This window comes from Pelobates fuscus, chromosome 7 (assembly GCF_036172605.1).
Source record: "Pelobates fuscus isolate aPelFus1 chromosome 7, aPelFus1.pri, whole genome shotgun sequence".
NCBI classification, from domain to species: Eukaryota; Metazoa; Chordata; class Amphibia; order Anura; family Pelobatidae; genus Pelobates; species Pelobates fuscus.
This window is the reverse complement of record NC_086323.1, coordinates 153,849,964-154,313,865: the sequence shown is the minus strand read 5'-3', so window position 1 is coordinate 154,313,865 and position 463,902 is coordinate 153,849,964. Positions and strand designations below refer to the sequence as shown.

The window sequence follows — 463,902 nt, the reverse complement described above, 5'->3', positions numbered from 1 at the left end:
CACACACACACACACACATACACTAACAAATGTGAGGAAGGTTGAACTTGATGGACACATGTCTCTTTTCAGCCTATGTAACTTACAGACAAGCAGACAGTCTTACAGACAGTCTCACACTGCTACAGACAGTCTCTCACACACACACACACATACAGTTAACTATAGTCACGCACACATACACACAGTTACATACAGTCACTACACACAGTTACAGGCAGTCTCTCACACACATACAGTTACATACAGTCACACATAATGTTACAGGCAGACATTCACTCACTCACATACATACATACATACATACATACATACATACATACACACTTGCCTCTATCCATTATAGGCTGGTGTGAGGAGGGAAGGCACTGCAGTTACTGGTACCTAGTAGTTGGGGAAGCAGGGGCTCCTTCCTGCTTCCCACTTAGGATACGGGCAGCCTCCATACAGCATTAAGCTCCACCCCACTGCGCATGAAGTTCTGCCCCTGCTGCTTCTTTCGTTTTTTTTATAGTCCCGGGTGGAGAATAATTAAATTCTCCACCCAGGTTGGTGGACCTGTAATGTAGGGGTGCTCTATGCACACCCTCACTCTTGTCAACTGGGGCATGTGCAAGCTATGTCGGCAGCATGGCGCTCTCTGCTGGCATGGCGCCTGTAGCGGAGAGGTAGTTTAATCCACGGTATCTCCGCTGGTTAACAGGAACAGCATAAAATAATCCAGGTAAATAAATACAGCATACAGTAATCCCGGTAGCGTTGTAAGAATCCTTCCTTCCCAAGAGCTAGACGACACATAGGCTGGGAGTCAACTGAACTTTTAATCACAGGTCACAGTATTTATGGGATTCCCCATGCAAATGGTTTCCCTACTGACATTACAGGGGTTGTACAGTAGGGGACTACATGGGGAACTTAACAACCTGGACATTTCTCCCATCATGCACTGCTGTACGAGAGGGATACTCCCACTAGAATATACAGTTAAGTGGATTATCCCTCCGTGCAGCAGAACCAATATTTCACATGAAAATGCATAACTTACATTGTTCACTTTTATTTAAACGAATGGACGTTCGGTAGCTGGGGTCTGAGCGCACATTTCATGAAAGTACCGCTCAGATCCCAGCATAACCAACCGAACGCCGCACGAAATACACATTATTTTCAAGTTACATTCAAAGTACCGATTGACATTAGGGGAACAAACTACCGAAGGACCGGGGCTCCTGAACGGCTTGGAAGTCCAGCGGTATTCGTGCCTTTAAGTAGCCGATTTTAGTTCCAGGCGCTCGACGACCAAATACCGCTGGGCTAACAAAGGATCCAAGATGGCCGACCGCCGCACGGTCGGTAGCCGAACGGCGGCCACCCTGAATCTCTCTAATTACCGATGGCAGCAATGTTGCAATAATTAATGGGAGCCACACGACCTCCTGTGTGTGGTCTCCCATTCGGTAGTTTGTTCGTTTCCCCAACAGTGTTGAAATTCACCGTTCGTGAAACTACTGTATGAATGCTGGTGGCTTCATGCCGCCAGCATACGAATGCTCTTGTTCGGTATAAATACAGCAATAGGTATATGCTTGGTTCTTCATGCTTAAAATGACAGCAATACATTAATAACAATTACAGTTTTAAGTGGCTAGTTTTGCCACAGCGCCCTGTGCTGCTGCACAGCTTGCACACCCATAAGGTTGGCCCTGTTTACAGTACCCACTCACTTTGAGTAAGAAGTGACCTGTCCCTCAGAATGAGGGGCAAAAAGCGGTTTCAGTGCCCTGTCAGCTTCTCCCAACTGCGTCTGCGGAGGTAACAGGCAACAAAAGACTTGGTCCGGCAGGGCAAAACCAGTTCAGTAAAAGGCATTTGGAAAAAAAGTGAGAGTAGGTGTAATTAAATTTTACTTGAATTTTTTTAAGGTGGATGATGGGATGGCCACCCACACCACTACCATCAACTCCACGTTTTCTAAAATACTTTTTTTTTTCTCTACAGAGTAAAACATTACTACACTGTAAAACATTACTATATCGTTGAATCAAATTGGATGTAAGTGGCACAGACTGTAGCAGTTCCACAAGAGAAAGTTTTATATAATTTTTATTTTACCATACGATGAGGTGTATGACTTTCCTGTACAACCTGCCTCTGCCAACTACAGAACTATTATCACCACCTCCTGCTCTGCCTAAAGGGTGGTGGTGGTGGTGGTGGTGGTAGTAGTAGTAGTGGAAGAGGTTGACCTAGTGGTAGTTTGTGAAAACTGTGCAAAATGAGACTTGCTGCCTGCCCCAGTACTTTCTTGTTCTGCTTCCTTGCCACATAATTTGTACTTTGCAAGTCAGCCACTTAGTGATTCCAAACGTTGCTTTGTTGGCACCTTACCTTCAATCCTTTGCCTTGCATCTGCTAAAGTTGCAGGTGAATTTGCATTGGTGGCAGTGGAAGGTGTCACAACCCTAGTCTGTACACTTGCACTTAGTTGATTAACGCTGATGGAAAGCATGGAATGCTGGTACTGTTGATTTGATGTTGATTAGGGTGGTGGTGGTGGTGGTGGTGGTAGTTGTGGTGCTGGTGATTGTAACATTGACAGTGAGTGAGCAACCTGTGTTAGTGGTAGCAGGTGCAGCTGGTGTTTTAACGGTTTTCCGTTTCATGAAAAAATACATATACACACCTTTGCTGGTTTATGATCCGAGATGAATCTTAGGCACTAGCAGGGATATCTTCCTCTTTAAGAATCCTAAACATCACTAGATTTAATATCCATAATTACCCCGTGTCGCCTTAGACAACAGCCCCTCCGTTACCATGATGAATTGTGAAAGTGCTATACCAACTGATCCAAATTTTAGCACGGATGCACTCGAATTAACCCTGGATCTGGAAATTTAAGTGAAAAGACAGGACTTCTTCCAATTTTCATGGCTGTGTCTCATTAAATAGCATAACTGAATTATTACGGACTGAATATATCCTTTCTTTGTCAGCCGACATCATTGTTCAGATTGAGAACATAGGGACAGCTGGACTTAAAGCCAATGAACCAAGGACATGCTTATCCCTTTGAAATTTAAATAATATTTCCATATTAATAGCTCCTTCCCTGTCTTTGGAGTTTGCCAAATCATTTGATCTAGAACATATTGCTATTATCCTTTATTTCCCTCAAGTATAATAGATGTTTATGTAAATCAGAGCGCACAGAACAGGCCGATAAGATTACAGTTATATATGAAATGTATGCTTCCAGCTGGCATTTTTGGATAATCCCTCGGTAGTCCTAAAAATTAAATAAATCAAATTATTAAAGCTCTGTTAGTCTGATGGCTCTAGACATGGATCATGAACTATTCTGCGATGGAATGTACCATCAGAGGCCATTTCTTTGTTTATCCTGCTGTGTACATAAGCCATTGAGGAGGGCTTTTCAGTTACGTGACATGCCAAAAAACGAAGGATGAGCTGTCAGCAATCTAGATATTTTAAAACAAATTTGTGTATTCTAACAAGAGGGATATTAATCATAATTCTTAATAAAAACATGATTATGTGCTAACAATTTAAAGATTACAAAAATTATTCAAAGGAAAAACTTTATTTTTTTTAAACTTTAAAGGGACATTTCAAACACCCTAATGTATTGTAGTCTTCTGGCACGGATTCTGTAGTTTTCTCTTTTAAATTCCTCTGACATTTTCTTTATTTTGTTCTAAGCCTCAAGCACTTAACTCCACCCCATTACCCAGTGAAGTCATTTTAGGAAGCAAAGCATCCAAGTTCTTGTAAGGTGTGATTACACACTGTGATTAGGATGCATAATCTATACATGTGGATGGGCCAAGTCCACTCTGTCTGCAGAGCAACCATCAGAAGGTGTGTGAAACTGAACAATAACATCCCATATCGATGTTATGGAGTCTACATTTCTGGTTAAGCTTAGTCCTTTACTTCCACTGTTATACCTCTAACATTTCAAATGGGCAAAGAGGGACAATTTAAAATTTTGAGGAGTGTGGGTGTGGTCAGCGGCGGGTATGTTATCAGAAATTCTAGGCGACTTTCTAATAACAATGAATGAACTTAAAATGTAATTTAGAACATGAACATTAGTGTGAATATTATTGCTGTGGCGCTCTGTTATACACCCACACACCAACAATATATTGCTCTAAGAAAAGAGAAGTCCTACACAGAGTGATTTGGGCTCAAAATAGGGACTGCCCCTCCTAAATAGGGATGAACAGGAGGCCCACTAGCCATTATTCTACATATGACTCTGGTGCCTTTCATCTGTCTTGGTAACTTGGTAGCATGATCTGGCTTCATGGTCTATATTATTCCAAGTCTTTCAGGAAGCCCAGTTCTTGTCATAATTGAGGAAAATGCCATCATTTAATAAGGATTCAGCATCTCCTTTCATCCATTTCTCTTTGAAAGAACATTCCTCCACAGCACAACTGGTGCAATTATGGGCTGTTTAGAGTGAGTGTTACTGGCCTGGTTGCTTATTCTTGCTCTGCATTAGACATGTGCAATTAGTTTCGTTCCGAATGTTAATTCGGACGAATTTCGTGCAATTCGGATACTTCATTTTGCTGTCAGAGCACTCTGATGGGTTGGTTTAAGCCACCCAACCAGAGTGCTCTGAGCCTAATTGCAAGGCGGGGCAAGGCTTCTAAAGCCTTCTGCCGAGCTCAGTCTGCGCGGTGCCCTCCACGGGTGAAGATTACTTTTTCAGTGTGAGGGTTTTTATTTTTTTTTCTGATTTTTTTATTTTTTTTTGCGCAGTTTTTTTTTTCTTCAAAGTGTGACGGGTATTGTTTTTTATTTGGCTTTTTTGGGGGCTGAAAAAAGAAGATTTTAGAAAAAAGAAGACATCAAATGGTAAGTTGTATTTCTTTCTTTTTTTTTTTACAGGTACTTAGTTATTGTTGCCCCCTCACTATTTATAGGGTGAGGGGGTAGGTAGGGGTTGATTAATTTTTTTTTGGGAGGGGGTGAATAGGGGTTTGGGGACCCCTAGTCACCGAGGGGGGGAACAATAGGTTCCTCCCTTATTGGTATTTAGGGCCCCTACCCGCCGCTCAGGGGTGGGGGCCAGGGGGAGGACAATAGGTCTCCCCCTGCCTTATTCTTATTTAGGGCCCCCACCCGCCGCTCAGGGGTGGGAGCCGGGGGGAGGACAATAGGTCTCCCCCCCCTCCTATTCTAATATAGGGTCCCCCCTGCTGCTCAAGGCACGGGTGGGGGCTCGGGGGGGGGGGGGACACTTAAGGTTGCTCACTGTTTACTAGACATGTCCCTACTCGCAGTATAGCGAGTAGGGGCAGAATTTACTTAATATTAGTACATTTTACTGAAATACCAATTTAGGTTTTTCAGCCTTTTGGTAGATAGCTCCTGAATACTGTGGGAATTAGGGAGTTATCTACTAAGCGGCTGCAAGAGAACATCCGCAGTCCTGACCAGAGCCGAAGTGCCAAATACTGAACCAAACCAAATATTTTGCCCATGCACATCCATACATGATGTTATGAGGGTCTGGGGAACACCGACTGGGAAAATAATATACAGGTGATATTTGATATTGTGTCTGGATCTCAAATGAGCATATGCTAGTTTGCTCGATCCACTCCTCTTATCCGAACTGTAACATTTAAACAACTCAAAAATAGGATAAAAAGTTCCTTATGCTGTATTTTTCACTTTAAGCCTTGAGAAGTGGTGAGATGAGAGAACTGAGAGATTTTTTTTATATATTTATATTGTTGTTTTTGCTAACTCTAACATTTCTTCTCAAGCACAGTTAAAGCAGCACTACCACCCAAAAAAATATTTATGTGTATTTCCTAAGGATAAACTCATCAAAATTCCAGTGTAGTCAGAATATATCATAAGACAAGGTAAGGACTATGTTGTCTTATGGTAAATCCCCATATCAATGGAGACTCCAGTGATCTTGCAGGGTCCGCCATAAACTTTGGTGTTGTGCTCTTGTGCATGGATGAGAGTACAAGTACTGATGTGACTTCTGGCAGATGAAGTGCTAGGAGCTGAAGAAAAGATGGTTGCACCCACGGTACACAATTTCAAGTAAGTATAACGTCTACTGCATCCCTGAGCCGTCGCACCCCAAGAGGCGATGTCATCAACAAAGGTCTTTGTAAAATAAGAGCTGCTTTAAGTAACAAAAATTAACTTCACATAGTCTGTCAAATACCATGCATTTGAGCAGAGGGAAGAAAGGAGTAACCTACAATGACACTGAAGCAGCTGTAGCAATGTACCAGACCTCAAAATAAGAATGTCAAAACCCTGAAGGAAATAAGCCAATTTAAGTATAACAAATGGTGATGAACTGTGACCTTGAGCATCAGGTTAAAAGCACAGGGTTAGCCTCTGTAATTATTACTCATGGTTAATGATTTCATATGTGTACTTAAATTGTCGCTCCAGAGCCCTAAAGCACTTGAATTTTAGGAAAAGTGCAGGTTTCAATAGAAATTGCCACTTTTATAAAGTACTTTTTACACACTCCAGGCTGTGAATCAGAAAAACTGGTTCTGTTACTTCCTGATTTAGCTTAGTGTAGCTAAACTCATGACCGGTGTATTGTCACCATATGGGCATTCGGAACCTTAGACAAACCCCCCACATACCTTTCCCAATAAAACACAGACACTCTGGTGTATGGGTGAAATTGTCCACAGCTTTATTAAATAGTAACTTTTGGTCATTGCCCTATGCCCCGCCTTCACTTCCGTATCCTTCCGTTAGGTATAAAAGGCAATGACCCCACTATAAATAACATGGATAACATTATACCAACATAAACATCACTTAAAGTGCCAACAATTTATTAAAAATTAAACATGGTAGGGGTATACCTGGATACTCCTACCCCACCAGGTTTTGAGCCACTGACCGGACTCGAAACATACTAATAACAATTTACATAACCTTCCTAATGCGGAGCCTATTTCCTCTCCTTCAGCTCCCTATCCCACCATGAGCTCAGACCTTGAACCCTTAAGCCGTCTGAGCTCCCCCACCCCGAAGAAACAGCACTTTTTGCAGCCCTTCCTGCCAACCCAGGTTCAGGAGGTCCCATCCCACTGCAAAGATGTGAACTCCATCGGAGTGATAGTAACTGGACAGCCCTGCCTCCAACTCCCGATCTCTCCCTACCATGCCCCCACTTTCCCAACAAAGCTAGCCATCCGGCTATTTACCTTCCCACGGCAGCGATCAATAGCCAATGGGTCGCGCCACTCCCGCCTGGTCACCATCTCGGACCACTATTACCCCTGGAAGCATATCCCTCAATCTATTCACGTCCTGCTTCATCCATTTTACCAGCTGATGCTGCGGTATCAGGCCCAAATCGTTCCCCCCCTGCGTGTAGAACTAGAAAAAGCGTCCTACCTCCCCAGCCACCATGCGAAACACAACACTGCATACATCCCCCCAACAAAATCCCCTATAATCAAACCATCGCAGTGCTAACTGGTCCTTCGGAAAGCCCATCTGCTGCCCCTGAACTCAAGCTGTGGCTCTCCTCTCCACCCTCCATCGGATCGGAGAATTGGTAAGCGCTAACCGTGTGGCTGGGGGGGCTATGCAGGTGGATGGGGTCCGAGTGCGGAAAGGGAGGCTCATGGTTCACCTGGCCTGGTCCAAGACCGATGTCCAGGCCATGGGTAATGATGTGACACTGGGTTCCCTGCCGGACTCGGCATTATGCCCCGTGACCGCGGTGTCGCGGTACATGGCTTGGAGGCCCGGGGTCGGGGGGGCTCCCTGTCTCGCTTCCAGTTTGCCAATGTTTTTCTGTTGGGACTGGCAAAGTCGGGGTTACAAGCTAACCAATTTAGGACTCATTCCTTCTGCATGGGGGCGGCTACAGAAACCACGTGGTTGGGCTTGGGGAAGGCTGTGGTCAAGCGGATTGGGAGGTGGGAATGGGTCAGCTTTCACTCATACGTGCACTTAAGTATGTTGGATTGAGATGGGGTGGGGGGAATTCAGCCGCCCCTACCACCACCCAACGCCCCCCCACCCCCTGCTGAGTCAACCGGGGAGTCTGCCCGATGCCGATATAGACCAGAGGAAGAATGACTCCGAGACCTGCAGTGAAAAGGAGAAGTCCTGGGAAGGGTGTACCGTTCCCGCTCAACCCTCCCGTCCCACTCCTGGTAGCGCCTCCCTGACACCAAGGCCTCCATATCTTCTCCCCCTGGGGCTACGGCTCCTGCCATCCCCCCTAGGAGAACCGACTCCGCCGAACTACCGGATGTAGACCGGTGCTGCCGTGCCGAAGCGGAGGAGGGACTGCCACTCCTCTGCCCCCTATGGGACGCAGCTGTGTAGGACGTATCGCGTGACTGGTGCCTCCTGTGGCACCAAGACCTGGGGGGTGGACCCGTACCCACCAAAGTACGACACATGGGGTTGTAGCGTTACTTACCTTATCCGGGGGGCGGCCGCGGTCCTCTCTTCAAGCCGCGCGCGGTCCTGCGGCTGCACGAGCCGCGCGCGGCTCATCCGACTCTCCTAACAGGAAGACGGGCAGTGACCGCGAGATGCGGTCACGTGTCCCGCCTGCAGCTAAGAGCGCGCCGCGAGTCTCGGGCGCGCTCTTAAAGAGACAGTGGGAGCCTAAATTGCAAAAAGGCTCCCATTGGCTCCTGTCATGCCAATCACCCCATACACTTACCTTTTGGGGGTGTGGAAGTGACAGGAGCCAATCACATTAGTTTGTAGGCTACTTATACTTACCCTTTTCCCTTAGTTCCTTGCCCTATCGTGGTTTCTGCTACTGTTCCCTTTAGTGCTTGTTGTGTTCAGTTGTGTTCCTCCGTATTTGACCTTGGCTTTGTATTCTGACTTCGTTTCCGCTTTATCCTTGTCTGTTCTGTTTGCCGGCTTGCTGATCGTTCCTGACTCTGTACTTCTCCTATTACGTCGAGTCCGGCCACTCTAAGGTCCGGTAGACTTATCTCTCCTCTGTGCTGTCTTCTGTTTGGCTGGATCCTGCGTGTAGGGGTATATTCTCGTTACAGGGGTCTACTTGCTCGCCTACTTGGCCCATCACTCCCCCGCCTGAGGCGCAGTCTGACCAACCCACCTGCCCCCTACCCTGGCCCGTTGCCCGCCTACCCTCTGACCCCCTGCCCGCCTGGTGGTGGTCCCCCCTGCGGGCACCCTGACCCGAACCTCCAGCCATGAATTGTAATTTGAATGTTAATTTGAACTGTGGGGCACAAGAACTTGACTATAAAACATCTTTAAGCCAACTATGTTTTCACTAAGCTTAGTGAATAACTAACATTAACGAGTCGGATTAAACGCACTCTGCACTCGAGGTATGATCTGTTTAAATGACCCCACTCTGGGCCCTAAATGGTAAAACGTTTCACATGGGCATACAAATGGTACACATGGCAATTAAAATCAGAAAATATGTAAAACATTTTTAGATATACTGGAAATTAGTACACCAATACGATTAAGCACGTTGATTAATAAAATAAAGAAATGTTAATCTATCAAAGCGGCTTGAGAAAATATATGTTTAAAAAGATACAAAAATATCAAAATCTGCTTATATAAAAGAAATACAGCCTTAAAATTCAAAATGCAAGTATGAATATTGGCGCACACACAAGCTATCTACCAAATGTGAAAACTATTATTTAGCTTTTCTGGCAACTAAAAGTAACATACTACAGAGTTTACTATATTCAGTGCAATATCTAAAGGAAGTACTGGCTAAAAAATTCAATGCAAAACTAGAAAAGTTGTAAAAAACTGTATTAAGTCGGTTGTTTTCTTTTTATCTGGTGAATAAAATGTTTCTACATTATATCACACAGCTATTTGTCGTCTTCAAAAAATTCTTCTTGTGGTTTTGTCTTTCTGTACTTTCAGGATTCATGTTTGCACGTTTTTTTTAAGAATTGCCATGAATCTATTTTTGAAGTTGTTCCCCTCCTCTTGACACGATCAATGACCTGAGAGTCTCCGTAAGCAGGGTTGACCTGTTAGTCCCATTTTCTATTCAAGTTGCACATGATGTCCCGGCTAGGTTTCTAGGGACCAATGTTGGAGCCTCGGCGTTGCCCCAATATGGAGGGAGCGTGGAGTTTGTTGGAGGCTTCGATGTGAGTAGCGAGTCCGGGGGGAGACCCAGTTGCCCCAAGATTCCCTCTGCCTCCTGCATGTTGCGTACGGTATGCCTGGCGTACGCATGGCGACTTCTCGCTTCAGTAGTTAGGACACGCCCCCCTAGCCCGCCAGCTTTTACCATACAAGCTGGTGGAGTCTGTGGCGTTCCAAAAATTTTTAGCTATTGGGACACCGCAGTGGAAGGTACCCGGACGAAATTTCTTTTCACAAAAGGCAATCCCCAACCTGTACTCGATTGTGCAAAAGGAAGTAATGGCATGTCTGGCACACAGTGTGGGGGCAAGGGTCCATCTGACCACTAATACCTGGTCTGCAAAGCATGGTCAGGGCAGGTATATCACCTACACTGCGCATTGGGTAAACCTGCTGACGGCTGCCAAGCGTGGAATGCGTGGCTCTGCAGAGGAGTTGGTGACACCGCCATGACTTGCAGGCAGGCCTGCTGCCACCTCCTCTACTCCTCCTACTCCATCCTCTTCCATAACCTCCTCGGCTAAGTCCTCTTCTGCTGCTGCGTCTTGCTCCACATCAACGGCACACCCCCAGCTCCCCAGGTACTATTCCACATCCCGGATACGGCCGTGTCACGCCGTCTTGGGTTTGACTTGCTTGAAAGCAGAGAGTCACACCGGACAAGCACGCCTGTCCGCCCTGAACGCACAGGTGGAAAAGTGGATGACTCCGCAGCAACTGGATATCGGCAAAGTGGTTTGTGACAACGGAAGAAATTTGTTGGCGGCATTGAAGTTGGGCAAGTTGACACATGTGCCGTGCATGGCACATGTGTGTAATCTGATCGTACAACGCTTTGTGCATAAGTACACAGGCTTACAGGACGTCCTGAAGCAGGCCAGGAAGGTGTGTGGCCATTTCAGGCGTTCCTACATGGCCATGGTGCACTTTGCAGATGCGAAACAACATGCCAGTGAGGCATTTGATTTGCGACAGCCCGACACATTGGAATTCAACACTCCTAATGTTCAACCACCTGCTCCAACAAGAAAAAGCCGTTAATGAATATTTGTATGACCGGGGTGCTAGGACAGCCTCTGGGGAGCTGGGCATTTTTTTGCCACATTACTGGATGCTCATGCGCAATGCCTGTAGGCTCATGCGTCCTTTTGAGGAGGTGACAAACCTAGTCAGTCGCAACGAAGGCACCATCAGCGACATCATACCATTTGTTTTCTTCCTGGAGCGTGCCCTGCGAAGAGTGCTGGATCAGGCCGTAGATGAGCGTGAAGAGGAAGAGTTGTGGTCACCATCACCACCAGAAACAGCCTTATCAGCATCACTAATAACAAACACACGGACACCCGTGAACAAATGTGAAAATATGTAAAAACACAGAAAACTTAACTTATAGGCACACGACTTCCCAAGGTTATCTCCCAGCTGATAACCATATAACAAGGTATGTATGATAGATAGGATATTTTGGGATTCTGTAAGTGTACCTATAATAGAGGACAAAACATAGTGCAAATATTGCTTTAAAATTAAAATGAAGCTTCCAATGATTAGAGTGCACTCACATATTCCAGGACAAATAAAGCGTGTTATAGGTGCCTCCCCTTGGTTGAAAAAAAAGGGGGGTATGTTCCTTTAAAAGCTCCCTCCTCGAGTGATAGCCAATGGGGTATCCGGGTCAGCTAGGAGATTCACAGACAGCAGACCAAACGGAGTACTTAAATGGCAATTTATTCACTTGTAGAAAGGTATATGATAAAAATCATAAAAGCAAATTAAGATAACGATGCTGGTCCTACGCGTTTCGTCCTTGTGCAAAAGGACTTCCTCAGGGACCTCTTTCAATGATCAGTAATCAGACAGGTACATAAAATCACAGCAGCATCCTAAACATACTAACAATGAAACATCTTATATAGGGCTAGTCCCTTAGAGTCATTGGTGGAATAGTGGGTGTCTTCAAATCCTGCAGTTCTAATTCGTCAAGGTATTCTCCTTCAGGTGTATTCACTTTGCCGAGATGAAGAAAGCCGGGTCCGTTTCCCTTGTCGGCTACTTCCGCATTCGTCATCTGTGACGCGTGCGTCACGTGTGTCATCACGTGATCCTCATGCGTTCCATGCTCGGACCAAAAAAATGGCTGTGCGTTCCACAGCATAGAAAGCAGCCTAAGGGAGAGTTTTTCTTATACCAGATATTTATATATACGTAACTGCAAGATAGAAGACTGTTAGAAACCATCTTTTCATCTAAAATATATAAAAAGGGTAATGATGTGTCCTCTATATAAATAAAAAAACGAATAATAAAAAGTCAGTTTTAAGACATAATGATAAATGAATGAAAGACACAACTTCCTATCTAAGTTGGTCATTCATAGTGAGTATTTGTGACTTTGCTGAAAAAACATAATGAAATATAATAATGATGATAATAATAGATGATGATTAAGAGATACTCATACTCATAACCATATTTTAACAAACCATTAAAGTGACATAAAAAACATATCAATTGCAAAATCATTTTGTGTAAAGTGACATGAATATTTATTTATATATTCAATTACAAATCCATATTGTATTAAAGTGACATAGCTAATACCATATTTTATTAAGTAACATGACTGATTGAACACTTGATATTTGTTCAATCCTAAACGGTGACAAAATTTTAGTTATAACCCTCCTTGACCTCTAAATCAGTGTTTCTATTAATGAGTATTTAATTTTTAAAATGTGATATATGGTGTGTTTTTCCCAGGCATAACAACTTCACAATTCATTAATTCAAAAAACAGACAATATCCATATCCACGTTTAAACCCCTTGGTGTAAGGGAACGTAATCTATGGATCCAATAAGATTCTCTCTGGGCCAACCTCTTTTCTTTATTGCCCCCTCTCCAATGTGGTTGTATCTGTTCAATCCCTATACAACGTAATCCCTTTAAACTAAATAAAGGACAACCATTGCAATGGAGGGGAACTGAATGTGTGTCCAGTTTCTTCTTTATATTATTTATATGTTCCAGAAATCTTATTTTCAAACATCTTTTTGTGCGGCCAATGTATTGGCTACCGCATGGGCACTGAAGGAGATACACCACACAGGTCGAGCGGCAGCCAATCTCTGATTTAATAGAAAACTGTTCCCCTGTCACAAAGCTACTAAATTTTGTTACCTTCTCCGTATTCACTTGTGAACAGGCTTTACAGCTTTTGCAACCCCTAAAGCCTTTTAGCCCTTTTATGTTATTTTTGAAACCATTTTTTAGAGCATAGCTAGGGGCCAATAGGTTTTTAAGGTTCTGTTTCTTTCTATAAATGATTTTTGGCCTTTTAGATAGATGCTCCCCCAGGATGGGATCCTCCAACAAAATTGGCCAATATTTATGTAGACTCCTTTTGATTTTTGGATGGTCTACATTATATTGAGTAAAAAAAGCCTGTTTCAAACAGGCTATTTTTACTCAATATAATGTAGACCATCCAAAAATCAAAAGGAGTCTACATAAATATTGGCCAATTTTGTTGGAGGATCCCATCCTGGGGGAGCATCTATCTAAAAGGCCAAAAATCATTTATAGAAAGAAACAGAACCTTAAAAACCTATTGGCCCCTAGCTATGCTCTAAAAAATGGTTTCAAAAATAACATAAAAGGGCTAAAAGGCTTTAGGGGTTGCAAAAGCTGTAAAGCCTGTTCACAAGTGAATACGGAGAAGGTAACAAAATTTAGTAGCTTTGTGACAGGGGAACAGTTTTCTATTAAATCAGAGATTGGCTGCCGCTCGACCTGTGTGGTGTATCTCCTTCAGTGCCCATGCGGTAGCCAATACATTGGCCGCACAAAAAGATGTTTGAAAATAAGATTTCTGGAACATATAAATAATATAAAGAAGAAACTGGACACACATTCAGTTCCCCTCCATTGCAATGGTTGTCCTTTATTTAGTTTAAAGGGATTACGTTGTATAGGGATTGAACAGATACAACCACATTGGAGAGGGGGCAATAAAGAAAAGAGGTTGGCCCAGAGAGAATCTTATTGGATCCATAGATTACGTTCCCTTACACCAAGGGGTTTAAACGTGGATATGGATATTGTCTGTTTTTTGAATTAATGAATTGTGAAGTTGTTATGCCTGGGAAAAACACACCATATATCACATTTTAAAAATTAAATACTCATTAATAGAAACACTGATTTAGAGGTCAAGGAGGGTTATAACTAAAATTTTGTCACCGTTTAGGATTGAACAAATATCAAGTGTTCAATCAGTCATGTTACTTAATAAAATATGGTATTAGCTATGTCACTTTAATACAATATGGATTTGTAATTGAATATATAAATAAATATTCATGTCACTTTACACAAAATGATTTTGCAATTGATATGTTTTTTATGTCACTTTAATGGTTTGTTAAAATATGGTTATGAGTATGAGTATCTCTTAATCATCATCTATTATTATCATCATTATTATATTTCATTATGTTTTTTCAGCAAAGTCACAAATACTCACTATGAATGACCAACTTAGATAGGAAGTTGTGTCTTTCATTCATTTATCATTATGTCTTAAAACTGACTTTTTATTATTCGTTTTTTTATTTATATAGAGGACACATCATTACCCTTTTTATATATTTTAGATGAAAAGATGGTTTCTAACAGTCTTCTATCTTGCAGTTACGTATATATAAATATCTGGTATAAGAAAAACTCTCCCTTAGGCTGCTTTCTATGCTGTGGAACGCACAGCCATTTTTTTGGTCCGAGCATGGAACGCATGAGGATCACGTGATGACACACGTGACGCACGCGTCACAGATGACGAATGCGGAAGTAGCCGACAAGGGAAACGGACCTGGCTTTCTTCATCTCAGCAAAGTGAATACACCTGAAGGAGAATACCTTGACGAATTAGAACTGCAGGATTTGAAGACACCCACTATTCCACCAATGACTCTAAGGGACTAGCCCTATATAAGATGTTTCATTGTTAGTATGTTTAGGATGCTGCTGTGATTTTATGTACCTGTCTGATTACTGATCATTGAAAGAGGTCCCTGAGGAAGTCCTTTTGCACAAGGACGAAACGCGTAGGACCAGCATCGTTATCTTAATTTGCTTTTATGATTTTTATCATATACCTTTCTACAAGTGAATAAATTGCCATTTAAGTACTCCGTTTGGTCTGCTGTCTGTGAATCTCCTAGCTGACCCGGATACCCCATTGGCTATCACTCGAGGAGGGAGCTTTTAAAGGAACATACCCCCCTTTTTTTTCCACCAAGGGGAGGCACCTATAACACGCTTTATTTGTCCTGGAATATGTGAGTGCACTCTAATCATTGGAAGCTTCATTTTAATTTGAAAGCAATATTTGCACTATGTTTTGTCCTCTATTATAGGTACACTTACAGAATCCCAAAATATCCTATCTATCATACTTATCAGCATCACTTGCTGGACCTGCGGCAACGCTGGAAGAGGATTGTGAGGAAGAGGAGTCAGAGGAGGAATGTGGCTTTGAGGAGGAGGAGGAAGACCAACCACAACAGGCATCCCAGGGTGCTTGTTGTCACCTATCTGGTACCCGTGGTGTTGTACGTGGCTGGGGGGAAGAACATACCTTCATTGAGATCACTGAGGAGGAGGAACGGGAAATGAGTAGCTCGGCATCCAACCTTGTGCAAATGGGGTCTTTCATGCTGTCGTGCCTGTTGAGGGACCCTTGTATAAAAAGGCTGAAGGAGAATGACCTGTACTGGGTGTCCACGCTACTAGACCCCCGGTATAAGCAGAAAGTGGCGGAAATGTTACTGAATTACAACAAGTCAGAAAGGATGCAGCATTTGCAAAATATATTAAAAAGTATGCTTTACACAGCATATAAGGGTGATGTCACAGCACAACGGGAATCTAACAGGGGAAGAGGTGGCAAGGACAGGACGCTTTAAAGACGTGTTGTTGATGGAGGACATGCAGAGCTTTTTAAGTCCTACGCATCGCCACAGCCCTTCGGGATCCACCCTCAGAGAACGACTCGACCGACAGGTAGCAGACTACCTCGCCTTAACTGCAGATATCGACACTCTGAGGAGCGATGAACCCCTTGACTACTGGGTGTGCAGGCTTGACCTGTGGCCTGAGCTATCCCAATTTGCAATAGAACTTCTGGCCTGCCCCGCTTCAAGTGTCCTGTCAGAAAGGACCTTCAGTGCAGCAGGAGGTATTGTCACTGAGAAGAGACGTCGCCTAGGTCAAAAAAGTCTAGATTACCTCACCTTTATTAAGATGAATGAGGGATGGATCCCGAAGGGACTGACACTGGGCGATACATTCGGCTGAAAAAGGCCTGAGATGAGCTGCCTTGGGCTAAAAATGGTCCACACGCTGCTGTATTTTAGCTCTGAATGCCGGTTGACTTGCGTGACTTATCCGCCACCAACTAGGGTTCAAGCCGCAATGTTTTAGGGCACTTTCTGCCTGGGAAACAAACATCAATTTTTATGGCGGCTGCAACAATACCTAATTTTTCAGGCATGTGTACATGCCTAATTTTTCGGCCCTCTGGTGCTGCACTGTGGCTTCAAAAACCAAACCAAAAAAAGGCACATAACAGGGATTAAACTGATAGGGGTGGTGTGTTAAGTAGTACTAATCCTATCTGGTGGCACATTAGATTGCACGTGCAGTGCCCCAAATTTGAAGTAGGAGGACCGACCAAGCATATTTTTCTATCTCTCGGTTCCTAAAATCGATGCCATATACACGTCCCCTGATAGGGCGCCAGCTCGTTATTCTCTTGGGCGCCAGCTCGTTATTCTCTTTTTCACTTCACTAGGGACACTTTACTGCACTATGGGCACTTAGACCCACTCTTTGTCTTGCACACTGTTATTCCTAGCCAACATCTGTGATGGGAAATCAGGCTGTCATCTAAACGTTTAGATTGAGCTTTAGCTTAGAAGACCCTTGAAGGTGTTTAAAGAAATTAGGGCTAGTTTAGAGGATTCTTCTTAGACCTCTCTGAGTCTTTATAGCCCTTCTACCTATCCAGCATTTCTGGAAACTAGCTAAGAGAAAGGGTGGCTGTGTGTCTGTGATACATTTAACTTTATATCACCTTATTGACACTTTATCATTCCGGTCTCCATACTCTCTGCCTATACCCATCTATTTAGAGGGAATTTCCTTGCCCCTGCCAATATTATATAATAGGTAATAGTATTACCATTATTACACAATTAGGTCTCTGAGGACAGGTGTCAATCCATATCTGCCAAGTGACCCTATGTAGGAGGAACAGTCCCTATTCTGCTCTGTGTCAGTGTGTATCAGGGATCCTTGGGACAGGTGTCAATCCATATCTGCCAAGTGACCCTATGTAGGGGGAACAGTCTCTATTCTGCTCTGTGTCAGTGTGTATCAGGGATCCTTAGGACAGGTGTGAATCCATATCTGCCAAGTGAACCTATGTAGGGGGAACAGTCTCTATTCTGCTCTGTGTCAGTGTGTATCAGGGATCCTTAGGACAGGTGTGAATCCATATCTGCCAAGTGAACCTATGTAGGGGGAACAGTCTCTATTCTGCTCTGTGTCAGTGTGTATCATGATCTCTGAGGACAGGTGTGAATCCATATCTGCCAAGTGAACCTATGTAGGGGGAACAGTCTCTATTCTGCTCTGTGTCAGTGTGTATCATGATCTCTGAGGACAGGTGTCAATCCGTAACTGCCAAGTGACCCTATGTAGGGGGAGCAGTCTCTATTCTGCTCTGTGTCAGTGTGTATCATGATCTCTGAGGACAGGTGTCAATCCATATCTGCCAAGTGACCCTATGTAGGGGGAACAGTCCCTATTCTGCTCTGTCAGTGTGTATCAGGGATCCTTAGGATAGGTGTCAATCCATATGTCAAGGTGTCAATATGTCATGTCAGGTGTCAATCCATATCCATTGTGATTTAGGAATGTTGGGTGATTTCTGCCCTTTATGGATTAAAACCAGACTCTGCATCAACTGTGTAATTTTCCATGGGAGTTTTGCCATGGATCCCCCTCCGGCATGCCACAGTCCAGGTGTTAGTCCCCTTGAAACAACTTTCCATCACTTTTGTGGCCAGAAACAGTCCCTGAGGGTTTTAGAATTTGCCTGCCCATTGAAGTCAATGGCGGTTCGCCCGGTTCGCCGGTTCGCGAACATTTGCGGAAGTTCCCGTTCGCGAACTGAAAAATTTGTGTTCGCGACATCACTATTTAGGAGTTAAATCACTTTGTTTCTGTTCATGCAGCCCTAGCCACACCTCCCCTGGCTATGATTGACCGAGGTTGCATGAAAAAAAAACTGGTTTCACTTTCAAACAGATGTAATTTACCTTAAATAATTGTATCTCAATCTCTAAATTGAACCTTAATCACATCCAGGAGGCTCTTGCAGGGTCTAGCAAGCTATTAACATAGCAGGGGATAAGAAAATCTTAATTAAACAGAACTTGCAATAAAGAAAGCCTAAATAGGGCTCTCTTTACAGGAAATGTTTATGGAGGGCTGTGCAAGTCACATGCAGGGAGGTGTGACTAGGGTTCATAAACAAAGGGATTTAACTCCTAAATGGCAGAGGATTGAGCAGTGAGGCTGCAGGGGCATGTTCTATACACCAAAACTGCTTTATTAACCCCTTAAGGACACGTGACATGTCATGATTCCCTTTTATTCAAGAAGTTTGGTCCTTAAGGGGTTAAGCTAAAGTTGTTCAGGTGACTATAGTGTCCCTTTAGTGTATCAGCTCTCTTAGTCCTCACTTATCAGAAATGGGCTTTTATTATAGATGTGGCCAGATTCTTAACAGCAGTTCTAAAGATAAAACCTCCAATCAAATCCATTGCTCCACCTTGGAATCTACCCTTGGTTCTAAAAGCTGTCCAATCAGCGCTTTTCGAACCTTTTGGAAGCTATTTCTCCTCATATGATGACCATTAAAATAGCCTTACTAATGGCTTTAGCATCAGGAAGACGAGTCTCTGAGCTTAATGCCTTATCTGTTGAGGAGCCTATTACCATCTTTCACAATGACAGAGTGGTGGAGTCTGGACAATCCCAGAGTTCTGTCTAAAGGTTGCTGCTTCGTTCCATATCATTGAGAAGAGTGTCCTTCCATCGTTGAAATCATGGGATGAAGATAGCCAAGAGGAAGGGGAACTTTCTCACATCGACGTTGAGATGCCTTAGGATTTAAATAGAAAGATCTGCACCGTGGCATTCTTCTGTTTGTGATTCCGATTTGGGCAAGGAAAGGGTTTCTAGCCTCCAAAGAAGCTTTTGGCAGATGGATAGTTCCGACTATCATTCAAGCTTCCAACTCTTTGGGAGTTCCAGCTCCTGAGGGTCTAAAGGCTCACTCAAGTAGAGCCCTCTCTTCTTTCTGGGCTGCAGCAGACTAGGTCTCTCTAGAACTCATATGTAGAGCCACTACATGGTCTTCTTCTAATACATTTATCAGACGTTACCACTTGGACGTTAGAGCGGGTCAATTTGGTAAAAGTGTTCTTTCGGCATGTAATTGATTGCTTAAGTATGTACTTGTCACTTTCACTGTTTTTTTTTTCTTGATTTGCATTAATACACACAGCATTGAATTATGAGTTTGTGTTGCATTATTCCCTCCCTAATAGTATGCTTGGGTATTACCTATTGTTGTGCTGTCATGTATATGGCCAGGAAAAAGGAAAATGTATTCATATTTACAGTAATTTTCTTTTCCTGGTCATAGGCCATGGCAGCACAAAGGATGGGCCTGGGATATTGCTGGAAAACAAGACTGAGTGTAGGAAGGGGGAGGGGATATATATACCTTATGTTTTATTTAAGTTCCTGTCTAATTAGGGATAGGGAGGAGCTACCCATTGTTGTGTGGCCATGGCCTATGACCAGGACAAGAAAATTACTGTAAGTATGAATAAATTTTCCTTTATTGCATAACAAACAAAATACGGATTCCATAAAAGAAAAGACAGCTCAATAGTTTGAAGATAATAACAATGAAGTGACTTTTCCTGTTAGAAGGTGTGCATATAAAAGCGTAATCAGAGGACACCAGACTTGCTTAATCTATATTTAGTTTTACATTTATTTATGTAAAAAAAAAAAATATATATATTTTTTTGATAATTCGTCTGAAAAGATACATGAAACTGAGAAGGCCAATAATTAAAAATTGATAAATGAAGCCAAAAGGAAACTGTAAATCTTGAGAAGTTGCTAGTTCTTTAAGGGGATGGTATTGATGGATGGTGATCAATAAACAGATTCCCTCAAAAATGTATAATTGGAAAAATTGGATCAAGCAATTAACGTGATAATTATTTTGACATTCTTTTTTTGGAACTCAGTCTCTCTCTCTCTTTCTCTCTTTCTCTCTGTCTCTCTGTCTCTCTGTCTCTCTGTCTCTCTGTCTCTCTGTCTCTCTGTCTCTGTCTCTCTGTCTCTGTCTCTCTGTCTCTGTCTCTGTCTCTCTCTCTCTCTCTCTCTCTCTCTGTCTCTGTCTCTGTCTCTGTCTCTGTGTCTCTCTCTCTCTCTGTCTCTGTCTCTGTCTCTCTCTCTCTCTCTCTGTCTCTCTCTCTCTCTCTGTCTCTGTCTCTGTCTCTCTGTCTCTGTCTCTCTCTCTCTCTGTCTCTCTCTCTCTCTCTCTCTCTCTCTCTCTCTTCTCCCCCCCCCCCCCCGGATAAATTAATCAACTAAAGTCTTAAAGTTTATGACATATTTTGCAACACAAGGTTTTGTATATGTCTAACAAAGTTAAATGTAATTAAGAAAGATAATAATTCATAAATAAACTAAAAAATTATTGGATGGATTGCCTGCCTCTAGTGAATCCAGTTTGTTAGAGGTGTAGGATAGAGTGCAGGCACTGTTGGAGTCTATTAGTCAATATTTTAGTATGAAGTTTAAAGTCCTTATTTAGTAATGTGATAGTAAAGCCTATAGGAGGTCAGGGTATTTTTCTGGTTTTGGAATTAACATTGTTTTAGAGTCCATAAGAGGTGTGACTGGGGTGTGTGTGCGTGTAGGGGGGCATTAAGAATATCTCTTTTCTCGTTGGTTAATCTTTGTGGATTTGTTCCCCGTATATGCTCCATTCATTTTATCGGGTAATCTGGTTGCGAGGCAAAAATAGGTATAAAAGGCTCTATATATCTTCATTGGGTCTGTGGTATGTGTCCCATCAGTTTTAGTGATATGAGTTATGCAGTGCAAACCTGGTTTCGGAGGGGCTAAATGCATTATAAGTGTTTCCATCTTTACCCCAGCATAAAACATATTTTGTGCAGGGAACAGTTTTGTGATTGTGGAGCTTTCTCCATGTGGTGTTAGGCCTTGTGTCTGTAATGGAGTGAATGCTTGGCCTAACTTCAGTCCAGTACTTATTTCGTTGGTGACTCTTGGATCTGTTCATTGCCCTTGACCAGCTACTCAGGAGCATGTGGAGAGACGGTTTTGGGCTTCTCCTTTCTCCTCTCCAAGCTGCCATAATGACATCTGGGCACTAAGCCTGAACCTCTGGGTGACCTCTCATCCCTCCAGTGTTGCTGTTAGGACCTGGGTGTGTTGAAATCCATTGGGTGCTGACTGTGAGGGTTTAGGAACGTGTGCTAAGGCCGCTACGAAGATGGTTTTACGTGGAGTTTCCTTGCCTGCGTCTGCTCCCATTGGCTCTTACTGAGAAGTCCTGTTTTTGTTGTTGCTTTTTTTTTTCCCCCCAGTTTTACATACTGGGTTTTTTATGATGATGATGTAATGCAAGAACTTGTTTAGGACATCTCGGGGGCGGAGCCTGACTGCCGAGGAGAACGGTCGCATGTGCCTGTAGCTCCGTGCTTCACCCTCCAAACGACGGTAAAGGTCCCCGAGACTACATGGGACGAAAAACTAAGAAACCGATGCCGGGCAAGCCCACCCCAGGGCTAACAATAGGAGACATGTGGCGGCAAGCAGGCTACGCAAACGGGCCCAACATGGCGGCTCTCCATGGCGGCTGCTCCGACTTTTCGGATGAACTGTCGGAGGAAGCAGAGGACGAACACTTACCTGCTCCTGCCCCAAAGCAAACGCCTAAACGCAGCAAACAAGGCACAGACTCTGAGCTGGTCACCACGGCGATCCTCAAATCTCTATTGGCTGACCTGCAGAAAAATATCCTGGCGGATGTCACGGCGCTTCGAAACGACCTTCAGGGTCTGACAGGCCGCATCGGCACACTGGAGGGGTCTACACAGGCCCATGCACAGGACATTGCCACGCTACAACAGGCAGTGCACAACCTCCAATTACAGGCCCAGAAGCTGGAAAACCGCTCCGCGGCACAAGAGGACTCCAGACGGAGACACAACCTGAAAATCAGAGGGGTCTCCGAGGCAGTACTGGAGGCCGAGCTACCGCATGTCGTGACACGCTTGCTTACAACCATCCTGCCGACCAGGCAAGCCACAGAGATCAAGCCTGCAGACCTCTTTCGGGTCCCCAAGCCCGCAAAAGCACCAGCCACAGCATCCAGGGACGTCATACTTGCGTTCCGAAATGGACGAGAAAAAGCTGCAGTACTCACGGCCCTGCGAGGAAAAACACCTCTTCAATTTGAATCCATGGAGCTGACATTTTTTGCCGACCTATCCTACGGCACCTTAGCCTGGCGTCGGTCGCTCCGGCCCCTAACCACTCTACTTCAACGGCATAAGATCGGGTACCGATGGCGACTCCCCCGAGCTCTCCTAATCCAACAAGGGGCAGAGACGCACCAACTCCACGACATCCAGGAGGCCGCAGCCCTACTACAGACCCTGGGCCTACCGCAGGACTCACTTGAACAGGGGGGACCCCCTACCCCCATTTCTACCGCCTGTAGATGGGACCCAGCGAGGATTACGCCATTCTTCCCCACAGGCGCAACACCGGACTCATATGCTACGGTTACCACCTAAAGGCTGCAGACACCCCTAGCGGCTTGCTGGAGGGCCCCAGGACGCCTCATTTCGTAGGGACACTAGAGACCTATAACAGGACTCACCCACAGATGGACAGTTCAGTCACCCTACAACAGGGAACACGGCCAACCACACACCCACGCCCGGACCATCACAAGGGCATAGGTTGATAACACCAGGACAACTCTCCGCAGCTCTGCGATTCACACTGCAAGCCCTCGCATACCAGAGAACTCGGACTAACCCCTGCTGAACTCACTCACCTGTTTTCCAAGTATTGGTTTAAATAGAACTTTCGATACTACCTTTCTCCTCATTATATTATTTTACTAAACTATTTAAGACCTGCCTTCCCTATGGAGCATCTAGGAGGTCCCTGGACCTAAAGAGGTTTAAAATGTTTATTCTTGTGCAAAGCCTTATTAACACATGTGCATACTAGCAATACACCACACTAGGATACGAACCTGCAAGCGATACACTATGCCTACACATATATACCCACCGATGCAACACTGTTAATCTGCCTAGCACGTCCTTTGAATGTTAAATTAGCTTAGAATATTGAAACACTAACGCTCACCCCTTTAACCTGGAAGGAGTTATAATGTAAATTGTAAAATGTCCTGCTCTAGATGTTAATGGCCTACCAGCTACTTACTAGAATGTTAAACGTTTACCACACACAAGTGGAAGTTACCAGGTTAGCTTATTGAAACTCACTAATTTGGGCTACGTGAGCCCCTGTATAAAACGTATGTTCCGTTTAGCTTGTTTGTTGGTTGCAATTTCGGCTGTAACGCGGCACATGCGCTCCTCCCACACTTAATTGAACAGGCTTCTGGGCCCACACCCCATGCCTGCTGCTTGGCTGCGACACCCATGGCCGTACTAGGCATACTGTCTGCAACACTTATGGGACTTAACTAATACGGTGAAACAGCATACATACCACAGCATAATTTATGATGTGCATATCACCCTTATACTCACCTGGTTGTATGTACCAACTCATGTTTTCTCTCTTCGTTTATACTTTTGATTTTTTTATTTTTATTTTTTTTAACTTAGCCATGCTAGTTTCAGTTACCTAAGCCTTGGCAGGGCAGTAAGAGTATAAGTGGCTAGCCAAATCCTTAAGGATCAATGCCAGACATGTAAGCCATTTTACATAATTGAGTCTCAGGTCTTCATTATCCACGCTGTTATTAATAGGTTTTAAGCTTCAGTCTATACCATGCGTACATCTAGCGTATTCTATGTTTTTTTTTTTTTTTTTGTTTTGTTTTGTTTCTTAATAAGCTCAGCACGAGACTTGCATATCTCACAATAAGCAACAGTGAGCTTATATATGATAAATAGTAATATGCATACACATTAAGCTAATGCGTTCACACTACTATTGTCTCAAACTTCAGTTTAACACGAACGTAAATGGCTTGATTTATTTATTTATTTTTATTTATTATTTTCATTTTCCTTTTTTTATTTTATACTTCACAATTGCTAAGCGACAATTATACTTAAAAATGCGCAGTTAATCGACTATATACATCCTATAACTAGATTTGTTTTATGCATGTCTAACCTAACGTGTTTTATCACAGAAACGATGTTTAAGAGCTTGCTATCTTCATATAATATAAAAATGTGCCGTCTTCACTGCCACACTGTGAAATGTTATGGAAATGCTTGTAGAAGCTGTTGTGGCTCTACACGCTTGTTGTCAATCTATGCACAAGAAAAATAAAGAATTAAAAAAAAAAAAAAAAAGAACTTGTTTAGATTTACTTTGTGTATATCTTATCTGGTCTAAATGACAATATTACCAGTCAAGATTCACGTGAGAATGTTAAGCTTTTGACTTTAAATAGGTAAACACAATATATTTCTTTTCAATGCCTCAAAATTTCTGTTTAGATAATTTTCCTATAAATCCTATGCTGTGAAATAAGCTAAAATAAAAAAGCATGTACTGTGAGAAACTCCCTTTTATCTAGACATATAGATTTGTTTTTGGGTGAACTGTACCCAAACTGAAATTCCAATTCCTAAGCTGCCGCATGCCAAACTCTCTAGGGAACTCATTCATGCATTGCCCAAACATGCTTATTTCAGTTCTTCAAAGTATGCTTTGGAATCAAAAAAAGAGAGATGGAAGAGGTATTTTTTTAATTTTATTTATTTTTTACTATTTGTGGGCTGGTCTACTGTGCAGTTATGAGGTACCAAAGATGATTGATAGTTAAGGGACAGCCCGTAAATAAATCAAGTGACTACTAACCAATAAAGAAAGGGGGAAAAGCAACAATAAAACAATCGATACTTCCAGGCAGGATTCTTCCAGACACTACGAGTGCAGCTACTGAGGGAGACAGATCAGCAGTGATATTGTGTGTTTTGCCCTTGTTGTGCCTAAGATGGAATAAAAAAATTTAACTTTCACAGTTGATTAATATTCCCACAAATAGTGGAACTTAACTTTGAAAGATGTAGCTTCCCAGGTGGTTATTCCCAATATACCACCCTCTTAAACTGCAAAATAGTCGAAATATTTGGGATTCAGCTAAACATCTATAAAAAGGATACAAATAAACCATATAGTGAAGCACAGCACAGCTGTAATGTGCGCTATAAAGTTACACTCACAGGATGTAGCAATTTGGGGTGCCTCCCCTGATGTAGGCTGGGGGGGGGCTAACACCTTCTTTATCTCCTTCAATCTGGACCAAGTTCCTCAGATGTTAAATCACTGAATGTTATTCACTTGATTCCAAAATATTCTTTAAAGAAACAAAAATTGCTTTGCATATATCAATATTAAAATTATTCGTCCACTAGTGTGGATTTCGTCAGGGTATATAATAGATAACAAGACAAACAACCCCTTTGGGTACAAAGCAGCTAACTAAACAATTCACTACTCCCCTTAAATATGACTAATCCCCTTGAACATGACTAGTTCCTCTCAGTCATTGGTGCTCCAATGGGTGTAGATCCTTCCTTTCACCTTATTGGATAGTGACCCTCTATTTCAGGTCCTTCTGCACAGTTGACCAAGATGTCCAGAATATCCACAATATCCAGCAACTCCTGTTATTTGCCATTTGCATTCCAGCGTCATTTTAGATGCGTTCCACCACTCGCGGTAACGTGATAGCACGTGTCTTTACTACCTACGTTCCAGCGCTATATTTTTATTTGTTTTTCTTTTGCAAACATTAACAGTGCCTTTCCCAGAAATGGCAATCTTTTACATTGTCCAAAATCACGCAATTCCCAAACATTTGATAAGCCACCGCTGGCCTACTCTGGCTCTGCATCATTGGAAATGTAGTGGACAAACAATTGTGCCAGAATTGGCTATCCCTAACTTAGAATGTGTGAATTATATACAATTTAAACCGAAACTAAGTATATGTTCACTTTTCTCTGGGGATGACCACTTTCAGACCCGCTAATCTCTTTCTGAAAATTGAATTACTGCACTGGCAGGATTGCGTTTAGACTTGTTTTATAGATGTTCTGGCTTGGAATTCAACTTGAATGACATAAGTGTGTCTCTTTTTTTTGCTGATGTTGCAGCCAAAACCAGAAGCTAGAACAGGGATGGAAAGATTTATGCTCTTTCTGAAGCAATGGTTTTACTGAGAAATGTGTGGAGATTTGTGATGTGCTAGCTATACAATGCTACAATTAAAACAAAGGCAGATGTTCTTCGAATTTCCAGATGGCAATTTGCAGGCCACACCCATGATCTTTACTGCCCACTCAGCAGGTTGGAGAGTTTGTGGAAGACCATAAAATGAGATATTGTTATTTACAGCTGCTCATGCTCCATAATCCTGAATTGTACTTCAGGAATGACTGCTCATAATATTTATTTTCGTAATGTATCAGGTCGTTTACTAATTAACCCCTTCAGTACCAGGCAGATATTAGCATAAAATTTATTTGAAGCATGGAATGCATAGCTAGAATGTAAACCTATCATAACACTGTCATTGTGTGTATCTACTGCTTTGCAGTCAAGTGCAACAATTATTATTTTGTACATTTACACCATTTTTATTTTTCACTTATTCAGTCAGCCTTTTTTTTAAAGATATTTGGTAAATGAAAAGCTTTATACAATATTGAGTTTCCTTTATCTTGCAACATTTCACACATGATCTGAAATGTTAGTATAAAAGCAAAAATGCACGTTTTCTCCCATACAGTAGATGTAACATTGATAAATAAAAATGGTCAAATACTTCGCTTATAGGTATTTGTAAGGACCTGGAGGCATTACTAGCTGTACAGTTTACAAAAAAAAGCAACAGAATGTAAAAATGTGTGTATTTGAGCATAATGCACGCACGCTGTAAATACAGTTAAATAATTTATTTCTAAATTAAAGGTATTTTGAAATTACAATAGCAATATTTTTCAATCTCTGGAATGCACATGTAATGTTGACAGTGAAATGGTAGTGTCCAATCACTCCACCCCGTCCCTGACTGTTGGAATGATAAGACCCACTGAACCTTCCTGCACTATTTGAAAGCAGGGGGTGAGCCTACATTTTCATCAACTTCACTTTCATGGGTTCTGACAGATTATCATACCTCCTACAGGCTGGTATTTGAATCTAGAGTATACATAGTTTGTGTCTATATTGTATATTAAAGGGGCACTATAGATATCAACATATATTTAGTTTAATGAAGCAGTTTAAATGTATATCTCATGCCCCATGCAGGCTGCTCAATTCTCTGCCGTTTAGCAGTTAAATCACTTTTGTTTCTGTCCATGCAGCCCTAGCCACACCTCCCCTCTAGGTGGGGATCATTCCGCCCAAGCGTGAAAGTTGGAGCTTCACCTAAGCTCCCAAAAAGTGTGAGTAGATTATTCTTATTATTCTTTTTAAACTGCATTTTACATACTATACTATCCATTTTTTTCTTTTTATCATTTACATACCTCCAAGGACATATCAGGCACTACACCACCCTTCTGTTTTTCCTTTTAAAGAAAAACCTAAGTATTTACAGATTAATAGTTTTCTATGGAGACACATTTTATTTAAAAGTATTATCGGACCTGATTTGAGGGGAACTTAGTCAAGATGTCTTGAAGCGTTGGTTTTTCTCCTCAATATCCAGATATGATTTTGGATCTATGATAATATTAACCTTTTCCTTTAATGGCAAGGCAGACAAGAATTTATATTTAAACAGATAAGATGAGATGAACTAACTTTCAGTTCCAGGGTACCTTATAGGATTTCCTAAAAGGAAATCACAAACCAATGCATATTGATGTAAATTCAGCTGCCATTTTAAAAGAAACAAAAAAGAGAAGACCACAGGGACTCCAAATTAAAGCCGTATGCAGATTTATTGGGAAAAAATGCAACGCCAAGCAACGTTTCGACCAACAGAGGTCTTTTTCAAGCTTGAAAAATACCTCTGTTGGTCGAAACGTTGCTTGACGTTGCATTTTTTTCCCAATAAATCTGCATACGGCTTTTATTTGGAGTGCCTGTGGTCTTCTCTTTTTTTGTATAAATTAAAGCCGTATGCAGATTTATTGGGGAAAAAATGCAACGCCAAGCAACGTTTCGACCAACAGAGGTCTTTTTCAAGCTTGAAAAAGACCTCTGTTGGTCGAAACGTTGCTTGGCGTTGCATTTTTTCCCAATAAATCTGCATATGGCTTTAATTTGGAGTGCCTGTGGTCTTCTCTTTTTTGTATATTATCCTGGGATTGCTGGTCCTGATCCGGAGCACCCTTAGCTGTTGGGATTGAGTGCGGTTCCCACTATCCACTCTGCCATTTTAAAAGAAGGCCTGGGAGGGCAATAGTAACAGTCTAATACTACATCAGTTAACACCAACATACTATACTGCTAAATGTATAAGACATATTATAAATGCATTGTTGTAAGTGAAACCAAATAAAACTATTCACTTTGACAGAAAAATAACTATTTTAAATAATATTCCTCAATTTCCCCCATTGTTTCTGTAATATTACAGACTTTTCCTCCAACAAAATGTTTACTACATCTGCCATTATAGTGTCCGTGCATAGTTAACTGAAAATGTTTGCATTGTAAAAACTTTCTTTTGTAGCTTTTCAGCGGAAATGAGAAATGCCTCTGACTTCTAAATCTAAATAAATGTTGACGAGTCTCCAATAAGGATTGACTTTATATTTAATCCAAAGAAAATCATTTTACAGACCAGTTCCAAGTCATTAAATCTTCTGAATGGGAGAACATTAGGAGAAGAAGAAAGCCCATAAATATTTTTTCTTTTCTTTTTTTTTTCTTCAGCCCCTTCCAAGGGCCACAAACAGTTCAAAAAGTCTTTTCTTTCTAAACTCCGATGTCTGGGGCTGCCTGCTAGGGAACACATAATCAGAGCGGAGATTTATAATGAGTGTCCTGCTCCTTCAATGTCTGTCACTGGAGACCAGATTTAATTGTAGAATTTTTCAAACTGATGTAACCAGGTCACACTCATCCATGCAATGGAAAAAAATGTTCAAAACATCAGACCTCGCAATCGCAATATAACAACATATAAGTAAGTTGCTATCTCTGGTTTCCTGGCATCTCGCTGTATGCAGAAAAAAGGTCTTGTGAAACTCAGCAAAATTTATTTGACTGAAGTAAGAACCACTGCTGATACAAGTCATCACTAAACCCAATCGAATAAAAATACCGTAACATTTATAAACAACTCATTCTGCATAGAATTCCGTGAATGTTTACAATGATGAAAGTAACATAATAGATTGTACGCCTTCTCCTCTTGTCTCTGTTCTATCCCGAATGTTAATTACTTGTTGGCAAATATCCCCATATTATAACTGTAAAGCACTGCTGAATATGTTGGCTATATATAAACAATAGTAATAAAAATTTTATTTGAAAAGGCAATAAACCCTCATCACAAATAAATTTGCAGATGGAGTATGAGCAATCCATAGGAACCAAATGTGTGTGTGTGTGTGTGTGTGTCTCTAGCCTGTCTAATGATGGACATTTGGTTCCTATGGATTGCTCATACTCCATCTGCAGATTGTGTGCCCCCATATAAAAAAAGTTATTTGTGATGAGGGTTTATTTCCTTTTCAAATAAAAACATTATTATTATTTATAAAAACTCACACAATCACATTCTCTCTCTCGACCACAGCTGGGTATCCCTTTAAGGGACAATCTAAGAACCAAAACCTCTACATCTTATTGTAGTGGCATGTCCCTGCAGTCATTTAACTGTAAATATTGCCGTTTCTCAGTCAGTGTTAGAAAAAAGCACTTGAGGTATTTTCTCATGAAGAAGCACTCATTGTCTTCTAAGTTGGGAGCCAGCCAGACTGGCTGTCAGTCAGCCTGGAGTGCTTGATGCCAGGCTAAAATTACCATTCAGTGGGGTAGACCACTCCCTTTGCGGGTGGGTCGTCCATTGTGGGCATTGCCAGTGTCGCAAATTACTCCACTGGTGACACCCTCTCAGGGCCTGCTTAGCCATCCCTACCTTATACCTTCCAATGTTGCGAAGTATGAGATTAGGATGAGTGGGTGGCATACCTCCCAGTGTTGTGGCCCCAACCTCTGGGCCAACAGTGGGGTAATAAGGGAGGAACCAAAGACAGGTTCCCACTTGTTCAATTATGTTAATGCTCCATTGGCCAGGAGATGGAATATCATCAATTTTAACTGTTAGAGGACCTCACAAAGATCACAATTTTGACATGGCAGTCCCTGTTTTGGGTTCCTGTCCTGCCATTTCAATGTTGTTGCTTGTTTTCCTGCATCTGTGGACACTAGGAACTATCACAATTGAATGAATAATTTAGACACACTTGTGATGTACGGTGAGAACTGGGACCATGCAGAGAGAACTTCAAAACTATAAGGTCTTCTGTGTTTAGGACTGTGAAGAAAAGAGAACTTTCATTTGTGACTTTGTAAGGCCATTCGTTACTTTTATGTTTTGTTAGTTTGGTAGACGAAACTACCGAACACCGACCAATCCCAGGCTCATTATCTACAAAGGAAACTGTCGAATGAGCGCTCTCTCTGGGTGGCCGTCGTTCGTATAACCGAACGCCACGTGGAAGAGAAAACGGCGGCCATCTTGTTTGCACGAAAGGAGGCAGCGGGACTTGGTCATCGAGTATCTGGAACTAAAATCGGACACTCGACTTTCCGAGCACCGCTAAAAACATACGAACGCTTGCTTCCTTTTCACGAACAGCTGGGAGAGTGCCGTTCAGTAGTTCAGTTCCCACGAACAAGGGGAACAATCGCTCCCATGAGCCAGGGGGCTCCATTCGTGTTTTCATTTGTTTATTTGACTTTATCGAAATAGAATGACCGCACAGACGGGAACTCATGGAACTATTTTGGGCAGGAGCCTCGTGTGCAGTCGGTGAAATGAGATTTCCATACAATTCAAAAACCCCTGAACCTATCTGGGTGATTTTTGAATATGTTGGTCACCCAGATCAGGGTTATCAGGGGATATGTCATTTATGGGGATACCATGTGTTTTAGTGTACGTTCCAACTTTTGGGGAAAATATGTTTAATCTGCCTGGAGATAATTGGGTTATCCATTAGCTTACCTAATTATCTGTCATGCCTTAACTATGGTATCCTCTTACTTCCTGGTTCCACGGAGCTTAGCCACACCCCTTTATGACACGGTCTCCCTATTTAATCCGACCGCACCAGCTGATCGACGCTGGATTATTGAACTACGTTCCGTACTCACGAACCGGCTACAACATCGTTGTGAAAGCCCTCTGTTACCGGACCGGACTAGAAGACTTCAAGTTCCCTTCACCTCTCCTCTTCCACGACTAAAGCTGAACACTCTCCTTCCAGGATTACCGCCTCTGAGGAGATCTCGGGAACCAGTGTTCTATGTGCCGGAAGCTAAGTAAAACCTCTGTGATAAGCGTTGCATTTCAAAGCTATTATTTCCTGTCTTCAAAGTCCTTCGATAAAACAAAACCGTTACAGCTAACTTCAACTCATACTTTATCTCAGTTAGCTGCATCTGTATCGCTTCAGTTAAAGTCTATGGAACAGCTATTGTAACTTCTTATCACCTAATTCATTAATACTACTAAGAGACTCTTTCTGATTCAGTGTCTGCTAATTACTACCGTTTACTCCTTAAAGCTACAGTGCCTGTAATTGTGGACTTCAGTTACCGTTTACTACTTAAAGCTACAGTGCCTGTAATTGTGGACTTCAGTTATCGTTTACTACTTAAAGCTACAGTGCCTGTAATTGTGGACTTCAGTTATCGTTTACTACTTAAAGCTACAGTGCCTGTAATTGTGGACTTCAGTTATCGTTTACTACTTAAAGCTACAGTGCCTGTAATTGTGGACTTCAGTTATCGTTTATTAATTAAAGCTACAGTACCTGTAATTGGACTTAAAGTCAATACCTTTTACTTTTGATAATAAATATTCAAACTATAAGAAATCTGCAGTTGTGTTCCTTCATAACAAATGTTTAGACGTGACAGAATAATCCAGCCATTGTAATGGATCCAGCAGATTTCGATTCTACGATAACTACGCTGAATCAAAGAGTTGATACACTAGCCCAAGGTGTGCAAGACCTGCAAGTTACTAACGAAAGAATTCTCACTTATGTCAGAGATCTACAAACTCATACTCCTCATACTGTTCTGCACTCACTTAGCGATCCTGCTGTATGTAACCCTGAAAAATTCTATGGTGATCGTTCCAAATATAAGGAGTTTTTTTATTCCTGCAAATTATTGATTGCTTTAAAACCGAGATCTTATCCCACAGAAAGATCTAAGGTTTATTCAGTTATCTCATTTCTGAGAGGTGAACCTATGTCCTGGGCCCATTCCTTTTTGGACAATGATGACCCCATCTTAGATTCACTGGAGGAATTCCTTAAAGCCATGTCTCTTCTCTATGAAGATCCATACAAACAAAATACTGCTGAATTAACAATTAGAACCTTGCTACAAAACCATAGACCCGTTGAAGATTATATTGCTGAATTTAAAAGATGGGCAGCAGAAACGCAATGGAATGACATCGCATTGCGCAACCAGTTTCGAATCGGCTTATCTGACGCTGTTAAAGATGAACTATCCAGAATAGAACTCCCTACTACTTTGAATGCTCTGATTCATCTATCGATCAGCATTGACAGAAGGCTGAGAGAAAGAAAGACCGAAAAGGCTCTCTCAACTTCAACTGGGAAAAAATCATTTCATCCTCCAAAGCCTCCTGACAACCCATCTGAACCAATCGATACCTATGGAAATAGGGATATTAAGAAGTCCCCTCACTCCTGAAGAGAAAAATCAAAGACTTATATTAAACCTCTGCATGTATTGTGCCTCTCAAGTTCATTTAGTCTCTGATTGTCCTTTATTGAAACGGTTAAAAAGGCAGTAGGCAGTCTCATGCCTCTTCCATCCTAAGTGTACTTCCCTCTACAGCAAATACTCAAATGTCCCCTATCGTTCTTGTATTACAGTGGGACAATAAAAGAATTATAACCAAGGCTGTTATCGATTCCGGTGCAAATGGAGTATTCATCGACTCAGCCTTTGTAACAAAGAATAAAATTCCTTGTGTTCGTAAAAGAACTTCTGTGCCTGTTAAAGTGATTGACGGGTCCCTCATTTCATCGGGACCAATACTTCATGAATCCATCCCTCTAAAAGTAACCATCAATCATACTCATATTGAAAGTCTTATATTTGATGTTATCTCATCACCATTTTTTCCTATTATATTAGGGATCAACTGGTTAAGGAACCACAACCCTCAAATCTCATGGTTTCCCTTCTCTTTTGCCTTTAATTCCGATTATTGCAAGAAAACATGCTTGCAACGTATTCCAATTCTTCAGTCTACTAAAGAACCAGCTAAAACCTCATGTTGTTCTGACACCGAACTGGAGTTTCCTCCTCCTACAGTCATTGGAATCTTATCTTCTCTTATTGACGACATTAAAGGTCTCAGTGAAGATGCTCTTGAACTTCCTAAATCAATGAAATTATCCAAGAAAAACAGTCTCTACTATTTTAAAGACCGGATTTATGTACCTCCCTCTTTCAGAATTAAAGTACTTGAATTTATTCATGATTCTCCTCTGGCAGGTCATCCAGGTATGAAAAAGACCCTTGAATTGTCTAAGAGATACTATTGGTGGCCTCGTCAAGATCGAACTATTGAATCTTATGTCAAATCTTGTTCTATATGCCAAGGATCCAAACATGTCCATCATCGACCATTCGGTCAATTATTGAATTTACCGATTCCTGAACGGCCTTGGCAATCCATTTCTATGGACTTCTTGGTGGAACAACCTCCTCCCTCTTATAAAATCGGTGATCTTGTCTGGCTTTCCTCAAAGAACATCTCTACAAACCGTCCATCAAAGAAGTTAAGTTCCCTTTTTCTTGGTCCTTTTCCAATACTATCGGTTATCAACCGTAATGTTGTTAAATTGAAACTTCCACCTACTTTGAAGCTACATCCTGTTTTTCATGTGTCCTTACTAAAGCCTCATCATCCTGACCCTTTCCAAAGAAATGTCACTACTTCTCCTGATCCCATATTGGTCCAGGGCGAAGAAGAATACGAAATTCAAAGTATACTGGATTCAAGGATCCATCGTGGCTCTTTACAATACCTCATCAGATGGAAAGGATATGGAATTGATGAAGATACTTGGGAAAACTCCTCTGTCGTTCATGCTGACAAATTGATTTCCAATTTCCACAAGCGTTACCCTTCTAAACCAAGTCAATAGCACCCAGAGGTTGCTCATTAAGGAGGGGGTACTGTCATGCCTTAACTATGGTATCCTCTTACTTCCTGGTTCCACGGAGCTTAGCCACACCCCTTTATGACACGGTCTCCCTATTTAATCAGACCGCACCAGCTGATCGACGCTGGATTATTGAACTACGTTCCGTACTCACGAACCGGCTACAACATCGTTGTGAAAGCCCTCTGTTACCGGACCGGACTAGAAGACTTCAAGTTCCCTTCACCTCTCCTCTTCCACGACTAAAGCTGAACACTCTCCTTCCAGGATAACCGCCTCTGAGGAGATCTCGGGAACCAGTGTTCTATGTGCCGGAAGCTAAGTAAAACCTCTGTGATAAGCGTTGCATTTCAAAGCTGTTATTTCCTGTCTTCAAAGTCCTTCGATAAAACAAAACCGTTACAGCTAACTTCAACTCATACTTTATCTCAGTTAGCTGCATCTGTATCGCTTCAGTTAAAGTCTATGGAACAGCTATTGTAACTTCTTATCACCTAATTCATTAATACTACTAAGAGACTCTTTCTGATTCAGTGTCTGCTAATTACTACCGTTTACTCCTTAAAGCTACAGTGCCTGTAATTGTGGACTTCAGTTACCGTTTACTACTTAAAGCTACAGTGCCTGTAATTGTGGACTTCAGTTATCGTTTACTACTTAAAGCTACAGTGCCTGTAATTGTGGACTTCAGTTATCGTTTACTACTTAAAGCTACAGTGCCTGTAATTGTGGACTTCAGTTATCGTTTACTACTTAAAGCTACAGTGCCTGTAATTGTGGACTTCAGTTATCGTTTATTAATTAAAGCTACAGTACCTGTAATTGGACTTAAAGTCAATACCTTTTACTTTTGATAATAAATATTCAAACTATAAGAAATCTGCAGTTGTGTTCCTTCATAACAAATGTTTAGACGTGACATTATCTCACAGGCAGAGAGGAGGGGATTGTATGTTTGCAGTGGGAGTGTTTCACTTTGTCAATGTAATGCTATTGGTTGTAACTTTTGTGTCCTGGTGCCCCACAAGGTCCTGTTGTGAGGTCCCTTTGCATGGGGACTTGCATAAAAGCCAGTGTGGCATCAATAAACCATTATTCCTGTTGTACCCTTCATGAAGTCTAGGCTCATGTTTGGGTAACTACCTACTGGCTGGGGAGAAACTTCTTGGAAGCTGCATTCATCTGGAACTATTCGTACTTACACCTGAACTGCAGCTATAATCACTAAGGCTCAGCAGTTTGGGAGGAATAGGCGAACAAGGTACCATAACTACCAGCATTCGTAAGAACTGGTGGCAAGAAGCGGGACCGAATGGGACTCCCAAGGACAACTGGTGAATGGCCCAGCAGTATGAGAAACTAAAAAGGACTACGCTGAAAAAGAAATACAGATTTGCACTTTTCGGACTTTTAAAAAGCAATAAAATACATACATCTACTTTGCTTAAATGAAGACTGTAACAAAACTGTTGCTTTATTTGCATGCCTTATGTAATGCTTTGAAGATAAAAAAAAAAAGGACTACACTGAAAGATTTGCTGGAAGCCCGAGGTCAGGTGGCAAGCAACAGAAAGAGAGCTACCCTCATAGCAGAAATGATGGAGGGCGACCAAACCAGCAACGTGGTGAATGTCAGCCAGGAGGAGGCAGAGTTCCAGCAGAACCATGTGGAGGTTGAATTTGTTCAGACCAAACCCCACAATGGAGATGGTGGCGCATGTCCTGGCTCAGGTAGGCGCAGTGCACAGCAGGCAAGCCTGAGCCAGGGAGACACAGCATCCTTGTCGGGATTTACAAATGTAGGGCAGCGGAGAAAAATTAATTACGCTGCATTTAAAACTTTTTCAGACAGAGAGATGGAGATTGATGCTTATCTACAGGACTTTGAGCGACAGTATGCTTTAGAGGGACTGGAGCAGGAACAGTGGGCCGTGATATTAAGCAGCAAACTCACTGGCCGTGCAGCAGAGGCATACCGAGCAGTTCGTGACGCAGCCTTCCATGACTACGCCAGGGTAAAGGACATTCTGCTAGCACGGTATTCTGTGACTCCAGAAACCTATCAGAAAAAGTTTCGGGCTCTAAAGAAAGGGAACCGAGACTCTTACATGGAATAGGCGTTTAGGATGTACTGGGCAGCCCAAGAGGCGGCAAGGTTGGCGGACGAATATCATGAGGGAAGGAAAGTGGAATCAAGTGGAGGTCGGAATACTGTAAAAACCTTTGCTCCAACACCAGGCCCTGTGACCGCCCCCAGGTCTAACCCTTTCACACCAGCACCACTTCCGAACAACAACCCACGTGCACCGAATGTGTGTTATCAGTGCAACCAGCCGGGGCATTATAAAATGCGTTGCACACAGCGGATCAGAGGGAACTGGGAATGACCAGCACCACCACCACCGAGGGCCACAGTGCACTACTACCACCATGAGGCACCAGAAGCACCAGAAGCACCGACCACCAACGCTGAACAGTGGGCCATGCTACATGAAGTTAATCCAGCGCAAGTAGAAGGAGGCAATCGGGAGCACCACAGGCAGTGGGTTACCGTAGATGGTAAGGATACCAAAGCACTAAGGGACTCAGGAGCCACTCTCACCCTGGTTCACCCGCACACAGTATACGCCAGGGCCCACACCAACAGGACCGTGGCAGTTCGAGTAGCAGGAGGTGCCATCCACAAGCTACCCACAGCTCGGGTACACCTCAGCTGGGACACCGGCGCTAAACAGCTGGAAGTAGGCATTCTGTCCGGCCTACCAGCTAAAGTTTTGTTGGGGAACAATTTGTGGTGTCTTACTTCACAGCTGACCAACCCGGAACCAGTTGGAGCATAGCCCGTGACCACCAGGGCTCAAGCCCGTAGAGAAGAACCGGCACACTCCGAGGAACCACAGGTAGGAAACTCTAACCCCTCACCGTCCCCTGACCCTATCCCATTCTGGTGCACCCCACAAGGTTTTGGGCAAGCCCAGCAGACCGATCCCATGTTGGCAGGATATAGGATAGCCGAAGGATCCCCTAGAGAGGGTAATTCTCAGGAGAGTTTTTGTTGGGAGAAGGAGCTGTTATACAGAGTCACCGGGGAAGTGGAGAGTGGGGCAGCCCAAATCATAAAGAAACTGTTATTTGTACCCCTTAAGCTCAGCCATGATATCCCGTTAGCAGGACACCTGGGTGTGAAGAACACTAAGGATCGCCTCACCCAGACGTTCTTTTGGCCGGGTATATCCAAAGATCTACAAACCTACTGTAGGACATGTGATACATGTCAACACATAGGAAAGAGGGTTGACCACCCTAAGGCTAAGCTACGCTCCTTACCCATAATAGAGGAGCCCTTCTACGGGATAGCAGTAGATCTGATAGGACCACTCACCAAGCCCAGTTTTTCAGGAAAGAGCTATATCCTCATGGTAGTGGACTATGCCACTAGATACCCAGAGGCTGTAGCGCTTTCTAATATTGAGGCAGAAACCGTAGCTGAGGCCTTAGTTAAAAAATGTTCCAGGGTAGGGTTCCCCAAGGAGATCCTGTTTGATCAGGGAACGCAGTTCACCGCAACTGTAACCCAACAGTTGTGGCAGAGCTGTGGTGTCAAGCCCCTGTTCAGCTCGCCTCTCCACCCCCAGACCAACGGTCTCTGTGAACGATTTAATGGCAAATGCTCACGGCGTTCAGAGCCTGTGGACACTGGGAACGGTTTCTCCCTCACCTCCTGTTTACTTACTGAGAAGTGCCCCAGGCATCAGTTCGGGGACCCCTGGACCTCATACGGGAGCACTGGGAGGGCAATACAGGAGAGGAGTGAACCCCTATCGTATCCTACGTACTGGAGTTCCACGACCGCTTACAGGCCCTGACCGACTCAGTTCGGGAAAACCAACAAGCGGCTTAGAAACGACAGAAACAGTGGTACGATAAGGGGGCATGAGATAGGATACTTGAGGTAGGGCAAAAGGTACTGGCCCTTCGACCCTCTAAAAAGAATAAACTAAAGGCGGCTTGGCAATGTTCTTTAAGGTGGTGGAGCGGATTAGCGACACCACCTACATGGTAACAAAATGTTCAGATGAGCGGATCAGACAGGCCTTTCATGTGAACATGTTAAAACCGTATTTTGAACGTCCCAAGGACGTGGCGGCTATCTGCGCCCAGTCGGCAGAGAATAGTGAAGGACTTCCCCTACCCAACCTACTGGCTGCTAACCCAGGTACAATAGAGCAGGTCGGACTAGGGGAAAAATTAGACCCCACAAAGCAATTGGACGCCAAACAGCTGCTCCAGGAATACAGAGAGTTATTCTCCTCTCTACCCGGGTACACCTCAGCTGCAGTCCACCGGGTAGAGACTCAAGGAGAAACCCTGTTGCGCCAACAACCCTACCGTATTCCTGAGGCAGTACGGTCCAACATGTAGAAAGAAATCCAGGAGATGTTGGAATTGGGGGTCATTGAAGCTTCACACCGGTAGTACTAGTACCGAAGCGAGACGGCACGGCACCCTTCTGTATTGACTACCGGAAACTGAACGACCGGACTATAACTGATGCCTACCCCATGCCACGGATCGATGAGTTACTTGATCGCATGGCAAGTTGGCACTTCTGAACTACCCTAGACCTGTGCAAGGGGTATTGGAAATCCCTCTGGACGCGGCCACCATTCCCAAGTCTGCATTCGTCACCCCATTCGGGTTATACCAATTCTGGGTCATGCCCTTTGGGATGAAGAATGCCCTTGCCAGGTTTCAATGGATGGCGGACCGACTTCTAGATGGAATGCAGGACTTCGCATGTGCCTACCTAGATGATATTGCTGTCTATAGTGGCACTTGGGAAGCCCACCTGACACGGTATTTGGGAAGATACAGGAGGCAGGCCTCGCGCTAAAGCCCGAGAAGTACCATGTAGGGATGGCAGAGGTACAATACCTGTGGCACAGAGTAGGCTCAGGAAAGCAGAGGCCAGAGCCAGCCAAGGTCAAAGCCATAGCCAAGTGGCCTCAACCCCGCACCAAAACCCAGGTATTAGCGTTTCTGGGCACCGCAGGGTACTACAGAAAATTTGTCCTTGAGTACAGCGCCCTGGCCAAACCCCTTACTGACTTAACTAAGAAGTCATTGCCCAAACAGGTAGCGTGGTCCCCGTAGTGTGCAATAGCTTTCCAGAGACTTAAAGCGTCCCTGAGCGAGGCACTGGTATTGGCAGGCCCAGACCCTACTAAAAAAAATTCTCGTCCATACAGATGCCTCAATGTTTGGGTTGGGAGCCGTGCTAAGCCAAGTGGGGGACGATGGAATAAAGCACCCGGTGGCATACCTCAGCCGCAAACTACTTCCCAGAGAAGTCAGCTATGCCACCGTGGAGAAGGAATGCCTGACGCTAGTATGAGCCTTACAGAAGCTCCAACCTTTCTTTATGGTCATGCTTTCACCTTACTAACTGACCACAACCCCCTCATTTGGCTCAACCAAGTCTCTGGAGACAAATCTCGTTTGCTCCGCTGGAGCCTGGCCTTACAACCCTCTAATTTCACACTACAATATTGCCCAGGCAAGCAAAATAGTAATGCGGATGGCCTTTCACGCCAAACGGAACTGGAGTTATAAATATCTTACCCGGACATCCCCAAGCCGATCCGACCGGGTCTAAGGGGTTATGCCGACCCATGGAACTAAGGGGGAGTAATGTGAGGAAAAGAGAACTTTTCATTTGTTACATTGTTAAGCCATTCGTTGCTTTTATGTTTTGTTAGTTCGGTAGATGAAACTACCGAACACCGACCACCCCCCTGGCTCATTATCTACAAAGGAAACGGTCGATTGATCTTGTTTTCACGAAAGGAGGCAGCGGGACTTGGTCGTCGAGTGTCTGGAACTAAAATCTGACACTCGACTTCCCAAACACCTTTAAAAACCAAATGAACGCTTGCTTCCTTTTCACAAACAGCTGGGAGAGCGCCATTCTGTAGTTTAGTCCCCACGAACAAGGGCAACAATCGCTCCTATGAGCCATGGGGCTCCATTCGTGTTTTCATTAGTTTATTTGACTTTATCGAAATGAGACTTCCATACAATTCGAAAACCCCTGAACCGATCTGAGCGATTTTTTAATATGTTGGTCACCCAAATCAGGGCTATCAGGAGATATGTCATTTATGGGGATACCATGTGTTTTAGGGTATGTTCCAACTTTTGGGGAAACCTTTTTTCTGCCTAGAGATAATTGGGTTATCAATTAGCGTACCTAATTATCTCACAGGCAGAGAGGACGGGATTGTATGTTTGCAGTGGGAGTGTTTCACTTTGCCAATGTAATGTAATGTAAAAGTTGTAACTTTTGTGTCCTGGTGCCCCACAAGGTCCAGGTGGGAGGTCCCCTTGCATGGGGACTTGCATAAAAACCAGTGTGGCATCAATAAACCCTTATTCCTGTTGTACCCTTCATGAAGTCTAGGCTCATGTTTGGGTAACTATCTACTGGCTGGGGAGAAACTTCTTGGAAGCTGCATTCGTCTGAAACTATTCGTACCTACACCTGAACTGCAGCTATAATCATGAAGGCTCAGCAGTTTGGGAGGAATAGGCGAACAAGGTACCATAACTACCAGCGTTCGTAACAAGGACTGTCTGTCAGCCTGGTGTGTCACTTTGACATTCCCCTTCAGTGGGTGGACCTTCCCACTTTTCCTGATGGGCCTGCCCATAACTGGCTATGACAGTGACACAAATTGCCACCCCAGTACTGTTTCCATGCCTCTAAATTAAGTATGTGCTAGTACTGACACTAGGCAAATATTTCAGATTGTTTCAGATCCATGGCCTGATTTTAAAAATATCTGGAATTTGCAGTGAAGATCACTGTGATGGTTTATTTTAGTAATTCTGACTGGGGGCATTCCAACTTTTGTAAATAAACTCTGTTTTGTCAATTATTACTTTTTTTTTAATTGTACATTTTGTAATATTTGAAGAGCTAATTGCCATCAATAGAAAACAAAACTGACTGCTGAATGAGTGTTTGACACTTCGACAGTGAATTTTAGTTAACTGTAAAACAAATGGCAAAATTCAGGCCACCGGAGTTGGAAAGTTATTTATCACATCTGAATCTTGCAGTTTGGCTTTCAGTTCGTCTCAGCTCACTGTTTAGTGCATAAACACATTGTTGCAATAGTACTGGAGTACCAATGAAAATAAAAAAGGAAAACTGCATATCGGGGAAGAAGGGAAAGATGGAGTTTACATCCAGCAATTCTGAAACTCAATATTGAATTATACATTGCCTATGTATCACTTCAATTAAAGGACCACTATAGGGTCAGGAACACAAACATGTATTTTTGACCCTACAGTGTTAAAACATTATCTAGCCACCCTGGCTTCCTCTTGTCGCATAAAATAGTACAATCTTTCTGTACTGTAATTTATTCCACTCTGGAAAGAATTGGATTGTCTGAGACTGTCAAGGAGGCAGATCAGGGGAAGAGCAGCACATGCCAAACACAGCTCTGGCCAATCAGCATCTCCTCATAGAGAAATGCAATCAATGCATTTCTATGAGGAAAGTTCAGTGTCTCCATGCAGAGGGTGGAGACACTGAATGTCAGTCACACTGTGCAGCACTGCCCCAGAAAGCACCTCTAGTAGGTATCTAAGGCGTGGCCAGTGGAGTTATACCTAGGCTGTAATATAAACACTGCTTTTTCTCTAAAAAAAGACAGTGTTTACAGCAAAATGCCTGCAGAGACTATAGTGTCCCTTTAATCTATTAAACCAGTGACATTAATCTATCTGGTGACTATAGTGTTCCTTTAATCTCTGGTGACTATAGTGTCCCTTTAATCTATCAAACCGACTCTACATTGTAAATGGTCTTATAACTTTTTTATTTTATTTTTGATTATTAAATTTTTTTATTTTTAACCCCTTAACGACGCAGGACGGTTCAGGACCTTCATCGGCATTTTTGCGTTGCCGACCGACGAAGGTCCTGAACCGTCCTAAATTTAAGCGGTACTTACCCGATCGCCGTCATTCCCCCGGCGGCGATCGGCGGTGCTCCCGTTGTGGGGAGACTGCCTGCAGCCCAGACAGTCTCCCCATGGCGGATTAGGACCCCTGTGGCCATGTGATCGCCCAACAGGGCGACCACATGGTCACAATAGGTGTCCATGTGTCTGCCTGCAGGGGGACTGTCTGTGCTGACAGGCAGTCTCCCTGCAAGTGTAAAATCATAAAAAAAAATAAAGTTAAAGTGAATAAAAAAAAATTATTACTATATATGTGTGTATATATATATATATATATATATATATATATATGATATATAGACATATATTATACCTATATAATATACGTCTATATATCATATATATAATGTCATACTAAGTGTATTTTTATATTAATATGTACATATATTAATATAAAAATACACTTAGAATTAAATTACACACGTATATATATAAAATATATATAATAACTATATATATTGTATATATATATTATAAAATACAAATAAGTAATTTAAATTAAATTAAACATGTAAAAATAATAAAAATTATATATCTATACGGAATTTTATTCGAACTGTATTTTGATATTAATATATATATATATTTATATCAAAATACACTTAGAATGAAATTGTATATATCTATGTATATATAAATAAATAAAAAGAATACGAACTATTCATATGTCCATATACAAAATTACATAAATAATTATATAAATATACACGTAGACTTCAAATATATAACTATGCATATATATTTAAATTCTACGTGCGTATTTATGTAATATTTTTACATAATTAAGTTATTTTATTGATTGCAATTTAAGGGACCTGCCTGCCAACCCAGGCCGAAAGTCCAGAGAATTTAATTTGCTGTCACTGTATTTTACCCTGTAACGTTCTACGACACCCTAAAACCTGTACATGGGGGGTACTGTTTTACTCGGGAGACTTTGCTGAACACAAATATTAGTGATTCAAAACAGTAAAACATATCACAGCGATGATATTGTCAGTGAAAGTGACTTTTTTGCATTTTTCACACACAAACAGCACTTTTACTGATGATATAATTGTTGTGATACATTTTCCAGTTTTGAAACACTAATATTTGTGTTCAGCAAAGTCTCCTGAGTATAAAAGTACCCCCCATGTACAGGTTTTATAGCGTTTTTGAAAGTTACAGGGTCAAATATATGGGTCAAATATTTTTACATTGAAAATGGCCAGGTTGGTTACGTTGCCTTTGAGAGCGTATGGTAGCCCATGAATGAGAATTACCCCCATGATGGCATACCATTTGCAAAAGAAGACAACCCAAGGTATTGCAAATGGGGTATGTCCAGTCTTTTTTAGTAACCACTTAGTCACAAACACTAGCCAAAATTAGCGTTCAATTTAGTTTTTTACTTTTTTCACACACAAACAAATATGAACGCTAACTTTGGCCAGTGTTTGCGACTAAGTGGCTACTAAAAAAGTCTGGACATACCCCATATTGAATACCCTGGGTTGTCTACTTTAAAAAAATATGTACATGTGGGGTGTTATTCAGCGATTTATGACAGATAATAGTGTTACAATGTCACTATTGATACATTTTAAAAATGTATGTTTTGAAACCGCAATATCCTACTTGTACTTATAGCCCTATAACATGCAAAAAAATAGCAAAAAGCATGTAAACACTGGGTATTTTTAAACTCAGGACAAAATTTTGAATCTATTTAGCATTTTTTTTCATTCGCTTTTGTAGATGAGTAAAAGATTTTTCACATAAAAGTCAAAAAACATGTATTTTTTTCAATTTTTCATCATATTTTTTCATTTTTTAAAAATTAAATTACATGAGATTATATAAATAATGGTATGTAAAGAAAGCCCCTTTTGTCCTGAAAAAAACAATATATAATTTGTATGGGAACAGTAAATGAGAGAGCGGAAAATTACAGCTAAACACAAACACCACAAAAGTGTAAAAAGATGCCTGGTCGCAAATGTACAACATCGCAAAAACAGTCCGGTCCTTAAGGGGTTAATAAAGAGTTTATAAAGTGTCAGCCCTGTAACCGGTGACGTGTAAAATTGCACACCACAAACCACATAAATTGGATAATAAGTTCCCCTCCCCAGCACAACCTTATCCCTAAGGGTAATTACTCACAACCTTTTATCATCCTTCAAAACATTTCAAACAGTGATGGGTTTTAACCCCCTTCATGCGGAGTGACATTCCCAGGCAGTCACTCCAAGACAAGTGACTATCTCATAACATAGATTTTATAGATTGCAGCAGTTAAAGTGTATCTGTGTGTTTTATTGTGTGTATATGGGTCATTGTTTGTAGATCAGCATCATCTGCATTGTGTGTGTGCATGTGTATCAGTGTGTGTATTTGTGCATGATTATCTGTGTGCATCTGCATGTGCAACTGTGCACGTATATATATACGTATATATATACACACACGCACACATGCACATACACCACATACACACACTGATACAAAACAGATATAGATATACACACATGTACACACACTGGCACACATGCACATATACACATGCAGATACAAAAATACACATGCGCAGATATACTAACATACATGCGCACAGATACATATGCACGTACATGCACATACACAAACACTGACATACATGCACATGCACACGGATTCTCACCCTGACACATGCTTAGATATACACTGTGTGTGTGCTTCTGTGGCAATCTATGGTTTGTGACAGTGCCTGTGTGTACCATTTTGTAGCAATAAGCATCATGTTGTGGTGGAATCTCGGTAAAAATAAATTTAGTAGGCCGAGATTACCACGTGGCATGTGTACGTGCATATGCTGACGTATCGATCAGTTAGTTGCACGTGGCAAGATACGATCAGTAGTGTACGGAGCATGTGCGAGAATACAGGATGTAGTATTCCCCTCCTCCATTGTGCTGGACAGGCCATGCGGTCAAGCAGGAAGTTAATTCTTATTTGTATTGATTGGTCAAGAGAATGTGCGGGTGGAGCTTAATATGGGAGGAGTTATATGCCTATATAAGGAGCCTGCACTATTGTCCGGGGCTCAGAACTTGCTGTATTTTGGTGACATTAGTCCCTCTGAGTCCCGATCGGTGAACCGAATAAAGAATCTCTTCCTTCCTGAAGAAACCTGTGTCCATCTCTCTGTGCTTGGCTTCCGTCAGTTTCTCCGGTATCATTTGGTGCATTGGCCGGGAAGCTCATCGTTCAACGGTAGCTGAGAAGCCGAGGCGTGAGACGGTCTATCTTTGCCCACGTTCTCTACGGCTGCACCCCTGAACTTCTGCGTGGACCTCCCTTCGTCTCGGCTCCACTGGTCTGTTGTCCAGGAGATCATCGGCCTCTACGTAGTAAGTGCTGGGGTGTCCCCGTCGATGAGTGTGAACTCAGGTTCAGGAACGAGGAGGTAAGACGACCGCTGTTTTAGACGGCGGACCCACTAGGGGTATACCGATTGTGCGGTAGGCCCATAAGGGGTTAAATCTGTGTATGGAATCTGCCCCCTCTGTCGGAGGGAAGGAGCGAAGGTGCACCGCTCAATCGAACGCTCTTTAGTAAGACTGTTTGATTTGGTTTGGAGTCAAGCGGGGTTCTGTGTAAATAGCCCTAGCCTGACACCGGTGTCTTGTCTAGACTAGCGTTCTAGGGTGTACAATTTGTTCGCTAGGTCGGAGGGACCGGGAGACTAAGCAGACTCTGATGTACATTATCGTTTGCTAGATCTCAACCTATCTTGGCTAAGTGGGAAGGCGTGTAAATTTGGAATCCACTAGACTATTGATAGAGTAGAAAGACTAAAAGGGTTCTGTTGTAAATTCCGCCCTCTAGTTCGCTATATGTGGTGCTTGGGCAGTGTGGCTAACCAAAACGGATGTAGATAGTTTTAGGTAGTCCATCAAGGTACTGGCCAATAGTTTAGTTGGGATTGTATATGTGTTAAAGATTGTTAGTAAAGTGTATATCTTGTTAGATAGCGCGAGCTCAGCCGTCTAGCGAGAGTGTTAATAGTGTGTTGCTGTATTATAGTGCACGGTACCATAACCCTGTATATTTACTGACATTGTAAATAAGTACTAATCATTGTCGTCTAATGCATGTCTAACACCATAACCACTAATAATTGTATTGTGACCTTAAATTGTACTTTGACCTATGCTAACCGTACTGTAACTACTATTCGTAAAAGACGATGTTACTGGGGTGTGTTATAGACGGGTAATTCATATATAGAGAGAATTATAGCGTGGGTGACTGTATAGTTTCGCCAAAGGGCATTATATCGATTACTTAGTGACTGGTGTAACAGCTGTGTGTGTACGGGAATTCCCTGAGTGATTATCGTGTTATTGTGTACGCTTCTCTTGGTAACTGTACCACGTGGTGCTGTGCCGGAAGAAACGGGTGTGACTGTTGAATAGAGCGTGTGTATAGTATTCGTTGTCAACGACGCTCCATTGCTAAGTATGGGCGCGTCGGAGTCAACGATTTTGGATCCCTTAGGTTGTATGGTGAAGAATTTTAAAAAGGGATTTACGAAATGTGATTTTGGGGTTAAAATGTCTTCTGTACGTTTGGTCACTTTGTGCACTAGGGAGTGGCCTACTTTGGTCGCGGCATGGCCGCCACGTGGCAGTTTGGATCCAAATTTGGTACAGCGTGTACACGTGGCTGTATCAGGTAGGCCTGAACTTTACGGACAGTTTCCATACATAGATTGTTGGAGGCAGGCCGTAAACGACTCGCCAAGATGGATTCGGATATGCCACGAGGAGCAATGTCGCCTCATGGTGGCCAGGACATGGTGGCCAGGACTTGTTTGTCCACTAGGACCATGGTTAAGCCCATTTTGGACACGCCCCCTGAGTCCGAGAGGGAAGTGATACAAGTACAGGAAGTTCCACACCCACTCGTCCGTTGTCCCCATCTACTTCTTCCTCCAGCTCAGAATCCATCCCACCCGTTACTAAACCTCCCCTTCCGGTACCAACCCCCGTTAAACCCATATATCCTGATTTGGCGCCAACTCAAGCTTCCGGTCAGGCTTCTTCTAGCCCGGCTCGGAATATTCTATTTACCGACCTTCCCTAAAATCAAGCTTCTACATCCTCATGTCTTACTACCCCCCGACCGGAACCTCTAACCGACGCCCCTCTACGTAGCCCTATACTAACCCGACAACTGACCGGTACCCAACGACCCAAACATTATCAGATGCCTCTTCGTTTGAATCCTAGGTCAGCCTATCTTGATACCACAGGTCAAATGGTGTATGCTGACCCAGTCTTCGTATATGTCCCGTTCACGACTACCGATCTCTTGAATTGGAAGACCCACAATTCCTCGTATACTGAGAAACCACAAGCCATGACCGACCTGTTCACCTCGATAGTTCAGACGCATAATCCGACCTGGGCTGATTGCCAGCAATTATTAATGACATTATTTAACAATGAGGAGAGGACTAGGATTAACCAAGCGGCCATTAAAGCACTGGAGGAAGAAGCCCGTACTTTAAATCAAGCCAATCCAGCAGCATGGGCCGCAACTCATTATCCTAATACCGATCCCGAATGGGACGTTAATGGCGCAGATATGCGTCACCTAAAAGCCTATAGAGATGCTATAATTGCTGGCATGAAAGCCGGAGGGAAGAAAGCCATAAATATGTCGAAGACAGTTGAGGTGATTCAGAAAAGTGATGAAGCGCCCAGTGTCTTTTATGACCGATTATTGGAGGCATACCGCTTGTATACCCCCTTTAATCCGGAAGACGCTGATAATTCCCGAATGGTAAACTCTGCCTTTGTCAGCCAAGCTTACGGAGATATTAAGCGCAAGCTACAGAAGTTAGAAGGGTTTGCAGGAATGTCCATCACCCAACTAATGGAGGTAGCAAATAAGGTGTACATGAATAGGGAATAAGAAAGAGGAAGAGCGCAAGATGCGTAAAAAGGCGGATATGCTAGCGGTAGCGATCGCAGGCGTAGATAGACGGGGCCCAGATAGAGGCGATAGTAGGTGGAATAGGGAGCCCTTGAGTAGGAATCAGTGCGCGTATTGCAGAGAAGAAGGGCATTGGAGAAGCGAGTGTCCGAAAAGAGAGCAGTACGAGAGAGACCCACCCAGGGCAGGTTATGGAAACTTTAGAGGCAGAGCGAGAGGTAGAGGAGGTCCCGGAGGGAGTAATGGTAACAGAGGAAGTGTAAGAGAAGACAGGTACTATCCCGCAGCGCAAAGGTCCCGCGATAGAGAAGGTAGGGACTTTGTAGGATTGGCTGACACGGTCATGGAGGACTATTGATACCGACCAGGCTCCATCCCCCTTGGTCGAGCGGAGCCTATGGTCGATGTATCAATAGGGGGAAAAAGGAGTGCATTCATGATCGACACTGGTGCTGAACATTCGGTGGTGACTAACCTAGTTGCTCCTCCATCTGGAAGAACTATTACCGTAATAGGAGCAACTGGAAGGAGTGCTGCAAAACCGGTTCTTAAAAGTCGACTCTGTACATTGGGAGGCCACGTAGTAAAACATCAATTCCTTTACATGCCTGAATGTCCAGTCCAATTGCTGGGACGTGATTTGCTATCCAAATTACAAGCGCAGATTACGTTCCTACCAAACGGAACAACATCCTTCAAGTTTAATGGACCTTCAGGTATTATGACATTATCCATACCAAAGGAAGAAGAGTGGCGACTTTATACAGCGTTGACTAGCCAAAACCCTAGGAGTGATGAATCCTTATTCAACATACCAGGAGTTTGGGCAGAGAACAACCCACCAGGACTGGCCCGCAATATTCCACCTATTAAAATCGAACTAAAACTTGGGGTTTATCCAGTGAGCCTACGGCAATATCACATCCCGCAGAAGGCTAAGAAGAACATTCAATCTTATCTGGATAAGTTCATACGGTATGGTATCCTAAAATTCTGTACTTCCCCCTGGAACACCCCATTGCTGCCTGTTCAAAAGCCCGGTACAGATGAGTATCGCCCTGTGCAGGACTTGAGAGCAGTCAATGATGCGGTTGTTAGTATACATCCAGTTGTGCCCAATCCGTATAACCTGCTTGCTTTAATTCCGGGCGGGGCTACCTATTTTACAGTCTTAGACCTCAAAGATGCCTTCTTTTGCCTCCGAATTGCCGCAGAAAGCCAATGTATCTTCGCTTTCCAATGGGAAAATGCTGTAACGGGCTCAAAACGCCAGATGACTTGGACAAGACTGCCCCAAGGGTTTAAAAATTCACCTACCCTGTTCGGTTCAGCTCTAAGTCAAGATCTACTGGATTTCGAGTCAATCCCAGGAGAGTGTGTATTGTTACAATATGTAGATGACTTGTTGATAGCCGCAGTCACAAGGGAAATATGTCAGCAAGCCACGCACGATCTACTACACATTCTCTGGAAGGCAGGATACAAGGTGTCTAGGAAGAAGGCTCCGTTGTGTCTGCCAACTGTCAAATATCTGGGATTCCATATCTCTGAAGGTCAAAGGATAATGGGGCCAGAGAGAAAAGAAGCTGTGTGCCAAATACCAACACCCAAGAATAGAAGACAAGTGCGAGAGTTCTTGGGGGCAGCAGGCTTCTGTAGGATATGGATTCCCAGTTACGCGATATTGGCAAAACCTCTGTATGCAGCTATCAAGGGTACAGAACACGATCCCTTCCTATGGACCCCAGAACAGCAAAAGGCATTTGAAGATGTGAAGAAGGCTTTGATGAGTGCCCCAGCATTAGGTCTGCCTGATCACACACGACCATTCTACCTGTATGTACACGAGCAAAGAAGAATGGCTGTGGGAGTATTGACACAGTACTTGGGATCATGGCAAAGACCCGTTGCCTACATGTCTAGGCAATTGGATGCAGTGGCCAGCGGACTTCCACCTTGTCTTAGAGCCGTAGCTGCAGCCGCCCTGCTGGTAGCTGAAGCCGATAAACTCACTCTGGGTCAAGAACTTTATGTATGAGTCCCACATGCAGTACAGACGTTGTTGGATTACAAAGGAAATCATTGGTTTAGTAATAGCCGTATGACTAAGTATCAAGCAATGTTGTGTGAAAACCCAAGAGTGCATTTAGAGACTGTAAATACCTTAAATCCAGCTACCCTTTTTCCACAACCTACTGAAAGTCAACATGATTGTTTGGAAGTGATGGATGAAGTATTCTCAAGTAGACCAGATCTTCGTGATTTTCCCATCCAGAACCCCGACGTTCAATATTACACAGACGGCAGTAGTTATGTGAAAGAAGGGATCCGCTATGCAGGATATGCAGTAACAACAATAGACAAGGTGATAGAAGCTCGGCCACTGGCAAAAGGAACATCAGCCCAGAAAGCAGAATTGATAGCACTGACACAAGCGTTACAATTGGCTGAAGGTTTAAGAGTGAACATCTACACGGACTCCAAGTATGCGTTTTTAACCACTCATGCCCACGGAGCTTTGTATAAAGAGGACTATTGAATTCAGAGGGCAAAGAAATCAAGTACGCAGCTGAAATCCTACAACTATTGGAAGCAGTATGGGAACCGAAAGAAGTCGGAATTATACATTGTCGAGCGCATCTGAGAGGAGATGGTGATGTAACCAAAGGAAACCGGATGGCAGATAATGCAGCTAAGCGTGCCGCTGAATCAGGAAGACAGGAATATGTGGAACATATAGCTGCTCTTATACCAACCCCACTGTCTCAATGGACTCCAGTTTATACAGCTCAAGAAGAGGAGTGGTTAAAGACTGAACCTGGAAAGTATTTGGAGAACAAATGGTATCAGTTAGAAGATGGGAGAATAGTTATTCCAGCATCACTAGCGGTAGAAATTGTCCAAAACTATCACAACGGGACACATTCTGGGAGAGACAGTACAGAAGAATCTCTCAGAAAACATTTCTACATACCTAGATTGTCCAACTTAACTCAAGCCATTGTACGAAGATGTGTGACGTGTGCTAAAAATAATGCAAGGCAAGGACCAGTAAAGCCACCAGGAGTCCAGTTTATACAGTAATGCCTAAATCTGGTGGACATCGCTACCTACTAGTAGTTGTGTGCACCTATTCAGGCTGGGTAGAAGCATGTCCTACTCGTACAGAGAAAGCAGGAGAAGTTGTGAGATTCCTGCTACGAGAAATAATACCCCGATATGGACTACCCTGCTCTATAGGATCGGACAATGGTCCAGCTTTTGTTCATCAAAAAAAATTTTGTTCATTTTGGCCATCTTAAATTACCGAACAGCGGTGTTTTGCCGTCGAGTGTCTGGAACTAAAATCGGACACTTGACTAGGCAAACACCGCTGAGACCTCCATACTTCCAGAAATTCGTATGGAAACTACCGAATGACCCGCCGTTCGGTAGAAAGAACCCCACAAACAAGGGAATTCATTCAAACCCTCTCCAGGCTCTATAACACAGGCAATTCGTCTGTTTTCATTCCCTTGTTTGTGACCGACCGCAGGGCCAAAATGCATGGAACTGTTTTCGGATACTTTACCCATGCGGTCGGTCAAATCTTTGGAACCTCATATCTCCCGAACTGTTCATCCGAATGACTTGAATTTTGGATATGTTTCCCCCCTGAATGAGGGCTATCCAGCAATGCTGGATTTAAAGGTGTACCCCCTGTTTTTGGGGTACATCCAGGAATTGGGGAAAAGTGTGTACTGTATAATTGGGTTAAGTGGTAATCTAAGGGGAGGAAATGTGTGGGAGGTACATCCATGTGATTGGTCAATATCATCCTCCCCCTGGGAGTGTCCTGTATGTACCTGTTTGTGAATAAAAGCCAGGCTGGATGAGCCAGTCCAGAGTTCCTGTTTTAACCTCAAAGTGATGTCGTCTCATTATTGGGGGAAGGATTTATTGTATGCTGTTCCAATTTGACTGCTAGGAGTACAAGCCTATTCGTATGGTTCCTATTCAATGGTCTACAGCATTCATACGCTTGGGAGAATTTAAAGGTTTCTCGGATTCGGTGATTATGGTGTCTGCCAGAGTGCTTGGAGTCCTCAGGAAGCACTAGGAGCATCCATTAATGGAGGTACCAAGTCGGGGTGCCAGGTGATCCGTTACAGTCCTTATGTTGTTCTTTTGTCTACCCCTACAGCGATAAAATTGGCAGAAGTGACTCCGTGGATACATCACTCCAGGGTTAAACCAGCAGCAGTCGATTCTTGGCAAGTTACAGCAGATCCAGAGAATCCCTGCAAGATCCGGTTAAAGCGCACGACTCAGTCGGAGTGACGAGGAACCTTGTGGATTACAAATTTTATTGTTTCAGAGATTGGTAAGTGAGTGAGACGGCCATAATAAAGCCTGTCCGCTCACCGACGTGTAGTTTAAAAGTCAGGAAAAGTCTCGAAGGGACCCCTGTGAAGACGAGCAGAACTCCATTCCCTGCAGCCCTTACATCCTGGAAGCTGAGGTGCCATCGCACGGACGAAGACTGAGGATGCCGACGAAAGATGTGCTTATGATAATGTTTATTTATATGTATTTTTATATTCAGGAAGGTAGAGGTACCGACACTCCTAGCTGTGAGGTATGCATTAAGACTACAAGAACAGGTAACCATATTTCCCAGACCCTAATTTGGCATTCGCAATATGAATGTAAAGGAGATGTATCTAGGTGTAGATATCTAAATGTAGAGTATAGTGTATGCCATCTAGGGGTAGGAGAACCTAGGTGCTTCAATCCAGAGTATCAACCCCGTACAATTTGGTTGACTCTCAGGAATGGAGATCCTCAGGGGACCCTAATAAACAAAACGATGTTAGAATCCGTACATTCTTCGGGTGTTCTGCTATTTGATGCATGTAAGGCGATATCAAGTGGTAGAAAGCCGTGGAATGTATGTGGGGATCTTAGATGGGAGAGAACGTATGGGTCTAATGATAAATATATTTGTCCCAGTAGTAAAAATAAGTATGTGAGTCCTAGATGCCCAAATAGAGAATACAACTTTTGCCCATATTGGTCTTGTGTGGGGTGGGCAACTTGGGGACAGACAGCAGACAAAGACATGATTGTGACTAAGTTGCCTACCAATCCATACTTTAAGTCTATGGAATGCAATCCAGTCCATATTCTTATAAATAACCCTGACCAATTATTAGATAGATATGGTAATTTATTTGGGTTTCAAATATACGGGACGGGTTTAGACCCTGGGATAGTATTGTTTATAGGGATAGAGACCGATACGGTAACCTCCCAAACTCATCAGGTATACCATTCCTTTTATGAAGAGATGAGTATAGATAATAAGATCCCCCATAATGCTAAAAACCTGTTCATTGATTTAGCTGAAAGTATTGCCGGTAGTCTTAATGTTACCAACTGCTATGTGTGTGGAGGTACTAACATGGGAGACCAATGGCCTTGGGTAGCAAAGGAGGTAATGTCCGGTTCTGAGGCAGTTGAACAATTAATATCTTCACAAGCCGATTATCAGATGAGTGTTAGAGGTAAATCTGAGTGGAGATTAAAGACCTCCATCATAGGTTATGTTTGCATAGCAAGGAAAGGAATGATGTATAATACTTCTGTAAGAGAATTAACTTGTCTAGGGCAAAAAGCTTATGATGATGATACAAAGAATACAACTTGGTGGTCGGCTTCAAATGTCTCAGAACCATCTAACCCGTTTGCAAGATATGCCAATTTAAAGGACGTATGGTTTGATTTATCCATCACATCTAGTTGGAGAGCCCCAGCAAATTTGTACTGGATCTGTCGTAAGAAAGCCTATTCGGAGTTGCCACAGGACTGGGAAGGCAACTCAAACCATCCTTCTTCTTGTTACCTATTGAAACAGGTGAGACTTTGGGTGTTAAAGTGTATGATGTGAATCATAGGAAGAAAAGGGGACCCATAGAGATAGGCGCCTGGGTAGATAATGAATGGCCTCCCCAGCGTATTATAGAGTATTATGGGCCAGCCACATGGGCAGAGGATGGTACCTTTGGATATAGAACCCCAATTTATATGCTCAACCGTATTATAAGATTACAGGCAGTGGTTGAGATTATTACTAATGAGACCTCACAAGCGCTCAATCTTCTAGCGAAGCATAATATCAGGATGAGGACAGCAGTATACCAAAATAGATTAGCCTTGGATTACCTATTGGCAGTAGAGGGAGGTGTATGTGGGAAGTTTAACCTGAGCAATTGCTGTCTTCAAATAGATGACGAAGGGCAAGCAATAGCTGAGCTTACTAGCCATATGGTTAAACTAGCGCATGTGCCTACTCAGGTATGGAAAGGGTATAATCCAAGCAGTTGGTTTGGTAGCTGGTATGAGCAGTTTGGAGGGCTTAAGGCATTGGTAGTCCTACTGATTTTAATGTTGTGTCTGCTCCTGCCATGTCTTATCCCCTTAGTAGTTAGGTCTGTGCAAAGCCTGATAGAAATTAGAAAATATAGCAGAAAGGAAGGCTGCAGCACAGATAATGGCCATATATAAATATAAGGCTCTAGATCAGGGAGAACCAATGCAGGAAGAGGAGTGTTAAGGGATTCACATCATAGGAAAAGTCTGGTCTGGTTCATGGTAACCTGAAGTGTATGCAAACCAAGGTTAAGTGATGCCTCAAGTAATTGTGAAATATCAAGAGGCATCAAAGGGGGGAATGTGGTGGAATCTCGGTAAAAATAAATTTAGTAGGCCGAGATTACCACGTGGCATGTGTACGTGCATATGCTGACGTATCGATCAGTTAGTTGCACGTGGCAAGATATGATCAGTAGTGTACGGAGCATGTGCGAGAATACAGGATGTAGTATTCCCCTCCTCCATTGTGCTGGACAGGCCATGCGGTCAAGCAGGAAGTTAATTCTTATTTGTATTGATTGGTCAAGAGAATGTGCGGGTGGAGCTTAATATGGGAGGAGTTATATGTCTATATAAGGAGCCTGCACTATTGTCCGGGGCTCAGAACTTGCTGTATTTTGGTGACATTAGTCCCTCTGAGTCCCGATCGGTGAACCGAATAAAGAATCTCTTCCTTCCTGAAGAAACCTGTGTCCATCTCTCTGTGCTTGGCTTCCGTCACTTTCTCCGGTATCAATGTAACAATTTTTTGCCCTGTGATTCTCTCCGATAGTCTGCTCTCCATCCTCACTCCAAATTCACAATGATCTGGAGATTTTTAGTGTTCACTGAATTACGAATGTTCAAAAATTCAATCCAAATGAAAAAACTGAAGCAAAAATAGCTGATATGGAACTATTATGTTTCCTTTTGGGCTGAAAGAGCTTACTTCATTCACTGAAGCTAAATGTAGTAAAGCCCACAAACCACCCCCCTTTTTATTTATTTATTTATTTTTGTTTGTTTTTAATTCAAGTTGACATGTCAGTAAAGTTTCCTTGATTAATTCTTTAAAATTGCTTCATGGATAATCTACAATTTTTCACCCAATACATGTCAGTCTATTTCACTATTTTAAAGAAATACCTCATTTTTTTTGGCACTCATCCACAAATAATAAAATTCAGGCAAATGAACTTAGAAGAGCATTTTATGGATGTAATCATTCTCAATAAAACGTTTTGAGTATTTTCCTTCAGCAGCATTTTCCTCCGGCAGGATCCTGTTTCCAAGTAGGTGGTTGCTTAACTGAGTATCTCCGAAAAAATATTCAATAATACAATAATCCAACATATATGTATGTCTTTGGGCCTACTTTTTTTTCTGGCTTACGTCATCTTATTGCTGTGTATTAACTCTCTCCAGCTCTCCATCCTGATTGAAGTGTATGTTCTAGCTTTCTCTGGAAAACTATAGGAGTGCTAGTGCTATTTATAACTCTTTAGGGGGCAAGCAGCATGTGGCTTGGTCCTTTGACATGTAAATACTTAAACATAGTGGCTCAGCGATCATACTGTGGATTTGGAATATTTGGCAAACAAGCTTCTACAGACTACGCCATTCATCGTGTCCATGTTCTGGAAAGTTTGCCTCTTTTTCAGCATCATTTCTGGGTATCATCAGCCACCCTGGAGCAAGAGGTTGACTAACGTAAATCTTGTGCAAATTTTCATGCGCAGTGTGTCATTGTTTGGCTGAAAGCGGTCAGCTGACTCTCTGTCAGTGAATGGCAACTGGATTGGCTTCCAGCTTCAGCAACATTACACATGCCAAAGAGCGTCACACAGTAGGATAGGGACCTCTGAACCTGATGGGGATGCATCTTAGTGGATGAACCATTGTTAAATGTGCCACATTCCAGGGCCAGGATACTCCTGGCATCATACCACCTTTTTGTAGTGGTTATGGTACCATCTGTTCCCTGGCAATCTTTTGGAATAAGTAGTCAACTCATTTTATGATGGTTGGCTTAGCTCAGTGGGAGGAACTTTCAACTGCAAAGAAGGTGGCACAACCCAGATAACTTTTGTATTTTGTCCCACAAATATCACAACAGTTTTCAACTGTTCTTACAAAGTTACATATTAATTTTAATTAATATAATTCTATCAAGTTCTACCTTTAAAACGCACTCCTGTGTTACTGATCCAAAAGAAAGCGGGAAAAAAAACAATTGAAAATATTTCTATTTCTATTTTTTTTGTAAGTCTTTCTTTATTCACATTCCAGCAGCAAGACGTACAATACAGTAGTAGTATTAGAGTTGCAAAGACAAGGATAAACAAGTATCACATTGTAGCGTGCGTTCATATGTCAATATATATAGGTGTGTGTGTGTGTGTGTATGTATATATGTGTATATATGTGTGTATATGTGTGTGTGTGTGTGTGTATATATATATATATATAGGAAACATGGGGGGATGGTTGCACTCACCTAAACATGCTTAAATGGGGTGCTGCTGGGGGCCATATTATACAATAAACAATACACAAGATCCATATATATACCATAAACGTAAAGCTAACCAAAAACTCGGCAACCTATCCCTACAGAGGACAAAGGATGTTACCATACTCATAGAACAAATGGGGGCAAGATGTGATGCCTCTATATCAATATGGTTTTTAAGTAAGCGCATTCAATAGATGCAGAGGCCAAGACCTCCATTGTATAATTGTTACCACTAAGGAGGTAGGTGTGTGGAGAGTAGGGGGAATGAAAGGACAGAGGAGAAGTCTCCTGATATTCAACTAGTAACAGGCATAAGCTCTCCTAGAGCACATCATGTAAAAGGTATTTTAAAAACATAAACCAAAAGAGATTAAAAGTGAGAAACCTTAACAAAACAACTGTCGCCAGCACAAATTGTCGAACATTTTCACGGTTCCATGTTACTGGTTTCGCTGGTAGCGAAATGGTGAGACATCTCGGTGTTAGGGGCAGGTAGCCATAGTTTCTGCAGTGTGACTGTGATCTCGGTAACTTCCACCACTTTCAATGTGCCAGAGTCCCGGCTAATTAACAGGCATCGTGGCGTGCCCCATCTGTACTGCACCTTGTAAAGAGTGAGCGCCTTAGTCAAGGGTCTCAAAGTAGTTTTTGATAGTTCAAGGAAGAAAGTGAGTGTCCTTTAAAATGGAGTGGTGATTTATTACGAATCACCGCCATGAAAGTCATTCTGTCTTGGCTTTGTTGGAAGTGGACTATAATGTCCCTGCTTGAACCAGGATCGCTCGTTGTTGACTTAGGAATTTGGTACCAGCCATCTAGTAGCCTCCTGAACAGGTGAGGGACCTCTGAAGCCTCTATAGAGTCGGGTAGGCCGCACAGCTTTACATTCTTCCAGCGACTCCTATCCTTCATGCTTACCAAGCGCTCTTGTAGGGTTTGCAGCTTCTGTTCCAAGGTTGATATGAGTTTTCATGTGCATTTGCATTAAGCTCTATGTTGTATGGAACCCTGCCAATCTCTTCTCTGAACTGGCTGATATCAGCCACAATGTTGGGGCGTAGCTCATCTAGGAGGCCGCTCAGTATCCCCTCAGTCACCAGAGGGTTCTCTGCAGTATTGGGAGGTGAGGTACCAGATCTTCCCACCGCCTGCCTTGCTGTCTCTTTCCCTTCTGCCAGGGATTCCTCACTCGATGACTGTGAGGGCCCATACAAAGGTGACACCATCTCAGATCTCTTGACAGCCTGTGATCTCCACAGCTGTTCAATATCTATGGTGGTAGGCCTATCTGCTTTGTATTTGTATTTCTTACTCCTGCACCCCATAACTGGAGGTAGGTAATAGCAGTAGTCAAGTGTAGGAAATATTTTATATTAATAGTAGCCTTTTGTATAGAACTGTACCAAATGCAAAATCTAAGTATATCACATCCACATGGACACCATGATCCATATTTCTACTAACGTCTTCATAGAACCCAACCGAGTTAGTTTAGCATGGTCTATTGTTCATAAAAAAGTTGATTTTTACACATGCTACTGTTATTCAAAATGAATTATTTATTATTATCCCATAGAAGCCCTTTAAATAATATTCCATAGATGTCAAGCTCCCAGGTCTGTAGTTTTTCAGGTATTCATTAGTGATGTCACGAACATAAAATTTTCGGTTCGCGAACGGCGAACGCGAACTTCCGCAAATGTTCGCGAACGGGAGAACCGGGCTTAGGGCTTAGACTTAGGCAGGCGAATTTTAAAACCCACAGGGACTCTTTCTGGCCACAATAGTGATGGAAAGTTGTTTCAAGGGGACTAACACCTGGACTGTGGCATGCCGGATGGGGATCCATGGCAAAACTCCCATGGAAATTGTTATACAGGGGAATATTCAGTAAATAAGGATAAGGGGGGGGGCTACTGTCCTCCCCCCAGGCACCCACCCCTGCGCGGTGGGTGGGGGCCATATATCACAATGGGGGGGGGCTACTGTCCTCCCGCCCGCCCCCACCCGTGAGCGGTGGGTGGGGGCCATAAAAATAATGAGGGGGGTGACCTACTGTATGATGTTGTATCGATCAGGTAGTGTAAGGGTTACGCCTGCTTCACAGTGACAGACCAAACTCCCCGTTTAACGCACCGCAAACAACCGCAAACAATCCATTTGCACAACCGCAAACTCCCCATTTGCACAAAGTTGGATACCAAGCTAGCCATGTCCCGTTCCTTGTCCTCACTGATGTCATTGAAGGTCTCTTCCTCCACCCAGCCACGTACAACACCAAGGGTCCACGAAAGGTGACAACAAGCCCCCTGGGACGCCTGCTGTGTTTGGTCTTCCACCTCCTTAAAGCCACCTTCCTCCTCTGACTCCTCTTCTTCAGACTCCTCTCTCTGCGTTGCCTCTCTCTGCGTTATTATAAGGTGTGTTAAGTAGTACTATTCTTATCAGTTTAATCCCTGTTACGAGTAGAGGACTATTTCCTTGTTTCGCCAAACCCCTTCAAAGATGGAAAATGTGGTATGAGTGGAAGAAACGAGGAAATGTGGTCAGGTGGTGGTGCCAGCCCCACCGAGGGCTTGTACCCAGATATGCTAATAAACTGAAAAAAGAAAAAATCTCCCAAGAAGGAGATCTAAAACCGGCATAGGAAAAGGTTAGACAACTAAAGTGAAGCGGCTGTGGTGCTAGTGTTGGTGGTGGCGGCAGGCGGGTGAGTGGTATCTTGAGAGGTGCCCAAAGCTAAGCTGGAGGAGAATGGTGCGTCAAGGTTCCGAGCGGAAGCTGTAGAAGATTGGGTGTCCTGTGTTAGCCAGTCAACTATGTCCTCAGAACTTTTCAAGTTCAGGGTACGTGGCCTCTGAAAACTGGGCCTTATTCTAGGGCAAAAGGGAATCACAGCACCACGACCACGATGGCCCCTGTGGGGTGGCCTGCCTCTGCCTGACATTTTTTTTTGGGGATTAGTGGTACTATGCGTGCAAGCTACTGTGAGACCAGATATGAGTGGCACTGTGCAGTGGCAGAGGTTGGCAGAGTACATGATGTAGGCCTGACACACCTGCTTGAAGACAACTACCTGCTATTCAATCTATAACAGTGTAAAAAAAAAATTGGGTTTTAAATGCATGCTATTGTGACACCAGATATGAGTGGCAATGTGCACTGGCAGAGGTTGGCAGAGTACACGCTGTAGGCCTGACACCCACTTGAAGACAACTAACTGCTATTAAATCTATGACAGTGAAAAAAGTTTTTGGGTTTTTAAATGCACGCTATTGTGACACCAGACCAGATATGATTGGCACTGTGCACTGGCAGAGGTTGGCAGAGTACATGCTGTAGGCCTGACACCCGCTTGCAGACAACTAACTGCTATTCAATCTATGACAGTGAAAAAAGTTTTGGGGTTTTTAAATGCACGCTATTGTGACACCAGATATGAGTGGCACTGTGCACTGGCAGAGGTTGGCAGAGTACACACTGTAGGCCTGACACACAGACGCTTGAAGACAACTAACTGCTATTCAATCTATTATAGTGAAAAAAAAGTTTTGTTTTTAAATGCAAGCTATTGTGACACCAGATATGAGTGGTGGCACTGGGCAAGTGGGCACAGTATCCACTGTGAGCCTGACACAGAAGCTGGCAAGCAGGCAACTGCAATTAGATTACACAGGAAAAAAAAGCAGACTGATGCCCTAAAAAAGGCTTTTTGGGGTGCTGTCCTTACAGCAGAGATCAGATGAGTCCTTCAGGACTGTAGTGGACACTCAATACACTAGCCTAGCTATCCATTTCCCTATCAAAAGAGCAGCAGCTACACTTTCCCTCCTCCTTCTAAGAATGCAGCTTTAGAATGAATCTAAAATGGATGCTGTACAGGAGGTGGGAGGGTCTGGAAGGGAGGGTCTGCTGCTGATTGGCTGGAATGTGTCTGCTGACTGTGAGGCACAGGGTCAAAGTTTACTCAATGATTTACTCAAAGTTTACTCAACGAATAGGGGGCGGATCGAACCGCGCATATGTTAGCCCGCCGTGGCGAACGCGAACACGCTATGTTCGCCAGGAACTATTCGCCAGCGAACCGTTCGGTACATCACTATTATTCATTAACAGGTATTGAACCCTTTTTTAAACGTAGGCACCACAGCTGCTTTTTTGTTCAATGCTCTGGTAAAAAACGGAGAGATTACAGTCCCTATAATCACACTACTACAGCCTCTATCCACCACAAACTACCCCCTATACATTCCATATTCACTACAGTCTCTAACCCTCCACACGTACACTAAATTCCCTATCCCCCAACACAGCTCCAATCTCCACAACACATAACAAGCCCCTGCTTACACACACTACAGCCACCACAACCCTACAAGCAGCCAATTATGTAGTTAACTGGGGCTGTGATGGATACGGGGCTGTGATGGATACGGGGCTGAGGATAAGTTTGAAAGAAGATCAGGAAATGGGTTAGGGATCAGGGTATGTCTGACCATGTATTTGTTTGGCTGTGAGTGTGTGTGTCTGACCATGCGTGAATCTCTGAGAATGTCTGTCTGACAGTGTGTAGCTCTGTGTGTGTATCAGTATATGTGTGTCTGGCTGTGTATATCCGGTAGAATGTAAGCTCATTTGAGCAGAGTATTGTAAAGCACTACGGAATCTGTTGGCGCTATATAAATGGCGATAATAATAATAGTAATAATAATAGAGTGTTTCTGGGAGGGGCAGGCATTAGGTCCAATGGTGCGCTATCTGATTCTGCACAACCAACTAATACCATCAGTACCTCCTCCACTATTTACCACCATAAGGCAAGGCAGGGAGACGTGGATGCTAGTGCATGGGTACGCAAACCTTCGGCACTCTAGATGTTGCGTACTACATAACCCTTGATTCTTTGCCAGCATTATGGCTGTGAGAACACTATGGGAGATGTAGTCCATAACAGAGGCGGCTCTCTAATTAGGCGGTTTAGGCGGCCGCCTAAGGCCTCGCGCTGGCTGGGGCCTCGCGACCGCCTAAACCGCCTGTGGGCAGACTGTCAGGTCCTCGGTCAGTGACCGGAGTGACGGGAGGGGGCCCGGCGGCTTGCCCGGTATGCCGCCGTGTGCGAGGCCCCTCCTGGCTGCCCGGCCAGCCACCGCAGACACTGGTCTGCAGCTCCGCAGTGAGCAGAGCTGCAGACCATGTGACTCGCGAGAACCGGCCAATCAGAGCGTTGCCGCGGGTTACCACGGCAACGCTCTGACATCTCGCGAGATTACATGGTCTGCAGCTCTGTGGAGCTGCAGACCGGGAGCAGTGGCCACCGGACCACCAGGGAGCCCACTGGACCACCAGGGAGTAAAGGTAGGCTATATCTAACCCCCCTCAGCCTCACCTCCCCCACCACCCTCAGCATCACCACCCCCCACCACCCTCAGCATCACCACCCTCACCACCACCACCCTCAGCATCATCACCACCCCCACTACCCTCAGCATCAACCCCCACCACCCTCAGCCTCACCACCCTCAGCCTCACCACCCCCACCACCCTCAGCATCACCCCCCCCCACACCTCCCTCAGCCTCACCACCCCCACCACCCTCAGCATCACCACCCTCACCCTCACCACCCTCCACACCACTCTCAGCCTCACCACCCCCACCACCCTCAGCATCGCCACCCTCAGCCTCACCACCCCCCACTACCCTCAGCATCAACCCCCACCACCCTCAGCCTCACCACCCCCACCACCCTCAGCCTCACCACCCCCCACTACCCTCAGCATCAACCCCCCACCACCCTCAGCCTCACCACCCCCACTACCCTCAGCATCAACCCCCACCACCCTCAGCCTCACAACCCCCACACCACCCTCAGCCTCACCACCCCCCACACCACCCTCAGCATCAACCCCCACCACCCTCAGCATCAACCCCCACCACCCTCAGCCTCACCCCCCACATCCCTCAGCCTCACCCCCCACATCCCTCAGCCTCACCCCCCACCACCCTCAGCCTCACCATCCCCCATCACCCTCAGCCTCACCATCCCCCACCACCCTCAGCATCAACCCCCACATCCCTCAGCCTCACCCCCCACATCCTTCAGCCTCACCCCCCACCACCCTCAGCCTCACCATCCCCCACCACCCTCAGCACCAACCCCCACCACCCTCAGCCTCACCACAACCCTCAGCCTCACCACCCCCCACTACCCTCAGCATCAACCCTCAGCATCACCACCCTCACCACCCTCCACACCACTCTCAGCCTCACCACCCCCACCACCCTCAGCATCGCCACCCTCAGCCTCACCACCCCCCACTACCCTCAGCATCAACCCCCACCACCCTCAGCCTCACCACCCCTACCACCCTCAGCCTCACCACCCCCCACTACCCTCAGCATCAACCCCCACCACCCTCAGCCTCACCACCCCCACTACCCTCAGCATCAACCCCCACCACCCTCAGCCTCACAACCCCCACACCACCCTCAGCCTCACCACCCCCCACACCACCCTCAGCATCAACCCCCACCACCCTCAGCATCAACCCCCACCACCCTCAGCATCAACCCCCACCACCCTCAGCCTCACCCCCCACATCCCTCAGCCTCACCCCCCACATCCCTCAGCCTCACCCCCCACCACCCTCAGCCTCACCATCCCCCACCACCCTCAGCATCAACCCCCACATCCCTCAGCCTCACCCCCCACATCCTTCAGCCTCACCCCCACCACCCTCAGCCTCACCATCCCCCACCACCCTCAGCATCAACCCCCACCACCCTCAGCCTCACCACAACCCTCAGCCTCACCACCCCCCACTACCCTCAGCATCAACCCTCAGCCTCACCACCCCCCCACCACCCTCAGCCTCACCACCCCCCCACCACCCTCAGCCTCACCAACCCCCACCACCCTCAGCCTCACCCCCCACCACCCTCAGCATCAACCCCCACCACCCTCAGCATCAACCCCCACCACCCTCAGCCTCACCCCCCACATCCCTCAGCCTCACCCCCCACCACCCTCAGCCTCACCCCCACCACCCTCAGCCTCACCCCCCACCACCCTCAGCCTCACCATCCCCCACCACCCTCAGCATCAACCCCCACCACCCTCAGCCTCACCACAACCCTCAGCCTCACCACCCCCCACTACCCTCAGCATCAACCCTCAGCCTCACCACCCCCCCACCACCCTCAGCCTCACCAACCCCCACCACCCTCAGCCTCACCACCCTCAGCATCAACCCCCACCCCCATCAGCCTCACCACCCCCCACCACCCTCAGCTCACCCCCCCACTACCCTCAGCATCAACCCCCACCACCCTCAGCCTCACCACCCTCCCACCACCCTCAGCCTCACCATCCCTCACCACCCTCAGCATCACCCCCCCTCAGCATCACCCCCCTCAGCATCACTCCCCCCACCATCAACCACCCCTCACCATCAACCCCCTCACATCAACCCCCTCACATCAACCCCCTCACATCAACCCCCTCACATCAACCCCCCTCACATCAACCCCCCTCACATCAACCCCCCTCACATCAACCCCCCTTCTCACATCAACCCCCCTTCTCACATCACCCCCCTTCTCACATCACCCCCCCTTCTCACATCACCCCCCCTTCTCACATCACCCCCTTCTCACATCACCCCCCCTTCTCACATCACCCCCCCTTCTCACATTAACCCCCTCACTCTTACATTACCATCACCCCCCACACCATCACATCCCTGTCACCATCACCCCCTCTCACCATCACCCACCTCTCACCATCACCCACCTCTCCTTCTAACCATCACCCCCCCCATACACACAACACACTTCCAGCAGCTACCCCATACACATAGGGTCTCAGACAAAAACGCAAACATGCTCACAGAAACATACATTCACACACAAGGATACTCTGTCAGACACACTCTCAGGAACATACACAGGTAAACTGTGCATCAATGTGTATATGTGACACTTTTTTGTTAGTGGGGCCTCATGTTTGAGTTTCGCCTAAGGCCTCATAAAGTCTAGAGCCGCCTCTGGTCCATAACATCTAGAATGCCAAAAGGTTGCCTACCCCTGGCCTAGTGCCACTAAGTGACCGGGACAGGCAGGCTCCCAGTTCCATCATCCCATTATCCAACTATTGAACATTTTGTTGGATTCCATGCCAGGTGCATGTCAAAACACAAGGCTAGCTGACCTCACTCGTCTGAGTGCCAAGCTGATTGCTGTAGGGGAAGCTTCCTTTTCCATGATTTAAGGGGACCTCTGCAGTATGTATTTCACTCACCATTCACTTTTAGCAGGGAGATAGTTGCATCACTGTACCGTTCCTGTGGGCTACTACTGGAGAAGCTGACTAAGGCTGTAGGTCATTTTTTGCACTTATCCTCAGATTTATGGAATGTCCTAGTGGCCAAGCATGCCGCCCTCAGTGACTCGATATGGTGGAGGCAGTGGAGGAGCTCAAACCTTAGCAGCATGTCAGGCTGGGAGTTGATCTGGAGTTTATTTTTTATTTGATTGATTTTCTCATGTGGGATTACCATATATAAGGATACTATATTGGAGTTATCTACTAAACTACTGAAAGATCAAAAAGAAAAAAAAGCTGTTTAGCTAACCTTAATTTTATATGTAGCAATTCCATATAAGGATACCAAATTATCATTTTTTTTATAGAAGAAAGCAGCCCTCCAACCATGTACAGATATAGAACATGGCACTCATGCGGAAAACGGTTGCTGACCCCTGCTGTAGAGTACTTTTTTTTTTTTTGCCACAAGTCATTGACACTTAATGTGAGCAAGTGTGGTGAAAATGTCTGCTCACCCATTTCAATAGGTGTCAATGAGTTATACCAGTGGTTCCAAAACTTTTTAGGTTCAAGGCACCCTTAAAATTTCAGTCTTTTCCAAGGCACCCCAAGTCAAAATGTCTATGTTGCATATCTGTACAGCGCTGCGGCATTTACTGGTGCTATAGTGTAATGTACAGTGTTGGTTTTTGAAGGGGTGCTCGTATATAGCTATTGTGTTTTAATACAGGGGTGGGCTTGTATGTAATGTTTGATTGCAAGGGTGTGCCTGAATGTAATGTTCACTTTTAAATGTGGATGTACATTTGTGTGACGTATTTGTGTTTAAGTGAAGGCGTGTGTTTGTGTTTATTTTTTTTTTGTTTGAATGCAGATGCATATAAATACACCGACACATACACACAAATTCATATAGACACTGACACATATACACCATGACACAGATACACAAACTGACATAAAAACACACACCCTGACACACAGATGCATACACAATGTGTGCTCAGACTGATATATATATATATACACACACACTCATACACACACCCATACATGCGCACACACACACACACAAACTCATACACAAACTCACACTCATACACACACTCACACACACACTCACACACATACAAGTGATTTATTTTTAGTATCTCTAGCCACCCTCTTGTGCTTAACTTATGTGCCACAGTTTACTTATGTACACACTTATGTACTTATGTACACACAGTTTGGGAACCGCTGAGTTATACCAGTCAGGGAGTGGGAAAGAGTGAATGAACTCTTACCTTTTAGTATTAGAACCAATTGATCAGATTAAAAATGAGTGAAACTGGGGGTTTCTATGCCAGATGAATCGATTCGTCATCAACAAATTGATTTGTTTAAGGAAGAGAGCAACGAATGTCTAGTTAGCATTCTAGAGCATAACTCTCAACACTGGATGCAGGTGGGTAGACCATTCCAGGGTATTGTTACACATGCAACTTGTGTTGGGGGTGATGCAGCTTTTGTAACGGTCAATGCCAATAATGGTGGGACTACATACAAAAAGGAGGGGCGTGTCCGCTTAGCGTTCAAATGTACAAATGAAAAATAATTGTGTACCTTTTACATAATTTGAAAGTTCATTTGTGAGTGAAAAGTAAGCTCTACACAACTTTTACTTGCTTACTTGGGTTCCACTGTGTTGACCATCTTTCTCCACTATTTCCAGCAGATCTGCAGTATCTCTTTTTACGCTAAGCCTAGTGGTGTTCAGAAGAGCTAATGGAAGTTGCTAAGCAGGAGCTCGCAGCTCTTTGTTGGAAGTATTGAAGGCAGGGAGCTGCACACGGTGAACTCCAGGTAAGAAGTCAAACTGTTGTAAAATGTGCTGTAGTGGTTATGGTATCTGGAGTGTTCCTTGAAGTCGTTGGACTGTAGTTGACACCAAGAATCTGCCCGTTCAACCTCTACCAATTTATCCTGATTTTGCCAGTAAAATCTGAGAATTACCCATTCATAAACAGATCATAGGTCAAGTCATACAGTGATTCTTTACTTTCCCCCCAAGAACCAAACAATTTCCCTTTAATCCCAAGATCCTCCGAATCATCCAATTTACCCTGAGAATTTTCCAGTTCAGCATGTGATTAACGGAAAAAACTTCAGAATCCAGTCAAGCACTGCAAATGTACACAAACTTTTTGTATTTCTTTTTATTAAATCTGGCAGCTAATGCACTAAACAAAAAAAAAAACAACAAAAAACTGGTTAGAATATGTGAAGCAGACGTCTTGAGGTTTGGGGATATTGGTATTTAATAAATGGGGAACTATGTTTTGCCAGTACAGTTTTCTGGTGGTCCAGACACCGGGTTACATATTTATAAGGCACACTGTAGATGGAAATGACATGCACTAATTCAGACTCCACCTGCTTGTGATCCACTATAATAATTATCCCAGCATGAATTGCCAGCATAATTGTGAGGCCTTCTCATCTCCGACACTTGGGTAATCACAAGGGAACATTATTGTGGATACTGCCAATCATCATTAAAATGTAAACCTGATACTAATTTGCTATTTGTAATTTAGATGACAGTCACACTTTAAATAGAAACACAGCCAAACTATGTTTATAGCACTCGCAACTAATTAATTGATAGAGCGTAATCTGTTATACTGGATAAGAAGAAGGGTTTGAAAACAATAAGAAGACAATTAGATGGCATTGTTGCCCCTCTGACTACCCTCCAGGGGCTGCATGAGAGAGTCAGTAACAGCTGTTTTTGCTTTGTTTTTCTGTGTTTTTTTTTTTTCTAGCTCGCTGTTTGGAATCTGTCAAGAACTGTGACTTGTTGTTAATCAAACTAGGTCTTCCAGATTCTTGCATTGGTGAAAAGCAATTTACAAGACAAAACTCATAAAAAATATTAAAGGGTCGCTGACCCTGGGTTATTTTTCTAATAATAGTGTAAACTGTTTTGCAATAGTTTGCCCTCTTACCTGGTTCTGCTGGGGACCTAGGTTACTCTCTTGTCGACTATTACATGCATCCAAATTCTGCAGAGCCGCAAATCGGTGAATGGCAATATTCACAGAATTGACATTTGCTAGCCTAGAACTCTTGTTCTGGGCTGGGTAACAATGCTCCCAATGCTGTTGAAGGTTGCTATGGGTTATAGTGAATGTTGTGGGAAGATCATGGCTGATAGAGGCTGTTTTGTGTTGGGGGCTGTTCTGTGATATAAAAAAGTGGGTGTGGGAGGAATACTAATCACTGGTGGCCCAATGAGTGCATCTTCTGGTCTGCACCTTCGTTGTACGATAGATCACTTGTATTGCTCCATCTAGTGGAGAAATTCCATGGTAATCAATGGCAACGGTCACCAGAGCAACACATGTTTAAACTGCAAACCCCCTGCCTTCCCCCCTAGTATGAGAATGGGCTATTTGGGCTATCTTTGATCACCCCACTGGCCATACTGCCCCAAGGCCACGGCCTGACTCGCTTTATAGGAAATCCGCTCCCTGCTTGTGCGAAAGTTCTCCATAACATTTACAATGATTAGCCACAACATTATTCATTAGTGAAACAGGTGAAGTGAACAACATTGATTATATTGTTCAAATGGCACCTGTCAAGGGGTGAGATATATTGGGCAGCAAGTGAATGAATTTCATGTGTTTGAAGCAGGAAACATTAAAAAGATCTGAGTGACTTTGACAAGGGCCAAATAGTGATGGCTAGACGACTGGACCAGAGCATCTCCAAAACAGGTGTGAGGTGTTTCTAGTACGCAGGATTAGTACCTATCAAAAGTGCTGCAAATAAGTACAACTGGTAAATCGACATTTGGGTCATGGGCGCCCAAGGCTCATTGATAAACATGGGGAGTGAAGCCTGTTTGGTCCGAACTCACAGAAGAGCTACTGTAGCTCAAATTGCTAAAAAAAAATAAAAAATTAATGTTGGCCGTAATTGAAAGGTGTCAGAACACACAGTGATGCCAGTTTGCAACGTATGGGACTCCGTAGCCACAGACCGGTCAGAATGCACATGATGACCCCTGTCCACTGCTGTACGTTTTAGAACTGTACCATGGAGCATTAGAAGATGCAGAGGCGGCTCTAGACTTTATGAGGCCTTAGGCGAAACGTAAACATGAGGCCCCACTAACAAAAAAGTGTCACATATACACATTGATGCACTGTCTACCTGTGTATGTGCCTGAGAGTGTGTCTGACAGAGAGTATCATTGTGTGTGTGAATGTATGTCTCTGTGAGCATGTTTGCGTTTTTGTCTGAGACCCTGTGTATGGGGTAGCTGCTTGAAGTGTGTTGTGTGTATGGGGGGGGGTGATGGTGAGAGGCGGGTGATGGTGAAAGGGGGGTGATGGTGAGAGGGAGCGGGGGGATGATGGTGAGAGGGAGCGGGGGGATGATGGTGAGAGGGAGCGGGGGGTGTGATGGTGAGAGGGAGCGGGGGGTGTGATGGTGAGAGGGAGCGGGGGGTGTGATGGTGAGAGGGAGCGGGGGGTGTGATGGTGAGAGGGAGCGGGGGGTGTGATGGTGAGAGGGAGCGGGGGGTGTGATGGTGAGAGGGAGCGGGGGGTGTGATGGTGAGAGGGAGCGGGGGGTGTGATGGTGAGAGGGAGCGGGGGGTGTGATGGTGAGAGGGAGCGGGGGGTGTGATGGTGAGAGGGAGCGGGGGGTTGATGGTGAGAGGGAGCGGGGGGTTGATGGTGAGAGGGAGCGGGGGGTGATGGTAATGTGACAGGGAGCGGGGGGTGATGGTAATGTGAGAGTGAGGGGGGGTAATGTAAAAGTGAGGGGGTAATGTAAGAGTGAAGGGGGGTAATGTGAGAGTGAAGGGGGGTAATGTGAGAGTGAGGGGGGTAATGTGAGAGTGAGGGGGGTAATGTGAGAGTGAGGGGGGTAATGTGAGAGTGAGGGGGGTAATGTGAGAGTGAGGGGGTAATGTGAGAGTGAGGGGGGTAATGTGAGAGTGAGGGGGTAATGTGAGAGTGAGAGGGGGTAATGTGAGAGTGAGGGGGCATAATGTGTGAGTGAGGGGGCATAATGCGAGAGTGAGGGGGCATAATGCGAGAGTGAGGGGGCTAATGTGAGAGTGGGGGGGCTAATGTGAGAGTGGGGGGGGCTAATGAGAGAGTGAGGGGGTAATGTGAGAGTGAGGGGGTAATGTGAGAGTGAGGGGGGTAATGTGAGAGTGAGGGGGGTAATGTGAGAGTGAGGGGGGTAATGTGAGAGTGAGGGGGGTAATGTGAGAGTGAGGGGGGTAATGTGAGAGTGAGGGGGTAATGTGAGAGTGAGAGGGGGTAATGTGAGAGTGAGAGGGGGTAATGTGAGAGTGAAAGGGGGTAATGTGAGAGTGAGAGGGGGTAATGTGAGAAGGAGGGGGTGATGGTGAGTGGGGTGAGGCTGAGGGTGGTGACGGAGGGTTATGCTGAGGGTGGTGGGGGTGAGGCTGAGGGTGGTGAGGGGGGTGATGCTGAGGGTGGTGGGGGGAGTGATGCTGAGGGTGGTGGTGATGAGGAGGGTGGTGGGGGATGGTGGTGATGATGAGGGTGGTGGGGGATGGTGGTGAGGCTGAGGGTGGTGGGGGATGAAGCCGAGGGTGGTGGGGGGTGAGGCTGAGGGTGGTGGGGGGTAAAGCTGAGGGTAGTGGGGGGTAAAGCTGAGGGTGGTGGGGGGTGATGGTGGTAGGGGGTGAGGCTGAGGGTGGTGATGGTTGTGGGGGGTGAGGCTGAGGGTGGTGGGGGGTGATGGTGAGGGTGGGGAGGGGTGATGCTGAGGGTGCTGGGGGGTGATGGTGAGAGTGGTGGGGGTGATGGTGAGGGTGGGGAGGGGTGATGGTGGGGGGTGAGGCTGAGGGTGGTGGGGGGTGATGGTGGTGGGGGGTGAGGGTGGTGTGTGATGGTGGTGGGGGTGAGGCTGTGGGTGGTGGGGGGTGATGGTGAGAGGGGTGGGGGGTGATGGTGAGAGTGGTGAGGCTGAGGGTGGGGGGGTGAGGCTGAGGGTGGTGGGGGTGAGGCTGAGGGTGGTGGGGGGTGATGGTGGTGGGGGTGAGGCTGAGGGTGGTGGGGATGATGGTGAGAGTGGTGGGGGGTGATGGTGGGGGGGTGAGGCTGAGGGTGGTGGGGGTGAGGCTGAGGGTGGTGGGGGTGATGGTGGTGGGGGGTGAGGCTGAAGGTGGTGGGGGGTGATGGTGAGGGTGGGGAGGGGTGATGGTGGTGGGGGGTGAGGCTGAGGGTGCTGGGGGGTGATGGTGAGAGTGGTGGGGGGTGATGGTGAGGGTGGGGAGGGGTGATGGTGAGGGTGGGGAGGGGTGATGGTGGGGGGTGAGGCTGAGGATGGTGGGGGTGAGGCTGAGGGTGGTGGGGGTGAGGCTGAGGGTGGTGGGGGTGATGGTGAGAGTGGTGGGGGGGTGAGGCTGAGGGTGGGTGAAGCTGAGGGTGGTGATGGTGGTGGGGGGTGAGGCTGAGGGTGGTGGGGGGTGATGCTGTGGGTGAGGCTGATTGTGGTGGGGGTGATGGGGAGGGAGAACCTACCTTTCCCTGGTGGTCCAGTGGGTTCCCTGGTGGTCCGGTGGCCACTGCTTCCGGTCTGCAGCTCCGCATAGCTGCAGACCATGTAATCTCGCGAGATTTCAGAGCGTTGCCGCGGTAACTCTGATTGGCCAATTCTCGCGAGTCACATGGTCTGCAGCTCTGCACACTGCGGAGCTGCAGACCAGTGTCTGCGATGGTGGCCGGGCAGCCAGGAGGGGCCTCGCACCCGGCGGCATACCGGGCAAGCCGCCGGGCCCCCTCCTGGTGTCAGGTCCTCGGTCAGTGACCGAGGACCTGACACACTCTGCTCACAGGTGGTTTAGGCGGCCGCGAGGCCCCCGCCAGCGCGAGGCCTTAGGCGGCCGCCTAAACCGCCTAATTAGAGAGCCGCCTCTGAGAAGATGTTGCATCATGTTTTCTTTTAGATCAGATGAAAGGAAGGGTGCGTGTGGGTTGCTTGCCTAAGGAAGAGATGGCAGCAGGATGCTCTGCACTGAGTGAGGTTGGACTCCACATCATCCCAGAGAAGCGTCACACTCTTTTGTTGGATTTCCTTCTAGGGCCATGCCAAAAATGCAGGCTAATCTGATTGCCTAGATTTATAACCTGTTTGTGTAGAAGTCGCCTAAGATGTTTTCCTTGATGGGGCAGGTGAAATTTGCACTTTATTGGCCATTGGAGTGATACTAATTGCTTGCTAGGCCCTGCAGGAGCCTCCTCTATGTAATTAAAGTTAAATTTACAGAGCAAGAGATAGAAGCTTCTAAAGTTAGTTAACATCTTATTGAAAGTTAAACCATGTTGTTTTCATGTAGACTGTGTCAGTCACAGCCAGGGGACGTGTGTCTAGGGATCCATAAACAGAAACAAAATGGATTTAACTCCTAAATGGCAGAGTATTGAGTAGTGATACTTCAGAGGCATGGGCTATACACCAAAACTTAATTATGTGAAAGTTGTTTTGGGGACTATAGTGTCCTTTTAAATATTGCTGCTGTTATGAAACATGTCGGCTTCTCCATTAGTTCTCAACACAAAGTGTGCACATGGTTAAAGCATTAAGATACTGATAGACCCCAAGTATGTCAGCTACTCCTGATTCACTGCTGGACTGGGAAATGGGGTTGTAGTGTATTTGTGGATATTATACATTATGTGTAGAGGGCATAGGGAATATAGTGTGTGCAGGGATAGGAGCTATAGTATGTCTGGGGTGGATAAAGGCCTTCACTGTGGGTTAGTGGGGGTGGTAAGAGTCTGCACAGTAGATGGTTAATTAAATTATTAAAACATAATATAAATAATATATTTAAGTCCCTTCTCCCTTTGGCTTACCTGGGCCAAAGAGGGGAGAACAATGATACTGGTCCTCAGGAGAACGTATCAGAGTGTTGGTGGTAATCCGTGGCAATGCTCTGATCACTTCTAGGAGGAAAGGCTGGCTGGAGAGGGAGATCCTTGATCTCCCTGCTGACTTCGCAATTCCCTCTTGCAATCTCACTGGTCGGCCTGGCCCATTGCTATCGCGGCCCACCACTCTGGGCCTGCATGTGATGTTAGAGACACAATGATATACCAGGAGACAGAAGATCAAGTAGTTTATAAATGTCTCTAGAACTACTTCTATTATATACACATAAATATTTTTTCTTACGTGACTTTAAAAGTTTGGTAATTTTAAGATTTTTTTTTTTTTGGTCACCGTTCAGTGGAGTGCTTCTTCTGTTGTATTCAACTCCAACATGCAAGTGACTTTGATATAAGTACTTGATATCTGTTATCCAGAATACATTTGTTATTCTTTGATACTTCCCTTTGAGGCTTGGAGAAGAACTGTGATGCAATTAATTTTGGTGCTCCTTCAACCATGTGACACGCTGACTTGCGTTGACATTTGTATTATATTGTTTTATAACTTCATGCTTTTGAAAATGAATTAATTCTCTGTTACATTCAAACAATGTATCATTCCTTGTGATGTGTTTTGCAATTACAAAATCTACAAAAACAGAAAAAAGACATGAAGTACTGTTACTTGCCTCCTGAAAGGTTTACTAGAAAGTAGAAATAAAAATACAGAAAGCAGACCTTGTGTCAATGTATTTTGGCAGATTGCAACTGTCAGGGTATTTTATTGTACAAATTAAGGAACAACATACAATTTTTTTATTTTTTTTTAACCAGGCTACTTAAAATACCCTATCTCGGCAATCAAATATAGGGATTCAGTTACACCATATGGCCATATTGTGCCATATAAGACATATTGCAGTCAGCATTTTTGTCTCCCATGTTAAAATTAGTATAGAACCCACCAATTATGGGGTACTGTGTTGAGTGGTGGTGAGTTTAACACTATATGGCCATATGGTGGAACTGTATCCCATATTGGTTCGCTAAGAGAGGTGATTTTAAGTAGACTTCTAAAATTAAAAACTGTATTTTTGTGGGCGTGTGCAGTGGTGTATCCTGGTTTTGTGCTGCCCTAGGCATGACAAAACTCAGGCCCACCCTCCCCACGCTTCCCCTCTGCCCTGCCTTCTAAATACACACACACACACACACACACATTCACTGACAGACACGCATACACTAGCTAGCAGACATACTCACTAACAGACGCATACAGTCACTAGCAGACACACACATTCACTAACAGACACACACATAGTGACACACACTCACTAACAAACAGACACACACACACACACACACACTAGCAGGCACACACTCACTCACACACTCACTAACAGACACACGCACACACACACACACATTAACACACACACACATTAACACACTCACTTTTTTATTTTTAAATTCAATCCCCCCAGCCTCATTTGGGAATGCCTTACCTTTGGGAATGCTGGGGGGGAGGAAGGGCTTCTCCCTTTCCCTGGGGCCCAGTGGGCCTGCTGGGCGGGCGGGCGGTGCTGGCGAGGGAGCACTGATTAGTGAGCTCTCTGCTCAGCTCCCTCATTTGTCTCCCTCGACGTCTTATTCCAGCTCCCGGCATCACTCTGCGGCGCGCGCACAAGGGAGCTGAGCAGAGAGCACACTAATCAGTGCTCCCTTGCCAGCGCTGCCCGCCCGCCCGACCGGATTTTTTGTTGGCCGCCAGGCTAACAAGACATTTGCCTAAGCATTTGGGGGCGACTTTTTTGCCGCCCCCTGGAAAATGCCTTGTTTGCCTCGGGGCTAATTCGTCCCTGGGTGTGTGCTGTTTCTTAATCTGTATTTTGTATATGGAAGCAGTTTAAGCAGTTAGGATTTCAGTTAGCATGTTAATATCCCATGTTAAAATTAGTGTAGGACCCACCAATATTGGGGTACTGTGGCATAGTGGTGGGCTTAACACAATATGGCTATATGGTTTAACTGAATACACCTATTTGTTTGCTAAGATAGGTGATTTTAAGTAGACTTGTAAAATGTAAATCTATTTTTGTGTATGCGCATTGTTCCTGATTCGGTAATTTGTATTTTATTTCAGTCTTTATGGCAGGACTGCCACTGAGAAATCCATGTTCTGAGTGTGCCACCAATTCCCCTTTATCAGGTTTATTGATTGAGTGAATTTTCAGGGATTAAAAGCGAATTTAAAATTTTAAGCCAAAATGAAAACAAATTCTCCAAGCTAGCTATATTATACCTTTAGTAAATGCCTCTGCATGTGAATTACTATTTGGAGCTTTTATGTTCTTATCATCTGTTTATCTCATTTTTGCTTCCAACACCAAATCACTATAGAATTTTTCTCATATAGCAAAAATACATTTAGAATTGCGTGTTAAATGCACATACCTCAGCATATCTTTGGAAGTAGAGCAAAAAATTTTTATTTGTTCCACTAGCCAAATAAGTATATTAACATCTAATCTTTTTTTTTTTTTTTTTTTAGATCAATGTGGTTTGCATTAGTTTTAAATATTTATGTAAGTGGGTCTTTTATAAATCAGCGGAGGCATCTGATCATGATTTGATGTCTCGGTAACCTTTTGAACTTTCACAGTTTTTGGGAAGTATAGACCTGATCAACGTGTCCTTCCCATGACACACATTGTTGATGAGTACATTCATTCCTGCAACTGCAGTGAAGATTTCCTCAGAACTTATTCCAACCTTATAATTAATCTTGCCTTTTGTCTAGGGCGTTTTTTTATTTTTATATATATATATATATATATATATATATATATATATATATTTTTTTTTTAACACACAACAATGAGTTCTTGTGGAAAATATTTGAATGATCAGTGAAATTAGAAGTCTTGTAATCATATCTTCTCCATTTCTTTTGATGTTTTTGATATACGGTTGAGATTAGTTTTAGATTATGACAGATATTAGGCCTCCAGGTTTTTTTTAAGGGAAAAGAAGAGTAAAATAACCTGGAAATTAAAACATTGCTTACATTTTTTTAAATTTAACTTTAAATCTACTATCACTATTACTAATCCAACTCAACAGGTGAGTGATCGTAGGTTGATTGGTGATTAGCCGTACCCCATCTTTGTGCCCTGTTTCGAGAAAAGAAAGAGGTTTCTTGTGAGCTTCCAAAAGCCAGATGTTTTGTCAGGAATGTTATTTGGAAACTTAATCCAGAGCCAAAACACCATGAAGCATAAACTGGTGCAGCGAGCACTAAATCTGGATTTCCAAGTAATAGAAAAAGTGATATTGTGATAAGCCAAGTTTCAGCCAATGAATTCTTTGTTTATGATGTTTCCATATTCCAGGAAGATAATGCTCCACAGAGGCTGCATATTGTGATGACTTCTGAATCACCACTATCCAGTCTAGAACTATGGCATCATTCAAACAAGGCTTTAAAAGCTATTCTGAAATCAAGAGTGGCCTATCATTTACGTATTGCAAGATATTTTCATTATTGTATCCCTCGAGCATTTTATTCACCATTTAGAACACCTGGAAGTGTGTCTGTACACACACATTTTTATTTAATTTCTAAAACTGGAATTTGACATTTGCTAGGCCTAACGTTAGGGCATTTTACTGGCTCACAATTTGCAATAACCCCCTAAATATACACTGTTTTCAAAAGTGAACAACCCAGAATTCCTTGCATGGTATTTATTTTGAGCCCTAACAAGAGATCGTTTTTTTACTCCAGATTCTGTCGAATGTGCTTCACCACAACCACATTGCATTTTCTTAATATAGCCATATTGTGTTAAGCCCACCACTTTTCTTACTGCACATTTTATGAATCTGAAGTGCTATTAGTGTAAAAAAAAAAAAAATAAAATAAAAACCAACCCCTGTTTATTATGGTCCCTGTGGCGAAAGTAACCTCGCCATTTTTACTTGGAGGGGTCTGCTTGTCGGCCTCCTGCCCACAGACTATGCCCAGCAGGGAAACCTGTAAAACACTGCCCAACTTGACCGACTGTTGGCTGGTTTTCAGTGGTTGTAATATGCCATGTATCCGATTAAGAGACTAGGTTAAGTCTTGGTGAGATACTGTTTAGTTTTAAGGATGACCAAGGCCCAGTATTGAAATGTTGCATTGTCCCCTTTTTGTGTTCCATATCTAAGCCATATGTGAGAGTCTTGAGTTATGTTCCCAATATTCTACAGGTACCATAATTACCTCTGTGTGGTGCCATGGAGCGTATATAACATAAGCGATGTCAGCAAAGTCTATACCTTCAAATGATACCTACGCCACACAAAATTTTTATAAGTTCACCACCCTTAAAACAGTACATAATTAACACAATTACTGTTGGTCAATATTAAGGTTAATGAATATGCTTTAATATTTAAATCTGAACAGCAAATGATGTTGAACACCTTTCAGATACAAGATATGCAGTTCAAGGCATTTTAAAGCAAAACGCATGTATTTAGTACAACATTATACAATCTACTCCCAATGAGATTTCCAACGTAGTTTCTTCTGAGAGATTGTAGCAGCATTGAACCGTTCCTTCACTCTTACAGCAAATGAAAGCAGATAAAAATACCTCTAGTCACAGATGCATATAACAATTCACAATCTGATGCGGAGAGAACACAACTGCGCCATTTGCATTTTTTTTTTAATCTTTACAGTTACTAGAAAGTTTAACATTGTAACAATACTGTACATAAATGAAATAAAATCCTAAAATAGTCTGGTTTTGGTTACAGCATTGGTGCTGTTATTTTGGTACAGCTCTTTGTACAGAATGGTGATACAAGGGCAAAATGATGAGTCCAAAGATCTCTTTAAATTAGGGGATATAAGCATAGATAAGGCCCCAACTATAAGATCCTTAACTCTATCATTTAAAATCTGTCAGCCTTCCCCAGTGGATGTGGAGATAATTTTAAACTGATATGTGACTTTAAATACAAAGGTCAATATTTTTGATGAGGTGGGTCTATAGCAAGATCAGGCAAGATCAGGTAGCCACATAGTCTTCAATTTCCACATTCTATTAACATATTATTAAGTACAACTTGGGGTGAGGAACTAATGTTTTGTTATACGGCTTTATACAAAATGTATAGACATGGCTAACCATATGCATATTGCAACGATTTGCTGTAGCCTTGCCTTGCTCAGAAGTACCTTCATTTGATTAATGAAACATTCAGCACCTGGATTCTTATGTTAATAAGCTATACATAGCAAATTAATCTTGGTTAATCCTGACGTTAGGCTGCTGGGAGGGCAAAAAAAAAAAAGAGTGGTTTTCAACTAACCTACGGGTATTCCAAATAAACCGTCCTGAGTTAAAACATTAAATTTAATTTTAGAATATTCTATAGCTAAATAAACGTCTGAACATACTTTGGTAAAAATTTGTTTATACGCGTCTGGGATTTCTCAAGGCTCACACTGCCAGAAATCACGTTATTATTTTTTTTTTTTTACATGACTATACATATAGATTTGTGTGTGTATATATATATCTTATACATTTTGTAAGGTGCTAGACTCCATAAATCACACCTGCCAAGCAAAACTCTCTGGATGGTATATAGTGGTTAGTGTTAACATTTTCAATTTGCAATATTGCTTAACTGTTTAAAATAAAACTAGCCACACATCCCTAGTGTATAAATTACACATTACAGAAATAAACATCAGTTTGCAATTAAAACCAACCAGACACTTATGAGCTAGGCATGCAGGTTCATCATAGCTAGAGTCCTAAAACATAGAAACTCATTTGGTATTACAAAATACAAAAATAGTTTATCGGAACTTTCATTTACATTTAATTTACAATAAGAGCCTAAATAACTTAAAATCATTACCATAGTCTGAGAACTAAAATACTTGGAAAGAAGAGCGTGTAATAGAGGGTAATTAAAAAGAAAAAAAGAAAAGGGGGATAAGCGAGCAGCATATATTGTATGTGTATGGCATACATTCAAAACTAGAACGCATATTTGTATTTAGACAGAAGCATGGCAGTTTTGTTTGTTTTGTTGTTTTTTGTTGTGTTTTGGCGGACTGAACTACGCAAGTTTTTAAAGTGAAGTGTGCAAAAAATATAATAAAATACAATATTCACTATATCAACAATTATGACTATCAAATATAGCTCATAATTCATACTCAGGATGTCAAATTACATACGGGAGTTACAGAAGGGGCTTATGCTATCTTTAATATATGTTTTGTTATAAAACATTTGTGTTCAAAATGTAGACCAGTGCAAGTCTATGGGTTATTGATTTACATTCTAGAACTGTAGTTATGAAGGAAACTACTATGAAATTATGCAATTCTTGCTCTTTCGTCTTTTTCTGCTATGTAATTGTCCACGACCACCCAAAGTGGAAGACTTTGGTATGCCTCCTGAACACTGACCGTACTGATGGATAAGGTCCTCACTAGTAACATATCTCATTCGGGTAGGTTGAGGAATTGGTTCTCCCAAGAAATATCCTTCATTGTCTGATTCAGAAGAAGAGGAACATGTTGAACACCAGTCATATTCATTCATATACTGCCCGTATCTTTCACAGAGATGGTTTTGTAAAGCAAGATCAGATGCAGTTCTTTGATAGCGGTTGTACATCTCTCTTCTGGCAACCTGATCCACTGAATCCCTTGCTCCTCTTTGTTGCATGAATCGTTCATAGTCTTCTCTAGTACGTATCAGTGGGTGCTCTAATTTACTGCACTGATCAGTGGCCAAGTGGAGGGCGTTGTCTGACCGGGAACGCCTTGACCTCCTCGGACGATGGTGGCGATAATGTTGATCATTCTCACGTGCCTGTGTTCGCCTTCTGGTCCTCTCACTCATTGGTGTCATTTTCACATTAGGCTGGCCAGGCATTTCATTCATGGACATACCTGCATCAAAAGTAAATCCCTGACGAAGTCTAGCATGGGGTGGAAGGTCCCTGTATTTGCTTGAGTTACCAAGATCACTAAGATTTTGTCCCATGTCTTGATACTGTTGTGCAGAGAGCAGACTGCGGACTGATTCAACACTACGAAACTGAGATGAAGAATTTAATGTTCCCATGGTACTGAGTTTTTCAGAAATGTTCATTCCAGAATCTTTGCTCAGATCTGGCATAGAAAATCGGGATAGATGCTCCTGCCGCTTTGGACCTCCATCTGCAGAAGCACCTTTTAAAATAAGACAGACAAAATGTATTAAAATAAACAGAAAACACACAAAAAAAACTTTATTAAAGTAATTTAAAATACTTTATATTATTAAGTATTATTTAGGTGATTATACATTATTGATATCTATTAGAAAACTGGATTTTAGCTAAAAAGGTTATTCCAACCTCAACGATCACTTCTGCTTCTAGAAGTGGTCCTGGAGGAAGCTAACTTTATGTGCAGCATTTTTGTACCGGCAACTAGTTGCACCTCTGACACACACAACTTGCAACAGTGTTATGGACTGCCTAATGTTCTGTGCAAAAAACGGACATAATCAACTTCTTCACTTGCAGGCAGCACCTGTGGCCCTCTAATGATAGACCTTTCTCTCTCTCTCCCACCCTCCCCAATGCCACCTCACTACATTCTAATCTATTTTTCCTGTATACTTTACTTGCCTTACCAAGTTCACCCCACCGGTCCTCCCCACCACTTTTGTGGCAGATGATTGGCACATTCGCAAAACTCTCCACACATTTGCTGCTGATCCATCAATGCTTCTGAGAAACATTTGTTTGGACCGCAACCATGAAGATGATGTTGCGGTTTGACAATAGAGTAAACAATCTGTCAGAATAGCTTTGCACTGGATTCCAAAAAATGGGGGACTTAAATATATCAAATATGGACCTAAAAATATATCGAATCTGACTATTGGGACTTGGGAAACTATGTGTAGTAATAATTTTAAGGTTTAATTTAATCAAACTATGAACTAAGCAATCATTCACACTAATGTTGTGGACCAATTGTTCAAAATGGTGTGGGGAAGGAAACCACTTGAGGATATGTTTAAAAATAAATAAAAAAAGTCAAAATATGAGGAACAGAGCAGAGGTCCTCTGATCTCTGCTTCGACTAGAAAGCAGATTCACCCTTAGGCAGATTCAAAGGTGAACCATCACTTCTTTCCCTGGATTTTAACATTCTATTTATGTATCCCTGCACGTAGCAAATATGTTTTTATGAGGAATGAAAATTAAGTGTAGAAACCAATGCCTCTTTTCTACTGCAACTGGGTGCCTACATCTTAGCTCCCTGTTAGTCATTGTTATAAGCAAAAGTACCAAAATGCTAAATCCCCCCCCCCCCAAACCCTTTGGAGACCATATCAGATGTTTCTAGAAAATCCTTAAGACACAAGCAAGGTGTATAACAAATTGTACCTCATTCAGGACCAATGACATGCTAGACTATCAATAATAATAAATAAATATATATATATATTTTTTTTAAACTTGCCTAACCTTGGCAAAAGTTCGTATTGAGGTGAAATGACAAATATTCCAATAATTTTGTCTTCATGTCTTAATAAAGGCAGAACATTCCCCGGTGTATCCCTTGCTGTAGGCAAAACTCTATAACATTTGCCTTTTGGTACCTGCATGGATCTGCCACAATTTCAGCCAAGTTGCACTTCTCAAATTTTTAATAACTGACTTTGTGACTAAACCCATGGAATTCATTAAAACGAAAGCAGTTGAAAACTTACACTTAGGTTGACAGACACCTTTCAGGACATGTTCCTCTACTTGTTACAGGAATAATCACGTATCCATCCTCTCAACAACGAGAAAGCCACATGGCACGGATTGCACAAACACGCACACTAACAAAACTTAATTGAATGACAATAGATGCATTGGATTCAGGACTCTTTCTTTTCCTGCACAATGGATGTTTGTAAAATATTTAATCCTATAAAATCCTGATAATAGCAGGTGGTCGACATTTATGAAGTGCTCAGATGTGGTTATAAAATGAGATAGTCATAGACAAGCTTTCCTCATGATGAATGGAATATTCAGTATACACTATGGCAAGATGAATAGGAGCTACTGGAGCTGACATTCAGGCCCACACATTGCAATCCCAATGTCAGTGGGGTGTTTACTCAATACTGACTTTCAATAATGCCCACGTTTCAAAAGAAAGTTTAAAAAGGTAGCTACGTAAGGGTAACTAATAGCACATTATCACACTTGACATAAACTGGTTTACATTTACTCATTAAATCTGGCATTGCTGAGAACTGACAGAATTAAAGAATTTAGTGGGAAAAATATAACTCATATGGTATATAGACGATAGGATATTTTGCACTAAAAGACTGCCTGACTGCCAAGCTGTGCAGACGTGTGCTGCGTGAGCTCCTGCACTGGGCACATTATTATCTTTATTTACTGCAGTCAGACAGACTTTCTACACAAAACCGACTAGATCGTAAAGGGGAATCTTCGGCACACCGATCAAGACCAAATTTGGCGATATCCTGATTGCCTGACTTACCCCTCTCCGGCCTAAGTGCACGGACGGCAGGGGAGAGACGGCCACTCTCTGACGCTGAAACAGACTAGCTCACTATGACATCTCTGCTTCCTCCCCCCCCTTGGACCAGCGGGGGTTATCCTGGTCCCTAATGGGGCACTGCTGAAGTCCTCCTGAAGCCTCCTACAAACCTGCTGGCACCTCGGGGTGGCGAGGCCTACTCTTTACAAAATGGCTACCTCGCTGAGACCTACAGCCACAGCGGTCGACTCAAACCCGCCAACATACGTGGATAACTTCCTATAAGCTTTTGACAACATATGTCAGCAATTCTGGGACAAGCACTATACTCATAAAAATACCTCTGCTCCTCCAGTCCATGCTGAGATCCCTTTGGATGCACCCGATCAGCCGTCCTCTCATACCCCCAAAGAATTACAAAAAAAAAAAACAACCTCTAATGTCACCCAGACAACTGGGTCTGGGTGTAGTGGTCCTGTCATTTTAACCCAGAAATTAAAAAACATTACCGTTTTGAACAAACAGCAATGTTTACACTAAATGGTTAAAAACACGTCTAGTGGCTGTTAGAGGCGCTTGATAAAGGTTCTTTTAGGACCCAAAACGTTGCTACTCTCCATCCATTAGCTGCTTGGAACCTAGATCTGTGCGCAGTCTTTATTTTTTGTAATTACCTTTTGGAGTTTTGTCACATCCTCACTGGAGGCACGGTCATAATTTTTAACCTGTGCCTACCCGGCTTTTCCTTTGCAGGACTGAGTTTAACTCAATTCTGGACAATCAAATGCTAGCAGCATTTGAGTGGAGGAGATCAGTGTTTGGCCACACATCTATCTCGTCCACTAGTGCTTCTTTGTCAATAGCATTCGATTGGATGAGATTGCGCAAGAAATCAGCAGGCAGCTGGAGCAGAGGAGTTTCAGAGCTGGAAATTAGGTAAGTAATCATTATTTAATGTAAATTATCAGCAAAGAGAGGTATATAGTGGTCACAATGATAGAAGCGAACATATAGTCCCCCAAAAACGTATTTTTGAGACTATAGGTTCCCTTTAAAAAAAATTTTTTACAAAAAATCAACCAACTAAATGTACTAAAACATTTCATGTAAACAAAGAGCTAGAAAACTCACAGGTCAGATATGGTTTATGATAACGTGTTTGACTGCATCTAATAAAATGGTTTCCATATGCGAGAGTCTGTAGCCTCCCATAATCAGCCAACCATGTGACATTTTAATGGTTGACAGCTCAGTAGGAGCTGATAAATGGAAATCATTAAGAGCAATGGTAACTTATTATTCTTTACCCTTTGATAAAACCATTCAAAAGGAATGAGTTATGTCTTAATACTTGTGCTATTATATCCCTGTCTTCCATAACATTATCACTGCAGAGATCACATTACCCAATTTAATCACACATCCGCTCTAATGGGGTATATAAGGCACAGACATTATTTCGAGGTGATTGAGGGAAAAAAAAAAGTTAAGCCTTAAGAAAAACCAAGAAAGGTCTTTGTGTGACATTTGACAGCACCCTTTCTCTTGACCCTTCTGCTTGTTTAATATATTTAATTATTTTTCACAACTTTTAAAATGTGTGTGGGTTGTCCTGAAGAACAACTCTGGAGCAATATTCTAATTGTGGAGCAATTACCATGGAAACAGATGCATGTTTTTCATAGGCTGATGGATTAATACAAAATTAGCACCTATTAGGCTCCCCTACGTCTCCCATTTACGCTATTATTAAGACAAGATCGAAGCTGCCACTGGTACGGGTTCCTTGCAGGTCCTGATGACCGATCACAAGACCCATCTCGTGGCTGTGATAGAGGCTAGCACAGGAGATCTCTGCTCCCTCTTTAACAGACCAGTGGGGTTATAAAGTTGGGCTACATCCCAAACAGCTGATCATTTTAAATGTTGTTGTGAGCTGACGTCCAGTATAATTTTTGTAAAACAACATACTGTCAGTCAAAAAATAATAATCTTATGTTCAAGATTTATATTTTTTTTTTTTCTCCAGGTTTGTTAGGGATATAAGTTGACTGTAAAATACCCTGAAAAAATAGATCTTCCTAAAACACACATTCAGATCAGATACATTTTAAACAAGAAACACATTAATTAATTTCTCTACCAAACGGAAAAAAGGAAACAATCATTTGTAGGCATGTATTTAAATGATGAAGAATCATAATTGAAAATACTGTATGTTATGTATCTGCGATTTGTTCTTGGTAGTTGTCATGCAAGGAATATAACAAAACCTTAAAATATATATTTTTTAAAAGTGTCCAGATTGTTCAGTCCATCTAATCATTCTGTTCCATGTTAAGAACAGTCCTTTCAGCAACCATAGACCCTCTGGCATGCTTTTGTATTATTACTATTATTTATAAAGCACCAACAAATTCTGCAGTGCTGTATACATAGGCGTGCGCAGCCTATTGTATGAGGGTGTGTACCCTAAAGCACAAACACACATGCCTCGTGTATATATATATATATATATATATATATATATATATATATATACACATACACATACACACACATATACTGCTGTGTGTGTGTGTGTGTAGCCTGCAGGGCTAGAGTTCACTCTCGCGAGAGGAACCCGGCGGAGCTGCTGGCAAGAGCTCCCCGGGTCCTCTCCTGCCTCCCTCCCTGCTTGTGGGTCTGTGTGGAGGCAGGCTTAGAGCAGAGCCGGCTCTCGGATAGCGCGTGCCCTGCATGAGCTGACAGGGGAGATCCTGAGATCTCCCCTGCCGGTCTCAATACATATGCGTACCGCGGGGATTAGGGTGTGCCCAGGCACACCCGGCACACCCCATGCGCACGACTATGGCTGTATAACAGTTGGACCAACAAACATGTATTTGAAACAAGACAAGTTGTGCCGAGGGTCCTGCACAAACGAGTCTACATTCTAGAGGAGCTCTGAATGTTTGGCAAATATAAATGCATAACCATGGCAGGCCTTAGGACTCTTGCTGCCTGTGTGAAACCTAGGAATTATGCTTTCCTACAGATGCTAATTTTACTAATTTTTGATGCAGCATATATTTATTGCAGCTCGCTTTACTGGTTGTGGTGCACTGGCACCCAGCATTGTAAGGAGTCGAACCAATATCAGATTGTATTACTTCTTACCTGGGGTCTGCTTGGTGCCTCTCCCCACCTCCACTACCATGAGCAAAGCTCATGAGAGCTAATTGAGGGATGTGTGTGAGGAGGGAGGAGAATTATAGCTCCATAACCACTATAACAAGCTGAAGTGGTTATGGTGCTAGGAATATTCCTTTAATACGATACTTGTCATTACTCCCATTTATCTTTTTGATGAGCATAATTTTGAGTGTAACTCAAGCTAGTAACGTTTGCTGTAGACCAGATGTTTTAGAACTACAACTCCCATGATGCTTTACATGCCTTTGAAATGCCTTTGGAATGGCAATGCATCGTGGAAGCTGTAGTTTTATAACATCTGGGGATATACCTTTTGGGCACCCCTTCTGTAGACACTAGGCAAATAGTGTAATTCCAAATCTTGCAACTGAAAATTACAAAAATAATTGCAGTATGTCCAGTTCCTCTGTGTTGGCCTACTGATAAATCCTTTGTCAATTCTCCAGAAATTACAATTTATTGAAGTATGACTGTACATAGTAGCGTTTTATTATTTCTAAGTTCATCAATTATATATTTGATTGGCATATAAACTAATGCTTATTTGGTTATAATTATAAGCATCATTCCAAGGGCTGCACAGTCATAGTTGGTTGAATATGACGAGTTTAATAATTGTTTGAAAAGATCATTAATCATCTGTGTCTCAATATTAACAGATGCCTTCTGGGACCCACAAGGAGCAATCAGACCATTAAACAGAGTCATTTTACATTACCCTGTTTTACAACACAGAGATTTTGTTCTGTCTCTGCATTATGAAATCTACACATTTACTGAAACTGAAGGATGCAGATGTCGCAAATTCGACAATTTTCTTTTTAATTAAGCGTCTTAAAATCTCTTGTGTTCTACTATGACTCCCATTAATAATAAAAACAAAAACACAGATTCTATAATTGGCAACAACATTTACAATAGGCAATATGTCCCTATATTCTCGACCACAAATCATACATTGGATTTTATAGGTAAAATAGAACTGTCATTTCTCTAAAAATGTTACCATTGAATAAAATACCAAACATTACCGATATCTTAACAGTTTCTTTTCCTTTTTGTGATGCTCTGTTTCCCTTTGGTTTTATATTAAATATTTAGAAAATGCAAATGCTACTCTGCTAGTAAAACAAAGCATACATAATATATCCTTGCTAGAAATACATCTAAAGATTATTTATAGGTGGTATATGGTCCCGGCTAGACTCCATAAAATATCCCCAATATATCCAAAAGAATGTTGGAGATGTAGAAGAGAAGAGGGTACCATGTTTCATATATGGTGGGCTTGTACGGGTCTGAATAATATCAAGATTCAAATGTTAGGTCTAATGAAAAGTATTTTTAAGGAGGTTGATGTAATTAGTCCCGAAATGTTTTTGTTTAACATGGATTATAAATCAATTGATAAACAACAAAAATATATTATGACACACATATTCCTTGCAATAAAAATCAATATTGCTAGAGCATGGAAATCATTTAATCCACCACTTTGGCAAGAAATAATGGAACAGATAAGGTTCCAATATAAGATGGAATTCAATTCGATATACAATTCCTCAACTAGAAACCTAAGAGAACTTTGGTTACCCTGGACTTCCAAGTTTCCTATATAATAACGAATTGTTAGCTTAAGGCCCGACCCACACTGAGTCACACTCATATATGTGCTAATTTTTATTTCCATATATAAATATATATGTATATTTTTATTTATTTATTATTTTTTTTTATCTTTTTTCTTGTCTCTGTGAAATTTATGTAAGGCTATAGATGATTAATATGGCTAATATGATATTGATCTAATGTAAAATAGATAAGGTTCTAATATAAGATGCAATCTTATACATAATTTCCTATTTGAGAAATTTGTGGTCTACTGGACTTTCAGATGTCTTATATAATAGTGAATTGTTAGACTGGGAATTGGACATGCACCGATTCTCATAATTGCAACTTAATGTGTTGTTTTTTGTTTTTTTCCTCTTCTTCTTTTTCTTTGGATTGTGATATATAGTTAATGCTATAGATAATCAATATGAATGTATATTAATGTTGTATTATGGAAATTTTGTATAACTATTGTGAATACGATATACATATATTAAGAAAATGTATAAATAAAATAAATATAAAAAAAAAAATATTTAGAAAATGGCATCATAATCCAGGTCAGTCAAGGCAAAATACCTACATCCGGGGGGCGGGGCCGGACCGCCAAGCTGGACGGTCGCACATAAGTGCAGCTCCTGCTATATACCCACAAATAAGCTTACAAATATGACGAACGACCTATCTAATGACCGGCTGCAATGGTCTTCAGACCGACTAAGTTACCGGATTCTGGGAGAGGCTGGCTCCGGGAGCTACAGTCCCCAGGAGGTGAGGCCCGCGACAAACAAGTTTGGCCTACGCCGGCGGTGAGAGGGGCAGACGGCCGCTGCCCCACTATCCTGCCTAAAGGTACCAAACCGGCGATCAAGCCTCGAGTGATCCCGGCTCTGTTTCCCCCCTATGGACCGGCGGGGGTGATCCCGGTCCTCACCCAGAGGCTACACATCTAGGGCCCAAAGGCACCACCATCCTGCTCGTAGGCCTGAACACGACATCCAAGATGGCGGATGGCATGCACGCTGGGGCCGGAGGGGGGGAATGCGCCCTCACGGGGAGTACAGCAACAAAATGGGTCTTTGGACAACGGCCCAGGGCGCCAGAAGATCTCCAGCTCCCCGCACTAAACACCACAACCCCACAAGCGACTATTTACCAGCCCACTACTCTAACCTGGCCTCAGGCGAGCAGCAGAAGAGGCATGGCCCGAGCCACGAGGGCAGCGAAACCGGCCCACTCTGCACACGACCCTCCACCACCGGAGACTGCCAACCTCGCAACAGACCAAGGGACTCCCACAGCAAGGCCGACCACATCTGCAACCCTCACATACCGTTTGATCACCGGCGACGATAACAGCGATCTCATCCAGCTGCCACCTATACCACACGGTGCCCAAACACCCGTCCTAACAGGCGCTCACCTCGGGAAGTACAGAAGAGGTACCCATGGCCAGCCGGAGAAGCTGGCCAAAAGACCCCAACGAGAAACACGGCAACACTCCCAGGGGGGCACTGCCCGGACCCCAGCACCAGCGGACACTCGTTCCCGGCTACACGGGCCCGCCAAGCCGCAAAGCCCTGGAATGCAAACCAACCCTAGAACTCTAATCCAGCCAGGGTGATATAATAATCGAACAAACACCATTTAACACTAGCATGTCTAAATCTTGAGTTCTGTAGCACAGCATACCGTTAAACTTACTTACTAACAGCCTTAGAAAGCATCTAGGCTAATTGTGCAACCCTATTCTTTCATATATGCTTAACTTAGACCTGGTTTATAGATTGCTTTATAATATGTTCTACTCAGTCGAACAATGCATGTTTTTCATGTTGTCTAATTGAGCCTGTACTTGCAGCTCACTAATCAGTTTAAGCGACCATTTCATCACCAAGTCAACTATTAGAACAATCTTACATGTACACTCTCTGCACAAACCATGCTTTCCTCCTTTGTCTCTCCTCTACCTATTTCTCCATGACATGTGCATTATGCTTACATGTTCCAAACTACATGTGAACCTAAACTACTGTACCAGAGATTGTATTAATATTACAAAATTGTGCCTATGTAACGAATGCCATGACATGTAACACCACTGTTTACTTATTCTACCGGATGCCGCTGTTGTGGCGCATACCGGATATTTGTTTATTCCGTGCACACCCAAAATAAAGAATTAAAAAAAAAAATACCTACATCCAAAATAAAGAGAATTTGGGTATAAGAATCCAAGATTTGTTTAAAAGCTGTGACATTTTTTAAAAAATGCAACCACTCCATCTCCATCATTTATTGCAGTACTGTAAAGAAAATGTCCTTCAGATATTGTTGGAATAACCCTTTTGAAATGTGCACACAACCGATAGACTGCAAAAGGAAGTCTGGTAAAGGACAATCATTTCTTATTGGGCACGCCGCTGTGCACATCTATTGCTCCATTAAGTAATTGACTTCATTATATTATATTGAAGAGATCGGTGGAGTACTGCACATGCACACACAGTGAACATAATGTGCATGGGTCTTAAATAAAACACTGAGATGAATAGGGGAAGCACTACACATGCTGGTGGTAAAACGTCTTCATAAGCAGTGATATCTTAGATAACTGGTATAGCATGGACTGCATTAAAACTGACCGTAGGTCATACATCTTATTATACCACATTTATAAATGGGATATTCTTACCTCTGGCTTCCCGTTTAATTTAGGACTAGATTGTCGTACTTACCTACATAGCTCTCCATAACCTTGCCCCTGCTTACAGCGCGAACATCATTAGCACATACGCTACAACCTGGCCTCTGCAAACGACCTGTCTATCTCTTTCCCGCACTTGTACCCCTTAAGTCCTCATGCTTTATACATTTTCTCTGCCGTCTCCTATCTACTGTGCCCCCTCTTCCCAAACACCGCTTCCATCCTTCAGGTACATACAGATGTCTTGATTCCATCACTTCCCTTTGTGTATTTGCCCCTCATCTCTTTAGATTGTAAGCTCGTTTGGGCACGGCTGTCTTCACCCACTGTTCCTGTATGTCAGTCATATATACTTTGCTAGAATTAAATGTTTGTCATGTTGGCGCTATATAAATAAATATAATTTTACATGCTGGTGTTTCAGACACCAAACATGTTCATGAGCAGTGATATTTTAGCACTGACTGCTAACCCTTAACCTGCAGTCATTCATCTTACTCTAATAAATGTATTTTAATGAGATATTCTCTACAGTCTACATTTTCAAATGATACACAACCCGTCACCAAAAACATTGGGGACAACTACATTGCCTTTATGTATTTCTTATATTGGAATGGACACAAAAATGTTGCAATATTCATACCAATGCAATCAAACAATATCTTCTGGAACAGTTGGCAGTTACTTGAATAGAAATCCGCATATGGCAGAAAACACACGGCTCAAAAAACTTAAATCCAGGACACGGAGACTTCTTTTCTTTCCATATTAAATCTTCCAGCAATTGATTTTAATCCAAAAAATGTTTTGGCAATGTTTCGAAAACGCCAGGCGCTATCTGATTTCAGTCCAATACTGAGATAAATTATTTCTGATGCATACAATATGCAAGCGCTTTCCAAAGCAAACTGTTTTAGAAGCAAGTTTGTTACAAAAAGTTGTGATTTTAACTAATAAAGCTTTTCGCCTTTCGACGAACAGCCAAGAAATAAGGCTGTCAACACATCAAAGAACTACTAATCACTGGAAAGTAGGGCTCATAGTGAACATTAGTCAATGCCATACATTTCTCTAAGTACTGGAGATTACTATATATATATTTTTCTTATCATGGTTGTCATTGTAACAGTCTTAGCATTTCCCACCAAAAATCTGTACAATTGTCTACCCTGGTTTATCTCGTTATCTTATCTTTCAAACTGATAATAATGATGAGATAGCCAAAAGAAGATAGTTCTTTAACTGTAGAATTGGGTGAAAGATTTATAAATTATCTGCCAGGAACAAAACCTAAGTAAATAAGCTCAGAATAATCATTCTGTCTACTAAAATACAAATAATATAGTTAGGTTTGATACAAAGCATTACAGCTAGCATGAATAATAATAATAATTTATTTTCAAGACACAATATTTAAATATTGGCTTGGTAGTTAAAAATATAAAGTTAATGACGTGTTAAAAAAAAAATATGGTTCTACCTTAGTACCTTAAAGATATACACGGTTATGAATTTATAAAAAGCATTTTTTACAAAATTGTGATGAAGAAAAAAAATCTTTAGACATCGGGAAATCCGGACCCTGGACCTCTTTCTATGCCTGTCCTTAAAAAAAAAAAAAAATCTATATACCGTATATACTCGAGTATAAGCCGACCCGAATATAAGCCGAGGCCCCTAATTTTACCCCCAAAAACTGGGAAAACTTATTGACTCGAGTATAAGACTAGGGTGGGAAATGCAGCAGCTACTGGTAAATTTCTAAATAAAATTAGATCATAAAAAAATTACCGTATATTAATAGAATATTTATTTACAGTGTGTGTATATAATGAATGCAGTGTGTGCGTATGAGTGCAGTGTGTGCGCATGAATGCAGTGTGTGTGCGTAGGAGTGCAGTGCGTGCGTATGAGTGCAGTGCGTGCGTAGGAGTGCAGTGCGTGCGTAGGAGTGCAGTGCGTGCGTAGGAGTGCAGTGCGTGCGTAGGAGTGTGTATGAATGCAGTGTGAGTGTGTGTGATGCAGTGTGTGTTTGTGTATGTGTTGGGGTTGGGCATTTTGATTATTGTTATTTTATTATTTTAATCTTTTTTTTGTTATATTATTTATTTATTTTATTAATTATTATTTTTATTTTTTTTGTTAGATTATTTTTTTTAATTATAATTTTTTTATTTTATTATTATAATATATTTTTTTTGTCCCCCCTCCCTGCTTGCTACATGGCAGGGAGGGGGGCTCTCCTTCCCTGGTGGTCCAGTGGCATTGGTAGTTCAGTTGGGGGGGAGAGGGGGGCTGGCAGAGCTGTAACTTACCTTTCCTGCAGCTCCTGTCAGCTCTCTCCTCCTCCGCGCCGTCCGGTCAGCTCTTCTGTCAGCTCCCACTGTAAGTCTTACACTGGGAGCTGACCGAGGTGCTGAACGGACAGCGCGGAGGAGGAGGGAGCTGACAGGAGCTGCAGGAAAGGTAAGTAATGCTCTCTGCAGCCCCCACAGCCCCTGTCTGTATTATGGCAATGCAAATTGCCATAATACAGACTATTGACTCGAGTATAAGCCGAGTTGGGGTTTTTCAGCACAAAAAATGTGCTGAAAAACTCGGCTTATACTCGAGTATATACGGTACATGGAATTACTGGAAATATCAGGTGCACTTCATCATGGACATAAAATGATCTAAGGTAGCATGAATGGAATCAAGTAATAATGATCTTGACTAATTCATGCTCCTGGGTGCATTCAGAGCATGTGTGCTATCTGGACATTTGCCATGGAAATGATGGGCCAACTCAACTTTTCATAAAATTCATTAATGGCAAATGGGGAAGCTCATCTGTACATCATATCCAAATGAAGGATGTCCTTCTGTGCACCCACGGTGATGACATCTCAAGGCTTAGATCATTCTAGACCTAAACTTTTTCTTTCTAATTTTTTTTAAGATTTTTTTTAAATTAAATAAAATATAAAAATCTAGATACAGCAAACTCAGCTGGGGAGTAGAGGATCAAATCTCAGTAATGTCAAGGAATAGAATAAAACTGTGAACAAACGAATAGAAGAACAAAACAAAACTAAATTCCTTGGAAAACAACTTTCATCAACTATTAAAGACACATTGAAAACAATAATTATGGCGGGATGGGAAAAAAGATAAGGCTAGAAGGGAGAGCAGCAAAGATTTCAGGGTCTGAGGGACCAGGGACATAGCCCATAAGAGACGAATTGCCAAATATATCTGCGTAATATTGTTTTACTGATAAAATCAGTTTAATAATTCAAATTCACTTCAAGCAACAAATCCAATCACGTAATGTAGCAATCAAGGTTTGGATTAAATTTGATTATCTATACTTACTAATATGGTATGGTATATTACCTGTTTTATTCTTAATTACGGTTGCGGCAGATCTGTTTGAATGTTTTTAGAATAATACTTTGCGTGGTGAATTGTGCTTTGCAATATTAAAATATAAAGTAATGGTGTCAAAATCTAACATCTGTTGGACTATGACCCTTTTGAGTGAACTGGACATTTGCCAAACATTTACTCATTGAGTTTCTAAGCACAATATCGTACAACATTATTATTAGCAGCTCTCTATGGGTATGGGTGTCATAGAAATGCCAATTCAGCATTGTAAACAGAGTTATGTACATACTTAGTAACTTAAATACAAATACCTGAGAAGCTTCAAGCTCAGTTTTCAACTTCTAAACACCGAAGCAGTTAAACATTTTGACAAGTACAATCTGTGAGGTCCACTTTTTCTCTTGGTTACAAAACACAAAAATTTGCGTTGTTCCAGGCATTATTTATTAGGTGAAAAGCCTGAAGTTAATTGAAACAGTGGCCTCCCAAATTGCAAACTACTACAGTTCACTGAAACCTAAACGCAATACTTACAAATTTCCAGTTTACCCAGCTTGCCAATTCTTTCCAATATGTGTGTTTGGAAAATAAATGCTAAGCAAGACAATGGATATGAGGGAACCCAAAAATAATTATTACATTTTATTGGTGCACAATATTGTCTAGGGAAAGGATGGTGTGTTTAAGAGAATTTAAAGTACTTGTGTGCTTGGCTTCAATTCTGACCACGGCAGTCACAGTAAAGGTCACTAGTAATAGTATTCTAAGTGGTTCAAGTGTATTTTTATTTTTCAATTATTTTTGCATAAAATGGCACATCTATTATAATGGGTTACCAATTATATTAAGGCCTGTATATATGTATGTCTACATATATATTCCTGATGAAAGATTTGTGAAAATCTGAAACAACAATATTTTTGTAATAAAAGACAAGTTTAACCTTTGGAAAAATTCGAGAGTGTTATATGTTCCACTACTATGTAATTGTTTTTCCAGATTAAGTACCAGGTATAACTTTTATGTGAGTGCATTTTTTTTCTGATATAATCCATTTCTCCTGTGTCCCAGAAATGCAAGATTAAAAAATAACACTCTAAAAGAGTCCTATCTATGATAATAAATGGCGTCAAATAGAGCATAGCACTACAAAATATTACCTGATCTTTTTAGGAAAATCTTAATCTTTACTTTAAGTTCCACAGTCACCCAACATTTAGTTTGTGGAGAAAATCCTAACAATGTGCTATAATCCTACTAGAGCTACATTTGTCAAATTTGTTATCAAGTATAAAAACAAAAAGGGAGGAATTCCGCACTCCTATCAAGAATACTGGTGCAGCCAGACCTGGTGTTGGCTACCCCAAACATAATAGTTGAATAAAGTTGTTGTCCAGGCACTCAAGGATCAGTTTAAATAGCAGATTTATTTGGAAAAGTGAAACGTTCCGATCGCTGGGAGAACTTTCTCAAGCTTGAAAAAGATCTCCCAGAGATTGAAACGTTGCATTTAAAAAAAAAAAAAAAAAATCTATTTAAACTGATCCTTGAGTGCCTGGACCACTACTTTATTCAAATTTGTTATCAAGGACAGACAGACAAGGTTTTATTGATTTAACCCGAACTGGATTATCCCCAAATCTTGTGGGTCGTTTTTGGTTCTTGATGACTGGTTTGAAAAGTATTGTACTAGAGCAATCATGGTCTATAATAGATTTCTCCACCAGAGACACATGGTATTCTGTTCAGATGCATACCACTTGAACATGCTCATTTGGAAAACCTAGCCACAAAATACTGCAAAGGTCATGTGTAGAAAAGCAGCTTATGTGAAGTACCATTTATGTGGCTGGAAGAACATCATGTAAGATGTAGTCTTCACAATAAGGTTTTTTTTTGTTTGTTTTTTTAAATTGAGATTTATTACTTAATAACTCCGAGAAAGTTCTTAATCTGACAGAGCAGTCCTGTTTATCCCAGGCACCCAGTCGTCTAAGAATTCCTCAAACATTACAAAGAGGGCATGTCCTTAAACTTTTGCGATGGGAGTTTGTCGACACAGGATTGCATCAGCAGCAGTCTGCACTTATAGAGCCCTTGTTGGCTGCTAGATAGGGCTGCCTTTTTGGGGGTCATCCATCGGTCTCCCAGAGTTAATACATTATACCAAATCTTGCAGACATGAGTTAAGCTAATATCTCTAACATTGTGCATATTTCTGTGAGGTTACAGCATCTGACTCATGTGTTCCCTGAGCCACAACAAAGTAAATAACTCACTGGCGATATCACCATAGTTTGAGAGACACGTCTACAGATGCATTACTAGTATCGGTGCTCATTGCCTTACCTTAAGTACCATCAAAGGATTTAGCCAAATTCTGCATTAGATTTTTGTCAGACGCTGAAAAGGGCCACATGAATGCAGAAAAACAGTCCAGGATGTTTGGGATGTTTATTTTCCCTTAAATAGTTCTTTCTCTTGAGTCCTGGCAATCCACTGCAAAAGTCTATAAATCTGCTGTACAGCATGTCTATGCACACAAAGTCAGATTCAGGAATTTTACACGAGAGCATGAAGCTGTATCAGATACCCGATTTCTATTCCAAGACAGTCATAGTTCATTCTAACACAAATCAGTAAAAGGCCTGGTTCAAACTATACACACACAGGTCTTACAATTTCAATGACATTCTGTTCTAAACATTTCTCGGACTGGCACTTGGAAAACATTCTTTGTTACTGACACACAACAGGGAGAAGAACAGCTGGCTTCTAAAACTGGCTTTACTGATTACAAAATATTATCGATTCCAGAATGAGGGGAAAAAATACTGCATCGCAGTCGTAGCAAAAAACCTTGAATATATATTTAATGAAAATCTGTTATTGGCACAAAGTCACGTAAAGGCCACTTCAGATTCTTCTCAAGCAAATACCAATCACAGATTGTATTGAAAATATTGTATCTAATCCTTTGTGATTATTTTATTTAAAAGAAATCTCATCCAATTTATGGAAAGATTTATATATACTTTAACCAAGACACATTGTTTGCAAGCTAAACTTCTGGTAAGGATGGAAGGATTAATGTTTAACATTCGTGCAATAGCACACGGCATGTTTTGCCCAATTTGTTTTTGTCCATCCTTCCTAACGGAACTACGTCAGATAAGCACCTCATTCACCGACTGATGTCTCCAAAAGAGGCCACCCAACCAAGTAACACTACTGAATGCTGGGCCAATATAGGTTTGGTGAAACGCACAACACTTCTGTTCTACTAATAGTTTGCCGAGTTTGACATTTAAAATGAATTGACTGGATATTCCATTTCTACTCCTCAATCCAATATAGTTTTCACCTAAAAAAAAATGGTTCAGAGGAAGAAACAAAATGGCCTCTTAAAACCACCCATTCTATTCTAATTTTGACATTTGTGTTTGACCATTCTCAAACCTATTAAAGGGAAACGCCAGTGCCAGAAAAACAATCAGTTTTTCTGGCACTGGAGGGTCCCTCTCCCTCCCACACACCAATCCACGGTTACTGAAGGGGTGAAAACCCCTTCAGTGACTTACCTGAGTCAGCGGCAATGTCCCTCGCCGCTGTCTCCGCCTCCGCGACGCTCCTCCTTGTGATTGCGTCGGCCGGTGGGCGAAACTGATCTCGCCCACCGGCCGAGGAGACCTAATGCGCATGCGCGGAAATGCCGCGCATGCGCATTACGTCTCCCCATAGGAAAGCATTGAAAAATCATTTCAATGCTTTCCTATGGGGTTTTGAGCGACGCTGGAGGTCCTCACACAGCGTGAGGACGTCCAGCGACGCTCTAGCACAGGTTTCCTGTGCTAGAACCCAGGAAGTGACCTCTAGTGGCTGTCTAGTAGACAGCCACTAGAGGTGGAGTTAACCCTGCAATGTAATTATTGCAGTTTATGAAAAACTGCAATAATTACACTTGCAGGGTTAAGGGTAGTGGGAGTTGGCACCCAGACCACTCCAATGAGCAGAAGTGGTCTGGGTGCCTGGAGTGTCCCTTTAAAAGCAAACAGCATAGTAATGGATACTATGGCACTTTTCTTTAATTCATAGATGTAGTCATTTTATATCTTGTACAAAATCATATTATGCTGAAACATATCATTTTGTATAAGTGGTCATGTCAGCTAGAAAACCTGAGAAGCAAATTATATTTCATATAATATTGTTACAAAAGTAAATGTCACTTGGATACACTCCAACAGGCCAAAAAGGCTTTGTTTGAGTTTAGGGGTTTAGCTAGGGAAGAGAATGAGTAAGGGCATTTTTTTTTTTAAATCTCTGGTCACCCCTTTGTATGTTTGTTTGAAAAGTGCCAAACGTTTCTCTCATCTCATGCTTGTGTGGCATACTCTTGTGAAGCCCAGTTATTGTTGTACTCCAAGAGAATATTGTGGATATTTTTCAGGTGTTTTTTCATGTCATTTATGTATCTATAGTAATTGATCTATTTTTACATTTTTAGTTTATAAATATTTGCTATCTGTATTATTGCCATACCAACCAAACTTTGAGAATTATGAATGTAAAACTGGAAGGGGTTGTGGAAAGGGGGCATGTCAGTCATATATACGTCTAAGGTCTGCCAACTTGTACTGCTGTGTGATGTGTATAAGTTTGCCTTCACGTGTGCACAACTCAGAAGTGCTCGTGCAGGGGTACACAAATTATATTCAATTCAAGAAATTTGATGTTTCGATTAAAAAAATACCATGCAGCAATATCCAGATTTTTAATTATGGTATGGCGCTTTGATAACAGATCTACAAGCATCTAAAAACCTATACAGATATACATGAGAAATGTAAAATTCGATTTTGGAGCATATATATTAAGCATCACATTAAACAGGGGTGCCCAAAAGACCTACAACCGTCATAAACTTGCCATTCTAAAGACTGGCAAAGCATAATGGGAGTTGTAGTTCAACAACCAGGGGTGTATTTGCCGCCCCCAAACGCCCAGGGCAAATGCCTTGTTAGCCTTGCGGCTAACAGACATCCTGGGCTGGTGGCTGCTGGGCTGGTTGCTGGGCGGGCGGCTGGCGAGGGAGCACTTCCTCTGAGCTGTCTGCTCAGCTCCCTCGCGCGCCGCAGAGTGAGGCTGGGAGCCGGAATATGACGTCATATTCCGGCTCCGCCTCCCAGCCTCACTCTGCGGCGCGCGAGGGAGCTGAGCAGACAGCTCAGAGGAAGTGCTCCCTCGCCAGCCGCCCGCCCGCCCAGCATGCAGCCCAGCAGCCCGACCGGCAGCCCCACTAGACCCCAGGGAGAGGGAGAACCCCCCCAGCATTCCCAAAGGTAAGGAGGCTGGGGGGGGTAAATAAAAAAAAATGAGTTAATGTGAGTGAGTGTGTCTGTTAGTGTGTGTGAGTGTGTCTGTTAGTGTGTGTGAGTGTGTCTGTTAGTGTGTGTGTGTGTGTGTGTCTGTTAGTGTGTGTGAGTGTGTCTGTTAGTGAGTGTGAGAGTGTGTGTGAGTGTGTCTGTTAGTGAGTGTGAGAGTGTGTGTGAGTGTGTCTGTTAGTGTGTGTATGTCAGTGTGTGTGAGTGTGTCTGTTAGTGAGTGTGTGAGTGTGTCTGTTAGCAGCTAACAGACACACTCACACACTCACTAACAGACACACTCACACTCACTAACAGACACACTCACACACAGACACACTCATACACTCACACACACACACTGACAGATACGCATCCATTAGCTAACAGTTAGCTAATGGATGCGTATCTGTCAGTGTGTGTGTATTTAGAAGGCGGGGGAAGGGTTGGGTGGGGGTGGCGGGGGGGGGGGGGGGTGAGGGGGCGCCTGAGTTTTGTCCTGCCTAGGGCAGCACAAAACCAGGATACACCCCTGTCAACAACTAAGGATCTACATTTTGGGCACCCCGAAATATAAAATTGTTTGTTGTGCTGAAAATGTACATGACGAGTTAAAATCTGTTTCTTCCTCTAAACAACGCCTGATTGCAAAAAGAAGTGTAAAACAGTGAACATCCACAGGAACATATTTGGCACGTCTCTCTCTGAAAAAGAGAAGGACCTTTAAACCTTTTGTATGCCTGAGTGTAGCAGATGTGCAGCTATAACATGAGCCAGTCCTTTGACTCCAAGTTTACTTTTATTGTCTCTTCAGAAAAAGATTTACAGCGGAGGCATGTCAGGCCAGCACTTTATTTAAGTTAAAAATGCTAAATTAATTAATTCTACAGAATGTAATATACTATAAAAGATGCAGTTGATCTTTAATATTTTTTCCCATAGAGTCAAATATAAACTTGGCAATCGGTTGTTTTTTAGTGCCGCAATTACTGCATTTTTGTGTGCTTCTGTCTGGAAGACCATATTACATTTGAAAGTAAATCTGCTTTCTCATCCTTTTTCTGATATAGTTCTAATATGAGACGAGTGCTATAATTGTTTAAAACTAGAGAACACATTGACCCTGACATAAGAGCATTACATTAGAAAATAAATACCTGACTTGCTGGATTTCTCATGGTAAAATGAGTAATTTGTTCCAGCAAATGGTAAATGGTAATTTGTTCCAGCAAATCTGCTGGCAGATTTCAAAATGCAGGAGGGGACTGGGCACTAAGAGGGCACTAGGGGCTACCAAAGCACTTCTTGTATGGTCTTCTGGAAGGGGAAGGCTGTCCAGCATCCCCTTCATGGGTGGTCACACCTCCTTTGGCAAGTAGACCTACCCGATTTGCTGAGCATGCCTGCATCTTTTGGCAGGTGGACCCATGCACTTTACCTCTAGCAAGCCCCCTGGACCTCTGCTCTCTCCTTGTCCCAGGGGGAGGACATGGAATGTTGGCATTTCAAATCTGCATTTCCATTAGGGAATGAGCCAGATTCTAACTATAAATATATTTTTCAAACACAAAACAAATCCTAAAAAGTATTAAGAACGGTCAGCAACTCATCGTCCACGATCATGACATATCCTTGGTGGGGCTTGTACACATTTGTACATTCTTTGCTGCTACAGAACTGAACCATATATATGAAAAAAATAAATACATGTCTGTTCAAACAATGTTTAGGAATATACTTTTCAACACATTGCGTATCTTACCTGTGGCGTTGGAAAGGGCAAGAGATTCCATTGATCCTCTGGGCGTTTGTTCTGTTGGGGTAAGACCTTCTGGGAATTTAAGTGCATTAATTGGATGCCTTGTTCGACACTGCTGGGAACTCATCCCTTTCGCATCCTTAAATTTTGGAACTCTGAGACTTGACTGTGCCTCGTTGAAACTATGACTGGATACATCACTAAAGCTTTCCTGCTGTCTTAACCTTCCTTGGTAGTAATCCTCTCTGTTGTCCTGAGAGAAACTCTCACTGTGCCCCATCATTGACAGGCTTCTTTTCTGGTTGCTGAAATGCTTTGCCCACATATCTGGTTGGGCACCAGCCCCCTGTCCACTGTTATAAGACGTTCTTATATTACACTGGCTAAGAAGCTGCAGTGGGCTTTGTGATTGGCTTCTTTCTATTTTATTACCATAGTGATACAGTTCATCCCTGCTTCTCCATAACTGATCTCTATTTAGGCTTGGGTTCTGGCTCGATACACTCAGTAAATCCATCTGTAAGGAGAGTGGATCTACATCTGTGGAGAGTCTATTGGCTGCTGCATGCATCTTCATGCTGCTGTCTTCTAACTTAGGTTTATTCTTTCCAATCTTGGCACTTCGTCTGGATTCCTTTGCCCTAGCATTTTGAAATGCTGAATCTGAAGAGTCTGAGCCATTTGGATCTTCACCCACACTGCATGCTCTGGAACAAAATATCTGTCCTTGCTTGGGCAGGAAAGGACGTCCAAGTAGAGATTTTTTACAGTGCGCGCAGCAAAAACAATTTTCTGTCGCATGCCAATGTTGGCCATCATAAGTCATCTGACCTTGGTCAATACCTGAGTGAGAAAGAGAACAAATGAAGGTTGTATTATTGTTATTGTTGTTTAAAACATCTCCACTGCTTCTAAAAAAAATAGTATTTATATTTATTAAGAACAAATGTTAGGTCAAAAGCACAAATGGGATTCATTATTTAAAAATGGAAGAATAAGAAGCTTGCTAAGCTATATTATGTAACCAATAAATTACATTAAATGGACACTCCAGGCCCCTAAAGCTCTTTATATGTAAAGAGTGTGTCCTCTTATTTTACAAAAAGTGAAAATGTAAATAGAAATTAGTACTTGTATAAATTGATGTTGTTACACCCCCCCTAGATGTCAATCACACAACCTGTCCTGTTACTTCCTGTTTTTTTAGCTCAGTGTAGTTAAACTCAATTGCTTAGAACACCTGTATTGCCAAGATTTCTCATTGAGCTGTATTTGGAAATCTGGGATTGAACAGCCACAGAAAGTCTGGACTGAGTTTGAAGGGGAGCGTTTCCAAAGGCTCCAGAAAAGTGATCTGCAACTTTGCAAGTAAATATACCCCCAATGAAAAAAATATATTAAAAAAGCAATTAAATGCATACATATTATCATTGCGGGTGTATCCAAACAGTGATTTCGATTTATTTTGAATTTGGGCATTGTAGCGTCCCTTTAAGAAAATAACCAGCATATGTATAGATAACCTATACTTGTTTGCAAATTTGTATTGTAGCATGTGCATTGGGGAACATTGGAATGAGCATTCACCAGACTCTCCCTTTGCATTTGTATTATGATTTTTATTTATTTGTTTAAAGGGGACCACTTCCTAGGATTTTTACATTTATGTTTCGAAACTATACAAATATTAAAATGTCTTGGAAAGAAAGAAAGAAAAAAAAAACTAAAAAAAATGATGTAGAAATCCATAGCGTTATCCTGGAACTGAGCACCTTCGTCTTGGCTCCCTGTCAATCAATGTTATAATCTTTGTCCTTCCTACCTGGCAGTCAAATAGAGAGATAAAGGAGCAGAAACATGTTTATCTCCTCTCTCAGATGCACTATGTGCCCTGGCTGTGCCTCGACTGAACTAGATTGTAATATTAACGGCTAATTCTTTAATCTCCATGAAAAAAAGTTATACGCAATTATTCAATTGTGTAATTTCCAGATAAATTACATTATCCCTTTAAATATATTTAATTACACTCTAATCTTGTGAGAAATAAATTTTTTGGTCCTGAAAAACTGACATAAAATTGGTAAAAAAAAAAAAAAGTCTGAACTCCGATCAGACTTTATTTAATGTAGATTCTTCCTTAGGGCTGGTAACCACATGCCAAGGAGATAGCTTGAAACAGTATACTTGCTCATAAACTAACAAGGGCTAGGATGTATAACAAACTTCTAAATAAATACACAGATGGGGAAGTGTTTTTCAAACGGAAAAGTCAACAGAAGCTCATACTGTGAAAATGACGGACGGTGACACCCAAAAATGTGAGAGATTATTGTTTACAGGGAGAGGGCTGAGATCAAAGAGAGTTTATAGTATTGCAGGGATCACGTGAAACTCAGGCTGGGTGGCCCAAATGATTCCCATTTGCCCTGTGTATCTTTCAATATCCCTCCAAGGACAATACAAAAGTATACACGTTCAAAGGCTTCTTAATGGCTTGTTTATTCAGTGTATCCTGAAACTGTGTCTTCAGTCGGATGTGTGTTCTGATCCTGATTTCATTTCTACCACAATAAATTACATTGTCAAGAGTTTCTGTGAGATTCGATGTTACTGATCGGCATAGTACAATGTAGTTTTTGTGGAAAATTTAACAATTACGATGTATTTGTCAAAACGCATTTTTATGGAGTAATTTGTAAGCAGGCATTTTAAAAAAAAAATAGATGCCTGATTGAAAGACATCCAAGCAAAAAGGTCACCCAGGAACCTTAGAGAATGCTTGGTAACGTCCCTGGGAAGAAGCTAGTTTCTGAGAAAGTCCATAATTTTCCAGGGTCTACCAGAAGAGGACCCCAAGCTCATTGTGTTTTACAGGGGTATGATCCAGACCTTGGTAATAAGACCTATCATAGTTTATGTTTTAAGAGAGGACAATTTTAGATTAAGACTGTGCTTATGGATGGGAACATGGTTTGTTTGTCTGTTGTAGCAATTTTGAGTGTCCCGAGACTTTTAGATCAGATGTTTGCAGCTGGGAGCAAGCACTGCAAACTGCTCTTTAACTAAAGATCGGGTGTGAGCAGGGTTAAATCCCTGCTCACACCACTAACCCTAGGTATCAATCGATACCTTGGCCTCCTGTAAGGCAGCTGGTGACATTTTTAGTGGTCCCAGACTGCCCAATGAGCTCTGCGCAGCACTGGAAATCAGCACTGACTGTGTTCTTATGTAGATTTCTGCCCTTTAACACCATTCATAAAACCACAGCGGAGCCATGGTGCTCAGCCGCAGCTTTTGTGGGGTGCAGGCTTCTGAGACTCTGGCAGGTTCTCATAGCTGATATTGACCCTTGCTGGGCTTTCCCAGTACAGATCTCTGTATATTGGAGACAAGGCTCATTCAGAATTATACCAAGTGTAATTCTGAAAACGGCCAGTTAAATCCCCTTTCTATGCAGCCTTCAGCCACACCTTTACTGGCTTTACACAGTCTCCCTACACACCTTATTGCACAGTGTGTTTAATTTTATCTCCCACTGTTAATAGCATGTTTAAGTCTGCAACAGCCTCAAGTATATGATTAAACTTCAATTGACTTCTAAGTCAAACACACTGTGATGTAAAAATGAAATCCTTTTTTTTTGTGGAGGCTGTGTAAGTTACAGTCAAGGAAGGTGTGTTTACAGCTGCATAAACAAGATGACAATTCCTAAACAGCAGAGTTTATATAAACAACAAACAATTTAACAGTGAACATCGGGATGGCACCAGTATTCCAGCCTTCAAAACTATTTAAAAAGGATAAAAAAGAAATGTAATGTTGGTTTGTTATGACTGAATTATTCAGTCATTGGTCCTTCGGGGGTTAAACATTGTAAAACGATCAATTTCAGCCTACTAATCATAAACTGTGACCAACTCCACAATACACAATACATTATTTGGATGCTGTATTACAGTGAGATTTTACAAAGACCTTGTGCATTAGGCCTAGTAATTAGGTGTCAAATCTGGAAAACGCTAGAGCAGATCAAGAAAGTCCCCAGGGCTGCAGACTCTAGTGGATAAATGGCATATTATACAGTGAACTTCAAATTAATACTGGCAATACATTTAGAAAATTATCATCCAGAAGTTAACAGCAGATCATAACTAGGATTGTTTGCCTAAATGACTGTGATTTCTTTTTTTGTTTAACATATTATGCCAAATTTTCTGTGCTACCCATTATCGTGTGTATATACACCTGATTATATATATATATATTTCTCAATCATACATGGATAGAAACAAAAATTGTTGGGACTTTATAAATAATAATACATGGACTGTTTCTTAATGTTTCAATTCGAGTGGGTAGAAGACCCCAAATGTCTTATATCCTGCGCAATCTTACACAGACAACAGGTACACCAATAAATCAAGCACACAAGGTTTTGGCGTGACACATTATTTCAAGAAAAGGGGGCTTGGGGCACTAAGAAAAAAAATATTGCTTTCAATATTCAATGGACCTCATCATGAGTCAAGCCAACGTTTATGGACCTCATCATCGCCCCACCATCAGCGTAGATTTATACAGTATATATATATATTTTCATACCCATTTAAAATACACTGTTGCCTTAGCAACTAGCACATCACAATTTATTTATAGACTCTCTGAGCTGTGAAGAGCTATCTCAATGCTAATGTATTCAGTAAAACAAATGCTATCCTCTGGCAACAAGGTAGCTGTGGAGTAAGTATGGATGATAAAGGAAATAAAAATTACCCTAGCACCTAACAAATCTTAAATTTCATGTTTACAAGCCCCTTTGTTCACAAGATACTGGTGGGACGTTGTGTTGCTGTTTTAGAATGTATTTTGGCACAGACTGAGATAAGTAAAAGGCATTGTAATTTATGCTGTAAGTCATTTTCTTGGCCACAGAGTCACAGGATCTGCATTGTCTCTGACTCGGGCAGCTTTCCAGCTAATTGCTGGCCACTGGGACATTTTCTCATTCTCTAAAAATACATTTGTGTGATTCCACTTTAGTTCACGGACTCTACATCAATTTTATGGCTTCTGTAAGATTCTGCTTATGAAAGGTTAATGGAAAGTTTGGTCTTAAAATAAAATAAGGAGACCTAAAGGGTTTTTATATAAATCACACAATCCGGTCTTGTTTACCAATTGATTTTTTGCCTTTTTTTTTATGTCTTCGATTAAAATTGATGCCCAAACAAATAGACTAAAGTTGGGTGAAACGCTGAATTACTTCATAGAAAAAAACTGAAGTAAGTCTTTATTTTAAAATTTAAAGCCTCTAGATCAAAGGTATGTATGAAAACATGTCCCCTAGATATTGTTAGTCTGCCACTCTTTTCTCCCAGCCTCAAGCCAGCAGCGGATTATAGCAGCTGCGGTCCAAAAACATTTCAAGGAGCAAAGCAAACAACCCTGTTCTTTCACTATCAGATAAGATTTTGCAAGCATCCACAATAATATTAAAAAAACAAAACATGGAGAAATTTTTTTACCAATATGTTGAGCGCATGTGTCACAATATTCAGCGTACAGAGATTCAAAGCAATTGCAGCAGTATGGTCGGCCTTCCTTCATAATGTACCGTTGGCCACCCAGAACAGTTTCACACTCAAAGCAGCAAAAATGTTTCATATGCCAGTGTCTCCCCTCCGCTTCAGTGCATTCATCTGCAAAGATAATCTAAACGTGGAGAGGCAGAATTAACAACAACATATGGTTTGTTCTGAAAAAATTATCAGCATTTCCACACACTAAAACAAAGCCATGTTTTGCATTTAATAAAAAAAAAAATAATACAAAAAACAATGCATGCAACAAAAACTGTAATGAAGAACACCGGTCCCCAAGAGAAGAGAATGTTGGCTGTTTAATGTTCTGAGAATGTTATTAGTTAGGACTTCCATCCTTTCGAGGTGCACAAAGGTTTAAATAAATAATAATGGCTGAATACACCAAACTAAAGGCAACAATTATGAAAAGTTAAAAATAGAACAGCACATTTTAGGGCAAAAAAAAAAGTTAAAACTGGAACAGGTCCTCAATTTGTTTTTTGTGTTTTTGTGTTTTATTTTTTTTTCTTCTCTGCTATTTCAACATAAAATTTAGCAATTTCTTTGGCAATTCTCCCCAATTTATTAATTTCAGAGTATTTTACATAGTGTTGTCAAGAATTCAAAGTGACTTTCTAATTTTAGGACACAATTTCCAAATTGCTAAAGAGTTTCCAAGTTTGCTTTCAAGTTTGGATTTTTATTTTACATAAAATTTGTTACGCATTTTGAATCCCCAAAAAGCCACACTTCGGTGAATAATTCTGTTAGTGTTTTTCATGCAAGTATATACAATAAGCAATAAGCGTTAGTTAATGCAATTAAATTACAAGCCTGAAAAAAACAGGACTTCTGTGCTACATATATTACTCATTTATAGGATGCCAATGCTAATATGATTTATATATATATTTACACACATTTTAAATATTTTTTACTTTTTTTGCAAATTATACTGATGACTGAAATCTCCTGCATATACTTATTACCAACAGATTACATTATTTTTGGGTGACTTTAAATAGTCGGCATAGTATATTTTCCTTCCTTATTAGTACTCATCACTGTATGTGCTACCTTAAGAATTAATGTCTTATAATATGTTCCTGTATTGTCTTGCTATGCTTCTTTAAAAAAAAAAAAAAAAATTGGATTAATTTCCCAACTCAACACAATACAATTAATTCATCTTTAATGATCGTCTGCATTTCCAGTCTTCGAAAACAATGATTCAATTATCTAAAATTCATGTATCCCTCTAAATTTTCTGTTGGCTTCCCAGCTTAAAAATCTTCTGTGCTTAGATATATAACACCACAGGTCCCAAGTGTTTAAGATTAAACATGAGAAAAATGTATTCAATTTACACATTGCCTATACCATACCCTTCTTCTATCCTATCATGGAATATTTGCTTGGTGTGACTTTTTCTTGTTAGTTCTGTATATATAGGTGAGATATGGCCACGGCCATTTCTCAACAGGACATATATCAACCCAGAGAGCTTCCAGAATATTTGTGTTAACTGCAATCTCTGGGATTTCTCATAGCATGGCTGGGTTTCAACAACCAGGTCACCAATTATTAAACCTTCTTTTTTTTTTTTGCTGACTGTATAGGGAATGTGAGAATTTAGTTTATTGTTTGTAGTTTTAAAAATACCACGGCAATTATTTTTGTCAGGGTGGCTTTACTTTGCTCTGCAAGGCATGCTGATACTTCAGTCTACAAAGCCCTACATGATTTCGCCTAAATAACAGTGAAAAGTGACATACGTTTCCATCACTGTTAAATTAAACTAACATACATATACACACATATAATGGTGATCCATGTATTAATAATACTATGAGAAGTTCTAAAAGGTAGTTCCTAATTTAGACTGGCTAATCAGTCTCCAGAACATCGAAATGCTATTATTATTATCCCTTAATGCACACTTGACAATTATGGATCTTTTTATAGGACATGATTGTTATAGCTCGGGAGATGGTTAGCAATATTTTAATCTCCGATATATATCCTATATAGTTATACAAAGTCTGGTCTTCCTGATATCAGTAGCAACTGGTGCAACTACCACTAAGCTCAGGCAAATTGTGACTTGTATTTCGCTGAGCTGTACGAGGGCCTCTATTGTACCTATCAAACTGTGCATTTGAACATGTATTAATGGGCGGATCATATGTTGGTGTGTTTAGTAGCCTTTGGGCTAAAATTAGCCCTAGTTGGTGTGCCATGGAGTCCTACTCACTGCCTGTGAAGATCACGTTTAGAAGATTATGGTAACATTGGTTGCATGGTTGATGTAGATTGCACAGGCAGCTGGGTAAAGTATCCTGCAGCCCACATGCTCTGAATTGGCAGATGCAGATTGGCAGATGCTGTAAGAGTCATTGGGGGCACAGCTATTTGTGCTGCTGCCCTGTTCGTTCCGAAAGGTCACATTGCAGAAGATGAGTAACTTTAAAACCGGGCTAGCAGTGTTAGGGACAAAATGCTTAGCCCTGTATGTATAGTATAGCAAGAGTAAATACTGAAGTATTTAACGGGTCCCCATGGCTCAGTTTATGAATGTTTCCAGAACCCACAATGGCTCTACTTACCCAAATACTTGTTTTGTTTGTATGTATCTTTCTGTATTAAATAATACATGCTTTTTAATCTTGTCTTCCTTAGGAGTTGGAATGCCTACTCCTTGTGCAGTCTTGTATTTGATTATATCTGCCAGGCACGCTAGGATAGAATGTGTCATTTAAACAAATCCAGTTTTCTACTATATATGGCAACATTATCTGTTGGTTGATTGTGGTTTTGGTATGATGACTCTATAATCACCTGTTGGACACTGGCTCTATGTTGCAAAATGTATTATGTTTATATCATCATCTTCCTTCATATCTATTCAGTGCACTGTCCAAAGCAATGGCGGATCCAGAGCCTGATCTCGAGAGGGGCACTTTTTAAAGAAATAATCCAGGCACAATAACCACTACAGCTCAGTGTAGTAGTTATGGTGCCAGTAGTGCCAGGATCCCATCCCAAAGTAAGTAGTCAAGCAGTGACTAGCAGTGTGTGAATGGGGGGGGGGGGGGGGGGGGCAGTGTGTGTATGGGGGGAAGGAGGGTAAGCAGGCTTTTTAATATTATTTTTTTTAAATTAAATAAATATATTTATGTCCCCCCTCCCTTCTTATCTTTATTGAGGAGGAGGGGGGACATTTCTCCATCCCTGGTGGTCCCAGTGGTGGTGAGGTGAACTCTTGCCAGAAGCTCCAGGGCTAGAGTTCACTCTCGCGAGATTTGGAGCATTGCCATGGTAACTGCCGCAATGCTCCGTGCTCGCGAGAGTAGGACCCGGAGGAGCTGCAGGCTGAGTTCCCGGGTACTCTCTCCCTCCCTCCCCTGCCGGCTGCCAGCAATGATCTCTGATCTTCCTCCCGGGTCCGTGAAGGCACTTGGACAATTGTCCCGTTCCCCCCACCCCGGATCCGCCACGGCAAAGTGCTGTTAAAGGGACACTGTAGGCACCCAGACCACTTCATCTAATTAAAGTAGTCTGGGTGCTGTGACCCTTTAGCACTGTACATTGCAGCACTAAGTCTGCCCTCTATGTCTAACAGACAGCCACTAGAGGGCTTCCGGAATCCAAATCCGGAATTAAATAATGTTTTCCTATGGGGAGGTCTAATGCGCTCATGGCCATTGCCGCTCATGCACATTAGGTCTTCCCCACCAGGTGACGTCAGCAAGAGAGGAGGGTGGGCGGAGCCTGACTCAGCACCGAGGAACATCGGTGCTGGATTCAGGTAAGTGGCTGAAGGGGCCCGAGAGAGGGGGGGGGACCTAATAACTTAATACTGCTTTGTTTTCGGTAGGGGGCCCCGGGGGAGGGGGGACCTAATAACCCTAAATGGCGTTGTTTTCCTGGCACTATGGCATCCCTTTAACAAGACACAAATCACAGAAAATATATATTTTGTCTGCAGGGTGGTAAGGTATTAAATAGGTCCCAAGTGTGAAACATACAGGGTTTTTATTGCAAAACAGCATGTGGTATCTTTGTACTCATCACCAAGTAGCTATTTTTCAGCAACATCAAAAATTGACACCATGTTGGTTTGTTGAAAACACAGAATTATCACATTATCCGCGCTGTTCACAAAAGTGTGAATTTTCAGTGATTCAAAGTGAGCTGCAAATTTTAGGCCAGAAAAAAAAGTCTCCAAGTCTGTTATTATGGAATTTTCGACAATTCACACATTATTGAATTACCTTGTGAGTGCCCATATAGGCCAAAAGGTGGTTTAGTGAATCAAATGCAATAGAAAGTTTAATTTATGTTTGCACTTTACCTTTAATTGGAAATTGCTGCCATCTCAAAAACAAAATAAACAAAAATACAACAAACCCACCAATCTACTATTAGCCTAGAAAGATCGCACATAATACATACTAATGATATTCCTTACAGCAGTCATTCAAAAGACCTGTTTTGCTTTGTTCTTGCGACCTTGTTGTGACCTTCAATGCAGTCTTATAGTTGTCACAATACCTGATTAAGTGGACCATTAAGACTACAATCCATATTTAAATACATGAGGATGCCGCAGAGCATTTTCACTCTGTTTCTAGCTATGAAAATCCCCCGAGTGCAGCAGAGAGATGAATTGAGCAGCGTGATTCCTTTCTGCCGCAGGGAACTGGATTTAGTGCGATTAGGCTAATCTGTTCTTACCTCGTCACATGCTGAACATCGAGGTTTCAAGCACTCGGCGTGGTGTCTGCCACAGTAAATCTTTCCATCTTGGTAGAAGTAAATAAGATCAACTAGCAGCTCATTGCAAATGGTGCATACAAAGCACTGGGGATGCCAGCAGATGCCATGTCCTGCTCGCGATGCAAATACTGCAATGTCCCCTCCGTTGATCTGACCACCACACTATTGTTTAAAAATATGGAACATTTAGTTAGAGAAATAGAAAACATACATGCACCACAATATTAATCTTCTTCATTCTGACATTAAATGAACATTTGAGACAAAAATGTGAATGGGGTATTTTTTGTTAACTACCTATTTATCTGCACTAACAGGTCACAAAGGTGGACTCACAGGGGAACAACATTTAAAGATTGAGACTGTAGGCTGTACATTCTTTTATTTACCCAAACCAAACACAAACTTAGAGGAGTTCCTCTGGAGAAACTTGGCAATTAGCCCACCCCCTTACACCAAATCATGTGTGTGTGTCGTGGGTTAGAAGGAAATACATAAACTGGTAAGGGCCAGGTAAAAGGCTCCTATCTCTTCTCCCACTCCTTGGATCAGCGGTAGGCACCCTTCTGCACTCCAGATATTGTGGACTACATTTACCCTGATGTTTTGACAGCATTATGGCTGTAAGAGAATTATGGGTGATGTAGTTCATAACATCTGGAATTACAAAAGTAGTCTAATCCTCCTTAGATGGTGATGTGGCTAATAAAAGAGATGAGATTTATTGACACAACCACCACAGATCTCATGTTGAGCCTGCAGTGGCACCCTCAAAATTTTAATTATTGTAAATGTCCAAGCCAAGTTTCATCTGACAATTATAAACTTGGGAGTTAATGTAAAGGCGAGGAATGGTTAATGAATACAATGCCATACACATCTGGCTGACCTGGGTTCAGCTGGCATTTGTAGAACGTTCAAACATTTTATAAAATAAATATACTTCTATTTGTCAAAGAAAAATATCCAAATGGTAACAACCTGCATTTTCTAGTTTGGCCTCCAAACAAAGCATGGCTAGCTTTGGGTTTATAAATGTTCGATTTGCTCAGCACAAGCACAAAAATTGTAAAAATGCTTGTAATGCAAGAGGAGGAAAATGGGATATGGTGCTAAATGAAAAAACGAAAAAAAATCTAATTCCGTAGTGCAAGTGCTAGAGAAAGAGCAGGCATGAGTCAGTCAATTTTAATGGCAAACAAAATACTGTTGCTTAGAGACCTTCGCATGTTTTAGGAGATACATGACTGGTTCTCTTAACTCAGGGAGCCAATCAGTCTTCTCCAATTCAAAACAATTTAAATAATTATGAAAAATAAATTGTGGATTAAAGTCCCCCAAAAAAAGAGTAGAAAGGCTGTTTAAGGGCCCAGGTTGCAACAAACAATCTTAAAACGAAATAAATGTAAAAAAACACACTTTTTTTTTTAATACCTACCAAATACTTACCATCTTGATTAAATAACTTCTTACTTCTATATTCAAAAAAAATGGCAAATAAAATAAGAAAACATCACATCCTTCCAAATAGCGTCAGATAAAGATCCAATTCACCAAAAACTAGATTCAATTTGTTTTTGTAAAAACAGTGACACAAAACAATTTCATGTAGGTCCAGCGAGGGCTCCATGCAGACTGATCATTGAAGGTAGGATAACCCTTTCTAAAAGGCCTTCTCGTGCTTTAAATGTTCAGTAAGAGGACTGTGATTGTTTGGGTTGGGTATAATGCATAGCAGTTCACATTATTTTTACATTGGCTGTAAGGTGGAAAAATTATATTTATATATAATCTCCACCTTACAGCCAATGTGGTCAAGTAAGAGATGAAATCACTCTCCAAGTCTCTTCTGGTTTCTTTGGGGATCTCAAAAAACAACTTTTTTTTTTAATGTAGAGCCAATTGGATCTCTTACAGACATAGCATATACTGTTTATTTTACTTTCACTTTTAGAGCCACAGTGGAGAACAATTAGCTGAATTTGGTTAAAAACAACCAGCGTTGAGGTTCTTGTTCTCTACACAGAACCATTTTACAAACTGGTGTCACAGCAAAGTAAATCAAGCTGAATAGGTTTCTTTTACAAATGCATGTGCTTTAAAAAAAAAAAAAAATGAAAGAATAAAAGAAGTTCTGCCTGTCGGCTTCCAACAGACAAATGATCCCAGCTTTAAGTATGTCTTTTCACAGCTGTGTCTAGACAGTGCTGGTTTATGGGGTTTAATGCATTATATTAGATGTACTAATGGAATCTGCACTTGTGTCCAGAACAAATTGTCCAAGATTTGAATTAATTCCTGGAAATCTTAACAATGAAAAATGGATCAAAACTGTCTTTTAAACCTTACCTGCTCACAAATTGCTCCCGTCATTGTCACCGGAAAAGGTCTGACATTTCCTCGTCCCAAATTTTCTCTCTTTCGCTGGTTGCTAAAGAGTTTTAGCTCTCTCTTTTCCTCTTCATCTAATGAATTACAATACCGAACCTAAAAAAAAAAAAAAAAATACAAATTAGGCAATACATGCACTCTTTCTATTTGCTGATATTTTATAGAGACATTTATTGCCTCTACTCTCCAGGCTTATTCGGTGACTAATTCAAACACTTACTGTTGCAGTAAGTCTCAACTATTCTTTCTGCTAATAAAACAAATACATGTATGGAATTCTTCATAAAATTGAGGGGGCCTGCAATGGGTTCCCCTTGAAGAAAAAAGTAGGCACCCCAAGATCCTCTTGTAACCACCAAGCTACAAGCACCCATGGGTCAAGGAGCTATTGCATTCCCCTTTAGATTTTTACCAAACTGTCTCATAAAAACTCTCTTGGCACCCAAAGCCACCTGTACCACAGATGGTATGTCACAATGAATATGTTCAATAAATTTAAAAAAATGTAATGAACATGAATGGTTTTCTCACACGATGATAAGCTCTGAAATATAGCACATGAGAGTAAATGCCCATTCTGTCACCAAATGATCCAAAGTTGTCAATTGATGCATGCTCACGCAGTACAAATATATTAGATGGTTACATTCTTATTATGGTATCTAAGGCAGAGAGGGTAAGTTCTTGGTTCAACAAAACTTGGAGTGTTCCCTTCAATATGGTTGCAGCACATATTTCACCAGAGGTAGTGTAAAAATGCTTTAAGAAATTCTACATTGCTCTTGGCATCTCTTTATTTGTTAAAAATTCCCATGTCTTAAAGGTTACATTACATATGAGTCAAGGTTGTTTTTAAATCAAACGTTGTTTTGTTAAATGGACACTTTAAAATGAACTATTCTAATGACTGGATAAGGATACTGGCAAATCTTGGTCTGGCTCGGGCCGTAGTGACAAAAGATTATAAACAGTATTTAGCTATTAATCTTTGGTTAAGCTAATTTTGTCTAATAGGCTATTATCACTTGTAATTGAAAAGCAATATACCATAAAAGTTAATGGGAGAACCACTATTTTCAGAGTTTAACTCTAGAATTCAGTCCTAAGAGAATTGAATACGCTTCATTCATTGGGGAGAGCATGTTTTTATTACATTTGCAGGATGTTGGCGGTAATTAAAGGAGACACACATTTTGAAAGAACTTGCATTGAACAAAAATTCCATAAATATGCAGATTCCCAAATGGATATTTTCTTAAGGGAGAAATTTTAGACCATAGTAACCAAGCATAAAGCATAGTTGACTTCAAGAATTTTTCCAATTCAGGTATTTTGGCCTTAAATTGGAAATGCACTTTTAATTCTCACTTTAGTACATATACCAGTCAGTGTCTCAATGCAGTTTATAGGTACGAGTAGCAGTTAATCAAATTGAATGAGAATTGAGTAGATTTTCAGTGTCTGAGGATAAATGGGCAGGTTCTCAGAGTGGATGAGCTAGGGGAGAATGAATGGTCTTCTTGTGATTGTACAGGTTCTCGAAGTGAGAGAATCAACATATTATTTGGTTGCCCTGGCAGACTTCCAGGCCATTGTTCCCTATGTGAATGATTTTGGAAATTATATTTTAAAAGAAAACGTGTTGCATTTTCAATTCCTGAATCTCGTAATGCCCATTCCAGCTCTCTGTTGTACATCATGGTTAATTATTTTGAGATTACCTTAAATCGACTATCTGGAGTTTTGTTTGCATGTAGTTGAGGCTAATGGACTCTTGTCTGCGAATTAAATAAACCGACAGCTGTAGGTCAATTACTGTACATTCTAAAACCGACAACGTAATTGTAGAGGAAGCGCGTAAGAATTATTAAAGGACCATATGATTTGTTGGCTTTGAATATTAAAGTAACGGCACTAATAAACTCCTTTTACACATTTTTTTTAATTTATTCTCTCATTACAGGTACGACACGGCTCTCTGCCTAAAATACTAAAGATACTACATTAAAAGCCTAGCATCGGAATGCTGGAATATTAAACAGTTCATAGACACTGTGCTAAATATTGAATTATTAACAAGCCGTTGAATTGCTGCAGAGTACGTTCTTCCAACAGGTGGTCAAATGAACATTAACAGTAAAGATGCAAGCTGCCTTCAACTCTCAAAACACTATGTGCAAAATATTCACCAAATAAGAAGCACATCCAACGTGTTTACTCAGACTGGGGAACAAGTGATAGGCTGAGGCCACCAGCTGATCATCAGCACTTTTCTTATTGAAGCCTAGGACCATCAGTGAAGGAGCTGGGTAGAGCAGGCAGATGTCTTCTCAAGTTTGAATTTAAACCATTCTTAAAAATTGATTCATCTCTAAATGTAAGACGGCACCTGGAACCTTCACTGAGAAGTTGTTATGCCTCAAGTTTCCCTTTTAAGGTATCAAGACCCTACCATTCAATATCAAGACAGCCATTTTTTTTAAAAAAAATGTTTAATTATGGAGAAAAATACAGTTTTGTTTTGTTTTTCTTACACAACATGCTAACACTAGCCACCGTGGTCTGTCTGCACAATTTTCTCGATGTGGTGTGATTGGCAGAGCTGCAGAGCTGTGACCTCACAATGCCCCACCCACATGATCTGCCATATGAGCCAACGCTAGTGCTGCACACAGGGTCCTTTCTCTGTTTAATTTAAAAAAGCCTGCAGGGACAGGCTATAGACATCAAAACCACTACATTAAGCTATAGTGGTTCTGGTGACTATAGTGTCCCTTTAATGTGAGGTAAATTAGAGATTAGTGCCACTAATAATATACTGGATTGCCTATTTACCACAAGAGGATGATGATGGGCTCAGGTTGCAGTTTGGCTCCACTGGTCTGGTGTTAAAACAGGCTCTCTGGAGTCAGTGCTCACAAATATCAACGAACAGGAACCAGTTCCATTTTTTTGGGCCCCCCTATAGGGCCTGACCGTGAATATGCCTACAAGGCCTGCTGAAGAGCTCTCGCATGAGAAAAAGGCCCCATATTTGTTCTGCGCAGTGCAAACAAATGTAATAACATATTTGTGCTGTGTTTGCTTTTAATTTGTCTCTGGTGTCCAGAGGACAAAAGGGCCAAGAAAGTGTGTGTGTAGAGTGAGCTGTGGTGTGGTATTGTGTAAAAAAGTCAATTTCATTCATGTTTGCGGTCGAATATGTGAGGCTACGGGCTGTAGAGAGTGCATGTATAGGGGGCATAGTGTGTGTAGGGGATGTAGAGAGTGTGTGCGAGAAAAGGTGACGTAGTGTGTGTAGGGGGTGTAGAGAATGTAGTATGTGTTTGCTTACAAGGAATGTAGTGTGTTCATAGAAGATCCAGAGTTTGTATGTCAGGAATGTAGTGTGTGCATAGGGGATTCAGAGTGTATAAAGGGATCTAGTGTGTGTGTAAATTAGATGATTCAGAGTTGGGTAAGGAATCTAGCGTGTATCTGGAGCATAATGTGTGTAGTGGTGCAGTATGAGGGGTGATGTAGTTTATATATATATATATATGTGTTTGGAAGTATTGTATATGTGAGGGGTGCAGTGTGTATGTGTGAAGGGTGCAGCATGTGTGTGTGTAAGAGGGGTGCAGTGTGTGTGAGGGTGTACTGTGATCCTCAGAATTAGCATAGTAGTGATTATAGCCCTTATCCCTTTACACTAGTTGAGACTTAGTGAGGGTCAAATAAGCACTGATTTATTACCACAATACACACATATTGTTACCCTCCAGAAGGGGAGCAACTTAACACAATTTAATTATTTTCCGGGTCTACCAAATCTGCGCTGTTAACAGTTAAGGAGATGAATTCAGGCTAATGACATTTCCTCCTCTTTATACAAGGGTTCCAGGAAATTCAAGCCCCCAAAACTCCCTACACCAATGCAGTACCTTCACACCCTATACAATCCCAGGGTAGCTTGCTGAGTAGTCATGGCCCTCCTCTTATCCAGTACAGAGTACCATACAGTTTTTCATTGCTCCTGGTCAAATTTGAGGCACCCTAGGAGTCTGATGGAGTATAATGCTCTCCCCCCCCACTAAATGGTATTGACAGATGTCTCCTAAGGGCGCTGTGATTGGTTGCTGGTGGATCGAGCGGTTCGCGGTGGGAGGGGGGACCATGCTGCCAACACTGGTGGTCCTAGTGGTGAGTAAACTCTAGCCTGCAGGGCACTCTTGCGAGATCGGAGTGTTGCCGTGGTAACCGCGGCAACGCTCAGACCTTGCGAGAGGAACCCGGTAAGAGCTCCCCCGGGTCCTCTCTACCTCCCTCCCCAGCCAGTGGTCGTATGACTGTGCCTGTGGGCTGGTGAGGGAGATCTTTTGTTCCGGGCTGGTTACGTGTTGTAGAAGATGCAATAGGTGTTTGTTCGTATGGAATGTAGTGTATAGGGATACCAGTTTGTGTGTGTGTGTATAGGGGATGCATTGTGTGTTTCTGTGTGTGTGTGTGTAAGGGATGCATTGTGTGAATCTGTTTGTATGTGTAAGGGATGCAAGGTGTGTGTTTTTGTGTATATATATATATATATATATATATGTAATGTAATGGAGTGTGTGTGTGTCTGTAATGGGTGCATTGTGTTTCTCTGTGTGTGTAAGAGAAGCAGTGTGTGTGCAAGAGCTGCATTTTGTGTATGCATTGTGTATATGTAAGGGATGCATTGTGTGTTTCTGTGTGTGTAAGGGAAGCATGGTGTGTTTCTGTGTGAGTGTAGAATGCATTGTATGTTTTGGTGTGTCAGTGTGTGAGACCCTTAATGATCTCTTTCACTCCCCCCCATCCCCATTGTGGTCTCATCTCCTCTTCTCCCCCTGTCCCTTAGAGGTCTCCCCTCCTATCCCTTAGTGCTCTCCCCTCCTATCCCTTAGTGCTCTCCCCTGACCCCCCCCTGTCCAATAGTGCGGTCACATGCCCCCTGTCCCTTAGTGCACTCCCCTGCCCCCTATCCCTTAATGCTCTTCCCTGACCCCAGACCCAAAGTGCTCTTCCTCCCCCTTGTCCCATAGTCCTCTTCCTCCCCCCACCCATCTTTCCCATGGTGTTCTCTCCTCTTTCCTCCTCCTCCTCCCCCCAGTGTCCCTTAGTGCCATCCCTGCTCCCCAGTGTGCCTCCTACCTCTTTGTACCTCTCTCAGTGAGCACTTCCTATCAGTCCGGCCGGGTACAGGAAACAGATGGTCCTGTACCGCGGTCCGCGTTGCCCGCCCACGCTACACTGAGTGACTGGCAGGAGGAAGCACTGTGCGCTTCCCTGCCGGGTCACTCAAATCTTGCGCCCTCGGGCCGGTTCGCCCTAGGCGACTGCCTAAGCCGCCTATAGGACGCGCCAGCCCTGTGTGCAAGTCTTTGTCTTGATATTTGGTAGTCAGAATTAAGAATTACAGCTGCCTGATTGATAGCTCTGTGTTGCTGGTTAAAGCTGCAGCAATTTTAGTTATTCATTTGTAATTGAATCACTGTGGTTGTATCTAAGACACTCTCGGAGAGTAAGTGCAGGGTACTTTCTGTACCATCAACTTGTGATTGTTCTAGGATTACCTTTTTGATACAGACCTTTCGTTGTCATTTAGATCACTGAATAAAGGTAGATTTAAAATGAAGCACAGTAAGACAAAAAATAATGGGAAACACTAAGCATATGGCTTCAATAATATCCTATATATTTCAACTCAAAAATAAATTAACTTGTAGAAACGTTTTTCATTTTGAGGCTCAGTTGGAGATAATTTTATAAATAAAATGATCATATTTTATATTTTACTCGATCTGCTTTCTATAAATCTCAGCCAAGGTTTTGCAGGAGACTACATCAAATATTTATTCAGGTTTGTGGAATAAGTCCAATTTTTCAATATGCTCATCCAAAAACACACCGATCCAATTGTTATTTTCCATTATTATTTTCATCTTTGCCAGCGACGACTAAAAATGCATCAGCGTTGATGCTGGGGGAACTTAGAAAAGATGATTGAATTTTGCGAACGCAAACGTATGATCTGCTTTTCTTATAATACTTGTACTAAAATATTCACAGACGCATCGTAGGGATTTATGCTACTGTAACTATCCCACTGGAATTGTAACGTTATCTGCCACCAAGAGTTTGTGTTGACAGCGTCAAAGAGTTCTTACAATCATACAACACACTTTTTTTCTTCAAGCTATTTAAAAGGATATTGCAAGTGCTTTGGATATATGGATTTATTAAATTGAATTGACATATGTTGGCAACTTGCAACACTTAGATGTTGTAATCCCCAGTAAAAAAAAAAAAAAAAACCTTAACTGGTCTATTAAACTTGCTTATATTTATTGCCTTAAACTATACATTTTCTGCTTGTGATTTTTAATGTGTTTGATTACCTGCATTCTTGAGTTTTAATAATACCTTTGACTATACTGGACTCTGTGAATGCTTAAAAAAGAAAAACAAATCTTTACAAATCTGATAAATGGGGAGGTGACTACAAGTGACTTTCTAACTTAAAATGTATTATTATTAAAATATCCAGATATTAAAAAAACATGGGGAGGTGCCCTTTAGCCATAAATTTTTGTGTAACATTAATAGAAACGTCTCCTTAGAATGTTGGTTCTACAGTAATGTAAGGCGATAAACAAGCAGATAAACATAAAATATTATTTTAATAAAAATAAGAACAACACATGTTGTCAGTGGTCTAAAATCTGAAGCCACACACAGGCACCATTAAGGTTATGTACAAATAGGAATACCACTTCAAAGAACGGTCAGCAGAGCATTCCATTGGCTTTCATGGGGTCTGTGCCATTTTTAGAACGTTGACGATAAACACGTGCAATTTATAAATAACCCTAGTGTATATCATTTTCACCTTAAAGCCATACACGGAATTTCTTTTGCATTCAAGAGGTTAGATTACAACATGTTCCATAAACAAACAGATTCAATCTACAGAAAGAATAAACATTTCTAACATTCCATTTGGTCTTATTTGTGCACCTGTACGGTATCTATATAAAGTGTAACAAAACACTTGCAACCATTTTTTTTTTCTGTTGCACAATACAACATAGCACCATAGTACACCACTCCGCCAAGGGACAGAAATATGGAACAAAGTTTGTGGGTTTTTTTGTTTTGTTTTAAATCTGTTTTCAATTAAATTCTTACACTATAGTTGGATCGCTTTTCTAATTTAGTGAACAAGTTATTTTTTTAATTGGCAGTAATTTTCTACAGAACAGAATAGACTAGGGAACAATAAATCAAATAATGTAAATAAGCCTATGCGGCTACAGCAGTCACTCAGATCTGTCAATGTATGTCCTGCTGTTTGCAGTTTGAGTTTTGTACACATCTTACAAACCTCTAAGCTGCGGGATTTAGGGTATGTGTAGTTTCTTGAAAATCAAGAAAAAGGAGGTGGTGCTAATGCAGAAGTGCTTTTTGCATTTTGTCTGCATCTGACCATGCAGAGAAAAAAAAACCTCCACATCATTTCTGGGTGATACGTGCATTTTTTCATCCTAGATTTTAGAGTGTCCCTTTAAGTGTTATAATAATTGTGGTAAATTAAGAATACATCAGTAGTACATTGTACAATGTAATGGAACATTCTAATGTAGCAATATAAACGTGTCTTAATGCTAAAGTTTTACAACTATTTACCTTACTCGGCCCTGTTAATTAACCGAATTAAAGCATTTTGCTTACTTTATTGCCCCTCCTCAGTTGGCTGAAATACTGATGGTCATCAATATTGATGGTCTAGCCTTCCCAGCGGGAGGCAAGAGCCCATGTGTGACAATTGCTGCACTGCACCCATCAGCATCTCCTCCTAGAGATGGACTGACTCAATGCATCTCTATGGGGAGTGTTCAGCATGCAACATCTCAACCAGGAAGTCCCTCTAGTGACTGTGTGAGTGACAGACACTAGAGCTGACATTAGGCAGCATTGTATACACTGCCTTATCTCAGAAAAGTCAGTGTTTACACTGCTGAGCCTGCAAGGACAGGCTAGGTGCCAAATAATCCCTACATTAAGTTGCAGTGGTTCTAGTGCCATGAGCATTTCTTTAGGATGAGTGACAATAGCACCTTCTCAAAGAACAGATTAGACCCTGCTGGAATAGAACTTGTGGCAATGAGGCTTGACCACACATTACACTTAGCATGTTAAACACAGGCATTCTCTTATCATATCAGATGTATAATTAAATATCTGAGCATGCAGACCAGGGTTCCCAAAAGGTAGAGCTCACAGTATTCAAGATCTCTAATGTCCATGATGCTTTGCCAATGTAAAGACTGGCAACGCATAAAAGGGGCCATTAAATTCCACAATATCTGGAGATCTATCTTTTGGAAACCCTAGATGTAGACACTTACTTCATTGTCATGTGGAGGCAGTTGGTGTAGAAGTTGTTTTATTCTGGATTTTTCTCCAGGACTATTTACATAAGGGACTTTGTCATCAGGTAGACAGCTGTAGTACTGGTGAACCTAATGGTAGAAATACAAAACATACATTAAAATTCAACAAACAAAAAACCAAACAAACAAAAAAGACTTTTCCAGCAAGGCAGAGATCCAAAAAAAAAAAAAAATATAAAACAATAAATAAATTGCAAACCACTGAAAGGCTGTTTTCCCCTTAAAGCAGCCATTAAAACGGCTAATATATATATAGAAATATAAATATATATCACACAATAATTCTATTACAAATTTAAAAAAATGGAGAATAATTTAACATTTGATAACTCAAGTTTAAAAACCAATAACAATAAAACAAACCGTATTGTTATTCAATTTGTATCCAAGATTGCCACGAAAGGGGAGATTTATACAAGTGTTGCTAAGAGAAAGCTCTAAAATGAACAATCACCATGGATTCATCAGGAACATTCCAACGGTGTTTTATAGAAACCAGACCCACTTTCTTCTTATCCCTCTCAAATGGTTAAATATAAACTCAGGGTAAAACTGTGATCAAGGAAATACGTGATATAGAAAGTTATGAAATCTTTCATGAGCTCATAATCTCCCCCAAAAATATTCAGAAGTTTTTGATGTGTTTTCTTTCAATTTAAAGAAATTGTCAGCACCTGCCCTAGCAACAGCTGTTCTCATTAAACTTGGCAATGAAACTGTTGTCTATGTCTCCACCCACACTACATATCCAGAGAGCTCTCTGTAACAATTTGAACATATTTCATCACTTATCAACTGTGTTCAAAGGCTTGTTTGTAGTTTATTAAAAGTGGTTACATGAGAATTTACTTTAGCTGCTGATACATAGACTCTATCCCCTTCAACTACTTTAAACTCTGAGTCAATGTGTCTTTTGACATTGTCAAAATCCCAAAATGTATTCACTTTGATGTCTAACAGTGTATATTGAAAGGCTATCCTTACGTGGACCGTTTTGGAGAAGCATTGGCTCATATGTATGAAGAGCAATTGTGGGACATTTAGTTATCAATCAATATGAACGTTTGCAATAACAGTGGGGCATGAATTTATGTTAAAATATTCAGCATTACTTTTCAGTGTGAAGAGAAAATAATTGCTTGAAAACCTAAAGTGCCAGTAATCCTATCTTGTATTAAATGGCTTTTGTATGAAATCGCTCAATCTTACAAGACCAAATTTGTAAGCAGGGGTCAATGGATTAGCTTTTTTTTGCATTTTACTACTCAGCATGGGCACTCTGACCGTTCTGCAGCTATACACCCCATACACAGCAACCCACGATGCACTGTGTGTTCTGACACCATTCTATAATAGCCAGCATAAGGTTTTTTTTAGCAATTTGAGCTACAGTAGCTGCTATGTGTTATCGGGCCACACGGGTTACCCTTTGCTCCCCACGTGCATCAATAGGCCTTGGGTGCCTATGACCCTGATGCCAGTTCACCAGTTGTCCTTCCTTGTACAGCTTTTGCGGTGTACTAACCCCTTCATATCGAACACCCCACAAGACTTGCCGATTTGGAGATGCTCTGACCCAGTAGTCTAGCCATCACTATTTGGCCCTTGTCAAAGTCACTCGGCTATTTTCGCGTGCCCATTTTTCCTGCATCCAACTCTTGAAATTTAAGAACTGACTGTTTACTCGCTGCTTAATTTATCCCACCCATTGACAGGTGCCATTGTAACATTATCGTGTACTGTATATATTTTGAAGTACATGGATAGGCGCAATCCCCCTCCATTCGGTTCACAGATCAATTGAGACAAATTAACCAACAAAGGGAAAAAGAGGAGCAAGAAATTTATACATATCGGAATTCTGAATCACAAATCAAAACGAACGTGCTTGTCTATTGCATGGTTCATGATTCAGCTTGGAGTTCAAGAATTCCTACAATCACCCGATCTACCCAAATTTGGACACATTGCAATTTGTAATCCAAATGAAATCTCCGAGTCTAATTAATAAATGTGGTGGAATAGTGCTTTCCCAAAGCACCTGAACTATACATAAAAGGACCAAGGGAAGCCCAGTCCTCTTAAAAAAACATAGCTTTGTACTGCATAGTGAGCAAATTATTACAATATTTAGGTTTTTATTTTTTTGCATAGCATTTCATTTAACAGCTGCATCCACATGTAGAATTATTGTAGCATGGCTTCCTCAAATAGGATTTAAACAAATTAAAAGATAACAAATATCTGAGGAAATTGGAATTTAACAACTCTGTCTTTAAAGAGCTATCTGTATACTCAAAGAGAATTTAAAACCCAGAGTGCTTTTTAATGCTCTAGGCTATTTTTACATTATTTTTTTTATCTCTAGTCCTTTGAAGGCAGGTAGAAAGTGTAGGCCAGCTATATCAATATCATCTTCAAGTGCAGCGAACTGACGAGAGTCCCTGGGGCCCACTTGCAGATCAGTTTAAATAGGACATTGCAGCAGGGAAACATTGCAACAATGTAAAGTCTAAGAGAACCCACTGGAATATAAATTGTTACAGTACGACATTGTGTTCACGTTTAGACTGCTCCTCTCAATATTTAATCTAACTGATGTTTTCCTTACGTCAGAATGAGGCACCAGTACTTTTATCCCACATGTTTCCCAGTCATTTCTGCTCTTTTTCTGTCATAAAACCTGAAAGTGTTCTTTCACGTCCCACATTTATATTTACATATCCTTGAAATGATATGCATTTGTGAAGTTAAAACATTAAATGAAACGTAGAAATTCACACATCTTTACCCTGCATCTTAGCTCCTTGTTGATCATTGTTAAAGCAGGAAGACCGCAAATGAAAACCTTAATTGCACATAATCAACTGCTTCCCAAACACTAGACTACCACAAACTCTACACACCCAATAGTCAGCCACACTCCCCCCTGCCCCAGGGCCGGCTTAAGAGCCCATTGGGCCTGGTGCTGACAATTATGATGGGCCTAATTACAGAATCTTATTGACAGAAAAAACCATTATACCTCCTAATCATCATGTATCTGGTGGAGATGGTGCTGGAGGGAAACTCACATACCCTATGCTAATCTCTCGCTTTCACCTTTCAAGTAAATCCATACCCCCTAACAGCAGTGTCTGGTGAAGCAAGATTTCGGTGGACGAGGTAAAAGGGTGGGCCACTAATGTGAATGACATAACCAGACCTGCCCAAAAGGGACAAACATGGGCAAAAAGGGGGCGCGTGTCTGCACAAAGAATTAGTTGGTCAGCCTGGCGTGAAGCACCCTGAGCTTGGTATAAAAGTGTTTAATGATGCATTTGCTCTATGCTTTCTAAGGACTGTCCCCTAGCACTCGCTAGTCTACACCTCTCCTAACCTTCTTACTAGCAGGCAGAAGCTCCTGTCTGGGACAGAGAACAAATGTATGTAGTGAGTGTAGAAGAAAAGGAACATGTCACAGTGTTAGAGAGAATGAAGCAGCAAAGCATTTGCATAGTGCGCAAAGTCAGCTTTAACTTAACTAATTTCATTGTCTGTCAGTCCACACCAGTTTTGTTCCCCTATATCTCTCTTAAGTTTCCATACTTAAAGAAGAGCATGTGAAGAGTAGTAAAACAAAAAACACAAAAAGATTTTTACCTTTCCCTAATCACTTCCTGTGACGAAAGGGACCTCGCTACTAGGTTTAGAAGACTGTTCTGGCCCTTTAATTGGAATGGTCTGCTTAGTCCCTCCTCAATCTCTATATCAGTCCTTGCTAAACTTAAACCCCATGGCGATTTGACTGTGTTCGTGGGATCTGAGCGCTGTTCGGATATATTGAGCGCTCAGATCTCAGATGAATGTGGGGGTTCTGTTCAGTATGATAGGAATTATGTATTTTTGCTGTTGTTGTGAATAGAGAAATTTTCTGTATGGTGGAGATAATTGGCTTACCACACCCAAGCCATGCTTGCAGTCGGTCAAATAGGACTTCCATCTAACTTTTGAACCACTGGACCAATTTGTATGATTTGGACATATGTTTGTATTTGGAGTATGCGGATTCTGAAAATGTATACTTTTAAAGTTATGAATATTGTGTAAACCTGTGTATTTTCCTGCCTGTGATAATTACGTTAGCCCATTGTGTTCAGTAATTATATCACAGGCAGTGTTTTACTATATATATTATGTGTTCGATTGGTTGTTCTTCAAAACCCTGTGGGCGGTACTAGGTGTGTAAAATGTGCATAAAAGCAGAGTGTTTCATTAAAACTTCAGTTCTACTTCACCCTCAATTTGGAGTGTCGTCTCTTATTGGGGGGAATCTGCTACAAGGGATTGCTATGCTAGTCATACTCTCTTGCTATATACCTACTAAGCTCTTGTAAGAGCTTGTTTCTGTCTTGCTCTATGAAGGAGTCTACAGTGGGTATGGTGTCGGCTGGAGTGCTTGGAGCCCTCAGGAAGCACTAAGAGCATCCTTCAATGAAGGTACCCAGTCGAGGTGCCAGGTGATCCATTACACTTACTCTTTTTCTCTCTCTCAGGATCTGTTCTGCATTTCTTCCTGTCTGCTCTAGTTTTCTTTAAAACATAAGATAAACTAGGGACTATGTGTCTTATGGAGGTTTCTTACCCCTGACCATCTATGACCAGTGGAGGAGCAAAGTGCACTCCATTTTCTGTGGTCAGAGAAATTCTCACCTTTCCTCCGTGTTCTCGCAATGCCTCTTTTCCATATTCCCAAACGTCAGGAAAATTACTGAATTCGCCCTAACAGAATGAGAGCAGTTCGTCCATTCATGCTAGGACGAAATTCTGGACTTTAAGGTCGGTTCGAAATTTCATTCGAATGAATGACATTCCGATCCATGCTGCGGCTGGATCTTGCAGCTGCTTAGTAGATAGCTCCCTAATTCCCACGGTATTAGGGAGCTATCTACCAAAAGGCTGAATGACCAAGATTGATCTTTCAGCCAACTTTACTAATACTAAGTAAAGATTACTCAGCATTAGTAATTAATCTGCCCCTACTTGTTATATTGCAAGTAGGGGCATGTCTAGTAAACAGCCTGTGGCTGCTCACTGTTGTAAAAAAATAAATAAAAAATAAAATAACACACCCCACCCCAATAAATGGTCCCATAGTGGGGCATCTGTTATCTAGCTATGGGGGCTATTCAACTAAACAGGGACATAGGGTCCCCTTTGGCCCACACCCATGAGCGACAGGTGGGGGCTCTAAATGAAAATGTGGGGTGTCCTCCCCCACGGCCCCCACCCCTGAGCGGGTGGGGGCCGGGAAGGACTTAAATAGGTCCCCCTCCCCATTTTCAACTAGGGCCCCAACTAGGGCCCGGGATTTTAATCTCTCTAACGCTAATATGGGGGTCATATTGACCCCCATAGAGTAAGGGAGGACATGGGGGGCATAGGAAGTGGCGAGGAGCACAACTCCCTGCCGTTTCTATTTTAAATTTTTACAAGGAGGGAGTTGCCTGCTGGTATAAATCAATGGGCCTATTCCATAGGCATGGGCCTGGAGCTTCAGCTCCCTTAGCCCCTATGTTAATCCAGCCCTGACCCACCATATTCAACTTTTAGCCTCCTACACACACTCACAATCCCCCATCAAACACACACAACACTCAGAAAAACAGCAGGGCTCTAGAAAAGCTATGTATGAGGACCTCCAGCGTCACCGGAATCCCCATAGGAAAATATTGAATAATGCTTTCCTATGGGGAAATCCTAAAGAGAGTACGGCCATTGAAGCACATGCGCATTAGGTCTCCCCCATCGGCTGACGTTGGCGGGGAGGAGCGTGGGTGGAGCCTGATCCAGTGCCGAGGGACATCGGCGCTGGATTCAGGTTAGTGCTTGTAGGGGTTTTAATCCCTTCAGCGCCACGGGAGGTGGGGCCATCAGGGAGGATTCTATAGTACCAGGAAAATGGCTTTGTTTTCCTGGCACTGTAGAATCCCTTTAATCTGCCTCTGCATTTGAAAGGTGTGTCCTGGCTGTGCCTGAACTCATTTATATGGTTATTTAATTTACTAAACCTTTAATATAAATTGAAAATAAAATGGAACAATCAATGAAAAAGGCTAACACAAATAAAAGGTGATATTCAATGTATTATTCAGATGTGTGATTGCCAGAGGAGCAATTGTTTCCCTTAAAACATGTAACCCTTTACACAAGATGGAACTCCAAGCGTCATAAACATTACTGCTTATTGTAGTGGTACTATAAAGCTTTGGAAACAGTATTGTTTTCAATTAATATGACAAATAATACAAAAAATACAACCCTCCACCCCTACCACCGCTACATGATTACTTGCCAGTTAAAGTGTTAATCTAACCCTCTTTTTTTTCAAGTATTTTAAATTCCCCATTTGACGTCAGGACAGCCGTGACGCTGCTTAACTGACACAGAACGCATGCCTGCATAAGATGGGGGGTTTAAAAAGAAAAAAAAAATAGTGGAGCTTAAAAGCAGGTAGGGCTTCAGAAAAGGAAAGGGAGAGAGGAGACAAATGCTTGTAAGGAAGAAGCTTATTACATCTGTTGCCAGCGTGCAGTTTGCGATATTTGGCAGTCAACAGTAGAGTTCCATGCTGCCAAAGGCTCGGGTGTCGGGATGTAACTAGCGCCACGCACATAAGTGCAAAATCTCTGAATATCTCCTGCAGAAACACTGGACATACACATTCTTATCACCATGAAAAGCAATTCCATTTAAAAGCAGAAATGGAGATGGTGATTGGAGTAACCCTTTAAGCCCAATACTTCAGCTGGGCATGTCATTATGAGGGAGTTTCACTTGCTTTTTTTCCATCTAAATATTTGTACATGCAGTGAGAGGCTAAAAATAGAGATATCCAGCCACCATTATGGACACATGAAATGCGGGTCAACTAGTACCAAATTTTAGATAGAGGGAACACATACAGAAAGTACAAAATCCAGTGAAACATGGAGAAGACATTGGCCAACACTGAAACAGACTCATGTTGGTGTCATCGGAAACTACTTCTTCAGTAAAACAAAGGCAGGATTTAAGAAGTGTTCAGAAACGTATTTTCTGCTTGGATTTAACCAAATATCTCAGAACTCTTTGCTTGGTAGGACAGTAGGACAATGACTCCTTGCAGTAGGACAATGACTCCAACATATGCCTACAGCAACCGTGGGGTTTCCAGAGCCATATACTGACTAATTAATTTTGAATGGCAAACTCAATACCCTATATTACGGAGCACGGATGTCTCGGAATATAAACTTGACAAAGCATCACCAAGGAAACTAGCCAGTGTCTGGTGATGGACTATGGATCTCCAATTACAGGCAGTCATCATATGCAAAGAATTTGATTTCGTACTAGCTATAATGAAGTTTAACATTGAATTAATTTGTCTAATTATGGAGAGATTTTGCATGCAAACGGCAAATTCATACAAGCATTCATGATTTATGAATGTAAGTACCTTTAAACTGAAACGGACAGTCTGCATAGTAATATCCAAGTCAATGTTGCTTTTTAAACCAATGCACTGGAACACATATCCACCCCCCACCTCCAATATGCAATACTGAGATCATCAGATTGCTAATATTATTGCATTGCATCTTTCTTAATTCCTTCCTGAAAGTTATTGGCCTGAATGCTTATTCTGCTCACCATACATTTAGTTTGTTATTTACAGACCCTTAAAGCATTTTATCTTGCTGAAAAGCTTTATGTGTGAAGACTGTGTTCTATTTTTTTTATTTAACAGAAAATGTAGATTTCAATAGAAAGTAACCTGGTTAGACCCCAACAGGTAATGTTACTTCCTGGTAGTTCAGCTCAGTGGAGCTAAACTCAAGAGACAGCAATTGCTAAGAGTACCTGCCTTGCAAAGACTTTGCATAGAGCTGTAATGGGGTGTCTGGGTGGGGGTTTTATATATAACCCAATGAAAAGATGCACAATTAAATATATATGCAGGTTTTCACTTGGGTTATATCTACTAAACAGTGATTTTTCTTCTCTGTGTCCCTTTAACCCCTTAAGGACACATGACATGTGTGACATGTCATAATTCCCTTTTATTCCAGAAGTTTGGTCCTTAAGGGGTTAAGTCACAGATGCTATCTGCACAAAATGCAATTTTTTACAATGTATTCCTACAATACATGATCATATCCATAGCCAGTGATTTGTCCAATTTTGCTAAGGTAAAATTTTACATTGGAAGCTCTACATGCCATCTAAATGAAACTGTAATTTCATCGGCTACTTCTCAATAAATGTCAACCAATAAGAGACACACTTCTGTTGTGTCAAGAGCAAACTGCTCAGATTGACAGGTTAACACAGCCCAACGCCATTATGCTGTAGGGCTAAGGACCTAAAGAACACAAAGCAGGCATTAGACCATTCCCAAGGTAAAAACAAAACAAAAAGTGCAATAAAATATAATTTAATTATGCATAAACAAATTTTAAATTTGGATCACTGTGAATGACACGTTCATGACTCAAATTCAGTGCTGGGTGAATATTGTTGTAGACAGCCCATGAATCACTGTGCACCTTCGAACCTAGGTGCACCACACACTGAATAATAGGAAGGAGAGTTTCAGCACTTCTTTTAAGAAAAACTTCAATATACCCAACAGCTGTTGTTGTTGCCATGTCCACAATCTCAAAGACCCACATTTGGCCATCCGGGGCACGACCACGATGGTACTCTATTCTAGGACCAAAACAAGACTAGTCAACTTGAACATAATCACCAGGGCCACCGATCAAAACTGAGTTTGTACAAAAATAGACACTAGATACTTTACGATAAAGGTTTTAAGCATTAACTACAGTGCTTTCGGGATACTCCAGTCAGTTGTGCAGCTTATTTTCAGCAGTTTCCAAACACCAGAGGTAAGTAATGTATAGCCACTTTTTCAGAGAGATGTGCGATTTTTTTTTAAAGAAAGAGTCCTTTCTGATGGCTAACCACGACGACACACAATTCTTGTTAATACATTTCCAGGAATATCTATCAGAACATTGGCGACAAGCTATCTAATGCCAAGGTTGATGATTGCAGTTGTCACAGTCCAGATTGATTGCAAATAAATATCTCTGTTTCATGAACATGACATTGGTGTTATCTGTACCAGCTATAATAGAGTGGAGCGTGTTCTCAAAGAACTGTCAAACCATTTTAATTTGAGGCCAAAAAAAAACCCAAAACACAAGTTGGCAGTTTATATACCCTGAAAGTGACAATGATGGTTGAGGTCAAGGGGGACATAACCTTTACTTGTTCCAACAATTTTACTGAAAAAAATACTCTAATAAAATTAAAGTGGCTCTGTTACTTCAAACTATCCTTTCTCCTAGCGTTTCCTCTTCTCTTCCTCTTTCAGAATCGGTTCTTCTTTTCTTCATTTCTGATCTATTTCTGTTTAAAACATAAGACAAAGTAGGGACAACTATTTTTCCGACACTTTGCACTCTTGACAAAGGGTGAGGCTTAAGGCAAGTTTCACCCTTTTTTAGCTTGACAAAGGAAGTGGAGCTGGCATTACGCTCCACCATTTTGTCACGCTCCATCATTATCAGGTAAATAATAATAATAGTCGACAGGAAGATAGACATAGTAACACCTGAGGAACCGGGATAGCCAAAGTAGATCGGGTAAGTATCTAACCCGAGATCGGTGTCTGCAACCGAGATTGGGTAAATGTCTCGCCCAGGTGTCTAACTATCTTTCACTTAGGTATGCCGCACCTTACTTCCCCTTTCCCTCTATATATGGTTTAAGTTTTAGTTTTTTTGCTTATCTGATAAAGTATATTCTTTTAACTGGTTTTTCATCTACATTACGTATATGTATATGCGCTATAGGACAGATTTCGCTCTTCTTTTCTCTCTCATTTATTAAATTAGGGTTGTGGTGACATTCTGTCATCAAACTAGCATGGTGACCAGGGGTCATGTGATCAAGTTCATGTAGATCTTTCTTACAGGGGGATAAGCTTTACTTTGATATGGTAATTGATATGGTAATTCACAAGTCAGGAAAGAGATAGCCACTCCCCCTCTATCCTCATTCCTTTCTGTTCCTTCTTGGCTGTGCTACTGAGCAGATGTGCAGACGCCATGTGCTATCTTGGTGAACCATGTTATACTCTATTGCTTCCTTTTCTTCCTTGGTGGATGTGATGTTGGACTTGCAGCAGTGAGCCATTACTAGATGTGAAGGCCTAATCGTGGGTGAGATCAAACGTGTGGGGAAGGGGATTACTATATAGATAGATAGATAGATTTAAAAGGGTTGTTGCTCCGTGGGTCTGGGCTGTGTGTTTGTGATACATTTATAGTATTGTGTTGTTTTCTTCTAAATAAATACCTTTTAATGTAGACGAACCTTGTGTAAAAATATATATATTAATTTGGTGATTACACCACAAGGGTTACCCCCTGCTCTGTCCTTTAGGATTTATTTCGGCCTTCTCTCTTTATTTATTAATTTTACAGTCTTATTACTCACCTTTTGATTACAAAAATCAGTAATTACACACATCTACATATTCAGAAGTCTGCCCTAGGGACATTTTTGCCCCTGCCTAGTTCCTAGTGCGTATCTCCATAGATTCTTGGATTTAAGGGAGAAGACCCAATTTTGGCCCCCCATTCCATGATCAATGTCACGCATTGCAACTAGCTGTCCAGAGCTGCTCACCCATTCCACTGAGAACACAAATGGCAGGTACGCTTGGCATGTTTACTTGGGATATATATACTAAATAGTTAACAAAAAAAAAAAAAAAAACACCTCAAGAAAGTGTTCCTTTAAGAGCATTATCTGGAGAAGGACAATTCATTTTGAATCTAAATAGTGTCCAGTTGAGAAGAGATGGCACTGCCAGGATTAGAAGGTGATGTTTTAGGATGACTTAATAGGGTGGCTTTCTAGGGGAAGTCATTACGCTTTTAAGTCATAATGGCTTCCTCTCGAATGCCGAACTACATACCCTCCTTTATAACCCAATTAAAACCTATCCTGGTTCCTCTGATCTGTCAACAGTTAGTATATTTCATCTGTTAATATACTGACCCAACACTATAATACAAGAGATTCTCCATCACTGGGGGGAGGGAGAAACACAACTATATCTATAAGGTATTGCATCTGTATGTATTCTTACTACGCCTTCTTAATCTACTCTTTATTTAAATGAAATGCCATTACGCATGGCTTAAACAATAGCATCCTCAGCAGAATGATCTCCTTAATACGGGCTCCTCACTAGTCACAAAGCTATTCTACGTATACAGGGAGTGGCTTGGAATTTATTCCTATACCTTCCGTCTCTATAACTGCATATCAGTTTATTTTGTAGATTGCTACTAGTAAATGGTCTCCTAAGCCTTTTCAGAAAAGAGATGAACCCCCTATTCGGAGAGAGCAACAGTTAACTCAGCGATGAGTGCCTGAGCTGCTATAACAACATAATAATGGCTTCATAATGAGTCCAGCACAGTAAGTGTTCTTGTGAGAGAGAAGCACTTTACAGATGGCTGGTTACAGAGCTAAAGAAGACGAATGCTATTTTCAATGTGCTGTGCCTTAATATAGACTTTTATCACCAAGCCCATCCCCTCATTATTAGAAGGGGGTTAATATTCTCTAAATAAAAAACGTGCTTATGGATTCAGTTATCATGTATATGAATATGATAGGCTCCTATGGAGTGCTTTTCCCAACCTGCATAATTAATCAATAAAAAAAAAAAAAATAATAATAATAATAATATATATATTTTACAATATCCTTATAGATTTATCATTCAACACTGAATCCCTTGTATAGTCTTTTGTTAAGATGACATTTTACATGTGTGTACTGCTGTACATTTCCCATAATCCTGTGCTGCGCACAAGTTGCACAATATGGAAAATGTGCAGCTCTCTGAACAAAAACATAGAGGACAGCAAGAGAGAAAAATCGTCAACGACTTCCTGATTCAATGAGGCTTCAGTAGAAAAATAACAAAGCTTAACAATTCATTATGTAAGAGACATATGCATTTGTCTACCACACACGCACACAATTTTCTCTGCAAAAGCAACGCTCCATCATCTTACTGACATGGGGAGGGAAATATAAGTGGTTCCATAACAGTTTGCTCTTCCGGGAAGTTGCACATGTAAAGAAACACTCCTATCACTACAATCTCCCAAAGTAATTTGTCAATATATATGGGTTCCTCAGAGCCTGCAAAGTATCCAGTTCAAACACAATCTGACTGATTATACTGGTTCTCCTGGCACCACAACCTCAACAGTGGGCTTCAGTGGTTATGGTACTTGCCGTGTTCCTTTAATAACACAGATTTAAAACTAGACTTTGTGATCATCATTACTATAAGTGTTACCATGTTTTTCCAGCAGTGCTCAAATGAAAAACACAGCGACTATGATTGTTTAATTGCAAACTCATGCAGCAAAAAAAAAATAGAAAAAACAAAACCACAAACTATTAACATTTTGTCGCTGGAAGTTTTTATGCTTACACAAGATAAAAAAAACAAACAAACAACAAAAAAACATCAATACCTGTTCTGGTTTCAATCCGGGAGGAATCCAAGCGTATTCTTCTAAAGCACAGCCAGAGTCGTCATCAGAGGTCGAATTCCTTTGAAAGTCAAACATCAACTTGTTCATTGTTTTCTCCATCTCCAGTGGCATTGCTGTTGCACTGTGGTCTTCCCGTGGGCACTTACAATGAAGACAAATCTTCCTACAAAAAAAAAAGAAAAAAAAGAAACTCCTTGTTAAGCGTGGCTCTTTCAGGCATTTGATCGAAGCTTAGAAACCAAACTATAAACATATTCTTTGGCAACTTGCCCTACCAAAACACGAACACTATTCAAATGTAGTTTCTTTTGTTTGCATACGTATTACACAAGAAGATAACATGGGCATGCAGAGAAGAACAGGTTAGCAATTTTTTTTGCTGTTGCTATGTTTGCACATTGACAGAGAAGGGATAATTGTATTATACAAAGTGTGTCATATTAGCACCAAAGATTATAATGATGAGATTAAATAAAAATTAAAATAAAAAAATCAAGATGAATACCCCTTTTGATATTGGACTCAACCTGAAATAGAAGCTATTGTTGGTCTACCATCATTATGTCAATGCAGAAAACAGAATATATATTATATTATATTATATATATATATATATATTTTGTACAGTCTTAAAATAAAATATTTATCACTAAGATTGTCTACAAGATGACTACTACTGTAACAGGACATGTTAACTAAAAAGATTACACTGAGGAGCACTAGCAGAGTATCTTCCTAGAGTGCTGATCTCAGGGGTGCTATTGGCATCCAATGACTATTAGATCGTTCATAATATCTTTCTGATGAGCTCGGAGACTCATTGCTATAATAAGAGAGCCTATAATATTCACCTATGGCAGGTACAGGTCACTTTGAAAGTTCCCATGTGGTTCTGGCACTCAGTTAATGATATTATTCAGTATTGTTGGACACAAGATGTACTTACAGTGATAGGGCTTTCAGTGATCTGCGCCAGCTGGAAAGGAAGACCACATGGTCCGCCAATGGATCATTAGGGAGCTCAGCTGCCGCTCACCAGCACCTTCCACTAGCCTACCAACAATCCTACCTATCTCCTTGCCAAAGCTTATCAAAACAGGTGCAACACACAACACTCAAATCCTCCATCTCCCCCCACTGCACCCCTAGCTAACTCACACACATCTCTTCTACACACAGAAAATACACAGATCAACAAAAAACACAGTGATGGAGCGACAGATTAAAAAAAATATAGCCGGTGCATCATGCCTTTGCGTAGAGGCAGTAGCATTGCTCAAAAGCTATAGACTGAATACGAAATCAGTTCTGCATCCCATTAAGGAATGGTTTGTGGGATCACACTCCACTGGATGGTTCCAAACTTTAAAACAACTATTGAACTGAATCATGGCCCTATGTCATATCGCACATGCCATGTATCCCACCTTCAGAAAGTAGGAGAAAGCTTTTCAGCACCCTAACCCTAATACCCTAACGGAAGTTAGGGCTTACCGGCACAGGGTTACATGTGCTACACCAAGACAGGCTGGAAAAGGTGCAGTGGCATGCTGGGAGATAATACACCCCAGTCTTATCATTTGCCAGGATTGCAAACTGGGTGAGGTGAGCCATCCAGGGCAGAATACTACAAATTTGACCTTAATAGGTCTTTTTTAATCAAACTATCAAGTTTAGGAATACAGTCCAGCCAGAGTTACCTGACCACTTATGGTTGTAACTGCTTAAGGTTCTTTTTTCATCTGGACCACTAGCTGCATATCTACTCAGACAAATAAATAAAAGAGGATAGTGGTATGTCGCTAAATAAGATGTTGTGCAGCTATATGAATGGTGAATCAATAATCAGAAATTCATACAAATACATCTAAATAGAAAAATAAATAAGAAAGTAAAAGTACACAAAGTGAAACGATGCATGATAGAATTACCCTTCTTTGTTATGGGCAATTCAAATGTACAATTGGATATTTTTAGGTAGCCAGCAATATCGGCTCCATTTGATAGACACACTCATGAAAAAAGAAAAAAAAAAAAACCTCTGTTTGTCATAGTTGGACAGTCAAAAACAAACACAAAAAAAAAACATCCCTCCCCCCCCCCCAGCCCCCAGAGACAATGGTGGTCATGTGACCATGCCCCCATTTACACAAAACAGTTTCTATAAAAGGGAGAAATAGTCTCAATAATGACTGCAGAAGCTCAGTCCCCTAGAGGACCTGCTGACAGATGGGCGAGACAATGAGGTTTTCAAAAACTCAACCTCCGCCTCTGATTTATACATTATCAAACTTAATCATCATTTAAACCTGACTCGTCCATGTAAGATATTTCTGAAAATCCTCCAAGCAGTGAACAGATTTTGGAAATAAGGTTACGCTCCAGTGGGTTCCAATTAAAGCAGACTGGCCTACTTTGCAGGCTAACACATGCTGGTTTATTCTGTTCTAACCAAAGCTAGTTTGAATATAATCGGAAAAAACAAGACCTTTTCTTATTCAGCCCACAAATATATGAATACATTAGTGACGCGTCTAATTAACTTGTTACAACTGAAACAGTTCCCTGAGTGAGTCAGATGAATTCTCGAGTATTAGTAGACTTGGTGAAAATGTAGTAGTAGACCTGGTTAACCTCTTTTTGAACAACGTATACCTTCCAAGTGTCAGGGGTACGTATAAGCAGGGTAATATGAATTTGGGACTCATCATTCCTCCTCCCTCCCCGCTCCCCCCCCCCAGCAGCAATGCTAACATTAAATGTTTTGACCACTGCATGATACAGACACATACCCATTCTGGACATTTCTCGTCCAATCCCAGTTTTATATATCTAAGCAGATGAAGAGCTAGGACTGTCATGATATAAGGAGATATTCCAAACCCGTTTTCATGAAGGTATTACACCAACTGTGGAAAAAGTACTGCAATTGTTGACCGCAATTCCCATCACCGTCGCATTGTAGTTAGGAAGCAAAATATTTCCACATTGCTGATAGACTGTTAGGAGATTATCCAAGGGTGGGACTAAGAAATCCCCAGTTTTGGTCAAATTGCAGCGTAGAAGACCATCCCCACTGACTCTTTGGTGCTACTCTGTGAAATTCTAGTTAAATATTAAACTATAATTTTATGGAGGAAAATGTTTACTGCAACATTAGAGTCGCCTGATATCATAGACAAGACTTATATGATAGTAATTTACAAAAATACATCTATATATGTTAACCTAAAAGCGCTGAAATAATAATTACAAAAAAAAAAGTTTCAATGGTCAAAAGAAAACCAAACTGTCCCTCTAAACTCTTAATGACAAATAGTAAACACTTTTCACAGAGGGGTTATGAAGAACACATCTCAGACCATCTTTTGCATAAAACAGATCAACAGGCTGGAGCTCACTGTCTAATTATAAAATTGCCGATGCCAGCTATGACCAGCAAGTATTGAGTGGCAAGTTGTTTTGGCAGCTCAGTGCTCTATACTTAGTGGTCAGCCTCTAGAAGATCAAGAGAGCAGAGAGATTTATCTCACTTCTCCCCTACAATGTCACAATAATGTGTTTGAGAACGCAGAGAACAAGCAAAAAGTTAAATAAACTTAATCTGCATTGGCTCACACATAGTATATATCAGCGCATTTCAGTTTAATGTCCTTTTCAAAGGGCACACAGGACCAAAATTCTGCTCAACACAAGAGATGCACAACATCAGACATGGTCACAGTGTGCAGTAGGGTATCTGCTACAGACAAAGAAGTCCATAGAAGGACTAATCTTTTTACCCAAAATGTATGGCAATAAAACACAGCAGGGTCTAGGAGCACACCGAGAATGAGTAAAAAACTCTGTAGCTCACTCTCTGTTTACAATCTGTTTAGGTTTCAATAAAAACAGAAGTGGGCTAAATATTGAGACTCGTGGCTCAATATGCCTAGAGTATGATAAAATACATTGTATGAACGGTGCTTAAAGAAGGTTAAAACAATCTTCTGTAGCTCAAGTACAGAGGGTGCATGAGTTATTTTAGATGGCCCATTGTACAGCGCTACAGACTTTGCTGGCGCTATATAAATAATAAAATATTAATAATAATAATGGCAAAAGGTTCCCTCTGTAATGGCACACGTGAGACTAACCAATGTGAAGATAACAGTTTTTGTTTCTCTTTTCTCCTCCTTCCTATACATTCTTATTTATTTATTTTTTTATTTTTAGCATAAACTCTTTATATTGTGTCAAGGTGACTTGAATAAAGCCCTCTATTTCCCAAGTGTAGGCTGATAAATTGTGTGTTGTAAGATACCCTGCTGGTGCCCTTCTAAAAAGCTGTGCACTGCTGGGCACATTCATGCTACATTAAAACAGAAAGCAGTTAGGAGGGCATTAACTTCCCACACCAAGCCTGACACAGCTGTGGGTTTTCCACATTCATTAAATACTGGTTTGCCAATCTGGTTTTGCCAAACTACTTCATCCAAATAACTAAATAAATAAATTTAGGGGCGTCAGAATTGAGTCCATGCAAATTTTTGTAAACAACTCAAAGTTTGTTTGAGTCAGTGTGTCATTAGATAGGCAACAGGAACAGTTTTGTGTTGTTTTATTTATATTTGTTTTGCTAACATACCCTCCCCACCCACAAAAAACAAAACAAACAAAAAAACAACGTTAACCCCCCCCCCCCCAAAAAAAAAAACCCAAACCTTTAAATAAACTAGAAGTGGTACCCTGGTCTTACTTTAGAATCAATAATTCAGGTTATCTCCCACTCAGGCACAATGGCTGTATCAATGCTGGTCTATCTCCCTCAGTAGCTGCAGTTCTAGTGTCTGGAAGAACCCTGCTTGGAATTATAGGTCATCTTCAAGCTCCTTTTATTCCTTCTGTTGATCAGATGTCACTTGATCTGTGAATGAATCAAGATATGTTGGCTGTCCCCTAACCATTAACCATATTTTTATTATTATTATTATTATTATTTATAGCTCTTGATTGGACAGGTGAAACCATTCCCATGATTGGACAGACCTCTTGTCCAGCATGGAAACTAAACTGTTTATTTGCCCCCATCTTCTCCATTCCATCCCCCTTTTTTCTGCTACCAGGAACAGCACTCAGAAACATGAACTGAAACAAGTTTGTTCCAGCAATGAGTCAATTGTGTGATACATTGAACCTTAGATTTCCAAACCGCCAGAATGTGCCGAAATCTCAGAACAATTGACCGAATTTAGACAAACAAAATCTCCAAGTCTATTAAATATCCCAACTGTAAGTATCACTATTATATGGTTTGTTCAAAAAGCTTGATTCATGGAATTACTAACAAATGGCATCTCATTATGACAAAAGGAGCTACAAAGGTTACCATTTATGTTTGATATCAAAGTAAGAAAAGTCTGATGCTTTAGAAGCTTGTCTTTTTTTTTTTTTTTAAATATGTAGAAAATTCGAGGGGGAATGAAATGGTCAAGAAAATAAGACAGAACCCAGTTTCCACAGAATCTGTATAATTACCGGTCTTAAATAAAGGCTTTATTTTACAGATAGAATGTGTACACATGTGTTTGTCTGCTGAGATTTGTGTTCCTGTTTTTAAAATATGTCTGTAGTCAAATGACAGAGTGTAATAATTTTGACTTATCAAATTAATAAATATGCATGAACTTCTCTAAATAAAGAATAGCATGGTTGATTTTGTTCACCAGACCAGAATATCATATTAGATGCGTTCAGCTCAGTAGTATGAGATGTATTGTGTGAAATACTCCTATATACAAACATATTGGGTTGATTGAATAAGTTTCGAGCTGTCACATAGTGAGTTACCTTCCCTGTCTATTTGTCCTACTTAGCTTATGATATAGATGGGAGCTTCAGATTTCAACATTAATCTCCACCTCAGCCCATACAATTTCCATGGTGCCATATTATATACATTATGGATGTAGTCTGAAGCAAACTCCACTTGTCTTCTTAATGCTCATGCATGTCATGTAATATAGGTGGCCATGTAATGAGTCTCCATCATGCCGGACACTTCACTTCCTGTGCTCGCCATCTGATGAACATATGAGCTACATTTTTGTGATATACAAAGCCTTCACCATAGACCACATGTGCCATTTAATCAATAGATAAGAGTTACTTGCAAGTCTGCCTACTTCATATACAGAAAAAAAACCAGAAGATTCAACATGCCGAAGCCACCCAGTTTGCCAATTTCCTTTGCCTGTCATGTTTTGGATAGTAGCTGCAGAAGCCAACTCAAGCCTCGAGACCTATCTTACTATTTAATCTGTCTCTTCTCCACCAATAAACACCACAATGATTCTCCATGGTAAGGTATTACACTCTACCGACTGGACAGACAGATATCACACCATCTGTCAACTCCTTTGTCATGAAAAGTATTGCTCTATCTGGCACAACATCTCCTACCTGATACTGAACATGCTGTATAAAAGAGGAAAAACAAATTAATCTTGTTGTGCATTACCCATCTTTTTTTTTTAAATTCTTTATTTTGAAAGATTTTTGTTTTATGGGGTGGGGGTACAGAAAAGAAAACGGGAGGTTAAAATTTGTAGTACAAACTTCACAAAACAAACGTGTACTTTTTGCGGTAGGCAAACAGTTCAAGCGTGTATATCATATAACTGTTGGTGGTTTCCACCTGCTTTAATTGCAAATAAACATTTTCTACCTTCTGGTCGATATCTTTTGTATCTGGGGATTGGGGTGGGGAACAGAAATGAAAAGGGTGGGGAGTAGGGTACATATTCCTTTACTTTGCGTCTCGAGCATTGTTCCAATAATGATTACTTGCATTGTTTATGTTTGTAACCAATATTGGGGGTGTCGTTCCCATAGACTTTTTAACACATTTTCAACTCAACCTAAACAAATGCAAACCGGTTTGAACATACAGTCATGTAACTTTGTAGCGATATGAAGAGCAGTATTTAACCTTTGCTAGGTGTAGGGGGGGGGGGGGAAACATCACTCAGGGGTGGGGTATGTTTTATTTTTGGGGGGTCCCCTGTTTTGGGGTGTCTAGAGGGGTAGTGGGGGGGGGTTGAGGGGTGGGGGCGTAGGCGTCCCTGACATCTGGGTTGAGTGGTTGCTCGTTATTGACTCAGGATGTTTTAGTGGTATCAAGATTAGCCCTGTTGTGTGGTTACAATTGAGACCGGGTTTGAGTATAGGTAGATCTTACTGCCTGTATGATAGCTTTCACAGGTCTGGGGTAACTTTCGTCTGTGGTGGATATATCCCTTCGTATGTCGTTTGTGTGTACCTCATGAGTCGACCAGGTTATGGTTCTCCTGTGTACCAGTTGCTAGTCTCTCAATGTATTTTGTGTCTAGGGGGCGTGTAGGTTGAGTGGGTGGTTATGGTTTCACATGTTTTCATATTTCGGGTTTTTGTCTTTATACACTTTCTTTGCCCTCTGTTTCCTAAGTGGCGGTGGAGGGTTCCATGAGCCACAGGTCCCATATTTTATTGCAATGTGTTGTGGTGTCGTGTATGAGCGCTGATAGGTTGTCCATCGACCTGGCCTCGTTCATTTTCTTTTTTATGTCTGTGAGTGTCGGGATTGTGGGTGCACCCCAGTGGGAAGCTATGGCTCTCCTAGTGGTCAAGGCTAATTTGGCTAGCAATTTGTTGTGGGCTCGCGGTGTACCTTCGAGCGGTTTGGATAGTAGCCATAGCCACGGGTCCCTGTGCATTACCCATCTTGATGTTAATCTTAGTAGCACTGGAAGAAAAATGCCCCATCTGTTTTGAATCTTGGACCATTTTAGGACCCAATGGCCAATTCATTTAAGCAGTTCTCAATGTATCTGGTGGCTGAAGTCTACTTCATAGATTGTAATAGATGCTCTGATCGCTAAAATGTACAAAAAAAGATCTTGGTTGTTGTATTGACCCAATTTGATCAAAATCTGTTGATGGTTTTTTCCTTCGCCGTCATAAAGTAGGCTATTTCTGGATTGCTTTAAAGCTGGATATGTCTACTCATTCCATAACCTGTAAGCGATATAAAGCCTGGCTTGAGCCTTCCAGTGGTCTAACTCCCTACCTTTATTTTCCTTATCCCCTTATGTTATTCCCTAAACCAGACTGTCCTTTTACCGCTTCTTAACAGACCCATTATTCTGCCATTCCTAACCCTGAACATGCCACCTAACATGATTACCTAACTACGCACATCTAGTCTCCTCAAGCTAATCATTAATCAACTCCTAAAGTTACCTCCCCAAGCAATTCACTAACCCGAATTCTAGAAGGGATCAACGTGACTGTGCACAAAGATCTGAGATCAAAATGACTGTACACAAATCTGCAGATACCCTGAATGGGCATATGTTTATTAAATGCCATTACTTATGCCCCACTGAACATTCATCTTTGTAGATTGATTTTCCCAGTATGTTTTGCTTTATTTTTCCCCCCATTCAATGTGTTATCTGTTGTGCATTGCTCTTGGTGACAGATCAGTCTAACTGGCCAAGACATTTAGAAAAGAGGAAATTTGTTTAGAGAGAACAAAATAAAACTGTTATTATATTGTCTTCTTCTGCATTGATTGCTTGGGTGCACTGATAGGTCAACATTCAACATCCCAGTATAAATACAGTGTAAATATATAGCCGTCAAGCTTTCTCTGCTTAGGCTTGACAAGCAAAAATTCCGCTGGTCATTCGTAAAACAGATGTGCCAAATAAAACATTTGTGTAAACATGCTTAAATGTTCTCCAGTCCTATCTATGATGTGGATTGGAGAACATGTTGAGTGCAGATAAGTTCATTGCAGTCTAGAAAATAAATGTCGGACATTCTGAAAATGTGAAAAATAAAATTGGTATCTATAGGTTTATGCTTATTAGCCAAGACAAAATATTCATGAAATTTGTGCCTTCTACAACCAGCATAGTCACCGGATTTAAAAGGTGTTCGTGCATTCCACTGCAATGATTTTGATAATGGATAGTGGATAGAGATCTGCCGGCTAACAACTCTATCTCCACCAATGCAACAAAAGATATCAGGAATACCAATATATTTTCTCAATATAATTAGCCAAAGACATATTGCTTGCTTTTAACTAAAATTGAAATCATTTTCCTGCAGATACTCATCATGTATGATACAATATAAGCAACATATTTCTAAAATGCCTATATTCTGTAGCACTGATTAGTGATTAAAAATAGCATGTGTGGGGCGTGGCCGACTGCCGAAGTGAGCGGACGCATGGAGTGAGAGCTCCCGGTCCGAAACAGCCACAGCGTGAAGTTACAGCAGCTTTTACCCCCGGTACACGGCGAAAAACAACTCAGCAATACCTCCTTTACCTCTCATGTCTCCGGCAAAGCAGACAAAGCTGACGGATTCGATCCGCTCGGCGAAAAGAGACCGGTCGCGGCCGGCGCAAGATGGCGGCGGCGAGGAGCTGGAGGCATCACAGGCCTCAAACCCTCACATGGAGAACGAGGAGCAGCGTTACACCGACGCTCCAGTCACGGAAAAGAGGCTGTATGCGATGTTGCAGGACTTTAGACTTAGCCTCCAATCTGACTTAAGAAAAGCCACAAACGATATAAAAAAAGAGATAGCAGATCTGGGAGAAAGGACTAACAACCTGGAAGCACGCACTGATGACATCTGCGCAGCACAAGACACGCTAGCAGACACTGTGCAATCACTGGTGGAAGAACAGCAGTTCCTGAAACGGAAAATGGCGGACATGGAGGACCGATCGCGCAGAAATAATGTGCGCTTTCGCGGAATCTCAGAAGGTATCACAAGAGAACAACTACCTAACTACCTGTTGTCTCTGTGCAAGTCCCTAGTACCAGAAATGGCTGATCGAGACTGGCTGATGGATCGTGCCCACAGGCTACCGAAGCCGCAAAATCTGCGACAAGATACGCCACGTGATGTAGTAGCACGCTTTCACTACTACAAAACAAAAGACAATCTTTTACAAGCGGCTAGGAAAACGTCCGCGATGCCTGAACCGTATGCAGGCGTTCAATTGTACGCAGACCTATCGGCTATGACTATGAGCAGACGGAGGGAGTTCATCACCGTTACCAAGACACTACGGAACAACGACATTCAATACAGATGGGGATACCCGACGAAGCTACTTATTTGGAGGAATGCCAAGACACACACCGTCAACGAGCCGGAGGTGGGAATGCGCTTACTAAAAGAATGGGGCCTGTTCCCGCTAACACTACAAGACGCTCCAACCGCAGCATCCCCGACTAGGCCGCAAGCGGAATGGCAGATGGCGGGCTCACCGCGCAGGAAGGACTGAGGATGCGGGACGTGCTTCGGCACAGGCATGTCGTTGTCCCATGGCGACTATCGAACATTAAGAGACACTCTGACCCATGATTACCCCTCTGATCTCTGAGTTGCAAAAGTAACTGGTTTGTGAGTATGTATATGTCTGTACCATGTTAGTGACTGTATCTTATATGCTACACCCTAGTACCAGGGCTGCGAGAGTTAAGGGCGTAGGGTATGCCCGATCTTGCACTGTCCAAGTGGAATGAGATCTAAGGCAGACGCAAGGGGACGGGAGCCACATAACTGCCACAATAGATGCAGCACGAGGGGGGTACACGACAGTCATACCCCAGGGCTACTAGGCTACGTTATATCACGTCAGCGCAATATCCAGAGGGTGGCGGGACAGACGCTCAGGAACTAAGTACCGCTGTTCAGCGAGTTTATACCTGTTATTTAAAAAAATAAAAAAATAAAAAAAAATAAAATGTTAAAGGGGGAATACAAAACCACAAGAAGTAAGGCTGTTATACACTCGGCATAAAACCTTAGGTACGACCCCAGGATGAGACGTGCGAGGGGTAATGTAAGCCCACTCGCACCTCACCCACGTGGAGCGCTGTTATTTTCAAGGGCGCTATGTATATACTTTGGTTATTTTTTGCCCTCTCCCTCTACCCTGTTTACGTCTTTTTCCCTCCCTTCTCCAAGCCCTGGAACAATCTGATACCACGTGTCGCAAAACGCGTATGACATCTCAAGGCCCCGATACAGCTTCACACTCTATCAAGATCATGGCCGATTCCCTAAATATACTCACATTAAATGTTAAAGGCCTCAACAGCCCCCACAAAAGGAGGCTAGCGGCACAAGAAATGACCAAATCCAAAGCAGCGATAATAAGCCTACAGGAAACGCACTTTTGTATTAAGAAACCCCCCAAATTTAATATCAAGTCCTACCCCCAAGGTTACCACGCTATGTCCGCGACTAAAGCCAAAGGTGTTGCCATCTATTTTCACAGAGATTGGGCTTTCACACCGTCCACCCAGTTTGCTAGCAAAGATGGGAGAATATTAATACTAGTGGGTTCCTTAAACGGTCTGTCGGTAACTATAGCCTCCATCTACGCGCCCAATGATAAGCAAAAATCTTTCCTCAATACGGTGTTCCGGAAAGTTGCCAAGCTCAGAGTAGGTCACACAATCATATGCGGGGACTTTAACTGCGCCCCGGACCCCAGTGTAGACGTTAAAAGGGAAGGTGACAAGCAACCACAACAGCACGCGTTCTCCCTAGGTCTGCACCTTAGGAATCTGATGCATGTGCATGACTTCTATGACACCTGGAGAGGGCTTAACCCGAGCGGGAGGGACTATACATTTTACTCACCGGTTCACAGAACTTACACAAGAATTGATTTATGTTTGCTAGACACTAAAACGCTGCCCTTTGCCACTAAAGCGCACATAGGACCGATCACGTGGTCCGACCATGCCCCGCATGTAGTGACCTTGCGAATCCCGTATCCCGCTAGGGGTCGGGGCACTTGGCGTCTAAACGACAGTTTACTAGACACTCCAACACACCTCCAGAGAATACAGGCGCGAGTGGAGGAGTATTTCACAAACCATGCTCACTGCTCGTCGCCCGTACCTACACAATGGCTGGCTCACAAAGCGGTCATAAGGGGAGAATTGATCCAATTAGGGGCTAGGACAAAACGTTTACACAACACGGCGCTGCATACCGCTGAACAAAACTTGGCCAGAGTAGAAGCCATTCATAAAACAAAACCTACATTGGCAACACATACGCAACTGATGTCACTTCGCACAACACTAAATAACCTCAACCTCGCCACCACAGAAAGACACCTGAGGTCGCTGAAGCAATCATACTACGTCATGGGCAACAGGGCTGGAAAACTGTTGGCCAGCAAAGTGAGGCAAACTAAACTGCAATCTAAAATCCCGTACATAACCTCCGCTACAGGAGATAAGTTGTATAACCCTCAGGACATAGTAAACGAACTAGCGAAATACTACGCATCATTGTACCAATTAGAAAATGACCCCGACACGTACCAACCGTCAGAAGACGAAATAGTCCGTTTCCTGAACAAAGCTCCCCTAGTTAGTTTAACACAAGCACAATGCACCCAGCTGGAGAGACCCTTCACAGAGGACGAAGTGGAAACTGCAATAAAATCCCTACCCAAACACAAAGCCCCAGGACCGGACGGTATGTCCAACTATTACTATATCAAGCTAGCCAAACAACTAATCACACCTCTCACCAAACTATTTAATTACATAAAAGAGGCAGGAACCATGCCCTCAGAAATGCTAGAAGCCCATATAGTGACACTGCCCAAACCAAACAAACCCCCTACACACTGCGCAAATCTACGTCCAATCTCACTCCTGAACGCAGACACTAAACTATATGCCAAACTCATTGCTTCCAGACTCAAGCCTATCCTCCCAGACCTCGTATCGGAGGAGCAAGCAGGGTTTGTCCAGGGCCGGCAGGTAGGGGACAACACCAGGCATTTCTTGAACCTGATAGACTGGGCGAACACCTCACACCAGGCAGGCCTTTTATTAGCGCTCGATGCCGAGAAGGCTTTCGACCGGCTACACTGGGGGTATATGTTGCTCACACTAGCCAAAATGGGTTTCCCTCCAGCTTTCAGATCGAGTATTATGGCACTATACCAAAACCCTTCGGCAAAGGTGTTTAGCACAGGTTTCATTTCTGAAAGATTTACCATACGAAATGGCACTAGACAAGGCTGCCCCCTATCCCCTCTCATCTTTATTCTCTGTTTAGAACCGCTCATAAGGACGATAAAACAGGACCCCACCATAAAAGGGTTGAGCACACCGGGGGGCACCAAAAAGTTAGCTTTGTTTGCAGATGACATACTCCTATTCATTACAAATCCAGAGTCCTCCTTGCCTTCACTTATAAGAACGCTGGTAAGATATGGACAAATCTCATACTATAAAAATAATATCACCAAAACGCAAGCCTTGCCGATTAATTTGCCAAACATGGTGTTAGAAAAGATAAAACCGCAACACCCCTTTGACTGGCGCACAAGGTCTCTACAATACTTAGGCGTCAAGCTGGCTAAATCCCTCCAGACAATGACTAAAGAGAACCACTACCCTCTGATCAATAAGGTTAAAGACACACTTGAAAAATGGGACAGCTTAGATACCTCCTGGCTAGGCCGAATCAATCTAGTCAAAATGATGACACTGCCGCACATCCTGTACCTGTTCAGAACCTTGCCCATATCCCTCCCAACTTCATTGCTTAAACTTTTCCAAAGCACAGTAAATGCACACATCTGGAAGAGAAAGCCTCCAAGGGTAGCTAAAGGATGCTTGGGAATTTCTCATGGGAAAGGTGGGCTAGGTATGCCTGACATCAATGCATATTACAAGGCATCCTTCTTGGCACAGGGAATAAGACTCCTCAGGAATCACGACTCCTCACATAACCCACTTTGGTTGTCATTAGAAAATGCATGTCTTGAAACGCAGGATACCACTCATTATCTGTGGACATGTTCCATGCCTCCAAAATCTCCGAGCCCGACCATACGGTGCTCGATCAACATGCTTAAAGCGTGGAAAACCTGGAGCCCGCTAGTGCTGGATCCAACACAACTTTTTAGGAAAGCGCCAATCGTAGCATTAGCAGCCTACTCTCCGGGTTTACAAATGGGTAACTGGTTGAATAAAGGTGCAAGACGAGTGGGGGATTTAATGTCAGGCAACGATGTAAAACAATTCGCTGACTTGCAGAGGGAGTTTGGATTAGTCTCTAGAGATATGTTTCTATACCTAAGGGTTAAAAACATACTGCTAACCCGTGGCAGGCTCACGGAGGTTGGGAACAAGTCACCAATACTCCAACCACACCAACTATCCTTGAATAAATTAGCGAAACCGCTCTCTATTTGTTATAACGCAATCATCACACATAATACACCAGAAAAACTGCATTACATGACAAAATGGGAAACGGACATAGGTCGCCAAATCTCTCCAGAGGACTGGCAATTAGCATTGAAATACACTAAACAGGCGTCGAGCAGTCTCTCGCTATGGGAGGCCTACAATAAAATAATTATGAGGTGGTATCTGGTGCCACAGAGGTTAGCGACTATGTACTCCGGAGTCGCGAACCGATGCTGGAGATGTGAATTAGTCACGGGCACCATGCTCCACATGTTTTGGGCATGCCCACTGCTTAATGACTTTTGGAAGCAAATTCAAACCCTGATCTCAAGCAGGACTGGTACAAACTTCCCTCTGCAATCTGACATCTACCTACTGCATGTTATACCCAATATAGACGTACACCCTCACAAAAAAGTGATTTTAAATATCTTGACGGTGGCCAAAGTAGCTCTAGCAGGCAACTGGAAGAGCAAGCAGATTCCTCAGATAGAAACTATACTTGCTAAAATGGAGAGTATTAGTGCACATGAGAGGATGTCCAGCAAGATGAGAGGTAGCCTGGAAAAATACGACCAGGAATGGGCATGTTGGGCAGCTACTTAGTAACTAAAAGAAACTGGAACTAAAAACTTAAGGGACCAAGACGTTGGGTTGATGAGATGTTATTGATGCTAGACTGTGGAGTGAATCCAGGGAACTCCCTTCCCCCATCCCTTTTCTTTTCTGTACCCTATTCCCCACTTAGTTAGAAAATTTTAACATAAAATGTTTCAAAGTTATATGCATCACATCCGATGTCGCCTGTTAACGCTCTACTATTCTGTTAAGCCGCAGAGGAAAAATCGATGTTACTTATTAATGATGCTTGTGCAGATGCAATGTAAACCGTTCACCATGATATGTGTTGCATATGTTACTCAACAATATTCAATAAAAATGATAAATGAGAAAAAAAAATAGCATGTGTTATGTAAATTTTTTTGCACTCGAAACACATGTAGAAAGATTATTTGATAAAGAATTATGACCATTTGTCACTCACTCTCCTTCCATATGCTAGGGCTGATAGACCTATTATAAATTAAACAGGTAAAGCTATTAACCCCCCTCGATAGTCCTGTATAGCACATTCTTCCCACTTCAGCATCCAAGAATCTTGGTTGTTGTATTGACCTCACCCAATTTGATCAAAATCTGTTGATGTTTTTTTCCTTCACCGTCATAAAGTAGGCTATTTCTGGATTGCTTTAAAGCTGGATAAGCATCCAAGAAAGGTTAATTTTTGTTGCTCATATTGCAATTGGATCACATGCCAGCAGGACAAGGCGGAAAGGGATTCTCCAAGTTTTGAATGGTTACATTATTTAAAACGATAATTTTTGCAATATTTCACAATTTCAAAAAGTCCCCCACAACATAAAGTCAGATTGTTAGTGGATATGTTTGTTATACAACTCGGTAATAAGAAAAATCAATAGATTGATTTTAAATTTAAACCACTCTTTTCTGACACAGCAGGCCGTTGCTGATCTGTGCCGTACATGAAAATGATCAGGGGGTATTAGATGCAGAAGGAGACAAATTCAGGCAAAAAAATAAAATAAAAAAAGACTTGCAGACTCAGTGGTGTTTTTTTTCATAAATGGGTAGCTTGATAGGGTCTAACAGACACATATGATAGTCAAAGGCGCTACCTCCCCACTCCTGAGGCCTCAGAAACAAAAAAAATCAGTTTGTGTAACTGTAAAATACAAGATAAAGCTGACACATTGAAACTCATCTATTATCTAGTGTGAGGTAATACGTTCTAATTGAGCACCTAGACCTTGCATTGAAATGTCGATATGATAAGGTCCTGGAAAAAATGGCCCAGGGTGAAGACTGAACTAAACTTCTCAAGCTTTACGTCAACACCGGTTCTACTAAGGGTTATTTACTGGACTTTGCAATGAGCAGTTTTCTTTTTCCAGTCACACATTTTTTTCTGGTTAGAGGTTGTATTTCGAATATAATATATTCTATGCTCCTTTTAGTAGAACTGGAACAATTGGTTAGCTAAACTCGAAGAGTTGAATATTACAATTAGCTTTTTTTCTTCTTCTTCTTCTTCATTGTAATACACAGAGCCTGGCATAGAAATATATCTCGCTGTATTATTATACAGCTTTCTTTACATAGATACCACTGAACGAATATTAATAATTCACTATCCATTTTCATTTGAGGAGTATCCTGCTGGTCTTTACCTTTTCAGTTGAATGCCTTTTTTCAATACACCAATGAATTATTTTCTACAATCTATAAATGTAAAAAAAAACAAAAAAACATTCCATTCATGTTTCATGTGCAATGTACATATACTGTTGCTATGTGATTGTTTTATTGCATTTATTACATGTGGAATGGTCAATAAATAAATGTACAAAAATGTAAGACTGCATATGCCTTTATGTCAGTGGTGGCCAAAAGGTAGATCCTACGCTATCGTAGCACTAAATTCTCCACAATATTTCACAATCTTTGACCAGACAGGCAAACTGTTTAAAATGGGAATAAGGTCAGATATAGATCTTACACTACTGAGATCAGTAAATGCATAAAATATGACAACATCTAAATAAAGCTTTATTTTGATATGTAAACAAACTGTCTATTGAAAAATTAACCATCTCATTGTAGTATAGACTCTTACACTGTCAAACACTGCAAATTGTGACCCAAAAAAAAAAGAAAAGTAAAATGTAAGAAGGCACGTCAATAAATATGTAAATTAGTGTTTTAAAAAGTGCTTACGTGAACAATAATTGTTATAGCTGTGCAAACAATTCTTGTGTCCCTCCTCACACAACAAAAGACATAAAAACCATGAATCATAAGTGGAGCACTTACATAAACCATGCTTAGGGGCTTCCAAAGCAATTAAAACATTAACTTAGCTGAATAAAGGGTATGCAGTTCTTTATCTCTGTTATTGGGAAACAATTATTGTAATTCTAACAGCCATAAACTAACAGAGAATTATGGGAGTTGTTGGCCAGCCCTGATCGATACGGCAACCTTACTGATAAATGAACACAAGTATATAAAATGAAAGATATTATAACCTTCCCTTAATAGCTATTATTTTCCTTAAAAATCTCCTAAATCTTCACCAGTATATACATATAAAATAAAAACAGCTACTAAAATTTAAGCAATACAAAAAAATGACATAGAACATAATATATATAATATATGATAAAAAAATACTCTCATTTCTAAGTACAATAGTGTGAAACTAGATATTGTGCTGATCACGCTCTCCAGTTAAAATCTACTTTCTTTACTTGTCTTGATAACACTTTCTTTTATCTAGATTTGTACAATGCTTGCTTTTTTTTTTTTTTTTTTAATAATGTTTTATATATTAGTTTTAGAAGCTGTTCATCGTTTATATTTGCATATGTAATATTGCAGCTTAAAATAATTGGTGGAGAAACTTACATCCAATGCTTTATACAAGGCAAACTACTCTGGCGCACAAGTGGTGGTGCTCATGGTTCCGAAGTTGCCTAGCACCCTGAACATGATAACGCACTTGTGAGACACATTTCAACATTTCCAGCTTACTTGATTTCTTTGTCTACTTCAGTATCTGTCCATTTAATTTGTTTTGATCATGATCAACCACCAATGGACACGTCAGAGTAAAGGTTGTAACCGATAAAAATGCAAATAAATAAAAATCCTTTTTTATATGTCATCAAAGTAATCACACATGTAATTAATGGAAATTTTTAAGCCAATACTGGCACGTCTATTTCTGTCAATAGGAGTGCAGAGCTAATTGCATACACCTTTGCAGGGAAGTGGAAGCTGAAATAATTTTAACCTAGCATTATTCTTAAGAATTGCAAAATTACAAGGAGACCTCCAGTTTACTGATACACGTTAATTTACGGTCATAAACAGTTCTTCCTTTTATATTCCCTTGAATTTGGATCAGTTGTAAAATACCGGTAAGTTGAATTGCAATTTAAAAAGGTATATAAATTTTAATTGTTACCAGACTGAGCATCACTTTACTTAATCACAACCATAAGAGAAGCAGACAGCAGGTAAACCGTTAACTATATATTTAAAAGGATAGCTCAGTAGTTAGTGTTCTAACTGTAGTACCTCAGTTGTTGGCTTGATTCCTCGTTTCTGTTCACTCGTGTTAATTTGGTAAAATTAGGTAAAGGAACACTATAGTGTTAAGACTAGAATCCTGAATTGCTAACACTATAGCGCCCCTGTACCTAGTTGTTTATAGCCTTTTCCGTTAAAAATAATAAAATACAGGTTTTACTCCCCCTTTTCCCCAGTGGTGAGACTCCCTCAGCACTGCCCACCTTTCCACCTGCTGTGACATCGGGATCATGACATCCTTCGGTGATGATCCAATCCAATGGGGACCTGAGGTGTATGCAAAGTGGGTGCTGTGGACATCCAACCTTGTATTTTTTGGACTGACCATTTACCCGGTCTCTAGTGGCTATCAGAAAGACAGGTTAACTACTTTGAGGTTATGAGTACTAAGCCATGTAGGGTATACGTATAAATATGAATAAATACAACTAATGCACTTATTCATGCACTCCTCATTTCCCGACTTGACTACTGCAACTCACTACTCATCGACCTTCAAAATTCCTGCATTGCCGCTCTTCAGTCTGTGTCAATGCTGTAGCCAGGCTTATCTTCCTGATTGACAGCTATTCCCACACCTAACCCCAATCATTACATTCCCGTACCCTTCATGATCCAAATCAGACTGCTAACACTAAGTTACAAAGCCTTTACTAACACCACTCCTCCCTACATTTCCTCTTTACGGAACAAATTCACCCCTTTTCATTCCCTACGCTCTGCAAACTTCCTTCTCCTGACATGTGTTCATTCCTACACTGCAAACTCTTATCTGCAGGATTTTTAAAGACCTTCTCCCCCCCCCCCCCCCCCCACCCCCATTCCTTTGGAATTTGTTACCCTGTGCCATTAGTCTCTACCTTAGCATCCAGTCCTTCAAGAAGCCACTGGAAACATCTCTTCAGGAAAGCTTACAATCTTCCTGGTTGACATTTCTCTCATTTCACTGCCCTCATCAGTTCCCTTGACTCCATAGCCCAACTCACTCTCTCTTCTGCCACTGTGCAGTTCTTCCACACGCCACCTTTTTAGCCTATTTTGACACAGGCATCTTATCCATCAATCCATACCCTCTATGACATATTGTTATTTCTCTTGTGTGTCTTTACCCCTTCCTTATATTGTAAGCTCATTTGAGCAGGACCTTCTTCATCCATTGTCTCTGCTATAATCCATATGTAAATACTTGTCAAATATCACTGCGGAATATGTTGGCGCTATATAATGATAATCATATACATTGATTAGTGTAAACAACTAATTTAAGGATAAAGGGGAACTTTATTGCCTCTTTCTTTGACTAGAAATGTATGAATTAAGGTAAAGGCACTAGTCTATAAAAATTGTATAATATCAGTTGTCACAATTGATGTTTCTAAGGTCCTTCTAATTTGCCTATATTATAAATTAATAGTAAACTAGGTTCTTAGGGTAGCTTTATGCAAGTCCCAGGCCTTCTTGAATTCCCTTACAGAATGTCTTTTAGAGTTCCAAAGAAAGTCTAACTATGGATCTACCAAGCAAAAAAAAATGCTTTCACACATTACCCCTGAACCTCCAACCCTCCAACTTGAGGTGATGACCACTTGTTCTGACGTTGCCCTCTCTGAAAAATGCTCTTTTCCTTAATATACTTAATGTTTCCTATCACCTCTCTCCCTTCTCTCCTCTAAGCTATACATATTTAGGTCATAAAATCTCTCGTTGAGAGATTTTTTTTTTTTTTTTTTTTATATCCATGCACCATTAATATATAAAGATCTGGGTACTCAAAGTCTTCTATTCAATGTAGAAAGATCATGGACATATCATTATGTATTGTGTTGGTTTACTGTGCAAGTTAAAATACTTCCATTGTGTTAAAAAAAAATCAGCACTGAATTTCTTAGATTCCAAAAAACCTAGTGAAAACCGTCATGGTATTGATCTGATCCCTTAACAACGGGATTCATTATGTCTCTAATAAGCCCACAATCTCCAACCTTTCCTCGTTAGAACATCATTATATAGCTTTAGTCAAAGAGCCTGTCTCATTTTCTGACTCCTATAGATCAATAGTAGGACAATGTTCAGATAATTAGTCCTATCACAGACCCCTATAGTTTTGCTACAGTGTAAATTGGAAAGAAATACTCAAATATGGAAGATGGTTGTACACGGTTGCCAAAAACATACCAGTGTTTTGTTTCACCAATTAAATGTCAGTTTTTTAGATTATGACATAATCTAATCATGCTCAACGTTTATGAGAACAATTCAGGGCATTTTTATCCATCACCACTGCATGAGGAGACCTGATTGTCCTCACTGCAGGGCTATCTTCCTACCAAATCTGCATGTACGCAGATAAAACTCTTCCTTTCTGGTGGCCACTTATCACCAGTATTATAAATTTATAGTACAGTACTAACTTGTGTCCTCTGAAACAGATTTCATTGATGGGAGATACATTGTAAAGAAAAATTACACGCACATCGGCATGATAACTGCTTAAACATCAGCATGGCATATATGGTGACAGCACAATTTTTTAAATGTTAAGAGTAGATTGCAGAATAAAACAACAGAGAGTTAAAGTGTGGCCGTAGGCAACAAGAGTTAACAGAGGGTACCGACGTGGTACCTTATGCTGTGTATGAACAGCTCCCTGTCAATAACCAAATTGTGAGGTGGTCGGATAGGAGCTGGGGGGTAGGTGGTGAAGTGGAACCAGCATATCTGGGTTACGCCCAGTTTCGGCGGAGGGTGGCCGCTGGGCAACGGTAATGCCTTGTGCGTGCAGGAAACCCTGGCTTGTGCATTATCATAGGTCTGTGTATGTTAAACTAGGGGTTAAAACCCAACTTAAATAAGTATGAAAAGAAAGGAAAACATGAAAAAACAATAGTCCTGATGCACCCTTGGAAGCTGGGACAAACGGGACGATGTTGGCTGGATCCCAAGCAGTAGTGGTCAAAGAGATTATGAGGCCCATATCTGCCAGGAAAGTGTCCATCTCCACGATGTCTGACACTTTATATTCAGTGCCCTGGTGTTGCATGAGGAGTACGTGCAATGGTCTCCAATGGTACTTCACCCCTTTGACTGCTATTGTCGCTATTAGTGGTCGAAGGTACTTTCGCCATTGTAGGGTTGTGAGTGATAGGTCGGAGAAAAACGTTAAGTCCATGTCTTCGAAGCGGTAGGGATTCTTCTCCTTGATGTCAGCCATGAAAGCAGCCTTATCTTGCCCATTTTTAAATTTGACCAGGAGGTAGTCTGTTGCAGAGCTTGTGAGTTGTGGTGGCTTGGGCAGGTCGGAACATGCCGTCCAGCTGCATCCCTTTGCTTAGGGGGTAGGAGGGCCGCAAAGAGACTTCTCAGGAGATGGGGCCACCCAGCTGGGGATACAGTGTCGGAGAGGCCTCAAATTTTAACGTGCTTCCACCATCTTTTTGTCCTGCTAGTTGGTGGGTGAGTGTAGTGTGAGCCGAGGTAAGGTCCTTAACCTGCTTCTGGAGCTCTGTCATTTGTGCTGCTTGTGTTTGAGTGGTTTGCTCCACTGCTGTGAGGTGATCAGTAAACCCCTCCCTTACCTGGGAGATCTCTGGGTAAAGCGATCTGTGGTGACTGGGAGACCCGCTGTCGGCTGTGTGAGTTTGGGAGGCCCTTTTAGCCCAGATTTTCAGGGCAGTGGAGGGGAATGCCGTCCGAGCTGTCAGAGTATTCATCGGAGTCGGCTGCCATGTTAGGCCCTGTCAAGCCATGCGGCCTCCACAGCAAGTAGCCTATATCTGCGGTATTCCGCGGCCGATCCGGGCGCAGCTTTTTCATTTTCCTCCCCATCGGTGTAGGGATGTTTGCAGGCTGTCAGCAATGTAATAAGTTTCCTTGCAAGGCTGAATTTCGTCTCTTGGAGTTGCGATCGTCTGAGAGCAGTAAGTGTGGGACTGACCATGCCAAGAGCTGGGTCCGCCCCCGATAGTGACACTGTTTGAATGATGTCTTATTTAGTCAGGAGATTTATCTTTTGGCCAATTATCAAATCCTCTCTTGCAAACCTTGTGTCTGGCATGTCCCTTTAACAAACTAATTCTTACATTGCTTTTCAGAGATGCCTCCAAAGCTGTTGCTATGCATAATAAGTTAACGTCTATTGTATTCATACTCCAGGAAAAATAACAGGCCTGTTGCTGTTTGTGAGCACTGTTGACAAGAACATTGAAGCCTTGCAATTTGTCTGTGTCTTATTTAGCTTTCAGCTGCCCATGTAGGGGACTCCCACTAACAAGCTTTCAAACTAGTGACATTTTACTCTTACAAAGTGCTATGTTTTCGCTTCATCAATTGTAACAAAATCCAGTGGTTTAGCAGAATCAGTTTAGAGATGTGTTGTTCAAAAAGTGTCTATACAGTTCTTTTTTGGATATTCAACAGAACAGGATGCTATCTAGACTGCATGTTGGCTATTTAATTTCCCCCAATCCACCTTGGTTTTAGAATCTGGTAGTCATAGCAATTCGTTTAAGATTGCATAATAGACAGGGTAGATGGGTAATCAGTTCGGATTTGCCATACATTATGGGCTTCTAATTTCTGTAGCACATTGTTCCCAAACAAATCCGCAGACCGCAGACCGCAGACCAAATCCGCAGACCTTGTTCTACAGGTAGCAATGGCATACAGTGTTGCATTCTGGGTAGTGACATTGATTTGTTTACCTCAAAATAAATTGTTTTTCTTTGCTTCAAATGAGTCAGAGGAATCATTCCCAAGCAATTCAAGAACACATGTCAATTGTATCTATAGATTTTCGTCTTTAAACATTGAGGGAAACTAAAATAACGGATAACATGAATAACAAAACAAGCACACTAAACTGAACCAGACAGAACAAATCAATCTGACCAGGAAGCGGCTAAATAACTAATCATTTCTTCCAAAAAGCCTCTTCTAAGTTTTAGATGTGCAGCCTGAGTATTTGGAGATAACGGAGTTTACACTGTTATTTGAATGGATATACTGATTTCTGCACTAAATTTCAATTGACTAGCTACTAAATGTTATATATGTAGTTATGGTACTCCAGGTATTGTGGACTACATGTCCCCTACATCTTACCTAATGAATTGTCAGCATAATGTCTGTAAGGACATAATGGGAGACGTAGTCCACAATATCTGGAGTGCTGAAGATTGCCTACCCCTAAACTAGGATTAACCAAATATTTATATTTATATATACATACATACATACATATACAGCGCTACAGAATTTGTTGGTACTTTATAAATAATAATAATAATAATAATAATACTATGCACACACACAATTTCTACTGACAGGGTTACAGACTAAGCAGAGGATTTGGCAAGGGAATTGTAAATGCTAGGTCAGTTTTCCAGCTTTTTTCTTTTTGTGGTTTTAAAATCTGCATTTCCCTTGCCACTTCTCCCCAGCAGAAATAGCAGATATAAACCCCGATGAGAATTATATGGCTCTTCACAAAACCTCAGGTATGACATAAAGTGCAATACTCGGAGCAAGATGCTAAAATTTCAGTGTAACACATTTCAATGTAAAATCCAATGAAAGGAAACGTGGAAATTTGTCTCCTTGGGGCATGGGTTTGTGGAGCCTACCTCAATTATTCATCCATTAGGATTTAAGAACAAAAGGAAGTGCCTTAATGATATACATGCTGAATCACATTAGCGGGAAGCAGGAGGGTATTAAATGGAATACTTTATAATTGGCTAATTTGGAGGGTCATTGTTTTGACACGTTCCATTTTCTCTTGCCATTGTAACATGGAATTAATTACGAAGAAAGATTTGGTATTTACGTGAAAGGCACAAGCCTGCACTCCATATATAATTGATGGGGGTGAATAGATATTTCAGAAAATAATAACTAATGGATGTACCAAGACAAAGACAATTTCACACTTTGGTCAGAAACCATTTGGCTACACAGCCTTATATGGTACAGTAAAATGTGTCTCTTTTCCAAACCAGTAATGTAATTAAGGGAATTAAAACAGTCTGAAATATTTAATTATAAAAGACAATCATAGCAATTATCATAAATGTATCAGTTTATTTAAACCGTTTTTATTATAAAATAAAATTAGAGCATGCAACATTTTAAAAGTGGGGCTTTTCTCTATATATAGCTCTTTATCCGCCTTTGTCACTCTCTTGAATATATAGCTGACGTGCCCATATTCATACTTTATCTGTTTTATTAAGTGCAGTTTAGCAGTTGGGGCTAGGCATTTAGAATGATAAATAGTCTCATAATTTCTATAAAAAAAAACCAAATGCTTATAGTTGAAGCTACAAAACCATAATAGGTATTCACAAACACGTATTGTCTGTGTCAATGCATATGTATATGTAATAGGAAAAGTATTTTATGGGAAGCCATAGTTGTGCAATGATTTTAAACAGATAAGTAAACGTGAAATTGTTTACGTAGGTTGCAAATTTTCCTGTTTTAAGTTCTCTGCGAGGGTCCGGATACCCTCACGTAATTGTGACCTTATAGTACCAGGTTATCTTTTGATCAGCAAATTTTTCAAATAATTGCTCACATATTACACAAAATAGTTCCCTTACATTGTTTTTTTGTTTAAATTATTTGAACACATGGGAGACATTTCCTCTTCTAAAGAACTGTATTCCTTCTGTTCATGAGTGTTTCTTTGGCAACTCCATATGTTAAATGAACCCCATTATTTATCTTCCTTCGCAGTGTGTTTGTGTAGGTGGGTCTAACACGCAGATAGAAATCTCCATCACTGTATGTAGATATGATCTATAGCATTATCTTATTTTGTATTAAGGCTGATGTTGTACACAATGGTTACTGAAATGGTTAACAGAATAAAATAAACAACTAAATATCTAAGCAGCCTAAAAAACACCTCTCATAGATTTATACTTTGCACTTTTGTATCTGGCCATGACAAGATGGACAAAAAAAAAATGGCATAATGGGCAGGGTATTCCTTAAATTCCATAAAAGGTTGACATTCAGTGCTTGGCAAACCTTCATGGGTTAAGGTAGGTTTATAGTTAGTAGCCCTAACTGCACAATTGCGGCTAATTAGTTAGGACTGGTGACTATAGGGGGAGATCCTTTGAGACATCTAATACTATCCCATTTCTTAAAACACCGTGCATGTCTCTGATATCAAAAACAGATTATGTAGGCATAAAAACAGCCTTGGATTTAATGTGTTGCCATTTAAGAAATAGCTTGTGCAGGCTGCAAAGTGAAAGTTTTCAAAAGGCTGCTAAAACAAAGAGCTTTTGCAAAAAAATAATAATTATGTATCGCTAATGAAGCATCAAAATTAAAAAGTTCGGTTTGATTTATGATCACTGCAATAGCCTTGCTTTTAGATTAGAGAATAGGTATGGGTGAGGGGGTTATATTATTGTTGTCCCAATGGGAGACAAAAGGCTTTCAATCACAAGATAGAACGAAAATTTAAATTGATGTTGCAAGACGAATGACCCACACTAATGGCTGGATAGCCAGACATCAATTCAAACTGGATGTTAAATAAATTGGATATGCAAAGTTGAGGAAGGACGACTTTTGCATCTGTCATGAATAATTACGCAGCCATTATGCCATCAGGCATTTTTGGGGGGCATTGTTTAAAAATGATTTAGTCTGTCCCTAGCAGTGTCCGCCACACAAAGCAAGGACTAACTGTGTTACTGTCCATGGACACAGACAAGTCAAGCCTATTTTCCATACAGCTGGTTTCGAGCAAGCCACCAGCACCTTTACCACTGTACTAACATACTAAACTTGATGTATGTATAAACAGCATTTATTGTAAATATACACACGGAAACACAAAGATGATCAATATACATGCTCTGCACCTCATAGTTATTAAAACCCACAAAACAGTATTAGTCTGTCAATTATTATTATTTTATTATTTATGTAGCACCAGCAAATTCTGTAGCGCTGTACAATGTCAATCATATCTACATACAATGTATATCAGATATCAGTTTGGATAAGGTACTTCATTTTCATATATTTTTGAACAACGTCATAGATTACATTTTATTAAATCCCACTAACACTTTGGATTAGAGTTTTTCAGAGTGCCCACAATGTCATATTCTCCTGTCTAATATCAATAAGCAAAAATTTTGTTGATCCCACATAAATCCATCATTTTGCCAATAGTGACATGATCAATAATAGCATTCTACCACAAGGCTGTTCCTTATCAGTAAATATGAGAAAAAATACAAAACACCAACACACTATCTTAAAATAAGAAAAGCTAATCTAGCTATGTACATCTATACATCTATCCATGTTAGAGCATCACAAACAATATATAAATTACATTTTAGTAATCTGTATTTTCCCCTTTCATTATCCCTGCTCTACATTGAATAAGAGGTGTACTGTACCTATTGCCAACCGAGCAAAAGATCCCAGGCTGTAGGAAACCACTGCTAGATCCTTGTGGAGAGGGCTATTTCTTCAATTCAAGTCTCTCTTCCATGCTGAGGGTAGAATCACAAACCCCAGTGCTGTGCTCAGCTGCATAGTGCTGTTTCTCTTCTCCCTGCTTGACAGACATTGGGGCTTTGCTAAAAAGAGCAGCAAGCTTTTGACAAAGCCCTTTAGAATAGACCCACACCATCTAGCATACTGTTGGCTGAAAGACTGTGTGCTTTAGGAGCCAGCATCAGCACAAGTGTGATTCCTGCCCTCTCTCGACAGGCTTTGCAGCTCAGGCAGTGCTCTGATAGAAGCAGAACATTGTTTGCTTTTCTTTTGCAAAGCTCTTTCTCTTCAGCAATCCAAAAGCATCCAGGAGACTCTTCTACAGATTTTTTTTTTTTTTAATGGCCCTGTTGTAGAAAGCAATGTTACATCCAATTTACTCTCCTGATCCTGTAAAGTAGATATTTTTCCATCCTACCAAGTGTGTCAGCTTGGTCTATGAACCAGACTCACTGCTGTTGCAAAGCTCTTGTCGTCTGAATACTAATGAATTCTAGTGATGTCAGCAAAGTCAGAGTCTGCCCTGGGACACTTTTAATAGCCACTGGACAGCACACACGCAATTCATTCACATGGAAATCAAACTGGTTTCCTCTTACAAAATCAATAACCCCAGAGGGTGTTAAGCACACACATATAACAAAGAAAAAAAAAAAAAAAAAGCCTTTAAAGTGGCTGATCTAGGACAACCACAATCACTGTAAGAAATGATTTAACCCTTCTAGTGCAGTACAAGGGTTGGCACTGAAGGGGTTAAGGGATCCTAAGATCTCGCTTTATTCATTAAACACCTAATTGTACTACACTGAAAAACCCAAATGGAAAAATGCAAGTAAAAATAGCCAAACTGTGACTATTGCAGGGGTGGATATCATTTTTTAATATCAGCATTTCCTGCCACTCAGATTTCAATGCCCTGCAGTCCTTTGCTAACTGAATAAACCCCACTGATACGTGTTCTAGGTTGTGACATACAATCCTGCTAGTTATTTAAGACAGTTCTCCTGGCTTTGTGTGCGTATGCAATACATACTCATATTTATAAAAGGTCTTAATAGGTTATGGGACTGCCTGCTCAAAATGCGATTTTAGCAATTTTCATTATTTAATTTCGTCATCATTTATAGGGGCTCTGTTGTGACATGTCCATTCGTGGCAAGATATTTAGTGGTTTCTACACAAATGTTGAAACCTTTTTTTTTTTTTTTTTTTTTTTTTATAATTTTCTTTTAATCCAATTTGCCTTGCATGGGTCTACTACAACACTGGTGCCATATAATGTTAAAAATAATACTACAAATATAATATATATATAAAATCACAGACATACCAAACTAAACAGGAGGGGGAAACAAGACTCCATGCTCTTAAACCACAGCAGCTGTCTCCAAGGATTCCTGTTATTGGTGTCAGCATATGACTATGAGTGACTATGAGTGACTATGACTATGAGGCTTGTTAAAAGACAAGTCAGCACTCAGAACATAAAGTAGTTTATTTATTAAAATAAGTGGTCAATTGTTCAGAACTGACAAGAATTTCACATTCTCCAAAAGGTTCTCCAAATGTTAGTTAGACCTCTGTGACATGTCTTAATAAATATCCCTCTGCATGTAAGAATACGTCTAGCCAATAGTTTAACCGCGTTCCGAATACGAATATAATGACTGTTATATCACCTCAGTTTTTGCCATAAAGTGCTTAAATCCTGTAGGCAGTGCTCTTATCTGGAATCTGGAAGTTAGAAAATTAAATAATAGCCTATTAAGCGCTGTGGAATAAGTTGGCTCTATATAAATATCAATAATGTAATATTGCATGCATGAATTGTACTGAAAGGGTTAAAAGACATTACTCAAAAAGGTTTTATTCTTTGTTCTAGATTTAATTACAAAGAAAGGTATAAGCAACAGAAACGTCAAAAGCCACAATTAAAAAAACACATCTCACTTTTTTTAATACACACACACACACACGCACACACACAAAGTAATGTAACAAAAGCAAAATAAAATGAATTGAACCCATTTGTTAGAACATGGTTGAACAATGAAATGGTTAAAAGCAAGGTACTGCAAAAGGCCACACAGTACTACGTTGACCGTTGATCTTTGCTAAGGCAGGATGTTAAGGATGCCTCATACTGGAAACTGCATACCGGAGGACATATTTATTGCCATTATTTCCTCCTGTAAAAGTATCTGTTAGGCCCTCCATGACCATGCTATTTACTGCTTTTCAATGGCTCGATGGTTTCAATGTAACAATCAACCCCAGTAAATTATATGTGGGAGTAGGTTCAGTTGCTGTTGATGGCAGTACCACAATAATCCGATAAAGTTCACACATCCAAAACGAGCTGTTGAACTTGCAGGGACAATGTCTCTTGCAGATTCTTGGTAGAGAAGTGTCCTGTTTACAGAGTAAATGTCATGCCGCTATTCGGCTTGGCCGGATTTTGGTATTGAAAGAAATTCAGCTAACAATCCAAGCAGCCAAAATAGTGACTATGACTGTGCTTGCATGCAAAAACGGCTAGAATATTACCTGGCTACGCAATAGCAGATATCTTTGCAATGACAATTTTGAGTTGCCAAAATTAGAGTATTATATATACACCTGGATTTAAAAAACAAAAGCAAATTTGAATTATTTAAAAGGTTTTCCAAAATTATAAAATCAAGTAGTAAGCTGCTTATTTACCTCCTCCCCCCCCCCCCCAAAAAAAAAAAATACCAAAACCAGCCTCTTCTGTATCCCTACCTCCTTTTTTACTGGTGCCAGGAATGGTACTCCAAATCTCAAATAATGTGCAATGAGTTTGAATGTTGGTTCCCATCAGACTCTGGAGCGTAGCAGTCATCGTTCAGGATTTCAGCCGAATTTTCACCCAATGGCCCCAAATTAGGCCTTTTTACAGTTAGGCCCAGAACGAATCTCAAAGTCTAATTGTTATTATTATTCCCTACACAATGACTTGTAAAGAATAGCTGCACTTGCAAAATTTAGACCAGAACAGCCCAGTTTGAATGAAAACAAATGATCCAGTCCAGCAGTATATTCCATTTAAGATTTACCAAGCTACATTGTTTAGTGAATAAGTCTATTGGAGGTAGAAATGTGGAATCAGCAGAAACTATGTTGTATAAAATAGGTGTGTGTAATGTAGAAAGTGCATTTTACACTGATCCTAGGCATACCTTTGACAAGCGTCTGATCTATATGGCGTTTCTAAGTTTGTGGTTGCCCACACCCTGGCCACGTTAATTGTGACGACAACTAGTCATTTCTTGATATTGCAAAATGGATTTAATTTGAAATCCAGAATGAACAGACTGCTACAAGCAATATAGTCAGCATTTAAATAAGAGTGACTGTACAAATATATCAACATTTGCTGGGAAAAAAGGGTGGTGCATCCATGATTATACCTTGGAATTTTCTTGAATTGACTCTGAGATGCTTCAGATCATTATGTCATGTTGTGCTAAGTAAAGAGTTTGAATAGTCAGACCTCACAGAAATGAACTTAGAAGAGCTCAAGAGCCCACTCCAAACTATGTGCATAGGAAAAATCCAGAGAACTTCTAGAGTTAGTAGTGGAGAGCGGAACCTGGTGCACCCCATTTAAGAAGTCAAACTGTCCAAAAATGACATGACTACTTAAAATGGGGCGGGGGGGGGAATTATGATACTTTGAGTGTTACTTTAGTGCACATGATTGGATTTAGCAAAGTAAACCAATCATTTATAGATGGAATTAGTTTTTAGGTTGTCTGTCTGTCTGTCTGTCTTTTTTTTTTTTTTTTTTAATAGAACTTGGTAGAAACGAAAGACCACATTGACTATGCTAAGATGATAACTGATGGTTTGGGCAGCGCCCCACCAGTTTACTTGCAATAATTAATATTTTTTTTAATTATCAAATATAATTCTCTTTTTTCAGTTTTTAACTGTTTTGTGTTCAACCAACACCTATAATGCAGTTAGGTTCAGAAACATTTTAACGCAGGTTTTGTTATTACAGCGGTTTACCAAAAATAAATTGAAGTTACTGTTAAATAATGAATATGGGCTACAAGTGCAGTCTTTCAGCTTTAATTTGAGGGTATTCACATCCAAATTGAAGGAAGGGTCTAGGACAGGGATAGGCAATCTTCGGCACTCCAGATGTTGTGGACTACATCCCCATAATGCTGACAAAGCATCATGGGGGGTGTAGTCCAAAACTTCTGGAGCGCCAAAGGTTGCCTATGCCTGGTCTAGCAAATACAGTTCTTCAAAATGTAGCCCCCTCATTGTCAAAGACAAAATGTAATTGGACAATTGACTCAAAAGCTTTTTCATGGATAAGTATGGGCTATCCTCTGTTTTTTCTTCATCAATTAAGCAAGCAAAAAGTCTTTAGTTGATTCCAGGTGTGATATTCACATTTGGAGGCTATTGAAGTAAACCCACAACATGCAACAGGTCATCCTTAGGCTGCAAAAAAGAAAAAGAAAAACCAGTAGGGATAGCAGAAACATTAGGAGTGGCCAAATCACAAACCCCTTCACAAAATACAGCCAAGTAAAGAACCTTCTCTAAGAGGTAGACAAGTCATTATCCACATTTCCAGATGCAACTCTGTGTGATAAAAATGTGGTCTGTCCCTTTAAATGTTAGAATTGCAGTTCCTCTTGTTAATACCCTCTGCAATTGCTAGGTAGAGTAAGAAAAAAAAAGACTAATCAGATTAAACGCTATGGGAAATTGCCTACTTCATTGACATTGGCTCTAGTAGTAGTTACTACTACAGCCAATGTCAATGAAGTAGGCATACAATTCTTAGTGGCAGGAAGTGCATTTATTTTTTGCTATGTAGACATTTTTCTTTACATAATTGCAAGAAAAATAAGGAATGAGTCAAATCCCTGTGTCCAGTCTCATGCACCACCAACTTGAAATGTCATCAGCCACCACTGGTCGGTACATTAAATATGGTTGCTATCTAACCATAGCAACTGTACATTTGTTTAGTTTTTTTTTATTGGAAAAGGAGTGGATTGGCAAAGGTTTTTTTTCTGAAACAGAAAATTGTCCATATGCATCCACTAAACTTGCTCAATCAATTCACATTCTACTATCCACCCTCAGCACTGAATAAACATGTAATTCTGTCAAATCTCTCCTGATACTTCATTGTCTGCTAAAGATAAGAAACACCCTCTCTAAAATCACACAAGAGTCCCATAGAGCTCAGTATTAAATGGGTTCACTAAATTTGAAGATCTGGAACATTTGGTAGAAAAAAAATAAATAAAGGAAAACAAACATTTACAACAGGTTTACAATCTAACCAGTCTTCTACGGCTACAATACAAGTGAGTTTGCATAAACATATATGAAAACCGAAAAATTATTTTAAAATTCGACTACACACAGAACATAATTACAAGAACATAAATGTTTTAAGCATAGCTGCATATACCCAATAGTACAAACAAATAAAAACTTACACATTGTCCTTAGACAATGTTTAAAAATAATCAGTCATCAACGTTTCATATAAATATAACAAGGTTTTAAATCTTTATTTCATGCCATAAGCCTCTGACATAGGCTCCATCCGTGAAGGGGTACATTGCACTATTAGAAAGGGAGATGCTGGTCACTTGATATTATGACCTTAAAGGAATAAACATACCAAGGATCATACCCATAATCATACCAACTCAGCAGTAAACTTGAATGTTCCCCAGCATTCTATATCCCTCAAGCCCTTAGAGGGCTAATGAAGAACTGTCCTGAGAATATCTCACAATATGCGGTTAATTATGAATCCCCCAAACGCTCACAGAGATTGTCTACTTGATTTGCACAAACCCATGAATTATTTATCTATTTCAAATATTAAACTCAACAACACAAATGAATTCCTAAACTTCAATTTATAACCCATCACTCTTGTGGTAGGCATGCAAAATAATACAATTACATGAACTGAAATCTAGGTGGAAAATACTGTTAGTTTATTGATCCTACAATACAATTAAAATTGATGAAATGGAATGAATCTGGCAATAAAGTTTAATCAAGGCTGTATGTGCATGCATATACATATATAAATAAACAGCATTAACAACAGGCATCCTGACCGTTTCAATTTCAATGGAACAGTCCCTATTCCTTGCAGTTCTGCTTTTGGGTAACCCAAGGAACTGTCCCCAGATAGCGTAACGCTAATGCGTCATTAGATGCACATTCGCTATGCTCAGGTTACCAGGACTATGCGGGAAGTGCTAAGGCAGTGTTCTTTGCATGGTCCAACCTTTGTGTGCTAGGTTACTTGATTGGCAGACAGGCAGCATGAACTGAGCTGCCAGTGCTTCGGACGGACCAGCTACCTTTCCTTGTGGGTCTGCCCTCTTTCGGTGCCGCTTTTAACTCCACCTACCAGCTTCCCACTTCACGGGATGCCGAAGTAGGGGGGTATGTGAAAAGTTTCCACTGGATATGTTTTTAAACAAATAGGCCATGAACGATATGCTATATGATATGGCTAAACCCAGGTTTTATATAATTGGTCATGCCTATAATACATCTTTTAAGCCAATATTATTTGTAACATTTATATAGTATCAATTTCTATTGCACTAGATAGTTAAATAAAAAGTATTGCAGATAATTTCAAAAGAAAACCAAATGGTTTTGATAACTTTGGGTGATGGTTGCAAAGAATCTATAACAAGTGTAGGATTGAGATGACATAACCTGCAATTCCAGCCTCCTCTAATCGCCTTCTTTTCTCTCTGTCAGACAAGAAAAGGAATAGGCATGGGCAAAATAAAACCGCCTCACCCAGAAAAATTGACAATTCTGTCCACTAGTGAATGGAATGCACCAAAAAGTGGAGAGAGCTGGGTCAAAATTGGAAAGATCCGATGTTTATAAAAATATTTTTGCCAATTTAAAATAAAACATAATAAACCTACCAGGAAGCTGAAATGATATTAGTAAAGCTTGCATACTCAAAATGAATCTTAATTTAAAGTCCTTGCCAGATTCACCCTAAATGCATAAAAACTGACTTTTAGGGTTTGGACATTGTCCAAAGAAACCATGAAGTTTATCCACTAAACAGGAGAATGTAGGGAGTTAACAACAGATTTAAAAAATTTAGTAGAACCCATTTCTTTCTAGTCTGGCTTGCTTTTCTCTCTCTTGGCTATTTTACACCTAATTTTGATCTATATGATCTGCTTGTACTCACCATAGTCCCCGATTTATTGAAAACACCCTTCTATTAATGTAGGAGAAAGCAATCCCTCATAACATATGTGAAAGATAGCCTATTGACTTCCCTCCCCGACTGTGAACCCTGCTGATAAAATTCTAGCATTACGGTTCTATAGTCTATTCCATAAAATACAAATATGGTTTTATTCGTGCCTTAATCGCAGCTACTATAAATGGAAGCTTCTTTCTATAAATTATTGTAGTTATCTACTGCCAGAAGGATGTGCAATGTATTTGAAACCCATTATGACATTCCAATGGTTTTAGGGTCCGCCAGATTTTCCTCTATCCTTTTTTAGTAGACTGCAGCTGTTTTGTGAAATCTTGTCTGCACTGGAAGAATGGAAGTAGTTTTTGGCAAAGATGAAGAAAGGAAAAAAGTCTGGATTTGTGGTTTTCTAAAGCACAATTCTTTGTTTTTGACGATCTCTGCAATGTAAAGGCAGATATAGTCCTTTCTTAAAGTTGCCATATATCATGATTCCCTCCCAAGAGTCTTCAGCCAACCGAGTATGGATTATACATCAAGATTCAAATTGTACAGAAGATACTTAATGTCTACTTAAGCAGAAAAGAGAATCAGTGCATAACACGAAAAACGTAAAGCTTATATATAGATAGATAGATAGATAGATAGATATATTGGAAGAATAGAATATTCAAGGATATGATAATAGTTAATATGTGGAGTAACAACCATGTGGATTATATATCAAAGGAGAAACCGGACTGCAATTTTGGATCCAAGAAGGATCCTACCCCATATAACATTATTATGCAACTATATTTTTGGTGTAGAGTAGCAAATGGGTTCTTCTTCAACAACAGTAATAAAGAACTAAATTGGAGTTCAAAGTAACAAAGATACAATATACTGTATTGGATGGATAGTGTATTAAAGTTAAAAGAATTTAGCCGTTCTGAGCCAGAAACTTGATAATTTTATTGGGTAGCTTAGGTGTATGAATTTTAGTTACTGGAGAAATCGGATTGGACAGATTTTGTCAATGTGAAAATGCCTTAGGGAAAGACTTCTCAAACATTCTACTAAAATATAGTGAGATATATATATAAATTAAAAAAAAGGACTTGTCTGACATCTAATGTATGGCTTCTACACAGACATAACTTGATGTCAGAATGAAGACATCACAAGACGTCATGATCGCTATAGAACAAAAGGAACCGCACTCAATCCACAAAAGCCAAGGGTGCTAAACCAGACCACGGGTCAACACCATCCCATTAAGTGAAAATGTAGGTAGAAAATGTCCAGGCATTCCATAACCTTCAGGCTCATTTATTGGGCCAAACAGAACACTACAACTTTTCGACCCACACTTGGATGTCATGACCGGCATTGTAACGTCTATGTGAAGCACCGCCAATATTGGTACAGTAAATTTTGTAATGTTATTGCTGTTTAATTCGGACAAAGTGAGCATGATTAAAGAACACAAAAATGCATAAGATATAAATGTTTGAGAGGCTGCCATGAAATGTTATTTGTGGTGGTTAAGTAAAAATTTACCTTTATTTTTGTTTTTTTGTGTGGCCAAAAAGTTACTGTGTATGGGGTATGCACACCGCAGGAGACATATGTCATGTCAGTGGAAAATGTATTAAGCTCTGTGTAAACAAGGCATTGTTACCCTTTTATGAAGTTTATAGTTTTAAAAAGATCAACCTAATTATAATTACATTTTATAAAAAGAATGGTGAACACACATCTGTAGAGAATGGTTAAACTAGGACCACAGACGCTCAGAGTAACAGAAATGTTGAACAGCTGTTTTGGTCAGTGCTACATCAAGAGATATATTTGTTCACTGTAATGTCCATTAAAATATATGTTACAAATTCTAGAGTCATCTTTGAAGGGAATTCATTTCATCATGTTGCTTAAAGCAGGAAAATGTGTTTCCATGTTTAATCACGAGGACTGTTACGAGTCATTTGTATAACATTTTTGGTGGGTTTAAATTGTTTGAAAATATTGTAACGAGAAAAGAAATGTTAGGCTGTAGCAACTAAGTAGAGAAGGCCAGAGACAGTAATGTCTGTCTATCACAATAGTTCTTAAAACCTGGGTCCTCATGTTATGTATTTGATCACCAGGGATTTCAGTGGGCACATTATATTTGACAGGTTCCAGATAATTGGCCACAATAAATATTTCATCATGGTGACATTTCCTTCCCCATAGAACAAGCTTATGTTAAATGTACATAGTTCAGGTCACTGCTAAAAAGGTCATTAACTACTGATTTACTATCAGGAGATTAAGGCATATTGATAGACATGTGTTGCAGACAATAGAAAAGATTTGCTGCTATACGTAATCTACCTTTTACTAACACCAGCATTTACTGTGGTATGAGTGAGGGGTGTGCATATGTCTGGTGCCTCTATGCCTTAGTTACCCCCTGCACCTGGGTTCCACTGTGAAAGTTCCAAAAGGTTACTGTGAGATCCGGTTTCCATGCTGGCTTCATCCGTCATACATATATTCAGAAACTAGTGCAGAGGTAAGATCTGGGATATCAAAGATCTTATAAAGGAAAACCTCTAACAATCACATTTTTCTATCATAAGAATTTACCCCACAATTTAGATGAATTCCCCTCTATACTATAAAATAAAGATATTTTATTTCCATTAAATCCCACACTGCGCCAGTCTCTTTGCCATTCTGCTCCCGGTTCAGATTGTCATAGAGAAGCATTTGGAGGCCTACTGCACACAGTGGAAAGTAGATCCAGGCACTCAAGGTTTCTTCAAAGAGGCAGATTTTTTGAGAACTGAATTCGCAACATTCCAGTCTTCACAGAGGCCTTGGTCAAGCTTGGTCAGTGCCTGTTCCTACTTTCTACTATAATCTACTAAATTAGGTTTTGCCAACCTAGTCTTTGATGCACCTGGTTTTCACTGTGAGAATGCGGTATTCTTTATGTTTGAATAAATACTGCACGCAGTGGGCATCAGTCAGTGTATCGCAATGCATCTCTGTCGCGAGGATTCTTCATTCAGAGTGCGAACACCAAACCCTGCTTCTAAAAAAGATTTCAGGATTGTGATAGGAAGTACCTTGTCTGATGTGTCCTTAGGGAGCCGTCTAAACATTACCGTTTCACTGAAACAGCAGTGCGCATAGTGCGGAGACTACAGAGAAAATCTGTTTACAACAAAACCACTACATTAAGCTGTAGTAGTACTGGTGCCAAGAGTGACCCTTGAATGACTGTAGTTCAGGAATTTTATTGCACTGTAAAGGTAAATGAAGGAATATAAGACTATACTCATACAGGATCAGCAAAACAGATGGATGATAGCATGAGACAATCTGTGGAATGACACTACAAATACAGAGAAACATGCGATATTATGAATATGTATGAATAAATACATACTCAGAGGGTGGAGCAAACACAGAACCCAAGGACTGTAACACAACTATAGTTCAAATTCATATAAAGAGATACTAACAATGAACACTATGCATCACAAATTCTGACTTATTAGCCTAGAAAAAAACATGTTGTGCCTGTGAATCTTGATGACTGGAATTTGACACTCTAGGTAAATAAAACTCCCAATGTCAGGACACTGGGGACAGGGGCAGAGTCATAGCATAGTCTTGGTTGAAGCAGTGACAATTTTTTGTTATTGCAATACAGCATATTACAAAAGTAAAGACACATCTAAAATGCACACTGTTGTTCAGTAAACTCTTAAGCTGCACATTATAGTGAATTTCAATTTGAATTGCCAAGGAAATAGTTGACTTGGAGAAATGTTCCAACTCTTATAATCCATGGCGATTTTAGCCTTAATTCTGCAATTCAAACCTAAATTTGCAGTTCTGTGAATAGTGTTGTGCGAGTTATTTTGCTGTGGGGCTCAGTAATGTAATATTCAATGTATATAAGTTCATAACAGTGTTCCACAGCAATAAGAATGACTAGAGGAATTTATTTGGATGGAGTGTCACTGTGTGTGAATGCAGGGTTACATCTGAAGACCACAGGAAGTGGAGAGACAGTGTGTGAATGTGTGTGAACTATTTGTGTAAAGCATGCGAGCATGAATGCTGTGGTTTAGTACTGGTCTCTTTCTGCTAGAGTATTTTGCCTTTTGCATTTTTCTCTATCCTTCACTTATGTCCCCTTCTGCCATGTGCATCCTTCTTCTCGAATATTGCTTCTCCCATTCATGCCCATCTGCCCATATCCCCACTACAATCTCCAAATACCCCCCTTTTTTATTTTGCCCCTCTTCTTTTCCCCAGTGTCACACAATTCATTCTCTCTTCTTTGCTCTAGCACCAAAACAGCCCTTTCTACATTACAAAGCATCTTTACTGCAGAGACAACACCATTTCAGAATTCTTTATTGCACAAGATTATTTTACTAAACAGGACTCTTTCAAACAGTTCCTGAAAGTTAACCTTAACTTTACAAGCTACCTCCTGCCAATTTTACAGACTTCTTTCAGATAAGGTTTATTTGATGGCAAATGTAAGACTTATCTGTTATGATAACACTGGGCTGCAAGTCCATGATTGCACTTTGAATTGCAGCAAATTGCACCATTCAGGGCATCCCTGCAATTAATGGCTACGGTTATCATTCATGTCATGGAGTTCCAGAAAATGATGATTGCAAGAACAGACTCTCTTTGAATTATTTACTATCTTATCTTGACACAGACCTTTCTCTTAATAAGGCCATCTCGATTCCCACAGTGCATAGCAATAGTGGATTGCGATTTACCAATTAAAAGCACTTTAAGGAAAATAAATCTGTTATTGATCACTATCTTTTTCATTCTCTTAAATGGGGAAAAAAAAAAAGTGTCTCTCACATCAAATAATAATAATCTTCAGAAACCACAAAAAAAAATGCATTATTTAATTAAATTTAAAAAAGTGCTGATTGATCACTGCTGGAAAGGTTAGTCGAAATCAGAAATAGATCAGTTAAAAATAGCTTGATGTAACCTTATACCTATTAGCAAGGTACCAGAATTTCACATTTAAAATTATAGTTATAAAATTGCATTTAAGAGAGCACCAGGGAAGGAGGTAAGATTTAACAATAAATGAGACATTTACAAAATGATACAGGAACAATAGGTGGTTGCGGACCCTGCTCAAACGAGCTTACAGTCTAGAGGAGGTGGGGTATATAAACACAATAGGGCAGCAAGGGTGACAGTCACCAAACAAGGTAGAAAAGTAGCCGCTCTGACGGTGAGAGTGGAATGTGGCTCTTTAGGAGGGAGCCAGAGACAGATATGTGACGTATAAGTAACTCTGGGATGCTAGAAGAGTAGTGGCCAAGTCAATCACTTAATGCACTGTGAGTTTTGTATGAGCTATAACACCTTAACTTTTCCATAACTTTTTTTTGTAAAACAGGTTGTAGACTCTCTGATTATGCTGTCCAATGGGTCCTGGCTCTTTTTGTAGTGCAGGTGGCTCCTCTCTCCATTCCAAATATTCCGGCACAAGCTCAATACCTACTAAGAAGAATCAAGCCCATCCCTTCCCAGATGTGTCCTACTTCTGGGAGAACACACATAAGTCTAGACCTTTGTTTTGGAATCTCGATCTAACCTTCTGTTATCTCATTTGTGCAGAGCAGTAAAGGAAGATGGCATTGCCAATTGTGCATATACTGCGCACTGTGAGGAAACAATCAACTGCACACAAGACGTTGGTTCATGTGTGGATGTTTGCAACACAACAGCATTTGGTAATAACGCTGGGTTTATGTGCTGTGCAATGTTCCCATGCAAGTTTATAATGTATATTTCTGTTTAGCGTCACTTGGAGAAGATTGCCTGATGTATCCAGGTTCCTTGCATTTCTACGTGCAAGGCATTTCTATGCAATGTTTAACAATGTGTAAATAAGGTTTACTTAAATAACACACATGGCATACAACAAGAGAATGGCTGTTCTGTTGCAAATGTGATCTCATTCTAAAAGCAGAGCCCATCAGTTAAAAAAAACCTGTGAGAGCAGAAGGCTTTTCAACACCAATTAGAACTAAAGAACTGGCCTAAAACCAACTTGGACATTTTTGAAACAAAAATTGGGCGTGCTTGGCAAACTATGAAATGTGGAGGTGAGGCACTAAGAACTGGCTAATAATATAACAAACAATTGGAATTGCACGCCACCCCACAGATTATAATGATATTTATCATAAGAATTGCATTAGTAATGTTAACCCATACAGTGACAAAAAAAAGTAAGTAGTGCTTGAAGCTCCTTGCACGTAATCAAGGAACACCAAACCATCTAAATATGAGAGATTGACATATTTTGGATGGAGATTCAACGTAATTTGGTGTCTGCAGCTTGAAACACAAACTATTTTAAGCTTCCCCCCAAAAACGGCGTTAGAATTCTACGGAATCCAGAGTGATCTAGAATGTTGACACTTATGAAAATAATCTCATCTTGAACACAAAGCTCGGTTATCCAAATAATGGTACATTAAAAGTGTATGTATGTAACATGGATGATGTTGGTGCTTGTTAAATAAATAAAAGTGAGGGTGGCAGAGCCATTTATTTTCATTGAAATAAAGTTGTTTTGGTGCCTGAAGTGGCCCTTTAAATCCTCACAGCTAGAGTAATGTTTGGGTTGGAGGCAGGTTAGGTTAAAATTAGTGGTACTTGGGTTAAGGAGTCGAGGTTGAGTTTACACTTAGGGGTGCTTAGGTTAAAAGATACATTTGCATTAAAAGGATGTTATCGACTGTAACCCCCATGATTCTCAGTTTGTTGAAACAGGAATTGCGTCAAACTGCTCTTCGAGTGAGGAAAGAAAAAAATAATTATTGTTAATTATGTACAAGATGCTTACCAGTGAAGCATCATTTGATGGATTAGAAGAAGAAAAAAAAAAAAGAACAGAGTCATTTTCTTTGACACTGCTATAATGGAAAAATGTTATTTAAAAAATGGCAAAATAGTTAGGGTCTTTAGAATGAACATCAAGTCAAGTTTTCCTATGGAAAATTTTGAAGAAGAAAAAAAAATAAATCTGCCTCATCATCTGCATCCATCATGCGAGTTATTTATCGGAACAGTAAAATATAAACAGGTGTTGCATTTGTCTTGATTTTCTGTGACAAATCTCATTATCCATCTGCGTACATGAAAAGAACAAGCAGGAACAATGTCATACTCCCTCCTCGGTGCATTTGAGATGCAAAAAAAAAAAAAGTATATAAATATGTCTTATGTCTTTCATAAGTGCAACGTTGGTTTGAAAGATAAAAAAAAAAAAAAAAAATCTTTCTTCGTGATATAGTTCTAGCTTTTAAATAGAACATGGTGTCACTTTTCTGAGATTAAATTTCACCTAAACACATTTCTATACCCATAGAATTATTTACTAAAACCGTCACACAATTCAAGGCATACCCATAGCCTAGATTTTGTCAATTTTCCATAGAAACTGAATTGGAAAATGCTTACATCCTGGACTGTTGATGTATCTTGATGACTGGCTTGTCAATAATTGAAGGTGAATTGTAAAGTAAATTTAAATCAATATTTAGGCTATGCCATTTCACGCACATTCTATTGATAAGGCCAAGCAACTGCCCATAATAAATTGGTTACCGCAGCAACACTCGCTATTGCACCAGAGACCACCTTTGATACTGGGGAACAGTATAATGAAGGTGGTTTGCCAAGTTTATTTTCTTGTATATATCTTAGCTATTTAAATGGTCATTTTAATACTGTGGAATGACTTGCCAAGCTAATGTCATGTAAGTAATTTGGGGGTAAAAAAATGGTTCATCTGGAGTAGTTAATCAGCTTTTCTCTGTATAAAAACATAGTCTTAAAATTCAGAAGTGAAAGGAAGAGAAAATGAGTATTTAAGAGAGAAGTAAAAGAAGGATAAAATGTGGGGTTGTCACCTTACGGCCCACAACCACTCACGTCGCAGCACAGGCCACAGAACGCTTGACCACTGCAGGGTCCCACACCTGACCCACCCCTAATTACTGGTGCCACAGAGCTACAAAAGCGAGAGGGAGATATATTGCAAAAGGCACCTGCGATGTACGAATAGCTGCACAATGTGTCAATGATGAATATCTACCTTTTCAAAACCGAACACCCATGAGATGTCAAACCACAATTGGGAAACGTGACCAGGGATTGTGAATGTATGCTACCGACAATGCATGTCCTTAACACAGATTTGACTGCCTTCCCTTTATTCCCTTCTGTACCCCCACTTGAAAACCAAGTGAAAATAAAGATTGTCAAAGTGGGGTTGTGTATAGGAGGAGGAGTGAAACTCACAGGGATTACAATGGGAGGGCTTCAGTCATTGATGTGTGACCATGTTTGTAAGAACTAGGCGTAGGCAGCTATAAGGCACAGTAGGAAGTGAAGTGTGCAGAGGCAATTAGCTCCCCACTGAGGCAAAAAAGCAAGGAGAGACCATGTTCTGAGACGGTAGGAAAAAAAAACATATCTAAAGGCAATAAAGTGCATTTGTATGGTATTTACAGTTCCAGACGAACAGTCGGATGCTTATTTAGGAGAAAGAAAGGTGGGGAGAACAAAAAGGTGAAGAAATATGCTAAGGCTTAAGAGGATAGGGAAAATAAGAATTGTGAGAAATGGTGGAATGATGAGGGGTGACAGATGGTAAAACAAGAGGGAGAAATAGAGAAATGGAAAGAAAATTTTGATAAGTCTTCCCCTAATGACTAATAACTGTCTGATTATCATTAGCAACATAGTCCACAACAGCTGTACTGCTAAACATGCAATCATCAGTCTTCAATGGAATCCCAAAGTTGGGAATACAAGCAAAGCATGAAGCATTGCAATTGTAAAAATTATCAGGAGAAAAAAAGTGAGGCTTTCGAACAGTAATCAAGGATTGTGGTCCCCAAACAAATGTTCTGTCATTTTAACTTGTCCATAAATAACTTAATGCAGTACACGAGACCTGTTTAAAATCCTACGCTCTATTATATTTCCAATAACGCATGGTAATGATTAATATAACATTTTGCTTGGCATGTCTACAAAAAATTTAAATTCCCTGTTGGGAATATATTCATACCAACGAGGCTCTTATTTTGGCATTAATCACACTCTTTGGTTTACACTGTTGACTAGCAATCATTAAAAGACATTTATGAAGTATATATGAAGCATTGAATTGTTTTTACTACTTTCACTTATACAGATGCAGCTTAGTACTTTAACAAATGTATTACATGCATATTTTGAAAGGTATCATATCCTAATCCTACCTACCAGTGGATAAGCATTTCACTCATGGAGGCATGTGTTACGGGAAGATGGGAACATTCAGGAACAAGAGCTGCGAAGTAGGAGTGCCTGAATTTACAGAACACCATGGACCGAGGCAGGAGTTTTTGTTCTGCCAAAATTCTGCCTAAGCTAGTCTTGGAGTCAAATAAAATGTACTAGTGAGCTTATTTTGTGAGGGTAGAAACAATATCCAGGGTCTTAGATAAAAGCAAAGTCCACAACAAAAGGTTGACGGCTTTCCAGAATAGTTCAGCTAACTAGCTCTTAAATGCTTACTCCAAGCACCATGATCACTTCACTAATTTTAAGTGGTCATTGTGTTTGGACTCTGTAGGTGAAGCATGTTGCGAGGAAGGGGGATTGATTTTAGCAGGGGGTGCAGGGGAGGGGGTGTTAGGGGGGAATAGGGCTGAGTGGAAATTGGGCCTCAACACTGGAAAAGAAGGCATCAGACTTTGGGCTGATCAGGTAATTCATCCATATCCCGAACTTTGAACTAATATCTACCTGATTTTGTGATTCTAATTTCCACACACAGCTTCAAAATAAGAGATGATGATGTGGGAAAAAAGATGGTTGATGGCTAGGAGACAGTCACTACATTTTGATTTTAGTTATAGATCAAGTGAGAAGTGAACAATAGAGGGGAGAAAAGGTGAAGCAATAAATGACAGACTATATTTTTTATCATATATATTGAATACATATAAACCAAACAGTATGGTGGGAAAAAATTGTGATTGAAAACCTTTTCCACCTGAAGTCTGTGGATAGTTAATACAATGTTAAACAAAAATATGCAAACCAGTCAAGCCATAAGATTTGCTTTTCCCACAGAAATCACAAATTTGCAGTGATGTTACTACCGCAAAGGATTCTGGGTGGGCAGAGTCTAATTGTAAATCAAACTAAGGTAACAAGACCAATAGTCTGATTGATAGCCAGGAGGTGTAACAACATTCATTTATAAAAGTGACAATTTCTAAAAAAAATTGTACTTTTTTGTAAAATAAAAAAAAGCACATCCTCTCACATAAAGCACATCAGCAAAGTGCTTTAGGGGTCTGATGTGTCCCTTTAACCACTTGAATTATCCCAGAGGGTAGAGATATAAAGTGAAAATAGTATCAAACTATAAGTGTTTCTATACATTTGGTAGCAGTTTGACTGGCATATTGTAGAGATTTTTTTTTGCTCATTTTAAAGTAGGTCAATTTAATTTCTTCTTCATTTATTCGAAACAGGTGGTGGTCACCCGTCACTAGAGCATACATAATCTGTCGATATGATGGCATGCAAATTTTTTTTCTAAACACTTCAAAAGCCAATATATATATATATTTTTTATAATTCTTTATTTTATTTGTGCATAAGTAAGACATACAGGGTTGCACAGCCACAACAGCTGGTGCATGCTTAACGTCAGGTAGAGCTTAACAATTGTGTGACGTGAGAAATAATGCACATTTTATGTTATTGAGAAATAAGTAATGGAGTCAGAAGAGCAGTTAATAGCAATATAGTTGGCTAGTCTCATGACTCTTAGGGTTAACATGCTTTAAAGGGACACTCCAGGCACCCAGACCACTTCTGCTCATTGGAGTGGTCTGGGTGCCAACTCCCACCACCCTTAACCCTGCAAGTGTAATTATTGCAGTTTTTCATAAACTGCAATATTTACATTGCAGGGTTAACTCCACCTCTAGTGGCTGTCTATTAGACAGCCACTAGAGGTCACTTCCTGGGTTCTAGCACAGGTTTCCTGTGCTAGAGCGTCGCTGGACGTCCTCACGCTGTGTGAGGACCTCCAGCGTCGCTCAAAACCCCATAGGAAAGCATTGAAATGATTTTTCAATGCTTTCCTATGGGGAGACGTAATGCGCATGCGCTGCATTTTCGCGCATGCGCATTAGGTCTCCTCGGCCGGTGAGCGAGATTAGTCTCGCCCACCGGCCGACGTAATCATTAGGAGGAGCGTCGCGGAGGCGGAGACAGCGGCGAGGGACATCGCCGCTGTCCCAGGTAAGTGACTGAAGGGGTTTTCACCCCTTCAGTAACCGGGGATTGGTGGGTGGGAGGGTGAGGGACCCTCCAGTGCCAGAAAAACGGCACTGGAGTTTCCCTTTAAGTATAAATTTTGATCACGCTTATTTTGTAGAGTATCCTCGCAGTACCATCTATGCATCACCACTTTTATGCCTATTTGTGTTTGCTTGTAAGACATACATTCTATGTAATCACGACAGGCCTGAGTAGCGTAAACACAGAGTAGGTGAGGTATTATGATTCCAGACATTTTAGAACAGTCTCGTTGCTCAGTTTGTATCTATATAATATACAGCGCAAGTGTAGTGGTGTGTGACATGGGAGACTTAGTGCAGTGCGAAAATAATGAGAAAAGGTGGTGAGAAACAAAAAGTCAACCTGGGTGCTACAGGCAAGGACAGAACACAGTCCCCTCCGGTATGTGATCTTCGGCAGACTCCCGCCGCTGACTTGTGTGCAGGAAGCGATGGCAGGGTTCCAGCAAGTAGGAGAATTCAGTAAATACCGCTCTGTCGGTTTAAGCCCTGGTCCTGTATATGGAGGGGTCCTGGCTGGGGTGATTCGTCCAGGCGTTGGGTTGCGATGTGAGGAACATCCTCGCACGTCTCAATGCCCAGGAGGGCAGCAGTGGAACTGGACCCAATCGCCGGGCACAAAGGCTTGGGCTGCCATTTCCTCTGCTGGTGTGGCTAGACAGTCCAGGGGTGGGTGCTCCAGCCAGCCTGTAGCAGTGTTGTGGTTCTAGTCTGCTGGTAGTCAGCTTTTCTATTTCAGACTGTGAGGCAGCCATTTTGTTTAGAAAGCGCGGGTGTCCGAGAGCAGGCTAAGGTCTGTGGGATCTGCTCCTGATGGTGTTGTATCTCTCCACTGTGGACCGGGATAACCCCCCCGGCCCATAGGGGGGGGGAACGGGGCCTGTGAGGAGTGTCACAGGGCTGCTGTGTGGCTGCTAGATTATCGAGCAGGGTGGCGGCCGTCCACCCCACTTCTCTCCCTTTTAGGCCATAGGCTCCAAAGCTGTAAATAACCCTCAGGGTCTCCAAAGCTCCCAATCTTGGGGTCTGCAGTAGTGCCCACAGCTCCCTGCTCACTTTGCTGTACCTCTAGGCTGAGATAATAACAGTTTGTGCCATCGTTTTCGGCCCAGATGGCTAGATTTTGCAAGAGCCTCTCCCGCATGCGACCGGTCAGCATGGCGGTCAGGCCCCGACCCCCAAAAGCCAATATATTTTTTAAAACACATTTGCACTTATATTGCCTCCTTTGTGCTGAGACCATCTTTTTTTCCCTTTATGTTATGTTAAACAATTCTAACTTGCACATAGCGCCCTATAGCAGACAGACTGAAATCTATTACTGCATATATATGACATGGAACATAAAATTGCTTTCCACTGCTTGTTAAAAAACATAGAAATGCAAGTACATATATCTGATGTGATAAAAAAAAAAGCCTTGAGGTTTTTTGTTTTTTTCACGTTTTGGAATTTTTAAAAGTATATTATTTTCAGGAACAACATTATAAACATTTTATGAGAAGATTGTGATAGCTTTAGGTTTTTTTATGCTGTGTTATTAATTTGAAACATATTTCAGCAGGCATATAACAGGTTATTAAAACCACATGGGCTAAATAATGGTGTTAAGTATTATTTTATTTATAAAGCACCAACATATTCCCCAGTTGTGTACAATGGGTCCTTAGATGTGTCACAAAAAATAATATGAATAAATTGAATACAGTTGACCGAGCTGATGCTGACTTGCAGGTATGTAATTCCTAGCATTATGTGGGTGAGGGGCACTTTGACAGGTCCTCTATATTTTTTACCTGTTTCCCCCATTCCCTTAGCTCAAGACATTGGGTAGATGCAGAGGCATAACTACAAACTACAGGGCCCCGGTGCAAAAACTCCCCCACAACCCCCGCCCTCCATTTGTATAATATAACACATACAGATACATACACGGACACACATGCTAATACACAGCCACAAAGAATGACACACTTTTAGATGCACAGAATAACACTTCTACAGATACAAACACTGACATACATACATATACACAGACACACACTGACACACATGCAAACAGATACCCATACAGATATACAGATACCCATACACACATGCAGACACACTTACATACATTCACACAGATACAGACATTCACATGCACACAGATACAGACATTCACACACACACAGATACAGACATTCACTCACACACATTCACACACACATACAGACATTCACACACATAAACTGTTAAAAAAAAAAAAAATAGGTGCAGGAGGGTGACTTCCCTGGGGTCCAGTGGCTGCCTTTGACTGATGGGAGTCAGAGCTCCCACTCTGACTTCCTCCTCTCCTCCTCGGTGCTCTCTTAGCACCAGCGGGCGCACCAACGTTCTTAAAGCGCCCCAGTGCTGACCGGGCCCCAGGTAACTCACCTGGAGTGACAGGCCCCTGCAAGCGCGGTAATTCTGCCACTGAAGATGTGTTTAAAGGAATACCCATGTTGGAGAATATTTCCAGTTTAAAGGGACACTATAGTCACCAGAACAACTACAGCTTATTGAATCTGTTCTGGTGAGTAGAATCATTACCTTCAGGCTTTTTGCTGTAAACAAGGTATTTTCAGAGAAAATGCAGTGTTTACTTTACAGCCTAGTGATAACTTCACTGGCCACTCCTCAGATGGCTGTTAGAGATCTTTCCTGGGTCATGGCTACCTAAAATTAATCCAAACATTCAGTATCTCCTCCCTCTGCATGCAGACTCTGAACTTTCCTCATAGAGATTCATTGATTCAATTCATCTCTATGAGGAGATGCTGATTGGCCAGGGCTGTGTTTGAATCATAAAACCGTGTATTCCTGACGCTATAGTGTTAAAAATGCAGCTTGCTCTTGCCCCCCCTTAACATTTTTTTTTAAAACTTTCCTTTATTATTATTATTATTATAGCGCCAACAAATTCCGTAGCGCTGTACAATGGGTGGACTAACAGACACATAATTGAGATCAGACCACTGGACGTACAGTAACAGAGGGGGTTGAGGGCCCTGTTCGATGAGCTTACATGCTAGAGGGAGTGGGGTATAGTGACACAAAGGGTTAAAGTAGGGGAATTAAATAGTTTGTTAGCAAAGGGTTTATTGAGTGCTTGGTAGGTCATTTTTGACAGTTGCAGGAAAGGAGTCATGGGGTGGGGGATGAGAAACCTGCTGACAGTTTAATTGATACGCTTTAATGAAGAAGTGAGTTTTCAAAGATTTTTTGAAGGAGTGGAGGCTGGGTTAAATTCTGATTGAGGAGGGAAGGGAGTTCCACAGAATAGGTGCAGCCCTGGAGAAGTCTTGAAGGCAGGCATCTAAGGTGGGGATCCGGGCAGAGGATAGGCGTAGGTCTTGGGCTGAGCGCAGGGATCTCGACGGGACATACTTGTGTATGAGGGAGGATAGGTATGTTGGAGCAGCATTATGTAGGGATTTGTAAGCAAGCGCCAGAATTTTGAATTGGGTCCTATATCTAACTGGAAGCCAATGCAGGGACTGACAGGGCGTGGAGGCGTGGGAGGTGCGACCGGACAGGAAAATGAGCCTCGCAGCCGCATTCATTATAGATTGCAGTGGTGCAAGATGGGAATATAAGACTGGTGAGAAGGGGATTGCAATAGTCAAGGCAAGAGAGAACCACAACATGAACCAGTACCTTAGTTGCGTTCGGCGTTAGATATGGGCGGATGCGCGCTATGTTCTTAAGTTTTCCAGCACCTATGCAAGTCCGCCGGCGCTTGTCTCGCCCCCCCAACCCGCCTTCTTGGCTAACATCATCAGAATTGATTATCTCAGCCAATACAATGCTTTCCAATAAGTTGGGAGTTGTAGTCAAATGCCACGCTGGCCAATCAGCATCTGCATGCAAAGCGTGGAGATGCTGAATTCAGTGTTGCATGAAGCTCAAGCTAAAATACAGAGGGCATTTGATGTGATCTAATAAGTTTCTTTGTTCATAGTATCTGTACCTTAATTTTAGTATTGTTTTTAAAAAAAAAATATCAAAGTAAAGTTTTCATACATACGAGAGAATATTGTCAGGTTGTCAAAAACAAAAAAGCAGAAAGATAGATTTGAAATTTTGCAGAAATAAAACCGTTTTTTTAATTACTTTAAATAGAAAACAAGTCATTGACTCGTCTAAAAAAGCCCTTCTAAATATCCTTACACAATTGGATTATGGCAAAATCAATAAGCCAGCATTTCTAGTCTTTCATTTTGAAAAACTATACCTCTTTGATTGAAGAAAGCCATTTAACCGCCTGGTGTATTGTGCCGTACACTTTAATCTCAGCTCAATTTAAGACCATAAAAAAACAAAAAACAAAAAAAAAACGTAAACACCCACAAGACATGTTGATAAGCCATAGGGAACAAAATCAAGGCTTATTGATCTTACAAGAGATAAAAGGTCCTTTTTATGTTTTGTAATTAATCCCAACTCTGTACGTAGGTTGTTTTTATTTATAGTCATGTAAAGGTGTCTATTTCCCACTGTAATTAAGCAGTTTTTGAATACTCAGACGATGATAATCTACACAATTCTTGATACAGTACTGAAATATTATTAATTCATACAGTACACAGGGACAGAGGCATTCCTGACCAGTATGCCAACTCATACTGATGTCTAAATAGATAAAGAAATATAGTAATACATAATCTGGAAGCACATATGAATGAATCCACATATTGTATTTTTGGCATAGATGTTGGTATAGGCTATGAGGCAGAACATGGTAGGACATTTTGCTTAATCAGGCAATTGGCAGGTCTTGAATTGACAATAAGTCAAGAATGTAGCGCTTATATAACAAAAAAATATTCACCTTTTAGGATTTTTGGAGCAACAATTCACTATCAAATCAGTTCATGACCTGATTTGATAGTGAATTGTTGCTCCAAAAATCCTAAAAGGTGAATAATTTTTTGTTATATAAGCGCTACATTCTTGACTTATTGTTACTTTACATGTGGATTGAGAGGAATTATTTGAATGTTTAGCAGCTGAAAAAATTGATAAATCGGATATTGCCTTATAACTACCTTATAAAAAGCGCTGGTTCCCTTATATCACAGGTCTTGAATTGAGCCAAGGCTTGACTGAAACAGTTATTGTGATAAACATGCTGACGTCCCATAGGCCCCTTTTTTTTGTGCAATAGTAATAATAACAAAAAGTTACTGCGATCCCAACTGACACACAAAACAAAAAATAACCTCTTTAATGCATTGACAGATAGGCAGAGGCGCAAAAGTACTGATGGGGAGATTTATCAAAGTTTCCAATTGCACAGTGGTGCAAAAATGTAAAAGGGAAGATGTCAACGGTGGAATGTGTCTGCTGGTTTCCACGGTGATTGTCCCACTTTTAGTACGTTAGACCACCTTTTATAATGATACACTTTGATAAAAGAAGTCAAGACTGCTTCTGTTCTGTGGGCATGCCTAACCCACATATAAAAAAAATATAAAATAGTTCTACCCAGTATCTGAAAGATAATTTGGCATCACTCTTCTAGCTCCAGAGATATTTGTTTCATGAAATTGATTTGTTACGGTCGATTGGGAAAGTAATGGAAGTATGGTCTAATAAATTCATATAGGGAACTTCCCTTCAAAAAAATTGAATTCACATTTGCACTATAACTCACAAGCTTTAATTAAACAGCACTCGGAATATCGCTGATAAAATGCACTGCTCTTTTAACACTATGACAGAGTGAAAGCCAGGACACAGAAGAAAAACAGATGGGATTGTTGGTTTTGGCTATTCTACAGCCTGATAAAAACAGCATACCGTGCATGCGCAGGTTGTTAGTCATTCCGCCTCTCATTTAGGCTCTGTATTCACAGCTGGCTGACATGACCCCCTAGTGGATTTGTTATACGCCCCCTAGTGTCCTGTAATGACCTTTCTATAGTTTAGAGATCTATGTAACTGTAGTCAAAGTCCATATGCCTGTGGTACCCAAACATGGCCAGATTGATTTTAAAAACACTGAATAAAAGTTCAAGGTCCGTAGTTTGGAAAGAGAGCAAATCTTTACATTTTAGAAGCAACATAAAAAAAGTTTGGTTGAAGATAGTCCCTTTCCTTTCCTTTTTTAATTTTTTTTTTTTTTTTTAAAGATTATTATATAATAAACAACATTTACTTTTTTTTTTTTTTTACTAAACACACATTTAATTCAACTGAGATTTTGGAGACATAATAGAACACAAGACCAAAGAAGAGCGGGGGAGACAGAATCGTTCTGTCTCTTCAGATCCTCTCTTGGCATATCATTAAAGGGAAGGTGGCTGAATTAAGAACAGCAGCTGCTTCTCTGGAGCATGACCTCCAGTAAAGCCAAGCATATATTCTGCAGTGAGATTAAGAGCCAATGCACTACATAGTATAATTTGTCTATATATCATATCATATTAAGCACGGACAATGCCAAACACTGTGCAAGGTTTGAAAATATGATCACCCAACTGAAATATTACATTTAGAATAGTAAATTCCTAGATTTTACTATTAACATGACGTAAAGTCATGATTTTATTAAAGACACGGAGGCGAGTATTATGCTTCTCTTTCTTTAATTCTCCCTCAGCAGCGAAGAGAGATATATGCAAAAGAGATAAAAAAGAACAAATAACATTAGCATATTGACAGTGCTATCATGGGTATTCACCCCCTTAGTATATAAGGTGTAGCACTTCCTGCTTCTTCCTCTTTCTTCTGCGATCCGAAGACCAGATCCATAACTGAACAATAAACTTGGCCCGAACAGGAACAGTGGGCGATAGTCAAAATTCCATTCTTTGATGATGGACTGTAGAACTTTGTATCGGTACTTCAACACCATGACAGTATAATTCAGGCTAAAATGAAAGGAGAAAATATGGTAATATTCGGTTGGTGACTGGTTGTATCATATATCCCCACAAAGGTTATAACTAATGTGTACAGCATTATAGTCATGTCGTCAGACTTAAGATATCTATCAGATTATGTCCACAGTAGCACGTAGAGCCACTTACCTGAGGGATGTAGGAAAACCTGCAAAAAGGTAGTTTGAACTTATGGTTACATCCGCTTTGTGGTCGATATCCGTGCTAAATCCAATCCCTCCACCCAGGGAGGGCGGGAAGGGAATAATACTCGCCTCCGTGTCTTTAATAAAATCATGACTTTATGTCATGTTAATAGTAAAATCTAGGAATTTTATTAAAGACACGGAGGCTCCTATTATGCTCTTTCAAAGCTGAGCAATAACTCTTTCCGAAAAATGTTGGATTGGTTTAAAGTAGAAATTCCGGAATGTGGATTCCGTAGACCAATCTGCGGCCTTCAGGATATCCTCTAATCGACATCCTATCGTCGATGCTTTAGAAGCCATAGCGCCCCTCACCGAGTGGGCCGAGAAAACTGTTACGTCTATCCCTGCTGAAGCTAATAACCACTTGGCCCAACGGGCAAGCGTAGGTGTAGATACCGGGAGGTGCGGTTTCTTCAGTGAAATAAACAATGGGCCTTAGTTTGGTGGTCGGAGGGAAGAAGTACGGGATTCGTATTCTTTCAAGCACAGTACTGGGCACTGCTTCGGTTGGTTCGGGAGGTGTGGATAGAAAACATGCTTAGTCGCCGATTTAGTTCTTCGTGAAATATCAAATGACACTCCCTCCGGAGTGAATGTGTGGGCTTGCCAGTCTAAGGCTCGTACATCTGATACTCGTTTACAGGATAGTAAGCATAAAATCATGAGCAATTTAGCAGACAAATGTTTAAGTGAGAGTGCCGAGTTGTCGGGCCACTCTTCTAAGAATTTGAACACAATGTTGACATCCCAAAAGGACCCGTATCTGGATTTTGGAGGGCGTGCAAAACGTATGCCTTTGAGTAGGCGACAGATCAGGGGGTTCTGTCCGAGAGGACTTCCGTCTACATTATCGTGACCTGCCGAGATAGCCGATCTGTAGATGTTGACTGTACGGAACACCTTGCCCGATTCGAATAATTGAGTGAGGAAGTCTAGTACTGTCTTCACAGGAGCTGATATGGGATCCACTGATTTTTCCAGGCACCAATCGGACCAAACTCTCCATGCCGCAGCATATGTGCGCCGTGTTCCTGGTGCCCATGCATTCGCCAAGAGTTGGGTAGTTGTTCTCGAAACTTCCGTGATTTCCCAGGGTCCCCTGAAAGGAGCCATGCCATGAGACGGAGGATTCCCCGTTCTATCAGGTCGTGGTTCTCCCCATCCGGATTGGTTAACAGGGACGTGTGATCCGGCAGTAGATGTGGGAAATCGATTGCCATTTCCAGAAGGTGAGGGAACCAGGGTTGAGATCTCCAGCATGGTGTTATCAAAACTACTGTTGCTTTGAACCGTCGAATGTACGCCAGAGTCCGAGCAATCAGGTTGAACGGGGGAAAGGCGTATGCTCGTCCCCCGGTCCAGTCTTGAAGAAAAGCATCTGTTGCCAAGGCTTCCGGATCCGGTCGCCAGCTGAAAAATTGAGGAAGTTGTGTGTTCAGTCTGGATGCAAAGAGATCCACACTTAATGGACCCCATAGCCGCGCGATCTTGGAAAAGACCTTCGGTTGGAGTCTCCAATCCCCCACATCCCTCAGGTATCTGGAGTTCCAGTCCGCGGCGTAATTGTCTAGGCCTGGTATGTGTTCCGCGGTCACCGACACATTGTTTTGCAAGCAGTAATGCCAGAAGTCTTGAGCTAAAACCGCCAGGATGCGTGATTTGGTACCTCCTAGATGGTTTATGTATCTGACCGCCGAGATATTGTCCAACTTGAGGAGGATTGAGCAAGAGACGCTCCTGGGAGTGAGGCTGCGTATGGCAAATGAGGCTGCCAGTAGTTCCAGTGAGTTTATGTGGAGGAACGATTCGTCTACTGACCATCTGCCTCCTGTGGAGATGGAGCCGCAGCGCGCGCCCCAGCCATGTAAGCTCGCATCCGACTCTATTATTATATCCGGAGTGGAACCGAAGATCGCTCGTCCGTTCCATGCTTCCATGTGGGTCAACCACCAGTCCAACTCCTCCTTGGATTCCTCGTCTAGAGTGATGTTGGACTCGTACGACTGCCCGTTCCGTAGGCAAGAAGCTTTCAGGCGCTGTAACGCCCGATAGTGGAGTGGTCCCGGGAAGATCGCCTGTATGGAGGCCGCTAGTAATCCGATTACTCGGGCCAGTTGTCTCAGGGAGATATTTGGACTGTGCCTTATCTTCCTGATCTCCTTCTTGATGCTGGACATCTTGTCCGCAGGGAGACATAGAATTTGTTGTACCGAATCGACTCGGAATCCCAGGAATTCCATCTGCTGAGATGGTTGTAGTACCGATTTCTCCCAATTCACTAGGAAGCCTAGGTTCTGTAGGAGGTGCAGAGTCCACGACAGATGTGATAGTAGAAGGGATCTCGTCTCCGACAGTATGAGGATATCGTCTAGGTAGATAATGAGACGAATTCCGTGTAATCTGAGGAATGTAACCACTGGTTTCAATACTTTCGTAAAGCACCAGGGGGCGGAGGATAGACCAAAGGGAAGGCAGCGGAAGCGCCACTTCCTTGTGTCCCATTGGAATTGTAGTAGATTCCTGTGTGCAGGAGTTATCGGGATTGTGAGATACGCATCTTGCAGATCGAGTTTCACCATCCAGTCTCCTGGGAGAAGGAGGTCTCGGAGGCAGTGTATGCCCTCCATTTTGAAATGATGGTATCGGATAAAGGCATTGAGGGGTCTTAGGTTGATAACCGGGCGGACACCCCCGCCTTTCTTTGGTACCAAAAACAGGTTGCTTACAAAACCTGGGGTATCTAGAGGGATTTCCTCTATGGCATTTTTGTTGTGAAGGACCTCTATCTCTGCGGAGATGAGGTCGCGGTGTGACTGCGGCATGTGTGGTACCCGTGGAGGGGAATCCTGAAAGGGAAGACCCGTCAGTTCTAGGTGGTAACCCTCTACAGTCTGTAACACCCAGCTGTCGGATGTGATTGTGGCCCAAGTCTGTGCGAACAAAGCCAACCTGCCCCCCACATTTATATGGGAAAAATGGGGAAAAATCGTACTCACCATAAGGGCGTTTTCCTGGGGTTGTTCCTCTGCCGCCGCGGGCATTCCAAGCTCTTCCTCGAGAGGGTGTTGAAGGAGCCTCTGCCCGGTCTAGAGAAACCTCGGGGGTTGCGGCCGGGTAGACGGCTCCTACCTCTCCCGGCCCCACCGAAAACCTTTTGGTGGAAGACCCTCTTTATAGATGATTGGGCTTTGTCAAGGGCTGTGAAGGTTTTTACATAGGAGCCCAGATCTTTGACGAAGGAGTCGCCAAATAACAGACCCTTAGCTGAGGCCCCTGGTTCAGAGGAGGCCATGCTAGCCAGTTTAGGCTCAATTTTTAGCAGGATAGCCTTCCTGCGCTCCGTAGACATGGCAGTATTGGCGTTGCCGATCATGCAGACCAGGCGTTGGAGCCAGCCAAATGCCACCTCAAAGTCTAATGTTGCCTCACCCGACTGAGCTGCCTCCAGCATCTCATAAAGTTTCGTAACGGGACCCAGGGTGTCGAGGAACTTGTCCTGACAGTTACGGAGGGAATAGTCCAGTCCCCTCTTAGGTTTCCAGCCTGTCTTGGCCAGAAACTGGGCTATCTGGGGGTCCACTTCTGGGGTTTTTGCCACAGCATCAGGAATTATGGGTCGGGGGCATTCTGCTCTCAATTTATTACGGCCCTCTTGAGAGAGGGACTTACGCACCCTGAGGGCCAGATATCGGGCGATATGTTCGGAGGGTTCCCACTCAGCAGAGCGTGGGTGTCTCAGGTTGTCTGGGTCGAAAAGCGGAACCTCTTTAGGGTCGTGTTCAGTATCTGCCCCGGTCGTCCCTGAATGTGCCAAGGCACGTGTTGGTGCTAAGGGGAATGGTTTTCCTTGGAGGCTTTCGCCCTCTGAGAGCTCGTCCTCGTACGGATCTGAGTACGGGACGTCAGACCCCTCATCCCCCTCCTCGTCTGAGTCAGGCATTATATCTTGGGCTCTTGCCCATTTCCAGTCTCTGGTAGCCGTAGCTCTCCCAGAAGCTCTACTGCGCGGTTGTTGCGCGCCATCTTGGACAGCCTGAGGCATGTCAATCAGAGCAGGTTCAACCTGCGTGGGGGGGGGGTCCTGTGAGTGTTTGCGCTTGCCCAATGACTTGCGCCCCGGTAGTGTCCCTACAGGGGGGGCCTGGGCCAAGGCCGGGGCAGTTTGAGGCTGTACTTGCCTGAGTGCGAGTGCAATGGAGTCTGATATGGTAGAGGACATAGCGCCCATGGCCGATGATATGGCCTTAGAGATAGAGTTGGACATGGTGGTGTCCAGGAGGCATTGGAATTCCTCTGAGCCCATCAGTCCAGGGTCAACCTGGGGGTCAGGATTAGTATTGGTCATAGGTGGGCTAAGTTTGCCAGGGAACTTATCACCAGATTGCATGGTGGATAATGAGTGCAAGTGAGAAAATAATAAATGAAATATAAGTGACAGGCAGTATCAGTATTGATTAACCCAGATACAGCATGGGAAGGACAGTGAGATGGAGGGTAATTCCAAGGCAGAGAGGGTAGGAAAATTCCTTTCCCGTCTGGAGAGGAGAGAGCAACGATAACCAGCGTGTGAGAGGAACAAAATCCGTGAAACACGGTTCAGAAAATGGCCGCCGCCTTAATCGGCGACAGAAACCGAAAAAATTTGCCGCCGCGAGCAAACTGCGCATGCGGGAAATGAAACCGCCGCGCGGATAAAGTAGATCCGGCCGGCGGCAAAGCAAATAGTGCCGGGAAGTGCCGCGGGGGTATTAGACGAGCCCCGCCGGCGAAACCCGGTAGTGTGTGACCGGGGGGAGAGCCCCACCCGGAGGGGGGGCGAGGGGAAAAGAAAAACGGCAGAGCCCAGAGGGTGAACTGAGGGCAGCCCGGTCACACAGTTAATAGGTAGAAACACAGTAAAATACCTAAGTAAATAATAATTAAGTAAATAAGCAAGTAAAGTATGTAAAGGTGGGATAAAGGGATAACAGAAGAGAATATCCCAACAGTAGAGTAAATCAATACAAGATGTCACAAGCTAAACCCACCAGAGCACACCATAAATAAAAATAGAGTGTACTTATCTGAGGGAGCAGCGAAGAAAGAGGAAGAAGCAGGAAGTGCTACACCTTATATACTAAGGGGGTGGATACCCATGATAGCACTGTCAATATGCTAATGTTATTTGTTCTTTTTTATCTCTTTTGCATATATCTCTCTTCGCTGCTGAGGGAGAATTAAAGAAAGAGAAGCATAATAGGAGCCTCCGTGTCTTTAATAAAATCTATGAATACATGGTAAATCTATATAGATTGCTGTTCCTGAATCCTGACTTTTACTGCATTTCAAAAGATTCCATTGAACCCCGAAATGCTGTTCTGTGCACTTATTATTGAGCATGCACATTTCCCTTTTTTGTTTTGCACATGAAAGTTATGAAAATCCCAAATCTTTTGCTATCTCACATGCACATATACATTAGACACATACATACACACACAAACAAACTAGGTATAACTCCTTTAAACTGCAGTGTGCAAGTTATTGAACCTGTTTAAATATTATACTACATTAAATTGAGATGCATCTCAAGAAAAGTTTTATTTAAACAGAAACCTTAAGAAAATAAAGAGTTGCATCACCTGGGCATTATCAATAACAAAGAGAAATAAAACACGTTCTAGAAATATACATTTTAGAGATTTAAAGGAATACACCATTGGCAAAAAGGAAAAAAAAATAATAGATAGATATGCCTCCAATTAAAACATTCAAGCTTTTTTTTAATGCGTTTTTTTCTGGGTTATTTCTTTAGACTTGACTGCAGACTTTTGACGTCCCCCCTCCGTGGCGCTAACCTCCCCAGATCTGTGATTGACAGTCACGGAGGTGTTTTTGCAATTATCTATACAAGTACTGATTTCAAATAGCAATTTTATAAATTAAAATATAATTAAAATATTCTAATTATTTTTAAAATTGCACATTCTAACACATGAAGAGCTTCAGCAACTATGTTTGTGGAGTGTTCTTTTAAACAGTGGATTGGGATGAAAAAAAACTTTTTTTTTCTTCACTACATTAAAACTTGGGATTACCTCAACTGCCCCCATGGTCCTGATTCCAAGTTCTGATTAACCTTGAGCTAATAGAAAAAGAGGGGGTAGAATGGAAATCAGCCAAGACCTGCTCAATGGGACACAGTCATATAACGGCCAACTCTAGCTCACTGGGATATATAGTCATAAAGCAGTGGGAAGAATTTGGAAGAGACCTGTGCCTTTGCCTGAAGACGTGGGATAAAATGGCTAAGACAGACCTTTAACGGCAATGGTTGTAAACTAGAACGGGTTGGAGCAGTTTCACTAAAATAATGGAGTTCTCTCCAGCACCCAAAATGCTGCCTTTCACGCTTCACTAGATATCAGAAACTCTTTTTTTTTTTTGATGTAGTTTGATTTAATTTAACCTAAACCACAATGACAGCCTGTGATTACTAGGGATGCTTAGGTAAGACAGTTTCTCTTACACTCAAAGCCCAACATCTATCATATTATTAGGCCAAAGCCATCCTATCGTTTTTACCAAACTGCTTGAAAATGGTTTGACAGAATGCTGAATGGCAGCATCCAAAGATTTCTTGCAACATAACCACTATGATTAACTACAACAGACAGAAAAGATTGGTTTTATCAGAAGGCTCTTTATACTAACTACCCTCCTCTATTTTAACATATCCAACTATTTTTGGGTGGGTATTATTAGTCTTGTGCACGGCAGAAAAGTTTGGTACAACCAAATCCATTAATCTGGGAAAAAAATGTTCAGGAGATTTGGTTTTATCTATATGGCGTTTTGGTTTGGTCAAATTTTGGCCATGCAACCACTTTGAGGAAAACTATTCAGACAAAACAAAATGGCGTGAAAATAATATACATAATATAATTTTCAATCACCTTGATCACAGATTAAATGAAAAAGAGTAAAGTAAAAATAAAGAGAAAAAGAAGGGACTAAAAAAAAATATTATACATACTTATATTACGGATCCTCCATTTTCCCCTTCCATTTATCAGATGTCACTTGATCTGTGCTGTGAATGAAATCAACATTTACGTCTGTCCCCTTACCATCAACCATTTTAGCGAAATGGTTTGTTCACTCCTTGTTCCATTTGTTTTCTGATTAGGTCATATGGAGATTCAGATTTACAGAATTCGGATTAATCACAGATTGTCCAAAATTCACAATTCATTTTTTAACCAAAAGCACAAGTCTAAAAGGTATTTTAAAGCCTGAAGTAATCTTGGACATCTTTTAACTTAAAATCAGTACTTTAAGTTTTCCTTTAGCACAACCTATGGAAGTTCACAATTATCTATAAAATGCTATGACATTTAAAAAAACAAAAACAAAACACCTAACAAAAAACAAAAACAAACAAACAAACATGATTTTTTGACTCTAAGTTTGGAGCAACTTAAATTAATAAATTGGAGCAACTTTAATTAATTACCTGCTTCTTTGCCAGGCTGTTTTGGGGTTAGATATAAATTATTAAGAAAACAGCTTTACTAACAACTGCTTATTAATAATGAAGGAAGAAAGGGAAATGTGAATTGCAAATATCCTTTAAGAGATAGGCAATGAAGACCCGACAATTAAGATTTTATAGGAACCATTGACAGATTGCTTAGCAGTGCTCTTTATTTTTCGATGTTCCTTAGAGAAACAAGCAGGAGTATTGTTTGACATCCATTTACTAAAATGTCTACATCACAATTACCAAATAAAAGCATATGTAATTATCTGCGGGTAAATGAATAAAAGGAGATCTATTTTAAGGCCATGTTCAAGTACGTATTGTTGCCACATTCCAAATGGGTCGCTCCAGCCCTATCAGCCTGACAAAGGAAGAATTTTAGTCTATGTTACTACTAGAATTTTTTGTGATTTAACTTTATCTCAATGTATATATTTTTCTCATCTTCAAGTATATGTTCATGTCAATATAAAAAAAATGGTCTCTGGAACATGGCGGCCTTAATTGTCGACTATCTGAGACACACTATAGGATCGATAGAGATGCACTGACTTTGTTAAGGCATAAAAGAGATCTATGACACTGTAATATGGTGTTTTCATTCCTTCACGACGCAGGAAGTTGTAGCCTAGAAAAGCGATTATAAGCGAATTTAAAGCTGAAAAGACTACCAAAAATAGCTACATTTATTTTTAGTTTATTTTTTTTTAAAAACTAGGAAAAAAAAATATCCCTTTTTTATCATAAAAGAGTGAGGGACATATGTCTCCTCAAAGACATATTGTTAATTTATACACATTTGAGCATTACATACAAAAGTAGTTGTAATATATAGAGAGAGGGAAAGAACAAGAAGATCGTTAATAGAATGCTCTCAAAATCCAGAAAATTGGTTTGTTTTACCACAACGGAAAGGTTAGCGCAAAGAAGAGGAAATACAGATTTAATTTTTTTTGGGTTTTTTTCGGCTCACATATTAGAGACTGTGCTACAGTTTCTTTGAACTGTGTTCTCTTTTTTTCTTCAACATCCCATTTTTTTAACCATCTCAAAATAACTGTGAGCTGTTATCGGACGTGGGAGTAATCTTAACCAGCGAGTCAGCTATTGCTTCAATATCATCTAAGCCAGTGAACGAACATACTGAAAAGGGAAAATATTTTCTGTGGGTGGAGTTATTCTTCTGTACATTAGCATAATGCTTATATCCCTATAGCCCACTGAGGACCTCGTCTTGATCAAGGTCACTTAACGGGGTGTAAAGGTTCCCAGCCTCTTAAGAACAGTGAGATGCAATCAGAGGTGAAACTTTTTTTTCTGCAAAAATACAAACTAATTACTTACTCCAAAGCAACTAAATCCTAAGTGTCTGTGTGTGTTGGGAAGGGGCTTTTGGTTTATGGTTCTCAGACCAACCAAAAGATCTCAATTATATTGATGTGCCCTAGCTTTAACTTCTGCATCAAGATAATCCATAATCACAAGTACTTTTGGCACTAGAGAACGATGGCTCTAAAGATGTATATGAAAATGACCATTTTATAGGAGATATAAAGGAGACTTCAGCTTGAGTAGGCAATCATAGGGCTGCCGTTTTGAGTATTGCATCAAATATTGCATCACAAGCTGCACCAAAAGGTAGGATATTCAAAATATACTTTACATTTCTAGCCATCAAATCTGACATAATTGGTGCTATAATTAATTTACATGTAACACTACAATTACACATAAAACCGTGTAAGAATCTGAAAAGCACGGAGATGACTGCCTTGGCATCTCAGTGCATCATTGGGGTAGTGCGTTGACCTGGACTAAGGATATCAGCCTGTGGAGAACCTGAAATCCTGTGCTGGTATGCAATGGTATGCAAGATAGTCATAGCGTTTTACAGATCAGATCTATAATAGGACATGCACTCTTTTATAATAAATGGAGTAAACCTACACAATCTACAGGTGATGTTTGTTTTTGTTTTGTTTTTAACAGTAAGACATTGCTTGGTGAAACAAAATATGAATTTCATTGTATTCTCAGGGAATTCGTTCTCATATCAAATATGTCCCTCTGGCCCTATTTCTTTGACCCTATGCAAAAACAAACTAAAATGTGACATTAAATATACTATAGATATTATTAAAAATTTTAAAAAATTTAAAAAACAAACCTCCTCGGGGAGTTTCCTCTAAGGAATTACAAACCAAAAGTACATGGAGAGACAAAACTTATCAAACAGCTAGGTGCAACCCATATAAGCAATCCCTTATGTGCTTATAATATCCAAAATGTTTATGCAGTATAGAATTCACACTATAACCACTACAAATAGTAAAAAATATCACTTTATTAGGTACAAAGAAAGTACTGTAGTGGAAAAAAATAAAAAATATAGTAAGCAAACACAATGACAGAAACAAGGGCAAATATAATAATACAATAGTACAATACCAAAAAATTAACCAGCCTCAGGACGGAAACACGAGTCACAAAACCCCCCAACGTTTCGGCACCAGAGGGTAACGGTTGCCTTTCTGAGGAATTAAACATACCTGTGCCTTTTTGGTGCAATGTCTGAACATGGAAGATAAATAGCATCAAACAACATTGCTTTATCATATTAGGTTTCTATTGACTGTGTCCTAGTTCCCAGCTTAATTTTGCTCTGCTGTTCATGACTGCCACAAGAATTTAAGGGGCTCTCACTTTTTTGTGGAGCCTCACAGAAATGCACTCAGATACAAACTAACAGACCTATATACATTCCCAGTAGAGATGTATTGTGACACTGCACTCACCAAATTACCCAGGTGCTCTGAAGCCAGGACTGGCCAGGCCTGCCTTTCAAGATATGCAGAATAAATAGCGGTTCAGGCACCCCAGGATAAAAAAAAATAGCAGCACTATCGGGGCAAAAGCAGCAACGTTTTGACCCCAACGGGTCCTGGTAGGGTAGAAATGTTGCTGCTTTTTCCCCAATAAAGCTGCTATTTTTGATATCCTAGAGTTCCTGAACCCTAATTTATTCTATATATATACATTCCCAGACACACACACATGTGCATACTCACAAACATTCATTTCCAACGATACATGCTCAAACAAAAACATACATAACACAAATATATACACACAATGATCCTCACACAGATACACAAAGCCAGGCACACACACACACACACACACATTTCCAGACATACTCTGTCACACAAACAGATGTACAGTGATGCACTTTGAGATACAAAATTACACAAACACGGGAATATACATTATGCCCATATGCAGTTCATTCAGAAAGTATACCGATACCAGATATACAGATGAAAAAAATCTGAGGCTGTAATTGCTGCCAAAGGTGCTTCAACTAAGTATGGTGTTAAGGGTGTGAATACTTACTCTCTTTCCAGGAGCTGGCAAGGGGCATCCTAGCTGTGAGTATAATTTTATTTACCAATATTTCATTATGCAAAGGTAGAGTATCTATAGGTTTTGACCAAAGAAAGAACCATGGGTGTTTTTTATTTCTTCAACATTTTATTTAATGGTGCAATTTCTAGAAAAGTGACAGTATCCCTTTAAGGAAATATTTATACTATTGCTAATATTGTTACCTCAATATGAATTTATACTTTTCAACATCTAACAATTATGTTCGACAATATACAAATTAAATGATACAAAAGAAAATCCAAACATGTAGAGATAATATGGTTATTCTACTCTGCCAAAAATGGACTTTAAAAAAAAAAAAATCCATCATAAAAAGGTCTGTTTGATAGGAAACATTAATTTATATAGATGTCCGCTTTACTTAAAAAATATAAAAAAATAAACCAAAGACTCTCTGGAACATTTAATGGGTATTATTTAAATATCTAACATTTGCTTGACATAAAATATTTAACTGAAGATGTTTCAAAACACAACTTAGATCAGCAATTTAACAAGTCGAAATGCTGGTTTATAGATTGCCCAGGGAAATACTTTTTTTTATGCTGAGTACACAATTTGAAAACAAAATACATTCCTTACCAAGAAAAAAAAAACAACAATAAAAAGCTATATTTGGCTTCTCCTTGGCTTGAAATCTTGTGGCTAGAATGTATCAAAAATATGTTTTAAAACAATGATATTGTTAATTTAGTCAGACAGCCTATTAGGATTTAAGGGACATATCTGAGGATTGGTAATTCCTTATTCTGTTCTTTACTGATAATTGCCTCATTTGTGTGGATATGGGCTCAGACTGGGATGAGTTGGATCATCTCATCAGATAATTGTGCAGAATAGGCATTAAAGAGCCACAGTGAATTAAAAAGGTTCAAAGGCTAGATTGGCTGTGTAAGACTACATATCAACTGCAAAGGGAAAAGCTCTGGTGCATCCCTTAATTACCGTAAGTCTAGTTTTATTTGTTTATTTTTTTGAAGGAAATTATTTCATTCTATGGTGGAAAATGTCAACACATATACAAAAAAACAACAAATAAAAAACAACAAACCTATGTTTCAACTGGTTCATACCAACTTAATCACTAGCTAGATAGCCAGATTACATTTCCAGAACACACTATGTATTCTACAGATTAAGAAAAAGAGAATAGTTAGAACCATTTCAGTTCATTCAGACCGTGGAATAAATGGCTACATGCTCCCTCTGGATACCATGAAATAATTTAGGATCATCACCAAGTAATTATTTATGCAAATGTAGGGGAAAATACTAGATTCTAGGAATGATACACAGATACAAACACTGACACATTGCAGATACACAGACACACATGAACACAAATGTTGATGCACAGAGACACATATACAAACACATACAGTTGCACATATACACAGATACACACACTGCCACACATGCAGATACACAGGCACAAAGATCCAAACACTAATACACAGTCACACTGATATGGGTACACCAATACAAACAATGTCACACACAGACATACATATACACATACCAATACAAACCCTACATACATACAGATAAAGCTGTACACACAAAAAAAAAAACACAACACATTTTAGTCAATATCTTAGCCATCCTCCAATTTCCTATCTTTTGAAAGCAGGAGAGTGGCTTCTGCTAGCTGTGGCTGTTGTGAATTAGAAGTTTGCTCCTCCACTGATCTGCCCCTCTGCAACTAGGAGTAAGTGACCAGCTCTCACTTTCTCACAGCACTCCCAGCAAATAGGAAGAGGCCTGGTCACGGTATTAAAGTGCCCCTGAGGGCATGTGTCCATTGGGTGGCATGGGCTACTCGATGAACCCTTACACTTTGGTTCACAACCTGTGTAATACAGCAGCATCGGTGGTAGAACCATCATTATCCAATTATCTTTGGCATACCCCTGGGGAAACTATTGTAGCACATGTTAGGAACCACTGCTTTGTAAGTACTACTTATGCTCATTCCTTTTCTCCATTCTATCTCTATTGTGGTGGTCCTATATCTAAAACCTCAGGACAAGCCAATTGCGTAACATATCCGCATGTTCACAACTTATTCTGAATTGACTCTGGGTTAAGGTACTATTTAGTTGATGTTCGAATAGTACTTATACACGTATGACAGGTACACCTGAATTAGAAATTAATTTGTATCACCATACCCCCCAAAAGAGTTGGATTACATGTAAGGTGGCAGAGGTGGCCACTAAAGCCCGGGTTCACACCTGGACCCACCAGAAAAAGTCTGAGCCTTGAGCTCTGGCTTTATCTGTGACCTGACTCTCCCTGAGCCGGCAGGGAGTTCAAAAGATCTCCCTGATCATCCCTACACTGATTCACTACATCGAGGGAGCATTGTGGTTTGCACTTCTATAAAGGGCAGATAACTATGAGCTCGCTCACAATCTCGGTGCTCTGTCACTTACACTGAGTGCTGGCTGTAGCACTCGGAGTGATTGTAAGCACCGGACGATCGCAGGTGATGTCTTTCACAGAGCACTATAGCAAGCAATCTGTGTAATTGAAAGAGCACCAAGCTCCTACAAATGATCTGTAACCGAGAGGTGCACATCACAACAAACCCCACCTGACCACCAGGGATCCTGCCCTGAGTGTATTCCACTGGGCCAACACCCTACTCATGCCAAAAGATAAACAGCAGAGGGCAAATAAAAAATGTTTACACCCTCAACCTCGTTCCCCAATACACTCAAGACTCACAACACTCCCTTCCACACACAAAACGTATCCTCACACACATGTATATTCAACCCCCCCTTCATACAGCTCTCGGCCTCCTTTACCCAAAGAACACACAGCCTCTACATGCTGTCACACAGAACACTCCGTCACCACCATTGACAGAACACAGGCCAGGACTCTTGAGATGGGCCCCTATCTGGCATGCTGCCTAAGTGCCTATGAATGTGAGCCATCTTAATTCGGTTCTACCTTCCAACATTGAGAAATATGAAACTAGAACAGGGTAAGTAGGCCTAACGGGGCATACCAGTGATGTAACCCTGCCAAAATGGTCAGTCAGCCTCCTGACAGCCTCTTGGATGGGGCTTCTCTTGGCAAACCATGCCAGTGACATCAGCACAGTGAAAGCAGGTTTAATGATGTGCTCACATTCTGCTGAATGGAATAAATTCCCTGGTGTCCCCTGATGTGAGGCGTCGTGAAATCAGGACCAGAGTTCAAAATTGATAGTTGAGGGACAAGTATAAATATTAAGAGCCCCATAATCTGTAGCAAATACTTTATAAAAATGACTACATAGAATGTATGGATAAACTGCAATCAAAATTATTCTAAAAATAAAATATTCAGTATATGGAAAAATATTATACTGGTCGAGCCTGAAAAAAAGTACATTTTTTTTTAGCTTTCAACAGTTTTACGAAACTAAGCAAAACAAATGAATTATATATTGCACTGTAATGCAATATAATATATAATCTAGCTGAAACATATTACATTTAGCAGACATAGTTCAAAATTAGCAAATTCTAGAACAGTCATGAACAAAATAGCACTTAATTTAACAAAGTATCACATTTATAGACTATCAGTCAACCCTTTAAGTTGGTGACAGTTCCATTTTCGCTCAACCAAGTAAATGATGATATGTCTGCCAGGGTGAGTGATTCAGTAGAGATATGTATCAAGTGACATGTAGGAATATGTAAAGCAGATTTTCCTATTCACTTCTTTCAGGGTACTGTAGGCATGCTAGTGTTGGAACATACTTTGCCCCAAATGGTATAGGCCACAGCAATGCTTGCAGTGACGAATGAGTAGGTTGAACTAAGTAGACTTCAACTGTTTGTCACGTCGCCTGTTGACAGCTTGCATATGACGCAACAAAAAAATTGAAAGCAACATTCCAGGCGGCAGTGGACCCTTTCGTTTTTAATGCATTATATTTATGCAAAAACAATGTATGAAAAATAAAAAAGTCTAGAAAAAAATGTAAGCTCTTGTGCTGTTGTAAAACTCATTGTCATTGTAGTCTTTGTCTGACCATGAAGGGACTCAAGCAATCATGATGCTCCTATAACTTTCTATGGTAAAGCAAGACTTTTTAGGGGGAACAGTAGGTGGTCCTGTGAGTTGTATTTTAATTGTCAGATGAATTACAATCCCCAGAAACACGTGCTGCACATCCTCTTAGGAAACTACAAATATTGGGAAGCACATATATCTTACCCCTAAGACATCGTTAAGTACGGGAACGATTTCTGAAAATGGTTGGAGTAGTACGTTTTTATGTTTAGGGGGGCAGGGACAGAAGGCCTCTGTAAAGCAATAAATAAAAATAAACTGTTATGGAGATTGGAGTGTCCATCTCAATGAAAAACTAACAAAAGCCCCAGAGCACCAGGATAGCCCATGGCTATGTTTTGGATATTCAGCTATGAAAAAATATCTCAGTCTGAAGGAGTCTATTTCCAGAATATTTTGTATTTTAAATGCCCAGTGTTCGTGGATGGCAATAAACGTGCATTTTGAAACACACAGCATTAGAAGGAGTTTGCCGAAACAGTCTGCTAAAGAACACTAATCATCAGTCATCCCATATTTGTCAGTGCATATTTTAAACTATGCTGTGTTTACACGGAATGCACACTGTGCAGAGTACACAAAGACGCCGTAAAAATTAAATAAAGAGACAATGGAAAATTAAAAATGCGGATGTATTATTTTCTGATTTTTTTTTTATCATTGCAGCTCAACAAAAACAAACAAACAAACAGAACGAAATGGAAAGTACAACAATTGACAACTAAGCTAAGTTGATCGCACCCAATTGCAGGATAAAGAGGTGTGGGTATGTCAGGGGTCTCCAAGCACTACAACCACTTTAGTGAGATGAAATGGTTGTAGTTCCTAGACTATATAGATAGCTGGATGAACAGAAAGAGGGAGAGAGATCTTAAACAAACATTGTATGATACATGGAAGTAATGCTCAGTGCCCTGATCACATAGTATCATCGTTCTGGTTTTCAAATGGTTAGACATAAATCATTGAAGATAAGTGCAAAAAGTCATAATCTAGTTCAAACCACAGCAAAATGTGAGAACACACACAGGAATCACATCTACTTCACTGCTTTTGTTTGTAATCCTCGGAGGTTCCTCCAATCCACTAAACCACAGCTGACAACAACTAAAGGAACAGACGGTCACTGGAGACTAAAAACACATTTCATAGCATAGTATCACCTCAGAGAAACAGAATAAACATAAATGTATGCAATCACAAACAAACAGTTCAAATGCACATATCTCCCATATCTTTTATCTTCTTTCATCACATAGACCACTTCAACTACATAGGCAAGAAAAACAAGGAGGTTTTCAAAATGATAACACCATTTATACCAATAACTAGATGTACATAGGCAATTCAACATAGCAGCTTCAAGTATTGCACACTCCGACCGATTGTATTAGAATGACAGATTCACTCTTCCACTCCAAGTCCTTCTGGTAGAGTCTGGTGTTTTTATCTCTACAGTCTGTTTGTACCTTCAAATGGCAAGGTTATTACATGTTGGCATTAACTTGCCAAGTCTCACGGTTTTTAAATGGACACTCTAAGCACCAAAAATACTAGATACCAATGTAGTTACATTGGTGCATATATGTGCTTTGGTATATATAAGTGAATTTTATCTGACAATGCACACCATTGTCATTTCTAAGAAATTGTAAATTTTCCCAGAAAACACCCCTCTATTGGCTGGTATGCCAACAGCCACTATAGCCTCTTTGACCATAGGATTTTTCATTTTTTTGAAGGACTTCATGATCAGCATCATTAAACACAGAAAACGTATGCCAAACAGGACAAATACTTCTCATAGAGGTCGTTTCTTCATAAGTAGCACTGGATTGGCAGATTAAGCGATTGCCACAGATACACTATGCATCCTAATAGGGCATAAATTCATTTTTTTAACAAGTAATCTTAACAAATAAATGAACACATTTTCAAAGTTTGAGTGTTCCTTTAAGTGGAATCAAAACCCTAGTATTAAAATAGGAAATTACATAGAAGTAGTAACTAGAAAAAGATTGAGACCCTCAACCTACTTGCAGGAGCCTGTCAATAGTCTTGTCAACCCTCCCAAACAATATAATTCCACCAGTATACGTAGAACCAGTTAGCAGTCATCCATTTAACGGAATACATTCTCCAAAGGTTGTGGCTTTACTCCAATCCCATTATGAAACAAGACAATCCATCAAGAGCCAGTTCATTTTAAAGGCTTTTGTGCCAAACCTGTGCAGATGCATAGCATGTGGGATAATGTAACTTTTTATTGACTCTGTGATATTAGCAGTGGGGTCATTGCCACATCTCAGAGGACTGCATGTACAAAAAAGGTGATTTTGTTAAGATATAGCTTATATTGAATCTAGAACCAAAACAGTTCAAATCCAGCAAAGAATAGTTAGAGAAGTCACATGAGTGACTAAGCAGCACAAAAATATTACCTTCTCTTTCTAGAGTAACATTTTGGCAAAGGTTCTTACCTAAACGTTTAATGACTACATAAAGGCTAGCATACACAAATTGAATCTCAAATAACCAACTCAAATAGCATCCGTAATAATGTCAAAAATAGAAAAAGAAAGTTAAAGCGCTGGAAGTTCTAGCTCAGGCAGACTGAATGCAAATAGTACAAACATAGTGCACCAATATAAAATAAGTCTAAGAAGAACAAATGTTAAATAAAACAGGAGATAAATAAAAAAGGGAACAAAAAGTAGATATTGTAGAATTTATAAATGAAATAATGTACAATAAAAAAAATTAAAATAAGGAATACCATAAAGTCCAGAAAATCTTCTAATGGCCTTAATTATTTTGCAGTCTGTTTCGTCCTCATTGCATATAAGAATAGAAGAGAAAAAGAGCTACCTCTCCATAGCTCACAAAACTGAGTATATTTTCATTTCTATCCATATGTAATTTTGCATAGAGAGCACTATATTCTGTTATTTTTTATGTGAACACAGCAGGAGGACAAGTGTATCAACTATATCCCTGGGTGGGGATTATACCACCTTATACCTGAAAATTCTAGCTTTAATACAAAGTGCTACACATGCGAGTGTACATGTAATTTTCTTTGGCACTTGTACCCTGTAGCTATAATATTGCACCACTGGATTTTACTCTGTCATTTTATGTTCTACTAAGGTCTACAAAACTGGCTCTGCTTACACCTATATCCACTAGTACAGGTAATACCGCTACATGCTGATATTACTGGAGTACGTAAGCTCCAAACAAATGTGAGTGGTAATGTAAGCACTTTGTTGTCTGTCATTAACCAAATATACTAAATACTAGTAGTAGTATTCTTCTTTCTCTCTCTTCCATCCACATGTACACCCAATACGGATGGTATAGACTGAAAAATAAATTTCTGGACTTTATTCCTTAGTTTAATTTTTTTATTCTACTTCATTTTATTTCATTTTATATATTCTTTAGTATCTACTTTTTATTCTCTTTTTGTAATTTGTTTACTTTTTTTATACTGGCGCAACCTGTTTGTACTATCCGTAGTAATGAAGCTTGTTAATAACTAACAAGCAGATCATGAGTATGTGCACCAAAGGCAGGGGGTATGCCAAAAGGTGGCTGGCACCAACTTAGCACCCCCCAAGAGGCAGCTGGCTGGGCAAGTATGGAGGTGGAGAGGGAGCTGTACTCTTCATGATCTTCAGACACTGCTCCCTTGCACACCCTGCGGTGATGCCAGGAGCCGGGTTATGACATCACTCTGGCCCATGCATCACTAAACAGCACTCAAGGGAGTAGTGCTGGAAGAGCCTGAAGATGACAACAGCAACACACTGGACCCCAAGGAAAGTATTCACTCTAGCTCTCCCAAAGGTAGGGAGGCTGGGTGACTTAAATAAAAATAATAATAAAATAATTTGTCAGTGTATGAGTAAATGTGTATATGTCTCTCAGTGAGTATGTGCCTGTCAGTGAGTGTGTGTTTGTGTCTTTCAAAGAATGTGTATGTCTTCTGGGGGCAAATGTGTGGTTGTGTATGTCAATGTCCTCTGTGTGTAAATGTGTGTTTGTGTCAGTGTAAATGTGTGTGTTTCAGTGTCCTCTGTATGTAACTATTATGTGTGTGTTATATTTTCCCTTTGTGACTTTTATACTTCAGATTAATAGTTTATATTCTCCTCCTTACATACACAATATTCATATTCTGTCATATTTATTTTAAAAAATATTCTTTACTACCTTTATTCTCCAAAATAGGATTAACTTAATTATCAGTGTCTGCACGTTTCATTTGGAATTTCAATTTAAATCAATAGAAATTACTTTCTCGAGGCAGGGGTACTTGATAATTGTTTTAGCCCTGCAGGGGTAATTTTCAGTAAAAGGTTAAGAAACGCTGAAGTAGATCATCCTCTTTAAAATAAATGTCAGCTTTAAAATGTTGACGTTACAAAAGTGCAAATACTATACATATTATCTCCGTCCCTTAACCCCAAGTCCCCACTAACCTAAAAATATACCCTACTGTGAACCTTTGTATTTTGAAATCCCCCATAATTCTAAGGACCCTCTAAATCCATCACACACTAATCCTTAGCAGCAGTATTTCAGTATTGGCCAAAGAAAACAAGCAACAATTGAAATGCCATTTCACAATTACTGCACTTGTTAAAAAGTATTATATTGGTATATTAATTCTATAAAATTGCAGGAAAAAAATGCCCTCTTCAATACATGTATATACAGCCATGAAATATTACTTGAACTCTGTGTAAATGTTTGTAATAAATGAGAATTACTATGATCAAACAGATCAGGTACCTTAACAGTAAAAGGGAGGGCTAGTTGTAGAGGGATAATCTGCCTTTAGGCATATTCACTTTAGACAATGGTTCTAACTTTTAGAAGGAACAGAAATTTGAGAACCAGTTTAATTCCCTTTTGATGTTTGCTAAATCATCCTATTTGACTGTCAAAAATCTGCAACATGCCCATGGCCAAGTGATTGACTACGCCCGTAAATTATGAGCTCCGTTCTGCAAAATCTGTTATTGTTGTCTAAACAGAATTTAAAAAAAATACACCCTTTACAAAATGTAATTGTTCCGCCTGGCATGCTCCTATTGACTATTCTGTTGAACTTCCGATGAGCATGTTTAAATGATGACCCAAGTCCATAGACCTGACATATTTCTTATAATTAATATGCTCAGGGAACCGGACAAGAATAAAACAACAACAACAAAAGTTTGTGTAAATAAATTACAGCAAAATTAAATATCCCGGTCAAGAGCCAAGTTTAAAGAATAATCATTGGGCTGCAACAGAATTTGCTTGTTTAATGTCGGGCTGTATGCCTTGAGTCTACAAAATATGATCTAATCTCTTAGTCAGTTTCAGCTGGCCAAAGCTTAATCATATTCCTAACTAACCACAAAAAATGTGAGGAAAATTATTCACAGTTTTTAGGAGTCACAGAATGTATTTAATTGTTTTTGTTTACTTTCCAAAAATCACACTCTGTGCATTGGCTCAGTCTGCTCTAAAATTAAATCTGGCTTTTCCTGCTGGAGTCGACTGGATACAGCAGAGTGGGCTGTAGTAGTTACGGTGTAAGGTGTGTTCTTTTACTCCAGTTCCTTTGAGGCAGACCCAAATCATTCTAATGCAACTGCCCAATCCCCCATTAATCTAAAACAATACTACAACTATAAAACCCCCTTAACCCTACTTTTACCTTGCACTTGGTCATTTAATGGCCATTGTATAAATCTTAAATGAACTGGGACCCACCTGGCTTAAGTTTAATTTTGTCAATCAGAGGACCTGTTGATTCTGATTCAGCCCATAATTGAGGATGTGTGGGTCCATGATTGGATTGGGGGGCATTATGCTAGTGCTGAAAACATTTTTACGTGTACGTCGGCCCTACACACATTTAAAGAACAAGAATAGACACTGTGTGCAGACAGTGCTTACATGCATAACTGAAAATGAACTATGATGTATTTGCTTTAATAACGTTTAGCGTTAAAGAAAGACTATAGTGCTAGGAATACAAAGTTGTATTTCTAACATTATAATGCCCTTGGTGGCCCTTCCTTCAGCACATTTAGGGTTAAAACCCCTTTAATCACTTACCCGATTCCAGAGCTGATGTTCCTTTGAGCTGGGTTGGCCCTGCCTCCTCTGATGTCATTCAGTGGGGTATTAAGCTGTAGGTACGCATTGCTTCAACGCTTTCCAATTGGGTTTTCTCTTATTTTGGACATCCTCATCATGCCAAGCTTGAGAATGTCCAGCATAGTCAAACAAAACTCCAAGAAGCCCCTCTAATGGCTATCTGATAGACAGACAATAGAGGCAGTCTAAGTACTACAATGTAAACACTGCATTGCAGTCTCAAAAACTGCAATGTTTTACATTGCAGGACTAAGGGGGACAGGGACACTGCACCCAGGCCACTTTAATGAGAAGAAGTGGTCTGGGTTGCCTATAGCGTCCCTATATTTTTTTCCAATGCCCCAAAAAGACAAGACACCAAAGGTTTTAGCTGCCAAATGATGGGAGTCCTCCCACATATGAAAAAGTAAGAACAGTCTTAAAAGGGAACTATTGCTTTTCAGTAAAACACACCAATGAATAAAACATTGAAAAAAAAATCATCTGCAACTTATCTAAAACGAACGATTTAGCAATGGACGTAAAACAATCCAGTTCAGTCTAGGCATAGTCAGGGCACACATTACACTTGGCATGGAGAAAAAGAAAAATTATGTTTCCCCACCTCCAGATACTATATATTCTATGACACCATAGGACTGAGTTTATAACAATTACATACAGAAAGCCAAGACAATATTGAGAAAGGACAGTTCCATTTTAACCCTTTCGTTGTCAGATATTTAAGTATTACAATCCCTAAAACAAATTACCCATAATGCAAGAAAAAAAACATTTCGTGATTCAACCGATATGGCTACTTCATATTATATGGAGGTGGTTGGCAGGTCCCACTGATAAGGTCATTATTATTAAAATGAAGTCAATATATGTTAAACATGGTCTTCCACCACATTTCCATTAGAAATTGATTTATAAGCCACAATTCTATTTTATATGGAAGTAAATAATTCAGCACACTCTAGACTAGACATCTTACACTCCTACGTCGTCTATTGGTATCAGCAATAACGCAAACAATCTATATAACATCAATATCAGGAGGAGTCCTGTTTAAATACTGTTAGGGCAGTAGGGTGGCTTTTTCACTGGTTGTCTAGTGAGGTAACAGAAATCTTTTTGCACTAGCAGATATCACTGCATTTTCTCTGTGGTAATATGGCATCATGTGAAAACAAGAAAGAGCAAGGTTTCTGTAGGTTTGGGCAAGAACTCGCCCTCAATCCTTACAGTCATCTGATCTAGAGGGTGGACATCTTTTACACGTTGACTGTGACAATAAAATAGGTGCTGCAAGCTTGTACTGTAAGTGAGTACTCCTTATAAAAGCCATGACAAAGATTACATCTACTATCTCATTCTCAAATAAAATATATATATATATATTAAAAAAAACAAAAAAAAAAACATTCAAATGAAGAAAAAAAAAAAGACAGAATTTTAATCACGTTTATATGAACCCTCTTTGGTTAACGAAGACTAGATGGCATTATATCTACAAGTCTGTGTCAGTATTCTGAGAAGACTAAATTAAAAAGACCGCCATAAAAATGGTTCTTGATGCCAATATCCATACATAGATAAGCCCATCTGTTTCGAAACAAGAACAGTCTACAGATAACTAACTCGCCACAAACTTTAGTGGTAAACCTGAGGTATCAAAACAACTTAAAGAAAAATGAGGTTTCTAAATGTCACATAAAACATTCCAAAGGGAAAAAACACCTTTGCCAAATTAGAATCAGAAGTGCAACCAGCCAGCAATGTGATAAATTGGCAAGTGCTTTTACAGAGGAAAATAAAACACATAAAGAAAGATTTCATGGGATTATGTTAGTGCAAAGCATGAGAACAGGCAGTTATAGAATCCACTGAGCGTAAAGAAAAACGTCAGTCCATAACACAGCTCAAAATGTGTTATTGAAGGCTTCCTCTTTGTGCCATCTGTTTTCCTCTTAAAAGAGATCAGTCATATTTGCGATAAGACTATTTTATAGCCTTCAACATATAAAAGTAGCTAATACAGGTGTTATTACAAACATGCACAGAAAGACAAACAACTCACATTTTTAATAATATATGTTCAACAACATTTGTTCACTTTAATAAGTCTTCGATTTAAGAAGGCAGTTCATTGTTTTAGGGCTCACAAACCGTTTCACAAATTAAATGCCAAGCGCCCTTGATTTTTTTTTCTCAAGAGTCAAGACACTGCCATTGCAAGACAAGTTGAGACCTCTTCAGTTTGTTTGTGTTGAGTCCCCATTGGCTTCTGACACATCTAAAAACCATGATTGGCTCTTTTTTAAGTCTGGCACTTTTGTTAGAGGTAGCACTCACACTCAAATATATTGTAGTAGAAGAAACGTGGGGGAAGAAGTACATATTCACGTTTTCAAAATGGCGGCACATGCTACCTCATTCAATTGGTTTCGGTAAGCTTTCTTTGTCAAGTAGAGAGAATCACTCTACTTGACAAAAATTATGTCAATTGTTTACATGGGTGACTTCTCTAGAACATTCTAAATTGTGGAGTTCTACTTAAAATGTTATTTTAATATATATATATATTTATATATTTATTATTTAAACTATAAACTCAATTTGTAAAGGACTTATCCTCAATAAGGGAATATCTTACATTTGCTGCCACTGACTGATACAATTTAACATATCATAACCCTCTATGTTTTAGATTCTTTTAGTTGTACAGCTGAAACTGAGAAGACATCTCGCATGCATACATACCAGGCAAAGCAAAGCAGTAGCTCTGTCTCTAAAGTTAAAAATAACGTTATTGAAAACAGCTGTGAAAAGTTTTATGATTAGAATTTTGTCATTCCGCACAAATCTCCACAACAGCTGAGAAGCCATACATTACATTTAAAGTACAGATGAGATGTCAGCTCTGCTCCCAGGAATCCCAGTAACGAGTTATGGAGTAGCATAGCATCTGTAGCCATTTATTGGATCAATATAAAAGAAAATGAGCTACAAACATTTACCGGCTGCCTATAGCTCGTCTTCTAACGTTTCTAGATGGTCTCAATTAGAAATTGATACCATGGATCGTAAACAAGAAACGTTCCATCGACTGGACTTCTGGAATATAAGCAGCATGCTGCAGATTTGGTCACGTTTCATTAAGAAATAAATAAAGCAAAAAAAAAATTAAAATTAAATTAAATTTAAAAAACATGCATGCTTATGATCGATGAGGGAAGAAATGTTTACTTACCAAGGTAGAATAAAACTATATCACAGTTGTAGAATGGATTTGGATGCTATCTCTGTGTACAAGAGGATAACCAACAAAGAAAAGTAACGAATAATAAACACTTTTTCTTAACTTCTTCCTAATGAGAACAGAGTGAAGACTGCAGCAAACAGAGAAATTTCTGTAGAGGCCCTCTGGGGTACACAGCAAGAGGTGGAGAAGCATTCTTCCATAGACTAGAAAGCGGCCATTTGAACCGACTTCCTGGTTTCAGGAGATTTTTAGTAAAACAGCAAATGTTAGGTCATTAATGTGATTTAACAGGCTCCACCCCCACACATGCTCTGACCAAAAAAAAGGGGGGGGGGACCCCCCCCTGCAAACTCAAATTAACTGTTTCATGCATGGAAGATGGAGATTTAAAAGAATACTTTACTAAAAAACCAAGAAAAGCTGACATATCAGTACATAACGGAAACTGGATTTATTGCCAGCTTTGAGGACTACAGAATTATTTTTGCCGATAATACATTTCAAACCATGGATTTCAAATCAGCCCAATGACAGCTTGTTCTCAGATACAGTATAAATGTACACAATTCTAAATAAACTTATTCTCAGATGTTTGACCTTGAGGATGCATCAGTGGTTAGTGACTGGTTCCTGCTTGAAAATGCCTACAGGAATTTTTCACCTCTGTCTCTGTTGTATTCTGTATGTGAATTACCTGTCTAATATCCCCATTTTAGAATTGTAAAACACTGTGGAATATGTTGGTGCTATATAAATGCTACTACTAATAATAATAATTCCACTATAAGAGCTCAAAGACAATATGCACGTTTTACCTTCCAATGACAATGGATTGATTTTAATAACTCCCGAGCACCTTTTCATTTTGTTAAAATTGTAAGCCTTGGAGGTAAATGGCTCTCAACTATGTATAACGTTGTATACAACTTTGGCAGGTCTGATACCAGGAGATGGATGGTGTTGATGGAAACCATGCCTGCCTGTAAAGCAGTGTCAGGGCTGACCATATACTGAGCGCTGCTGACGTGCCCAGGTAGAGGTTTTTATGCCCTGAATATCATTATACATGCAACAATCGCTCACTTGTACTGCTCTTTCCTTCAGTTTGCCCAACACTGGGTGACAAGGTGGTCTGTCAGGTAATATGGAGACTTAAAAAATAAAAAAAAAAATTGGTGTTAGACTAGAATATTGTGTGACTTGGGAATTGTGGCAAAAAAAAAGCTTGATTTTTATCAATTGCCAAAATCGGGGCTCCCAAACAGGACAGCCTGGATTTTGGGCTCCTCTTTAGCCATCACAATTTAGTGATTTAGTGACCTGGTGATATGCACCCGAAGACACCAGAGAACTTTTTCCAGCAGTACAGTACAAGAGCATAATTAAATACGCTTGCACGGTGCTCTCTGCAAGAGTCTTGTTTGTTTGGGGGCCGACCGGTAGGCTGGTCTAAATATAGATTGTAAAGCATTGAATCACTACTTTTGCTTAATGTATCTATTGTTCAATGATGTGGAAAATGTTGGCATTCTATTGATAATAAGAAACAAAGTGAATGAATAAAAATATATTTTTAGTGCCTCTCAAGACCATGGATAACTTGGCACTGCAGATATTTTCAGCTGCATTTTCTGTTTAAGGGATGTATCAGATATGTCACGAACCTAGGAGAAATACATAGTTATGCTACAGTTTGTTATGTTTGGTGGGGAGTGGGGGGGTTACAAGCTTTAAAAAAAAAAAAAAAAAAATCATGTTTTAAATTATTATTATTTTAATAGTTAATTTTTCAGCTTGACCTTTGTGCCCCTCTCTATTTCTATTTAGCTCCAAAAATAATACTGTATATGATTTCTATGCAGGGATCCAAATTTCCACTCATCACAAGCATTTTAAATTTAGCCCGGACGAGTAGCAGTTACCCTTACTGTTTGTATATCCACAAATGGTATGCATGCTGTCCCATTTAGGGTGGAGCAGTCCAAGAAAGCACCTACTTGCATATCCTCTTCAACATCACTTTCTTCTTCCTGTTTGCTGTAATCCAACTAAGGTTTCAGTGCAATCACTGTGAGTACGATCACTACAAACTTGCATTGATTTTGGGAGGTCCAGCAGGTTCTCTAACAACCTGATGAAGTTCCAAGGTCAATACCTAAGCAACTCAACAATGCTGTTGGGAATCACTCCTAGAGCACTCACATGGCCCCTGCCTCTATACCTTGGTACTCAGCTCCCAAAAGTTCCTCACAAGCCATTTGCTTTAAACTTCACTCCCATAATCAATAAAATATCAGATAAACTATTTAACCATGGAAAGCTGGTACTCTCTCTTACATGGGCCATGTCAACCTTATTTAATAATAATTATTAGCTTTCCACACCTCCAGTAATCACTGGAGGGTCTTCCCCTTCTCTATAGCTACAAGTCATTAACATATTCATTACATCTTTCTGTCAGTTTATAAAAAGTAGAAGAATTAAAATGTTCAAACTACAACAATCCTGATGATTAGGGGACCCGAACTTTCTCTGTATTAAATCCTACAGCCTAGTGGTGGGACCAGATTAAAGCAATCTTTCAATCCACCAACTAACCATCAGCATTTGGCAGGCCCAACACATTTACTTTCACCTCTATGCACATCGTTTACACATCGTCTACACATTTACCGCCTCTTATTAAAGTAAACCCTCTGCTTTACTCAACAACAATACAAGTAGAGCCAATCGCCTGTTTCAAGCAGTCATTATATTTTGAATATTCTGTCCACCTGCCCTGGATTGGTAACCCCCAATAGGAGGAATTAATCTGTCTAAACCTACTCCTAAATGTGTAACTTTAGATTTTATACTATCATTTTTTTGTTAGGGAGACCCTAGCAGAACATGCGATTTCCTAATTACATTGTTACTAATACAAAGTTGTCTCTAGAGCAGCGTTTGGGGCTCCTCCAAAATTTGTTAAAATAAAATGGCTGCGGGTGGCGAGGGAGCAGTGGGCAGTGATATCCCTGCTCAGCTCAGCTCCCTCGCACGCACAGCAGTGATGCTGGAGCCAGTACAGGATGTCACTCCGGCATCGGCATCACTAAGAGGTGCGAGAGGGAGCTGAGCAGGGAGATCATGGCTCCCTCGCTGCCCGCATGCCAGACGCTCAGCAGCCCCACTGGACCCCAGGGACTACATGCCAGCTGCTCAGCAGCCCCACTGGACCCCAGGGACTCCATGCCAGCCACCCAGCAGCCCCACTGGACCTCAGGGACTCCATGCCAGCAATCCAAAAGGTAGGGGGGCTGGGTGGAGTAAAATGTAAAAAAAAAAAAAAAAAATTGTATGTGTGTCTGTTAGGGAGTTTGTATGTGTTTGTGTGTCTGTCAAAGCATATGTGTGTATTTGTCAGTGAGAGTAAATGTGTGCTTGTCAGTGAGTGTGTGAGATTGTATATACTTGTCAGTGAGAATGTATCTGTTCTTGTCAATGAGAGTGTATATGTGTTTGTATGTGTGTCTGTCAAAGAGTATGTGTGTCTGAGTGTGTGTATGTGTCAGTGTGTATCTGTGGGTGCAAGTGTGTATGTGTCACCGTGCATATCTGCGTGTGTGTGTATTTGTGAGTCAAGATGTGTGTGTCAGTGTGTATCTGACTGTGTATATCTGTGTGTCAAGGTGTGTGTCAGTGAGTATCTGTGTGCCAGTGTGTGTATTTGCGTGTCAGATACATATACACACATACATACACACACGGACAGAGAGATACACACACTGGCGCATAAAAACACAGATATACACACCTTTACACACACCGGCACATACAAACACAGATACATTAGATAACTACTTTTGCAAATGGTATGCTATCATGAGGGTAATTCTCATTTCTGTGCTATGATACGGTCTCAAAGGCAACATTACTAATCTTGTAAATTTCAATGTATATAAACTGAAAAATTAAACATGCTATATTTTATTGCAGTAAAAGCCAACAGTATTATGACATTCACAGTTAAAATGCCACTTTGAATACCATGGGTTATCTACTTTTGCAAACTTATACCATGATAAAGGTAATTTTCATTCCTGGACTGCCATACAGCCTCAAAGGAAACATGGGCCCAGCAAAGCAATTTGGCAAATTCCAATATGTAAAACTGAACTTCACAAGCCCTATATTTGACCCTATAACATTCCAAAAAACCAAGAATCCGGTATTTAAGGGGGGGCAGGGAGCAAGCATCAAGCGATAACAAGGGACACAGGTTATTTTAGTACAGCAGCCGTTCCCATCAATTTGAATCATCCCAAACCAAGTATACATTCGAAATTGCTCCACTTTGGAGTAATCACTTTGCTGTATCAGAATTAAATCACTTCCTCTCAGACATGCTAAGACAACACTTAGCTAACGAGATTGCTTGCTCAGCTGAGTGTGTTGCATTTCAACATACATGGAAATCAATTTACTAAGAAACATTCATCATTATGTGGCTTAATTGTTGATTTCACAATTACCTGCAAAGTGCTCACGTAATGCTTCTAGAGCTGGAGAAATGAAACAAAATAACTGCTGGAACAATAATCCACAAGATCAACAAACACAGTGATTGACAATACAAAGCAATACACAAATATATATATATATATATATTTTAGTGATAGTGACTATGAATTGATTTAGATAAAAAATTTTATTGAGGTCACCAAGAATATGTGTGTATGGCTAATTAAGCCTTTAATGGTGGTGGTGGGGGGTCCCGTCTTTCAACACTTGTTTAATCAATCATGCCTGTGCGAATCTTCATCAAGGTGAGATCCCTTTCAGGCTCACATCGATTTCTAGTTTTGAGACCGAGCCACAATGACATTGGTCCTGACCACAACTCCAGAAATATAAAAATGGGGAAATGAGATACACTTGGCAAAGTTAGAAATATATGCCACATTGCACATAACATTCTGCTTTATTCATGTCTACTTTACAACGTCTAGAAAACTATTTCTTTGATATATATTGGATCCAGACTAGAATTAATAATATGTTTTATTGAACACATACCAACATACCTTGCAGCACCTAGGTGGACAAAAGGCAGGTATAACAGAAATGTTAAAGGTAACACTGTCTGTTTACAAATCCTAGCACAAGGAATCTGACCAGAAGAGCTTACAGTCTATAAACATAAACTATTCATGCATCTGTAAGCCATTCATATAAACTGCATGCAGCTGTTTTGTTACTGGAAACAACAGCTACTTAAGGATTATTGAATGTCAAAGAATAACTTTTAATAAAGATTAGGTACAACATTAAACACATATGGGTTTTATTTTCTTTAACTTGTTTCTCAGAAAACAACTCTTAACAGATTAGTGTTCTTTTTATGATTTGAATGCTGATTATGTGTAATGCATACCTTTGCTGGTTTTATTTGGTCAATGCCCCTTACAGCGGATTACCAGTTGATTTGTTAAAAAAAGATTACATAAATAAGCTAATAAATTTTACAAAAAAATGAAGGGTTTAGAACGTACACAGTTTATAATCAGGGCAATAAAGCCAATACCTCGTCGGTTGCACAGATTTTCCAGCCACACTGGTATTGTCCCCTGACATTATATTTTTTCCCGCAAATGGCAGTGTATGTATTTTGGGTTGATAATGCCATCACAGGGTTCTAGAGTTATTTGTAAACCACCAGACATCCTATCTAATGGTTGCTTATGAGGTCTCCAAAACCCCTCAGTGGCCTTTTTGCTCATAATACATAGTTTATTCTAATGTGTCTTAAATATCAAATGATGCTGAAACAGGATGACTTTAGCACACTGTAACCATTTGATTCAAATAAATTTAGTGGTCAAGCCTACGATTCCACTAGATCAATCTTTTGATAACACACTTTTTAATTCAATGATTTTTGCTATTTTAATAGCAAATTATAAATTAACTTGAAGTTAGGAAGCTAATTTGAAAACCCCCTCTCTATTTGACATGCTAGCAATAGCACATTTTCATTACTTTATATTCCAGTCGTGCATTATATCCTTAATATACTGATTTTTAATCCACTAGACACCAGAATTCAAACAGCATAGAAAATACATCTCATGATTGAACCACTCACTTACCAGTCTATATTTTTTAGGAATAAATGAGTGCAATTGCCTTCAGTCATTCTGTAATGGATAATGCAAAAGGACAGTATTGAAGACTAATGATAAGTACCTCATTTTAAGTCCATGCACATGCTTTCAGTACTTTATCAAACTTGATATGATGTGTTACCCAGTGATACACATGGCGTTAAGCACATTTATACCAGACACCAGATCGAGATATCGCCACTGTAGCAGCTCACAAACAGCGGCAATCAAAATCACCATTACCGCTTATTCAAGGTGATATCTTTAGCGTAACACTAAAATTGTAATCCTATTCTTTTTTAGGGCTAGCACATCACATTTGAATGGTAAATTACCCAGTTAAAACCCCCATTCACCCCATTGGCATAATAAGTTTCATCATTTTGTTTAAAAGGATAATGAATAAATAATCTTATAATTTTGTACATGTTGAACTGTATCAGAATGTGCACTTGTCGAATTATAAGTGTTTAACTTTAATAACAGAAATATTTAAATATATATACAAAAAAAAAGGAATTCGACCATCGGCAATGATCTAATAGGATATAATGAAATAATGTGACTGGCAGACTCAATTCAGTTTGGTGATCCATAACAAGAACTTCAAAGCTGTGCATCTATTTTTTTATTAAAAATGGAGAATAGAGCTAATCATGAAGGGTTCAGGACAAGCGAAAACTGGGGGTGGTAACCCTTGTGTCTAACTCTGTGCAAAATAGGAGATTTGACTGACATTATGCTCACACGATCTGTACACTGAGCTAACAGACTTACTCAATGGGCAATTTAGGCATGGAACTGTTTTGCGATCAGCTATAGATTTTACACGGAGTCAGATATTAAGGCATAATGTTTAGGTGACTTTTTTTCACTCAGATTAACTATAGATTGTGGCGGACTTCCTGGTACCCCGACTGGGTACCTCCGCCAAATATGCTTCCTAGCCATCGCTGGGACACTATAAGCACTTTCAGCCCCTAAGCCGCCGCAGCTTGGTTGGTGTCTCACCGTCTCTTCCCATCAGCTCCCAGTGGTCAAAGCTCTCCTCCAGAGAGTATAGCTGTATAGTAGATAATTTTCACCAGTATAGCATTCCCATCCTCCATACATTAACAGAGTGTCCAAAACCAAACAAAATACCGACTGGTTCCAAGGTAGTGATTGTTCACCTAGTTCATTTGAACAATGCTACTGAATGGCACTCTCCTGACATGAATAGTAACGAAGCAGGCGTTCGTAAAAGTTCAGCGGTGTTCGCAATTTAGAGTGTCCAACTTTAGTTCCATGCACTCGACGACCAAACACCACTGCCTGCGTTCGTGCGAACAAGATGGCCGCCAACTCAGTTCCCACGTGTTCGTACATAAGACCGGCAGCCACCCAGCCGAACACTTAGAATCCCTAGTGTGAGGACAATGATTGAGGTGTCAGCAGAGGTTAATAGGGGGTTAACATGTTCAGAGGTGGTCCGCAGTTCATGAGTTTGTTCGGTTCCCGAGCAATACAGGGAAACCACACGAAGCAAGTCTTTTAAAAGGTTTTATACATGGCCCATAGTCCTTTGGCAGGAGGCTAGCCAGCAGGCTCCTCCAGGAGCTTGTGGCAGAGGCATCTTTGCCACATAGATATTTGATAATATATTAATTGAGTACTTGGAGAGACACTCAGACCTCTCTTGTTACATGTTTGATACATTACTATCAGTTATAGCTACATTATGATGCTTTATAGATGTAATATTCTCACAATTTGCAATTGTGATCCATTCTTAGCTGTTATTTTTAACTTGTGACTTGTGTTGTTTTATGTGTTTATTTCAGAATAATTCTGTTTTAAAGGAACACTATAGGGTCAGGAATACAAACATGTATTATTGACCCTATAGTGTTAAAAACACTAATTAGGTCCCCAGCCTCCCTTTCCCCCCTTAAATAATGTAAAAACGTACTCTTATTCCAGTGCCGCTCGGGTCTGCCGGAGTTGGCTCTGCCCAAGATTTGCCTCCTTGGCTGAGATCATCAGAATTGACTATCTCATCCAATCCAATGCTTTCCCATCAATTTTGATTATCTCAGGCAAGAAGGTATGGGGGAGGGGGGATGGCAACGCTAAACACCACCCTGGCCAATCAGCCTCTCCTCATAGAGATGCATCTCTATGGGTAAAGTTCAAAGTCTCCATGCACAGACCCATTAAGCCCCTTTAGTGACCGTCTGATTGACTGCCACTGGAGGAGTCCCTAGGGGGCAATGTAAATCTTGACCCACTTTAAAAGGCAGTGCTTACAGCAAAATGCTTGCAGATATGGACTATACTCACTATACATGTATACTGTAGATTAGCTGTAGTTGTCTGGTGACTATAGTGTTCCTTTAACGTAATAATAACAGTTATACATACAAAGGCGGAGCTCAATGCAGCAAATATTCTGAAAAGTAAAACAATGCAGCAAAATAGTGTAACACAGTATATGAAAATTTCCAATATAAGAGTGTAGTAATATTACTCACAAGCCTAGAGTCATACCGTCATATGACTCAGGTTGTATACGCCTTTGGACCATTCAAGGTTGTCCAGACCCCTTCTGTATAAGGTGCTTTCTTTAAAGTGCTGTGATCTTTCCTTCCAAGTGCTTTGGGTTCCTCCTTTCCCTTTTTGGCCGGTTGCAAATAATAGATACACCAGGTCCAGGGTAGTGAATCCAATAAAGTGCTTTATTCATTTAAAAAATTTCAAAAAGTATAAAAGAAATATATCAGTACCAGATGTGTACCTGGATAGACTAAATAGTCAATGTCAATTGTCCAAAACGCGTTTCGCCTTGTTAAAAGGCTTCCTCAGTTGGCTGTTCTGTCTCTTCCTCTCTCCTTCTGTTTTTAAATCGCCCGCTTCAGATTGTTGGTCCTTGTACTTCCGTTTCCGGTTTCTCGTTACGTGGAACGCAACATAAGAAAGGGAATAGAGACGCATAGCGTCTCAAACCATTTTAAAAAAAGTCCACAACCTTAACCCTGAAGGACTAATTTTTATGGCAATCAAAACGGTGAAGAAGGATTGGAGAGGTGGCGACTATATTAAAAAAATTGGAAGGGAAGAGATGAAATTTATTTACAATTTTAATACTATGACCCCACATGGGCTAAATAATGATTTTGAATTATGCCATTTTATGAATTAACATGGGACATCTCAATTAATTGTTTTTAAAAATTGGCTTTGCAACATTACTTCATTTTATCAGTATGTTTTCTAAATCATATCAGCACTGCCTTTTATTTACAATTTCATTTTAATGTTTCAAAATTGGCTTTGAAACATTACTTCATTTTATCAGTATGTTTTCATATCAGTACTGCCTTTTTACAAGTTCATTTTAAACGGTCTCCTTTTTTTATAAACATATCCATGATTATAGTACCTAATATACATGGAGGTAAATATAACCAAAACATTAAACATCCATATAAAAGTTACTCTTGAAAGATATACCAAGATAGAAATACAGCAGTATTATAAGAGTAACTCTGGAATTGAACACATTGAATTAATAAGGTCCAGTTCTGATATGAAGGATTACACTATTTATATGTATTCACATATGTATGAGTTCCTGCCTAGTGATTATAACTGATGAGATCGTGGTAAACGCACGCTGGAACGCACGTGCGTTCCACAAGCCGCAAAACCGGAAGCGGAAACACGACGCAGGTAGCGTTCCACCGAAATAATGGCCAAAAAAAAAAAAAAAGTGAGGACGCACAGTGGAACGCACGTGCGTTCCACGTAACGAGAAACAGGAAACGGAAGTACAAGGACCAACAATCTGAAGCGGGCGATTTAAAAACAGAAGGAGAGAGGAAGAGACAGAACAGCCAACTGAGGAAGCCTTTTAACAAGGCGAAACGCGTTTTGGACAATTGACATTGACTATTTAGTCTATCCAGGTACACATCTGGTACTGATATATTTCTTTTATACTTTTTGAAATTTTTTAAATGAATAAAGCACTTTATTGGATTCACTACCCTGGACCTGGTGTATCTATTATTTGCAACCGGCCAAAAAGGGAAAGGAGGAACCCAAAGCACTTGGAAGGAAAGATCACAGCACTTTAAAGAAAGCACCTTATACAGAAGGGGTCTGGACAACCTTGAATGGTCCAAAGGCGTATACAACCTGAGTCATATGACGGTATGACTCTAGGCTTGTGAGTAATATTACTACACTCTTATATTGGAAATTTTCATATACTGTGTTACACTATTTTGCTGCATTGTTTTACTTTTCAGAATATTTGCTGCATTGAGCTCCGCCTTTGTATGTATGTATGCTATGTATTGTTAAGTGGTGTAGGGGATACCACTTTTTAGGTGTTTGAGCATTAGTCCCTAATCACCCCCACATTGTGCACTTATTTTATTGTATAATAATAACAGTTAAGCTTTATTTCACTGGGTAACAACTAGTTACAAGACTTTTCCCTTTCTATTTCCCTATTAATTTAACTTTTTGCATAATTATATTTAATATATGATTGCAATAATAGGTTAGAAAAAGCAGGTCTGGAATTGCATTTAAATGAAATATTTTGTACTTTTTTAGGTGTCAGCAAAGAATCATCCATCCTTACTTTCAGACACCACTTTATCTCCAGCTACCGACACTTGCTATTTTAATCAAACAAGCCATGGCCATTTGTCAATGAACTAGCTCCCGAAGAGATGAAAAATTAATGGGATTGACCTGAACTATAAAGACCTGAGAGTGTTCACTTAGACACTTGTAATTTTCTTTTGCTCTTTTGAAGATTAAAGTGGTCAATTTTCACACCCATGACAAGAGAAGGATCCTCCGAAGGCTAAACACATTAAAAATTATTGAGGTCCAAAGGAGATGGATTATGGTAGAACGTTCTTTACAATGCAATTATCAGAAGAAATCCTGCTGACTTTCTTTGTAAAACGAAAGAAGTCTCTACGTAAAGGGAGTATGATTAATAGTCTATATATTCAACAGTATGGTACTTTCCCTGGACACTTCGCAAGAAATCCATCTGCTTTACCTTCTCCCTGCAAGTGTCCTTAAACCATCTAGCTACTAGTAGCAGTTCTTTTTATTTCCTAAACCAGGATACAGAATTTTCTACACCTAGAGCCTGCTATACAGCATTCCGAAGTGGATACAAGATAAAATTAATATTATACTTAGATGTATCAATAAAGATTTTTCCATAGCTACATGAACTCAAAATGTACTGTTGTGCATAAACAACATATCGCAAGACACAACTTGGAAACAGTCTGCCTTGAGAACAGCGGAATTGCCCATGGCAGACACGTTCCTGTTATTTGTCTATGATGACTCCGAAATAAAGTTTAAAATTAAACGGAAATGTTAAATGGAAGATTTGAAGTTAACCATATTTGCATTTTACTGCACAGCTCTCTACATTTGCAAAGATTAATTTTGTTCAAGCACTAAGAGGGAGTGGGTTTAATCAGCAACATATTCTGTTTGTTGCAAAGTCGTGGTACAAATCAGTAAAGCAGGCAAATTCTAAATCCATTTCAACATTTAAAGAAATCGATTATATGGATTCAACCCATGACAAACAACGAAACAAACAAACAAACCATAGACCCAAGACCAACTTGGTCAAGAATTTGGGATGATTCTGCTGAACCTTGAACAGTTAGGAGGAAAACTTGAGAGCTTATGGTTATTAGACGGAAACAATCATCATCTCGTTCTCAATCTATTTAAATGGGACACTCTAGGCACTGTAACCACTTTATCACATTGAAGGTGGGATATGGAGTGTGTGGTGTGAAAGTGCAAGGCGTGTAGTATGTGTTTATAGGGGGTATAGAGCGTGTGAGTGGAGACCGTGTAGTGTATATTTAGGGGTATAGAGTTTGTGTACTGTGTGTATGTGAGTGAAGGGTGTGTGGTGTGTATAACGGTTATAGAGTGTGTGTAATGTGTTTGTGTGTAAGTGCAGAGGGTGTAGTGTGTGTACTTAAAGGGGTATCAAGTGTGTTTAGTGTGTGTGTGTAAGTGAAGGGGTTGTATATAAGGGGCATAGAGAGTGTGTTGTGTGTAAGTGCAGGGGATGTAGTGTGTCAATAGGGGGCAGGATGGCAGGGGGTGTAGTGAGTTAATAGGAATAAGATGGCAGGGGGTGTAGTGAGTTAATAGGAATAAGATGGCAGGAGGTGTAGTGTTTTAATAGGGAGTATGATGGCAGGGGGTGTAGTGGGTTAATAAGGGGTATGAAGCAGGGGGTGTAGTGGGTTAATAGGGGATATGAAGCAGGGGGTGTATTAGGGGTAATATGGTTGCTTAATTAATTTAAATATATATATATATATATATATATATATTTTGCACTCCCCTCCCTCTTATTAGCATGCTGATGGTCCAGTGGTCCGGTTACTTGGTCTGTACCTCTGCAGGGTACATACCATGCTTCTCCCTCTCGCTAGCACCAGTATTAACGAGCATTGTCGCGTGTTTCCATGGGAAAAAGGAAGGCTGCCCAGGACGCACAAATCTTACCTCCAGCCCATGAAGGGACAGTGGTCCTTCTTGGGTCCGGTGCTGCCCTGCATGAGCCTGCATGGGAGATCCTGTGATCTCCCCTGCTGGCCTCGGCCCATGGCCATCGTGCCCGGTTTGCCCGTTGGCCAGTCCGGGCCTGCTTGGTATATGTTAAATATAGAAATGGATAGGTAATACCATATGTGATCTATAAACAATTTTTTTTTCTCCAGCAGAATAGTCTTAATGTGTCAAAAGTAAAAAATGTGAAATGGCATTTTAGCGTTATTTTCAGAAGTTCTGATTCATAAGTGGTAAAATAACATCTTATTTAACCAATTCATTTCTGACCTTTATTTAATAATAACTAGTGAGGTCACGAACTGTTCGCTGGCGAATAGTTCCTGGCGAACATCGCTTGTTCGCGTTCGCCACGGATGGCGAACACATGCGCTGTTCGGTCCGCCCCCTATTCGTCATCATTGAGTAAACTTTGACCCTGGCCTGTACCTCACAGTCAGCAGACACATTCCAGCCATTCAGCAGCAGACCCTCCCTCCCAGACCCTTCCACCTCCTGGACAGCATCCATTTTACATTCATTGTGAAGCTGCATTCTTAGTGAGAATAGGGACAGTGTAGCTGCTGCTGATTTGATAGGGAAATTGATAGCTAGGCTAGTGTATTCAGTGTCCACTACAGTCCTGAAGGACTCATCTGATCTCTGCTGTAAGGACAGCACCCCAAAAAGCCCTTTTTAGGGCTAGAACATCAGTCTGCTTTTTTTTCTTCTGTGTAATGTAATTGCAGTTGCCTGCCTGCCAGCCAGCCTGTGTGTCAGGCTCACAGCATATACTGTGCCCACTTGCCCAGTGCCACCACTCACTCACTGGTGTCACAATAGCTTGCATTTAACAAAAAAAAATGTTTGGACTGTAATATAATAGCAGTCAGTTTCATTCACTAGTGTGCGTTTCAGGGCCTGCCAGGGCACAGTGTCACACCAGTGCAACTCATATCTGGTGTAACAGTAGTGTACATTTAAAAAAAAAAAAAAAAATTGACTAATAGATTGAATAGCAGTTAGTTGTCTGCCAGCCTGTGTGTCAGGCTCACAGCGTATACTTTGCCCACTAACCCAGTGCCACCACTCACTCACTGGTGTCCCAATAGCTTGCATTTAACAAAAACAAAACTTTTTGGACTGTAATATAATAGCAGTCAGTTTCCTTCATGAGTGTGCGTTTCAGGGCTTGCCAGGGCACAGTGTCACACCAGTGCCACTCATATCTGTTGTCACAATAGCTTGCACTCATAGTACCACTAATCGAAAAAAAAAAGACAGGCAGAGGCAGGCCACCCCGCAGGGGCCATCGTGGTCGTGGTTCTGTGATTCCCTTTGGCCCTAGAATAATGCCCAGTGTTCAGAGGCCACGTACCCTGAACTTGAAAAGTTCTGAGGACATAGTTGACTGGCTAACACAGGACACCCAATCTTCTACAGCTTCCGCTCGGAACCTTGATGCACCATCCTCCTCTAGCTTAGCTTCGGGCACCTTTCAAGTTACCACTCGCCCGCCTGCCGCCACCACCAACACTAGCACCACAGCCGCTTCACTTGATCTGTCAGAGGAGTTATTTATACATCAGTTGGAAGAAATGAGTGATGCACAACCATTATTGCAAGTGGATGTAGATAACAGGGATATGTCTCAGTCATTCAACACGTACGATGTGATGATGATGATGTTGTACCTGCTGCTTCCTTTGCTGAGTTGTCAGATACAAGTGAAGCGGTTGATGATAACGATGCGTCCGTGGATGTCACGTGGGTGCCCGCTAGAAGAGAAGAAGAACAGGGGGAAAGTTCAGATGGGGAGACAGAGAGGAGGAGGAGGAGACGAGTTGGAAGCAGGGGGAGGTCGTCGCAAGGAGCTAGTGGCACCGTCAGACAGCATGCATCGGCACCCGGGGTTAGCCAGACAGCACGCCAATCAACGCATGCTGTTGCCACCACCAGAATGCAGTCATTGCAGAGCTCAGCAGTGTGGCATTTTTTTGTGTGTCTGCCTCTGACAACAGCAATGCCATTTGCAACCTGTGCCAAAAGAAACTGAGTCGTGGGAAGTCCAACACCCACCTAGGTACAACTGCTTTGCGAAGGCACATGATCGCACATCACAAACGCCTATGGGATCAACACATGAGTACAAGCAGCACACAAACTCAAAGCCGCCATCCTCCTTGTCCAGCATCTTCAGCCACGTTAACCACTGCTGTCCTCCTTGCCCCCTCTCAACCATCCGCCCCTCCGTCTCTCGCCTTGAGCAGTTCCTGCTCATCTGCCTACAGTCAGGTGTCTGTCAAGGACATGTTTGAGCTTAAGAATCCAATGTCACAAAGTCACCCCCTTGCCCAGCGTCTGACAGCTGGCTTGACTGAACTCTTAGCCCGCCAGCTTTTACCATACAAGCTGGTGGAGTCTGAGGCGTTCAAAAAAAATTGTAGCTATTGGGACACCGCAGTGGAAGGTACCCGGACGAAATTTCTTTGCACAAAAGGCAACCCGCAACCTGTACTCAATTGTGCAAAAGGAAGTAATAGCATGTCTGGCACACAGTGTTGGGGCAAGGGTCAATCTGACCACTGATACCTGGTCTGCAAAGCATGGTCAGGGCAGGTATATCACCTACACTGCGCATTGGGTAAACCTGCTGACGGCTGCCAAGCATGGAATGCGTGGCTCTGCAGAGGAGTTGGTGACACCACCATGACTTGCAGGCAGGTCTGCTGCCACCTCCTCTACTCCTCCTACTCCATCCTTTTCCATAACCTCCTTGGCTGAGTCCTCTTCTGCTGCTGCGTCTTGCTCCACATCAACGGCACCCCCCCAGCTCCCCAGGTACTGTTCCACATCCCGGATACGGCAGTGTCAGGCCGTCTTGGGGTTGACTTGCCTGAAAGCAGAGAGTCACACCGGACCAGCACTCCTGTCCGCCTGAACGCACAGGTGGATCAGTGACAAACCTAGTCAGTCGCACTGAAGGCACCATAAGCGACATCATACCATTTGTTTTCTTCCTGGAGCGTGCCCTGCGAAGAGTGCTGGATCAGGCCGTAGATGAGCGTGAAGAGGAAGAGTTGTGGTCACCATCACTGGAAGAGGATTGTGAGGAAGAGGAGTCAGAGGAGGAATGTGATGTGGCTTTGAGGAGGAAGACCAACCACAAAAGGCATCCCAGGGTGCTCGTTGTCACCTATCTGGTACCCGTGGTGTTGTACGTGGCTGGGGGGGAAGAACATACCTTCAGAGAGATCACTGAGGACGAGGAACAGGACATGAGTAGCTCGGCATCCAACCTTGTGCAAATGGGGTCTTTCATGCTGTCGTGCTTGTTGAGGAACCCTCATATAAAAAGGCTGAAGGAGAACAACCTGTACTGGGTGTCCACGCTACTAGACCTCCGGTATAAGCAGAAAGTGCCTGAAATGTTACCGAATTTCGGCAAGTTGGAAAGGATGCAGCAGTTCCAAAATCAATTAAAAAGTATGCTTTACACAGCGTATTTGGGTGATGTCACAGCACAACGGGAATGGAAGAGGTGAAAGTAATCCTCCTCCTCCCACGACCACGCCGGCAAGGACAGGACGCTTTACAGACGTGTTGTTGATGGAGGACATGCAGAGCTTTTTAAGTCCTACGCATCGCCACAGCCCTTCGGGGTCCACCCTCAGAGAACGACTCGACCGATAGGTAGCAGACTACCTCGCCTTAACTGCAGATATCGACACTCTGAGGAGCAATGAACCCCTTGACTACTGGGTGTGCAGGCTTGACCTGTGGCCTGAGCTATCCCAATTTGCGATAGAACTTCTGGCCTGCCCCGCTTCAAGTGTCCTGTCAGAAAGGACCTTCAGTGCAGCAGGAGGTATTATCACTGAGAAGAGAAGTCGCCTAGGTCAAAAAAGTCTAGATTACCTTACCTTTATTAAGATGAATGAGGGATGGATCCCGAAGGGACTGACAGTGGGCGATACATTAGACTAAAAAAGGCCTGATGAGGGGGACTACTTAAAACACCTCTCCTATCTGGTGGCACATTAGATTGCACGCGCAGTGCCCCAAATTTGAAGTAGGAGGACCGACCAAGCATCTTTTTCCATTTCCCGCTTCCTAAAATCGATGCCTTATATACACGTCCCCTGATAGGGGACGTAACAGGGATTAAACTGATAGGAATAGTACTATTTAACACACCTTATAATAAGGCAGAGAGAGGCAACGCAGAGAGAGGAGTCTGAAGAAGAGGAGTCAGAGGAGGAAGGTGGCTTTGAGGAGGTGAAAGACCAAACACAGCAGGCGTCCCAGGGGGCTTGTTGTCACCTTTCGGGGACCCTTGGTGTTGTACGTGGCTGGGTGGAGAAGAGACCTTCAATTACATCAGTGAGGACAAGGAACAGGACATGGCTAGCTTGGTATCCAACCTTGTGCAAATGGGGAGTTTGCGGTTGTGCAAATGGACTGTTTGCGGTTGTTTGCGGTGCGTTAAACGGGGAGTTTGGTCTGTCACTGTGAAGCAGGCGTAACCCTTACACTACCTGATCGATACAACATCATACCTGATGTTTTAAAGCAGGTTATGCCAAACAATTTAGGAATGTTAGGTGATTTATGCCCTTTATGGATTAAAACCAGACTCTGCATCAACTATGTAATTTTCCATGGGAGTTTTGCCATGGATCCCCTCCGGCATGCCACAGTCCAGGTGTTAGTCCCCTTGAAACAACTTTTCCATCACTATTGTGGCCAGAAAGAGTCCCTGTGGGTTTTAAAATTCACCTGCCCATTGAAGTCTATGGTGGTTCGCCCGGTTCGCCCGTTCGCGAACATTTGCGGAAGTTCGCGTTCGCGAACCGAAAATTATATGTTCGCGACATCACTAATAATAACCAATTGAAGACAAGCACACACAGAATTACACTGCAGGAAATAGGGGAAAATGCGCATTCTTCACGAAAGTATGTCATTAAAGTATGTCATTAAATGTTAGTAGCTGCCTTAGACACAGGATGTCTATTCAGATAAAAGACAAGTCTCTGTGCTTTCAAAATCTTCTACATTCTCTCCTTGAAGCATCCTTCCTTAGTTTCTTTTTTCTTTTTCAGTTCTTCCAATAAATAAATTTAGTGTTTTGGCGTCTTTTTCTAAAATACGTTTATATATTCAAATGTATTAACAGGCAGAAAAGTCAAAGAGAGCTGAACTAAAGAATTAAGGGTCAAAACAATAAAACATCCGCATGGACAAATAGAAAATATCCAACATAACAGTAGGCTCCAGCATGCACCTCTCTGCTACTTTCGTGCCCCGACAATTTGGAATGAACAAACAAAATGACTGGTCAGCCAGAGGGAAAATAGCATGATATTTATTTTACAATTGCTGTAATTTATCAACAAAAAGGAAACTTGCAGCAATCTTGACAATGTCATATTCCCAACATGCACTCAAAGCATTTTCTGTCGTAAACACTAATTTTAAAACCTGCAGATTTCACACTCCCCTCTATACACATACTCAATTGTGTGAGAGCTCCAAAATCTGAGAATTATATAGACTTTAACAAGTTAACAGTTCTGAGCAATAACGACCTCTCACATTCCTTTCGCGGCAGGCTTTACAATGCATAAAACATAGTGGAGAGACATGGTTGTAATGAGGACCCATAGCACCTAGGTGGATAGAGGATTTACAGGCACCAATATATGTCATTTACTGCAAGCACCATAAACATAGAAACATAGAAACATAGAATGTGACGGCAGATAAGAACCATGCGGCCCATCTAGTCCGCCCAATTTTCTAAATACTTTCATTAGTCCCTGGCCTTATCTTATAGCTAGGATAGCCTTTGCCTATCCCATGCATGCTTAAACTCCTTCACTGTATTAACCTCTACCACTTCAGCTGGAAGGCTATTCCATCCATCCACTACCCTCTCAGTAAAGTAATACTTCCTGATATTATTTTTAAACCTTTGCCCCTCTAATTTAAGACTATGTCCTCTTGTTGTGGTAGTTTTTCTTCTTTTAAATATAGTCTCCTCCTTTACTGTGTTGATTCCCTTTATGTATTTAAATGTTTCTATCATATCCCCCCTGTCTCGTCTTTCCTCCAAGCTATACATGTTAGGATCCTTTAACCTTTCCTGGTAAGTTTTATCCTGCAATCCATGAACCAGTTTAGTAGCCCTTTTCTGAACTCTCTCTAAGGTATCAATAGCCTTCTGAAGATACGGTCTCCAGTACTGCGTACAATACACTCAGGGGCGGACTGGCAGGAAGGGCAGATAGGTCATGGACCAAGGGCCCGAGTCTGTCAGGGGCCCGGCAGCACAGCCATGCTTCTGCTGTGGAGATCAGAGATCTCCACAGGAGAAGGAAGTTAAAGAAAGTGCTGTAAGAAGGTTGCAGGGGCCCAGAATGAGTCGAAGGGCCCCTGCAACCCATCACACTGCTAATACCCCCCCCCCCATTCAGTGTGAGCTCTGGCAGCATACCTCTCACTGCCAGGTCTCTCCTCTCTCTCTCTCTCTCCCTGCTCAGAGCTCCGTGTGCATACACTGCCCACCCATATACACACACTGCCCACCCATATATATACACTGCCCACCCATATATACATTGCCCACCCATATACACACATACACTGCACAAACTGACCCCCACCCATATATATGCACACACTGCATACACTGCCCACCAATATATACACGCACACACTGCCCACCCATATATATGCAGACACTGCCCACCCATAGATATACACACACACACTACATACACTGCCCACCAATATATATATATATACACACACACACACTGCCCACACACACACTACATACACTGCCCACCCATAGATAGATACACACACACACTGCATACACTGCCCACCCATATATGCATACACACACACTGCACACACTGCCCACCCATATATGCATACACACACACACACACACACACTGCCCTCCTACATATACACACACGATGCACACACTGCCCACCCATAGATACACACACACACTGCATACACTGCCCACCCAAAGATACTCACACTCAGGGCCGGTGCAAGGATTTTTGCCGCCCTAGGCAAAAGTAAAATTTGCCGCCCCCGCCCCCCCGTGACATCACAATGCCCTACCCATATGACCTGCCATGTTAACGAACGCTAGTGCTGCAGTGCCGCCGTGTTTACATTAAAAGGCCTGCAGGGACAGGCTATAGACACCATAACCACTATATCAAGCTGCAGTGGTTCTGGGGACTATAGTGTTTCTTTAATGTGAGGTAAATTAGAGATTAGTGCCACAAATAATATACTAGATTGCCTACTTACAACCAGATGAGGATGATGATGGGCTCTAGCTGCAGTCTGGCTCCACTGGTCTGGTGTAGAACAGGATCCATGGAGGCTGTTTGTAACTGTGGTCACAAAAATCAATGTTCTGGGAGAACGAGAAGCAGCTCCAATTTTTTGGGGCCCTTTACACAGCTCAAGGTCTGGGTCCCAGGGTCCACCAATGAGTTTGTTCACAGGGGGTGGAGTGTGTAGGGGATGTCCTGATTCTGTGTGTGTAAGGGTTGCATTGCGTGTGTGTGTGTGATGAATGTCAATCTCTCCCCCCTCCCTTGTTACTCTCATTCCCCCTCCCTCCTTCTTTCTCCCCTCCCTCCCTCCCTCCCTGTTTCTTTCTCCCCTCCATCCCTCCCCTACCTCCCTCCCTCCCCTACCTGTGTTGTAGCGTGGCCGAGCCCTGTATGGTCCGCGGGTACAGGGAGTTTTTTGTTTCCTGTACCCGGCCGGACTAAAAGGAAGTGAACACTCAGTGTGCACTTCCTGTTAGTCCGGCCGGGTACAGGAGACAGATGCTCCCTGTACCCGCAGACCATACAGAGCTCGGCCACGCTACAGTGAGGGAGTGACAGTAGGGAGCGCTGACCGCTTCCCTCCTGTCAGCCCCTCTCCTCATGCTGCGCCCGGGCGGTGCGCCCTCATGGACGCACCAGCCAGGGCAAAGCTGCAGCCGCCTGAGGCTCTCTACAGAGCGCTTGGGCGGCTGGAGCATGAGGGGGGCCCACATATGCATACACTGCCCACATATATATATATATATACACACACACACACACACACTGCCCACCCATATACACACACTGCCCCCCCACACACACTGCCCACCCATATATTCACACACTGCCCACCCATATATACACACACACACATATACGGCCCCCCCATACACACTGCCCCCACACACGCCATACACACACACGGCCTGCCCACACATACACTGCCCCCACACACACCATACACATACATACATTGCCCCCACACACTGCCCTCCCCATACACACATTGCCCCACACACACATACACTGCCCCCACACAATACACATTCACACACTGCCCCCCATACGCACATTGCCTCACACACTGCCCCCCATACACACATTGCCCCACACACACATACACTGCCAAAACACACACACACCCTACACATTCACTCACTACACCCCCTCCCCCCCCCACACACACACTGAACCTTTCACACACAATGCACCACTCACACACACCACTGCTCCTATGCCCTACTACAGCCTCATGTCCCAGCAGACCCCAGGTAAGTTGTCAAACTGTTCTCAAACGGTTCGACTACTTACTTTAAAATTATTTTTAACATTTACTTAGTCCTTAACCCCTTAAGGACCAAACTTCTGGAATAAAATGGAATCATGACATGTCACACATGTCATGTGTCCTTAAGGGGTTAAAGGACCACTATAGGCACCCAGACCACTTCAGCTCAATAAAGTGGTCTGGGTGACAGGTCCCTCTAGTTTTAACCCTGCAGCTGAAAACATAGCAGTTTCAGAGAAACTGCTATGTTTCACTAAGGGTTAATCCAGCTTCTAGTGGCGGTCTCACTGACAGCCGCTAGAGGCACTTCCGCGATTCTCACTGTGAAAATCACAGCGAGAAGACAAGCTGGACGTCCATAGGAAAACATTTAGTAATGCTTTCCTATGGGTGGTTTGAATGCGTGCGCGGCTCTTGCCGCGAATGCGCATTCGAATCTGACATCGGCAGAGGAAGGAGAATTCCCCAGAGCCGAGGGAGCCCCACGCAGGAGGTGGGGGGGGACATAATGACCCTATAGTGCCAGAAAAACGAGTTTGTTTTCCTGGCACTATAGTGCTCCTTTAATATTTTGTCTTCGAAGGGCCCTGGATCTAATTTTGTCCGGGGGCCCAGAAGGCTGTCAGTCCACCCCTGAATACACTGTACTCCAAGTGAGGTCTCACCAGTGTTCTGTACAATGGCATCAGCACTTCCCTCTTTCTACTGCTAATTCCTCTCCCTAAACAACCAAGCATTCTGCTAGCATGTCCTGCTGCTCTATTACATTGTCTGCCTACCTTTAAGTCAATAGAAATAATCACCCCTAAATCCTTTTATGTAGTGGTTATCATATGACGAGCACCCTGGCCCCATTCACTAGTAAGGGCATTTGCATTTTCACACAATGCACCCATCTTTCAATCCAATATTTGTATAATGTATTATTATTATTATTTTATTATTTATATAGCGCCAGCAAATTCCGTAGCGCTGTACAATGTATAACCCATTCTCAGACCTGCCACTGAACACCAGCATGTTTTAGTATTATTATATAATCACTCTTTTACATCTGTACGTTTATCTTCAACATGCAAATAAAAACTTACAAGCTTTAAGAAAATAAAAAATATGTATCCAGAATCCAACATTACTATAGAAAGTTAGCCAGCACAAAGCAGATATTGCATTTATCTCTATTTAATGCATACAAGTGTCACTTTTATATTAGGAGAGGTACTGTGCCTCGGAAAGAACTAATCAACATCATCCAAGCAGAAAATTACCCTAATATGACTGTGATGATCTACCTTGGCACTAATTAACTAGATTTGACTCTATTTAAATTTTAATTGTTAATTAACTAAATTTCACCACGATTTTTAAAGACTGAGCAATTCAGGTCACCAACCACTTCAAAATTAGAGTTAGGCATTTCTGATAGATGAGGTCCTTCCCAGCCTCCACATCTCAAGTCGTAATGTCAAAGTATCTTAAATGTCCTCAGACTTTTGACGTATGACATTTGGGAGTGTTATTTGCCAGTGAATAGAAGTGTTAAATTACTTTGTGCTGAAAAAGACAATTCCAAATCATTTTATAATAATAAACCATTTTATAGGTGTTTTATGTCTTGGCAAGACATTTTATTTTACACGAAACCTCAAAATATGTGGCCTGCTTTTTCTCTGTGTTTTTAAGAGGGAAATAAAGAAGCCCAGCTCCTATCAATTTCAGCAATAGTGCATATAAAAGTAGCTTTGCTGCAGCTCTTTTTATAGAGGATTTTTATAGACAGTTAAAATATCCCCTTTTATGATCTGTTACATATCTGTCCTGCTTAATGTACATAGAGAAATCTTCAACATCATTTGCCTTCAAACGGGTTCTTGTGGTGAGGACTTTCGACTCCTGCATTTAGCTACTTCTTTGTATAGTGTTTTAAAATTTAAATGATCAATTTTAAAGTGGTACTGTCACCCCCCTCCTGAAAAATGTGTATTTGTATACAGGATAGAATCCTTATGAAATATTAATTTTGACTGTGTTGGAATTTCACTGAATTTTACTGATATGCCAATCCAGTAGGGACTACTTTGTCTGTGTATAATTCCTCCCGTTGACTTTCTTAGACTCTGGGCGAAGCTACAGTGTCAATGCCAACAGCCATCACCAATGACTACTGCAAGGAATTGGCTCTATCTATGGAGGGTCTTGTGGGATTAGCAGGGATCAGCAGTGACGTCAGCTCCAGGCACTGAAGCGTTAGGAGTTGAAGCGGACCTTCTGGAACTAGATGGCCATGTCTGCAAGGGACAGGTTCAAGTAAGTAACGCTCACCTTTACCTGCCCATCATGGCCACTGGACCCACAGTAGCGATGTCCATTTCATCAAAGTACCCGTACGGTAACAGTGCCACTTTAAAGCACATTAATGAATAAAATAGATCCATTTTTTCTTGCAGTTGTATCATGAACAACAGAAATTATTGTTCGGAATATCTGTTAAAGACATGAAAACATAAATGTTCAACCTTGGACCTTGACATTTCAAAACAAATCAATAAAGCCAGGACCATTTGCTACAAATGTAGACATGGTGAATCATTCTGTCTTCAAGATTATATGGTGGGCTGAGTCACTTCATGGCCATTAGCGATTTAGTAAATAGTGACTAGAGCTAGAATCTGAATTGGCTAGCAGATATGGAAAACAAAATACATCTTAAATAGAGCAGTGCCCCCCCCATTTCACTCACGCTAATGGAAAATCAGGATCACGTTATATCAAACATATATAGTAAAATATTTTTGATTTGATCACTAGAAAAAATGAGATTTCTCCTACTGAAGTCAATAGCACTTTTAAAAAAAGACTTCTGTCAAAGGTAAGTCGCTGCTTTGACTAGTATTGGGCACAGAATATTCTAACACAAAGTAAAGTGGTAATTTGATGAAATTTGGCAATTCCGGAATTACAACAGCTACCGATTTGTATAAAACAGTATAAAAACTATACTAGATGTCTATGGAGCCCTTTTATTCTGCTATACAGAGTGCATTTTCACATGCTTCTTAAAGCACATGTGGGTGTACATTTAAAAACTCTTATGAATATATTTTTATATAAATTATTATTCACTCTTGACTATTCACAAAGAATTCACTCTTCTCACAAGCTCCTCAGAGTAACCCAAAGCAACGCTCCGAATAGCCCAGCTCATAGGAGGAACATTCATCCTCCTGGTCCTCCTCCCCCTCACTCCTCTCCACCACAGCAAAGTGCCTTTGGGCTAATGAGAGACAGCTTTCATCTCCTCCCCTGGCCAATGAAGGCAAACATCGGGGCGGCCAGCATAAAATCCCACTGCAGGCAGTGTCTTAGACAGCCCTGCTATAGTCATAAAAAAACCTTTAACTTAATGAAACAATTTTGGTGTATATATCATGCCTCAATTATCTGACCTTTAAAAATGTAATCACTTTTTTCTTTATTTATACAACCCTATCCGCACCTCCTCTAGCTGTGATTGAAACAGTAGCCATGATTTTTTTTAATAAAAACAATTTGTTTCCTTTTCAATTATTAGACTTTCACTTGCTTAATATGTTTTTATCTCCTTCTCTGTAAATTGAACTTTAATCACACAAAAAAGGCTCCTTTATACAGGAAATCAGATTATCTATGTTTCCTTGTCAGGAAGTATTTAGGAAGGCTGTGCAAGTCACATGCAAGGGGTGTGACTTCAGCTGTATAAATAATGAAGATTAGCTTCTAAATGGCAGAAAATTAAGAAGTGAAACTGCAGGGGTATGATTTATGCACCAAAACGGTTTAATAGTTGTTTTGATTTCTATAGTGTCCCTTTAAATTCTTATTTAAGACAAAAAGGAAAATGTCAGGTTTTATTTCCACATTTATTATTTATTTATGTTTCCTCCCCCCCCCCTTTTTTATATTTTGCGTATTTATGTGTATATATAATTTTTCCTTGGTTCAAGCAGTCATTGCCTGCAAAGGATTCTCGACAAAGTATTAAAAATTAAAACATTTAATATGATTGTTAATTTGTCCAATTACATTTGAATGCAATCCCCAAATGTTTCATACAATTTTTTGGATAAAGCTCACTTTATGAAGATTGGGAAGTTTCAAGTTCCACTGTTATCCACTTTTCGTCCTTTGTATCAAGGGGATATCTCTAAGAGTAGAGCAAGTCTTCCAGTAATTCGTGAACACACATTCATTCTAAGTATGGGGGTACATTTCTTACTTACTCTATTTTCCAAAAACATAAAAACTTTTAATTATTTAGAGCCCCTGAAAACTGATATTGGCATTGCAAAGTTTACGCCAAAATAGAGTTGGGTAATTTAAGTTTTTTCCACTGAATATTTGAAGTTGAAAGTTGGCATATACTTTGGCAAGCTCAAGTAGTGACTGGGAATTTGAGATCGGTGAGCAAGAACTACCACTGACAGAAAATGCTTTGTTGCTTAGGTCACATCCAGGGCCGGCGCTACCTGTAAGGCGGACTAGGCAGCCGCCTAGGGTGCCCCTTGGGAAGGGGCGCCGCCAAGAGCGCCGGCCCCCCTCATGCGCCAAGAGCGCCGGCCCCCCTTTCATGAGGGCGCACCGCCCAGGCGCAGCATGAGGAGAGGGGCTGACAGGAGGGAAGCGCTCAGCGCTCCCTACTGTCACTCCCTCACTGTAGCGTGGCCGAGCCCTGTATGGTCCGCGGGTACAGTGAGCATCTGTCTCCTGTACCCGGCCGGACTAACAGGAAGTGCACACTGAGTGCGCACTTCCTTTTAGTCCGGCCGGGTACAGGAAACAAAAGCTCCCTGTACCCGTGGATCATACAGGGCTCGGCCACACTACAACATAGGTAGGGGAGGAGAAGGGGGGGGGCGGAATTGAAAGGGAGGGGGGGTATAAATGGAAAGGGGAGGATAATAAATGGAAAGGGGGGAATAAATGGAAAGGGGGGAATAAATGGAAAGGGGGGGGGAATAAATTGAAAGGTTGGGGGGGAATAAATGGAAAGGGAGGGGGGTAATAAATTGATGGGGGGGTAATAAATTGACTGGGAGAGGGGGAATAAATTGACACAGAGGGGAGGGGAAAAATTGAAGGGGGGGAATACATTTACAGGGAGTAGGGTGGGAATAAATTGAAAGCGAGGGGGGGATAAATGGACAGGGAGGGGGGGATAAATTGACAGGCAGGGTGGGGGGAATAAATTGACAGGGAGGGTTGGGGGGAATAAATTGAAAGGGAGGGTGGGGGGGATACATTGACAGGGAGGGTGGGGGAATAAATTGAAAGGGATGGGAAAGAAATTGACAGGGTGGAGGGGAAAAATTGACAGGGAGGGGAATTGACAGGGTTGGGAGGGGGAATGAGAGTGGGGAGGGGAGAAGAGAGTGACAATGGGGGAGACGAGAGTGACAAGGGAGGGGGAGAAGAGAGGGACAAGCAGGGGAGAAGAGAGGGACAACGGCGGGGGGGGGGGAGAAGAGAGTGACAAGGGAGGGGGGAGAGATTGACATCCATCACACACACACAATGCACCCCTAACACACAAAGACAATGCACCCCTTGCACACAGAAAAACGCACAATGCATTACACACACACACACACACACACAAGCAATGCAACCCTTACACACAATGCATTCCTTACACACACTCAATGCACCCCTTATAGACGCACACACTGCATCCCGTACATACACAGAAACACACCTTGCAGCCCTTACACATACAAACACAGATTCACACAATGCATTCCTTACACACATATCAGGACATCCCCTACTCCACCTCCTGTGAACAAACTCATTGGTGGAACATGAAGGTGGACCCTGGGACCCAGACCTTGAGCTGTGTAAAGGGCGTTAAAAAAATGGAGCTGCTTCCCGTTCTCCCAGAACATTGATTTTTGTGACCACAGTTACAAACAGCCTACAGAGAGCCTGTTCTACACCAGACCAGTGGAGCCAGACTGCAGCTAGAGCCCATCATCATCCTCATCTGGTTGTAAGTAGGCAATCTAGTATATTATTCCGTGGCACTAATCTCTAATTTACCTCACATTAAATAAACACTATAGTCCCCAGAACCACTTCAGCTTAATGTAGTGGTTCTGGTGTCTATAGCCTGTCCCTGCATGCCTTTTAATGTAGACACGGCGGCACTGCAGCACTTGCGTTAGTTAACATGGCAGATCATATGGGTAGGGCATTGTGATGTCATATGGGGGGGGCGGCAAACTTTACTTTTGCCTAGGGCGGCAAAAATCCTTGCACCGGCCCTGGTCACACCTCTCAGATATGAAGAATAACACATTAAAGCGGCTTAATCGTTCTATACAGTTAGGTCTGGAAATATTTGGACACTGACCCAATTTTCGTAATTTTGGCTCTGTACGCCACCAAAATGGAACAACGTAGACACAATTGTGCAGACTTTCTGCTTTAATTTGAGGGGTTGAACAAAAAAATTGTATGAAACATTTGGGAATTGCATTCAAATGTAATTGGACAAATCAACAATCATAATAAAAATTTACATTTGTAATACTTTGTCGAGAATCCTTTGTAGGCAATGACTGCTTGAACCAAGGAAAAATTATATTTACACCTAAATACACAAAATATAAAAAAAAGGGGGGGGGGAGGAATCTCTGTGCATAAATAATAAATGTGGAAATAAAACCTGATGATAACAAAAAGCTAAATATCTAAAATAAAGAAAAAAACATAACCGGAAATAGTGTGATACAGCTACAAATAGTATGAAAGGTAGGGGGAGGCAGAGTACTCATAAGATGTAATAAATTGGTGGGTGTATATTTCCATAGGGGTGTCTCCAAATATTAGGCTCTGCTTCAATCAATGTCTTGCAATATAGAAATTCTAGTATTTAAAAGAGAAAAAGAGAATATTGCAGTATACAAATATATCTCTTTTTCTCTTTACCATTAAATAAAAGCTGAAAGACTGCACTGTTAGCCCATATTCATGATTTAACAGTAACTTGATTTTTATAGTGGTAAACACCAGAAATAGCAAAACTAGTGTCAGTGTCCAAATATTTAGGGGACGACGACAACGACACCGAGAAGCAGACACACAGACACACACACACACACACACACACAAATTAAAAAAAAAATGATCTCTCGAGAGAGAGATATACAAATACTTTATTCTTAATAAGGGTCTCCTGCAGCTTGACATTTGGTGGCTTCTGTAATGGTCTTAACTATTGAATGTATTAATATGAACAAACTATGAATTTGTATAACACTGGATTATTCTTAGGTTTTGCAAATGTGTAGAGTGTGCAGGTGGGCGAGGGGAAGCTGCCATTTCTGTAGTATGTTCTGGGTGTTAAAAATGCCAAATAATCATCTGGATTGAACTATTAACACAATTACTTCTTGCAATGTGGGCCAATCAGCTACTTCAAAAACAACAGGATAGTATTCAGCAGAAAAAAAAAAAAAAGTATTACATAAATTATTTCCAAATATGGTTTTATTTCTATAAAACACTTGTTTAAATAATTTAGAAGGAACTCTAATAAATGTTTTCCAGATGGTTTATTAAACTACATTCATTTTGCATTAAAAATAAAAAAAATACTCAGAAAAATATTCCTGAGCCCTCAAACACTAAGAGGGCAAATTTGAGGCAATTAATAATTTGAAATCTATTTATAGTTATATGGAGCCTGTAATATCTGAATGTAGAAGAAATTTGGGATTCCAGCTGTTAAGGACTATAATCATGATGATGCTGCTCAGCCACATGTAATCTGTCGAAGCAGAAATGCACCAGATTGCAACAGAAGCCACATGCAAAGCTTTTTCCACATTGTCCTTATATTCATGTCTCCTCTGTAGGGGTTTATCGGATGTAGTCAGATGTCAAATGGAGAACAATGAAAAGGCTAGGATAGGCTGGAAAACCCAGCCACTTCAAAACGACAGGAAAAGTTGCAGATTTGTAGAAAGAGAGGGACATTTAGAAATACCGTATTTTTCGCTCCATAAGACGCACTTTTTTCCCCCTCAAAAGTGAGGGGAAATGTCTGTGCGTCTTATGGAGCGAATATGAAGCTTTACTTACCTGTCTTGTAGCGTTGGCCGGCAGCACAGGGCGCATCGCGGTACTGGAACTTGAATTTCATGTTCCGGTTTCCGGCGGGACTGAAAGGAAGTGTGCACAAGCTGAGTGCGCACTTCCTTTCAGTCCCGCCGGAAACCGGAACATGAAATTCAAGTTCCAGTACCGCGGTGCGCCCTGTGCTGCCGGCCAACGCTACAAGACAGGTAAGTAATTATGGGACAAGGGGAGGGGGACAGTATGGGAGAGGAGAATATGGGATAGAAGAGAAGAATATGGGGAGGGGGATGAAGTCTATGGGGAGGGGGGGGATGAAGTCTATGGGGAGGGGGGGGATGAAGTCTATGGGGAGGGGGGGGGATGAAGTCTATGGGGAGGGGGGGGGATGAAGTCTATGGGGAGGGGGTGGATGAAGACTATGGGGAGGGGGTGGATGAAGACTATGGGGAGGGGGGGAGATGAAGACTATGGGGAGGGGGGGAGATGAAGTCTATGGGGAGGGGGTGGATGAAGTCTATGGGGAGGGGGTGGATGAAGTCTATGGGGAGGGGGTGGATGAAGTCTATGGGGATGGGGGGATGAAGACTATGGGGAGGGGGTGGGTGAAGACTATGGGGAGGGGGTGGCTGAAGACTGTGAGATAGAGGAGAAGTCTATGGGAGGGGTTGGACACTATGGGACAGGGGAGAAAAAAAATATTCTGTACAAACTGTCCCATAGTAAGAAACACTATGGGACAGTTTGTTCAGAATATTTTTTTTCTGGGTTTCTTCCTCTAAAAACTAGGTGCGTCTTATGGTGAGGTGCGTCTTATGGAGCGAAAAATACGGTAAGTATCTTGACTTTTTTTATGCATTTAAACTGGAATGGAACCATTCATTCAATAGCAACCCCAGAAAAGAAATACTATGAGTATTAGATATATAACTATTAGGTATATAACAAAATTATATATTTTGTATATATTCCCTCTAGACCAGGGGTGCCCAAAAGGTAGATCCGCAGATGTTTTAAAACCACAGCTTCCATGATTGCCTTACCATTCTAAAGGCACGCAAAGAAACACAAAGCATCATGGGAGTTGTATTTCTACTACATTTGAGGCTCTACCTTTTAGGAACCACTGCTCTAGACTAAAAAAGGTGACTATGTCAGCCTATCCTACAGCATGACCGCTCCGAACGCTTTAAATAATGCATCATTTATCATGATAATAAATTATATATTTCTTTCCTTTAGGAAAAGTCCTATCACTAATGACCTGCTAAGCATCATTTCAGAGCCATCATTTCTGGAAGTCCATGTATGTTGCACTGTTTTAACACCTATTATCCCCTGCTGTTCCCTCTCTGATTTGATTTGCTCAGCTTGCAGACCAGCTTTAGCAATGAGGACTTTGTGCTACAGTGAGCAGAAGAAATGCATGTAGAATGATTACTCAGTCATCTCTGTCACTCAAGCCTCTGTTAAAGGGGCACTATAGGCAGCCAGACCAATACATCTCATTGAAGTGGTCTGGGTGCAGTGTCCCTGTCTCACTTACTCCTGTAATGTATATCATTGCAGTTTTTAAACATTAGGTCCCCCAGTTGGATGACAAATGAGGCGGAGCACCAACCCAGCACTAAGGGAGATCGGCATTGAAATTGAGTGAATAAAGTTTTTTTTTTAGCCCTTTAGATACTGGAGGGGGTGGCCACGAGGGAGCAGGGAACCAGAGGGCACTCTAGTGATAGGAATATAGATTTGTGTTCCTCACACTATAGAATCCGTTTAAGACCTCTGTGCCTCCAACATACAAAGAGTGCAGGTACCAATGTTTGAAAAGATATTGAATTAAAATCAATACATTTGCTAGTATTTCTACTTTCGAAAGAAGTATTTCCCTCTTTAGATAAATTCTAATGTTCTTTAAGGTTGTTTACCACAAAAGGTACTTTTTAAAAAGTTTGCCTCTTTTTAACACTTGTTTTGCTGTTAAACACTTCACAGTTTTATGATTTTACTCACACATCTTACAAAAAAGTTTTTGAAAGACTAGCAAATATCAATCATTTCTAAACTGGTCTCAATATTAAAATGAAATTTGACTAAAATACAAACGATGCTTTGGGGAGAACCTTCCCACCTCTGAATATCTGGAAGGTCAAGGGCTTTATTCCTAACAGATTGAAAACTTTGTGAAATGGATTCAACAAAGTGCTGGAAACATTCCATGGGAATTTTGTTACTTGAAAATTATCACGAAACTCCTGCGGATTTTTCTACCATACATTCATGTTGTGAACCTAAATTCCACTTCGGCGGTGTTCTATTAGACTGAGATCTGGAACTAAGCAGGTTATCGGAGCAAACTTAAGACACAGGCATGTTTGTGAAAACAGCATGAGCCGATTCATGCTTTGTGTTATTATCCTGCTAGTAATATCTATTTGAAAATAGGCGACCTATTGCCAGAAAGCGATGCATTTGATTTGCATGCTAAAGAATAAAGTTATTTGATATTAAAAAGGAACCTTCACTTCTACGGAAACTCCTCAAGAGAGTAACATGTTGCAAATGACCTATACGTTAAGTGTTAACCTTGAATGAGATGGCTCATTTCTTAGCAACTGAACACAACTGATCACAATCCAGTTAATTCCTGACACAGCCAGGACACACGTTGCATTGGATGAGGGGCAAACCATTTCCCCCCCCAATTGTTTCTACCCACCTTACTCTAATCAATGACAGAAAAGGTGCAATCTCTTAGCAATGTCTGACAGGGAGCCAATACGCAGAAACTCAATTCCAGAATAAAGCTAAGTACAGCAGCCTATTTTGTACACCTAATTTTATTTTTATTTACTTTACAAATATAATTTTATTAAGTATAAGGGATAAGTAAACCTACCACTAAAAATCGAATCATTTATTACTAAAAAGTGAGTTCTCTTTTTCAGTGGTCTTTACACCAAAACCAGCATCTCTTACCATGAACATCTCTTACCATGAAGGACTGCAGAATAATGTGGGTTATAGCAAATTCAAACCAGAACACCTGCATCATGCTGCAGAAATCAAGGTTTGTCAAACCAGCCAATGTACCTCAGATCAGTCATTCGGCCTTGATAATATTGTGCTCTGTTTACCCTATGATACTATATTTGCATGACAGGAGTGGAGACTGCTTCATGGTTTGACTCCCTGAGCATTTCAGCGATGCCATTTTCTAATTCACAGCTGTAACAAAACTGGTTATTTCTTTATCTGGGACCTTCGAGTCCGCTTGAATCTTGCCATCTTTTCGACAATTCCCCAAAACATAATTGTTTTGACCACAAAATCCTACTGGTGACATGTGCTTTTTTTTTTTTTTTTTTTAATTGAGAAAGAACGACAGGTGTAGAGCTTGAAAGATACTGGGGGAGTGGAGGAGGCAACCGAATCCAGGCTCTCTCTTTTCCAGTCAAATATAGGATGTGTACAGGAAAAATGGGGTTAGCACCAAGGAATGTCCTCAGATGTGAGCAATATGAAATGAGAGGAAGGGACAGTAGAGAAGTAGATAATGTAGTATTTTATATATAATTAGCTTTAATGAGCTATATAAGGAGAAAAGATGCACTTATAATTTCAGGAGCTATGAATCAGTGCGCCTAAGCGGTATAATCCCCACTTAAGCATGTGTGGTGTATCCAAATGTGGTAATTCAGGAAACGTAATATAAACAGAATAGGCACATATATAGCATTAAAAAGAAGTTGGCCTACTTAGAACTTTTTAGGATCAATCTCCAGCATCCTGTGTCCAGGTTACCAACCTCTTCAGCTCCATCAACCATGAGGTTTCAAACCTAATAAGCCATGAAGCCTCCAAACTATGTGTGTTCCAGTCAGGGGCGGCCTGACCACTCGGGCAGATCGGTTAATGACTGAGGGCCCGAGACAGTCCGGGGCCCTGCTGGCTGAAGAACCATACTCTTGGAGATCTCCCCAGCCAGAAATGCACAATTACACAGGATAGATTGCCCGATGTGTCCCCTCAGCTGCAGAGTGAGACTTGGCAGCAATCCTGCTGTTGCCAGGTCTCCTCCATCCTCTCTGTGCGGAGCTCCATGTGAGGGGTTGAGACGGGGCCCAGGGGAGGGGAAGTGATATCACTTCCTGCCCTCCCCTCCTGAATCTGCTGAGTGGCTAAAGCCAAGGAGCAGCCTGTCAGAAACAGCAGGTATGTAAATGCCCCCCATACAATTTTACCTCCAACTCACCCCCATGCCCCCTTCACCCATCTCAACCCTCATCTTTCCAGCACCCATCTCCCCTCCACCCACCTCAGCACCCATCTTCTCTTCACTCACCTCAGTCCCTTCCTCCCTCAGCCCCATGCCCCCAGCACCCACCTCAGCTAGCATCTCCTCAGCACCCACCTCAGCCTCCGTGCCCACTCAACCCACCTCAGCCCCCATCCATCACCCCCAGCACCCACCTCAGCCCCATCTCCCCAGCACCCATCTCTGCCACTATACCCCTAGTGCCCCCCACCACCTACTACATCCCACATACTGCAGCCACTATCTACACACACACAAACTGTAGCCTTTATATCCCCCACACAGTAGAGCCTCTACTATCCATACAAACAAAAACTACAGCACCAGTTTCCCCCAGACGCCTACTACAGCCTATTCCACACACATACAACAGCTCTACACCACACACTACAACACAACCAGCCATCTACACCCATATACTACACTGCAAACAGACCCATCCACACACGCAAACCTACCAGGAGCCTTACTGTATGCACACAAGTCCACAAGTAGCATTCCCACACATGGAACACCACATGCAGCCTCCCTACGGACACTTATCACAAGCATCATCCCCAACATTGCAATACTGCATACAGCCTCCTTACACACACACAAACACATGCAATTATTACAACCATTTATATAGCACCAACATATTCTGCAGCGCAGTACAATAGGTAATAGAAGACAAACAGTTCAAATACAACACGTTGACATACAGGAACACATCACAAGCAGCATCCCACACACACTGAACCTCACAAGTAGCCTACAAACATGTTTGGAGCTACTTACATGGACTTTTTTGATTGAAAACCAATATGTCGGGGACGCTGCTTGTGAGGTCACCAGCAAACACAGAGAAAGGTGTAATTACATTGGCTTTATTTCTTTATTTTCGTGGGGATGGGGTGGGTTGAGGCATGCCAGTCAGGGTTACTCCATTCAAAATCAGTGTTTTATTTTTAATACTGTGTAATACTGTTTTTGACTGGATTAACCTCTTAAAAGCAAAACCCTGTCTGGAGGCCTTGCAGGTGGGAGTCATGACTGTGTGGTTCTCACACAGCCATTATGGGTGCTTGGCAGAATGCATATAATACCTGTGTGAGAGTCACACAAAGGAGGGGGAGAAAACTAGCAGAAGCCAAAAAACTTTGCACCAGAAGGGGGCCCTTGGTCTCCCATTGCCAGAGGGCCCTGTGAGTTGTCAGTCCGCCCCTGGTTCCAGTCCCTATTTGGCTTGCCAAGGTTCCACATGTTCCTTTGAGTGTTTAAGGTGCCCTACCTGTGCCGGAGATTGCACAGTGCCTGTCTGTTACTGCTTCTTCACAATACAAGAGCTGAGGCGAGGAGAGTAAGGGAAATGTTGCAATAAGCCTCATGGCCACTCTGAACAACTGATGGTGTTTATGTACAAACAGCATCGATGGACAATTAAATAGCCCAGCATGGTTTACGGTCATCGTTGTCTTCCAAAAGTGGATAACTTCAGAGACATGCCCAATGATCTCAGTATCTCGCATGCACCCTAGCTGAAAATGGCTGTATATAGGAAGCTATATATTTATTCATTTTAAAAATAAATCAATGTTTAAAGTAATGTATGACTGTCCACACTTTGATCGGTTAATTATATATTACTTGCTAAAAAATAAAAATAAAATGATTTGTAAATTCCCTTGTCATTAATGTGTTACTGGTAAAGGAAAGAACATAAACTCTCACAACCTCTGGTAAGGGAAGGGGTTAATATGCCAGAGAAGCCATCCTGCTTTGCAGTATTGTTCATTAAGCTAAGATTACAACTTGATCTGTGAGTCAGATGAGCTAAACGTGTTTGTTTTAGTTCTACCTGGGCCTCCTTGAATAGACCTGATGAGCATCTCTTCATAGAGAATATATTAGCTGTTTTCAATCAGCTCGTTTTCCTGGAAACTAAGAAACGGGCTATGGGAGAGAAGTTCTGAGAGAAAAAAAAAAAAAAGAACCTGGCAATTGAAACAGCGTGAAACTTCATCTAAAAGTAGAAGTCATTAGCAACATGCAGCTAGAGAGAAACAATTTAAGCCGTGGTTTCTGTTAGCTTTTGTAAAGATGCTTATCGAACTGGCTGTTTGTAGCACCTTCCTGTTAATTGAGTAACATATTATCCACTATAAATTCATGGGATTCTTTTCACATGGTTCCTCTCATCTAACTTGCAAATGTCCCTAAATGTCCGTTTAGATGTGCTCATATTTTTCTGAAAATATTGATCGGAGGCCCTTTAATGACTCAAGACGAAGATGTATGGCCCCAAATCACAGAACATCCTTCAGCAAGCTAATCAAAAGGGTGAAAATAGCATGAAATGCACAGATTGCACAAATAACCCATCAGGATAATATATTGACGGCACATTTTGATTTATGCAATTGCTTTACTAGTCCCTACCTCTACAAAACAACCTAAAACAGGCAAACTAACTCTGATAATATTAATGGATGGGGGCATATATAAACAAGTGGCCTGAAGACCCTATGCCATTAGACTGGGGGTTGTTACACAATAGAAAGGAATACATCAAGATTTTTGGCCATAAATGGCCCATAGATAGGTCAGAATGTAGCCCATGGATCAGCGCAAGGAATAGGCCTTGACAGAGTCAGGAGGTAGGCATAGCAGCCACAGGAAGTTAGCGACGGCTAGCATGCTGGGTAGGGCGGAGCCATAAGGGAAGTATTTATACCGGTCATTATATGAAATGGCCATTAGTGATGTCCCGAACTGTTCGCCAGGAACCGTTCGCTGGCAAACATAGCTTGTTCGTGGCGAACACGGCGGGCGAACATATGCGATGGTCGGTCCGCCCCATTCGTCTTCATTGAGTAAACTTTGACCCTGTACCTCACAGTCAGCAGACACATTCCAGCCAATCAGCAGCAGACCCTCCCTCCCATACCCTCCCACCTCCATGACGAATAGGGGCGGACCGACCATCGCATATGTTCGCCCGCCGCGTTCGCCACGAACAACCTGGCGAACAGTTCGGGATATTACTAGTGGCCATTTTAACTGAACCTAAGCTCACCTGTCAGTTGTCCCTCCCACCCTCCCTGTATTTGGTTAGGTTAGAAAGTGGGCATCCTGAGGTTTAGTGTGGATTGGGCAGTGTTGCACATGGTTGGTAGGTTCGAGCCAGTCGGTGGCTCCGAACCTGGAGGTGTGGTGGTGTCTTGATACACACTACACTGGAACTGGTGGGTAGCGGTGTCTTGGTACACCCCTACAATCGATATGGTGGGTAGCGGTGTCTCGGTACAGCCTTACAATTTAACCTGGTGGAAATGTGGTCATATTGGGTGGCCAGTTTCTGTATTAACATGTTATTTAGATTGTTATCTATTGTTATTATTGTGGGGTCATTGCTAGGGGTATGTTATGTATATGGGGGGATGTTAACTTTAATAGGATTTGTTGGCAATGACCCCATTTGTTATTCCTTAATTATTTTATTAATTTAATAAAGCTGTGGACTAATTATTTCCAACAGTATAACCTGTGTCCGTGTTTTAATGGGGATTTGGGTAAGGTTAGCGCATATGCTGGCAAATCCGACTGTGCGCCTGTCAGGTCCTTACACAGAAAAAAATCGGGATATTTTGAGCAGAAAGTGAAAGGGAATACATAAGAAACCTGACACGTAAGTATATCCATTGCAAGTGAATGAAGTATAATTTATAAAATATATATAAAGCTAAATGCTACTATGCGTTTCGTATGGATATGCTGGAGGCTCTCACTTGTAAGGAGATCTTCCAGAATTTGGGTACTTCTATTAAATCTTTGATTATTCCCATCAGAACATAGGAAACACATTGAAATGTACTAATTGCACCTGCAGGGAGTGGTAGTGGGACACTCACAAGTAACATTGTAACTACATCCCAATACCATCACTCATTATTCTATTTGGTTTGGTGGTGGGGATGAAAGACTGGATGTTTACTTTAATTTATGGATTGGGCAGACAGAAGTTGATGTCTGCACAGGCAGATTAGCGCACATTTTGTTAAAATTAGTTTTAAGAGATTAAAGGATATCTGCACTTAACATATTACGGAAGAATTGACGGTTAAGCTTCATGGAAATATATTCATAGTCAAAAGAATCTGCTTCTCTGGATAATTCCTATGTCCACTAGCTTGACTGTATACATTATAATGCAAATCCTCTTTCTATGCCTTTAAAAAAGGATAAATATGTGAGCTTTGATAGGATTGGAAACTCTCAATAGATACACAACTTTTTATTTGTAGAAATTCAGCTTTTCCTTAACTGATTTTATTTTTACATAACATAAGAATGTAAAATAAAATACTATTGTTATCTAAAAGCAAATTACTTGCTGTTCCTATTTAATTCTTAATAAATATAACAATTTCAAAAAATGATTTAGCATAAACCAATTCTCCATGTAATTTCATCTGTACATTATGCTAGAAATATCACTAACAAATTTATATTAAAAAAAATGAAACTTAGTTTAAATGATCGGCAGACATGCTATTAAGATTTAGTCTTTGCCGATGTCTGCCGTTTAGCCTACCTACCTGTTTGAAGATGCCAGCTTTCTGTTGGGGACCGCACATGCATTCTGTGCGTATACCCCCTCTGTGCTGGCATCACCGACCGCCACTGAGAATGAAGAATTGGCCAACGCATCTACGTCAGCAGAGGACAGTGCCAGGCTTTGGGAAAGTTGCCCAAGGCTTTCCCAAATAGAAGCAATCCTTAGAGTAGAATTAAAGCCCACAATGGTGGGCATATTGCAGTGCTATATGCGTTGAAAAAGTTGGGCATATTGACCTATCAAACAAGAACTAAAAGTATATCAGGAAAAATAGAATTAGCTTTTGTTACTTGTTTTGTTAGAGAGATAATTGCCATCTGTCCATAGTGTAGCAGTTTATCATGACTCATGCATAGTAGGATATTAAGCTCTAAACATCTGCTTGCTGAGAAAAATTATGTGCATAATGGGACGCTCCAGACACCAAAATAACTTAATCTAATTGAAATGGTTATGGTGCCAGGAGACCACTGGAGGCACTCTTACCTCAAGGGGTTAAACCATTCTCAAATGGTTTAACCCCAAAGTTACCTCTATCGACAATCTCCACTCCCCCCCCCAGATGGCATACGGCTTCTACAATTTCACTTACAGGAAGTGCGAAATGCCGTCAGGCTGGGGCACTGCTGATTGGTCGAGAGTGGTCAGCTGACGCCCTCAGCCAATCAACGGCTTCCGATTCACAAAACTGGCTTGGAAAAGGTACGCTTTGATGTGTTTTAATGAGTTACTTGTGTAAAATATTCGTTTAGATGCTCGACGAAAAGTATTTGGCTTGCATGCAGATTTAACCATTGTTTTTACTTTAAAAAAGATTGCCTCTTGGGTTTTTTACTGCGTTACCTAACTTGTTGCCTCATAGATCACAGATATTATTTTTGTTCGTTTGTTTTCACTGAATTTTATAGTCAATAAATACATATGTTTGTACATTATTGTTTGTTATTGCTTATCTAAATTAGAATCAATCAAGGATCCAGGATAATTAGTTAATTTAATGTGATTACTAAGGTATTGTGGGAAAACAATGGATTGGCTGAGATTAACAATTCTGATGAAGGCAGCCAAAGAGGTGGACCGGGGGCTGGGCCAGCCCTGTCGGACCGTCGGCGTGCTAAAAAAAAGAAGGCTTTAACTCTTTCTAAGGACGGGCAAGTCACCTTAATGGTGGTTTTAACACAATAGGGTGAGGAATACATGTTTGTGTGCCTAACCTTATAGTGCTCCATTAACTATTTTTATTTAGCTGAAGTTTAATATAGGACAAAAGCTTCACTTTAATACAATATTTCAGAATTGTACAGTTTTTGCAAGCGTAATGCTTGATTATTCAACTTTCTGTTTACATTTTTGTCATTGTGCAGTCACTGGTTAAAGACATGGATAACAGGAAGACTTCTCCTTGTATACACTTTAAATACCAATACACTAAATAAAAACACACACACTGTTGACATTTCATTTTAAGAGTTCAATTATTTAAATGGGATTCTAATTTATTGTTCATTTAATAAATATGTAAACATACCAAGAATAATATGCCTTTAAACACAGCCTCCCAAATGAATGATCAATTATTTTGCAACCAAGATTGTAGCTCGAGTGAGGACTTGAGTCCCAGAGGGACTGTTCCAGAGAGTCAGTCCCCGGCCCGCCTCTCGAAAACACACAATAAGTCAATGAAAAATGTGACTAACAGATGAAAAGACCATTAACAGCAGCCAAAAGTAAAATCGCAAGACAAAGATATGTCAGGAAATATCTGGTAGCCAAAAGACAAATCATCTCACCGTGACAAAACATCTTCAGAAAACGACATCCTTGTGATAAAATACTGCATAGAATGTCAAAGTAAACTTGCTGAGGAAAGCAGTTCTAGTAATATTAAGCTCTTTAATATTTATAGTTGCAGTCTATACAGATTAGACCCAAAGTATGTTGGCTGGAAGCCTGGGAACACAGAGGTTTGGCACACGGAACTTTATGATCCTGATGCGTTTTCTACAGACAATACTACGAGAGCTAGACTTAACTTGCATTGTCAGTGTAACACAAGATAATAAAAGACTAGAAAATATTCACTATTTAAGAAAATTCTACTAGGTACACAGGAAGCACAATTCCGTTAGTTATATCTCGCATCTGTCTCAGTGGGACCATCTGAAATTCTGGCCCCATCATCTTAGGTTTGTTCCCTAGTGTCCTGCATCTGGGACATCAGGGAACTGACACCAATACATAAAACTAAAGCACACCATTAGATGTACTTATGGCACGCCAATTAAACTCAATATTAAGCCCATGCCAGTTCTGCTTAGAGTTGGGCCAGCCAGAGTGGCCGTCAGTCTTCCTGGTGTGCAATTCTTAAAAATGTGACTAACAGATGAAAAGACCATTAACAGCAGCCAAAAGTATAATCGCTAAACATAGATTTGTCAGGAAAGACTGACATGCTTCTTGTGCGAGAGGAGCCAGGTCCACCACTTTTTGGGCAGATGCATTTATTTGGGCATCACAAGTGACACATCACCCCACATCTCAATTTTATACTTTCTAAGATTTGAAGTTTGCTTAAAGAACACTTTAAATACCATATAGATAATGTACTAGGGTGCCAAGGTTTTAAAGTACTCTAGGAGTGTGCACAGCATTAACAAACAGTAAACAGTAACAAACACTTAAAATACTACTGAGTATTACTTTCTGAAAAAATATATATATGAGGATTTCATAATTCAAGAATATCACTGTGATAGTAAATAAGACAGGAGAGCGAGAGAAACATTTTACGAATATGTTTCTCATTACTTTGTAAAATTGTAAACCGTACCTAGTTTAAATTAATATTATCTTGTTTAACAATCAATGCAAGTGTTCATTATTCACAAAACAAGTATAAGTGATCAGTTCTATCAGAAGGTCCAGTAGTCTGCAAAAAAACAAAACGGCTCTGTCACCTTTTTTTTTTTTGCAAAGAACCCAGATGGTGACTGCTCTGTTTCCTGTGAGGTGGCCTGGGGGTTGAGGGAAAGGTAGGGTTTTAATTACCTGAACCTGTCCCTACTATCTTCTGCTGTCCGGCCCTCTATGGCTCCTAGCTCTTCATCTGCCAGGAGCCAATTTCAGCACTGTACTCTTGTGCATTAGTACTGCCTGTCTTTTGTCTAGCATATTAAAAACAAATAAGACAAAGTAGCCCTTTCTTTGTCTAATGATGTCTTTTGACTGGTTTAGAATTCCATGAAATTACAAAACAGATTATAAGAGCATTTCTTGAAAAAATGAATCTTTCCTCACCAAGGCAAAATAAGCTAAATATATATAAAAAATATATATATATATTTTTTAAAAAAAGGTATTGCTATGTCAATAGTAAAGGGAATCAATAAATACAATACACATTACAGAAAGTGTATGCATTTCTTATTACGTATGACTTTAAAACATAGGGTTAATTTTACTAGAGAAATAATAAGCCAGCTAAAACTGTAAAAAAAAATTTCCATTGTGTTAAACAAACCAAGTTCTGTAGACACCCTGGTGCCAATTTAAATGTAGTTTATTAACTACTTATAAAATCGTGGCACATAATGTTAGCAAATATCTTCATTAGGACAAAGAAAGGACAAGTGAGAGGCTAAGCTTCTTACCGATATGGCTTTCAATAATTCTTTTTGTGGTGGAGGGGGGTGTTGGTAATCTGCATTTTAAAGAAATAAAATGGATACAAATAAAACAAACTTGGTTGCCCCAAGCTTCACAAAATTATTCTTTTTAAAATAAAAACCTTTTAAAAAAAAAAATATAACCTTTCAAGGTTTGCTATGGATCTTCAGCTTTTGTAGTGGCGAGGGGGTGTCCTCATGTTCTATGCCTGTTTTCTAATGGAGAACATATTCCATTAATGCCCACCTCTACATAGTAGACTGACTCATGCTAACCCATTGACCTCATAGAAAGATGTGAGAGAACCTGCACATGTTACTTTGCCGGTCATCATTGCCGCACATGATGTAAAGGTGGGTAAGCTTAACACATTCAATTGATTGACTAGAGCTGCAGAAGCCTGTGTGGAGGTAGAGAGAAGTAGGGAGATCCTTGCACTCTAACCTATGCAAGCATTGCACGGCACTTTTCTTTTAGTGTCTCTTATCACTACAGCATATATAACCGTCTGTGTTACCTCACCCACAAGCTGTATAACCCTCGCTAGAACGGCCCCCAGTAAAAGTAATACCGATACTCCTTTGGAGATATCAGCCCCTCTTGCTGCAGGGGGATATTAATCTTGAAGGCCTGGCTTTAGGGGGGCTTGGCTGGCATGGAGTAGAAGCCATTCCATCACCAGAATGTTAGTCATGCCGACAAGTTACCTCACCCACAAGCTGAATAACCCTCGCTAGAACGGCCCCCGTAAAAGTAATACCGATACTCCTTTGGAGATATCAGCCCCTCTTGCTGCAGGGGGATATTAATCTTAAAGGCCGGCTTTAGGGGGGCTTGGCTGGCATGGAGTAGAAGCCATTCCATCACCAGAATGTTAGTCATGCCGACAAGTGACGACACACACAACCTATCTACAGAACGGACATCAACAGCCCAGAACACTTGTTCCAGGCTGCTAATTACACTAACGAAGAGGGAGGTATACCTCCTTAAAGTTATTTGTCTCAGTACAAGCAGCCCGTCATCGTAAAAGGATGCGCACACACAGACTCCACGCCCTGTGACCACTTCAAATCACTGAGACACTGAGACTGATAACAGGCCGCGAGAAGAGGATTTAACAATGATGACACACTGACAGTTAATACAAAGTCTTTCACAAATATAGGAGATAAATGCCTACTGTGGTCCTAACCATACCCTTAAACACTTCCTAACTATAAGCTCCAATAGCAAAATAAAACATGGTAAATGATTCTTTTAAATCTAGCTTTGCTATGTGATTGTTAGATTTGTTCCCCACACGAGAGAACAAGGGAGAAGGCGAGCGTATTATCAGGTGATGTTGTCTATAGTTTATTCCACTGTTATCCATCACACGGCTTGAGCATGAGTCATCAAGCTCTGTGTGTGCTGGAACACCATGCTTCTGACAAGCATGTACTGGGCAGACAAAGAAAACACTTTCATCTTTCAAACTAAAACCTAAACACAGATTTTTCCTCTATTTCATTGCATAAAATTACTGTGTATGATGCAGCTCTACATCTGTCGTTGGAATACTACTCCCATCATTGTCAAAAAGCAGATCTGTTTTCAAATAAAATAATAACAGAAAAGACAAACAGAATCCTTAATGGCCTAATCTTACCAGGGGGTGCCAAGACAATAAAATAAAACTGAGCAACGATGATGGAAGATCCCCTGTCATTTGAAATTAAACAGGAGGCTCTCTAGAAATTGTTTATAAACCATCTTATAGGAATTTAAAAATTGTCTATGCCTTGTGCTGCCGGTTTTTCAGTCTGTTCATCAGTTTTGTTTCTCAACGCTCATCCATCCTTACTTCATCCTGTCCCTCACTGGCTATCTCCTCATATAACCCTCAACTTGACCCTCAACTACCCTCAACACTGACCTTGATGCTGGAGCCCCACTCCAAACATAAATCTCAAGGAGGACACGCCTCCAACCATCCAAACTAATTCAGCATGCTACCTGCAGATATGCTCCCGATCAACTGAATGCTGCTAAAGGAAGTTTCGTACCTTGTCAGACTTTCTCAATTATAAATTAATCTTGCGTTCATACAGTGCAGCCTTCATCCATGCTAGACAGTCATACTTTTCGCTCACATTAGTTCATGCTCCAGCAATCCCAGGTATCTCTTTGATGCCTTCAACTCTTTTCTTTGCCCTGCTGTTGGCATAACCCAATTTTTTTTTTCAGCTGATAGCTTTGCATGCTACTTTACCAACCTCCTCACTGCAACACGAACAGACCTTTACGTGATAATTCCAGCCAAGCATACTATATCATGGTTACATAAAAACAACAATAATCTATTTGCATTGTTGTTTTAAAATAGCTCATAGAAACAGCTTTTCAGCTGACAGTGCCTCTGTAGAAGGAATATGCAAACTTCTCAGGACAAGTATAAAAAAAAATAATATATGACAACATAGGGTTGAGGGTTAAAAAATGCTTGGGGATGTCACTGCTTTCAACAGAAAGAATTACAACAGAAGTGCCTATTTTTTTTACAGAGACATAGCCAGACACGAACGTGCACTAAGCAATACTTCAGTTTTACAGCTGGCAGGGACTGATTCCTGTTTGTTCTCAATACTCTTGATTTCACCCACACTTGATCAAACCATGACTCATATGCGCCATCACAAATTCTTACCATCTGGCTAAATCAGACCTGTATACATTTTCCATGGTACACTGTTCATTAGGGATCTGCATGATAAAATGTAAGCAAACTTGAGATATGGTTTGGGACGAATTGAGATTCTGAAGAATTTGAGCCGATTGGCTGTTCAGACGAAAAACTGAATTCCGAATAAACTAAATCAAAAGCAAATTAAATGGCCAATGACCCAGCAGTATTGGTTACCTCAGGATTCAATACTAAACAGTGAGCAGCCACTTACCGTAATTAAAACTGGCAACTGGAGAGCCATTGTAAAATGGCTTTTGTAATCAAAGGGTCATCATAAAGAACACCATTAAAATGACATGTTCAGGCCTAGTAGATACTATTAAATTCTGGTTCAATGACCCAGAGGTATAAGATAATGTGGCACACTCACTATATGGCACTGGCCTCACATACAACTTTTAGACTAGGTTTCCAGTGTGTGTGTGTGTGTGTGTGTGTGTGTGTGTGTGTGTGTGTGTGTGTGTGTGTGTGTGTATACACACACACACACACACACATTTTTTTTTTTAATGAAATTGATAGATTCAGCATGCATCTTACAGACATTAGCCTTGAGGTTGTATCTGGCATTATCCTCACAAATGGCATAGCTAGCTTCTCACAGTTTGTGCAAGCAATCCATCACAATCTCTTACTGAAGTGACCAGTGTTCAACTCGTGACTTTTTGAAGGATTGATAAACCTTTCAGTTTACAGTCTTGTGATTTTTGCATTTTGTTTTACCTCTTGTCCAACACTTTTTTTTTTTTTTTTTTAATTCTTTATTTTATTTGTGCACAAAATAAGACATATTTTGTTTACGTAGCCTCAACAGCATGGGTAAACAGTTTTTCAACACAGTATTACAATAATGAGGCATTAGAGGACATCGCACATTTTTTGTATATATATATTATTGTCGTTTGACGAGGAGTTCGGTCTGGTCCGCTTATCAAGAGGTGAGATACTAGATTAAAGATAACTAAATATCATGGTATAATATAAGAGTGGTTCTAGACGTTTGGGTGTTGTTAATCATGTTTACTATGCCTAGACTGCCTGGTTGAGCATTTATTCTGACTTGGGTACATAGTACTTGGGCATAGGATAGTGCTATACATTTGTACAGGCATTGGTGTCGCTTTCCGGGAGTTTTTCTTGTTCTCTGCACTGCTCAGCCGGACCTGCGAATTGCTCGTTTAACTAGAATAGAACAGTGACACACATCATCTTGACTGCGCTAGGGATTGAGGGTGGTCAGTGGTGGATTGTTACTTTCAAAGCCTGTGTGGAGGCAATGGTATGCTAAACAAATATTTAGGGGGGGGGGAGGGGGTCAGCTCAGTGGCTGGTTGTTCAGTGGCATAGTTTGCCCAGGGGAGATAGGCTGATTACCAGCGATAGGTATCTTGCGCGCTGTGGTATAATGAGCCATTGGACACATAACTAGCGCCAGTCAGTGCGTGCATAGCAAAGTAGACCAGGGTAGCTCAGCATAACATATTCACAAACACAAAACAGTTATTCGGTAATATCAGTTGGGCGAGTCTGCGTGCCCTGGGACACCGGACTCTCTGTGTAGGTAATTAGCAGAAATAGGGCCACTGACTACTTAACTGACTCTAAGTGCGATTTTATACGTATGAAAGGCATTGAACTTGTCCTCAGTCTACCATGCCATAAGGCCTATCTAGTTGCAGCTTTCCCCTGGGGGAGATATAGTAAGAGCCTATGGAAAAGCCTATAGGAAGAACAAAACACAAAAAACAAACTGTCGAATAAACTGGGCCAACGTGTGTCTGTAAAAGTTCTGTCAGATATATGGAGGACCTATGCGGGGTCGCCCAGTCTAGAGAGTAGTTGGGTGGATCATTTTTCTGATATAGTGCTGCGGCATCTTGGTGTCGGATAGTTCCCAACTAAATGGGTAAATCAAATCGAGGAAAAAATGTTCTTAGTGTTCTTTGTGTTCTTTAGGGGGTAGTCCACTATATGAACAATACAGTACTTATAGCCCAGGGAACCGCAATAGTGGAGAAGTGAGGATCCTTAATTCCACGGGAGGTGTCATGGTTGGCTCACTGATGGTACCGTTGGGGTGGTTCTTCTCGGGACAAATGTCTCGGAGGTGGCCGGATTCCAAGTATGAGTGGTGGTGGGTTTGGTGGGCTGTTGCAAGGCGTCGTGAGGGAGGCCCCAGACCGCCAGGTGTCTTCTTGCCTCTGTTAGGTCGGCAATCAGGTAGGTATCGTCCCCCCTAAGCACCTGTAGTTTGTGGGGTGTTCGCCACCGGTATTTTATGCTGTGTGCGCGGAGTAAGGCGGTGAGAGGCCTAAGGGATGCGCGCCAAGCCATCGTGCCCCTAGACAGGTCCGCATAAAATGTGAGGGACATGTCTTCAAATATATATGGAGTGTGTCCTCTGAGGGCGGCCATTAGTGCCATTTTGTCTTGACGCTTTTGAAATGTAATTATTATGTCTCGGGGTGCCGCCGCTGGGGCAGTCTTGGGTTTGGGTATGCGGAATGTGTTTTCAATGCATATACCTTTGGCCTGCTTTGCGGGGAGGATCGTGCTTACCAGGCGTCGTATGAGGTGGGGCACCTCGGCGTCGGAGATTGAGTCTGCGATTCCCCTTACTTTGAGGTTTTGGGCCCGCCTCGTGTCCTCCATCGCCGCCATTTTTTGGCCTACTTGCAGGTGCTGTCGTTGTAAGGAGACTACATCTCGCTGCAGCGCGGTGAGTTGCTGTGTATGGCTCTTGGAGTCTCGCTCGACGGCACTCATTCGGTCCGATAGGCCCTGAATGTCTTTTTTCATACCCGCCATGTCAGCCTGGAGGCCCAGTCGGAGCTCTGTCAGCAGCTCCTTCATCTCGGCCTTCGTGACCGGGGTCGCATCCGACGGTATCTTAGGTTGCGTCGGTGGTCGGGTAGTGGGCAAGGTCACCTCTTCTTGGTCCGAGGTTAGGGCATCAGAGTTAGTGAGGTCGTCTGCAAAGTCTGTGTAGTCTGCCATGTGGGACTCTTGGGCTTCACAAGCTCTCCGCCACAGGTCCCCAATACTTGCGCCTGGGCGAGTCCCGTCCGGTTTGAGTTTTTTGTTTTTCTTCCCCATTGCCCCCTAGATTGTCGGGGTAAGCAGTGTTGTTCTTTTGTCGATTTGGGGGGTGATATTCGTAGATTTAGACTGTAAATTTGCTCATTCAGCACGGGGCTCGCTAGAGATGCGACCGCTCGCCTCGGCTGTTGGCTCCGCCCCTCCGGTCCAACACTTTTTAAAGATGGTGACACACACACAAGATCATATATTCTGCCCAAGTGCATGGAATTACTATTTCTTTTTTCATGGGAAGGAGATGTGTAATTGTGTGTTCATCGGTTGACTTGAAAGAATGTTGATCAGATAAAAACCATAAGATACCATTAATTTGTTTTTTATTTATTTTACACATATTTGAGAACATTTATTCTTGAACAAAATGAGAAGATCCTTAAAAGAAAAACATATGGTGGTGAATATTTGCTTCATATGTCACAAATAAGTGGCGTGAATACTCCGCAGACAACTACTAAGAAAACAATACAATAGCTTGTCCTGACCTGTTCCAGGACATGTCTTGGACATCCCAAGGTGGTCATGTCCTTAAGCCACGTTGTTCCCTATTACATTTTAAACATTCATGTATAAAGAACTAGGCTTTGCAAAACAGAGTAGGAGACCAGTGTCAAACCACATACCATAGGACTCAGAATATCAAGTTTTTATTCAGCAAGTTCTCCTAATATAAACATTTCAAATCAAACAAAATATGAGTGTTTTACATTAACCTGGCAACTGTAGTGTCCCTGGTAACTTTAAGAATCCCACTGATAGTACATAACAAAGATTTAGTAAAATGTGCATTAGAGCAGACATATTCATGAAGAAAGACTCCAACGAAAATGGGAGCAAAAGGAAAACATATGAACACATTCCATTAGCCTCTTTTTATGCCCCCAATTCAACATGTTGAATGTCTCAGAAACAAATACAACAATCAAATTATCAATAAAGGAAAAAATATCCTGGCTTATATTGTTACCTAGTTTGTTGTCTACATCAATTCCCAAATCCTTCTTGTGTGTTTTTATCCCTAATTCACTACCATTTAGGGTACAAGTTCCTTGTACATTCTTTAGCCCCTTACGTCCTGAATACATCTACTAACATGCTGTGTTGGTAGAGTGTTTACTTTATTACTTGACCTGTTTATCTTTATTGACCAACAGCCTTCTGAAGGGCTGAGTTGACCCTGCTGGGATTTGAACCTGTGCATTTTGAACAGGTTTTGTAGTCAGGGAATTAACCAACTGAGCTACCAAACCAACAAACACCAATATAACTTTAACTATTGAAAAATATGCAGCTGTGTGTAGAGTCAGATGCATGATGGGCATGGATATGTTCACCCCTCCATATTCAATTAGACGGGGGGAAAAATGTATCTATACCAATGCTACTAAATAAGCAAGCACAAAGTGTAGATTAAAAAGAAATCTCTATAAAGTAGAAATACATTTTTCACATTACTGATTTGTCTAAAACTAAATAAATACTGATACAGCTGTATATTGCAATGCTGTGCAGGCTTTATCCATTCTTGGAATGAAATTGTTTTCCTTTTGATCACTGATTGCTTGTAATTAAAATAATGCTTCACTATATAGATTTAAAAGAGATAGAGCCTCGCTATAACATGAAGAATTATTTTCGTCACTCACGGTTGAGATAGCAGAGCAGTATTTGGCCCTATCTCTGAGTGTTCCACATATAATATTTAATTACAAAGTTTACAGAACTATTGGAAAAACACAAAGTAGTGAAAGCAAAAAAAACATTTTTCAGAATACTAACATTACTTTCACACAGCCTCTACAGTTTAAGCAACAGATTGTGATGCCAGATTAAAAAAATCCCAATCTATTATGAACCTCAGGGTTTGTGGACCAAGGGCATATTTGAAAACGAGCAGAATCTTGATGATAAAATAAATATTAAATAAATAATATGGAGTGTTGAGCTGAGCAAGCCATTTCAGCAAATACGTGGGCTAAGAAGCTGGGTATGAAGAAAACAGACTGAGTTCGGTATTTTCTTCTGTGTTCGTGCTTTTCTGCACCATTTCATTCATTTTGTATTTATTGGTTCGGCAGTTTAAAACTACCGAACACCGACCAGCCTCCTGGCTCATTAACTTCAAAAGAGCCGTCTATTAAGCGCTCTCTGGCCGTCCGATGTTCGTATAGCCAAATGCCACGTGGAACAGAAAACGTCGGCCATCTTGTTTGCACTAAAGGAGGCAGCGGGACTTGGTCGTCGAGTGTCTGGAACTAAAATCGGACACTCGACCACCCGAACCACCGCTGAAACTACCGAACGCCTGCTTCCTTTAGTTGCCGAACAGCCAGGAGAGCGCCATTCGGTAGTTTGGTTCATACGAACAAGGGGAGCAATCGCTCCTATGAGCCAAGAAGATCCATTAGGGACTTTATTCATTTTTATGCCATTTACTGAATTGACCGACCGAACACGCTGAATTCGTGGAACTGTTTTGGGCAGGAGCCTCGTGTGTGGTCGGTAACTTATGACTTACATACCGTATATACTCGAGTATAAGCCGAGTTTTTCAGCCCATTTTTTGGGCTGAAAAACCCCAACTCGGCTTATACTCGAGTCAGAGTCTGTATTATGGCAATTTGCATTGCCATAATACAGACTGGGGGGAGAGGGGGGCTGTCAGAGCTGTACTTACCTTTCCTGCAGCTCCTGTCAGCTCTCTCCTCCTCCGCGCCGTCCGTTCAGCACCTCGGTCAGCTCCCAGTGTAAGTCTCGCGAGAGCCGCGGCTCTCGCGAGACTTACACTGTGAGCTGACAGAAGAGCAGAACGGACGGCGCAGAGGAGGAGAGAGCTGACAGGAGCTGCAGGAAAGGTAAGTACAGCTCTGACAGCCCCCCTCTCCCCCCCACTGAACTGCCACTGGACCACCAGGAAAGGAGAGCCCCCCTCCCTGCCATATATCAAGCAGGGAGGGGGGACGAAAAAAAAAAAAATATAAATAAAATAAGAAATAAAATAATAAAAAAAAAATTAATAATAAAAAAAAGGGGTATAAGGACCACTATGGGAGGGGGGGGGGTATAAGGACCACTATGGGAGGGAGGGGGTGGGTTAAGGACCACTATGGGAGGGAGGGGGGTATAAGGACCGCTATGGGAGGGGGGGGGGTATAAGGACCACTATGGGAGGGAGGGGGGGGGGGGTAAGGACCACTATGGGAGGGAGGGGGGGGTATAAGGACCACTATGGGAGGGAGGGGGGTATAAGGACCACTATGGGAGGGAGGGGGGTATAAGGACCACTATGGGAGGGAGGGGGGTATAAGGACCACTATGGGAGGGAGGGGGGTATAAGGACCACTATGGGAGGGAGGGGGGGATAAGGACCACTATGGGAGGGAGGGGGGTATAAGGACCACTATGGGAGGGAGGGGGGATAAGGACCAATGGGAGGGAGGGGGGGGATAAGGACCACTATTGGAGGGAGGGGGGTATAAGGACCACTATGGGAGGGAGGGGGGGTATAAGGACCACTATGGGAGGGGGTGGGATAAGGACCACTATGGGAGGGAGGGGGGGTATAAGGACCATTATGGGAGGGAGGGGGGGGGGGTATATGGACCACTATGGGAGGGATGGGGGGGATAAGGAACACTATGGGAGGGAGAAGGGGGATAAGGACCACTATGAGAGGGAGGGGGTGGGATAAGGACCACTATGGGAGGGGAGGGGGAAGTAAGGACCACTAGGGGAGGGGAGGGTAAGGACCACTAGGGGAGGGGTGAGTCAGGACCACTGGGGGGGGGAGTGAAGGAACACGGGGGTGGGGAGGTAAGGACCACTGAGGGAGGAGGAGGGGAAGTCAGGACATATGGGGGGGGGAGGGGGCGGCAAAATTTTTTTTGCCTACGGCGGCAAATATCCTTGCACCAGCCCTGCACACACTGCATTCATGCACACACACACTGCATTCATGCACACACACACTGCATTCATGCACACACACACTGCACTCATACACACACTGCATTCATACACACACGCTGCACTCATACACACACACATACGCACACACTGCATTCATTATACACACACTGTAAATAAATATTCAATTAATATATTTTTTTTAGGATCTAATTTTATTTAGAAATTTACCAGTAGCTGCTGCATTTCCCACCCTAGTCTTATACTCGAGTCAATAAGTTTTCCCAGTTTTTTGGGATAAAATTAGGGGCCTCGGCTTATATTCGGGTCGGCTTATACTCGAGTATATACGGTACTTTTTGAGAACCCCTGAACCGATCTGGCTGAAATTTGGATATGTTGGTCCCCCAGATGGGGGCTATCAGGGGATATGTAATCTATATAATTTGTGGTGATACCTTGTGTGGAAAGGGGTGTTCTAATTTTTGGGGAAATTGTGTGCCCTCTGCCTGGAGATAATTGAGTTATTCCTTAACTTATCTCAATATCTCCCAGGCAGAGAGAGGGCGGGTATTACTGTAAATCTCTATGTTGATTGGTTATTGTCTTTGTTTACTGTGGGAAGTCCTCTTGCAGGAGGATTCTCATAAAAGCCAGTGTGGCCTAAATAAAAATCATTCCTGTTACACCCTTCATGAAGTCTAGGCTCATGCTTGGGGAATATTCTACTTGCTGGGGAGAATCATCTTGGAAGCTGCATTCATCTACACTATTCCTCTATCTCCTAACTGCAGTTATAATCACTTATGCTCAGCTATTGGGAAAGGAATAGAAGACAGCAGTACCATAACCACTGCAGGTCTTAACACTGGGTAAGACTCAACCTCAAGCACCTTCAACATTAAAATCTTGTACCCAAAGGGGAATGAATGAATAAAAGGGTCGAATGGGTCAAGCTTCAGGGACAATGAAAATTTGGTCTGTTACAGGAGGCCCCTGCAGGATCTAGGAGGCTATTAACAGAACTGCAGATTTTAGAAGACATTGTAAATTAGACAGAATTTGCAATAAAGGAAGTTTAAACATTAGATCTCTATTTACAGGAATGATTTAGAAAAGCTGTGCAAATCACACACCATGGGAGGTGTGACTGGGCTTTCACAACAAAGCGATTTAACTACTATATGGCAGAGAATTGAACAGTGAGACTTCAGGGGCATGAGCTATACGCCATGCTTCGTTAAAGTCAGCCTGTAAATAATAAAAGTCAGCTGAAATCGCTCTTTTATACATTAAATACACCATATATCACACAGATACATGATGCATTCAATGTGAAATATTTTGATGTCCTCACCTTTCCTCTATTCCAGCTCAGCTTCATGGGTGTTTCTCTTCATGTAGCACCCACCTCCGGACCATCCTCCACTCTGACTGAAAATCTCCTCAGCGACGTTGGCAAGCTGGCAGCGACATAGACATGTTCCTATACTCCCTAGCCAGTGCTAGACACACCGGCTACTGCTGTGTGTGCTATGAATGGAAAGCAGAGGAACCTCCTTTGGCCATGTGAGGTCTTTTCTGCACACCAAGGCATAGACTGACAGTTGCAAAAAAAACTATATATATATATATATATAAAACATTAAGAGAAAAAGGGTTCTCTCTTAATCTGCATTTGCTAGAAAAACAGCTAGCTAATAAAGAACTTTTGAAGAGTTAATATATAAGTCCATTTGCAAAGTTGCATTAAAGGGACAATATAGGTGCCCAGGCCACATGAGCTTATTGAATATACTCCCAGGTTCCTTAACCGTGCAAAAGTAATTTTTGCAGTTTTTAATAAATTGCAATAATTATCTCTATGGGTTTACTCCACCTCTAGTGGCTGTCAATCCACTAAAGGGACTCTGGGGTCATTATGCACGAGGACATCCAGCATCACCTGAAACCCCATGGGAAAGCATTGTATGATGCTTTCCTATGGGGGAAGTACTAATGCGAGCGCGACCACTGCCTTGCATGCGCATTTGGTCTCCCCCGCTGGGGGAGGAACAGAGGTGGAGCTAAGCCAGTGCTGAGGGACATCGTCGCTGGACTCACGTAAGTGACAGAAGGTGTTTTTAACCCCTTCTGCACCACGGGGGGGGCTTGACATAGGAGGGCTCTACTGGAAGCTTCAGTGCCAGAAAAGCAACCGTTTCCCTGGCGTGATCGTTTCCCTTTAATGGATGTGTGATACCACATAAATTAATCACCTTAAATGAGAATTGCATCCTATAATATTTTGATGACCGTCAACCCTTTAAAATAAACACATTGACATTCTTGCAATGCATTTTTATTGGTCACTCAAGAACTTTATAATAAAGTTCATTTTTTGGGGCCAGTATCCTCCACAGCGCATTTTCTATTTAGAGATCATTAAAATGTATCCTTCTGAATGAGTTACGGAAGTCTATTTGACAGTTTAAATCTTTTGAGTAAGTACACAATCTTAAAAGCCCGATTACAAATGTACTTTACATCACATGCAGACCACTACACCCCCCTGGGAGCTTCAGAGAATTAAACCTAGACCACTATAAAGGAGTATTTCATCTCACTGGCACAGCACTGCCCGAAGAATCACAATAATGAGGACTCTGTACAAACTGTACAAGATATATAAGCCATCTGAATTTCTTCTACCACGCAGATGGCTACTTGGAGTCAGAAGAGCTTTTTCCCATAGAATAATTACAGTGTCAGAAAATAATCAGGAGTTTATATAGATCAACAGTTGACTCTAATGTAAAACCAGATATCTGTTCATATAATTTATTTATTTTTGAAGCAGAACAGTGCATTTAATATATACTAACAAAAAACGTGTTTGGTGAAAATTAGAGCGTATTCCTCATTTGATTTTGGTTTTCGTGGCTATACAATGATGCAGCTCTCCATATTTTTGCCTGCTGTGGCTTACTCTTAAAACACATCCTCTAGTGGTTTCACAAATCTCTTCATCCTCCACATAAAAAAATACATGTATTTAATAAATCAAACAGATGTAATTCATTATATTCAGGTTTACTCAATAACAGATGTTTGTGGGGAATATTGAGAGGCTGGGTAACTTATTTGAATTTTGTTTTTTTGGCTTCTATCTAGAGTAAGAGTCATATGGAACTGTCCATCAGACCACTGAAAAAGCCCAACCAAACTTTGTGAAAAGCGATTGGTTTATAAACATATTTAACATAAAATTTAAAAAAAAATTATACATATAATATACATACATATTATAAAATAAATATATTTCACAAATTTATACATCAAGCGTTTTAAAGTGGATTTAGTTTGCCAGGTTTTTGAAATATAGAGAAAAGTCTACATTCAAAACTACTAATGGTAAAAAATAAATTAAGTAAAATTGTATAAAAAGATGAATCGGGTAGCTTGGTGCCAGATTATTCATTGGCGAGGTTAAAATGCAGATAACAGACGCATATTTAAGATTGGTATGATAGTTTATTTGATTAATGCTCTAACTGAAGTATGTGTTGAAACCTAAGGTTCACAGGTTCAAATTTCAGCAGTGTCAACTAAGCTTTTCATCATTTCAAGATCAATAAAATGTTTACCATAAAATTGGAGTGGAAGGATCTATCCATCATTTGTAGATTCATTTGAGATAAACATTTTGATTCTAAATATGGGTAAGAAAGAATGGCATCAAAATGGCTAGTCAATTCATTTTGCCTGCAGTATTGAACCTAGTGCTGACTAATGCTTGTGCAACACATTTACCATGATGCTCAGGTTGAATATCAAAGCAAATGTTAATTTACAACATTTCTGGTACAGTTATCCATTAACTTCGAACTTGTTATCTTGGTTCTAAATCCATGGGTGGAAAACCAAAATTGGACCCCATACTGTTTAATTTAGTCAGGAACAAATATTTTTCGTAAGGACCTAGACAACAGCACACGATCAGTTGCCTTCTTAAGGAGGTAACAAAGACACTGGGAAGTTACAGATTAAGATATTTAACAAAGAAAGAAAAGAGAGACAGAGACAGAGACAGAGAGAGAGAGAGAGAGAGAGAGAGAAAGAGACAGAGAGACAGAGAGACAGAGACAGAGACAGAGAGACAGAGAAAGAGACAGAGAAAGAGACAGAGAGAGACAGAGAGAGACAGAGAGAGACAGAGAGAGACAGAGAGAGAGACAGAGAGAGAGACAGAGAAAGAGAGAGACAGAGAGAGATAGAGACAGAGAGAGATAGAGACAGAGAGAGAGAGACAGAGAGAGAGGGACAGAGAGAGACAGACAGAGAGAGACAGACAGAGAGAGACAGAGAGAGAGAGACAGAGAGAGAGACAGAGAGACAGAGACAGAGAGACAGAGAGAGAAAGAGGTTTAATGTTATTGCTTTGCTTAAAATCAAGAGAAATACACTGACCACTCTAACAGTTTGGCTATTCACTAGAATGGCAATTAGAGCTATGTGCATTAAAAAAGCATGCAGAGAAAATACCCTTACTACCACTTTTCAAAAAAGTTAAACAAAAACATTTTGGTTTCCATTTGTCTCCTCGTTCTTTCTCCTTTTAATGTGTGCTAGCTTTAAGTCCTTCATTTTAGTAAAAAGCAATACAAGGAACACCTGAAACTCATTCAGCAAGAAATTGGGCATTTTGCAAATGTCATTGCACTTTAAAAATAAAGTGCTATTTTTGCATTTAATTACCTCGAAACTAAAAGGAACCTTTGTACTTGATGAAAGAATTACAGCAACTGAGAACATAGCTGAAGAGAGATTTTATATATCTGCTAAGAAAGCCATATGATAAAAAAAAGCTCTCTTACTTAAATCATTTTATCCCAAATAAAAGCATAAAGAAAACGGGACTTATGGCTAACAATACTTATAAAGAGATGGAAAAAAACAGCCACAAATTTTTATTTTTACAGATAATGGTCATTTTAGAACTAGATACATTTTGTCTACTGCGGTAGAATTAAACAAAGATCCATAGATCTATCGCATTGGTCAACATACGGATAGGATTTAGCTTCACTCTATACTAATGGGGTGTTGTTCCTGTTATTTCTAAGTACCAAACCCGTGATCCCTTAAAGGGACACTATTGGCACCCAGACCACTTCAGCTCATTGAAGTGGTCTCAGTGCAATGTCCTTATTGCACTTAGTGCTGCAATGTTATACATTGCAGTTCTAGAAAAACTGCAATTTTTACATTGCAGCACTTAGTCTGGAGGCACTTTCTCCATACAAATGGACCTTTGGTCCAGTATCGGACATTTGATTTCCTAACGCTCTGCATGAGGACATCCAGCGTCAGATTGTTCCCCATAGGAAAGCATGGGGAGAAATAAGGCTGTCTTATGCGCGTGCAGCATTTGCAGTACATGCGCATTTGTGTCGGCGCAGAGCAGAGAAGGAGGCGAAGTCACAACCCAGTTCTGATGTACATCGGCACTTTGATCAGGTAAGTAAATAAAAAATGTTTTAACCCTTTATTTACCACAATGGGCAGGTGGAGCAGAGGGATAGGGTGGGGAGGCAGAGAGGGCTATAGTGCCAGGCATACAGCTTGCATCCATTTAAAGAAGTTTTGCAGTGCAACAAAATAGTGTCTATGCACAAAAACATTTACATTTTGGCTAAACCCCACATCTAGTTACTGTCAGGCTGGCTGCAAGTAGAGAGGCTCTTCCTTAAGAATCAAAGGTCTTCACTTCATCATCATCATCATCATCATCATGAACAATATGATTACACCAAACACATCTAAAGCTTCTCTATGAGAGGCATCCGATTTGCAGAGCACAGAGATCGCAGAGCATGCACCATATGTCATCATTGCTTCTATAAAAGATGCTTTAGGTTGGACTGAGATCATCAACAATGATTATCTCAGAAGAGACAGAGTGACTACTGAAAGAAGCAGATCCCAGTCCTGGATTAAATTCAATAGCTTTTTTCACCTTTTAGGATTGTCTGTTTTTTTTTTCCCTTTTCTAAAAGTTATTCACCAAAAGGGGATATATACACTTTTTTTTTTAATTAAACAAACTGATGAGTTTATTCAGGAAGGTGTCTTTATTTGCTGATAAGCATGACTATTAGACGCATGAGCTACATGCTATCAACTAGGATGGCAGATGATTCCTACCATTACAACCAGGACCGGTGCTAGGATTTTTAGTTACACAGGCGAAGATGCATTTTGGTGCCCCCCACCCTCGTTCAAAATAAGGTTCATACAAAACACAGAAATAATCATACAGACATACAGACACAGACAGAGACATACATGCAGGCATATAGACATCATGGCGGCGGGCACCTGGTCGCAGGGATGTGACCCCTCCGACCGCGGTATGTACGCCAGTGCATGCAGATTCACACACAATTAAAGGACCACTACAGACACCCAGATCACATCAGCTCAATGAAGTGGTCTGGATGTCAGGTCCCTCTAGTTTTAACCCTGCAGCTGAAAACATAGCAGTTTCAGAGAAACTGCTATGTTTCACCGAGGGGCGGTTTGAATGCATGCGCGGCAAGAGCATTCGGAGCTGAGAGGCGGAGGGATCCCCAGCGCCAAGGGAGTCCGGCGCTAGAGAAAGGTAAGTGCTGAAGACACACACACACTCTCATGAACAGATGCATACACACCAGCTAACAGACACACACATTTACTGACAAACACACTCAGCGACAGACATACATACACACTCACTTACAAAACATACACTCTCACTGACAAACACACACTCACTAACAGACATCAAACAGACTCACTAATACACACACAAACACACTCAGTAAGAGACACACAGTAACACACTTACTGACACTCACTAGCAGACACACTCACTGACACTCACTAGCAGACATACTCACTGACACTCACTAGCAGACATACTCACTGACACTCACTAGCAGACATACTCACTGACACTCACTAGCAGACACACTAGCAGACACACACTGACACTCACTAGCAGACACACACTGACACTCACTAGCAGACACACACTGACACTCACTAGCAGACACACACTGACACTCACTAGCAGACACACACTGACACTCACTAGCAGACACTCATTGACACTCACTAGCAGACACTCATTGACACTCACTAGCAGACACTCATTGACACTAGCAGACACACACACTGACACTCACTAGCAGACACACTCACTGACACTCACTAGCAGACACACTCACTGACACTCACTAGCAGACACACTCACTGACACTCACTAGCAGACACACACACTGACACTCACTAGCAGACACACACACTGACACTCACTAGCAGACACACACACACACACACACTAACACTAACATATGTTTTTTTTTTTAATTTAATCCCCCAGCCTCCTTACCTTTTTGGAGTGCTGAAGGGATTCCCTGGGGTCCAGTGGTGCTGCTGGGCTCCTGGGCTCCTTGGCTGGCTGGCTCCCTGGCTGGCTGTCTCCCTTGGTGGCTGTCTCCCTTGGTGGCTGTCTCCCTTGGTGGCTGTCTCCCTTGGTGGCTGTCTCCCTTGGTGGCTGTCTGGCTGTCTGGCTGTCTCCCGGGCTGGCGGGCGGGCGCGAGGGAGCACTCTCCCACGTGTGCTTCCTCTTCAGCTCCCTCGCGCACCGCGTAGGGATGCCGGCGCCGGAAGATGACGTCATCTTCCGGCTCCGGTATCAGTATGCGGCGCGCGATGGAGCTGAAGAGGAAGCACACATGGGAGAGTGCTCCCTCGCGCGCCCGCAGAACCGGGCGCTCGGCCACGCTACAAAAGGTCGTCGGTTGGAGGGGAGTGCAGTGCACTTCCCTCCTTCCGGTCAGCCTGATTTTGCGCCCCCAGGGCCGGTGCGCCCTAAGGCGGCCGCCTGGGCCGCCTTATGGTAGCGCCGGCCCTGAAATTACAACCCTAGATCTAATTTCTGAATATTATTTCTACTGGTCAGAAATACCCAGGGACTGGATGACTCAAGGCATGCATTGTACTTTCAAAAGAGAAAATTATTAACAAGGCCCATACGACGTCAAAATATCAAATCAACAACATGTACAATGAGGAGTTCAAAGACCATAAGAAAATTGAACATTGACAAATAATGCATGTTAATATCCTACATAGCAGTGCAATCTAATTGCAGTTAGGACTGCTTATGATACAAAGGCATGCATTTTTAAAATTGAATTGCTACCTATTTATATTTTAACAGTGAAATAAAATGAAGTATAAATATGGTTTTATTAAACTGGTAAAAGCTGATAAAGTAGAAAGAGGACTGGGAAATCTAAAAACTTTATTGGGGGGTTGGAGGGAGTCTGACCATCATATGATGGCTCAGGTTGGCTGACTAGTGTTGATGCAAAAATATTTGGGGAAACATTTGGACAAACCAAAAGGGTGTAAAATGGGCCAGTATACTGTGCCGTGGCTGAACACCGAAACAACTACCATTTTTGGCCATTGCGCTAGTTTGCTCAGTTATATATCCGTATTGCGCTTCAGCGATACGGAATTCTGCCAAATCTGAATTCACAAGTCTAATAGGCAGCCGATAATTATTTTTATATGTTAGGCAATTATGTGGCAGGGTAGTTTAATATCCTTCCATTAATATGCTCAAAACAATTGTCTTTTTCATTCAGAGCTGCAGAGCATGTTGATACTTTAAATGCATATATCACTAATATGAAATTGTTAAATCCCAAACTTAATTTAGTCGTTTGTGAATACTGTTCTGTTATGTTTTTTTCCCAGCATTACATGGTTATATCAATTAAGTCTGGGTACTTGAACTTCATTTGTAACATATATAATATTGTATTGCTCTTCAATTGAAGTGTAGTAAATGAAACAACAAAATCATGTGTCCCATTGTACAGCGCTACGGAATTTGCTGGCGCTATATAAATAATAATAATAATGATAATGTGTCTGTTTATTTGATAAACCATCTTAACCAATGTGCTCTGTATCTAGACCAGCTTTAATCAATTACTGTAGATGCATGGTTAGCCACCATGTTCCCTTCGACCTTGTGTCAATCTCTTTAATCCCGTTATGCACAGTTTGCAGTCTATTTAACCTCTTATGAAGCTTTCATGTAATTTGCAAAAAAAAAATAATAATAAAAAAAACACGTTCGTGAGACAACCCTTGGCTTTTCAGATTTTTCCTTTCAACTGTCAGGAAGGATGGTATTGCAAACATCACTACACGTTTCTTTAGAATAAAAATATCCTAAACAAGGTCAAATTTCAATAAATTCACCACTAGAAATTCAAGTACTGCAAAATGTAAGAAAATAGGTCAATGGCATGAATATAGGAATGTTGAATTCAGCAAAATGTAGACATCAAAGCCCCTTCGTAAATCTGTAGGGTTTTGATGCAGAACGGAATTCGGACAGACCATGAAAGGACTGGGGATAGAATATTGAATATTCAGGAACACTAAGATCATAGGCAGACTTATTCTTCACTGATATTTCAGAAAAAGTGAGGATGTCTATAAAAAGTATTCCCAGTGTATAGCAATGCCAAGTTTCGGGTTCTTTATTTACTCTACTGTTGTCCAAGTTGCATCTGTTTCAGTTTTTAAACCTGTCCCTGATCTTTAATATTTTTATTTATTTTTTTACTATTTCTTTGCCACGTGTCTCAATGCCACGGTTTTATACGAACTAAAGCATATATAAAAAAAAATAAAAAGAACACACAAAAAAAAGGAAATAAATAAATACAAAAGGTATACAGGTAGCCCGTGGATTATGTTGGTTTATCATTCTCTGCTTTTTTCTTTTACCACCTTACGATTACCTTATGTATGAAAGTTCTGCTTAACTGCAAAGTGCAGATGTGGCTAAGGGTCCTTCACGTCTACCAGATCATCATAGTCTGCTAACCTTAATTTCCCCACTTAAAAATGGACTGACGCAAAAAGATTAAATTGCCACTGATATTTCATAACCTTCCTCAGGTCCAGTTCTTTCTTCCCAATTTCCTTTCATTCTACTCACTCATGCAAAAATACAAGGTCCCTCACCAGACATCACATTCTCCACAGACCCAAACAAGCATTCAAAGGACTTTGTACCTGGGACTTAACTGTTAGTCATAGCTATAAACATTAGAATTTTGTTCCTTGATTGCACCCATGTAGACCATAAACATTATAAAAGTCCAATTTTTCATAAGCTCAAAATAACCAAATTAAAAATAATCTTTTGATACAAGTCACCCAGACACATTATGTATATTGAAGTGTTGTCTTCGTCAAACCAAGATAGATATTTGCATATACATAGTAATCTGATTTTGTTGGTCTCATTTACTCAAGCAGTCAAATTCCAAAGACTAACCTGCTTCAATATGGCAATGTGTTGCCATCATATTTTCCTACTTAATTATTGTCTCTCTGGATCTCTACCCATCATCCACAATCCCCCTTCAATAGTTTGTCCACAATCCCCCTTCAATAGTTTGTCTTTCTTTCTACTATTGTCCATACTTCTTTCTTTCTCTATATCCCGTTTCATAATACTTACATTATATGTGTTTTTTCTATTTATGATCAAAATGGCATCATATATATATATATATTGCAGAGTCACGTCATTACTTTAACCAATTATTTTCAATCATCATACAGAGAATCTAGCCCCTTAAGGACCCTTTGTGTCACTATACCCCACTCCCTCTAGCATGTAATCTCATCGAGCAGGGCCCTCAACCCCCTCTGTTCCTGTACGTCCAGTGGTCTGATCTCAATTATGTGTCTGTTAGTCCACCCATTGTACAGCGCTACGGAATTTGTTGGCGCTATATAAATAATAAAATAATAAAAATAATGATTCCCTTTTATTCCAGAAGTTGTTTCCTTAAGAGATTAAGGTAGCATGGCAGAAAGTTAACAATACCACATCCTAATGAATATTGGGACTGATGGCAAACATTGCACCGCAACTCCAATACATCTTCCGCTCATGCCTATTCCAAATTCATTAATGGTGCAACATAGTTTTAGTAGACTAGTGAGGGTCTAAAAGATAATCGGAACTCCCATGTTTTGCACTGGGGAGGTTTTTCAAGGTAAAGTAGGTGCTGTTTAAGGTACAACTGCTAAATGTTACAAAGCATTTTCGTAGTTTTCATTGTGATTATTTAACCCTTTGCCCCAAAGCAATATCTATTTTTTTGCCATAAGAAATCTGTCCCTTAACTTAACAGTCCGTTCTACCATGTACTTCATGTACATCAATACACCTCATTAAAAAAGTGAATCAATTAAAGAGAAAAAAATCTGGCATCAATACCATAATGTTTAAAGGCTATAATAAAAAAATATAAAAATACCCTGTATTCATAAACCACTACTTTTAAACTTACAAATTAGGATTGACAGTATGCCTACAAATGGGGCGTTTAAGCAATGATTATATATTTAAAAAAAAACACAATTTAAGATGCCAGCTGGAGCAAAGGGGCAAACAGATTTTTGCTTCAAAACAGGAAGCACCAAGACATTTTTAGATTAATTAAAATGTTAGGGAGAATATACATGCATCATCAAATCCCGCCTGCACACCCACAAAATTTTTTTTTTCCCAACTGTGAATCATAAGCAGGTTGTGAAGCAGGATTTTAACATTTTCAGTGCCTGATTGATAGGCAACACTTTAATCAGCAATGCATTACACACCATTCAGGTACACAAATGGTTACTGTACACAAATAAAACATGTAAACATGACATCAGATAGGTTCTAAGAGAGAATCAGCCGGTGCTGCAAATTCTCAATCCTACATTTGGCTAGCTGCATTTTTGCATGTAGTTCTACACTTGATTTAAGGTCACCTGAAACCCGATTTTTTTAGTGCAGATATGGAGATAGAATAGAGACAGGTTAAATATGATCGTCTTGAAGTGAATTTCCTCATTATGAAAGGATGGACCTAAGGTTGCAACACATCATTATACAAATATATATATATATATATATATATATATATATATATATATATATATATATATATATTCTCTTTATCTATATCAAATATCCGAAAGATACGAAGCCATGCAAGTGAAACCGTGAGCACTCGTATACAGGAAGATTCCCCCCACACTCAATTTAATCAGCCCTTTTGGTGCCACTTATTTGAAACAGCTTCCCTTTCTTATATGCAGTGAATTCAATGAAAAAATTAGAAAGACGTAAGAATTAAAGTTTTATCAAAACGGAGGGTCTTCCTGGGAGGTAGGACCACCAACTCCTTGGCTATATTAATAAAGTGGAATTCACACCAGCCAACCGTGCCTAAGATTAAAGGGAGCAGGCATGGAAGAGTTAATCACATATTATCAATGTAACCAATATAGAGGTGGTCCCTGGACATAGTGAAAATCCTGTGTTTCTATTCTAAATGGTTTTATTTTACACTGGTGACTAGAGGGGTCTAGGTAACACAACCACTACAATGATCCGGTTATTTAGAGTGGTACTTTAAGATCAAAAGTCAATTGGCATTCTGATATTGGCAAAGACTATCAAAAGTTATGTCAAGAAAATAAAGTCATCAGGAAAAGTAACTATAAGCTGCCTTGGTGTTCTCTTTGATTCCGACCTCTCGTTCATCCCTCATGTCCAATCAATCACCAAATCTTGCCGCTTCCATCTCAAAAATATTGCGCGCATCCGACCCCGTTTAATGCCTGATACGGCAAAGGTGCTTGCCCATGCCGCTGTCCTCTCTCGCTTTAACTACTGTTATCCACTTCTGCTCATCTTCCTGTCCACCCGCACCTCCCACGCCTCCTCCCTCGGTCAGTCCCTACATTGGCTTCCCGAAAGATATAGGGCTCAATTTAAGATCCTGATATTTGCTTACAAATCTCTACACAATGCTGCTCCCACCTACTTATCCTCACTAATACACAAATATGTCCCGTCTAGGCCCCTACTCTCTGCCGGAGACCTACGTACTCCTACCTCAGATGCTCACCTTAAAGACTTGTCTAGGGCTGCACCGTTCCTATGGAACGCCCTTCCCCTCTCTGTTAGACTTCCACCCAATCTCCACTACTTCAAAATAATCTTTGAAAACTTAATTCTTTAGGAAACACTATTAATTAAACTGTGAACAGCTTTCTCTTCCTGCACCCTGATTCCTCTCCTGAAACGGTCATCCAAACAAAATACTAAGCCCTCAATGAACACTATCCTAGCAACCTACTTTTCTACCCTATACTTATCTTTTCTGTCACTATACCCCACTCCCTCTAGCATGTAAGCTCATTGAGCAAGGCCCTCAATCCCTCTGTTACTGTGTGTCCAACTCGTCTGATTACAAATACTTGTCTGTTAGTCCAGACAAGCTACGGAACTTATTGGCACTTTATAAATAATAATAATAATAATAATAATAATAATAATAATATCACGCTTCTCCCGCATCTGTTTTGACCATTAGCCAACACATCAGGATTGACGCGCCTGCATCAAATTTGCCACACTCATGCCATTCTGAATGCACCTTTTTTACTTCTCATCTGCGACTGCGTCATTCTGAAATGCTTTGCTACTAGAATTACACAGGTCGCAACACTGGCATCTTTTATAGTCTAAGTCCTTGTTTTGGAGCCAGTTTTTGGCACAAGTGCGCATGTCCATCTGACACAGGGTCATGACATTGGGGCATGATCCCATTTAAACTTGCACCTCCTTGGGATTAGTCCAATTTAGGGGGGTTTAAGCCTCCAAGTGCATCATTATGGAATATTTTTACTTTTGACTTTGCCTAGTTCCTGAGCCGGACTTTGAAATTTGTTATTCTGATTTTCCTGACCGGGGTTTGCCATTGATATGTACTTGTGTGTGTGACTGTAGTTTCTTTAGTGTGATTTCCTTTTTCCTCCTCATCGTTAAGCCTGGCCACTCTAAGGTCTGGTAATATGCTTGCCATCATTCCTACTGTGTTTTTGATAGGCTGTTGACGTACATCTTGCTGAGCAATCTCTGCAATTCGTGACAGTTACCATTTATGTAACAAAAAACTGACAATGTGAGACAAAAGAAAAAAACAAAACGTACATACAGAATTTTAAATGTATTTTTATTATGAAAATAAAGTAAGACACAAAAAATATTTTGATGGAATATACATTTAGCGCTACAAGAATATGAAAAATATGTTTTATGAGGTTGATAACTACTATACTGCAAACATCTGAAGGACCTTCACTGAATAAAAAAATAATAAAAAATAAATAAATTTGGATTTACTAATAGTCATAAACAGAGAACCACAATACCCCCAAAATAAATTATTGGTTCTTGATGTACTGACCATTATAGAAAACGTCAACTCAATCTGATTCTATACTCTGAAAACTTCAGGCACTGGAAATATGACCATGTGATCTGAGTTCATGAAAAGTTGCCATAAAGTTGAAAAATCTGGCCTTTTACCTTAAGACACTCATGAACCAGTCTATTCCCTAAGACTTAAAGGCACTAACACAACTTTAGCTTAATGAAGCAGATTTATGTATAGATCATGCCCTTGCGGTCTCACTGTTCACTTCTCTGCTATTTAGGAGTCAAATCACTTTGCTTATAAAGCCCAAGTTACACCTTCCGGCACGTGACTTACACAGCCCTACAAACCACTTTCTGTAAAAGGGTGATCTAATGCTTAAACTTCCTTTATTGCACAATCTTATTATTTTAAAATTTATTTTCTCATCTTTTAATAGCTGTTTAGGCCCTGCAGAAGCCTACCATGTGTGATTCAAGTTCAATTTACAGAGCAGGAGATTAAAACATTGAAAGGAAGTTAACATCTGATTGAAAATGAAACCATTTTTTTTCATGCAGGCTGTGTGAGTCACAGCCAGGGGAGGTGTGACTAGAGCTGCATAAATAAAGTGATTTAACTCATAAATGGCAGATGATTGGTCAGTAAAACTCTAGGGGCATGGTCTATACACTAATTAATCCAAAGTTGTTTTGACACCCATGTTTTGTATCCCTGTAAGTAGATTTTGTTGAATCCCTTTCTGAAGCATATCTGACAGGAGAGGACACCTAATCAATTTGATAATATTCTTGCATAACTCAATTTAATAGTTAAATCTCACATCATAAAAAAGGGTAATGATACAGTAGGGTAGTCCTTTCTGTATGAACATCAAGTTCCAGACAATGCAAGTAGAGAAAGAAGAAAGACCTTGACGTGATGAATGAAATAGTGTATATCTTTGGCCAATATACCCTAATACAGTTTTCTTCTTAACCATAACTATTGGTGTCAGGTTACTCCTCATTTTCTACTATAATCTTATCCAAGAGACACTATTAATGACATTATCTGCTTTGGTGGCAGAGAATATAAATATTCACTGAACTGAAAATTGAATAGAACAGACATGGGGACTGCAACATTTAAGCCAAAAAACAGTGGAGCTGATCTCACACATGAGGCAACCCGTCTAGTTCACGCTGCGGCGCGGGAGGGAGAGGAGGCAGCCGCAGCGTGAGGGGAGAGAAGCATGAAGAGCTCCAGACCCCTCACTACCACAGTGGCAGTACCCCAAGCCACCCTCCTGGCACATAAGGTAAGCTGAAAGGAGGGTGGCTGGAGATTAAAATAAATAAATAAATAAATCACTTGTGTAGGAGTGCGCGCGCGTATATGAGTGCGCGTCGGGGTGTGTGTATATATATATATATATCAGTGTATGTGCACACATCTCTGTATGTGTCAGTGTTTTATGTCAGTCTGTGCATGTATCAATGTTTGTGTGTGTCAGGGTGCATGTGTGTATGTGTCGGTGTCTATCTATGTGTGTGTGTGTCTATATGTGTGTATGTGTCAGTGTCTATATGAATTTGTGTGTATTTATATGCATCGGTGTGTTAATGTGCATGAATATCTGTGTAAGTATGTATGCATGTGTGTAGTGTATGTGCGTACATTCAAGCAGTCAAACACCAGCAAAACATACAAGCATACTCCTGCAATCTAACTCAAATATTAAATACACACCCCTGCATTCAAACTAAAAAAAATTATACAAACACACATACTTCACACAATTGTACATCCACATTTAAAAGTGAACATTACATTCAGACACACCCCTGCAATCAAAGGCAAACATTACATACAAACACACCGCTGTATTAAAACACAATAACTATATACAAACAACCCTTCAAACACCAACACTGTACATTTCACTATAGCGCCAGTAAATGCCGCAGCGCTGTACAGATATGCAACATAGACATTTTGACTTGGGGTGCCTTGGAAAAATACGGAACTATTAAGGGCACCTTGAACCTAAAAAGTTTGGGAACCTCTGCTTTATCATGCTCATTACAAAGTAATCAATGAATACCATCTTAAATTCAAATCAAATAAAGCCCAATAATAAAAATAAATATGAAAACTGATGATCATTGGCCCTATATGTAATGTCCAATTAATCCAAAAGCAATTTCAATAATCATAGTACTTTACATTTTATTTTATTTTTTACAGTTAGCAATGATTTAACATTTTGATAAGCAACATAAAGATTAGAATTTTAGAAATGGACAATGTTGAGTGGTAACTATTTTCAGCTAGTGGATAAAATGTTTGTGTATACGCTTGAATACTCCATAATCATTTTCCAAGCTGCAGAGAGCCCATGTTAGAGAATTGCAAATTGCACACTAAAATAACTCCTCGTGGTCTGTTAAACAATAGCATGAGACCGTTTAAATACATGAAACATTTTAAGCCATTTGCCTTTGGAAGGACAGGCATTTTATGTGGTTTTCTGTATCAATACATAATTTTGGTCTGTTGTTTTGGGTTTTGTGAGTATGAGGTTGGAGATTAACACCATACAATATTTAGGTCTGCTCTTTACTATGATGCCACCTCTAGATTGTCTAAAAGGCTTCCAGAACACAAACATGGAAGAACATTTGCATGGAACAAAACCATCACATTGATTATTAGTGTAAAGGAGAATCTTCAGGTACTCGTCGCGTGCAAACAGCAAGCAACTTTATTGGTACGAAAAGCGACAGAGCAACTTTTCGACCTTATGCAAGGTCTGTCATGCTGAGTTTGACAAAGACCTTGCATAAGGTCGAAACTGTCACTTTTCATTCCCATAAGCTGCTTGCTGTTTGCACACTGTGTGGGCCTGAAGATTCTCCTTTGGTTCTGTGCATTTGCTGTTCTGCCTTCAGTTTAGCACCTAGTGTTCATATTGGAATCGAGTGCGGTTCCTGTGCTCACGTGTGATAACAATTGATTCTATTGATAACACTGTCAATACAAGTTGTCCATTCACCAGACCACTCTGCCAGATAAAGTTTCACACACATAACCAACCATCATTTCTCTATAAAACACTGACTTGACCTAAATTATCTTGGGCACTGAATCAAAACTTTGCTTCACCAGTCCCGAAAAAAAACCCTGAAAAAACTCTAGCTTACAACACTTTTAAATAAAAGCCTCAGCGTTATAATATATATGTTTCAGTTCCATCAGAACATCAGTTTGTATAATTTTATGCATCCTTGACTAAATATAGTATCTGGTTTTATCTCTGATTCAAATCCCTATATATTTTAGATTCTCAACGTAAACCAGTACAAATGTCACAGATATGCAATTTGTATTTTAATTCACAGCAGTTGCTAAGAGTTCGTGATAATCATCCGATCAGCCTGATCTTGTGTGGGCTTTGCCATCCCTAAGCAAGCTTCAACTACGTCAGCTCTGCAATGTACAGCAGGTGTCAGCTGGTGTGTGCTTGCATATAACACCCACGATGCATTGCTGCCAAGCTATTACGGGACAATAATGTGTGCATTGCAGACATCTTTGAAAACCCAACAAGTTTGAATAAAAATCTATCCTATAATGCCAAAAGCATAAACTAAAAATCAATCTAGAAGAATGATTTGTGCCTGAATCTTTTCTCATAACGCTTTAAAAGCGAAATCTGTATCAAATGTATTGACTTGCCTGTAATTTGGATTAGTGGTAGTTTCCATGGTTACAAAGAGCCTTGTCTCACCGATGTGGAATAAAAATAGTTACGCCAGAGTTGTGTCGATATTAGTCATGATGAACTTCACAACATCCTTGATTTTACTGAAAAATGCATTTGCCATGTATGTTTAACAAAGACCTCGTGATTCCAAGCAATTGCGTAAGTAAGCCTTGAATTGTACCTGCCATTGGAGAAAGATATTTGATATCCAAAACGAAGGCTGATCCAGAGATTCACCTATTATAAGTATATTACCGTTTTATCTCTTGCACCCCCCTATTCTCTTGTTTTCTAACCATTTGATATAATCACAGCAGTTTATCACACACTCTAATCACATTTTCTTTCAACGATGACTAACCACAGCCTATTTGTCTAGCTGAGAGTGATGAAACTTGCAGTCCCATATTAACCCGATGAGAGGTGTACTCTCTAGTCCTTCTCAACTAGAGGATTTACACCGGCTAATGGGCCGTTAACCCATTTTTGACTGGTGTCACTATTGAATATATTACACAATTTGATAAAACACAGAAATATATCTAGAACTTTTACACTAGTTTAGAATGTAATGTCTTTATTTTATTGGCGAGGATTATATCTGTCATTTTATTACGCTGTTTCCTTACACTACATTCCTGCCTTTATCATATCTGCCAATCTTACCTGCCCACCTTTCAGGATGGAGGTGGGCAGGAAAGAAGGGGGAGAGGCTTGCTCTGAAAGAAGTTGACTGACAGCCTGCCTTCCTAAAGCAGACCATGCACAGGGCACTGCTGAAGCAATCTGAACATGGTCCTAGTCCCGTTACCTTTAGTTCCCCTAAAATACAGGGTGTCCCGGCAACTTCGGAAATATTGGCACCAATGTCTTTATTTTTTGATGTTCTTGTTTTTATACTGCATATTTTCTTTGGTTTACTTAATACCTCAATATTTTTCATGTTTTGTTGTTGTTGTTGTTTGTTTTAGCTTTTCTTTTATGAAAACTTGATAACTTCTACCTTTGCTTCAAATTGAACCTCTGATGGATCTCTACATGTTCTTCACAGCCTGTTCAAAGGGCCCACTACCGAGTCTGCCAACAGGGATGTAGTGTGTTTGTGTGTAAGTATGGGATGCAGTCTGTGTTTAAGGGATTCAATGTGTATATATAGTAAATGTAGGGTGTATATAGTAAATACAGAGTGTGCAAGGGATGCAGTGTTTGTGTAAGGTATGCATTGTGTATGTGTATAGTGGATACAGTACGAGTGTGTGCATACATTTGTGGGTTTGGATAGGGGCTCTGTTTTGGGGGAAAAGTAGTAATATATATATATATATATATATACATATCTAAACATTATTTGCACTCAAGGGAATTTCAAATAGTAGATATTTACTTAGGTGTCTTCTTTACATAACGGACAAGCTGTCCCAAGCGACATTTCGACCCTCCCGTTTCGACCCCGTGCTTTATATTATGTTTACACATCCCTGCCTCTTATCTGTGACCAGGGAAGGGGGACACTACATTCCCTTGTGGTCCAGTGGTATTGTGCAGGCTCCCAGCATTCGCTGTGTGTGCCGGAAGCAGGCTCTTTTAGCAAGCCCTGACACTATGTGATATCGAATAGGAGAAGCTGATGTGATAACATGAGGCTGCTTTGACAGCCTCAGCTCGCAAAAGGGAAGGGGACCTGGTGGAGGTGGAAACAGAGTCTCCCGAGCCCCCTTCCACCACAGAAGCTACAATTGCTTAGGGACCTTCGGCTGTATATACACAAACATACACACACACACACACATTATATATAGGGCTCGTGCACTCCGGGAAGTGGAGTGGAGGATGGCCTCAGAGCTGGGTGTTACATGAAGAGTGACAACCACGAAGTTCAAAGATTAAATCACTGCAATGGAGGTGAGGTAAGTCAATCTCTATATGTTACATTGAACACATCATGTATCTTTGTGATACATCAGGTCTTCGATGTCTATCAGAAAGATTTAAGTTAAGTAGTTTTGCCTATACAGATTGTGGTGTATGCTATCAGCAAGGGGACAATAAACAATTGCTGATTAAGAGACAGTATTCTGTTGTAGCCCAGCTATCATCAGCAGTAACAAAGGTTCCGTTTAATTTAAGTTATCTATTTATCTATTCCCTTATGGTTTAAAACCACATAAAGTCCAAACACATCTGGAGTTACCAAATCAAATTCTTGAATACTTATTTCATTCCTGCCAGTAAGTTACATCCAGTCTTTACTTAAAAAAAAAAAAATATATATATATATATATATATATATATATTTTTTTTTTTTTTTCTTACATTCATTTTCAGATGTGCATTTCTATGTTACAAGTGAAATAACACATTACGTATCAAACTAGCAATAACAACACAATAATGGTAAGAGAAAAAAATTACATTTGCTGCAACAGTTATACAAGTTCCAGGCTAAATCACTCCATTTGGCAAATCTGTGCTTTACCCGTTTCCTAATAAACATTTAGTGTTACACTAGAAACGTAACCTTCTTGGTTATCCATTGCACAGTTATGTAAAAATAGCAATTCAGGGAAAAAGTTTTAAAAGTATTGAAACTAATGTTAAACTATAGAAACCACTGGAATGTCCTCGATCCTGATGAATACTCCACAGAATCTGGCACAGAGCGTCTAACAATATATATAAACCCCAATGTATACAGGCAGTGGGATGCTCACAGTCTTGAATTATCATGACCAAAGCAAAGCAGCACTGTATTTTAGCAATCAGCCCGAAGGGCCATTAGCAATTTAAACTAAGAAAGAAATAGATGCCCTGCTGGCCTCCCTGAAGGCATTCGGTCTTTCCTGCGGAGATGGGACGGAAGAGGAAATTACACTGATTAAAGAAAGAGAAAGCTGAATTTAAATCCCACTTGACCTTGTGCAAATCCATCTAATTCCATTTTGTGTCACAGTCTGCGAATGTAACAATTTAACTGTAAGCTCTTTGGGACATAATTTTATGCTGTGCTACTGTAACAAACAAAAAAACACAAAACAAAAAAGAACTGTACAGGAATTGCAAGCAGTTAGAGAACCTGAAAGGGTAATAACACCATGTAACTCACTTACCTACAACAGAATAAAAAAAAAAAAAAATGAATAAGCTAAACAAATCAATATTTAAAACCAAAATAAAGAATAATAATAAAAAAAAAATCTATAAAACCTTTAAGAAAGCATGGGCAGGATGGGGTTATGAGGTTTACACATGTTATTTATCAGTTTGATAATGCTACCTGGAACAGTGCTTCCTTTTTTTTTTTTTTTTTTTATTATTTTTCAAAGAGTCACTCATGAAAATTTTAAAAGGTCCCATAACTGCTCATGTGTCATGATTTTTTCATAGCTAATATGCTACATAAAACGAATGCATTCATATTTTACTACACAGCCACAAAGGGCTCAAGACTTATTCTAGCCATGATGACTTCTTCAGGGATGACTCCAAGAACTATATCAGCTAAGAGGATTACTTCAAGGAACACTCCAAACCCTATAACCGGTACAGCCAGCTGTAAAGATTATGGTGCCACATCCCATGATAGGCAGTCAAACCATTTTTAGTACAACTTGCCTTGGTACAGCAGGGTGTGTGCGGCCACAGCCCCTACTTATCTCCTGCAGGGCCAATCAGGACCTCACTCATAATCTGAGAGCATCAACAGAGTACTCTCAGCCAATGAACAAAGTGCTGCCTTACTATTTTCTATCCTGTAGAGCAGTGTTTCCCAACCCAGTTCTCAAGGCACACCTACCAGTCCAGGATTTAAGGATTACCCAGTTTTGTCTAAGGTGTTTTTAGAAAAAAAGAAAAAACACCTTAGACAAAACTGGGTAAACCTTAAATCCTGGACTGGTAGGTGTGCCTTGAGGACTAGGTTGGAAAACACTGCTGTAAAGACTACTGGCTTCTCCAGGGAACATTCTTAAACCCAGAATCACAGCAGCAGGCTGAAGTGGTTATGGTGCATGTAGTGTTCCTTTAATTAAAGGTGGTCTGGTAAGTGAGTAAACCGGAATTACACAAAACAGTTTTATGGGCTTGCCTAGCATATTGAGACTAAGTACCTGAAGAGTTACCATCATTGATCTATTGAGATGGATTTTGTCCACCTACAACATAGGCAATGTACCAAAATGTCTCCAGGGTTGAGTGTGATATTTCTGGTACAAAGGAAACCTATAAGTAATAATTTCTAATACCGATTAGCAAATAAAATAGAATTTTAGGGAAAACAAAAAAAGAGAGCAGTCCCTACATTTTTCTTTTTTTTACGTACATCAAAATAAAATCAACTGAATAAAAGTCTGAAAGCCAAAATCCACTCTTGGAAAATAATTGCCTGATTCATAAGACTGGGCGTCTGACATTTTTATGATAACCCCAACTTTCTGTGTTCCCTCTCTTTTCTTTTTTAATGAAAGGCCCAGCAGAATGAAAGTTAAACAATTCTTTATAATATCCATTAATGTTGAAAAGCTTTTGTTTAGATTCTAACAGGGTGTGTTTGTTCCTTCCCTAGCCATTGAAGTTCTTGACTGCTCACAAAACTGCTTGCACGTGCCGGTGCTTATTACATAATATTTATATTAGAATAATTCTATCCAGCATTATCCATACTTAAATGATGGAGACTGCAGCTTATCAGCAAATATTAAGAAGCAGGAATTATTTAAAATCCTACTGAATATTAAGCAGGACGCTGGTGCGAGAGAGAGGTGTTAAAAAAAAAAAAAATTGGAACATAAGAGAAACCTTTCATGTTGACATGAAACCGGATATTCTTATACAGCCCTAAATGCACTCCAGAGTTCAACAGCATTTTTGTCTGGTTACACAGCACAGGAACCTAGAGAGTGCTATAAAGATCTGCTGAAAGCATAGCCTCGTCTTCCCAAGATAAAATTATTTTTGCAGGTTGCTTTTTCCAACATTTCCTTCCGTAGGGATAAATTTCATTTTCCTTTCGTCGACTGGAAAATCTCTTTATTGAGCGGATGGCTTATATCATTCTCAAGTATTTTGTTTAATTCTTGTACATTAAAACATCCCTTCAGCTCTTGGCACCAAACTGATCTTATTAGCCAGTAACTCTATTATGTCTGGAATAAAGATATGCGACTCTCTAATGCTGCAAGGTTTTATCATTTGCCCCTTTAACAGCGTAACTTTTTTTTTTATATTTAGGTGAGATTTTACTGCTTTCAGGAGAACGTCAGCAGACATGGAAAACCGTGGAGCTGTAGAACATCTTAAGAAATACCATATCAACAGCTGCTGTAAAGTTTCATTTTGAAGTTGACAGCTTAACGGGTGACAAGAGGATTTAGTTATTGAAATAAATTTGTGCACCCACCTGCATGGGTGAGTCCAGGATAGATATTATTTATCTCCTGCACGCACGTGTGTGTGTGTGTGTGTGCGTGTATATACTTATGCACACACACACACACACAACATAGATGGATACAATTTCACGAATGAAACAAAAGCTGGAAAATCTTATGGGATTACACAGAATGTCTTGCTTTTCCTCTGATCTCCGATATAACAGACAGATTCTTGTGATCTCAATTAAGTGGTCTGGGCACGGTGACTGTGTCACTGTCTTTTTTACCTTAACTTCTACCACGTAATACATTGCAGTTGTTTAGAAAATGCCATGTTTACATTGCAGGGTCAAGTCCACCACAAGCGGCTGTCACTAAGAAAGTCACTAAAGGCCCTTCCATGGCACTGAATTAGTCACATGATACAGAAGTCCCATAGAAAAGCTTGAATTCAATGCTTTTCTATAATGAAGTTTGAATGCATGCACAACACCAACCATGAATGCGCATTCAGTCCTCAATGCTGTCGAAACAGGAGGAGGAATAATGAGCAGCGCTGAGGGAGCTTCGGAAAAAGTTATGGAAAACTATATATTTTTTAAATTTTTAATGAAAATAAAGGAATGACCCATTTCTGACTAGGGGCAGGGATACTATAGCATTAAGAATGTAGGTTTTTATCCCTAATGCTATAGTGTTCATTTAATGTGAGAGAAGTGCCAGGGCACCATTCCAGTGTAGGTCCAGGCCACCAATAGTGGCCCTAGACAGACAGATGAAGTATGCCTACCGCTCAAATTGAGAGCTGCACATACTCATTTAATTACTTTAAACCATCAAAGTTAAGAATCACATTCAGTATGGTAATTCTGAGTCTGCCCCCAGTATGAAGACAGAAAAGACCCTATAGAGGACTGCATGCTCTTCTGCCCAGTTACTGGTACTCTGCTTTGCCAGCTGCTTAGCACCAGTCACAGTGTCAGGAGCTGCAGAATAAGAGGGTAATCACACAGTAGAGTGTGCTCACAGAGCAGTGGCGTTCATACCGCGGTCACAGGGGTCGCAGCTGCGACCGGGACTGTCACTCCAGGGGGCATGGCCGCTCTGCGGACCCCTGCGACCGGGTATGAGCCGCCATGTTTCAAGGGGTCCATCGGGTGGCCCATGCTGTTAGGGCCACCCGATGGATATGGATATGGATTTCCAGGGGGCCCGGTCAGCGCTGGATGCTTTAACAGCGCGTCCGGCCCCCTGTGAGGACATCAGACAGAGCTGGGAGTTAGTGACTGCCCGTCATTCCTCCCAGCTATCAGAGAGCCGCGCGGGAGGAAGGAGGGAGTCAGAGTAGGAAGCCCCCACTGGACCCCAGGGAAAGTCACCCTCCTGCAAAAGGTAGGAAACAGGAAACATTACGTGTGTGTCTCTGTATGTATGTGTCTATATGTGTGTGTGTATGTATGTGTCTGTGTGTATGTCTGTATGTGTCTGTCTGTCTGTATGTATGTGTGTCTGTGTGTATGTATGTGTCTGTATGTATCTGTGTGTATGTCTGTCGGGTGTGTGTGTGTGTGTGTATGTGTGTCTGTATATATGTATGTGTGTGTGTCTGTCTGTATGTATGTATGTTTCTGGGTGGTGCCCACTGATCGGGGGGAGGGGAGGGGGGTGGCCCACGGATCAGTTTTGCACCGGGGCCCCATGCATTGTGTGTATGCCACTGTCACAGAGCAATATATATGGAGTGAGCTGGGAAATTCTAATATCAGCAGAGAAAATCCCTCAGAGAAAAATATATACATGTGGGGTATCATTGTACTCAAGAATAGTAGCAGTTTACAAATATTTTGTGTTTTCACAATAGCGGGACATGGGTCGCCTGTGAATAATCCCAAAATCAAACTTGCAAAGACCAGAAAATAGTATTTTGACAGAGGTTTGCGCCAAAATTGTTAAATGATTTGAGTCAAAATGCTTTTAGTTAAATAGCCTGGGTGTAGGTGTACTTTTGGATTTTGTTACTACTATAAACGTTCTCAGCATAACACATTTTGCAAAGTTTTAGCTTCGAAATCATAATTCACTCCTTCAGTATTTGTTTTGTAAGTTTTACAAATGAATTGAAATGCTAGACACATGGGGCATTTTAACCCCTTAAGACCGCAGCCAAATGTACAAGTTGTGATCCAAAAAAACGTAAACAAAACCTGGCATTTGCGCTATATGTCTGTCCAACCATAATTCACCTCTTTCATATTAAATGCACCCCCCATTATTATATATCATTTTATTCAGGGGAAACGGGGCTTTCGTTTAACATCAAATATTTAGGTATGGAACATAATTTAATATGAAAAAAATATTAAAAAAATGGGAGAAAATAAGAATTTTTTAAATTTTTTTAGTTCTACGTGACATTCTAACTGTGAATGTCATAATACTGTTTGCTTTTACTGCAATACAATACACATATTTGTATTCAGCGATGTCTCGCGTGTAAAACAGTACCCCCTATGTACAGGTTTTATGGTGTTTTGGGAAGTTACAGGGTCAAATATAGCGTGTTACATATTTCAGTTTTTTTACATTGAAATTCGCCAGATTGGTTACGTTGCCTTTGAGACCATATGGTAGCCCAGAAATAAGAATTACCCCCATGATGGCATACCATTTGCAAAAGTAGACAACCTAAGGTATTGCAAATTGAGTATGTCCAGTCTTTTTTAGTAGCCACTTGGTCACAAACACTGGCCAAAGTTAGTGTTAATATTTGAAAATGCAAAAAACTAATTTGAACGCAAATTTTGGCCAGTGTTTGTGACTAAGTGGCTACTAAAAAAACTGAACATACCCTATTTGCAATACCCTGGGTTGTCTACTATTGCAAATGGTATGCCATCATGGGGATAATTTTCATTCCTGGGCTACCATACGGTCTCAAAGGCAACCTGGCGAATTTTAATGTGAAAAAACTGAAACGCAAACCTTATATTTGACTCTGTAACTTTTGAAAACACCATAAAACCTGTACATGAGGGGTACTGTTATACTCAGGAGACTTCGCTGAACACAAATATTAGTGTTTCAAAACAGTAAAACGTATCACAACAATTATATCGTCAGTGTAAGTGCCATTTGTGTGTGAAAAATGCAAAAAATGTCACTGTCACTGACGATATCGTCGTTGTAATATATTTTACTGTTTTGAAACACTAATATTTGTGTTCAGCGAAGTCTTCCGAGTAAAACAGTACCCCCCTTGTACAGGTTTCATGGTGTCTTGGAAAGTTACAGAGTTAAATATAGTGCTAGACAATGTAATTCCCTGAACTTTTGGCCTGGGTTGGCAGGCAGGTCCTGCAAATTGTAATTAATAAAATGACCTAATTATGTAAAATTATTACATAAATATATGCGTAGAATTATTATATATATGTGTGTATATATATATATATGTGTGTATATATATGTATATAATTTTTTTTAATTATTTTTATTTATATATAGGTATATACATAGTGATATATATACGTATATACTTATGTATATAGATATATATATTATTTCGTTCTACATGTATTTTGATATCAATATATATATATTAATTTTAAAATACAGTTAGAATGAAATTACGCATGTTTATATATTTATCTATTTTTTTTCATTATTTTTTTATTACCGTATATACTCGAGTATAAGCTGAGTTTTTCAGCCCATTTTTTGGGCTGAAAAACCCCAACTCGGCTTATACTCGAGTCACTGTCTGTATTATGGCAATTTGCATTGCCATAATACAGACCGGGGGAGAGGGGGGCTGGCAGAGCTGTAACTTACCTGTTCTGCAGCTCCTGTCAGCTCTCTCCTCCTCCGCGCCGTCCGTTCAGCACCTCGGTCAGCTCCCAGTGTAAGTCTCGCGAGAGCCGCGGCTCTCGCGAGACTTACACTGGGAGCTGACAGAGGGAGCTGCACAGACCGCGCGGAGGAGGAGAGAGCTGACAGGAGCTGCAGAACAGGTAAGTTACAGCTCTGCCAGCCCCCCTCTCCCCCCACTGAACTGCCAATGACACTGGACCACCAGGGAAGGAGCCCCCCTCCCTGCCATATATCAAGCAGGGAGGGGGACGAAAAAAAATAAATATATAAATAAAATAAAAAAAAATAATAAAAAAAAAAAAATTAATAACAAAAAAAGGGGGATAAGGACCACTATGGGAGGGAGGGGGGGTATAAGGACCACTATGGGAGGGAGGGGGGGGGGGTAAGGACCACTATTGGAGGGAGGGGGGTATAAGGACCACTATGGGAGGGAGGGGGGGTATAAGGACCACTATGGGAGGGGGTGGGATAAGGACCACTATGGGAGGGAGGGGGGTATAAGGACCACTATGGGAGGGAGGGGGGTATAAGGACCACTATGGGAGGGAGGGGGGGTATAAGGACCACTATGGGAGGGAGGGGGGGGGTAAGGACCACTATGGGAGGGAGGGGGGGTATAAGGACCACTATGGGAGGGAGGGGGGGGGTATAAGGACCACTATGGGAGGGGGTGGGATAAGGACCACTATGGGAGGGAGGGGGGTATAAGGACCACTATGGGAGGGAGGGGGGTATAAGGACCACTATGGGAGGGAGGGGGGGGGTATATGGACCACTATGGGAGGGATGGGGGGGGGGGATAAGGAACATTATGGGAGGGAGAAGGGGGATAAGGGCCACTATGAGAGGGAGGGGGTGGGATAAGGACCACTATGGGAGGGGAGGGGGAAGTAAGGACCACTAGGGGAGGGGAGGGTAAGGACCACTAGGGGAGGGGAGGGTAAGGACCACTAGGGGAGGGGAGGGTAAGGACCACTGGGGGAGGGGAGGGTAAGGACCACTGGGGGGGGGGGGGGTGAAGGAACACGGGGGTGGGGAGGTAAGGACCACTGAGGGAGGAGGAGGGGAAGTCAGGACATATGGGGGGGGGAGGGGGCGGCAAAATTTTTTTTGCCTACGGCGGCAAATATCCTTGCACCGGCCCTGCACACACTGCATTCACACACTGCATTCATACACACACACACACTGCATTCATGCACACACACACTGCACTCATACACACACGCTGCACTCATACACACACACATACGCACACACTGCATTCATTATACACACACTGTAAATAAATATTCAATTATATATTTTTTTTAGGATCTAATTTTATTTAGAAATTTACCAGTAGCTGCTGCATTTCCCACCCTAGTCTTATACTCGAGTCAATAAGTTTTCCCAGTTTTTTTGGATAAAATTAGGGGCCTCGGCTTATATTCGGGTCGGCTTATACTCGAGTATATACGGTATTTTTTTATTTATTTTTTTAACGTATTTATATATTTATTTATTTTTTATTATATATAAATATATATATAATGAAAATTATATATATATTTAATCAATATCATTGTACGTGTATTTTGATATTAATATATATATATATAATTATGTATATATTAATATTAAAATACACGTAGACAGTGTATGCATATTTATGTGTATGTGTGTATATGTGTGTATATATATATACTTAGATCATATATATAATAAATATATATATGATCTAAGTATATATTATTTATTTTTACACTGTTTTAACATTTTTTATTTTTTTTTCAGACAGCAGGGGGAGTACCTGTCATTACAGGCACTCCCCCTGCTGGCAATGCCTTGGACGGCTATGCCGTCCATGTAATCGCGGGTTCCTCGCAAGGACCTCACGATCACATGGCCCTGGGCGGCTGAAGAGGACGCAGGGGGACTCCCTGGGCTCCCAGGTAAGTCCCCCATACCGCGATCGCCGGCGTGGGATCGCCGGCGACCGGGTAAGTACATAAGATCGCAGGACGTACTATGCCGTCCTGCGGCTTTTAGAGCCACCAAAATAAGGACGGCATAGTACGTCCTGCGGTCTTAAGGGGTTAACCACCAGGACTGAATTCATTTTGAGTTGGTTTTCTTTAGTTGCACGTCTGTATAGAAATATAAAATAATATTTTTCTTCTTCTCACTCCCTTTCCCCTAATTTGTAAAACTACTTTATTAACCCCTTAAGGATCAAACTTCTGGAATAAAAGGGAATCATGACATGTCACACATGTCACGTGTCCTTAAGGGGTTAATATTTAATACTGTGTTATGTACACATACACGGTATCAAAAGAAAGCCTTATTTTTCATTTATAAAAATGATATAGAATATGCATGGGTGCACTTAAACAGAAAGTGCATGTGGTAAACATGGCAAAATAATCAAAAAGGCCTTGGTCTCAAAAGCGTTGCGTCCCTAAAGAGCTTTGGTCTCTGGGGGGAGAGGGGTGGGAGGGGGTTAATATAATTCCAGCTCTGACAATGTTAATTCAACATGGAAAAGAAACCCTCAACACACAAGGACCATTTGCTGACATTTTATACTGTAATTCAGCAGCAATTGAGAGATCACTTCCATAGCCATCTAGCACCATAACCACCACATGAAAAGTGAAGAATAAATTGAAGAAATAAATGGACACTGAGTATAAGTTCGCTTCAGCAAGATCCTCTTCAACCCTCTATCAGCCAACATCATTTTGTCTTTCAATTACTTGCTGTACTATATTCCCATTTTGACAGCAATTTATGGGATAAAAAACAGCACTACCATCAAAAAGATGAGAACTGTTTGAGAAATCTCATCTCATCCATTTCCTGGTCTGAACAGACATCACTGCATTTAAAAGGTCCTAGGGAATTTACAGCAAATGGTGAAATTTTTTTTTTTTTTTAAATTCTTTATTTATTCCAAGGTAGAACAGTACAGTTAAAGCACAACAAATCAGATCGTTGTAAAATATAGTAACATTACACATGCCATAACCCCATGAAATCTTTAAGAGCTGAAGAATGATACGCCATGTACAACTCTCACTGCATCAATGTATCCTGAAGTGCGAATAACATTTAATACAATGCTGCTACCCTGTTCTTCCTGGTGGTTTTAACGTATAACATAAAAAAGGTAAAACATAAAAGCCATAAAGAAGCTTCAAATTACCATACATATAATTATTTTAAAGAGAAGACATGTCCCATCCTTTCCATGCGTTTATGTGCGGTTACTAGATATCTTTATATGAATTTCTTTCAAATTGCTATCCGTTTGTCCATGTCAATATCCCCTTAAAATGTAAGTTGTTTACATATTGCATGGTATTGTGCACTTAATGTGAGTAGATCTCACGTGGAAAAGGAAGATAGGAAAAGAGGAGTAAGAAGGGTAAGTAGGAAATTAGAAAGTGTGAGAAGTAAAGAAGGGGTTGAAGGATAGGTTCAGGGGGCGTCAGGCCAACCCATGTCCAAGTGAACTAATCCCATCCAGGAAAATCTCGTTGGTGTGTACATCAAGCACTTGCTGCGCTGGCTACCCAGGGGCCCCAAACTTTTTCGAACTTCTTCGTCGTGCCTCTTACCCGGGCAGTTTGATCATCCATGAGATAATTATCCTTAATCTTCCTAATTACCACAGTAAGTTCAGGAGCCTCACCTCGCAACCACACTTGTGCCAAAGCTCTCCTAGCGGCTAGATTCACCTTATGCAATAGGGTCTGCTCCGCTTTTGTCCAGTTATCTACAGATCTAGCTAGCAAGAACACCCATGGGTCTAGCTTAACCTCTCGCTCAAAAATATCTTGCAACAACTGCGCAATTTGCCTCCAAAGGACTTGTACTATTGGGCATTCCCACCACATGTGAACGTACGTGCCCTTGAGGCCACACCCCCTCTAGCATAAGTCCATAGTAGTTTGGTTCATCCGGCTTAACTTAACCGGTGTAGCATACCAACGAAATAGCGTCTTATATGCTTGTTCCTGCAACGAGACACACATAGAGGACTGCGCGGTCGCCTCCCATATTTCCTGCCATTCCACTCCCTCCAGCGTCTCTCCCAAATCCGCCTCCCATTGGTCTACATAGGTAAGACCTCCCCATTCCAAAGTTTTACTGCACAACTGTGAGTAAAGAAGAGAAGTCATTCTGCTTGGGAATTGTTCCTTTGCGCACATTCTTTCAAAGAATGTCATCTGTGTTTCTGCTGCTTTTTTAATCTGAGTGTCTTGGGCATAAGCACTGATCTGGAGGTATCTAAAATAATCAAAGGGTCTCAAATGCGTTTTGTTTTGTAAATCCTCAAACATCACAAGCGACCCTCCCTCAAACAGCTGGTATACTCTCTGCAGCCCAGCCCTTTCTATGCTTCTGAAATCCCGGGCCGTCATTCCTGGTAGGAATGCCTTGTTCCTCAAGAGAGGAGTCATCGGAGAGGGGGAGGACATTAGGTCATACTTAGGAGCGGCCGCGTCCCATATCCTCAGGGAATTGAGAATCACAGGACAGGGCACCGTGATGTTAGGTCTGTGCTCTTTAGGGGTCCACATATAAAACTGAGGCATATCCATTCCCATAAGGGACGCTTCCAGGTCCACCCATCTCCTTTCCTCCGGTGGAGAGTGCCACAGAGCTACCTGAGCCAGTTGGGCTGCCTCATAATAAAAATGTAAATGTGGAAGGCCCAGGCATCCCCTGTCTTTGGCTCGAATGTTACGTGAGACCCTAGGTTTCTTATTCTGCCAGATAAATTTACCTATTGTTTTCTGAAGCGGTCCCAAGTCAGACCTGGTAACTTTAATTGGGAGTGCCTGAAACAAGAACAATATTCTGGGGAGTACATTCATTTTCACGGAATGGATTCTCCCTATCCAATTCTCCATATCCGTCATCAATGTCCTAATCAGCTGGGAATAATTCTGATGAAATAATTTAGATGGGTCTGCCGTCAATCGTATGCCTAGGTATTTTATGTGGTCTCAAATGGTGAAATTTAAGAGCTCAGTACATCTGATATGTATTTGTAAGTTGTATTCTGCATTCCGCATTTGAGAGGGTGTATGATGCCCCAAATTCTGGATAGCCCTATAAAGACAGGGTTTGTGTAAGGGCCTGCATTAGAACAGCAGACTACCACAATTCATGAATGACCATACAGAATCTCTATGATTGGTCATGAATGAACAAATGATAATAAATAAATAAAACAAAAATGCAAATACTCACAATGAATCACTATTTTCGGCTGCATTACACTGCCATGTTACATTGTTACAACCAACAGGTGCATCCTAATAAGGGTTAAAGGACCACTCTAGGCACCCAGACCACTTCAGCTTAATGAAGTGGTCTGGGTGCCAGGTCCAGCTAGGGTTAACTAATTGTTTTATAAACATAGCAGTTTCAGAGAAACTGCTATGTTTATCAATTAGTTAAGCCTTCCCCCTAATTCTCTAGTGGCTGTCTCACTGACAGCCGCTAGAGGCGCTTGCATGATTCTCACTGTGAAAATCACAGTGAGAGCACGCAAGCGTCCATAGGAAAGCATTATGAATGCTTTCCTATGTGACCGGCTGAATGCGCACGCAGCTCTTGCTGCGCGTGCGCATTCAGCCGACGGGGAGGAACGGAGGCGGAGAGGAGGAGGAGAGCTCCCCGCCCAGCGCTGGAAAAAGGTAAGTTTTTACCCCTTTCCCCTTTCCAGAGCCGGGCGGGAGGGGGTCCCTGAGGGTGGGGGCACCCTCAGGGCACTCTAGTGCCAGGAAAACGAGTATGCTTTCCTGGCACTAGAGTGGTCCTTTAAGAAGTGTGTAGATGTTTATAAGAACACCCCTTTCTGTCTCATTAGAGATTTCACCTTTTAGCTTAAAAAAGCAAGGTGAATGGTTAGTGCAGTGCTTATCAAAGAGGTTTTGCCTTGATGCGACTTACATTATATTACATTATATGACCATACCCTCCAGATATTTAAATGTGCACAGGGATTTGGAATAGTGCACAGGTGACTTGTATAACCCTCTATTCAATAGGATTGTACATATTTACTGATGTATCTTATGATCTCATACACTTTAAATGCAGGATTACGGAGATTGATCTTCTATTCAGAGTCTCATAAAGATTCATCTAGGGTCTTTACCCGAGGGAGCTAATGGACAAAGTATAGATTGACGATCAGCTATGGTCAGTGTTATCACATTGTTACGACCTTTTCTACGTTTGCCAACTTTAATAGTCTGCTCCTGTTCCATAGACCATTGTTTTGCTGATGAAGTACTAAAAATAAGCCATTTGTGCATCCTCTGCATCGCCTTCCTGCGATTATCTAAAAGAGCACATCAATGTCAAATTGCCTCTATTCAAAACACTTGTCAAGAGTCTCATTTGCCTGAGCAGGGCTCATGGCCAACTGAAATCCACAAATATAAAGACAGCTCGTAGAAGATTCTAAAATCATTCTGATATCTTGAGTACAAAGGCAGGCAGAAAATGTATCCCACCGCATTTAGAAAATGAATAAACATAACTGTCAGAGGAAAGAAAAAGCAGTAAAGAAAAAGGTGGTAATTTGCAAGGCTTGACTGAGTCACCCTCTACAATCAAAATGAGAAGCGTTGAATGAATCAGAGGGCTGCTCGATACATTGTTCGTCACCCAAGCGCATTGCGTGGAAATGGTTACCATTAGAAACAGGAACAAGGAATAACATTACTGCCGCCAAAACATTAATAACTCCTACATCTAACACAGTATATATGAGGGTTAAAGGTGAAGCAATCAGAGAATAATACTTTACTCTTTAACACACTAACAATGTGCGTAGTGTTATGGATGGAGTATTAATAAGGACTCTCATTGTTTCCTGCTCTAAAATCAAATATGATTTTATTGTCGAGGATAAAGAGACAAAACAACATCATTGCAAGGTCAAACATGAACGTGGACCCTCCATCTCTAGGTCGAGCTGAAAATTAGACTATTAAACCTTCCAAAAGTGACTGATTGCAGGGATGTCACAAAGTCACACCAGCGCAAAGACCCAAAAAAGGAATAATGATAAAAAATGCTCGCAACTAATGTTATAACCATTATTTACTGAGACAATTTGTGGACAGAGAGGAGCAACTGGTAACTTCACAAAGCTTTCCTGAGCAGTCTTCTTTTCATTTTAAAGGTTCTCAACATTTCATTCAAGACCCGAAAAATGCGCTCCCATGTCATTCTAGTGGATCGCAATTGGCAAGATCAGGTACATCATGTTCATCAGGTCCGAGGCATCTGACCAAAAGAATTTGCATGCTGTAACTGCACTGTTTTCCCTATGGCAGTGAAAACAAATGTGATATTAAACATTCAAATTCATTTTTTGAAACATCTTTGTTGAATTATTCTTTAAGACTTGGTCATTGAGCAAATTCTCAAGTTGAAGAATGGATTTAACCAAGCGAACACAGAATACAAAAATATGAAGAACCAATGCTTCAGAGTGGATCTGTCACCTGCATATTAAGCCAATGCTGCTAGAGAAGATGTCAATAGTTAACAAATCTAAAGTTTTCCAACAAAAAGAAAAAAGATGTTCTATCAATGTTGTGTCAGATATATTTGAGACTTGGGCGAAGATCAGATGTCATGGTAGGTCTTGGAAGATACAGATAATTCCAAGAGGTTCATAAACTCTCCCTCACGACTGCATAATACAGATCTATCTGTTATTATATTGTTTCCGAGAAACAAGGTCTCCCAGCTAGCTTTACTGCTGTGCTAGAAGTCGTGTTCATAAGCACAAACAACATGGATTGGTTAATCTTGCACTCTTTTTTTCGCCCCCACATGCCGCTCACATTCTCGTATCCAATTTGTGGAAACTGTAATCAGACAAGCAGCACCTGCCATTTTTTCCCCTTGTTGCCATGACAGCCATTTCTTAGATATAGCACAATTCAACTTCTTCAGTTGTTTCTTTTTTTTTTTTTTAAATCCCCATCCCAGCTGACCCCTCTCCTTTTAATTACAGAACTCTCCTGAAACGAACAAGATAATGAATCTAAATGGGAATACACTCAGGCAGACTAATGGAAGATAGACAAAAGGCTGGTAGAGGATATAATTTTTAGTACGGAGGAGATCAGACTATTGATGTTCTTAACATAAGTACGATTCAGCACATTGATGGGAATTTCTCTTTTATAATGTTAAGCATTATACACACACGCTATTTCACAGTAACTTAAGGGACGTATTTACTAATAAATCCAAAATGTTAGAAAATAGGCAAACACAGTTGATTTGGAAACATTCTGCTATAGTCATAGTTAGCCATTTTAGCATGAATTTTGTCATTCAAGTTTCAATTTGCTACTGCTATTTCGAGAGCTTTCTGAGGATTTATGTATTTATTTTCACTCCTGCTGAAGCCATTCTACAAACACGCTTCTGGGAAAAATCACACTTTGACTTGCCAGTTCAAAATGTCATTCACTTCGCCTGATCTGGAGTGACAGTTTGCTTAATTTAAGTCAAGGGTGCACATCCCCAGGCCTCAAGCACAGCACAATGGCCTGGTTCAACCTAAATAAGTGAAACTGATGAACTCACTTGTTTTCAAGGAAGGATTTTCAGAAAACCAGGCCTGTGTGTGTCCCTCGAGACACCCCTGATTTAAAACATGCAGTTAATGTTGGTGAGCTGGCCAAATTCTAGGATTATTAACGCAAGTTTTTATCATTACATATTAATAACCTGCCAGCATAATTTAAAGAGTGGTATAATAATCACACACCAGTGAGGAACACATTTGCGCAGAAAATATTCCACATTAAAATTAATAAGGAGAAAAGTTACCTGTCAGATCACAAATCTGACTTGGAGTCACTGTATGGGGCATACAAGGTGAAATGTAGGGGGATTATTCTCAAAACATACATATATACATTTAAACCCATACAACAAAATTGTAGAGGTTTTCCCAATGAGAACTAGATTTTACCTAGATTTTTCAATTGGTTACAACTTCCTGTTCATTGAATAAGACATCACTCTACCAGGTTTTATTTGGGAAAATACATTGTATGGGATAGTTAAGAAACACTAAAATTAAATTTCTAGGGAGAGAGGAAGTAAGCTTAAAAAAGAAGTTAAACACAAAAAAGCAAATTACTGTATGATCTGGATATCTCTGTATTGTTCTTGGTTCTGTAGATTACACGGGGACTACTATTAGGAGTTGAGTAGATGAGTTTAAGCGGACAGATGCCACAGGTCAGCAGGTGGTGGTTACAGAGTTAAAAGGCGTAGTCAAATTCTGGGGATGAGTCTGGCACCCCACCATCTTAAAACTTCACCACTGCATCCAGTCCTCCCCGCATGGCTCTCTTAGTTAACTTAGAGGAAGTGATCTGCTCTAACTTCCTCGCAGCACCAACCGAGATGGGACGGTCACCCTTTTAATGTGCTGTGGTGCTGGCTGGGTCCCTGATCAGCATTGTCAATCGAGTGTTCCTAAGTTTACCACTGCATACAGGGTATCACTAGTTTTGAATGCTGGAGGAGAAATTATCCACATAGTCTACAAAGTTTCTGATGCTTCTGTGAGACCTCTCGTGTGCCCTTATCTGTTATTTATCTGCTTAATAAACCCCTCTGGTAGATATTCAGTTTTTATTTGCATCTAGCATTCCAACTCCTTACTATTTTAGAAACATAGAAACATAGAACGTGACGGCAGATAAGAACCATTCGGCCCATCTAGTCTGCCCAATTTTTTAAATACGTTCATTAGTCCCTGGCCTTATCTTATAGTTAGGATAGCATTATGCCTATCCCACACATGCTTAAACTCCTTTACTGTGTTAACCTCTACCACTTCAGCTGGAAGGCTATTCCATGCATCCACTACCCTCTCAGTAAAGTAATACTTCCTGATATTTTTAAAACTTTGTCCCTTTTAATTTAAGACTATGTCCTCTTAATATTAATTAATTAATATCATATCAATAATATATTTTAATCATATAATATCAGAGCAGTGGTGGGTCTAATGTAGAAAGGGCCCTGGTGCAAGACATTTTTTGACCTCCCCTCCCCCCACTCTAGGACAAGGATGGCCAAAAGGTAGACCCTTAACTGTCGTACAAGTCTCACAATGTGTTGCCAGCTGGGGATCTCCCATTTTCCCTTGCAGGGTTGTATTTGCAAGCAGTGTTTGAGTGTTTGATTGTAAGCACGTTTCGTATAGACTAAACCCTAATAAACTAGCCACACAGGTTGGTGTTTTAACAAAATGTAATTGTAATAGGAGTCGACTTGAAGTGAAACAAAAGCAAAAAACAATATTTAAAAAGATTTCTATAGTTATAATGAACTGCATTTGATAGCAGATGAAGGATGAATCTATATATTTAATACTTGCTTGGCAGTTCCAAATATTCTGATCAGTATTTTGAATCACATCTGTACGAGAGACTAAGTGTTCAATAAGAATAAAACATTTATTCACATAGTCTATTTATATTATTCAACATATTCTTTTATTCTATCCAATTCATTAGTGATGCAGGACACAGCACCCCTGGACTTCAAGCACCATACCACTTCAATATATCGAAGTTGTTATGGTGCGTACAGTGTCCCTTTAAAGGTTTACTCCAAGCACCACAACTACTTCAGGAATTTGAAGTGGTTATGGTATCTGGAGTCTGTATGTGCAGTTTCAGTTTGAAACACTGCACATAGAGAGTTTAACCCTTTTTCTGTCAAAGGTGTAACTCCACCTCCGGCAGCGTCATTGGGGTGTCATTAGCCATGTACATCTATAACATGCCATATACTATGACGTAAATGAATATGACAGATATAAAACTAGTACACAATATAAATTTATTAGATTAGTCTGTGTTTTTTATTATTTTATGCTTATTATTGGAGCGCTCACATACCTATACCTTTGATGTTTTTTATATACTTAACAGTCGCTCGAACTGGTTGTGACGCCGCCCTCTAGTTTATATATCTATAGTTATATTGAATTGTATTTATTTTTATTTTACTAATTCAGTTCCTTACTATATTTTTATCTTTTGCGATCGATAAACAACCAGACATTACATTTTGGTAATGAAGAAATGTGAACTACATTTCCTATTCTGGCTGAGAATCGTGGTAAATGCAGTTCACATATAACTGCAGTGCCAGGGCTAGCAATTACTGCTCGAGGGTTTACATCAAAGGACATCAAATAGAATAAGAAATGATATTTTACACTAGAAATGATCAGGAGATCTGCGGAAATTAACCTGGTTGATTGTACTTTAGGTTTTTGTCCCATTGTTATATATATTTTCCCCAAATTATTTACTTTCACAAAAATTAACCCTATATTAAATAACATGACTGATCTCTTGCCCCCTGAGTATCCTTCAGATGGAGACTGGCATTATATTCTGTAATGTGAACCTCAGAAAGCAGCGCCCCCCCCATCTAATCCTTGCTGATTGTGAAATATTTCTTTGATCATAGTTGACTATCCCGAGGGTTCTATCACTGTCAGGGGGTCCGAATGTCAGCAGGAACAAAGAAATGAATGCATAAAGTTATGAGAATGACTAATAATAAGGTAGATAATACACACGAACAGCACTGTAGGGTACGAAATTCTAAAATCAATGTTGAAAAAAGTGGCAAATATAATTTCAAACACTAAATGAAAAAATAAAAAGTTGACAAAATAAATAAGGATTGAATACGTCATAGGCTGGATGCGATACTTTGATTTATTATACCAACCACTGCTTAACTAACAGAAATGGTTAAGCAACCTCAGTCCTATTACAAAATAGGACCCACTAAAGTTTTCATTTGTTAGACAATCAACAATCAAAAAGATTGTATAGGGCTGTATACGTCAACAGGTAGCAGTAACAGAAAACATCTGAAAATTATTCTACTTCATTTTGAATTAGAGGGAGTAAATATATTTACAATGGTTCCTAAAAATGTAAACTGATATAAGGTGGAACACATATTGTACCAAACCTTAAACTTCTCTAATGAATTGTTATTGTAAATGTACGTGGACATTATTTGCATATTCTGTTTTCAAAGCTTATTCTACATTAATCCTACAAAGAATAAGAATAAATAGTTTTTGTTACATTTCAGAAATAAAATGCGTCAGTTCCCATCAACACGGCGTAATTACCACTGAAAGTTATTTCAGACTAATCACCTTCATTTAAGTATTATTACGACAACATTAAAAAACATTGTGATTTTAGCCAAAACACGAACGCTGTAGCCATTCCATGATGACACAAAACACAATTAATCAAAATATAGCCAAGGGATGTAGCAGTGTAGATTAAAAGAATAGAGCCATAAAATGATTTGTTTAATAAAAAAATAAAAAATAAAAAAATAAAAAAGTTGAAAAGATGAATACAGTTTAAATTTAGTGCCAGGATAAACGAACAGTGTTAAATTAGCCTAGACTTGGTATTCTGAATGATAAAAGCCACTATCTGAATCCTTGCCAAGCCACACAACTTCACATCGTACGCAAATAATTTTTCTTCAAATTTTATGCAGAAGAACACTGTTGCCAAAAATATGTGTTCTTGGCACAACATCTGTAATGTTGTGCAGCTAGGAATCAGCATAATGCTGTATTGTGTATATTTATTTAATCAAATTTCATTGTCCTCGCTATCTAGAAGGCCATACAAGGCTTATGCTTTCTTTCGGCCTCTATTCAGCATGCAAAGGTGACTATCTTCATTCTGCCGAGCATGAGATTTTAGTTCTATTCATAAGAGCAAAGTGCTTGACATTATTCATAGTCGTTCAATTTCTTTACTGTGATACATACAGCAATATGAGTGTATGTATAGGAGACTGGTTTGTTAAAAAAAGTATATAAAGCGTGAACTATATAAGACAATATGGTGACTTATCTGCATGCAAAATGTGTAGAAGGGCAATTTTCCATCATGAAAGGTATTCTATCACTTTTTTCATCAGTAGTTGAGGTTGGATTCCATTCACTAAGGAGGTACCTTATAACTGGCAGAAGTGCAAACTTAAACTAGCAAAGAAAGAAAGCAGTAGGTATAACTTGTATGGATTGAAAACTAGATTCCCACTGGACTTTATGCATATATTGCACTAGCTAATAATCATACCCCTTCCCCCCAACATTGGCATCTCATGAAGCAAGACTCCATAGGTGGTGTAAAAAGAAGAGGGCAGTGACACAAACGGTGTCACTGGTGCCGCCCAAAAGAGGCCAACTTGCCCAAAAAGTGAGCAGGCCACCAAAAGAACTGGCAGGTCAGCCGGGTGTGAATGCATACCAGGCTGTTTGCCAATCAAGCAGGCCGGCTCACCATTGGTCGCTACTTCAGTGATCTCTGCAAAGTCACAAATGCAAGTGTGTCTAATGATGCAGTAGCGCTAAGCTTTTCGGGGACTATTTTCTGGTGTTTCCAAAAGTGTGACACCAAGGAACAAAGTTGGGCAGTACCCTAAAATCGGGACTGTCCCTCCTAAATTAGTACAGTTGGGCATGTAGCTCCATGGACCAGCAAATCAGCAAAGCTAAGGGGAATGGACCTTGACCTAGCTAGGAGGCAGGCATAGACTAATGTTGGAGGTAATTATTGGATTATGGTACAGTGGAGGCGGGGCTGATAGCATGCTATAAAAGGGAACATTTTGGGATGGATAGAAAAGTTGGGGGGTGGGTCGGCTTGGTATGTGGGATTGTTTTTGTTCAGTAAGAACAGTTTTGCATTTGAAGTGGTATTGGTTGTGGCTCAGAACCTGGGGGTGTAGGAGTATCTTGGTATACCACTACCATTTCTAACAGTTGGAAAAGGATACCCTTGGTGGCAGTGTGTTATGCTTTGTTTTTATGTTATGTTATAGTGTGTTATGGCTTTATTGCTATGAATTATGGTTTAATCATTGTCTATGGGTCCTATAGAGGGGGTTTGGTGGGTTGTATATGTCAATGTTTAAGTAATGTTGACAAAGACCTTTTTCCTTGTTTAAAGTTAAAAATGATTTAAAGCTGTGATAACCTTTTTTAGCCAATTAAATTGGTGTCTGTGTCTTTATAGGATGATTGAGTAGATTTATAAATATGCCGAAAGGACGACTATGTGCATGTCATGCTAAATTGCCAGCAAAGGTCAGGCCTTCACAAGTATTCCTTTCCATATACCCACTCTTGCACTAACACATGCACACCAATTATACATGCACACAAAATTCATTAAATCAATACACTTTTACTCACATTTATTATACATGCACAAACACATTTATTATTAGTATTATTATACATGAGCACAGTTCCATACCACCCAACATTTGAAATGGACAAAGGGGGAAACTTTAATTTTAGAGGTGTAAGTGGGGGGGAGGCAAGGGGGCAGGACTCTTCTGAGAAAGCTTAGGTGACTTACCAATACAACATTTTTGCAACTAAAATGTAATTTTACAAGAACAATGTACATTATTTACAAAGTCTAAACACATTTGTTGTAATTTAGATATATTACTCTGAGTATTATTGCTGAGGAGCTCTGCTATACGCTCAGACACTCCAACAATATTGAACTTCCAGAAAAGAGGGACAATGAGATAGAAGGGAGGCACAGAAATGTGGTTCCAAAATAGGGACTGTCCCTCCTAAATAGGGGCACTTGGGAGGTATGCACTCAGTTCTTTGAGCCCGTTATGACTTGGCTGCATCAGAAAGCATGATAAGTAGTACTGTATGAATTCAGTACGCACCCTGCAGATGAGTCAAGCAAATTACACCTGTCTGCAAATAGAAAAATACACGCAAGTAGCTGTTGGCATGGTTGCCAGGCAGTGTCTGACTCATCTGGCTTTGTGACGTCATGTATATGGATTCAGAATGCCCTAAATCAATGTGGGACATTCTCTCAATTAAGATAAAAATCTACAATGCAGAATTACCTCTATTTTCTAACCGGTAATCTGAAAATGAATCTATCCATCTTTACAGCATTGATCCAAATTCGTATGTTCTCATTCATCAATTAAAACGGTGCAGCAGTGCCCAGGATGCAGTGGCCAACTCACCGTCATTAATCTTAAAGCAAATAAAATGCAACCAGATATTTCTGTATACCGTTTAAGATCTCTATGATGATGATGATGATGTACATAGATCAATGCACATTTCATTTGTTTGGTAATTACGCTGCAACATCAGCTTTTAATAGGCAGACATCCCTCCCATCCCCCTCCCACCCAAAAAAAAATAATAAAAAAAATACCAGAGTCCTGAATTGATGCACAACTGTTTACCATATGTGCATTAGACTCCTACGCAGCAATACATTCTCTCTATTAACAAATAATAAAGTTTCAATGACACGCAGCCCCCCTCACTTGTCAGGACAGATGATTGCTTGCTAAAAAAAAATAAATAAAAAAAATACATTTGTAACTTAAACGTCTGACACTGCCGTGGAGGAGCCCGTTCTCTTAATACTTGAAATCAGTTTTGAAACACAAGTATTGCGTCAAGATAGGAAAATCAAGAATTTCCTAGTACAGGCTGATGTGCACTACACACTGCCCTCTACTGTAAATTCCCAGAAACTCCCACTGACTAGAAAAATATTTTTTAAGAACTCGAGAACTAACTTTTTTTAGCATAGAGATTTTATTTTCAAAGTAAGCCAGTTTTTCCATGCAGTGTTCCTTTTTAGTTACTGAGGACTAAAAGCCTACTGAGGTGTCCTCAATCCAGGGTTAGAGATAAATACATCAATACACCTCACAAAATCACATTAGCTAAATATAGAGGGTAAGTAAACATACTGTTAAAAGTCCTCTTTCTCTCGGTTCACTGCAATGTGCAAAGAACAGAGCCCATAACATGACTGACAGGGAGTGGAGATGTAGGCTCCCAGGTTTAGACAGGCTCAGATTGGCTGTTGGGCAAAGAGGAGATAAAAGAAAACAAGAGTTAGCACTCCTGTTAGTTGATCTGGCTATCAACATCAAACAAATACAATGAGCCGCAGTTGAAAGTGAAGGAGATTTTATTTCACCAAGGTGGAATCAAAGAATCTCCCTACCGCCCATGAAGGGCTAGTGCTATCCAAGCCCCTGCCCAAGAGTGTGCGGTGCGCCTCTTCATGGGCCAGTGGGGAGCTCAAATATATCTCTCATTGACCTAGTGCACCCTGCTTCTGGAGGAGGGTCAGGAAAATTCCAGCCTGCACCTCCGTTGGGTGCAGACTGAGTATAGCCCTTCTGTAACCTTTACACAGAGTGTTAACATAGGTTACCACATCAATTATCTGAGATTATCCCAGTGCCAGAGCTCATAAGAGGAATACTCCCAGTCTGCACCTGGGAGACATGCAGACTAGAGTCTGTTCCTGAAACATAAATGATCGGAATGATCCTCTTCCTTGGCTCAAAGTAAGAATCAGATCGCAATGATCCCCCTTCCTGGCTCAAGGTAACAATCAGATGGGAGGGGGAAGAATAGGTATAAAACATTTTTTAAATGAATATAATTGTTTTTTTTTTATTAATTGAACCCTCGGGCACATACATTTTAAAACCCTTATCTCACCAGCCACAATATAGCTGCTATCTCACCACACACTAACACACATACTGTGGCGGAATCAGCCTCGCCACTGGGCATTGGAGAAGACTGATTGCCAGCCTCCTGCCCTGTGACTATGGCCCCATGTTGAAATGCTTGATTTTCCCCTGCAAATACCCGAAAGCCAGGTCATTCGGTACTTTCCCTATTTGAACAGTGATACCCCAGATAGCTATGCCATGGAGCCCATTCGTGTAACGAAAGACTTTGGCTCCATGGCAATTGAACTGTATGTATGTTATCTGAGCGCCATTCAGTAATAATGTGCGCTCAGATCTAAGCTATCTGGGGATATGTTGAATGTACCCGTTTTATGCAATAGCTGCACAGTTACATATATTTATGTATTTTATTGTCTTTTGCTACCATGTGGCTAATTGAGTTTTGCCTCTGTCCTTGGAGATAATTGGATTACTTCCCAATTATCTCCAGGATAGAAGACTCTGTGGAATCTGTTTTGGGCAGAACAGCCATGCTTCATTTGGTCACAAAGGACTTTGATCTAACTTTTGGCACACTGGACCAATTGGTATGATTTTGACGTATGTTTGTATTTGGAGTATGCGGATTCTGAAAATGTAAGTTTATGTGAATTTGATGCATACTTTTAAAGTTATGAATATTGTGTAAAACTGTATTTTCCTGCCTGTGATAATTACATTAACCCATTGTGAAAGGTAATTGTATCACAGGCAGAGGGGGGGATTTTGAGTGGGAGTGTCTGAGTGTATTGTACGTGTTTATTGGTTGTTTTACAAAACCCTGTGGGTGTTACTAATGTGTATATAAGTACAATAAACCCATAGCTCTGGCAGTTCTACTTCACCCTCAATTTGGAATGCCATCTCTTATTGGGGGAATCTGCTACAAGGGATTGCTATGCTGGTCATACTCCCTTGCTAAATCACTACTACGCTCTTGTTAGAGCTTGTTCCTGCCTTGCTCTCTGGAGGAGTCTACGGTGGTTATGGTGTCTGCTGGAGTGCGGAAAATCCTCAGGAAGCGCTAGGAGCATCCTTCAATGGAGGTACCCAGTCGGGGTGCCAGTCGATCCGTTACACATACACTACTAGAGTCATTGTACACAGACACAACATCTTCTCCTGTATTCATCTTCAGCAGGGCTCTGTGCATGGGCTGCCGTGGGGGCACATGCTTGTCATTGATAATGACACAACATGGCCTCTCAATGGCCCTGCCCCCTCCCAGTCGGGCACTCTGATTTGAAATGCCTGTGCCAAGTTGTTGCCCATGGGTATAGGATAAAGTAGTGTTCATTTCCACATTTCATTCTATTTTTCAGATTTCAAAATACATATCTGTATGAAGAGCATTACAAAACAGAGGTTACAGTTACCTTTTTAAAAAAAAAAAATGATTGTCTTCCATCTACTGCTCATTTTCAGTCAAGTGCTTAAAGTTTCAGTTTAAACTTACAAATAAACAATTTACAATTTAAACTTAAAAATTACAGTTAATCAGGAATGAAAGTTCAAAACATATACATTTGATACTTATTTTTATAGCATTCAGAACTCTCTTTGCTTTGATGCCACAACACAATCCTCTGGGCAAAGAAAATGGATTGTCCATTTTGCCTGGAATGTCTATAGGCCTCTCCGTGCTTGCATTCTTGCAATCCAGTCACATCAGTCTTAATCCGCTGGACAAGGTTAAGGAGCTGTCTCCTATGACCCAAAGCTCACAATACTTTCCCCATCAACTGCCAGATAACTGATATGAACATTAGCACAGAATGGATGGAAAAGAAACAGTGTGAGCTATTCCAGATTCTCTGCTTATACGACTGAACTTGCTCAAGGTCAAAGAGGACAAAATATGTACTCAGGATGCCTCTTAGTTTTGCAGTACTTTTCCCCCTCAAATTTAACTGGGCGTTGTGTAAATTATATATTATTATCATAAGTATTTATTTTACACACATCTATATACATACACGCACACACGCACACACACACAACTTATGACTTATGTAACTCATTCAACGTGTATGGAAAAAGCAGAACAACTCTATCAATCATTGTTATTTCAATGTAAAAAAACATACATAATACACAACAATGCACAATGTGATGGAGCAGGGGGCTGCTCAGGTGTATTCCTTGTGTTTACTACCTATCCTCCTCCGTTCACTATAGAGAGGAAAGAAACATTGCTTAAAATCTCCAGTTGGAAACACATTTACGTTGAATAAAAATTGTAATGTTTGTCAAATTTTTCATAGACATCATATCTAATAGATGTTACCCTTAATTTAAATTCTTGTGCTTTCAAACACACAACCAATGTTGCGTAGCCCTTTGAATAGACGTGCTGTATATGCAAGAATGTATAGATCTCAGGAGCAGACCTCGGCTCCTTTTGCATGTGTTTTTGTTTTGTCGGTTTTCTCCCAGTTGTATAATGCTATGGATCACGATTGCGTTTGGTGGAAGAATTTCTACCACCCTAGGCAAAAATACAGTTTTTCATATATCACACATTTCCCTTTAGTTTTTGTCGCATGTCTTTATTCTCTCTTTATTCTCCCTCTGCCATTCTTTCTATCCTTTCTTCATCCCAATCTTTTTTTTCTGTATCTTTCTATCGGTCTCACAGCATATATTCTCCAACTTTCAGTTTCTTTCCCGTTAATTATCTGCCAGCCTGTTTTCCTTTTCCATCTGTCTTTTTCATCCTAGCTAGCGTTTTCTACTGTATTTTTCACCAGTCTGTAAGTATAAATGTGTATTGAGGTGAAATATATGTGTTGTAAAAGCTGTGTATGCGTAGGCTGCTTGTAATGTTGTGTAAAGGCTGCAAGTGTTGTGTGCGGGGAGGTTGTTGACGTTGCATTTGAGGTGGATTGCACCTCCTGCGAGGGGCAGAACTCTGCAAGTTAACAGAAGCCAAACCATAGAGTCAACGTGTCTAGCAGTTTCAATATTTTTAATGAATGAAACAACTCAAAACAGCTGGACTAGACAGAGGTTTCCATAATATTCACAGCAACAGGAGGGTAAAAATGCCTGAAAAGTTCTGGCCATGTTCTGCTTTCTGCATACTCCAAGTATCTCCATAAAATAATATTAATTGAGAGATTTTTTTATTATGGCATTTCATTTAATACATAATATCCACAGTAATAGTATTCATATACATTTTTTATATAATGAATAATCTCTGTAAAAAAAAAAAAAAAAAAAGCAGAAGAGGCAGTCAAATTGTAGCAGAAGTGTCTAATACATTTTAAAGGTTTACTACGGTAATTTATATATTACAAAAAACAAAAACAAAAAATATACACATTTTCAGTAGAACGTAAAAAAAATTAAAAATTAAAAAATAAATAAAAACCCACACACGAATACTAAATTAACTATAGGCTAATTTTTCTTCCTAAATCTTGATGTTGCCTTTGTGCCTACAAGAGTTAATCAAGCCCCTATTGCCAGTGTCTTATAGCCTTTCCTGGTGGTCTTTGCGTGATCCTTTTACTAATTTAAAACAAATGACATTCCTGTTGCCAAGTTATAGGACTGAATGCCAAATTTACTAACTACTGTGTGTTTCATTAATGGCTCCCTGACTACTACTACAGCATTAACAGGGGGAACCATGGTTTGACCTTTAGTAAATATGTGGCACCTGTGTGATCTTAAAACGGCATGTGAAATACAGTAAGATTTTCCATAAACGCAAACGGTAAGTAAAGTAAGTTTAATAATGGCCTAGGGAGGTTTGTATAAACTGTATTTTTTTTTTTTACAACTCAAAATCCCTTTATAGACCTGGTATGTAAAGTATATATTTATTTCTTAGATTTTTAAAACACTTGGTTGGACTCTGCCATTTACATTATATGAAGGGCAATTATTTGAATAAACTAAACAATATAATCCAGTTATTGTTTTGTGCAGTAACCGTATTGAAAAATAGCTTAAAGGGACACTATAGAAATCCAGACCACGTTATCTCCGTAAAGTAGTCTCAGTGCAGTACCCCTGCCCCCTTTGTACTACAATGTAAATCATAGCAGTTTTTGAGAAACTGCAATAATTACATTGCAGGAATAAGACTGCCTCTAGTGACTGGCAATCAGCCAGCCACTAGAGGTGCTTCCTGGTGGATAACCAACTTTTGGTCACCTAACCGACGCTGGACGTCCTCATGCTCTGCATGACTTCATCCAGCGCCAGTAAAACCCCCATAGGAAAGCATTGCAATGGGCCTAATGTGTTTGAGGCGGATGATGGATGAGGCGGAGAGCGAACCCAGCGCCCTAGGGACATAGGAGATTTTTTTTTAGCTACTGATTTATATTATATATCAACATACACACATATATATATATATATATATATATATATTAAACCCCCTCCCCACCACCACCCCTCCCAGCCATGTGGCTCCCAGGATGGTGCTGCATTTCTAAAGACAGTGCATCATGGAGCATCTGGGGGGTGTCCCTTGCCTGCCTCATCATAGAGGCAGGCTAGGGACATCCAATCAAAGCTTGCCCCTATAACAATTTTATTCTAACTACGATCCCCATTTGTCTGATCAGGTCTATTATTAGTAAATATCGACTCTGATCAGTATGGATCTCCCTCCCTCTCTTCACTTGTGTGTTAGTTATATATTTTCACAGTAATTTTTTTTACTAGCACCTTCTGTTTGTTTGTCAATTGTTTTGTGCAAACCATTAGAATGATCAGCCGTGGCCTATTTAGCTATAAATATGTTTTTCATGCGAGCATAGCTTAGTTTGGATAAGCGTCTGTCCAGATGCTTACTTGGCACAAAACACAGTCACTACAAATCTCTAAAGGTAAAAGCAAATGCATATATGTGTTTTATGTTCTTAAGGATACAGAAGAAGGAATGTAGGTTTTGTTTTCAGTAGTTCTAAAGTACATTCTGTTGCCTGGGCAATACATGTGGAGATCTGTTTGATACAATGCAGTGCACCATCTGTTGCCCACACAATATCCTTTCTTAAAAAGGCAAGTAATACCTGATAGTCTAATGCATGCACTACCCTTCATCTCAATAATTAATACAATATAGCAAGCCACATGAAAATGTTATTTTGATTATCAGTGCAACACCCCTATAAATCTCATAATTAAACGAAAACTCCAGACACAAAGTACTTCAGCTAGCTGCACGGCATAATGTGTCTGAAGTCGGTCATATTTGTGAATGTTTATAAAGGTGCCACTTTCTACAGAAATCAGAATTTTCATTAAATAAATATTTGCTGAACTACCTTCCCGGCTGTCAGACAGCCAGTAGTGATGTACCGAACGGTTCGCAGGCGAATAGTTCCTGGCGAACATAGTGTGTTCGCGTTCGCCACAGCGGACGAACATATGCACGGTTCGATCCGCCCCCTATTCGTCATCATTGAGTAAACTTTGACCCTGTGCCTCACAGTCAGCAGACACATTCCAGCCAATCAGCAGCAGACCCTCCCTTCCAGACCCTCCCACCTCCTGTACAGCATCCATTTTAGATTCATTCTGAAGCTGCATTCTTAGATAGAGGAGGGAAAGTGTAGCTGCTGCTCATTTGATAGGGAAATGGATAGCTAGGCTAGTGTATTCAGTGTCCACTACAGTCCTGAAGGACTCATCTGATCTCTGCTGTAAGGACAGCACCCCAAAAAGCCTTTTTTAGGGCTAGAACATCAGTCTGCTTTTTTTCCCTGTGTAATCTAATTGCAGTTGCCTGCCTGCCAGCTTCTGTGTCAGGCTCACAGTGGATACTGTGCCCACTTGCCCAGTGCCACCAATCATATCTGGTGTCACAATAGCTTGCATTTAAAAACAAAAAAATGTTTTTCACTGTAATAGATTGAATAGCAGTTAGTTGTCTTTGAGCGTGTGTGTCAGGCCTACAGTGTGTACTCTGCCAACCTCTGCCAGTGCCACTCATATCTGGTGTCACAATAGCGTGCATTTAAAAACCCAAAAACTTTTTTCACTGTTATAGATTGAATAGCAGTTAGTTGTCTTTAAGCGGGTGTCAGGCCTACAGCGTGTACTCTGCCAACCTCTGCCAGTGCACATTGCCACTCATAGCTGGTGTCACAATAGCGTGCATTTAAAAACCCAAACACTTTTTTCACTGTTATAGATTAAATAGCAGTTAGTTGTCTTCAAGCGGTTGTGTCAGGCCTACAGCATGTACTTTGCCAACCTCTGCCACTGCACAGTGCCACTCATATCTGGTCTCACAGTAACTTGCACGCATAGTACCACTAATACCAAAAAAAATGTCAGGCAGAGGCAGACCACCCCGCAGGGGCCATCGTGGTCGTGGTGCTGTGATTCCCTTTTGCCCTAGAATAATTCCCAGTTTTCAGAGGCCACGTACCCTGAACTTGAAAAGTTCTGAGGACATAGTTGACTGGCTAACACAGGACACCCAATCTTCTACAGCTTCCGCTCGGAAACCATGACGCACCATCCTCCTCCAGCTTAGCTTCGGGCACCTCTCAAGATACCACTCACCCACCTGCCGCCATCACCAACACTAGCACCACAGCTGCTTCACTTGGTATGTCAGAGGAGTTATTTACACATCCGTTTGAAGAAATTAGTGATGCACAACCATTATTGCCAGAGGATGTAGATAACAGGGATATGTCTCAGGCAGGCAGCATTTCACACATGGACGTACGGTGTGATGATGATGATGTTGTACCCGCTGCTGCTTCCTTTGCTGAGTTGTCAGATACAAGTGAAGCGGTTGATGATGACGATGCGTCCATGGATGTCACGTGGGTGCCCGCTCGGCAAGAAGAAGAACAGGGCGAAAGTTCAGATGTGGAGACAGAGAGGAGGAGGAGACGACGAGTTGGAAAAAGGGGGAGGTCGTCGCAAGGAGCTAGTGGCACAGTCAGACAGCATGCATCGGCACCCGGGGTCAGCCCGACAGCACGCCAATCAACGCATGCTGTGTCCACTACCAGATTGCAGTCATTGCAGAGCTCAGCAGTGTGGAATTTTTTTTGTGTGTCTGCCTCTGACAACAGCGATGCCATTTGTAACCTGTGCCAAAAGAAACTGAGTCGTGGGAAGTCCAACAACCACCTAGGTACAACTGCTTTGCGTAGGCACATGATCGCACATCACAAACGCCTATGGGATCAACACATGAGTACAAGCAGCACACAAACTCAAAGCCGCCATCCTCCTCCTGGTCCAGCATCTTCAGCCACATCAACCACTGCTGTCCTCCTTGCCCCCTCTCAACCATCCGCCACTCCGTCTCTCGCCTTGAGCAGTTCCCGCTCATCTGCCCACAGTCAGGTGTCTGTCAAGGACATATTTGAGCGTAAGAAGCCAATGTCAGAAAGTCACCCCCTTGCCCAGCGTCTGACAGCTGACTTGTCTGAACTATTAGCCCGCCAACTTTTACCATACAAGCTGGTGGAGTCTGAGGCCTTCAAAACATTTGTAGCTATTGGGACACTGCAGTGGAAGGTACCCGGATGAAATTTCTTTTCACAAAAGGCAATCCCCAACCTGTACTCGATTGTGCAAAAGGAAGTAATGGCATGTCTGGCACACAGTGTTGGGGCAAGGGTCCATCTGACCACTGATACCTGGTCTGCAAAGCATGGTCAGGGCAGGTATATCACCTCCACTGCGCATTGGGTAAACCTGCTGACGGCTGCCAAGCATGGAATGCGTGGCTCTGCAGAGGAGTTGGTGACACCGCCACGACTTGCAGGCAGGCCTGCTGCCACCTCCTCTACTCCTCCTACTCCATCCTCTTCCATAACCTCCTTGGCTGAGTCCTCTTCTACTGCTGCGTCTTGCTCCACATCAACGGCACCCCCCCCCCCCCCTAGCTCCCCAGGTACTATTCCACATCCCGGATACGGCAGTGTCACGCCGTCTTGGGTTTGACTTGCTTGAAAGCAGAGAGTCACACCGGACAAGCACTCCTGTCTGCCCTGAACGCACAGGTGGAAAAGTGGCCGACTCCGCAGCAACTGGAGATCGGCAAAGTGGTTTGTGACAACGGAACAAATTTGTTGGCGGCATTGAAGTTGGGCAAGTTGACACATGTGCCATGCATGGCACATGTGTGTAATCTGATCGTACAACGCTTTGTGCATAAGTACACAGGCTTACAGGACGTCCTGAAGCAGGCCAGGAAGGTGTGTGGCCATTTCAGACGTTCCTACACGGCCATGGCGCACTTTGCAGATATCTAGCGGCGAAACAACATGCCAGTGAGGCGCTTAATTTGCGACAGCCCGACACGTTGGAATTCAACACTCCTAATGTTTGACCGCCTGCTCCAACAAGAAAAAGCCGTTAATGAATATTTGTATGACCGGGGTGCTAGGAAAGCCTCTGGGAGCTGGGAATTTTTTTGCCACGTTACTGGACGCTCATGCGCAATGCCTGTAGGCTCATGCGTCCTTTTGAGGAGGTGACAAACCTAGTCAGTCGCACCGAAGGCACCATCAGCGACATCATACCATTTGTTTTCTTCCTGGAGTGTGCCCTGCGAAGAGTGCTGGATCAGGCCATAGATGAGCGTGAAGAGGAAGAGGAAAAGTTGTGGTCACCATCACCCCCAGAAACAGCCTTATCAGCATCGCTTGCTGGACCTGCGGCAACGCTGGAAGAGGATTGTGAGAAAGAGGAGTCAGAGGAGGAATGTGGCTTTGAGGAGGAGGAGGAAGACCAACCACAACAGGCATCCCAGGGTGCTCGTTGTCACCTATCTGGTAACCGTGGTGTTGTACGTGGCTGGGGGAAAGAACATACCTTCATTGAGATCACTGAGGAGGAGGAACGGGAAATGAGTAGCTCGGCATCCAACCTTGTGCAAATGGGGTCTTTCATGCTGTCGTGCCTGTTGAGGGACCTTCGTATAAAAAGGCTGAAGGAGAACGACCTGTACTGGGTGTCCATACTACTAGACCCCCGGTATAAGCAGAAAGTGGCTGAAATGTTACCAAATTACAGCAAGTCGGAAAGGATGCAGCATTTGCAAAATAAATTAAAAAGTATGCTTTACACAGCGTATAAGGGTGATGTCACAGCACAACGGGAATCTAACAGGGGAAGAGGTGAAAGTAATCCTCCTCCTCCCACGACCACGCCGGCAAGGACAGGACGCTTTAAAGACGTGTTGTTGATGGAGGACATGCGGAGCTTTTTAAGTCCTACGCATCGCCACAGCCCTTCGGGATCCACCCTCAGAGAACGACTCGACCGACAGGTAGCAGACTACCTCGCCTTAACTGCAGATATCGACACTCTGGGGAGCGATGAACCCCTTCACTACTGGGTGTGCAGGCTTGACCTGTGGCCTGAGCTATCCCAATTTTCAATAGAACTTCTGGCCTGCCCCGCTTCAAGTGCCCTGTCAGAAAGGACCTTCAGTGCAGCAGGAGGTATTGTCACTGAGAAGAGAAGTCGCCTAGGTCAAAAAAGTCTAGATTACCTCACCTTTATTAAGATGAATGAGGGATGGATCCCGAAGGGACTGACAGTGGGCGATACATTCGACTAAAAAAGGCCTGATAAGATGAGCTGCCTTGGGCTAAAAATGGTCCACACGCTGCTGTATTTTAGCTCTGAATGCCGGTTGACTTGCGTGACTTATCCACCACCAACTAGGGTTCAAGCCGCAATGTTTTAGGGCACTTTCTGCCTGGGAAACAAACATTTTTTATGGCCGCTGCTACAGCAGCAGCTGCAACAGCAGCAGCTGCAACAATACCTAATTTCTCAGGCATGTGTGCATGCCTAATTTTTCGGGCCTCTGGTGCTGCACTGTGGATTCAAAAACCAAACCAAAACAGGGATTAAACTGATAGGAATAGTACTACTTAACCCACCACTCCTATCTGGTGGCACATTAGATTGCACGCCCAGTGCCCCAAATTTGAAGTAGGAGGACCGACCAAGCATCTTTTTCCATCTCCCGGTTCCTAAAATCGATGCCATATACACGTCCCCTGATAGGGCGCCAGCTTGTTATTCTCTTGGGCGCCAGCTCGTTATTCTCTTTTTCACTTCACTAGAGACACTTTACTGCACTATGGGCACTTAGACCCACTCTTTGTCTTGCACAGTGTTATTCCTAGCCAGCATCTGTGATGGGAAATCAGGCAGTCATCTAAACGTTTAGATTGAGCTTTAGCTTAGAACACCCTTGAAGGTGTTTCAGGAGATTAGGGCTAGTTTAGAGGACTCTTCTTAGACCTCTCTGAGTCTTTATAGCCTTTCTACCTATCCAGTATTTCTGGAAACTAGCTAAGAGAAAGGGTGGCTGTGTGTCTGTGATACATTTAACTTTATATCACCTTATTGACACTTTTTATGACATCATCACTCCGGTCTCCATACTCTCTGCATATACCCATCTATTTAGAGGGAATTTCCTTGCCCCTGGCAATATTATATAATAGGTAATATTATTACCATTATTACACAATTAGCCACTATAGGGGGATGAGCATAGTATCCCTTTGTTATTTATAAATGATACAATAAAGACTTTTGTCCATTACTCAATTTACTTTAACAAAGGGTATTAGGAAGCATTACTCTGCTTTCCCTTTCTCCCTCTATTATACACCTATGCTCACTAGGATTTGTAGGTATCACTTTATTATAGTTATACCTTTTCCTATGCCAGTTTTAGATCTCCTTCTAGGGAGATTTTTTCTTTTTTCAGTTTATTAGCATACCTGGGTACAAGCCCTCGGTGGGGCTGGCACCACCACCTGACCACATTTCCTCGTTTCTTCCACTCATACCGCTTTTTCCATCTTTGAAGGGGTTTGGCGAAACAAGGAAATAGTCCTCTACTCGTAACAGGTGAGTGACAAGTCCATCAGTGAGGACAAGGAACGGACATGGCTAGCTTGGTATCCAACCTTGTGCAAATGGGGAGTTTGCGGTTGTGCAAATGGACTGTTTGCGGTTGTTTGCTGTGCGTTAAACGGGGAGTTTGGTCTGTCACTGTGAAGCGGGCGTAACCCTTTCACTACCTGATCGATACAACCTGATCGATACAGTAGGTTCCCCCATCATTATTTTTATGGCCTCCACCCACCGCTCACGGGTGGGGGTCGGGGGGGGGGGGGGGGAGGACAGTAGGTCCCCTCCCCTTATCCTTATTTACTGAATATTCCCCTGTTTAACAATGTTTGGCATTTAGTGAATATTCCCTATTCTGCTCTGTGTCAGTGTGTATCAGGGTCTCTGAGGACAGGTGTCAATCCATATCTGTCAAGTGACCCTATGTAGGAGGAACAGTCCCTAATTTGCTCTGTGTCAGTGTGTATCAGGGTCTCTGAGGACAGGTGTCAATCCATATCTGCCAAGTGACCCTATGTAGGGGGAACAGTCCCTATTCTGATCTGTGTCAGTGTGTATCAGGGTCCCTGAGGACAGGTGTCAATCCATATCTGCCAAGTGACCCTATGTAGGGGGAACAGTCCCTATTCTGATCTGTGTCAGTGTGTATCAGGGTCCCTGAGGACAGGTGTCAATTCATATCTGCCAAGTGACCCTATGTAGGGGGAACAGTCCCTATTCTGCTCTGTGTCAGTGTGTATCAGGGTCCCTGAGGACAGGTGTAAATCCATATCTGCCAAGTGACCCTATGTAGGGGGTACAGTCCCTATTCTGCTCTGTGTCAGTGTGTATCAGGGTCTCTGAGGACAGGTGTCAATCCATATCTGCCAAGTGACCCTATGTAGGGGGAACAGTCCCTATTCTGCTCTGTGTCAGTGTGTATCAGGGTCTCTGAGGACAGGTGTCAATCCATATCTGCCAAGTGACCCTATGTAGGGGGAACAGTCCCTATTCTGCTCTGTGTCAGTGTGTATCAGGGATCCTTAGGATAGGTGTCAATCCATATCTGCCAAGTGACCCTATGTAGAGGGAACAGTCCCTATTCTGCTCTGTGTCAGTGTGTATCAGGGTCCCTGAGGACAGGTGTCAATTCATATCTGACAAGTGACCCAATGTAGGGGGAACAGTCCCTATTCTGCTCTGTGTCAGTGTGTATCAGGGTCCCTGAGGACAGGTGTCAATCCATATCTGCCAAGTGACCCTATGTAGGGGGAACAGTCCCTATTCTGCTCTGTGTCAGTGTGTACCAGGGTCTCTGAGGACAGGTGTCAATCCATATGTCAAGGTGTCAATATGTCATATGTCAGGTGTCAATCCAGATCCATTGTGATTAAGGAATGTTAGGTGATTTATGCCCTTTATGGATTAAAACCAGACTCTGCATCAACTGTGTAATTTTCCATGGGAGTTTTGCCATGGATCCCCCTCCGGCATGCCACAGTCCAGGTGTTAGTCCCCTTGAAACAACTTTTCCATCACTTTTGTGGCCAGAAAGAGTCCCTGTGGGTTTTAAAATTTGCCTGCCCATTGAAGTCTATGGCGGTTCGTGAACATTTGCGGAAGTTCACATTAGCCGTTCGCGAACCGAAAATTTTATGTTCGCGACATCACTAACAACCAGGTAGATTTTATTCCACTAATTGTCAGCTCCACAGCAGTGTTAATTTTGTCCACTAACAATTTTAGACAAATTTTAGTCGACTAAAACAATTCAGATGACCAAAATAAGACTAAAACTAAAATTGCTTTTTAGTCAAAAGACTATGACTAAAACTTAATTGAAATTTGCCGCCAAAATTAAAACTGCTCCAGAGAGACTGTACAAGGGGCAAAAGAGAGAGACCAGGGCTTGTGAGAGAGACAGCTAGATGGTCTGAGAGGACACAAAGAGACACAGAGGGTCTGGGGAAGGGGCAAAAGAGACAGATAAAGGTTTTTTCTTCTTTCAGATTTTAGTCTTGTCAGTGGAGATTTAGTCGACTAAAGATAGACTAAAACATTTCAGATAACTAAAATACAACTAAAAAAAAAATGGCTTTTTAGTCAAAAGACTATGACTAAAACTAAATTGAAGTTTGCCGCCAAAATTAACACTGTTTCACAGAGCTATCAGAGGCAGCAGGTGCACACCTCCCTTCCCCCGTTCTCAATGAATTGTACTTAGCTTATTGAGAAGCATATGAAAATTACCATTGCAGGCATATAAGTGCTTTGCAGGTTCAGCGTAGAGACTTCTCAGTGTGAAGTCTCTGATTGTTGCATTTACAGCAGGTCTTCAGCATTTGCACGCGGCTTCCATTTTGCCCCAAAGAAAACATGCAGAAAATACATGCATGTTTTTATTAGGGTTTTTATTAGGGTTATATCTACTAAATTGTTCAAATAACTTTGTCAATGCAGTGTTCCTTTAGAGAGCGCCAAACCACATTCGAGATTCCCGAGAGGATTCTATATATGATGAGAAATCTTTGAAATCAGCCTAGTTTACAAGAGATATTATGACAATGTAACAATGCTAAATAACATTCTAAAAATTTACAAAAACATATTATAGCCTATTATAAATGTATACTTTAGAAATCAAAGGTATTTTTTGAGCATTCAGTGAGTGGTCATTTTTAATAGCTATATCCAAACAAATGAGTGTGCAGTGAAAAACAACCCAATTATTTTTCATATAATTTTGAAAGTGCGTCAATATTGATTTATTAAGACAGATATACAAAATTATAAACACAAATCGGTCTAAATCTGTGTTAGTGAGCACTTCTCCTTTGCCGAGATAATCCATCCACCGCAGGTGTGGTATATCAAGATGCTGATTAGACAGCATGATTATTGCAAAATGGTGTATTAGGCTGGCCACAATAAAAGGCCACACTAAAATGTGCAATTTTATCACACCGCACAATGCCACAGATATCGCAAGTTTTGAGGGAGCGTGCAATTGGCATGCTGACTGCAGGAATGTCCACCAGAGCTGTGTCCCATGAATAAAATGTTAATTTCTCTACCATAAGCGGTCTCCAAAAGGAGTTTCAGAGAATTTGGTAGTACATCCAACCGGCCCTTACAACCGTAGACCACGTGTAACCACAAAAGCCCAGGACCTCGACATCCAGCATCTTCACCTCCAAGATAGTCTGAGACCAGCCACCCAGACAGCTGCTGCAACAATCGGTTTGCATAACCAAAGAATGTTTGCACAAACGGTCAAAAACCGTCTCAGGAAAGCTCATCTGCATGCTCGTTGTCCTCATCGGGTTCTCGACCTGGCTGCAGTTCGTCATCGTAACCGACTTCAATGGGCAAATGCTCACAATTCGATGGTGTCTGGCACTTTGGAGAGGTGTTCTCTTCATTGATTAATCCCAGTTTTAACTGTAGAGGGCAGATGGCAGACAGTGTGTATGGCGTCATGTGGGTGAGGGGTTTGCTTATGTCAACGTTGTGTATTGAGTGGTTCGTGGTTGCATTGGGGTTATGGTATGGGCAGGCATATGTTATAGACAACGAACACAGGTGCATTTTATTGATGGCATTTTGAATGCACATAAATTCTGTGACGAGATCCTGAGGCCCATTGTTGTGCCATTCATTCACGACCATCACCTCATGTTGCAGCATGATAATGCACGGACCCATTTTGTACACAATTCCTGGAAGCTGAAAACATCCCAGTTCTTGCATTGCCAGCATACTCACCGGACATGTCACCCATTGTGCATGTTTGGGATGCTCTGAATCAGTGTATACAACAGCATGTTCCAGGTCCTCCAGTAACTTCGCACAGCCATTGAAGAGGAGTGGACCAACATTCCACAGGCCACAATCAACAACCTGATTAACTCTATGCGAAGGAGATGTGTTGCACTGCGCAAGGCAAATGGTGGTCACACCAGATACTGACTGTTTTTTGGACTCTCCCCCACCCCTCTGAGGCCCCTACCGAACCTCCCAAATAGAGTAAAACTGCACATTTTAGAGTGGCCTTTTATTGTGGCCAACCTAAGGCACACCTGTGCAATAATCATGCTGTCTAATCAGCATCTTGATATGCCACACCTGTGAGGTGGATGGATTATCTCGGTAAACCCCCACACGGAGTACCCCAACATGCGGCACACTGCCAGCTCATTGGGGCACCCCCCCCCTCCTTCCCCCCCCCCTCCCCTCCCCCCCCCCCTCACTCTGAATGACTCTGAAGGCAGATACCTGGCTATCACCGGCAACTACTACAATACCAAACTGCACATAGTGAATCTGTACGCACCCAACAAGCCAGACAGTGAATACTGGAATGCAATAACATCCCTACTCACCTCCCTACAGGGAGGCATAATGGTGGTGGGAGGAGACCTAAATGCCGTACCCAGCCCGGCGACCGACCGTAGCTCTAAAACAGGGACTCAGCGTTCACAGGGGAGAGGGGGTCAAGACAAACTCCTCCATACCTTTCTACAACGCACTGGACTAATGGATGCGTGGAGACTTCAACACCCAGACACCTTAGACTATACATACTACTCCGCACCCCACACTACATACTCCAGAATAGACAACCTCCTCCTCAACGGAGCGGGCATGGCAAAACTAATACACTCAGAAATTAACAATATCACTTGGTCGGACCATGCAGATGTGACTATAACCTTAGGCATAGGTCAACATCGCAACACATGGACATGGAGACTCAACTCGGACCTACTCTCTGACAACGACATATCCGCCACTACCCGACTGAAAATATTAGACTACTTCACCACTAACGACACGGAGGACATCAACCCGACCGCATTGTGGGCAGCCCACAAAGCGGTGTTACGGGGACACCTCATACAGGCAGCCACACATAAAAAGCGAACCAAAACGAAACGCCTCCTAGAATTACAAACCACAATGAGAAAACTAGAGCAACGACATAAGCAGGCGCCCACAACCACCATATACACAAAACTACAAACCATACGTCACGCTATAAAAGAACTCACCATAGCAGACATAGCACGCTCCTTAGTCTGGTCCAAGCGCTTTTTCTATGAAAAAGCCAACAAAATGGACACACTACTTGCAAGGACCCTCCGACCCAGACCAGGGCGTAAACCCATAACCACGCTGCGAACAGCTGCCAATGACCTGGTACACACCCCGAAAGATATCAATAGCACGTTCACCGAATATTTCCAGAACCTATACAACCACACACCAAGAGAAGGGGAAGCGCAGACACAATATACCACACGCATAACAGAATTCCTGACCCAATTAAACCTCCCCCAGGTGTCCACAGTGGAGGCCAACATCCTAGAGAGCCCCATCACACAGGAGGAGGTAGAATCGGTGATAGCAACCCTTCAGGGTCGCAAGGCACCGGGCCCGGACGGGTACGACATGAGCTATTATAAAAGGTATAAATCGGAACTATCCCCCCACCTCACCAAATTATACAACCACTTCCTCCAAGGCGGCACCCCAGATCGCGACATGGCTACGGCCAACATAATTTTAATCCCCAAACCGGACAAAGACGGAACACTAGCCACTAATTACAGACCTATATCACTTATAAACGCGGACTTAAAAATATTCGCAAAGATACTGGCGAGGAGACTAACCCCATTGCTCCCAAAATTAATACACCCAGACCAAGTAGGCTTTATGCCAGGGCGCCAATTATACGAGAACACACGCAGAGGAGCTGATCTGTTGTGGCTCATGTCTAACTCTAAGTCACCTGCCCTGGCACTGTCCCTTGACGCAGAGAAGGCCTTTGACAGGGTCCAATGGTCTTTCCTGTTCCAATTATTGCAATTACAAGGCTTCCCGGACACATACATCACTGCCATAAAAGCCCTATACACAGACCTACAGGCACAAACCATAATAACGGACGCCCCGAGGACACCATTTCGAGTGAGCAATGGTACAAGACAGGGTTGTCCCTTGTCGCCACTGTTATTCGCGATAGTACTGGAGCCACTCTTGCATCTCATCAGAACAGATCCAAATATTAAAGGGGTGCAAATTGGGGGGGAGCAATTTAAAACAGCAGCATATGCGGACGATATCCTCCTCACACTGACAGATCCGATTCCCTCAATGGCGAATCTGGAAACACTACTTCAAATTTACGGGGAGTTATCCGGGTACAAAGTCAATCTCACCAAATCAATAGCGCTACCATTTCACATCCCCGAACAAGAGTTACAATACATTAGACGTACGCACCACATCAAAACATCTACGACCACACTCACATACCTAGGCGTCAGGCTAACCGCAGACCACAAAGCACTTTACCAACACAACTATACACCGCTGCTCAACAGACTTAAAACAGACCTAGACAACTGGACAGACAAACCGATTACATGGCTTGGCCAGTTACACTCAGTAAAAATGAATATACTGCCAAGACTACTATTCCTCTTCCAAGCACTTCCGATCCGGGTCACCAAAAATGACCTAGCAGACACACAAAAGGCAATAGACGCCTTCATATGGCAAAGAAAAAGACCCAGGATAGCCAAGGCAACTCTGTATAACCCTAAATGGAGGGGAGGTTTAGGTATGCCACACCTGCACCATTACTACAAGGCCGCACAATTAGCTCAAATAGCTCACTGGCACTGCCCGACTAATCAACGTAGGTGGGTGGACATAGAATCCCTCATGACAGGAGCTGACCTACCGCAATTCCTAATATGGGTGCCCAGAGAACATAGAGTAATCCTACGGACAGAATGCCCGGCGATCCTTAACTCCCTAAGCTTATGGGACAGAGTCGCAAAGAAACTTAAACTCACAGACTTACCGTCACCAATGACTCCGGTCTTGCGCAACAGAGCGTTCCCACCCGGACTGAGGGCACGAGAGTTTCAGGGCATAGAGGCCACAGGTCTACAACGCTACACACACCTATATTCAAACAACCAATTAGTTACTTACCAACATCTGCAATCCCTGGCCCCACTAAAAACGAGTGACTTCTTCAGATATCTCCAGGTACGGGACTTCGCACAGACCAGAGAAGTCAGAACGGCAATAGCCAAGCCGCTCACCTTCTATGAGAAATTTTGCTTGCAAGAGCGTATGCCAACCAAACTAATCTCGTTATTATACAATCATATATGCCTAGAATCAGGGACCTGGGGCAACCAGACATACACAGACAAATGGGAGACGGACTTAGGGGAGACATTAGACGGGACGGACTGGCAGGATATCTGGGAGGCCAATGCAAAAGTTTCCGTATGCACGGCCCTCCAGGAGCAATCTTACAAAATACTACTCCGGTGGTATACGACCCCTGTTAAACAATGCCATATGCAACTAAGTCCCACAGACACCTGCTGGAGGCTCTGTGGAGAGAAGGGCACATATATCCACATGTGGTGGCACTGTGTCAAGGTTAAAGAATACTGGGGAAAAGTTACAGACCTAACCTCGAGCATTATGCAACGCAGGATGACACTTGACCCGTGGGCTTGCCTACTATCACGACCAACGGAGGGGCTACATAAACACGACCAAAAGCTGTTAAATATGCTTAACCTGGCAGCTCGTAGAGCATTAGCACAATATTGGATCAAACAAGAAGTACCCCCGATCTCCCTAGTCCTCTCCAAAATCAGGGATAATTACCTGATGGACAAGCTAACTGCACAGGTTCGCGATTCCAATGCCTCCTTCCAAAAAACTTGGGCGCTCTGGGAACAATATGACATATAACAAATCAGCATAACCCCATAACTGATAGTCGTGAAGATACAACTTATAGCATGACATACCCAACGTTACTGGTTTTACAGTTCCTGTCATATACTGTACTTATATTACCCTATTTTATTTTCCTATTTTATTTTATTATATGTTATTTTGATAGATATTTTGTACTTGTATGTGTCTCACTGCACAATAGTCTTCAATGAATGTACATACCTACGAATTGAGACGAAATTTAAATTTAAATACATGTGGACTCGGCACAACACAAAGATATGACTGAAAGGCTTCTGCGCAAGCCAATCGAGAAGTGTTTTCTATGCACTAACATACCCTTCCTTTCTGTATTGCAACTTTTAAGATGATCCTATTGATTGGGCCTCTGCGTAGGCCAAAAGAAACATGATGCAATGTGCCAGTCGACATTTAAATAAAGAGTTGAAAAAAAAAAGAAAAAGTCTTAGATCTTTGAGTTAAGCTCATGAAAAATGGGGGCAAAAACAAAAGTGTGGCGTTTATAATTTTGTTCAGTGTATAGAAATGATATAGGGGCTATAGAGAGTGGAAATGTGGAAAAGAGTGTGATGTGGAAAAAAAGGTGGAGGAATGAAAGAAGAGTGTAGAATGGAATGTTAAAAGGGGAAAGGAGAGAGATGGCAATTGGACAGAGACACTTGGTGAGATGGATAGACAGCCCGAGCAAAACACGGAAATGCTGTCGTAAAACAACCAAGTTTAGGCTTGGAGTACCTGTAGAGGACACTCATATTGAGAGCTTGAGGAAAGTTCGTGACAATAACCCTCTCTGCCTACTGTATTTGGAAATAATGATATGGTTTAAACATTCCCAGACCTCGGCTCAAAGACAAATGTATATCATGGATCTTTTTGATAACACATTCTCTAGTTGTAGCAAAAAAATTAAATTGTAGCCATATGTCAGGGGAATTGCAATATTTTTTAATCTCGGAACCATCTGGACATTATTAGACACAATGAAATGAAAAGGTAAAAAAGGACTACTTTGCAACGTTTCCCTCCTGGTTTTTGTTTATTTTTTACGATTGTTCCAGCTTTAAGGCAAATGTCTCAATAGGTCATTCCATACTAAAAAAAAAAAATCTGGTTCAATTTAAAAAAAAAAGAAAAAATGTTTTTTTCCAACTTTATCAATCAATGGGAATACAAAATTCTGAATGGTCTCAGTATCTGGTCAATATGATAATGTTGCATTAGTAATGAAAATATGATATAGTTTCTGGGGTATTTTTTTTTAGCATTTTTTTGTTGGTTAAGAAATAGTAGCAGTTTTGGGTGTCTGATTTGTAAGGTAGAAGAGTGATCATAGTTATAGACCGCATAGGCCACTGAACTCATGTAGAGAGGGCCCTGGTGCAAGAAATTATTTTTGGCCCCCGTTTATCGCAAGAATGACCAAAATGTATAACCCCATCTTCATACAACTTCCACAACGCTTTGCAATGCTACCATTTCCCCATCCTTGCAGGGCTGTATTGTATTTAAGATTTCACACTTCCTAGGGAAAGGATCTCTTCTGTGAGACCAGCAAAAGCATGGAAAACAGTGGGAACAGCCAAGCCAGTAAACTAATGAAAAAGCTAAAAGTATTGTATTATGATGTGTGAAAGGCCTATGCATTAATACAATGTTTGCAACTTGATGCTTATGGTGAATTTGTAACCATATAATTCAAAGCAAAATTAGCTAGAGAAAGGGAAACTGGTTTTTCTTTTGAGTAAACTTCATGTAGTCCGTGTAATGAGAGAAGCATTCGCCATTATAGTGTTCTCGCTTAACACGGAGTTTGCAGCCCCCACCTTATAATCACTGCACACTCTTAACTAACATCAGAATGATCAATGTTTCATTCAACACAGCGGAATTAATCAGTGCATATATTTGCTCAGTATCGACCCATCATTATTGGCATAATGCATTCTTTCAACACAATTCTACTCACATGCTCACAGGTACAATTCTCAGTATATTCAAACAAGTAGGGAAACCTAACCCTTTGACAGGGGGTTACACACACAAGACATATACATACAAACAGACAGGCACACATACAAACAGACAGGCACACATACAAACAGACATGCACACACACATAAGACATACATAGACACACACATGCAGACACACACATAAGACATACATAGACACACACATACAATGACACACACACAGGACACACATACAAAGACACAGCCAGGCACACATACACACACAAGACATATACATACAAACAGACAGGCACACATACAAACAGACAGGCACACATACAAACAGACATGCACACACACACAAGACATACATAGACACACACATGCAGACACACACATAAGACATACATAGACACACACATACAATGACACACACACAGGACACACATACAAAGACACAGCCAGGCACAAATACACACACAAGACATATACATACAAACAGACAGGCACACATACAAACAGACAGGCACACACACATGCAGACACACATAAGACATACATAGACACACACATGCAGACACACATAAGACATACATAGACACACACATACAATGACACATACATACAAAGACAAGACACACACAGGACACACACACAGGACACACATACAAAGACATAAACAGGCACACATACACACACAAGACATATACATACAGACAGGCACACATACAAACAGACATGCACACACATAAGACATACATAGACACACACATACAATGACACATACATACAAAGACAAGGCACACATACATACAGACAGACACACACACACATATATATACAGACAGACGCATACACACACACACACACACACACACACACACACACACACAAGACATACATACAGACACAGACAGGCACACATACAGACACACAAGACACACATACATACACACACACAAAGACACAGACAGGCACACATACACACATACATACACACACAAAGACACAGACAGGCACACATACACACAAGACACATACATACAAACAGACAGGCACACATACAAACAGACACACAGACATGCACACACACATGCAGACACACATACAATGACATATACATACAAAGACAAGACACACACACACACATATACACAGACAGACACATACACACAAGACATAGCTACAAAGACACACACACACACACACTATATTTAAGTCACCCTCCTGTTTCCTACCTTTAAGGTGCAGGAGGGTGACTTTCCCTGGGGTCCAGTGGTGGCTCAGGTGAATGGGAGTCAGAGTTCCCACTCTGACTCCCTCTGCTTCCTCCCGCGCGGCTCTCAGTTTTAGCTGGGAGGAGTGACCGGGGAATCACTTCCTCCCAGCTCTGATGTCATCACAGGGGGCCCGGTCAGCGCTGGGCGCTTTAACAGCGCGACCGGGCCCCCTTACAATCCGCATCCATCGGGTGGCCCTGACAGCATGGGCCACCCGATGGACACTTTGGAAGGCGGCCCCGGCGGTTTACCGGGCGGGCCGGAGCCGCAAATGGTCACGGCGGTACCCAGTCGCACGGGTACCGCCGGCTCGCACCCGCCCGCCCGATCAACCTGGAAATCCCTACCGCCCACCTGGAATCCTGAAACGCCCACTAGTGGGCGGTAGGGACCAGGTTGACGAACCATGCTTTAGAGAGAGTTCAGAGAAGGGCTACTAAACTGGTTCATGGATTGCAGGATAAAACTTACCAGGAAAGGTTAAAGGATCTTAACATGTATAGCTTGGAGGAAAGACGAGACGGGGGGGATAGAAACATTTAAATACATAAAGGGAATCAACACCGTAAAGGCCTTCCAGCTGAAGTGGTAGAGGTTAACACAGTAAAGGAGTTTAAGCATGCATGGGATAGGCATAAGGCTATCCTAACTATAAGATAAGGCCAGGGACTAATGAAAGTAATTAGAAAATTGGGCAGACTAGATGGGCCGAATGGTTCTTATCTGCTGTTACATTCTATGTAAGTACGGACCATGAATGTTTTGTCATTGACTTTAGGGTTAAACACTGGATTTTAAAGGCATATTTATGTTGACAGGACCACATTTTAAGAAACCTATTATATCGTAAACATGCCCTATTGTCTAAATTATGCTTTACTTATCTGCTTAAACAGAGACACTTTTTCTCCCCACATAAGATTGTTAAGTTCTTTTTTATCGACTTTATCTCATTGAACTTCCTACTGTATGAAATAAAAAAAAGTATACAGTTGTAACGTCAGTTTTGTTCTTTGCCTGTCCTTTGTGCAATAGCTCAGCCCTATCCTTTCCTTTAAAGGTTTTTTGTTTTTTTTTGCCTTCCCATGGCATATACTTTTTTTGGATACCTATTTTTCAACCTTTCCTTAAAATCTTGGCCCAGCCTAAAACCCATCTCCCCACTTATACAATTCATTTGCAGTCTGACAATACTTTATTGATGTTTACTGGTAACCTCCAAAAGTCAATTTACATCAGTACTTTTCCTATAAGTGGACGTTTACATATGTACATCTCCAACATGTTCACATGTTACATGCTGAAATTAATGATAGATTTACTAAATTCAGCTGTGAATTCTAAACTCAAAGTATTGTTGTTCCCGTACATTTTAAAATCCATATCAAGTCATCAATATATCTCTAATACAATGTGATCTTAGACCAAAATGCCTTTTTTGTTGCCATAGACATGGGGCTACATTCACCAACCCTTATACAGGTGATATGAAGGGGTACATTTCCCCCCCTAGAGTCGCACATCTCTGGTGATAGTCCCATTAAAAAAAATAATAATAATAATATTAAAAAAATAAAATAAAAAAAAGGTATGCTCCAGTAGCTGCAGCACTGATAAAAATCAATACATTTTGTGAAATAATCACTATATCAGATGGCGTTGTATAACTTGCAACCCAAAATTCTGTGGAATAATAGATTATAAGGATATCACATCCATAGTGACCAATATAGAATACTCACTCATTTAAAATTCCTTTAAAAACAAATGTTTGGTGTCCCTTAAATGACCACTCCACAACCATAAAGCACTTCAATTTGCTGAAATGTTTTATGTATGTGGAATATCCAATGTTAAAGTTAGTTTAAAAATATGTTCAACTAGGATTACAATGGATAGTGCCATATGCAAGTGTATTTTCTAAACTGTATTTTATATATATACACACATATACAGACTCAATGTGATATGGTATTATACACTATATAGAATTCTTAATTAAGAGATAATGGGTAGTGTAATGTACAATTCAGGTGCTACTTAAAGCTGTCATTAGGCCCTGGGGAGATAGCGCAGCTAAGCGGACAAGGGCACATGTAGGAGTGTGGGGATAGATGCAGGGGAGGGTCTTTGATAGCGGGTGTATTGTGTGGGTGGGGGTTAGGGCTATGTGAGCTAGCAGGGGGGAGGTCTTACCTCAGTGCCACTTGGGATTCGGGCCAGTGAACAGCTTCCTGTCTCTTGCTCCTGTTTGCCTGGGCCTTTAGTCTCCACAGCTTGAGGCGATCCTGTCGTCCCTCAGGGCTGCTGCTGCGCTGGATGGTGGCCGGCAACTGAGGGAGCAATTTGCCAACATTACTGGAGGTATGGCTAGCGGTGTGGGCACCCCCCGTGGCCTACCCTCCCCTGGGGTATCCTCTGTGGTCCCCCCTGCTGCTCCTTCTGCGGTCCCTGCCCCTGGGGGCCGCACCAGCACTGGCAGGCGTTCCCGGCCGCCTGCCAGGCTCTCCCCTGATCCTACTCCTCGGGCCCAGTTGAGGACTGGGAGCCCGGGCCCGAGTCATCGCCAGGACCGCGTGTCTGGGGCTCCAGACACGCGGCCTACTACTAGGAGGAATAGTTTGCGGCCTTCTGCGGCGGCGCGCGTGCACGGCCTTCAGACACGGGGCCTGCCACTGCCGCGCGGCCAGCCGCCTCTACTGCCGCACGGCCTTCCAACTCGAGGCCGGGGACGCGGCCTACCAGTGGATCCCCTTCTACACCTGCCGCCCCGGCCGCCTGTGCTGGTTTGCGGTCCGGGGGCGGTGGGCGGCGGAATATGCCATCTGGGCGGCAGGCGGCCGCCCGGCAACGATCCAGGTCCCCCCGCGGCCGGCGGGGCAGTAGGGCGGTGAGTAGGCCCTCGCGGGCCGCGCGGGGTACCTCTGTACCGCCGTTGGGGGTCCGTGGGGGGTCTCCCTGCCCGTCGGGAGCCTCCTCTGCCAGTGAGGATGGCTCCCAGGGCTCTGTCTCCCCTCCTCGTTCTGCTATCTCTTCCAGGGGGCCCAGCCTACCCTTTCCTGGGCCCCCTGGTCCCCCTCCATCTGGCCCGGTTTCTGCCCCCTCCCTTTCCTCCTCTGGGGGCCCCCCTCCCCCTCTCCCTTCGTTTCTTACCCCTCCCCCCTCTTTTCTTGCTCCTCCTGTCTTTTCTTCCCCTTCTTCTGGTCCCCTTTCCTCCCTGTCTACCCCCCCTCCTTTCTATCCTGCCTCCTCTGCCCTGCCTGGCCCCCCTCCCCCCCTGCAGGTCACTTACCTCGGCCATCTCCGCTGGGGCATGGGCTCACGTCCTCTCTGCTGCTCTCTTCTCAGAATACTGCTGCACTTCATGGATCCGTCCAGCAGGTGGCGTCTGGATCCCAGCTGACGTCTTCAGTGGATGCTGGAACTGCAGTTTCCTTGCCTCAGCCTTCTGTGAGCGCAGTACCGGGCTTGGACCGCCAGTCTGCGACCGGTGAGTACCTTATTCCTTCCGTTTCTGGCGCTGCGGGTCCCGGGTTGGGGGGGGTTCCTCTTAGGGGTTTTTTTCTTAGGGGTTTTTTGGATCAGTGGGAGAAGGGGGTGGCGGTTAGCGGTAATGCTATTGATGGTCAGCTCCGGTCAGCGTGGTCCCCTGCCCTGCTCCCTCCTCAGGTTCAGTCTTCTCCTACTACTGGGCCCCTTCCCGGGTCGGGTGGCGGTGCGGTACCTCTGGGTTCCCCGGCGCCCACGGTGGCCAGTGTTTGGTTCCGCCGCGGACGATGCTTGTCTCGCGGTCGCAGACGTGGCGCGGGGTGCTGCTTACATGTGCTGGTCTGGCCCCCTGGGCTTGCACTTGAAGCAGGAGACTAAAGAAAAAATTTGGAAGGGGGAGTTTGTAGAGATATTTTCCCTTCTGCCGCTGGAGGAGGCTCCTCCAGTGGCGGACAAGGACAGCAAGGAGTCAGAAAAGGATAGGGAGAAGTACCGTTATCGCAAAATTCCCCAAAACTTTGGGAACTGGATTCGGGCTTTCTCTATTTTGGCCAGTGTGGTGGGGGAGAAGTCTCCCCAGAAGTGTTCCGCTCTGTTCTGTTATCAGGACACGATTTGGAACGCTTGTCGCACCTATGGGGGATTAGGTTGGTGGAGGTACGACGAGCAGTTTCGACAGCGGCTGGCAGTGCGTCCCTCGCTATCGTGGGACCAGATGGATATCGGTCTGTGGCTCTCCATCATGACTCATCCTGCCCCTCAACAGGGTGCTTTTTCGTCTTTTCTCGGGGGGGCCGGTGGGGGCGCATCCTCCTCCTCATCGCCCTCCAGTCCGAGGTCCGGCTGTTGTTGGAAATTTAACGACAGTCTCTGTAAGTGGGGGTCCTCGTGCCGGTTTAAGCACGAATGCTCCGGCTGCGGTGGGGCCCATCCTGCCTCCCGCTGTTTCAAGCGGGGCAAAACGGGGGAGAAAGGGGACATGGGGGCAAAGGGCGACGACGCCGGTCCTCGTAAACGCGATGCGCCCGTGGCTCGACCTTTATGAGAATCGGGCTGCGGCGCGTATCTTAGTGGAGGGGTTTGAACAGGGGTTTTGGATCCCGTTCGCGGAGCGCCCTCCTATGCTCTCCGTACGGAACCTCAAGTCCGTGCGGGCTTTTCCCCAAGTGGTGCGGGAGAAATTGGATAAAGAGGTTTCCTTGGGTCGGATGGCCGGCCCTTTCTCCGCCCCACCGATGGCGAATTTGCGGGTTTCTCCCTTGGGTGTGGTGCCCAAGAAGGACCCCGGGAAATATCGTTTTATTCACCATTTGTCATACCCTCGTGGTGGTTCGGTGACTGACGACATTTCCACGGAACTCTGCAGGGTTTCCTACGCATCCTTTGATGCGGCGGTTCGCATGGTGAGAGCAGCGGGCCCGGGGGCGCTGCTAGCTAAGGCGGATGTGGAATCCGCTTTCCGGCTGCTCCCGGTGCATCCGGATTGCCATCATCTTTTGGGGTGTGCCTTTGAGGGCCAGTTTTTTGTGGACATGTGCCTCCCCATGGGTTGCTCGCTATCCTGTTTTTATTTTGAGTGCTTTAGCACTTTTCTGGAATGGGTGGTGCGGAGGGAAGCGGGGGTCGCTTCCCTCCTGCACTACCTGGATGATTTCCTGTGTGTAGGCCCGGCGGAGTCGCACGTCTGTGCTCTCCTGCTGCGGGTTCTCGGGGAGGTGTTTCAGCGCTTCGGGGTCCTGCTGGCGCACGACAAGACGGTGGGTCCGGTCACGTGCTTGAGCTTTCTGGGCATCGAACTTGATTCGATGGCTGGGGAATGTCGGCTGCCGCCCGATAAGGTCTTGGACCTGCGCCTTGCGGTGTCCCGTGCACTGGGTCGGCGTAAGATCCAGCTGCGCTGCCTGCAGTCTTTGCTGGGGAAATTTAATTTTGCCTGTCGGATCTTGCCAATGGGGCGGATCTTTAATAGGCGCCTGGCGGCGGCGACATCGGGGGTCGCTCATCCGCTGCATTTTATCCGGCTTACCCGGCCCTTGCGGGCCGATTTGGCTGTCTGGGACTCCTTTTTGGCCTCCTATAATGGCAGGTCTTACTGGCAGGCCCCGGAGGTCTCTAATGCGGACCTCCATTTGTTTACCGATGCGGCGGGTTCTGCCGGCTTTGGAGCCATTCTAGGGGCTAGGTGGTGCGCTGACTCGTGGCCGGAGTCCTGGTATGCGGCGGGGCTCACTCGGAGTCTGGCGTTTCTGGAGCTCTTCCCAATCTTGGTAGCATTGGAGGTATGGGGTTCCCTGCTGGTGGATAGGCGGGTGGTTTTCCATTGTGACAACTTGGGTGTAGTCCAGGCTATCAACCAGCTGTCTGCATCTTCCCCCCCCCCGTGGTTCGCTTGCTCCGGCGCCTAGTGCTGCGCTGTCTGGAGCTGAATGTGTATTGTAGGGCTGTGCACATCCCGGGTGTGCGTAATGTGATGGCCGATGCTCTCTCTCGTTCACAGTGGGACGTGTTTCGGGCCGTGGCTCCACAGGCCGAAATGGAGGGTGTCCCGTGTCCGGCAGAGATGTGGTCCTTGGGTCTGGCAGACTGATGGAGCTGGTCCGTGGGTCGGTCACTGCGGCAACATGGGACCGCTATAATAAGGTTTGGCGGGAATGGGAAGGGTGGGAGGGAGCCCACGGGGGCTTCCAGGACTCATCCTCTCGTCTGCAGGGTTTGGTTCGGCTCTTGGGGGATTGGGAGGCCGCAGGACTGTCGCCCTCGGCCATTTCGGCTCGCTTGTCAGGACTCAGCTTCCTGTTTAAGTTACGGGGTTGGGAGGACGCTACTAAGGCGTTCATTGTGCAGCAGGCACTAAAAGGCTTGAGACGGGGGAGGGTGTCTGTGCCGGACTCAAGGCGTCCGGTCTCGGGCACGCTCCTGACTGCTTTGTGTGAGGCGTTGCATGGGGTTTGCCATTCGGATTTCGAGGTTCGGCTGTTTCGCCTTGCCTTTTCCCTGGCATTTTTCGGCGCCATGCGGATTGGGGAGCTAGTATGCCCCAGCCGGCGGCAGGTAGGGGGGGTGCTATTTGGTGACGTTTCGTGCGTCACTGATCAGATCTCGTTCTGAATACGCCGCTCTAAGACGGATGTCTTGGGGAAGGGTAAGTGGGTCCGTTTGGGGGCTGTGCCGGGTTCCGGCATTTGTCCCGTGTGGTCCTTTGGGGAATATTGTGCTGTGCGCTCTTCTCCTGCGCTGCCTCTCCTGGTGCATGGGGATGGTAGTTTCCTTTCCCATTTCCAGTTTGTTAGAGTGTTTCGTTTGGGGCTGGAAGCAATGGGGTTGGATAGCAGGGAGTTCGGGGGCCATTCCTTCCGTATTGGGGCGGCGACCGAGGCCTCTCGGCTAGGCATGCCAGCGCAGGTGGTTCAGAGGATTGGTAGGTGGGACTCAGGGCGCTATATTTCATATGTTCGTCCGGCCGGTTTATTGACGTGATTTCTTTCTACAGTTTCTGTTCCCCCCCAGGATCTGGATCGTCGGACACTCTTATGTTTACTGGGCTGGGCAGCGGGCGGCGGTTCGGCCTGGAGGTTCGAGGTTGGGTTTCTCGCCTTCCGAAGCGGATGTTCGATGGCTCGGGCCGCGGGGTATGCGGTGGTCACGGCTCCTCCCCGAGTTGGTACGGCTGTCTATGCTCCTGGGTGCGCCGAGTGTCCTGGTGATCCACCTGGGGGGGAATGATCTGGGTTCGGTGCCCATTTGGGATTTGATCTCGGAAGTGAAGCGGGACTTGGCCCGCATCTTGGTTCTGTTCCCGGGCGTGCGCTTAATCTGGTCTGAAGTTGTCGCCCGCAACTATTGGCGTGGCGCCAGGAGTCAGAGTGCCATGGAGCGTTGCCGGCGCAAGTTGAATAGGCGGGTTTCCCAGTTTGTTTTGGGGGCTCATGGACTCCCGGTCCGCCATAGGGTTTTTGAAAAGGAGGCGGCTCATTTTTTTTGCAGGGATGGGGTACATCTCACGGAGGTCGGGCTCGACCTTTTTAATCTCGCCCTACAGGAGGCGGTGGAACAGGCCATGGCTGGTTTTGGTGGGGTTCCCCGCTGATTTAGGGGTAAAACAGCGGGTCTGGTGGCGGGGGTATGTCCTTGCCAATTAAGTGTGGTTATGTTAAGGATGGAATAAGTTCCTCATGTTTACAGGTCTCAGCCTCCCCTGCTTCAAAAGGTTTAACTTTAGGTTGCCTGAGGTCTCGTGCCGATCGAGCGTGGATAAGGTCGGCTGATGGCAGGCATTGGAATATGTTTTTTATGACGGGGGGGGGGAGGTGAGAGGCAGTGGTGTTTAGGAGCCACTGCAGGTTTTTATTGGCAAGGACGGGGGGTTCTCTGTATAGCACTGTATGTTGAGTTGTTATTTATATATATATATATGTTATTTATGTTTTGTTGCTAACAATTTCGTTACAGAAAGAAGAGTTTAATATATGGAGTTATGGGTGTGTTATACAGTAATTTATTTATGTTATAATAAATGCTGTGGCCTGTTCATCCATACCACGTTGTCTGTCGTTATTGGGGGGAGGTTGAATGGGGTTAATTATGTTTATGCTTCATCGTAATTCCCCACTACGTACATACATGTGTTTCCTGTTATTTTATTTTTTTTTAAATTATTTGATTTTAGAGTGAACTCTACATAATTGTAAAAAAACAATGTTTAGGTGATGCTCTATTTCAGTCACAGAACTAATGTAGAGAGAGCCCTGATGCAAAAAAAATATTTTGCAAACCCCCCCCCCCCTTTTTTTTTTTTTTGCAAGAATGACCAAAGGTAGGTCCCCATCTTCGTACAACTCCCACAATGCTTTGCAGTTGGTGCTTTACCATTTCCCATCCTTCCTGGGCTGTATATGTGAGCAGTGTTGGTGTATTTAAATGTAAGCACGTTTTGTATAGAGAGTGTGTCTGGGCATGTAGGGATGTATTTGTATGTATGGTTGTCATTGGAATGCCTGTGTGTAGTGTTTGTGTTCAAAAGCAAGGATGTGTTTGAATGTAGTGCTGGCTTTTAAATGCAGGTTTGCTTTTGTGCGTAGTGTTGGTTTTTGAATGAAGAGTGGTTTGTACATCATTTTAGTGCATTAATACACAGGTGTGTCTGTATATAATGTTTAAGCTTGATTGCAGGAGTTTGTTTCTATGTAGTGTTTTAATGGGGGTGTACATTTGTGTGTAGTACTGGTGTTTGAATAAAGGTCTGTATTTCTATATAATTTTGGAGTTTGAATGCAGGGATTTGTTTGTATGTAATGTTTGTGTTTGACTGCAGTGGTGTATTTGTATGCTGTTGGAGTTTGATTGCTGGGATGTAAAAACACACATGCACATATAAATACACTAACACACACATTCAGAGACAGATTCACATTGACACATACAATCACTCAAATACTCACACTGACACATACACACTTTCAGACACATATACTCACACTATAGTAATTCACAAATGGTGGATATCGCACTCACACTTGGTAATCCAGGTGCTTATCATGTCCAGGGTTGACAAAACCCAGTTTAGTAAATAAAATAAATTAGGTCCAGACACTCAGGATTGCTGCAGGAAGGCAGGTTTATTGGAACAAAAACTACAACGTTTTGGCCTATACAGAAGCCTTCATCAAGCTTAATAAAAGCTCAAAACATTGCAGTTTTTATTGAAATAGATGATGAAGCAGCTTTTAAACTTTTAGAATGAATAAACAGTGGTTAATTTTTGGTCTCTATATCTAAAACTATTACATTAGCCGATTTTAACAACCAAAATCTTTATTTTTATACACACTTGTCCGTCCACATTCCCCAAAGAATAAGAGAGGAATAATTTAGTACACCTTGTATTGGATGATCATCTCTTACTAAGGATGTAGAACAGCATGGTCTGCTGGCCAATGGACCTGCTCCCAACTAGATAGAACCAACACTGAGTTGGAGCTGTTAGACGACAATCTTATATAATGGAAGTCTTAGAAATTGTGATCTCTCAAATTTGATTCTTATATGCAGAGCAATCCTTATAGCAAATAAAAAAAGAAAACAACAAACTATGATGTACCATCAGTTGGTGAACTACAACCTCCATGGTGCTTTCAATGAAACAACTTTCCCAGGAGTAATAACTTTTTAGAAACCCAACCCAGGAGACTCCTTTTAGTTAGCTGTATACAATTCTCCATAATTTGATTCATTTTCAGAATTAGTGTTCATTACTCTTTTAGAACACATTAGAAATGGTAAAGCACATTTTTTCCCCCTGTCTAGTAGCAAAGAAGTACCACACCCATTCCTGTGTATGAACAACAACAAAAAAATCCTGTCGTGACTTCCAGGCACAACGCCAATGACAATACAAGCCTAGAGATCTAGTAACCTAATTTCACAGATCTGCACCTGTTTACGTCTTCAAGGACCGCTCACTCCTAGTAAAATTGGAAACATTTCTGTTGTATATATATAAAAAAATATCTTCACAATGCTCAAGTTCCTGTCTGGAGGACAAAGAAGCCATGTCTTGTGTAAACGACACCTCAATCTGTTCCTCCTTTGCTGCAAGGCATGCTTATATAATGTCAATGGGCAATATAGTCACACTCATGCTACTGCACTTAAGCAGGTAAAGTGCCATTCACAACGGACACTAAATTGCAGGTTTGTTTATTATTCAAATCTATCTAAATCCGACATAGTTGATTGATGAAGCCTAGGTTGGTCACGATTGCCAAAAAAAAAAAATAGTTCTCTTGATTATCATTTGGCATCATATCCCCCTAGTGTATATGTTATGTCTGCCAATATGAACTAAGGATAATCACACAATTAGGTGAAGGTTAATCGGGCAGTACAAGTCTGTGAGAGCACCAATATCACAACAGTGCACTGGCACCCCTCCAATGTAAAGAGTCAATATATTTTGAATGGTTTCTTACCATTCTCATGGGAGCTGGTGCCCACCTTGACCACAGCTCAGTGAGAGCTATATGCTCCTGTGAGCTCTCCTGAGCTAAGCTCAGTATTACAGGGCTAGTTTAATACCTGAACGCATCGGTTGATCGCGCTCAGCCAGTGTGCCAATTCTTCTGTGTGACATTTTCCCCAAATCTTTACCTCACTGAAGGTATCCATCTTATTCCCAACTATTAGTATATTTGATCCCTTTTATTAAAGGGTTACTTTATTCCCCCAAAATCCAATACGACTCTGATCTACCATGCCACCTCCTACGTCACAGGACCCGCCTCTGAGTCCACCCACAGGTCCGCCCACACAATTGTACTGATTGTGGTGTGTGTATAGTGGATGTAGAATGTGTATAGTGGATGCAGAGTGCATGTGTAAAGTGGATGCAGAGTGCATGTGTAAAGTGGATGCGGGGTGTGTGTGTGTGTGTGTGTAATGGATGCAGTGTATAAAGTGGATGCAGATTGTACATTTGTGCAATGTATGATTGCAATGAATTAGATGCAGAGTGTGTGTTTGTGTAGTGGATGTAGTGTGTGGGTGTGTGTTTGTGTAGAGGATTTAGTGTTTATGTGTATTAGATGCAGTGTATATAGTGAATGCAGAGTATTTGTGTAGTGGATGTAGTGTGTGTAATGAATGCAGAGTGTGTGTTTGTGTAGTGGATGTAGTGCGTGTTTTATGTAGTGAACGCAGAGTGTGTATAGTGAAGGTTGTTTGTGTATATTAGATGCAGTATGTATAGTGAATGCAGTGTGTGTTTGTGTAGTGTGTGTATAGTGAATGCAGTGTGTTTGTGTAGTGTGTGTATAGTGAATGCAGTGTTTGTGTAGTGTGTGTTTGTGTAGTGTGTGTATAGTGAATGCAGTGTTTGTGTAGTGTGTGTATAGTGAAAGCAGTGTGTTTTTTTTAATATTACATTTTTTACCATTTTGTTTTAGTCCTCCCCCCCCTCCCCCCCCACCCCGGGTCCGGTGCAAGGATTTCTGCCACCCTAGGCAAAGATCCATTTTGCCACCCCTTCATGTCACTCACTCATCGACAGACAAACACACACTGACACACAGACAGACATAAACTCAATGACAGACAGACATACACTCACTCACTCAATGACAGACATACACTCACTCAATGACAGACATACACTCACTCAATGACAGACATACACTCACTCAATGACAGACATACACACACACACACACACACACTGACAGACACACACTGACAGACACTCACTCACTGACAGACACGCACACAGGCAGACACACGCACACAGGCAGACACACGCACACAGGCAGACACACGCACACAGGCAGACACACGCACACAGGCAGACACACGCACACTGACAAACACTCACCTCCCTGGGATCCAGTGTGGGGCAGCTCCTCACTCCTCCCGCCTGCTGTTTAGTATGCTGGGGCCGGAATGACGTCATATTCCGGCTACCGGCATCACAGAGGGCGCGCGAGGGAGAAGTGAGAGGCTCCAAGAAGAGCCTCCCTCGTCGCCTGCATTCTCCTCCGGGCACCTGCATTTGATGGCAGAGCAGGCACCAGTCATCAAGGTAAGAAGATGTCTGCTCTGTCATACTGTGACAGGGCTCCTCTGGCCCACCTTTGGGCGCCTGGAGGAGCAGCCCAGTGCTGAGGGGGAGCGTCTCTAGAGCCACTCGCTCAGTGCTGCGGCCCAAGACAGGGGGTGCCCACCAGGAAGTATCCCGGTGGGCGCCCCCAGCAGGCCGGCGCCCTAGGCGAATGCCTAGTTCGCCTAACAGTGGTGCCAGCCCTGGTCCCCCCTCCCTGCTTCTTACCTGGGCAAGGAGGGGGGGGGATCGCGTTCCCTGATGGTCCGGTGGCATGGACTCGACAGAGAGGGCTCGCAGCACACTCACTAACCTTCTAAACAGCTCTCCTATCTAACTCTGCACGGAGCGTTGCCATGGTAACCGTTGGCAACGCTCTGATGGTGTCAGGGTACCTGAAGCCTCTACCTCTGAGAGAGGTAGAGACTTAGAAGTTTATCCGTCCGGACGGCATGTCTCCTCGGCCCCTCGCGGTTCACTCGGTCTTGCTAACGCCGGCCGCGAGGGAGTCACTTCCTTTTATAGCAGGAGGACCGGAGGTCGACGTCATGACGCCAACCCGGAACGTTCTGTCACTCAAATCTCGGGAGACGAATCAGGACTCGCCGGAGGCGTGTCTTCTCTCCCTAGCCAGGATACTTAACAGTGGCTCTCTCATTTACTCATTGCCCTGTCGTGGTTCTAGTCCGCCTAGTCACACAGGGCTTTGTTATTCTCTTGCCTTTTGGTTCTGATCCGGCTTTGGTATTTACTCTCCTGTCTTTCTGTTATCCTTGACCCGGCTTGTCTCTCGCTTACCTGTCTTCTCGTTCCCTCGACCTCGGCTTGTCTCTGACCATTCTATCGTAGTTATACGTTAAGTCCGGCCATTCTAAGGACCGGTATACGTATCTGCTACTCTTTGTACTCTGCGTGTTGGATCCCTGACCCGATCCTGACATTACGACAGGGCCATGGATCCTGCAGGTACAAATTGTCAGCTTGGTTCTCCTGATCCTAGGTTTGACGCCATGGATCATAGGATGGATCAGATGGCTCTAGCACTACAGGCGCTGCTGTCTCGTCCTATTAATCCACCTGAGGAGATGCGTAATATGTCTGCTTCTTCTGTGGGTTCAGGGCTAGAGGTAGCTACTGTAGGTGCTTCTTCCCGAGTTACCCCACCTGTACGTTATGCTGGTTCTCCTGAGAGGTGTCGTGGCTTTTTGAACCAGATCAGTATTCATTTCGAGCTACAGCCTCGTTCATACCCTACTAATAGGGCAAAAGTGGGATTTATTATTACCTTACTCATTGAGAAAGCTCTGAGATGGGCTAATCCGTTGTGGGAGAATGATAATCCATTAGTCTATAACTATAATGCCTTTGTAGCTGCTTTTAAAAGAACTTTTGATCCCCCTGGCAGGAGGGTCAATGCAGCCAGATTACTGTTGCGCCTTAGACAAGACAACCAAACACTTGTGGATTACGCACTAGAGTTCAGGTCTTTGGCGGCAGAGGTAAAATGGAATGAACAGGCCTATATAGACGTATTCTTAAATGGATTATCTGATGTAATACTTGATGAGGTAGCGACAAGAGAGCTTCCCGAGAACCTGGAGGACTTAATTTCCTTTATCTCTCGTATTGACGAACGTCTAAGGGAGAGACAGAATACTCGAGATAGAACCGGTAAATCTTCCTTTAGACTAGCACCATCATTTCAAATTTCTGAAACCAAAAATCCACAGGTTTCAGAACCTATGCAGTTAGGCCTTACTCGTCTCTCAGAGGAGGAGAGACAGTACAGGAGAAGGGAGGGACTGTGTATGTATTGTGGGGCCAGAGGTCATGTACGTTTGAGCTGTCCCAGTCGTCCGGGAAACGCTCGCACCTAAGTTTCTCTAGAGGACAGACCTTGGGTGTTTCGATTTTGTCCTCTACTCATAACTACAAAGAACATAGACTCCTATTACCGGTCTCTTTAACTTGGGAGAAGGGAACTTTAGAGACTATGGCATTGATAGACTCCGGCGCTGCTGAGAGTTTTATCGACCAAAAGTTTCTCACCAAACACACTATCCAATCCCAGTTAAGGAAGACACCCTTGGCTGTTGAAGCCATTGATGGTAGACCTTTAGTTGAGCCTGTGATTTTCCGGGAGACCACACCTCTTTACTTAACTACTGGTATTCTACACAAGGAGGAAATATCCCTACTACTCATTTCATCTCCTTCTGTTCCCATAGTCCTGGGATACTCCTGGCTTAAGAGACATAACCCCGTTATAGATTGGAGATCAGGGGAAATAGTTTCGTGGGGTCAGGATTGTCAAGAGAATTGTTTAAAGAAAGTGTCACCTCTTTGTAGTGTCAACTCACTTAATAACGCTACCGACTCTACCAAAGTACAGATACCGTCCTTGTATCAAGATTTAAAGGCAGTATTTGACAAAGGAAAGGCTGATACCTTACCACCACATAGGCCTTTTGATTGCAAAATTAATTTACTTTCTGGTACCATGCCCCCCAGGGGTCATGTATACCCTTTGTCTACGAATGAAAACTTAGTTCTAGAGGAGTATATTCGTGAAAACCTAGACAAGGGGTTCATTAGAAGATCCTCCTCTCCTGCTGGGGCTGGATTTTTTTTTGTTAAAAAGAAGGATGGTTCTTTAAGACCCTGCATTGACTACCGAGGTCTTAACAAGATAACCATCAGAAATGTATATCCGATTCCCTTGATCACCGAGCTTTTTGATCGTTTAAAAAGTTCTAAGATTTTCACTAAGTTAGACCTTAGAGGTGCTTATAATTTGGTGAGAATTCACGACGGAGACGGGTGGAAAACTGCATTCAATACTCGATATGGGCACTATGAGTATACTGTAATGCCTTTTGGTCTCTGCAATGCCCCGGCGGTATTTCAGGACCTTATTAATGAGGTTCTTAGGGAGTTTCAAGATGACTGTGTGATTGTATACCTTGATGATATACTTATACATTCCAGGGATATTGAAACTCACCACGGACAAGTCAGAAGGGTTTTACACAAACTTCTTCAGCATGGCTTATACTGCAAACTAGAGAAATGCAGCTTTGACCAATCCCAAACTACCTTTCTTGGTTATGTGATTTCTTGGGAGGGGTTTGAAATGGATCCGGAGAAGCTCCAATCCATATTAGATTGGCCTTTACCTAAGGGTCTCAAGGCTATCCAGAGATTTATTGGTTTCTCCAATTACTACAGACGTTTCATTAAGGGATACTCCTCTATCATTGCTCCCATCACCAATATGACCAAACAAGGGGCTGATACTAAGAATTGGTCTACTGAAGCACTTCTGGCTTTTAGGACACTCAAGGAGCTGTTTGCTTCCGCACCAATTTTAGTTCACCCTGATACTACACTACCTTTCCTACTCGAAGTTGACGCTTCTGAGACAGGTATAGGTGCTGTTCTGTCCCAAAGGTTGGGTGTAGATAAACCATTACATCCTTGTGGATACTTTTCCAAAAAATTGTCAGGTACTGAAAGCAGATATGACATTGGTGACAGGGAACTACTAGCGGTTATAATGGCCTTGAAGGAGTGGAGACATTTATTGGAGGGTACTTTGCATCCTGTTACTATTTTGACAGATCATAAAAACTTATCCTATATTGGAGAGGCTAAACGACTATCATCTAGACAGGCTCGTTGGTCCATATTTCTCACTCACTTTAACTACGTACTCACATATAGGCCAGGTTCTAAGAATTCTAAAGCCGATGCCTTATCTCGCCAATATGAACCTGCTGCCGTATCTGAGCCGGTTTTGTCCTCTATAGTACCCAAGTGTAACATTATCGCTAACACTACTCTCAAAGTCCATTCTCCGCTACTTGATCAGATAAGGAGCTTGCAGCATCTGGCACCCAGACTGACTCCGGCTTCCAGACATTTCGTTCCTCCTGAACTCCAATTGGAGCTCTTACAGTGTCTTCATGAGAGTAAGGTGGCTGGTCATCCGGGTGTTCGCAAGACGTATTCTTTGATCTCCAAGGATTTCTGGTGGCCTTCGTTACGGAAGGATATTAAGGATTTTATCGGAGTTTGTGAGGTCTGTACTAAAACTAAACTACCGCATTCGCTTCCTTGTGGCCTTCTACAACCTCTGGAAATTCCTGACAAACCTTGGTCCTGTGTGGCAATGGACTTTATTGTGGATTTGCCTGTTTCTAAAAGGCACACTGTTATCCTCACCGTAGTCGATAGGTTTACCAAGATGGCACATTTCGTACCTTTGCCTAAACTCCCGACTTCTCCTGAATTGGCGGAGATCTTTGCTAAAGAGATTTTTCGCTTGCATGGGATTCCTTCGGAGATCACTTCTGATAGAGGCTCCCAATTTGTTTCACGTTTTTGGAGATCGTTCTGTTCTCAATTAGGCATCAAATTGAATTTTTCGTCCGCCTATCATCCTCAGTCTAACGGAGCTGCCGAACGAACCAACCAGAAGATTGAGCAATACTTACGTTGCTTTGTTTCCGAACACCAGGACGATTGGGTCGGTTTGATTCCTTGGGCGGAGTTTGCGCACAACAATCTCGTTTGTGACTCTACGCATTCAAGCCCCTTCTTCATGAACTATGGCTTTCATCCATCTATTCTTCCCTCGGTTTCTCCTTCCCAAGGAGTGCCGTCGGTTGATGTCCATGTGGCCAATTTGAGGAAGTTGTGGGATCAGACTCGACAGATTCTTCTACACAATTCTATGCTGGTTAAGAAACATGCTGACAAACGTAGAAGGGCGGCTCCGAATTTTGTTCCAGGTGATAGAGTTTGGTTGAGTACTAGGAATATTCGCCTTAAAGTTCCTTCCATGAAATTCGCTCCTCGCTATATTGGTCCCTACAGGATCTTGACTCGAATTAACCCAGTGGCGTATCGTCTGGCTCTCCCAGCTACTTTACGCATCCCGAACTCCTTTCACGTGTCATTGCTGAAACCTCTAATCTGTAACAGATTCTCCTCCACAATCGCCCCTCCGCGCCCTGTTCAGGTGGAGGGTCAGGAGGAGTATGAGGTTAACTCCATTATTGATTCTCGTGTCTCCCGGGGGAGAGTACAATATTTGGTTGACTGGAAGGGTTATGGTCCTGAGGAGAGGAGTTGGGTACCACAAGAGGATGTTCATGCTCCTCGCCTTCGCAGGGCATTTCACTCCCGCTTCCCATCTCGCCCCGGCTCCTTCCGCCCGGTGGGCGTATCTGAGAGGGGGGGTACTGTCAGGGTACCTGAAGCCTCTACCTCTGAGAGAGGTAGAGACTTAGAAGTTTATCCGTCCGGACGGCATGTCTCCTCGGCCCCTCGCGGTTCACTCGGTCTTGCTAACGCCGGCCGCGAGGGAGTCACTTCCTTTTATAGCAGGAGGACCGGAGGTCGACGTCATGACGCCAACCCGGAACGTTCTGTCACTCAAATCTCGGGAGACGAATCAGGACTCGCCGGAGGCGTGTCTTCTCTCCCTAGCCAGGATACTTAACAGTGGCTCTCTCATTTACTCATTGCCCTGTCGTGGTTCTAGTCCGCCTAGTCACACAGTGCTTTGTTATTCTCTTGTCTTTTGGTTCCGACCCGGCTTTGATATTTACTCTCCTGTCTTTCTGTTATCCTTGACCCGGCTTGTCTCTCGCTTACCTGTCTTCTCGTTCCCTCGACCTCGGCTTGTCTCTGACCATTCTATCGTAGTTATACGTTAAGTCCGGCCATTCTAAGGACCGGTATACGTATCTGCTACTCTTTGTACTCTGCGTGTTGGATCCCTGACCCGATCCTGACAGATGGCCGCAGGACTCTCGATATTTAGACAGGGGGAGCTGCTGGGAAGGTTAGTGAGAGTGTGCTGCAGGCCCCCTCTGCAATAAACATGTAGCCGGGGGCCCACAAGTACATATATATGTAGCGAACATCGAGAGTCACGCGTGCTGGGGGTGCTACTAGCCCCCAGCACACAAGTGCAAATACCTCAGTATATTTAGTGTTTCAAGCTGAAACACTGCACATACACACTCCTACCACAATGACCACTTCCAATCACTGAAGTGGTAACGGTGGTTGGAGTAACCCTTTAAAGCTTGTGTGACTGGGCAGGTCTAGAATAAGAAAGAAGAAGCACAAAATGTGAGCTAGGCATTTTGTCTTGCCAAACTTGACAAGTCACAGATACAAAATATTGTCCTGGTTGGTGCACTCATATTTTTAAAATTTTATGCTGCTTCAGGATTTCTTCAATAGAAAGTAGCTAAACAAGAGCATAAACTCTGCTGTCCAGATTGACATCTTCTCTAGTGAGAAGTCAGAAAATTTCACAGGTCTTCTCTTCCTCTGTCACTGGGTATTGAGACTGCTGGTGTAAAGTGTGATAAAACAATCCCCACAAAGCAGGCACAGACCTTCACCACAAACTCTGACAAGAAACCTGGTGTGCTGATTTAGGTGTATGAAGGTGAAAGGGCTAAGAACATGGATAACAACCTATTGGGTAAATTCAAGTTGACTGGCGTCCCTTCAGCTCCCAGAGGTATTTCTCAGAGATACGTTGATATTGATGCCAACAGCAGTCTCAATGTGTCTGCTGTGGACAAGAGCACTGGCAAAGAAAACAAAATCACAATTACAAATGACAAAGATCATCTAAGCAAGCAGGACATTGAGGTTGTGGAAGCCAATAAATACAAGGCTGAACAGGAGAAGAAGAGAGAGGAAGCTTCTTCTAAAAACTCCTTTGAGTCCTACACCTTTAACATGAAGGCAACTGTGGAAGATGAAAGCTCAAAGGAAGGATCAGTGATGAGGTCAAACAGAAGATCCTGGATAAATTAAATGAGATAATTAACAAAACAAGACTCAAACTGTTAAAAAGCAAGAGTTTGAACACCAGTAAAAGGAACTGGAGAAGGTTTGCAATCCCAAAATCACCAAGCCATACCAGGGTGCAGGTAGTGTGCCCCGGAGGAATGCCTGATGGCTTCCCAGGTGTTGGTGAACATACTGGTGGATAATCTGGTCTCACTATTGAAGAGGTCGACTAATCCTAAACTGGGACAACATGCCTCTGGGATTTTTCATCTAAATTTCTAGGACACTTTGTATTGGCTGTTCAGAATTAATCCCCATAAGCTTCAGGAAAGTATTTTTCAGGGGCATTTATTAATACTTAAAGTCACTCCATAAAGCAAGAGAATAGAGAAAAACACAATTGCACTTACTTTACTGTAAAACCCAGGTCCAGGTGAATAAAATCTCCTTAAACTCGCCCTCCCCTCCCCCACAAAAACAAAAAGTTCTATTTACATTAAAATGACTGTTAATAGCCCCATCAGAACACCAGTGAGGTCTTCACAGTACAAAAAGAGAAACGGTTAACATTTTCATTCAACTCCAGTTGCATAAACATATTGGGCTTTTCCCAATAACACAATTGGAACCGTGGACAAAGCTACCATTCACAAGTGGATACTGGCAACTCATTAATGCATCTGCAATTCCTTTGAGCTCCTCTGTAGCAGATTAGTAAACCATTACAAGGAGATCACTTCAAAAAAATAAACTTTGGGCTAATCCTTGGCTCCTTACAAGTGCTATGTTATGTTGACGCCACACGGCTAACAGTCTTTTTTTCACTTTTCAACTTTTTATTTAGGCAAGACCATTTGTTCCGTTTATTGATACAAAGAAATGTCTCGACACAATGAGACATAAATCGAATAAGCTATATTTAAAAATTCCAGGAAATGGGTCAAACATTTCAGGGTCATTGCTGTGGAATCCTTACATCTCCCCATGCTAATAAGAAGGGTTAAGTCTGGTACAGTGGCTTGTTCTCTCCTGGACTCCAATTCATCGCATTTTATGGTCTCTGGATTACAGTAATTGTATTCGAAAGAAGCCATAAATTCTCTTGTCCGTTCTTTGGAGGGACATCAACTTTTACGAGTGCCTGACATAAAAAAAAATGCAGTAATGCCCATTCTTAAACCGAAAAACTCTGACAGCTCTATTTAATGAATAAGCTTGTTAACAAGTGGAATAGCATTAACTTTAAGGTAATGCAAATCTGATAAGAGAGAAATAAAATAGGCAGCTCAGCCGGACACAATTCCAGTTTTCACAGCATAACCGTGTTTTTCAAAATTCCTGCACTTGTTTGCTTTTGGCACAATTTCATATTCGTCCAACAAAAGTGCTACAACATTATGGTGAGGGGGGAAGAGGGAAGTATACTTTCATTAGCTACTATAGATTGTATAGATAAAGGGTAATTTGGGGGGCAAAGTCCTCAACGTGGAGCAATCACCATGGAAACAAATGGTATGTTATTGATGTTGATTTTTCCATTTGGAGAACTGATTTTTATAGTGAACACTGCATTTTTCTTCCCTTTTTATTGTGGAAATAAACAACATTTTTGCAATCTAGATGTATAACTTAATGTTGTACATAGTTTGTTTTAAAGAACTGGAAAGAAAACAAATGCCAGAGACCATTGTAATACAATTCGGATGCTGATCATCTCATGAGCCAAGCAGACAAAACATTTGGACCGATTAGCCAAACTTTAGCCATAAATACAGAATTGTCGCTTACTAATCCTAAGTGGTTTGGTCAGACCAAGCCTACTCTAGAAAACTTGGAGGGTCATTTTGCCAACTAGGAGCAAATATTGCAAGACGAATATCAACTTCATAGCTGAGTGTTTAGTGCATGTATCTCAATGATTTATTACAATGAGTCTTGGTCTAATGCCATTATTTTAAAACAGAACACTAAAGTCTAAATTACACCATACCAAATGGGGCAAAACCATTCGGTGCTATAAGGGCCGTTTAGAATGCAAAATCTGGACAATGAGCGTACTATAAACAGTTACTTCAATCACATGACCACTTCAGTGATTTGAAGAGGTCATGGTTGCATGGAGTCTGTTTATACATAATTTCACTTTGAAACAGTAGCAATATGGAGCCTCTCCCCTTTGCTACCAGAGGTGTAACTTCAGGTGTAACTTCAGCAGCATCACTCATGCATCAGCCAGCCCGGTGCAAGACTAATGTTGGGCTAGTTCATGTTAATTTTGTGCAAATCCTCATTCCTAGCATAGCATACATTGGTTGAGAGTGATCAGAGGACTCTCTAAGCCAATGTATGTAGACTGCCGTAGAACACGGATGCCGGTAAGAGAAGGAGCGCCCTAGCTCCCTACTATCATTTGCCTCCAAGATTCTTGATGGAAGATTTTTTTTCTCCACCATAGCAGGCACAATTGGAAATTGTTGTTGGGTTTGGGTTAAGTTTTCCACCGTCTTTTGGATAGAAGAGGTAGAGCATTGTAAAAGGTCATATTTGATGGACTTAAAGCGCTACTCTAAGTACAAAAATAACTTTAGCTTAGTGTAGTGTTTTTTGGTATATAGATGCCCCTGCAGTCTCACTGTTCACTTCTCTGCTGTTTATGAATTAAATTACTTTGTTAATGCAGCTATAGCCACATCTCCCGTGGTTATGACGCCCACTGCTTCCACGACAAATAAGTGTGTTAACTTTAGAGGTTCTTATCTCCTGCTCTGTTAATTGAAATGTAATCAAACACTGTTGTAGGCAATTAACAGAGCAAGCAATAAGAAATTCTAAATTGAACATAATTTGGAATTCGGAATGAACAATACACCAAAAACTGCTTCAATGAACTAAAGTGATTTTTGTGCTTAGTGTCCCTTCAAGTAGATTGACATCTTCTAATTATACTCTGCAGTGAGAACATTTAAAATTAGTAGCACTGGTTAAATCTCAGAACAGTTTTTATAGATTTATGCTAGAAACCGTAAAATAACTGCTAAATCAGTGAATTCTAATGACCTTTAAGCTTTATTATTTATGCTTATGAATTAACCTATAAAATGTACTATACGGTCCAAAACAAGGAACGGTATCATATTAATAAGTATAAAAGCATCAACTGCAGCCATTGTATTTCTAAAAATCAGATATAATAAGAGGTGTTTATTGTGTAGGTCTCAAATATTCATACATGCCTGAACATGTAGCTTCTTAGATTACATTAACCCAGACTAAGTCCCCCATTAATCTTGGTCATTTTCTTTTGGTTTGCGGAGAGTACTGGAATTTGGCCTATAGTCACCTATCAACGTATCTTATGAAGATTCCAAACACGATTTACAAGAGAATATGTACAGTGAACATATATTTCAACACAAATTCAATGTTCCAGAGTTCAGTGTTAACAACCTCAACCTCTGGCCCCTGTCCCAGGATGGTTCTCTGGTAACAAAAGAAACCAGTGTCCAGAAATTACATTGCAAACATGTAATTAAATGTGATCACACTTTGCTAAGCTAACTCAGGCAATTTCAGTCTACAGGAGTACTCCAACATGCATACCAGACTGACATAGACAACAAGACTGAAAATCTAAAGGATGACAGAGCACTTTTTATGGACTCAACACTGATGACGAAGATGTCTGGAGGACACCAATTTCGGGCTCCAATCCCAGCTTCCTAGGTTGATTCCCAGGTGTATCACCAGGGAAATGAACCCCAGCCAAAACATCATTAGAACCATTCAGAAAGCACTTTAGCAGCACTCTCTGCATGGTCTGTTTTGAATGGGCCTTGCTAGAGAAGGTTTCAGTCAACCAGGAATGCATTCACTCCAGGCTTACACAACCCTTACTCTTTGCAACCCACCTGCTTCCAAGTAGAACCACTCATTTTGAGAGTCACAAGTGACATCACTGGCATTATTGCTTTACTGATATATGAGGAAATCCAGATTTTAAAGCTCAAGTTGGAAGGTATGAAGAATTCAAGCAGGTTGGGTAGTTCTTCATGGTCCTTAGCCAATTGTCTAGTTTTCAATCTCTCTTGTTGATTAGGTAGACATGATCTCCCCAGCCAACCCTTGGCCAGTGATCATCCTGGCACACAGAACATTTGCCTGATTTGCCTTGATGACTAGCCCAGCCATGACCCAGTATATAACGGAATTGTTTTGGAGGGAAAGGTATACAATTATTTACTTCAGAAATAATTATATCCTTGCATGGAGTCAGAGCTTGAGGCAATTTAGGTTCAATAGGGGAAAGCAAATAAAGCTTTGAAATACATTATTTCCATGATGTGATTTTTAAAAGGCTTGCATTCTGTCAGCAGTATTATGTAATAATACAGTGAGGTGAAGGACATCAGCTAAGAAAAGACTTGTAATGGAGTGTTTGACAAACATGGTATTATGCATTCTGCCACATCAAAGAAAAAATGCACTGAGCATCATTTCTTTTAATGGAAACAATCACAGCATATTATTATTAGAGCCCATTATTTGATCATATTTTATAAAATAACAGAACAAGCAGTTTTACTGAGATCAAAAATACTAATTTGTACCAAAATAAGCCAGAATATTAAAAGGGAACAAACTAGCACAAATTAACACTATTATCATGGGAAACAATTCAAAAGGGAAATAATATACTAAAAACAAATTATATAATTTCTGACTCCACCCCTTCATCTTTTGTCAACATTCTAACCTGATGGGAAAGAGTAACATGTGGAACCCCAGTGCTGCAGGGTAACACGTTGGGAGTGCTGTCACATACATATTCTCTGTCATGACATCAGAATATAGTACCAGCAGCTTGAGGCAAACTCAACCTTTGGCACTCTGTGTGTGGCACACTTTCCCTGAACATAGAAACATAGAATGTGACAGTAGATAAGAACCATTCTGCCCATCTAGTCTGCCCAATTTTCTAAATACTTTCATTAGTCCCTGGCCTTATCTTATAGTTAGGATAGCCTTATGCCTATCCCACGCATGCTTAAACTCCTTTACTGTGTTAACCTCTACCACTTCAGCTGGAAGGCTATTGCATGCATCCACTACCCTCTCAGTAAAGTAATACTTCCTGATATTATTTTTAAACCTTTTCCCCTCTAATTTATGTCCTCTTGATGTGGTAGATTTTCTTATTTTAAATATAGTCTCCTCCTTTACTGTGTTGATTCCCTTTATGTATTTAAATGTTTCTATCATATCCCTCCGGTCTCGTTTTTCCTCCAATCTATACATGTTAAATTCCTTAAACCTGTCCTGGTAAGTTTTATCCTGCAATCCATGAACCAGTTTAGTAGCCCTTCTCTGAAATCTCTCTAAAGTATCAATATCCTTCTGGAGATACGGTCTCCAGTACTGCGTACAATACTCCAAGTGAGGTCTCACCAGTGTTCTGTACAATGGAATAAGCACTTCCCTCTTTCTACTGCTAATACCGCTCCCTATACAACCAAGCACAAAGAGACAGGCTTATTTCCCCCCCCCCCCCCCCCCCCATCTCTTTCTCATTCTTCCTCTTCCCTTTTCTCTCCCTACTAAGAGCTATGGGTTAAATATTTTAATTTGAGTTGTCACATTCACAACACTATATATATTTTATTTTTTTTAAATGGTACAGTTTGATATTACATTTATTGTAGATATTAAATAAATTATTTCTAAATGTTAATAAAAATAATACTGAATGAAAAAAGGTAGAAAAATAAAAAAAAAATACATGCAACTGTGTAACAGGCCCAAGGTTTCCTGAACAGTGAATTATCTCATCACCTCTCATCATCGCTATTCCCCCCCCATAAACATGCGGAGTCTTGATAAGGCATACGCCAATCTGCATTGCATAGCATGTTTTTGCACATCATAGCAATTACACAGAAAAGAAAATGATCTGATTAATAGTAATCATCCATACAATCACCCCAAAACATCCACTAAATATGTCAATGCATGGTTTACAAGTCGACTCCCAGTTCTAGGTTATTATTTTCCACAGTTGTAAAATGTTTCAAATAGAGATTTTACAAGAAACCAATTATATGGGATACTCGGATCCTGTTAAACAAGCTTTGCATCTCCTTGAAACATTTAACTCATTCATTTAACTTCGGAAAAACTAAAATGAGAATTCAAGTTGAATTCAAAGTGAATTTCAAACTTAACGTGAAAATAGCCAAACTGAAGATTCTCTAAGACAGATATATTTTCAGTTTGGCTACTCTGTTAAACTTAAAAATCTCTTTGAATTTGCTCTTTAGTAAAGAACCTAGTTACAAATGTAGTTTAAGCACTAGACCAGGCATAGGCAACCTTCGGCACTCCAGTTGTTTTGGACTACACATCCCATGATGCTTTGCCAGCACTATGGGTGTTAGAACATTATGGGGGATGTAGTACACAACATCTGGAGTGCCAAAGGTTGCCTACCCCTGCACTAGACCATTTCATACAGTATAATACACACACAAAAATACAAACATGCACAATCCTTTTTCGCGCATAGCCATGGGTAATGATCAACTCTTCCAATACATTCTCCACTTAATCTGGGAAATCTAGCTATTTGCCTTCATAATCTTTAACAAACAGTGCTTTCACGCTGACTTTATCTCTCAAGGAATTATACTGAAATAATTAGTTCATTCATACTCAACCATAGACACGAATGCAGTATGGTATAATTTACAATCAAGAAATGAATGTCGATTACAATATTTTATATTCCATGCAGACTGCATTCACATTTAGAGTTGCTAGAGTGATTCTAATTTTGCTGTTAGAATTAACAAAAGACCAACAGGGGACTGGACAACGGTCTCTTGCTGGATCCTTGTTTTAGTCAAACACTTTAGGGTCACTCAGGGCACTATTAAAGTCCAAATACACACAGACAAAGTTCTGCAGACTTGTCTTTTTGCCACAATTGTATCATGGAATGTTTGCAGTGCGGTTTGGAAATCTGTATTCCCAAACATATGTCCAGTGTTGTTTTTTTCCTATAGGGAGGTTATTAGACTAATTTATAAGATATCATACTTTTATGATTCCTGCAGAGCCTAAATCTGATACTTGTGCTGCTGCACAAAATTCCCCAAACCTTTAAGAGTAATAGGGACATAATAAGTATAATATTATTATTATTATTACACCCCTTCGCTATTTCTGTAATGGATCATGTTTATGCTTTTGATTTTATATATAGTCCCTGAACAAAAATATATATAAAATAATGTTATACTATAGAACATCACATAATAAAGAAAAGCTCATAAACAAATGTCAAAGTATTTTTTTTTGGGGGGGGGGGGGGCGTGGAGGAGGGGAAGGGGGGTTGGGAGGGGAGAATTGAGACTAAAGCAGGATTGAGAAGATATTTACTCCGGTTGACTGACTTTTGCCTTACTTTTGTTGCCAAGGATGTTACGATTTCTCCTCTGAGCTCTTACGGCTTTATTTATGTCCTTGTGAATACCAATTCTTTTGGTCATACTATACTCTAGGTGAGGTCTCGCCAATCATGTGTATAATGGGTTCTTTAAAAGGTTTCTGTCATATATATAGATCACTATAAAGAACTACATTTTGATCTATAGACTGGGTTTCTCAAATTGCTAACAAATGTGTCATTTGCAGCCAAAGCATAAACTGTATAGAGTAGATCATTTTAGAATTGTTCACGTAGAATATCCCCAACAGAGGTTAGATCAAAATTAAGGACTTCATTGTAAACAATTTAAATGAAATGTCCAGAACAAACATGAGGAGCATAGGAACAACACGAAAAGCCATTGTTGTGATGATGGGAAATAAAATCAAACAGCAATTGTATAGGTGTAATAGGCAAACTATTCAGTAGCCAACTTGGATTTCATTTTTAAAAAGGAGCGAAGGGAACAATACACATATAATTCCATGTGTAAAAACAAAAAAAAACAAAAACGGAAATAATTTATGTTCACAACAAGCAGTATGATTTTTTTCTTCCATCCACAGCTGGTGATCGTCAATATTTAGATATTCACAAGGGGTTAATAGCGAAGAATTCTAACCACAACTATGGAACCTTCAGGAACCTTTATGAAAACAGGAGTTCTACTCCACTCGGCTGTTTTTAAACAAACGATTATATAAACTTTTGGTAACAGACTCCTAAGTCCCAAGAAAGCAGGAAAATACTATACACATTGTTCTGCTACGGACAAAAATGCTGGCACTTCAATAAGACTCCTGAGTGTGCTCATTACAGACTGTTGGAAATGTGCTGACCGTTTGGATTCCTTCCCACATAAAGGGCTCGAAATCTGACTTACAATGCTCACATTCCATTTCTCTTCCTTTATTTTGTGTGATACCCTGTTGGTCACTGTGCATTTAAACAGTTTTATTAGCTTTTGGAAAACAATACAAAGGGCAGCTTGTAAAGAAACACTATGTTTACAAGCGATTCATCTTATTTAAAAGCTAAACATACTGAAGTTGTTCCCAGTTTGAGCCAGGGTAGACAAACTAAGCCATTTCAGATGCTACACACAGTAATCCCCAATTGCCAGCCTTCTAAAGAAAAGCTTTGTATACAAATTTTTGCCATTTGGAATGCCGGTAAAATCATGGGAAAGAATATTTAAAACATGTATACTTTGGCATGGTGTCTTTATATAGAGGCTGCAGCTCACAAGCCCCTTTATAATATTGGTTCAGGAAGGAAACTACCTGCCTGCCAGGCCATCCATTGGGACAACACAGAGTGGAAATTAATACTACTTACCCACTTCCTATTACCTTCACTCTTCGGCATTACCATGGCATGCTTTCAGTAAATTTTTTATGTTATTGTTATATATTTTATTAGGTTTTTTTTTTTTTTTAAATGTCTATAAAAAAAATAAAAAATAAAAAATTGGACAACAATGGCATACCTCCCGACATCTCAAATAGACAGACACTTTGTTGTTAGACGTGTAAGGGAGTTATGTCCAGGGCTGTTTTTTTTTTTTTGGTGTCTCACAAATACAAAAAATAAATAAATAAAAAAAAGCAAATACAATTTAATTTAAAACAAGAACAAAATTATCTTATTTACACAAATTGGTCTCTAAACAAACACATGTATTGCAGTTCAAATACACATTACTGTGAGTATTATTGTTGTGGAGCTCTGGTATAAATTCAGAGACACCAGTACTTAAGTGAACAAACACAAATCTAAAAACTGAGCCATTTCAGAACGTTTCATATTGAGTGCAGGACTTCCTAAATGGGACAGGGCTGTACTTGGTGTATCACATGGTTGTATCGTTCAATATGACCTGTTACCCGATTTAACCTGAATAGTACCCTAACCCCTTAACAGGGCATGGCTAACTTTGAAATATTATGGGAAATCAAGTGCATTAATATTCATAAATGCCAAGTAAACCATCAGAGACCTCTACAACATTTTAAATGATATTTATGGTCAGTTATAAAATGTAATTTAAACCTGATCAATACAAAATGTATCTGTGTGGCTAATTGCTAATAAGGAGTGTTCTATTGCCCCTTCATATTTTAAGGACAGACTTGACTTGAGTTATAGTTAGACAGGACTTCATACAGGATTTCCCATGACTTAATGTGTGTCATGTGACCCATGGAAATCAAGTCCTACAGGATACTTGGCAAAACCACAGGTAGCATGTGATGTCTTTAAAGAGTTCCTCCTTCCTATATATAAAATGCAAGGGAGTGGGAGGACAAAGGAAATTAAGAAAACAGAATTGGAAAGCCTGAGGTCACGTCAGTGTTAAAAAAGAAATTAAAACAGCAAGGAGTAAATGAATAATTTGAAAGGGGTTATATAGTTCAACAACTTTATTCTGTGGCCAAAAAAAAAAAAATCTATAATCCTTACCTAACTCTATAATCGTATTGCAATATATATATATATATATATATATATATATATATATATATATATATATATATATCCCTTTTTCATAAAAAAAAATAAAAAACAATAATTCAATAATCTACAGAATTAAATGGACCATACAACTATATGCACAAAACTAGCTAGAAAAAGCTAAACATTTGGTGGACCAAAATTCACTAAGCCATGCCCTATATTAACATGGAATCAATAATATTATATTGATCGAAAACAATGAAAAGCAATTAAAATTTCTAATAAAAATTAAATGAAGATTAACTTAAAGATTCTATATAGACTCTGGCTATCTATATCAGAAAAGCTAAAAACTCTGACATCATTAAAATGCCAGCTAGCGGACAATAATTTAATTTTTTTTTTTTTAGGAGTCGGCAATATAGGAGTTTAAAGACCGTCATCCCAAAAATGCAAAAAGGTAGAGTTGAGTGCTAATCATCCAGAAATGTCTAATTCTGATTATTCATATATATTCTAGATCTGCTTGGTAAATCATTCCATCTGTGCCCTGTACTACCATTGCTAGTCTTTCATTCCCACACACAATTAGCAGATTTGTGCAGAAATGAATTATCAGCTGTTACGAACAAATTAAATTCCTTTTAACCTAACTCTGATCAAATCAATTTGCCCAGGATTTACCTGTAGAGTCAGACACTACTGTTAAATCGCAGATAGATCAACTCTTTCGGGCGTACATTAAAAAGAATTTGATTTGTTCAAACCAGCGAAAAATGCATTTGTAAACAAATCTCATAGTTGGTACTACGGTCTGCTGGTCCTGTTTTTTGTTGCATTTACTCAGCATGACGGCTTGCTGTGTCTGTGAGTTCTACATGCACAACTGCCCTTCTGTGACTATTTCTACACACATCATGCATTACACCCTGCAGGAACTATTAATTCTAAGCATGCCTTGCACTGCTTCTTGCTGGACGCATCCTTCCTACATCGTTTTTTCCTATTGGAGCTGTCATTAATAAATACATCCTGCCCTGCTGGCTACTTGGGCTATCGATCCTATAGATATACACACTGCAAGGATAAGAAAATCTAAATACCAAAATGCTATGCAACAGAACCTGTTCTCAATACTATTTTCTGAGCCCTGACAGTAAGGATAACAATCACAGTTCCTTTCCAAACACCCACCTCAATCCACATGCTATTTATCCCTTAAATCCCTCGCTTGCGCTACATCATTCTAAACATTGTTATTCTTACTAGAAACATGAATATACTTGTAATAGAAAACCGTGTCATAATCCTTTCTTTCCTGGACAAACTGGAAAATTATAACAAAAACACAAAATACTTTCCCTGATAAAGAATTGCCCGAATAAAACAAACAAGAAATAAACTTCATTAAAAAAATATATATAAACAATAATATATATATATATATATATATATATATATATATTTAATCTCAACAAATAGTGTTACCATACTTTAATAGCTTGTGGTTTATGAAAGCATGACAGTATGCAGAATTCATAAGAATTCTGAAGAAAAAATAAAATGTTTTGAAAAGAATAATTGGCTAAAATAATAATGGCGAAAATAACAATCTTAAATTCACCAACCTGACTATATTAACATCTCATTACATGTTTATTACTTGCTAATAAATAACTACTAGTGCTAAAACTCCCAAAATAGCAGCAATGATTTATTAACAACTATTTTAAATATTTCTTTTGCACTTAATTAGTACTTTATTATGTCTCTAAATGTCACCAATGACACATCTGCTGAGATCAGTGACTAGTTTGTTCATCAAATGAATGACAAGTATACAGTGTTCTCATGATGCAATCACAAAATGTGTTAGAAAAAAATAGATCTAAATTTCTATACTTTATTATTGAGTTTTCCGTTAACTCTCTTTAAGTGAAAGAATAAAAAAAAATGTGTTTAAAATCATTCATTACACAAGAAATGCCCCAGTGATTGCTTCAGTTTTACATACAATTGTTTATCCTTATTAATAGCCAGATGATGTACTGCCCTTCATCCCTTGTCCTTTGTAAAATGTCCTGTGTATTGAAATTTACCCCATAAATAGAAAATGTATTTTACCATACGATGGTTGCATCCCAAATGTTTCTTTGCCAAGATTTATTGTGCCATTATATTTATAATCTATAAAGTTCTTTCCTTTAAATTGTACTGTGAAAGGGAGAATGAATTGCAGGAAACTGTCTGAGCATTGATAGGACTCTGAAGCTCACAAAAGAAAAAGGCAAAAATCCCCCCAAACCCTCCCTATTTTCTGATGTTAAGCTGTAAGAATGGTTACCTCCACTGATGCAAAGCAAAGCCTGGACACTGGTCTCCGCAGGCATTACAAGGCTGTCCTCGTTCGGGTTCAGCAAACGCTGTGATCTTAGAATAAAATGAATAAAAAGAAAAAAATCAAAATAAGTCGCAGTGTAAGACAGACATTAAACACAGGAAACTAAAAAAACATCTATGACATTGTACATTAAAGTATTTTAGCTCAGTATAAAAATTCATATTTTCATTTATTTTGATGAAAAATGTCACTATGGCATCCCAACAGTTTAAGAAACAAAATGAACGGTTAGGGTTTTCCCACCATATTGCCTTACTTATCCAACAACCCTCCCTTAATTTATTACTGATATTTATAAAGCGCCAACAAATTCTGCAGCGCTGTAGAATTAGTGGAGGATGTACAATATACACAGACAAATACAAAAGGTCCATTGGGCCCTGCCCGTAAGCTGACATTTAGCCATTGAAGAGCTTTTATACAAAATACTTAGATAGATAGCCCACGAACTTACAATTTAAAGGATACAGTGGCGATTTGAGACGAGAGGCAGCAGGGGAAATGGACACTGTAGGCAATATAGCCACGTCAGCTTATTAAAGTGGTTATGGTGCTAGACAGCATCCCTGCATTTGTACAAATTTGTAATAAAACACCAAAATTACCACTGTTCTCAACGCTAATATTCTGCAGCAGCAATAGCTATTCATAAAGTAATGTCTATTGATTTTAATTCCAAATAAAGATTGTAGACACAAAAATCTAAGTTAATCTTGAGAACAAGCCTGATCAAAAAAAGCCTGATTTAAAGGGACACTATAGTCACCTGAACAACTTTAGCTTAATGAAGCAGTTTTGGTGTATAGAACATGCCCCTGCAGCCTCACTGCTCAATCCTCTGCCATTTAGGAGTTAAATCCCTTTGTTTATGAACCCTAGTCACACCTCCCTGAATGTGACTTGCACAGCCTTCCATAAACACTTCCTGTAAAGAGAGCCCTATTTAGGCTTTCTTTATTGCAAGTTCTGTTTAATTAAGATTTTCTTATCCCCTGCCATGTTAATAGCTTGCTAGACCCTGCAAGAGCCTCCTGTATGTGATTAAAATTCAATTTAGAGATTGAGATACAATTATTTAAGGTAAATTACATCTGTTTGAAAGTGAAACCAGTTTTTTTTTTCATGCAGGCTCTGGCAATCATAGCCAGGGGAGGTGTGGCTAGGGCTGCATAAACAGAAACAAAGTGATTTAACTCCTAAATGACAGTGAATTGCGCAGTGAAATTGCAGGGGAATGATCTATACACTAAAACTGCTTTATTTAGCTAAAGTAATTTAGGTGACTATAATGTTCCTTTAATGTAGTAAAGAACATTTTTTAAATAAATAAGACAAAGTAAATATTTTGTAGGAAGGAGTGCATTAAATATTAATCTGAAGTATGAAAGACACAAAATGAAAAATATAATACACATAAACAGCTACACACAGAGGACGTTGACACACACACACACACACACACACACACTTACATGCAGAGAAAACGGATACACATAGGTCACTGTCAGACACATACATATTATCTCACAAATTATTATTTTTATTTAAGTCCACCCAATGTAGGACTTGTGTAATCTTCATGTTCTTCCTGCACTGCTCCCTCTTCCTAATGCCATGGCCGGAGTGAAGTCATATCCTGGCTTCCAGCATCACCGCAGGGCGTGAAGATCATGGAGAGTACAGCTCTGCCTCTACCACCATTGACCCCCAGCCGGCCGCCTCCTGGGGGCACTAAAGTGGCCAACTGACCACCCCCTTGGCATACCTCCTGCCTTTGGAGCTCATACCCCCTGGGATATGCATACCACGGGTTGAGAAACTATTAGCCCAAATACATGAATACAAATAAATGATATAATATCATATACTTGCTTCCCAATATTTCAAATGGATAAAGGGAAACACTTACATTTTAGAGGTGTGAGTAGGGGCCAGATGCAGGGTTGTTTTGATTTTTCTTATTACATATCTATTCAATATTTTATACCACCAGATTTTATAATCCAAAAAATCATGAATATAAAAATTATGAACGGAACTTCTTTTGTTTGTTATCGACACACCTTGGTAGTCTACACCTCTTTGTTGTATGTTGCAAATTACTGCAAGCTGGGCTGTTGCAATTTCCAACGCCTGTGTCCATTTTAAGCTGTATTTTATCAGCTGACATTTATTAATTAGATATTTCTTTCGTCACGGCACACTTCTGTAGAATAAAATATTGCTCAACCACTTTGCTATCCTGTCATGATATTCACAGCCTAAAACGAGTCTCTGTCCTGCTGTAATTAAATTGTTTAATTGTGACAGCTTTATAGTCTTGTTAAATATACAGATAACACACAAAATAGCATTTGCAAACAGCAGTCTCGCAACGCTCAATACTCTATACATAACAGCAGATCTCTCATTCTGTTCTAAAAGCATGACATGAAGGCGTGTGTTTCATTTTCCTGGCACAGCAATTACAGTTTAACACCTTATTACGATTGTTTTCATTAGCAGTATAAAGTTCACAGTGGGCAACTCAAAGATCAATTTTTACCACTAGTGCCTCTTATATTTCTAATATTCCATACAAAATACAGCAACAAAAGTTCCAAATATCCATTGGCTTTAAAAGACGTCTTCAAAACACCCTTTTTATACGGGCCTTGGAGTTTATGGCATCCAGTTATCATCACCCAACCTTATACAGTTATTGAGGGACTGAGTGTTTCCATCTTGGTTTTCGGTCAATGACAATTATTAATCTTTTCTTTTGATTGAACATAGTAAGTAGGAGAGTGAAAAAAAATAAATAAGTTGTTTGGCTATGCCAGTTCTGAACTGGATTGTGATGTTAATTGCCAACTCTTTCGTGCACACTTTAAAGAAAATGGATCATCACTTAAATAAAAAAAAATAAGAAAGTTAAAAAGGGTTACTCCAAGCATTATAATCACTACAGTCCCTGGGATTGCAGTAGTTTTCTTGCAGAGGGAACTTGCTGGACTGCAGATATGAACCCTGTGCTCACTGAGACTAAATGGGCATCAGCTAAACCAAGCTGACGAGGCCCAAAGCAGGACTAAATGATCTGCCAGGGTTACTGTATTTCTCGTGCAGCGGGAACTTGCCAGAATTTTGGATCTTGACTCCCTTTATGGACGGGATCGGTTTAGTACGTGAATAGAATAGGTTCTCCCTGGTTTGGCTCAAGTGAGTAAAAACTTTCATCTGACTAACTGAAAGACATTATTTATCAGAGCTTTTTCACCTCAAAGTACTCAAACTCTCTGTTTTTGCCCCTATAATCCCAGTACCCTGTCCAATTTTCCCTCCTGATTTAACATTTTTGCAATGGAGTTGTCAGGATTACGAGATGATCCAGCACGCAGAATTATATCACACCTACGACTGAGCATAACGTTTAACCGGACCTTAGAATGGCCGGACTTAATCTATCCAAGAATAGTCAGACAACTTTCCGAGGTCATGGACACACAAGAGACACAATGATGAGGGAAAGCCAAAAGTCAATTATACCAGAAATCAGGGAAGTCAAAACGAAGCCAAAGTCAAAAACCAGAATAATATGATTAGGAACACACTTTCGGATAACCACGACAGGGCACTGATCAAAAGGTAATTTGAGTTTAAATAACCGTCCTAAAGCGGTAATTGGCTGTATGTGACCTCTGACCCCAAAACGTGCGTGCACGTAAGCGCCATCTTTAATATGGGCAAAGGCTATTTCCCTATTAAAATTGGAACCGTCTCTAGTAACACCACACACGCTGGAGACCGGGATGGAAGGAGGTCGGGTAGTGATCTGCCGCGAGTAAGGTATTTGTTATTACTGGCAGCATGACCGCTGTGTTTCTGTGCATCCACGCCGACAGAATCCCACGGCACCGTGACAGGAGTGCCCTCTTACCTGGGTCCCCACTGGGTGCGGAGGAGGGTCTTTTATGGTTTTTGGCATGCATCCATCTTCTACAGGCTGGCTAATGTCTCTTCAATGACAGCAGTAAAGGGGTTGAACTATGTATGTGCAACGTTTTAGAAGTTATTTTCTGAAACTTCTCAGGGCTTCTTAACCATAAAATATGAATCAAGAATAGGGCACACATTTGCTTTTCCTAAACACTCTGGGATATGTTTGGCTGCATTTCTCATTTTTAGTCACACAATATATAATCTGCATGTACAAAATGATCTAACAACATGGCCTATATATAAAGGAATATAGAATAACCCTGAATGCCTTTTCTCTTAGAGGTGAACTATAAAAACATGGCCCTTTGGGAGATACATTTCACGTGTTTAGAGAGGCATGTGGTATAAATCTGCCTCTACTTTATAAAACACACGCTTGTCAAGTTCCATATAAAAATCAAGTATTTGAAGCCAAAATGTTACCTACAATTTGACAACTAATTTGCACCAAATACATTACAATGTGTAAACAGATGGAGCACTGCTATTATGTAACAAGTTACGCACATTAACTGCATAAGACAAGATCTACAAAGGTCACACTTTTTTTTTTTTTAAATATCCTTAATTCTCCTATAATGGTTTTCCTGTGGAATTCGAGGCAATACTAAAGTGGCCCTGTGTTACTAATGGTAAGCTTGTAACAAGGTTTATCCAAGAGATACAATCTGAAGCAGATGATTGCCCTCAGATTACGAGCATTCCCTTCCAACCTTTAATCTCAAAAATAATAATATATTACAAACAAGATGCAAATTTACAGAAGTAAAGTGATGAGAAACCTCTCTTCAGATGATACTGGAGGGCTTTGTGTGCTCAGTCTAAGTGTGTCTGTTGGTTTGCAGTCACATTGGAGGGCACATATACCCAGATGCATACCTTTGTTACATGGCATTCAGGACAGAAACCTTTTTTTCCCCTTCAATTTGTATTTTATTGAAAATTTCCCATCAAAAAACATCTTTACCATATTACGGGTAACGTAATGGGCACAGATAATATGTATTGACACGTGCGAGGTTGCGAACAAGTAGCAACAGTCAGGCATATTGTATAAATCTGAGAAAACATTGTATGAGAAATGCAAAAATGAGAAACGAAAAATGAAAAACGAGAAATGAAAGATATTGTCTGGCAAAAGTGATCTCTTCTAGAGTTCCCTTAGATAGCAATCAATATAAGTACTGTGCTGGAATTACTGTGAGGAGAGTCACCCCTGAGCTCGGGTCTTGGCAAAATCTTGGAGATTATCTATGAGTGTTTATGCTTGGGATGAGTGCAGACAAGAAGAATGCACCTTCCGGGGTTTGGAGCTTCGCATGCCTCTTCTTCCCTCATCACTTTTCTTTGGCGGGGAGCCCCCCTGGGCTGTATTCTCGCCTATATAGGCAGCCAGCAGGCTTAGTGTGTCGAGCAGAGCCCCTGGATCATTGACTGAGGTGAGGGAGAGTAAGTCCTCTTCGTGTGAGACAGTGAGAAAACCTTCAGGGTTCCAAAAGGTATTTAACAGAGTGGGCTTTTTAAAGGTCCTAGCCACAGGTGCCAGTTTTCTCCTCTCTATAAGAACCGAGAAGGGGATGTTGCTGTAAATGGACACCATTAAGGCCACTTTAAACAGGGGCCTGGACTTTTTCATGATAGCAGTTCATGCCGCAATGTCTCTGGTAATGGCTATGGTGTCTCGCGGGACTTCAGCCACTGCAGCCCCAGATTTGTGCCCCCTTTAGCATGACATTATGAGTGGGGTGTCTGTGCCATATTTAAGGCCCATAAAAGCCATCATTCTCTGGATGAAGGGTAGTAAGTCCTTGCCAGTTATCCACTCTATAATATATATTGTGCCGTCGGTGGTGATTTTCCATCGACACCACAGTTTTGTGGAGTTGCTGAACTTGTTTGGCAACATTGTCCACCTGTCTAGAGGCATCTTGTGTATGCACCTCTCTGGCCTTCTTCCTTTCTTTAAGAGCATTCACTCTTTGGTGTAGTATGCCCACTTTTGCTTTCCATATCTGCCTTAGGTCTACCACGGGTTTCTTGATGTCACCCTTCGAATAAGAGGACGACTCCTCATCAGTCGGTTCTGAGGTACACCGCACTGGAGTTAGGTAAGGCATTGGGTACTCCTTTCCCTTGTGAGTCTTCTGAGGCCTCTGAATTTCTCCGTGAGTTAGACACCATCTTGGCTGGTGGCGGCAGTGTAGGACACTCATACAAGAGTCTGATGTCGGGCAATAATGGTCTCTCCGATTAAAATGGTCATGTGTGTTTGCACCCCATATTGTCAGCAGTGGGGTGGTGTAAATGTTTCAATTGGTAGATGCTGTTTTCTACCGCATTTATCTCTGGTTTGTGGAGCCTTGATGGAACTCCACAAATACAAGTCTGGATAGCTGCTCAGTTGGCCATGCTCCCCAAGACAAAAACTTTAGAATTTATTTATTTTTTACGCTCACTTTACATGTCCTAACTTCCTTTTGCATGGAAATTAAAATGACACACACAACCTCACATTAATACACACAAACATATTCATAAACACACACACACACACACACACAAGGGCAAGTATGTACACTTAAAAGGGATATATATATATATATATATATATATATATATATATATATATATACACACACACACACACACACACACTATGTTAAATTATTATTATATTACAATTTAAAGGACCACTCTAGTGCCAGGAAAACATACTCGTTTTCCTGGCACTAGAGTGCCCTGAGGGTGCCCCCACCCTCAGGGTCCCCCTCCCGCCCGGCTCTGGAAAGGGGAAAAGGGGTAAAACTTACCTTTTTCCAGCGCTGGGCGGGGAGCTCTCCTCTCCGCCTCCTCTCCGCCCCGTCGGCTGAATGCGCACGCGCAGCAAGAGCTGCGCGCACATTCAGCCGGTCGCATAGCAAAGCATTTACAATGCTTTCCTATGGACGCTTGCGTGCTCTCACTGTGATTTTCACAGTGAGAATCACACAAGCGCCTCTAGCGGCTGTCAATGAGACAGCCACTAGAGGATTAGGGGGAAGGCTTAACCCATTAATAAACATAGCAGTTTCTCTGAAACTATGTTTATAAAAAATGGGTTAACCCTAGCTGGACCTGGCACCCAGACCACTTCATTTAGCTGAAGTGGTCTGGGTGCCTAGAGTGGTCCTTTAAGTAGGTTTATTACACATTCTCATCCTAAAAAGGTACCTACATGTCGTCCACTCTACTTCTTATTGTAACTTCCACTGAGCACTGAACTCCTAGATCTATAATAAAAACATTTTAATGGTTCATACCTGTGGTTCCCAAACTTTTGAGGTTCAAAACGCCCTTAATATTTTAATATTTTTTCCAAGGTGCCCCAAGTAAAAAAAAAAAAAAAAAAAATCTAGGTTGTATATATGTACAGCGCAGCGGCATATACTAGGCTCCTGGTCGGCAGAAATGCTTGCTGTTCAAACGCAGATCCGAAACCTAATCTTGGGAGGGGCACTGGTAGATTTAAAGAAACAATCCAGGCACAATAACCACTACATCACTTTGTAGTGGTTATGGTGCCGTAGTGCCCTCCCAGGCAAAGTAGTGAAATTGTTTAAGAACAGATTGACAACTCACCTGGGATCTGCCAGGATAGGGGCTGTAGCTTGAGATTGGTGCAGTATTGTGTGTGAGAGGTGAAGTGTGTGTGTGTGAGTGGTGCAATGTGTGCATGACGGGTGGAGTGTGTGTGTGAGTGGTGCAATGTGTGCAGTGTGCGTGTGTGCATGAGGGGTGCAGTGTGCGTGAGGAGTGCAGTGTCTGTATGTGGGGCAGGTTGTGCGTGAGGGGTACAGTGTGTGTGTGTCTGCATAGGGGCAATTGTGTGTATGGGGATAATTGTGTGTATGGGGGTTAATTGTGTGTATGGGGGTTAATTGTGTGTATAGGGGTGAAATTGTGTGTGTATAGGGGGTAATGTGTTGGTGTATGGGGGGCAGCATGTGTGTATTTGTTTATTTATTTATAAAATATTTTACCATTGAGGTTTTCTTTTGTTTTTAAGTATGTCCTGGGTCCACAAAACATTGCATTGTTACAATAGGATCCAATTATATATATATATATATATATATATATATATATATATACATACATACATACATACATACATACACACACACACATACATACACACACACACATAAATTTAATACAGAACAGGTAATAAATATATTCAACCATGACAGGTGTATTCTGTGCTGAGGTATATTGCCATAGATCTCTTAAAAGATTTTCGATTGAATGAAGATTTGACTGTGTCCCAGAGCTTATTCCATAATTGAGGTGCTCTGTAGGACAAGGAGGATCGAGCCACTTTATTTTTGTATTGCGGTATGCTAAATATCGTGCTAGTACTGGATCTGAGGTCATGGAGGTGGTAACAGCTGGGGAGAGCATTCTACTCAGGTACTCTGGGAGCTTCCCAGAAATTCTCTTATGCACAAGACTAGAAAGAGGAAGATGGGGAGAGTTATTGTGTGGCGTGGCATCTGTGGGGGTTTTCATATCCTGCCTCCCTGCTTACCTTTGCCTGGCAGGGGGGACATTTCCTGCAATCCCTGGTGGTCCGGTAGGGAAGCCCTGGTGGTACCAGTGGTGACAGTAAACTCTAGCAGCCTCATGAGCTGCTAGAGTTCACTCTCAAGAGATTTGGAGCATTGCCACGGTAACCGCGACAACTCTTCGAGCTTGCGATAGGAGAACCCGGCAGAGCTGCATGTTAGAGCTCCCCCAGGACCTCTCTCTCCCTACCCTGACGGCTGCCAGCATTACACTGCTAGCGGGCTAGAGAGGGAGATCTCTGATATCCCCTCCGGTCCTGCAGAGCCGGCAGGGAGAGGGAGGCACGGTTTCCGGTGCTATCATCATAGCACCAGGAAAATATCTTGCGGCTCCCCTGTGTGCCCTTGGGGCCATGGGAGTTGTAGTTCAGAAACATCTGGCAGACAGCAGTATGAGATGCTTGCTGTAAAATGACAAACTATTTGTTAGGGCTATTAAAATAAAATATACATATACCGTATGGCTACTGCTCTCAAATAGTGATATCGCGAACATCCGTTCGCGAATGGCGAATGCGAACTTCCGCAAATGTTCACGAACGGGTGAACCCGGCAAACTTCAATAGCAGGCGGATTTTAAAACCCACAGGGACTCTTTCTGGCCACAATAGTGATGGGCCCCCACCCACCTGAGCGATGGGTGGGGGCCCTAAACAAGAATAAGGGGGGGACCTAATGTCCTCCCCCCAGGCCCCCACCCCTGAGCGGTGGGTGGGGGCCCTAAACACAAATTGGGGGACGGACCTAATGTCCTACCCCCTGGCCCCCACCCCTGAGCGGCAGGTGGGGGCCCTAAATACCAATAGGGGGAACCTATTGTCCTCCCTCCCGGCCCCCACCCCTGAGCAGCGGGTGAGGGCCCTAAATACCAATAGGGAGGGGACCTAATGTCCTCCCCCTGGCCCCCACCCCTGAGCGACGGGTGGGGGCCCTAAATACCAATAGGGGGGGACCTATTGTCCTCCCCCCGGCCCCAACCCCTGAGCGGTGGGTGGGGGCCCTAAAAAAAAATGTGTGTCCCCCAGGTGACTAGGGGTCCCCAAATCCCTAGTCACCCCCACCCCCCCAAAAAAATTGGTCCCCCAACCTACCCCCCTCACCCTAAAAATAATGAGGGGGGGACATTTAACTAAGAACCTGTAAAAAAACAAAACAAAAAAAAAACAACTTACCATTCGATGTTTTCTTTCTTCTAAAATCTTCTTTTTTCAGCCCCAAAAAAGGCCAAATAAATATCCATAATAACCGACGCAATAAAAAAAAAAAAAAAAACGAGCTCAAAAAAAAATTATCCATCTTCCCCCGGCGAGAGCTCGGCGCAGACTGAGCTCTGCAGGGCGGGGCAAGGCTTATAAAGCCTTGCCCCGCCATTAGGCTCAGAGCACTCTGATTGGTTGGTTTAAGCCATCCAATCAGAATGCTCTGACAGGTAAATTAAGAGACTGACAGGTAAGTCTCTACATTTACCTGTCACAGCACTCTGATTGGTTGGTTTGAAATCCACCAGAGTGCACTGTGTCATTTTACACAGCGTGGGAAAGTTCTTTGGAATTTTCCCACTCTGTGTAATTTGACTCATAACTCTCTGATTGGTGGATTAATCCACCAGAGTGTTATGAGTCAAATTACACAGCGTGGGAAAATTCCAAAGAACTTTCCCACGCTGTGTAAAATGACACAGAGCACTCTGGTGGATTTCAAACCAACCAGAGTGCTCTGAGCCTAATTGCAGGGCGGGGCAAGGCTTTATAAGCCTTCCCCCGCCCTGCAGAGCTCAGTCTGCGCGGAGCCCTCGCCGGATGAAGATGGATTTTTTTTTTGCGCTCGTTTTTTTTTTTTATTGCGTCGGTTATTATGGATATTTATTTGGCCTTTTTTGGGGCTGAAAAAAGAAGATTTTAGAAGAAAGAAAACATTGAATGGTAAGTTATTTTTTTTTTTTACAGGTTCTTAGTTAAATGCCCCCCCTCATTATTTTTAGGGTGAGGGGGGTAGGTAGGGGGATCATTTTTTTGGGGGGGGGAGGGGGTGACTAGGGGTTTGGGGACCCCTAGTCACCTGGGGGGACATTTTTTTTAGGTCCCCCACCCGCCGATCAGGGGTGGGGGCCGGGGGGGAGGACAATAGGTCCCCCCCTATTGGTATATAGGGCCCCCACCCGCCACTCAGGGGTGGGGGCCGGAGGGGAGGACAATATGTCCCTCCCCCTATTGGTATTTAGGGCCCCCACCCGCCGCTCAGGGGTGGGGGCCGGGGGGAGGACAATAGATCCTCCCCCCTTTATTTACTTTAGGGCCCCCACCCGCTAAGAGAGGGGGGACCCTTTTTTTTTTTTTAACAATGAGCAGCCACAGGCTGCTCACTGTTTAATAGACATGCCCCTACTTGCGGTATTGCGAGTAGGGGAACAATTTACTAATACTAAGTAATTTTTACTTATTATTAATAAATTTGGCTGAAAGACCACAAAAAAATGAATGCAGCTTCAGAATTAATTTAAATTGTATGCTGTCTAGGAGGTGGGAGGGTCTGGGAGGGAGGGTCTGCTGCTGATTGGCTGGAATGTGTCTGCTGACTGTGAGGTACAGGGTCAAAGTTTACTCAATGAGGACGAATAGGGGGCGGACCGAACATCGCATATGTTCGCCGTCCGTAGCGAACGCGAACACGCGATGTTCGCCAGAAACTATTCGCCAGCGAACCGTTCAGGACATCACTACTCTCAAAGTATAATTTACTACTAGAAAGTGCTTCTACTGTAAAGTAATTTGTAAAATGTTATGTAAACTTGTTAGTTTAATAAAAATATAAATATGGATAAATCGTGTAACGATTGGACTTGCTGTACCTGCTCTCTACCATAATGTAACCATTAAAAAAGTACCCAAAGTAAAGTGCCCAATACAACTGTTAGCTATATGTGATTGCTTTATACACAGTATAATGACTGCTCTTAGTCTACCTCCCACTACTATAAAGTCACCAATTAAGTTCCAAGTAAACCTGTTAGTACTATTAAGATAAACATGCTGTGTAAAACTAATGCAGCTCCTCCCTACTGTTAAGTACACCTGTTAGCTCTATGTGAATAAAATATGCTTGCACTGTATAACTACTGGGATGAGTGATCATCCAACAGTGTAATATAACCTGAGGAGCTTTAAGTACACCTGTTATTGCAGAATAAAAGATGCATATACAGTATCTACTGCACTTGCTGTAATTCCTCTCCAGTGTGATGTACTGTGTACGGTGGTATGAAAATCTGATTGCTACTTATTTTTAAGGGTTACTCCAACTGCTATGAGCACTTCAGTGATTTGAAGTGGTCATGGTGGTAGCAGTATGTATGGGCAGTGTTTATGCTTGAAACACTGCATATACTGAGATCATGTTTGATTGTGTGCTGGGAGCTAGTCGCACCCCCAGCACACATGACATAGGCAGTCTAAAATTGCTGTCGATGTAAATTCTGTGAATATATTTCATCTGTCGTCATGGCGCTGGAGACAGATGTGATAATCTTCTTTGCCTGCAAGGAATAGATTGCTTTCCAACTCCCCTCCCTCGCCGGCCCAGAGCGCACACATGTAATGGTCCAATCACAGGCTTTTCTATCACGCCTCTTCTACATTTATTACTATTATTATGATTATGTTATTATTTATATAGCACCAACAAATTCCGCAGCGCTTTACAGTGGGTGGACGAACAAACATGTAGTTGTAGCCAGACAAGTTGGATACACAGGTACAGAGGGGTTAAGGGCCCTGCTCAATGAGCTTACATGCAAGAGGGAGTGGGATAAAGTGACACAAAAGGTACGGATCGTATTAGACCAATGGCAGTTGCAAGAGAGGAATCAGTCGGGATCTAATAGCAGTTTAATTGATACGCTTTTATGAAGAAGTGGGTTTTTAATGATTTTTCGAAGGAGTGGGGGCGTGAAAGTCAGCATCAGGAGCTTGTGTGGCCTTGGATTCAAGGTGAGGTAAAAGTATTTTCTGCAGGTTTTACTGCTAATTGAGGTGGTGGAACCTTCTCCATAGTGCTCAATAGAACATATTACACAATAAAACCATCCCCCCTCAAAAGGGTTGGAGTAACCATTTAATGTATTGAAATCCTTTGAGTGCCAAATACACATATTTACAAATATACACATGTACTCTGTTTTAATTACCGAACCTCTTCCTCTGTAAAGGGAATGTAATTGCCATCTCAAATATCCATGCAAGACTTGCGAGAGAGCAAAATCAAAAGTCCTGATGATAAGACGTACATTGCGTAAGCAAAATTATTTCTCTGATGTTAACAAGATTTAAAACAATGGCAAGTGGTATATGGGACAGCATGTAGCATTCATATTTTGAGTGCTTCCAGCTTGCGCGGTGAAACACAGAAGGTTCTTTTCTGGAGATCTGTTGCAGATGCATGCAGCACCGATTGCAGTTGTATGGGATCAAATGAAAATTATTCAAATTTCTGAATTCTTGAAATTCTTGAAAAGGAATAAAATCTCCTTTACTGAAAAACATAAAAAAAAAAAAAAAAAAAGGATAACAGAGTGCTTCTAAACCAGCTAGGTATTGGCCATTAATGTCAATATGTTTCTACATGTGTACGTGGCTCTATATTTTTTTTGCAGGTGCTTTAAATGTACCAATAAGGCTTGCCATAGTGTTTATAATTCTAGGAGTTCCCTGGACCCACCCCATTGTAAATACCTCTATCTACAAACAAGTTAATAACCAATGGCAGACTGCCAAACAAGCCTAATTCATCAATAGAGCCTAAATGGAACATTTAATTATTGCTAGAACTATTAATAATATCCGCGTGCCAACGGTGTCACTGTGTAATAAAATATTTCAATAAAATCAACAATCCATGTAGTTATCACTAATTCTCTTCCACCAGGATTATTTTTATGGTATATCAAGATTAACAACATGGTCACTTAGTCTGCTAAAAGCAGCATTCACTCTTAAAAAGGTGATAATAGATTTATCTAATGATCCCTCATCTAATTTATCTAATGATCCCCTTACTGTTGCTCCCCTTGCACTTTTATTAAATATATCTACACCATGGAGCAAATTGTAGAAAACTTCACAATTCAGATTTTTTGGGGCCTAAAATGTTAGACTATCTGACTGATTTCTCAGTTTAGTGAATATCCCTCAGAGTTATTCAATAAATTGGGAGTGGCAGAGACCAAATTAGCCAAAATAAACAAAAGGCTCCCCACTCAGCCTTTTGTTTTTCAGCTCGAGGAATCTGGCCTAAAATTTGAACTTCGTCACCTCTCGGTATTACTAAAATAACTGGGATTGATTGCAAAACACAAAAACATAAAATGTATCCATAAATATGGTGGTGGCGAAGGGGTAAACATAAACGCCTTTTTTTGAGTCATAAAGAAAGCAAAAGTCAAAACATGTGAAAGTTAAAACAATTTATTGCAAATTCAGCCTAGATCCCTCTGTTAAGTATGGATTACAATGACAAAGAGTCCAGTAGTCAGCGCAATAAAAGAATTAGGTTTCTATAGAGGGAGTTGCTAATTGCCTAAATAACAGCAATGGCAGAACTCCAGATCAGCTATCACTTTTAACCCATTCTAGTGTCACATCCCATTAAAACAACTTTGATTTTAACCGGATATATAAAATCTATAGCAACGCTCTAAGGATTACACAAATCGCAATTAATCCAGATGAATAGATTATTACTATTGAATCAATACTACTAGGAATATTTTCTAAAGCAATGGTTGCTAAGAGACCATTAGCAGCTAAACTCAACTTCCCATGATGCTTTACTAGCCTGAAGCTGGCAAAGCATTACAGGAACTGTAGTCCAACAACTACTTTTCTTTGACTAACCCTTTTCTGGAGAATTCTGAAACAGTTACGCAAAAAAAAATAAAAAACACAATTTTTATTTTCTTTTAAACAGTATCCATAGGATAAATAACTTTCAGTTAATGCATAATGACATATTCATATCTGCTTTAAATAGGAATATCCCTGAAATATTTTAGCAATGACGTGCAGTCAACTGAGATGATTTGTATAAAAAAAAAACCCCAAAAAAACAGCAAGATCTAAAAAGTTTTTTCTTTAAAGTTTATTTCTATATTTTCTTGCTTCTGTACTCTTGCCAAAATCTTAATGTCCCTATAGCATTGCTGTAGTTGGGCGTTTCACTGTTGTTTGAAGGCTGTGGATTTGCAACTAAATATTGCAGGATTGTTGGAGCAGTATAACATTGGGGGTGTCAAGTAACGTCATCAGCAATTATATCCAGTTTCTGGACACAATGGCAAAAATGTCATTGAGTATAACCGGGCACACGGTGTCAGTTTAATTGGCTGACTGCCAAACTGACATTGAAAAAAACAGAAATTAATATAATATAGACCATTGACAAGGGAATTGCAAACTGTAGGCCAAAATAATCAAATTGGAGAAATTCTCCAGTTCAGATTTTTTTTCCCCCAACTCCACTATTTGGTCTAACATTTGCAATTCCTTTGTTAGTTCTCCACAATCAATGGTGTAGTGAATAACTCCCTAAAATGTTGCCATATTGTACTTCCTGCATTGTTTGACAATGCAAGTGTGAGATTTAACAGCTGGGGTGAATAAGCAAACATCTCTGGCACACGAAACATAATAATATAACCCTATAGTGTGAAATTATTGGTAGTTAGGCAAGAATAATTTAATGTATTGTTTTTCGTTTGACATTTACACCATGCATGTAGTACTTCGAATAAGACACAGTTTTGTATTACAATGTATTTTGATATTCGCTTGGGTAAATTCTGCCCAATGTACAAAATGATTTTTAAAAAATATATACAATTTAAAAAAAAACAAAAAAAAACGAAATGTATCAAACTAGCTTAAAATAAACTGGGATGTTTTATAGCAGAATGTATACATATTTTACATGTGACTTTTTGTTTTGTACATGTAACATATATCCAAATTAAAAGCACAAGAACTCAGGTGTGCTCAAAATTAGTGATGCAGCCAGCTGAATTATTGAGTAGCAAAGCATTGTGTGTTGTGCTATATAATCTCATTAGCTGATCGTGTTCTCTAACCTGGACACAGGTGCATCACACAGGTTCCCTCACTACATCAATACTTAAATAAAATTAATAAATACAAGAAGGGAGTGTATTGAACACATGAAGTGTATTTAGCACAAAACTATTTGTAGCTGGATATAAGAAGGGCAGGGGGTAGCCTAATAAAAGATGTCCTCAACTTGACCGGTGTGTATTCATATGAGGTGGTTCTGAAGAAGTAGCAAGCAAGCATGGCAGATCAATTCACAAAGAGGTGCTGTAACAGCTGCTGTTGTATTCCACCTTCACCTTGTAACCTAGCTACAATTATACATAAAGATTCTACAGACTCTGAAGTGTGAGTGTATGAACATGGCATACCAATCCCTCTTGAGAAGGGTTAATGTAAAGGTAATCCATGTGCTGGGTACTGCAACTCTTAAATTGTCTGAGAATAATGGGAATTGCAGTCCAACGCAACTCGGATCCCTGAGAGTTATTAGAATCCTCATCAGCTGGGATGCCTGAGAGTTATTAGAATCCTCATCAGCTGGGATGCCTGAGAGTTATTGGAATCCTCATCAGCTGGGATGCCTGAGAGTTATTGGAATCCTCAGTAGATAAGATGCCTGGGAGTGATTAGGATCATCAGTATATAGGATGCCTAAGTTATTGGAATCCTCAGTAACTGGAATGCTTGACAGTTATTGGAATGCCTGAGCATTATTAGGATCCTCAGTATATAGGATGCCTGAGAGTTATTGGAATCCTCAGTATATAGGATGCCTAAGTTATTGGAATCCTCAGTATATAGGATGCCTGAGAGTTATTGGAATCCTCAGTATATAGGATGCCTGAGAGTTATTGGAATCCTCAGTATATAGGATGCCTGAGAGTTATTGGAATCCTCAGTATATAGGATGCCTAAGTTATTGGAATCCTCAGTAGCTAAGATGACAGAGTTATTTGCAGTTAAAAGCCTGATGTTGGGACAAATGAGGAGCCCCCCCATTAAGACGGTAGACCCCCATCCCTAACACACTTACCGATCTGCCGGAATGCCTCCTCCAGGAGCTCCTGTTGAACATGTCCAGGGCGGTGTGCAGCCGGCAGTATGCTCTGTGACGGGAAGATACTCCTTTCTCGCTCCGGCTTATCCCCGGCTACAGCTCTGTGACCGGGGATGCTCCCTCCTCACTCCGGCTTATTTCCTCTCGCTACTCCGGCTTCTCTTTCTCATCAATGAAGAGTTAGACCTGGGGTTTCCGCATGTGGAGCTCCGCCCTCAGTCGGGGAGGGATGCGGGCAGTGGGCTCGGAGCTCTACCTACATGGGAAAACTGGGTCCTTCAGTGCCCCCTCCTGCACCCTAATCAGGGACTTGCTACCCTACCAGTCAGAATACTCCAAGAAGCCCTCCCACCGCAGATACGGCAGTATAATGACTCTTTAAACACAGTGTGGCTGGTTTTTATCTACTCAAACCAAAGGTAAGTTATGTCCCCCAAGTCAGACGACCATGGGTCCTCAATATTCAATTCAGGTGGCTTCAGTGTCCCCTTCTAACCATTGATGAGGTTGGTGCCCTCTCAATTTCAATACACCATGAACTTCTTGCCTCTCTGTTTACTTCTCTCCCCTACAATATTACTGCTTAATTGTTAACTTTGTACCTTCCATGCTCAAGCCTTCATTTGATAATTGTTTATTTGGTTAGTATTGTGCTAATAGTCTTGTCAGTTTATGTCCACCATTTATGACCTACCCCTATTTTTGTTAGTTTAGAGTTATTGTGCTGATAGTCATGTAAGTTTATGTTAACCCTTTATCTTTGAATTTTAAATACTGTCTCCTCTGTTCAGGGGCGTACCTAGAGTATTTGGCACCCTGGTTGAATCCTGTGAAAAGGTAAAAAAGACACCTGCAATTTTTTATGGTTTCAAGAATATATATATTTATATCCAAATACATTAAAGATGAAAATATATAAGCATATTTATTTTAGTTCTAATGAAGACTGATACCTCTCTAGGCACTTTCACAATCTGCTGCCCCCCCGCCCTTTCTACCAAACCACCTGTCCTCCTTCAAAAAACCCTGCCCACCTTCCAAACTCTCCACCAACAAACCCCTGTCTGCCACCAAAAAAACCCTGCCACACTCTACAAATCCCTGACCATCTCTACAAATCCCTGCCACCCACAAAAAACCCAACAAATCCCTGCTCCCCCCACAAACTCCTGTTACCCCCCAGAAAACCATTGCCACCCTCTACAAATCACTGCCCTCCCCCACAAAACCAATGGCTCCCCTACAAACCCCTGCCTATCTCTTCAAACCCCTGCCACCCGCAACAAAACCCATCACCCACCACAAATTCCCTGTCCACCCCTACAAATCCTTGCTCCCCCCACAAACCACCTTATCCATTTAAAAAAAAAAAAAAAACCCAGCAGACACAATTAATCTGTCTGATGCTGTGTGATGAGTGTAAAGGCAGACTGGACAGACTACATTCGCATGGCGCAGCGTTGCCCCTTCTTCTCCTTCACATAATTATGTTGTGCTGCTCAGCCGCGGCTGAATGGCACCCTCCGAGGGAATTGCTCTGGGCAAATGGCAAAATGTCTTTATCCCTCCGCTCACCTGTCCCTGCTGACACCATTTTAATTGCTCCCACTTAACTTCCCTTCCCTCTCTTTTCATCCTATACACTCTACTTACCAGAGGAGTAACGATAAACCACGAGGCCCCGGTGCAAAAATTGCCTTGGGGCCCCCATACATCTCCTCCTACCCCACATGTCCCTGCCCCCCACACACATTCAGATGCACATGCAGACACATACACACATACACTCAGACACACACATACACTCAGACACAGATATACTTACAGACACACACAAATTATTAATATTAAATGTCCACCCAGCCTCCCACCTGGAGAGCTGGCATGGATCTGTCCTCTGCGGGCTGCAGAGTTCCTGTCAGACGCTCCCGGCATCAGCAAACGGCGCGTGAGGGAGCAGAGAGAACACAGCTCCCTCGCCGCGTCTGACAGGAATTCTGCCTCCCACCTGGGGGGTCCAATAGGTGGCCAGCGGGGCCACCTCTTGGGCCCCCCTATGACAGGGGGAACATGGAGGGGGCGGCCCACGATTGCAGGGGTTGTGGCTGCGGCCGGGGGTCCTCTGCAGCTGCGACCCCTGCGACCGTGGTATGTACGCCACTGCTATTTACACCTTTCCAGCCACCAACCCTTAGAGTTTAAAACCTCTAAATACAAACTCTCTCACAAAACCTTTAAATCCTACTCCCACCTTCTCTTACTTGATATCCTTCTGCTTTTAGCAGCAGGTGATGTATCTCCAAATCCCTGTCCCACCTCCAATAACCCACCATGTGCTAACTCCAGGAATCACAATAATCTCATATCCATTGCATATCACTTTTCCTTTAAATCCTCCTTCCATTCTGCCCTCTGGAAAGCATGCTCTGTTTGCAGTGTTACTAAATCCACTGCTGTGCATAATCTTTTCATCTCTCATTCCCTAGACTTACTACCAGCCTTAACTGAAACATGGCTCTCTCCCTCTGACACCGCTACCACTGCCTCTCTATCCTTTGGTGGTCTTCAACTTTTCCCACAACCCAAGATACTCTGAAAGCAAAGGTGGTGATGTAGGGTTTCTGCTTTCACCGCACTGCTCCTTCAAACCTCTACCTACCCCCCCTTCCCTCTCTTTCTCATAATTTGAAATTCATTCAATTCGCCTTTTCAAACCCATCTCTAACATTGACGTTATCTATCGTCCCCCTAGTTTCCCTCTCCTCTTCCTTGACCACTTTGCTGCTTGGCTTCCCCACTGTAGCGGTACTTACCCTTTCCAGGGGCCGGCCGGGGTCCTCTGCACGAGCCGCGCGCGGCTCATCCGAAGGCAGGAACAGGAAGGCGGGCAGTGACCGCGAGAAGCGGTCACGTGTCCCGCCTGACTCTAAGAGCGCGCTGCGGGTCTCGGGCATGCTCTTAAAGGGACAGTGGGAGCCCAAATTGGAAAAGGCCTCCCATTGGTCCCTGTCATGCCACACTCCCCATACACTTACCTTTTAGGGGCGTGGAGATGACAGGGACCAATCAAAATAGATGTTTAGTTATTTATACTCTCCTTTTTCCATTGGTTCCTTTTAGCGCTTGTGTTCAGTTGTGTTCCTTCGTACTTGACCTTGGCTTTGTTTTCTGACTACGTTATTTCTTTATCCTTACTGTGTACCAGACCCCGGCTAGTCCTAGTTTACGCTGTCTCTTTGTGCCCTTGACCTCGGATTGTTCCTGACTCTGTACTTCTCCTATATACGTCGAGTCCGGCCACTCTAAGGTCCGGTAGATGTATCTCCCCTCTGTGTTGTCTTCTGTTTAGCTGAATCCTGCGTGTTGGGGTATATTTTCATTACACCCCCTTCCTCTCCTCTAATATTCCATCCCTAAATCTTGGGGACTTTAACATTCCCATTAACCTGCCCTTGTCCTCAGTAGCCTCAAAACTACTTATAATGACCTCCTCCCTTGGGCTATCGCAGTGGGCTCCCGTTCTGCTGAGCGCTGCTGGAGGAAGTCACGCACCCAGTCGTACTTCCTCCACTACAAATTCATGTTGCGTTCATACAGCACAACCATGGCCACAGTCATACTTTTCCTCCCTCATTTGCTCATGCTCCCCCAATCCCAGGCGTCTTTTTAATACCTTTGACTCCCTTCTTTGCCCTGATGTTACCATCCCCCAAACTAACCTTACAGCTGATAGCTTTGCATGTTACTTTATCGACAAGATTGAACAGCTAAGGAAAGAATTCCCACCACCTTGCCCCTCTGTTTCTCAACCACACCTGGATCATGCCTTTCTTGCCCTTCAGACTTTCTCCCATGCTACTGAACAAGAAGTGACTGTGCTTCTCCTTTCCTCTCGCCCCACCACTTGCCCGCTTGATCCTGCCCTGTCTCACCTTATCAAATCTCTCTCCTCTTGCCTTGTGCCTTCTTTAACACACATCTTCAACTGCTCACTCTCTCTTCTGCTCTTCTGGTGTTGTCCCTGCTGCCCTTAAACATGATACTGTAGTACCCATCTTAAAAATAAAAATAAAAAATCTCTTGACCCGTCATCCCCTTCTAACTATCGTCCCATATCCCTGCTCCATTTTTCCTCAAAGCTTCTGATCTTTACCTGTCTGACTTGTTTTCTCAATTCCAACTCTCTCCTTGACCCTCTTTAGTCTGGGTTCTGCCCCCTACACTCTACTGAGACTGCTCTTATTAAAGTCACTAACAACCTAATCACAGCTAAATCCAAAGGGCACTACTCCATACTAATTATTCTTGACCTCTCTGCTGCCTTTAACACTATTGCCCATGTTCTCCTTCTCCAAACTCTTCAATCACTCGGTCTCTGTGACACTGTCCTCTCTTGGTTTTCCTCCTATCTTTCCCAACACTCATTCAGTGTCTCCTTTTCTAATCAAACCTCCTCCCTTCGTACTGTCTCTGTTGGAGTAATCCAAGGCTCTGTACTTGGTCCCCTTCTATTTTCTCTTTATACTGCCCCTCTTGGCAAACATATAATCTCATTTGGATCCCAATACCACCTGTACGCTGATGACACTCAGATATGCCTCTCCCCTGCCATCCTGCAACGTGTCACTGCTTGCCTTTCTTCCATCTCTGACTGGTTGTCCTCCCACTTTTTGAAATTCAATCTCTCTAAAACTGAACTCCATGTTTTTCCACTTCCCAATATTGATCCTCCTCCTTCACTCTCCCTTTAAGTTAGCGGTACCCACATCAGTCCATCCTTGCAAGCGTGCGGTCTTGGTATTATACTTGATTCCGGCCTCACATTTGAGCGTCTCATCCAGTCTGTTACCGAATCCTGTAGATTCCACCTTTAAAACAAAGCCCGCATCCGCCCCTTTCTTACACAAGATGCTGCTAAGGAGCTTGTCCATGCTGTAGTAATCTCTCACATGGATTATTGTAACCCTCCCCTAATAGGTCTTCCCACAAGTCGTATTGCCCTGCTAGAGTCTTTAATAAAAGCTGCCGCCAGACTGATTTTCCTCTCCTGTCGCTCCTCTCACACCTCTCTCCTCTGTCAGTCCTTACATTGGCTTCCTGTATCTTATTAAAGTCAGTTCAAGGTACTAATCCACACCTTTAAAGCACTGACCAATTCTAGCCCCTCCTATATCTCTTCACTGATCCACAGGTATGCCCCTTCTCGGTCTCCCCGCTCTGCCCATGAGCTTCTCCTGTCTGCTGCTCGCACCCATACGGCCAACTCACGCTTGCAGGACTTCTCACGGGTGGCTCCTTTCCTTTGGAATAGCCTGCCTACAACCATCAAGCTCTCCCCTGGTCTTCAATCACTTAAAAAGTGCCTCAAATATTATCTCTTTAGGAAAGCCTATGGCCTCGCAGAGTAACCTCTACCTCACAAACCTGGCCCTTGCTCTCTATTCTATCCTCCAGCTCTGCTTCACTCCACCTTGTTCAATTGCTACCTCCTGTCCTGTTTTATGTCCCACCTCCTATAGACTGTAAGCTCGTTTGTGCAGGGCCCTCTTCAACCCATTGTTCTTGTAAGTTTTTGTAATTGTCTCATTTATTGTTAAATCTCCCCCTTTGATAATATTGTGAAGCGCTATGGAATATGCTGGAGCTATATACAGGGAGTGCAGAATTATTAGGCAAGTTGTATTTTTGAGGATTAATTTTATTATTGAACAACCATGTTCTCAATGAACCCAAAAAACTCATTAATATCAAAGCTGAATATTTTTGGAAGTAGTTTTTAGTTTGTTTTTAGTTATAGCTATTTTAGGGGGATATCTGTGTGTGCAGGTGACTATTACTGTGCATAATTATTAGGCAACTTAACAAAAAACAAATATATACCCATTTCAATTATTTATTTTTACCAGTGAAACCAATATAACATCTCAACATTCACAAATATACATTTCTGACATTCAAAAACATAACAAAAACAAATCAGTGACCAATATAGCCACCTTTCTTTGCAAGGACACTCAAAAGCCTGCCATCCATGGATTCTGTCAGTGTTTTGATCTGTTCACCATCAACATTGCGTGCAGCAGCAACCACAGCCTCCCAGACACTGTTCAGAGAGGTGTACTGTTTTCCCTCCTTGTAAATCTCACATTTGATGATGGACCACAGGTTCTCAATGGGGTTCAGATCAGGTGAACAAGGAGGCCATGTCATTAGATTTTCTTCTTTTATACCCTTTCTTGCCAGCCACGCTGTGGAGTACTTGGACGCGTGTGATGGAGCATTGTCCTGCATGAAAATCATGTTTTTCTTGAAGGATGCAGACTTCTTCCTGTACCACGGCTTGAAGAAGGTGTCTTCCAGAAACTGGCAGTAGGACTGGGAGTTGAGCTTGACTCCATCCTCAACCCGAAAAGGCCCCACAAGCTCATCTTTGATGATACCAGCCCAAACCAGTACTCCACCTCCACCTTGCTGGCGTCTGAGTTGGACTGGAGCTCTCTGCCCTTTACCAATCCATCCATCTGGCCCATCAAGACTCACTCTCATTTCATCAGTCCATAAAACCTTAGAAAAATCAGTCTTGAGATATTTCTTGGCCCAGTCTTGACGTTTCAGCTTGTGTGTCTTGTTCAGTGGTGGTCGTCTTTCAGCCTTTCTTACCTTGGCCATGTCTCTGAGTATTGCACACCTTGTGCTTTTGGACACTCCAGTGATGTTGCAGCTCTGAAATATGGCCAAACTGGTGGCAAGTGGCATCTTGGCAGCTGCACGCTTGACTTTTCTCAGTTCATGGGCAGTTATTTTGCGCCTTGGTTTCTCCACACGCTTCTTGCGACCCTGTTGACTATTTTGAATGAAACGCTTGATTGTTCGATGATCACGCTTCAGAAGCTTTGCAATTTTAAGAGTGCTGCATCCCTCTGCAAGATATCTCACTATTTTTGACTTTTCTGAGCCTGTCAAGTCCTTCTTTTGACCCATTTTGCCAAAGGAAAGGAAGTTGCCTAATAATTATGCACACCTGATATAGGGTGTTGATGTCATTAGACCACACCCCTTCTCATTACAGAGATGCACATCACCTAATATGCTTAATTGGTAGTAGGCTTTCGAGCCTATACAGCTTGGAGTAAGACAACATGCATAAAGAGGATGATGTGGTCAAAATACTCATTTGCCTAATAATTCTGCACTCCCTGTAAATACCAGTAATACTAATAATCTCTTGAAATAATAAATTAACAGATCTTGCATTTTGTAACTGCAGAAAATGCATTTAAACATTCACCAGTGGGTTAATTTACTAAAGTAAATTTCAGATGTAATGCCCGAGTACCCATAAATGACTTTATAAAAAAAAAAAAGTAAGTATTAAATTCACTTTAAAATCGCATTGAAATGAAGTCTGACCTTTTATTAGGACAATGTACACTGTTGTAGGTTAAAAAAATAAATTTCCTTACCATAGGCGAGACCCATGGATGTACTCTCAAGTTTGAATGAATGGCTTGAGTTTGCGCCTCAGCAAATATATAGGAGCAGCTCACTATAGGGCCCATGTTCCAGTGGCGGAACATGGGTTGTCAGCGCCCGTGGCAAGACAAGTATTGTGCCCACTATCCCGTGGACACTGAGCACTTCCTGAGTCCCTTAACAGACCCCTAGATCGCCTTCTTCCTCCTTCCCTACCCGTATCGTCTCCATGATGTGTGTGTGTGACACGGTTAGTTGCGTTGCATGTTTTTTAAAACCCACCTCACATCTAAAGTAATGTGTATAGTCTATACAAGAAAAATGCTGTAAAATGTTACATGGCAACATTTATTTGCCCCATTATGTTGAAAAACTGTAAAATGTTCGCACATTTGGAGATTTTCTGTGTTAGGGGTAGGGCACACTATTTTTTAAATTAATTACGACTTTCTTTGATTTCCTTTAAAAAAAAAAAAAAAAAATGTTTTGCACCCAGGGCAACTACCTCTGTGGCTCCCACCAAGCACCACGCCACTGCTATGTTTATTTTTCAAGCAGGTACACCCACACTCCTCACTTTTAGAAGGCTGGTGTATACTGTGTGCAGCTCCAAAGGAGTATCTTAACAGTTGAACACCCAACTTGTTTGTTAGCCTTCATAGCTGTATTGTCCTTTTTTATCTTACCAGTCTCAATGTAATTATAATCAACTCTTCCCATATTATACAGAGTGAACAGAAAAAAACCCACAGGAAATTTGTCCACAGAAAAAACCCTACTGTTATAAATGTGCGTAAGAAAAAGACCCACACGGAAAATTGCTTGCACTGAAAATTGCCCACATGGAAAATTGAAGAGCCTATCACATACTTCTGACCTGTTATCACTTTCTTCCAGGGTTGAGTCTTGTAGGAACGCCTGGGAATGGAAAACCTGCACTTTTTTCACAGCAGGAATGCCGTTCCCCCTGCAGGCACTAACCAGGGGGCAGCAAAAAATGCCGCCCCAAATGCCCACCCCCCGTGTTGCCCCTGCCATGGGGGGGCATCCTGATGGACCCCCCCGGCGGGCGCCTTTCTACCTATCAGACGACGAGAGAGCTGTGTTCTCCCAGCTCTGCTCCCTCACACGCCATTTGCTGATGCTGGGAGCCGGAATATGATGTCACATTCCAGCTCGCGGTATCAGTAGACAGCCCGTAAAGGGAACAGAGCTGGGAGAACACAGCTCCCTCGCCACGTCTGAGTAGACCAGCCGCCTGCTTCACTGCAGCCCCACTGGACCCCAGAGACCCATAATATTAATTTGTATAAATGTCTGTTAATGTATATGTGTCTGTTAGTGTTTGTGTCAGTGTGTGTAGGTCAGTGGCAGATCCAGAGCCTGATCAGGGTTGCAGTGTGTGTGTGTTAGGGGGCAGTTTGTGTGTGAGAGAGCTGCAGTGTGTGTAGTGTGTGTATGGGGAGCAGTGTGTGTATGGGGGGCAGTGTTTGTGGGGCACACACACACTGCACCTTTCACACACACTTCACCCCTAACACATACCACTGCTCCTATGCCCTATATCCCAGCAAATCCCAGGGAAGTTGTCAAACTGTTCCTAAATGGTTTGACTACTTACTCTGGGATGGGATCCTGGCATTACTGGCACCATAACTACTATACTCAACTGTTGTGGTTATTGTGCCTGGATTATTTATTTAAATAATTTACAAGTATGGAGTGTTTGTAGAACAGTGTGTGTATGGGGGGCAGTGTATGTGTATGGGGGGCAGTGTGTGAAGTGTGTGTATGGGGGCAGTGTGTGTGTGGGGGGGGGGAGTGTGTGTATGGGGGGCAGTGTTTGTGGGGCAGTGTGTGCAGTGTTTGTATGGGGGGCAGTGTTTGTGAGTATAGTATCTATAAATATATACATTGTGGAAGAGTTTGCCTTGTCCTGTTCCTGGCAAGGTCCAAATAGCATGGCAAATGTGAGCGGCTTAGGGACACTTCAAGACACTCGTTTTCCTGGCACTATAGTGCCCTGAGGGTGCCCCCACCCTCAGGGTCCCCCTCCCGTGGCGCTGAAGGGGGAGGAAGAGGTTAATCTCTTACCTTTTTGCCAGCGCCGGGCTTCCCCGGCGCTGGGACTCTCCTCCCTCTTCTTCCGTCATCGGCTGAATGCGCATGCGCGGCAGGAGCCGTGCGCGCATTCAGCCAGTCTCATAGGAAAGCATTATCAATGCTTTCCTATGGATGCTGGGGTCTTCTCACTGTGAAAATCACAGTGAGAAGCACGGAAGCGCCTCTAGCGGCTGTCAATGAGAAAGCCACTAGAGGCTGGATTAACCCATAGGTAAACATAGCAGTTTCTCTGAAACTGCTATGTTTACTGCAAAAAGGGTTAAACCTAGCTGGACCTGGCACCCAGACCACTTCATTAACCTGAAGTGGTCTGGATGCCTATAGTGGTCCTTTAATACACGGAGTGCAGAATTATTAGGCAAGTTGTATTTTTGAGGATTAATTTTATTATTGAACAACAACCATGTTCTCAATGAACCCAAAAAACTCATTAATATCAAAGCTGAATATTTTTGGAAGTAGTTTTTAGTTATGGCTATTTTAGGGGGATATCTGTGTGTGCAGGTGACTATTACTGTGCATAATTATTAAGCAACTTAACAAAAAACAAATATATACCCATTTCAATTATTTATTTTTACCAGTGAAACCAATATAACATCTCAACATTCACAAATATACATTTCTGACATTCAAAAACATAACAAAAACAAATCGGTGACCAATATAGCCCCCTTTCTTTGCAAGGACACTCAAAAGCCTGCCATCCATGGATTCTGTCAGTGTTTTGATCTGTTCACCATCAACATTGCGTGCAGCAGCAACCACAGCCTCCCAGACACTGTTCAGAGAGGTGTACTGTTTTCCCTCCTTGTAAATCTCACATTTGATGATGGACCACAGGTTCTCAATGGGGTTCAGATCAGGTGAACAAGGAGACCATGTCATTAGATTTTCTTCTTTTATACCCTTTCTTGCCAGCCACGCTGTGGAGTACTTGGGCGCGTGTGATGGAGCATTGTCCTGCATGAAAATCATGTTTTTCTTGAAGGATGCAGACTTCTTGCTGTACCACTGCTTGAAGAAGGCGTCTTCCAGAAACTGGGAGTTGAGCTTGACTCCATCCTCAACCCGAAAAGTACCCATAAGCTCATCTTTGATGATACCAGCCCAAAACAGTACTCCACCTCCACCTTGCTGGCGTCTGAGTCGGACTGGAGCTCTCTGCCCTTTACCAATCCATCCATCTGGCCCATCAAGACTCACTCTCATTTCATCAGTCCATAAAACCTTAGAAAAATCAGTCTTGAGATATTTCTTGGCCCAGTCTTGACGTTTCAGCTTGTGTGTCTTGTTCAGTGGTGGTCGTCTTTCAGCCTTTCTTACCTTGGCCATTCTCTGAGTATTGCACACCTTGTGCGTTCGGGCACTCCAGTGATGTTGCAGCTCTGAAATATGGCCAAACTGGTGGCAAGTGGCATCTTGGCAGCTGCACGCTTGACTTTTCTCAGTTCATGGGCAGTTATTTTGCGCCTTGGATTCTCCACACGCTTCTTGCGACCCTGTTGACTATTTTGAATGAAACGCTTGATTGTTCGATGATCACGCTTCAGAAGCTTTGCAATTTTAAGAGTGCTGCATAACTTTTCTGAGCCTGTCAAGTCCTTCTTTTGACCCATTTTGCCAAAGGAAAGGAGGTTGCCTAATAATTATGCACACCTGATATAGGGTGTTGATGTCATTAGACCACACCCCTTCTCATTACAGAGATGCACATCACCTAATATGCTTAATTGGTAGTAGGCTTTCGAGCCTATACAGCTTGGAGTAAGACAACATGCATAAAGAGGATGATGTGGTCAAAATACTCATTTGCCTAATAATTCTGCACGCAGTGTAGTTATGGGGCAAAGACTGTGACCATGCAGTTTTTTGGTTTTGTTTACTTCTGAGAATTAATAATAATAATAATAATGCACTCAGGACAGAGGCTCCCTGGCAGAGGGGAGGCTTTGAGAATGGTCATTGAGTATGTTTAAGCCTAGGCACAGCTATAGAGAGATTTATAAGTGATTTCTTGGCATTTAAATTGAATTCCACTGGATAAATGAAAGCTGCATAAGAAATTGCATTGTCTGTAATGTGAGAAGAGAGACAGCACAGAAAATGAGCCTGGTGGCACCGTGGCAGCATCAATTTATGGGAGAGGCATAGGCACACTTAGCACTTGCTATAATCTGGAAAGAATGTAACCAGAACATGAACAAGTGATTTACTTACATCTTGAGTTAGAAAGGGACACACAGGCCCGGACGGGCCATCAGGCAAACCAGGCAAATGTCTGGTAGGCCACAATGGCCATAGGCCGAGGCTGACAGGGGAGATCAAAGGATCAACTCTGTCCCCCTCTCACCCTGCAGCCCCCGGCCCACTCTTATCCTGCAGCAACATGTCCCCTCTCATACACTGCAGTCTGCAGCCGCTGTCTCACCCAGCACTACCTGTCTTACCCTCTCACCCAGCATCCACTGTCTCCCACTCTCATACCCTGCAACCCCTTTCACCCCAGCACCCCTGTCTTCCCCTCTTATACTCTGCATCCACTACCCCCCCCCCCTAACCTAGAAGCTTTTGTCCCGCCACCCAGCACTCCCACCAGGACCCCCCTCTTCACCTCTCACCCAGCAGTCGCTGCCCCCCTCTCACCTTGCAGCCCCTGTTGAATGTGGGCTGCTTGATAATGCAAAGTGAAATTGGGTAATCTCAGGCCCCCCTACTCTTTTGAAACATCTAATGCTGCTCTACAAATAAAGGGTTTTCTGCCCCTCCAGACAAATCCATCCAGGGCAGAATGTAGGGTTTTAAAATCCTGATGTTTCATAGGAACGAGTAAGGTTTGAAAGACCTGCAAACATCTGGGAAGAAAATTAATTTTGGTGGAAGCAACATGGCCCAGCCAAGAGATCCATAGATTTATTTATCTTAAAATCAGCGTGGTCTTTTCCAAGGAGAAGTACATCACTTTTGTCATATAAGGTTTTTAGGTTTGTTGGAAACAGCATTTCTCTCTCAGGCAGGAGGGCCATTCAATATCTAGTTGTATAGAAATGAGTTCTGACTTAGTTAAGTTTGTACCCGGACAACTCCAGATCACTAAGGGTGAGCCATGCTGCACCAATTAGTATCTGTGAGATTATCTGATTAAAATCGCAAAAGTTAACTCCTGCAAAATGGAAATGTTTTACATTGCAGGTTTAAAACTGAGGGACATGGCACCCAGATCACTTCATTAAAAAGAAGTGGTCGGAGTTCCCATAGTGGTGCTTTAAGTGGATCTAGCAGAATGTCAGAACAGTAAAAGTTAGCTGGGTATGTTCATTCCTCCAAGACGTTTGGAGAAACAAGATTAAGGAATTGGAGCTGCGTTTAAATGGGTATTTGTAGTAATGAGGTGATCATTATAGAGGAGAAAGAGATGGAAAGGACCAGGAGAATATGTTGAGAACTGCACTTTATAGTATTCTTATGTGGCCACTCTTAACAGTAGATGTGAGTGAGAGCAGAAAAATTGTATTGCTATGTTGGATAAGAGATGGTTTAGCACTAGTAAGGAAGATATGTACATTGTATGGGCTGGGGTGGAAGATAAAAGGAAATTGAGGATAATAATAATAATGGAAGAGTAAGAAAAAGATAGGTGCAAAAAAATACCATTGCATAGGCATAGATGAGCATGTGAGAAAGAGGTTAAACAAAGAAAGTGTAAAATGGGTAGAGGCAATGATACACCCTAACTAAACATAACTAAAGTTAGAATAAGGAGAGATATACAACAACACGCTTCTCCACCCAGTTTTTTGGGTTTGTTTATTTTTTTAAATACCTAATTCTGTTGTGCTCCTTTTTCAGATATTTAGGATAATTCGGCATTAAATGCTAGCGCTTAAATAATTGTACAGATATTACGTTGTTATGATGACCATAAAGTTGCAGTTTGATTATTTTGTAGAGCGAGGAGCTGAGGAAGAGGTAGAAGTCCCGAGGCAGGAATGAGAAATGTTAAGAGTGAAGGTGGAATCATAAACACCATACAAGATATGCCTTGTTTTATTCAATATGAGGGGAAAAAAACTGAGATTCCAGTGCCAAAAGTTAGCCAACCTGTGTCTCAAATGTTTAAAACAAACAACTTGATATACAGTAAATGTTATAGAAAGAAAATACTGACATATATCGAAAGCTTGTACGCTAAAGGTCCTTCACTAAGAATTGTTGAATAAAGATGTTTAATGTGATACAGATTTAAAGTAGACACCCATTTTGTATTTTAGTTTATATATATATATATATATATATATATATATATATATTGGCATTAAAACAATCTCTCACTTGGGGCAGGAAACATGTTAAAATGAATTAAGTTCACTAGCTAAGTTAAATATTTGCAGTCATTTTACTCTCGGCCTGTGAAGCAGCTAGCATAACACACGGATCAGACTAACAAAGCAGGAATTTTTCAACTCTTCTCGTAAAACGTGAGTTGATGTGTGCAAAATTAGATTGACACTTACGGGAACATCTTGGCGTACACATCAATAGTAAAATATTTAAATTGAAGGCACATGCGAGGGTTCGTAAAGTCACCTCTCTAAATAAAAAAGACATATTTGTGATGCAGGTGTAATTTCAGTTTACGACTACAGTACATATATTAATGGCGTGGAGTTCTGCATTAGAATAATGTTAGGGTAGGAAGTAGTGCATGTGACTCACTATGTTCTTTTAAACTGCGTTTCCATAACAGCAACAACTGTGATATTTGAAAGGCAGTATTATCTTCAGCCTTCTACGCAATGACATTTTTTTTGTCCTCATAATAATAACTATACATGATTTTCTGTGTTGCTGTTTAGCTGAGCTATAGAAATAACTAAGATCAGGAGAGCACTGTGACATTGTTTCTAGCATAAAAAAGGCAGGAACTGCTTCCACATTAGAACAGGTTTTAATCTGCAGAAACCTACCTGAATACATAATATTGGAACAGAGGAAACAAATCTCAGCAGATTGCTTGTAGGAGAATCCTTTCAACAGAAATATTAATGAGCCACACAATGCATAAATGACAAGTGTTTTAATGACGACATATGTCCATGGGTTTATATGTATTTTTTTTATATATATATATTTCTTAATTAAATGCATGTTTATAACTAACTGGAAATTAAGTGAATTTTTCAAGGTAAACCAAAAAATGAGAAAATAAAACACATTAAGGAATTCTGAAAACCTCGTCATAAACCGTGTGACGAAGATCCCCCAATATATGCCTGTTATTTTATCATGATTATTTTGGGGTAGAGTCAGTTCTTATTAATCTTAGGACAGTACTATGATATACATTAGGGTTGGATTAACATAGGGGCTAAAGAAGCTGCCTCACATGTTCCTGCTATATGTTGTGGTCCAGAGGAAATTGAGTATGGGAAGTTGGGAAGGATGCAGGGAAACAAGCTTGTGTGGACTGACTGGCTATAAAATAGTTAACCATAAAGTTGACTGTACAAATGCTCTGGCTGCTTCAATCTTTCTAACAGTCCAAAATCCAATATCACGTGGCAGTGTGGATTGACTTGTTTCTGGTGCATTCACTACAGCCACATCCTTGTTTCCTGACCCAGGCATATGCTTATGCCTGCTAGTAAGAAGGGAAGGAGAATTGGGGACCAGGGAGTCCTGAGAAGTGAGGATTTTCGGGTTTGTGATTAGTGAGAGTTGAGAGTTGTGAGGCTCTTAAAATGGGGACAGATAGACTGGGTTGAGAGATGGGATATTGACATAGGGCATGTGTATTCCAAAAAATGCATTCTGTGTGCTTCCCTCCCACACCACTTCCACCAGATATAAGACACTCAGGAAGTCTGGATGTTTAGTGGGGTTTTTTTTTATCTAAGATACTGTAATTCGACCCATCATAATATTCAGCATCAGGCCCAATAGACTCTTATTCTAGCCCTCATATACTTGCAGTTGTTTAACTCGCACTAATCTCAGAGCAGACTGGGATATGGATGTCCCAGTGATCCGCTGAGATTTCGAGGTCCTGTACTCCATGGTGGTTATATTAGGGAGATAATAATTTAACCCACAGTGTAGTACTTGAAATCATGATCTGTCTGTGAAATGCTGGGCAGATCATGAACTATGTATATATTATATGTCGCAAAACCATAATATTGTTGCAACGTTCATCACAAATGCATACGTTCCAAAAAGAACATGATCTTTCATTTTGCTAATAAAGATCTTTATTTTCAGTTGCATATTCAGTTCATTTTAGATTTAAAAAAAAAAGGGAATTTGTATTGCACTTATTTTAGATCGTAAATGCATACTTAAAGTACTATGTCACTATTAAATAAATAAACCCTTATCTACTAGTTACTACTACTATAGTTGTGACAGTAATATTATATTGCAATTAAAATAAATAATTTTCTTAATAATATAAGGAAATATATATGGCTTATGTTGCTTTCTCTTAAAATAATACCTACATACTTGTAACAGATCCCCTAAACTCCGACTGAGTATATCCGCTGTAGTTCTCCCAAATCCCAAGTGAAGAAGTGATTAAAGCTCTGAGCTACCCAAACATCAGCCTAGACTTAATGAAGGGTACAAGAAGACTGGTTTTATTAAGGCCAGATGGCCCACTTATATACACAGAGCCCCAGCAATAACATAGGAAACCACTCCCACAACATGCCCATGACACTCCCACAACACACGCAGGAGTCTCTGTGTCTGTAAGATAATTTCGTGTACTTTGATGAAACTAATTATCTCCAAGGTACTAGAGTTACAAATCATAAAACATAAAATATTAAAAATACATACAACACATATAGGCCAGCTTCTACACTCCTCCAGGAGTTTGTGGCAAACGTCAAGGGTAAGGAGCGTTTGTCAGAATACTTGATACTAATATGTAGAATTTTTGTTTTTCTTTCTCAAAATATGTAAGATGTTCAGTATTTTTTAAAAAAATTAGTATTATTGTATCTGTAGGGAGGGTGACAACCATCATTTTTATTTCCTGTAGCTGTTACTCATAGCACTATAAAGAAAGCATATAGACCAACAAAAGTATAATTCTGTATTGTTGTGATGAGCTTTCTCAATTGGAAAAATTGTGTTTAGCAACCGAGAAAGTAACCAGGTGAGTGGAAACGGCTATAACGCCCGTCTAAAATATACAACTAATTATGGGTCTGTGATGTATACATTTTTGTTGCCCAAATAAGATATTTTCTGTTTGGTTGTATTTATTTGATAAACTATGTGTTTTGATCTGAAACCCTACTGAAACAATCACATTACATTACACCCATTCTGTTAGCCTGTACTCCTTTGTCCAGTAGGGTCAAATAGGTATTTTTACCTGGGACTTACTACACAAGTTGAACGTGTGCAGAGTTATTAGTACCCCATTTATATACTGACTGCAAGGTTACTTCCCCAGGTCAATTCACTGAACCAAAATAGAAGATTGAGGTGGACATGGGGCAAACATATTTATTTGCCACCATCATGCAGCTTCTATAAACCTTGGTTTCATCTCGGCATCAGTCTTTTTACTTTACAGCACATTTTGGGAAAAAATACAGGTCAGTGTAAGCTCTCCTGAAACATGTCACTCTTTTAGAACCTGAAGTTTCATGATAAGTTTACACCTATAGCAATGTTTTTTCTATGAATACAAATATAGAACACCTCATATTTAGGGTGGACCTAAGTTGTGCAAACATTTGTAGAAGAAACATACAAATGCTAAACCACAGGGGGTTACTGCTCTGTTCACCATTTTGTTTGCTGATATTTCAGAATTTTCTGAGGTGCCTGATATTATTTTGAAACCTTACTGTAGAAGAATGAGTTTAAGCTCAATATTGAATTTACACATGATAATTGTGGTATAACGAGCATCCATGTCATATTTAAGTCTGAAACTGATTTAGGAGAAAAACAAGATTAAAATATGGAATTAGTAATGGCTAAATGTCCTGACTAGAAGAACAGAAAAATTATGAAATTAAAACTTGACCTTTATTATCATAAGATAAAAAGTATATATGTGTATAAGTAGATATGCTGCTGTATTGAAGGGGGTAGCACTTCAATAGGAATCAATCTCTGGTGCTTAATCAAAATAACGAGAAGTCCACACTGGCCACCACTAGACTGCTCCTTCAGACGTGGGTCTCCTGTCGAGACCACCTCTGCACAGAAAACTCATACTCCTTGGTCACTCCGCTACTTCGTATCAAGCTGACCAACCTGACTTTTGACTATAGACCATGGCTCAAACATGGGTGCTCACACGTACTCCACTTATATGAGGGAAAGCAGTGGAAAGAATTCCCAACACTACAAACACAATTCCATCTGCCTAACTCAGCCCTCTTCTCCTACCTACAGCTCAAATCCAGCCTCCACAAAACCATGCAAAACCTTCTGACCCCTATACTAACCACGTTTGAGAAACTCTGTGTAACGGACAGTTTTCAGTTCCATAGTTTGAGCGCTGAACACCGCTGGCCGTTCGGGAGTTAAAATGGCCGCTGCCACGTGTTCGGCAAACGAACAAAGGCCACCCAGCGTTCATCAATTAAGCTGCGGTTAACCGCAGCTTCTGGGCGATCAATTGACGGCACACTCCTGCTCCCAGGTGGTCCCTCGTACGGTAGTTTGTTCGGTAGCTGGAATCTACCGAACCCCCGGCAGAAAGGCACAAACAAGCCTTTCAGCAGGGAAAATAAAAGCTTTGGGTGAAGGGGGGGACCGACTGTCTCCCCTTTCAATATTTTGTCCTGCGGCTGGGGTGCAGACCGACGGTCTCTTCTCCCTGCAGGACACTCTGCCACTGTGGAGGGAGGATGGCACCTTCAGCTCCTGGGATACACACTGCCGCTGGGGAGGAAGGATGGCACCTTCACTTCCCTGGGGTACACAATATTTTGTGAAAATGATGAAAATGTATGAAACAATTATAATGTTTATTAATATTACAAATTATTATATATAATTATTAAAAATAATTATTATAACCCCAAGTAATACTATGGCGGAATATTACCATTCTCTGTATAATCTCCGAAAGGACCAAACACTACACCAACATACCAAGGCAGATATTGATCATCTGCTAGCGCAAACTACAGTACCGACACTGACAACCGAACAAAAGGACAGCTTGACGGCCCCTGTGACCATGAAGGAAATATTAGATGCTATAAAAATTTTGCTAAATGAGAAATCCCCTGGCCCGGACAGCTTCACAAATTCCTATTACAAACGATATGCACATATACTAGCTCCCAGGATGGAAAGGGTTTTTAATAATATCATATCTACGGGCAATATTATGTCCGAAATGTTTTTAGCACATATTTCCACTCTAATGTCAAAACCTACGGCCAATATATTTATTGAACACAGATGTAAAGATACTATCAAAGATATATGCCAATAGATTGTCTTCCATCATCCCTACCATTGTCCACGAAGACCAGGTGGGATTTGTGGGGGCAGGCAGGGTCTGGAGGGTACTAGGAAGTTGTTAAATCTCCTGAGTTGGCGGTGAGGAGGGAGGGCCCCTTGCATATTGGTCTCACTGGATGCCGAAAAGGCATTTGACAGGCTGCATTGGCCCTTCCTCCTCTCAAGCCTTGAGAAATTTGGGTTCCCCCAGGAGTTCATCTCCCTGATCTCGGCATTATATTCCCACCCAGCAGCAAAAGTTGTGAACGGAGGATTTACCTCCAAGCAATTCAATATCCCTAATGGAACAAGACAGGGGTTTGCTCTGTCCCCACTACTCTACATTCTAAGCCTAGAGCCTCTAACACAGCTTATAAGGGATCATCCAGATATATATAGCATCAAAATTGTCAGGATCATCATTGGGTTTTACACAGTATTGTGTATTTGGGTCTGGCTGGGATCAAACCTGAGTTGCCTGCATCCCAGTCAGGATCCTTACATTGGGCTCCACGCATCTTTGACTGTTTCTACATGTTCTTGGTATCCTGTAGTCTGAGCCTGTTTGCCTGGGATTTGCACACCTGTTCCTGGTTCCAGGATTATTGGCTGAGTCTTCCTATTTAAACCCCGCAAGTCTGGCCCTCGTTGTCAGATCGTGTTTCCTGTTCCGTTTGGTTTCACTGCTGTTTGTCTGACTCCTGGTTTTGATCTCCTGCTCGTCTACTGTTTTCGCCTGATTGCCGCCAGCCCTGACTTCTGATTCTGTTACTGACTACTCTTCTGGATTTCCCTTGTCTGTACTGCGTTCCAGGAAGCACTGGTTATTTCAGCCCCAGTGCACTGTGTCACACCCTTGGGGATTTCTGTCCTGAGTCCCCTCGGTCTGTGCCGAATTGCAAAGGGTGCCTTAACTCTGCCTGCCGGACTCCCACTCCAGGTAAGATCCCTGACAGTACGATCTGACCAAATGGAGTCTGCAGAGTTGAGGATTACCGTTGCAGCCATGACCCAGCAAGTTTCCCAGCTCACCCAGGCTTTGCAGGGCTTACAGCAGGAGTTGGCTTCCCTTAAAGGGAGAGTAACCTATGACTCTGGACTATCTGAACCGCTGGTTGCTCTACCTGAGAAATTTTCTGGGATCCGGTCTAAGTTTGACACCTTCAAGGTTGACTGCGAGGTCCTGTTCTCCTTGAGACCACTTACCTATGCCACAGATGTCATTAAAGTGAGGACAGCTATTACCTTATTGTCGGGGCACCTTAAGATTTGGGCCCACCAATTGTTACTCACCAAAAGCCCAGTCCTGGATTCCTGGGAGTCCTTTATTCGGTCCTTGGGGTTACAATGCAACAAGACACAAAAGTCCTATGTACATAGAACACCTACTCTTGCTTCCCATATATTGCAACCCGAACTGGAAATGGTTTACACTACTCCTTTCACTCGGACTGATGTTACTACTAACCCTACCACTCCCAAGTCTCCTGAAATGCCTGAAACATCCTATACATCTGGCAGCGAGGCGGAAGAACCCATGGAGATTGGACTGGTTAGGTGCCGTCAGTCATCTCAAGAAAGGGCAAGAAGGGTGGCGCATGGACTGTGTTTTTACTGTGGGGAGAGGGGGCATTTAATCTCTTTTTGTCCCATTCGTCCTTCTAGGCCTCGGGTTCTCCGTCTGGGTACTACTCCGGCATATCCTATGAGACCTGTCTGCCAACATGCTGCCTGTCCCTGCTTGACCACTTTGAACAATCCCCCGTCTTCTACAGTTGTTGCTCCTGAGGATGTGTTGGAATCAGTTACGAAAGAACCTGAGATCGCTATTTCCACTAAAGAGTCTGCTTCTAGGAAGGCAAGCACCACAACCACTACAAGTCCTATCAAGGAGGTCCCTCCTGCTAGTTGTACCTATGCCTCTAATGGGACTCTAGTCCGGAAGGAGCACTTGCAAGTTTTTGAAAAGGCCCTAAGAGCTATGACCTCCACTCCTACAGGTACTACTAAAACCAAGAAAACTAAAAAGTAACCTCCTGGGTCGTACTTGCCTTCCTCTTCTCGCCTACGGCGTCTTTGAAGGGGGGGTAATGTCAGGATCATCATTGGGTTTTACACAATATTGTGTATTTGGGTCTGGCTGGGATCGAACCTGAGTTGCCTGCATCCCAGTCAGGATCCTTACATTGGGCTCCACGCATCTTTGACTGTTTCTACATGTTCTTGGTATCCTGTAGTCTGAGCCTGTTTGCCTGGGATTTGCACACCTGTTCCTGGTTCCAGGATTATTGGCTGAGTCTTCCTATTTAAAACCCGCAAGTCTGGTCCTCGTTGTCAGATCGTGTTTCCTGTTCCGTTTGGTTTCACTGCTGTTTGTCTGACTCCTGGTTTTGATCTCCTGCTCGTCTACTGTTTTCGCCTGATTGCCGCCAGCCCTGACTTCTGATTCTGTTACCGACTACTCTTCTGGATTTCCCTTGTCTGTACTGCGTTCCAGGAAGCACTGGTTATTTCAGCCCCAGTGCACTGTGTCACACCCTTGGGGATTTCTGTCCTGAGTCCCCTCGGTCTGTGCCGAATTGCAAAGGGTGCCTTAACTCTGCCTGCCGGACTCCCACTCCAGGTAAGATCCCTGACAAAAATAGGGGGAGAAAATCACAAAATCACACTTTTTGCAGATGACATTTTTCTCACATTGGAGCAACCACACTTATCGCTGCCCAATCTACACACCATATTAAAACAATAGAAACATAGAATGTGATGGCAGATAAGAACCATTCGGCCCATCTAGTCTGCCCAATTTTCTAAATACTTTCATTAGTCCCTGGCCTTATCTTCTAGTTATTGACCAATAATATGTATTTATATATGACTCGATCATCTGGGGTGGCAAGATTAGATATTAGATATTATTGGTCAATATATATATTTGTTTTTTCTAATATAAAATATTCCTTTCAGAGTCAAACATTTAATTATACAGTAAGCATACTCACATGCAGACACAGCAAGCTCATTGATACACAGCGTCATAGACAAACAATCTCACTGATATATATATGCTCATTGACATAAATACACAAGTTTACAGATGCACACAAATAGGCTCACTGACAGACAAACTCACTGACCTGCACAGACAAGCTTATTGGCATACACACACACAAATGTAGTACACACAAACTCTGACACGCACAAGCTTACTACAGACAAGCTCTGACACGCACAAGTTTACTACAGACAAGCTCACACACACACACACACACAAGCTCACTCACTAGAATGCACACACACACACAAGCTCACTCACTAGCAGGCACACACACACATGCTCTCTCACTAGCAGACACACACACACACACAAGCTCTTTCACTAGCAGACACACACACACAAGCTCTTTCACTAGCAGACACACACCCACACAAGCTCTCTCACTAGCAGGCACACACACACACACACGCTCTCTCACTAGCAGGCACACACACACACACAGACAAGCTCACTCACTAGCCGGCACACACACACACAGACAGGGCTGGCGCCACTGTTAGGTGAACTAGGCATTCGCCTAGGCTCACCCCGTCTTGGGCCTGTCACAGTATGGCAGAGCAGGCACCTTCTTACCTTGATGACAGGTGCTTGCTCTGCCATAAAATCCTGGTGAGCGGAGGAGAGGGGGGGAGGAGAAGGTGGCAAGGGAGGCTGTTCTTGCAGCCTCTCACTCCTCCCTCACGCGCCCTCTGTGATGCCGTGAGACGGAATATGACGTCATTCCAGCCCCGGCATACTAAACGGCGGGCGGGAGGAGTGAGGAGCTGCCCCACACTCGATCCTAGGGAGGTGAGTGTTTAAGTGTTTGTCAGTGAGTGTGTGTATGACACTGAGTGTGTGTGTGTGTGTGTCAGTGAGTGTCTGTGTCTGTCAGTGAGTGTCTGTCAGTGAGTGTATGTCTGTCACTGAGTGTCTGCCTGTGTGTGTCTCTCAGTGAGTGAGTATATGTCTGTCGGTGACTGTGTGTGTATGTCAGTGACTGTGTGTGTCTGTCACTGAGTGAGTGTATATCTGTCAGTGAGTGTGTGTATCAGTGAGTGTCTGTCTGTCTGTGTGTATCTGTCTCTCAGTGAGTGAGTATATGTCTGTCAGTGAGTGTGTGTGTGTCAATGAGTGAGTATATGTCTGTCAGTGAATGTGTGTGTCTATCAGTGACTGAGTGAGTGTATATCTGTCAGTGAGTGTGTGTGTCAGTGAGTGAGTGTGTATGTCAGTGAGGTAATGTCTGTCAGTGAGTGTGTGTGTATGTCTCTCAGTAAGTGTCTGTGTGTTTGTCAGTGAGTGAGTACATGCATGTCAGTGAGTGTGTGTATGCATGTCAGTGAGTCTGTGTGTGTGTCTGTCAGTGATTGAGTGTATGTCTGTCGGTGAGTTTCTGTGTGTGTGTGTGTGTGTCTGTCAGTGAGTGTATGTGTGTCAGCGTGTGTGTGTGTCTGTCAGTGAGTGACATGAAGGGGCAAAATGGATCTTTGCCTCGGACGGCAGAAATCCTTGCACCGGCCCTGCACACAGACAAGCTCACTCACTAGCAGGCATACACACACACGCAAGCTCATTTACACACACACACACATAGACAAGCTCACTCACTAGCAGGCGGGCACACACACACAGACAGACAAGCTCACTCACTAGCATGCGCGCACACACACACAAGCTCATTTACACACACACACACAAAGACAAGCTCACTCACTAGCAGGAACACACACACACACAATCACTGTCATGGCTGAAGCTTACCTGGTAGGAGGTGGAGCTTGTGTGTGGAGGTGGGGCATGCGGCCGAAATTAAGGTTAATTGTGCTGGGAGACTGACAGGACTGATCAGGGCTGTCAGACCGGCCCCAGGTGCCGCGGCCCACCGGGAATTTTCCCGGTATCCCGGTGGGCCCGTCCGGCCCTGTGCCTTACCCATTCAACAATATTGGAATCCAAACTTAAATATTGCAGTTTATTGATAAGCCTTCTATGTGCAACAGTGTCAAAAGCCTTACTGAAATCTAGGAAAGCAATGTCTACTGCACCACCCTGATCTATAATTTTAGTTACCCAATCAAAAAAATCAATAAGATTAGTTTGTCATGATCTCCCTGAAGTAAATCCATGTTGTCTCTGATCTTGAAATCCATGTGTTTTTAGATGTTCAACAATCCTCTCCTTTAACATGGCTTCCATCACTTTCCCTACTACTGAAGTAAGGCTTACTGGCCTATAGCTGTCCGACTCCTCCCCATTACCTTTCTTGTGAATGGGCACAACATTCGCCAACTTCCAATCTTCTGGGACTACTCCTGTTATCAATGATGGTTAAATAAATCTGTTAATAGTTTTGCTAGTACACCACTAAGCTCTTTTAATAGCTTTGGGTGTATTCCATCAGGTCCCATTGACTTATTTGTCTTTACTTTTGACAGTTGAAATAGAACCTCTTCCTCTGTAAACTCACGTGTAATAAATGACTAATTTATCCTTTTTCTTAACTGAGGTCCCTTTCCTTCATTTTCATCTGTAAATACCGAACAAAAAGTGACTGCTCCTATTACAAACTCAACATCACAAAAACGTAAGCGATGGGAATTGACATCCCAAATAAGACGCTTTCCATACTAAAAGCAGTCTTCCCCTATGACTGGAGACAAGACTACCTGACTTTCCTAGGTGTGGCGTTCACCGCATCCGACCGCTCATTATTTAAAATCAATTGCACCAAGTTTCTCCAGCACATTAAAAATAAGTTGCAAGGGTGGAAGGGGAAATTCCTCTCATGGCTAGGCAGGATAGCCGCCATAAAAATGATAATATTTCTGAAACTTCAATATTTATTTAGGATGCTCCCAATCCGACTCCCCCCAACGTATTTAAGAGTCCCAGGAAGTAATCAATAGCTTTGAGTGGCAGGGGACAACACTATACATGACCTTTTCCATGGGTAGCATGGGTCTACCAAATCTGGCTGCATATTATCAGGCGACCATGATTTGCCCTATTCTATCAGCGGCCACACAGAAGAGCCAACCTCCCTGGGCACATATAGAAGCTAACTATACAGGGGGCCACTCACTGCCCTCATTAGCTTGCACGCCGAAAGCCTTACACCAAACGTACCCCAGAATTTTAACTACCATGGCCCTCACACTTAAACACTGGGATAGACATCAAGCAAAGACAAAACAAACCACGAGATCATCGGTAACAATGCTGATCGAGACACTACCCTCATTGATCCCAGACTTTGTCAAACTATGGAAAAGACATGGAATTACATCCATATATCAACTACTACATGAAGGCAAAATTAAAGACTTCACACTACTAAAGACACAATATAACTTATCTAACATTGCGCAATTCTCATATATGCAGATAAAATCATGGTTCCACAAACATTGTACGCAAGGCAATGCCTTTGTACATGGACAGCAGATGATGGACAAGGGAAAATATGCCTAAAACTTTAACTCCATAAGAAACTAATCTCACTCCTTTACTCAGCAGCACATAACCGCCTGACTTGCGAACGTAATCCATATATACAAAAATGGGGAAAAAGATTTAAAAGTGGAATTTACTATACATCAAAAGAGAGTGTTACTCAAAGCTCATAAACTTCTTACCCTAAAAAGCTCTCACGTAGAGCTCTCTAGAAAAATACTATACAGGTGGTATATGGTCCCCATCAAGCTAAAATATCTAGACATGCTGGAGCTGCCAGGAACACACAGGATCAATGTTACACATCTGGTGTTCGTATCCACATTTAGCTCAGTAGTGGGCGGATACTGCTAAGCTGATTTGTACAAGTACAAGAGTAGACTTGATGTAAAATTATTAAAAAATCTTTATTGAACTTGTATTGAATTATTGTACTAACTCCATTTTAACCTCACACTGTGACAAACCCTCCATTTTGTCCTCATTACCTGACAGACACTCCATTTCAATCCGTTTAAAACTACATTACATGACAGAATTTCCCAGCACATTTAATACAATGAACAGAGACTGTATTCTCTATAAAGACATGACTAACCCAGGAACTGCTGAATTTCCTTTAACTTGCAACATAGTATAGTTTGAAGGCCATGAGAACACTGTACTAATGAAATGTTCTATTCATAAGAGAACCTTGCACCTGACCACAAGACCTGATATCACTGACTGTGTAAAATGACGCTTAAGCCCCCCTTTCCACCGAGTAAACCTCATGCTAGGGAAGATGGCGCTTGGGCCCTCTGTCCACACCCGTGTCCAGAACAATACCACCTCCCGGTGGGAGGACACCTAGCTAGTCACTCAAATCCCTGAGCCAATTAATAATATTGATAGGTGGACACTAACCCAGACACTTAACATTTAATCCAATTAATGATGTTTATTTGTTATTATCTGATATTCAATGATGATGTAATTTTGCCTTTAAAAGGGTCTGCATACTCGTTTTCTGACCAGATGGCATTAAATTTTCTGAAGTGCTTTTAACCTGAACTCCATGTGTCAGTGTGAACTTACTTCTGCGTATACGCAATTTAATCATCTCAGATTTGGACAGGAACAGAGACATTTAAACATATTTGTTTATTTCTAAATTAATCTACATCAATTTGGCACACAGAACGTGGGGCATCGGGCTATGGCCTCTGGCCGGTAAGCCGTCCTAAGGAAGACACTGTTGGACGGAGGAATCCGGGGGGAAGGAAAGGGAGACTGATTACCTCCAAGTACACGGTAGAGACTTCTGCAGAGCCTAGCCGGTATGTTCCAGCCCCCTTTGATTGACCCGTCCACGTGTCTGTGACTGCTTCCCGGGAGGACATCAAAGACAGGTAATATCTTGCCCGGTGTCTTGTTACTCACTTGTTTACCTGCATTTAGTCTATCTGTTGCCTGGGTGTGTTTGAATTGGCCTGTTTTAGTTTAAGTGCCCGGGTTGAGTGTTTATTTGTTTCCCCTTTTTGGGATAAGAGGGGGGGGTGGACCTGTGGTAGTTTGCCTGGGGGTCCTGTGTTTGTCTGTTGCCCCTTTTTGGGATAAAGGGGGGGTGGACCCGGGGGATTTGCCTGGAGTCCTGTTGCCTGTTTACTCCTTTTAGGAGCCACGTGGCTGTGGCTGTATGGAAAAAGGGGGGTGGACCTGTGGAAGTTTTCCTGGGGGTCTTCTTTGCCTGTTTACCTCTTTTAGGAGCCTCGTGGCTGTGGCTGTATGGAAAAAGAGGTGTGTTGGAACTGTGGAGACTGTGTAGACTCATAGTTTCCTGTGATCCTTCTTGTGTTACTTTGATAGCCTAGCTAGCCTCATTGTGCACGTAGCTCTGTTGCAGAGCGGCGGACCCTCCAGCTTTGAGCGCTGAGTTGGGGGCTCTCCTGATTATTTCTATTTGTGGAGAGGGGGATTCAGGCAGGCATTGCTTGTCTCCCGCACCACGTGGTAGTGAGACCTATAAGTGGGTTTTATAGGGGCACTACGGGAGTGAGGATAGAGGTGGCCACACTTTGTGGACTGCTGTAACGAGGGAGGTTATACAGGATTCGGGTCGGAGATGATTGCTGTTTCCTGTGGCCGCTGGTAGTGAGACTTACGAAAGTCGTTCTCCGAGCGGGGACACTACGAGGTTGAGGGAGGTGACTTAGGTCACGCGAGTAAAGGAAAGGATTACTGTTTATTTTATTTGAACTGTGATGCATGCACTGTATTTCAATTGTATTGTTGTCCTGTTTGTTTAATTAGGAGTCATTCAAACTCCTGTGTCTGTCTCTAAAATTTCTCCTTACTTTTTGCCTTTCCTATACTTCCTGAGTTATATACACTATCCTCTCCTATTTCTATTGTGAGAGAAGTGATTGGTCACACACTTCTCACCTCGCTCCAATTAGTGACTAGTCTATGTTTTGGGAAGACGCACTTGGGGGGACCCACCCCTCTCGAGTGGCAGTCCACCATTGTAGACACTCTGTTTAAAACCTTTTTCCCCTATATCTGGGACGCCTGTATAGGAGGGGAATGGAACAGGGATTAGAAAAGCCCAATAAAGGGCTGGCTAGCGCGTGTGATCTAGATGAAGATAGAGATTGCTAAAGTGTGTAAAATTGCTGTGCCTTCATGTGGTAGATTGCAGCCAGAAAGCTGGCGTAGATTACTGACAGAGTAGCAATGCTCTTCAGCAGGAAGGTTGGGTTGAGGAAGAACTAGATCACAAAGGGTTAAGAATGTATGTATATCATAATAATTGTTTTTGTATTTTGTGTTAGCCATTACCCTGGTAGAGGGTGGGGGTTTTGTATTGAGTTTCACTGAGAGTATTACTAAATGTTGTGTTTTTGTGTCTCTTTGCATTTGCAATAACTGTAACGTGGCTATTCTTCTGTCTTGTTACTGTACAGCATTGACATGGTTAAAGAGATTCTGCTGGCAGTCTCTCTCTCTCCCACTTCCCCCGCCTTTCTCTCTCTCTTGCTTTCTGTGAGAGGGGGGTTGCGTGCTTGCAGATTCAGATTAGTTTCTTCCGTAGCGTTATATATATTTGGACATGTTAAGTGATTAATAGCTGGTGAATGATGGGGGAGGTTAGTTGCATCCCGTGAGTTTATTTTTTTTTGCACCATGTTATTCCAAAGCTTCACGGGCTGTTAAATGTATTGAGCTATAATTTAGTGTAAAGCTACTGCAAGCTGAAATACCCTAAAAGAAAATGGCCCCTAGAACAAAAGAAGGTTGTCCTTAAAGAGACACGTCAGTCCAGGCTCCTGCCCTCACTCTGCCCTTAGTGAAGTCATATCCGCCCATATATCGTGTCAATTCTGGCCATCCAAGGCTGACGAGATCTACTTCTACCACGCTCATCCTATCCTAAGACATGCTGTCTTCCTTAATTCCCATATATTATGAACAAAAAAAAGTTACAATTACTAAAATAATCCTGCTATTAGTTTCCCTATATCAGGAAAGTGTCTGTGACAAGTGATGGTTAATATGTAGAATGAATATATATGTCTATCAAGTCACGTGTAAGTAACAAGTGTGTTTGAGCTTTGGGTACAAAGATTGATAACATGCTGAAAGAAGGGTTATTTTAAAGAACATTTACTAAAAGAAAGTTCTAATAAACCAAGATTTCTTGAACAAATGGTGATACAATTAAGGATTGGTTTCAAAATGTTTTGATCTAATTGAAAAGGAACCAGTTAACATTATAAGCATAACTATTAACAAATGAATAAGGTGGGAGTGTGTTCCAATCTGTTTTTTACTGGATAATGTTTGCCTCCAAGATTAAAAGACTGACTAACATAATTTTTGTAGTAAGCCCAGATATTTTATTATTGCATATGCATAGGAATTGAGACTTTGGGCATTATAGTGTATTGATTCTAGATCTGTTACTAGCAGCAAGTGCTTAGCCTTATGCCTATCCCACACATGCTTAAACACTTCTACTGAGTTAACCTCTACCACTCCAGTTGGAAGGCTATTCCACTACCCTCTCAGTAATGTAATACTTCCTGATATTATTTTTAAACCTTTGTCCCTCTGTTTTTGAGACTATGTCCTCTTGTTATGGTAGTTTTCCTTCTTTTAAATATAGTCTCCACTTTTACTGTGTTGTTTCCCTTTATGTATTTAAAATGCTTTTATCATATTTCCCCTGTCTCGTCTTTTCACCAAGCTATACCTGTTAAGATCCTTAAACCTTTCCTGGTGAATTTTATCCTGCAATCCATGAACCAGTTTAGTAGCCCTTCTTTGAACTCTCTCTAAGGTATCCATATCCTTCTGAAAATATGGTCTCCAGTACTGTATCCAGTACTCTAAGTGAGGTCTCACCAGTGTTCTGTACAATGGCATGAGCATTTCCCTCTTCCTACTGCTAATACCTCTCCCTATGCAACCAAGCATTCTGCTAGCATTTTCCGCTGCTCTATTACATTGTACATTGTCATTAACAGCCAGAAACTGGAGAACAAGAAATGTGAATTAATGTATAGCCAATTATAAGCTTAACAAAATCTCCATTATCTTTTCCATTTATTTTACAGAAGACAATGTTATTTGTCTATTTTGTATCTTTTAAAAATACATTATCAGTGAAGAGTAGAATACATTTTATCCCATTTGCGAGACATAAAATTGTGATAATGTATATTTGTGATATAAGTAGGAATTACATTTTGAGATGTTAGATATAAATTAATAAAATAAAGAACGAGAGTCAGGGATAGCGTCTGTCTCCACGGGCACAAGTCTGGTGTGGGAGATGTGGTGGGCTAGCCACTGCGGGACACCCACGGAGTGAAACGTTCGAGGCCTGTGCAGACAAGATGAGCATGTTAGCCTTTTATTATTTTTCTCTAGGGAAAGCATAGGGCCAGTTAATAGTTGTTGTACATGGGCTATTCGCAGCCTCCATTGCATTTCTACCTAGTCTTGATTTCTGATGTATCCTCCATTGCTACATCACCTGTCTGCTCCCTTACCTGCCCACCCCCGCTTACTCCTTCCACCGATCCCTCCCCTTCATCTACAGTCTTCCACTTTCTCCTCCTACTCCTCCCTCTACTCCACCTTCTCCTCTTTCCTCCTACCTCTCCTCTACTCCTCCTACTCCTTCCTCCTGCTCTTCCTACTCCTCCTCCTACTCCTCCTCTTTCCTCCTACTTCTCCTCTACTCCTCCTGCTCTTACTCCTCCCTCCTCTTCCTACTCCTCCTTCTCCTCCTTCTACTCCACCTTCTCCTCTACTCCTCCTTCTCCTCCTCCTACTCCTCCCTCTACTCCACCTTCTCCTACTCCTTCTTCCTGCTCTTACTCCTCTCTCCTCTTCCTACTCCTCCTCCTACTCCTCCCTCTACTCCACCTTCTCCTCTCTCCTCCTACTTCTCCTCTACTCCTCCTTCTCCTACTCCTCCCTCTACTCCACCTCCTCCTCCTCCTCCTCCCTCTACTCCACCTTCTCCTCCTCCTACTCCTTCTTCCTGCTCTTACTCCTCTCTCCTCTTTCTTCTCCTCCTCCTACTCCTTCTTCCTGCTCTTACTCCTCTCTCCTCTTTCTACTCCTCCCTCTACTCCACCTTCTCCTCCTCCTACTCCACCTTCTTCCCCTCTCGCTCTATCCACTACTCATTCTTCCATCTCCCCACTACCATATCTATATCCTTTATATGCTTCCTCCCTTCTTATTCCTTAACAATTTCCTCCGCTCATAGACAACTCTGCCTCTACCTGACAACATTATATTTTGAAGAAAAGTTGCTCTGGCCACTCTTCCGCCACTTCCCAGGGGGGAATACCACACATTATTCAGACTGGTGGAGGTGCACTTCATCATGAAAGAACTGTTTTGGGCACTCTCAAGGAAATAGTGCGGTCCTGACCCAGATTCCCATGGAAGTAAGACACCTGTAAGGGAGGTGGCTGTCCCTCGTGTTTTTTTCTTCACTAAGTCCCCAGAAATCTCATGAAAGGAACCTGACTCATTAGAACAGAACATGAACATTCAATTTACAACTCTCTACAGAGGGGGGTCAGCAAGAGAACTGTAAATAGAAAGACAAATACCCCCAATCTCACACAGAAATAGGTGAGGAAACCTCTTCTACTGCTCCTCATGGTTGCTTTGAGCATGCAGTAGCTTTACCAGATCCTGACTCCACTCTGTTTGCGGATAAAGAGGAAAGGTACCATACTGGATTTGCTGTTGCTACAGAAGATCAGGTACGTCAAGCATCTTCACTTTCCTCACCCACATCTGCTCAAGACGCTGAATTGACAGCCTTCTCAGTGGCATACAAAATGCCTGAAGGAAGACATGCCAATACCTACACTGACTCAAGATATGCCCTGGGTGCAGCACATTATTTTGGATCAATCTGGAAGATAAGAAGCACCACTCAGCTGACCAAGCTGCCAACCAAGCCACAAGTGCACCAAGGGAAGTGGACAGAAGGGTGTCCGCTAAAGAAACTTCTATACTCACCATGTGGATCCTACCCACAGATCTCAAGCTTCTGAAAGAATGACAAGCAGCTGCTGACCCTGAAGAAATACAAAGCTGGAAAAACAAAGGGGCAACCCTTGAAGACGGGCTGTACTCCAACACTCTCAAGCTCTGTTTACCCAAAAACATGTACTGGGCAGTGAGCCCATGGAACTTTATACCTATCCAAGACCCTCATGAACTCTTTGATCTTTGAATCCTAAGCACCTAGCTAACTCTCACTATCCCTTTCAAGAATCCAGGTGACAAAGAGCTGCTGGGTCAAATATGCACTAGTTATAATAGACATTTTGTCAGGATGGCCAGAAGCCTAGCCGGTCATCAATGTGACAACCAAGACCATATACCCAATAGTGCATTGTGAAAGTTGCAGAGATCACTCAGTGGATTCATTGTTCCAGATTCAAGACTATCTCTCTCTCTGCAACATGAGAAGTAACATTTGTTGATTTTGACACACTTTTGACTCTAAAGAAAAAATGACTTGTTAAAAAAAAAAAATATATATATAAAAAGATACCAACAAGTAGGTGTTTGATGGCCATAATAATGCCTGACCACCTGCCATCGATGGAAAGCCGAGGACCCCAAAAGGAGACCTCGTGAAGCTAAAGAGATCCAAACGCCAAGCTTCCTCAGGATTACTTGCCCATCCTGAGTTTGTGGTGATATTAATATTGACTAAATGATCCGAGTCCACCTACGCTGATGTAGCGTGGGACAGGTTTAATACTACAATGCATAAGCAAATGTGCCCTAGCCAAGGTTATTATGTCCATACACATAATACATGACAAGGTACTCTTGACACACCACATTCATGCTTCAGAACATAAAGAGGAGCACCCCTCTAAAAGGAAAGTTTGAGTCCATTTTCCCAACCGTCACTGCTAATAATAATAATATTTTGATTTGCATTTATTATATCTATCGCAACCAACAACGTTTACCTGTCACCATGACTTGTTGTGCCTATACTCCAGATAACACAGGTCCATATGGTAATGTAAGCTCGCCTATTTTGTGATGTCCCTCTGAAGAACTAAGAAGACTTTAAGAACCATTACTTCATAGGGTTTTGTGCCTTTGGGCTAACCTGTCTTCTGAAACTAACCAATAAAGTTATCTCTTGGAATCTAACATTTCATAGGGGGGACTGATGTAGAATTATTAAAAAATCTTTATTGAACTTGTATTGAATTATTGTACTAACTCCATTTTAACCTCACACTGTGACAAACCCTCCATTTTGTCCTCATTACCTGACAGACACTCCATTTCAATCCGTTTAAAACTACATTACATGACAGAATTTCCCAGCACATTTAATACAATGAACAGAGACTGTATTCTCTATAAAGACATGACTAACCCAGGAACTGCTGAATTTCCTTTAACTTGCAACATAGTATAGTTTGAAGGCCATGAGAACACTGTACTAATGAAATGTTCTATTCATAAGAGAACCTTGCACCTGACCACAAGACCTGATATCACTGACTGTGTAAAATGACGCTCAAGCCCCCCTTTCCACCGAGTAAACCTCATGCTAGGGAAGATGGCGCTTGGGCCCTCTGTCCACACCCGTGTCCAGAACAATACCACCTCCCGGTGGGAGGACACCTAGCTAGTCACTCAAATCCCTGAGCCAATTAATAATATTGATAGGTGGACACTAACCCAGACACTTAACATTTAATCCAATTAATGATGTTTATTTGTTATTATCTGATATTCAATGATGATGTCATTTTGCCTTTAAAAGGGTCTGCATACTCGTTTTCTGACCAGATGGCATTAAATTTTCTGAAGTGCTTTTAACCTGAACTCCATGTGTCAGTGTGAACTTACTTCTGCGTATACGCAATTTAATCATCTCAGATTTGGACAGGAACAGAGACATTTAAACATATTTGTTTATTTCTAAATTAATCTACATCAGACTTACCAGACACACCAGAAATTTTTATATTGGTATTCCCGGAGAAAATCTCCAAACATCTACTGTGTCTAATATATCACATCATAATAGTGCCATTAACCTTAATGAGTCGACATTGGCTACAAACCACTCCCCCCCACAATTCAAGAATGTATTGACCAAATTAATACAACAAAGTTTTATGAAATTATGGCACTACCACCATCTAAATTCTGGGTGGAAGCATGGAGGAGATGGGATTAGGAACAGAGCAGTGTCTAATGCTCGAACTCCAGAGCCAACCTCACCCTCAGGGGACCAACTCCAACAGAGTGTCCATCCCACTTAATCACAATGTACCGGGAAATGCATGGGGCCAACTAACTGACTAATCAGCAACACACACTATGCCTTTGACACAGGCAGAGCACCTTAGATGGAATAGTCTAGATCCAAACCTAAACGAACGGTAACCTCATGTTAGCTCAAGAATATTCTGGTTTGCACAGACTTGCCACACAACATAAACGACCAACATCTGGGACCGTGATCGGGGGTTTGAAGGTACAAATCTAGTGGGACTTCAGCCATGAGCCCAACTCACCACATAGTACTGAGAACTTAGTTCATATGGAAATTTTTGAATGGATACTTTGTGTTTGTTGTTATCCTGTTGATGTATTACGCAATGAAAATATTTTTTCTCACCTCCCCTCTCCTCCTGCTATCACTCCTCACATTCTCCTTAACCCACGGCAACATTGACGGGGAATACACACTATGCACCAGAGTAGAACATAGAGCGGACCTGTCTCTCAATCAGTGATACCCTCAGCGACACCTTTTGCTCCCCATAATCCCTCTGCTACTATACCCCTGCTAAAGAGCAGCCAATGAGCGGCAAAGATACACCAAAGATTTCAGACTCACCCCGTATCAACATTCAGGCCCACACTGACCCCAATGCTCACTTAATACCATTTATGGGATACATGCCTCTACTTACCTATTAACCATTATGCAAGCCAATGAAGATTCCCACGCAACCCTGTTCTTCATCAAAGCGAATTGTGTGTTTGTCAATAACCTGATCACATGTTGTAAATTCTGTACCAATCACAAAATGTGTAACATCACTACTGTTCATTGGATTTCCACTTAGGAAAATCTACCAATAAACTAATACCTTGAATGAAAAAAAAAAAAACATTAAAAAGGGTTAACGGCTCCCTCCTCTCCCCACCCCTCTCTACCGATCGAATTGCGCTCGCAATTCACTCTCTACCCAACCCACCAGCAACACAACTGAAATGCGACACAAGACTACACAGAGGCACTCACATAGGCATCCCCTCCTCAGGGAGGAATCCCATTCAACACTACACACACACACACATACACCTAAGACTGCCTACGAGCAAAGAGTGAAACAAACTAACCTGGCCACGCCTTGGCCTGGCAATCAGACCTGGACACAAGGGCGGACTGACAGGTCGGGCAGATCGGTCACTGACCGAGGGGCCGAGGCAGTCAGGGGCCCGGCAGCACAGCCATGCTTCTGCTGTGGATCTCCACAGCAGAAGTTATGCAAAAAAAAATCCAGGAAAAGGTTGCAGGGTGCCCATAATGACTGGAAGGGCCCATGCAACCCATCACACTGCAAATACCCCCCCCCCATCCAATGAGAGACCTGGCAGCATACCTTGCTCTCACTGCCAGGTCTCCTCTCTCCCTGCTCAGTGCTTAGTGCTCCATGGGAGGCGGGGCAGGAAGTGACATCACACCCCCTGCTTCCCTCTCACACGGAGCATACTGACAGCCAGGGATGGAGGGTGAGAAGAGGAGCCTGTCTGCCCCACTGCTGCTGGAGGAAGAAAACATCAGATTGTACAGGTAAGCAGGCCCATATACAGACTGCCCCCCCATATACACACTGCCCCCACCCATATACACACTGCCCCCCCCACACACACATACACTGCCCCCCATATACACACTTCCCCTCCATATACACACTGCCCCCACCCATATACACACTGCCCCCACCCATATACACACTGCCCCCCCCACACACACATACACTGCCCCCCCATATACACACTGCCAACCGATATACACACTGCCCCCACCCACACACACTGCCCACCCATATACACACTGCCCCCACCCATATACACACTGCCCCCACCCACACACACTGCCCCCCACACACACTGCCCCCACCCACACACACTGCCCCCCACACACACTGCCCCCCCACATACACACTGCCCCCACCCACATACACACTGCCCCCACCCACATACACACTGCCCCCACCCACATACACACTGCCCCCACCCACATACACACTGCCCCCACCCACATACACACTGCCCCCCCACATACACACTGCCCACCCACATACACACTGCCCACCTATATACACACTGCCAACCGAAATACACACTGCCCACCCACATACACACTGCCCACCCATATACACACTGCCCCCACCCACACACACTGCCCACCCATATACACACTGCCCCCCCACATACACACTGCCACCCCCACATACACACTGCCCCCCCACATACACACTGCCACCCCCACATACACACTGCCCCCACCCACATACACACTGCCCAACCACATACACACTGCCCCCACCCACACTGCCCACCCATATACACACTGCCCACCCATATACAAACTGCCCACCGATATACACACTGCCCACCCACATACACACTGCCCACCCACATACACACTGCCCCCACCCACACACACTGCCCACCCATATACACACTGCCAACCGATATACACACTGCCCACCCACATACACACTGTCCCCACCCATATACACACTGCCAACCGATATACACACTGCCCACACCCACACACACTGCCCACCCATATACACACTGCCAACCCACACACACACTGCCCCCACCCATATACACACTGCCAACCCATATACACACTGCCCACCCACACACACACTGCCCACCCACACACACACTGCCCCCACCCACACATACTTCCCACCCATATACACACTGCCAACCCATATACATTGCCCACCCATATACACACTGCCCCCCCCACATACACTGCCCACCCATATACACACTGCCCCCCCACCATACACTGCCCACCCATATACACACTGCCCACCCATACACATACACACTGCCCACCCATATACACACTGCCCATCCATATACACACTGCCCCCCATATACACACTGCCCCCCCCACACACTGCCCCCATATATACACACATACACTGCCTCCCCATATATACACACATACACCCATATATACACACACACACTGCCCCCATATATACACACACTGCCCCCATATATACACACATACACTGCCCCCCCATATATACACACACTGCATACACTGCCCACCCATATATACACACACACACTGCCCCCTATATATACAGACACACACTGCATACACTGCCCACTCATATATACACACATACACTGCCCCCACATATATACACACTGCTTACACTGCACCATATATACACACACTGCATACACTGCCCATCCATATATAGACACACACTGCCCCCCCATAAATACACACACTGCATACACTGCCCACCCATATATAGACACACACTGCCCCCCCCATATATACACACACTGCATACACTGCCCACCCATATATAGACACACACTGCCCCATATATACAGACACACACGGCCCCCCATATATACAGACACACACTGCCCCCCATATATACACACACTGCATACACTGCCCCATATATACATACACACACTGCCCACCATATGTACACACACTACAAACACTGCCCACCCATATATGCACACACTGCCCCCACACACACACACACTGCCCACCCATATATGCACACACTGCCCCCAAACACATACACTGCCCACCCACACACACACATACACGTCCCACCCATATATACACACACTGCCCCCACACACATACATGTCCCACCCATATGTACACATACACTGCCCCCACACACATACACTGCCCACCCATATACACACACTGCCCCCCCACACACACACACACATACACTGCCCACACACACATACACTGCCCACCCATACACACACATACACGGCCCCCCATATATACAGACACACACGGCCCCCCCATATATGCACACACTGCCCCACACACACACTCTGCCCACCCATATATGCACACACTGCCCCCAAACACATACACTGCCCACCTTTATACACGCGCACACACTGTCCCCCCACACACATACACGTCCCACCCATATATACACACATACACTGCCCACCCACACATACATACACTGCCTACCCACACACACACACACTGCCCCCACACACACATACACTGCCCACCCATATATACACACTGCACCCCCACACACATACACTGGCCATCCATATATACACTGGCCACCCACACACACATACACTGCCCCATACACACATTCACACACATTGCCACACACACACACAGCCCCCCATACACACATTGCCCCACAAGCCCTCACACATTGCACCACTCACACACACCACTGCTCCTATGCCCTACTACAGCCTGATATCCCAGCAGACCCCAGGTAAGTTGTCAAACTGTTCTTAAACGGCTTGACTACTTACTTTAAAATCATTTTTAACATTTACTTAGTCCTTAAAGGACCACTATAGACACCCAGACCACTTCAGCTCAATGAAGTGGTCTGGGTGCCAGGTCACTCTAGTTTTAACCCTGCAGCTGAAAACATAGCAGTTTCAGAGAAACTGCTATGTTTCACTGAGGGTTAATCCAGCCTCTAGTGGCTGTCTCACTGACAGCCGCTTCTGCGATTCTCACTGTGAAAATCACAGTGAGAAGACGCTGGACGTCCATAGGAAAGCATTGAGTAATGCTTTCCAATGTTCGGTTTGAATGCGCGCATGGCCCTTCAGCCCAGCGGGTGGGGGGGGACCTAATTATCCTATAGTGCCAGGAAAACACGTTTGTTTTCCTTGCACTATAGTGCTCCTTTAATATTTTGTATTTGAAGGGCCCTGTATATAATTTTGTCTGGGGGCCCAGAAAGCTGTCAGTCCATCCCTGCCTGGACACCTCACAATACCGGAAACCGACCTGCCAAATACCTGACTAACTTCTTAATATTTGGTGCTAAGGTCATGCACCGCTGACATTAGCTATGTTGCACAGCACAGTCTCACCAACACACTACCTTAATGACATATGAATCGTCCCACAACTCTGCAAAATTATACTATTGGAACATGACCCAGATGTTTGCAGGCCTAGCCTTAACCCCTTAAGGACGCAGGACGGTTCAGGACCGTCATCGGCATTTTTCCATTGCCGACCGACGACGGTCCTGAACCGTCCTAAATTTAAAATGTACTTACCCGATCGCCGTTGTTCCCCCGGCGGCGATCGGCGGTGCTCCCGTTGTGGGGAGACTGCCTGCAGCCCAGACAGTCTCCCCATGGCGAATTAGGACCCCTGTGGCCATGTGATCGCCCAACAGGGCGACCACATGGTCACAATAGGTGTCCATGTGTCTGCCTGCAGGGGGACTGTCTGTGCTGACAGGCAGTCTCCCTGCAACTGTAAAATAAAAAAAAAATTGAAAGTGAAAGTTAATAAAAAAAAATATTATTATATATGTGTATATATATATATATGATATATAGACATATATAATACCTATATAATATATGTCTATATATCATATATATAATGTCATGCTAAGTGTATTTTTAGATTAATATGTACATATATTAATATAAAAATACACTTATAATTAAATTACACACGTATATATATAATATATATAATAACTATATATATTGTGTATATATATATTATTATAAAATACAAATTATAAGTAAATTAAATTAAATTAAAAAAAATTAAAAATAATAATAAAAAATTAAAAAAAATTATATATCTATACGAAATTTTATTCTAACTGTATTTTGATATTAATATATATATATATTTATATCAAAATACACTTAGAATGAAATTGTATATATATCTATGTATATATAAATAAATAAAAAGAATACGAACTATTCATATGTCCATATAAAAAATTACATAAATAATTATATAAATATACACGTAGACTTCAAATATATAAATATGCATATATATTTAAATTCTACGTGCGTATTTATGTAATATTTTTACATAATGAAGTTATTTTATTGATTGCAATTTAAGGGACCTGCCTGCCAACCCAGGCCGAAAGTCCAGAGAATTTAATTTGCTATCACTGTATTTTACCCTGTAACGTTCTACGACACCCTAAAACCTGTACATGGGGGGTACTGTTTTACTCGGGAGACTTCACTGAACACAAATATTAGTGATTCAAAACAGTAAAACATATCACAGTGATGATATTGTCAGTGAAAGTGACTTTTTTTGCATTTTTCACACACAAACAGCGCTTTTACTGATGATATAATTGTTGTGATACATTTTCCAGTTTTGAAACACTAATATTTGTGTTCAGCAAAGTCTCCTGAGTATAAGAGTACCCCCCATGTACAGGTTTTATAGCGTTTTTGAAAGTTTGAAAAGAAGACAACCCAAGGTATTGCAAATGGGGTATGTCCAGTCTTTTTAGTAACCACTTAGTCACAAACACTGGCCAAAATTAGCGTTCAATTTAGTTTTTTACTTTTTTCACACACAAACAAATATGAACGCTAACTTTGGCCAGTGTTTGCGACTAACTGGCAACTAAAAAAGTCTGGACATACCCCATATTGAATACCCTGGGTTGTCTACTTTAAAAAAAATATGTACATGTGGGATGTTATTCAGAGATTTATGACAGATAATAGTGTTACAATGTCACTATTGATACATTTTAAAAATGTATGTTTTGAAACCGCAATATCCTACTTGTACTTATAGCCCTATAACATGCAAAAAAATAGCAAAAAGCATGTAAACACTGGGTATTTTTAAACTCAGGACAAAATTTTGAATCTATTTAGCAGTTTTTTTCATTCGCTTTTGTAGATGAGTAAAAGATTTTTCACATAAAAGTCAAAAAACATGTATTTTTTTTCAATTTTTCATCATATTTTTTCATTTTTTAAAAATTTAATTACATGAGATTATATAAATAATGGTATGTAAAGAAAGCCCCTTTTGCCCTGAAAAAAACAATATATAATTTGTATGGGAACAGTAAATGAGAGAGCGGAAAATTACAGCTAAACACAAACACCACAAAAGTGTAAAAAGATGCCTGGTCGCAAATGTACAACATCGCAAAAAAAGTCCGGTCCTTAAGGGGTTAATATTCCTATTGTTTTACCTTTACCAACTCAGGACACGTGCTACAGCTCCAAACAATATCGTTACATCATTATGTTGTAATTTCCAAACTCTTGTCTATCCTATAAGATGTTGTGATACTTTCTCGCTCCTTGTGCATTTCCAGATATACTGTATTTTACTAATGTATGACTTTTGACATAAAAAACTTTGAATAAAAAAACCAAACAGTAATGTCAGATAGGGTATTGTCCCTGGTGCAAGTGTAGTTTTTAGGTTAGGGCCCCCAAAAAAATATTAGGTTTGTCCAAACATGATTTTTTTTAAGTATATAATCTTTCTTCAATATATGTCAATGTTTCTTTATAATTTTTTTTCATAGCTTTGCTTTTATTATTAAAATCAGAAATCATGGGAAGGGTAAGAGTACTATGTGACAAACTCCCCTTTTCCTGTGAGTTTGCCACGAGTTTTTGGAAGGGCCTATTTGCCAGTCTCCTAGCCTGTGACTATGGCCCCTGCAATAGACCTGGCTAAAATACTTTAAAGCGGCACTGTCATGCCGAATCCCGTTTTTTTTTTAACCCCCCTCCCGCCTCCACTACATCCAATTGACCCCCTAGTCACCCCCAAATGCCCCTAAGCCCCCCCAGATTACCTATTTTTAAATCTGTATCTTCTGCCCCGATCTTTATTCAGGGCGCCGCCATCTTTGTGTGGGTAGGTGAAGTCCCTGTTCGACACGTCATCTACCCACACTACACAGACTGTGAGATTCCCGCACATGCCCAGTGAAACACCTGGACATGCGAACGGGAATTTCATCTATTCATTCATTCATCAGACAGACGAATGAATGAATAGAAAAAATCAGACGAACAAACTAACACTGTGTATCAGTGTTCGTTTGTTTGTTCGGTTTATTACAATGAGGGAGCTACCGGCATGCAGCTCCCTCCTTGCAATATGTAAAGACAGAAGCGGTGGGGAGGTGTGCTCCCCACCACTTCATAAGCCCCCCAGGTCCCCCCCTCACTCTATGGGGGTCAATATGACCCCCATAATAGCACAAGGGAGATTAAAATCTCCCCAATGCCCCTACTCGCTATACCGCGAGTAGGGGCATGTCCACTAAACAGTAATGGTAATAAGGGGGGAGGGACCTACTGTCCTCCCCCCTGGCCCCCACCCCTGCGCGGTGGGTGGGGGCACTAATAAAATAATAAGGGGGGGGACCTACTGTCCTCCCCCCCGGCCCCCACCCCTGCGCGGTGGGTGGGGGCCCTAATAAAACAATAAGGGGGGGGACCTACTGTCCTCCCCCCCCGGCCCCCACCCCTGCGCGGTGGGTGGGGGCCCTAATAAAACAATAAGGGGGGGGTTCTTTGGAATTTTCCCACGCTTGTAAAATGACACAGAGCACTGTGATTGGATGGCTTGAAAACCATCCAATCACAGTGATCTGTCATTTTACACAGCGTGGGAAAGTTCTTTTGAATTTTCCCACGCTGTGTAAAATGACACAGAGCACTCTGATTGGCTTAAACCAACCAATCAGTGTGTTCTAAGCCTAATTGCAGGGCGGGGCAAGGCTATATAAGCCTTGATCCGCCCTGCGGAGCTCAGTACGCGGCGTGCCCTCCATGGGTGAACATGGATTAATTTTTTTTGGCGCTCGTTTTTTTTTTTTTTTTTTTTAAAGTGCGACGGGTATGATGGATTTTTATTTGGCTTTTTTGGGGGCTGAAGAAAGAAGAATTTAGAAAAAAGAAGACGTCAAATGGTAAGTTTAATTTTTTTTTTTTACATGTTAGTTATTTTATTCCCCCCTCACTATTTTTAGGGTGAGGGGGGTAGGTAGGGGATAGAATGTTTTGGGTGGGGGGGTGACTAGGGGCTTGGGACCCCTAGTCACCTTGATGGGGGGGGTTCATTTAGGGCCCCCACCCACCGCTCAGGGGTGGGGGCCAGGGGGGGGGAGGACAGTAGGTCCCCCCCCTTATTATTTTATTAGGGCCCCCACCCGCAGCGCAGGGGTGGGGGCCAGGGGGGGAGGACAGTAGGTCCCCCCCCCTTATTATTTTATTAGGGCCCCCACCCACCTCGCAGGCGTGGGGGCCAGGGGGGGAGGACAGTAGGTCCCCCCCCTTATTATTTTACTAGGGCCCCCACCCACCGCGCAGGGGTGGGGGCCAGGGGGGGAGGACAGTAGGTCCCCCCCTTATTATTTTATTAGGGCCCCCACCCACGGCGCAGGGGTGGGGGCCAGGGGGGGAGGACAGTAGGTCCCCCCCCTTATTATTTTATTAGGGCCCCCACCCACAGCGCAGGGGTGGGGGCCAGGGGGGGAGGACAGTAGGTCCCCCCCCTTATTATTTTATTAGGGCCCCCACCCACAGCGCAGGGGTGGGGGCCAGGGGGGGAGGACAGTAGGTCCCCCCCCTTATTATTTTATTAGGGCCCCCACCCACAGTGCAGGGGTGGGGGCCAGGGGGGGAGGACAGTAGGTCCCCCCCCTTATTATTTTATTAGGGCCCCCACCCACAGCGCAGGGGTGGGGGCCAGGGGGGGAGGACTGTAGGTCCCCCCCCCCTTATTATTTTATTAGCGCCCCCACCCACAGCGCAGGGGTGGGGGCCAGGGGGGGAGGACAGTAGGTCCCCCCCCCTTATTATTTTATTAGGGCCCCCACCCACAGCGCAGGGGTGGGGGCCAGGGGGGGGAGGACAGTAGGTCCCCCCCCTTATTATTTTATTTGGGCCCCCACCCACAGCGCAGGGGTGGGGGCCAGGGGGGGAGGACAGTAGGTCCCCCCCCTTATTATTTTATTAGGGCCCCCACCCACCGCGCAGGGGTGGGGGCCAGGGGGGAGGACAGTAGGTCCCCCCCATCTTTAACCCCCGGGGGGGGGGGGTTATTAGGTGTTTTTTTTTTTTTTTTACAATGAGCAGCCACAGGCACTGCTTACTAGACATGCCCCTACTCGCGGTATAGCGAGTAGGGGCATATTATTTACTAATACTAGTACATTTGGCTTCAAGACCAATTCAGGTCTTTCAGCCTTTTAGTAGATAGCTCCCTAATACCGTGGGAATTAGGGAGTTATCTACTAAGCGGCTTCAAGATGCAGCCACAGCAATGAATAGGATCGGAGTTTCATTCATTAGAATGAAATTCCGATACGAACAAAGTACCGAATTGCATCCTAACACCAATGGAGAAACAGTGCTCATTCTGTTAGTATGCAATTCGGCAGTTTTGCCGGCGTTCTGTCTAAGTGACAGGACTTTCGGCAATACTGACAGGAAACATTGTGGGAACTGGGAGGAAAGCTAGGGATCATGGGAAAATTGCTCTGACCAGCGGAAATGAAGCACACTTTGCTCCTCCGCTGGTCAGAGCTGGTCAAGCGGAGGAATCCTCCATAAGACAGAGTCCCTACTTTGTCTTATGATTTTAAAGAAAACTAAAGAAGACAGGAAGAAAAGAATAACAGATCCTGAGAGAGGGGGAGAAGAGGAAGAGATTGAGGAAAGGTAAGTTCGGCATGACAGTGCCGCTTTAAAAAGGCTCTGTTCATGTGAAGTATGTACCTTTGTACTCCAGACAGAGAGACCGACCGTTAGCACTAATTCTCTGGAACTGTTTTGGGCATAGGACCATGTGCACGGTCGGTCAAAAATAAGATTACAGGAAACTCCTGAAACCCTGAACTGATCTGGTTGATTTTTGGATATGTTTGTCACCCAGATCAGGGCTATCAGGGGATCAGGGGATGTGTGTATTTTTAGGGTAGATTTGGGGTGTTTTTAAAAAAGTGTGTTTTTTCTGTGCTCGGAAATAATTGGATTAGAATTGGTGCAGTTACTAATCCAATTATCTCCCAAGCAGAGGGGAGGGATTGTGTGCTATGTGTGGGAGTGCCTTACATTGTAAATGCGTTGTTATTGGTTTGTAAGTTTGTGTCCCTGTCCCCAACAAGGTCCATGTGGGCGTACACCTTGCTTGGGGACTTGCATAAAAGGTCAGTGTGGCTCCCATTAAAGAGAGATTAGTTTACCCCTTCATGAAGTCTTGTTTGGGGGATTGGAGAACTACATTCACTCTGGGGTTTGCTATAATCACTATACTCCACTATGTATAATCACTAGCTCTTATAAGAGATGTTTCTGCTATGCTCTCTGGACAAGGAGAGGTCTACCCACTGGAAGCTGGATCCTGGTCTTGGGTCCAGGGTGGGTGGAGGACGGCAAGACCCCAACCAAGCTGCGGCGGTTCGTGGGGTCTATGGTGGTTATGGTTTTCCAGTACAGTACTTTTGATGTTCACAAGTACTAGGAAGCAGTGATTGGTTTTAGTCTTACAGTTAAGAAGTTGTTTCATAACTAGATTTTAGTCTCTTCTAGAATATTATCAAGTTTTTTATTTTCATCATTTTTGTCTAAACATTGCCTTGGTTATTAAAATCTGCGGTTAAAGAGCAATTTCTTCTTAGCCGTAGAAACTGACAATTGAAAATACTGGTGATCTTTGGATCATAGTGGCAGCTACAATGGTAATAATTTTGGCATCCTGTATAAACATTTGCAGATCTAAAAAAGGATTTTTTGTTGTTGTTGCTATATTCAGAGATTAAAATAATTAATTTTCATTAGCATTAAGATGTTTTGAAAAGAGTTAAATGATTCACTAGAAACACCCCAAGTATAAAACAAAATTGTAAATATATTTAGGCATGCTCTCCCCAAATGGCGGATGACTCCCAATCCCACCTGCAAACGTTTACATAACTGGGTGCGAACATAGTCCCCATAGCTGTACCCTGTTTTGTAAATAAAAATAATAAAAAAAAAGAGGAACAAATATTGTTTTATTCTGTTTGTAATTCTAACATAATATTTTTTCAGTTAGTAGGTGTCTGACAGCTGATAGCACCATTATGGTGAGGAATAATAGTATAAAGGCACTGTACATCACAATAGTATAAAGGGGCTGTACATCACAAGTAACTAGTATATAGTTTGGGCCCCATATAATTTCCTCCAGAATTTTAAGCAAGGAAATGGAATCTTTAAAACAAAGGCTGTTTCAAAATATCTAGATATTCGGACAGATTGGAGAGAAGGGTACGATATGATGGGGTGTCCAGAAGGAGTTTTTCATTTTTGTGCATTTAAGGGAGGAAATATATTACTGGAATTTTAGGATGATGGACATTGAAGTATGAGAACTCTTGCTTATTCAAAATGTTGAGTAGATTTTTTTTCTTATTTAGGTAAATAATGTTTATTTGATTTTAGGTGTTGGGTCATGGTTTAAAGGGACACTCCAGGCACCCAGACCACTTCTGCCTATTGGAGTGGTCTGGGTGCCAACTCCCACTACCCTTAACCCTGCAACTGTAAATATTGCAGTTTCCATAAACTGCAATATTTACCTTGCAGGGGTAACTCCTCCTCTAGTGGCTGTCTACTAGACAGCCACTAGAGGGCACTTCTGGGCTTCTAGCACAGATTTGTGAGGACCTCCAGCGTCGCTAAAATCCCCATAGGGAAGCATTGAAAGCATTTCCTAGCATTTTCTATGGGGAGGTCTAATGCGCGTGTGTGGGATTGCAGCGCATGCGCATTGTGTCTCACTCCACCGGCGGCCCGCATGCGCAATCGGTCACTCACGCTGGATGACATCCGGCGGGGAGGAGCGTGGGTGGACCCTGGACCAACGCCGAGGGACATCGGCGCTGGACTGCGGTAAGTCACTGAAGGGGTTTAAACCCCTTCAGCAACTTGGGGAGGGAGGGAGAGGGGACCTGCAGTGCCAGGAAAATGGTTTGTTTTCCTGGCACTGGAGTGTCCCTTTAATGTTTCATACACTTTATTGTCTCCTAATTGTCTGAGAGCTTTCTCAAATATATGATAATGTGATTAGGCACCCCCTTTGTCGGCTGGTTTTATGACGATGTCTTCTTCATCATTCTGTACTTGTTTCAAAGCTTCTGATTTTGTTAGATTATAGCAGCCAGGCTTATTTTTCTATGTTCTTTAAATTTTTTAGGTCAAGCTTCTCAAAGACCTCTAGTGGACCTGATTTAAAACATGACAGATACAATTTAGAGGTTTGTTTTTTTACCCCTAAAGATTTATCCTTATAATTGTGGATTTATTTGTGTTTTTTGAGAATTTTCAACAAAAACTGTTTACTAAAAATGTTTTAGAGTAGCTTTTTTGACATTTTCTGACACCTAAAAAATATAAATAAGAATAAAGACTACCAGGTTCAAAATTAGAAGAACCTACATGCTTAATTTTTTGGTAAGTACACTTAAAAACAATAATAAGAGTCCAACAACATGGCTTACTGTCTGGTATATAGATGTGTGTGTGTGTGTGTGTGTATGTGTGTATATATATATAAGATTTATATATCTTTAAGATCAAAATTAATTACATAAATGTCTTTTAGGCATAATCATATTACTTATTGTAAAAGGTGGAAAAGTTAATTAATCTTTGCAAGACCTGTTTCCACTGGGATCTCATTATGAAAGGTGTATTATACCTATAGACTTTTTTTCTCTTCATTTGTATACGCGATTCCGAGATAAAAAGAAGTGGAATGGAAGTAGAATTCTGAGTAGAACGCAGGCGTCATTGACATTCCTGGAACGCACGGACGTGCGTGCCGGAACGCTTACGTCATGGATGCGACATATACGAAGATCATCACTCAAGAGATACAGTCGAAATCGAAAGGTTTGGAACAAATGAGTGGAACATCTAGACAACGAATCACCGAGCAGGTTGAGCAAACACCCACCGTGCCACAAATTAACTTGGAGATAGTGTCCCTAAATAATATATACTAAGGGGGAAGGGAAGTCAGATGGATTAGTTTTGTTTCACTGCATTCTTGATTGTATGTTTTTTTGCACAAGGACCCTGAGGAAGTTCTGTACATAGAACGAAACACGTAGGATTGGGGCATGTCATTTTATTTGTATTTGAAATAAATGTTTTATACCTTTCCTGATTCCCACTCTGTTTGGTTCCTGAAGTTCCATCACCAGAAGAAAGAGAAGGTATTTTTTCAGGCCCCCAGCTTCATTGGGGGAGGCACCCTACAGGCGATTATATACTCTACATCTTGAGCGTAAAAGATTAGCGTGTCATTCCTTGTATAGCAAAACTTTATTACACTATGTGGTTTTGTATCTTCTTATTTTAGTTTACACAGCTGTATCCATTGCTCCCTGTCCCTTAGTGATATTCCCTCCCCTCCAGTCCATTAGTGCTCTACCCACCCATCCCTCAGAGCGCCCCCTCCTGTCCCTTAGTGCTCTCCCCTCCTCTCTGTCCCTTAGTGATCTCCCCTGTTCCTTAGTTATCTCCCTACCCCCCTCTGTCCCTTAGTGCTCTCTCTTTCCCTCCCTGCCCCCTCCGCCCTTAGAGCTCTCCTCTGCCTCCTGTCCCTTAGTGGTCTCTCCCCTCTCTTCCCTGTCCCTCAGTGTTCCTCTCCCCTCCCTGTCACTTAGTGGTCTCCCCACCTCTTAGTGGTCCTCTCCAGTCCTCCCTCTCTCTCCTTAGTGGTCCTCTCACCCCCCCCCACCCCCTTAGTGGTCCTAGCTCCCCTCCTCTTAGTGGTCATCCACCTCCCACCCAGGGCTGGTGCAAGGATTTTTGCCGCCCTAGGCAAAACCATTTTTGCCCCCCCCCCCATATGTCCTGCCCACCATGTGACATCACAATGCCCCGCCCATATGCTCTGCCATATGGGCAACGTCAGTCTGCACAAAGTGTCTTTTATCAGAAAAGACAGTGTGTTTACATTAAAAAGCCTACAGGCCCAGGCTATAGACACCAGAACCACTACATTAAGCTGTAGTGCTTCTGGTGACTATAGTATCCATTTAATGTTAGGTAAATTAGAGATTAGTGCCACTAATAATATATTGGATTGCCTACTTACCACCAGATGAGGACAAGAGGCTGATGATGGGCTCAGTCTGGCTCCACAGGTCTGGTGTAGAACAGAAAACAGATGCATTTTGTTTCTGTGTGTAAGAGAATGAGTGTTTGTGTGAGCATAAGGGATGCATTGTGTGTTTTGGGTGTGTCTGTGTGTGAGTAAGGATGCATTGTATGTTTCTGTGTGTGTGTGTGTGGATGAATTGTGTATGTGTGTAGTGTAAAAAAGAGGGTTTGTGGGGTAGGATAGGGACTGAGAGGGGAGCAGCTCTTTATTATTTAAAAAAAAAATCATAGTTCTCTCCCCTCCTGTCAATTAGTGATTTCCCCTTCCCTCCTGTCCCTCAGTGTTCTCCCTTTCTGTCCCTTAGTGCTCTACCTTGGCCCCCTGTCCCTCTGCAGTCCCCCCTTGGTGGTCTTCTCACTCCCCCCTCTCCCTCTTAGTGGTCCTCCCTCCCCCCCTTTGGTGGTCCTTCCCCTCTTCCCACCCCCTTAGTGGTCCTCCCTCTGGCAAACCCCTAGTGGACCTTCCCCCCTCCTCTCTCAGTGGTCCTTACTCCCCCCCTCCCTCAGTGGTCCTTAATCCTGCCTCCCCCGTGGTCCTTAGTCCCCCCTCCTCCCCCAGTGGTCCTTACTCCCCCCTCCTCCCCCAGTGGTCCTTAGTCCCCCCCTCCTCCCCTAGCGGTCCTTAGTCCCCTCCCTCCTTCTCCTCCCCCAGTGGTCCTTACTCCCCCAGTGGTCCTTAGTCCCCCCCTCCTCCTCCCCCAGTGGTCCTTAGTCCCCCCCTCCTCCTCCCCCAGTGGTCCTTACGCCCCCCCTCCTCCTTCCCCAGTGGTCCTTACTCCCTCCTCCCCCAGTGGTCCTTACTCCCCCCCGCCTCCTCCCCCAGTGGTCCTTACTCCCCCCTCCTCCTCCCCCAGTGGTCCTTACTCCCCCCCGCCTCCTCCCCCAGTGGTCCTTACTCCCCCCCGCCTCCTCCCCCAGTGGTCCTTACTCCCCCCCCCTCCTCCCCCAGTGGTTCTTGGTCCCCCGTCCCTCTCCCCAAGTGGTCCTTACCCTCCTCTTCCTCTTCCCTCCTGCCTATGTAGCGTGGCCGGGCGGCGCGGACTGCGGGACAGGAACCTCTGTTTCCTGTATCCGGCCGCCGGCGGACTGACAGGAAGTGCTACATTGAGAGACCGGCAGGAGGGAGCGCTCTGCGCTTCCCTCCTGCCGGTCACTCAAATCCGGCCGCCCTCCATACAGCAGTGCTGCGCCGCCTGAGGCTTGCTAAAGTGCTCAGGCAGTGCAGCATGGGGAGCCGCACCGGTGATTCCGGGTGCAGGGATCCGGCGCCCCCTGCTAAGTTGCGCCCTAAGCGGCTGCCTAGATCGCCTTACAGGTAGTGCTGGCCTTGCTCCCACCCTATTAGTAGTCCTCCCTCTCCCCCCTATACAGACTAAGGGTCATCAGGATAGCACTGGGAGCATTGGGAGGCTCTCATATATGTGCAGCAAAACACAAACTGCGTCAATCAGCATCTCCTTATAGAGATGCATTGACTTAATGCATTTCAAGGGGCAAGATTCAGCGCCACGCAGAGGCTAACTGAAAGGGAGCTAACCTAAAGTAAGCATCCTCTTTGTCTATTAGATCTGCATCAGTTATCCTTGTACTAATTAAACAATACTATCACTACATTAAAACCAATTTTGTAAATAACGCATAAGACACCCCCCTTGTAATTGCAAAGGATTTCTCCTTCCCCCACACTCTTAACCATATCAGTTTGGGATTGGACAAAATAACGTATTATTACAGCACTAGCAATATCACTGTTGAGATTAGCAACATGGATTGCAGAAACAAACTACTGCATGCATCTATGGCCTCCTACATTTATATCATCTTGAAATAATCAACTTACTATCAGATAGCAGATTTTCTGAAATAAAATAGTATTTTGGTCTGCAATGCATCATCTATGACTTGGGTTAAGGAGACACTTTATGGACTGTATTTCATCTCATTGACATGATTATAGTGTTTGGGGTCTCTTGGAACCATCCATCAATTCAGCCTTTGTGCTGCATGGAATACTGAAGAAACATTAGCCTTGGCAAGAGTGGGTGGATATGGTTGGCTGAGAGGCAATGGGAGGATTTGATTGGCCTGACCACTTTCAACCTCTCATAGCACTCATTGCTGGTATAAATTGGTATGGCTAGAAGGAAGTGTGTAATCTCTGCCGTGGTCATACCTTCAGTGGGTGCTGGGCTGTAGGTGGCCAGGAACCTTTATTTAGTGTGGAACCACTCATTTAACACTTAATGGAGAGCACTGTCAGGCAGTGGCGGCTCTAGACTTTATGAGGCCTTAGGCGAAACTCAAACAAGAGGCCCCCAACTAACACTCATAATAAAAAAAACATATAGGGGTTGCATCTTGTGTATAATGAGCTGTAGTTATAATGTATGACTGGTTTGCAGTGCTGGATACAGAGTGCTAGTCTCTGTATTCACTGTTGGGGTGAGTGTGGCACGGTTAAAGGAGAAAGTGTGACAGGGCGAGGGGAGGTGAGAGTGACAGGATGAGGGAGGGTTATGTGACAGGGTGAGTGTGGCATGTCTAGGCAGGATGAGTGACAGGATAGGAGAAGTTAATGTGATAGGGTAAAGAGGGGGTGAGTTTGACAGGGTTATGGGTTATGTGTTGAACGGCTGGAGTAGGGAGTGTGACAAGGCAAAGGGAAAGTGAGCCGGACATGATTACGTGACAGGGCGAGTGTGGCATGGTTGGGCCCACGTGAAAGGGTTAATGTGAAAAAGGATGAGTGTGACAGGGTTGGGGGTGAGTGTGACAGTATGAGAGAAGATGAGTGTGATAGGATTAGGGGGATTAATGTGATAGGGTGAGCAGGGGCGGACTGAGAACCCTCAGGGCCCCCGGGCAAAATAAATCAAGGGCCCCCTTACAGGCCCCACCCATACTCCGCAGCAAGCGCCACCCATGTCCCGCCTCCAGCCACACCCTACACAATCTTTAGACACACGGAACAAAAGTGCAATAATCCCTTCAAGGCCCCAGTAGAGACTACAATTGAGGGCTAATGGGCCATGGAGGGGGGTCTTTCTAGCAGAGGCTATCTCAGTGTCCTTTAGAGAGTGTGTTAGAAAGAATCCCCTCCAGGCCCTATTAGAGACTACAATGGAGTCTAACAGGCTTGGAAGGGGGTCTTTCTAACAGAGGCCATCTCAGTGTCCCTGCTGGAAACAGTCGCCTCCAGGCCCCAGTAGAGACTACAATTGAGGGCTAATGGGCCATGGAGGGGGGGAGCATTCTAGCAGAGGCTATCTCAGTGTCCTTTAGAGAGTGTGTTAGAAAGAATTTCCTCCAGGTCCCATTAGAGACTACAATGGAGTCTAATGGGGCCTGGAGGGGGGTCTCTCCAACACTCTGGTTCCTATTCACAATATAGCAACACAACATAGCTGATACCTAGGCCAAGTTGGCTCCTCTTACCTTAATTACTGTTGCTGGATGGCAGTCTGTGGGCTTGCTGGAAGGCTGTGGGCTTACTGGCTGCGGCTGGCAGGCTGTGGGCTTGCTGGCAGGCTGTGGGCTTGCTGGCTACTGCCGGCAGGCTGTGGGCTTGCTGGCTGCGGCTGGCAGGCTGTGGGCTTGCTGGAAGGCTGTGGGCTTACTGGCTGCGGCTGGCAGGCTGTGGGCTTGCTGGCAGGCTGTGGGCTTACTGGCTACTGCCGGCAGGCTGTGGGCTTGCTGGCTGCGGCTGGCAGGCTGTGGGCTTGCTGGCTGCGGCTGGCAGGCTGTGGCTTGCTGGCTGCGGTTGGCAGGCTGTGGGGTTGCTGGCTTTAAGCCTAACTGGTGGCCTGTAGGCTGGCTGGCTGTCTACTGGCCAGCCTGTGGGCTGGCTGGCCTGTGGGTTGGCTGGCTTGCTGGCTACTGGGGCACTCGTAGATTATTTAAAGAAATAATCCATGCACAATAACCACTACTACTCTGTGTAGTCGTTATGGTGCCAGGAGGGCCGGGCCCCCCTCTCAGAGTAAGTAGTCAAACCGTTTAAGAACAGTTTGACAACTTACCTGGGGTCTGCTGGGATATGAGGCTGTAGTAGGGTATAGGAGCAGTGGTGCAATGTGTAAGGGGTGCAGTCTGTGTGAAAGGTTCAGTGTGTGTGAGGGGGTGTAGTGTGTGAATGTGTAGGGTGTGTGGGGCAATGTGTGTACGAGGGGGCTGTGTATGTGTGTGGCAATGTTAGTATGGGGGGCTGTGTGTGTATGGGTGGGCAGTGTATGTGTGTGTGTGTGAGGCAATGTGTGTAAATGTGTATGGTGTGTGTGGGGGCAGTGTGTGTGTATGGTGTGTGTGGGGGCAGTGTGTGTGTATGGGGGCAGTGTGTGTATGGGTGGGCAGTGTATGTGTGTGTGTGTGAGGCAATGTGTGTAAATGTGTATGGTGTGTGTGGGGGCAGTGTGTGTGTATGGTGTGTGTGGGGGCAGTGTGTGTGTATGGTGTGTGTGGGGGCAGTGTGTGTGTATGGGGGGCAGTGTGTGAATGTGTATGGTGTGGGGGCAGTGTGTTTATGGGGCTAAAGTTCACTCTCACCACTGCGACCACCAGGAATACCTGGTGGTCACAGTGTTGAGAGTGAACTCTAGCCCGTAGCTCCAGGGCTAGAGTTTACTCTTGCAAGAGCCGTAACGTTGCCGTGGTAACCGCGGCAACGATCTGTGCTCGCGCAAGAAGGACCCAGAGGAGCTGCAGGCTGAGCTCCCGGGTCCTCTCTTCCCGCTCCCCTGCCGGCTGCCCGCACGGTGCCTGCGGACAGGGGAGGGGGCAATTGCCCTCCTCTTACTCCCCCCTCCCCCTCTTCTTACCCCCCCTCCCCCTCTTCTTACCCCCTTCTTACTCCCACTCTCTTCTTACCCCCATTCTTACTCTCCCCTCTTCTTACTCCCCCCTCCCCCTCTCCTTACTCCCCCTTCTTACTCTCCCCATCTTCTTACTCCCCCTCCCCCTCTTCTTACTCACACCTCTTCTTACTCCTCCCTCTTCTTACTCCTCCCTCTTCTTACTCCTCCCTCTTCTTACTCCCCCCTCTTCTTACCCCCTCCCCCCTCTTCTTACCCCCTCCCCGCTCTTCTTACCCCCCTCCCCCCTCTTCTTACTCCCCCTTCCTCTTTTTACTCCCCCCTCCCCTCTTCTTACCCCCTTTACTCCCCCCTCTCTTCTTAATCTCCCCTCTTCTTACCCCCTCCCCCCTCTTCTTACTCTCCCCTCCCCCTCTTCTTACTCCCCCCTTCCTCTTTTACTCCCCCTCCCCCTCTTCTTACTCCCCCCTCCCTTCTTACCCCCTCTCTCTCTTCTTACCCCCCTCCCTCTTCTTACCCCCTCTCTTCTTACCCCCCTCCCTCTCTCTTTTTACCCCCCTCCCTCTCTCTTTTTACCCCCCCTCCCTCTCTCTTTTAACCCTCTCTCTCTTTTAACCTCCCCTCTCTCTTTTAACCTCCCCTCCCTCTCTCTTTTAACCCCTCCTCTCTCTTTTAACCCCCCTCCCTCTTTTAACCCCCCCTCCCTCTCTCTTTTAACCCCCCTCCCTCTTTTAAACCCCCCTCCCTCTTTTAAACCCCCCTCCCTCTTTTAAACCCCCCTCCCTCTCTCTTTTAACCCATCTCTTTTAACAACCCCCCCTCTCTTTTAACCCCCCCTCCCTCTCTCTTTTAACCCCCCTCCCTCTCTTTTTACCCCCCCTCCCTCTCTCTTTTAACCCCCCCTCCCTCTCTCTTTTAACCCCCCTCCCTCTCTCTTTTTACCCCCCCTCCCTCTCTCTTTTAACCCCCCTCCCTCTCTCTTTTAACCCCCCTCCCTCTTTTAACCCCCCCTCCCTCTCTCTTTTAACCCCCCTCCCTCTCTCTTTTAACCCCCCCCTCTCTCTTTTAACTCCCCCCCTCTCTCTTTTAACTCCCCCCCTCTCTCTTTTAACTCCCCCCCTCTCTCTTTTAACTCCCCCCCCCTTCCCTCCCTCCCCTCCCCTCCCTCCCTCTCTCATTTTACCCCCTCCCCGTAGCGTGGCCGAGAGGCTCTGCGTCCGCGGTGCCGACCGGATTGATAGGAAGGTGCACACACACTGAGTGTGCACCTTCCTGTCAGTCCGGCCGGGTACAGGAAACAGAAACTCCTGTTCCGCGCGGAACAGGAGTTTCTGTTTCCTGTACCCGGCCGGACTGACAGGAAGGTGCACACTCAGTGTGTGTGCACCTTCCTATAACTCCGGCCGGCACCGCGGACGCAGAGCAGCTCGGCCACGCTACGGGGAGGGGAGGTGAGAAGCTGCAGCCGCCTGAGCGCTCTTAAGAGAGCGCTCAGGCGGCTGCAGCATTTAAAGGGGCGGCCGGGCCCCCTGATGGCGGGCCCCCCTCCCGGCCGGGCCCTCGGACCATGTCCGAAGTGCCCGACCGGTCAGTCCGCCCCTGAGGGTGAGTGTAGAAGAGCGAGGGCCAGTAATTGTGGTATGGATGGAGGGGGTGAGAACAACAAGATTAGGAGAGGTTAATGTGAGCGAGGTGAAGGGGGCATGACAGCATGTGGGGGGTGACAGTGTGTGGGGTGGCTGTATGTGTGTGTGGAATTGTGACGGTGGGTAGGTGAGAGTGTGGGAGGCAGTGTTGGAAAGGGTGACAGTGTGTGCAGGGGCAGTGTGTGGGAGGGGGGACTGTATGTATTGGTGACATAGTGTTGGGGGCTGACAATATGGGTTGCAAGTGTGTGAAACAGGCTGATAGAGAGCAGTGTGGAGGAATGTGACACTTTTGGGGTCAGGGTGTGAGTGGGTGACAGTGAGGAGGAAGATGACAGTGTATGACAGTGTGGGGGGACAGGGTGTGTTACAGATTGGAAGGGCAAGGTGTATGGGACACAGTGTAGTGAGGGCAGGGTGTGTGACAGCATGAGGGGGCAGTGTGTATGACAGTGTAGGGGGGCAGGGTGTGTGACCATGTAGGTGGCAGAGTGTGTGGGAGACAGTGAGGGAGAGCAGGGTGTGTGACAGTGGGGGGCATTTTGTGTGAGAAATTGTGTGGGGGCAGAGTGTGTGGCGGACAGCGTGGGGGGGCAGGGTATGTGGTGGTCACTGTGGGTGGCAGGGTATGTGTGGGAAGGTTATGTGGTGGTCAGTGTGGGGGCAGGTTATGTGGGGGTCAGGGTATGTGGTGGTCATTGTGGGGGTCAGGGTATGTGGCGGTCAATGTGGGGGACAGTGTCTGTGGTGGTCAATGTGGGGGACAGTGTCTGTGGTGGTCAGTGTGATGGTTAGTGTGGGGGTTAGTGTGGGGGCAGTGTATGTGGTGGGCAGTGTGGGGGGCAGGGCAGTGTGGGGGGCAGGGTATGTGGATGGCGGGGCAGTGTATGTTGGGGCAGGGCATGTTTGAGGCAGGTTATGTGGGGGGCAGGGCAGTGTATGTGGGTGGACAGTGAGGGTGGGAGGGCAGTTTTGCGGCAGTGAGGATGGGAGGGCAGTGTTGGGGCAGTGTATGTAGGTGGACAGTGAGGGTGGGAGGGTGGTTTTGCGGCAGTGAGGGTGGGCAGTGTTGGGGCGGAGAGGGTGGGAGGGCAGTATTGGGGCAGTGAGGGTGGGTGGGCAGTGTTGGGGCAGTGAGGGTGGGTGGGCAGTTTTGGGGCAGTGAGGGTGGGTGGGCTTTGTTGGGGCAGTGAGGGTGGGCAGTGAGGGTGGGTAGTTTTGGGGCAGTGAGGGTGGGTAGTTTTGGGGCAGTGAGGGTGGGTAGTTTTGGGGCAGTGAGGGTGGGTAGTTTTGGGGCAGTGAGGGTGGGTAGTTTTGGGGCAGTGAGGGTGGGCAGTTTTGGGGCAGTGAGGGTGGGTAGTTTTGGGGCAGTGAGGGTGGGTGGGCATTTTTAGGCACAGTGTGTGTGGAGGCTGTGACAAGCCTCCACACACTAAAATAAATTTTTTTATTATATAATTACCTGGTGGTCCAGTGGTTGAAATTCCCTGGTGGTCCAGTGGCAGCAGTCCCTGGTGGTCCAGTGGTTGAAATTCCCTGGTGGTCCAGTGGGATGACTGTTCTGTCTGCAGCTCCTGCAGCTCCGCGAGAGCTGCAGACCTTGTTCTCGCGAGAGCCTGTCAGAGCGTTGCCGTGGTAACCCGCGGCAACGCTCTGTAAGCCCGCGAGAACCACATTATGTGATCTGCAGCTCTGCACTCGGCGGAGCTGCAGATCAGAGGCTGGCTCTCCCTGTGGGCAGACCATGTGGAGGGGCCACCCGGCGGCATACTGGGCAAGCCGCCGGGCCCCCTCTCACTGTCGGATCCTCGGTCATTGACCGAGGACACGACAGTTCAGTCTGCCCTGAGGCTATTTAGGCGGCCGCGAGGCCCCAGCAAGCGCGAGGCCTTAGGCGGCCGCCTAAATCGCCTAATTAGAGAGCCGCCTCTGCTGTCAGGATTATAGTTGATCCAGCACGCAGAATTGTATCACACCTAAAGACTATGGATAACGTCTAACCGGACCTTAGAATGGCCGGACTTAATGTACCAGAGAATAGTCAAAATACATGCCGAGGTCAGGGACACATAATGAGATGCAACGATGCGGAAAGCCAGAAGTCAAGGATACCAGAAATCAGGGAATTCAAAACAAAGCCAAAGTCAAATACCAGAAAAAACACTATCAGGAACACACTCTCGGATAACCAGCTAGTGGAAACCACAACAGGGCACTGGCAAAAAGGTAATTTGGCTTTAAATTACCCTCTTGAGGCTGTAATTGGCTGTCTCTGACCTCAAAATGTGAGTGCAGGTCTATGACGTGACGTCGCACTCACGTTTGCGCCATCTTTAATGTGGGCGAAGGTAAGTTTATTATAAAATCCTGAATCGCAGCGGCCGGCGTTCCTAAGAACGTCACAACCGCTGGGGACCGGAACGGAGGGAGACCAGGCAGCTGCCCGCCGCAACCAAGGTAAGTTAGAATCCTTTCTGTCGGCGTGGCTGCCTAGTTTATGTGCAGCAACGCCGACACAAGAGCCGAGAGCCGTGACAAACACTATGGGACTCCAGGCACTATAACCAATTGAATAAGATGAAATAGTTATAGTGCCTTAAGTGTCCTTTTAAAAACAGTACCCTGTCAGTGGTCCACTTACCGGTCTGTTAAGTGGGTATCTTCAGGGCGCCGTTCCAGTTGCTCCTGCAGGCACTCAGGGGGTGGCAAAAAAATGCTGTCCTCAAATGAGAGAGCTGTGTTCTCTCTGCTCTGTGTTCTCTCTGCTCTGCTCCCTTTCGCTGCACGGGCTGTCTGCTGATGCCGGCATCAGCAGACAGACTGCGCGGCGACAGGGAGCAGAGCAGAGACAACACAGCACCCTTGCCACGTCTGACCGGGAGACAGGCGCCTGCCTCACTGCAGCCCCACCGAACCCCAGGGAAAGGTCCATGCCAGCTCTCCAGGTAGGGAGGCTAGGTGGATATTTTTAAATTTAAAAAAATTATAATTTGTGTGTGTCTGTGAGTGTATGTGTGTGTGAGTGTGTGCGTGTATATGTGTAGGAGTGTGTGTGTGTGTGTGTATATGAGTATGTGGGTGTCTGTGAGTGTGTGCGTGTACGAGTTTATATATGCATACGAGTGTATATTATTTATTGTGGGAGTGGGGCGGTGGATCTTGGGTGAGTTCCCACACTTTATTCCCCAGGACTTGACCCTTGGGTATCTTATGATTATAGCAGTAGCCTCTATTTCTTTGAACCACAACTGCAAAATAATATGAATCTTCTTAGCATTTCTACCATACAGGCATGTGTTGGGTTTATTAAAATTTACTAGAAATAGGGTCACTAAAATGCTACCAGCTACAATCAGCAAAGTAGAAAATGGAAAAAAAATAAAACTAAAAGTGTGTTACCAAACATGAAAAATGTTTAATAAGAACCTACTGCTCTTTTGAACTACCTTTGGGACATCTTTATAACTAAGGAAAAGTAATATCACACATTACAGCAATAAACAGCCAATTATGAAATAATTAGCATAGTAAGAATTAAAATTGTATTTCCTCTTTGCATTAAGTATTGTCAGCAGATAGACTCTTGTTATCAGAATATAATTATGTTTAATTCACAGCCATGCTATTCCCACAGGCAAAATGTTAAACAGTGTGACAGGAATATAAGTGGGGCTTGTACCCAGGACAAAAATTAACCACCTGGCAAAGTAGGCACTTGCCTGAGGCACCATTGATTAAGCCGGTGCCGTGAAGCTAAATAGTGAAGACTAGATTTTTTAAAATTTCAGACATGGAAACTGGGTGCTGTATTGGTATAGAGCAGGCATAGGCAACCTTTGATACTCCAGATGTTTTGGACTACACCCAGGGCCGGATTAACATAGGGGCTGATGGAGCTGCAGCTCCAGGCCCAGGCCCATGGAATAGGCCCATTGATTTAAAAAAAAAAAAAAACATTTTGTTTTTTTTTTTACATTTTTTTTTTCCACACTACTCTTAGGTATTCCACCTGGCTTTTATTTTATTGGCACAGCCAGTATTTGAGACTGCCTGGCTGGTGCCAATATTGCATTGATACTGGCAATACAAATGCTGGTATTTTTCTCAGTATAAACAAGAGATTACTATGCAATACCAGCACTGGCCAGTAGGGGTCGCCGTGTGTGGAGACAGGCAGGGATAGGAAGTTCCAGGATATCCCTCCCTGCCTATCTATACTCACTGATCTGCACTGCAGGGGTGCAGCTACAGAGAGTCCCATCCTGCAGAGACAGCCTACAGCTCAGGGAAGTAAGGGATGGGGGGAAAGGCTGCAAGTAGACATACACTGAGACACTAAGGGACATTGGGAGACATTATGACACAGCCAGTGTCCCTGGTGTCTCAGTGCCCCCTAGTCTCCCAGTGACTCCTAGTCTCCCAGTGCCCCTAGTCTTCCAGTGTCTCACTGTCCCCATGTCTACTAGTGCCTTAAGTGTCTCAATGTCCACATGTCTCCAAGCCAGTGTCTCTAGTGTCTGTGTCCTTGGTGTCTGTGCCCCCATGTCTTCAAGTGTCCCCTATTTTCCCAGTGTCCCCATGTGTCCCAGCCAGAGTCCCCTAGTCTCCCAGTGTCATTGGTGTCTCCGTGTCCCTAGGTCTCCCCATGTCCCCAGGTCTCCCCGTCTTCCTAGTGTCCTAGTGACATGGGGACCCTGGGATACATGGGGACACAGGGAGACATGGGGCATTGAGACACTGTGATACATAGGATCACTGGGAGACCTGGGGACACGACTCTAGGGGATACTGGAAGACATGGGGCACTGAGACACTGATACATAGGAACACTGAGACCTGGAGTAATCGACACATGGGGGCACTGAGTCATGAGGGCACTAGGAGACATGGGGGCACTGGGAGGAATCCATCTATACAGCAGAATCAAACTAAGTAGTTTTTTGGTGATTTTACAGCATTTTCTCTTATGTCACTACTTGTGATTTACATCATGTGATGTCACCCCTACATATTAAATTATGCAAATTAGTAAGGCCGGTGTGTTTTTCCCAGAAAGGTGGCAACCCTAACTACTTTTCACATACTCTTACTTAAGTATGGAAATGTAAGAGGGATGTATGGGAACAAAACTTGTGTGGACTGGCTGAAAATGAATATAGTTAAAGGGACAATATAGTCACAAGAACAACTACAGCTTATTGAATTTGTTCTGGTGAGTAGAATCATTACCTTCAGGCTTTTTGCTGTAAACACTGTATTTTCAGAGAAAATTCAGTCTTTACATTACAGCCTAGTGATAACTTCACTGGCCACTCCTTAGATGGCTGTTAGATATCCTTTCCGGGTCATGGCTGTCTAAAATGCATCCAAAAATTCAGTGTCTCCTCCCTCTGCATGCAGACACTGAACTTTCCTCATAGAGATTCATCTCTATGAGGAGATGCTGATTGGCCAGGGCTGTGTTTGAAACATGTTGGCTCTGCCCCTGATCTGCGTCTTTGTCAGTCTCAGCCAATCCTATGGGGAAGCACTGTGATTGGATCAGGCCACCACTTCTAATGATGTCAGCAGACTGCTTGTGTTTCTGAGTCTAACAGCATGCAGAGTTACAGCTTCAGGCCTGAATACAGTAAGATTTTGCTATACTTATGGAGGCATGAGGGGCCCAGGAGGCTAGATGGTGGTGTTAACACTATAAAGTCATGAATTCATGTTTGTGTTCCTGACCCTAAAGTGATCCTTTAAGGTAATGCTGACTTTGGTCTCTCTAACACTGTGGCATGTTCCCTTTCTTCTACAGCTTTTCTCTGTCCCAGACTATATACCAGGAGCTTCTGCCTGCTAGTAAGAAGGTAAGTGGACCAGCGAGTGCTAGGGGACAGTCCTTAGAAAGCGTTGAGCGAGCGCATCATTAGATGCATTTATGCCAAGCTCAGGGTGCTGTCTGCATAGTATGCCCTTAGTTGGCCAGCTGCATGATTGGCAGTCAGCCTGACATGCATTCATGCCAGGCTGGCCTTCTAATTCTTTGGGCAGACATGTCCTCTTTTTGGGCATGTTCGCCCCTTTTGGCAGGTTATGTGACTGGTGTCAGTGGCACACCCCTTTACCATGCCCATTGACTTCCTGCTTGACTGGACACTGCTGTTAGGGGTTATGGATTTACTTGAAAGATGAAAACATAAATTAGTGAGAGATTAGCCTAGTGTATGTGTTTTCTTATAGCTGCTGTTTTCTTTCTCTCCAGCACCATGTCCATCAGATACATGATGCTTGGGAGTGTTTTACTGTTTTTGGTCGATATGATTCTGTAATTAGGCCCGTCATAATTGTCAGCACCAGGCCCAATGGGCTCTTAATCTGGCCCTGACTACACCTCCCATGATGCTTTGCCAGCACTATGGGTGTCAGAGCATTATGGGGGATGTAGTCCAAAACATCTGGGGTGCCGAAGGTTGCCTATCCCTGGTATAGAGGATGGGGTTAGTGAATAAGATTAGTGATGTCCCGAACAGAGATGCATGAGTGAAATATTTCCTTTCAGCGTTCTTTAAACTTTGACCTATAGCCAATTAAAATCGGGATGACAAATTTGATGCTAAAATAGGCAACATGACAACAGTAAACTTAGAGAAATTTTCCAGATTAGTTCTTTAAGCCTAAATTTAGCCATTCAGGTTTTAATTTACAGTGGATTGGTGAATAAACTCCCTTGTGTTTACATATTATGTAGGAAGATATCTTAAAATTGAAGCCTTGACACAAATGCTCACTTGAAGCATGCAGTAAATCGTAATTACTTTATTAATAGCACAGTAGGCTTGTTCAAACAGGGTCCTCAATAACCTCGGTTCATGTTAACATTTTAATGTTGCTTATTTGCACTGTCCTACAAAATATGTTGGTGCTACATAAATGCAAATAATAAAATTTATACAACATTTTGGCCATAGTAATATATAACAAATAACCTCCGCAATGTATATTTTCATGTTTGTTCAAGTGACAGATGATGCACATATTGCTTTGCTTGATAATATAACAAAATAAAGAGATGTGTGGTTCCAGTACTGGGTAGGGGCAGTATTGACGGACAATAAATACAGATCCACAGTTAACACATGGATGGGGACACTTGCAAATTTTTGTTGATGTACTACTGGGTATTTTTATTTGTAAGGGGCGAGGGGGGGCTATTGTCTTGGCATTTAATGCATACTTGGCACAATTTGGGAAGGTGGACAATATTATGCCCCTCCCCCTTGTATATTTTATTGTTATCCCTCACTCTCTCTTAATGGACATTACGTCCCCTTTTCCTGGGTTATTAATAATACAAGAGCCCTCACCAATCACCAATAGGTGGGGCTTAAGGGGAACTGCCACAGGTTGCAATTATTATATTTAGTGCCTGTGCCCTCACCCACTGCTCATTGGGTGACAGTATGTTCCCACCACTTTATTATTTATCAGTCGTCACACCATGTGAGCATATGTGGATTATATGACCCTAATTTATTGTTTATTATTTTTTGTTTATTTATGGTGCCATATACTAAAGACTAATATCTTGATTAAGACCTTAAAGGGTCAACATGTTGATCACATGTTTTTGTACTTATTTATATCTATCTATCTATCTATCTATCTATCTATCTATCTATCTATCTATATATATATATATATATATATATATATATATATATAATTTAAATGTCAACACATACCTGTGTATAAGCAAATAAAGAGGGATAGCAGCAGCATGTTAATTACTTCCCAGGCATGTGATTAACTGTTAGTGTGTTAGTGTGTTTCATTAATTCTTCTGTTTGTTGTTGTTCCCAGCCAAAAATCGCAGATTTTGCATTTAATGAAAGCATATATGCACACATAGGGCAAAATAAAGTTGTGGTCGAGAATGTAGAGAGAAGAGGGGTGGTTTAGAAAACAATGATGTTTTTGAGTTAGACAGGGTTCAAATAGAAGAAGTTGTAGAGACCGTGACTTTACTTAATAACCTTTAAATGAAAGGGACAGAAATTGTAGTTAAACACTGGCGTATTCTAAACATTGTGTAAAACAAAATGTAGAAAATGCTTTATTATTTTCTGGAGGTACAGCATTATAAATCACGTCAATGTTTCTCAAGTTGGTCCTACTTAAACTGTTGAAAGATGGTGATATTAAAAATGAATAGTGTTTTAAATGCACTACTTACGGGTAAATATCATGCACTTTGCAGCCTTCATTTAGAACAGGTGGGAAACATTCTTTTCTTTGCTTGGTATTTCCATTCCTGCCTTCAGGGCTTTAACAATCACTTGCCAATTTTGGATATTTAACATAAAATTCTACCCTGCTTTTGGAGCCTAATGCATATTATAAATATTTATTAGAATCTGTCAAGACTGGTAAGTAAGCAGCATTCGCTTTCCGAAATGTTTTTTTCATAGTATATTTGAAAAAATGTTCCCTGTTCTACGTGAGTTTTTATCATATTATGCAGCGAGAATTCCTATAATCTGTATTTTATACTCGGTGGCTGAATGTGCAATAATGTATAGAGAATAACTTGAAATATATTTAGACAGAGATACAGTTGTTGTTGTTTTTTTTTTTTTTTTTTTTTTTTGTTAATCCATTAGGGATTCAGGAAAACAGATACTGTTTAATAACATTGTAGTTTAATGCAGTTTTTCCTCTAAGAACATTCCTGTGAAGAAATAGCAATGGAACAGTTAAAGAAGGTCTGTCACTTTTCGGTATTACATAAAGATATAATCTACATGAAATACTGATTAGGACCGTGTTGGAATTTTAGTGAGATGCCAATGCAATCCGAAGATGTCATAAGACAAAGTAGGGACTACATTGACTTATGGTAAAGCCTGAGGTTGACAAAAGTTAACAAAAACGAAGCTCCACTTTCAACTTTTGTCCAATCCCAAAAGCCATCACAGATGTTAGCAGTGGGATTCAGGCCCCATCATCTTTGTTTAGCGCATGCCCGTAAGCTAACTGTGCCAAGAATTCAACAAAAATTTGGTTTAAGTGCTTTTAGCCACACTGCTGCATCTCTATGGAACACTCTCCCTTGTACAGTTAAATTAGCCACCTTAATGGACAGTTTTAAACAAAGACTCATACCTACCCCGATTACACAAGGCTTTCAGGAATAGAATTTGTAACTTCTAAATATGTGATGGTATATTCAGGAGAAAAGCACTGTATAAGTTGTTTTTATTATTATTTGCATATGGAGGATCCAACTGTCTCATGGGATCCTCCGTAGACCTCCATGTTATACTCTCGCACATGTACGAGACTACAGCACTGCCATGGCTCCTAGCAGCTGAAGCCCCCCCCTAATGAGGAGGAAACTTCACTTCCTTATTCTCTATTAAATTATTGTACGATCTGAGCACTCGTTACATATATTAGCTTCATAAAACAAGAAATTTTATGGAAACAAATGAATACACTATACAATATTACGTAGATCAATTTTCTCCATCTCAAGTAGATAGGAAGTCATAGAAAATGATGTTTAACATTAGATTGTATTTGGGAAAATTCATTTGAAAATGATACAGAATACTGTATTTTGCAGTCAGCTTTTTAAGTGGGTAATTCATATTTAATGAAGTATTTCATGAACAATTAATAATATAAATTAACCATCACACCCATGCTTTAGATGATGAACAACCAAAGCTTTATAAATAATAGCTTAAATAAGTAAATAATAGCTCCAGATATTTTGCTCACTGAGAAATACATTTTGGAAGGCAGCAGATGGTACTCCAATTAAATCCTTGTGATAATTTGTAACGGCTTTTTGGCTTGTCACTTTCTAGCCATTGTAAACTAGCTGTTGTACAAAAAAAAAATACTCTCTCACTTGTTAACCTTTTGGTTTAATGACAGTAGTTGCTAGGCAACTTATTAAGATTAATAGTAACCTATTGTTAAGATTGTTCAGCTTTGAAAAGATGATACCGAAAACACACTAATCAGTTCCGCCATATTGTGAAGATGTTTGCTTGGACAGTTAAAAACAAAGGAACCACTTGTAAAATAAAAAAATAAAAATAAAAAAAAAACTATTAAAAGGAAATCCACAAAAACATTTTATCCAAGTGCTATGTGTTACGTAGTTTAATTTAAAATATGAAATGCGACAGAAAATCTTTAGTGCCCTCTGCTGCTAGTTACAAAAAGTACAGTATTAAAAAAAGGAAATATTGTTTTTATTTTTCTTGTATTGTGTTAGTACTTATAAAGGAAATAAATAAGCTTTAGGAATTCTTTTTTGGTAAGTGTGCATTTACATTTTGTTTCAATATGTATTCTTGATTCAAATTGGAAATTCAAGTGAATGAAATGAAAATTTGAATCCATATGTTTAAGAAGTATATGAAATGTGTCATGCTAATTTCAGACATTACTGCTTTAACTTTAAAGGATGCACATTGACATTACGCTTACAGTGAGGGAAAAAAAGTATTTGATCCCCTGCTGATTTTGAATGTTTGCTCACTGACAAAGAAGGGATGAGTTTATAATTTTAATGGTAGGTGTATTTGAACAGCGAGAGACAGAATAACAAAGAAAAAAAAAATCCAGAAAAACCCATGTCAACAAATGTTATACATTGATTTGCATGTCAATGAGTGAAATAAGTATTTGATCCCATATCAATCAGTAAGATTCCTGGCTCCCCGGTTTCTTTTATACAGGTAACTAGCTGAGATTAGGAGCACTCCTTTTAAGAAAGTACTCCTAATCTTCGCTCATTACCTGTATAAAAGACACCTGTCCACAAAAGCGATCAATCAATCCAAACTCTCCACCATGGCCAAGACTAAAGAGCTGTCCAAGGATGTCAGGGACAAGATTGTAAACCTACACAGGGCTGGAATGGGCTACAAGACCAATGCCAAGCAGCTTGGTGAGAAGGTGACAACAGTTGGAAAAAACACAAAATAGCTGCCAGTCTCCCTCGGTCTGGTGCTCCATGCAAGATCTCACCTCGTGGAGTTTCAATGATCATGAGAATGGTGAGGAATAAGCCCAGAACTGCACGGGAGGATCTTGTTAATGATCTTAAGACAGCTGAGACCATAGCCACCAAGAAAACAATTGGTAACCAGGGCCGTATTAACATAGGGGCTGATGGAGCTGCTGCTCCAGGCCCATGCCCATGAAATAGGCCCATTGATTTAAAAAAATAAATAAAAAAAAACACCACTCTAAGGGTTTAAACCTGGCTGGTATTTTACTGGCACAGCCAGTATTTGAGGCTGCCGGTACCGATATTGCAGTCATACTGGCAATACAAATGCTGGTATTTTTCTCAGTATAAACAGAGAATACAATGCAACACCAGCACTTGCCAGTAGGAGTCGTTGTGTGTGGGGAGAGAGGCAGGGATAGGAAGTTCCAGCATGTCCCTCCCTGCCTCTAATCACTGATCCGCAGGGAAGCAGCTACGGAGAGTCCAGACAGCAACTTCCACCCTGCAGAGACATCCTACAGTTCAGGGAAGTGAGGGATGGGGAAAGGCTGCAAGGAGGCATGGAGGCACTGGGAGATATGGGGACACTGAGACACTAAGGGACATTAGGAGACATTATGACACATACACTTGGGGACACTGGGAGACATGGGGACACTTAGACACTAGGGACACAGTGTCCCCATGTCTCCCAGTGTCCCTATGTCTCCCAGCCAGTGTCCCTTAGTTTCCCAGTGTCTCCATGTGTCCCAGCCAGTGTCCCTGGTGTCTGTGTCCCCATGTCTCCTAGTGTTCCCATGTCTCCTAGTGTCCCCATGTCTCCCAGCGCCCCAAGTGTATATAAATGTCCCCATGTCTCCCAGCCAGTTCCCATAGTGTCTGTATCCCTCGTCTCTGTGTCCCCATGTCTTCAAGTGTCCCTTATTTTCCCAGTGTCCCCTAGTCTCCCAGTGTCCCCATGTATCCCAGCCAGTTTCCCCTAGTCTCCCAGTGTCCCCTAGTCTCTGTGTCCCCAAGTGTCTCAGTGTCCCCATGTCTCCTATTGTCCCCAAGTGTCTGTGTCCCCATGTCTCCCATTGTCCCTAGTGTCTGTGTTCCAATGTCTCCCAGTGCCCCAAGTGTCTCAATGTCCCCATTTCTCTGTGTCCCCAGATCTCCCAGTGTCCCCTGTCTCAGTGTCCAAATGCCTCGCAGTGTCTCCATGTCTCTCAGTGTTTCTAGTGTTCTAGTGACATGGGGACACATACACTAGGGGACACTGGGAGACATGGGGACATAGACACTAGGGGACACTGAGAGACATGGGAATACTGGAGGACACAGGGAGACATGGGGACACTGGGTGACATGGTGACAAAAGAGGACACTGGGAAACATGGGGCATTGAGACACTGTGACACATAGGGACACTGATATATAGGGTCACTAGAAGACCTGCGGACACTGAGAAATGTGGACACTGGGAGACATGGAGCACTGAGACACTGTGATACATAGGGACACTGTGAGACCTGGGGTAATTGACAAATGGGGACACTGAGTCATGAGGGCACTGGAAGACATGGGGGCACTGGGAGACTAGGGGACACTGAGACACTGGGCGACATGGGGACACTGATACATAGGGACACTGAGACAATGGGAAACATGAGACACTGGGGGACAGGGAGACTCTGGGAGCAATCCATCTATACAGCAGAATCAAACTGTAAGTATTTGTTTGGTGAATTTACAGCATTTTCTCTTATGTCACCCCTTGTGATTTACATCATGTGATGTCACCCATACATAATTAGTTATGAAAGTTAGTAAAGCCAGTATGTTTTTCCAAGAAAGTTGGCAACCCTAACTACTTTTCAAATACTCTTGCTTAAGTATGGAAACTTAAGAGGGATGTATGGGAACAAAACTTGTGTGGACTGGCTGAATATGAATATAGTTAAGGTAATGCTGACTTTGGTCTCTCTAACATGGTGGCATGTCCCATTTCTTCTACACTCACTACATACAACTTTTCTCTGTCCCAGACTATATACCAGGAGCTTATGCCTGCTAGTAAGAAGGTAAGGAGACAAGTGGACCAGCGAGTACTAGGGGCAGTCCTTAGAAAGCGTTAAACAAGCTCATCATTGGACACATTTATGCCAAGCTCAGGGTGCTCTCTGCATAGTATGCCCTTAGTTTGCCAGCTTGCATGATTGGCAGGCAGCCTGACATGCATTCATGCCAGGCTGGCTTTCCAATTCTTTTGGCAGACATGCCTCCTTTTTGATCATGTTTGCCCCTTTTGGCAGGTTATGTGATTTGTGTCAGTGGCACGCCCCTTTTGCCGCGCCCATAGACTTACTGCTTCTCTGGACACTGCTGTTAGGGGTTATGGATTAGCATAGGGTATGTGTTTTCCTTTAGCTGCTGCTTTCTTTCCCTCCAGCACCATCTCCATCAGATACATGATGCTTGGAAGTGTTTTAGTGTTTTTGGTCGATAAGATTCTGTAATTAGGCCCATCATAATTGTCAGCACCAGGCCATGTTGGTAACACACTACGCTGTGAAAGACTGAAATCCTTCAGCGCCCGCATAGGCAGCATTCCTCCTTGCCATGTTTGGAGGAAGAGGAATGCTGCCTATGACCCCAAGAACACCTTCCCCATCGTCAAACATGGAGGTGGAAATATTATGCTTTTGGGGTGTTTTTCTGCTTAGGGGTCAGAACACCACCTGCAATGCATCAAAGGGACGATGGACGGGGCCATGTACCGTCAAATCTTGGATGAAAATCTTCTTCCCTCAGCCAGGGCATTGAAAATGGATCATGGATGAGTATTCCAGCATGACAATGAACCAAAACACACACCCAAGGCAACAAAGGAGGGGTTCAAGAAGAAGCAAATTAAGGTCCTGGATTGGCATAGCCAGACTCCAGACCTTAATCCCATAGAAAATCTGTGGAGGGAGCTGAAGGTTCCAGTTGCCAAACGTCAGCCTCGAAACCTTAATGACTTGGAGAGGGTCTGGAAAGAGGAGTGGGACAAAATCCCTCCTGAGATGTGTGCAAACCTAGTGGCCAACTACAAGAAACATCTGACATCTGTGATTGCCAACAAGGGTTTTGCCACCAAGTACTAAGTCGAAGTGGTCAAATACTTATTTTACTCATTGACATGCAAATTAATTTATAACTTTTTTTGACATGCGTTTTTCTGGATTTTTGTGTTATTCTGCCTCTCACTGTTAAAATACACCTACCATTACTATTATAGACTGATCATTTCTTTGTCAGTGAGCAAACGTTCAAAATCAGCAGGGGATCAAATACTTTTTTCCCTCACTGTATGTTGGACAAAATTGATTTTGCAATTGTGGAAGTGGAACACGAATTGCCCCAGTTATTTATTTTTTCCTTTAAACAAGTTGATTGTAAATTGATTTTTTTTGCAGTGTACAGGTCTCCTCTCCAGTGACATAACATGATTCTGTCTCCCACGTGATTAAGTACATTTTAAATATGGATATAATTGTTTCAAGCTAACCTACTTAATAATTGACTCAGTGAATGTCAATGTCCAACTAACTAATTTAATACTGGCCACCAAAATTGTTCTCTCTCACTATACAACTGGCTATAATTTTGGATTTTATCAGAGTACTGAAATACATAAGGTGATTTTGCTGCCTCTTTAATTGGAGAACATTTATAAAATGATCATTTAAAAGCAGTAATAATTTTAATGCAGTTCTGCAGTATACATTTTTACATAAGCATCTCTATTAAAACGGTTGCCATAGAAATATATTGAAAATTATATTAAATGGTTAGAGTATTTATTGCCTTAGAGCTGCCACTGTGGCAGTGGGCTGTCCCACTATTCATAACTTGCTGTGTTCTGCTATTTGACCTCTTTCATTTTCTCCATCATTCTGTGCAAATCTAATTTGAGCTAAATTAATTATATATCATTCAAAATGCATCTTTCATTTATGAGCAGCTCAAAATAGATCCTTAAGCGAATATCGCTTAATGAACGGCTACCAGCAGTGGTAAAACCTGTGTATAAATGATGTTTATGGTTTAAATGCTATTAACACATTTAAATCAGTGGTAACAAACGAAAAATAATCCTTTTTTAGTTATGTGTTATACACAAGTTCACCGGTTTCGTGTTTGCTCTGTGTTTACACACACAATCCAACCACAGCAAAAGGAAGACTCTGTTGACCCTCCATTACTTTTGATTATATGTTTGGTAAAAATGTGAAAAGCATGGTAAAGCACCTTCCTTTTACATTTTTATTTACCTTTAGTCAGTCTATCTATCTATCTATCTATCTGTCTATCCTTTATATTTTTTTAGAAATGTTATCTCAAAAAATTATCCACTGTAATAGTAATATCTATCTATCTATCTGTCTATCCTTTATATTTTTCTAGAAATGTTATCTCAAAAAAATCTTCACCGTAATATTACATTCATAATTTTTTTTTTTTTTATTAGCCATACACAAACGCCTCTGCAATAAAAAAGGAATATATGGAAGGGTCAGCTCAAATATTTACATGCAGGTTTCATGAAAAATTCCCCATTTTATAATGAACACAATTACCTTTTCGCCCTTTTAAAAGAGGAAAAAAGTGTCTTATTGGTTAATAACAATACGATTTACTAAACTCTCTTAACTCTCAATTCAGTAATAAAAAAACTGTCATGACCTTAGCCATAATCCAGGATTGATTTATTATAGCCCGATGGGCCTTTTCCATGCATATAATTTAATTTACGTACTAACACAACCTCTTTCTTCTCCATGGGCTGTAAGAGTAAAATAAAAAGTGGACCAGGAGATGACCAGTCTTCCTGAAGAATGTACCTCTTTAATTTAAAGCGTGCCCCCGTAAAGGATCTTTTAAAGGGTCTTAAATGCCAAACAAAGGGGTTAGGATTCCCCCTAGGCATCTTCCAAATTATGGGATTAGGGATTTATATTATTAATTTATTTTGTAATATGATCATCCTTATCAATACTTTAGAGGGAGCACAAAGCGAAGTTACCTCTCATAGTGTCTCCCACTGGGAATAAAAGGGGAGTTAAAATGCTTTTTTCCAGAATGTAGCAAAGAACATCCAAATTGGGCTTCCTGTAAATTATATGTTTAGTTTGTATCATGTTTATAAAGCTATATTTACTCATTTATGTATTATATTGTTTTTTTGGAATTTGCTGTTACTTACTACAATTAGTTATACAATCACAGATGTCCCAATGCAGATGCTATGGGCAATTGCCTCTCAATTACCCCCTTGAGTTACTGAGCTAGACTATCAGGCGGTAACAGGACTGGTTTTCTGATTGACAGCCAGGGGGATGTAACAAGGTTGCCAATTTCTATTGAAGCCTGTGATTTTTGTAAGATGAAACAAAGAGTACACACTTTTCACACATAAAGCACTTCAGCAAGATAAAGTGCTTTAGAGGTCTAGAGTGTCTTTTTAATTACTGTATGATAATTAACAGATTAATATTCATATTTAAGTGTTGGCCATAACACCCTGTTACCTTCCAGCCTGACTGATCAGTATGTGTGGAGGCTGTGACGGCTCTAGACTTTGTGAGGCCTTAGGCGAAACTCAAACATGAGGGCCCCACCAACACCCAAAGTAAAAAAAAAAAATAAAAAAAAAATAGGGGTTGCGTTGTGTGTATAAGGTGCTGTAGTTGTATTGAAGGACAAGCTTGCAGCGCTGGATATTGTTTAGAGGCTTGCAGTGTCGCGGCTTGCAGTGTCGTGGCTCCCTGTGCCGCGGCATTGTGATCTCTCTAAATGTCGTGGTAGGAGGGCAAAGGGAGGTAGGGGGCAGAGGGTAGTAGGGTGGCTGGGGCAGGGGGTGTTAGGGGGCTGTGACAGGGCAGGGGGTGGTAGGAGGGCAGTGACAGAGTAGGGGGTGGTAGGAGGGTGTAGTGGGGGGCAGAGGGAGGTAGGGGGCAGAGGGTGGTAGGAAGGCAGAGGGTGGTAGGAGGGCAGTGACAGGGTAGGAGGGTAGAGGGTGGTAGGAGGCAAGTGACAGTACCTTTACAATAAACTGATTCCCTGGTGGTCCAGTGGCCTCCCTATCTAGTCTGCAGCTCCACTGGGTGCAGAGCTGCAGACCATGTGTTAAGTCTCGCGATCTCCAGTCAGACATGCGGCAACGCTCTGATTGGCGGAGATCGCAGGATCCCTAGGTCTGCAGCTCTGCACCTGGCAGAGCTGCAGACAGGCTGGCTCTCTCCCGGGCAGGCGTTGTGGAGGGGCCTCGCACCCGGCAGCATAAAGGGGAAACTGTCTGGCCCCCGACATGCCACACTGCCCCAAGGTGATTTAGGCGGGCCACGAGGCCCACATCACCGCCAGGCCTTAGGTGGCCGCCTAAATCGCCTAATTAGAGAGCCGTCTCTTCTTCTTTGTCAGTCTTGTGTGCAAATGTTGTTTTACGTTTTTTTAGTTTGCAAATGTATTAAACGTTTCCAAATATACAATGTAGAAGAGCACACAGTGTCAACAATACAGATTGCCAGTCAAGAAAAAATTGCATGTCTACAAAGGAAATCAACTAAAACAATCAGACAACAAGAAAAGTTGGTAAATAATTGTGGGCAACAGAAAGGAGAAAGAAAAATAAGAGATTAAACAGAATTGTAGAGGGTAAAGGGCACACTGCCTAGAGATTAAGATTCAACTTTATTGTCACTGTACCATGCACTGGCGTACATACTGCGGTCGCAGGGGTCGCAGCTGCGACCTGGACCGACACGGTCCGGCCGCCCTGCAGTCCCCTGCACGGGGGGAAGGAGGAGGGAGTCAGAGTGGGAAGTCTGACTCCCATCAACCTGAGCCACCACTGGACCCCAGGGAAAGTCACCCTTCTGCACCTAAAAGGTAGGAAACAGGAGTTTGACTTAAATATTATGTGTGTGTTTGTTTGTTTGTATGTGTCTGTGTCTATCTGTCTGTATGTATGTGTGCCTGTCTGTTTGTATGTATGTCTTGTGTGTGTGTGTGTGTATGTCTGTATGTGTCTGTCTATCTGTATGTATGTGTGTCTTCTGTATGTGTGTGTCTGTATGTATGTGTGTGTCTGTGTCTATCTGTCTGTATGTATGTGTGCCTGTCTGTTTTTATGTATGTATGTGTCTCTGTATGTGTGTGTATGTATGTGTGCCTGTCTGTCTGTTTGTATGTATGTATGTGTCTTGTATGTATGTGTGTCTTGTCTGTTTGTATGTGTCTTTGTATGTATGTTTGTCGTGTGTGTGTGTGTCTGTATATATGTGTGTGTGCCTGTCTGTTTTTATGTATGTATGTGTCTTTGTATGTGTGTCTGTCTGTATGTGTGTCTGTGTGTATGTGTGTGTCTGTCTGTATGTATGTGTGCCTGTCTGTCTGTTGTATGTGTGTCTTGTCTGTATGTATGTGTGCCTGTCTGTCTCTTTGTATGTATGTGTTGTGTGCAGGGCCGCCATCAGAAATTTTGGGGCCCCTGACAAAGCACAAGGTCTGCCCCCCCCCCTCCCTCCTGGGCTCACCCACACCCTACCTAGTCCGCTGACAATGATGCAGGACTGAATGTGGTTTGTATAGTGGAAGTGAATTAGAATGTGTGTAATGGATGTAGTGTTTGTGTGTATTAGATACTGTTTGTGCAGTGAATGCAGAGTGTGTGTTTGTGTAGCAGATGCAGTGTCTATAGTGAACGCGGAGTGTGTTTGAGTAGTGGATGTAGTGTGTGTACAGTGATGTAGAGTGTGTTTGTGTAGTGGATGCAGTGTTTGTATGTACTAGATGAAATGTGTTTAGTGGATGCAGTGTCTGTAGTGGATGTAGTGTGTGTATTAGACGCAGTGTCTGTGTATAGTGAACGCAGAGTGTTTCAATTTGTGGTGGATGTAGTGTGTGTACTGTGAATACAGGGTGTTTGTGTAGTGGATGCTGTGTGTACAGTTAATGCAGAGTGTATGTTAGTGTAGTGAATCCAGAGTGTGTGTCAGTATAGTGAATCCAGAGTGTGTGCATAGTTTAGTGAATGCAGAGTGTGTGTTAGTGTGTAATGAATGCAGAGTGTGTGTTAGTGTGTAGTGAATGCAGAGTGTGTCAGTGTAATGAATGTAGTGTGTGTGTTAGTGCAGTGAATGCAGAGTATGTGTTAATGTGTAGTGAATGCAGAGAGTGTGTTAGTGTATAGTGGATGCAGAGTGTGTGTTAGTGTAGTGAATGCAGAGTGTTAATGTGTAGTGAATGCAGAGAGTTTGTTAGTGTAGCAGATGCAGAGTGTGTGTTAGTGTGTGTGTTAGTTGTATTAGTGTATGCATTGTGTGTGTTGTGTTAGTGTATGTAGAGTGTGTGTTGTGTTAGTGTATGCAGTGTGTGTTGTGTTAGTGTATGCAGAGTGTGTGTTGTGTTAGTGTATGCAGAGTGTGTGTTGTGTTAGTGTATGCAGTGTGTGTGTTGTTAGTGTATGCAGTGTGTGTGTTGTGTTAGTGTATGCAATGTGTGTTGTGTTAGTGTATGCAGTGTGTGTTGTGTTAGTGTATACAGTGTGTGTTGTTTTAGTGTATGCAGTGTGTTGTGTTAGTGCATGCAGTGTGTGTTGTTAGTGTATGCAGTGTGTGTGTGTTGTGTTAGTGTATGCAGTGTGTGTTAGTGTATACAGAGTGTGTGTTGTTTTAGTGTATGCAGTGTGTGTTGTGTTAGTGTATGCAGTGTGTGTGTTGTGTTAGTGTATGCAGTGTGTGTGTTGTGTTAGTGTATGCAGCGTGTGTGTTGTGTTAGTGTATGCAGTGTGTGTTGTGTTGTGTTAGTGTATGCAGAGTGTGTGTTGTGTTAGTGTATGCAGAGTGTGTGTTGTGTTAGTGTATGCAGAGTGTGTGTTGTGTTAGTGCATGCAGTGTGTGTGTTGTGTTAGTGTATGCAGTGTGTGTTGTGTTAGTGTATGCAGAGTGTGTGTTGTGTTAGTGGATGCAGTGTGTGTGTTGTATTAGGGTATGCAGAGTGTGTGTTGTGTTAGTGTATGCAGTGTGTGTTGTGTTGTGTTGGTGTATGCAGAGTGTGTGTTGTGTTAGTGTATGCAGAGTGTGTGTTGTGTTAGTGTATGCAGTGTGTGTGTTGTGTTAGTGTATGCAGAGTGTGTGTTGTGTTAGTGTATGCAGAGTGTGTGTTGTGTTAGTGTATGCAGTGTGTGTTGTGTTAGTGTATGCAGAGTGTGTGTTGTGTTAGTGTATGCAGAGTGTGTGTTGTGTTAGTGTATGCAGTGTGTGTGTTGTATTAGGGTATGCAGAGTGTGTGTTGTGTTAGTGTATGCAGTGTGTGTTGTGTTAGTGTATATTAAATTAAATGTTGTGTCCAGGGAGGGGGAGATTCCATGATCCCTGGTGGTCCGGTGGCATGGGAGGCCCCCCGGCTCCCTGTTACCGCAGAGGGGGCCCAGCACACTGCTTCTACTCTTCTCTTCTCCTCTCTTCTAATAACTCTTGCGAGACCCGTGGAGCGTTACCATGGTAACCGGGTCTCGCGAGAGTTATTAGAAGAGAGGAGAAGAGAAGAGTAGCAGGGAGCCGGTGGCCCGCGGCTGCACACATAGATAGCGATATTCGCTATCTATGTGTGCAGAGAGGGAAAGTGGGGCCCGGGACTGCCAGAGCAGTCCGGGCCCCCCAGGACCGCTGGGCCCGTGACACCCCCTGATGGCGGCCCTGGTCGTGTGTGTATATGTATTTGTCTGTCTGTATGTGTGTGTCAGTATGTGAGTGTGTTTCTGTACGTATGTGTGTGTCTGTCGGGGGGGAGAGTTAGAGGGGAGGGGGGGGCCCATGGATCAGTTTTGCACTGGGGGCCCATTAGTTATGTGTATGCCACTGGTACCATGTACATACAAGGGCAATGAAACACAGTTAGTTTCTGAACAGATATGCAGCAGTAATTTAAAATACTATTTAAAAGATGTACTTCCAGTGTAAGCTTTACAGTTTATATTTAATACCACAATTTACTTATACTTAAGCATGCAGGATACAAACCTCCCGAGTTACCTGGCCCAATTAGCATTGGCTGAATATCATCTTCTCATGCAGAAATTTTACTTGATTAATCGAGTTGTTTAATGAGGCAATGCAAACTGTAGACCAGTTCCAGGCTATCAACAAAATGTGGAAGATTAATTTTAAAATAGGTTTAGGTTGTAGATTTTTAAAGAGAAATAACAGAAAACATGCAACAGTCATTACCGATAATAGTCAGGCAACCAATGTGTAGTAAGGCTCCATGCACTGACATGTCCACCAGCTGTGAAGCACAGTACCTACATCAGAATGACACCTCCAACATACATTATTAGAGGATGGTGCTACGTGAACTACTCTACCAGGAACTAGATACTATCTATATATTTTCCATTCTTGTTGATATAAGCTTGAAACAAATTTTGTCAGGGAAATCATTTTTTTCAGCATTACAGACTTAGCCGAAATAATAGACAAATCTGTGACATTTCTATTTTAATAAGTAGCAATGGGGTTTATTAACTTTTTTTTTTTTTTTTTTGTCATTCTTGTTCTAAAGAATATTGAACAAAGAATATCTTCAAACAAGACATTGACAGGTAAGAGTGAAATTTAGTCTCTTTATGGGTTTCATTAAAGGGACACTCCAGGCACCCAGACCACTTCTGCCCATTGGAGTGGTCTGGGTGCCAACTCCCACCACCCTTAACCCTGCAATTGTAATTATTGCAGTTTTTCATAAACTGCAATAATTACCTTGCAGGGTTAACTCCTCCTCTAGTGGCTGTCTACTAGACAGCCCCTAGAAGGAACCTCCTGATTTCTAGCAAAGATTTTCTTTGCTAGAGCGTCGCTGGACGTCCTCACCCTGTGTGAGGACCGCCAGCGTCGCTCATTTCCCCATAGGAAAGCATTGAAAATCTTTTTCAATGCTTTCCTATGGGGAGCGCTAATGCGCATGCGCGGCATTGCACACTTTTGCTACATTATTGCCCTATGTCCGTCTCTATTACTTTTGTGTTGTAGATTGCCTTTGGGTATTTTTGTCAAAAAGGGAAGGTGTAGGGTTGCAAGTAAGCTGTTTGCTAAATATTTAAAATTGATTAATGTTTTGCTGGTGACTGGCTAGCTCTACTCCCCCTATATATAAGTAAACCTTGTGACCAGGTCCGTACTAGACATCAGGCAAACGGGCAAATGCCTGGTGGGCTGCAATGGCCGTGGGCTGAGGCCATCAAGCCGAGGCACCTCTCAAACACAGACTGCACCACTCACAAACTGCACCCTTTAGACACTGCACCTCTACACACACTCTGCATCCCCTTTAGACTTTGCATCTCTTATACAGACACTCTGCACCCCATATGATCATTCTGGATCCCCTATACACACACTATCTCCCTGGTACACAGAAACACACACTATGTTCCCAAAACATACACACTCTACAGCCCCTCGCACGCACTTGCTGCATCCCCATACACACACGATGTCCTCTACACACTCTACATCACCTATATGCACAAACTCTCTACAGCCCCTAGTCACACACACTACATCCCCTTGCCACACATATATTATACCAAAAACACAACACAACCGAAACCGACCTATTTATATAAAACACAACACTACAATCCGCTCACTCTGCATACACACAAGAAGCCTCCAAACACATGCACAAGAAGCCTCCAAACACATGCGCAATACTCTTCCCTGGCCCCTTTGTCCTCTGGAGACACCAGAGACAAGTCACAAGCAAATGCAGCACAAGTGTGTCATTAAATCCACTTGCCCAGTGCAGAACAAATGCAGGGCCTTTTTCTAATGCATGATGACTTCAGAAGGTGCTCTGCGCATGGGCTTCCCTAGAAGAGCATTGAACCAACATGCTTACTTTAAGGGGGGCATGCATCATTGGTGATGATACAACAGCCTCCCATGTGGCTCCACCCCCTTCCCACTGGATCTGGGACAAATTGTTTTCCCAGTCCTGTCCAGCTTGTGTCTCTACCAATCGCTGCACAGCTCACCTTAAAGAATCCCGTGCATGTGCTACTTAAACTAATAATCTGCCTGGTAACCTACTTAAATCTATCTTTATTTTTTCCTGATGTAATGTTACATATGTGCATAAAATGCCCAGAGCATTCCATTATTTTTACATGCTTAAGTAGCTAACTCAAGCATCATACCTGTTAATCTCTCATCTGATATATTGTTTTCCTCCTGTGTTCCTTTTCCCAAATCCTCCTAGATTGTAAACTCACTTGAGCAGGGCACTCTTCATCTCTCGCATCTGTCAATATTATATTGTCTCTCAATAAGTCGCTGTTATGCATCACCATTGTTTAAATGTAAAGCACTGTATAATATGTTAATTACCCTGACACTCCTGGGTAAATACTTAGCATTATTAATACAGAAGTCTTCTACCCCCTGCTAAAAATATGCAAATGTATTCAATAATTGTTACTTAACATATCTCAAAGTTGAGACCTAGTGTGGTAATGATTTGTCAGATGCAAATTTTTCTTCAGTCACATCTTTTATTAATAAATAAAAACATATAAATATTTTTTATTGAAAATGTTTATATTTTGTAGCAATATATACAATACAACATTGTTAAGACAAATAATATCTCAAAACATATCAGTTAATATAAATAGCATATACAAGAATGTGTACAGTGATGGTAATATAATATGTGTTTATATACGACAATGAACCTTTTTTGGGGGGGGATAAAGAAAAATTATTTATATGAATATTAGTGAAAGGGGAAGAAAGATTAGGGTAGGATGGGGTAGGGAGGGTAAAGTGTGTTTTGGTACCCTTTTTGCATTGTTATGATATTTTAGTTTTAATGTTTTGATCACGTTGTGTTGAAATTTTTATAAAAATAACATTTGGTCTTCCATAGATTGGGTGTCTGTCTAGGGCAATGCCTATATCTGTAATAAGATTAATGTTTCTGGAAATTACCATAGACATACAAGAATGGAAGTCATAAACATAAAATTAATTGACAAATTTTTTTCGAAAGAAACTCCCTACTCACCTTCCCCAAATTAAAAGATAAGTACAATCTTGACGACAATCTGTCTACACAACATCAACACATTATCACCACATTAAAAGAAGCATTTAACATTTCTTCCTTATACCAATCAATCGATACTCTACAACCCTCCAATTTAGAAACGATACTTCTGAAAAATCCAGAAGAGAAACACACAATCTCCTCTTGCTACTACTACATGTCCTCATTTCCTAATAACAAAAATTCAATATATGATAACATGGGAATGGAACTTAACTTATCAGATTGGTACAAGATCAAAGATGCATTAAAAGGAGATATATACCACATATGGTGACAGTAAACCAAACTCAAATACTTCTGGGATTTCATTTTAACTCTGATCCAAACTATTGCCCTTACTATTCCAACTCTCTCACCTCAAATTTGAATATTTAAACTCCTCCCACATTTTTTAAAATAAAACAGAAAGGATTGTAATGTCACACATTCTAATCGCAGCCACCACACTTCTGCCAAGATTGGAAAACCTCAAATATCCCATCAAAACAAGAAATTATTGCATCTATGTCATGGTTCTGATCAGGTCAGACAGGAGACTTATGCCGGGGTTTACTTCCGGTAGTTTATTTGATTTTCAGGCATGGTTCGGACAAAGGAAACAATATGAATAACATGATAAAGATAAAGGGGGAAAACAGAACCTATACACAGAATTACAGGTGAGTAAGAAATTAGACGTTAGGCAATATGCCCCAAATCAGGAATACAGGAAATAGGAAAACAATTAGTTAAAACTAAAACAGGAATATAAAGGATAAAGTAAAACAGCATAAAGTAACAATTGAGATGATCAGCCTCTTTGGTTTGTAAAGAGAATGGTAGATTCAGGGTGGATGAGGATACTTGCAAAATAATAAGAATGTCAGTAATATCCAGGCAGGTTGGGAGGAAATCGATATGAAACCAAAGTCCAGTTTAGAAATAAAGCAGGGTTATATTGGATGAATCAAGATGGGATGAATCAGGAAGGTTGTAGTTAAGTAAGGGTGGAGCAGGTTGTCCGATTCACTTGAGTCAGGAATAGGTCTTTATCAGTATCAGGTAATAAACAAATCTCATTAGGAGCAGAACACAATTTCTCTCTCAATGTAAAGGCCACTTGGTTTGTCAGGTGTGGCCTTTTATAACAGACTTGGAATCTCCTGCTATTCAGGTGAGAGTGACTGAGGAGACTAGTGGCTAGGGAGGCCACTTAAGGCGAGAAACAGGTGTTGCATGAAATAAACAGAATAATAACTTTGTTGTCAGGATAGGATCCTGACAATCTATCAGAGAAAACAAGATTTACAAACTCGCGACATGACCACCATCTTCTTCACATGCAAAACCAAGTGCATTCTGGGATAATTGGGAACGCACGACAAATAAAATAGGTTGAAATTTCATAAAGGCTGAATACATGGACCTTATTTTACTGGATAGGCTGTCTTCTTCTTCTTTATTGTTTCTTCTACTGTAAATAATTAGATTTGATCACATTTAACTGATATATACCCTTTATCGCTTTCATCAATATGTTAACTAGGTTCTTCTTAGTCACCGGACCAAACAACAAAGACATTAGATAAATCGTAAGGTTCAAGCAAAACAAAGTGCAATCAGTAAAGAATTAATTGGCATTTAATTGGTGTCCCAATGCGACCAGCATTTGAATGACTTGTTGAGCTGCATCAGTGTTTTATATTCTATTATGACGTCCTCCGTTCGCAGAAGAATCAATATGGAGAGCGGGGAAGTGAAGTGCAGCACGTTTTTTAAACATTACTGGAACCAAAAGCATAACTGGACTCGTAAACTGGATTCAGCAATTGAACTATATTGGATTTGGTGACGTGCCCTATTTTAGCCTGCTTCTTGTAAGTGCAATCTGTCTATATACATATTCTAGCGAAATACAATACTGCACTATTTGGGTTTTTGTTTATATTATATGAGATGAATCTATCCTGGGTGAAATGTTGGTGTTTATATACCTGTTTGTTATAGGAGAAAGGCCATTTTAAGTGCTATTGTTATCCATTACGGATTGGGAGTCACAACTATATTACTCTGTATGCCGTTTATGTTGTTTACAGCCACTCTTTATGAATTTCTGTGTACCTAGATATTGAACTGTCATCACTCCCACCAGAGGCTGCTATTTATTAATAATACCATAAGTGTTTCTTTCCACTTATCACATGGTGGCATTTCACTTTTAGGTTCTTTTTTGTGCATGTGTTTTACACCTTTCCTTCCTTTCCTATGTCGTACATGCCAGAATGCTGGTGCCGTAATATTAAATTGTGTTTGCTTCTGTCCGCTAGCGTAGGGATATCTACCAATTATCGTCATGTTGAATTACTTCTTTTGGGACTTAATAAATAATTGGTGGTTTGATCCTGTGAAACAGTTTATTTAAACCATGTCTCTTAGTATGAACTTTTTTTAAAAGGTATATCCCAAGCACCATCAACACTTCCAATGTAAGTAATTAAACTTTTTCACAAATTGGCAACTTACTCTCAGCCAATAGACTGGCCCTGCATTGCAGCTATTAGCTCAGAAGAACGAACAGAAGCTTCTAGCAGTTGCTCCTGGCTCTCACAACTAGAAGGAAAAGGGGCCGAAAATGGAGCTTCGTGGACCCCAGGTAAGAAGTCAAACTATTAGCAGACAATTTTACTACTTACAGAGATCACCAGGGCACTTTAGACACCATAACCACTATAAAGCACTGTAGTGGTCATGATGGTTGAATATTTATTTAATGTATTTTTTAATAATAATAGTAATTTTAGTTTTTTTTTGTTTTGTTTTTATGTTTCTCATTACTCTTAAGTGGGGTTTTATCCATTATCCATATTCAGTTCTGTTTAAAAGATTATTTAGTAAATAAAAAATCACGGAGAGCTGAGAAGCGCTTTGCAGTCCTGATTGGGGGCTCCAGTCTTGCCTTTTCAATTTTGTTCCTTGATGTCCCTGCATGTGTAGATCCTAGGGAACTGATCCCGGCCATCACAGCACAAGTGCTTAATTAGATGTACTTGTACTGTGTTAAGGCACGAGGACCAAGCAGAGAGCTTCAACTGCACACTGTGCATGGTCTGCCCTGAATGGGGCCAGGTTAAAGGCTTGTCAATCAGCTTGGTGTGCGTGCATGCCAAGCAGGCACACCCCATCCTCTTTTCAGATAAGCGTGCCCAATTATATTGATGCACTTGATACACCTTTAAGCCCACACACCTCCATCCCTATTTCTTATGTCCTAATGTTAAAAAGTTTTGAATGTAAAATTTAGGTCAGAAATACCTGGGTTTGGCAAATTTATCAATTTGGCTACTATGGCCTAAAATTAACAGCAATTCCCAGTTTGATTAATTAATCGTGATGTATTTTGTTTCACAATGTTCTGATACTGTGCAGGTTGTTAAGAATAGCATCTGGCAAGTGGAGACTACGGGTGATACATTTTAAGAATAATAAACAGCAAAACAGCAAGCTGTAAAAATGTAAAATAATTTATTTGTTAATATGTGAACAACAGTACATTTATTATCAGTGCATATTCAATATCTAATATAAAACATGGGTAACAATTTAGTGAGTCTCATCATTTTCCCTATAGAAGAGCAGAGAGGAAAAAAAAAGAATGAACTCACAAATATATAAAATATTTGTATATAATTAGCACCAGAGTTGTAGGTAGAGGTATGTACATTATAGAATGCTTACAACAAGCACATATCAAATGTATAGCATCTTTGAAATTAATATAATTTATACCAAACCTTATGTATAGATACAGTGCATGAATAGGGTTATATAACTAGAAACACAAATAATTAGAAAACCAAAAAAAAAAAAAGATCAAATGCTGAACATTTCATGTAGAAATATTAGAAATCTGTTGAAAACATTCAGAAATACTACAAAATGTCATATTTTTTTAGAAAATCTCTATGCAGTTTTTTTACGCATTAAAGGCAAATTAATTGAAAAACATTATTTAGTGACCAGAAAACAGTGACTTAACATTAAAAAAAATACAAAACAAAAACAAACCTTGGCTCCAAAATACTGCTAATACAATGACCTATCTCTAGACATCCTGATTAAACTACTGAGTCTCCTCCGATTAGCAGATAGTCATATCTGCTAATGGCTATCGACAAGCAATGTTTTTAGGTTCAGAAACGAACCATAGATTGAGTGCAAAGCATAAAACACATTGGGTATGGGAGATTCTGCCTGTGACATGACATTTTTTAAGCTATATACTTATATTCTAATATCTGCATTTATTTTAAGATTTTTTTTTATGTTTCATTCTCAAATCCTATGAATGCAAGCCAGTAGAAACTAAAAATGGTCAGAATGCGTCTAAATATAATCATATACTCATTAATCTATGCATTTGGTTTTAAAGGATGTATTGATTCCATGTGGAGCTCCTCAATAAATCTCGTAATACTAGCTAATTATATTCTTGTTAACACAAAAGTAAGCCAGTCAAAGTATGTGAACTAAATACCTCTGTTTAATTTAGAAGTTATGTAGTCAGAGTTTCCATGAGATAGACTTTCACTCTGCAGACAAAGGATTAAATATTGGGTATATGGTAGACTGTGCTGTCGACCACTGGACTTACTCCCACGAAATCAAAACATCCAATTTACTTTGAATTCCCTCATTCTAAACTTGAAGAAGTTTAATGGAACTGATAACAGCTGCTCTGAAATGGAGGTGAAAATGTATTTGGGTATTCCCCCTCGGGGGCAGTTCATTCAGTCATACAGATGGTTATAATTCGCTTACAGTGTCAAGATAACAGAATGCAATTCAATTGCCTTAATTAACATTCTGCTTGGTTAATGGTTTTTAACTGCTACATATATTGTAGGTTACGCCAATGATTAACAATTGGAGACCATTAATTAACACATTCATTCACACACACAAACCTATAATTGGAGGTCATTAAAGAAATGCTAAATCTTTACAACTATGGGTAATCATCACCTGGTTTAGTCAAAGATTATGTTCTAAATTGGACCACTTTGTAAATCTTTTTTTTTTTTTTTTGGCCTTTTGAGAACTTTCTTAACCTGAATATCATTGTCCCTGTAGTGAGCTAGAGAATGTGTTTGCCAGGTTACAAAAAAAAACAATAGTAGGCACTGCTATGCTGTAAATGTATGTATACCAATATAGCTGCCTACACGTGTATAGTTCATTATATTTCAATAGTGTAAATACCCTTCTCAAAGGCAGTAACCAAGGACAATGGGAATATGTCAAACACATTAAAAATCTAATAATGTTTTTTAATTGTATGAATAGATTATAATTTAGGTGCCCAAAATCTTATGAAAGACCTGTTTTCATAGCCACATGTCTTTAACCATAGTACATATTATAA

General features: G+C 41.8%; 1 protein-coding gene across 3 annotated transcripts; it reads right to left on the bottom strand.

Moving 5' to 3' along the window:
• Positions 1–78,553: 78,553 nt before the first annotated feature.
• On the bottom strand, positions 78,554–378,651 carry PRICKLE2 (prickle planar cell polarity protein 2). 3 transcript variants are annotated; one of them, XM_063426828.1, is made up of 9 exons: positions 378,492–378,651; positions 361,720–361,805; positions 135,555–135,738; positions 122,908–123,021; positions 114,455–114,592; positions 112,064–112,267; positions 107,270–107,456; positions 101,745–102,584; positions 78,554–81,394 (listed from the first exon to the last, which is right to left on the bottom strand). In XM_063426828.1, exons 1-9 carry the CDS (start codon positions 378,531–378,533, stop codon positions 80,523–80,525), a joined length of 2,667 nt encoding a protein of 888 aa, XP_063282898.1. In that variant the 5' UTR covers positions 378,534–378,651; the 3' UTR covers positions 78,554–80,522. The 3 variants fall into 3 exon arrangements, with proteins under 3 accessions (XP_063282898.1, XP_063282901.1, XP_063282899.1); XM_063426831.1 differs by lacking the exons at positions 361,720–361,805; positions 378,492–378,651 and adding an exon at positions 212,816–213,020; XM_063426829.1 differs by lacking the exons at positions 361,720–361,805; positions 378,492–378,651 and adding an exon at positions 162,466–163,053.
• Positions 378,652–463,902: the final 85,251 nt, after the last annotated feature.

Coding starts and splice junctions, on each gene's coding strand:
- PRICKLE2 (XM_063426828.1), bottom strand. CDS start 378,533: ATGTTCAACAGGAGCTCCTGGAGGAGGCATTCCGGCAGATCG. Junction 123,022..135,554: donor CCGGATTGAAACCAGAACAG/GTATTGATGTTT, acceptor TTCTACCATTAG/GTTCACCAGTACTACAGCTG. Junction 114,593..122,907: donor TGCCTCCACATGACAATGAA/GTAAGTGTCTAC, acceptor TTTTTTTTTTAG/GTTCGGTATTGTAATTCATT.